Source organism: Aspergillus tubingensis, assembly GCF_013340325.1.
Source record: "Aspergillus tubingensis WU-2223L DNA, scaffold_7, whole genome shotgun sequence".
NCBI classification, from domain to species: domain Eukaryota; kingdom Fungi; phylum Ascomycota; class Eurotiomycetes; order Eurotiales; family Aspergillaceae; genus Aspergillus; species Aspergillus tubingensis.
In genome coordinates, this window is record NW_023336281.1 from 1 (window position 1) to 445,982 (window position 445,982).

General features: G+C 48.7%; 155 protein-coding genes and 13 non-coding genes across 168 annotated transcripts; 86 read left to right on the forward strand and 82 right to left on the reverse strand.

The window, feature by feature from the left end:
* Positions 1-4,403: 4,403 nt before the first annotated feature.
* On the forward strand, positions 4,404-6,343 carry AtWU_04963 (XPG domain containing-domain-containing protein; the record flags this gene model as incomplete). Its single annotated transcript, XM_035500073.1, has 2 exons — positions 4,404-4,654; positions 4,717-6,343. 2 exons carry the CDS (start codon positions 4,404-4,406, stop codon positions 6,341-6,343), a joined length of 1,878 nt encoding a protein of 625 aa, XP_035355966.1.
* Positions 6,344-6,456: 113 nt separating this feature from the next.
* AtWU_04964 (rRNA-processing protein UTP21) lies at positions 6,457-9,873 on the reverse strand (the record flags this gene model as incomplete). Its single annotated transcript, XM_035500074.1, has 5 exons — positions 6,457-7,041; positions 7,140-7,778; positions 7,840-8,097; positions 8,152-9,654; positions 9,751-9,873. 5 exons carry the CDS (start codon positions 9,871-9,873, stop codon positions 6,457-6,459), a joined length of 3,108 nt encoding a protein of 1,035 aa, XP_035355967.1.
* Positions 9,874-11,861: 1,988 nt separating this feature from the next.
* Positions 11,862-15,814, forward strand: AtWU_04965 (inositol polyphosphate kinase VIP1; the record flags this gene model as incomplete). Its single annotated transcript, XM_035500075.1, has 3 exons — positions 11,862-14,298; positions 14,350-15,679; positions 15,751-15,814. The coding sequence occupies 3 exons, from the start codon at positions 11,862-11,864 to the stop codon at positions 15,812-15,814; spliced, it is 3,831 nt and encodes a 1,276-aa protein (XP_035355968.1).
* A 486-nt stretch (positions 15,815-16,300) lies between these two features.
* AtWU_04966 (diacylglycerol/lipid kinase family protein) lies at positions 16,301-17,728 on the forward strand (the record flags this gene model as incomplete). The annotated part of the gene is made up of 1 exon (XM_035500076.1): positions 16,301-17,728. The coding sequence occupies one exon, from the start codon at positions 16,301-16,303 to the stop codon at positions 17,726-17,728; it is 1,428 nt and encodes a 475-aa protein (XP_035355969.1).
* Positions 17,729-18,970: 1,242 nt separating this feature from the next.
* On the forward strand, positions 18,971-22,177 carry AtWU_04967 (lipase ROG1 family protein; the record flags this gene model as incomplete). Its single annotated transcript, XM_035500077.1, has 3 exons — positions 18,971-19,161; positions 19,250-20,086; positions 20,320-22,177. The coding sequence occupies 3 exons, from the start codon at positions 18,971-18,973 to the stop codon at positions 22,175-22,177; spliced, it is 2,886 nt and encodes a 961-aa protein (XP_035355970.1).
* A 483-nt stretch (positions 22,178-22,660) lies between these two features.
* On the reverse strand, positions 22,661-23,833 carry AtWU_04968 (inositol monophosphatase family protein; the record flags this gene model as incomplete). The annotated part of the gene is made up of 3 exons (XM_035500078.1): positions 22,661-23,339; positions 23,505-23,586; positions 23,689-23,833. The coding sequence occupies 3 exons, from the start codon at positions 23,831-23,833 to the stop codon at positions 22,661-22,663; spliced, it is 906 nt and encodes a 301-aa protein (XP_035355971.1).
* A 2,544-nt stretch (positions 23,834-26,377) lies between these two features.
* AtWU_04969 (protein HGH1) lies at positions 26,378-27,780 on the forward strand (the record flags this gene model as incomplete). The annotated part of the gene is made up of 5 exons (XM_035500079.1): positions 26,378-26,398; positions 26,476-26,521; positions 26,638-26,741; positions 26,818-26,931; positions 26,989-27,780. The coding sequence occupies 5 exons, from the start codon at positions 26,378-26,380 to the stop codon at positions 27,778-27,780; spliced, it is 1,077 nt and encodes a 358-aa protein (XP_035355972.1).
* Positions 27,781-28,617: 837 nt separating this feature from the next.
* On the forward strand, positions 28,618-30,946 carry AtWU_04970 (transcription factor IIF subunit TFG1; the record flags this gene model as incomplete). The annotated part of the gene is made up of 4 exons (XM_035500080.1): positions 28,618-29,967; positions 30,047-30,340; positions 30,394-30,637; positions 30,705-30,946. The coding sequence occupies 4 exons, from the start codon at positions 28,618-28,620 to the stop codon at positions 30,944-30,946; spliced, it is 2,130 nt and encodes a 709-aa protein (XP_035355973.1).
* A 633-nt stretch (positions 30,947-31,579) lies between these two features.
* On the reverse strand, positions 31,580-37,905 carry AtWU_04971 (tetrafunctional fatty acid synthase subunit FAS1; the record flags this gene model as incomplete). Its single annotated transcript, XM_035500081.1, has 2 exons — positions 31,580-32,053; positions 32,113-37,905. 2 exons carry the CDS (start codon positions 37,903-37,905, stop codon positions 31,580-31,582), a joined length of 6,267 nt encoding a protein of 2,088 aa, XP_035355974.1.
* A 2,666-nt stretch (positions 37,906-40,571) lies between these two features.
* AtWU_04972 (trifunctional fatty acid synthase subunit FAS2) lies at positions 40,572-46,292 on the forward strand (the record flags this gene model as incomplete). The annotated part of the gene is made up of 3 exons (XM_035500082.1): positions 40,572-41,100; positions 41,174-46,122; positions 46,182-46,292. 3 exons carry the CDS (start codon positions 40,572-40,574, stop codon positions 46,290-46,292), a joined length of 5,589 nt encoding a protein of 1,862 aa, XP_035355975.1.
* A 426-nt stretch (positions 46,293-46,718) lies between these two features.
* On the reverse strand, positions 46,719-48,941 carry AtWU_04973 (tRNA (guanine26-N2)-dimethyltransferase; the record flags this gene model as incomplete). The annotated part of the gene is made up of 1 exon (XM_035500083.1): positions 46,719-48,941. One exon carries the CDS (start codon positions 48,939-48,941, stop codon positions 46,719-46,721), a length of 2,223 nt encoding a protein of 740 aa, XP_035355976.1.
* Positions 48,942-49,346: 405 nt separating this feature from the next.
* AtWU_04974 (MCP1 family protein) lies at positions 49,347-50,455 on the reverse strand (the record flags this gene model as incomplete). The annotated part of the gene is made up of 2 exons (XM_035500084.1): positions 49,347-50,134; positions 50,221-50,455. The coding sequence occupies 2 exons, from the start codon at positions 50,453-50,455 to the stop codon at positions 49,347-49,349; spliced, it is 1,023 nt and encodes a 340-aa protein (XP_035355977.1).
* A 634-nt stretch (positions 50,456-51,089) lies between these two features.
* Positions 51,090-51,844, forward strand: AtWU_04975 (putative C2H2 finger domain protein; the record flags this gene model as incomplete). The annotated part of the gene is made up of 2 exons (XM_035500085.1): positions 51,090-51,134; positions 51,224-51,844. 2 exons carry the CDS (start codon positions 51,090-51,092, stop codon positions 51,842-51,844), a joined length of 666 nt encoding a protein of 221 aa, XP_035355978.1.
* A 527-nt stretch (positions 51,845-52,371) lies between these two features.
* On the reverse strand, positions 52,372-53,730 carry AtWU_04976 (pyruvate dehydrogenase (acetyl-transferring) subunit E1 beta; the record flags this gene model as incomplete). The annotated part of the gene is made up of 4 exons (XM_035500086.1): positions 52,372-52,843; positions 52,911-53,197; positions 53,290-53,413; positions 53,489-53,730. The coding sequence occupies 4 exons, from the start codon at positions 53,728-53,730 to the stop codon at positions 52,372-52,374; spliced, it is 1,125 nt and encodes a 374-aa protein (XP_035355979.1).
* Positions 53,731-54,432: 702 nt separating this feature from the next.
* Positions 54,433-56,397, forward strand: AtWU_04977 (metallophosphoesterase family protein; the record flags this gene model as incomplete). The annotated part of the gene is made up of 2 exons (XM_035500087.1): positions 54,433-54,638; positions 54,702-56,397. 2 exons carry the CDS (start codon positions 54,433-54,435, stop codon positions 56,395-56,397), a joined length of 1,902 nt encoding a protein of 633 aa, XP_035355980.1.
* A 307-nt stretch (positions 56,398-56,704) lies between these two features.
* AtWU_04978 (enoyl-[acyl-carrier-protein] reductase) lies at positions 56,705-58,059 on the reverse strand (the record flags this gene model as incomplete). The annotated part of the gene is made up of 2 exons (XM_035500088.1): positions 56,705-57,746; positions 57,830-58,059. The coding sequence occupies 2 exons, from the start codon at positions 58,057-58,059 to the stop codon at positions 56,705-56,707; spliced, it is 1,272 nt and encodes a 423-aa protein (XP_035355981.1).
* A 532-nt stretch (positions 58,060-58,591) lies between these two features.
* Positions 58,592-60,325, forward strand: AtWU_04979 (glutamyl-tRNA(Gln) amidotransferase subunit HER2; the record flags this gene model as incomplete). Its single annotated transcript, XM_035500089.1, has 4 exons — positions 58,592-58,730; positions 58,802-59,126; positions 59,203-59,378; positions 59,451-60,325. 4 exons carry the CDS (start codon positions 58,592-58,594, stop codon positions 60,323-60,325), a joined length of 1,515 nt encoding a protein of 504 aa, XP_035355982.1.
* Positions 60,326-60,711: 386 nt separating this feature from the next.
* On the reverse strand, positions 60,712-62,565 carry AtWU_04980 (SPRY domain-containing protein; the record flags this gene model as incomplete). Its single annotated transcript, XM_035500090.1, has 1 exon — positions 60,712-62,565. One exon carries the CDS (start codon positions 62,563-62,565, stop codon positions 60,712-60,714), a length of 1,854 nt encoding a protein of 617 aa, XP_035355983.1.
* A 1,065-nt stretch (positions 62,566-63,630) lies between these two features.
* On the forward strand, positions 63,631-65,231 carry AtWU_04981 (snoRNA-binding rRNA-processing protein ENP1; the record flags this gene model as incomplete). The annotated part of the gene is made up of 3 exons (XM_035500091.1): positions 63,631-63,999; positions 64,064-64,311; positions 64,367-65,231. The coding sequence occupies 3 exons, from the start codon at positions 63,631-63,633 to the stop codon at positions 65,229-65,231; spliced, it is 1,482 nt and encodes a 493-aa protein (XP_035355984.1).
* A 2,079-nt stretch (positions 65,232-67,310) lies between these two features.
* hacA (transcription factor HAC1) lies at positions 67,311-68,681 on the forward strand (the record flags this gene model as incomplete). Its single annotated transcript, XM_035500092.1, has 2 exons — positions 67,311-67,516; positions 67,580-68,681. 2 exons carry the CDS (start codon positions 67,311-67,313, stop codon positions 68,679-68,681), a joined length of 1,308 nt encoding a protein of 435 aa, XP_035355985.1.
* Positions 68,682-69,173: 492 nt separating this feature from the next.
* AtWU_04983 (putative SNF7 family protein Fti1/Did2) lies at positions 69,174-69,929 on the forward strand (the record flags this gene model as incomplete). Its single annotated transcript, XM_035500093.1, has 2 exons — positions 69,174-69,218; positions 69,339-69,929. 2 exons carry the CDS (start codon positions 69,174-69,176, stop codon positions 69,927-69,929), a joined length of 636 nt encoding a protein of 211 aa, XP_035355986.1.
* Positions 69,930-70,638: 709 nt separating this feature from the next.
* On the forward strand, positions 70,639-70,711 carry AtWU_t121. The gene has a single exon. It is a non-coding gene; the product is annotated as a tRNA-Lys (tRNA).
* Positions 70,712-71,114: 403 nt separating this feature from the next.
* Positions 71,115-74,036, forward strand: AtWU_04984 (uncharacterized protein; the record flags this gene model as incomplete). The annotated part of the gene is made up of 7 exons (XM_035500094.1): positions 71,115-71,305; positions 71,369-71,863; positions 71,921-72,445; positions 72,868-73,006; positions 73,064-73,140; positions 73,195-73,268; positions 73,336-74,036. 7 exons carry the CDS (start codon positions 71,115-71,117, stop codon positions 74,034-74,036), a joined length of 2,202 nt encoding a protein of 733 aa, XP_035355987.1.
* A 243-nt stretch (positions 74,037-74,279) lies between these two features.
* AtWU_04985 (3-oxoacid CoA-transferase) lies at positions 74,280-76,186 on the forward strand (the record flags this gene model as incomplete). Its single annotated transcript, XM_035500095.1, has 5 exons — positions 74,280-74,562; positions 74,628-74,912; positions 74,970-75,156; positions 75,215-75,968; positions 76,052-76,186. The coding sequence occupies 5 exons, from the start codon at positions 74,280-74,282 to the stop codon at positions 76,184-76,186; spliced, it is 1,644 nt and encodes a 547-aa protein (XP_035355988.1).
* A 481-nt stretch (positions 76,187-76,667) lies between these two features.
* Positions 76,668-78,647, reverse strand: AtWU_04986 (dynamin central region family protein; the record flags this gene model as incomplete). Its single annotated transcript, XM_035500096.1, has 6 exons — positions 76,668-76,758; positions 76,823-77,052; positions 77,120-77,440; positions 77,514-77,912; positions 77,982-78,243; positions 78,304-78,647. 6 exons carry the CDS (start codon positions 78,645-78,647, stop codon positions 76,668-76,670), a joined length of 1,647 nt encoding a protein of 548 aa, XP_035355989.1.
* A 531-nt stretch (positions 78,648-79,178) lies between these two features.
* AtWU_04987 (putative MFS transporter) lies at positions 79,179-80,836 on the reverse strand (the record flags this gene model as incomplete). Its single annotated transcript, XM_035500097.1, has 4 exons — positions 79,179-79,568; positions 79,633-79,774; positions 79,842-80,330; positions 80,421-80,836. 4 exons carry the CDS (start codon positions 80,834-80,836, stop codon positions 79,179-79,181), a joined length of 1,437 nt encoding a protein of 478 aa, XP_035355990.1.
* Positions 80,837-81,927: 1,091 nt separating this feature from the next.
* AtWU_t122 lies at positions 81,928-82,017 on the forward strand. Its single transcript is given in 2 exon segments — positions 81,928-81,964; positions 81,983-82,017. It is a non-coding gene; the product is annotated as a tRNA-Asp (tRNA).
* Positions 82,018-82,250: 233 nt separating this feature from the next.
* On the reverse strand, positions 82,251-84,044 carry AtWU_04988 (cytochrome P450; the record flags this gene model as incomplete). Its single annotated transcript, XM_035500098.1, has 3 exons — positions 82,251-82,960; positions 83,013-83,849; positions 83,912-84,044. 3 exons carry the CDS (start codon positions 84,042-84,044, stop codon positions 82,251-82,253), a joined length of 1,680 nt encoding a protein of 559 aa, XP_035355991.1.
* Positions 84,045-84,799: 755 nt separating this feature from the next.
* AtWU_04989 (putative cytochrome b5 reductase) lies at positions 84,800-86,251 on the forward strand (the record flags this gene model as incomplete). The annotated part of the gene is made up of 2 exons (XM_035500099.1): positions 84,800-84,893; positions 84,945-86,251. The coding sequence occupies 2 exons, from the start codon at positions 84,800-84,802 to the stop codon at positions 86,249-86,251; spliced, it is 1,401 nt and encodes a 466-aa protein (XP_035355992.1).
* Positions 86,252-88,348: 2,097 nt separating this feature from the next.
* On the forward strand, positions 88,349-90,616 carry AtWU_04990 (Zn(II)2Cys6 transcription factor; the record flags this gene model as incomplete). Its single annotated transcript, XM_035500100.1, has 2 exons — positions 88,349-88,816; positions 88,886-90,616. The coding sequence occupies 2 exons, from the start codon at positions 88,349-88,351 to the stop codon at positions 90,614-90,616; spliced, it is 2,199 nt and encodes a 732-aa protein (XP_035355993.1).
* Positions 90,617-91,158: 542 nt separating this feature from the next.
* Positions 91,159-92,890, forward strand: AtWU_04991 (MFS transporter; the record flags this gene model as incomplete). The annotated part of the gene is made up of 5 exons (XM_035500101.1): positions 91,159-91,521; positions 91,600-92,004; positions 92,073-92,190; positions 92,245-92,499; positions 92,553-92,890. 5 exons carry the CDS (start codon positions 91,159-91,161, stop codon positions 92,888-92,890), a joined length of 1,479 nt encoding a protein of 492 aa, XP_035355994.1.
* A 1,162-nt stretch (positions 92,891-94,052) lies between these two features.
* Positions 94,053-95,206, forward strand: AtWU_04992 (putative 2,3-diketo-5-methylthio-1-phosphopentane phosphatase; the record flags this gene model as incomplete). Its single annotated transcript, XM_035500102.1, has 4 exons — positions 94,053-94,098; positions 94,216-94,541; positions 94,609-95,037; positions 95,099-95,206. The coding sequence occupies 4 exons, from the start codon at positions 94,053-94,055 to the stop codon at positions 95,204-95,206; spliced, it is 909 nt and encodes a 302-aa protein (XP_035355995.1).
* An 864-nt stretch (positions 95,207-96,070) lies between these two features.
* Positions 96,071-97,757, forward strand: AtWU_04993 (similar to An01g00290; the record flags this gene model as incomplete). Its single annotated transcript, XM_035500103.1, has 4 exons — positions 96,071-96,699; positions 96,760-97,123; positions 97,180-97,629; positions 97,680-97,757. 4 exons carry the CDS (start codon positions 96,071-96,073, stop codon positions 97,755-97,757), a joined length of 1,521 nt encoding a protein of 506 aa, XP_035355996.1.
* Positions 97,758-98,441: 684 nt separating this feature from the next.
* AtWU_t123 lies at positions 98,442-98,531 on the reverse strand. Its single transcript is given in 2 exon segments — positions 98,442-98,476; positions 98,495-98,531. It is a non-coding gene; the product is annotated as a tRNA-Asp (tRNA).
* A 1,070-nt stretch (positions 98,532-99,601) lies between these two features.
* On the forward strand, positions 99,602-100,604 carry AtWU_04994 (XPG domain containing family protein; the record flags this gene model as incomplete). The annotated part of the gene is made up of 2 exons (XM_035500104.1): positions 99,602-100,035; positions 100,097-100,604. The coding sequence occupies 2 exons, from the start codon at positions 99,602-99,604 to the stop codon at positions 100,602-100,604; spliced, it is 942 nt and encodes a 313-aa protein (XP_035355997.1).
* Positions 100,605-101,500: 896 nt separating this feature from the next.
* Positions 101,501-102,082, reverse strand: AtWU_04995 (Utp21 specific WD40 associated putative domain family protein; the record flags this gene model as incomplete). Its single annotated transcript, XM_035500105.1, has 1 exon — positions 101,501-102,082. One exon carries the CDS (start codon positions 102,080-102,082, stop codon positions 101,501-101,503), a length of 582 nt encoding a protein of 193 aa, XP_035355998.1.
* A 3,307-nt stretch (positions 102,083-105,389) lies between these two features.
* AtWU_04996 (XPG domain containing family protein) lies at positions 105,390-106,431 on the forward strand (the record flags this gene model as incomplete). The annotated part of the gene is made up of 2 exons (XM_035500106.1): positions 105,390-105,838; positions 105,915-106,431. The coding sequence occupies 2 exons, from the start codon at positions 105,390-105,392 to the stop codon at positions 106,429-106,431; spliced, it is 966 nt and encodes a 321-aa protein (XP_035355999.1).
* A 1,760-nt stretch (positions 106,432-108,191) lies between these two features.
* AtWU_04997 (arabinosidase A) lies at positions 108,192-110,429 on the forward strand (the record flags this gene model as incomplete). The annotated part of the gene is made up of 8 exons (XM_035500107.1): positions 108,192-108,335; positions 108,389-108,903; positions 108,951-109,034; positions 109,083-109,159; positions 109,208-109,240; positions 109,290-109,441; positions 109,492-109,980; positions 110,037-110,429. The coding sequence occupies 8 exons, from the start codon at positions 108,192-108,194 to the stop codon at positions 110,427-110,429; spliced, it is 1,887 nt and encodes a 628-aa protein (XP_035356000.1).
* A 1,110-nt stretch (positions 110,430-111,539) lies between these two features.
* Positions 111,540-112,802, forward strand: AtWU_04998 (DUF914 domain membrane protein; the record flags this gene model as incomplete). Its single annotated transcript, XM_035500108.1, has 2 exons — positions 111,540-111,766; positions 111,827-112,802. The coding sequence occupies 2 exons, from the start codon at positions 111,540-111,542 to the stop codon at positions 112,800-112,802; spliced, it is 1,203 nt and encodes a 400-aa protein (XP_035356001.1).
* A 362-nt stretch (positions 112,803-113,164) lies between these two features.
* AtWU_t124 lies at positions 113,165-113,236 on the forward strand. Its single transcript has one exon. It is a non-coding gene; the product is annotated as a tRNA-Ala (tRNA).
* A 5,114-nt stretch (positions 113,237-118,350) lies between these two features.
* AtWU_04999 (pepsin-like aspartic protease) lies at positions 118,351-119,739 on the forward strand (the record flags this gene model as incomplete). The annotated part of the gene is made up of 3 exons (XM_035500109.1): positions 118,351-118,695; positions 118,750-119,610; positions 119,665-119,739. The coding sequence occupies 3 exons, from the start codon at positions 118,351-118,353 to the stop codon at positions 119,737-119,739; spliced, it is 1,281 nt and encodes a 426-aa protein (XP_035356002.1).
* A 672-nt stretch (positions 119,740-120,411) lies between these two features.
* On the forward strand, positions 120,412-121,784 carry AtWU_05000 (similar to An01g01670; the record flags this gene model as incomplete). The annotated part of the gene is made up of 2 exons (XM_035500110.1): positions 120,412-121,198; positions 121,273-121,784. 2 exons carry the CDS (start codon positions 120,412-120,414, stop codon positions 121,782-121,784), a joined length of 1,299 nt encoding a protein of 432 aa, XP_035356003.1.
* A 271-nt stretch (positions 121,785-122,055) lies between these two features.
* On the reverse strand, positions 122,056-123,501 carry AtWU_05001 (MFS general substrate transporter; the record flags this gene model as incomplete). Its single annotated transcript, XM_035500111.1, has 3 exons — positions 122,056-122,816; positions 122,875-123,248; positions 123,305-123,501. The coding sequence occupies 3 exons, from the start codon at positions 123,499-123,501 to the stop codon at positions 122,056-122,058; spliced, it is 1,332 nt and encodes a 443-aa protein (XP_035356004.1).
* A 4,655-nt stretch (positions 123,502-128,156) lies between these two features.
* Positions 128,157-128,642, forward strand: AtWU_05002 (N2, N2-dimethylguanosine tRNA methyltransferase family protein; the record flags this gene model as incomplete). The annotated part of the gene is made up of 1 exon (XM_035500112.1): positions 128,157-128,642. One exon carries the CDS (start codon positions 128,157-128,159, stop codon positions 128,640-128,642), a length of 486 nt encoding a protein of 161 aa, XP_035356005.1.
* A 1,411-nt stretch (positions 128,643-130,053) lies between these two features.
* Positions 130,054-130,380, reverse strand: AtWU_05003 (uncharacterized protein; the record flags this gene model as incomplete). The annotated part of the gene is made up of 1 exon (XM_035500113.1): positions 130,054-130,380. The coding sequence occupies one exon, from the start codon at positions 130,378-130,380 to the stop codon at positions 130,054-130,056; it is 327 nt and encodes a 108-aa protein (XP_035356006.1).
* An 803-nt stretch (positions 130,381-131,183) lies between these two features.
* Positions 131,184-132,261, forward strand: AtWU_05004 (hemolysin III family protein; the record flags this gene model as incomplete). The annotated part of the gene is made up of 3 exons (XM_035500114.1): positions 131,184-131,765; positions 131,819-132,049; positions 132,100-132,261. The coding sequence occupies 3 exons, from the start codon at positions 131,184-131,186 to the stop codon at positions 132,259-132,261; spliced, it is 975 nt and encodes a 324-aa protein (XP_035356007.1).
* Positions 132,262-132,677: 416 nt separating this feature from the next.
* Positions 132,678-132,767, reverse strand: AtWU_t125. Its single transcript is given in 2 exon segments — positions 132,678-132,712; positions 132,731-132,767. It is a non-coding gene; the product is annotated as a tRNA-Asp (tRNA).
* Positions 132,768-133,482: 715 nt separating this feature from the next.
* AtWU_05005 (SRR1 family protein) lies at positions 133,483-134,674 on the forward strand (the record flags this gene model as incomplete). Its single annotated transcript, XM_035500115.1, has 3 exons — positions 133,483-133,778; positions 133,849-134,478; positions 134,557-134,674. 3 exons carry the CDS (start codon positions 133,483-133,485, stop codon positions 134,672-134,674), a joined length of 1,044 nt encoding a protein of 347 aa, XP_035356008.1.
* Positions 134,675-134,742: 68 nt separating this feature from the next.
* Positions 134,743-137,274, reverse strand: AtWU_05006 (heterokaryon incompatibility protein-domain-containing protein; the record flags this gene model as incomplete). The annotated part of the gene is made up of 1 exon (XM_035500116.1): positions 134,743-137,274. One exon carries the CDS (start codon positions 137,272-137,274, stop codon positions 134,743-134,745), a length of 2,532 nt encoding a protein of 843 aa, XP_035356009.1.
* A 1,125-nt stretch (positions 137,275-138,399) lies between these two features.
* AtWU_05007 (glycoside hydrolase) lies at positions 138,400-143,070 on the reverse strand (the record flags this gene model as incomplete). The annotated part of the gene is made up of 3 exons (XM_035500117.1): positions 138,400-139,634; positions 139,696-139,994; positions 140,078-143,070. The coding sequence occupies 3 exons, from the start codon at positions 143,068-143,070 to the stop codon at positions 138,400-138,402; spliced, it is 4,527 nt and encodes a 1,508-aa protein (XP_035356010.1).
* Positions 143,071-143,991: 921 nt separating this feature from the next.
* AtWU_05008 (uncharacterized protein) lies at positions 143,992-145,306 on the forward strand (the record flags this gene model as incomplete). Its single annotated transcript, XM_035500118.1, has 3 exons — positions 143,992-144,331; positions 144,392-145,018; positions 145,092-145,306. 3 exons carry the CDS (start codon positions 143,992-143,994, stop codon positions 145,304-145,306), a joined length of 1,182 nt encoding a protein of 393 aa, XP_035356011.1.
* Positions 145,307-146,106: 800 nt separating this feature from the next.
* Positions 146,107-147,777, forward strand: AtWU_05009 (uncharacterized protein; the record flags this gene model as incomplete). The annotated part of the gene is made up of 1 exon (XM_035500119.1): positions 146,107-147,777. One exon carries the CDS (start codon positions 146,107-146,109, stop codon positions 147,775-147,777), a length of 1,671 nt encoding a protein of 556 aa, XP_035356012.1.
* A 944-nt stretch (positions 147,778-148,721) lies between these two features.
* Positions 148,722-150,434, reverse strand: AtWU_05010 (tannase and feruloyl esterase; the record flags this gene model as incomplete). The annotated part of the gene is made up of 1 exon (XM_035500120.1): positions 148,722-150,434. The coding sequence occupies one exon, from the start codon at positions 150,432-150,434 to the stop codon at positions 148,722-148,724; it is 1,713 nt and encodes a 570-aa protein (XP_035356013.1).
* Positions 150,435-151,886: 1,452 nt separating this feature from the next.
* AtWU_05011 (putative tannase) lies at positions 151,887-153,635 on the forward strand (the record flags this gene model as incomplete). The annotated part of the gene is made up of 1 exon (XM_035500121.1): positions 151,887-153,635. One exon carries the CDS (start codon positions 151,887-151,889, stop codon positions 153,633-153,635), a length of 1,749 nt encoding a protein of 582 aa, XP_035356014.1.
* Positions 153,636-154,012: 377 nt separating this feature from the next.
* On the forward strand, positions 154,013-154,128 carry AtWU_r31. Its single transcript, XR_004775212.1, has one exon. It is a non-coding gene; the product is annotated as a 5S ribosomal RNA (ribosomal RNA).
* Positions 154,129-154,512: 384 nt separating this feature from the next.
* On the reverse strand, positions 154,513-155,496 carry AtWU_05012 (NAD(P)-dependent oxidoreductase; the record flags this gene model as incomplete). The annotated part of the gene is made up of 2 exons (XM_035500122.1): positions 154,513-155,391; positions 155,452-155,496. The coding sequence occupies 2 exons, from the start codon at positions 155,494-155,496 to the stop codon at positions 154,513-154,515; spliced, it is 924 nt and encodes a 307-aa protein (XP_035356015.1).
* A 1,608-nt stretch (positions 155,497-157,104) lies between these two features.
* Positions 157,105-157,554, forward strand: AtWU_05013 (zinc-binding dehydrogenase family protein; the record flags this gene model as incomplete). Its single annotated transcript, XM_035500123.1, has 1 exon — positions 157,105-157,554. The coding sequence occupies one exon, from the start codon at positions 157,105-157,107 to the stop codon at positions 157,552-157,554; it is 450 nt and encodes a 149-aa protein (XP_035356016.1).
* A 1,078-nt stretch (positions 157,555-158,632) lies between these two features.
* AtWU_05014 (amidase family protein) lies at positions 158,633-159,145 on the forward strand (the record flags this gene model as incomplete). Its single annotated transcript, XM_035500124.1, has 1 exon — positions 158,633-159,145. The coding sequence occupies one exon, from the start codon at positions 158,633-158,635 to the stop codon at positions 159,143-159,145; it is 513 nt and encodes a 170-aa protein (XP_035356017.1).
* Positions 159,146-159,524: 379 nt separating this feature from the next.
* AtWU_05015 (RNA-directed DNA polymerase (Reverse transcriptase)) lies at positions 159,525-162,188 on the forward strand (the record flags this gene model as incomplete). Its single annotated transcript, XM_035500125.1, has 1 exon — positions 159,525-162,188. The coding sequence occupies one exon, from the start codon at positions 159,525-159,527 to the stop codon at positions 162,186-162,188; it is 2,664 nt and encodes an 887-aa protein (XP_035356018.1).
* A 1,263-nt stretch (positions 162,189-163,451) lies between these two features.
* Positions 163,452-165,585, forward strand: AtWU_05016 (FAD-dependent oxidoreductase; the record flags this gene model as incomplete). Its single annotated transcript, XM_035500126.1, has 4 exons — positions 163,452-163,876; positions 163,936-164,435; positions 164,497-165,101; positions 165,151-165,585. The coding sequence occupies 4 exons, from the start codon at positions 163,452-163,454 to the stop codon at positions 165,583-165,585; spliced, it is 1,965 nt and encodes a 654-aa protein (XP_035356019.1).
* A 5,326-nt stretch (positions 165,586-170,911) lies between these two features.
* AtWU_05017 (cytochrome P450) lies at positions 170,912-172,539 on the reverse strand (the record flags this gene model as incomplete). Its single annotated transcript, XM_035500127.1, has 3 exons — positions 170,912-171,008; positions 171,065-171,353; positions 171,411-172,539. 3 exons carry the CDS (start codon positions 172,537-172,539, stop codon positions 170,912-170,914), a joined length of 1,515 nt encoding a protein of 504 aa, XP_035356020.1.
* Positions 172,540-173,687: 1,148 nt separating this feature from the next.
* On the reverse strand, positions 173,688-174,125 carry AtWU_05018 (uncharacterized protein; the record flags this gene model as incomplete). Its single annotated transcript, XM_035500128.1, has 1 exon — positions 173,688-174,125. One exon carries the CDS (start codon positions 174,123-174,125, stop codon positions 173,688-173,690), a length of 438 nt encoding a protein of 145 aa, XP_035356021.1.
* Positions 174,126-175,077: 952 nt separating this feature from the next.
* On the reverse strand, positions 175,078-175,459 carry AtWU_05019 (transcription factor domain family protein; the record flags this gene model as incomplete). The annotated part of the gene is made up of 3 exons (XM_035500129.1): positions 175,078-175,192; positions 175,269-175,339; positions 175,406-175,459. The coding sequence occupies 3 exons, from the start codon at positions 175,457-175,459 to the stop codon at positions 175,078-175,080; spliced, it is 240 nt and encodes a 79-aa protein (XP_035356022.1).
* A 1,932-nt stretch (positions 175,460-177,391) lies between these two features.
* On the reverse strand, positions 177,392-178,258 carry AtWU_05020 (A4/G1 family peptidase; the record flags this gene model as incomplete). The annotated part of the gene is made up of 1 exon (XM_035500130.1): positions 177,392-178,258. The coding sequence occupies one exon, from the start codon at positions 178,256-178,258 to the stop codon at positions 177,392-177,394; it is 867 nt and encodes a 288-aa protein (XP_035356023.1).
* A 93-nt stretch (positions 178,259-178,351) lies between these two features.
* Positions 178,352-178,810, forward strand: AtWU_05021 (uncharacterized protein; the record flags this gene model as incomplete). The annotated part of the gene is made up of 1 exon (XM_035500131.1): positions 178,352-178,810. One exon carries the CDS (start codon positions 178,352-178,354, stop codon positions 178,808-178,810), a length of 459 nt encoding a protein of 152 aa, XP_035356024.1.
* A 3,560-nt stretch (positions 178,811-182,370) lies between these two features.
* Positions 182,371-183,210, reverse strand: AtWU_05022 (putative allergen; the record flags this gene model as incomplete). Its single annotated transcript, XM_035500132.1, has 1 exon — positions 182,371-183,210. The coding sequence occupies one exon, from the start codon at positions 183,208-183,210 to the stop codon at positions 182,371-182,373; it is 840 nt and encodes a 279-aa protein (XP_035356025.1).
* Positions 183,211-185,925: 2,715 nt separating this feature from the next.
* On the reverse strand, positions 185,926-186,647 carry sec11 (signal peptidase complex catalytic subunit SEC11; the record flags this gene model as incomplete). Its single annotated transcript, XM_035500133.1, has 3 exons — positions 185,926-186,148; positions 186,249-186,457; positions 186,567-186,647. 3 exons carry the CDS (start codon positions 186,645-186,647, stop codon positions 185,926-185,928), a joined length of 513 nt encoding a protein of 170 aa, XP_035356026.1.
* A 293-nt stretch (positions 186,648-186,940) lies between these two features.
* AtWU_05024 (glycosyltransferase) lies at positions 186,941-188,143 on the reverse strand (the record flags this gene model as incomplete). The annotated part of the gene is made up of 1 exon (XM_035500134.1): positions 186,941-188,143. The coding sequence occupies one exon, from the start codon at positions 188,141-188,143 to the stop codon at positions 186,941-186,943; it is 1,203 nt and encodes a 400-aa protein (XP_035356027.1).
* A 1,353-nt stretch (positions 188,144-189,496) lies between these two features.
* Positions 189,497-189,569, forward strand: AtWU_t126. The gene has a single exon. It is a non-coding gene; the product is annotated as a tRNA-Lys (tRNA).
* Positions 189,570-189,591: 22 nt separating this feature from the next.
* On the forward strand, positions 189,592-189,664 carry AtWU_t127. Its single transcript has one exon. It is a non-coding gene; the product is annotated as a tRNA-Lys (tRNA).
* A 533-nt stretch (positions 189,665-190,197) lies between these two features.
* AtWU_05025 (flavin-dependent quinone reductase) lies at positions 190,198-190,803 on the forward strand (the record flags this gene model as incomplete). The annotated part of the gene is made up of 1 exon (XM_035500135.1): positions 190,198-190,803. One exon carries the CDS (start codon positions 190,198-190,200, stop codon positions 190,801-190,803), a length of 606 nt encoding a protein of 201 aa, XP_035356028.1.
* A 616-nt stretch (positions 190,804-191,419) lies between these two features.
* Positions 191,420-192,784, forward strand: AtWU_05026 (NADPH-dependent FMN reductase Lot6; the record flags this gene model as incomplete). The annotated part of the gene is made up of 1 exon (XM_035500136.1): positions 191,420-192,784. The coding sequence occupies one exon, from the start codon at positions 191,420-191,422 to the stop codon at positions 192,782-192,784; it is 1,365 nt and encodes a 454-aa protein (XP_035356029.1).
* A 983-nt stretch (positions 192,785-193,767) lies between these two features.
* On the forward strand, positions 193,768-194,463 carry AtWU_05027 (YukJ family protein; the record flags this gene model as incomplete). The annotated part of the gene is made up of 1 exon (XM_035500137.1): positions 193,768-194,463. One exon carries the CDS (start codon positions 193,768-193,770, stop codon positions 194,461-194,463), a length of 696 nt encoding a protein of 231 aa, XP_035356030.1.
* Positions 194,464-194,644: 181 nt separating this feature from the next.
* Positions 194,645-196,199, reverse strand: AtWU_05028 (aldehyde dehydrogenase family protein; the record flags this gene model as incomplete). Its single annotated transcript, XM_035500138.1, has 3 exons — positions 194,645-195,268; positions 195,324-196,103; positions 196,170-196,199. 3 exons carry the CDS (start codon positions 196,197-196,199, stop codon positions 194,645-194,647), a joined length of 1,434 nt encoding a protein of 477 aa, XP_035356031.1.
* Positions 196,200-197,333: 1,134 nt separating this feature from the next.
* AtWU_05029 (NAD(P)-dependent alcohol dehydrogenase) lies at positions 197,334-198,546 on the forward strand (the record flags this gene model as incomplete). The annotated part of the gene is made up of 3 exons (XM_035500139.1): positions 197,334-197,526; positions 197,575-198,347; positions 198,400-198,546. The coding sequence occupies 3 exons, from the start codon at positions 197,334-197,336 to the stop codon at positions 198,544-198,546; spliced, it is 1,113 nt and encodes a 370-aa protein (XP_035356032.1).
* A 320-nt stretch (positions 198,547-198,866) lies between these two features.
* Positions 198,867-200,782, reverse strand: AtWU_05030 (ankyrin repeat-containing protein; the record flags this gene model as incomplete). The annotated part of the gene is made up of 3 exons (XM_035500140.1): positions 198,867-199,684; positions 199,752-199,899; positions 199,958-200,782. The coding sequence occupies 3 exons, from the start codon at positions 200,780-200,782 to the stop codon at positions 198,867-198,869; spliced, it is 1,791 nt and encodes a 596-aa protein (XP_035356033.1).
* Positions 200,783-201,503: 721 nt separating this feature from the next.
* Positions 201,504-201,902, reverse strand: AtWU_05031 (ankyrin repeat-containing protein; the record flags this gene model as incomplete). The annotated part of the gene is made up of 3 exons (XM_035500141.1): positions 201,504-201,548; positions 201,622-201,637; positions 201,712-201,902. The coding sequence occupies 3 exons, from the start codon at positions 201,900-201,902 to the stop codon at positions 201,504-201,506; spliced, it is 252 nt and encodes an 83-aa protein (XP_035356034.1).
* A 1,501-nt stretch (positions 201,903-203,403) lies between these two features.
* On the forward strand, positions 203,404-204,607 carry AtWU_05032 (vWA domain-containing protein; the record flags this gene model as incomplete). The annotated part of the gene is made up of 4 exons (XM_035500142.1): positions 203,404-203,800; positions 203,857-204,176; positions 204,239-204,496; positions 204,563-204,607. The coding sequence occupies 4 exons, from the start codon at positions 203,404-203,406 to the stop codon at positions 204,605-204,607; spliced, it is 1,020 nt and encodes a 339-aa protein (XP_035356035.1).
* Positions 204,608-205,759: 1,152 nt separating this feature from the next.
* AtWU_05033 (uncharacterized protein) lies at positions 205,760-206,865 on the forward strand (the record flags this gene model as incomplete). Its single annotated transcript, XM_035500143.1, has 4 exons — positions 205,760-205,835; positions 205,896-206,256; positions 206,326-206,449; positions 206,506-206,865. The coding sequence occupies 4 exons, from the start codon at positions 205,760-205,762 to the stop codon at positions 206,863-206,865; spliced, it is 921 nt and encodes a 306-aa protein (XP_035356036.1).
* A 1,051-nt stretch (positions 206,866-207,916) lies between these two features.
* On the forward strand, positions 207,917-209,531 carry AtWU_05034 (cytochrome P450; the record flags this gene model as incomplete). Its single annotated transcript, XM_035500144.1, has 3 exons — positions 207,917-207,964; positions 208,024-209,136; positions 209,199-209,531. The coding sequence occupies 3 exons, from the start codon at positions 207,917-207,919 to the stop codon at positions 209,529-209,531; spliced, it is 1,494 nt and encodes a 497-aa protein (XP_035356037.1).
* Positions 209,532-210,726: 1,195 nt separating this feature from the next.
* AtWU_05035 (Zn(II)2Cys6 transcription factor domain-containing protein) lies at positions 210,727-211,857 on the reverse strand (the record flags this gene model as incomplete). Its single annotated transcript, XM_035500145.1, has 1 exon — positions 210,727-211,857. The coding sequence occupies one exon, from the start codon at positions 211,855-211,857 to the stop codon at positions 210,727-210,729; it is 1,131 nt and encodes a 376-aa protein (XP_035356038.1).
* Positions 211,858-212,464: 607 nt separating this feature from the next.
* On the forward strand, positions 212,465-213,454 carry AtWU_05036 (RTA1 domain-containing protein; the record flags this gene model as incomplete). Its single annotated transcript, XM_035500146.1, has 3 exons — positions 212,465-212,630; positions 212,689-212,937; positions 213,009-213,454. 3 exons carry the CDS (start codon positions 212,465-212,467, stop codon positions 213,452-213,454), a joined length of 861 nt encoding a protein of 286 aa, XP_035356039.1.
* A 311-nt stretch (positions 213,455-213,765) lies between these two features.
* AtWU_05037 (pyridoxal phosphate-dependent decarboxylase family protein) lies at positions 213,766-215,169 on the reverse strand (the record flags this gene model as incomplete). The annotated part of the gene is made up of 1 exon (XM_035500147.1): positions 213,766-215,169. One exon carries the CDS (start codon positions 215,167-215,169, stop codon positions 213,766-213,768), a length of 1,404 nt encoding a protein of 467 aa, XP_035356040.1.
* A 1,028-nt stretch (positions 215,170-216,197) lies between these two features.
* On the forward strand, positions 216,198-216,268 carry AtWU_t128. The gene has a single exon. It is a non-coding gene; the product is annotated as a tRNA-Gly (tRNA).
* A 1,167-nt stretch (positions 216,269-217,435) lies between these two features.
* On the forward strand, positions 217,436-219,733 carry sit1 (putative siderochrome-iron transporter Sit1; the record flags this gene model as incomplete). Its single annotated transcript, XM_035500148.1, has 12 exons — positions 217,436-217,657; positions 217,710-217,793; positions 217,846-217,921; positions 217,971-218,035; positions 218,103-218,207; positions 218,263-218,356; positions 218,403-218,728; positions 218,780-218,837; positions 218,883-218,976; positions 219,024-219,211; positions 219,266-219,325; positions 219,372-219,733. 12 exons carry the CDS (start codon positions 217,436-217,438, stop codon positions 219,731-219,733), a joined length of 1,734 nt encoding a protein of 577 aa, XP_035356041.1.
* A 589-nt stretch (positions 219,734-220,322) lies between these two features.
* AtWU_05039 (eukaryotic aspartyl protease family protein) lies at positions 220,323-226,129 on the forward strand (the record flags this gene model as incomplete). The annotated part of the gene is made up of 11 exons (XM_035500149.1): positions 220,323-220,634; positions 220,700-221,411; positions 221,489-221,716; positions 221,780-222,078; positions 222,141-223,288; positions 223,340-223,553; positions 223,680-223,880; positions 223,948-224,145; positions 224,201-224,747; positions 224,824-225,274; positions 225,334-226,129. The coding sequence occupies 11 exons, from the start codon at positions 220,323-220,325 to the stop codon at positions 226,127-226,129; spliced, it is 5,106 nt and encodes a 1,701-aa protein (XP_035356042.1).
* A 2,658-nt stretch (positions 226,130-228,787) lies between these two features.
* Positions 228,788-229,086, forward strand: AtWU_05040 (major facilitator superfamily protein; the record flags this gene model as incomplete). The annotated part of the gene is made up of 2 exons (XM_035500150.1): positions 228,788-229,008; positions 229,068-229,086. The coding sequence occupies 2 exons, from the start codon at positions 228,788-228,790 to the stop codon at positions 229,084-229,086; spliced, it is 240 nt and encodes a 79-aa protein (XP_035356043.1).
* Positions 229,087-232,240: 3,154 nt separating this feature from the next.
* AtWU_05041 (DEAD/DEAH box helicase) lies at positions 232,241-233,884 on the reverse strand (the record flags this gene model as incomplete). The annotated part of the gene is made up of 1 exon (XM_035500151.1): positions 232,241-233,884. The coding sequence occupies one exon, from the start codon at positions 233,882-233,884 to the stop codon at positions 232,241-232,243; it is 1,644 nt and encodes a 547-aa protein (XP_035356044.1).
* Positions 233,885-234,849: 965 nt separating this feature from the next.
* Positions 234,850-235,594, reverse strand: AtWU_05042 (glycoside hydrolase family 11 protein; the record flags this gene model as incomplete). Its single annotated transcript, XM_035500152.1, has 2 exons — positions 234,850-235,249; positions 235,317-235,594. The coding sequence occupies 2 exons, from the start codon at positions 235,592-235,594 to the stop codon at positions 234,850-234,852; spliced, it is 678 nt and encodes a 225-aa protein (XP_035356045.1).
* A 1,232-nt stretch (positions 235,595-236,826) lies between these two features.
* AtWU_05043 (uncharacterized protein) lies at positions 236,827-237,815 on the reverse strand (the record flags this gene model as incomplete). Its single annotated transcript, XM_035500153.1, has 3 exons — positions 236,827-236,909; positions 236,975-237,392; positions 237,603-237,815. The coding sequence occupies 3 exons, from the start codon at positions 237,813-237,815 to the stop codon at positions 236,827-236,829; spliced, it is 714 nt and encodes a 237-aa protein (XP_035356046.1).
* Positions 237,816-239,204: 1,389 nt separating this feature from the next.
* AtWU_05044 (uncharacterized protein) lies at positions 239,205-239,674 on the reverse strand (the record flags this gene model as incomplete). Its single annotated transcript, XM_035500154.1, has 2 exons — positions 239,205-239,244; positions 239,295-239,674. 2 exons carry the CDS (start codon positions 239,672-239,674, stop codon positions 239,205-239,207), a joined length of 420 nt encoding a protein of 139 aa, XP_035356047.1.
* Positions 239,675-241,165: 1,491 nt separating this feature from the next.
* AtWU_05045 (sugar porter family MFS transporter) lies at positions 241,166-242,930 on the forward strand (the record flags this gene model as incomplete). The annotated part of the gene is made up of 4 exons (XM_035500155.1): positions 241,166-241,242; positions 241,303-241,741; positions 241,793-242,440; positions 242,496-242,930. The coding sequence occupies 4 exons, from the start codon at positions 241,166-241,168 to the stop codon at positions 242,928-242,930; spliced, it is 1,599 nt and encodes a 532-aa protein (XP_035356048.1).
* A 2,366-nt stretch (positions 242,931-245,296) lies between these two features.
* AtWU_05046 (sugar porter family MFS transporter) lies at positions 245,297-247,257 on the forward strand (the record flags this gene model as incomplete). Its single annotated transcript, XM_035500156.1, has 5 exons — positions 245,297-245,719; positions 245,765-245,879; positions 245,935-246,366; positions 246,428-246,781; positions 246,854-247,257. The coding sequence occupies 5 exons, from the start codon at positions 245,297-245,299 to the stop codon at positions 247,255-247,257; spliced, it is 1,728 nt and encodes a 575-aa protein (XP_035356049.1).
* Positions 247,258-248,721: 1,464 nt separating this feature from the next.
* AtWU_05047 (NACHT and WD40 domain protein) lies at positions 248,722-252,329 on the forward strand (the record flags this gene model as incomplete). Its single annotated transcript, XM_035500157.1, has 2 exons — positions 248,722-250,635; positions 250,698-252,329. The coding sequence occupies 2 exons, from the start codon at positions 248,722-248,724 to the stop codon at positions 252,327-252,329; spliced, it is 3,546 nt and encodes a 1,181-aa protein (XP_035356050.1).
* Positions 252,330-253,012: 683 nt separating this feature from the next.
* AtWU_05048 (uncharacterized protein) lies at positions 253,013-257,570 on the reverse strand (the record flags this gene model as incomplete). Its single annotated transcript, XM_035500158.1, has 7 exons — positions 253,013-253,509; positions 253,564-253,737; positions 253,862-254,610; positions 254,660-256,429; positions 256,556-256,673; positions 256,735-257,188; positions 257,268-257,570. 7 exons carry the CDS (start codon positions 257,568-257,570, stop codon positions 253,013-253,015), a joined length of 4,065 nt encoding a protein of 1,354 aa, XP_035356051.1.
* Positions 257,571-258,139: 569 nt separating this feature from the next.
* AtWU_05049 (multicopper oxidase) lies at positions 258,140-260,093 on the reverse strand (the record flags this gene model as incomplete). The annotated part of the gene is made up of 3 exons (XM_035500159.1): positions 258,140-258,256; positions 258,336-259,942; positions 260,015-260,093. 3 exons carry the CDS (start codon positions 260,091-260,093, stop codon positions 258,140-258,142), a joined length of 1,803 nt encoding a protein of 600 aa, XP_035356052.1.
* An 820-nt stretch (positions 260,094-260,913) lies between these two features.
* AtWU_05050 (4-hydroxybenzoate octaprenyltransferase) lies at positions 260,914-261,924 on the reverse strand (the record flags this gene model as incomplete). The annotated part of the gene is made up of 1 exon (XM_035500160.1): positions 260,914-261,924. The coding sequence occupies one exon, from the start codon at positions 261,922-261,924 to the stop codon at positions 260,914-260,916; it is 1,011 nt and encodes a 336-aa protein (XP_035356053.1).
* A 1,191-nt stretch (positions 261,925-263,115) lies between these two features.
* Positions 263,116-264,497, reverse strand: AtWU_05051 (S-adenosyl-L-methionine-dependent methyltransferase; the record flags this gene model as incomplete). Its single annotated transcript, XM_035500161.1, has 5 exons — positions 263,116-263,429; positions 263,492-263,931; positions 263,996-264,119; positions 264,168-264,294; positions 264,357-264,497. 5 exons carry the CDS (start codon positions 264,495-264,497, stop codon positions 263,116-263,118), a joined length of 1,146 nt encoding a protein of 381 aa, XP_035356054.1.
* A 1,085-nt stretch (positions 264,498-265,582) lies between these two features.
* AtWU_05052 (uncharacterized protein) lies at positions 265,583-266,910 on the forward strand (the record flags this gene model as incomplete). Its single annotated transcript, XM_035500162.1, has 5 exons — positions 265,583-265,747; positions 265,822-266,197; positions 266,269-266,386; positions 266,442-266,509; positions 266,573-266,910. 5 exons carry the CDS (start codon positions 265,583-265,585, stop codon positions 266,908-266,910), a joined length of 1,065 nt encoding a protein of 354 aa, XP_035356055.1.
* A 243-nt stretch (positions 266,911-267,153) lies between these two features.
* AtWU_05053 (transcription factor) lies at positions 267,154-267,783 on the reverse strand (the record flags this gene model as incomplete). Its single annotated transcript, XM_035500163.1, has 1 exon — positions 267,154-267,783. One exon carries the CDS (start codon positions 267,781-267,783, stop codon positions 267,154-267,156), a length of 630 nt encoding a protein of 209 aa, XP_035356056.1.
* A 564-nt stretch (positions 267,784-268,347) lies between these two features.
* Positions 268,348-269,859, forward strand: AtWU_05054 (MDR family MFS transporter; the record flags this gene model as incomplete). Its single annotated transcript, XM_035500164.1, has 1 exon — positions 268,348-269,859. One exon carries the CDS (start codon positions 268,348-268,350, stop codon positions 269,857-269,859), a length of 1,512 nt encoding a protein of 503 aa, XP_035356057.1.
* A 166-nt stretch (positions 269,860-270,025) lies between these two features.
* AtWU_05055 (glycosyltransferase family 25 protein) lies at positions 270,026-272,979 on the reverse strand (the record flags this gene model as incomplete). The annotated part of the gene is made up of 8 exons (XM_035500165.1): positions 270,026-270,671; positions 270,719-270,769; positions 270,817-270,884; positions 270,932-271,477; positions 271,728-272,424; positions 272,480-272,547; positions 272,598-272,729; positions 272,785-272,979. The coding sequence occupies 8 exons, from the start codon at positions 272,977-272,979 to the stop codon at positions 270,026-270,028; spliced, it is 2,403 nt and encodes an 800-aa protein (XP_035356058.1).
* A 601-nt stretch (positions 272,980-273,580) lies between these two features.
* Positions 273,581-274,834, reverse strand: AtWU_05056 (uncharacterized protein; the record flags this gene model as incomplete). The annotated part of the gene is made up of 1 exon (XM_035500166.1): positions 273,581-274,834. The coding sequence occupies one exon, from the start codon at positions 274,832-274,834 to the stop codon at positions 273,581-273,583; it is 1,254 nt and encodes a 417-aa protein (XP_035356059.1).
* Positions 274,835-276,661: 1,827 nt separating this feature from the next.
* AtWU_05057 (putative ubiquitin conjugating enzyme) lies at positions 276,662-280,001 on the forward strand (the record flags this gene model as incomplete). The annotated part of the gene is made up of 2 exons (XM_035500167.1): positions 276,662-276,821; positions 276,877-280,001. The coding sequence occupies 2 exons, from the start codon at positions 276,662-276,664 to the stop codon at positions 279,999-280,001; spliced, it is 3,285 nt and encodes a 1,094-aa protein (XP_035356060.1).
* A 410-nt stretch (positions 280,002-280,411) lies between these two features.
* Positions 280,412-280,894, reverse strand: AtWU_05058 (similar to An01g01030; the record flags this gene model as incomplete). The annotated part of the gene is made up of 1 exon (XM_035500168.1): positions 280,412-280,894. The coding sequence occupies one exon, from the start codon at positions 280,892-280,894 to the stop codon at positions 280,412-280,414; it is 483 nt and encodes a 160-aa protein (XP_035356061.1).
* A 572-nt stretch (positions 280,895-281,466) lies between these two features.
* On the forward strand, positions 281,467-283,212 carry AtWU_05059 (ankyrin; the record flags this gene model as incomplete). The annotated part of the gene is made up of 1 exon (XM_035500169.1): positions 281,467-283,212. One exon carries the CDS (start codon positions 281,467-281,469, stop codon positions 283,210-283,212), a length of 1,746 nt encoding a protein of 581 aa, XP_035356062.1.
* A 1,231-nt stretch (positions 283,213-284,443) lies between these two features.
* AtWU_05060 (non-structural maintenance of chromosomes element 1 family protein) lies at positions 284,444-285,653 on the reverse strand (the record flags this gene model as incomplete). The annotated part of the gene is made up of 3 exons (XM_035500170.1): positions 284,444-284,737; positions 284,818-285,434; positions 285,521-285,653. The coding sequence occupies 3 exons, from the start codon at positions 285,651-285,653 to the stop codon at positions 284,444-284,446; spliced, it is 1,044 nt and encodes a 347-aa protein (XP_035356063.1).
* A 511-nt stretch (positions 285,654-286,164) lies between these two features.
* AtWU_05061 (zinc finger CCCH domain-containing protein) lies at positions 286,165-286,876 on the reverse strand (the record flags this gene model as incomplete). The annotated part of the gene is made up of 3 exons (XM_035500171.1): positions 286,165-286,339; positions 286,415-286,493; positions 286,576-286,876. 3 exons carry the CDS (start codon positions 286,874-286,876, stop codon positions 286,165-286,167), a joined length of 555 nt encoding a protein of 184 aa, XP_035356064.1.
* A 399-nt stretch (positions 286,877-287,275) lies between these two features.
* AtWU_05062 (NAD(P)/FAD-dependent oxidoreductase) lies at positions 287,276-288,639 on the reverse strand (the record flags this gene model as incomplete). The annotated part of the gene is made up of 2 exons (XM_035500172.1): positions 287,276-288,131; positions 288,185-288,639. 2 exons carry the CDS (start codon positions 288,637-288,639, stop codon positions 287,276-287,278), a joined length of 1,311 nt encoding a protein of 436 aa, XP_035356065.1.
* A 2,096-nt stretch (positions 288,640-290,735) lies between these two features.
* On the forward strand, positions 290,736-291,726 carry AtWU_05063 (SDR family oxidoreductase; the record flags this gene model as incomplete). Its single annotated transcript, XM_035500173.1, has 4 exons — positions 290,736-290,775; positions 290,864-291,177; positions 291,265-291,635; positions 291,690-291,726. The coding sequence occupies 4 exons, from the start codon at positions 290,736-290,738 to the stop codon at positions 291,724-291,726; spliced, it is 762 nt and encodes a 253-aa protein (XP_035356066.1).
* An 811-nt stretch (positions 291,727-292,537) lies between these two features.
* On the forward strand, positions 292,538-293,249 carry nctB (negative cofactor 2 transcription regulator complex subunit NCB2; the record flags this gene model as incomplete). The annotated part of the gene is made up of 4 exons (XM_035500174.1): positions 292,538-292,559; positions 292,631-292,657; positions 292,806-293,065; positions 293,130-293,249. The coding sequence occupies 4 exons, from the start codon at positions 292,538-292,540 to the stop codon at positions 293,247-293,249; spliced, it is 429 nt and encodes a 142-aa protein (XP_035356067.1).
* Positions 293,250-294,001: 752 nt separating this feature from the next.
* Positions 294,002-294,117, reverse strand: AtWU_r32. Its single transcript, XR_004775213.1, has one exon. It is a non-coding gene; the product is annotated as a 5S ribosomal RNA (ribosomal RNA).
* Positions 294,118-295,022: 905 nt separating this feature from the next.
* On the reverse strand, positions 295,023-299,088 carry AtWU_05065 (hydantoinase/oxoprolinase; the record flags this gene model as incomplete). Its single annotated transcript, XM_035500175.1, has 2 exons — positions 295,023-297,034; positions 297,108-299,088. 2 exons carry the CDS (start codon positions 299,086-299,088, stop codon positions 295,023-295,025), a joined length of 3,993 nt encoding a protein of 1,330 aa, XP_035356068.1.
* A 1,039-nt stretch (positions 299,089-300,127) lies between these two features.
* AtWU_r33 lies at positions 300,128-300,243 on the forward strand. The gene has a single exon (XR_004775214.1). It is a non-coding gene; the product is annotated as a 5S ribosomal RNA (ribosomal RNA).
* A 465-nt stretch (positions 300,244-300,708) lies between these two features.
* AtWU_05066 (HET domain-containing protein) lies at positions 300,709-302,838 on the reverse strand (the record flags this gene model as incomplete). The annotated part of the gene is made up of 2 exons (XM_035500176.1): positions 300,709-302,621; positions 302,724-302,838. 2 exons carry the CDS (start codon positions 302,836-302,838, stop codon positions 300,709-300,711), a joined length of 2,028 nt encoding a protein of 675 aa, XP_035356069.1.
* Positions 302,839-304,755: 1,917 nt separating this feature from the next.
* AtWU_05067 (pectinesterase precursor) lies at positions 304,756-306,144 on the reverse strand (the record flags this gene model as incomplete). Its single annotated transcript, XM_035500177.1, has 5 exons — positions 304,756-305,171; positions 305,221-305,285; positions 305,337-305,728; positions 305,783-305,923; positions 305,983-306,144. 5 exons carry the CDS (start codon positions 306,142-306,144, stop codon positions 304,756-304,758), a joined length of 1,176 nt encoding a protein of 391 aa, XP_035356070.1.
* Positions 306,145-307,875: 1,731 nt separating this feature from the next.
* AtWU_05068 (HHE domain protein) lies at positions 307,876-308,508 on the forward strand (the record flags this gene model as incomplete). Its single annotated transcript, XM_035500178.1, has 2 exons — positions 307,876-308,109; positions 308,164-308,508. The coding sequence occupies 2 exons, from the start codon at positions 307,876-307,878 to the stop codon at positions 308,506-308,508; spliced, it is 579 nt and encodes a 192-aa protein (XP_035356071.1).
* Positions 308,509-308,771: 263 nt separating this feature from the next.
* Positions 308,772-310,652, reverse strand: AtWU_05069 (MDR family MFS transporter; the record flags this gene model as incomplete). The annotated part of the gene is made up of 4 exons (XM_035500179.1): positions 308,772-309,838; positions 309,894-310,326; positions 310,377-310,406; positions 310,467-310,652. The coding sequence occupies 4 exons, from the start codon at positions 310,650-310,652 to the stop codon at positions 308,772-308,774; spliced, it is 1,716 nt and encodes a 571-aa protein (XP_035356072.1).
* A 699-nt stretch (positions 310,653-311,351) lies between these two features.
* Positions 311,352-313,136, reverse strand: AtWU_05070 (beta-glucuronidase; the record flags this gene model as incomplete). Its single annotated transcript, XM_035500180.1, has 1 exon — positions 311,352-313,136. The coding sequence occupies one exon, from the start codon at positions 313,134-313,136 to the stop codon at positions 311,352-311,354; it is 1,785 nt and encodes a 594-aa protein (XP_035356073.1).
* Positions 313,137-315,860: 2,724 nt separating this feature from the next.
* On the forward strand, positions 315,861-316,301 carry AtWU_05071 (uncharacterized protein; the record flags this gene model as incomplete). Its single annotated transcript, XM_035500181.1, has 1 exon — positions 315,861-316,301. The coding sequence occupies one exon, from the start codon at positions 315,861-315,863 to the stop codon at positions 316,299-316,301; it is 441 nt and encodes a 146-aa protein (XP_035356074.1).
* A 413-nt stretch (positions 316,302-316,714) lies between these two features.
* On the reverse strand, positions 316,715-319,964 carry AtWU_05072 (putative kinesin light chain; the record flags this gene model as incomplete). The annotated part of the gene is made up of 4 exons (XM_035500182.1): positions 316,715-318,991; positions 319,163-319,408; positions 319,475-319,763; positions 319,825-319,964. The coding sequence occupies 4 exons, from the start codon at positions 319,962-319,964 to the stop codon at positions 316,715-316,717; spliced, it is 2,952 nt and encodes a 983-aa protein (XP_035356075.1).
* A 1,106-nt stretch (positions 319,965-321,070) lies between these two features.
* AtWU_05073 (uncharacterized protein) lies at positions 321,071-321,589 on the reverse strand (the record flags this gene model as incomplete). Its single annotated transcript, XM_035500183.1, has 1 exon — positions 321,071-321,589. One exon carries the CDS (start codon positions 321,587-321,589, stop codon positions 321,071-321,073), a length of 519 nt encoding a protein of 172 aa, XP_035356076.1.
* Positions 321,590-322,278: 689 nt separating this feature from the next.
* On the reverse strand, positions 322,279-322,896 carry AtWU_05074 (uncharacterized protein; the record flags this gene model as incomplete). Its single annotated transcript, XM_035500184.1, has 1 exon — positions 322,279-322,896. The coding sequence occupies one exon, from the start codon at positions 322,894-322,896 to the stop codon at positions 322,279-322,281; it is 618 nt and encodes a 205-aa protein (XP_035356077.1).
* A 1,459-nt stretch (positions 322,897-324,355) lies between these two features.
* Positions 324,356-330,887, forward strand: AtWU_05075 (acetyl-CoA synthetase-like protein; the record flags this gene model as incomplete). The annotated part of the gene is made up of 6 exons (XM_035500185.1): positions 324,356-324,816; positions 326,047-326,874; positions 326,934-327,930; positions 327,979-328,860; positions 328,920-330,317; positions 330,447-330,887. The coding sequence occupies 6 exons, from the start codon at positions 324,356-324,358 to the stop codon at positions 330,885-330,887; spliced, it is 5,007 nt and encodes a 1,668-aa protein (XP_035356078.1).
* Positions 330,888-331,289: 402 nt separating this feature from the next.
* AtWU_05076 (uncharacterized protein) lies at positions 331,290-331,529 on the reverse strand (the record flags this gene model as incomplete). Its single annotated transcript, XM_035500186.1, has 1 exon — positions 331,290-331,529. One exon carries the CDS (start codon positions 331,527-331,529, stop codon positions 331,290-331,292), a length of 240 nt encoding a protein of 79 aa, XP_035356079.1.
* Positions 331,530-332,081: 552 nt separating this feature from the next.
* On the reverse strand, positions 332,082-332,835 carry AtWU_05077 (uncharacterized protein; the record flags this gene model as incomplete). Its single annotated transcript, XM_035500187.1, has 4 exons — positions 332,082-332,207; positions 332,272-332,370; positions 332,426-332,525; positions 332,579-332,835. 4 exons carry the CDS (start codon positions 332,833-332,835, stop codon positions 332,082-332,084), a joined length of 582 nt encoding a protein of 193 aa, XP_035356080.1.
* A 460-nt stretch (positions 332,836-333,295) lies between these two features.
* On the forward strand, positions 333,296-334,586 carry AtWU_05078 (glycoside hydrolase family 27 protein; the record flags this gene model as incomplete). The annotated part of the gene is made up of 2 exons (XM_035500188.1): positions 333,296-333,899; positions 333,964-334,586. The coding sequence occupies 2 exons, from the start codon at positions 333,296-333,298 to the stop codon at positions 334,584-334,586; spliced, it is 1,227 nt and encodes a 408-aa protein (XP_035356081.1).
* A 1,671-nt stretch (positions 334,587-336,257) lies between these two features.
* On the forward strand, positions 336,258-338,767 carry AtWU_05079 (putative C6 transcription factor; the record flags this gene model as incomplete). Its single annotated transcript, XM_035500189.1, has 3 exons — positions 336,258-337,124; positions 337,184-337,743; positions 337,792-338,767. 3 exons carry the CDS (start codon positions 336,258-336,260, stop codon positions 338,765-338,767), a joined length of 2,403 nt encoding a protein of 800 aa, XP_035356082.1.
* A 105-nt stretch (positions 338,768-338,872) lies between these two features.
* Positions 338,873-340,385, reverse strand: AtWU_05080 (glycoside hydrolase family 88 protein; the record flags this gene model as incomplete). Its single annotated transcript, XM_035500190.1, has 2 exons — positions 338,873-340,162; positions 340,236-340,385. The coding sequence occupies 2 exons, from the start codon at positions 340,383-340,385 to the stop codon at positions 338,873-338,875; spliced, it is 1,440 nt and encodes a 479-aa protein (XP_035356083.1).
* A 383-nt stretch (positions 340,386-340,768) lies between these two features.
* Positions 340,769-342,538, forward strand: AtWU_05081 (putative MFS transporter; the record flags this gene model as incomplete). Its single annotated transcript, XM_035500191.1, has 6 exons — positions 340,769-341,023; positions 341,087-341,313; positions 341,371-341,449; positions 341,512-341,985; positions 342,039-342,469; positions 342,520-342,538. 6 exons carry the CDS (start codon positions 340,769-340,771, stop codon positions 342,536-342,538), a joined length of 1,485 nt encoding a protein of 494 aa, XP_035356084.1.
* A 252-nt stretch (positions 342,539-342,790) lies between these two features.
* AtWU_05082 (uncharacterized protein) lies at positions 342,791-344,112 on the reverse strand (the record flags this gene model as incomplete). The annotated part of the gene is made up of 3 exons (XM_035500192.1): positions 342,791-343,635; positions 343,693-343,977; positions 344,031-344,112. 3 exons carry the CDS (start codon positions 344,110-344,112, stop codon positions 342,791-342,793), a joined length of 1,212 nt encoding a protein of 403 aa, XP_035356085.1.
* A 437-nt stretch (positions 344,113-344,549) lies between these two features.
* Positions 344,550-347,047, forward strand: AtWU_05083 (polysaccharide lyase-domain-containing protein; the record flags this gene model as incomplete). Its single annotated transcript, XM_035500193.1, has 4 exons — positions 344,550-345,201; positions 345,265-345,349; positions 345,952-346,087; positions 346,142-347,047. The coding sequence occupies 4 exons, from the start codon at positions 344,550-344,552 to the stop codon at positions 347,045-347,047; spliced, it is 1,779 nt and encodes a 592-aa protein (XP_035356086.1).
* Positions 347,048-347,368: 321 nt separating this feature from the next.
* AtWU_05084 (vegetative incompatibility protein HET-E-1) lies at positions 347,369-351,461 on the reverse strand (the record flags this gene model as incomplete). Its single annotated transcript, XM_035500194.1, has 4 exons — positions 347,369-349,304; positions 349,365-349,995; positions 350,054-350,639; positions 350,784-351,461. 4 exons carry the CDS (start codon positions 351,459-351,461, stop codon positions 347,369-347,371), a joined length of 3,831 nt encoding a protein of 1,276 aa, XP_035356087.1.
* A 1,170-nt stretch (positions 351,462-352,631) lies between these two features.
* AtWU_05085 (putative chromatin remodeling complex subunit (Arp9)) lies at positions 352,632-354,772 on the forward strand (the record flags this gene model as incomplete). The annotated part of the gene is made up of 3 exons (XM_035500195.1): positions 352,632-352,661; positions 352,742-354,170; positions 354,225-354,772. The coding sequence occupies 3 exons, from the start codon at positions 352,632-352,634 to the stop codon at positions 354,770-354,772; spliced, it is 2,007 nt and encodes a 668-aa protein (XP_035356088.1).
* Positions 354,773-355,555: 783 nt separating this feature from the next.
* AtWU_05086 (RidA family protein) lies at positions 355,556-356,070 on the reverse strand (the record flags this gene model as incomplete). The annotated part of the gene is made up of 2 exons (XM_035500196.1): positions 355,556-355,890; positions 355,959-356,070. 2 exons carry the CDS (start codon positions 356,068-356,070, stop codon positions 355,556-355,558), a joined length of 447 nt encoding a protein of 148 aa, XP_035356089.1.
* Positions 356,071-356,366: 296 nt separating this feature from the next.
* On the reverse strand, positions 356,367-357,584 carry AtWU_05087 (hydantoinase/oxoprolinase family protein; the record flags this gene model as incomplete). Its single annotated transcript, XM_035500197.1, has 5 exons — positions 356,367-356,599; positions 356,649-356,852; positions 356,904-356,990; positions 357,064-357,106; positions 357,162-357,584. The coding sequence occupies 5 exons, from the start codon at positions 357,582-357,584 to the stop codon at positions 356,367-356,369; spliced, it is 990 nt and encodes a 329-aa protein (XP_035356090.1).
* Positions 357,585-357,921: 337 nt separating this feature from the next.
* On the forward strand, positions 357,922-359,737 carry AtWU_05088 (FAD binding domain protein; the record flags this gene model as incomplete). The annotated part of the gene is made up of 4 exons (XM_035500198.1): positions 357,922-358,104; positions 358,219-358,639; positions 358,694-358,755; positions 358,814-359,737. The coding sequence occupies 4 exons, from the start codon at positions 357,922-357,924 to the stop codon at positions 359,735-359,737; spliced, it is 1,590 nt and encodes a 529-aa protein (XP_035356091.1).
* Positions 359,738-360,535: 798 nt separating this feature from the next.
* On the forward strand, positions 360,536-362,018 carry AtWU_05089 (Pfs, NACHT and ankyrin domain protein; the record flags this gene model as incomplete). Its single annotated transcript, XM_035500199.1, has 3 exons — positions 360,536-361,520; positions 361,579-361,647; positions 361,705-362,018. 3 exons carry the CDS (start codon positions 360,536-360,538, stop codon positions 362,016-362,018), a joined length of 1,368 nt encoding a protein of 455 aa, XP_035356092.1.
* Positions 362,019-362,490: 472 nt separating this feature from the next.
* Positions 362,491-365,000, forward strand: AtWU_05090 (alpha/beta hydrolase fold family protein; the record flags this gene model as incomplete). The annotated part of the gene is made up of 3 exons (XM_035500200.1): positions 362,491-362,548; positions 362,596-362,671; positions 362,729-365,000. 3 exons carry the CDS (start codon positions 362,491-362,493, stop codon positions 364,998-365,000), a joined length of 2,406 nt encoding a protein of 801 aa, XP_035356093.1.
* Positions 365,001-366,245: 1,245 nt separating this feature from the next.
* On the forward strand, positions 366,246-366,619 carry AtWU_05091 (uncharacterized protein; the record flags this gene model as incomplete). Its single annotated transcript, XM_035500201.1, has 2 exons — positions 366,246-366,360; positions 366,432-366,619. 2 exons carry the CDS (start codon positions 366,246-366,248, stop codon positions 366,617-366,619), a joined length of 303 nt encoding a protein of 100 aa, XP_035356094.1.
* A 524-nt stretch (positions 366,620-367,143) lies between these two features.
* AtWU_05092 (BTB/POZ domain-containing protein) lies at positions 367,144-368,051 on the reverse strand (the record flags this gene model as incomplete). Its single annotated transcript, XM_035500202.1, has 4 exons — positions 367,144-367,180; positions 367,286-367,758; positions 367,802-367,925; positions 367,984-368,051. 4 exons carry the CDS (start codon positions 368,049-368,051, stop codon positions 367,144-367,146), a joined length of 702 nt encoding a protein of 233 aa, XP_035356095.1.
* Positions 368,052-368,430: 379 nt separating this feature from the next.
* AtWU_05093 (ankyrin repeat-containing protein) lies at positions 368,431-371,210 on the reverse strand (the record flags this gene model as incomplete). The annotated part of the gene is made up of 2 exons (XM_035500203.1): positions 368,431-370,654; positions 370,804-371,210. 2 exons carry the CDS (start codon positions 371,208-371,210, stop codon positions 368,431-368,433), a joined length of 2,631 nt encoding a protein of 876 aa, XP_035356096.1.
* A 2,360-nt stretch (positions 371,211-373,570) lies between these two features.
* Positions 373,571-374,071, forward strand: AtWU_05094 (uncharacterized protein; the record flags this gene model as incomplete). The annotated part of the gene is made up of 1 exon (XM_035500204.1): positions 373,571-374,071. One exon carries the CDS (start codon positions 373,571-373,573, stop codon positions 374,069-374,071), a length of 501 nt encoding a protein of 166 aa, XP_035356097.1.
* Positions 374,072-375,789: 1,718 nt separating this feature from the next.
* Positions 375,790-376,968, forward strand: AtWU_05095 (putative C2H2 finger domain protein (Kin17); the record flags this gene model as incomplete). The annotated part of the gene is made up of 4 exons (XM_035500205.1): positions 375,790-375,843; positions 375,894-375,967; positions 376,022-376,202; positions 376,255-376,968. The coding sequence occupies 4 exons, from the start codon at positions 375,790-375,792 to the stop codon at positions 376,966-376,968; spliced, it is 1,023 nt and encodes a 340-aa protein (XP_035356098.1).
* A 927-nt stretch (positions 376,969-377,895) lies between these two features.
* Positions 377,896-377,986, forward strand: AtWU_t129. The gene is given in 2 exon segments: positions 377,896-377,931; positions 377,951-377,986. It is a non-coding gene; the product is annotated as a tRNA-Pro (tRNA).
* Positions 377,987-378,609: 623 nt separating this feature from the next.
* On the forward strand, positions 378,610-379,571 carry AtWU_05096 (pyrroline-5-carboxylate reductase; the record flags this gene model as incomplete). Its single annotated transcript, XM_035500206.1, has 2 exons — positions 378,610-378,670; positions 378,757-379,571. 2 exons carry the CDS (start codon positions 378,610-378,612, stop codon positions 379,569-379,571), a joined length of 876 nt encoding a protein of 291 aa, XP_035356099.1.
* Positions 379,572-380,060: 489 nt separating this feature from the next.
* On the forward strand, positions 380,061-381,541 carry AtWU_05097 (putative proline oxidase Put1; the record flags this gene model as incomplete). Its single annotated transcript, XM_035500207.1, has 2 exons — positions 380,061-380,665; positions 380,728-381,541. The coding sequence occupies 2 exons, from the start codon at positions 380,061-380,063 to the stop codon at positions 381,539-381,541; spliced, it is 1,419 nt and encodes a 472-aa protein (XP_035356100.1).
* A 260-nt stretch (positions 381,542-381,801) lies between these two features.
* On the reverse strand, positions 381,802-382,200 carry AtWU_05098 (putative integral membrane protein; the record flags this gene model as incomplete). The annotated part of the gene is made up of 1 exon (XM_035500208.1): positions 381,802-382,200. One exon carries the CDS (start codon positions 382,198-382,200, stop codon positions 381,802-381,804), a length of 399 nt encoding a protein of 132 aa, XP_035356101.1.
* Positions 382,201-383,071: 871 nt separating this feature from the next.
* Positions 383,072-386,432, forward strand: treA (alpha,alpha-trehalase treA; the record flags this gene model as incomplete). The annotated part of the gene is made up of 4 exons (XM_035500209.1): positions 383,072-383,083; positions 383,135-384,877; positions 384,924-385,214; positions 385,260-386,432. The coding sequence occupies 4 exons, from the start codon at positions 383,072-383,074 to the stop codon at positions 386,430-386,432; spliced, it is 3,219 nt and encodes a 1,072-aa protein (XP_035356102.1).
* A 345-nt stretch (positions 386,433-386,777) lies between these two features.
* cat1 (catalase catB) lies at positions 386,778-389,263 on the reverse strand (the record flags this gene model as incomplete). Its single annotated transcript, XM_035500210.1, has 6 exons — positions 386,778-387,703; positions 387,771-387,945; positions 388,032-388,196; positions 388,246-388,661; positions 388,713-388,938; positions 388,988-389,263. 6 exons carry the CDS (start codon positions 389,261-389,263, stop codon positions 386,778-386,780), a joined length of 2,184 nt encoding a protein of 727 aa, XP_035356103.1.
* Positions 389,264-390,394: 1,131 nt separating this feature from the next.
* AtWU_05101 (quercetin 2,3-dioxygenase) lies at positions 390,395-391,560 on the reverse strand (the record flags this gene model as incomplete). Its single annotated transcript, XM_035500211.1, has 2 exons — positions 390,395-391,052; positions 391,115-391,560. The coding sequence occupies 2 exons, from the start codon at positions 391,558-391,560 to the stop codon at positions 390,395-390,397; spliced, it is 1,104 nt and encodes a 367-aa protein (XP_035356104.1).
* Positions 391,561-392,847: 1,287 nt separating this feature from the next.
* AtWU_t130 lies at positions 392,848-392,937 on the reverse strand. The gene is given in 2 exon segments: positions 392,848-392,883; positions 392,901-392,937. It is a non-coding gene; the product is annotated as a tRNA-Ile (tRNA).
* A 1,058-nt stretch (positions 392,938-393,995) lies between these two features.
* Positions 393,996-395,570, reverse strand: AtWU_05102 (MFS transporter; the record flags this gene model as incomplete). The annotated part of the gene is made up of 3 exons (XM_035500212.1): positions 393,996-394,130; positions 394,189-395,202; positions 395,271-395,570. 3 exons carry the CDS (start codon positions 395,568-395,570, stop codon positions 393,996-393,998), a joined length of 1,449 nt encoding a protein of 482 aa, XP_035356105.1.
* A 752-nt stretch (positions 395,571-396,322) lies between these two features.
* AtWU_05103 (amidohydrolase family protein) lies at positions 396,323-397,392 on the reverse strand (the record flags this gene model as incomplete). Its single annotated transcript, XM_035500213.1, has 3 exons — positions 396,323-396,456; positions 396,514-397,284; positions 397,341-397,392. The coding sequence occupies 3 exons, from the start codon at positions 397,390-397,392 to the stop codon at positions 396,323-396,325; spliced, it is 957 nt and encodes a 318-aa protein (XP_035356106.1).
* A 1,675-nt stretch (positions 397,393-399,067) lies between these two features.
* On the reverse strand, positions 399,068-400,571 carry AtWU_05104 (SRR1 family protein; the record flags this gene model as incomplete). Its single annotated transcript, XM_035500214.1, has 3 exons — positions 399,068-399,359; positions 399,436-400,101; positions 400,171-400,571. The coding sequence occupies 3 exons, from the start codon at positions 400,569-400,571 to the stop codon at positions 399,068-399,070; spliced, it is 1,359 nt and encodes a 452-aa protein (XP_035356107.1).
* A 900-nt stretch (positions 400,572-401,471) lies between these two features.
* AtWU_05105 (pyruvate decarboxylase) lies at positions 401,472-404,874 on the reverse strand (the record flags this gene model as incomplete). Its single annotated transcript, XM_035500215.1, has 10 exons — positions 401,472-401,828; positions 401,947-403,220; positions 403,267-403,726; positions 403,781-404,034; positions 404,089-404,158; positions 404,212-404,388; positions 404,439-404,521; positions 404,579-404,611; positions 404,662-404,766; positions 404,826-404,874. 10 exons carry the CDS (start codon positions 404,872-404,874, stop codon positions 401,472-401,474), a joined length of 2,862 nt encoding a protein of 953 aa, XP_035356108.1.
* A 2,192-nt stretch (positions 404,875-407,066) lies between these two features.
* Positions 407,067-408,497, forward strand: AtWU_05106 (oxalate/formate antiporter; the record flags this gene model as incomplete). Its single annotated transcript, XM_035500216.1, has 3 exons — positions 407,067-407,388; positions 407,449-407,541; positions 407,590-408,497. The coding sequence occupies 3 exons, from the start codon at positions 407,067-407,069 to the stop codon at positions 408,495-408,497; spliced, it is 1,323 nt and encodes a 440-aa protein (XP_035356109.1).
* A 4,607-nt stretch (positions 408,498-413,104) lies between these two features.
* On the forward strand, positions 413,105-414,157 carry AtWU_05107 (ZIP zinc/iron transport family; the record flags this gene model as incomplete). Its single annotated transcript, XM_035500217.1, has 1 exon — positions 413,105-414,157. The coding sequence occupies one exon, from the start codon at positions 413,105-413,107 to the stop codon at positions 414,155-414,157; it is 1,053 nt and encodes a 350-aa protein (XP_035356110.1).
* Positions 414,158-415,018: 861 nt separating this feature from the next.
* AtWU_05108 (transcription factor domain family protein) lies at positions 415,019-415,692 on the reverse strand (the record flags this gene model as incomplete). Its single annotated transcript, XM_035500218.1, has 3 exons — positions 415,019-415,356; positions 415,412-415,474; positions 415,530-415,692. 3 exons carry the CDS (start codon positions 415,690-415,692, stop codon positions 415,019-415,021), a joined length of 564 nt encoding a protein of 187 aa, XP_035356111.1.
* Positions 415,693-416,507: 815 nt separating this feature from the next.
* AtWU_05109 (NAD(P)-binding protein) lies at positions 416,508-417,551 on the reverse strand (the record flags this gene model as incomplete). Its single annotated transcript, XM_035500219.1, has 1 exon — positions 416,508-417,551. One exon carries the CDS (start codon positions 417,549-417,551, stop codon positions 416,508-416,510), a length of 1,044 nt encoding a protein of 347 aa, XP_035356112.1.
* Positions 417,552-418,499: 948 nt separating this feature from the next.
* On the reverse strand, positions 418,500-419,438 carry AtWU_05110 (2EXR domain-containing protein; the record flags this gene model as incomplete). Its single annotated transcript, XM_035500220.1, has 1 exon — positions 418,500-419,438. The coding sequence occupies one exon, from the start codon at positions 419,436-419,438 to the stop codon at positions 418,500-418,502; it is 939 nt and encodes a 312-aa protein (XP_035356113.1).
* Positions 419,439-420,221: 783 nt separating this feature from the next.
* Positions 420,222-420,913, reverse strand: AtWU_05111 (polysaccharide lyase family protein; the record flags this gene model as incomplete). Its single annotated transcript, XM_035500221.1, has 3 exons — positions 420,222-420,343; positions 420,403-420,545; positions 420,648-420,913. 3 exons carry the CDS (start codon positions 420,911-420,913, stop codon positions 420,222-420,224), a joined length of 531 nt encoding a protein of 176 aa, XP_035356114.1.
* A 1,100-nt stretch (positions 420,914-422,013) lies between these two features.
* Positions 422,014-423,740, reverse strand: AtWU_05112 (uncharacterized protein; the record flags this gene model as incomplete). The annotated part of the gene is made up of 2 exons (XM_035500222.1): positions 422,014-422,519; positions 422,603-423,740. The coding sequence occupies 2 exons, from the start codon at positions 423,738-423,740 to the stop codon at positions 422,014-422,016; spliced, it is 1,644 nt and encodes a 547-aa protein (XP_035356115.1).
* Positions 423,741-425,194: 1,454 nt separating this feature from the next.
* On the forward strand, positions 425,195-426,021 carry AtWU_05113 (polysaccharide lyase family protein; the record flags this gene model as incomplete). The annotated part of the gene is made up of 3 exons (XM_035500223.1): positions 425,195-425,571; positions 425,717-425,862; positions 425,936-426,021. The coding sequence occupies 3 exons, from the start codon at positions 425,195-425,197 to the stop codon at positions 426,019-426,021; spliced, it is 609 nt and encodes a 202-aa protein (XP_035356116.1).
* Positions 426,022-435,339: 9,318 nt separating this feature from the next.
* AtWU_05114 (C1 family peptidase) lies at positions 435,340-437,024 on the reverse strand (the record flags this gene model as incomplete). Its single annotated transcript, XM_035500224.1, has 4 exons — positions 435,340-435,774; positions 435,831-436,688; positions 436,757-436,845; positions 436,898-437,024. The coding sequence occupies 4 exons, from the start codon at positions 437,022-437,024 to the stop codon at positions 435,340-435,342; spliced, it is 1,509 nt and encodes a 502-aa protein (XP_035356117.1).
* A 2,230-nt stretch (positions 437,025-439,254) lies between these two features.
* AtWU_05115 (short chain dehydrogenase family protein) lies at positions 439,255-440,289 on the reverse strand (the record flags this gene model as incomplete). The annotated part of the gene is made up of 1 exon (XM_035500225.1): positions 439,255-440,289. One exon carries the CDS (start codon positions 440,287-440,289, stop codon positions 439,255-439,257), a length of 1,035 nt encoding a protein of 344 aa, XP_035356118.1.
* A 311-nt stretch (positions 440,290-440,600) lies between these two features.
* On the reverse strand, positions 440,601-441,097 carry AtWU_05116 (putative calcium-binding protein CML27; the record flags this gene model as incomplete). The annotated part of the gene is made up of 5 exons (XM_035500226.1): positions 440,601-440,635; positions 440,702-440,833; positions 440,900-440,915; positions 440,968-441,024; positions 441,086-441,097. The coding sequence occupies 5 exons, from the start codon at positions 441,095-441,097 to the stop codon at positions 440,601-440,603; spliced, it is 252 nt and encodes an 83-aa protein (XP_035356119.1).
* Positions 441,098-442,135: 1,038 nt separating this feature from the next.
* Positions 442,136-444,514, reverse strand: AtWU_05117 (S53 family peptidase; the record flags this gene model as incomplete). Its single annotated transcript, XM_035500227.1, has 9 exons — positions 442,136-442,208; positions 442,290-442,464; positions 442,535-442,710; positions 442,757-442,933; positions 442,981-443,118; positions 443,171-443,367; positions 443,412-443,943; positions 443,996-444,259; positions 444,306-444,514. 9 exons carry the CDS (start codon positions 444,512-444,514, stop codon positions 442,136-442,138), a joined length of 1,941 nt encoding a protein of 646 aa, XP_035356120.1.
* Positions 444,515-445,982: the final 1,468 nt, after the last annotated feature.

Here is a 445,982-nt window from a genome sequence, read left to right on the forward strand (position 1 = left end):
TCAAGATTTATTTTAATATTAAAAATGTATAAATGATCAAAGACTAAATAAATAATTTAATTATTTCTAAAATTATATTTATATCAATAATTATCAAGAAATTACTGGATATTCTGATATTCTTATTAAAAATTCTGTTATAATTAATTTCTGATTTTTTATTATATAACTAAAGATATATACTAATCACTTTACTATTATTAAAAAATATTAGAATATTTTTAATAATTTTTTTTTAGATTTTATTATATTCACAGCTGAGGATTAAGAAGATAATAAATTTATAATAATCTTTTATATTAATAAAAATAAGAATATAGATAATCTTAATAATAATTCTAAAAATAAAATATTATTAAAAAAAATTAAATTTTTTTTAATTTAATAATATTATATATATCCAGGTACAGATAAGTACTTAAATTATATAATTTTTTTATTATTATAACCACCAACCAGGATAATATAAAGAATAACTTAAATAATATTTTATATACTTCTTTTTAGTAATCTAATCTAATTATATTCAGATTCTTAATATTATCTATATAAGTTTAACGCAGGAGCTACTGGGCTACTGGACTGCTAGCTACTAATTACTATTATTAACTAGAAAATAAAATTATTAATTAATAACTAATCTAATTAATATCTATTTTAATAATATAGTAATTAAAAATATATTACCACTGGTATATTATTCCTGTAAAATCTCTGTATAAATTACTAATTAATCTACAGTTATTAATCTTTTAAGTATACCTGACCTTTCTAACCTGCAGTTAAGATCGGTTAAAGCAACCTCTTAACCTTAACCTACCCTTAACCGTACGGTTAAGAGGATTCTTATACCTTGACCTAACCGTCAGGTTACGGTTAAGGTTAGGTTAAGGTATAACGGTCAGGTATAACCACTCTATTCTCCGGAAAACAGATTTTATATATATAATTTATTTTATTAATAATCAGAACATGCTTATATTCATTATTTTAAAACTTTTATAAAGTCTATTTATTTATTTATTTATTTTATTTCTTACTCTGTTTCCATGCCTTGCAGGCCATGCTAAAGATCCTAGCTAGATTATATAATCTCACCTGATTTTTTCAGATATAGTAATAGCTATCTTAACTCCTTCTATATAAATAATTTATATAAATAATAGTAGTATATAGCTGCTTCAGCATCTCCTCTTTATCTAATATATATATTTATAAGGCTTTAAATATCTCACTAATCTTATTATTTCTTTTATATATTTCCTATAGCCGCTTATCTAGTATTCCATTTAAAATTATCTTGCTGATTCAGTGCCATGCTACTAATTGATTAATTAATAATTATTATCTTATATCATGTTCCGCGCGCCCTCGTGTTTAAATCCTGTATTAAATCCTATGTTAAATATCTTTATTAAATCTTAAATTTATTTATTAGTCTCTTACTACCTACCACACTATTCTTATAGTATTTATTATATTCAGTATTATTTATATGCCTGAATATTCTTTTGAATAATTATTCATTTATCTTACCTGCTGTTTTATTTATTATTTTATTTATCATTCTACTGCCGCTACACCTGTTATTATTTATATAACTTAATTATTTAGATTCTTTATTTCTAATTTCTTTTCTTTAATAATCCTTACTAGAATAGTAGAAGCTTGTACTATCTAGATATAGGAAACAGACTTTAAAGAATAACTTCTAATATTTCTATTAAATATTTAAATTTTATATAAGTGAATATAAAATAAATATATTTATATCTACTAAAGTTATCAAGAACCAGATATTACTAAATGTCTAATTTAAAAATAGATATTTTATTTATAAGTTCTAAATTAGTAAATATCTCTATAAAAAAGATAAAGCGGTTAAAAAATATCAGTTTATTTATATAAAATATAAAACAGATTATTTATTATATATATCTTAGTAATAAGTTATCTGTAAGATTAAGAAATATAATTAAAATTTATATAATAATTTTTATATTTATATTATATTTCTAAGTCTTCTTTTAAAATATGTCATATTCCTTATATATAATTAATTTTTATATAAAAATATCTTTTATTTTATTATTTTATTTTTTATAATTCTCTTAATCTATATATTTAGTAGGGTATGAGCATGAGTAAAAGATTTTATTAAAATAATAAAATTAACCAGGACATCTGCTGAGAAATCTGATAAAAAATCAATTAAAATCTTTTTTAGTCCTATCTCTCACCAGCCAGTGGCTTTTTTAATCTTGATATTAATAAGTTTATTTTTTATGATTTCTAAATAAGCAGCAATCCAAAAATAATAAATATTAAAAATATATATTAATTTATTATATAATTTAAATATTTTTAGTAGCAGGTATTAGCCAGATTTTTAGGTACATTTTTAAAATATTTTTAATATCTTTTAATTATCAGAATAAATCTTGATCCGGGACCGGTCAGTAAAAGTATATATTAAATATTAATTTTTTCTAGAAAGAGTAAAATCTTATTTAATTAAATAAAAATTAATAATAAGCTGGTTATCTTTGTAATTAATATATTATATTTTATTTAAATATTAAAATAAATTTCCCAGATCTGCAGGAGATCTAGATATATAATAATTATATTTATATAATTATTAATACCAGAGTTATTTATATAAATCTAGTAAACTTCTAGAGCAAATAACTATTCTTATATAATATATTTCAAAAAAATTAGTTTTTAATTTTTATAATAATTATTTACAGGAATTATTACCACGGAGGACTAGTTATAAAATATATATTTTAAAATCTTATATATTAATATTTATAATTAAAAAGATTTTCCTTTCTGCTAGTTTAAATAAATTACATAATAAGAAATTAAAGTAGAAATAGCAGTATTTAGAAATATTTATATATACTAGAATATTTATAATCTTATTAAATATTTAGATTCTCTGGGCCTGTAATTACTCTAATATTAATAATAAATATAATTTTATATTATATATATCTTTGCTGATTATATAAAAGTTCCTAAAAGTTAATTTATTTATATATTTTTATATGAAAGTCAACATCTGGATTTATCTGTTATAATATCATTTAAAATATCTTAGATTAAAGATATATACTAAATAAAGACTATTATATATTATATAATTAAAATTATATAGACTGTATATATATATTATAAACGCTATAAACAAAATAAAATCTACTTATTAAAATAGAAAATCTATTAACTAAATAAGAAATTAATTATAAAATATTAAATATTTATTTAATAATAATAAAAATAGTTTATATCTATAAGATAGATTAATCTTTAAGAATTTAATAGTTTATTACAGAAGAATTAGTATTTTATAAGTATTAGAACAGTGTATAACCACTACTAATAATCTTATTATTCTTATAACTGCTATAATACATCATCCTGATGGCATTGTCCTCAATAGCTGGATTATTCTATCACAGAGCAGCCAGTTTTAATAAAAAAATAATATAATAATAAATAATATAATTAAGATATATAATATAATATATAATATAATTTTTACTTACTTTACTAATTACATGTAATCTTATTTATTTATTTTATTTCTTTTATCTTGCTTACTTATCTGTATTATTTATATATATCTTTTTATATTTCCTTCCTTTTCCCTCTCATGTTTGATATTCTAGTTTAAATATACTGAATATGATTATCTGATTAGCTCTTATATTATTATATAACCTATCTCACTAAAAATTATTTATAATAATCTTTTAAAGATAATTAAGAAACAGGACTCACTAAAATAAAAATAAAATTAAGTGAGAAACTAGAGTAAAACGCTAGATAGTTTAAATAAAGTAAATAAATAATTATTTAAATAAAAATAGAACTTACTAAGTAAAAATCAAGTCTCGAAAGATAAAATTATATAAAATAACTTAGTTTTGAGAAAAAACTTAAATTTTCTTTCATTTCTATGTTTATTAGTTCATATAAATATACGGGCTTCTTTAGCATATATTTAATAATTATAGTCTTTACTTGTTACAGTACCTAGGCCACTAGCAATCTTTTTGTAATTTCACGAAATAATCTAAATTTTTCAAGTCTTTCAGCTGTTTCTTACAGTCTTGTTCGTAACATCCTTCTACATTTATATCTAGTTATTATTATTTTTAGTCCTTAAAATCCGATAAATAATAAGACTATCATGTATGTATCAAATAAATAAGACATGGGATAATGGTGGGCCATGTGCTAATACAAGTTGCATAATTGTGGATCAATCAGCATTCCAATTCTGTTAATGTTTCTTTTGTGTTTCTCGCACACCCAATCTAACATCCGAGCCTTCGGTGAAGTGCAACATTACACACTGTTCGTGCTTGTGTAGTAGCCATTTTGTCACCATGGGGATACCATTTCTCACACGTCATTTGTATCCGTTTGCCGAGGCCGTCATATTGGGAAAGTTCCAGGAAGTCCAGCACCAACAAACAGAACATGTTGAGGCTGTTGTAATAGATGGACCAAGTCTTGTTTACCATGTCTCCACGCGCCTGTTATCGCTGTCGAATACTTTCTCACAGCCAACCTGCGATGAAGTAAGCTGTGCGGTGATGGTCTACCTCTTGCAACTGAACATGCTCGGTGTGAAAATGTACAGTATATAGTCCATTGTGTTTCCTATAATAGGCCGTGTTGAAACTAAATTCTTGATAGACATATGATATACTTTGACGGGGCTTTACCTGATGAGAAACGGGAAACGCGCCTTGCTCGACTGGAGAGGTCAAGAAAAAAACTTGTGACGCTCCGGACCAATTCACCACAATGCTTTCAAAAGTCTAGTAGTTCACCCAGGTCTCGCACAATAAGCCCGAAGAACATTTTGCAGAGAAGGAGCCTACCGGCAAAATATGCTAATATTCCCGAAAATCCCTTCATCGTTCCTGCGGTCTTCGAAGATCTCAAAAATCGATGGTGCAAGAAGAACATAAACAGCGTGGTAAAAGACGTTGCAGACCTGGATACTGCTTCCTTAAGCGATTTTCCCTGGAAAGATGCTGTCATGATGGTCCCAGGTGAAGCAGATACATATTGCGCCCATGTTGCTAGGCTCACCGGTTGTGCTATACTCACTAATGACTCGGATCTACTGCTTCATGACCTTGGGAAACATGGTTCCGTCGTCCTAATGGATTCAATTGAGCCGTGGACGTGTGAAATTTCTCGACATAAGCACACCTTGATACGAGCTCTGAGACTGTGTCCAAACCTAGTCGCAAACCGGCTAGGTCTGACAAGCTTGCTTCCTTTGGCTTACGAGTTGAAAAGTCATCCAGACACTGGTTTGAAACAGTTAATACAGCAATCAAAGGAAAAAGACGAATCCTCCGAACATATACCGGGATATTGTCACTTTGTGGAAGAATACAAAAGCAGACCAAGCCTTTCCCAGGAAATGCTATGTGAAAGCTATCCCCAACACCTTGATCCAAGAATATCAGAGCTATTCTCATTGCGTCGGAGAATCCAGGACTCCTCAGGACAGTTATGCATGTATCTCGTCCTTCTGAATGAGGACCCTGCGCGACAATGTGCATGGGCTCAGGGCAAGCTGTATAGAAGCATGGCGTATACCGCTCTCAATATATCTTTCTCTGCTGACGAAAGTATAGCTTTCGTCGACGAGTATGTCCGACGAGGAAGTAGAATTACAACAGACCGCATACCACTGGGAAATAGGGAGTGGCTTCTGCTGGAAATGAGGTCACTATGTTCACTTTTGGACACAGTACATCTTCAGTCGCGGCTTGAAACTGCTTCGCCAGCATATTGGAGAATCCTCGCATTCTATATAATTCACTATGAGCAAACCGGTTCTGCTATCAATCATACGGAGCATTTAAGGCGACTGTTAATGTTGGGAAACGGTGACAATCTTGATTGGGCTGATGTCCATCTAATGGCGCAGATGCAATCCGTGCTATATTCATTGAGGATTCTCAGACAGATCCTTGGGTTTACAGGGTTTACCGACGATCTGACACTTCGAACTAGGACTATATTGGATAACTTGCCCCCCCTCTCTATTCTGATGAGACCTGTACACGAGATGACTCAGGAATTTCGCACTGATTGCTCCGTCAGTGACCTTGTAGATCGGCTGGTTAAGCTCATGGGAAATAGCTCAAATGAAGACTCCCCAGACTACATGGCCGAGTCGCACACAGGTCGAGATGAGTCTGCATCGTCACCCACAGAAGTTAATGGATCTGGGGATGTCCGAGCTAGTCGATCTACCAGGACGCTAGCTAACATGTACGAATTACTTTCAGAGCAATGAATTTGCATCCCTATGTACCGAAACATCACTATACATCGAATTGTGCTATAATGAAGACCATTCATGTTAGCTCGTGTGGCCCAACTTTCCAGAAAGTAGATACGAAAATATCATCAGCGTGTAGACCGCAAGAACCCAACTACTCCTCTGCAGTAACCGACCAATCCAGCCAAGCGCTCTGCCTCCCGCTGCAGTGCCTGACTCCATCCCGTAAGGGCAGATTTCAAAGCGTTTTCGTCGTCCACATTGGTACCAGAGCATTCTGCCACAATATCGGCATGTATTCTCAGAAATACTGCCATCCATGTGTTGACGAGCTCAAAGTCTCTTCTCGATCCCAGGCGAGTAGATAACGCGGAGACAAAGGCGGATAGCTCAGAGTAACCGTCTCGTACCTGTGGATCCAGTGACCTAATCTCAAGGTCTGCCTTTGCTGGAGGCATACCTTTCAAGTGCTCAACAAACGAATCGAAGTTTCCCGAGACATAACCTGAATGTAGAAGATCACTGAAACGCGTGCTCATAATTCCGGACGTATCCTTGGAATTGTGGAGTTTCGCGATTCGCGAGCGCTCAGCAACCGTGCCCTCACTTGATGTATTCGGGTCACTATCGGGGAGCTTTTGTTCACCAGCAGCTGGAAGAAAGAATGGAGCCTTCTGGGGGGCTTTCGGTGGATCTTTAGGTTTGTTGCGTTCCTGGCAGAGGTCAGAAGCTAATCATTAGGCCAAGGCGAGGCACATTATCTATTTGATAAACATGCAGCTGTAACAGCAAAAAGCGGGAAAGGGCTCACCTTGATTAAGTTCAACTGAAGCAACGTTTGCCACTTGCTCTTAGGAACAACACTAAGAGTGACCATATCCCCGTTGAGCTGTTCGATGGATGGTAACGGGCCGTCCACTTCCGCTTCATCAGAGCCATCTGAAAATGCTGCTTCGATAACTCCAGGATAGCCGTCGTTGGAAGAAGTGGGGATGTGAACATCTGTCATGGCATGCTCATCCACATTCCGCGTTGAGATAGGTACAAACAAACTTTTGTTGGACCAAAGGCTGATCCCTACCCCGTCAGCATGTGCAGTAGCCAAGAACTCGTCCGTTGAGGACATCGCCAAAGAGGTGCATGTGCTTGAGGCGCGGAATACATCAATGAGATGGCCCGTTGGTAAATCCCAAACGCGGATTGTAGAGTCCATGGAAGCTGCAATGATCCAGCGTCCATCGGTTGAGAAAGTGAGATCATTGATTTGGCCCACGCATCCCCAAAATTCACGAATGACTTTCTTGGTTTCAACATCAACAACGCGAATTGAGAGGTCGTCACAGCTAAATGCAACAAGCTCGTTTGTGTGGTTGCTTCGAAGTCCAATGATAGAAGTCATAGGATACCAATCAAGCTGATCAACCAGGTGACCCGACACTAGGTCCCAAAACTGATTTGGAATAAAAACCTCAGTACAATTTAAATCAGGCACAGAGGGGAGTTGGTCTTACCTTGACTTTACCGTCGAGTCCACAACTAATAACAGTTCGATTCAGTCCATCAATCATCAAGCCAGTGACTGCTTTGGTGTGTTTGATATCATGGCTCTCAGAGATGAGCGACGGAGTAGGCCGTTGTTTAAGATCACCCTTGGGAGACTTGGCTGGGAAGCTCTGTCTGTATAGACCAGATTGCATGTTGAACATGTCAATGGTACCTCCCGCAGACCCAATTATTGCGAAGGTTCCGCAACGTGAAAGAGCCACACTCTATCACAAAGACATCAGAAAGAAAGTTCTCGATATACCGAGGTATTTGCTTACCTTGACTTCAGTTCCATCGCTGGTTTCGAACGCCCAACGCCCGGCTTTCTTTTTGCCCCAGAACCATGTTCGAGCATATTTATCTCCACGATGGCCAGTAACTATACTTTCCCAGCCCGTCTTGCTCGAATCTTCTGCTCTTGTTGTTTTAGGGTTCGCCCAGATGGGGCCGGACGTCGTGGTACCCATCCCGCCATCGCGGTTCAGGGAGCAGGCGATACAGGTGATTTCCGGTGCCCGGAAGTCGGTTTCCAAAGTAGCATGCGTGACACCAGTATAGGTGCTGGGTGCACCCCTTCTTTTGGATTTGTGTTCAACGGCTCCCTGAGAAATCTCGGTGTTCTGGCTATCCTTCCGTACACTGAAACCCCAGAGGCTGCAATCCTTACTAGCGCTCAGCAACCACTTTCCACTGAATTCAGAGCCATCAGACCCTGAAGGCAAGAACTCTAGGGCAGTAATTGCAGCCGAATGCCCACTCCTTATGTGAAGAGGCCTGGGAATATGCGAGAATGGAATTTCATCGAAAATCCATGTCTTGAGAGAATTATCTTTCCCAGATGAGACCAGGACAGGCTGGCCGTCCAGGAACTGTAAATGGCTTATTCCCGAACCCGACTCACCAGCGAGTGCATGTGCCCGGCGGAGGACGCCCATCGCCCTTCCACCGTTGTTCAGGTCCCATATAGTGACATCACCACTTTCAACAGAACCAGTCACCATCATGCCAGCAGTTCGTCCATGTTCGCCCGCACCTAGGCCATCTTGCCGAAAGGCGAGCGATGTGACGCAGTCCATTTGTGGAGAGCCTGCACGCAAGGTCATAGCCAGTTGGCATGTCTCAACATTACAGATAGATAGTGCCCCACTCTTGTATGCAATGGCAATCAGGGATAACGCGGGTGTTGGTTGAAGAGCAGTCACTGCACCTGCATGTGCTGACATTGGGGGCATTGAATATACTAGCCTCCCGGTCTTTACATTCCAGATGTCAACCTTTCCGTCACATCTGCCAACGAATACTTTGTTGAGGTATGTCGGCATGTTGCAGATTTGACCGGCATATACCGGTCCATCTGAAAGGTTACTGACACGTTGAGGTCTGAGAGTCGTGTAGTGTTGATACGAGGCATTTTTCCACACTTGAATGCATCTGCTGCTGCAGCCAACAATCCATGTGCCGAATACAAGCAGCCGTTCAATGGGATCCGAAAACCCAGCAGGCACTTCTAAAGACGCAATCTTTTTACCTCTCTTGAACACCCATATACCCCCTTCCGAGCCGGGGCGAAGATTTCCCCATGCTGCAAAGATCCTGTCTTGCCAAGCACAAGTGGCAGTGATGATATCTGGCGTCTGAGGACGACTAATAAATACCAAGTTGAGGCCTCGCTTCAGATCGTAGGTCTGCAAGCAGCGCCCTACAGATGTGGTAATTTGGAATGTCGCTTTGCCTAGGCGGACAGAGGTGAAGGGAACTTCGGTTGATACCAGTCCTAAAGTCTGCATTAGAATTAGTATATTTCATTATAAAACATCTGTGCAGCTAGCAAGCCTCCAGGTAAAATCGTTCGTCAAAGTAAGGTTTTTTTTGCTTACCCGGAAGGGCGAAAAGATTTTAGATCCAGGCGTTCGCGGGGATTTCTCAGTTCCCTCTGCGACTGTTCTCTTTTGCCGTTTTGCCAGAGGCAAATCAAAGCCATCATCTTTCAAAGACGGCATTATTCGTTTATTTCAACTGTAATTGAGTGAACGAGGCGCCAGAAAGCTAATGGTATCTAAAGTAAATATTTCTGGAGGCATATCTGCGACGGAATTATTGTATCTCCGGCTTACAGGAACCCTTCCTATTGGTCCAAATTACAGTGTGCGAAGTACGACAGTACCTACTACTTAGTACTTACTATACTAGTAGTACTCGATAGGTACTGCGTCCAATGTAACTACTACTGGATGACAATATTATGGACTACTCTTGCGGAAACATTTTTTAGAATTTTAAGGCGATTCAATCATATTATCCTACATTGAGTGCTACTCTGGTTCAGGTGTCTTTTGAAAGTAAACTACACTAACCGGTCACAGTCACATGATCTATACCACTTGGTTCTTCCGTAATGATAATTACCACAGAAATGTAATAAAGTAAAGCTCTTTATTTGAGGGTATACACTATTTTCATACATGAACGTCTTTAGGTACGTAGGCTTTTCCAAGTCATATGACCAACTTGGGTTTGACTGTCGCATATGACTTGTTGTATTTCTTACGATTCCATAGCATGCACATATACCCTGCTGCTTGGTATGGTACTGCGGAGGCAATGGCTCAGCAATTGAAACATTCATTTTGATTACTATGGTAGCATTAAGCATAGCTTTGCTTAACCGCCTGGTTTTGAATCATCTACTAATATCATCTCTTGCAAAGCTAAAAAGGAAGGCCTAAATATTCTCGATATTCGAAACACGCAATTAGTTTTAGAGCGTTTCGATGAACCAATGATGTATGTGGAACGCCACTGTAAAACAAGACGACTTTGTAAGTCATGCTAGTCCTCTGTAGGTTGGCCACGCTGGTCGGTAGACTAGAGAATATTCTACAACGTACTGCAATCTCTAGGGCATCTACACTTAAAAGTAGCAAAGTAGTCATTGTCTGCCTCTTTCAGAGACAAGTAGAATATGCTCCATCTACCCCTCTTGACCCACAAACCCACAAATCGACCAAAATGTGGTCAAGCTGCAGAACGCGATTTGGCAGTTCAATCAAGATAGGTACTTAGTTGATGCTACTACTACTATAAGTAGTAACTATTGCTTCGTGAGGGAATCAATGGTATGGTAGTAGTACTTATTCGATATGGTTGTATTGTGAGCACCTCCAAACAGATTCATTATATTCTTGCGCTTACTTTGGTAGAAAGGCAAGGCAACAGACAAACCGAATTCGCCATTGCCTATAGGCCTGTGTACTGTGTGTATGCTGGGAACGAGTTCAACCAGGGGTGACAATAATAAATTGTTGGTGATCCGAGTTGTGGAACTAAATTGTTAGACTCCGCACTGCATGCATTAGCTTAATACCCAAGTCGCACTGTATGTAAGTATAGTTATACACTGTATGGAGTACCAAGCAGAACAATATATCTGCGAAATGTGCTCTGTAGACCTTCAAGAACTAGATTATCTTTCAGTTAACAATTCTGATTACAATTCTATGGTACTGAACGCAGCCCGCAATCCTCAATGACCTTAGCAGTATTGAACAGAAAGCCAACCTGCGATTTGCCTTAAGCTGGACCGGCACAACGGGAAGGTCAATACGTACGTACCCACAATGCACAATCGCTCCTGCTGGATAACCACAGGGTTTAATTGCGCCACTTTCACAGCGGTCGCCAACGGGCCAGATTCAATTGAAAGAAAGCGAGGATAGAAACAATTTCAATCTATTTCTCTTCTCTTTTCTTTTCTCTTTTCTCACTTATTATATTTTATATCATTTTCCCTTTTCGAGGCAAAGGACCAACAAACAAACTGTACACCAAGACATATTTTCTGAGACGAAAATACGTCATTCACTGGCTTTTCGTTATCTGTTGACTCCATGTTCGGCAAGCTCCTACCCAGAACCTGATCAGTGCCAACCTGTGACCAAGCTCATTTTGTCCGACATCTTCGTGCCAAATTTCTAAGCCTCCATGTTCAATGGATATCAGCGAGCCCATTGTCCCTCTTTCTAGTGACGTTGGCACCACAGTCCCCAGTATGGAAGCGAAGCCAGACTCCCGAGCATCGTCGCCGAGTGTAGGCTCCGATCGCATAGACAAAGGCTCCTTCAGCCTCCTCTCTGAACCAACCGCCCCGAATTCTTCGAAGGGAAACATCAATGGCGTGCAGGTCCAAGGATCCCAGCCGTACCAATTCGAAAGTTCTTCAAGTAACTGGAACGTTGGACAAGGCCCTAACCCTTCAGTCCGCTCATCTAGTCGAGCGCCCAGAAGGCTCAGTGGGAGCACGGCTGCAAGCTCCATCAGTGAAGCTGAAGTCTCCGGAACACCGCATCTTGGAAGAATTGGTGTCTGTGCATTGGACGTGAAAGCTCGCAGCAAGCCTAGCCAAAACATATTGACGCGTCTTCAGTCCAAAGGTGGATTCGAAGTAATTGTCTTTGGTGACAAGGTGATCCTCGACGAAGCTGTAGAGAATTGGCCTATCTGCGAATACCTGATAGCATTCTTTTCTGATGGGTTTCCGCTGGACAAAGCTATCGCATATGCAAGACTTCGAAAGCCATTTTGTGTCAATGATCTTCCCATGCAGAAGGTATTATGGGACCGGCGTCTCTGCTTGAAGATACTAGATCAGATGAGCGTCCCGACACCCAAGAGACTGGAGGTTAACCGAGACGGAGGGCCTACCCTGGAATCCCCAGAACTCGCCGAGCATGTATATAATCTGACAGGAGTGAAACTCGAGGGTCCCAGTGACGGCACTGGTGGAGGAGCCTCGAGAACAATGAACGTGAGGATATCTGACGATGGCGATTCTCTTATTGTTGACGGCAAGGTTTTCAGAAAACCTTTCGTTGAGAAGCCAGTAAACGGGGAAGACCACAATATTCATATATACTTCCCTAATGACCAGCAATATAGTGGCGGTGGTAGAAGGCTATTTCGAAAGGTCGGGAACAAAAGCTCCGAATACGACCCCGACCTTACCGTCCCCAGATCAGTCACAGAAACGGATACAAGCTACATCTATGAACAGTTCCTGAGGGTCGATAATTCAGAGGACGTCAAAGCCTATACAGTCGGTCCAGATTTCTGCCATGCAGAGACGCGGAAGTCTCCTGTGGTTGACGGACTCGTTCGCCGCAATACCCATGGAAAGGAGCTCAGGTATATAACAAAATTGAGCAAGGATGAAGCAGCTATTGCTTCTAAAATATCAAATGGATTTGGCCAGAGAATATGCGGGTTCGACATGCTTCGCGTGGGGGAGAAAAGTTATGTGATTGATGTTAACGGCTGGAGCTTTGTCAAAGACAACAATGACTATTACGACAGATGCGCTGCTATTCTGAGAGACACTTTCCTGAATGAAAGGCGCAAACTCGAAGGAATCATTGAGCCCGTCGATGCTATTCCTGCTGATTCTGGACATTCTTGGAGACATTCCATGTCTCACAGACACACCCTGAAGACCCTTTTGAAATCCCCAAGTGCATCGAAGCTTCATGGGAGCCAAGCGGGCTTAAGAAGTTCTGACACAGGCTCGTCTGATTCCATTGTTTCGCGACCAATAACTTCATCATCCGCGGAGAAGGTCGACAATGGAAACGGCCATGTAGACCCTAGTGGGCTCGACAAACTCGCGCACCCCAAGATCTATACTTCGCAGAACTCTAAGTCGTCAATATTACCAGTGGATCTACCTACCGAGGGCCTGCCGCCGCCGCCGCCGCCAGCTTCGAAACACTCATGGAAGCTCAAGGGAATGGTAGCAGTCATTAGACACGCAGATCGCACACCCAAGCAGAAGTTTAAATTTACGTTTCACAGCCAGCCTTTCATTGACTTGCTCAAAGGCCATCAAGAAGAGGTAGTGATAAAGGGTGAGGCTGCATTGGCAAGCGTTTCGGATGCGGTCAAGGTTGCCATGGACCGGAATCTTGAAGATATGGACAAGTTAAAGCTGCTCCGAACGTCACTTGAGAAGAAAGGTGGCTGGCCAGGGACTAAGGTCCAAATCAAACCAATGTTTCGCAAGCGGAAGCCAGAAGAGCTACGCGGACAGACTTCGTCGGTCCTCCCGACATCCCCTTCTGAGCCACCGCAGCATGAATTACTTGTATCTACGCAAGACCAGCATTCCGCAGAAAATGATCAACTCAGTCGACCTCAAACGCGGAGTGACTCGATATCCGGTGCAACCTTTTCGAGATTCTCTGCCGCAGAAAACGACCTGATCCTAGACAAACTCCAACTCGTGATCAAGTGGGGTGGGGAACCAACACATGCAGCACGCTATCAATCGCAGGATTTAGGGCTTAACATGCGTGATGATCTGAAGCTCATGAACAAGGAAGCATTGAATAATGTCCGCATATATACAAGCTCTGAACGAAGAGTGAGCACGAGTGGTAAGTCCAAGACAATGTTCTTTCTGGTCTCATTCTAATGAGTTAATATAGCCCAAATATGGGCTTGCTCCTTTCTCGATCAGAAGGAGCTTCCCGAAAATTTCATACAAGTCCGAAAAGATCTTCTGGACGACTCGAATGCTGCGAAGGATCTCATGGATAAGGTGAAAAAGAAGCTAAAGCTCCTTTTAAGGGAAGGATCCGCGCCCTCGCAGTTTACGTGGCCAAAGGACAATATCCCGGAACCATCAGTCGTGCTAGCTACTGTCGTTGAACTGATGAAGTTTCATCGGGATGTTATGAGACACAATTTCCGCAGATTTGACGAGTCATCGTCTCAGCCTTCTGGGACAGATGAAATAGATGACGGCTGCCCATCCTTCCAGCCTAACACAGGATGCGAAAAGCCTTCTTTGTCTTCCATTCAAGGAAGATGGTGTACAGGTGAAGATCCCATGCTTTTCAAAGAACGATGGGAGAAGCTTTTTGCCGAATTTTGCGATACGGAGAAGGTTGATCCCAGTAAACTTTCTGAGCTCTACGACAGCATGAAGTTCGATGCCCTTCATAACCGACAATTCTTAGAATGGGTCTTTATGCCACCCGATAGCGACGATAGTGAAGACGAAAAGCATCATTATGGCTTGAAGAATACCAGACGAGATGATTCTGTCAGTCCTAACAATGAGAGTGACAATGATAAAAATGAAGAACAAACAGAAGGCTCCATTTTTGCCCATCGGTTCGGATGGAAGAAGCGCATGCATGCATTCGAACTAATGCCACACTTCAGAGCACTTGATGACAGTTACGACCACTATTTCAAGTTATATCCAGGCTCCAGCTCAACGAAGGCTAAGATTGATGGGAGACTTTCGAAACTGAGGGAGCTATATAAACTGGCCAAGGTACTCTTTGATTATGTGACACCGCAGGAATATGGGATAACGGACACGGAGAAATTGGAGATTGGCCTTTTGACATCCTTGCCACTCCTTCAAGGAATAGTGAGGGATTTGGAAGAGGTCCAGGCTTCGCCTGACGCAAAGTCTTTCTTCTACTTCACGAAGGAGTCACACATTTATACTCTCCTAAACTGCATCTTAGAAGGGGGGATACAGACCAAGATAGCCAGGACTGCCATTCCCGAGCTGGACTACTTATCTCAGATCTGCTTCGAGCTCTATGAGGCCAAGGACTGTGAATCTTCAACAAATTCCTACTCGATTCGGATATCAATAAGCCCTGGTTGTCATGCTTTTGATCCACTGGACGTGCAACTCGATTCCCGGCATGCCATTGGATGTGCACCAAGGAGGAGCTTGACTGCCCATCAGGACTGGAAAGAGGTTATCGAGACCTTGAAGGCGAGATTCGACACGTAAGTTACGCCCTCAAGCGCTATACATGAAATTGATACTTTCATACTGATCAGTCACTATCATCTTCCAGAGTAAAGCTTCCCAAGACATTCATCGCAGTGAACCTTAGTGATAAGCACGGATCACACTCTTGACGAGAATACCATATATAATGGTCTCATACACGGGTTTGAGTTCCTGCCATACAAAATTTGTGGCTGTATGGTCTCTCCTTTCCCGTGTGCATTCTCTTGAGCAGGTCTTCTGGTATTAGACTCATCTATACAGGATGTTGCGGTGCGACACATATTTCCAAGCAATCCCTTCCATGTAGAACAATCTAAAGCTTACCAGCGAAAATGGCGAAACAATCATGGGGTCTTAGTTGGTCGAGTTACTTGGTGCCCGGATTGATGACATGATAGTGTTAGTGTGCCCCGCTCTTAGAGCTACTTGGGTCTAGATAGATAGTCCCGCTTAGGAAGCTGACATCCATGGACATTCCTATATATTCCGGCGTGGTCCTGACCTTCTTAGGCCGTTAGTCTACTGCTTATTGCTTCTTTTCTGCTTCTTTTTACGCGTTCTTAAGCCCATTCCAATTTTTTCCGGATAGGTGACCTTTAAAACGTTCGCCCCACATGGCATCTTCTGTTGTATATACTGTCGACGTTGAGTGCTCTAATGACTGTGGTGCACACAAAGATAACATCCGGTGCATATCCCAACACGATCAAAATGAATTAATAATCGCCTGTGATAGCATTATCTCCATAGTGCCCCCAAAAAAGGATGGGGATATATTGTATCGCCTGCTATTCTTCCGGGATGACGACGACACATGCGACCATGAGAGCAAACACACGTTACTCGAAAGCATTCAGCTAGCTACTTTACCTCCACAATTGCAAAAGCACCTGTTTACGGAGTTGCCGCCTTATCTACGTTCCTCTGGTCCTGAAGGGGCCAAGATAGATATCATTGTTTCTACCACATCTGGAACAGAAACAGGTGCGAGCTTCTGTAGCAACATCCTACAGCCGTTGCTGTCATACATCGGAGTAGCAGATTATGAGCTCCATGAGACGAAGTCGGCTCAAACTATCACAGAATTATGCTACGAAAGGTTCATTCCGCGTGCCAAGCAAAGACTTCCGCAGACAATTATTCTCCTCTCAGGTGATGGAGGCCTAACCGACATAATTGATGCGTTCCACAGTACCTTGGAGAGTCTTCTCGTGCCTCCAACCATTGCTCTCATCCCCACTGGAACAGGAAATGCTATGGCGAATTCAATAGGATTGTTGACGTACCCAACAGCTGGTTTGGTAGCATTATTACAAGGGATACCAACCAGTATACCTACATTTGTCGCCGAACTTTCACCGGGAGCGAGATATATTATTGACGAAGGCCGTGAAAGAGTCCCCATTACACGCAATTCGGCGAGCTTTCAAGGGAACCCCAAGGTTTACGGTGGCGTTGTTGCGAGTTGGGGTCTTCATGCGGCATTGGTTGCCGATAGCGATACTGTTCAGTATCGCAAGTTTGGAGCCGATAGATTCAAGCTAGCCGCAAAAGAATTGCTCTACCCTTCTGACAGTGCCGAACCCCACAAGTTTAGCGGCAAGGTTACACTTTTCAAGTTGGACGACCAAAGTAGGAGCACGCGCGAAGAACTGCTGGCGTGCACCGAGCATATGTATGTGTTGGCTAGTCTTGTCTCGAGTCTCGAGAAAAATTTCATGATTTCTCCTTGCTCAAGGCCTTTGGACGGTCGGCTGTGGATGGTTCATTTTGAGCCAATGTCGTCATCAAAGGTTATGCAAGTTATGGCTTCTGCATACCAGGCAGGGCAGCACGTGGAGGATGAAAGTGTCTCTTATGGTGAGATTGAAGGATTCCGGATTGAATTTCGTGAAGCAGACGAGAAATGGAGGCGGATCTGCATCGATGGAAAGATTATAGCGGTTGAAGATGGTGGCTGGGTGGAAATCCATAAAACTTCCAGGGCCTTACTTATGATATTGCAGCACCAGAAGGCCTCGCCTGGATGTAATGACGATTGAGATAGTTACCATGAAAGGATAAATCAGTTGCAGAGGTCATGCCTGGGGTGGCCACTGTCATAGCCCCTGGCTCAGTTACATTGTACGTTTGAAGTAGTTAAGCTTTGAAGGTCTGGCCACCCGACCCCGTTAGTTAACGCTAACTAGTTAGTTATCACTGCACTGAGTGACTAATGGTTATTGCTTGTAACTTATGTATTCCACAATCGCGCGGCCCATCTTGTAAAGCTATATAAATTTTATCTTTTATAATAATTATAATATCTTAATAACTACACTTCATATAAGTGTACAATGTTAAACAAAGATTAATAATAATAAAATCAACATAATTAAAGCATTCAGAAAAAGTTGAAATTAATTTTCTATATTTAGTTTAAGTGTTATCTTAAATTATAAGTAAATTACAGGTATTTTATATTACAAGCTGTTATATATAATTATTAAAATCTAAAAAAAAAATTTATTAAGAATAAATATTTGATTATCATAATCTAATTCTCTAAGATAAAACCATTCAAAAATGGTTGAGATATTAAAGTTAAAAAAATAACTTTGATATAGCAATGTTTGATGGGCCGCGCGATTGTACGGGCCGCACGATTGTGGTTTACGTTTAATCAGTAGTAACTGCAATTCAGTTTCGGAGGGTTCTAGCGTGATATGAATGCACTGACTGGACCAGGGTCCAGTGGAGACTACTTATCCATACCTCTTCGTAGCTTTCTACAGCCAATCTAATTATTATACCTCCCAGAAGCGCTACTTGTCCGAGCTATTTGATGGGGGACGTCTCTCTTATTTCTGTAGGTTAACCATAGAAGTGATTTGAACAAGGGAATAAAAGTAGAAAGACCAGGCAGAATATCTGCTACCACTAGTACGTATTTAGCGAGCAGAATAGGAGAAGAAAGGCGGTCATGCTAGTGCGGACGGAAACGAAGAACTTATTAGTTAGTGTAAGTATAGTGTAAGTAGTAATCCTAGCACTTTATTTGACAGTCCTCCCGTCCAGTCAGGGGATACTACACTTTTAGCCATGGCATAATGGACGTATCGGGTGACCGGGCAGCATCTTCTTTTACACCGATCTGCAGGCCTTTCATTGATAGCTTTAATGAAACACATACTTTATCTATCTATCTACCTGGACATAGTCGGCCACCTGCCATATACCCTTACCTGACGTTCAGAGAACCGGTCAGTCATCGTCTACGATGGTAATATATGTACTTGTCTCCCATGTTCATATCTCCACGAACATATTCCGCATCGCAAACACCAGATCAAGGGCTTCGCTTGGCTGCCAGTGAAAACCAACTGAAGTATCATACGCTTCAAGGGTGGCGTGCAGACGCGACAGTTGCTAGCCGAGCTCCTGAAATGTTACTGATTCATCAGGCCGGCAGTGTTCGTGTCGGCGAGATAATCAGGTTTGTGACCTTCATCCCTTAGCTCCTCCCTCATCATAGAAGCTACGCTACATGCAAGACCTGTTACTTATTGAACCTGCCGAAACAGATACACGTTGACGTACACACCTGCGGCGGACAACATCCGCCCTCCTCCGGCTAAGCTACACGTCAAGGTTAAGAATACATCTGCGCTGCCCCTACGAGCTGCATATCTACATGGCCCGTACACTCTCTATGCGTCATGTTATCCGTCCACGTACAACCCGAATGTTGGCGTCGACCAACACGGATCAGAGTGTATTCCACAATACGAACCGTATCTCAAAGCAGGGGGCAGTTGGAATGCGGCCTTGGTTGTACCCCAGAATACTTGCCACGATCGAGGAGAAATCCACTATGAATCTGAGAAAAGTACGACCTGGGTCATTGAAATCATATCTCAGGTTGTATTTTCGAGCACCGCAACCGTCAATTTCGAGCTGCTAGTTGGTCGTGATGAGAATTCGGTAGAATCACTAGCTACGGGTGCATCCTTCGGTGCCGGGCTACCGAAGGCTGCTCAGTTGCATGAGCACTGGTCAGTTGAGACAAGGGGCAAGCAGGTGCTTGCTACCAAGGGCGTCTACTCTCGTTCTATAACTTTACTATTGGACGACACTGCTAGTCTCTGGAACACACCGCATCTTCCACCAGTGGGCTCTGGTGATGAGCAGGCTTCAGCAACAAACGGTGATAACCAAAGCCAGCCGACTAAAGACAACCATATGAAAAGAATTCACCTTGTTGTGTTGACCCATGGACTACACAGCAATCTGGGGGCAGACATGCTTTACCTGAAAGAGAGCATTGATGCCGCCGTGAGGATGGCTAAAAGTAAGGCGAAAGCTAAAGGTCAGGGACACGGAGATCAGCAAAATGCCGAGGCATACCCAGCAATGGAAAGGTAAGCGGAGCGTTGGTGCGCCACATGCGGATGCTGCAGCGACCTATTGATTACAGTTATCGGTTGCCTTGCGCGAAATTTTCCACACATGACTTACAACAAATGTTCTTTTCCTTGTTCTTACGAACTCTTTACTTCCGAATTTTCCTCCCCTTCCGCACTTTGATATTATCTTTTCAAGAAAAAAAATTCAATGACTCACAGGATGAATTGCTAACTTAAGCCTATAGTAGGCCAGATTGTGAAGACAGCGAGAACGACGATGAGCAGGTAATAGTAAGGGGCTTTCCCGGAAATGCAACCCGCACAGAGCGTGGTATACAGTACCTTGGCAAACGTCTCGCAAAATATGTTCTGCGAATCGCATGTCCGGAGCAGCCTTTCGGTTCCCAGAAAGGTGTAGGAAAGAATCCAGCGCCGTTCACACCGTGGAAGCGAGCCACTGGAGAGCCTTCTCAACATGACCAATCTCGCGATATGTACGGAGAACCGTCGCTCTCTCGGAATGGTGGTTATCAGGTCACCAGTATCAGCTTTGTCGGTCATTCACTTGGCGGTCTCGTTCAAACGTACGCGATCGCCTATATTCAAAAACACTTCCCTGACTTCTTCGACAAAATTAGACCGGTGAATTTCATAGCCCTGGCAACCCCATTTCTTGGTCTAAGTAATGAGAACCCGGTGTATGTTCGTTTTGCCTTAGATTTAGGACTCGTTGGTCGGACAGGCCAGGATTTAGGGCTTAGCTGGACAGCACCAAGGGTGAGGGGTGGCTGGGAGACTTTGATAGGAGGAAGGGGGCATTCTGTAAACTCCCAAGGAGTTTCAGACGCTCGTTCCAAGCCTTTGCTGAGGGTGCTTCCTTGTGGTCCCGCCCATGAGGTTCTTACAAAATTTCGACGCCGCACAATTTATTCCAATGTTGTAAATGATGGAATAGTACCTCTGCGGACCTCTTGTTTGCTCTTTCTTGACTGGAAAGGGCTTGACCGGGTTGAAAAGGCTAGGAGGGAAAATGGCATTGTGGGCACCATGGCCGAATGGGGCTGGGCAGAATTGACAGGAGCTAATTCAAATTCTTCACGGACCCATCTGACCAGCGAGGTAGAACTGACAATCACCAATGAGCAGAGCAGCTATGGCAACGGGGCTCGGTCAACAACAGACGATGCCTCTGCGGAACAAGATGTTTCAATCGCGGCTGGTGTTACAAGCTGTACAACTAAATCCCCGTCATTCGAACAGCATCGGTATCCTGCTTCATCTGGAAACAGTGTAAATACTACTCCCAGACAAGTCTTGTCTCGATCTACGTCAATGGGCCCATTGTCCAAAATGTTTTCAATTTTGCGACCGAAGGAGACAGCCAGAACACAGTCGGGAAACAAACAAACGAGGATATACAAGCGCAGCCAAACCGTTGACACACTTGGTGGTATAGAGAGCCCAACCGTTGCCAGTTCTTACGCTCAGGGACCCTCTGCTGCTGGCGACTTCCATGATTACGGGCCTCATACCCCTCCCCAAACTACGTTCTTCGAATCAGCTAGTGATCTTCTTATGCCGCCTCTTCCTTCCATAGACTTTATCCTCGATCCCGCTAAGAGGCCGAGAACAATATTCCATGATCGCATCTACAACCCCGAAGATATACCGCCCCCGATGGCGCCTAAGCGGCGAGCATTGACATTGGGATCTCTACAACAAAAACCATCGACTGCACAACCTGCTCCGAGAGTTGATTCCCGGGAGAAGTCACTTCCCGTCAACGAAACTGAGAGTGGCCTTAGGCTTGAAGAAAAAATCGCTAGAGCTTATCACCGTGATTTGTCATGGCGCAAAGTCCTTGTCCGCCTTGAGCCTGATGCTCACAACAACATTATTGTACGGCGAATGTTCACCAATGCCTATGGCTGGCCTGTTGTGCAACACCTCGTCAATACCCATTTCGGACCTCCATCAATAGCTCGCTACAATGATGCAAATGGACAGTGCGCTGACCCGTTGAATGCATCGGCAACCGAAACTGAAAGCTCGAAGAATGGTGATGAACCTCGAAGTACTTTACAAGAACCACAATTGGATACTTGAAGATTGTTGCCAATGTCATACATACTGGAAGGAATTCAGCGCACCGCGCTGAACACTCATTTCAGGTCTAGACCCTAACCCACATGCAATCCGGGGTCAAAGTAAAGGAATCTATTAGCCGATACAGGTTACTAATGAATTTCTCGCGTTCCATGGGTTCATGCTTCTGTTGGGATCTTGAGGCTTGCCAAGGATTGCTCAACATGTACGCCAATATGTGTTGATTGCTTTTCGATTCGTATGATAGGTCTCCTATCAGAACTGGGGCTAATGAGGAAAGTGCTGGCTGCGTCCATATATATATTCAGCTGAAGACTCAAATATTTGCGCATGTAGAGATGCATATGTACGTCATATAGTATATAGTATTGTAATTTTATTCATTCACAGCACAGTATATTTGCACACCGTAAACGATGATACTGATCTGAGACATAGCTGACTCACGGTAGACCGAAGCATTTGATCCGCTAAGTGCAGGTATCAGTATTCAAAACTTCCCTGAATCTGCCCCCAAAACTCTTTAATGAGCTCCAGCCTGCTGTTCTCATCGGAGCATGCTCTAACAGCAAGGTATTTTCTTCCATCGAGAGTTGCTTCCCACGTTCCTGGGTTTCCATCTATCATGACACCACCTGCTTCGGTCAGTATTACCCAGCCTGCACAAACATCCCAGGCCCAGCAACCCCCTTCCCAGTATATGTCTAAAGTCCCAGCTGCGACAGCACAGAGGTTCAGCGCCGCAGAACCCATGCTGCGCATCGAACGGACCATTGCACCGCCATCTTCCTTTGCTCGGCCGAGTTTCTCGAAAGTTCGCACCTTTGTTTCCCAATTGGCACCTGTCCTCTCCGAACCCCACTCAATACCGACGAGTGAATTTTCCAGGCCTTTCAATGGCCCTATATCATCGCCCTTTAAGGGAAGCTTGGTGGTGCGGTTCAAGTATGACCCACGGCCTTGTATTGCAGAATAAAGAGTGCGTGTTAAAGGGTTGAAGACGACACCTACAATGGGTACACGGCGAACAGCGAATCCAAGAGAAATACAGGAGCAGGGAAATCCATGCACAAAATTGACCGTACCATCGATAGGATCAACTACAAACGTGGGTGCATCGGTTAGGGGATGGGCTGGGTCATAGGTCTCTTCTCCATGAAACCTGTCGGTCATGTAAGTCAGGAACAACATCGAGTTAAAAGTGAGATGGTGTCAGTAAGAGTGAGTGCAGTGGGCTGCACTTGAAAGCACAGGTAGGTGAGGAATGGACCATGAAGCATGGTTGTTGGGGGAAGGGGGGATGATAAAGAAGTCCGCATAGACCTACTGATATGATGGATATTTTTCCATTAAGGCAGAGGATATCATAGTTTCAACGGCTTTATCATATCGAGTGACGATATCAGCAGCTAAAAGGATAGGGTTAGCGGAGCTTCGTTCATCTGCACGACCAAACCGCATAGCTACATTGCGTGTACATCAAGCTGGTGGGGCATATATGGTAGTCTTACAATTCATCTTCGATCCAGTACTATCATCGGTAGGTAGAGCGCTGTTGATGATATCCCCAGCACGGAAGGCCAGGCTGATCAGGTAATCATGGATCTCGTCAAGATCAATGGGTTTGCCATCATGTTGGTAAGATTTAGGAGCCATGGTTTTCATGCATAGGAATGGAGTTCGAAGAAAATGGAAAAGCGTCTTTGACTCTAGTGGATGCTCCGTTTGTACAGTGGGATGGGCACCAATTTATGGATTGAATACCAGATACAAGATGGTGAGGAGGTCTTCAAATTGAACGAGAAGCCGCTCACGCGTGAGAACGGAGAGGGGCCCCCGAACCTTGTCTGTCTGATGCTTTTGGTTTTAGCCATGCCCGGCTCGGGCCGCCAAATGTACTGAGCCTATTTCATCTAGTCTACGTATGTGAGGGGTAGGACCTTCCTCTGTTGGCAGGTCGTAGTGGTAGTGATATTGAACTCGGTCGTGAGTACCACATCTATGAGACTTGTGGATTGCTGGGAAATTTAAGTTTGAATGTCCTGTAGTCTAATTTCGAATATAGGTATACCCCAACTATGCCCGTTGAAGAGTGGACTAGCCGGTTCGGCATCCGTGGCTCTGTGCCCGCAGATGTCATTCTGCATCCATGAATCAGGAGAGTGTTGCGTAATGCCAGTGAGGAAGAAGATCATTTTTGCGCCAAGGTCCAACTCTACTTATGATATCTATTCGTATCCGAGTGACTACCCGACGATTCAATAATTGTCATCACTGGCTAGAGGCCCTAACGCTCTGGCTCAGTTCTTTGTTTAAGAACGCCCTTAGCACCAATCGACAACATCCAAACAGTGCAGCCTGGATGGTGGTCTGACCAAGGATACTGAATACCAAACAATTCTTGGAGACGTGCATGTATGCTGCTTCACAAGCCTTATTGCCACCTCAGTCTTGACTGGAGATCAATGACCCGGGCCCAGTTCTTTGTTCAAAAGTGTTTCCTGGGTTGTGGTCTCATCCGGGGCATTGGATGATAAATACTTCGTAAAGCCCATCAATCCGTTTCACCACGAGTTTATCAGACCAGTGGCCATCGCATCTTCACGAAATGCCATGCCACCATCATAGCAATATACAACACCATTCCGAGGCTTTACTCGCTTCATTACCAGGAGGCGGTGATGAGAAAGTCTCTGTTAATGCTGCCGGTCTAAACCGGGAGGAGCTTCGTCAAGAAGCTACCCGGAAAAGCATCAGTGAACTGCGTTCGGTCCCCAGCAGCAGAGTCTGGATTACTACTAACAGATACTGCATCATCGGAAATAGCATGGACAGGCTGGAAAGATACTTGCACAACATTTGGCATTTATATTACCAGGCAGGTAGGTATCTGTCGCTTGAGAGTCCTGAGCATGATGCTATTGTCCTAGATACCCCCGCATTCAGGGCAAAGGCCCACTATCCAGGCCAGTAAAAGGGTTACCTGGTGTTGATGTGGCAAGGGACCGAGATGACAAATTTGGGATGACTTCCCTTTCATTGTACCAGACATGGCAGACTACTGAATGGGTTCGTGACAATGCCTGGGGCCTAGCGGCTTAACTTGACCTCCTTTCTCTTGCTGAAGTGGCCTCAACTCGCGTCTGCAAGGATCGACTCTGTCGGATTGCCGCCTTCCTGCTCCGCGTTACTTTGGAGGAAAGAAATAGATCACCGCCCCATTAATAGGACAATCGAAGAAGACCCATTACGCACGATGAAGTAGGTTTCAAAGGCAGACTTGCTGCCCTCTGCCTACGCGTGGTTTAACGGGCTGGCGAGAAACTTGTCTAATTGGCGAATATCGCGTGAAACGATAGCCCGAATTTGATTAGGCGCAGTAGCTGGCAATTCAATGAATGGCAAATAGCACAGCAGCCGCAGCCCGGCTTCACTCCTTGGAGGTGATTGTTCTGGCCTGAAGAAGTCGTTGAGGCCACACGAGGATGAAGGCGAGGAAGACGAGAAGGAGAAGGAAGGCGAAGAGGCCGGCATCAATGAGAAAATGGACAAAGCGAGTGCGGTGGGTAAGGACTCTGTTTAGGATTGTTCCCTTCCATGTTGTATTGACTCACCCTTGCAACTCCTCCCTGCCTTGATGCTGTCGCAGCTCCCTGGAGCGTCAATAGTACATTGTGAGTCTTCTTGTAAGTCAGCATGCGCACAATCATGCTAAATTCGATAACACATATTTATGGCCCTAGGGCTCTCAGTCCTTAGTTGATCAGGTGATGACAATAGGGTTAAGTTCTGTCTCTGAGACAACCATATAACTTTGTATACATCGCGGGGCACGCAACTCGGAAGAGAGGGGTCACCGCCCAGCCCAGTATTAGAAGGTCCTCCTCTCAATCACGAGCAGTGTCTAACACCGCGCGTTTGTTGTACCGAAATCCAGTAGTCTGTCTCGATACTTATACATAGAAACTTCACATGAATGTAGTATTTCAAGCCAGATTGAACAGGAGGAACCTACTATGGCTGGATGGCTACCCAATCGAGTGGGCGGTACCGAAGTCTGAAATAGTTGACCCCCACCAGCCGGCGGGGAAAAGAAGACGAAGAAAAGGAAGAGAAAGCACATATTACATTGATATCAGCGTGTGCAAATTGTCGCCTCTTTTACCTCTTCCCTCAATTTGAAGTTAAGAACCCTTTAACATGCCGACAGAGCTAGAAGAGGTAGGTAGAACCATGCCTTTGACTGAAAGGAAGCCCAGGGTCCTCAGTTTGGAGACTGATGTATTCGCATCGACCAGCTTGTCGAATTCCTCCACCATGGAAACACCCCGATCAGACAGATTGGTAAGCTACAGATTGCGTAGACTTCTGCTTCTTAAACCGCAGGTTTCTGCTATCTTCATATCTCGCCATCTTCCGAGGCATACATCAGCGTCATTCTAACGTCTGGTCTTTTCCAGCATGCGAAAATCTAGTGGGCTTTTCGGTCTCACAACCAGAACTTTTCAAACGCCACCAGCTTCTCCCAGTCCGTGACTTGAAGCTTTTGGTCCGCGACTACACAGTCAGTACTCGGGTCCTTCATTTGTGCCGACAAACATTGACCAAGGCATTCACTGATCTTCTTCCGATCCTGAAAGCCTATCGCCAAAAATGCGATAACAATACTTATCAACCTTTCGGCCGATGATGAAGTCTTAGCGGCTCTTGCGGAAGACGATGCTTTCGTCGAAACCCTCTTAGTTAAATTGACGGTGAGTTGTCTAATTGATATCAATATCTGCATAGCGGCCTAACACCCAGTTCTACAGAATGTCAAGGAGCCGAATGCGGATGATGTCGCCATGTTGTTCGCCAACCTCGCGAAATCAGAAAAAATGAAAAAATTGCTCGCGCTGAAACGGAAGGTTCCTGAGGGGGTATCCAGTTCTGCTAATGCGATCGATCAGCTGATGGACTGTTTCGTCAAAGGGGCCGAGGGCACCCTTAACAAAAACGCCAACTTCGACTATCTGTCCTATTTGTTTGCTGATCTCTCAAAATATGAGGAAGGGCGGGCCTATTTCACTACAAAGCAAGAGTACGATGATGTTGTGCCAGTGACGAAACTAACCGTGTTCACGGAACACGCGAGCGGGATCCGGAGAAAGGGAGTCGCGTCAACTATCAAAAACGTCGCATTTGACCTGCCTTTCCATCCCAAACTCATGTCTGAAGACGAGGCTGATATTCTTCCCTATATCTTGTTGCCTATCATGGGCCCTGAGGAATATGATGACGAAGAATCTATGGATATGCTGCCAGATCTCCAGCTGCTGCCGCCCGACAAACAGAGAGACAGCGACACTAGTATCATTGTGACACACCTTGAGACTCTGCTGCTGCTCACCACGACGCGTGAGGGACGGGATAAGATGAGGGCCATCAAAGTATATCCTATAATCCGAGAATGTCACCTCCATGTTGATGACGACGCTGTTCGGGAAGCCTGCGATAGGCTAGTTCAGGTTTTGATGCGGGATGAAGAGGGCGAAGAAAAGCCGCATCCCCCTATCGACAGGAATGTATATGATGATGACCAAAAGGTTGAGGAGCTATTCTAAGGATCTGCATTTGAAAGGTGCGCATGTGTTGTGAGGCATTTGGGAGCCCGTACCAATAGACGAGCCTAGTGGCCTTTATACATACAAAACATCCAAAAAGTCTTCAAAAAGATTCATCTTTTCAAATTCTCTCGATAGTGAATTGACCTGTAAGCTTTGGCCGTCATGTATTGTAGTCTAGACCTGTGACGCTGTTGTCAGACTGAAGTCTAGTCAAACTAGTTACTTAAGGTAGTTAGACGGGTGCATTTGTTCGCATCGTTGCCAATACTATACAATATGTATATATTTACCTATATGACCAGTCTGCTTGCCCCAGGCATTTCGCACCATATGTCAGACTGAAAATAGACCGAACCCACAGTCCGCTTTGTATCCAATACTTCAAAGTATTTCTTTGATCTGTACAGGCCGAGGTAAATGGTAATTCACATAGTAGTGATAATGTCCAATAGACACCATAAGGTCTGACAACTTGAGTGAGTTTCTGTAAAAATACAATGTAGCCCACAGTGACATTATCTGAGCAGTGGTAACACCAGACGGAGTATGCCGTTGTACCTTTGTGACGCCACTACCTTTGTCAACAAGTGAAGGTCCACTTACATAATCACTTTCACTTCAGTCATCTCGCGTCCGCCCGGCTTCACTTCAAGTACTCAACGCCTGAGTAGTTATCTACTCTCGCTCGAGATCTTCATCTTCCACCCGGCACACCGCATGAATCTGACAATCTAACTCTGGCCTTAAGCACAACACTTGCAGTATTCAAGCCAGTTTTCCTCGAAGACTTGCCAAGGGCTTCCCTGACCCCGACAAGTACCACAGAACGTTATTATGACCACACCTACTAATGATCAGACTCTCAAGACCCCGACGGGGTCGAACGGTCCTCCACCACTGCGCATTCGCCGGCCAAAAGTGGCTGATCCTCTAGTGCGACCGAAGAGGAGACCGGCAATGAGACCCCCAGCTCCAACGTCGGCAGCAAATGGCGCATCAAGAATGTCCAACTCCAGACCAGTCACTTCGGGCCAGCTACCAGGGGCTCGCGCTGAGAAAAGCTTGACCCCAAAGAATGATTTCTCGGCAAACGGTTTCAGCGGCCCGTTGTTGTCTGAGAATTACGTTGATTACCCCATCGTGACTACAAGACGAGCATTGCGCGAAGGCTTGAAGCACCATATCGCCAGGTTCACCTCGAAAAAGTCCGTCGATCCTCGCGACGAAAGTCAGTTTACTCGCCCCGTTAGACTCCAGCGCCGAGATCCACGAGCACGGCCGAACGACGCGAACGTCGAGAGAGGCCAACTCAATTCGAAACCCGGCTCCGAACAAAGTACCCAGATGGATGAACTTGAACGCGAGGAATTGGAGGCTAGAAAAGCAGCTCGCGAAAAAGAGCGCGCAGATAATATGGCCCAAATAGCCCCTTCCGTCGGCTCAGCGCCGAAAAGGCATAATGCCCCCAAACAGAAAACCCAGCAAGTGACTAAAACAGACATGACCCCCGAGGAGATTGCCAGGACTCGGATCAAGTATGAGGAGGCCCTTCCGTGGCACTTGGAGGATTTCGACAACAAAAACATCTGGGTAGGAAATTATGAAGCCGCGTTGTCAGAGACCCACGCAGTCTTTGTGCTTGAGAATACAGGGAAGATGAGAATGATACCGGTTGAGAAGTGGTATCGCTTCAGCGCGAAGAATACATTCAAGGCTTTGACCATAGAAGAAGCCGAGAGACTGATGGCTAAGAAGATCAAAGATCCGCGGTGGTTCATGGAGAAACAACAAGAACAAGCTCAACGGAAGGAACTGGAACAATTTGCCAGACAACAAAAGGTGTACGCTGGTAAACAGGGAACCCCAGGCGGTGTCGAAGGATTAGAAGCGGATGAGATGGACTTCGAAGAGGATAGATTTGCCGATGATGAGGAGCATGATGATCTTTTCAACGAGGATGAGGAAGCCAAGGCTGCTGAAAAGCGAATCAAGCAAGACCAATTGAAAGCCAATGTGTTTGATCTGAAGAACGAAAAGGACTATGAAGAGGAGGAACTTAGAGAGAAAAGAGAAAAGGAAGCCCGTCGAGTGCTTGGAAAGAAAGTACGCAAGGCCCTCCAGAAAAGGGAAAAGAACTATGATTATAGTAGCGGTTCAGATGTGAACCCTTATTCAGATGAGGAGGTACATTTTTCGTCCTTACCCTTTTCATATGTACATTTGTACAGGACTTTTTTTTTGGTGACGATCTGACATTGGACAGAGCTCGGACGACAGTGAAGCCGAACGACAGAAGGAGGAGGAAGAGGGCAAAGCCGAGGAGGACAAGAACAAGAAAGAGCCCTCAAAAGGCAACCTTACTCCATCAGGTCGCTCACGACATGCCGATCCGACCAAGAAAGGCTCTGCCGCAGCACCTAGAAAGCGACTAGGGTCTCCTTCTGATGCAAGTGGTACAGATACGTCCCGCAAGAAGGGGAAGAGCAAACATCCGTCTTCCCAGCCGACACCTCAGCCACCATCTCGTCCTATGTCTCCAAGCGCGTCATCATTACCGGTACGTTTTAAGTTCGTTAAACTGCATTTGTTTCGATTATTGACTCGGCCTAGGTCAGCAAAAAGCGTGTTCGGAATGTGTTAGCAGGCGGCGCGGGATCTGCTAGCGATGTTGACGGCGGGGCTGGATCGGGAGGCGAAATGAGTGAGAGTGGAAAGGTTAAAAAACTAAAGCTCAATCCTCCGTCAGTGGCATCACAGAGTGTGACACCGCAGGGCTCAAGGGCCGGCAGTCCGGCTCCCTTGGGCAGCAAGAGCTTCTCTGGCAGTCGTGCTAGCAGTCCGGAATCTTTGAGGGGTAAGTTATATGATTCTATCATTCTGTGCACTACGAATCGATTTACTGAGTGGCTGTACACCTTCAGGTCCAACACGCATTTCAACCCCGGGTCCATCTGGTAGTGCCCAGGGCTTCCCAACACCCGCAGAAATCCATGCTGCTATTCCGCAGTCTGGTATTGGAAGTAGTGATCTGCTTAGAATCTTCCGTCCTCGTATTGGGGAATCCAAAGAGAACCACCGGCGTTTCATAGCAATTGTCAAAGATGTTGGAGTGTACGGGAAAGAAGATAGGCTCCTACGACCTGGTTCACTGAAAGAGACATAAACCGACACATCACTATCATGCAGATCTTATGACAGTGTTGTCTCGCACCAATGAACAAAGTGCTTGCGCAGCGTGAGCGATCAATGGAAAGACCAGAAAAAGCCTTGCCGTTGCACTGACTTGAAGGAAAATCCCCATGGTTTTGTAGGGGTTGCTGGACAGTGTACAGCTAGCTATAGGGCACAAGAGACAAAGGCGCCACCGGTGTATCTAATCTTAATTCGATAATCTACATAAGTTGGAATATTCTTCGTAGCTGTCAAGGCAAAGTGATTTTTTAGGCCCGATCGTTGTCAAAGTCTTCGTAATTGTAGCGAAAGAGGCAGCATCAATCCAGCATCGAGCGGATCGACTTGTGCATAGAAAAATGTTGCGAGTAGTAACAAATGCATACGAGCAGTTTGAAATCACCTCAATCCGTAATAGAGTATGTGAAGAAATTTCATCTCTTATTCTCATTCACACCATAATAGTTGATTGATACGACTATATTCCTACATCAATCACCAAGGGTCTGACATATTGAACAGTGATATTAGGGGCAATTTCGAAACACCAGCGCTAGAACAAGACTGAGATTTAGAAACAAACGAACAACAGAACTCCTATATATATTGAAAAATGAATCTACCCCTAGGCATCTGCCACTCCAGTGTTGCGTTCACCATCCTCATATTTCTCCCAGTTGGCTAGGATATGCGCGATTCTGGGAGAGTTGGTGAGTCTGTAAACATCCTCGAAGTACTCCTTGGTGATCTCGAACGGTCTTGCTGTGACGTTCGGGATATATTTGCCGATCAGTTTACTAGGGTCAATAGTAGTCTTGTTGATCTTCTTGAGCAAGAAAGAGCGGAAGGGCTTGACACCAGAACGAAGGAAGGTGCTGTGGAAGGGCACATCAATGCCTCGGAGAGGAATGGTGGCGAAGCCGCGCTCGAGAGCAATAGGCTTAGGCTTCGACTCTGTCTGCTTGACACACTCTTGGATAATATTGACAAGGTGCGTCTTGACGTCGTCCAAAGACATGCTCTGCATAAGTGCAGGGATGTCAATGTTCTGAGCCTTGAGATAGTTGAGCAGGTTCGTGAGACAGTCGAGTGCCCGAAGCTGCAAAGAAGTTAGAACAGAACGGACAATAAGTTGTAGATATAGGGGTTAAGACTCACATCACCGGCAGCAACATATTGCATGTTGGCGACATTGTAGTTGACAATCTCCAGGAGCCAGCCAGTCTCCTCAGAAATGTTCTCCACCACATATTGCAAGGCTTGTTCGTTGAACGTCTTGGAGATTCGGCTCGGGTTGACAGCACACATAGAGTAGTTAGAGCGACCTTGCTCGTCTCGCTCAACAGCAACCTGCATTGTCAAGCCACGATAGAACACAACAGAGACCAAGCTTTCGATGGGCATGACATCGGCAAGTGCGGCGAGAGCCGAATACTCACCCAGCGAGTGACCTGCAAAGCTGCTATCTCTTTGGACGAGACCCTTGGAACGCATGTCCTCGAAACTTGCCTTCTCCATCAAAGTCAGAGCCGGCTGAGTGAACTGAGTTGCGGAAAGCAGGCCAGAGGGCGAACGGTAAGTGTAAGACGCCGTATCCTCGTCGATCTCCTTGAAGATCTTCTCAGACTTGATGGATCCATCTGCGTTGACGGTTTCAAAGGTCATCGACATGTAGTTCTGCCGGATAGCTTTACCACGAGGACCACCAAAGTAGACAGTCAGCTCCTTGGGGTTGTTCTTCACAATGTCGATGATTGAGAGACCGTAATTCTCGATGAAATGGCGGTCGGCACGATCCCAAACCTCTTTGGCAACTGGGCTGTTGGCGTACAATTCCATACCCATTCCCTGCTCCTGGGATCCCTGGCCGGTAAAGACGTACGACGTGACAGGTTGCTCTACTTCAGCCTCACCAAGAAGAACCTTATCTTCAGTGTCTTTGTTGATGACCTCGACCTTGATGATCTTACGACCAGCGATCATACCAACATGCTGCAATTTGACGGCGATGACATCATTGGGCAAGACCATGCCAACCAGGGACACATGGAAGCCTCGAACGCGGCCAATGTTGTTTTCGGCCGCCCACGTCTCAACATAGCTGCGGACTGCAGCACTCGAGTACATACCGTGAGTGATGGTACCGGGCAAGTTGGCGTAGCTGGAGAAGACTCGAGATACGTGGATGGGGTTGTAGTCGCCAGAGACACGAGCGTATGTTTCGTTGGACGCAGGAGCGCGCAATTCCAAGGCAGTCTTGCCGCTGAGAGGGATGGGGTTCTCAAAGTAGACCGGTTGTTCAATAGACGTTCCGTTGCGCTGAAGGTAGTCGATCACGGGGTTTCCGTGAGAAGTACCGGCTTCATAGTCCACAGACGCCACTTGGATAATCTCCTTAGTGGGGAGCTCGAGGAGCACTTGACCAATTGTCTGGACGTGGCTGAATACAGACTTGTTCTTGAAACGGATCAGGCTTTGAAGACGGAAAGTCAAGGTCTGACCCAACAGCTCAACATCGGGGCCATCCATGCGGAACCATTCCTTCGAGCGAAGGATCGCAACATCCCGACTGGAAGCGAGATGAACCTGCATAGGCACTTCGTCCTTGCGCTGGAAGGTGTTTTCGAAGTCCAGATAGGCTCCACGGTACAAGAATTGACTGGTGACGTGCATGATAGGCTGACCATCTCTTTCAATTGTACCGCAGACTTCAACCATCTTACCAGATTCCTGGTTAATGACAGCGTTGATCTGAGCAGTAGTATCCAGAACATCTCCGACCTTGAGAGGCTGAGCTCCAGGGACCATCTTGAATCCATTGGAAAGGTGAACCAGCTTCAAGAGATCACCATCGATGGTGCGTGGGAAGATAGGCTTAGTGATTGCCTGCCAACCAGCAACAATGGCAAAGTCCATGGGAGCATAGACCTCTTTACCGGGGCGGTCGACAAAGGCTTCGCCAGTGTTACCGACAGCATGAACGAAATCAGCAACGGCTTGGGACGTGATAGTGGTACGCCCGCCGCTGAAAGTGGCAGTGGTGGGCGTATCAAATGGAACATCCTTGTTGCCAAACCACACACGGTAGTAGAACTCCTTGATGCGGTCGTTGCGGCCGTCCATGACCTCACGGATGGGAGCGTAGCCTGCCTCAGGATGATATGTGAACAAGAAAGTCAAAGGCACAACGCCGGCCTCGGCTGTGCGTCCTTCATACATAGTAAAGCTGATTTGACTCTGCTCGTTCATCTTCACCTCGACTGTCTTGACAAGCTTGCCAGACTGATAAGGTTCTCTCACGATGATAGTCGTCTTCGAGGGATCATCCGGGAAAGAAACTTCAACATACATACCCGGAACTGGCGCAACAATCCGTTTCATCGGGTTAGTCTGGAAACGATGGCCTTGGACAAATACATCGGCCAGGAACATGGCATGCCGCCAGGAATATGACGGTCCAGCAAGGAGACGCAACCAACGGTCCAAATCCGGCAGGTCAGCGGTTGGGGAGGAGGACAAGCGGTAGGCGACCTTGTTAGCGTCTTCCGAGATGGTGAGGCCGTCGATGTCCGAATCATCAACATCCTGCTGGAAACGACCTCCGAAGTATTCAATAACAGGCACTCCGCTGTTATCGCCGCCGTAGACATCCTTGGTCAAGCTTTCAATATGACCTTGATGAATACCGTTCAGGATGTCCGCAACTGGCTCGTCAATAATGTTCGAGAACTTGGCAGCCATCGGACCCTGCAGGATACATGTTCTACCAACGTCCTGACCAACAACCGCCTCAAGGTCTTCGCTTTGCCACAGGGAGTCCTTCTTGAACCAGTACTCGAAGTTCTCATCCAGAGAGGGAACGAACGGCACTGGCTTCTGACCGCGTCGCTGGCAGAGCAATAGGAAGTGCTGTACATCTTGGGCGTTGATCAACTGAGATGCCGCTTCCGGATAGGAAGCCAGGATGTTATCAATGGCCGGGTATGGTGTGTTGAGCTCCGAGTAGTTTTGAAGCAGAGACGGTTGACCCTCAGTAGTGGTGAATCGTTCTTCAACTCGACGGATGAAATCGCCGGTCAGCTTCTTCAAAGATTCATCAATCCATCTACTCTCATGCTTGACATACATGAGGTCCACCATGCGGTGAACCACTTCGGTGTAAGTCATGTCTTCCAGGTCGACTGTCTCTCCGGCAGCGTTGCGACCGAACCAAACCTTCTGGAAATCGTCGTTGAGCTTTTGGATGATGTAGTTCCGGAGCTTCTTGAGCTCGGGGACACGCTTTGCCTTGTCAAGCTTGAAGATCTTCTGGTCCATTTCGTGCCAGAAGAGAACACCTCGAGTGGCCAACTTGTGAATAGGCTCACCCATCTCCGAAAGTACGGTGACAACACCACCTGCCGAGCCCTTGTAAGTCTTCTCCCAGTCCTTGTCGTCGAGACCCGGAGCCTCGGCGATGGCCTTCTTGGCGTTCTTGGATGTATGCGCTTCTTTGGAGATCATCATGCGACTGCCGAACAGGCATCCATCAAAAGGCATAGGCGGGTAACCGAAGCCAGAAGACCAGGTACCAGACAGGTAGGGATAGGTATCTTCCGAGCCGCCGAAACCACTGCCGGCAACAAGAACGATATTCTCGCAGCGCCTAATGCGGCTATACATCTGCAAAATTGGCTGGTGGAAATCTTCAAAGGAGTGATGTCCACCACCACGTCCACCAGTCCATTGCAGGATGATAGGGAACTTCGGATTAGCCTTTGCGATATTGATGACTTGCTGAATTGCATCGACAGAGCCCGGCTTGAAAGCGATGTGCTTGATACCCAGCGTTTCAATGTACTCGTTGGCCACCTCGATAGATGGCACACCGGCACCGATGGTCAATCCTTCAATTGGCACACCCTCAGCCCTCAGCCTGCCAATCAGGGGAATCTGCCAAGCCATAGCCCGGGGGTTAACATAGATCAGGTTGATTGTAATACCACGACCAGGGGGGATCGCCTTTTCAATCTTGTTGACGGCCTCGGTCATTGATTTGGCATTGTAATAACCACCACCAGCAAGTTCAATGTGATAGCCAGCGTTCATGGTCGCAGCAACAAAATCCCATGGAACAGTGGTTGGCGTCATTCCAGCAACCATGATGGGAGGGATGCCTAGCAGTCGACTCATCTTGGTATCAACGAAGGTTTGCCCCACTGCGTTCTTCACGAGACGCGGTCCATATTCCTTGACCCAGTCAATGGCATACTGGACGGAGTGTTCATCGCGATCGAAGAGCTCAGGCTTGTAGCCAACTTCGGCGTTGGTGCCATCCATAGCACCAGCAAGAACCACGCGGACACCGGTACCATCCTTGTTGCGGTTTGTAAGAACTCCAAGACCGGAGATGCCACCAGGTCCAAAGTCAACGATATGTGTGGCCCCTGAGAAGACAGTTGCCTGCTCCCAATTAACGGCATCGTGAGTGATCATTCGAACCAGGGCGGGAACAACATTAGCTTCACCGGACTTGCTCAGATCACTGCCAGACTTCGTATCGAAAACCGGGATTGCGAGGGACCCGGCAGGGATCTCGATGTCTTCAAGATCTTCCAGAATCCTGTCATATGCCGGGTACAAGTACTGGCTGTGGAACGGAGCGGTGATAGGAAGGAAGCGGTTAACGAAGCGAACTTTACGTTGTGTGTAGGGCACCCGGTTTTGGTCCAAACCTGTCGGAGCCTTGACCTTGCGCAGGCGCAAGTTGAGACCGTAAAGAGAGAGAGGCGGTCCAGTGACAACGAAATTCCGAGCACTGTTGACAAGCGAAATGGAGATATGGCGATCCTCGGGAAGATGCTGGTTCGTAGTGTCAATATGTTCCTGAACGGCAGATCTTGGAAGGTCTCGGATAGACAACATAGGCGTAGGCGTGCCTTCTCCGTTTTCGATCGAATCCTGGAGGACGGACGGGGCAATGGAAGTGCGGGGGTAGGCCTGCTGACTACGGAGACCAATCCAGAAAAGCATCGTCAAGGCATTCTTGGCGGCCTTGTCGAAACTCTCCCAAGTAGAGGCAGAGGCAATTGCAGCAGCTGTTACGACGCCCTGGGAATGGCCAGTGGTTCCACTGAACCTTTCCAGAAGCTCACCGGGCGTTTTGCCCAAGACCTTGCAGGTCACAACAAAGTGCGCCAGCTGAACCAGTCCGATCAACGGCAAGCTCACCGGGGCCGACACAAGGTAGTCGGTGTCGGGCTGAGAGTCACGATCCTGAAGCCATTGCATGATATCCAATCCCTTGGAATAGAGCTTGCTGGCTTCGGGCTCATGAGAGAGACTCTGCAGCAATTCCGCGGACGAAGTGATAAGATCGTCGACGAAGGAAGGGTAAGTGGTGTAGATTTCTCTCAGCTCATCAAAGTACTCTTCGATATTCCCTTGTCCTCCGAAAACCGAGTAGATGCTCGCCTTCTCGTCCGAGGCAGCTCGGAACAATGCGGAGTCGTAGGGCTTAAGAGGGCGACCAACTGCTGTTCTCCCAGCATAGTAAGCCTGAACGACGGTAACCTTCTTGGAGGTAATGCCGGGTAGGCTGGCAGCAACAGCATGGACGTCATTGCCCCTCATAAAGGCGCGTTCAAACTCGTTCAGAGCCAGCTTCAGAACCTCCACATAAGTTCCACTCGCATCATCCTCGCCTTCTTCAACTTCATGTGCAACATGTCCGATGTATCTAGCCACCAGTTCCGGAACTGAGGAAGGCTCATCATCCTGAGCAAGCTCGTCCGTCGGCTGTGGTAAAGAAGCTGTAAAGGTATCCTTCAATTGCGACGCATGGAAATGAAGGGAGGTCGGCACAAGGAAGGAGAATTCGAGTGACCCATGTGTGAGAATAAGGGGCCTCAACGACTGTGACGAGCGAGGGGTATTAATGCCCGTCTGGGGGCCAGTGGACGTTCCGTACATCTCGTGGTCTCGTGTATGTCTCTATTGGTTTGGTCTGGGATAACGCGATTGAAAGCCAAGCAATGGCGCGAAGGTATTATCAACAAGGATATATCGAGAGACTCTGTTATGTATAAGCGTTATGCAAGATCCTAGAAAAATTTCGAGGAAGGAATGATATTGCAATGGCAAGGAAGGCTCTGGATGATGGGGTAGGAAAGGCACTTGCGGGGAAGAAATCCGGAACGAAAACACTTTTTTTTTTCCTTCCCAAGGAGGGGAGAGTGCAATAGTTGAGTGAAGGTTATGAACAATTGAATCAACTGTTCCCGGGGTATCCTACCTAATTCTATCACGGATGGGTCTTTTCTTTCGAACAATACTTGATCAAGTCTGGCCGAGTTTCATCGACTGGTCCACCGTCCACCGAGGAGAAGATAGCGGTGTAATGAGGTTATGGGCAAGTTTTAGAGGGGGAAAAATATTACAATATGGAAAAAACGGTAAAATAGATATGAAGAACAAAATGAAGAAGGATGACAATAGAAGGGGAAAAAAGGGAGAGAAGGTGGACTGGTACAGACTGGAGTGGACGGGGTGAACCAGACCTTAATTGGTACAAAAAAAAAAGCTGTTCACCACATCCAGGCGATATTTTATTATTACACGTGCAGAGATAGGTGTGGCACTCACACAACGCTGCCCACACAACCAAGCACCACAACCACAACACACTCTGTTGAACCGGCCGAGCGGAGGCAGAATTCCGCCGGCTTGGGCTGGTTGAATGGGAACTGACCGGATTAGGTATGGTGGGCAAGAGGATCTCCCCAAAGGTCCAAAATGGTTGGGCTGGCCCGTAGGGTTGGATATGACAATACCTGACCAGTGACCACCAATGTACCCTCCCACTCTACCCGAGTTAGTCTAGTACTCATAACTACTCCGTATATCTATCTATATATCCATGCAACGTATGTTCAACGCCTGCCTGGCAGCAACCAAGTGTGCAATGTAGGTATTAAATTGCAATTGTAGTGGTTGTAGTACCATTAAGGTAGCGTACCTACCCGCATTATACATGTATACCTTGCATTTTAAAGAAAATCTATAGGAGCTCTGAAAGACCTAGCTACTGCCTCCATCAATAGCCATATATGCGCACCATAGTCTACATAGAGACAGATAATATGCTAAGGCAAAAAGTATTAGTCCCTTCATAACACGTATTTGAGATGTATCTAGCCCCATTTCTAGCCTGAACGTAGTCGCTTATACTGCTCTCATCTTTATTACTTATGCAAGGACATCTACTGGGAAATGGGGACCCAAGATCGGTTCAACTATAATGGGCCAATCAATGCTACTCGAATGTTATCATAGTACTCACAGACATTGACGAGTGGCATATAGTCGATCAAAGAAGTACTTCCGTGGTACACTGTTGTCAATGATCGCCTAGCTGTCACTGGTTGAGGCATTCCGTTTCATACTTCTTGAAGCCAAGATGTAGAGTCGTACTTGCTATACATTTCCCAACCATTACCATCTAATTCACTCCGAGATCTCCAAATTCTAAACTCCTGATAGTATGTATGTAAAGCCAGAAAATGCTGCTGAGTGACTATACAAAGGCACCTATGATGAACAGGCACTACTTAGTAGAGATAAGTAACTACTAGTATGTAGAGAGTACTCCGTATGCTTTGTATACATGGAGTGTACTAGGTATCAGCTAAGTCATTTATTACGCGTGGGTAATGAGAAAAAAAAATTACGGAGCCAGGTTAGCTCAACTTATGATTTGGTTTGACTCCAACTTCCATATTTCCGTTTATCATGATTATTATTATTATTATTATTGTTATCACCATCATGGACTCTCATTGGAGGGGAGAAGATGTTCTACCCTGTTCCATTCCAATTTAATGGCTGTTTCCATGAGTTGTTCCCCAAAACGTCCCTCCTGGAGTACTTCCATACTCCGTACTCCGTACCGCACGAAAGTAATCTCCCGCCCCAACACTCACCAAAAGCTTCTAGTCCAAAATCCCATCCACCCATAACTCTGTAAGCCCTCTTCTGTCGGTGCATAGATAGTATCTTCCAATCTCCCTATTTCGTCTAATAGAAATTCATAATTCTACTATTTTAATTTTTTTTATTGTGATTTTTTTTGTCCCCTATCCCATCCACTTTTCTTTGGGACATCTCGGTCCCAGGTCATCGGCGAATTCTCCCCACCGCCAGTGGCTCCAGGCTGGGGTGAGTACTCTTAATTCCCACCTCTAACAACTTTTTTTCCCTTCCGTTCCAGCATCTTTTTTCCGCTCGCTGGTTGTATGTGCGGTTCAACCAGGAGCCAGAAAACAACTTCTTCTTTCCAAGTAATTATTTCTCTATTTTGCTGACTGATTCTTGTTCAATTAGAACTGAAACTGTTCAACCATCATCACCTTATATTATCAGTTTAATTATATTCTTCTTCTCTTACCTTAAGCCTCATCACTCGATTTCCCTACCGTTGGCCGCTGTTCTTCCTGGATTATCTCTCGAGCCGGTTTTTCAAGTCGTATCTTCCCCCCACCAAGTCTGTCGCAATTTCTTGATACTGCGACCGTTATTCTTGAACCGCACCGGGGCTCTTTTTTATACTCTTACCATTCTATTACCTAGTCTCCTTCAACATGCGGCCCGAAATCGAGCAGGAGCTGGCTCACACTTTGCTGGTTGAACTTCTGGCCTACCAGTTCGCTTCACCGGTGAGATGGATTGAGACCCAGGATGTTATTCTCGCAGAGAAGAGGACAGAGCGAATTGTGGAAATCGGTCCCGCAGACACACTGGGTGGTATGGCGAGACGGACCCTCGCATCAAAATATGAGGCATACGATGCTGCTACTTCCGTGCAGCGTCAAATACTTTGCTACAACAAAGATGCGAAGGAGATCTATTACGATGTTGATCCCGTGGAGGAAGAAGAAGCGCAACCATCGGCAGAGCCTGCGGCCGGTGCCCCTGCTGCTGCTGCTCCTGCTGCTGCTCCTGCCGCTGCTGCTCCCGCGGCTGCCGCTCCACCTAGTGCCGGCCCTGCAGCAGCAATTGAGGACGCACCGGTTACGGCAGTGGATGTGCTGAGAACTCTGGTCGCGCAGAAGTTGAAGAAGAGCTTGTCGGATGTGCCCTTGAGTAAAGCCATCAAAGATCTGGTTGGAGGTATGTATTTGCCATCTCATCCGCCTCCACATCATTGCAAATGGATATTGATTTGGTTCCCTCTCACTACCAGGTAAATCCACTCTGCAGAATGAAATTTTGGGAGATCTCGGAAAGGAGTTCGGTTCGACGCCCGAGAAACCGGAAGACACACCTCTGGACGAGCTAGGCGCATCTATGCAGGCGACATTCAATGGACAACTCGGCAAGCAGTCTTCATCCCTTATTGCTCGCCTGGTCTCGTCGAAGATGCCCGGTGGCTTCAACATCACCGCAGTTCGCAAATACCTTGAGACAAGATGGGGTTTGGGATCTGGTCGTCAAGATGGCGTCCTTCTCCTTGCTCTCACTATGGAGCCACCCTCCCGTATTGGCTCCGAGGCTGAGGCCAAGTCGTACCTTGATGATGTTGCCAACAAATACGCTGCCAGCGCCGGCATCAGCCTTTCGGCACCGGCAGCTGGTGGTGATAGCGGGGCAGGTGGTGGCGGCATGCTCATGGATCCGGCTGCGATTGATGCCTTGACCAAAGACCAGCGGGCATTGTTCAAGCAGCAGCTGGAGATAATTGCGCGTTATTTGAAGATGGATCTACGCGCCGGTCAAAAGGCTTACATCACTTCTCAGGAGTCTCAGAAAACATTGCAGGCCCAGCTGGACCTTTGGCAGGCCGAGCATGGCGATTTCTATGCTTCTGGTATCGAGCCGGCTTTCGATGCCCTGAAAGCACGCGTGTATGATTCTTCTTGGAACTGGGCACGCCAAGATGCTCTGAGCATGTACTACGACATCATTTTCGGCAGGCTCAAGGTCGTGGATCGTGAGATCGTGAGCCAGTGCATTCGCATTATGAACCGTTCAAACCCACTGCTTCTTGAGTTCATGCAGTACCACATTGACAACTGCCCCACTGATCGCGGTGAGACTTATCAGTTGGCCAAGGAACTTGGTGAACAACTTATCGAAAACTGCAAGGAAGTCTTGGGTGTCGCCCCTGTGTACAAGGATGTCGCTGTGCCTACCGGGCCCCAGACTACTGTCGATGCCAAAGGAAACATTGGGTACAAGGAGGTTCCCCGGGCTAGCGCTCGCAAGTTGGAACACTACGTGAAGCAAATGGCGGAGGGAGGCCCTATCTCCGAGTACAGCAACCGCACGAAGGTCCAGAATGATCTCCGCAGTGTCTACAAGTTGATCCGCAGACAGCATCGCTTGTCCAAGTCATCGCAACTTCAATTCAATGCGCTCTACAAGGAAGTTATCCGTGCTCTCAGCATGAATGAGAACCAGATCATGCCCCAAGAGAACGGTTCTGGCAAGAAGACCGGCAGGAATGGTGTCAAGCGCAACGGCAGCCCCCGCGCAGGTAAAGTGGAGACCATTCCCTTCTTGCATCTCAAGAAGAAGTCCGAACACGGCTGGGATTACAGCAAGAAACTCACCGGTGTTTACCTGGACGTACTGGAATCTGCTGCACGGTCAGGTCTCACCTTCCAAGGCAAGAACGTCTTGATGACAGGCGCAGGCGCAGGTTCCATTGGAGCGGAAGTGCTGCAAGGCCTGATTAGCGGTGGCGCCAAGGTGGTTGTCACAACAAGCCGATACTCTCGTGAGGTCACTGAGTACTACCAAGCCATGTATGCCCGCTATGGTAGCCGTGGCTCACAGCTTGTTGTGGTGCCTTTCAACCAAGGTAGCAAGCAAGATGTGGAAGCACTTGTCGACTATATCTACGACGCAAAGAAGGGTCTCGGCTGGGATTTGGACTTCGTTGTTCCATTTGCCGCCATTCCCGAGAATGGTCGTGAAATTGACTCCATTGACTCGAAGTCTGAACTGGCTCACCGCATCATGTTGACAAACCTCTTGCGACTTTTGGGTTGCATCAAGACACAGAAGCAGAGCAACGGTTTTGAAACCCGTCCCGCTCAAGTCATCCTCCCCTTGTCTCCTAACCATGGTACTTTCGGAAACGATGGTCTTTACTCCGAGTCTAAGCTGGGATTGGAAACACTCTTCAACCGCTGGTATTCTGAGAACTGGAACAACTATCTGACCATTTGTGGTGCTGTGATTGGATGGACTCGGGGTACAGGTCTCATGAGCGGCAACAACATGGTTGCTGAAGGTGTTGAGAAGCTCGGTGTCCGTACCTTTTCCCAGCAAGAGATGGCCTTCAACTTGCTTGGTCTCATGGCGCCTGCGATCGTCAACCTGTGTCAGCTTGACCCTGTCTGGGCCGACCTTAATGGTGGTCTCCAATTCATCCCTGACCTGAAAGACCTCATGACCAAGCTTCGCACGGAAATCATGGAGACAAGTGATATTCGCCAGGCAGTCATCAAAGAGACTGCAATTGAAAACAAGATCGTCAATGGAGAGGATAGTGAGGTCCTCTATAAACGGGTGACCGCTGAGCCTCGTGCCAACATCAAGTTCCAGTTCCCTAATCTGCCTAACTGGGAGGAGGATGTGAAACCGCTTAACGAGAACCTGAAAGGCATGGTCAACCTGGACAAGGTCGTCGTGGTCACCGGATTTTCGGAGGTCGGACCCTGGGGTAACTCTCGCACACGCTGGGAGATGGAAGCTTACGGCAAATTCTCCCTTGAAGGATGTGTGGAGATGGCATGGATCATGGGCCTTATCAAGCACCACAACGGTCCACTGAAGGGTAAGGCCTATTCAGGATGGGTCGACGCGAAGTCTGGGGAGCCCGTCGATGATAAGGATGTGAAGCCGAAGTACGAGAAGTTCATCCTTGAACATTCTGGTATCCGGCTTATTGAGCCCGAATTGTTCAAGGGCTATGATCCCAAGAAGAAGCAGCTGCTTCAGGAAATTGTCATCCAGGAGGACTTGGATCCGTTTGAAGCTTCGAAAGAGACCGCAGAGGAATTCAAGCGTGAGCATGGCGAAAAGGTGGAGATCTTTGAGTTGCCAGAGTCCGGCGAGTACACTGTGCGCCTGAAGAAGGGAGCCACTCTCTTGATCCCGAAGGCTCTTCAGTTCGACCGCCTTGTTGCTGGCCAGATCCCTACTGGCTGGGATGCTAAGAGATACGGTATCCCTGATGATATCATCGAACAAGTTGATCCCGTCACGTTGTTCGTCCTTGTCTGCACTGCTGAGTCTATGCTTTCAGCTGGTATTACCGATCCGTATGAATTCTACAAGTACGTCCACCTGTCTGAGGTCGGAAACTGCATCGGCTCGGGTATCGGTGGTACCCACGCGTTGCGGGGAATGTACAAGGACCGCTACCTGGACAAGCCTCTTCAAAAGGACATTCTGCAGGAATCTTTCATCAACACGATGAGTGCCTGGGTTAACATGCTTCTCTTGTCCTCAACTGGCCCGATCAAGACTCCAGTCGGAGCTTGCGCCACTGCGGTCGAATCCGTTGACATTGGTTACGAGACGATCGTGGAAGGAAAGGCTCGTGTCTGCTTTGTTGGAGGATTCGACGATTTCCAAGAAGAAGGATCTTATGAATTCGCCAACATGAAGGCGACCAGCAATGCCGAAGATGAGTTTGCCCATGGTCGCACCCCGCAAGAAATGTCGCGGCCCACCACTACCACCCGTGCTGGATTCATGGAGTCTCAGGGTTGCGGTATGCAACTCATTATGAGTGCCCAGCTTGCTCTGGATATGGGTGTACCGATCTATGGTATCATTGCGCTGACCACCACGGCTACCGACAAGATTGGTCGCTCTGTTCCCGCACCCGGACAAGGAGTTCTCACCACCGCGCGCGAGAACCCTGGCAAGTTCCCATCTCCTTTGCTGGACATCAAGTACCGTCGCCGTCAGCTTGACCTGCGTAAGAAGCAGATTAAGGAATGGCAAGAATCCGAGTTGTTGTACCTCCAGGAAGAAGCCGAGGCTATGAAAGCCCAGGCCGCTGATGAATCTTTCGACGTCTCTGGCTACCTGCACGAGCGCGCTCAGCACATTGAACGCGAAGCTGTCCGCCAGGAGAAGGATGCCCAGTTCAGCCTTGGAAACAACTTCTGGAAGCAGGATCCACGTATCGCTCCTCTCCGTGGTGCTCTCGCCACCTGGGGTCTGACTGTTGATGATATCGGTGTCGCCTCATTCCACGGTACTTCTACTGTCGCTAATGACAAGAATGAATCGGATGTGATTTGCCAGCAGATGAAGCACCTGGGTCGGAAGAAGGGCAACGCCCTTTTGGGTATTTTCCAGAAATATCTCACTGGACATCCCAAGGGTGCTGCTGGTGCCTGGATGTTCAACGGCTGTCTTCAGGTCCTTGAAAGTGGTCTGGTTCCTGGCAACCGCAACGCTGATAACGTAGACAAGGTGATGGAGAAATTCGACTACATCGTTTACCCAAGCCGCAGCATCCAGACTGACGGTATTAATGCCTTCTCTGTCACTTCATTTGGTTTCGGCCAGAAGGGTGCACAGGTTATTGGTATTCACCCCAAGTACCTCTACGCAACCCTGGATCGGGCACAGTACCAGACCTACAAGGCCAAGGTCGAGGCGAGACAGAAGAAGGCATACCGCTTCTTCCACAACGGGCTGATCAACAACAGCATCTTCGTCGCTAAGGACAAGGCTCCTTACGAAGATGCCCAGCAGAGCAAGGTCTTCCTCAACCCTGATTACCGTGTGGCTGCCGACAAGAAGACCTCGCAACTCAAGTTTCCTGCCCAGCCCCCCAAGGCTGATGACAAAGGACTTGAGAGCACAAAGACTATGATTGAGTCGCTGGCTAAGGCTAATGCTTCTGAAGACTCGAAGGTCGGTGTGGATGTGGAGAACATCGAAAGTTTCAACATTGAAAATGAAACCTTCATTGAACGGAATTTCACCGCAAGCGAGCAAGAGTACTGCCAAAAGGCAGCGTCTCCTCGATCATCCTTTGCCGGACGGTGGAGTGCCAAGGAAGCTGTTTTCAAGGCCTTGGGTGTCAGCAGCAAGGGCGCAGGTGCCCCTCTCAAGGACATTGAGATCTCAAGTGACTCAACCGGGGCTCCCGTCGTGAATGTAAGTACTACTTTGTAACTGCCCCGCCGATAGGAAATCCCGACTAACTTGCTATTCAGCTTCACGGTGCTGCAGCTGAAGCTGCCAAGCAGGCTGGCGTCAAACAGGTCAGCGTCAGCATCAGCCACAGTGATACCCAGGCAGTCGCGGTCGCGGTCTCCAAATTTTAATGCGCTGATGAGGAATAATGGCCTGAATTTATGTCATGTACCTTGAGTGTAATCTATCATGTCTCTTTCCTAGCCTTGTTAGACAGTATTAGATTGTCAATACATAACGTGTTTGGTTCCAATGCTTGTTCAAGTGTTCGCTCATCATCCTCTTTTCTTCGTATTTGTTGCACTGCTTCGTTCCGCTAAGAAGTTCAATGTGTGGGTTGCTGACCCCACAGCGAACGCCTCAGCTTTTACTCGGTTGTTTCTCACGGCGGCTTAGAGGAGTATATTGAATCCATGATGGTCAATTTCTCGAAGCTTACACTGGTAAACTTCAAAACTTTCTAAGGTACTATTAAGTAATGCAATGACAATTGAAGTACAGTTATGGTGGATGATAGCTATCTACAACTACACTAGATAAAGGCGCAATTCAGTGTTCTATTTGCCTCCGGATGCTCGGCTCAGAGGACCCCAGTTCTCACGAGGATTTATCTGATACCGCACCAGCCGCTTCTTGGCCGTCTCCCTGCCCAATGCCTCATCGAATACAACCTCCAGCGTGCTAGGGTGCGGTCTGCCTGTACCATTGGGACTACGGGGAGGCTTTGTGTCCTGGGGACCCTTCTGCGTTGTTCCCGGCTGTTCACGCTGGGGATCAGAGTCCCTTCTCTTCCTTCCAAACGCTTGACGGGCACCGGAGCGATACAAGGCAGCTTCAATCTTGGTAACCATATCTTTGACATCCTTTGCCTCTTCTGTGACTGCCTGAAGCTCGGTCTTGAGAAGTGCCAGAGACGGGTCTTCCCCCTCACAGCCTTGAACGTTCTCCCGGCTCTTGGACATAATGACAGCGCCGGGACTACCGGGCTTGAGGGCGCCTTCTCTGATGGGAGACTTCTGCCTCACCCATTCCCTCATTATCTCCCAGATCACCTCCCAAGGAGCATCGGTACGAATTGTGTTCGGTCTGGCGTGGCTACGGGTTGACCGGTAGCCTAGGTGTCGAATAGCCCCCCGCATGGCATCAATGGAAATCGTGGATGTATGCAAAACTTTGGATAAGGCGCTGAGACTGAAGTAGAAGGGGTATTCTTCCCGGGCGGCGGGGTCGAGCCGTGGGATGATTGCAGAATACTCGTTCACGGGGATATCCCCACCGACTGTGCCAGTAGGTGTCTGATTGGCTTCGTCACTAGGAATTTCTAGATTCAGATCTTCTTCCATTGCTGTGGTCAACATTCCCTCGATCCGGTCAATGGTGTGATACACGTCCCTATCTGCCTGGGGAAGCATATCAAGGATCCTGCGGATGAAGTGAGCATTATGAAGAGGACCAGCCCACATAGGACCGCTGAGGTGAGTCCTAGAGCCACAATGGCCACAACGACTATCTGCTACCGGACCCTGAGCGAAGCCGAAGTGGTAGAATGGATTTCCCTTCTTGTCCAGCTTCTGTTTCGTCTGGGTTATAGGCTGAGTCGACCAAGCGCCACAGCCAGCATCGCAGTTGTAGACCATCATCATATTTCCAGAGATATACTTGACTTCAGCTGGGGAGCGATGGACACGGACGAACACTCGGGCATAAAAGTCGATCGATAGGGACAGAAGCGGCTCAATAGCGAGACCATATTTCGCAGCGGAGGCTGCAAGCCCGTGCAGAATGAGACGCAGGCCACCTTCGTGGCAATGCGGTCCTTTAACTGGAATTCCGCCATATAGGGCGAACGACTTTTCGGGATACCCGTAAGAGGCCCAGACACCTGCATCGGTACAGGTCACACAAAGAAGGCCGCCATCCTTGACTGCCTGGACCGCAGCGTCCATGAAAGGTGCAGCAGAGCCGTAAGGGTCCAGATCAATCACGTCAAATTTTCCTAGATGGCTCTCGACAGTTGGGGTGTTGGCTTGTTGGTTTAAGAGACTGTACATGTAAGCGCGCGCATCTCCGGTGTTAGGACGGATCTTTTCGCCGAGACTATTGTATTTGATGTTCGTCTTCATGGAATCAATTGCCGAGGGTGACAGGTCGTTTGCGACGACGCAAGAGGTGAAAGGTATCTCCGAAGCATATCGCAGGGCACGCAGACCCGTAGCAGAGAGGGCGTCTAAAATCGTAAAAGACGGCGCAGTCTCCTGCTCTGCCTGCTGTGCTGCAGTCGGATTCCCTTGGCCTTGATTCTGATCCTGCGTTTGTTCCTTGACATCGACCTCTTCTCTCTTGCGCTTCTTGCCCTTCGCTAAGTCGCTCGCCGCAGCCTTTTGCTTCCTCTTCTCGGCCTTCTGTTTCTTCAGGGCCAGCAAATGCTCCCCGTATGCGCGAATGGCAAGGACACTAAGGTCCCGGTTGAACTGTTGGATAGGGTTGTAGAAGACTGATTGCGATTGCTCGTCAGCTTTGCGATCCCTTTTCGTACCGGGAGCCTGAGCCGGGGGGTTCAGAATGTACGCCAATCCTTCCTTCACTGCTCTGTACTCAGTGCCGTCATACTGTATCAATTGTTCAGCCATCTCCGCAGCCGATGAGCGGGTAGAGTAGACTCGGCGGAGTGGCGGGCGTTGGTGGAATCCTAGGGCGGTGCAGCGGGCAATTGCGCGATCGCTGCGGAGTCTGAAGTGGGTTGAGAGGGCACGATAAAGAATACCAAGGTGTGGGCGCATGGACCCGGACTTTGAAAATCGACCTGGTGGTGACTTGGCTATGGGCTAGGCAATAGATGAACAGCAAGTCCTTCGTCTCTTTTTCTGCTTGTCGGAAACTTTTTTTGACTTCCGCCCGCCAACCTTTCCGATCAGCTAAGCACGGACCAACTCCCTACTATCTAACCACACCAATGTCATAACTATAAACTCAATTCATTCCCCTCTTCACATTCTATCAGAGCTGTCATTAACATTAAGTCTTGCTTCTTGCTTAGTATACAATCATATCGGCCGTTACTCCCGTCCTTGAAATATTATGTGTCGAAGCACTAACCGCTAGACCAAAAATGATTTATCGCGTCTAGTCAGCCAGGCGACAGAGAGATATGTGTCCCCAAACTATGTTTGTCCGAATCAATTGGGTCAGAGCCAGGACCCAATAACGGGGACCTGGCTATAGATTTCATTCCATCCCTTGGCCTCCCAGCCATAACCTTGCCCCGTACGCCCGATGATGCCCAGGGCGCCTGCAAGCCATATGGATGCTCCCACCGCGGCAATGCCGTTGACCGTCCACCACATCTTCCTCTGTCGGCGGAGTCGTTGCTCACTTTCCGAGGCTCCCAGGTAACCCTCTAGGGAGCCCTTTTTCCGGTCACGTTCTTTCCGGACCGTTGTCACTCTCCAGCCCATCCATGCAGCCCAGCCGCCGACGAAGTGCCACACCCCAACGGCGACGAATAACAGATAGTATAGATTCCAGAGTGCGGGGGCCCGTGCAAAGCCGTGGGCCACATAACCCAGCCCGACTCCTGAGCTTCCCCCATCGACCATTAACGGAGTAATGCGGTTGACGAGCACATGGGCGCCAAGTAACGGAACCAACGAATATCCTAACCGAGCTTGGAGACTCATCCGAGGCCAAAACGTCAACGAGTGTCTCTGTGACCTTGTCTCGGCACCATAGAGTCGCGCCCGCCGTGCGGAGCGAATGTTGCGCAAAGCAATTCCGGACGCAATATGAATCAGAACAGGCGCGGTCAAGACGAGATGTTCGAGGCCTGGAGATTGATAGACGGGTCTGGTGAGAAGTAGGAAGCTCTCGCTATCAGGTACGGATCGAGTAGCCAGAGGGATGAGAGAGGTATTGGCCCAGTGCAATGCAAGGAATAGGGTTGGTGGATATGTCGAGTATCGTTGGAAGGCAGACACTGGAAATATTGAGGTCATTGTTAGCTCCTAGGAACAACGTATATTCTTGCCATTTTCACAATAGCTTGCATATACTTAGCCATACACCAGGAATCCCAACTGTGTCCGCGAAGACCTAACTTGAGCGATGAGAACCGACCACCTCCGGCGATGGGCTCGTGTGCCGATGGCGGACTTGGTTCTCTAGGGAAGTATTCGCCAGATTCGAGGTCTGGAAACTCATCTTGGACTGGCGATGGGTCTAGTTCTTGCATTGAAAATATGGAGCGCGTTTCGATATCCTCTGGTTTGGATGGCATGCTTTCTTTCGAGGCAGCCATGGCTCAAAAAAAGCACCGGGCCACCAGGTGCTATGTTATATATGTCCGCGCCAGGAGCCAGAATTAGGGCTGGTCAACTATTACAATCAATCCGGTTGCGATGGGGTTGTCTGAATTCAGAGCATGGTCGTTTGAACAATAATTCCTCGCTGTGATTTGGGGCAGCAGATTTCCTTGGAACTTGATCTCATCGACACTTTCTTGGTAAAGAACTGCTAGGCGATGATCCTCCGTATTAGAGGCCTCATGATTGGCCCGTTATGGTCGACCTCCGTAGTCACGGTATTGCACCGGTATTGACGGTATCTAATCGAACACCAGTTCAAGCTCCTCTTCCGCGGGCGGTGGTTTTCTTTCGGCAGAAAGTATCAACCTCAACGTGCAGTCGCAGATAGATGTATGCTACCTAAGAAATTACAGCAACCAGAGGCTCAAACCATCACCGCTCAGCGAGCAAGCAGCAAAGTCTCAAACCCGTACACACGCTCTTTCGCTGTCCGCGACAACCCCTTTCCAAGCGTATCTGCGTACTCCTCATAGAACTATGGCGCCTGCAAGTGCCCAAATTCCGAACATTTCCCCTATTGAAGTTATATATCTTCATAGCAACAAGTTCCCAAATCTTAGCTGACCAATGCGTCTACATACACAGCGAGGCTTTACCAATCCCACTCCCAAGGTGCGATTCAGGGCTTAGTTTCAAGGAGCTTGAGGGATGTAAAGACCCGTGCTTTCATGCTAACTCAGGACCACCGCATCTCAAACTAGACCGAATCTGCGCGTTCCGCTCTGAGCTCCTTCACCTGCACGCTCTGCAACAAGTCTTACTCTCGCCATCCAGAATACGAGGCCCATATTTCTTCTTATGACCATCAACACCGCAAGCGTCTCCAAGACCTCAAGCAGTTATCCCGGGACCCCAATGCCGCCGAGAAGGCCAGAAGAGCCGAACGGAAGGCCGACGCCGAGGCCGGGTTAAGAGTCATCGACACACCCAAAGCTGCATCAGTATCTACTACGGGAACGGGCTCTGGAGCAGGTGGAAGTACAGGGGGCGGGGGAGGGTTTAAAAAGGGAGGGTTCAAAAGTTCCTTCACCACTGTGAAAGGACCTGTGGCTCCTGCAGCTCCCACAAAGAAAAACGTCCTAGGCGGTGACGATGATGACAACGAAATTCCAGAAGCAGATGATGCGAGTCTGCGGCGCGCTCGGAGCCAATCGACGAAACGCGAAAATATGCAGGTTGATCAGGCGGAGAGCGATACTGATGAAGAGTACGACCGGGATGGGGGTGTGAATGGGGTGTATTACAATCCTCGAAATCCTACCGGTTGTTCCCCTGCGTGTGCTGGTGCTAGGAACGTTCCTCTAGAGACTTCTTTTGTCTGAAACGAGCATCATGCGGAGCACAGTACGGATGTGGCGATCACACCGACTATGTACTGTGACGTCAAATGGCCGATCACTATCCAAGTTTTCTTCCCTAATGACTTGATGAGTCCAATACGTATGTGGATGATGCTATCCAGAAACGAGACATTGCAGGCATGGAGGTGGTTTCTCAACCGTCTCTCTCCTTAGCCCGAGGGTCGATGATCTGGTAATAGCAACGGCACCGGAGGAGCAGGCCCGAATTCACCGCGGGCTCGTTTGTGGTGGCACACGCCAATAGGAACAAAACCAGATGCGATGAGAACACGCTACGGAAATATACAACCATGCCCGAGCACATTAGCTTCTAAAAATGCAGAATAACGTTGATTGTGTTGTATAGTCGTACAAAATCCAAGGAAGTAGGAGAGCGAGGTAATATGAGGGAAAAGGAGAAATGGCTGTAACAATGATAGGGTACTAGACACATGATTTTATTAATTCAGTTTTTCTTCACCGTCGGTTCATATACAACGGCTCATCCTTTACAGGCGCAACAGCTTGGCAGCCTGGCTGACGATGGTGTCCTCCTGGGGGAAGCTCATGTTCTCGAGACCAGCGGCGTAGGGGGTGGGGACCTCGGCACCAGTAACACGGACGGCGGGAGCAGTCAGGTAGTCGAAACCGTATTCCATGGAGAGAGCGAGGATCTCGGAGGAGACACCGAACATGGGGTAACCGGACTCGACGCACATGATGCGACCAGTCTTCTTGAGCGACTGGACGATAGTCTCAACGTCGAGGGGCTTGACGGAACGAAGGTTGATGACCTCAGCATCAACACCGTACTTCTGCTTCAGCTCAGCGGCAGCGTTGAGCGACTGTCCAACACAGCGGGAGAGAGTGACAATGGTCAAGTCCTTTCCGGGGCGCTCAATCTTGGCCTTGCCAATAGGAAGAACAAAGTCATCCTTCTGAGCGGCCTCGCTCATGGGGAAGGCCTGACCGTACAGCAGCCTATGCAAGAATTGTCAGACTCAAAAACATTCCACAGATACTCCGATACTTCCACGGGGCTACGTACTCGTTCTCAAGGACAACGACGGGGTTAGGGTCGCGGATGGCAGCCTTCAACAGACCCTTGGCATCCTCCGAGCTCCAGGGAGCGACAACCTTCAGACCGGGGATACTGCCGTACCAAGCAGAGTAGTCCTGGGAGTGCTGGGCGGCAACACCAGCGGCGAAACCGTTAGGTCCACGGAAAGTGATGTTGCAGGGCTGGATACCACCAGACATGTAGTGGGTCTTGGCGGCAGAGTTGATGATCTGATCGATAGCCTGCATGGCGAAGTTGAAGGTCATGAACTCGCACTAGAGATCGGACAGCAGGTCTTAGTATACTGTGCATTTTCCCTCTGATGAACGTTGTATTTCCAGAGGTAACAGCAGTTCGAGGAACTTACAATGGGGTGCAGTCCAGCAAGAGCAGCACCGACGGCGAGACCACAGAAACCGGCTTCCGTGATGGGGGTGTCAATGACCCGCTTGGGACCGAAGCGGTCCAACAGACCCCTCGTTACCTTGTAACTATAATAGTAGAGCGAGTTCAGATATGCGATCCATGGACTGCAGGCAAGTCAGACGAGGGACAGGGTGCCATACGCTCCGTTGTACTGCGCAACCTCCTCTCCAAGAATGAAAGTCTTCTTGTTGCTCTCCAGCTCCTCGGCGAGCGCCTCGTTCAGAGCATCACGGACAGTGACCTCCTTGGTGCCAGATTCCGTAGCATATCCCCGGAAGCGCAGGATTGAGGGCGCGCATGCGGTGTGAGGGCGAAGGGGGGCCGAAGTAAGGCGCGAAGAAAGCAGACGAGCTGCTGGGCGGAAAAGTCGGGGAGCAGCCATGGCCGGACTGTGAGATATATAATATAAGAAGAAGGAAGAGGGAAAAAAAAAGCAAGAGTAGAGGAAAGGAGAATTACTTCACGGAAATACCGGTCTGTTGGACAATTGGTATCAAAGGAAGAAAGAACAGCCGATGGGGAGGCTCGTCACTCTTTTTCGGGGGTTCGGGGAATCTTTTTCGTCGACGAGGTTTCGGCGGAAGGTTGGTTTTTGGTGAGAAGCTTCGAAGGGACTTGTTGGGCTTAGCGCTGACTAAGCCGTGTTGCGGTTTTGCTCTTTCCTGACGGTCTCACCGGTCGCCTCCTTCCGTAGCGTCCGTTTTGTCTCTCTCTCTCTCGGTCTTTCCCTCTCTCCCTGGCGTCTTGTCGGGATCTTTCCCTCCGATAAGCACTTCTGGGTCCCCCCTTCCTATCTATCTGAACTATTCCGTTTATTTAGTTAGCGCCTATCCGTGATAAGCTTGGTGTCGGTGCGTAAACCATCAAGGTACTTACTCACTTATCCATCTACCACCACGGGGGTTGCATGGCTAACTGATCCGACTCTCTTTCCATCCTTCTCATAATTAGAGAGAGAGAGTTTACTTGCGTGTGTCATTCATTACATTAACTGCTCGTTGTCGGTCAACACCCCTGCTTCGTATTTAGATATTCAATCCACGATTTCTGCTATTGTTCTTCTCAATATCATCCCTAAAAAAGCATGAGCATGAGCATGTTCAGCAGCTACTATATGCTCTTCTCTACATTAGTGACCTTTCTTCTATTCTTTATATCCCCCTCCGTTTATGCTGTACAACCGACTGCGCCCAAGCCCATCGAGGCTCCATTGCGTGACCTGAAATGGGGCCAGCTCAATTTCCTTCACACCACAGATACTCATGGCTGGTTAGCTGGTCATTTACAAGAGTATGGCGCTGAAGTCTTCTTCGGAGCCATTCCCAGGCCTTACTGATTTCCAATCCCTTATAGACCCTCGTACTCCGCTGACTGGGGTGACTATATCTCCTTCGCTACCCGCATGCGCGAGAAGGCAGAGTCTATGGGTGTCGATCTACTAGTCATTGATACCGGCGATAGAGTGGAAGGAAATGGACTTTACGACTCTTCAGACCCCAAAGGCATCTACATCTCTAAAATTCTGCGAGAGCAGCATATCGACCTGATGTCATCGGGCAATCATGAGCTGTATAAGGAATCCACAGCATCAGCTGAGTTCTTTACCACTGCACTCAATTTCGCCGGACACTATCTTGCATCAAACATCGACTTCTATGACCCACGGACAAACGCTTTCAGGCCATTGGCACCTCGCTTTACGAAGATCGTCACCAAGCAATTGGGCATCCGCATCGTGGCCTTTGGATTTCTCTTCGACTTCAAAGGAAATGCTAATAACACTGTCGTGCGGCCTGTGAGGGAGACAATAAAGGAGGCATGGTTTCAGGAAGCTATCAGGGACCATGAGGTGGACCTCTTCTTGGTAATCGGTCATGCCCCTGTACATTCGGAGGAGTATTGGGACATATGGCGAGAAATCAGATCTCTTCGCTGGAGTACACCCATCCAATTCTTTGGCGGCCATTACCACATCCGTGACTACGCAAAGTATGATCGGATGTCCTACGGCTTGGCCAGCGGTCGCTTCATGGAAACGATCGGTTTTATGTCCATTAGTGGCCTCCAGACCCACCGTCAGCCCGGACTGTCCGCCTTAGCGTCCTCCCTGTGGCCATGGGACCGTTTCAATTTCAATCGGAAATATATCGATAATAACTTATTGTCATTCTATCATCACACTGGCCTGGATGAGACCACGTTCCCCACGGAACATGGGCAGAACGTTTCCCAACTCATTGAGGAATCCCGAAGCGCTCTTCAGCTGGATGAAGTGTACGGGTGTGCTCCTCGCGATCTGTTCATGTTTCAAGTGAAATATCCAGGTGAGGGTAACATTTATACCTGGCTGGAGACTGAAGTGCTACCCGTATCCGTGAGAGATGAATCTCGTGCTGGGAAGCCAGCCGTTGTTATAGTCAACACCGGTGCCATCCGCTTTGACATCTTTAAGGGTTCTTTTACGAAGGATAATACATATATTGTCTCCCCATTCACAAGCGGCTTTCGTTACGTGAAAGATATCCCTTACTCCCGAGCCTACCGTCTCGCCGATGTGCTAAACCGGGGACCGGGAATCTTGACTGAGGGCGACCAATTAGACAATTTGACTTGGCAGCTTGCTCCCCCTGAGCAATCAGCGTATACCCGTGGTGTATTTGGCAGCAGTGGTAGCCGATCAAGCGCTGGCTTCCTTACCAACCAAGTCCCATTCCTGAGTAGTGGAGATGCTGAGCCTGACCTAATTCCCGGGTACACTACCCATGATGATGGAGGCAAAGATGGCGATGACACCATTCACTCGCCGATGGACTTCTTCCGGGTGCCGAATGTTATTAGGGGAACACCTCGTTGGGGTGCATCTGAACCCCCGGAAATAGTAGACCTGGTCTATATTGATTTCATCGAGTCTAACGTGGCTGCAGTGGCCCCATTCGCCGGTATTGGTGCAGATTTTTCTCGCGACAGCGACGTCTATATGCCAAATACAACATTGACCGGCTTGATAGAGGACTGGATAAAAGGAAACTGGCCCTGCGAGCAGGTATGAGCGTTCACCGTGAATCGCCTTTCAGTTGATGGCTGGCGTATACATGCAAATTGTGCAATGACGGCCAATGGGCCACTATTTCCTTAGATGTGTTCTTACTCCCAGCGCACAAGCAATGAAACTAGCTAAGTTTTAGATAAAGACTACTAGTGGGTAAATGGGGTCTTCCCACTTGACTGGTAGAAATAGCTATGGATAAATTGTACTAGCTATCCATCAACCGAAGTCGGTCGACAGCCAAGAAAGCGTACTGTACAGATTCATATTTATCGGAACACTCGAGTTAGAAGATTAGCTTTTAGCTAATTCATTCCTGTTCCTCGTACCTGAGCAAGCCCTTGCCGCTGCGGTAACCGCTGAGGGTTTCCTGCACGCCTGCTACAAGCTCGGAGCCCTCGGTGTCCCATTTCCATTTGAACTCCTCAACGGGAATATCCTTAAACCTACCAGCCCGTGTCAGCTGCAGTACATCATTGATGGTGTTTTCCTTCAGCTGCGGATTCTGGTCGCCCCATTTGCTAACCCAGAAGCCATCGAAAACGAGGTTCTTGAAGATCAACAATCCCGACGGCAGAGAAACTGGCTGCTTCGACATGGCCCCGTAGGTGACCAGATGCGAACCTGGTGCGAGTGTTTTTGCGAGTGCGGTGGCACTCTTTCCACCCACACAGTTCAAAGCGAGGCGGATGGGCTCCTTCCCCTTGCGCGTGAGCTCATGTACAACGTTCCTAAATTCGCCTGAAAGCAACTCGGCCTCTGTGACCACCGCAGTCGCACCGAGATCTGTAAGTTCTTTCTTCAGAGCTTCTGTCTCCTCTGGGGTCTTCCGTTCCCGGACGACATTGAGGGTCTTGATACCCCACTCTCGTGCAAGCTGAATAGCAGCGCGTCCAACACCACTGTTTGCCCCGTTCTGGATCAACCAGTGCTCTCCGGCACGCATCCAGTCCCAGTCGCAAAAATCTTTGATCATGCGGTAAGCTGTTACTGGGTTGACACTAACCGTACTGATCTGAAGTGGGGTCAAGCCGTCCTTGTTTTCAATCTTAATCAGCTGCGATTCATCCAGCTGAGCATGAGTGCGCCAGGTGCCCTGTCCAGTCTGTTTCATGACAACCCAGTCACCTTTGCTGAGGTTTTTCACTCCAGAGCCGGTGGACAAAACCTCGAATGCGCCCTCATTTCCAGCGACAGCGGCCGGCTCCTGCGTACCGAGTGTCGTTTGGAACGGTGGCTTGCTCGGGTATACACCCTGGATCTGATTCACGTCGGCAGGATTCAGCGGCGCAGCGAGCAGGCGGAGATTCACTTGAGTACCATGGGGCGCGGAGATGGAGTGCTTGTGAAGCCTGGATGACTGTCAGATACCTTGTCCCATTGTGCAATAGCCGGGCCGCTGAAATGTAGGATCCGACGCGGTGCGAAGACTTACTGCAGGACGTCCTTGGGCTCTCCGTAGCGCGAGTAGATGAGAGCCTTCGATTGCGTATACCCGTAGACCGAAATCCATCTTTTATCCCCAATCTGAGTATGAGGATATGCTCCTTGCAATTGGCGCTTGCTCACTGAGGCTAATTGCGATGCAGCTCCAATTCTGATGGAGCACGCAGCGTGGCTTCCGGAAGCCCTCACCGCGGACCGAATCATACCCCCAGACATCATTGTAACCACAGTATACTGGTATAGTCAGATTAGTCTGGTGAGATGAGAGAGAGGATGAAGTCTCCACGACGATGCGGTCGCGAGGAAATTCCTGATGACGTCGTCCCTGCAGCCCTCGGGCCGACGGAGATGAAGACGCCGATTCGGGTATTCATTTTGGCCCTCTGGATTGACAGAGGAGGAGGATGAGTTCTATCCTTGGATATTTACAGACAATCATAAACACAGATGCAAGAGACACTGCTACCAAGACTAACCCATGTCATTCCTGAGTGTGCGGCAGTGAGTTTGGTCCTTGTTTACTACGTCAAGTCCCTACTTCAGCAGGAGCTGGAGCTTCGAGAAGCTCTCGATTACCGGTATGGTACCGTACAGTATGATACTATGGAGAGAAAGCACTCACCGCCCTGTCTCGTTCACCGCCCGCGGGGAAGTCCGCCGCATACAATCAATCGATCAATGAATCGATCGGTTTTCTAGAGAGCTTCCATTGTCTGGGTGGTACCCTTTTTGTATAAAGCTACACACCTCAATGTCGCTCTTGCGCGAAGCCGAGAAGTGCTTGGCTAATCAGGGCTCTCATGCGGCTCTAAATGCGCTAATCACCACTCTACATCAGTCAGGGCAATGGTTGGAACGTGTGAGAGATGCGGATGCGCGGCGCACCCGGGGTGAGTATGAAGGCTGCATTGCAACCAATCCTCGCTTTCTTCAGAGCTAACAAACTCGCTTCGCCAACTAGGGACGCCCAAGTCCGAGGTAGACGGCCTGTTGGTCGCCATCAAGGACAACATATGCACACGCGATCTTCCAACAACATGCGCTTCAAACGCTCTAGATAAATTCGTCAGTCCGTTTAACGCGACAGTTGTTCAACAATTGGAAGACGCAGGTGCCGTCGTGGCCGGCAAAGCCAATCTCGACGAATTTGGAATGGGATCCCACTCTATACATTCGAACTTTGGTCCTGTCAAAAGCTCGCGCCGTGACCTGCATGCCGAGTATCTCTCGGCCGGTGGTAGTTCGGGTGGAAGTGCGGTTGCTGTTGCGACAGCCCAATGTTATGCGTATGTAACTCTCCGGATCCGCCTTGAATAATAGGGCTAGGAACGGCTTGGCTTAACATTGCTGCAATATTTATAGAGCGTTGGGTACTGATACAGGCGGCTCCGTGCGATTGCCCGCCGCATATACGGGAACAGTCGGCTTCAAGCCTTCTTATGGGCTAGTCTCTCGCTGGGGAGTGGTTGCGTACGCCAACTCACTAGATACGGTCGGAATACTGGGAAGAGACGTGGCCAGCGTTCGCCGTGTCTTCGGTATGTCTTGACTTTGTCGGATTCCTCCTGTCTCGCTGCGTCTCGATTTGCTAACCCGTGCTCGCAACATAGGCGTGGTAAACAAGCATGATTCACGCGACCCCACTAACCTTTCTCCCTCCAGTCGGTCGCGGCTAGATTCACATCTTAGGATGCCTGCCTTGGCGTCTCGGACAAACTCTCCCCTCAGGATAGGAGTTCCAGTCGAGTACAACATATCAGAGTTGTCTCCATCTGCGCGACATGCGTGGTCTCGCTCGCTGGCCCATTTGCAGCGACAGGGCCACAGCATCCAAACGGTCTCCCTTCCAACGACTAAACTCGCGTTGTCGGCATACTATGTACTCGCGCCTGCTGAGGCATCCTCAAACCTGGCCAAGTATGATGGCGTCAGGTACGGGAGCCGCCCTGAAGCACCAGATGGGAATGCATCGTCAGAAAGTTATCTATATGCGAAAACACGAGGTGAAGGTTTCGGCTCCGAAGTCAAAAGACGGATCCTGCTCGGGGCATTTAGCCTAAGCGCTGATGCTATGGATAACTACTTTATTCAAGCACAGCGGGTTCGCCGCCTTGTTCAACATGATTTCAACACCGCATTTAGGGCATGCCAACCCCTGATTTCTTCACAACTGGGATCAAAGTTGGATTCTGCAGACACCGGTGTAGACGTTCTCATTTGCCCAACAGCGCCGTCATCACCACCACGCATTTCAAGCCTTATCGGACCCGATGCGACAGCTTCGCCTTTGGAGGCATATACGAATGATGTTTTTACTGTGCCTGCTAGTCTGGCAGGCCTTCCGGCCATATCTGTACCGGTCACTACAGAAAGCGCTGGTGATGCCGAGGATGGAGATTTGGCTGGAATCCAAATTATTGGCCAATACGGTGATGATGAGCTTGTGTTGAAGGTTGCCGAGATGCTCGAGGGCAGGCACCTATGAAAAACTTTTGTCTCCATAAATGCGAATACCCCAGACTCCATTCATAGATGTCTATATGTATACAAACTAAAATGTATAAACTAGAGAAATTCTGCGCCAGTAACTCCCAAGAGGTGTCGCTGTTAGTTTGTATAAAACCTTGCAAACTGAGATGTGCTCGGGATTCGGAGCGCAAAGAAAAGGAAACTATTGCAGACTAGTATATTATGTATACTTGTACAGAGTTCGAAATCGTGATATAAGTCCACCAGCCCCGTAACGTGCCCTGGTCACGTGTCGGTCATTCCAACACCGACTTCCCTAAGGCAAGGCCGGTGTAGTAGACTGGGTTAGGGATGCTAGACGTAATCCCGTAACCAGTGGCCGAAGCGTTGACGGTATGGCGTTCAAGACATCTCAACATCTCCATCTCCAGTTGACACCTCGGGTATTGTAGTCTGAGGTGCTTCTGGGACCGGGGCATCGGCGCTCGTGGTGTCTTCAAGCGTGGTCTGGCCTGGATCTAGGTCCATGACACTCCCGGCTTCGTTGCCATTGCCAGCGGGATTAGCAGCAGTTTCACTTTGACCGTCGGCAACTGGAGGAATAGCGGACTCATAAGCCGCACTGACACCACCTTTCAACACCTCGGAGCCACCAACTGCCCCAGTTCCAGAGCCGTCGAGCTCTGCGTTATTGACAACGTTGCCGTCTACTCCGCCCCAGACGCACATCGCCTCAACCTCGTCCACGATATCTGCAACTATGTCCTCAACTATTTGCTCATTGAATCGTTCGCCAATTCCCCGAATTGGCTCGCCGTTGTCTGTATGAGATGGCGGGCCCACCCACCATGGCCCGTCGAAGCGGCATTCAACCGCGCCTCCGCCGTAGCAGCTGACAGCGGGGTAATAACCGATCATTCCATCATCTGCGTTCTCGCGCTCACCGATGCCCAAGTTATTCGTGCCATTGGCAAGTCGGCTGGCCGGTGGTAAGAAAGCATACAGTTCTTCGAAAGGAGTGCCCATCTTTACACCGTTCTTGTATATTGTAATGCTTGAACCGGGTAGAGTTCGCAAGGATGCATCCTCAGCATTGAACGGAGATGGAGGCCCAAACGTAGGTGTTTCTTTGAGGTTAAATGCGTAATCGCGTAGCTGTTTTGTTGGAAACACGTTCGATTGTTGCCAACAAAAGTCTGATTTGTAGTGGAAAGGAATGCGGTCACGGACTATATTCGTGACTGACGGGGCTTCTGAGCTCGGTGTTGAAACCTCGCCATCCGCACCTGACTCATAAGTTCCCTCTACAACTTTCTTGTGAAGAGAGAGTGGCGGGAGGGTGATTAGTAGGCCGATAACATCTCCCTCACGAATGGATTCGCCTTTTGGAAAGAAGTACTCGCACCGCATCCGATTGACAACCTCGCCATTCACATCACGAATACCATATCCATAACAGTCGACGCCTACGTTGGCATCGAGGTCTGCCTCCCGTCGTGCGAAACCGAGACGTACATGTCCCCTGGACGGTAAATTTCCATTGCTATTTGAAGATGGAGCCGATGAATTATTCATAACACCACTGACGATGCGCGCTTCGTAGTAATAAGATCCCTCGCGCGCGCAGACATTGGCGCGTGCAGTATGCCAAGGCTCGTTAGAAGTAACTGCGAGAGCGTCTTTACTGAAAAGTATGGCAGCTGGAGAGTCTTCGAAGCTGAAGCGGGCGTGGTAAGGCTGAACATCAGTCTGGCGGTATTTGATATGCGGAAAGCTGGGGTCGGCTATGGCGTAGCTATAACGAAAACCATTCTTGTTGGTGAGCTTATCGACGATCTCAAAGAAGTCCCAGCTTTGACCGATAACGTCTGATGTTTTTCGGTTGACAAAATTCAGCTGCCGGGGTTGTGGGGGTAACAGATCGGATGAGCGAGGCTCTGCCAGCAAAAGAGGCCTTAGTATGCTGAGATCTGAGCTGGGAAGTGCAGTGTTTTGGACAGCAACTGCTCGCTTCTTCGGTGGCATGCTTTCCTGATCCAGACCCTTGGCTTCACGCTTTTTGCGGCTGTCACGTTTGGTACGCTTTGACTTCAATCCATCGGCTTGTGCAGGGGCATTGCTAGCAGGTATAGGAGAAGATCTCGCATTAGAATCAGGTAAGGAACCGGCGAAAAATGGTGTTCCTCCAGGAGGCAAGATCGGAGAGTTCAAGTTAGACGAAGGTGCAGAAGACCCAGCCGGTTGTGTGGAAGCCATTGTTGATCGACTCAAAAAATGCAATGTTGAGTGGGAGAGTTCATAGGCCCGGGGCAATATCAGATAGGATAGACGTCAGTGTGGAATACTTGTTGATGGGAACCCAACAGTCCGGTGTAGGTTGCGCATATGACTCGGTATCGGCAACGACAGGGAAAAGCCAGTCAGATATACTGTTACCACAGCTTTGTCGAATTAAATGTACAGGTCTCGGAGGGGAGCGACTCTATCAAGAGTGACCAGAAGCCTCGATATGCGATGAGCGGAGGTGATGTTACAGTTTCCAGGATAACCCGGGGTCGCAATAACGCCTGTGGAAAAAGTAGCAGAAGGTCAGAATTACATATGAATCAGTGTGAATCCAGAGCTGTCTTTGTATTCTCATTGTGGGTGTCGGAGCTGAGCCTCCAAGGGATATTGAAGGTACCATATGTACCATGCCCTGAACACCATATAGAAAGTTGGAGATGAGGAACGCGGAAGTGGGTTCGGAGTGCCCTGGGACTTACCACAAGGGCTGCTGGTCGACACGACTTAGATTAGCCAGTTGTAGTTAGGAAAAAGACCGCAGTCAGTTTATTAGGTAGTCGTATAAGGTCAAATAGGGGTTGATTGAACTCTTCTTGCAAGCCTCAAGGCCCGTCCTGCATCACATGCCTGTTGTTTATGCGCAAGTTGCATGCGACGAGCGGAAAGCAATCTTGTCGCCGATTAAAGGCGGTGAGCTACAGTACTGCCGGCAGGTGTCGAGGGCCAAGTGGTGCCTCGAGATAAGAGGGGTAAAGGCGGTATAAGATATCATCCAATAAGAAATAGCATGCATAAAGCGGTGAGGACTGACTCCGCTTTGGCGACGCCAAAAAAAAGAGCTCGACAAAAAATTTGAATCACATGACCTGGAAATTTACACACATTTTCTTGGAGGTTGATACCCGAGAGAGAGAGACGATCCACGTTCGCAGTGCCTATTATCCGGTGATTAGGTGGATTCGGTGCTAGCTGGAGCCTTTTGGTATCATATAAACCTCGGTTTCTAATACACACATCCAAAGGGGCACCGTCACCATGCCCAAGGCAACATCCTCTCGCTCCGCCGCCGGCCGCCGGCACAATCCTCTAGCTGAGGATTATATGACTGCTGGTCATCTGAGAACTCAATCGGCCAAAAAGTCCAGTCGCAAGTCTCGTGAGGGAGACGAACAAGAAGATGGGGAGCGCTTCGTTGATGCGAAGATGTCCCGGAAGATCCTGCAAATCGGACAGGAACTGGCTGATGAGGATGCTGAAGAACAAAGAGCCACAGCAGGCGCTGCTGCTGATATGACGAACGCAGCCTTTGATTTTGAGTCTCGCCTGGAAGGTGATGAGGCCTTTTCCGATGACGAAAAATTCCAAGACGACCAATGGGACGACGAAGAGGAAATTGAGGAAGTTGTATGTCACTGGAATCTCTCTCTTCAAAAATCTCTGGGAACCCTTTTGCTGATATATCGATTAGGAGGTCGACCCCGATGATCTTGATATGTTCAACAAGTTCATTCCTGCAGGCGACGAAGACCCGATATTCAACCCCAGTGGACCCGAAGCCGAAGGTCAGACTAGGAACCTAGCCGATCTTATTCTGGAGAAGATCGCGGAACATGAAGCGAAGCAGGGCGGAGAGAGCGGCGGGCCCTTCATTCAGGGTGGTGGATTACCGGAGGATGCTGTTCAAATACCCGCGAAAGCGGTGGAGGTATATGAGAAGTGAGTACGGATTGCGCCGTGTTGCCGTTCACGCAAGGCTAATCGAAAATCAAAGGGTCGGCATGATACTTTCTCGCTACAAATCTGGACCTCTTCCGAAGCCCTTCAAGATCCTTCCTTCTGTGCCCAACTGGCCCACCCTTCTCGATATTACACGGCCTGAGTCTTGGACGGCCAATGCTGTCTATGCCGGTACCAGAATCTTCATTTCGTCGAAGCCAGCAGTCGCACAGGAGTTCATCGCCACAGTGCTCCTTGACCGTGTCCGGGAGGAAATCCATGAGACCAAGAAGCTCAATGTCCACACCTACAATGCGTTGAAGAAAGCGCTATACAAGCCCGCCTGTTTCTTCAAGGGCCTACTCTTCCCCTTGGTGTCGAGCGGAACCTGCACACTACGAGAAGCCCATATTGTCTCTTCTGTCATTGCACGTGTCTCTATCCCGGTCTTGCACTCAGCTGCAGCATTACTCCGCATGTGTGATCTCGCTGCTGAACAGTCGTTGCGCTCTTTGGAAAGTACCGGTGCAGTGAACATGTTCATTCGCGTTTTCCTGGAGAAGAAGTATGCGCTTCCCTACAAGGTGATTGACGCCCTCGTTTTCCATTTCCTGCGCTTCCGTGCTACCGACAATGATGCCATGATGACCGATGGATCCCGTGAAGCCAACAAGGTTTACAAGCTTCCTGTCCTTTGGCACCAGTCTCTGCTGGTGTTTGCGCAACGCTACCGCAATGATATCACCGAGGATCAGCGTGAGGCGCTTTTGGATTTGCTTTTGGTCCGTGGACACAAGGATATCGGACCCGAGGTCAGGCGGGAACTGCTGGCAGGTAGAGGACGAGGTGTGGTTGCACCAGACCCGGAAAACCAAGGTGCTATTGATGCCGGTGATGATACGATGGATGTCACGTTATAGACGAACTGCTGCGGGACCGCGTTAGGAGTGTAAACTGGGAGGCGAGACGAGGTGCCCCCCGGTGACTTCGAAAAATTTGCATCTTGCTATGATTCAATCACGAGTCGTGACCGGCATGGGCGTTATTTTTGGGCTATTGAATTGTTACATCCATTTCTTTTGTTTCTTAGGCACATATTATTCCCACGGTTACACATGAGTTTGGCAGCTAGGTGCTCTCACTTGAGCACAGTAAAAGGTAGATAAGAACCAACCCATTGGCTAGAAAACGAGGGGGTGAACACATTTTGTTGTCACGTACAGCTTTGTTTTCATAAGCGCATGCCACCATTCATACATCATTCCTACGTTCTGACGGAGTGCAACAAAGCGCGAAGGAGGCGGCCCCAAACCTGACAGGGCTGTAGGATTTCTAGAAGCGTTATTAATTAAGTACGGGATGCTTTTTGCTCCCTCTCCCCCACTCCCCCCTGTCTCTCGATAAGTGTCTATATTGCGTCGGAGCTAAGATCAATCTAACGGCGAAGGGAGACCGTCGGACTTAATTATTTAGATATCAGGCCATGTCCCGAATAGTACTGTGTATGCGCATTGCGCAATAGTTAGCCCGTCGAGGGTGACCCCCGTGTTTCTGGTACATTCCACCCGCTAACCAAGTCGGTCAAGGAATGCGGGAAATTGAATAACAAGTTCCAGACCCCAAAGATACTGGCGCTCCAATGATTTCCCCTGCCACGCCCACAACATTGGAAGCCCCCTTCTGGCCCCATCTTTCACACCCTCCGTCTCTAAGAATGGCGCCACGGTGGATCAAGTTCCACGGATTCACTTTGTCTTATCACCAATGAACTGCGCCAACCACGTTCTTTACCCCCTGGAGACTCTTCACCCTAGCCCTGGATGCCACACTCAAAAGGGGTGCACAATAAGAGTCCAGACGCGTTCACACTTCACACATTCTAGGTAATTAATGATCTCATCAATGGAAAATAAAGCCTCCCCAATCGAAAAACAGTCACAACTAAGTATATACTGCACATAAAGGAGCGAAAGCAAAGGCTGTATGTAATACAGAATAGAACTACTATCTACTAAAGCTTGCGGATTTAATTGCCGGACGAAGTAAGACATCGGCGGGGGTCGTGTTCAAAGAGAGGCAGTGCGAGAGATAAAAATGGCACAGGCATCATCGGAAGAATAATCACCGTGGGGAATTGGGCTAGAACAAAGTGGAATGGAGTAAAGTCCGTCAATCATCTATCTAGTATCTACGTACCTTTCTCCAAGGTATCTACGGAGTATGATCCGCAAGATTGCGAGTTGAGACCACAAGAGGGGCGCAGGGAGCCACTGGGGGAGGGTTCCACCTTGAGAGCGAGACTTGTCGCAGGTAAAGAGGGCTTTGAGACGGAAGGTGTGAAAGATGGGGCCAGAAGGGGGCTTCCAATGTTGTGGCAGGGGGAAACACACTGGGGGGTCTCTCTCTCTCCCTTCGCAGTCCCTCCTCTCCCAAGCATTTGGCTTACAGAACGTACTTGTGTAAAGTTACGGGGAACCATGGTGCCTGGAGTATTTACCGTACGGTCATTTGGGGCGCAAAGGGGCACATTCACCCAACCGGACATTGCACAGGGGCGTAATGGGTCTGTAACGGTTACCGGAACTTGGCTGACGACGATGACTCCGCCCCCTTACTTGCAGGGAGGCGGCCTGATCTGACCACGTTGGCCTTTTAAAGAGTCGCTCACTCCCCCAGCTCTCACAGTCGATCAGGAAATCGTCCTCACTCTCAACCTTTTATTCTTTCTTGTTTATTGAGGACACCTGTCCTTCTTGGCCCTATCCCTCTTGTTGTCTGGTACACTTGACCCCAGGCACCACTTGGCCAGGCCTGGCCCCCCCAGCTTCCCCCGTTATGACACCGTGGCCTGTGTTCCTGTGACACGGGCAAGCAGACCTCCACAACCAAGCTGTGTCGACCTACATCACCGTCCTCCCTTGCAGTGCGGTTTAAGATAAGGCTCATAGTAATCTGATTGATCCACAATCAAAGATCAATCACCTGTCACGCTTGCAATAATGGAAGAAGCATTCTCTCCAGTCGACTCCCTCGCCGGCTCCCCGACGCCTGAGTTGCCATTGCTGACAGTGTCCCCGGCGGACACGTCGCTTGATGACTCGTCGATGCAGTCTGGGGAGACCAAAGCCGAAGAGAAGAAGCCTGTGAAGAAGAGAAAGTCATGGGGCCAGGAATTGCCTGTCCCGAAGACTAACTTGCCTCCGAGGTAAGACATTTAGATCAAAATACAACTATATATCTATTCACATGATGCTAATTCGACATCCAGGAAACGGGCCAAGACTGAAGATGAGAAAGAGCAACGTCGTATCGAGCGCGTCCTTCGTAATCGTGCGGCAGCACAAACATCACGCGAGCGCAAGAGGCTCGAAATGGAGAAGTTGGAAAATGAGAAGATCCAGATGGAACAGCAGAACCAGTTCCTTCTGCAACGACTATCCCAGATGGAAGCCGAGAACAATCGCTTGAACCAACAAGTCGCTCAACTATCGGCTGAGGTCCGGGGCTCCCGCGGCAACACTCCCAAGCCCGGCTCCCCTGTCTCCGCTTCTCCTACTCTCACCCCCACCCTGTTCAAACAAGAGCGCGACGAAATCCCTCTTGAACGGATTCCTTTCCCCACACCCTCTATCACCGACTACTCCCCTACCTTGAGGCCTTCCACTCTGGCTGAGTCCTCCGACGTGACACAACATCCTGCAGCGGTGTTGTGCGACCTGCAGTGTCCGTCGCTGGACTCGAAGGAGAAGGAAGTGCCCTCTCTCTCTTTGACGTCGGCTCAAACCCTGAACCTCACGCTGCCGATGATCTTGCAGCTCCTCTTTCTGACGATGACTTCCACCGCCTATTCAACGTTGATTCACCCGTTGGGTCAGATTCTTCAGTCCTTGAAGACGGGTTCGCCTTTGACGTTCTCGACGGAGGAGATCTATCAGCATTTCCATTTGATTCTATGGTTGATTTCGACCCCGAATCTGTTGGCTTCGAAGGCATCGAGCCGCCCCACGGTCTTCCGGATGAGACTTCTCGCCAGACTTCTAGCGTGCAACCCAGCCTTGGCGCGTCCACTTCGCGATGCGACGGGCAGGGCATTGCAGCTGGCTGTTAGCGAGCAGTTTCGCCAGGGAGATGCATCGGCTATCGATGGTAACGGAGTCCAATGGAGCTGGGAGTCCTTGTTGACCTTGGCGTGGACGATAGACCTACTCGAAAAGCCGGGACGACGCAAACGAATCTTGAGCGGTTTGAAATCAGCGAAAACTGGACGGCGAAGTAATATTGGCAAGTCTCAAAGGAGTACACGGAGTTCATGGAGTTCACGAAGCACCCAAGAGGCGTTGACGTCTCTCCTGATGGGCAAGCATAGTTGAGGTTCCGGCTGTAAATTATCATAAATTCTTATAATTCTATTTTAGATTTTCAATCCAGCAGTTAATGGTCTGCTCGTCATTTCTCTTTCGCTTTTTTCAACCGACAGGTGACCAGGAAATACAGTTTCTGAGCCCGTTAGATTTGCAAGTAGCTGGGCACCATACATAGTCTTGTAGCTACCACATCAATTCTTTAGGCATCAGCGGTACTACTTCACTACCATTATTGTCAATTGTAGTCGGCATGCAGGTTGTAGTGGCACCTCCGCGCGCAGCGGATACGGCGATCGGGATGACGTTGCCACGCAGTCCCCCGCCCTCCCATCTAGACTGACTGTCTGTCCATCGGGGCTGAATGTTGCCTCCCGCTCCCTATCTTTTGACCCCAAACTTCCTATCTCTTCCATGCGCCCAAGCCTCACTTTTTGCCTAGATACCCTTCTTGTGCCCACTCTATTTTTCGTCACCTGTTCCTTTCAGTCCTAGAACAAAATGGTTCGGAAGGATCCTATCTTTGAAGCCCGCACCAATGTCAAGGTAGGCGGTGCCCCATTATTCCCCCTCTCTGCGGCAACATTTCAGCGTTTGCCCGCTTATCAACGCTCCCTTGTCTGAATAATTGTCAGTTGGCTAATTTTATAATTGTCCATCTTTTAGCTACACTCTAATCGACTGAAAAAGGAGGCCGCCCGTGCGGAAGCGACCTTTAAATCCGAGAAAGCTAAGGCTGACAAGGCCATGAAAAACCGCGAATTTCAGATCGCCCGCATCCATGCCGCTTCTGCCGTACGAGAAAAACGCAGACAGGTGACCCTCAAGGCGGAGGCTGCCAGAGCAGATGTCATTATCAACGAGCTCAAGGCTGCGCAGAGCACTCGGGACACGTCTCGGACGCTTGCATTGGCATCACGGGGCCTGGATGCTGCCTCCAAGAGTGTAAATCTTGAGAGCTTGGTTTCCCATGCGAACAATTTCCTGGCGCGCTCCGAAGATTTCAAGATTGCTAGCAGTGCGATCGAGGATGTTGCGCAAGGGATCTCTATGCAGGAGAATGGCGCAGAGGGTGAAGCCGATGTGGATCGCCTGATGGAGCAACTTGCTGATGACGCTGGGGTGGATCTCCGGATGGCTTTGGAGCAGGATGCTGCTGCTGCTCCTAAGGAGGAGGTTAAGGCTCCGAAACAAGTTGACACTGAAGTTGAGGATGGCTTGGATGCTAGGCTACGAGCTCTCAGGGCGACCAACTGAATTTCAACTACTTCGTTTCTATCGTCCTCTACTGTCACGTTAACTTTGGCCTTGTACTTGTTGATATGCTTTCGGATTCGGCGAACTATTGGGGTAACTAACAGCGCGTTGGGTATTTTTAGGGTTGAGGTTCAGTTACTCTTGAGAGTGTATTGTTCTGTGGGCGCTCATGACTATATGGTCCATCATCATGCTATGCTTTACATGCTTTGTGGGTTCTTGCAATCTCTTTCGTTACATACCCGTGAAAATCGCACTTGCTGCATACGTTCATTGTCTTGCCATGCATTTGAAGGAATTCTAAATGGTCGGTCTTATAAGAGAGACGCACATTTCCTCTGCACAGATACTGTTCGAGTGGTATAGATACCTTTCCTCATATTGTCATTTTCGGTCCCTTCTTGAATTGGTACGTTTCTTCCATACACGTGCTCTATTTTCTGTCCATGGACAATTATGGAGCATAGTTACAAGGAGAATAGGTCTTTCATCCATATACTCATCGTGGGGTACCATCGTTTATTCAAGACAAGTGTTTCAAGGAGCAGTGACATGGTCAGTTTGTAGGAATATGGCCGCTATTTAACAATACATATAAAAAGGGTGTATAGAGAAGAATTCTCAGTAGGCGCAGCATTATACTTCATTACCCCTTCACGGCTGTCGTAGACTCATAGATCCTAAATAACTACCGTTATTCAACGAGCAAGCCCGGCTAGCTCAATCGGTAGAGCGTGAGACTCTTAATCTCAAGGCTGCGGGTTCGAGCCCCGCGTTGGGCTTTCCTTTTTTTTCCCATCATAAAGTATGTTCACCACCCGGCTAACATGACTTGTCCTTCATTTTTCTTCTTCCACCCACCCGTCTTTTGCTATGCTTTTACCTTGTGCTTCCAATTCAATCGACCTCTCGTAGGCATTCTTACGGTTCTAGCATAGCTGAAACACTATTCTAAAGCCACAGCCGTTTCCTTCCGGATGTTGTTCCGCCGCTGTCTATGAATGCCGCATAAAATATGTTTCCGTGATCGTCATTTATCAGCCACTGAGCCACCTTTGATCCGGGCCGTGTCATCTCCATGAGCCGGTAGTAAGTTTCCAAGACCCAGCCACGAACGTTGGGATAGCGAAAAGGCTATATACCCCATAACCATAAAGCTGCTTGAGTTAACTCTTGTAACAGGCGATGGATAGCTCCGCTGCGTTGGATCCCAACAAAGCATCTCATGGTCGACAAGCCGCCTGCTTGAACTGTAGGAAAAGCAAGGTCCGGTGCAATCGAAGCCAGGATGATGCGTCGTGTAGCAGATGCAAACAGACCAATGTTGAATGCATCATCCCCAGTCACCATGTCGGTAGACAAAAAGGGGTCAAAAAGTACGCGCTAAACTAAACGCCTTGATCTTTCAAGGACCCCCAAGCTGACATGGTGAAAATTAGCAAACGCAAAGGCCTTGAAAAAGCATTACATCAGATTGAACAGGCCATAAAAAGACCGAGGAGTGATGCGTCAGGGTCTGAGGCGGCCCAAAAGCTCATATCAGACCTTCAAGAGATGCTCAGCAATACACGCGAACAGCAGTTACATAGCGAGGCAGACGACCAGTCCGAAGATTTTGACCGGTCCTATACATACCATTCGCCCCGGGATAATATTGGCGATAATCTGTCTCTAGATGATGCAGAGAATCCTTTGCAACTACTCGCACGTGCCTCTGATCTACAGCTATCGCCGACCGAGGTGCGTGGTGCACACAAATGGCCACCTTCAACAATTCAACCATCAGGCATGCTACAGAACAGCACCGAAGGAAGCGACCCTGCCGCGCAATCATATTTTGTTCCCATCAGGGCAAGTCTAGATGTTGGTCCAGATATAGACCCCATCGACATCGGTCTTGTAACTCCGAGTGAAGCCGAATCGCTCTTCTCTTTGTATGCCCAGGCTGCGTTGACTAGATTTGTGATTTCATAGCTTACCATTGATGCCAGCTTTTATCAGAACCTCGCACATACTCGATGGGGCCTTGACCCCCTGGTCCATACCGTCTCGTTTGTGCGGACCCAATCCGCATTTCTATTCACCTCTATCATGGCCGCGGCTGCATTGTTCTTGCCATCTGCTACAGCACTGTCGAAGCGGCTATCTAGACACTGCAAGACACTGGCCCAGAATGTCATTGTCCGACGCCACAGATCTGTTGAGATCGTCCTAGCCTTCATGGTAAATGTTCCATGGATGGAGCCCGGTAGTTGCTTAGGAGATGACGATACATGTTCCTACATTGCCATGGCTCTAGCTGTTGCTTTGGATCTTTCGTTGAACAAGATTGTGCTTCCATCATCTAGCTTTGAGCCGAGCCTACTTAGGAGACTCGCCAAGGCCGAGACTATCGATGCAAAAAGAGCTCTATACATGGACCGATTTGATGGCGTAGAACCGACATCTGCATGGGGCCGAAGACTTCTTCGAAGGCGCGAGAGAACTTGGATAGCGCTGTTTGTCCTCGAAAGAGGGTAAGCATTTCACCAAAAGCTCCGCTATTATACCTGGGAGGCATTACTACCACACCAGCCAGGTTCCTCCATTACACACTTCTCTCATGCCACACCCTGCTGCCTACCTCGAAGGTTAAGGCTTTCTCCCTATAAGGTAATTCTTTTAGTACGGGCAGAGTACCTTCCATTCTCTTGATGGAGATATTTACCTATCTGAAGTATAAAATACTACCTCGGGCTTGAAATTAACCAAAACTACAGATAATAGAGCCTCTGCCCGTACTAAGAGAAATACTTTATAAGGAGAAAGCCTTACCCTTCTTCAAGATAGGCGGCAGGCTGTGACATGCGTGAAGTGTGATGTAGAGGAGTCTGGCTGGAATGGCGGTAGCGTCTTCCTTATACATAGGTGTAGCACCCGTCTAACCTTTGGCTTGCAGTGTATGTTTAGCTCGCGGACGAAGCTATACAGTTCCTTCGACTGCCCTTATAAACCATTGCGATAAGTGGCATGTGTCCGATTTTGCAGACTCGCGCGATGGCCCGATGAATTCGATGGCTGTCCTCAGACGAAACCTGGTAAGTGCACTGGCGGTCTCAAGCGTACGAAAGGACCTTTTTAACCGGAGCGAATAGGATGGTCTCTTCCTGAGAGTAAAAGCCAATTGCGATAGTCATCAGGTCACAGATGCCGGGTCTGAGGTAGCGCAATCGTACGTGTGCATCCCACAAGTTGTTGACACGCGAATAACTCACGGTGTTCCCAGGATCAAGAATATGATTGAAAGCTTCTACGACCAGTGGTATGAGATATGGGCGCCCGAGATAGGAGAAGGTCACTGTAAGTCCCTTGTAGGGGTGTGACAGGCTCGCATTAACCATTGGACAAACGGCTAATCTACACCAAGCACGCTCCCTTCCACCTTATGTGGAGATTCTTGTAACGCATACGAGGTTATCGACATATGGTGGTGTTATTAATCACCCTACAGCACCCTTGGAAGTCAAAAGATTCTTTCGTGCCGCCGGCCTTTCTTCTGCACTAAACGTCTTGAGAGCAGCTATACAAGGAGAGGCGCGATTGAAGTCTATGCCTAACAACACAGTCATCATGATATCCTTTGCTGCATGCTCGGCACTTAGTCTTAGCGTCATGCCAGAAGACAGCAGGTCTAGTTTGGCGCCAAGTGTTCATAATCTGATCGAGGAAACTGCAGGGGTCCTCGAGCGTATCGGAGCTACTACCCGCCATAGAAACGGTGCCTCTGTTCTCTATGGGCGCTTTTTGAGGGCGCTTGTCAGACGCGCTCCTGTAAGCGCAGGCTCCCAGAACGGACCGCGGGGCTTGGTCGAAACGGGGGCCCTACAACCTCCGCCAGACTTGGATGGGTATTGCCCAGTGGCTTCTGGGACACAACCATCCTCTATACCATCGTCTTTTATATGGCCTGAACCACTCAGATTTTCTGCCATGTCCGATGACCAGATCATAGACGCAGTGAACCGGGCTGGCACTGCATTTGGGACGACTGTGCCTGACGTCCCACTGGATGACCTAATGACTTGGGACTGGTTCGACGTCGGAAATGCGGCAGATTTTGGCTTCTGAATGGGTGAAAGCTTGCGCGCAGATCGGTGGCTACGCGGATCAATGAATGATCTCATTTCTGGTTCCGTTCCGGAGGGTCCTGGGAGCTCCGCCGCTCGGCGACTAGAAGTAGTGCCGAGTGCCGAGGGGTGCCGTTCTCAGCTTCCCATATTAACCAGCCCGATTTCCTGCTTTTCCTGACTGGATAGCCTCTGCAACAGTTTTTCGACTTCTATTCAACTGATTCTGTTGCTACGAGGGAAAATGGCAACCATTCGATTATCTGCGTTGGTCTTGTCGCGAAGGTTGATTGTTCGTCCGCAATGCTATCGGCGGTCGCAATTACTCACGAACCTGTATGCGCCTCCCGCTACTAAAGCCGGTAGCCGGGCCAGATACTCAACTTCTACACACGACCAAGCCCCGCGGGCTCCGAAGATTGACCGTGCCGCTTCAAAGTTATTCAAAGACGCGGATGCGGCCGTAGCAGATCTGAAGAGCGGGTCAACCATTCTTAGTTCAGGCTTCGGCCTATGTGGTGTCGCGGGTAAGGTCTCTCCTCGCGCTTTGCCAGATATAATACAGTTTGACTGACAAAGAAATCTACTGTAGAAACGTTGATCTCTGCGATACACCGCAGAGGGGCCGACAACTTGCATTCCTTGACGGCGGTATCGAACAATGCTGGTCTCGCTGGGAAGGGCGGGCTGTCTACCCTAACGCAAGCGGGACAGGTCAACAGACTCATACTTTCCTACCTGGGAAATAATAAAGCTCTGGAGAAGAAATACTTGACGGGAAATATTGCCATCGAACTGTGTCCACAAGGCAGTCTGGCCGAGCGACTACGTGCTGGAGGAGCTGGGATCCCCGCTTTTTATACCCCCACGGGAGTTCGTGAGTTTTTGATCACTAAGGGATACATGATATAACTTACTGAGTCAATTTCGGCAGATACTCTGCTTCAGAAGGGAGAGATTCCGGTGCGTGTAGACGAATCCGGAAAGGTGCTCGAGCCTGGCAAGCCCCGCGAGACAAGGGAGTTCAATGGCAAAACTTATATGATGGAGACTGCACTCAATGGGGATGTGGCGATTCTCAGAGCATGGAAGGCAGATGCTGCAGGAAATTGTGTTTTCCGGTAGGCATTTTTTCCAACGCTCTCTTATATACGATGAAATGCTAATGATGTGTCTTAGTTACACTACGAAGGCATTCGGCCCCATCATGGCGAAGGCAGCAGCCCTTACCATCGTGGAAGCCGAGAACATTGTCCCCGTTGGCTCAATCGACCCTAACGATGTTGATCTACCGGGAATCTTTGTTGATAGAATCGTCCCCGCAACCGATGAAAAGCATATCGAAATCAAGAAACTGCGATCTGACAAGGGTGATGAGGCAAACAAGAAGGCAGAGGACGCTGCGACTATCCTGCGGAACCGGATCGCCAAGCGGGCTGCTCGGGAACTCAAGCAGGGTTACTATGTCAACCTCGGTGTTGGTATTCCAACACTGGCCCCCTCATTTCTGCCCGAAGACGTAAAGGTTTGGATCCAATCCGAGAACGGTATCCTGGGAATGGGACCTTATCCGACCGAAGAGGAAGTTGATGCGGATATCATCAATGCCGGCAAAGAGACCGTCACTCTGGTACCGGGCGCTTCCACATTTGATAGCAGTGAGTCGTTTGGAATGATTCGCGGCGGGCATGTAGACGTGTCGATCTTGGGAGCTTTGCAGGTCGGCGCGAACGGCGACCTGGCGAACTACATGATTCCCGGCAAGGTGTTCAAGGGAATGGGAGGAGCCATGGACTTGATCTCCAACCCCGAGAAGACCAAGATTGTGGTTGCCACCAGCCACACGGCGAAGGACGGATCTCCGAAGATTGTGGACCAGTGCAGCCTTCCTTTGACTGGCGCCAACTGTGTCAGTACTATTATCACCGAACTAGTAAGTGGGAAAAGAGCCCTGGCCGATGACGGCAATCAGCAATCTTTCAGGGAAGGAAAGACGGAGCTAACAGCGGACTATAGTGCGTCTTCCAGGTCGACCGGACCAAGGGTGAGCTTTTGTTGACGGAATTGGCCCCGGGCGTGGAGGTCGAAGAGATTCAGAACAAGACTGGGGCGAAGTTTACGGTTGCGGAAAACCTGGACATCATGGAGTAAAACGAGTCGAGGCTAGATGTACATGTTATGAACCGCCCCTTACCTGTAAATCTACTTCTTTGTTTATATATATTGTCAAGGCAAAGGATCAGCTGACCCTGGCTGGAGAGAATGTCTCAACATCATATGGAGTATCATTACTCTTGCCCGGCCTTCTTCATCTCATTGATCCATACCTACCGTACCCAGGAAATCAACCACACATATGATATAATAGAACAATGATATATTACTGCATGCAAGCTTAGGTGAGCTCATCCAGCTTTCAAAGACTGTATTGTATGCATTTTGAAAATCCTCCAGAGAACTAGTAGTGCTTACTTGCTTACTACCAGCTAACAGACATACATATACATAGCCGACCACCCAAAAAGGGCATGGAACCGATGTATAAACGGGCATCTATTCTGTTAATACCATCTCCAATGTCCTTTTCGCCATCGAAAGAGCAGATAGATAGAGATGCGACGTATATATCATATCATGTTTGCAATTGCACCTCCAGGAGGACATTCGGAATGGCGGTTCTGTTCGCCGGCATGGAATAAGTGAAGTTCCAAAACCTAAAGTCACTATGAATGAAATGTGTTAGCTTATTGGTCACCAAACAAATTAGGCGCTAGAGGCTATATTTACTTGATGACTTGGTCGCTCAAGCTGTACGAGATGTTCAGGCTGTTCGGGTCCATATTGCCCGACACGGTAACATCCAGGCCGACAATGTCCTCCCAGCTGGCCACATTCTTCTGGGTCTCAAAAGGAGATACCAGGAACTGGAACTGAGAGGCCGACGTTCCACGCGGATAGGTCAGGTTCAGATACCCGGGTCCAACCTCGGCAGTCAGAGCCGGCTCTGTCGCATATAACTATGGAATGTTTGTTAGTCATGGCTTTTGAGATTCAGTATTGTTGTTTCAGTCCAGGAAAACCCACTGTTATCCACCCTATTCCAGCCCCAGTATCCCACTGAATGACAGCCGGGTTAAACTGTGAGGGATTAATGGCCGGGCCACCGACAACAGACTCATTGAAGGTCTCCGCTCCAATGGTGATGCCTTCACTCAGCCATGCAGCCACCTGTCGCGGGAAGGAGTCATATGGAATAGAGTAAGCAGAAGTGTTGACCGTATGCTCACCAGGGAAGACCTTCAGGGCTTGAACGGCCGATGAGGGGACAAGCGAGTTATGAAAGTTCGACAGGATGGCTATCAGGGGTGAGATGGAAAAGTCGGAGTTATGAGACATCATATACACCTTGTGTTTTATCGGTTGTTAGCGCCCAGACCCAATCAACGCAGTAATGATCCCCCCAGCCGGTCCTGCTCACCTTATCAATAACCGGAGAAGTCTCTTTCCCGACCAGTGACCAAATATGTCCCGACATGATACCAAAGTACTTTTGCATATCAAAGCCATAAGCTCGATCCCATGGACCGGCGAGGTTCTTCAACCCAGCATGATACAACTCCCCAATGGTGTCCCATGTATCCTGCAACATCTCCTTCCCTTTCCCCTTCATGACCGAGTCCTCTGCAGCGTACTTGGCCCACATGGTCAACGCAATCAGGGAAACTCCCGTGTACGTGGCACTGTTGAATTCCGAAAGCGTGTCTGCGCGATCGAACAGCTGGATGATCTCCTTTGCGTACGTCTCGCCGGAGTTTGTCATATTCCGGTCACCAAGTTTGCGTCCCGTCCAGCCTGTGATGATGGCACGCATTAAGGACTGCGCAGTCAAATAGTCAGCAATTTACTCTCACTTGGTAGTATGAAGAATTGATGATTCCTCACGCACCGGGTTCGTATACGAGGGATACAAATTATCATCATCCACTCCACCAACCCGGTAACTATCCCCGGTAGTGTCATTGTAAAGCGAGGCATGCATCAGTTGCGTCATATCTGCATCGATCAGATGCGGGAACTCCTCGAGCGCAATGATAAAGGCTGTGCCGATGAACTCTCTCCAGTTGGGGTCCCAGGTATCGTAGATAATGGGCGGATATGCTGCGGTTCCTACTGTAGGTTCTTCGGGGTACTGCTGGTAGTCTCCATACCTGTGTCGGTTAGTCAGTGCTTAATAGGGGAAAATGTCCCCCAAAGTGCCAATCACCCACCATTGATCACTTGTATCCTTGAACTGCGCATCTATCACATTTCGAATGATAGTCATGGCCTGAGCTACATCATCTCCCTGATCCCGAGCCAACAATCCCACGGCATACCACACGGACGTCCTGGTATCGTGTCGCAGCGCCGTCGCAGCACTCGGATCATAGACATATCCCGCCGAAGCATCGTATATCCGATCGAGGTAATCCATTGACTCTGTGAAAAGCTGGCATGTATTTGTTGACCAGGATGACTGGCACCAGCCATTACTATTGCTAGCACTGGCTGATACCGCCAGGGTAGTAGATCCGACGAGTGCGAGCACAGATGCTCTCAGATACCGCGACATTTTGCCTAGAAACAAAATTAAAAATTCCGATTTATTTCTCACACAGGACGCACAAACAGCAAGACAGGGAAAACCATTGTTTTATCTACATCATCTCTTTCCATTTGCGGGGGAAAGACAACACAACCCCATCGACGCCCATTATTGGTGCAAGTTCTTTTCCCCCTCTCCCCCTCAGTGGGGTTCGGGTTTATCGCAAGTTTTGTTTGTTGACTTCGGTCTTTTAGCCGGACTGCATGGACTGATAGACTCTTCTATACTAAATTCTAATCAATCGGGGTGGGATCGGCCGAAATGCGGGGTTGCAGGCGAGCTAGCATTTCATTTATCCCAGTCCCTATCTTTCTGTCTATCTAATATTCCCTTAGTGTACAATCAATGATAGATAGATAAGATAGGGTGATTAGGATATATAGCTAGATTTTATAGAGAGTATATAATCATACCAGGAGGACTTGTTCTAGGGCCCTAGATCTGATCCTGTGAGACTTCTTCCTCAAAGGCTAAACCCTTAAAGTCTGGTTAGAGAGTTTAGGCGGCTTCTTCATCTTCATTTCTTGGTGCCGGTCGCCGCTGCTGCTTTTCCTTTCCGGCAAAACTGAGCAGCATGCCAATGTCATAGACAGCCTTCAAAATACCCGCAATGGTGAATGAAAGCCCGAAGACACCTCGATCAGCCAAGATACCGGTCAACAGAGGTCCAAGGCTCTGGGCACAGGTTTTGACGACATTAATCGATCCCATGATAGCCGTGCGACGGTCCGGCGGCAGCGCTGCAGCAAGGAAGGCCGAGCGAGGAGCCACATCCATAGTTTGAGAGCAGGCGCGGAGCACCAAAAAGGTAAGCGCCAGCGGGAGAACCGAAGGAACTGGGATGAGTGCCAGGCAAATAGCGGAGGGAAGATGCGTGAAGACCATGGTCTGCAGTAGTCAGCAAAAAGTGGCCAGATGCCGGAAAAGGATATTTATCTTGGAGAGAGCAAACCTTGACATTGCCAATGCGCTTGGCGATGGATGAGGCCACCAGAACAGAGGCCGCAGAGATAAGGCTGGTTGTGAAGAAGATGGATCCGAGTGACCCTTCAGGGAGGGAGAACTTGCGCTTAAAGAAGTATGTCATCCACGACCTATACGACATGTCAGTCTCATCGAACTATACAATTTCTGGGGACAGCCTTGAAAGAGTTGCCATACAGAGATGCCAGTCCAGAGGCGAACGAGTCCAATGCGAACAGGATCGCAAGTCGCAGAAACAAGGAGACGACCTCGGAATCGCCGAGGAAAGAAAGGATCGATTTCTTCTTCTGAGGCGGCTGCTCTTGAGGGGCGGCGTTGCTCGTCTGATCGCCCAGTAGAGGTTGTCTTTCACCCTCATTACTAGACCGTTGCGCAGGCTTCTTCTTCTCGGCCTCGACAGCGGAGCTCAGTGCAATAGACAGGAGAAACTTGAGCGCGCCGATAGCGGCGTAGGCAAAAAAGATGACTCGACAGGCGGGGATGTAGGGCCATCCCCAGATAACCTGAAGCAGGTTGATGGCCCATCCACCGGTCATCATGCCCAGGGCGGTGCCCGCATTGCCAATCAGCGAGTACCAAGCGAAGATATCGCTCAAGATCTCTTTGGGGGTCAGATGGGCCAAAGTTGATTCTTCGACAGCCCGGAAGGGGCCAATTTCGTTTCCACTGTTATTGAGTTTGTAAGCCCGTATGCCCAGACATTGTCGGGGATACTATAAATAGTCGGATGTTTCGCTCGGAATTCGGAGAACTCACCTCGGACTTATGACACCGAAGACGGCCGCCGCCAGAAGGACCCAGTAATTGCCGACCGAAGCAAAGAGGATGCCGCTGCCGACCATCAAAGCTGAGCCCAGGGCCAGGACGGCCCTGCGACCCATGGCATCGGCGAACAGAGTGAGGAGGAAGCTGATAGCGACATCGCCTACCAGGGTCAAGGTCATGAAAAGACCGATGCGTTCATCGGAGATATCCAATGCCGAAAGATAGGCAGCCAGGATTAGAGTTGAACCACCGTAAGCGAAGAGACGCACAAAGCGCTGAGCGCAGAGCAGTTTGACATCTCGAGGGGATTGCCAGACTGAAGTCAGGCCAAGTTCAGCGAGGATGCGGTGATGCACACGCGTTCCTCGCGAAGAAGCGGAGGAAGGTGGATCGGACGGAGCCGACATGATAATAATGCGCCCTTGTGTAAAACAGGCAATCAACCCCTCAATTGAGAAAGTATGGTAGTAAATATACAATTGTAAATATGGACAAGAAGAAAAGGATGGAGAGAAGGGTGGGAAAAGAGAGCGAAGAGGGGGTAAGGAAGAGAGTAGAAATAGAAGAAAGATGGAGGGGACGGGAAGGCGGGATTGAAGTTCTGCAGATCGTCTCCTCCAGGCAGCCAGGCACCCCATCCAGGGTCCAATCCAGATACATCAATTAATCGCCTGTCATCAACGCCTCCAATTGGACCTGCATCCAAGTTAAGCCTTCAGTTAAGTTAGACGAAGTTCATCTTGCTCTGAAGTAATTACTCCACGAAATGCCCAGCATTTTGGTCAAATCATGTTGGGAGTTAGTATGTCTCGGCCAGGATAACACGCCCTAACCCTTCCTCTGTCCACGTCTTTCTACTTCTATTTTGCTCTCATACTCCTTAGTAATCATAGGTGATGATATCCCAGTCTCTCGTGTCTTACATTGACCCCTTCCGCTTCTCCATTCCACGCAGAAAGAGCTATTCCCTCACTTAAGACCTTCACCGGTTGTAGCTACACCAGAACAGTCAGTCTCTTTCATGCCGAACTACGACCAAAAAGGCCCAATGTTGAATTCAGCTCCTCATTACGAATTTGTGAATATCTTTTTGTGTTCCACATCCAATCTACTACGGGGTATTCAGCTGGTAGGTAGCTATAGGTACTATAATAACCAGATGAGTAATGACTACCGAGGGTGGCCCACTAATAGGGCTGATAGACACTCAGCCTTACAGTAGATGTCAATCTTTTCACACTTCATTCGTCTAAACACCATGAACCACTCACGTAATAAGTTATAGTAGCTAAATGTTATCAATATGAAGCTAAAATAGCTCTATGGTGTTGTAAACTTGTGATTCCTTGATCAATTATTCAGTTGACGACACAGATAATCCAGGGTCGCGAGAGGGAAAGTTAAGCGGACCGATGGACAGAAAACAAACATAAGGACATTCCTACGCTCATTGAAGCAGCTCTCTATAACTATAAATTACAAGCCACAATATATAACATCCTCGATGGTCTAACGGTCATGATTTCCGCTTGTCAATCCCTCTTAGGAACAAGCGCGGGAGACCTGGGTTCGACTCCCAGTCGGGGAGATGTCTTTTTGATCTTTGTCTTTTTGAATTGTTGGACCCTATCGGGCACCAAGATGTCTTGGTTGACTTTATCCTTATTTTGTAAGGGCAAGACGGGAAGAAATATGAGAATCAGAAAGGAGAAATCTATCGTGATATAGGGACAATATAAACGCTATTCTATTTACAAGTACAATGCACATCAAAACAACCTCAACGAAGGCTCCAACTCTCATCCCTCGCTCAGTAACTGCTCAAAGCGATGCGGTCGCCATAGGAGTCTCCGTCTTCGGCGGCCACTTAACGCGCCGTTCAGCCCGTACATACAGGTTATTCGGCCTGATCAGCTGGAACATAGGATCGTACTCAATTGGGCCATCAGTCTCCTTGGTGAACTTGTACCGGTACACCAGCTTCGGCAAGAACACCTTAACTTCTTGCAGAGCAAAGTTGAAGCCGATGCACATCCGAGGACCGGCCGCAAAGGGAATGTAGGACGATTTGTGTCGGTTCTTGACCTCTTCAGTATCCCATCGGTCTGGGTTAAAACGCGTCGGGTTGTCCCAGACGTCAGGATTGTTATGAAGGTGATGAAGTGCACCGATGACCACCGAGTCTTCAGGCAGTTTGTAGCCACCAGGCAGAATCATGTCCACCTTAGCTGTACGCGCGGGTTGGTAGGACGGGTTGTGTCGGCGCTGGGTTTCCTTGATGAACTTGTCCATGAACGTCAGACGGTCGGTCAGGTCAGCGGTGATTTGCGTATCGGCATCGATGCCGTTATCCACGAGCTCTTGCAAAAGCCTATCCTGCACCCCAGGGTAGTTGACGAGACTGTAAATCAACCATGACAGCAGCGAGCTGGTGGTGGTGAAGCCAGCTCCAGTTGCGACAACCAGGGCTTGGATTAAGCTCGTTTTGGGCAACTTTTCGCCTTTGTTATCCGTCGCCCGGATAGCGTAGTCTGTTCGGCAGTTAGCGGCTGTTTGGAAGGTAATAGATCTTGGTTGACATACCAATCATGTTATGGGCTTTTAGGGCGGCATCCTGAAGTGGGAGATCCTCAACACCACCACGACTAGCGTTCTGGATGGACTCGTCGACAATGTTCCAGACCCGACCACGGATTTGTTGAAGGCGCTTAGGGTCTCCGAAGGGCAGTTTGGCGTACCAATCACCTCTCGCAGTGATCTTCTTATTCAGTTCAAGGGACTCGGCGATCAGAAGGATCAATTCATGCGGGGGTGCATTCATGTTGGAGAAGTGTTGGAAGTCAATTCCCAAGACTAGCTTTCCAACCGCCTGAGAGCCAAGCTTCAACATGTATTGATAGACATTCCACGCTTCGCCTTGCTCATCAAAGGCATCAAACACTTTGAAGGCATCCTCTACCGTCTGTTGCATGACTGGCGCATAATGACGGACAGCCTTTGGTCCGAATGCGGGAGGGAGAAATTTATGGGCAGTTCTCCATTCAGGTGTGTCGGTGTCGCCGAGGAACACACCCGCCTCCTTGTTTTTGATTGCATGAAGCGGATGGGATTCGTTGATTTTCTTAGTAAAGAAATCACTTTCCGAGAAAACAATCGCACTGAGTTCTGGGTCGTTCGTGTGGTATACCGTGCGGCCGTAATTAGTAGTCTTGAAAAGAGGCCCGTATTGCTCAAACAAGCGCTGGTGGTTGCCCAAGTGATCGGGATATATTTCAAAGAAATTTCCAATTATCGGAAGCCCCTTTGGCCCCGGGACCTCCCTCACTGGTTTCCCATCAATGGCGATACTAATTGGGGTTTCAGAAGCGATGATCTCAGCCACACTGGTGAAGACGGCGTCTTCAGACTGAAAGCCAATGCCTAAAGTAGTCAGCTTGGAGGTGATTCTGGAAAAGGACAATGAGAGATAGGAGGTTTGGTACCATTGGGGTCAACTATCGCAAAATGCGCAGCGATTAGGTTTCTAAGTCCATCATAATCTAGCGATGAGTCCACTTCGATCTCTCGAGCGGTTGCCACGGGCTCACCCAGGAGATGAAAAAGCTTTGCAGACATGATTAGAGTGGTTGTTAGAAATCTCTCGACGGGCGGTTGGGGAGAATCTGCCTGCCAAGGGTCACCGTAGAGCTTTATAGAGAGTACGTACTATCTCTAATAAAACTACCCTGATGCGACAGACAAATCAGGGCGAATGACCCAGACTGACAATGAACCCACATAGACCGGTCATGGTTTTCGCTATCCACATAGCACGAAATGGAAAGGTTTCTAGTTTCAGCGATAGTGCACGAATCGCGTTCATTTCAAAGACAATTATGCGCATAGACATTGAAGGCCTCGGTGCCTGCCTCGGTTGTTTCGTGAGTCGCTATCACCGAAAACTCGAACTAACTGCAAAGAAGACAACGATCGCCACCCCAGACCCACTGGCTAAGGAGTTTCTGCCATGAAAAGGAGAAGGCTATGGCAGGCTCAAACCAAGAGGTGGGTGGCTTCATCGGCTACGCCGTGCCGACCCTCCAGTCGGGCCGTTAAGCGTCAGACGTGGCCAATCTCCGAAGGAATGATGCCGGCCGAGCCAAGCGTTGCGAGACTTTTAGCAACGCAATGTGGGTATCAAGTTGACGATTATGTCGCGCTTCATTAGACGCATACCGCTGCTATACCTCGGAATAAAAAATTGGCGGTTATAATGCCAGAGCCCTGGTTCATTTCGTTCCCTCCTAGCAGAACGGTTATCCTTTACCATTTCACCAATTCTCTCTCAACCAAAAATGGCCCAACCTGTACCCTTAGACTCGACAGCCACAATGGGAGCTGATTCCCAGCTTGCCGAGTATACATTGGCCGATGTTGCCAAGCATAACCGCAAGGATGACATCTGGATTGCCATCCACGGGCAAGGTAAGGGCTTTCGAGGAGTTCACATAATGGGTTACTGAAACTGTTACATAGTATTTGACATCACCGAGTACCTGCAGGATCATCCAGGAGGCGTGGACATTCTCCTTGAGACCGCAGGCACTGACGCCACCGCAGATTTCGAGGATGTCGGCCATTCGGAAGACTCCAGGGAGATCTTGCAGGAGTACTTGATCGGTACCCTGAAGGACGCTAAAAAGTTTGTTCCTCCAAAGGCAGTCCGTGTAATTGCCCAGAAGCCAGAGAAGACCGAAGTCCCAGCAACCAATCGTTCGTCGCTCCTAGCAGTCACTGGGGCCTTAGGAGCGGTAACGACCCTGCTCTACGTTCTGAATCGGAAGAGTCCTGGAGTTTTCGATATGAGAAGAGTTCTTGGTAGTGCGATGCCACAAGAGTTCAGTGGAATCAGACTACCAGGCGGTGGATTCGCCAATGGATTCCTCGCAGCCACGCTTTTCTCCTGCGCAATTGGTAGCGTAGTGGCGCGCCAAGCTGCCAAAATGATGAAGATCGAACACGGGTTCATGCGCTATCCTCCGCATATCAAAGCCCGGAAAGTGGCCCGGGCAGACCCTCACATGGCGAAGGGCTTTCTCGACTCCAAAGAATACCAGCGTCTACCCCTGGTCCAGAAAGAACTGTTGTCACCCAATGTGTACCGATTTGTATTCGCTTTGCCTGATACGAAAGGGGTGATTGGCCTTCCCATTGGACAGCATGTTGCCATCCGCGCCATTATTGATGGTAACACAGTGAGCCGATCCTATACCCCTGTCTCCAACAATTTGGACTTGGGCCGACTCGAACTGGTCGTCAAGTGTTACCCTGACGGTCTACTGAGCGGGAAATACCTTGCCAACCTGAATGTTGGGGACGAGGTGGAGTTCAGGGGACCCAAAGGAGCCATGCGCTACAGCCGAGGGCTATGTGCCAAGATTGGTATGGTAGCTGGCGGAACAGGCATCACCCCCATGTTTCAACTGATTCGGGCTATTTGCGAGGACGAGCGTGACACGACCGAGATCAGTCTGATCTATGCTAACCGGAGCGAGGGGGACATCCTGCTGCGCGAGGAGCTGGAGGAATTTGCTCGCAAGTATCCCAAGAACTTCAAACTCTGGTACATGCTGGACGCGGCCCCCGAGGGGTGGATGTATGGGTCGGGCTACGTGAATGAGACTGTCCTCCGTGAAAGGTTGCCTGTCCCGTCAGCAGAGACTAAGGTTATGCTCTGTGGGCCCCCGGGCATGGTAAACGCGTGCAAAAAGACCTTGGGCGCCATTGGATTCCAGACGTCAGGAACGATCTCGAAGATGAGTGACCAAATCTTTTGTTTCTAGATAGAATATATAATATTAGACCCAATTAATGCTCCAGACCTCTTTTTTCTACACTTTTTCTCGATGAAATTGTCCGCAATGCTGGGGGATGACGCCCGAGAAATCTGTACCGCACGGGTGTGTGTCGCTCAACACGGGCAAGGCCCGACTGGCTGGCAAATCAGAGGGGCTAATACGTACGGTTTAGTGGATGAGGTTATGACAAGGGTCAAGAGGGTCTGCCATCTCGATTCTTGAGATAACGGACCAAGCCCGAGTACACAGTAAGTGTGGTGTTACTTTGTGAGCCGTTATGTGTCAATTGTGCGTGGTTGGGAGAAAATGGAGCATCGTATGGACTAGTCTTGCCAGAAAAGGCAGGCCGCAGTGGAGGCAACTAGGCCATACTTGCCTAACCGAGACTGGTGGCTCCATCCTGACAATTAGGCGCTCCACCTTCCAACTTGGCTTCGACTTTCTAGAATTGCTTCTCTCGCGTTGTACCTCGGCTCACCTTTGCTCTTTCCTATTGTGTGGCTTAGTTTGTTCAGTGATCCTGGTCTTTGCTTCATAAATTTTCACCCCCAATCACCGCTGTTTCAATTGTTGTTGCATAATTGTCTTCTTGTTCATAACGGCCTCTGCTCCCGACCAATGTACAGACGCGCTCCCTACAGTAGATTGCGTCCTCGTCATTAAACGAGTGCCAAACAACCGAGGTTCAAAGACTTTATCTATATGCCTCACCCCATTGAGAGGGTCCCGTTTTCCAGGCTGACGACTCCCTGCCGTGTTTTCGTTGAATCGCATCCACTCTACATTATCTGGTCTTCCCTGGAATAGAAATCCTTTCCGGCCTTAGGAAGAGTGGTAGGTATCTGTTTCAGTGTCTGCTTGGAATTGTGGCCTCCATTCTGGCCTTTCCTGCTTGCCTCATTCAGCTTGCTGCTGACGATGCGTATGCTGATAAATGATTGGGTTCGCTTAATATAGAACCCAAGCGTCAAATGACACAACAACAATACATGTTCTGCTCTGATTGTGCTAAAGCCAGCTAAGGATAAGGCAAAAAGCAACCGGAAGACCATGTAGAGCATGTAGGTGGAGTAGGGGACGCCCAATCGGGCAGGTGGCACGGCGAACGACCTCGACACCAATCATATCATCTTGGTAGAGGTCCATTGTCATCGCTGATGTCTCATGAACATTCCTCATCATTCTACTTACTCCGTATGCCTGGCCACATTCCCCGCGAGATCATTATATTCCCTAGCTGCCCCGTGAACTCGCACAGCAATATCTAATACTTACCTTTGCAGTCAAGTTACACGCTCGATGGTCGTCACAATTGGCTGGGCCCAGGTGGGAACGTTCGCTTGACCGGTATTCATGTGGCAAGAGTCCCCGTAACAAGAGCTGCTTGTTTTGGGTTTGTTTGAGCCGCGTTTGCCAGACCCTGATCCTTGATCAGAATACGCATCGTCAGCAGCCAGCTGAACGAGGCAATGCTGGGCATATTCAACCATTTGGAATACCCCTGTCCTACTTAAGATACTTGTCTGCCGTCCAATGTCTCGGAAGAGGGTGAATAGCAGCCTCTACTGATCGGATCCACCCACCATGAGATGTCTGGCCAATGAAGTGGAAGATATACATGTATCTGCCTTTGAGAAGCACGCCAAATCCTAACCTGTTATAGATGACTGCCCACCTAAAGAGCTACATCCTAATAGCCCGTTTGTGCTATTATGAGTGTCATTGGCCACAGCTTTTGTGTGCGGAATATCAATCACCAGACAAAAGCAAAGGTAGTTGTATGAAGAAGCAATCTTTGGTCCGAATTTATGGACAAGTGATGTATGTCAGCATCGACCGGCTGGTCGGGGTCGCATAAGCTTATGCGGCTTGGCGGCGCCACGTGCAGTAAGTAGTACTTCACTTCAGTCGGAACATTGAACTGCAGTCCATCAATTCATATTTTTCCTTGTCATTATAATTAAGAAGTGCAAATAGAATTCGGTTAAGTTGGATCCCGGAGTATAGTTGCGTCCTTTCTTCTGCACGACATTTCGAGCGCAGAGCCCAGAAAGTCTAACCACGATGAGCGCCATATCCCCAATGCCACAAAGTCCGACTGGTGCTTCCTCTCCACTTCAGACTTACGCCCGCACTTGCTCTTCCTGTCGACAGCGAAAAGTTAAATGTGACCGACAACGGCCTTGTATCAACTGCAGTCGCTCGGGCGTAGAATGCACCTACCCCCCTGGACGCGGCAGAGCTCCTAAGCGGCCCCGCAATGCTGTGAACGCGCAGTTGTCACACCGATTAACCAGACTCGAGTCTATTATAAGGAGTTTTGAGTACCATCAGAATCAGGAAAGCTCAACTCCTGATTCTGCAGCTCCAGTCACGATATCGTCCCAAGCAGACAGCAGAGTGTCAGAAACTTCCCGTATCCCATTTGTCCCCCGCACGAGCAATTCAGACTCAGGGAGTTCAATCGAGCAGCATCTAGGCCGCCTATTGATAGATGAAACACGGAGCTATTATGTCAGTAATGTGCTCTGGGCGAATCTGGGTGATGAGGTATGCCCCGGTCCCGACCAAGACCCTCACTACATCCGTTCGCTTTCGAGCTGACGAGTAATGGTACAGATTGCAGAACTGCGAGATCTACTACATGAGCCCTTCGAAGAAGAGGATACTGCATTTTCGGAGGAGTCCGTTCCAGACCGACCCTTGCCCACGGGATCCAATGCTGCAATATTGGGGTTTCGGGCTCTGGCTCATTCGCTTCATCCCTATCATCCACCCTTGACTGAGTCGGTAACCCTTTTCGGGGTGTTTCAGGAGAACGTTTCTCCGATGGTGCGTGTTTTCCACATGCCCACGTTAGTTCGCAACTATTGGGATGCGGTTGCGTCTCTTGAATCGCTCGATAAGGATACCGAAGCACTTTTATTCGCCATATATTACTCTGCAGTAATAAGCATGGAGCCCGAGCAGTGCCTAAGAACTATTGGCGTCCCCAAGGCACATGCTTCAGAAACCTATCTGTTCGCCATAGAACAGGCCTTGGCCCGTGCTGACCTGCTAAATACGCAAAGCGTCACGCTATTGCAAGCCGCTGTGCTGTTCCTTTTCGCGCTACGCAACGAAGATGATTCCCGGACCGTCTGGTCACTCACAGCACTCATCTTTCACATCGCACAAGCTATGGGTCTCCACCGCGATGGCATCGTGTTTGGGCTCAAGCCTATGGAGACAGAGCTACGCCGGCGACTGTGGTGGCACATTTGTCTTCTAGATGCTCGCTCATCAGAGTACCATGGCTGCGAGCCAATTGTGCGGGACTCGGCCTTTGACACGAAGCTACCGCTTAATGTTGAAGATGCTGACCTGACTGCCGACATGAGCGAGCTACCCATTGAGAGGGCCGGTGTAACCGGCATGTATTTCTGTCTTATCAGGTGTGAGGTTATGCAGACAATGTGGAAGCTTAGCTGTGTGGTTCCAGCTTTGGGAGGCCCGAGAAATGGGACCGGCAGACCGTCTTTGAAAGAACGTGAAGCATTAGTGCAGAACCTACACGATCGCCTTGAAGAGCGATATTTACAGCATTGTGATATCTCACAGCCTTTTGGCTTGGCTTCAACATTCGTAGCCCGTCTAATGGTTGCACGTGCGTGGCTAGTTGCACGATACCCTTTAAATGAGAAGGAACATGGTGACAACCTATCGGACCCTGTGCGCGATCAACTCTTCTTGTCATCTATTGAGGTATTGAAGCTATCCAGCTTGGTTCTCACAAACAAAAAAATTGCCCACTGGAGTTGGCACTCAAAGACGCACATTCAGTGGCATGCCGTTGCTTTGGTGCTCTCTGAGATCTGCACTCGGCCCCCTTCGGCAGACTGTGACCGCGCATGGGAGTACGTCAACACCGTTTATAACAATTGGAAGATGAAGGAAAGCGGGAGAAAGGGTACCTTATGGCGGCCTATCAGACGACTGATGGCCAAGGCACAGTACATACGAGAGATGCAGGAGCTTGACCCTGCTGGCAGAGGGAGACAGCGAGCACCGACCAATCGAGATGATATGCAAGGGGTCCTAGGCTCCGAGTTGTGCTGGGATACGAACACGACATATGTGTCTACACTTGTCGACCCAACCTGCAATGTAGTAGGGAACCTTCCTAGTGATTTCTTGACGGGGAATTTAGATCCCTTTGAAGAGCTGTCCCCGGGCGTTCCGCACGTCGAAGGCTCCGCTCATGAACCGTGCGACAATTTCGGACCAATGCTTCCTCTTCTTGATGACTCCCATATTCCTGAGTGGCTGGTTCCGGAGTGGGCGAGAAAATCACCAGGCAATCAGACATAAGGTGAAGCAGGGGACACAATTTCCCTTTCTTCGGCATACTGCAGGTCTCACATCATAAGACCATCACGTACACGATCCCTAGAGGCTATCCCAGCGACAATTGTACGACGATTTTAGCCTTGTTAATCCCTTACCATTTTCGTAGGTACGAGCGTGCAAAAGGTTTGGCAGGAAGAAGTAAGGATAAAAGCAATTCGATATTAGTTTGGAGGAGGGTGCACAGAGCGGGCTTTCAACATCTTCATTCTGGCCGTCATGAGTGCGACCGAGTGGAGGAGATCAATTAGCCATGGCATCTAAGCCCGATGTCATTGGGATCATACGGACGATGACTGAGGCAGACGGTGTTCGGATAAGCCTATGCGACCCCGGACCAAACTGCATGAGCCTTCCGTTCCGGCCATCGGTTGCGCATAAGACCAGTCTGTCCGGGGACCCCCTCTGCATGGACGCTTGTTAAATGGAGGGATTCCCCCAGCTGAGGCGTGGTAGCGCTATTTGCTTGCTATCGTTTCATCTCAAACTGGGGGCTAACATCAACCATGGCTCTCGACCACCAAGAGCGTACCAAAAGCGAAGCGGTTTTGGCTCATCCTCTACTCTACGAGGCAACAACCCCCGATGTTCTGGTCGACTTCAATGGCCAAGATGATCCCTACCGTTCCATCAATTGGCCTTTTCGGAAGAAGGCCATCACGACGATCCTATATGGAATGACTACATGCTGGATCACCTTTGCGTCGGCGATCTATTCGGCGGGGATGCTGCCGATCGCGCACGAGTTTGGCGTTTCGAAAGAAGTATCCACATTAGGAATCAGCTTGCTGGTCTTTGGCCTCGGGCTAGGACCGTTACTGTGGGCACCTCTGAGCGAGGTTTATGGTCGTAAAATGGTCACAATCTTGGTACGTGCCCTGTTATGCGACCGTCAGTTTAGACGTCAAGTCACCAAGTTCAGTCATTCGAGCTGACTTGTGATACAGCCTTATTTCATAGCAGGGATTTTCTCTTTCGGAACGGCAACGGCAAAGGATATCCAGACATTAATGATCACCCGATTTTTCTCTGGATTCTTCGGCAGCTCTAGCGTGGCGATAACTGGCGGTGCAATGGCGGATATCTGGAGGCCAGAACATCGCGGTGTAGCCATCGTCGTTTACTCGGTCACTCTCGTTGGCGGACCTTGCCTTGGCCCCATCATTGGCGGGGCCTTCGTGTCTAATAGTAGCCTAGGTTGGCGCTGGACGGAATACCTGACGGGGATATTGATGGTAGTGCAATCTGTGCTGGACTTCTTGATTCTTGATGAGAGCTATGCACCCGCATTGTTGGTCCGAAAAGCACGCCGGCTGCGGCTGGAAGGCAAGAACTGGGCTCTGCACGCGAAGGTGAGCAAGCGCAGATGCTGAGAGAGTTGTTGCTTCTTCAAATTGGTTCCATTCTAACTAAACAATAGCACGAAGAATGGGACGTATCTATTTCCGAAATGTCGCAGAAATATTTGATCCGTCCTTTCCAGATACTGAACACCCCAATTGGGCTGTTCATGTCGATCTATGGGTCTTTCGTTTACGGTTGGTAGTAATTTTTGGCAAGGTTTTGGATGCGGTGACTTACGATCTCAACAGCAATTTTATATGTAAACCTCGAAAGCTTTCCCATTGAATTCCAGGAGAAGCGCGGCTGGAACCATGTTACCGGAGGCCTTCCCTTTGTCGCCCTCCTCGTGGGAATCTTCGCCGCGGCTCTAGCCAACGTCTATAACAACCGATACTACTTTAGGAAGCTTCGCGAGAATAATGGCAAACCCGTGCCCGAAGCACGATTGCCTCCGATGATGGTTGGAGGAGTTGCCTTCACGGGGGGCTTATTTCTTTTCGCCTGTCAGTCCCTAACTCCCCGATATGATTTGTTGTGCCACACTGATTAGATGTAGGGACCTCATCGCCTCACAACAACTATTGGCCATCACTCATTGGCATCGCATTAACGGGCTTCGGGTTTACCACCATCTTTCAAAGTTCAATCAATTATTTGGTTGACACATTCTTGCGCGTCAGCGCGAGCGCAGTTGCGGCCACCACTCTTCTTCGATCCATCCTAGCTGGTGTATTCCCTCTATTTGTGCAGCCGATGTTCCAGGGCATCGGAGTGAGTTGGGGCATCACGGTATTTGGGTGCGTTGCGGCGGTTTTGATCCCCGTTCCATTTCTCTTCTTTGCATTTGGCAAGAGAATTCGTGCAAAGAGTCGATGGAGCAATCATGGTGTATGATCCTAGGTTCGCACTCATCGACCCATGTTTTTTCTGGGGTCTCGGGTGGCTTTTTAAGACCTTCCGTTTAACTAGGTTTGCTTCTTTCCGGTACCTGCTAGACTCTACCTATCGAGATGCTGTTGATAGTCATTTGGATACATAGATTGCGATGATGGCCGTCTCATATCCTAAGAGGGGGACTTGACCAACCTATAATGTATGCATGCAAATATGATGAGATAGTCAAGCTACAGATACCATAATGATACCTTTCTGGATTTTATTGTAAGGATCGTGGAGAGTCCTATGTAGGCACTGATGATATCTAGGAATGGCACGGCCTCTGGTTGGGCGTAAAGTTGACCTGGTGGAGAAGGAATGTTGTCATAACCCAGCGCTAGCCGAGCGGCTTCATCCGGATTTGCGGAACCACTCCTCGGCAAGATAGTTGTGGCGGGTGGCTCTTCGGAACCGAGCATGCCATGTGTACACATGAGTATCTTGAAGAAAATTGAGTGCAGGCTTGATGCGAAGACCTTAATAGTTAAAGCGGTTTATAAAGTATTCAATATTCAACCAGTCCAGTATGTGTGGCTGGTGGATATGGGAGCAAGTTGGCCCGCGATACCTTCCGTAACCGGATGAAAGGGTAGTAGATCAAATCAATTGGTTATGTCACCAAAGAGGCGATGACGTTTATGGAAGAATCAGAGCAAAACCCCAAAGCCAATCTAATCCTGAACTTTACTTACTTTGTTTAGTGTACCCTCGGCTTGCCGATCGGATCCAATATTAGCCACAGTTCCTCTTCATACTGCACCATTATTCGGTCCCCTGTTGGTCCCACCAGATGGAACAACAACAACTTACCCCCCGGGGAATTCTGGATCCACTGGGGCTAGACTACCGTTAGTCAGTCAATTCGGTCGGCAGTGGTCGCATCATTGCCGGTTTCTTCACAGCCCAGGTACGTCATTGGAAAGGTCCGGTTTCTCGTCGCCACAAGTTCTCCTCTTTTCTTTTTTCTTTTTTATCCTCCCCGAAGCTATTTCACCAGGGGCATATCCTCATATTCTTAGTCTGGGCTGTCGCCATCTATACATCATCGTTATCAGCATTATTATTACTTCTGTTTCACCGGTTTCTCAACCCGTCCAGTAAAGAAATACCTGTCTTAGATATGTCGTCCAACGGTACCACAACGAGGAAGATTGTCTGCTTCTCAGGTATGTAAAAGAACAGTAACCCCTGTACCTTTGCTTGTAATGCTTGCTTTCTTGTGCCGTGGATCAGTATATCTCCACTTAGACCGTGCCGCCGCTAATCCGCGACCTATCGGACAGACTTCGATGGGACGATATTCATGCAAGACACAGGCCATGTCCTCTTCGATAACCTAGGATGTGGCGCCAAGCGCCGCCAAATGCTCGACGAGCAAATCAAATCCGGCGAGCGCTCATTCCGCGAAGTCTCCGAGGAAATGTGGGGTTCGCTACGGATCCCCTTCGAGGACGGCTTCGATGTGATGCAGGAGGAGTTGGATATTGATCCTGGGTTCCAGGAATTTCACAAGTTCTGTATCGAAAAGGGGATTGATTTCAATGTTATCAGTGCTGGTTTGAAGCCTGTTTTGCAGAAAGTGCTGGACACTTTCCTGGGAGAGCAAGAGGTATGGTGATTTGATTTGGGAGTGAGAGTTAGGGTCTGGTTGGGTAGTTGCTGACTGTTTGTCTCAGGCTTCGCGCATTCAGATTGTCGCCAATGATGCAGAAATCAAGTCCGACGGGTCGGAGTGGAAGCCGATCTGGAGGCATGAAACAGAGCTTGGCCACGACAAGGCGCTGTCTATCAAAGAGGGTCGTGCGCAAGCAGCAGAAGATGCTTTGGAAGGAGAGATCCCTCTTATCATCTTCATTGGTGACGGCGTGTCCGACCTCCCGGCTGCTCGCGAAGCAGACGTTCTCTTTGCGCGCAAGGGCCTGCGGTTGGAGGAATACTGCATTGAGAACAAGATCCCCTACATTGGTTTCGACTCATTTTCCGACGTCAAGCGGGAAGTAGAAGCGATCATGAAGGAGGATCAGGAGAAGACCAAGGGTGTGGGCAAGCCTGCCCGATTCAACCCCCGGGCTAATATGTGGCGGCGGATTTCTAGCAGGCAGGCTGTGAGTTCATGTTGGAGTGTTGCAGATGCATAATTCATCGAAGCTGACAATATCACAACAGGTCCCGAAGTTCGTCGCTGCGACGCCATCCAACGAAGAGAAGATGTTCCTCTGGCCAGAGAGCTTCTCCGAATACCGACCCAAGAATGCGGATGATATCCGAGTGTGAGAGCCGATCTCAGTTAATGTGTGGATGATTCATTTTCAGGCGTTTGGTGGAGTGAACTGGGTACATAGATCCTATATGTGTCCAAATGAATGTTACTTATAATCTTTTCTACTGTGTTCGTGTTATATTGGATATGGTTGAGAACTGGGACGGCGTTAGGTTGGATAACACACTATGTGAGCTTGCATTTGAGTGCTTGGTGTTACTAAGTGGAATGGGATAGTGACCATTACATGTCAAACAAAGGAATGGATATTGAGATCCCGAAAAGGAAACTGATGCGAAACTCTCATCGACAAGCCATGTGGCATCCAGGGCTAAGCTATTGCCAAGAGCCGACAAGCTCTGGAGTATATACTCTGAGAGAAAATTTTACTGGCTTCCAACCTTGGCACTTATATTGCTGCCTTATTGACAGAGTCGAAATGGAGCTGCTTGCCGATACAAATCATCCTTGTGCACAGCCCTCACGTGGATGCCATTTTTGCGCCAATTATCAGGTTTATATTCTCCTAGCACAGTCGCACACCCCGATTGATACATTTTACCCAATAGACATGATCCCTTCAGCATAGAGCCCTCACCTTGCAACAAATGTAATGGCTGATGCCTAGTGTGGCTGCAGCACAGCCTCGTAATCTGGCCCTCCCGTCGCGCTGACTGCCTAATCGGGACAAGTGTTGTCGGGCCTGGCCGAAACATCCAGCTTAGGTGTATAGTAAGAGAGGGAGAATACTATAAGAGTTCCTTTGTCCTGATGGGCGCTTTCTCACCCCATATTTCACTTATTTTCCACGTCTCACGCCCTACAACCTCGTGGCATTGTTCCTAGACACCGTCAGCGATAACGCTGCTCCAAAAGCTATGGATCTCAGAGCCAACCTCGTCAAGGGTATCGCATCCGGCATCGGTCTAGCCTCAGAGAGCATATCAGCCTATAAGGCAAGTAGAGAAGAGAAAAAGGCGAATGCATCAGACACAGATAATACTGTCAGAGAAGCGATTACGGAGGATGCCGACGAAGTCGAGCAACTCATCAACGAACAACATGAAGAGGACTGGGTTCTTGACGAGGCGCAAGATGAATTAGCTGGGAATGAGCATCGTGCCGACTCAGAACCTGCCGGTGGTGATATCGAGGGGTTAGCAGTCTCGTTTCTTCAAAATTATCCCGCTCCACCTCCGTACGCTCCCATGTCGGAATTGCCCAGACTGTCTTGTCCTGTGGTGCTGCCTCAGCGACGACCAAAATCTCGCAAGCGAGGCTTCATTCGAGCCTATGCTCCTATTCTGGAGGACTTTGGTATCGACAAGACTATGTTTCTTGACTTTTTGGAGACGTCGAACCGAGCGTGTCAGGCGACTCCGTGGTTGCAAGCTATCAATTTGGCTTCTATTGGGACTATGTTCATTCCTGAGCCTATTTCGATAGCTGTTTCGATTTTGATACAGTTGGCGACTGATGTGGCTATGGCTGTTGATGGTAGGAGAAGGTACGACTCGCGTGGTAGGGTGTGGTGTTGTTTTGTGTGATGCTGATGCATAGTATATAGGACGAACAAATTCTTTGACAAGATCAATGATGAGTTCTTCCGCCCTCGTGGTCTATTCTGTTTGGTTATGACATGGAAGCCTGGGTCTGACTCACCCTACGCTACCTTCGACATGAACTCCACGATCTCCGCGGCCATTGAGCATGGTGGAGCAGGATTGATGAACAGGGTTCGGCATAAACTCAAGTCATCGGACGCTAAGACGCACGGCACTTTGCCCTTCTCGGAGTGTGCCCCTCTTATCTTTCCCGACCTGGATGAGTTAGCAGAACATCGAGGAGACAATCAGTCTAAACTGAAGGGTACGAAGCGAAGAAAGGAGTTCGTCTCGGATTACTGGGACCGGAGGTCACAGGCCAAATTTGTATGTTATTGGGTCCATATTGATCGTATGTACTGGAACTGACCTGGGGATTTTAGATGATGAAGAATCCCGATAGTGCTTTGAGCCAGGGTCATAAGCCAACGTTCAAATCCCGTTATGCCGACCCTAGCCACCCTGCCAGCAGCGGCTCCTTGGTCGGTCTACTTACGGGTGGACATATGACTGGTGAGAGATTAGTGCAACTTCGAAGTGGCGGAAATGGAACCGATAGAAGAAGAGGTCTCGGCAGGCAGTCAATTGAATCGCCACCTTTGTCCCTTGGCGGGCTGGCGGCTGGTATTCGTGCAGCTAGGCTTGGACGATTACCGATGGAAGATCCGCAAGGGCAGGATGAGATGCACCGCGAAGAGAGTTATCAGCATTCACCTGCTCATACTTCGTATGGTGGCCAAAGCGTTCCTGGTCGTGGATGGGGAGTCAGAGACATTCGCCAGGCAGGACCTCTAGGAAGTCCCATTGGAGGAATCAAGAAGCTGCTGAAAGAGGTACTTATGATACCTTTTCCGATGGCTTACAGATGCTAACATGATGGCAGAACATTATCTACCTCATGATTGTCAACATGCCTTCGGAGGAAGATATGGAGGCAGCGAGGCGGATTCTCCAGTCGTGATCACTGTTTTGATCCTGCGTCGGTCAGTCGCCTTATCTTTAGCAGGCCTTAGTAATTTGGTCGCATTATTGATCATTTTTGTAGATTTAGCGATGCCAATATAATAGCAAAGACGTTCAGAGTAGTGATTCAGACTGTTTGGTGACGAGTACCTGCATCGTTTCTGTTGTTATTAGGTGTTATGGGATGCGATTTAAATAGCTCCTGAAATACTCAGCTTTTAGTCGACACACATAATGGCTGAGTATTAGCAGCAATTGATGAGCAGAGTATGGCAGGTGAGTTGTGCGCTTGTGATCAGTGAAGCATTGCGTCTCACACTTCGTCACTCACACCTTCAGAATAGCTCATCCAGTGGCACATTTGATCTTGCTATTGCGTCAGAGAGTAATTACCAAAATGCAGGTCTATGTCAGTCATTTAATAAAAAGCCGTCTGCGTAAGTAGAATGCATGGGACGCGGCCCATGATAAAAGAACACAAATTGAGCTGGCCGAGACTTTTTTATAGTATTGATACTGGATGAGCTAGAGGAAGTGCACCGTGTATTTTCGTTCACAATGGAACGGAAAAACTGAATTGACAAATGAATTGCCTGTGTTGCGTTCATATCACGCCAACAAAAAGTGTAGTGTATGTAATGTAGTAAGTAGTGAGTAGGTATGGAAAAATGCAAAAAGAAATCTCCCCGACTGGGAGTCGAACCCAGGTCTCCCGCGCTTGTTCCCGAAAGGGATTGACAAGCGGAAATCATGACCGTTAGACCATCGAGGACTTCTTATTTGCTCGAGCTTTATTCTGCTTTATGTTCTTGCCAAAGATCTAAATGACTCGGACTACCACGCTCAACGAGGCAGCATACCACCACCCATCTGACTATATTCTACAGTGTATCTATATCCTGTATTTATCATCTAGTTGTCCTTTAAGTCACCTGGGTATTTCGTGCGTGGATAGTATCAGAACCCGGTAGTAGTATGGTTGCCGGAGATATATATATTGTCGCAACCCCAGCTGCGCATCCATTGTCAATATGTAAGGAGTTCGAGGTAATATTATCATTATCATACTGGAAAGACACCAATCCACAGCATGAGCTATTTGTTAAGCTTGAAAATGTTGGTACAGAGAACTTGCATCGACATGCGAAGCCAGTCTTTGATAAATCGGTGTACCTAAATTCTTGGTTCAGTCACCCGCCGTGCGTTGACATGTTGTCATTGAATCAAGTAATCCCCGAGGGCCATGTCTCAGAGCTTATGAGACGTCAATCATCTTGAATGAACCGTCCTCACGCAATCAAGTCAAGCTCTCAAAGAAAAAGAAACGAGGGCCCATTGTAGTGACACCAAGGTGAGTGTCTTCAAAGATAATGATACCTTGACAGGCTGCCTTAATGACATCCGTTGCTGTCACATACCCCGCCCCTCCCTTGACTATCCTCATTAAGAGCCCTTGACACAGCATAAGCTCTAGGTCAGTACGGCATCACTGCGCTTCATTCATCGATCCGGAAAGAGCCGTATGCCCATAGCAGTCAATATTTAAGTTTAGGAGAGTTTGTTGGCCGCCACGTGCATGGGTTGGGTTGTCGAATAGAAAGATTTGAAAAGTCGATATAGAATCATTATTCACTCAAGTTGAGGTCAGAATTAGTGAGATTTGTCAGTGAATACCCTGTCACATGATTGTGGCCTTGCTTCTGTTCCTTTTTCTCAAACCGCTGCCCTCCCCCCACCCTCCTCCCAAACACTCTACTATCATCCGCGGGCATCAGGGTCAACTAATCACCTACCTACTTTCCTTAATCTGGATCAGACCTCTTTTCCTGACTATCATCTACGATGAAGGAGAGTAAAGCTCGGAAGATATTGAGGTCGCTGTACCTTGAAGTGGTCAGAGGAGAGCATAGCACACCCTTCGTCTCTAATTCGCCTGGCTCACAAGGGGACGTCATGCCGCTGTTTCTGCAAGAACATAACATAACTCTATCTTCTTGGGATCTTGAGTCAAGCTCTGAATACCCGTCATCTGTACCGTTCGTTCGGCGTTCTCGGTCGTTTCTACAAGCCCACCCCACTACCTCTGATCTTCCCTTCCCCAAGTACATCCCACTGGCCGACAGAGACGAGGCTCGGGAAAAAGGGTGGTTGGTGACCGACGAAGAGAACTGTTCCTATGAGGCTGCTCTTTTTTTTACCCAATATGCCACTGCCAATCGAGTCTTCCACCGTCCGTACTCATCACTGATGGATTTCTGCGAAGTACGCAAAATGACGTGAGTACCGTATATTCTAGCTGGATTACTGGTTCAGTCATTAAAGCTTGCTAATCTTTAGGCCACCGAATCCTTTCATGAGTTACGCTACACAAATTGGACAGTGTCCATCTACAGGACGCTGCTGGGGCATCCGTCTTTTCCTTGAGCCTCAGATTCGCGATACTCCACCACTTCCCCATATTGCCGCAGTGGCTTACCAGCCAATGAATGCCAGAGATGGTTCGATTTTGGGTGGTGAGCTCGCTACCATCCTCAATATCATGCGTAGTCGCGTCAAGGAGTTTAAAGTGGAAAGTGAAGAGATGATAGAAGGTCTTTCTGATATGAATGAGCAAGAGCTTGAAGATCTTTCCCAGAAGAGTCCAGCCTTCCCAGATGAACAGAAGTTTCCAGTTCTACTTGTTTCATTTGTGGGGCCACAGCATGCACGACTGCTTTGTGCCTCCATGTATACACATGCTCTGATCATTCACGTGTCGAAGCTTTATAGCTTCGAGAGAGAGCAGGATGCTCCGCTCGATCTATTTATGTCTTGGCTGTTTGCGCGTCCTGTGGCGGGAGCCTAACGGAAACCCTTCTCAGGGCATTACGAATCTCTATCTACTAATTACCGACTAATTTAATGCCTTGTGCTACGTTGCTCTGATCATTGCGTAGTAGTAGCTGGTCATGTATAATCGAAAGATTGGGGCGGGGTCGTCCGGCTGATTTTAGGTCAGTACTCATCCAGGAGCACTTGTGCGGATTGGCGAGCATACTATATGCGGTGGCAGTATTGAACCTTCTATCGGAATCTTCTTCGACTTTGAAACAAATCCACACCGTACAACATAAGCTCGTAGGGGGGGATCACGAACAGACAACAGCGTAGACTTGAAAAAAGGATAATTCGATACCCTATCACATCGAGAAGACCCAACCTACCTATGGTGTACCGAATGAAATGTTTTTAGGTCTTTTGCTCTTCGATGGTCCCATACTATCTTCACTAGAGGTTGGGTTGAAAGGCACTGAGTAGGATACAGCGAAAGAGGAATGATACTTTTACATTCCATCTACAATTACGCTGTCTTCCTCCCTTTATTTAGAATGGCTGGTTATTTATGGGACAGAAGAAAAAAAATAAAGTAATAAAGAAGTGAGATCTTATCTGCAGTAACTTTCCCTTTGTTGCATTGGAAGGTCTCTGAAAAATTACTATGTTGGATTAATAAAAGTGCAATAATGATCAGGGCATAGTTCCTCATGTCGTTTGGCCGGCATATGTCCCAGGGGCCAAAAGGGCGCATGTTCGCGAACCCAGCTCTGAGAGATAGCCCGGCCCCCCTCCCCCCCTGCATGTACCTCAATCACCCATCGTCGTAATTAGAGACACTTATATAGAGCTCGGTACCATCCTTGGACAAGAATACTCGTGAATCAGCAGCCCCCTCTGCCGCGGGAAAGCTCTTTATCCAGGCAATCACTTCCGCGACTTTTTGCATATCCATTTTCGGCGAATGATTGTCCCTCCAAGATCTTTACATTCGACGAGTGCCAGAATGCGACAGGTGACGACATCTTTCAGCTGTCCATCTATGTAGGCCACAAGTCCTCTTTCGCGCTGCGGTGTGCTGAAGTCCGCTACAAGCTTCTTGGGTGCGAGGGTCCATAGGCGTTGAGCAGGCTGCGGGCCCAAGTCTGAGATGGCATTCAAGAAAGATAAAAAGGCAGTATTGACTGTCGACTCAGTTGTACCGCGATTGATACCGTTAATAGTGAGGTTACGATTCACTTCTTGCTGTTGCATGGCCGTAACCCTAAACAGGCGGTCTGTGCCACCCCAGACCCACCCAGTCGTCTGCGTCTGCCTGCTGGAGAAACCTGCGATGTATTGATTGAAAGAAAGGGAATGTAGCCACTGGTTGGCCTGCGTAATATGATGCGAAACCCCAAGGTTCTGGATATTCAGCTGGTTTGGCGGTACAATGGGAGGAAGGAGGGTCCGGAGCAGGAAATATTGCCGGTAGCTAACTTGCGATGCCGAATATAACTTCACGTTCATTCGAAGTTGTCTGCTTTGCGACTTTTTCTCTTCTAGATCGGCGTTCCCAGTCAATTTGCTGTTCAGGAAGGACGAGGGCCGTCATTATGACAATATGAGAGGGTATACCCAAGAATGAGTCTCATGATCATGATGACGAGACGTGGGATGTAGATGACTGGGGATGCGAGGCTCAGTGAATACTCGCAGTGGTACAGCCCTTCTTGTGTTGTGGGAAAAATTCAATTCTGTTTGTTTGATTCACTTGCAAGCTCTTCGCTTCTCGTGTTTCTTTTACTTTTCTGCCTCTTCTTTCGCCTTTCCTCCTCTTCTTCTTCTCACCACAACCTGCTTCCATCTCAAACGGCTCTGCCAACAGGATTAGTTCAGGTTTTATCTTTTCACACGTCGACAATCTCGTTTTAACATCCTCTCCTCCTGTTTCCTCTCCCTCTCTCCACCCCCCCCATCTGTCAACCTCCCCAGCACTTCGGTTCCTTCGCTTCGTCGGAACCGTCGTGATGGTGGTGCCCGAGTCTGGCGACGTCTGGGGTCCGCCGGCCCTCTGACCGTGGCAGCCGAGACGAACAATATTCCTTGGCTAGCAACCGGAACGGAGAGGCCGAAAAGCTGACCACCATAAAGACGTTCTCGCCCTCGCCGGCACAGGCCTGGCGAGCCCGCCAGGAGGAGGAACGACGGCAGCAAGCGAGAAGTCGAAAGGCTCCTCGAGGATGTTGAAAGTTGCCCGTGGAAACTCGGCCCTTGTCGAATCGACAAGGGCTTAGTGGATGCGATGCCTGGTCGACTCGATCAGGCTCCGGCGATGGATGTCACCTTGCTGAAACATTGATTTTGCCCTTGGCCTGTGTCGAACCCGATCAGGCCGAGAAGTGGTGCCTGGTCGATCTCGATCAGGTTACCAATGGGTGCTGGTGCCTAGGTCGACCTCGATCAGGCTCAGCTTTCGGATATACTGCTAAAAAGTCCCTAGCAGCAAATGAGACCTGTGTCGAATTCGATTCGGTCTGAAGTGAGCGGGTTTCTGGATCGATTCCGATCAGATATCCTGCTGAGATATTTCCCTATTGGGGTTCGCGAATTCAATCCTTGGCCTGAGTCGGGCCCGACCAGGATTCAAGAAGTGGTGCCCGGTCGTTCACGATCAGGTTACCATTGGGTGCTGGTGCCTAGGTCGAATGCGATCAGGTCAAATTTGACCGTCTCAGCTTGCAGCTATACTGCTAAAAATTTCCCAGCAGGTTTCAAGAAGTGGTACTTGGTCGTTCTCGATCAGGCCACCATTGGGTGCTGGTGTCAGGTCAAATGCGATCAGGTCAAATTCGATCAGGTTCAGCTTAGATATACTGCTAAAAAGTCCCTAGCAGCAAATGAGACCGGCTTCTGGTCGATTCCGACCAGCTGCCCTGCTCAGATAACTCCCCTGCACAAAATCCCGAGCAGAGATTGAGGCCTGTATTGACTCGACAGGTCTCGAGTGGACAACCAGTGCTTGTATCGACTCGAGCAGGTTACTGGTGGGTGCGGGTGCCTGGTCGATTCCGGTCAGGTGCCCAGCGATTCTCCCTGCCAAAAGTCCCTGGCAGAGGCTGAGGCCTGTGTCGTTTTCGATCAGGTGGTCAGTGGGTGCTGGTACATGGGCATCCAGCTATCTTGTGTCCCTGCTAAAAATCCCTAGCAGAACATAAGTCCTGTATCGCATAGATCAGGGCTCATGTTGGGCACGGCGCCTGCCCCGTAGAGTATATGCGAGACTCGGGCGCAGTAAGGGAGCCTGGCCAATTGGGGTCAGGTGTCCTCGCATTCAAGGGCCTCCTTGATGACCTACAAAATCCCGAGCGGAGCATGAGGCCTGTATCGAGGCTATCAGGTCTCATGTAGATGCCGGGTGCCTGGTCGATTTCGGCCAGGCCTCCAGCGATGAGCTCGCACCTCACCGTGGTGCTGGAGTCTAGTAGCCAGGGCGAACTACCTATGGTGAAGCTAAGATGAGCTCTTTTTATGTTCATTACTGTGGAATGAATATGTGTGGGTAGATTGTACTTTGGGCTATTTGCGATGTACATGCGAAAGATACCTAGTGTGTGTATGGCCATTTACATTAATAAAATGCAATTAGTCGGGACAGATACTATAGTAGAACTCGACGTTCGAGGGTGGGATCCACCGATTATGCATAGAAAAGAAGAAAATATATTGGTTCTGATATATTCTTCTAGCCATGAACACTGGGAAAATAAGAGTTCCGGTAGTATAGCCAGCATTTGTAATGGCTGGCGTGGTGCTGTGCACTCGGGAAATAAACGGAAGTAAGAAAGGGATAAACAAACAAGAAGGCTTCCAATACTCACACTCAGACCCATGATACATCATTATGTGCTGATCTCTTGCATGGGGTGACTGCGCAAGATGAAGAAATGTTTAGACATGGCACTTTCAATGACCGTTCGACCCAGGTTATTCCCGGGGGTTTCTTCCCTTCACCTAACGCGCACTGTTGAAAAAAGGATTACCGACTTCCATGCAGGATAGTAGTTGAGTAGTCAAATTTATGAATTTATTTCCTTTGGGTGGGAAAGATCCTAAGGTATGGTTCAATTGTCCGATTTGAACTCTCTCCATCTTACCGACGTCAGTGAGAATAAATGGAGGTGTAGAAACCTATGAAGGTATATGTTGTAAATATCAGCTGAATGTAACCTCTATACCATGTGAGGGAGAACATGGCCTATTGGCGATACCCCGGGTCTTGCCTCCACAAGATCGGGATACTCCCCCGGAAGACCAACCTTAGCTATGAATGGGGCCTCGACTTTTCCGGCTGGATGAGGTAACATGCATCGTCATCATTATACAGTATTGATACTAGTCTTCATGACTAGCAGTCCCTGTCACCCTTTTCGAATTGGTTGATAGCCGCCTGTGAGCCACGGTCATTACTATCCAAAGCGATATGGATAGCCCCTGATGGCATTGGAATTGGCGGACAGGTCGTGTTGCAGAATTCTGCAGGGGGGTGAATATTCATCTACATCGTTGTTTGACTCCCTCGGTAATGGACCCTAGGATTGTCCTAAGAAGCTGATATTTACCTATCGATGGAACTGAAGAAAGTTAGGTCATTTTTTGTCATTGAATACTCTGTCACATGATTGTAGCCTTGCTTTGTGTTCCTCTTCTCTTTGCCTTCCTCAGTCCACCACACTTCGCGCATCTACCACCCGCAACTTACTACTACAGCAAGTCGTCAAGTTGCTTACTCCTTTGGTTCAGTATCATCTCTCTTCCTTCAGATTCCTTTTCTAAGATGACTGAAAACGTTGTTCGTGAGCGAGTCCTCTCGCTATACCACATTGTTACTGGAGAAGTCGAGGGCCCTAAGAGTGTGTCTTTTGTCTCAAATGAGCCTGGTTCAGAGGGAGATGTTTTGCCATCGTTCCTTCATGAACATAAAATCTCTATCTCTTCTTGGGATATCGAAGCGAACCTTACGGGCTCTCCAGTAACACCGGTGCCGTTCATCCAACAGCCTTATTTATTGCCGCACGACTCCCTTCCTCTAATCGAGCTTCTCTTCCCTGACTATAACCAATCGATTCGGAGAAGCTGGGCAGAAAGATACGGGTTGGTGGTGGCTGATAAGGCTGATTGGTCCGATGAATTGTGCCACTTCTTCGGTGAGTTGGCTCTTGCCACTCGACTCGGCCCTCGCCTGCACTCGAGCTTACCGGACATTTACAAAGTGCGGCACATAAGGTGAGTACAATACATGTCAGCTAAATCTTAAGAGACCACCATTCTTGTCCAATCACTAATACATTCAAATCTCCAGTCACCCTCATCCTTTCATGTTGTCCCACGGATCATATGGGTCTTTTCCCAATTTCGAAGATGTTTGGAAGATCGATCTTTGCCTTGAGCCGGATAGGCGAATCAAATCAGCACTCCCCCATATTATGTTGACTGCTTCCCAGCCAGCACAAGCTAGAGAGGGCTCCATTTTGTATGGGGAGCTTGCAGTGATTGTTTCTGTTATGCATGATCGTGCCATACAGCCTGAGGTAGGAAGCGAAGAGGAGATGAAGAAGCTGTCTCGAATGGATCTAGAAGAGCTTGATGAAGTAGTTGGTGAGAAGGCACCAGCCTTTCCAAATGAGCAGAAATTTCCACTCCTCCTTCTTTCCCTTGTGAACCCACGGCATGCAAGGATACTCTGTGCTTACATGTCTGACGATCTGCTGGTGGTTGAGATGTCGAAGATTTACAGCTTTGAGGAAAAGGAGTCAGCTCCCATCGGTCTGTTCCTATCCTGGCTGTTTGCTTCCCCCTCCCCCGTGGTGGAAACATGATTCTGTTTAAGCGCCCGTTCCTGATTAATAACCCAGAAGGAACCTGTGCCTGGTCGAACCCGATCAGGTCTCCAGCGATGATCCCGCACCACACCGTGGTGCTGGAGTCTAGTAGCCAGGGCGAACTGCCTATGATGAAGCTAAGACGAGCTCCCTCTTACCAATATGACCTGGGTCACCCTCAGCATCTGTGTAAGAGACACAATGCTGCGCAAATAAATAAATGAGACAGAGGACTAAACGATGATCTTGTAAGATGTTTCATATGGAGCATGTAGTAGAATGCCAAATGCCAATATGTGATCGAAATCGGCACGCATAAAGGGAACTCAGCGCCAACCTTCTAGTAAGACGGGTAAACTAAGTACGCCCGCAAAGTGAGAGATCAGCGTGACCGTCGACTCTTTCCATTTTCGGGGTACCGTAATACTAAAGCATACGGCTATATTCTTAAGTGAAGTATGAAGAACGGAGCTTACTGAGACCAGTGGGGTGTGTCGGAAGTAAACTAAGCCGCTGTGCCTGCAGTGAGGCGTCATGGAAAACTGCACCCGATCGCCATAACCGGCATGAACCATCATAATTGAGGTCTAAGTTTATAATGTCTCGCATAGCGCGGTAGGCGCATCAGTCAAAGGATGAAAAGAGCAGAACTAGGATGGTTCGGAAGCAACAATAGAGTAAAAGAGAAACAGGGGCAAACTCTAACAGTCTAACTATGACGAAGGTGGCAGCGACATCCCGGAGAGAGATAAGCCGGGAAGAACCAAGGGACGGCTGTGGCTGGATCAGGAACTCGAGGTCTACTCCAGTATCGGAGGATTTTCTCAGGGGTCCCGCCGGGGTTTTCCCTTGCTCGGAGAACATCCACCACATTAAAATGCGGAGTAACGATGAGGGGGAAAGTGCACGGCCGACGTCAGAGTTTCGCTTGGGTGGATCTGCAAAGGCTAGGCGGCTGACTAGCCCGATAGTAGTCCAGCACATGCCCTGAGGGTTCAAGACAACGGATTGGCCATCTGTTGAGAAGACTGAATTTTATCTCAATATCTTCCATAGATATGAGTTCTGTATCACTATCGACTCCGCATTGGTAAAGCGCAGGCACAAAACTTGTCAGCTGTTTGGACATTGCGACGCGAAGTTGAGGCAACATGTCTTGAGACACCAACCTTCTCCTCTGACGAGGGACTATGAGCCGAGCTTTGATGCGCCAAACTTTCTGTAGGACTGAAGAATGGGTGGATCGGCATGTCGTACGATCGGTTAAGGGACCTAAAATTGGAGGGCCGGGGAATTCTGGGGTTAGCCGTCGGGATTATTTCGGTACGACACAGACTCACTGTCCACTTGGATCTCAGCGTGGGTGCGGCTAAAAAAGATGGCACAGATGGTGGAGTGAGCAACTGGAGGGACTCGGGGAACGCGGAGGAGAGAGGTTTCCAAGACATCGTGGCAGGCAAGTGCATGCCCCGTGCAGTCACGCTTTTCCTCCCCCTTCTGTCTTCTCCTCCACATTCCACCTTCCACCTCCACTCTCCTCCACTGTTCCACTCTCCCACTGGCATCGTCCCTCTTCCTCGATTTCTTGGCTTCTCGGTTGATTGTCTTCGACTTCGTTGTAATGACCCCACCACATCCGCTGCTGCCTTGGTTGTTTACTGCCCCGGTTAATTTCATGAAGTCCGATCATAAAAGGCCTCGTATCCTCCGTTTGCAACAATGATACCAGGCGCAGCTTCCTTCAGACAGCCGGCAACATGGTGGCCTTCTCAGCTCTTTCGGGCGTCAGCGCTCTTTCTTTACTGCTCTCCCTCGTTCAGCATGCACATGGAGTTTCCTTGACGGTCTCCACCCAGGGTGGCAACTCATCCAGTCCCATTCTATATGGGTTTATGTTTGAGGTAGGCTGCAGAAACGGCGCCCATTGACAATGCATTCTTTAACGATGGTTTAGGATATCAATCACTCAGGAGACGGAGGAATTTACGGGCAATTGCTGCAGAACCCTGGCCTTCAGGGAACGACACCCAACCTGACTGCTTGGGCGGCTGTCGGTGATGCTACCATCGCGATTGACGGTGACAGTCCATTGACTTCTGCCATTCCCAGCACTATAAAGCTGGATGTTGCGGATGATGCTACCGGTGCGGTGGGTCTCACTAATGAGGGATATTGGGGCATCCCAGTCGACGGCAGCGAATTCAAGAGTTCCTTCTGGATAAAGGGAGATTACTCGGGCGACATCACCGTCCGACTGGTTGGAAACTACACCGGCACGGAGTACGGCTCTGCCACTATCACCCATACGTCCACAGCAGACAACTTCACCCAAGCCTCCGTCAAGTTCCCCACCACCAAGGCTCCAGATGGCAACGTCTTGTACGAGCTCACTGTTGATGGAAGCGTGGCTGCTGGTTCGTCTTTGAACTTCGGATACCTGACGCTTTTTGGCGAGACTTATAAATCAAGGTTCGCATTCCGATATCTGAAGAGTGAAATAGGGGCTGATTTTGTAGGGAAAATGGCCTGAAGCCCCAGCTTGCCAATGTGCTGGCTGATATGAAAGGATCTTTCCTGAGATTTCCCGGTGGCAACAACCTGTAAGTCCCAACTCATCTAGCAAGGATAGCGACGCTCACCAGAGACAGTGAGGGAAACAGCGCAGAAAACCGCTGGAAGTGGAACGAGACAATCGGCGATCTCTGGGATCGTCCCGGCCGTGAAGGTATGTCTCAACATCAGGAGCGAAACATTCATTCCTGACGGTAAATAGGCACTTGGACTTACTATAACACCGATGGTCTTGGTAAGTACAAATATATGCAAATATCTAACTACGGTACTAACGCTTGTAGGCCTCCACGAATACTTTTACTGGTGTGAGGATTTGGGACTCGTGCCGGTGCTCGGTGTCTGGGATGGGTTCGCTCTGGAGTCGGGTGGCAACACCCCAATTACGGGCGACGCACTGACCCCTTATATCGACGATGTTCTAAAAGAACTTGAAGTATGTTGAGCAACAAATCCCATTGATAGCTGAGGTTAACCCTACGGTAGTACATCTTGGGTGATACGAGCACGACCTACGGAGCATGGCGCGCTGCCAATGGACAAGAGGAGCCGTGGAACCTTACCATGGTCGAGATTGGCAATGAAGATATGCTGGGAGGCGGATGCGAGTCCTACGCCGAACGTTTCACTGCCTTCTATGATGCGATCCATGCGGCTTATCCGGACCTCATCCTTATTGCTAGCACCAGCGAGGCGGATTGCTTGCCCGAGTCGATGCCCGAGGGTAGCTGGGTCGACTACCACGACTACAGCACACCCGATGGACTGGTGGGCCAGTTCAACTATTTCGACAACCTGGACCGCTCTGTGCCATACTTCATCGGCGAGTATTCGCGCTGGGAGATCGACTGGCCCAACATGAAGGGGTCGGTTTCCGAGGCCGTATTCATGATCGGGTTCGAGAGGAACAGCGATGTGGTCAAGATGGCGGCGTATGCGCCATTGCTCCAGCTGGTGAACTCGACTCAGTGGACGGTAAGTCACTGTTGCGCAGCGGTGTCGGATGGTATAGATGAGCTAACGAGTGGTAGCCGGACCTGATCGGATACACGCAGTCACCTGGTGACATTTTCCTTTCGACCAGCTACTACGTGCAGGAAATGTTCTCGCGCAACCGGGGTGATACAATCAAGGAGGTGACCTCTGACAGCGACTTTGGACCGTTGTACTGGGTTGCGTCGAGCGCCGGCGACTCGTACTACGTGAAGCTGGCCAACTACGGCTCGGAGACGCAGGACCTGAGCGTGAGCATCCCAGGAACGAGCACGGGCAAGTTGACGGTGCTGGCGGACAATGACCCCGACGCGTACAACTCCGACACCCAGACGCTGGTCACGCCGAGCGAATCGACGGTGCAGGCGAGCAATGGTACATTTACCTTTAGTTTGCCGGCATGGGCGGTGGCTGTCCTGGCTGCGAACTAGCGTTGACTGGTGCTTGCATGGGCGGCAAGTCGAAAATTATCTGCAGATGTGATGTCGTGTATTGCAGTATTCTGATTAACGATAGGGGGGTCTTGAAGATGAAGCGATGATAGATCCATGTTATATACCTGCCTGTATATAGGGCATCGTCCAATGAGAGGCAACGCCACCACACGTGGCGATACACATATTACCTTAGTACTACTTACTATAAGTGCTAGCCAGGAAGGAGTAGCAGAGGACGACTGTGTGTCTCTAAGTGTGACTGACTGCTATGTAGCGGTCGGTCGGGGAGGACATTTGAGTACCGCCAACGAAGAGTATCACCCAATCCCCGAATGTGTACCTCCGGATCACTTTATACTTTCTTCCTGTCATGGCTTCCAACGACACAACAAAAGAATCAATGGATACGATGAAAACAAGGCACAGGTGAGCGAAGGAGAAAACAAGCGGATTGGTTGGTTGTGACTGGATGCAAACGGGCGGCCTTCTCCACTTGAACTGGGCAGAAGCGAAGACCGTGCGCCGAGACGGGTTCGGGCGCCTTCCGTCTGCAGCTCCCCTCACTTTTCCAAGTTCTCTTTTACAACTGCTGTTTCCCTCCACTTCTCCTTCTGCAATACTGTAATCATGGTTTGACAAGTGCTGACTACTACTATCTCATACAGGGATTACTAGTAGTACTGTCTGCTGGATCTCAAGTCCACCAAACATTGTCTGGTGGTTCCCATCCCGAGTGTCATCATGGAAAGACACTACTGCATTCTACTTACATTATAGAAATCTCCCCACCTGGCCTGCCATTCGCTGCGGCGGCCCACTCCGCGATAAGGAAATCTGAAGTTTTTTTGCTTTAGTTGCTTTTTAGTTTCGCCCTCGCGGTCTGGCCTCGTCGGCCTGCTTTAAATCTCCTCTCATCCCAGCGTCCCGTTTCTGCTTTCTTTTCTCTTTTTTTCTTCTTTGCGCCCCTTGGTCCTGGCAGTGAACGACTTCGGAGCTTTGCGTTCACATTTGCTGGCGAAAAGCTCCATTGGATACCCTCTTTCGCATTTCCTGTTTCTGTTTGAGTTCCCCGTGCGCCTCGTCGCATTCTGCAGCTTCCCCGCCATGTCTGCCGATAATGAAAAGTCCGCGGCTGTCGCCGACGTGCAGCCTCAACCCCAATATTCCACGGAAAAGACTGAGCAGGTGCATACTGTGACCGAGTCGTCGGAGCAGACCAGTCAATCGCAAGATCAGGAAGCCCAGCAGGAGCAGCAGCCAACCCAAAGTCGCGCGGCCAGGCTGTTTGCCTACATGAAGACCCGCGATTTCTGGTTGGTTTTGCTTCTAGGGTGAGTGCATATCTTGTCAAAAACCACTTCAAAGAGCGGCCAAATACTAATCCAGAACAGTCAAATCATCGCGCTGGCCGATATCAGCTCCTCGACCTTTTCGTCCCTCCTCTCCAACGCTGGCAACAGTATCCCCGCCTTCCAGACCCTCTGGAACTACATCCTGCTCAACCTCGTCTACACCAGCATTACCATCTACAAGTACGGCTTCAAGAAATGGTTTCGCATGCTTTACCGTGACTGCTGGCGGTACTTTATTCTTTCATTCCTGGACGTCGAAGGCAACTACTTCATGGTGCTCGCCTACCGCTATACCTCGCTGCTTAGTGCCGAGCTTTTCAGCTTCTGGACCATCATCTGTGTCGCCATCATCTCCTTCGTCTTCCTGCGCGTCCGCTACCACATCACCCAATACCTTGGTATCTTCCTCGCCTGCGGTGGTCTGGGCATGCTCATCGCATCCGATTACCTGCGCGGTGCCAACTACCCCGCCGAAGATCAAGTGAAGGGTGACCTGTTTGCCCTTCTGGCCTGCACCATCTACGCCTTTAGCAACCTTTTTGAAGAGTTTATGGTTTCCAAGCGGCCCATGTACGAGGTCATTGGTCAGATGGGCTTCTGGGGTATGTTCATCAACGGCGTTCAGTGCGCCATTTTCGACCGGGGCTCCTTCCACGGCGCCACCTGGAACAACAAGGTGGGCGGGTACATTGCGGGTTACACTATAGTGCTGTTCATCTTCTACACGCTGGCGCCCATCATGCTGCGTGTGTCATCAGCCATGTTCTTCAACATCTCTTTGTTGACGATGAACTTCTGGGGCTTGATCATCGGTATCCAGGTGTTCCATTACTCCGTGCAATTCCTGTATCCCATTGCCTTCGTGCTGATCGTCATTGGCCTGTTTGTGTACTTCATCATGGAGGGTGAGATGGGTGAGGCGAAGAAGCCGTGGCTAGGAAAGGACCAGGAGGGCGGAGTGGATGGAATTGGAACGGGCCGTCGCGCGCAGCAGACGGGACATGCGATTGTCTAGATGTGGGTGGTATGAGAATACTGTGCATGGGAACAAAAGTTTATCTGGTTTTTATTTATTTCAACTTAATATATAGTACTAGTGCTAGAGTCTGCTGTGCAGGACGGACTGTAATGGAATATGAGTGATCTTATTGATGTTTCTCCTACTTTCCAACTCAATAATTTATGTTAAATGGTACTTCACTGTATTATCCACTTGATATGATTGTAGGTTGTTTGACATTCTTCATGGGTCAAACTCAAGTGCGGAGTACCTCCGACAATACCCTCAAGTAGCGTCTGAGCTGCGAAGTCCACGCTACGTGGGGGAGCCTTATGCCTCCTTTATAAACCATAAGATGTAGTCATCTTTCATCAAATGGGGCTGTGGTTTAGTGGTATAATATTCCCTTAGCATGGGAGAGGTCCGGGGTTCGATTCCCCGCAGCTCCATTTTTTTTGTTTTTTTTTTTCTTTGCCTTACTTCATGGCCGTCATCTTATCTACCTACCGCAGTTTGTCCTGCTCATTTCATTTTGTTCGATTCTACAAGGCACTATAGTTAAATCGGGATCCGGACATAGGCATCTACTACACCCCTATAAATGATTCTTCACCCTTACACCTTCACTATAGCCTTTTCACCTCACTGATCTCCTCACTTTCACCCTCAAGTAGCAGTCACGGAGACTAAAGGTAGTTTATCCAGGTAGGAAACGTGGCTCAGATAGGTTGAATCATGCCTTCATGGGAATATGCGGGATTGAAAGTACTAAGGGGCTGTTTCACTTGTCTGGCTCTTTGGATCGTCTATATAAAGCTGCTTCTTTCTCTTCTTCTTCCTTTCTCCCTTTCTTCCCAGGAAAATCATGAATATATATATCTAAAGGGGAACGGTTACTTACAATACTTCCTACTAGTAATTATACATCTTCTCAAAACATAAAGACGTTATTCACACCATATGGCCACGGATAATCTATTCAGGAAGATTCTTTACATCTTGATAAAAGACCGAATGGTATTTAAACCTCTGTAATAAGATCAAGCAAACCCCAGCCAAGCCCTCGTGAACCCGAACACCAAGCCTTCTTCTATCGCATGCTCGGTCTTCCTTCTATCCACGCTGCCAGTCCAAACAGCGCTTTGACTATGTCTCACCAGCAACGAAATAGTAATTTCCCTCGTCAAATGATAGCAATCAGAACTGTTAGGGGCGATGTAGGAGACGTGATAAGTTCGATTGTATGCGCGAATACTAGCTACTGTTCTGCTTTGAACTGATCGCTGGCCTCCCGCAGTATTGGAGGGGCCAGCGAGATGCAATACAGAAGCAAATCACATGACCTCACCTAATCCACGTGATCTGCGACCGTATGTTACTCACCTGACCTGCCAGGTTACAGCAAGCCGGCGGACCCGCTCCTGGAGGCTGCGTCCCCGCAGCTATAAAGAGGTCTGTATAGCTTTGCGCACTTCCTAATTAGGAAATCGGAAAGTTGCAAGGGTCCGACCAATCAGAATATTCCAGTCATAACCTTTCCCACTGCTAACACATAACATGCTTCCTTACTCTGGGGCCCCACACGTAAAAGCAACACCGCGCGCGCGTCTGCAGCAGGCTGGTATAGCACAGTGAATGTAGCCTCGCAGCCCTGTACCCTAATAAGCAAGAACTCACTTGCGAATAGCTTCATTGTTTGCTGTGTTTGGTTTGTAATAGCAAACTATATAAGATCAGGGGTCCCCCCTTGCTTTCTTCCCTCTGCAAATCTCTTCTCTTCCTCCTCCCTGGTATGTTGCCATACTGGCTTACTTACTCAGTAGCAGCGATTTCTGATATCTCTTTGTGTTGCTCACATCCTCTCACATAAAAATAGCTTGCTTACACATTTTCTTTTGTTGCCTCACAAAAGCAGTCATCTAATACGTTTTCCTTGCTGTTCTGCGTGGGTGGTGATTTATATGGCGATTTGTATGGCGAGGACGCGTGTTTTGCACTTTATATGGGAAAATAGCTGTATTATACAGATCGCGAGTTTGTATGCAGCTTGGTTGTATGTTGCGCGTGCCTTTGTATTGGGCTGCCGATTTCCTTCTCCCCCTTTTGGAAATGCGTGGCTAGGAGTGTGACCATTTGCTAAAAAATTAGCAGAAAAAGTAAACAAAGATAGCTCGCCCTTCTCGCGCTTCGCGCGCTACTCGCGCTGCTGCTGCTACAGCCAACTCCTCCACCGCCGCCGACCCCGCCGTGCCTGCCTCCGCCGTCGCCGTCGTCGTCCCCCCTCCTCCCGCGCGCCTCTGGTGCCGCCGGTGCCTCGCTTTCGCGGGGTCCTGCCCCGATAGCAACGATAGCGCCGGCCATGACTTTAATAAGCCCAAGCCTCGAGGCTCGAACCTCCATCCCCTGCGTGTGGCGCTGATTGCAAGAATACTATATGTACCTCAGCAGGCGACCAAAAAGGGAATGGGAAAGCCAAATCACCGGAAGATGCGATCGACCTTTCAGTCAAAGATAGAAGAAGATGGCTAGTGCTTCCAATGAAGGGTTGATCTTTCCGTTCATCTTCCTGCTGCCGGAGCTAGTTGTAACAGCAGGTCGATGTCGCATCATCAGCGACGGCCCAATGGTGGTGGTGGTGCCAGGTATGATACAATACGCCCGTACATGGAGGCTCGAACCTTCATCCTGCGCATGTGGTCGCTAGAGAAATAATGCATCGGTATATAATGGAATGAGAATGATGGGGGTAGTTCAGATAGCGGAAGATGCGATGGATGCGTCGGTTTGAAAATCTTCTGAAAAGATCATGATAGAGGAGCTCGAGCCCATCTATCTCGAGAAGGCGCTGCAATTTCTCTACAAGTGGGATTACACCAGACTGAGCGATACAAGGAGGCAGCTTCGTAGAATGCAAGCGCTCTCTCGAAAACCTTCGCACGGCGGTAGATGTCCATATCCTATAATGGAATGAGTATCGGCGCAGACATGTTTAATATCAAGCTATCAAACACAGCCGCCGACATTAGAATCCTGGGCTATTGTCGCCTATTCATCGGCAATGCATGATACACTAGGTCGAGGCAGCCAGGTTGACCCAACGCAGATTGCTCAATCCATCCGATTGCAAGTCCTTGTCCCCTATCATGCCGAACTGCACCTCTGCCTCGTTGTCCAGGTTCAGGTCGTCGTACAAGGTTTCATCCTCACCAGAGTAGACATACAGAGAAAGACAGGCCTTGGAATTGGAGAAGTCCGCCGCCACGGAAACTCGATGCTGTGTGTGCTATGAGAGTTTCTTCGCTCATAAGGTGAATCGTTTGGACTGCAACCATAATTACTGTGACGAATGCAAGGCGTCGTGAATCCCCTCGCCCTTCAGACCCCGCAACAGTGGCCCAGAGCAAGCCTTTCTCGCTAACAGACTGTTTTTCTGTTTAACTATAAACAAGGTCTACTGTTCAACGATTAAGACTGATCGCGGGCTTTGAGATATCGTCATTAAAACCGTCCTAAATGATTTGCCAATGCGAATCAATAGGACCTCAATATATCTCAACAAGAAAGATGGTTAACCTGTGCCAGGCCAGCCTGGTTCAAAATGTATATCTTATAAGTATCATCTTGGAATATACATAATAATTGAAGTAGTAAGTTAATCATTTTATCTTTTCTGCACGGGTCATGAAAAATAGGAATAGATAGAGACAATGAACTGATTCTGGTATCAAAGCAAGACATGCAGATCAACGAGCTACCCGAATATTGCCTATAGATTACATTATCCGAGCCCTGACAGATGACAGAAACCGCCGGCTGCAACCACATCTATCGTGGTGCTGGAGTCTAGTAGCCTTGTGGGGAAGCTAAGATGAGATTTATTTCTTTTCTTTTCCTGTGAGCGTGGAGATGGGAGTGGATTCTGAATGCGTGGGTTGAGGGGCTGAAGCGGTTAGGATATCCTCAAGAGATATCTAGTATGCGTAGTTGAATACTGTGATATCGATGCATTTGTTAGAGATGAATACAGAAGTACGGCTCTCTCGCGTATCGATAGATCAAGTAACACAAAACCCGTGGTACTGCACCATGTGTGATCTCATGCATGGTCTAGCTTTAGAAGAGGAAGACCTCAAGGGACATGTCATGTCCGTTTCAATGAGCGGTCAGCCGGTCTGATCACTGTTAAGGTTCGTACATGATTAAAGTTCTTACCCCTCTGCGCCCTCATTGAGAAGGTGTACTATGTAAGAAAAAGTAAATGACAATGGTATAGATTGAGTCATCGTAAATGCATTGACTGCTTTCATGTGAGCAGAAATTAGGGTATAACAGTAACCCATTTGGCCGCACAGTGATTATATCCATGATGATCCGTTCTGGACGTGGCAGAATTACTAGGCTGCCTACCGCACCGGAGCGATAAAGAGTAAACTCCATGAGGTGATTCCGGCCATGGTTTGCGTGCAATTATGACTAGTTACATAGGCATCTTTGCATCGTAACCATATCACAGCTATATCTCCTCATTGTCTGACTTGATGACATCATTCATATAGACCGGTCTCATAAAGAATCCATTGATGCTTTGAATTGTTGTGAGCCATGAGGCATTTCTGAGGCCTGCTACTCCGCATCCTGCAACTTCTGGTGTCTGCATATGGGAGGTCGAAACAGCTGTAGGACTCATTATCTTTGTTTATGTACCGACAGACCAGAAAATAGCTCAATCGTACAGTGTCGCCATCTCTTTGTTCCTCAGGGGTTGTGTAAGAATATGCTATTAAAAAACAGAAGATGGAGACAGAGCCACCCGGTTAGGGCCGGGCCGCCCGGGAGGAGAAACAAAATAAGGGCACAGAATCTCAGTGCCATCCATCATGGGGAAGGGAGAAGAGAGAGAAAAAGTGGCGACGACACACGACACCAATAATAAAACGAAACTAACAAAATAAATCACATCACATCATGAAGAAGACCTGCGTAATGATGATAAGCAATCCCACCAATAACACGGGGGTCACTGATAGTGGCTGACCTGAAGCAATTCGGGGAGGAGACGCCAAGCTTGACGATCACCGGAGCTTGAAAGACCAACGGGACAAGATGACAGGCCCGTCGCACCACGCCACTAACTGGCCCTAACACAACTCGGCCTGAATAGTGCGACGAATGTCCCGGTTCTGGGCCTCCACGATAAGATAAGTCATGGGCTTATCGCGTCATCGGCGCCGATCTCGCGATCAGCTGAAACCAATCATTCAATCAATCTGCATCACCCGACTGGGGGCGAGATTCCAGGGCCAGCTGAAATGGTCGGCTGCCGAGACTGGACTGTCAGTGGATGCATGTCGCTACGCTGGAAGAGAGGGGAGAGAATGACGTCTCAATCTTGGGTCACTTACTAGTTAACTAGCCAGCTAGTAGTTAGTTAGTTAGCTGCTGGCTGGGTAGGTGGTTTAAAAGGCTGGTGATTTCTCTCTTTCTCTCTCGTCATTTTCTCTTCATCTCATACTCAACTTCTTCCATACCAATTCCCCTCCACTCTGATCAATCATCATCCATCATGGCTACCAAAATCAAGCTCATCCCTAACCTCAATTACAAGCGTTCAGGCACCAAGTCCTATGTGCACTTGATCCGCAAGTATCGCTTCCACCCCACCAAGCCTGGTCCCTACACCCTCAGCAGCTCCATCCAACAGACCGGCCGTCCGTACACTGACAAGCCCATCGGAGGTCGGGCTCATATTCGCCAGCTGGTGCGGAAGAAGAGCACCACCAGCGATGAGGTTGGCGAGGTCCCGGCCGAAGATGTGCAGAACGACTCCATGTACCTGGCGACCGTGGGTATCGGAACCCCAGCGCAGAACCTGAAGTTGGACTTTGACACTGGTTCCGCTGACCTCTGGGTACATTTCCATAATGAAAGACCTAAATGAGAATCATTGTACTGACAGATGTAGGTCTGGTCGAACAAACTCCCCTCAACCCTTCTATCCGAGAACAAGACCCATGCCATCTTCGACTCGTCCAAATCGAGCACCTTCAAGACTCTGGAAGGCGAATCTTGGCAAATCTCCTATGGAGATGGATCCTCCGCATCGGGGAGTGTTGGCACCGACGACGTCAACATTGGCGGCGTAGTAGTCAAGAACCAAGCCGTCGAGCTGGCGGAGAAGATGTCCACCACATTCGCCCAAGGCGAAGGGGACGGATTGCTCGGTCTAGCATTCAGCAACATCAACACTGTGCAGCCAAAGTCTGTGAAAACGCCTGTCGAGAACATGATCCTGCAGGATGATATTCCAAAGTCCGCTGAGCTGTTTACCGCTAAGCTGGATACCTGGCGGGACACTGATGACGAGTCATTCTACACCTTTGGCTTCATTGATCAGGATCTGGTGAAGACGGCAGGCGAAGAGGTCTACTACACCCCCGTCGATAACAGCCAAGGCTTCTGGCTCTTCAACTCGACCTCTGCCACCGTCAATGGAAAGACTATTAACCGGTCGGGTAACACCGCCATTGCTGATACTGGCACCACGCTGGCGTTGGTGGATGATGACACGTGTGAGGCGATCTATAGCGCAATTGACGGCGCTTATTACGATCAGGAAGTCCAGGGTTGGATCTACCCGACCGATACGGCGCAGGATAAGCTACCCACTGTGTCCTTCGCCGTGGGCGAGAAGCAATTTGTGGTGCAAAAGGAGGACCTGGCCTTTTCAGAGGCGAAGACGGGCTATGTATATGGAGGTATCCAGAGTCGTGGTGATATGACCATGGATATTTTGGGAGATACCTTTTTGAAGAGCATTTACGCTGTAAGTATACCCGTTTGCTGCCGACGATGTTGAAGCTTACTAACTGGATTGCAGATCTTCGATGTCGGTAACCTGCGCTTTGGAGCCGTCCAGCGCGAGGAGTTGCGCCAGAGCCTGAAGTCGGAGTAGACGAGTGGCTGGATTTATTACGGTTTAATGATGTTATGTAATTGCAGACTCAATGAGCTTCCCCGATACTGCATCCTCCCTAAACTCATCCGTAATGTGTTCGGCTCAAGTTACGAGTCACGAAGGGCTACCGGATACCCTCAATAATTGAGGTTTTGGTACCACTGAATGCTCGAGACCCAGTATTAAGGCTTTCTTTTTGGTACACGCGTTTAGGAGCATAACGCGGGGTAGCAGTTAGTGTGTATCTGTAGATATCTGTAGCATGCATTCCCCTGCGACGGCGCATAGCAGTCACTCCAGACATACGAACATTAATGATTGGACTACAGTCCATAACACTTGGTGCCGCCTATAACCTCAACAGATAGAGTTTTAGGCAAGTTACCCACTAGATCTTCTATTTTAGTCATCAGCAAATTCAGCCCCCCATTGTGGAGTGGTGAAAGAGTGTTTGCAGCTGTTCCTGGCGCTTAGTGAAACACCAGGCAAAAGAAGATCAGGCTGCTTGTCAGGGACTCGAGGATGCCCTCGCCTTCGAACAACTTCTCGGAAACTATACTAGATACAAGAAATTCCTTCCATTTTTCAAAGACCCCTTTACAATCTGCTTGCATCATCAGTCCTCTCATGACTTCAATATTGGCCGATCGATTTCTTGAAAGTTCCACGATGAACAACTTGGTCCGTTCGTACTCACATATGCATCTTGAAACTCTGCCAGCAGAAATTAGAATTCAAATCCTCCTTCTACTCAATGTAGAAGGACTTAAATCACTAGTTCAAGCATCACCCGTTTATCATAACCAGTATCTCCTGGATCGCAAGCGCCTTCTCCTCAACTGCCTAGCAACCACACTGGGCCGCATTTTCTTCGAAGCTTGCATTGTCCAGGAGACTAGCTCAGTGGGCTTCTCGCAGACACGCAACCACGATAGAATCCTTGAGTATTTTGGGTCTCTCACGGAAAGGCGCTGTCACTCAGATCTAACGGCAGGACTCACATTGAAAGATGCCATAGATATGGTATTCTTTTATCTCTCGGTCTTGAAACCTTTCGCACAGCACTATTCTGTTTGGGCGTTAGGAAATCTAGCTCAAGAGCCGGAAGCAACACATACGAAGATTGACGAAGACCTGAGTGAATCAGAAGAACACAGAATAATCCGCGCTCTGTATCGCTTCCAACTGTGCTGCAACGTATTCGGCGTGGGACCTAACAAGGACGAGCTTGATCTTTTCAAGATAAAATTTCAACTTAGTGATGGCGATATTCTAAAGCTCCTGGAAGATTTATGGGAGCCCTGGGAACTGGAGGAGATCAATTGCATCAATATCTTTGCGGAAACAAAATGTCGTGCGATTCATGATGCTGTGACCTGGGATTTCAGTGAAAGAAATCCTCGGTTTGATGATCAGGAAAGACCGCCTACTCCGGATGGGGCGGTGAATATACCACGTTAGTGAGCTTCTAAGTATATGCAAGCTTTATACTACGATCCTAGCTAACTGGCAGACCAACCGCGAATAAAGAGCACAGCCATGCTTATTTAATCGGGACTATTACACAAGGCCTCGAGCGGTTGTATACTATATTCTTCAAGGTTAAAGAGCACGCGGATTTAGTCAACATAATGGAGCAGACTTTGGTTCTTTGGCTCGAGGAGTTCCTCCAAGGAGATGTTCACGGCGCGTTCACCCACGCGGCGCAAAGTGGACGTCGAGCTATTGCACCTTCTGAGCGGGATAAGAAGGAGGAGCGAAGAGAGCCTTTGCCTTTTCGGGGTGATAGGGTGGACGACTACTACTACTACTACTACTACTCAAACGGAGCGCACCCGCCATTAGCATGGACGCTTTTGTGGAAAGGAACATACAGCAATATGTTAGGGAGCTACATTCCTGATGAATTCCACAGGTGGGGGTATGTTATGTGGGATGCGGCCCGGTTGGAGCGCACCGGTGCAAAGGAAGTATTGGCAAGGGGTTGGGACTTGATGTGGGGTGAGGATGAAGATGCGAGAGACCAGAGAGACTTTTTCTGAGCTGATCTGGGGCTGAGTTTCTAAACAGAAAGTACTTTTGGGTCAACCAGCCACATGACTGGTAAGCTCATCGTATCACCTCTATGTGGGTTGGTTAGTTTCAGTTTTCTGATGTTATGTAATTGCAGGGTCTGTCTTTCTAATTGATGCTAATGGCTTTGAGCTCGGATGTATGTAAGTAGTATATAACAGAGCAAACTAGCACTCCGTACCTTGTTGTATTATCGATCGCTTTCGTCGAAGCACAAATGAAACAATCATTGGGTTCCGGTCAGAGCTTCCACCCTTTTCCGTCCTTCCACTGCCACAACCTCAACGCCACAAACAATACCATCCCAGCTCCTACCGTAACAGCCGCAAACAGCTGCCCCTTCCAGAAAACAGCATGCTCCAGATCCAACAACGCTCCCGCAATAGGATTGCCAATGAGAATGCCAAGCCCCGAAAACACAGAAGCCATGCCTAACCACGTCCCCACGATCGCCATGTCCGGACATAATCCCGCCAGGACCGGAGACATCAGGGCGACAATCGTTCCGGATGGGAAGCCATAGAAAACAGCAAAGAAGATGGCGCCAGCGTTACTGTGTATGCCCATCCATGCGAATGCGAGGATAGTGACCATAAGACTCACGATAATCATGACATTCAGCGGTCCCAGACGATCAGCGAGCATGTTGGGTGCAATCCGACCGAAGAAAGAAGAGGCGCTGAGAATGGATAGGATGTAGAAGGATATGTTATCGCCTGCGTGGAGATAAATGGTGAAATAGGTCGGGAGATAGAAGTAGGGGAAGTAGAGGCCCACAAGGTCGAAGAAAAGCGCGAGGCAGTAGATAACGAAAGGAACGTCACGGAAGGCCGTGAGATCAAGGAGCCGCCGAGTTTTTTCAAGAGGAGGAAGGCGAGATTTCATCACCGCTATGGAGAAGAGGAGGCCGGCTAAAGCAATAAAGGCAATTATGCGGGTTGTCCAGCCGAATCCGACGCGGTCGATAAGTTTGTGAAACACGATGGGATAAATTACAGCGCCTAGCATGTAAATTTCAAGTGAGTATAATTTGATGAAATCGTTTGAATCAGGACTTACCGACACTGCCCCCTGATGCAACAGTTCCAACGGCAAAGGCTCGTCGGGAGGTAAAGTATGTGACGGGTATGGCAAGGCTAGGGATGAAGAGAAGGCCAGAACCGATGCCCACGGCGACGCCATGAGCCAGAAAGAATTGGTAGTACTCCCTGGATAATGAGGTCATCATCAGTCCAAACACGACCAGAAACGTCCCTCCTATAAGCAAGGTCTTTATGTATCCTCTATCAAAAATCGGACCAACGACAAGTCCCAGTGAAAGTAAGAGGAAACTTTGAACTGTTCCGATCCAGGCTATAGAGGATGGAGAGTAACCTTTCAGCAGTCTGGTTTCATAGTAGCTCTGATAAACGCCAAATGTATTGATTATGCCCCTATAGTCCTCGGGGTCAGTTAACGGGACTGCACAGGAATGATCCAGCAGACCGACCAGGAGTTGAAGAAAAGGAAGAAAGCGCCAGCTACTTGTACCCAGGCAACGATGCCTCCATCGGGTGCAGGAGAAGATGGAAACACAGAATCCTGAGCAGCCGAGTATTTCTCTGTTTCTACAATATTCGGTTCAGCTATGTGATTTGCGGACAGGGGACGTATTGACGAAGCATCGTTATCCGAGGGGACAGCCATGGTCAACACCTTGAGCGAATATTGTTGAGGAGCCAAATGTGGGACCCCGAGGACCACAGCACCATTTTGTAATACTGATCATACTGTCAATAGAGCTTGTTGTTATGAACATCAGAAATCGCCCATTGGTCTGACGACCGACCAAGGTGTTGTCAGTGACCAGAAGAAGAGGATCGCACAATGCTTCGTTGTCGGCCTCCTAAGAAGGGCGGCAGAAAATGCAAAGAAGATCATTGTAGCTTAACTCCCAACATAAGCCTCTTATTGGCTGATACTTGGCAGCTGATGATGAAGCAGCGTGACGAAGCAGCTAAGCTATTGCTATGGTCATCTCGGACTGGGGTGTTCGTCTAGTTGACGCAAGAGCAAGAGAAGCAGCAAGCTCGTCTGTGGTTTAATTTAGGTGATTGTTGGTTGATTCTTGTTGAGAAGATCTTTATCCAGAGCAAACCGGAGAACAAGGAAGACGTAGATGGTACTAGGTGGAAGGGAATGCTCGGTCGGGAAGGTGTGGGCATTGCCCGCAGCGATGCGAACGCTGCATGATCTGGCCAGGTGTTGTTGCCGGACTGGGCCAGTACAAAGTCTATTTGTAGGTTTATTGTCCGACAATAAACACTAAAGGCTCGACGTCATTCTATCAGACCAGACAAAGGTCAGCAGAAGTACAGTCTAAAAAGTCTTATTCAGTCACCGCGCCCCCCAACCAAAAAGAACAACACGGCAAAGCCGGCGAAGCAACCGATCATTTACCTCCAGTTCAATTTCTTGAAGCCCGTCACTTTTCTAAAAAGTAGTCATCTTTGCTTCGAACCCAGGAGAAGCTGGATCTTTCAAGCTGGAGCCTTTAGTGGTCTTTCCAGTGGAACTTTGTGAACCTTCTGCGCTCACATGACTCTGTATGTGGCCGACCCTTGCGTCCAAGTGAACCGTAGGACTACTCTGCTGTGTAACTTTATCAACTGAGCTTTGCATTGCGGCTATCGATAACTAGAGCGTAGCCTATTAGCACAGATAGATGTTTGATCGATACCAACTGGTTGGCTGCCCAGTTATTGATTGCAGAGAGCAAAGCCTGTCATCTTTATTCGCTTTGCAGGGGGAGGCCAAGAGATGACCTCACTTCTTTGTAGACCAGAGTGAGCGGTAAAACATGGTGAGTCTACCGATGGACGATCTGTAGCTGAGAATTTAAGCACCATTGTATCATCATAGTATTCCTTTGATCAGGCCCCACATAGCTTAGCGACCGTGGTATGAATCCAGCCAGAAGAATGCAGAATGGGAAAGATGAGAGGTGGGGACGGAGAGAGAGACGGCTAGTTTGTCGGACGGCTGCTGCCGAGCCGTTTAGTTATAGGCCGATCGGGACCAAGGACAGCACCTAGTTAGAAAACCATTAGACGAAACGCACAATCGCAGTCGCGCCGTCCCTAATTTTGCCCTACACGGTACTCTGCTCTTCTTATGGAAAAGGGAATAAAAACAATTCAATTAAGCTGTCATATTGCGTAAAATATCTGTGGCTGGGACAAATCATCAGCTGTACTTTGTTTTCGTGCACATGTCGTTTACCATCCTTTTTCCTGCTACACCATGGATATCACCTCAGATCGATACACGAATATGGTGGCCTCTGGGTCTCAATAGATTGAAATTACGCCCAATCCATTCCCACTGCCGAGTGCTTAGATGACAAGCGACCGTATATTACCAGGTCAGAATGTGAGGACATGTGTTATCAGTAAATGCCATGAAATGGGAGCCATCCGCACTCATGACTACATACAAAGAGCCGAGCTTGCCAGATGGCAGAAGGTCTATACTCACCAACACGCCGCGCAAGCGACAGATTGCATCATCGGATTGAAGCAAATTTTAATTGCCGAGGACAGCGACCGGAAAAGATCCGCAAGTCTGTGTGATGCCCAGGCAGGTTGAAAACAGGGATGGCAGCATGAACATGCATATTAGGGAGGATCATCTCCAAGACCCGCCAGTCTATTGAAGTTGCTACCCTCCTTGATGACGAGACACTACCAAAGTCTCCACTGCTGCTGGAGGGGGTCAATAGATGGTCACATGGATCAGTCCCGCCACAGTCAATTGAACTTTGGCATCCATGCAGGGATACCACTGTGGTTAGTTTCCTGGAGGAAATCAGCAGCGTCGCAACAATTAGGCGACATATGTCGGTAAGCTGACACACAAGTGCAATGATGACCGAGATCCAATGCGCTCGTTGACTATCGGCCCCTTTAGGAGGCTTGCGATGATCAAAATCTTCCTGTATCAAAGACTAGCCGGCAATCCTTCAGGGAATCCACTTGGAAGCCTGGGAGATATTGCGCCATATGACTGAGTCGTAGCCTACACCGTTAATTTCGGCGGTCAATCCCCGATCGTGTCATCCTCCCATTTGTGCGACATGGTCAAATCCCGAAGCCATGCCCATTTCATTGACGGTATGCTTGGTGATTGACCTCTTCCGCGGCGGTTGGTCTAGGCACGTGGGGCCAGCAAGCCTATCAGCGTTGCAAGAACTTCTTTAGACACTGCTGCAGACTGAAGCTTATCAGCAATCATAGGGAAATTCTAGACCAGTCAATGGACCGTAAGAGCTTGAATGTTGATGAATGTGAAGTGCCTGTGCAGTGGGTGGTTATGGCAAACATACACCTCATCCAGTATGTACGTCCGATAAAGTTTTCGTACCCGAGGGGTCCGACTGGTAAGCATCCACGGCAGCAGTGGCGCATTTCCAGGACACCGGATAGGAGATAGTGTACGAGCCAATGGTAAGACAGTGAGACTAGTACCTCGCTGAGAAAATTTTTGTGGGATCAAAAACCTAAGAGTTTAATCTCCTGGCTAGACCGGGGAGGGGCGCGGAAGAATAGGAGAGAGTGAGAGTGTGTGCGAGAGAGGGACAGAGAGGGGCAAGAGAGCTAAAGACTAGAACAGAAAATGCCAAACAAACATTTCTTGGAATTTCGCGCACTATTGCCTTTGACACTCCTCTTCCCCTCCCAGCCACCACCTTTTTTTTTTTCGGTTGGTTGGCCCTGGCTTTGTTGCGCTGACTGACTTTTCGCCCCTTTTGCGACCATGGTCCGGGCGCGTTGGCGCGCAAAATCACCGCGATGGGAACTTTGTGCCGCTGTAGGAACTAGAAATTGAAGACAAGGTGGTGGTGGTGCACGGAGATGAATTGATGAGGGTTGTATTAGCCTGAAACTTGCATGAAAATATTAGCTATAGTTTGAAGAAAGTCATGAATGCCCAAAATTGGAGCTATGACCTCTGCCCGCGACAGCATCTATTGCAGATGGTGGGTAGCTAGTAATTGGATGACATTTCCCCTTAATCAGGATATCTGTCCAGCGATAACCCTCAACGGAAATCCCTCATTGGTGACATTCATGTGATGTAAAAGAGTGGAGTGCATATGCAGAGCACAGAAGCATTGACATTGCTAGTAATCAGAATCAACCCAAAGGGTAAGCGACAGGTCTGCGACCGTTCTATGAAATCGATCGTGATAGACAGGAGACAAGGATTATCAGGGCCCTATGACGGGAGTTCCTGGTCAACAGGATCGCCCACGTTAGCGTCTTATCACGCAAGATAAGCCGGCGGTCGCATTTGCCACAGACGTGATGGGATCTGCGGATAGCACCGGCTCTGGTGGGAGGGATCGCCACCAGGGTACGTACGATGTTTCTATGTACAGAGCATGTCGTGGAGGCTGTGGTGGTACGAATTGGATGTGTCACCAGAGTGATCTTCGACAATCCAGACTGGGGGGAGAAAAGTGGAGGGAACCATGAAAATCAATCAATGAATGGATGAATGTGACTCTGAGTGTGACTGTGACAAGCGAGTCGAGAAACTGAGACGGTGACAGAAATCTCCACTAAGTATCCGAGAATAGAAAAAAACCACGAACAAAAACAAAAACGGACACGGAAATCTAAAATAGAAAAAAAAGCTAACAAAAAGAAAAAGCCGACGAGCTTATCAGTCCCACGTGCCCGTGCACGGACTGTCTGGATGGGCTTCTGGAACATTGGCGCTCCTTCGTGATGATTCAATGGCTGATGCGGTCCCTTTTACAATTTTGATTATTTGTTTCAAGATTGTATAATATTTGACGTGAGTATGATTGTTTCGAGTCCAGATGCATTGTTCACACGCAGCCCATTGGCTCCAAGTTGACTGCATCATCAGACGCGTCTCAGGAACAGCAGAAAAGAGCAGGTTCGCCAGGAGGGACCCGCGATTGGGCTGTGTTTGTCGGCCTGAATTGCGGGCTGGAACAGTCGGTCTCCACCGGGAGATCCACCGCAACGCCGATTTGGCTTTGGCAGACCGAGTTCTAGAGCGTTCGCCCACCAGGTTTTCCTGTCCCATGACCTGGCGGTTATCAAGCTTGCTCATCCTCCACCTTGTCAAAATGTATATAGACCTTCCCCGACCAGCTCGGAGAGAATTCTTTTGACATCCAGACAAGCCAAAGCCAAAGCTCCTTCTTCTCTCCGGACCTTTCGATTCTTTCGCCCTTCCCTCTCCCATTTCGGGTGCGGGACTCTGCATCTGCCCCTCCATTAGCACACGCAGCAGAGAGGCACAACAGAACTACGCTAGACCATACAATGTCCTACACTTCCTCCTCCCGCTTTTCCAGATCACCTTCCCCCGCCCCTCGCACTAGACGACCTTCTCCGTTGGAAAGAACCTCATTGCACCTCCGTCTCAGCCTGCTCTCCGGCGAGAAATATGACCAGGAAAGCAGTGCCAAGGAACCCGATCTTCGTCGCTGCCTCAGCCATGCCCACATCCACGCCAAGTCCATGGCTATGGTCAAGCGAGACATTCGCGTCCACATCCGCTCCATGGGCATGGCCATGGACGATGACAGCGACGAGGAGCTCCTTGATCACGAAGTCCTCCCGCCGCCACCGTCGCGCCGATCGTCCCGCAGCAGCTCCAAGTCAGCTGCGGCCCCACGGGTGACGGTATCACCCAAACCCAGCGAGAAATCGAGTCTGCTCGATAAGGGTCGCAAGTGCTTGGAGAAGCTTTTCCCTCGCAAGAACAACGTGCATCTGGCTCAGTCTAGAGTTACCGTTGTCACTTGAAGCCCGTTTATCTCTTCGCCTGCTCGTCTCTCGGTTTAAACCCCCACTGCTAGTGCTTATCGGTTTCGCCACCAACCTCTACTACCCATAGTATGATGATATCCATCTCTACTTGTGGTAATCACGCCATTTCGGGTGCCCACACCCATACCCATGGTGCTTCACTGTCACCCAGACTGCCCGTCAGAGTCTCTTCCCAGTCATATCCATCCCGCCAGTCCGTTCGAGACTAGCGCGCTCTCATCCAGTCGAGAGCCTTGACCTGACGCCGGCTTCTGGTCGTGAAGTCCATACTACTATCTCCTTCACTCTTTCCTACCTCAATGTATCTTCCCCAATCATGTTCTTGAAGCGGGCTTCAACGACCACGATGTTCGGAAGTAATGTGTGCCTGTCACTATTTCCTTTGTTTACTTGTCTGAGCTTGGAGTTATAGCGTGCTTTGCTTTTGCTTAGCGATGGATACCAATTAGAGTATAGAAGACCATAGATTAGATTTAAGAATCTATTTTGTCAGTGACATCTATCTTCCTCCTGCTCAAGTGTAGTGTTTCTTTGTGTTCCCCCATCCCATCCCCAGATAACCCGAATGACTCACCCAGATCACCACCAGCACCACGTTCCACACACGGTCGCACAACGTAACCTTTCACAACCCCTAAAACAGCCAATCATACTAATACGCACCTCATGACTCGCAAATGCTAATACTCGGCTCCCAAGCCACCTGGCACAACCCCGCCGTGGTTGGAATAGGTCTACTCGGGCCGACGATAACAAAGCCGCTCTTGCAGCGGCTAATTTGATATTCAGCCTGAACCCGCGATAGGCCGACAGTTCCTGGGCCATCCCTGCATGCATGCAGGTCACCCCCTCCTTGGCCGCACCTGCATAACCGAGACGAATCTCGGTCAACCATGTCGTGCTCTGTTTCTCTGATGCCGTGCAATGCCGCGCGGGCCTGAATTGCGGTCGGACGGACCGACTTTACACCTCATACTTTCCCAAGATGCCTGTTCGGGATTTGTTGACGCCACTGAAGTCATTAATGTTGTCTTTCTGTGTGTTTGAGTCTTATCGATTGCTACTGATGATTATGAAAGCTTATTGGAACTTTGTAGGACGATATTATACTGATTTGTAAGGATGGAAGGTAAGTCTGGGCCTCTGCGCTATCCGCCTGCGGTCGCGCGGTTCGAAGCTTCATTCGCCTGGATGTCATTACACTCTCGACTAAAATATGATAAACTGACATGAGTGGTCATTGTGATAGGCCACTCTGAAGAGAAGACAAAAAACATCATAACGAAATATAAGTCGATGAAAGAAAGGAAATGGGAACACCCCGTTGACTAGCCGAAAACGGTGAGTCAAATGGTACGCATCCATAGCTAGAGCATACTCCATGTCTTCAGAGGTGAGGCAGAAACGTCGTCCAATCCACAGTGCGATAAGCGCTGACTTCCAAAGCTCTCAGCCCAACGAAAGCTTCCACGATCAAATATAACCTTGCAGCAGCATACGTGCAAGCAAGGGGGAATATACTCCAGAACTCGGCCTTCAGTGGCAGTACTTTGGGGACCTTGGCAGATTCCCTTGTCAGTCGCGCTTGCTCCACCTCTTCCAGCTTAGATTTCCAGAAGATCCTGCAGAAGAAGCGCTGCCAGCGTCCTATCCGATACCAGGCAGCTGACGTCTCGAAGACCCAGAACGCAACTGTGTTTCCGAACAGAAACATACTGCGTACTCGCCAGAGGATGAGCTCCGCCTTTGTTGGGAACCCCAAATTCCAGCCGATGAGATGGATCGAGGCATATAACAAGGTCGCAACACAAAGGATTACGTCTTTCTTGCGGCTGAGGAGTAGGCAAGTGAGGCATGCATCAAGTCTCCTCCATGGAGCGTCAATGGATGGTGCAACTGGGTGTTTAAGCTTAGGCTTTCAAAGCGAATGGGCTACCTGGGGATCAGTGGTTTGGTACCAGCCGGGAGGAGAAGGATAAATCCAGTTGAACAGCAATATATGGGCAGGTCTGTCGACTAAAGATATCTCGAACAGTGCCGTTCGGGCCGGGGGGGTGGGGGGTGGGGGGAGGGTTGAATCTTGTCGCTAACGGTCTATACCTCGATCGAATGGACGAGCTCTGCTCGGCTAAAATGGAGGGCGAGGCTAGACATCAGTATGTGCCGGGGTACCACACTACGTCTAGTATATGAAACAGCAACCCCAGGCACGCCCATGCACCACTACTACGTCCGGGGGCCCCTGTCGGTTCCTGTGCATACCCGCCTGTGATAGGCTCGTGGGCCTCATCTTGCATGCGCCCCTCCTGGGAGGCACCCCCTCACCCAACTCTTCCTCCCAGCGCCTGGTGTGACAGAGGCTCGATTCCTCCTCAGTCGGCCGGGGTCTTCCCAGCTCGATTTCTCTCCAAAGAAAACTATCCCCCCAGTACAATATTCATCCAGTCCGCTCGACTATTCTCATTTCTTTGTACACTCTGCTTCAAGATAAAAAAAAGTAAAAGTTTAATTTGCGATATGCAAGTGACATTCACGGACAGTCCATCGACAACGGAAACACTCCCGCGCCAGCGGAAGCCTTCTCCTCTTCCCCGGGGAGCCATTGCGGAAGAACCAGCAACACCAGAGAAAGTCCTCTTCGATGACGGTACCCCCATTCTTTACGACGAAATCCCCGAGTGGTATCAAGACAATGAATTTATTCGATATGGCTATCGACCCGTCTCCAATTCCACCCATGCGTGCTTCGCGAGTTGGTTGTATCTGCACAATGAAAGCGTGAACATTTATTCGCATCTGGTTCCAGCCGTCTTCTTCCTCGCATCAGAAGGCATGTTCTACCGGTATCTTCAAGTCAAATACCCAGAAGCCACGTTATCCGACCACGCCATCTTTGCCTTCTTTCTCCTGACTGCTGTTATATGTTTGGGTCTGTCGACTACCTATCACACGTTAATGAATCACTCCCTCCAAGTCTCGGAATTGTGGTTACGACTCGACTTTGTTGGCATTATTGTTTTGACCCTGGGAGACTTCGTCTCGGGAATCTACATGGTCTTCTATTGCGAGCCTCTATTGCGACGGATATACTGGGGCATGGTATGTTCCCTACCACACGTTTCGGTACATAAAAATCTAATAGATATGAAAAGATCATCTCACTGAGCTGCATCACAATGATGATCCTCGTGAACCCCAAGTTTCAAGGACCCCGTTGGCGCACCTTCCGTGTCTGCACCTTTGTCGGCACTGGACTATCTGGCTTCGCACCTCTGATCCACGGTATCAGCATCTATGGTTTTGCCCAAATGATGGTACAGTCCGGCATGCCATATTACCTTGGCGAAGGAGGGCTCCTCATTTTAGGTGCACTTTTCTATACTGTTAGTACACCGACCTAAGAACTAAGTCCCATACTGACAAGTGAATATAGATGCGCATGCCAGAATCAATCAAGCCTGGGAGATTTGACATTTTCGGTTGCTTTCACCAAATATTTCATGTCCTGGTTGTCCTTGCCATGGTTGTTCAGCTGGTTGGCATTCTCTTCGCGTTTGATTATAACTACAATCATGGCGAATGCAGGCTGCCATGACGTGACGATTTCTCAGCAATGACCCCTCAGTTACAACGATATATATCCTTTATTCGCGCTCAGTCCTTCAGTGTTTACTAGAGATCGTGGTATAGAGACGAAGTTCGGCATCTACTATTATACGCTACAGGGATACCTCACGTCAGCATATAAAGAATCATTTCAGCGAAACCAGCTATAATTACCTATAGTACACACCTTTTGTACTACAAAGAACGCCCGCTCTACCATAATGCAAATCATAGGAGACTTATAGAGTAGACATACTTGGTTAGGTCTCATTATCAACGAACAAATTGGAAGAAAACCCCCAAAAAAACCACTTTTACAACAAAAGGTGCAACAAAATTACAACCTCACTCAACATGAGATGGATAAAAAAGACTGGCAAAGATACGCAAAAACAAAAAAGAAATCTCCCCGACTGGGAGTCGAACCCAGGTCTCCCGCGCTTGTTCCCGTAAGGGATTGACAAGCGGAAATCATGACCGTTAGACCATCGAGGACTTCTTATTAATGTGCTGCACATATTTGCTATATGAAATAAAGAAAAGATGACTGTAGCCCTATCATAGCGGGTATGGACGGTAAAAGTAGTCAATATATTACGGTTTACTTAGCGAAAATAGCTAAACACCAAATGATACCAAATGATCCCATACATTATATACTAGTATGTAAACAGGGAAAGTCTAGTAGACTCACAAGTGGCCTGAGACGAGCTCACCACATAACATGCAAGGCTTTCTGACCTGCTCCCAATGTTGTTCAGCATATCCCAGTTCCTGATTACCTTGTATGATATTGCTCAACTTCCCGTTTTATCTGGCTGTAACATTCATACAGATCTATATATCAAACCATGGTTCGTAAGTCTGCACCGACGACACGGCGATTTCCGCCAAGCTTGTTCCGAACGGGACGTTCCCGTGCCATCCACAAGGACAGAAGTGGAAGTACCTAAGTTTTCTCTACTGTGTACTATACATAATCCACCTATCTTTTGAGAGGCTTGCTTGAAGGCTGAAAATATAAAAATCGTCACTAGTGGCAGGTGGCACTTCTTTCCACAGTACAACAACTACTATCTTTTCCCTCAGCTGACTGGTGCATTGACCCCCACAATTTGCAGCTTAGCCCATCTTGTGCCTGTTTACGCGCCTGCATCTTCCACTTTATTCAGCTTACCACATAGTAATCAATTTTACTTGAAGATACGCAATGGAAAGAGCAGCAAGCCCAGTTTCCACTTTCATCGGGCTAGCAACCCGAGCCGATCCTTCACCTCTACCGCCCCCTCAGGAAATATTCGTCCATATCCAGGAGATGTATGACTCTGGGAAGCCATTCTACACCAAGGAGCTACTTCAGGATCTCAAAGAGCAGATACAGGATGCTTGCAATGGAGTTATCCAGACTATACGTGTGCCGGGGTTGGATGGAGTATTGGTTGAGTTTCCAGTACTTACAGGGCAGGTTTATCCAGCACATGATGAGCCTGGTATGGAGTACATTATGTATGTGTGTTTATTGATACGTTTCTCGTGCTAAGGTGGTGCAGTAACTCACTGACTTTAATTTGCAAAGCCAAAACCCCTGTATATCATATTTATCTCTGCAAGAAGTACTCGATGATGATAACCTAGGGGATTATCTGCCCTACAACCATATCGAGATTGGTCATTACAAGTATCTACGGGATATGCGCACCAAGGAGCTGTACCTGAACAGTTCAGTTGAATCAGTACCTGACGCAAGCAAGCTTTTACAAGAAAGTCGCCAGATCTGGGAGAATACCAAAGAGTGCCAAGAGCTTCAGGTAAAGCTCATGTCACGAAAGACTGTCCCTATATCCAAAATAGTTGGGATTGCGCTCGGGTCTTTCGCAACAGTCTACCCTGATTTCCAAGATCGATCGGCTTTTCAGCACGCTCTACTTTTGACTCTCCGTGACATATTCTGCAAAATGCACAAGGTGTCACAGGATGCTATTCCATGTTTTGCACAGGACCCAGTGTGCATGAAGAATGATTTAGTTGCTGCAGGGGAGCATGGAATTAAGATTGTAGAAGATCCCGACGCCTTCCTCGAAGTTGATGAGTCCACAGTTGTGGTTACGGTTGCTCCGGATATTGCTGTGCGGCAAATTGTCTTTGATATAGCTCGGCCGGCTGTTTTGATATGGAACAAAGTGAGGGATCAGAATGAAGATCACATGTGAGTTGCTCATTTTCTCATTATTATTATGATTCTTCTTCTTCTAATTTACGGAATTTGCAAACTTATCTTGTCTAGGACCGACCCTGTCTCTCCACGCGTGTTAACTTGCATACGGAAATACTATGACGAATTTGATTTCCCTGATTATAATTCATATTTTTGGGACCTTGCAGTATACATTCGTCGAAATTAGGGTGGAGCCGACGAGGACGCAGGATATCACACCGAAGAGACATGTCAGAACAAGGGCCAACGGATTTGTCACATGATGTCAACTATCTGCTCGTCATATAACTCCAGTCTTAAAGATCTGAAGCCCGCATGCACTGCTATATTACTAGCACTTCTCGATTCTAGTTCGGGAGGTAGGTTGAGATTCCATAGACGACATCTAGCTCGGGCATTATATTCGAAATCTCGTATGTCCCAGTGACAGGATGAATCCAGTGATGTCCTCAGGTCTGCTTTGAAGTTATTTATATCCATATCCAGAATCTTGTAGAAATTTTCGTACAGATCAATCCACTTCTGAGGTAGTCCATTACCAGGAAATGATTCCCAGCTGGCGCCAATTATAGTTTGACTATATTCAAACAAAGTCAATAGCTGTTCCGTCGTTTCTGCCCATCCTATAATCTTAGGAAGAGCCGTCATCATCCTTCCCAGCATTGGAGTCCATTGTGGTCCTTGAGCCGCTTGTTCTGGACTCAAAGGTCGTAAAAACGACCAGATGAATCGACTGAGATCCCATGAATATGTCCAAGGCAACTTCACACCGCAATACAATGTAGTCTGGATGTCATCGAACTTGTCCACTAGTATCTCAAATTCTCCCTGTCTCCCGGGAATTTCCAAGAAATTGACTTGTCGAAGAAACTGCCATGTTGCATGTTGATCACGGAACATCCAGCCAAACTCTCTGTTTGAATCTTCCCATTTATCCCACAATCGTTTCTCAAGCTTCGGCAACGGGCTTTGCAGCCGTAGAGAAAAGTTAAAGACTCTGTCTCTGATGCTGGCGAAGGGAATGGGAATTTCGTCATCGCCGCCTAAGGGAACAGATTGTTGGGTAGTTTGTTCCATGAGCAGATGGAATTCTCGAATCAAACTATTCTCTTCTGGAGACAGTTCTGAGACGATATACCGCTCATTCGGCCTTTCACTGGCCCAAGGCAGCAGCCATCTATTGGTAGGAGGTTGTCTGAGCGAAAGGGCGCAGGTCGATACGAAATGATAGGAGCCTGTGACAGAATCTTCTCTGAGAATGACAGGGTTGTTGTATCCACCGAGAAGGAACAAGCTATCTTGCCCTTGCTTATATCCTCGATCGGGGAAGGAAACCGATAGAGTTGCTCTTTCATCAAGCGCCATTCTGATCTTTACACGAGTTGGACCACGCTTGATACTGCCCCTTAACTCGCATATTTTGATAGCAGAAGTGCGCAGGATAGGCGTAGCTGCGCTCAGGTGGCTCTCACAGTCGAAGGCAAGGTAGGATCGGAAAATTACGCGACCTGAGCCCGAGACTTTATTGTGCTTTCGGTTGAGTCTTTGGTTGTTTGTTGGAATGGATGTAGCGGTCGTGGATAATGCTTGCGACCAGTCTGGGACCCAGGAGGGGACGTCGAATGTCTTTACTGTTAGGCCAGCTAATTCGAGAACATCCATGGTGTTGCAAATCTTGATAAGGTATGCAGATAGACCAGTGTATACACTTTCAACGGAAACGGTGTAGTCGGGTCTAAGTTCACTCTGGGATATCAAGCTAAGCACGGCAAATACCTTGTCCCGCGGATCGGAATATTCGTAAGAGGATGCTCGGGCTAATATGGGTAAAAGATCACGATCACTAAGCCCGTACCAGTGTTCCTTCCGGAAAAGCCAGTCGGGTATAGGAACGTCTTCATGAGCCAACGCAAAAGGCGCTCTAGGCCATGGAGCTGAATGTGCACCGCACAGTAAATCAAGATTCCGAGCTAGTAACGCTTCGACAAGGAACCATAATCTGGTGAACAATGGTCTTTCTAGAAGAATTTTCAAAGCTCTCCGAGTATCTTTGTTTATATGCTCATGGCCAGTGCTCACTTCGGAGCCTGTTATAGCGATGTTGTTGAGAAATTCCAAAGCTTCTCGACTGTCGGATGTTTCTTCACCCAAGTAGGCAAGGACTTTAGACGCCTTTTGGCAGATCTTTCGTTTCAAGGAGGTTTGTTGACTTTTTTCTTTGAGGTTAGCATGATCGATGCATAATGAGTCCACCCATAAGAGTCGATCAAATTCCTGGTTTTGAATAAAGCGAAGCGCCTGTTGGCAATTGTATGATACATGAACAATGTCCCAGTACTTGCCTACGAAGACAACGTGGGGATTGTCGGAGTCTTCGTTTTCGTTGGCTGGGGCATATGATAAGACTTCAAATGATTCAGCTGGACAATTGTGGATGTTTACCACTTCCAGGTCAACATGAAGCATACTATCGAAAGGGCCAGCATTCAACCTTACAAGTCGTATGTGATCTTTGGAGGGCAGTGTCGGGAATGCAATCTCTTGATAGTCTGTCCGAGGTTCGCTGTCGCCATGTTCTGTGCTTTCCTCTGATATATTTAGGCTATTTGAATCGGGACATGATGGCCACAGAGAAATATGAGATAGGTCGTTCAGTGGCAGTGGTGAATCTGTGAGTCTTGTTTCCTGCTCGATGATAGCAATGGCGAAGCACTGATTGCAACACGGAATACCACTTGCCACACTGACATCTGGCCGTTTGCAGCTTGAACTGTGCCAGCGGCTCATTGTGTGTTGATTTGATGGAGGAGACTGGCAAAGTGAAAGACTGAGGGTGATGGTCTGGAAGAAGAACGTTTTGGTCGGGAGGAGAAAGGACAAATGACAAATGGGCGACTTAGAAAATATGGGTGAATCGCTGCTTTCTATATTTGGTGACCGTGAATCACGGAAACTTGGGATTCTAGGTACCTGGGTCGGACTGAAAAGCAATAAGACCAAGCTTGATGCTTGAAGCTGAAGACGATAGTTATCTGATCCAGTCGAAAACTTTGGGCCTCATTTATAGGTGAAGGCGCGTGCTACTTCACCTGGCATTCAAGGGATTTCGCCGATCTCTCGAAGGTAAGACCCGGATTATCACCATATTCCAGGCATTTATCTCATATAATACTCGCGGAATTATTCATTCAGGGAGTCCCACACTATTACTTGCCGTCCCCTGATGTTAGGTGAAAAACATCGATTCAAATACGTCAAACTATCTCACACAACCTCAAAACTAATCAAGGAACCTTGTCCCCACTAAGTCATTAGAGTTATAAACATTTTTTAGGTAGTCTACTTCCAAGCAACATTTGGAGAGAGATAAACAGAGATCATAACGATTCATGCAACATACAAATATTATATCCCCGCTGGCGTGAGGGCCTCACAACACATTCATGTGCTCAGCACCAAAAGTGAGAATCTACTGATTAACCATAGAGACAATATAGCTTTATATGATATGCCATCCGGTCTGCAATGCTGTGGAAACTTTCTGATTCTATATTTGTTCGAGATATTGAACAGCTCTTAACATTTAAAGCAGTCGACGTTCATAAGGACTTATGGAAAGTTGAACAACTCGCTGGACTGCACATCCAGCCCGCCCATATCGCTCAAAGACCAGATTGATGCATTTTGTTAGTATGCTAGCAATATTCTATCACTACTTGAAGAGGTGATCTTCTATGGCTGCTTCTAGGAGGCTCAAACTTCCTTGCAAAAGTGTCTTTTATACCATGAGGACGTGAAAATCTCTACTTATCACCAGAAGGGCAATAAACTACGTAATTCTTGGAATGGAGTAATTTCAGCCCACCTCTTTTGATTAGAGAGTATAATGTTACATTATCATCACTCATCACCCTAAAAATCCACCGCACAACTCCACTCCGCAGTACAATTAGCCAACAAGTACGAATACACATCCTCACCATTACCCGTCCTAGTCTCCTCGCACGTAACCAACGGCGATGAACTATCCGTGGACTTGACACAACGGGCAGTATTTCCTCCATCGGCATCAGCACACTCCCACACCCCCGAGGTGCTCGATGTCTCAGTGCAGGAGTAGCCTCCGGAGACACCACAAACGGACCAGTCCGAAAAGGTGAAATCAGCGACCAACTTCGTAGTCAGGGCCTTCCCTGTATTGGAATTGGTCGCTTCATACGCAAGGTCCTCGCAGAAGTCCCCGTCGGTGGTATCTGCTGATGAAGCGATAACTTTATTGCCGTCGGTGACCGTAATACAATTGGAGTTGACACAGGACTTCTCCACTGTCTTGGTGCGCCAGATGGCAAAGGCCTGAGAGGTTTCCGTGGCGGTTGCCGAGGCTGTAGAGACGGTTGTGCGGGAGCCAGAACAGTAGCTCACATGGTCGATGATGCCCGTGGTAGCACAAGCGACGATATCGCCGTCCGCTTGAGTGAAGGTGTAAGGGTATGGGTCTATGGTGCGATCGACGCCCACCGTGGTGCGAGAGCCAGTGCAGTAGCTCACATCGTCAATGATGCCCGTGGAGGCGCAGCCGACGATCCAGCCATCGGCCTGGGTGAAGGTGTAAGGATATGCATCGGTGGTCGTCTTGGTCGGCAACGCTGTGTATCCGCATGGGTTGGTCCCGACAGTGAGGGTTGGGTAACTTCCGCTACCTCCGCTGCAGGAGCAGACGGTGTCATCCGATCCACTGTCAGGATCCTGGGCCTCTACACAAAGAGGGCTGCTGGAAGTGATACTTGCTTCGGCAGCGGTGCCGGTTTCCGTGGCGGTGATGGCCGCCACCTCACTACCGTAGAGGGATCGGAAGACGGATCCCAGGTATTGATCGATCGATGACTGCAATGCAGAATTGGTGGACGCGGCGGTGGGAACGAACTCGTAGTAGATGGTAGTGCCTGCTCCGCCCATGGTTACGTCCGCCGTTTCAGTGCTAGTGCTGGTGCTGCTCGTGCTGCTGGACTCGTCGCTGTCGTCTCCACTGTCATTGCTGCTCCCGCTGCTGCCACTGCTCCCGCCACCACCGCTATCATCTTCTCCCCCAAAGCTCCCATCCAGATCGAGATCAGGAGGGCAAGCTGCACAGGCGCAGAATATGACACCTTTAATCGTCCGATTAGGGTTGGTGCTCAAAATGTACGGGACATCGATGGGAATGCTTACAGTGATGACCGGTGTGCTCTCCAGAAGAGGTAGGGGTCGGTCCAGCAGGGGATCCTGTGCTCATTCGAGTAGTACGAGTGTTCAGGACCGGATCAGTAGTGCTGGTGTCGGTGGGGTAAGGGTGTGGCGTAACAATAGTCGTTGAAGGAGACAATGTTGTGCCCCCTGTCACGCTGGTTGTGCCCCCAAATACTCCAGTCCATGCGGGACTGGTGTAGGTGGCATTCCCAAAGGACCAACTGACACCTGCAATAGTACTTGTCGTACCCCCATAGACGTTTGTCACGCCGCCCACCGTTCTATTAGGTACGAAGTCAGCTTTCATTATATATATGGTGTAATGGGAAAAGATGTTTTCCCGAATGGAACGTTGGCTACTCACGGGGTATACACCACAGGAAAAGGAGTGGGAAGGATAGAGCTGGTCTGATAGACCCTGGTTTGGCCTGGCGTGATGGCCTGGTTCCAGACATTGACATAATTGGTGGTAACGGGAGCGATAGAAAGTCGCGTGGGAATGGCCGAATTCTGCATGGATTTGTAGGTCACGACATTTCCGTTGGCCAGAGTTGTGGTCTTGGTGGCCGTGGAGGCCCATGTGATGTGCGTGTCCCACTCGCTGAAGGTAATGGTGGTTGTAGTTTCCAGCGGCTTAGGCGGCATGATCATGAGGCAAGGCGGCACGCAGGTTACGACTGGAGAGGGCTCCATCCAGACAGTTGGGTCGATGGTGACAGTCGTAGTGCTCGTGGTGGTGGTTAAAGGACTGGTGCCATCATCATCATCGTCTGAGTCTTCTAGAGGATTGGTCTCCAGGTCAATGGCCCACTCGGCCGTGCCACCGAAGTTGAACTGCTCGTAGTATGCCATCCGGCTCGCGCGCGTAGTGGAATTCATGTAGCCTACCCATTGGGTCTCGTTATAAACCAGAATATCAGTGTCGTACGTGGAGTAAGTCTGGGTCGTCGTATCCGAGGCTAGAATCTCCTCCATCTCGGCCTCAGCGATGTATCCGGCTGTGTCAGTGCAGGGTCCTGCGGCGCCCGCAGTATCATATGTACACCACGACTCATAGCAACCCGCGGTGGTCATATGAAAGGAACGGCCGTAGCTGGAGACACCGACGCGAATGTCTTTCGTCGCTACCCCAGCTTTGGTGATCATCGCCAATGCCCACATTGTTTCCGTCATATTCACATGCGAGAACAAACAGTCTCCGTCGCTGCAACCCCATTGCGAATACTCGTTGCCCAGATCCCAGATACCATGAAGATCGTAAGTCATGTAATTGATATAGTCAACGACTTCGGCCATCTCAGCGATTGGGAAGGCTTTCAGATACCAGTACGATGACGGAGCAGTTACCGAAATGATTGTATCATTCGCCACGAGTGCACGCAGGGCTTTCAGAAATTCCAGATAGTTCTCGCCTTCATCTGAACCACCTGCCGGAATCCCGGAGATATCAGGCTCCCCAGGGTACTCCCAATCGAAGTCGACTCCATCAAGTCCTTTCTCAGTAATGAAATTGGCCACATTCGTCGCGAATGTCTCACGATTTGCCGCAGCGGTTCCCTCACGGAATATCATATACGTGCTGCTGCTCGTCGAAAAGTCCCATCCACCAAAGGACAAGATTCGCTTAGTTCCAACCAGTTTCAGAAAAAGATTAAAATCGGATTCCATCCCATCTACATTGATAGAGAAGTCGGATGCAATGTTTCCAAAGCCGAAATTGACATGCGTATACTTTGTAGTATTCACGTCAGAGGCCTCCCATCTGAGACACGTACGGTTGACACTGCTGGCTTCCAGATAACCAATCACATCATACCCCGACGGCTCCTCGGCGTAGTTGGTAATGTTCGTTCCACAGTTGTAGATGCAACCATTTGAGCCAGCGGCTGCGGTACCTGGGGCCCCTGTGGAAGCTCGCGTGTCATTGCAGTACAATGGGGTAGTACCACACTGACCCCAGACATCACAACATGCATTTAGAGGACACGGGTTTAACTGAGCCCAGTAAAAGGAAGTGGGTGCATCAGTGAAGTTGGTTCCCGGCACCTGGGGCCCACAAACAGCGTTGGTTATAGCTGCCGGGTAGGGGGCATTGCCTGTGGAAAGACAAATGTTGGTCCCCGCCTGCAAGTCATCACAGCCGTACCAGCCCCATGTATCGTTATTGTAGGAGTCGATCTCCGCGACCGTGAGGCTGTAAGTTTGCGCCAGCGCCGAACAAGTGTCACCGGACTGGACTGTGTAGGTATAACAGGTGCCGTTGCTATAAGCGGATGGGGAGAAATCTGGCAAACCCCCGGAGGAGCAGCACACATATTGTCCAACTTCTAGTGTCGAGCACAGATCTGAGGCAGTATTATATTGGTAGAACTCAGCAGCAGTGATACCACATTCTGAGACGAGTGTAGCACATGAATCACCTGACACCACCTGGATATATGAACAGCTGCTGTCACGGTGAGCCAGATGAGTGTGGGTGTGTGAATGAGTGTGGCCGTGGAAGTGGCCGTGCTGAGAACGACGGCGAGTCAACGAGTGGGATGAGGTACTTGTATTTGACGTAATAGTAGTGAATGCACCAGTACTGTTGCGAAGCCCTGTTTGGCTAGTCCACAGGGTTGTTGTTCCAGAACTGTGGCTGTCATAGTCCGATATACAGTCGGCCTTGCTCCAGGATTGGATGTATTGTTGTACAGTAGTGATGTCTCCGTTCGTTGAAACTGCCACACCCAAAGTATTATTGGCGTTTGAACCGCAGTATTGCAAGATTGCCCGGTCGTAAGTGAAATTTTGTGACAGAGAGATCATCTCATTGAGTATGTAATCAACGTTGGGAGTCAGCTGCAAACTACCACCGAGGTAAACCCCGACGCTTACTCGATTAGAGTAGCCGAATAATTCTCCCTTGTGAGGGTTGGCAATCAGGTAGCTGTGCATATCTCGCAGTAGAGCGAGAAGCTGCGAGCTTCCCGGTGGGGAGCTGGCTTTCCAAATGCCAACCTCATACGTAACAGGAGAGCTGGAGCCGCTGTCGGATAAATTGGTGCTGGATGGGGCCCAGGAAGCAAGGTCTCCGGGGGTTGTGCAAGTGTAGATGGTTGAATGATGTTGAGGATCAGTCACTGTGTTGTAGATGTTGAAATCGAGAAGCATGCTTTCATTGCACTGCGCAAGTCTTTCCAAATTAGGGTAAACGAACCAATCGGCTGGGTCTGTGCTGGAGCATGGAGCAGGGCATGGCTTCGGCTTCTGCACTCGAGCTCGTGCCTGGATTTCACGCTCCGTGCTTGCCAGCGCTAGGTGAACCAGAAGGCTGCTCGCCAACAGTCCACCCGCGAGCTGCGAAATCAGGCGCATATCAGGAATTGCCGCTGCTTATAACTCAACAGTCGTTAAGAATGCCAGTAGTATCCAAAAAAAACATAAGGAATGACTAAAAATGCGAGGCTGCAAAGAAGATATCTAAGGAGAGACACAGAGTAAAAGAAGGAATGAACGGTGATGCTAAGGAGACTCCGGCAGAGAAACTGATCTTTGGTGCTTCACAAGTGTTGAGAAATATAGCCATCTTAAATCATTCGAGGTATACCACTCATTCTCAGCCATCACTGTCACACAATGATTTATAATAGGCTGCAATATTTTGTATAGTATCATTCTCTCCCCTTCGTTTGGATGTAATTACACCCGAAATGAAATTATTGCCGGGACCCCACTGGTCAATGCAGGCAGTCGTGACCGTCCACAGGATCCGGCCCGAAACTAGTGAGATCCGTCTCAACCCTAACACAGATCTGGGGAAGCTCAGATACAACCAGACCACAATTTACCCCTACCAGTAAGATTTGGTGGGACCGGGCAATTTCCGACTTGCCATTGCTATTTCTCAAGCCCCAACCACCGGATAGCTGCGGCCTAACCGAAGCAGAATGTTGTATGAGGGATTTACTTGTCTCTGGCACGCGATACTGGCTAGTTTTTGTTAGTTTGACCACGCCCACTGAGAGTCATTTCCCAATAACAACTCAGACCATGAGGGGAGCTCAACTTGCATCGCTATTGAATCCACTGTCTAGTCCGATGTGAAGTTGTTATTGCTAACTCTGGTGGATGGGCTAATTATTTACGCGGTGTGCTCAGAAAGGGGCTGTGGACGAGAGAAGCGTTTCACCGAAATCGTCATACTATAATGGCGTCGGGAATATAAATCTAGTTCTGATTTTCCTGTAGAAAGAGAACATTGTGAGTGACTATACTTTCAATGATTTGAGCACCGCAATGTTGCGATCTCTTGTTGCCTTGGGGTTCACTATCGGCCTGCTGGCCATGCCAGGAGCTGCCGTTACGGTAGACAATGCCTTCAATATCTATACTGGTACTGGTACTGGTAGCTGCGCCAGTCGATTGTCAAAGCTCGAGGACTTTTGGATGGATACCAATACCTTAGCTTCCGGCCTTGCAACTGCGTTCAACACCGCCGATGATAAGGACGCGACCATAGATCGTGTGGTCGCCCAAAAGCTTTTCACGGCATGGCTGGGAATCAAATTCGATAATTCCGGCGACACCCCAGCAATTAAAGATGAGTCTAGTCAAACCTCCATGTCGGCTTTTGAGCGTAAGTAGCCTCTTTGCCGCTTTCAAGAGATATACCTTTAATACGTACGAAATCAAACAGAAAATTCCGATGTGCTAAACAAATTCGTGGCCAGTGGAGAGTATTCGTCGTACAAGTCTCCGCCTAGGCTATTCTGTGACAACTTTGGAGACTGGTTTGACTGGACAGATCAAGCCTTTGACGCTTCAGGAAATCCCGTGGAATTGAACGGAGTCGCTCTGACTATCGAAGAGATGTATGAGCAAGTAAGGCAACAGGCGGGATATGATTCTCACCGCCCATACTGGATTTCCGACATGGGGGTCTATGTCTTCCCAAAGCCAACATCGAACGGCGACTTGTGCGGGGCGAGTGCAAACGGCAACCCCCTTCAGGGGGTGAGCATTCCTGGCTACCCGGAGGGATACTACCAGGCTACCGTCAACGGAGAGACTGAAATCATCGAATACAAAGCCATGGAGGACATTGTGCTGCTATGTCCCGACTCGTTTGATAGTCAAATCCCGTGGGAGTATGACATTCTCGCCAGCCTGCCAGAAGTCGAGGCAGAAGAAGGGGAGTATCTGTATGATGCGATGCCCCGGAGCAGCACCTTATTCCACGAACTTTGGCACCTGGTGACTTTCTGGCTGGGGTTGGACAAGAAGATCGATCAACCAATAACCGGTCGGCTTACCGATCACTCTTGTAAGCTCCTCCCAGTGGCTGCTTATTGACCAAGTCCTTGCGCTGACCCGACACTGTAATTCTCAATTGCCAGATTATACGGAACAATGTCTTGCACTTGCGGCCGGTTGGTACACAAATATATATGCTGACCAAAACGTCGAAAATTATGTTTTTTTGGCAATGAGCTGGTGGTACTGGGTTGAAGAAAATGTGGCATTTTACGACGGCGAACCTCATGCCTGGGATTGGGTGCCCGAAGAGGGGGAAGATGACGATGATGGTGATGATGATGATGAGGAAGATTAGGGGACCACTGATAGATGCTATATAGCCGTCGTCAGCGACCGGTGGGCCCCGGTAGCCAGCTTCGGAGAGTGCATACGGACAAATGGCGGCTTCTTAGCTATAGTGATCAGAGACATTCTTCCGATTCCCGACTTGCTTGATCGAAGCATGTATCTCGCCCTCTCGTAGCCAGATATAACTTCTTCTCTGCGACCTTGTAAACCTCCGCAACCGGTCCGGATCACCTGTTCGCATCGATATTTGATGGAACCTGTGTAATAGTGCCTTGTCTATGCGGTCAACGGAGTGGGGTTTTCACCGTCTCCTACACGTGTTCCGGTCATAGTACCCCTGTAACCTTGGCGCAGGATCTGTATCTTGCGTGTAGTGTGGCATGATGCATGCACGCTACAGTGAGTCATTTTCAAGATAGTCGATGATTCCTGCGGTGTCACACTCAGAAATCAGTTTTTGGCCAAGAATCGCTGTCATGGATAAATCTAAAACCGGGCTTTTGAACCTACGAACGGATGCAGTATCCAAAGTCAGGCTCGCCCCACTCACCAATACCCCAAGGGTTCTAGTAAGCCTCAAGGACTCAATAGTGGATGGGTCCATCCGCCCGTACCCGTAGAGCGTTCGGAGATAAAGCTTTCCAGGCAGACCCACGGGAATTTCTTTCGGCCGCAACTTCCCGAAAACACTCTACGAAGTACTAGGAGTATTTTTTATTTACGCACTAGATTGTCCAACCAATCTTGTTTCATTTCACCTTCTGAGTCCCTTTGGAACCCCCCCATCACCATCAACAACAAGCCACTATGAACAAACTTCCACCGGAACTTATTGATGCCATCGGAAGTCATTTCGATTACTCGGACTGGTGCGCCCTCCGACTCACATGCAAGATTTTCTATCAACTCTCTTCTTCCCACTTTGCGAGTCGTTACTTCCGGCGTGTCAGTGTCATTTTAACTCAGGAGGCTCTTACGGCGCTTGAAGCCTTCACCCTGCAAGAACCATTTAGAAATGTGGTGGAAGAACTGAGTCTCATACCTCAAGTATTTGGGGACTACGAGGTAGACCTTAGTGCTTTTGAAATAATCCTACGCTTCTGTGCGCCCGGGAGTGAGAACTGGTCAACCGAGGAAGTTCAAAGGCAGTATATGATTTACCAGGCTGCTCAGACTGATCACCTAGCATTTGCAGAGTCGGAGTGTTTAGTAGAGAGTCTTACTCGATGCCTGAATCGATTGAGAAATGTTTCTACTATAGGGTTGCGACCCTACCCTCCCTCATGGCCAGGCAAAGAGAAGAGTCGATTTATCTGCCTGGGCATGCGCGCTTTGCGAAAACGGCTGCCTTTTGACCCTTGTGCACGGCTCCTGATGCCCAGTGCGTGCCGCTTTGCCGATCGGCCTTTGAGCACGTGGGGTCTAGTGTGGAATATGTGGAACGACATAAGGCATCCGGTTTGGACGAAGGGGCTCACCAGTCTCCTCAAAGCCATGTGCGCCGCTTCTCCCCCTTTGGAAGTCCAAAGGCTATATACCTGCTTGGTTGAAGATGAATTATCGGTTCCCCCTGACTGCTTCACTCTATCTGAGCCTCTCTATCAAAGCCTTGGATGTGTTCTTCGTAAGCTACAGAACCTGGATATTTGCCTCAGACGCTCAAATCCGAATGATACTACTGAATTTCTTTCTTCTCTCGTTATCCGGGCTGCTCCAAATCTCCACGTTCTCCGACTCACCTTATGGGATCAGTTCCATGATTTAAGCCCGGATCATTTCGACAACTTGGCCCAACAAGTTAATTTCACCCGCCTTACAGAACTTCATCTCCATTGGATCGAACTCACTCAGCCTAGCTTCCAGCTATTCCTAAGCACAGCCGCTCCAACCCTGCAGGTCCTGACCCTGGTTGCAGTCAGCTTGAATGACCCCATTCCAGTAGCTATGGGACCTTCACGAAGGTTCCGTGCGGCCATATCCACTGTTTGGCGTCGCTTCATGAATACCTTGCGTGACACCATTCCATCTATCCGCTACTTCAAGATGCGGGCACTTGCATATCGCCAGAATAGGTTTGAAATGATAGATCCATCAGAAAGGGAGCTCATGACTATGGGTCACTGTCTCAGAGGCCAGCACTCCAAAACCCACTTCTACGAGATCAACACGAAAATGAGCTTTGTCGAGTGGATCGATCGTATGGAACTGTGCGGGCGTCCCTTACGCCGCCCTCTACCAAAACATCGCGGTAAGTTGATAACAAGTGTAACCTCGCGACTCATGTCCATCACTAACTTCCACAACTTACACGATAGAGCTTCCCAACGGCAAAATTACATCTCCGGCCCCAGAGGGGAGATTTCAGTGGGCACGTTGACTTGTATGGATAACCTCTACAGCTTGCGTGGGCGAGATGACTGGGAAGCATCTCTCAAGATACAATGGGGGAAATTTTCTACCCACAACCGCATGGGCTGATTCTAAACCATCGTTCTTATAGCGGAATACATTCGCTTGGACAATCCTCGGAATCAACACTAGTAGGATAGTATAGATATTATGCCGTGTCAGCCGAAAATAGAATCCCCTCATATCATATTCCTACAGTATAAGTAAAGACATGGTCAATGTTCACATCGCCCGCCAGCTATTCTGCTTCTTCTTTCACCCCCTCCTGAACAGGCCCATCTGCTATCAAAGTATAGTCTCTAATGAGCCAGCTCAAGAGTGCACTGCATCCTGCCAAAGCACAACAAACGGCCCGCACAATGCGTAGACTATCCGAATACGCCATCTTCAAATCTTCTTTAGCCTCAGATTCCGGCCATCTTTCGCAGGGTCTCGACCAAAGAAGCAACACCCTTACTGTATTCATCTGCATGAGACACATGAGTTGGATACTTTATGAGATTAGAGTACATGCAGTTCTGGAAGATGACACCCCGATTGCGATACCGATGGCCTGCCCCAGAGTTCGGAAAAAGCTGCACATAGCCACTACCATGGCCAAATGGCGCGGCTCAGCAGATGCCTGGATCACATATATCAGGGTAGGAAAAAGGAACCTTAGTCCGAGGCTAGGAACAAGCATCAGACAAAACCATCCAGCCACGCTTGCATGGGTGTCGATGATGCAAAGAAGGCCAGAGCCCAAACAGGCAAGAAAGGATCATAGAATCACGGCTCATCAGTAGCGGCCCCAGGGGGTGATTAGTAGCCCTATTATGGCTGGCTGGCTAATGAAAATTAGGTACAGAGTCTGCAGGTCTATTCAATCCTAGGAAGGGAGCTTTTTCTTCAAACTTTAATGGAGAGAGCTATAACATTTGAGGAGTTGTGCAACAGCACCAGAATTCCTATAATCACAATCACCAAAACAAAAGTCAAAAGAGAATTCCCATCTCCATCATCAATCACATCACTCAATACAGAGGCTCCTTGTACGAGTCAAACCGGTAGTGCCAGGTATCAATAGATGCCTGATCGTAGACACAATCAAACTTGGTGGCGTTATCAGACCATAACGGCCGCAAGGGCCACGCGCAGAGCTGTGCCCCACTACCAGCATCACTACCCGAGGTGTACGTCGCATTAAGCCGCTCAGGTACAACTCCCTGTTCCACCCATTCAATTAGAGATCCAAGCGTGGTCTGCGGCCAAGGGCCATCCTGGTAAAAATTAACAGCACAGTGCGCACCCCCGGGAACCAAGAATAGCCGGTACCATTCATTTAATCTGGCTGTGCTTTCGTTGAAGGAAAGGTCTGGGTATAGAATTGACCTGACGGATTCATGGTAATGAACCGATGAAGCGGGTGGAATACTGGGGTCCGATTCTCCGTGGTAATGTATAATCTTGACCCCGGCATCACGGGTAGCAGTCAGGTCTGGCCATGTGGTCTGCAGCGTGTCTTCATACATTTGCCATCCGGCGTACATGTAATCGCGCAGTGTGTCATAGGTGAAGTTAGACCAATCAAGGTTGGATGTTTCCTGGAGTTCGATGAAGCGGGCAATCCACTCGGTGCCGCCGTTGACACTGGTTGAGGCAGTCCAACTGTTGGTCGTTTCGTCGTAAACGGTAGTAGCATCATCCAGAGATGTTCCGTACTGGAAGGATAGATATGCACGAAGACCATTCGAATCATGAAGGCCTTTGAAGATGGCCTCTACGGCAGAAACTCCTTCTGCAGTAATCGTACCATTTTGAGCCGGCTCATACCCGGTAAGGGCACTAGTAGCATTGCAAGAATAAGGTATGCCGATCAAACTTGAGAGGTTGAAGTTCAACTTGCACAGATCAGTGCGAGATACCACGCCATCAGCCCGACCGTCGAGGGCGTCACAGGCATCAATGGTATCATACATAATCTGCTCCAGCTCGCAGGGAGGAGGATAATACCCCATAGTTTTTTCAACAACCGGTGGAAACATGTGTTTGATTTGTTGTTGCGAGAAGCGAATAGCAGGGGCTCCGGTGACAGCACCATCCCATTCATCAGCAAAGCGCTGGAGCTGACTCCAGCCCTCACGGCCTCCTTCCGAGCAACCTTGATAATAGGAGTATAACTTCTCCGCTGCAGTCATGTTGAAGAATGACCGGGTGAAGGCCTTGCCGATGACAGACATCTCATGATGCGCCTGATAGCCAAACATGTAGACAGCAGGCCAATTGGCTGTCCCGTTGCCGAGGGGGAACACATCATCAAGCTCGTTATCGAAACCGCCAAAGCCACCATCTGTAATACCGGCTGCGGCGTTGTAAATGATACCCCCGGGAAGGGAATTAGTGCCTGAATTGATTGCAAAGGCACCACCGCCTGTAGAAAGCCACCGGTTGGCGAACTTGTCAGGCGCAGGAAGCCAAAATTCAAGCTGTACTGTGTCTCCCGCGCCTTGGTGAGAGTAGCTGAAGGCCACGGAACAATAATCAATGACTCCGGAGGGGAAGTCTGTACCGGCCACAGACGCGTTCTTGGTGACTGACACAGAGATTGAGGAGGTGTTAAAAATGACGCCTGAAAGTATACCATTCTTTGGAATGGCAGCTTTGGCGTAGGCGGCAGTGCAAACATCATCCAAGGTGGCGGCCAATGCTGTTGTAGCCGCACCCAGAAGCAAAGCGACTCTCCGCATTCTGGTGACCAGATCGACGGCGGTATTCAGATATACTAGAAGAACCAACTGTAGGAAGTAAATGTGATATGGTATTAGCTCTCTGAAAGCAGGATGCTATGTCCAATCATACTTGCATCGCGGGAGGCCTCATTGGGAACTGTTACATATTCATCGGCAGTCGGATGGAAAACAGATAACCGCTCCTTGTGCTCCAGGCGCTACTAATCAATTATACGGCATCACACCGATGAACGCGTCACCATGTGCTAGCCAAGAGATGACAAGGTACTCAAAGATTCTCAGAGGGGTGGAGTATACGAAACCAAATAGCTCATGTTGCCTAGTAGGGCACTGGACCGTACTCTATATCACGGGAAAGGGCGTAGTGCCTCATCAATGGTACCTATCAGTCTGCGCCAGGGTCTGAATGGAAATGAAGCTTGGATTTGTCTATCAGCAGGGCTTACGTGCGTAGCGGAGAAATGCGGGCCTGTAATTACGGATGTCCTCCATGATTTTGAGCACCGATGCCCGACAGAGACTATCTATATTCACTATACGTTAATATATCGGCGGAGGGAAAATATCATGGCACGGGGTTGGATGCCTCTCTCCGACCTAGGAGTACCTCAGTTGTTTCAAAACAATTCTGCCAGGTTATTCATGATTCGAAGTGTGCCACACTGAAGACTAGGTATTCAGCAGAGTATGGTGAAACAGAAACAAATCGTCGGGGAGGGGGTGTTGAAGATATAATCGGATTATGAGAATTCTTCCTATGTGTGTGGTCATAATCAAATACCTGATCTCCCAGCTGAGAAAGCGGCCTCTAATTCGTGTGGCCAGATGTCAATCTTCACATCAACCCAGGGTCCAGCTAGATGATTCGGGATATTGTCGGCCAAAGCCGAGGCAAAAGTGGAGCAAGCCCGCAACATCGGAAGTTGATATCATCACCGACCTCCGGCCAGATCTTCCCCGATTGCGCGTGCACGCGGAATTTTTCATGATTCCAACCCTGTCGATCGATACAGAGCAAGGCTGCCTCGGATGATTCGGCCAGTCACCAGCGAGAATCCTTGCCCGTTTGAGACACCTTCTGAGAGGGAGGGACGCGTCTCCTGGCTCTTGCACCAGTTCAATGTAGTCTTCCCGCCGAGACATTTTAGGCTATGTCATGTATTCGTTGGCCATACAAACAATGTATCATTGGCTTCCATGACTGACGAGAGTCTCTAGCCAAGACACACTATAGTAAGGCGAGCATTACATGTCCATGGTCCTGCAATTACCTTTCAGAAGTATTCTGTCAAATAATGAAGCCCGCTGTACAAGAGACACGGGATTCAATGTGGCGCTCAGTGAGAAGCAGGGTGATGTATAAGAAGCGGATCCTGTTCTCTTCGATCCTCGAGATAATACCTCCTTCATCACTCATCGTTTTCTATTCATATGATTTGTCTGTTCTCAATGAGATCTCCCCTGGGCATCCTATCCGCAGCTTCTGTGGCAGCCCTCGTGGCGGCCACTAGCTTAGACTCCGTCTGCACCGTGGACTATGTGCAGGCACGTTTGCCCGCAGATGATCTTATTCCGGGCGTATCAATGAATCCTGAGTCTGTTGTCGTCAACTCAGTTTACAACGCTTCCGTCAGCGGATCCTACGACTACCCGGATGCCTCTTTTGACTATTGCAATGTCACTTTCTCCTACACCCATGCCGGGCTCAATGACACTGTCAATGTCTGGTACTGGCTACCCGCTCCGGACAGCTTCCAGTATCGCTACCTATCGACGGGCGGAAGCGGTTATGCGATTAATACATTGAGCACGGAACTCCCCTCAGGCATCATCTATGGTGCAGTCTCGGGAGCAACGGACGGTGGTTTTGGAGGATTCACCAGTGCGCTAGATGATATCTTCCCTTTGGAGAATGGAACAAGTAACTATGAGGCATTGTACATGTTCGGTTACGAAGCGATTCACGAATTGAGTATCCTGGGCAAGGATTTTGCTGGCCTTTTCTTCAATGCGAGCAATACCAAAATTTACAGCTACTATCAGTCTTGCTCTGAGGGTGGTCGCGACGGATGGAGTCAGGTCCAACGATTTGGTGACCAGTTTGATGGAGTGATTACTGGTGCCCCTGCCATCCGGTTTGCCTTCCAGCAGTTGGTGCATCTGTTCTCCGCCTTGGTCGAGAAGACCCTTGATTACTACCCCCCTCCATGTGAGCTCGAAGTGATTGTGAATGAAACTATATCCTACTGCGACCCTCTCGATGGCCGGACTGACGGAGTCGTCGCCCGATCGGACCTTTGTCGTCTGAACTTCAACATGTCCTCCATCGTGGGCAAGCCATACTACTGCGCCGCAAGCTCCGGGGGCGGCTCTGGCCCTGCTAAGCGTGGAATGTCCACAACTCCTGCGCAGAATGGAACCATCACGAAAGCTGGGGTGGAGGTAGCCCAGGCAATCATTGACGGGCTGAAGGATTCCCAGGGTCGGCAAGTCTACCTGTCTTATCAAATGGGAGCCTCAGTCGAAGATGCCACTACTGTCTATGACTCAGAAACTGCCTCGTGGGATTTGAGTATCAGCCAGATCGGCGCCGAGTTCGTCACACGCTTCCTGTGGTTGCAGGATACATCCGATCTAGCCAGCTTGGACAACGTTACCTATGATACTTTGAAGGGGTGGATGTACGAAGGTTGGCAACGCTACAAGGACTCCTTGCACACGACCTGGCCTGACCTGACCTTATTCCGCGAGAATGGGGGCAAGATCATCCACTACCACGGTGAGGCTGATAACAGCGTTCCTCCAGCATCATCCGTTCACTACTACGAGTCGGTTCGTAGTGTGATGTATCCATATCTGTCATACAATGAGAGCATCGACAGCATGCATGACTGGTATCGCTTGTATCTCGTTCCTGGTGCGGCACACTGTTCTCCCAATGACTTGCAACCTAATGGTCCCTTCCCAACTACTAATCTCGCGACATTGATTGACTGGGTGGAAAACGGGGTGGAGCCAGTGACTCTAAATGCTACTGTTCTTTCTGGGGATTACGAGGGTGAGGAGCAAGAACTCTGCAGTTGGCCTCTGCGACCCCTCTGGGTGAACAGCGCCACAGAGATGGAGTGTGTCTATGATCAGGCTTCGATCGATGCGTGGAAGTGGACTTTTGATGCATTCCCCATTACTGTGTGGTAGGCGGCTGCCCCACTGGAAGTTGGGCAAATGCGGGTACTACTAGTAGATAACGTGGATGAAGTGTGTGGGAAGTACTCCGTCCGTATACTACAGACCGAGGGTGTTATTATATAACGCAGAGAACCCGTGTGATAGCACCAATTATGTTGATCTTTCTTAGTTAAACCCACACCGGTTACTACTTTGTCTGATTTTATTTTCATTTTACGTAGTGTACAATAGGGTCCCCGTCCATACTATGTCATAGAGAGTCGTTATGCAGATACTTGTGAATTTTCTTGCAGGGATTCTTCCATGGACAACTCCCGTTGCTATTCTACAGCTTGATCAAGTAAATCTTTTCTATATGAATTGTCGCACAGAGAGAATAAGTACATACGACCACAGGGTGTGGAAAACAGGGCTTCCCGTCCGCTCAGCCGTACTTAAGCCACACGCCGGGAGGTTAGTAGTTGGGTGGGTGACCACCAGCGAATCCCTTCTGTTGTATGTTTTTCTTTTTTTTTTTTTTTTTCTGTTCAATTCTATATTCAGATTACTTAAATAGGTAAACGAAATTGGGCTAACTAAGTAAGTGTTAAGAAGCAACCAACCCATAAGTCCTCAAGAAAACATCAACAAATTTGCAAATTCGCTCTTGTGTCACTTCCCTCTATCGCCATGGAAAAGGTCATTCTCCCTATCTCTACAAAAACTTCCGCTACTTCTAGATTGAAATCGTGACTTGCTCATCTCAACTAGCTTGTCGGACCACATTGATCCTTAAATTAGAGGACAGGAAGGATCAAACGTATATATATTATTTATCTATATCTCAAGATGATGGCTGATAGGTAGATAGGAAGTGTGCCTGACTACAGCGTGTCTCAGCATCAACCTACTGCTCATTTTCAAACTTCATCCCCGCCTCCTGGCGCACAGCGCCATACATACCCGCCACATCACCCCTCTCACCCATATGCTCCTTCACCTTCGCCATGTAGTCATCCGCCAACTCCACCCCCTTCATCCTGGCTCCCACCTTACCCGCCAAATCCATCGCATGACGAGCATCCTTCCTAGCCAAATCAACGGCAAACAACGGCTCCTTGCGCTCATGGTAATCACCCGACCTCATTCTAGCAGAGTAAGCAACGTAGGGACCGGGGAACACGGCCTCAAAGAACTGATGCAAGGCATCCGTGCCGAGACCACACTTATCCGCAACCACCAATCCCTCCGCAATACTCTCAACCATACCCAACACAAACGTGTTACCAAGAATCTTCAACTGCGACGCCTTAGCAGGAGGCTGATCACTGAAGTCCACAACCGCCTTGGCAATAACCCCCGTCGTGTAGGGCTTGACCTTCTCGACGGCGGCGCGGGGACCCGCCAGCACGGGGATGACCTGGCCGGCGGCTGCCATGGGCGGGGCACCGAAGACGGGACTGGCGACGAAGTGGGCACCCTTCGCTTGGAGCTTTTCGGAGATGGAGGTGGTGGTGTCAGGGTGGACGGTGGAGCAGTCGACGAAGAGCTTGTCGGTGAGGGGGGAGCCGCTGGCGATGCTGGCATCGATGATGGATTGGATGGCGGCGTCGTCACCGACACAGGTGAAGATGATGTCGGACTTGGTGACGGCTTCGGAGATAGTGTTGGCGATGGTGGTGTTGGGGGTTGCGGCTTGGAATTCTTGGGCGCGGGTGATGTTGCGGTTGTAGATGATTAGAGGGGTGGTGAGGGAGCCTTTGGCGGCGAGGTTTTTGGCCATGCCCTATTATGAAAGTTAGAAGCTGTGAGTGTTGGTGAGTTATTGGGGATGGGGGATGCGTACGCGGCCCATGTTACCGAGGCCCAGCCAGGCGAGTTGAGGTGCCATTGTGTGTGATGTGAGAAGGTAATGGGAATAGAAGGGAAGTGGTCAAGGTAGAGACGTTGATGTTGGTGGTCTCAAGTGGAGGATGGAAGAAGTGTTGGCTTGAAAGATGGATGCGAGAATGTCATGTCTGCCTGTGTTTATATACCTTTTGTCCTGGGTGTTCTGGTCATGGAATTGAGCAGAGCCAAGCTGATGAACAAACGGGGCAGTTCTACAAAATCATCCTAAACGGGTTTAGATTCCGCCCACGCTTGTTCCGAGCGGAGGCTAAGCTGGATTTGGACGGTGTTTTTTGCACGCAGCATCTTCCAGAAGGTGGCCTTGATGATTAATTCAGCTTAATAATGTAGCTGTCGTCCTTGATGATTGTCTTTGGATGTTTATTTGTGTTGTGTTGAATGAATTCGCAGATGATGTGGGGTATATGTGATCTACTACCGTAATGCGCAGTTGGTGTTTGGGTCTGTCGGTCATTGTTCGTTGTCAAATGTATTATTTCCATATTGTTGTGTTATACTCAGGCTGTACATTGGTATTATCCCACTACAGTTGATACTCATTGTCTGACGGCATGAAGTATGTGTGATGGATGCCACCGACGCAGGGACAACCGTGCTACGTACAGCAGACCCTGATCTGCCGGCTAACTTTGATTGGACTAGTCTGATCGAACAGGGCTTAGTGTCCGCTAAGAGAAATTTAAGGTTAGTGCGACGGATGGAGACTAAGCCATAAGCGGAAGGATGGTCCGCACCCCGTCTTGCCCCATCGCCTGCTCTGAGAATTAGCACGTACCGACCAGGATAGCTACCGGGCGAAGTGCATATGGGGAAGCTTGGAGCATTTTGATCGACTGCCTAGAATTACTGCCACTTGTACTGGGTGGTCCAGTTATAAACAAGGGACATTGCTAAGCGGTGGATCCGGTACTTAACTTCAGTTGGAGAAAAGAGTGGCATCAACTGTGTGGCTACTCTAGTATCAGCTCCGGTTTACAACCACTTGTTAGATCTTATCGCTCGAGGATTACATGGGGTGTAGCCTTGGCTTTGGTAGGGCTTTGTCGGTATCTCTAGGCAGTGTGTTTGGTGCCAGATTGGCTTCAGTCTGTAGGCTTATGGATCAGAGATCTCAGAGACTAAAACAGTAGGGGACGTAGTCCCCCATGTTCGGACAGCAATGAGCCTTGACTCGAAAGCTTATCCTCCGCGCTAATGCAATTCTGACCTGATCTGAGAATCCAAAGTTACATCTCTGTCTTCTAGGCAGGGACTTGCGGCATTTTTGGTCAAGTTGGAAGAACAAAAGAGGGGAAATGAGACATTTAGCAGGGGTTGGAGCTTGACTAAAATGGCTGCCTCTGAATGAGCGCTTGGTTATGGACATGTGATCCCCGCTTCCTCCTAGTTTGACAGGGGTTTTATATTAGACTTAAGTCTATGTCATGCTGGATACCTGCCAGTCATCAATAGTATCGAAAAGTCTTAGAGAAGGCCATCCTTCTTTCTCCCTTCTGAAGAACATATCTCAGAAACCATTCTCCTTTTTTGTCTTTCACTGTAACCCAAACAAAGCTCAACCCCAGTTCAATCTTCCCAGAGCAGAAACATGAAATACATCTCAAACTGGCATCCTATCCACGGGGTCCCCATCGTGGATGGAAAGTTCCAAAATCCCACTACTGGTGTCATTGAAGAGACAACCGACAAGAACTTTGTGATTTGCGGGCCTCCATTCATCAAAACTACGTGGATAAATCTTAAACCTGGCAACGGATTTCGCATTATATGCACCGACTTTCCACACCCGATCGAAGATGTTTTCGTTGCTATTGCGGGCCATGTGAAAGACAAGGCGTACGAAATCGAAAATATCAGCGCGACCAAGTATGAAATGACGGTGGTCTGTTCAAGCGATCTGACTCAGGAGATGATGCACGAGGTGGTGATGCGGATGAAAGGGGAATTGTGGAAGGATGTGTACGTTCCGCCGGAGGACATTGCGGCTTTCGAGGCATTTGTGGAGGAGGAGCGAAAGAAGGAGAATCCTCGGTTCTGATTCATTGTCTGGTGAGACAAGACTCAAGCTAGTAGCAGTAGGTTGTGCAGTAGCTCGTTCCACTATGCTTGACTTGGCCTATGAGATGGTCCTTTTGGGACATGGGTTGACAGCTGACGTTAAACATAACCGGTTGAAAGACACTACAATAGCAGCGATTTACCATTAAGCTTCATCCAACAGCCACTGGATATAAAACTTAACCCCTTGTAGAAAAAGAGCAATTCGACGGTCTACGCATAACTGGTCGGGGTACAGAATCCTAGCGAACTCAACATCCGCACTAAAATCTCACTCCGCTTGTCTCCAGCCTTACAGGCTCTAAGCATGCTCCCAAGCATTTCTTTCTCTTATTCCCTGAGACATGGCCTCCGATTAAACTCACCGGCACCGATAATATGCGAGAATATCACTATCACCATCTGATTCACCGAGAACACCTATGAATGTGTGCACTGAGTGTGGCACCCCATACTCTGGACACAACGAGAAGCACGCACATGTCGACTGTCGTGATGGCAACGATGTTGCCTCCACTTCTTCGTCCGTTTCTGATGTTTAGCATGGTGCCTTCTATTTTAGGTTCTTGGAATGAATGACCAGCTCCGATGACCTTTGGCGAGGAAACAAATGTGAAAGACCCATCGCTAGTAATTGTCACCTGGTCGAGGAAGATGCCGACACAGAGAGTAAGCCGGAGGTAGTGTTCATCACTTTGATTTGCAGCTTGAGTGATTTCAGTCGCGAGCAGAGGCCAATAGGTCGTTGAGATCTAGAATCACGAAATGTTATGGATCTATAAGGTTGTTGTGTCAAGCTCGGATAGCTTTCCGGATCCACCCATCAGCACCGTGGGGCATATGATGTAATATCCCCTCTCAAACATGATATAAGAACCGTCATCCATTTCATGATTCCATTCCTCCCATTATTTTCTTCTTTCAATCTATATAATCAAGACATCCCCACTGAAATCACATCGCACATCGTGAACACTCATCTTCACCCTACCGTCAACAACCTCATCTTCCTACCTCCACCACAAACACTCACCCAACCACCACCTCAATCAACTAAAATGTCCACAATCCACTTCCCCCACCGCTTCCTTCCCGGCACGACCGAAAACTTCGTATCCAACGAGATCTACGTCCCCAAGTTAACCGCCTCCCGGGTATGGCCGAACCTGATTACTCCCTCTCGTTGGACATCCTACTACAGCAACGTGGACCAAGTAACACCGCCCCCGACCAGCGACGGAACGTTCCAAAACCCCGGCGACAAGTTCAGTTTCGCGACGTTCGGATTCCCGCCGCTCCAAGCAGAGATCTGCGAATGCGTGGCGCCCACGGCAACCTCGCCGGGTCGGTTAGCCTGGCGGGCATGGCAGGAAGGAGACGAGGAGACGGCGCTGGAGGTGTATCATGCGTGGATTGTGGAGGATATGGAGTGGGGAGTGGTGAGGATCCTAACGCAGGAGGTGCAGGCGGGAAAGCCGGCTGCTGGGTTGGCGGAGAAGAAGCCGAATCCGATGCTTTTGGGACATCAGGAGTGGGTGGATGGGCTGGGGAGGTTTAGTTTGGAGAATTAATTCAAGGAAAGGGGTTTCGGGTGTTGTTATCCCTGTACATAGTGTAGAGGTTCAATGGGGATGGCTTCGTGGTTCTTTTGCATTCTTTGGTTGTTGTCGCAGCCATGGTTGGATCATGAATGAAGGGTCGAGGGAGGGTTCAAAGAGACCCTGGCATGTCCATATCTATCCGTTGCAGATGGTTTGTATATGGGTGTAGAGCCTCATTGGTGGAATGTGGTTGCATGCCGATCGCCAGGCAGCTGCGCAGGCAGAAGTGCTGCCAAGCTGCCAGCCGGGGAAGTATAAAACCATTGACTATATGGTCTGGGCTTGAGACAACACACACCAGTCTCTCGTTAATCGATGAAATTTTAGTCGAGAATCGTGCAGCTCTATAATGGCCCCTGCAGTATCCGCCCTCTCGCAAACCCTGCGGTCCCTGACTCAGAGCAAAATTCGTGAGCTCGAGAAGCGACGCAAAATCTATGAGGCTGATAAGGCTGCTATTCTAGAGGCGACCCATGCCACTCAGGACCCTCGTCAGCGACTCGAGCACCTGCTCGAGGGAGTAAGAGAGCTCTGCCCGTCGGCGTCTAGCGATCCCACTATGGTTAACATTGAGCGGTGGCTACATCAATCAATCTACGACTCGTCAATCCCGCCAGGAAAATTGCAGGAATTTGAGGCTCAGCTTCTCAGGAAACTCAACATCCAAAGTCGAAAGCTAGGCCTGGCTGACCTGTACTCGCGGCTGCTGACGGAATGGGTGGACCCGCCTGTTGCGGCGCCCCAGGATGAGAGCGAGATGGCGGTCGACGACGACTACATGGTTGTGGATGAGCGACAGAAGCAGCGTCTGCAGCAACTGTGTGATCAATTTGATGCGTCCGTTTTCGAGCCGTTGGAGACAAACGAATGGCAGATACGGGCCTTCCTTGATGATCTTTTTCCGGATGAGGAGAGTGTGAATGCCTTGGTCTATCTTCGCAAACAGGTCAGGAACGATACCACATCATTTTGGGAAGAACAAGAGCCTTTTACCGCGCAATCTGTAGAATATTGTGTGCGTGGACTCTTGAATGAAGAACTTCTCAGTGAGGAGAAGAGGGAGATTATGAATTCGTTTCTGAAGACACCGGTCGCTCTGACTGAGATCGCCGATGTCTTGAATATGCGATACAGTGATATCGAAAACTGGGCCTGGCATGCTGGGAAAAACGGTATTCCTGTTGTCCCCCGGCAGCAGGCAAATGGGAAGTATCGCATTTGGATGGACGAGGATCTCCTGCAGTTGATTTTCCTGCAGTATATCGGCACGCGACATTGTAACATTCTAAAGCGTCTATTGTCAAGGTTTGTCCAAAAGGACTCGGTGTGGAACTGGAAACCCGAGCGACAGATAACGACACGCGATCGCCTTCGACGGAAATACTACATGGGTAATGACGAAGTATATTCAACTGCTGAGGAGTTGCGGTTCACAGAGTACCTGGAAACTTACTTCTTGTCGCAGCTGCCAAAATCAGAGAGAACATTGAGTGAGAAGGGCAATTCATATGATGATGACAATGAAGATGCTGGGAAAAGCCCAACAAGGCACGAGGGAAAGAATTTCCGACAGCAACTGCTACGAAAGATTGCCACGGAGGCGCTTGTCCGTCGACACTTGCACGGTGCAGCAGTGGTGGTCCAATCCGACATGAAATGGTACGCCACTTGTCTGCCGCACAGTACAATTGTCATTATCATGAAGTATGTTGGGTTCCCAAAGAGGTGGATTGACTTCTATCACCGTTATCTGGAAGCGCCCCTGAACATGGACAGCTCCTATGAGGGGCGTGAGCCAGTTGGACCACGCATCAGGAAGCGGGGAATTCCATTCTCACATGCCGCTGAGAAAATGCTTGGAGAAATGATCCTCTTTTTCATGGATTTAGCAGTAAATCGCGAAACGGGCTTGCTCTTATACCGCCTGCATGATGACCTGTGGTTGTGCGGCGAGCCAGCCAAGTGTGTACGAGCATGGGAAGTGATGGGTAACTTCGCCAAGGTCACAGGGCTGGAGTTTAATTACAGCAAAACTGGGTCGGCTTATCTGGCTGAGTACAGAGATCCCAAAATCGCTGCCCAGCTCCCGAAAGGTTCAGTCACATTTGGATTTCTGAAACTGGATGCAGACACCGAGACGTGGGTGATTGACGAGACCCTTGTCGATGCGCACGTCCAGCAACTCAAACAGCAACTAGATCGCTGCGATAGTGTAATATCCTGGGTCCGCACATGGAACAGCTGCATCGGAAGGTTCTTCAAGAATACCTTCGGTCAGCCTGCCTACTGCTTTGGGGAGCCTCATGTACGTGCCATTTTGACCACGTACAAGAAGATCCAAGATAGGATTTTGAATGACTCGGCATCAACAAGTATTCCGGAACATCTGCGGGCAATTATCACAGGACGGCTTGGTGAATTTGAAATTCCGGATGCTTTCTTTTTCTTCCCCGAAGAACTGGGTGGACTCGGCCTACGCAATCCCTTCACCTCCGTGCTCCTGGTTGAGGGTATTATGGGTGAGCCACCGCTAGCGAGGATAAAGCAATATCTAGAGGAAGAGAAAACCTTGTATTCTCAACGAAAAAAGACGTTCGAAGACTTGAGCGATCAACGAAGGCGAAAGATGCTAGAGACATGTGTTTCCAATGCAGATCTTGACGGCGACTTGGTGACCGAGCGAGAGATCCATACGTTCATGTCATTCGAGGAATTCTCTGGATTCCGCGAAACTGCAAGTGGCAATCTCAGACGGATGTATATCGATTTGATGTGCGTTCCGACAATGCAACCACTTAATGAATCACCGGAGCTTGAGAAAGCTTTACGGAAGACACTAACCCAAGGGCAAGTTGGCAACTTGGACAGTGAAGAGCTATGGCACTTGCAATTATATGCCGGAGAGGTGCTAGAGAAACTGGGAGGTCTCAGACTTGTGGATCAGAAGTTCCTGCCCGTTGGAGTTCTGGGGATGGTGAAGGAAACTCGGGTCAAGTGGCAAATGGTGCTCTGACATATCGTCTTCTTATGAGCTCTAATTTTCTGAATCATAGTTAGTTATACAGTCTAAGTAGCGAATAATTTGGTCTGTTACACTCACACTCAAGGGTCTTGGTTACTAACACATGCCTGAAATAATGCCATCCGTAGACTTACAACAGAAAACAAAGGCAACAGAGTAATGTACTCAGAGAGAGGAACATCGTCGATGCCTTTTTCATATTTCTGCAAGGATCAGCTTCGTGCAAAGTCAATGAGAGTAACCTATCCAATTGCATCTGCCCGTTCTCGTGTATGGCGTTTAGTGTCCCAATAGTATATGCATCAATGTCTGCACTAAACTGCTACTCAGTCACATTAACCTATCAGTGTTTATACCCCGGGGGCCAGAATTGTGTCGAAAATGAAAATCGGTGGTGACCAGTCGCGCTAATTCAGCCGCGGCTGACTAGCGGCGATGGGAATCGATAGCTGCATGCCGACAGATTATTGCGATTTGCGACGCGGGTGCCGTCCCCACATTTATGAACAATAGTTTGGAGCTGGCTTTGACTATATTGCTTTTTCTTGCAGAGTGTCCTGGAGGTTGGGTGAGTCGCTTGCAGTTAGCGATTGCATATCGCCAATGTTTTGTCGATCTGTCGCGTCTGCTAAATACCACAATACTTGGAGCCGGACACCCATCCTGTATAGTAGAATTGCGTGTTCTTGTTTTCATGAGAGTAAGCTAGTTTAAAAGTGACCGGATATTTCAATACCAGTTAGTCAGACCATGAGTGTTTCGGTGGAATAAGCGGTGTACACCGATATGTTCAGCTGAGTATGATAGCCTGCAAGTTGGGGAATCATCGTCCGTGAAACCCAAACAAGGGTAGCTTATTGTCGCAAGATAAGATAATACTTGGTGATTACGATCCCTCTGTTATAGAGTAGGGAACGACATAGGAAGCTGTCGATGACCTCACGACTTCCAGAGTATTCAATTTCAACCTCCGCGGGCCCCGTACGTCATAAGGCCACTGAAAAGACACTGTTAAGCACATTGTGACAGATCCAAGATCAATAATGTTTATTGTAAAAGAACGTGAGGGTGGCGATCGACGATCTGAACCTATTAGCGTCTCATTCAGCCGCTAGCCGCGGAATACTTATAGTACTAGAGAAGCCACTGCCCGTCCTTAATTTTGCGTTCGCAGCTGGCCTGTGGCTTCTCTTTTCCCATAGTGAGTCGGTAGTAACCATGAAGGGGTATTTTTTGCGGGGATTGGTCATCTCAATGGTGGCTCCCGCAGCATATGCACAGGCTACAAGGGCTATAGCTTCGCTGAGTGCAGCAGCGGCAACTGTGACAACGAGCCCTTCTGCTGCACCGCCCTTGTTTCCTTATGAAGCAGTACAGCTGACTGAGAGTGCATTGGCTAGAGCTGATACCGCCCTTAATAATGCGAGTCTATCGAGGATATTTGCTTTCGGGGCAAGTAACTCGACTAACAGCAGCGGAACCCCCCAGCATCGTTGCAAGGTCATGCCAGGGGATGCGACATGGCCAACCGAATCGACCTGGAGTGTTTTTGACCAGTTGCTTGGTGGGAGTTTGCTTAAGCCTGCACCTTTGGCAGCGTCCTGCTACCCGAATTGGCCCGAATATAACACCGAGCAATGTTCTGAGGTAACATCGAACTGGCTCGACAATTCTCTGCAGTGAGTATATCAGTGCCATACTTCCGCGTCAAGGTAACTTCATGCTGAGAAGTATTCAGCTACGATGATCCTAGCTCCATCATGGCACCCTTGGATGAGGGTCGCTCGTGCATGCCCATAGGGTACAACTATACCAGCACCTGTACGCAAGGCGCTTACCCTACGTACGTCGTCAACGTATCCACTGTTGCTCAGATTCAGTTGGCCGTGAACTTTGCCCGAAACCAGAACCTTCGCTTGATAGTCAAGAACACCGGTCACGACTTTAACGGCAAGCCATCAGGAAAAGGAGGTTTGTCGATTTGGACGCACCGACTCAAAAACAAGGCTTTCTACCCCTCTTTCACGTCTGACGGTGGTTATGTTGGACCTGCTATGAAGCTCGGAGCTGGGGTTCAAGTTTCGGAGGCGTATGACTTCGGGAAAGCGTTGAATGTGACCGTCATCGGAGGCGGATGTCTCTCTGTTGGAGTTGCTGGTGGCTTCACACTTGGTGGAGGCCACTCGCCATTGAGCAGCATGTATGGCATGGCGGCAGATCAGGTTTTGGCTCTGGAAGGTTGGTTACCCCTGTGACTCAACATATCATCATTGGTGACAGTTCACTGATCAATCTTCAGTTGTCTTGGCGGACGGTCGCTTTATTACTGCAACTTCCAAGCAGAACTCAGACGTCTTCTGGATGCTTCTCGGTGGTGGAGGCAGCACAATTGGCGTGGTAACATCCATGACCATCAAGGCTTATCCGAAATTGCCCACGACAATCGTAACTTTCAACTGGACGATGAACGACACTCCAAATGCTGAAGCGTTCTGGGCCGCTTTCCAGTCTTACCTAGACCACTTCGAGAACTTTGTCAACGCTGGAACATATGGATACTATTTGCTGGGATCCTCGGCAGCTGAGAACGGGCAAGCTTCTTCCAATGACACTGACTACAACTTCCGCATGGTCTCCTTTGTTGCGCCCAACATGACCATTCCACAGACGCAGAACCTTCTCAGACCTTGGTTCAATACCCTCAATAGCCTTAACGTCAGCTTCACTCCCGTTTACAGCCATTCGGATAGCTTCTATGAAGTCTGGGAGGAGGATAACTTCCCTCTGGAAACAGGTGGACTAGACATATACAAGTTGGCTTCACGTCTTCTGCCTCGAAATGTCTTCGAGAACGAGGACCTCCGGAACAAAAACTTCCTTGCTCAAAAGGACGCCATTGACAAGGTATGCTGACTGTTCAAATAGTATTCGCATTAGTTACTGACCTTAGAAGGGCTTATTCATCATGGGCTTCCACATCAGTGGTAAAGGAAGCGCCGTCGAGCCGCCGACGAACATTGCAGTTTTGCCGGCATGGCGTGACGCTCTTTCTCACGTCATCGTCGCAACCGAATGGGAGTTCACCTCGAGCTGGGAAACAGTCAAGAATTCTTCACTCTTTGTGACGAACTGGATGGAAGCTCTGCGGGAGATCTCTCCCGACTCTGGCGCGTATATAAATGAGGGTGATTTGTTGGAGCCTAACTTCCAGCAGGCATTCTATGGTGCCAACTACCCGCGGCTGTATGAGTTGAAGCAGAAGTACGACCCGACCGGGTTGTTCTTCGCTCTTACAGCGGTGGGATCGGAGGACTGGGAAGTTCAAGTCACGGATCCTTTGCCGTATTCGTGGAACAATAATGGGCGGTTGTGTCCGAGATCTTCTTGAAGAGGGGTGAGGTCAGTGCACGAATGATACGTGAAGAGTAGCGCTTAGAGCCATCAAAATATTCACTGCTATCGTACTTGTTCTCGGTGGAAGGACAGGGGTATAGAGCGGTTGTCAGTCAATGCAGGCAAACAATTAGAGACAATAATCAGATGATTGATTCCCCATGGTCGAATTGATTCCAAGGCAAGGATAGAACGTCAGGATAAGGTGAAGAATGTCGGGAGGACAAAGGTGACACCAACACCGCCGGGGGACAACTCGAGGCTGCAGACCGAGAACGTGACTTTCTCGATTCAGCTAGCCCCAACGACGACAACGAACATAGACAAGTATCAGATTCAGCTCTGACAGGATTGGAAGCACATCCCTTGGTTCTTCGAGCGCATAAACAGCTGTACATTGTCCCTCTTCCTCGACCTGAACCACGAGAACAATAGCCTTCTCTGACCCAATAGTCAAGCATGTGCTATTACCACATGATGAACGAAAACCCGAAGAGCTATCCTCGACAACGATCTATGATAGACGAGCAACTTTTTCGATTATTACGTGTGCATCTCATGAATGACTCACTCGAGGCAACTAAAGAATAGATCTACAACCGCGACAGTCGCCAAAATCTACCTCTCCCCGAAACCCCAGCTAGCAGCCCAAACCAGGATAGCCCACGCGCCGAACGCGACGCAGCTGAGCCCGCAGGCCAAACTGTCCAGTCATTTGCCAACAATCTGGTCTGCATCTGCCCTATGTGTCAGCAACTGCCTCGGCGAAAAGATTGTCCAACAATCAAAGAAATTCCTCAATTGATACTGGTGAAACGACGGCGGCTAAATGAGTCGGGCTGCAGTCACCAGATAGACCCTCGCGCACATACAAATTACATCATCAGTCATATGAGCGAAGAAAAAAAACGAAAAAGGCAAAAGGACATGATGCATGAAATAGATGGGGCCAAGCAGCCAACCTCCCAAATCAGTTACTGGTCGCGGTACTTTATGGCAAGAAGGCATGGTACTTTTGCTCGAGGGCCTACATACAGGGGGGAAAAGGGATCGGCGTGGACCCATCTTTTGTACGGAGGGTTCGGAAGTCTCCGCGGCGAACGGCAAGTGCAATAGTACTTTTGGCCGCATCAGATCGGAGACACCCGGTGGAGCCACCAGTGCTTCAATTTCTACTAGTAGTATTGGGATGTGGCAGGACTCGTAATTGAGGTCTGTCTAGAAACTGAGTCTGGCCCCCAACGGAACTGGGCTCTTTTGCTTGGTGGGACGGTTTATTGATTTTGTTTCTGTTTATATACTGGGGAATAAATTATCTCGGCGGTCGGGATGGTTCCAATACGATGTATCTAGTAAGTGTGGCGTGCTGACGTTGGTAGGTCCCGTCAGCGATAGGAACTAGTTCCATTTCGAACTTCGTGGCGGTGCTGTTGTTCCTCTCTTCCTCCTCTTCCTTCCTCCCCGGGTACTAGGTGGGTGGGAGAGGTAAGAACGTCATCCTACATATCACTCTGGTTCTTCTATGGTCGAACACCAGCTGAGCTCTTCGTATGATTAGGCAACAAAGGGTACACCGGCAGCTGTGACGTCAGGGATTAATCTAATTTAGGGCGCATGGACAGTGTCACCCCACGCTATGAATTTAGCTCATCACAGGGCGTTCATTCGTAACAGGGGCAGCTGAAGGATAGATACATTGTCATAATTCAAGTAGAAAGAGACGTTGGTTAGCTTATATGACCTTTATCTGTGTCAAATAAAGAAAGGTTTATCAACTTTTGAAATTTCCGGACTGGTAGATGGTATATAATGAAACAACGCTGATCCGCTCACGACAAGAGAAATGCAATCAAAAAAATGAGGCCAATAAACGTAAAAATGCGGAAATTTGGGAAAGTCAAGTAAAAAGGGAGATCAACACGAAGTGAAGAAAAAGCAAGCAGATGCCGAACAAGAAGAAAGAGTCCAGAAATAACAGAGTTCCGATAAACACCCGGCATCGCCATTTCTCCGGAAGTTCATCAGTTATCGCTAGCTTGAAGGAGATTGCTTTGGTCGGTTGATTATGCGTTTCTTCTCTTGTTCTAGAAGTTCTAGGGCGTTAGATGATGCACAAAAGAAAGCAATAATGGGCAGTACATACCTAAAGCTTCGTTGATCTGGCGCACAGTATCATCATGAATTTTGGCCCATTGGGCTTGGTATGTAGCCAGGTCCGGTAAATCAGAATGTGTGCCATTAGTGGCACGGCCAGAGCCATTGTTTCCGCTGGTGGCACTTCGGTCCATTGTGTGTTACTAGTATGTATGTTGTATGGTCGCCGCCTGAACACAAGTGAAAGAAGAAGACGTCCGTAAGGCCAGATTAAGCTTCGAAGAGGAGAGGGGTGGGTTGAACGCAAGATAAGCTCTCACTGGGAAGTGATCATTTTAAGTCGACCTGCTAGCAGGCTGTCGAGCATATTTATAGACAACTAAGTGGCCCCGACGTCAAGTCCATTCATCATTCCGGGTCTATCGACCTGATAATTCACTCTCCCGTGCCATGTGGCCGCCCGTCGACGAGGAGTCCACACCCTTGTGTATCGGCCTTGTTCGACAATTCCCTTGCATTCCGTGGAATGGACAAGATTTGTTATTTCAAAGAACTGAAGAGATGACCCGCTGCTGATGGGGGGGAAAAAGCTTCCCCGTTGTGGCAGAGTGGACAGGCGGTGGATATGCAGGTTAGCTTCTGTGGAATACCACCGTCCGACAATAATGCGCCAGGCCCTTCTTCCCAAAGGGAGCCCGTCGTGACCGACGAGTCCTTGGGACATCAGACTGGTCGGCTCCCGATTGGCCGGGGAAGTAGAGAGAAACCAACATCGGAATGAAGTCGAAGGGCGGGACGGAACACGTAGTTCGCAGGGTGAGGGTTTGTGTGACAGACTGTCGGGATCAACGGTTCTGGTCTGATTGGCTTCTTACTCTCCGATCCGTTCACGCGGATGGTCTTCCGGGCATACTAGTAGTTTTGATCCCGGGTATTGGGCACCGACGAGCCGGTTAGGCTATAGTAGCAATGAATCTATTGTGCGACAAGTGACGACGATGTTGGAGGAGTGGGCCAACTGAGACGGTCGCCGGGCGGAATCTAGAACTCAAACAGAAAGAAAGGGAGGACAGGCGACAAAGAAGAGAGAAAAAATGATGAGAAAAAGCAATGAGATGCAGATCGACACATCGATCCATGGAAGTTTCGCCCTTTCTTCTTTCGAGGTGTGTGGATGCGTTATTCGAGAAAGTCAGACATGTTTAATTCGGTGGGTATCGCGATTGATCATGTTTCCGATCGGCTGGACCGCGGCGGATGGAGTCCGTCAGCCCGTCTATTGAACCACATCTGCGCAAAAAATGGCTGGCAATTACTTCAGGCGATCAATAGTCCAATCGGGGAAGCAATTCCGTTGTCCATCTTGCAGGACCCTGAGATCCACCACTGACCACAGCTTCATGAATACTTTAGAATGCCGGAAAAAGCACCATTGGCAGATAAAATTGTGGGACGGGAATCTTCTAGGCCTCCTTTTCACCGCCACTTCCGTCGCCCTGTTAATCAGTATTTCCAGCCTCAAGGAAAAGGAACCCAAGGCTCAAAGAACGGCCTGTGGAAGGAAGCCTGTGAGGGTTGAGTTCACCGCCATAAGCGTCAGAACCAACGAACGATGATAAATACTAACCTCCCATCTCTGTGGCTGGCCATTGGATCTGAATGTTGTGGAACCCGGCTGGGTTCCTGATACTAAATGACTAGTAGGATTTAGAGCTGGTGCGAAAGCATGGCAAACCAACAGGCATCTTTCCAGGTACCAGCCGTCATCGCATGCAAACCCATCATATGACAGGATACATCTCAGCCTCGTTTCACCCGACGACAGGTACAGAGCGCGGGTTTGATACGCTAGACGTGGCCTGTCATGTCGGTTTGCCTAGTGACGAGTTCCCTATTTCGTTATAAGCTCGACTACCTAGCCAGACGGGCAGATATATGTGATGCTGCTGTGTCACGCCCAGTTGTTATAAGGCAGCGGGCCCCGGTTGCATGTTTTCCTTGGCTTGGGCTTCCCTTTGTTTCCGTTCTTCGTCACCTACTAATAATAGGTAATCATGTCGACGCCCACGAATTTTGTGTTCCGTCTCCTTTCTTTCCGATACTTTTCTTGCCGCCCCCTTTGCTCCGGTTTTCTTGTGCGACATCAGGCTTTTCGTATGGTTTCGCTATACAGCCCATGGCCTTGTTGAGTCTGCAGTAGTTCCCCACATAACAGCATCCAGCAAACCCGCTATCGAGTGAGACATCCATTGTCCCTCTACCCGAGATCCCTGAGGGTTGAGACGGACTCAGCCCATTGAACAGCCCAACCAGTCAGTGATGCGTATCATGGTTCTCATGGTCTGGAATGTGTCAGTGACTGTAGCCTTCGTACTGTGGAGCGAAGGACAAAGGATGTCATCAACCTATTAAACACTTGTTAGAATAATCTGACGTACAGCAACTAAATGTTCTTGGGCTACTAGGGGATAGCAAGGGGGGTTGTACGTACCTACCTCATCTCGCCTGACTGAAGCTGTGGCAACTATAGCACCTGTAAGGAGTCGGTCATGCAAAGTTACCTCGCTGACATAGAGTTCGTTTCCTCCATGTTTCTGCAGCAAAACAACTCAAGACAAAGGGCAGATACTAAGTCTGTTGTGCGTATAACCACTGACATATTCCATGATATGATGCATCACTGACTTGTTTGGCTGTTTGACATGCCGGATCTGTCTGAACCCTCGGGGATCTCGCGAAGGGAAACAACGAAATGCCTCACTTGATAGCGATTCTGCTGGATGTTTTTACTCCGTCTAATCATCTTTCTTATTGTTCCCCAAGATATCTTAGAATGATGTTAGTTGTCATGGTAGTAGTGGTGGTGGTCAGAGACTACATGGACACAGGTGGTAAAGGATCTGGTCATACCTGGCTCCAGTGCATAAAATATCTCCACATAATACATAGCGAAGTATTAGGCTCTTCTGAGCTGCCGCACATGTCAGACACATCCATGCTACCGAGTCCTCCCTGGCATAGAACTGCCTTCCCTCCAAGTCAGGTACCCGGACAAGATCTCGTGACCAACTGGCACCTGACTATTCTTTGCTTGTGACACTGGCAGCGCCTACCCCGAGTTGATACAGTTCTATTAGAATTGCACAAAAACATGAATACTCAAATTCACCAACTATATACTGGAGGAGATACTATGTACGCAATACGCTTCTAATTCATCGCCGTCTCTACGAATTCAGACAGAAACAAGCAGGAATCATCTCAAAGCCACTTTCGTCCCATTCCTTGAACAAACGGTCAGTGTAAACTCCTCCACCCACGGCCCTGGATCCCTGCTTTCTAGCACAGAAAATCTCTGGGCTAGCCGAACCGTGACATACCCTGCCTCCGTTAGTGCATACTGTTGGCCAACGCAAATTCGTGGTCCCCCGTTGAATGGCAAGTACTCCCATCCCGGACGGATCTCAGCCCAACGTTCAGGCCGGAACTCATTTGCATCCGGGCCGAAAAAGTCTTCACGACGGTGAAGAGCATAGACATGATAGGCAACGATAGAGCCTTTTGGCACGAAAACAGGCGACTTGCCATCTGGCCCACCACCGCGCGGAAGTACTGTATCTGTGTTGGCAAAGCGCAAATTTGCTGGCACAACAGGGTGGAGGCGAAGAGCTACAGTGCCAAGTAAGCCATGTTTCATGAGACTTTTTGCGGGTCGGTACTACTTACATTCATTCAGGCAGAATTTCACATATGTCAGATTACGCAGTTGCTCGTACGACGGCGGGCGACCTTCTAGGAAAGAAACTTCCTCGCGCAATTTGTTCCAGATGCGAGGGTTCTTTGCCAGCATAAAGAACAGGTTGCTCAACAAGGATGCCGTGGTATCTCGCCCGGCCAGGAGAATATTCATTAGTTCGTCGCGAATCCGCCTTCGGTCTCCCGTCTGCTGGGCTAGACTATGCAGGAAAAGGTAATTTTTCTTTCCCTTTGCATCGTGACTATCCTCTTCGATAAATGGCTTCTGGTTGCTGGACTGCTCTCGCACTTTCAGTGCACTGTCGACGAATTGCTCCACCAATTTATGGCAGATATGATTGGACTCTTCTGCTTTGCGGTCGCGCCTGAGATATTTGAGCTTACCAAGGCGTAGGTTCATTGCGATGGCCTTTTGTGCATAATTGAAAGCTCCGGCAAAGTCCTGTTCTGTACTGTCACGGGTCCCAGCCAGTCGCTTCTTGAGGCTGTGCACGCTGTGCCCGAAGAGGAATTCCGTTGCAGAGTCGATGGTGAGCTCGAAGAATAACTCCTGTAGATCGACCGTTCTGCCATCGGTTGGGATCAGTGAGACCATTTCGTTGACGAGTTCCTCAAAAATATCCAAGTGCGCGACTTGCTCTTTCGCGAAATTGGGACGGACCATGGCACGCGACTGCGCCCAGTGCTCGCCGTCGGTGGTGAAGATGCCATGGCCCAAAAGCGGACCCATTGCATCGATACGGCCTGCCAAGCCATAATCCTTAAATCGGAGGGACAATATTGTCTTTATGTTCTCCGGCTCGCAAGTTATAACAAAATGGGTCAATCGTCGTTGTGTATATGTGTTGCCATATAGCTTAAATCGCTCGCTCAACCGCTCGAGAAGCTTATGTTTTCTTGCATTTCTAATCTGCTCAAGAAGAATATCGAGGCCGAAGATAGGATCCTTCTGAGGATAAGATGGTGGTGGTTGACAATTGTTCGCTTTCATTATACGACGATGCGTCCATTTCCGTTGCAGGTAGGTTATGGTATACCAAAGAAAGAGAGTGACAGTCGCAATCGTGAAAATAGGATGATCAACTTTGTTGAAATCCATGGTGAGCTACAATTCTGTCTGGAGATGAACAAGCGATGAAAATTCTGGGTTGACGGGCGACCAGAAGTCCTTTTAAGCAGCAATTGAGTGATGTATCAGATGATGGCAAGCTGCAGCTCCGGTGGCTACCACGGAGGGTATCTGCCGATCCTGGACCATACCTTGTAACTCGAGAATGCCTGAATCATTGGCGAACAGGGCCTCGTGTGGAGTAAGTACAGCCTCGGCAGCAGGATAAGACTGGCATGCTGACACAACCATCAAGTGAGATAGGAATGAGATGATAGCCTTTCAGCCATTCATGCCCTGTTTTGCGGGGTTCTTACTAGCGTTCAGCTAGGAAAGATGCTTGCAGGAAGGATCAATTCGACCTGAGTCACTCTAGTTGTGCAGCTCATCTCTCACGTGTCAACTTTCAATTTTCATATAATCACCGCAGCGTAAGCAGTTGAACGATAACAGCATGAAGGTTCCACGGCGAAGCCCCGAATGACATCACTCAAAGCGATGAAGATTTTTGCTTCTTCCATTGTTTGCTTTCTAATTCATTTTCGTTTCCTGTTATGCCCCTCAAGGCCCATGATGACCTGTTCCCGAGACGCAGAATCTCGGATCTTCCCTAACATTACAGCCGTACGCTCACCGAGATGTACGTACATAATCCAGCATAAGGCCAGCCTGCTTCAACCAAGTGGACAGGCCCTCAAGCGGTTCAATCGGGTGTAACCACTCCAAACTTAATCAGTAACAGTTGAAAGAGGTAGGCCTCACTCATTGGGGATCACGCTTGCCTGGCGACTGATGTGATAAGCACTAGAGACCCCACGCGACAATGCCACCACGAATGGGTGTTGCGTATTTTGTGGCCTATACGCATTCACGCAAGTACCGATAAACTATGGAGCTTGCTGCTTGGAGGCAAAAAATAGTTCAAGTGACGCCTTTTTAGCCCGGTGCTACCCCACACCGCAGCAACGCAGTCTCAACAACCGATCTCACTCCCAGCCACCAAGGCGTGAGATTACTTTCCACCTCGAGGATGACCATTGATGGAAACCTAGGAGAATTAATCGACATCTCACCAAGACTGAGCGAGCAAGAATATACGCATACATACTTTCCTTGTTTGAGAAAAGCAACAAACCCGATCACTGAGCATCGAGCAGCTGGTCATCACGGGCCTCCAAGCAAGCATCGGTCATCTTATCGATTGCATCCGCCCGCTCCGTGTCTGCGACCCAACCTCTGTCCACCAATCTGGCCAAGGCATCCCCCACCCAGTGCTGGCAGTTCCACTCCAAATCCAAATACCCATTGCGCACCGGCGTTCGTGCCACCGTCTCCCGAATGTCATCTTCCTCAACGGAGACCGACAAATCCGTCACCGGCACCGCACGCACCAAATCCCCAAGTTCCATCGGATCAGCCCCAGGATATTCCACATATCTGTAGAGACCCTGGGTACCTAGGATATGTAGGATACTGCGTTTTTGTGATGCGAATTGCACGTACAGAGCCGTGTGTCGGTATTCGCTGTAATCGAGGGGATCGCCTCTGTAGACGAGGATAAAGAGTCTGTGAGACATGCTCCCAGTAATTATCTGTTGGTATTCTGAAGAGTTCTCAACTAGACAAAAAAAAATCCCCCAAGAAACGGGGATAGCAATGGTAAATGATGATCAAGTATGGAGGGGCAATTAATGCGGTGGTCGCGTTAAAGAGATACGCCGACCGGGAAGAAGACACGCTAATCGTTATTGGGAAGTTGTGGATGGTGGGTTGGTACTGGTTCTGCCTGCCGAGATTTGTGTGTGCCTGAGCGCATCCAAGTCACACAACCAATCAGTATGCAAGATTTTCGAAAGTATCCAACATAGACTCGTAATTTCAGAGAAAAATAGCATTGTTTATATTTGGACAAGTATGATATGTGGCTTGCCTTTGCATTTACAGTGGCAACGGAAGGTTGCCCTGGAAGCTTCTGAAGGTTCCGGGAAAGTAAGCACACTATGCCTCACATGATACTAACTATCAGCCTTATACTTTGATCAATAAACTACTAATCATCAAACAGTTAAGTTTCCAATTAGACAATCAATTTTTAATGACAATTGCCGTTAGCCAAATCTTGAATAAGAAACCTTTGTATATTCTAGTAGGTATGCAACTACGCACAACCTGTTTACCGTGTCTATCAACGCAAAACGCTACGAACTTAAACATGCGACCTATAATAAGATCTTCAAGCTAAGCAGTACCCCACAAAATAGCAGAGATCTTACTTAGATCTTCAAGGATCAGCACTTAATCTGGGCACATGCATTTGAAGTGAAGAACAAGCAAACGTCAGGTCAAATTCCTGCGGTGTAAAGATACTCCGTCGCTATACCATCGTTATCATCCTCGTCATTAATGGGGAAGAAATAGAAGCTCACTCCCAACAATAACTGGTACAGCTACAGGAGATATCACCCTAAGCTACTCCCACTCAGCCTCAACGTGATCCTCCTCAGCGTTCCAAGGCTCTAAGCTTCGCACTTATTTCTTTCCGGTCGAGCCACCGTTTCCGCTGGGAGGAGTGTAGGTCGAACCACCACTTCCGTTGTTGTAGTAGGTGCTTCCATTGGGGTTGGAGTAGTAGTAAGATCCGTTGCTGAGAGAAAGGTATTAGAAGGGGTTTGGCTCGCTTTAGTAGAAGTATAGGTTGGGTATTGAGAGGAATAACTGACCTGTTCGAATAGTGGTAAGAGTTCGAGTTTGAGCTACCGGATCCGTAGTCGCGGGAGCACCAGTGGTTTCCCTTTTTTTTATTAGGTTGGGTTATTAGTCGTTGTTGTTGAGGGGGGATTTATGGCATGGAACTTACCTGGCTGTTGGTGCCGGAGCCCTTGTAGCTGAAGTCCTTTCCGGAGCTGGACATGGTTGTTGTTTGCGATTGTTTAATGGAGAAAAGATGTCAGATGGTCAGTAAAATGGGGTTTGGATGAAGAGTTGGAAGTTGGATAGAGGGGAGTGAGAAGGTTGGAAGTAAATTAAATAGAGGAATCTTAAATGGAAGGAGGGGCACGGCAGCAGTCGGCAACGAATCTTAGTTCCATGTCGTGAATATGGAACTTTCCCTTTTTTCCATTCACTATATCTATATTGGTGATTTGACTGGTATTATTTGACAGATATTGGGAGATTTATTACACGCATGTAGGTTAGTAGACCTGTCACGTGTCAAGGAGTTGAGTGATTGATGTATCGAATTTGCTGTGACTGAGTGGATAAGATCTTTAGTCATCATTGACTTCTAGATCTCCTTCTGTTTCAAATGAGTCTAGGCCATCGGCTGCGATATGATGGAGATACTATAATCGATACTATTTAGGACTAAGTACCAAGAGTTGGTCCGGCTGGAAAGCAGTCTACCCAAGTAGGAAGGCACTGCATTGGCTTATGCAATCTGCACAAGCTATTACGTCAGCATGTCACCTTCCATGCACATTCCCAATACGGAATAGTCACAATCAAGGGAAGTATGGCGACAGGTGGGATCTCTGCCTTATCCCAGCCTAGATCCTGTACCTGACAGCTTCAGGGTAACGGTATCGGACCCCGAGGTCCCTGCATTGGCTGCATTGCTAATAGAGCTTAATGACACGGACTCGCTTCAATCGATAAGGCTGCAGTTATCACGCTGCATTTGCAGAAACCTCTTGCCATGTCTGGCGAGAAGTTATCTATACGAGAAGCCCGTCCTTTCAAGAAACAGAAGACACTCTTCTCTGTCTAGCTAATGCTTTGTCCATCGTGCAAGAACAAGGTGCTCAGAGGTGGTATGTCACATCATCCATAGCTGACATCTTCAGAACATCGTTGTCCCGGACGAAGAGACACTCACACTTACAAAGGTAGTGAAGTACTTCACCAACGTGTTTCGTACACAGCGCCTAAGTCTTCTTCAATGATTTACTACTACAAAATAAGGTGTGGCTCTACTCTGCTGCATATACGGATCACGTGTCTCTTCTCAACGTCATGTCTTCCAAAAAGCATCAAAGTTCTGACGGCCTACACTCATCACTGCAATCAGGCTATCTTAATTATGTTGCCCCTAGGCATCTGAATTGTGTTTTGTAGGCCCCTATCTTATTTTCGAATTATGAATTTGCCTGGAATTGCACTTACCAAGCATTGGCTGTGCTTGAGTTTTGTTTGGCTATGTCTCTATCGCGATGGCTCGAGCACTATTTCCGGAAAAGGCAACCCAGGTCATCCTTCATCTCCCTTAACAAAGCTGTAACTAACTTCAATGCCCCTATAAGATCTATTAAAGTGTTTTCGGTTCTCTCTTCGTCATTAACCCCATACTGCCGATCCTTGGGTTCATGCTAAGAGCCTTCCAACATGCCATCCACGACCCTACGCTTCCACCCGACTCTCCCAACCTCTGTCTAAATTAGGCTGTTCATAAAAATAATCAGTTTGAGGCATTCAAATAAACTATATAGATCCGCCATGTATACAAGCTTTTACAAATCTATGATCGACAGAGCAAAAGCACTTACACAGCCGAGCTGCGAGATCGCTCTAGCGGTCTTCGGATCTTCAGATCGACAGCACAACTTCAAAATACCTTCTACAATCTACTAGATGAGGAACATTTATTTTCAGCATCGCGCGCGCATTTATTTTTTTCCACTCAAAGTAGGTACAATCACTCAAAATCATCAACAGAAGCAGAATTAACAACTCAACAAGATCAGATCAATCCGGATAGCTCATCACTCATTTTTCATTCATCCCCAGGGCTTGTCGTCGAGACAAAGACATTGAAGCGACCGATATCTCATACATAGAGATGCATTTAAACGTAGGTGACAGTGACACTGTCGCCAGAGACAGAGGTCTCGGTGAGGACAGTACCATCCTGCTCGATGTCCATGACAGTGGCGTCAGAGGGACCGACAGTAGAGCCGCCGCTAGTGGCCTCAGCGTTGGTGAAGGTAACGGAGCCGAAGTCAGCGAAAGCAACAAGGGAGTCACCAGACTCAAAGTCTTCAACGATCCATTCGGCGTTGGTCTCGCAAAGGTCACCCTCAACGTTGCCGCTGAAGGTGTGGGTGACGGACTGGCCAGTGGTCAGGTTCTCAATGGTGGCGCTACCGCTGCTCTTGCTGGTGGCCTCGACAGTGACCTTGATGCTGTCACCCTCGGAGATGGTGATGTCGTCGAAGTCGTAGGCGTAGTCAGGGTACCACTCGTACCAGGCATCGTAGGAAGTCTGGCCATCCTCGTAGCAGAAGTCGACACCGGTCTGGAGGATAGCGGTTTCGCAGGTGTCACCGTCGATACCAACCCAGGCAGAGGCGCAGTACTCCTCGGACTGTCTCTTGTTCTTGTAGTAGCCGTAGCCGTAGCCACCACCGTAGCCACCACCGTAGCCACTGGAGCCGCTAGAGCCAGCAGAGACACTGGGGACAGTGAACTCGCCAGTGACCTTGGTGTAGTCATCGCCGATCAGAACGGCACCAGCCCAGTTGGAGCTGTACTCCTCGTTAGAGGTGCCGTTCAGCTTGAGGATCTCCTTGTCGGAACCGGGGATGTAGGGAGGGTTGCTGTGGCGCTTGGCAGCGGCGCGGGCCTCCTTGCGAGCACGGCGCTTCTCAGTGAGAGGAGCAGCCAGAGCGGCAGTGGCGAAGAGGGAGCCGGTAAGGATAGCAGAGAACTTCATTTTGACGTTTGGAGGATTGGTTTCTTCGAAAAGATGAAGAGCTAACTTATTGACAAGGTCGGTGGTGGAAGAGTGAGATGATCGAACCAGGCGATGCTTGAGAGACTTGCGATGCTGGATGAAGAAGAAAAGCAACCAGAACAGCGGAACTCAGGCCTCTATTTATGCTCGAGCTTTCTGCAGATGAAGCTGATATTTTCCTTTTCTCGTTTCCCTCTTCCATGCTCTTCCGATAGCATGCAATCCGCCGACGATGACACCACTGCTCCTCCTCGTCCGACGGAGTTTAATCTCCAGGTCCGCCAACTAAAGTTGACTAAAACCGGGGATGCAGAGTCGTTCACCGTCGGGGCAGCAGCAGCCATAGCTGCAGAAAAGACGGGCCCCGCCCAACGATACGGGGAAAACGATTGCGGACATGCAAAAGGTCGAGGGAGAGTGGAGCATCATACTATCCGTCCAGCATGGCCCGCACGAGTTGGCATCTCTCTACGCAAAGAGACATTCTGGTTGGAGCGCAACTCCATGCAAGCCAAGATTGTGTTGCATTAGTGATCATCTCCTCTTCCTTCGTCCAGGCCGCAAAGGACCCCCCGGCAAGCCATACCCGCCTTTCTTTTTCCCCCTCATTGTTGGATCCCGTTTCTACCTAGTAAGGTCCTCCCTCAGAACCTTACCTAACGGGCACGGCTAGCCAGCCAGCCGGCAAGCCAACCCGCGGACTAAACACGGATACTCCGGGTAGAACGAAACTCTCCCTAGCAGTTGCGGACGAACATGCAATAGTACGGCAGCCACCCGATCCCAGGGGCGAATTGAAGTCAACCAGACATCGTTCCACCAGTGGAGAGGGGAGGGATTGGGGGGGAAGGGAAGAGAGAGGGGGGACGGAAGTCCGACGGCTTGGCCCAGCGCCGGGAACAGCGGCAACTAACTAGGTTACTCGGCCTTATCTTACGGCAGGGCTTAAGGGAGCTGGCTGGCGCTTTGGGCAGGTTTGGTATATTGGAGTGGAGGGTTAGTGGGCGGATGGCGTTGCCCGAAGAGGCATGGGGGAGTGAAAAAGGAAGAGGCACCGGCGCAGGCACAACAAGCTTCGCCCAAGCCTTGTTGGCGAATGATAAGCAATTAGGGAAGGGCGCGGGTTGGGATGGATACTGGAAAGAGGATAGTACAGATGTTAGTAGTACCATGCTAGATAGATTAAGGTAAGAGAGGGGGAAAGGTGTGCGGGGAAAGTCATCAATTGGCTAGCAGGGATTTGATAAGGGAGGATTGAAGAGGAATAATTCTAGGTAACTACTATCTCGTAGAATGCTGCTGGCTGGCTGGCTAGCTAACAACAAGACTGAGTAAGAACAAAAATAGACTAGATAAATCGAGGGCTTGAGCCGGCGTGTCTTGGCCGAAATCGGATGTAACCTTTTTCAATCAGTATACTAGCAGTTTTGTTGAGAGACTGCACTGCACGGGCAGTGGAGATCGAAAATGAAATGAATCATGACGGACGAGGCGCGAGGGGAATCCGATTCGGGGCACAGCACCAACAGCGATGGAGGGTTTAGTGTATAGAGAAATAAATTAAAAGCGGGAGTCTAATTCTGCAGAGATAAAGCCGGTGACAAGGCACAGCAACCAATCAGATACGATAGAGCTAAACAGTCAGACAATGCCGCCACAAAAGGATTGTTTGGTGTGGGGGGGTTTCTTTAATAACCCATCCAATTATAACTAACGGGCGGGATCCGCCCGGCTGATCCCTTCTTGATTGAGCTTAATCTCCTTGACGAATACTGTTGCCAATTCGCTTGTAAGTTATTATTTTTAATCAATTGTTATTTATACTTATCCGCTTCGGCGAATTTATCTCCGGGTTTTTTGCTTCTACCATTTGCAGCTGATTTCTGCAGGCACCCAACTTTACCTTACCCAGTCTTACAAATTGATTGGTTTGATATGTATTTTAAAAGAATAGTAGTATCTTGTATCTTCTATCTGTTTCTTGCTGATCCTAATTCTTCCTTCATTTTATAACAATCCAATCATGTTGTTCATTCCAGTCTCTCTAAACTTAGCTCCGAGCGAGCTCCAGCTTCAGCTTCCAGCTTCCGGCTCGGGAATTGACTTTCCCTTTCTAGGAGCTTCTCCGGATTTAGCAGAGTACTACTAGACTTGTAATAGGCAGCATAAGACAGGAACCTATCCATATGGAGCAGTACCCACTACAATAGCAAACAAGTCCAGTTAAAATCCCCCTTATCAAACCTCCGATATGACCGATAGAAAACATTATGCAAAGATAAGTTGTGTGGCAACTACGCAGGATTCCACTGCACAGTCAGAAGATAGTACTAGATATGTATTAGTTACTCCGTAGGGTACCGGCGAAATCCTTCCTGCGAACTAGCTAGCTAGCTAGCTAGCCAGCCAACTAAGCGGAAGGTCGGAAAACCCGCTTAAGCCCCCTGACTTAATCCCTCAACCCATGCCCTTTTCCAACATCATAATTATACTAACGGTCCAGTCATAATCCTGGAACCTACCTACCTCATCGGAGATGCAAGGTACATACCACAGATACAGATATACAGGTTATGGTAGGGGTTGGGTTGGTTATACGCGGTATACGCCGGATATGCATGATTTTAGTATCTCCTACCGGGAATAATAGAATATAGTGATTAATCCTATATTTGCATACCATGGATATTGACGATAGTTATAATGACAAGGGTCATAATTATGATCCTGATCCAACCCGATCATTCGAACCAGGCACGACTGGGCTGATTTCTGCAGCTTGGCCAGGGAAACGCCCCCCTTGGGGTGAGCGCTATGACATAGGTGTTTAGTATGTACTATACTATACTAGTTATAGTCAACTCAATTCATTTAAACAATTTCCCTTTCTTGCCGAGATTGTTCTCTATCCGGATATCCCACCCGGACTTACCATCTTTGCCAGAACATAATACTATACTATCGCTAAAACATCTTCATAGTAGACTACTCAGTAATAGAATACTCCACCGGTCCTCCGACAATCCAAAACTAATCTTCATTCATACTTCGCAGTTTCCCCCCGACACCATGCGAGCGATATCATGCGAGATGCACGTGTTTATCTCAAAACTTTCCATTCTAATCCCTGATAATGTCTGCACCGGATTCCGTGGGGACTCCGTGACAATTCCACAATGCTTGTCTGAAGAAAGAGATAGCGGAGAGTACTCGGGGAAATTTTTTCAAAGGTGCTGTTTTGCAGCATGTGATGGACTGGGGTTTTGTTTGTTCTAGATCCTGGTTTTGTACTATGTTTGTATGTAGTGGTGGAATGGTCTAGAGTGTTGTTGGTGGCGTTTGGGATGTGTTTCTTGGTTGGTTAGGGGGGAGGGAGGGAGTGGGTGGCTGACCGGGGCTTGGGGGTATGGATGGTGGATGGGTGGATGGTGAGGTAGATACTTGTTTCGGGGTGTGTGTTTGAGGGATTTATTTTGGCTTAGAGTGGTGGTGGAAGTGTAGGTGTTTCGTGGTAGTCGTGGGGGTGAATGTGTTGTTTGGTTGCGATAGTGGGTAAGTAAGTAGTGATGATTGTTATAGTGCGGGTCGGTCTACTAAGGAAAGGTGAGTATTTGAGGTGTTGGATTCCCGGCAGGTGCGTTTGCATTCTTTGCTATTTATTAGCATCTATCATTGTGACTATCTAATTTAGTCTCTCATGGCTATATCACATGATATTAAAGTTATAAGTGAGTTGAGACTGGAGTTATCACTATGGTGTGCCTTTTACGAAAGATAAGTCCAATCCGTTCACTATTAAGTACCACTACATTGTTGAAATTTAACCAGAACAATCAAAGAATACTCTGTATCGATATAGATGAGGTCGTGAAAAGATCATCAAGATCGACATGATCGACAACTAAATCGTGGCGTTATTAGCTGTCGCCATGGCGGAAGAAGTCGCGATCAGCCATCCGCCATCCGCCATCAGGCATAATCAGCCACCCGATAAGCCTGTATACACATCTACATTATTCGTACATACTACACTTAACGGCAATCCAATCAAAGTATAAAAAACATCACTCCATTTCTAGTCTATAAACCTTTTAACCACTGTAGTCAATGACAACAGCCAACCGAACAGGTCCAGCAGAGAGGTTTCCACCAATACCACCCACATCAGTCTCAGCAGAAGTATAAGCATTGTCAACCTCGGCGGCATCAGCCGTCATGCTGGAGCAAGTGGAGCCCAGAGCATCACAGATCTGCATACCCTGGACGCTCATATCATTGTCCTGAGCCTGGATAGCGCTGACATCAAATCCAGACCAATCGTCGTTGGCAGTGGATCCGAAGTCGAATTCACCCCAGGTGCAAGCATATCCGCCGCTGCTACCAGTGGGGAGGGAAGAGCCCTGGGCAGCACCGAATGCACCCTGGGTGTCCTCATCAAAGGCAACGTACTTGGTGTCACCGGGCGACAGGGTGAAGGACAAGGCAGAGTATCCGTACCAGCCGTCCATCTTTCCATCGGGGCCGTACTTGTTCCAGAAGACAACGGTCCAGTCCTCGGTGTTCTGGCCCGTCACTTGCATGACGTACTTGTAGTTGGAGGCTTCGGAGGCAGACACCTCGACCATGTTGCTGCCCCACGGGTTGCCGACGTTGCCGATGTAGGTGTCGCCGCTGCCGTAGGCGGAGGTCTCGGAGCCGAAGCCAGAGGTGGAGTAGTCGCCGTCACTGGGGGTGGAGGTCCAGTCGCTGGAGCTGGCGCTGCTGGTGGAGCTGGAGCTGGAGCTGGAGGAGGGGGCGGAAATGGAGACCGAGGCAGAGGCCGAGATGTCGATCTGGCGACGGGAGTGGCCTTGGACCTTGGAGGGGGTCGGCTGGCTGAGGGCGCTGGGGAGAGCAGCTGCCAGCAGCAGGAGAGGGGTAGTGAAGTACATCTTTCTTGTTGGTTTAAGAGAGTGTATGTAGAGAGAGTGTGTGTCGCGTCGAGCGAGTGTGTATAACGATAGTGTGAATGTAAGGAATGGATGTCGTACACCTATCGAAAGAGTACGACGGAGTCTTGGTATGTAAAGACTGTGTGGTAGTTGGGAATCACAATTTCCTGAGTGTTCTGAGAGGAGGGATATGGAAGAAGAAGACGAGGTCTATATACCTGTGCTGATGGGCGTGCCATGGCTGTCTCTCTTCTGGAACTGGAATAATGGATGTGTCCAGAACAGGGAGGGGATGGGGTGCGTCAGCCTGGATGCCATGGATTGAAGTAGTGGAGGGTGGTTGACGCGGTGGAGGGTCTACAAGCCATTGTGGAAGTCATGGCAAGCAAAGTAATCCCATTGGCTGGATATTGGCTTGGGATGAAGTTTGGAGGCATCCACTGCCATGAATCTGGACTGTGGTCGGTGGAGGAGTGGATTAGGGTTTCTTGGTGGTGGGGGGAATAGGTTTGTGACATGAGAAGAGTTGTTAGAAATCTCAGCCAAAGGTATCGGCTGTTTCATGTGTGTGTGACTGCCGCGATTCATGCCTCAAAAAGTGGCTTGGGGCTGTTACTTCCATTGTATGTGTGTAAGGATTGGGCTGTTTCAATCTCAATGGCCACAAGGCTGATGCATGAGACTGTGTCTGTTCAGTTAGAAGCAAAGCGGGCGAAAGGATCAAAGAGAACGCCAATCTAGAGTGGAGTGGACGACAAACTGCTCAGAAAACTGGGTTTCCTATAGCCTGGTGGAGCTGTTAGTACGCACTATTTTCGTTGACAGTGGTTTGGCCAAGCGTATCTGTTTTCTGTCTGTCCAACTGGTCTTTGCTTCCCCCTTCCATCACTCACCTTCAACCATCGGTAACCTGCCTCTACACCTATTTAGCCCCTATTCACCCTCAACTTACCAGCAGCGCACAAAGCCCTCACAGCCAAGACAGGAATAAAGCCCACAAAAGAAGAATTCACAAAAATAATCGATCCACGAATTGTCACCATCAACCATGGTTTTACCTTTCTGGGCCAGGGGCTCGAACCCAATGCACGCAAGCAGTGGTTCCGCCCTCAGGCAAATCAACAACGCTCATTGGGCGAAAATGTAACCGGTCCAGGGGAACATCCGTTCCGACCAATGGCAAAACATCGCCTACAGAATCCATGCACAGTCAGCGGTTATTGGGCGAGACAGAACCGTGGGTCAACAGCTTGGATTTCTCAAAGAGGGAAAGCAGCTGCTCCTTGGCGGGGCAGGCACACGTTTTGAGGGCGTCGCCCTGTGCGCGGTGTTCCTGACGACCCAGCGTCTTGTTGCCGAGAATTCCATGGACGGTATCCTTCCAACGGGGTCAAAGAATTTTCTTTCACGAGGGTCTGTTGTTCTGCTTGTGGATGGGGAGGAAGTAGATCTGGACACTTTTAGTGTCGTTTGTTTATCCCAGAAAGAGCAGGTGGAACCAGCACACAACTTGTGCCAATGCATGGCATTTGTGCGGCAATTCTAATAGCTGCTGCTAACCTGCTTCAGCATTTCTCTCTCCACAGTCTGTGTTTGTTTGGTTGACATCCACGAATATTCAAACTGGATTGGATTTCGAGGCGAACCGATCCTGCTTGCGAGGCTCACACTTTGCAATTGAGTTTAGCCATGGAGTTTGTGGCCAAGATTGATGACCTGGCAGAAAACCTTGGGATGTGGCAAAGAATAAGCGGTGCGCGTTGGATGACACTAGGCTAGTGTCTTGCTTGTTGCGATCAATGTGAACTAGCGTAAACTGGGCTGGGTGTCTAGACTCAGCGATTACGCAGTATAGTGCACACTACTAGAGAGATGTCAGTATACTCATCAAATACCCCAGGTGCAGTCGTCATGAGAGGGTGGAAACCTGATTCTCTGCCTCCCACACTATGGATATACAAGCTTAAACTTCCGCTGTGGCAAGATGAGCTTCAGCATGTTGCCTCACGTAGCAATCTGGAGTGAGCTGTGCAGCTTGAATTGACTTCGGGTGTATGAGCAGAGCCGGTTGAGGGAACCTGGTTCCGAGTGTGTCCGGTCGGGGCGTGTTTCAGTGGCCACTGCGAGGATTGAGAAAGGCTGTTATTCAGCGGGTGAGATATTTATGGTGAGACTAGGCAGAAGTTGAAGGTCCTGATATCATAAATCGGATGGTCACTGACGTCTTAGTCTAGTGTAAGGCACTTTCCCTTTCCTGAGGTGCCGGGGTTTTATACAGTGTCATATGCAGGTGAAAGTTGCTCATGTCTTCTAGACTAGCAGCCACATGATATCATGTGAACAGCCATACTTGGTGTCACTGATCTACCGTCGGTAGCAGTCAAGCATGTCATAGATGTCCTGTTGTCGACCGAGGTTTATGCAGATGAAAATCAACTTGATCGAATCATCCCGGGGGTCCCAACAAAGCATACTCGGTAGCTTTGCTCCGTGTTCAATCACTGCTCCACAACCACAGCTATCCAACTACTAACTTCAGCCTCCAACCGAAGACACTCCAGCACCAAACCTACAACCACCCTACAACACAACCGCACCTAAATGAACCGCAACCCAATATGCATTTATTAACCCAGCTAACCCCAAAACCCAAAATACCCTGACAAACAAACAAGGCAGAAAGAATCCAGATCCAGAAAACTAACTCCTACCGCATTACTCCCTTTGCAAAAGCACCAACAACCCCATAACCCCCAACATCACCGTCTTCAACCACGGATGCTCCGACAGAAGAATCGTCACATACCCCACAAACGGAATATACCCAAACACGCTTCCCACGACATCGTCCCGATCGAGGTAATCCTGTCCGCGCGCATAGAGTTCCGTATCATCCGCAATGTTGTTGTCGCCTTTCGTGAGGAGCTTGGCTTCGGATCTGCATGATTCAAACCATAACCTGATTAGCATGCTGCGCTCACACTCCAAGTTCCATCATATCTGGAACGAATATATTCCGACTGGGGGAATACACTCACCCCTCCCCAAACTGCCTCACCACTCTATGCACAATCGGAATATCCTTATCCTTGACCTGATACACCACGATTTCTCCAACGTTCAGCGTCGGTTGCGTATTCCGGAGGAAGAGGAGATCTCCGCGCTGGAAAGCGGGCTCCATGGAGCCACTGAGGACGACTACTATCGGACTGGGGGAGTTGGTGAGGACCGAGAGGCCTTTCCACATCTGTAGATTTCCACCAGAGTGTTAGTGTCTGTAAGCAATTGATCTTGCGATCGTGTATTTGTTTTCCCCGATGGTAGTTTGTCATGGGGAAGGATTGGAGGTATCGTACCATAAATGCAGTGCTCAGGACCAGCCCGAAGTTGAGCAGCTGGATGGCTGTTTGGCGTACATTTTGGATTCCGGATAGCATGGTTGCGTTGGGGGGTTGTGAGGGTTGGTGGTGACGTGCTTGTGCTTTGTATGTATTGATGGTCTAGGTGGCCTTGTTTGTTTGATAGGTCGTGATGCTTATGTAAGGTGTGGCTGGTGCTGATGGTTTTGGCAGGTGAGTGTGGCGTGTGGTGAGTGTGGGCTAGCCGGTTTGGGACGTAAGGCTATTGCGGTGGTTCTTTGTTTCAGTCATTTGGGAGGTAGGAATGGGTTATCAGGTCTATGCATTGTGAGTCTAGTAGGTGCTATTTATACTGGTATCATGGTGTCTAACTACTCTTCCCGCAATAGCGGTCCCCTCTTGATCGGCTCAAGCACAGTATACTGCTGTGTCGGCGGAAGTGCATCCTGACTCCAATGCACGATTGCATGCCGGAGCCAATGCGCATACGTCCCGGGCACATTATCTGATCCCTCATTCTCCCTCCACAACGACCCCAGTGTCACATTCATCACCTCCAGGATGTATCCATGAGCGAGCTTAAACCCAAAACTCTTCGTCAGACAAGCCTCGACGATCTCCCTAGCCTGCTTCTGCTCCGCGGTTTCCTCCTCGCCTTCCTTCGGCAGCGGCAAAGACATGAGCTCGAATGCTTTCCGACCATCCCATCCAGTCATGTCATTGATCAGCTGCGACCCCTGCATGAATTCAATTCCGTAGACATGCTCCGCGACATACTTCGGTCCATCCCAGTTATCTTCTTCATCGACTAAGCCCATGACCAGAGTCATGACCTGTCCCTGGATAATATAATCCGTCAACTCTCTGCACTGCTGCTCTGTCAAATTACCGGTTCCAGTGAGGAACGGCAATTCCTTCAACAGCGGACTTCGATGCATCCCATCTGTACACGTCTTTCCTTCCCACAACTTCAACAGTAGACGATGACACCGCTCGAATAGCGGGTTGTTGCGTCTCGACATGAGGAAGTAATTGGTAAGGCTGCGCTCGTTGGCATCGCCAGCATTGTAGGAGAGCACCTCGAACCGCGAGTCCGGGTTTCCGACTGTCTCGCGCCACAATCGATCCACGTCGCCGATCTGGATCAGTCCGACGTCGGCGTAGATACCGCCGTATTTCAGGAGTAGAGGTAGGCGAACAAGGTCGGATGTGTGCTGCTTCGCGTAGGTACCGCTGATGGTGCCTTCGGCGAATGCGCGAGGGAAGTTGTCCGTGTCATTGATGTCGATGAAGTTGGCTATGTTGAGAGGGGAAAACGGTTCGCGGTCGACCACACGTACGACCCAGCCGGCTTTGGAGAAGCGCCGGTGCCATGCGCGCACGTTTCGCTTTGTATATGGATGCATGGTGGAGTAGCCACTGTGCCAGAAGAGCCAGATATTTTTCTCGTCTGTCACGGGTTGGGGGTGGAGGAGGTCATGGTCGACTTCGGTGTCGGAACGGAGGTCCAGGAGATGTTCTGGGATGATGTGAACCCCTGCTGGTATGGAGTATTGTTGACTAGGAGCTTCCATGTTATTGTGGTGAGCCGAGGATGTGGTTTGTACAAGTGGCATTGATCACTTGGTGATCGATTCTTGGATGATGTGTGGAATCTGCCTGGGCCTGTCACTCTGTGGGGAGTCCTTGAGGTGATACTGTTGTTGATTGTCGGCGACATGCAGGATTCCATCCCCATTTATACAAATGCGATATCTATACATTTGCCGAGTCTGGAATATCCGCGACCCACCCGGTGGAGAGGCGGTGCAGCATCTAACATGAGTGCAACATGACTCATGGTGAGTGAGGCCTGCCGAGACCAATCAAGTCTCCTAAATTAAGCTAGTGCTCTCGTGGCGCACATAAGAGTTCTCAAACTGACATTGCAATTTTATGCACGAATATATGGCTTCGCTTGACTAAATTCGAACATGGTCTGATCTGAGTATATTGTTTGATTTAATCCAGACCTCAGTGGTGGCTGAGTGACTTTGGTGCTCTGTTCGGACAACAAGAGTGGCAACGTATGTGTTTTAGTACACCCACGCAGCGCTAGTCCGGAATGGTCGGATTGTCTTTGGGATCGGACATGCGATTGATGCAACTGACATCTTTTCTTCGGTGTATGAGCAACACCGCGTAGACGATGGGTTACAGGGTCGACGCTACTGCAGGTCTGCCGGATTCATTATGCAGTGCGTTGGTTATCGTCGGCGGGTCATTGTACAACATCTGCCCGGTACATCCGAGGGGTCAGGCAATTAGCCCACTACCACCACCACCCAATATCTCCTCGCAATAACTGACCAGTGAATACACTCTCATATACGTGTCACGACGGCGCGTCTTCATTGGACGAGTAGTAGAAGTGGATTTTCGCGATTCTTTCGACATCTCAGTTGGCGGATGGTTCTTATTGGTCTGTCTGTATCATATCAGATCGATATCTACGGTGTGAATGTGAACTGGGGCAATTCAGGGTAGCACGTAGTTTTTCTAGCGGTGGGCTGTCTTACCATACTCTGTGGTATTTTGGTGCACGTCGGTGTATTGTATCTAGTAGCTTAATGGTTATTGTTATTAGTTGGTTATGTGGAAAATGGCCGAGATACCTTTTATCCGCATAATATATATCTCGACACCCTAGAGAGGAACAACCCCACCATCACCAATCCACAAGAACAGCCTTGCCAGGTATCTCAAGCAAAACAAATAACTTAGAAGTCCCCGAATTATCGAAAACCAGTGTGCAGGACAGTAACTAACAACATATACAAAGCATCCAAACCCATGTCACATGACATCAAAAACAGACTATACCCAGAGCGGCCAATCGTAAGCCCCGGCTTCTGTAGCACTAAAAGAAAGCGGTTTTCACCAAGCCAGCCCGGCTAGCTCAATCGGTAGAGCGTGAGACTCTTAATCTCAAGGCTGCGGGTTCGAGCCCCGCGTTGGGCTGTTCAACTTCCTCTTTCCCTTTGCCCGGCTAGCTCAATCGGTAGAGCGTGAGACTCTTAATCTCAAGGCTGCGGGTTCGAGCCCCGCGTTGGGCTTGAGGAGTTGTTTCTTTTTTCGCGATCTCTGTCAATTTTTTTTGGTGGTGGATGGGTTGTTTGCCGGTACCCGCTGTGTAGGGTAGGTAATTAGTAGTTATTAGGACGCCCAGTCGGGTAAGTCACGTGCCACATGCATATCTCCTGCAGTGTACAGAGAAAACACGATGATTCGCCACGCTCGGCATCACGCCGAAGAAATCTGCAACTCTGCCTCATGGCCCAAACTGCATCAATTCAGTAACATATCCTTTATCACGCGTAGTAAATAAAGTTCACCAGCAAAGAGCATTATCAATCAGCATTTACAACATTGACTCACCTCACATCAGCAAACGGCGTTCGGCCTCGGCCTTCGGACAAGGCTTATCCGACCACCAGAACCATACATCGCAAACAGCCTCTCAATCACATAAATACCCATACACCCCGTAGAACCGTACCACGAACGTAGCACAGAGATAAAAACCAATCCACCTACCACCCCTATCACCTCCACCAAAAAGAGAAAGAAGGAACTGGGAATAATCATCATGCCCCCCTCCATCGGCCTCATAATCTGCAGCCAGCGCACTCCTCGCGCAGGCCCCCAAATCGGCACATTCATCCACAACACCATCCGTGAATCCTACCCCGCTGAAAAAGCTACCATTACGACAATCGACCTGGCAGAATGGAATCTCCCACTATACAACGAGTCAGGGATGCCTTCCCGCATCAGCTCAGCAGACGAGTACGAGCACGAGCACACCAAGGCCTGGTCACGGGAGATATCGCGCCACGAGGCGTTTATTTTCGTCACACCGCAGTATAACTGGGGGTATCCGGCGAGTGTGAAGAATGCGATTGATTATTTGTTTCATGAGTGGAAGGGGAAGCCGGCGTTGGTGGTGAGTTATGGAGGGCATGGGGGTGGGAAGGCGGCGGAGCAGCTGAGGCAGGTGTTGCAGGGGGTGAGGATGAGGCCGTTGGAGAGGATGATTGGGTTGAAGTTTCCGGAGATGAAGGAGGTTGAGAGGGCGGCTAGAGGGGAGGATTTGGGATTGGATGGGGAGGGGGGTTATTGGGTTGGGGAGAGGGAGGGGATTCAGGCTGCTTTTGGGGAGTTGGTTGCTGCGCTGGAGGGGGAGAAGGAATAGATGGGGTTGTCTTGTGCTTGCTTGCTATAGAATGTGGCTTATGAGGTTTAGTTAGTAATAGATCATTACCCTGAGGCTGGGATAGAAGACTGGCGCAAGAAGATACTGTCACAAGTTTATGAAGCTGAGTATTGCCATGTGATGCCAACCCGGCCATATACCTGAAGTAGATGATCAGATGCACGTCAGTGTTGTACAGACAACCCCATCTCTACCCCATAGTTATGGTAAAAACCCGCAACCACATATGATTCATGATCATCCAGAGAAATTAGATATTTGTGTCGAAGTTGAAGTCAGGTGAAGTTGTCTTGTCAAATAGTGTCCACAAACAGATAGATGCAGGAACCGCACACCCCTGCGTACTCTACACCCATGGACATCTCATGAGTGAAGCATATGATTCCCTGTTTGTCATGAGGACGCCGGGATGTATCATCACATAATATCCAATGGACCGTTTTCCAAACCGGTGTATAAGTAAGCGTATCAAGAGCCTGAGAGAGGTGCGGCGTACTTCTACAGCCACTATACCGTTTGAGATGACCGACCAAGCATAAGCCATTGATCGACACATTCACTTGAAAAAAGCTTATTGTATGATCAACCGTGTCTGATGGTCCACCTCTTTATTTTACTCTGCTCCCTCGTAGCCTTACTACCAGCGGCTGCCCCCCTCGAAACCATAACCTGCGACATCTGCATCCTCGGAGGCGGAAGCTCAGGAACATACAGTGCCATCCAGCTCAAAGATGCAGGGAAGCACGTGGTAGTAATAGAGCCCAACAACCGCCTCGGAGGACACGCAGAGACGCTATACCTGCCAGATGGAAACTACGTCGACTACGGCGTCGAAGGCGTCTTCAACAACGAGCTCTCCCGTAACTATTTCCGCCGACTCGGAGTAGACTGGAAGCCATTACTACCATTGAACAAACGAACCGAATTCGTCGACTTCTCAACTGGGGAGCGCGTCGACCCGCCAGCAGGTATCTTACACGCCCTCGTATCAACATTCATTTACCGCTCATCCATAAAGCACTGGACGTTCCTCACAAAAGGGGTATACGACCTCCCCGACCCTGTACCAGAAGAACTCCTCCGTCCATTTCGCGAATTCGTCGAGGAACATTCCCTCGAAGCTGCTCTGCACTTGGTGTTCCTTTTCTCCCAGAATGTAGGAAACCTTCTCGACATGCCCACTCTCTATGCGATCCAAAACTTCGGAGTCCCGCACGTTGACGCTCTCATCCATGGATACATCACACCGAAAAACGGGATGTATGAGCTCTACAAACAAGCAACGGAAATACTCAGATCGGACGTGCTGTTCCAGACAAATGTGGTTGCAACAAACCGGTCTAATTCCGGGGTGGAGGTAACAGTTCAGCATGCGAATGGCACCCACAAGCTCATTAAAGCCAGAAACCTGCTTACAACCTTCCCACCGCTCATGCAAAAACTTCAAGGCTTCGATTTGGATGAAACAGAAACGGATCTGTTCCAGAAATGGTTCTGGAGAACATACTACGTCGCGGTGGTCAATAATACCGGTATCCCGGACAAGTTGTGGGTCACTAATACCGATCCCTCCAACGGACTGGGAGCTTTACCTCGCATGCCATTCGACTTTCTACTGCAGTATATGGGAGCGCCGGGACATTCAACGAGCAAGTTAGTAGGCGATATGAACTTCACCGCCGAAGACGCGAGAGACCTTATAGCGGCGGATTTTGCGCGGATGAAAGCCAAGGGGACGTTTCCGATCGAGGATCCTCAGATCGTGGTGTTTGGGGATAGTTCGCCGGAGACGTTGATGGTGTCGCCGGAGGAGATCCGTAATGGATTTTATCGCAAGTTGTATGCGTTGCAGGGGCGGAGGAGTACGTATTATACGGGGTTGACGTTTTGCTCGGACTTTTCATCGTTGATATGGGCGTATACTGAAACGGTTTTGGAGAGTATGAATTGGGATGTGTAGGATTATGCTCGTATATATTATGCTGAATTATATTTGCCGTCCCCAGCTGATATAAACTACACTACTCTATTAATAGATATCAGCAACGGAAAGTATAGTATTTAAACTATATCATAATAGTCTTCACTATAACCCCATGACGTCGCCAACCCACCACAACACCCAGCAAGTAATTCCAGCGCGGGGAAGCCAAACCCACTCAATCGCAAGCTGCACACTGTATCAAGAAATCACCCATCAGACACTAATTCTAGCACAGCACACTTTGTATCACCCACCGCAACGCCACCAATATGACCAGTGGCCTGACACATAGACCTGACACATTGATCGTCAGATACACTCCGTATATACACAGTGGACAGTCCAGACCGCAATCCGAAATACCGCACTACGTCACCCCACCCATAACCTGTCAAGTGAGTGGTAGTAGTAGTAGTACTACTCAGCTCGCCAGCCCTCGCCGATCCCCAAACCAAGATTAAGCGACAACCCACACCCAATGAATGCAGCAGATCGAAAGGGGTGACGATAGCGGGCGGGCCAAGCATTGAATTCGTCTTGCTGGTTGGCTGGTGGGGGGACGGGATGTCCGTCCCGTCGGCAGTAGTAAGCTAAGCTACTACTTAGTACTAGTATCCTGCACGTGGGGAAAGCCCGTCTCCCGCTTGGCTTATCGCTTGGATTTGGATGGTTGCGATCGGCAAGAGATAAGTTAGTAAAGTAGTTGGTTGATGTGTCGATTTTGTACTTGTCTTATCTATTGGTGGGTGTGTGTGAATTGTGGCTGGCGTGATGATGATGATGATGATGATGATGAATTAGGGTGGGGTGGTACATACCCTTAGGTACTAGGTAGTAGTATAAAGAGGGGTTATTGTGTTCCCTTTTCCTTCGCTGTAAACAGCAATTGAATCTCACTACATATACCAGAACATTCTCCAAAACAGAGTCTACGGAATTCCTAGTAAATTCTCATCAAAATGACCATCCCCCACTACGGCGTCTGGATCGCCCAACCAACACGCTACACCGCCCAAACCGAAGAAGAAGATCCCAAGTCGCCTCACATCTACCTCTACTTCAAAGACTCCTCTTCTTCCTCCTCTTCCTCAAGCAAAGACTACGAAGCCGCCATCAACGTCAAATCCACGGGCAAAGACTCCCGTCTCGTCTACTGGTTCAACCGGAATTTCACACACCCAATCACCGAACAGCTATCCACTCTCGACGAGGGCTTCCACCTCCTAAAATCCTATTCCCATCGCAGTCGTCGACACCAGGAATCTTCCTCCAAGCTGCGGGGTCTGGACTTCCTGCGCACAAAGGGTCTGGTGAATATCGAGGCGGGTGCTGTTTTGTCAGAGGCTGATACGGGACCGCATAATGCTGTGCTTGAGGCCTTGGAACCTATTTTGAATGATGCGATTGGGAAGAAGGCGACGGTGTATATCTTTGGGTCGTCGTATGGGTCCGGGATTCATGATGTGCATATGAATCAGGGGAGTGCGCCGTCGTATGAGAATGGGATTTATGAGGATGGGGCGCTGTTGTTTAGCTTTGAGGATGGGCATTGGGAGGCGGTGTTTTTGGCGTTTGCGTCGCAGGAGATTCCGACGGATGATAAGGGAGAGGCGGAGGAGGGGAGTAAGTCGTTGGCTAGTATTTTGGGGCAGTAGATGTGATGTTGATGTTGTTGTGTATGGGTTTTGAGGGTAGGACTATATGGCAGGATGGTAGTGTGGGTACTAGGCTCATGGTTTCAGATATGATAGTTATGAATACGTATTACTATGGTAGCATCTTGAAGTATCACGTATTGAAACGTTTCTAGGGTCTATGTACAACTATTTCTTCAAGTTAAGCCTTCTTCACCCACAACATCTGAGACTGGGTATAACTCTTCAGCCCCTCCAGACCCCATTCGCGACCGTTTCCACTCGCCTTCATACCACCAAATGGGATATTCGGAGCAACCTGGAAGTGGGAATTGATCCACACCGATCCAGACTCCAACTGGGTACCGATACGTTGCGCGCGATCCACATCCTTGCTCCATACCGAGGCACCCAGACCCGTTTCGGTGTCATTGGCGCGAGCAATAACCTCGTCTTCGTCGGACCATTTCATCAACGGAAGAATAGGACCGAAAGGCTCCTCTTGCACCACCCGGGAATTGTCGGGAGGGTTGTCGATAATCGTAGGGGTAACAAAGTAGCCTTCGGATTCAGTGATGGATCCACCAAGGGCTGGTTTAAGGTTCTCTGTTTGGATAGAAGAGAAGAGATCCTTGAGCTTCCCGTACTGCATTTCATTCTGCACAGGCCCGAAGAAAACGTCGGGCTCGGTGCCATTGCCGACTTTCAGGTTCTTAGTGAAGTTGACAAAGGCCTCAAGGAATTTGTCGTAGATCTTTTCATGGACGTAGAGACGCTTGATCATCATGCAGACCTGTGCCGAAACGAGGAAACTCAATGTAGCAATCTAACCCACTCGGTTAGCCTTCACTGGATTCTATCTGATAAGAAGATGAACATACCTGCGGTACGACCTGCTCAATGTCCACATCCTCACAAACAATAGCGGGGTCATTTCCTCCCAACTCCAAGGTAACGGATTTCAGGGTATCCGCACAATGGCGCATAATCCTCTTTCCAGTCTCCGTTGATCCCGTGAAGCTGATCTTGTTGATTCCCGGATGCGCCGTCATCAACGGCCCAATGTTCCCATCATCACTCAATACCTGTACCACACCGGGCGGGAAGATTTTCGCCGCCAATTCCCCAATCTTCAACGCGCAGTACGGTGTAAAAGGAGATGGTTTAATGATGATACAGTTGCCCGTATAAACGGCCGGGGCAATTTTCCCTACTGCTAGCAGCAGGGGAAAGTTCCACGGCACGATGCCTGCGACCACACCCATGGGTGTAAAGCGTTGGATAACACGCTGGTCATCAGTATCTTGGAGCACCTCATCGTTGAGTTCGAGTTGCGGAATTTGTTTGCACCATGTTCCGGACATGCTCACTTCGATGGCGGCTTGGCCGTGCGCCTTGCCCTGTTCTTGAACCAGGAGAGCCGTGAGCTCCTCAGCGTGTAGATCAATGGCTTCACCTAGGGCGACAACCTTGCTACGGCGCTCGGAGGGGCTCAATTTTGACCATGTTTTGAAAGCGTTTCGGGCGCTATCTACAGCACGGTTCAAGTCTGACGCAGTGGAGACGGGGACGGGTGGATTGGGCTTGCGCGTGGCCGGATTGGGGCTGTGGCGGGTTGCTGATGTGGTTGCGAGTTCATTGTTGATAGTGTTGTAGAAGGTCTGTAAAGAAATTAGTCATTCTGTGTCGAGGTATCATAGGGGCGATGAAAATGAATAGATACATACAGTGAAATCAATCTTATCCAAGGAACCCATTTTGATGTGTAAGGTCACGATATGACTTTAGGCAAAAGAAATTGACGTGCTATTTTCTTGAAGAGAAGAGATTTCTCTGTCTTATAAGTTCGAGATATGAGCTAGCTGAGCTAGCATTTGTAGCTTCGTATTTGTATCTTGGCTGGCTGGGTTACCCCTCAAGCAACTCCACCTTCAGCTCCCAGGTGGGGATAAAGTGGGAATTATGGGCCGCATGCCGTCCCGACGAATACGAGAGGCGTATGCCGCGTGACGACGCGTGACGGCTGGAGCACATCACGAAGTGATGCTAGCCCGGGTATCCGTAGTGTAGACTGAATTATGGGCACTTTCTGATCGTCGGGATCAATGGCGTCTCGGGAACGACCCGAAAATAGGGAATACGGGTTTCGCGGGGCCCCGCGCCTCACCAGATCACTAAGCTTCCTTCCAACATAAGTATCCGGATCGAGATTCGGCTTAATAGGTAGTGGTCGGCAGATCGAAGCGGGAGTTGTAATGCCTTACGCCCGAAAGCTAGATGAGAATCGTAAACCCCGCAGGATGGAGATCTGCGAACGGATCAGCATCTGAAGGCTTGGCTGCCTACAGATCCACGCCGCTCATATCAAGCCCGCCAATGAGAGTGTAATGTTTGAGCAAAGATGTGAGGAGTCACATCGGGTTGTGCTGAGAACGGCCCGTTGAATCGGTAGGACGACAAGAAGCATAGGTATACCAGCCCGTTGTACGGAGTATGAACACTCCACAAAAGATGTTCGCTTAGTTGTGAGGCTGGCATACTACTTGGCGGCCCATCAATAGCTTGTAATGAAGAGAGTACACACTTGGTCGCTAGTGGCGTGCTTAGTAAACCTTAATAAACTCTCCCCGCAGTTCAGAATCCGGGGCCTGCTGCCTATCCTTGGTTTTCGGATATAACCAAGGGCCGGATTGAGAACACGGCAGATCCAGGAGAGCTTATTGTACCTCTCAGTCGTCATCGGACTCAGTTTTGGGGTATGTAAAAAGATATGAAGCAGGAATGACACTTAAATAGAAAGAATGTCCCTGTTCTTTGGCCGAACATGGGCGAAGACACCTTTCGCATTGAGAAACCTCTTTCCCTTAGCTCTTACCTAAGCGACCGAAATCATGGCTGCGACCGCCACAGCACTGGTGATGAGAGAGGTAAATAGTCCTCTCAGCTTAGAGGACATACACCTGAATGACCTGAGATCCGACGAAGTGCTTGTCGAGATACATGCGACAGGCATCTGCCATACCGATCTCTCTTGTATGAACGGAAATCTACCTGCATCTGCTCCATGTGTATTTGGACATGAAGGTACGAAGTTCCCGTTTAAATGCCCGTAACCCGCTAAGAGTCACCTAGGGGCTGGTGTTGTCGTGAAAACCGGCAGCAGCATCACACATCTCCATGCTGATGACAAGGTGTTATTGAGCTATGCTTTCTGCGGAGATTGTGAGCAATGCACCAGCGAACATCCAGCATATTGCAAACAATGGGTACCGAGCAATTTCGGTCAACAAAGGTCAGACGGGAGCTTTACCCTATCTTTCCCGAACGGAGACCCCTTGCGTGGGAATTTCTTCGGTCAGAGTTCCTTTGCCAGTTTGGCTATTGTGCATGCATCATGTGTTGTGAAAGTGGATCCCGAGTGTCCACTGGATAGGTTCGCGCCGCTAGGCTGTGGCTTCCAGACTGGGGCAGGTGCAGTTATGAACACACTTGATGTGCAACCCGGAACCAGTTTAGCGGTCTTCGGTGCTGGTTCCGTAGGTATGAGTGCTATCATGGCGGGGAAGATACGTGGTGCAAGGACTATCATCGCCGTGGATTTAAATCAGGATCGACTGAACCTAGCGAAAAAGCTTGGGGCAACACATACAATCAGCGGAACTGATGAGGACATTGTCAAGCAAATCCAGGCGATCTGTCCACCGCTTGGAGTGCATTATGCCGTTGACTGTACCGGTGTTCCGGCAGTTGTTGAGAATGCTATCCAGGCGCTCGGAACTCGGGGGAAATTGGCGACTGTCGGTGCTTCAACACCCGGGAAAACAGTCAAGGTCGATCTCTTCTCACAACTGGTTTTCGGTCGCCAGTACGTAGGATGCTGTGAGGGAGACGGACAGCCTGAGAAGGTAAAATGCCCCTGCGCGATAAGAAACATCAGCATTGCTAATAAACCCCTAGTTCCTGCCATACCTCATTGAGCAAAACACAAACGGAAATTATCCCATCGAAGAACTAATCAAGTACTACCCGGTTGAGAAATACGATGAAGCAATCAGCGACATGACGACTGGGAAGACCTTGAAGGCAGTGCTACTGTGGAAGTAGAATTTTAGCCTCAGAGAAGTTCCATAGCTGCCAGAAACCCAATGAATTAAGGTACTGGATGATCTTAATGATAGAGTTGATGAATTTGGTGGTTTTCTTGCAATGCGGAGTAAAGAAGCGATGACTGGAACCGTCGAAGAGATCATGGAGCCTGATCATGTGATTACACATCTACATAGATAAGACAATTGATGATCATACGACCAGTCAGTTTGTGAAAACTTCATAAAACGAAATACTTTGTAATCTCATTCTGGTTCCGCATCGCAAAAAACTAGATCGCAAGATTCTCTCAAAATAAAAAATCAACCAAAGAAAGCCTATATCCGCTGCAGATACTTGACTATCTCCAAACGATCCTCCTTCTTCGCCAAATCCAGAGGTGTATGTCCATCCGCGTCAATGCTGTCGGGATCGGCCTTGCTCTGTACCAGAAGCTCGACACACGCAAAGTGCCCTTTCTCGGCAGCTGCATGCAATGCAGTCTTACCCCGCTGACAATGGACCGTGAAGTCAGCTCCGTGGAGTAACAAGTATTGCACGACCTTTATATGACCGCTGGCAGCCGCTTCAAATAAAGGGGTGTCGTTTCTGAATCTAGCTTTGGCATTGGGATTGGCCCCTGCTTTGAGAAGCAGTCGCGTTAACCCGTTGTGACCCATCCTGGCAGCGTAATGCAGCGCGGTCAGTTCCCAATCATCGGTTGTGGTGTTTGGATCACCTCCTCTTTCAATGAATCTCTTCACCGAGGGCATATTGCCAGCTTTAGCTGCTTCCACCAGTCTTCTTCCGTAGTCTTTCCGGAGGCGAGGGTCAATTGGCTGCTGGGGTGGTCGTGAAACAGGCGGTTTTGGAGAACTGTTTCGATCTGCTCGTTTCTTTTCAATGTCAACCTTCTTTGGTTGTTGACAAGGCAGCTCAACCGATGCAGGTGCAGGTTGAAAGGAACGTGCTGCCTGTGTATAACTTGGCGGAGGTTCGCAAGTTATTGGTGGTTGTTGTTGTTGGTGAAACTGCGATTTATGGACGGAAACGTTCTGGGGATAATTTCTGACCCCCGGGTTGCCCCCATGTGCTGGAACACCCAGACTAATATTCTCCGGAACATCAACCTCAGGAGGGCTGGGTGAAGCCATAGCTATGTGATCGTTGTTAGGACATTCCACAAAGGAAGAGACAAACATAAGTGTAGATGGGGTACTCACCATCTGGGGTGACCGAGCCCTCAATTAGAAGCAATAGGTCCTTTGTGTATGCAGCTGCTGTAAGCGCTGCATATCCCTGCCACAGATCATTCTTATGGGAGTCTGAGTAGTCGCAAATGCCTCGAATGACAAGACACTCGAATGCTTCCTGATTCAAAATTAGAAACAAACATCGTGACACTAACCGTGGTACCTCCATCACTTACCAATGCACCCGCTGCTTCCATCTCAAAGCACAGAATGTTATGCTTTTCTCTCAGCCGCTCCCTAAACTTCCCGTTCTTGATGACCTGGTTTCCCGATCCGATAAGCCCGTAGTGAATGCGTGGTTCGTTCGTTTTCCGTGCCCTTCGGCTCATCACCATGCCGTTACTGCAACTGGAGCAATCATCTCCAGACACATGGTCGTAATCCGCACGGTACAGGACATCATTCACCATACCAGGGTGGGAAAAATCATCACACATTCTGGGATATTTCTCCAGTGCTTCGTTGATGGCACCTGACAAATCGTTATCGATCATCATATACCTTGCCCTCATGACGTTAATGGCTGCCAATGCTTTTCGTGCTGGTTTTCGAAGAACTCCGGTCGTAGTAATATCTTCGTCCAGTCCTCGCTTGCCGAGATCGTACTGCAACACGCCAGGATACCCGGCAACTGGAGTGCTGACCACGACATCTCCTAAGCGAATATCATTGGTTCTGCTTGGCACACCACCTCCGATACCCACCAGCAAAGCGAACTGTATGGCGGGAAAGGCACGTTTCATCATGTTTGCGGCAAGGGCTGCCTGAGCGACCCCATAGCCACCGGAGGGCAAGACGGCCAACACAACGTTATGACCACCGATCTGGCCAAACTCATATTGGTTATCGTCGAACCCTGACAGGATTTCAAGGTCAGATGGTCTGCCATGTGTCGTGTCTAACATGGCTTTTGCTGCCGTGAGCTCGAGCGCTAAGGCGCAGACCCAGCCCACTCGATAGTCGGCGCACCGTAGTGACTGTTGAGGGCCGTATGCACGCATAGCCCTTTCATGAGGAATTCAAACGAGACAGAAAGAATATAAGAAGCAACTTGTATGAAATGAAATTGAGAGTTTGTCTCTTGCTTGCGAGGGGAATTGCAGACTTTTGTAGTATGTTCCATAGTCTGCTCAGTGTTGGGCCGCGAAGCAATGCCATCCCCTTATCAGCAGTCCTTGCCAGCTGGTTGTGAGTATAGCTCAGCTTTACAAGTGTTCGGGCAGCTATACGTTCACAGATATGTGTTCAAGGCTGCTTTTAGCTCTCGGAATCTCGCGGAAAAAAATCTATGGCTTCTCTGGCGTTCAGAATGTATACATGAAACAGTTGAGCAATGGCGCCTGAAGCAACGGGGTTGAAATCTTCTTGAAGGCTTTGTTGGCGGTCTTGAAGCTATCCCAGGAGCTTGAGCATGCACTCTAGTGACTTCAGGAATGCCGTTGTTTTTTTCTTCTTTCACTTATTATTATGCATTCATATATGTGGAATCATTATTATGATTTATTTTGGGTTCCCCGCTTCCTATTGAGTAGACTTGAACGAGTACAATACTACATTGCTGATCTACAGGCCTTCTACGTATCTTGATGAGCCAAATCATAACTGCATTGGATCTCTATGAGCGAAAACGAATCGAAAACAGAAGGTTTGTCACAAAAACCGTTGCGAAGCATGTATAAAGCGAGTATATCTGAAAAAAAACCACCAACTTAACCACTTCAATCACTTGACCACATTTCCGAGGAACCATGTATGTGTTGGGACTGTCTAGTTAAGCCCGCGTCGTTAGATTAAAGAAAGACGCCTCAAGAAAATATTGCCAAAACTGTGAAAAGCTTACCCGGGACCCCCAGGGACTAACACAAGTCCGAAAAATGTCTAGGTTGATTTCTTCAACTCTGCGGCCAATTCCGGGCCGAGATTGTCAAACATTTGTATCGTCATACGCAGGGCCACATGTGACACCAGAAGCTTTCTGTGCTTTTCGTTCAACTTGTTGAAAGCTTGTAACTTGTCGGGAGTACAGTGCTGGAGTAGATGACTTTTCAAAAGACTGCGGAGAGGGACATTACTGGTTGCGGATTGAAGCTCTTCGAGGGTACTGTTGATGACTTCATCCATGGTGTCTGTAGTAAAAGTAGGGAAGTGGTAATTGAAAGATGCTCTTTGGAATGGTTTCTGAGTGATTATTAACGTGTAAGTGCTGGACCTAGACTTCAGTCGAGTTGAACTTGATCAGAACTATATAGCATCCGACAACATATATGAAAACCTGGGATCAAGGATTTTCGAGAAGCAGATACTTTTGGAATGCCGTCTCCGTTGAACGATGTAGCCCAGAGAAGCAAGAGCGCCTAAAACAGAGACAGCGTGTACGGGTACATTGCGGTCGTTGTCCGTACAACTATCAGATCAATGCCAGAGATCTTCAGCCTCGAGGGCTGAAGAAATTTTTGCTTGCTTTGGTCGGGAATTGGGAGGTGGTTTAGGGCACGAAGTACATAGTAATCCCCTAGGTAGTCAGCAGTTCATTGTCTGATTAGGGTATTTGGGCGTGATTGCATTGGCATGGAGAAGACATGAAACAAACAAAAACTGGCAGGGAGTTCGCACAGGCAGCTGATCAGAAGCGGTGTGGATTGGTGTGCCTCATACAGATGCATCTCGTAGGAAGGCCCCTTACTGGACATCAGCCGGAACATTTGCAGGCAATAATATGCACATTTGCGGACACACTGCATATCAACTGGGGGTATGCCAGCAGAATGGCCGACGTGTCTCCACGCTATCGGCCCACGGAGAGCTTGCCCTTTATCTTCTTTATGTAGCGCAAGGCTGAGCGTTGTGTCTGAGTGCGTTGATTGGCCACTAGTCCAGCACTGCATTTTGCTTGCATGTAATGTTTCGGGCAGACGATAAGTAGTGATGTCATCGAGTTTCATCAAATTTCCAGATGTCTTCTTCACATTAGCAGATATTGAGTCAGGCGCATATCGACAGTAACAGGGGGTGAGCACATCTGGCGAACTCAACCTTCGAATCGGCCACATAAAGCCGGACATGGAGGTAGATTTGAAGAGCAGCGACCGAAACTCCCGACATCAGGCATCAAGACAGCCTGTTAGGCTGTCCCAGAATATGTTGTCAGGAATAACTGTACTCATTAGTAGGCCATATATCGCCATACATTGGGAATGGAAGGTTGCTTCTCCGCGGTTGCCGCGCAACGTCGGGGGGAGAATGTTATACATGCGTGATATCATAGGTGCCCCGCCGCGTGCCCCGCCCTGACCCCACCTGTCAGTTGTCGTTTGCTTCGACACTTTGTTCCATATTCATTCTTCGGCACCCAAAATCTCCTCAGCCGCTTCTTGAGGAACGCCCTACAACCTCCATCTTAGCATGAAAGCTGGCTACACGATATTTGGGCTCCCCGAAACTCAGTCACGCGCACACGATATATGGCTACCTTATCGGGGTATTGTGTGCTGGCAACCTTGCGGCGATGACATTAAAAATGTCGGGCCGAAGGCAGAAAAGATGGTCGAATACATGGAGTCCACAACTATAACCAACACTCAAGAGACCAGTAACAATCACTTCGATTGTCAGGCCGTCAGTCATGGGTTCGGAGTACAGCGATGAGTTTGATGGGTACGAATCCTCAAGTGTTGGCGACGAGCACGAAGATACTATCAATGAGATTGTTGCCGAGGTTGTCGACCAATTTCTCACCGAATTCAGTAGACATCTCGGAATCCAACAGCCCGAAAACTCACCACTATCGCGCATGTTGGCGCCCAAGATACCCGAGACTGAGGAGGAGTATCGAGAGTATGTCTGGGGTTACATCGAGCATTATCTCCAGTCGTATTACCAACCTGGGGATCCATACGTGGAGGAACTAGTAAAGAGTGCGGCTGTTCGCGCCAAGGATCTCACACAAAAATACGACTTGGAACCCGGGACAACGCCGAAGTTGGCCGTTATGGCCTTATACGACTTCGTGATCCTCTGCGGTACGCTTTCTACCCCTTAACAGATCCCTTGTTCCCACGCTAAGCTTTTGAGTTAGATGACAGCAGTTCAATGAAAAGCAAAAAGGGTGCTCGTATACGGGCTCTCGAAGATACTTGTCAACGTGTTGCCGAAATTGCCAGCGCGATACAAGACCAGGACGTGTATCTTCGGTTTCTGAACAGCACAGAAGATCGGCAGCTGAATAAGCTGTCACCAACTGAGATCAGAAACCACATGAAGAAGGTCAAATATTATGGGTGGACCAGACTGGGAAACGCGCTCAGAACCAAGATTGTCCAGCCTCTTATCTTCGACCCATTGGAGAATGGCCTTTCTGCGAAGCCGGTCATTACTATCGTCGTAACAGATGGACACGTAAGTGGTGCAAAGTTCCTGCAAGGTTGTCATCGGGCTAACCAATATGTGATTTACGTTAGCCAGATGGTGAGGATGAGAATTGCTTTGGTGAGACCATCTTGGAGTGCAAGAAGAAATTGACCCGGCTTTCCAAGCAGCCAGCGGGTGCAATATTTCTCATCTCACGGGTTGGAAATGACGCAAATGCAGAGAACTTTCTAAGTAACCTCAGGATGAACAAGGAATTACAAGAGGTGCTCTATTGTTGTCAAGACCAGCTGGATGAGCGGCGGGAGGTGTTCCGCAGAGCTGGCGGAGATAATCAATATTCTTCGTATGTAAGTATACTCTATCTTGCTTCTGCTGAATATAAAAATGTCACGATTTCTAACATCTTGGTACAGCTGATTAACTTATTCGCCGCTGCACTGGATAGCCAGACTAAGTGAAGTAGGTCATGGTGACCTCTACCTGTTCGCATGAGAGTACATTCTTTGTAAATAATTCAAATTCAGACTGCCTTTTCGTATATTACCGTATTTTCATTGTAATGTATATTTAGAGGAACAGTCAAGTCACTACTAATCACCTGACGATGTATGGAAACCACGTCGGCTTCTTCTGCAGCATATGTGGAAGCATGAACAGCGATTCTGCAGATGCAATGCAGCCGTAACTATGTCGCGAGGCCTGTGCTGCAGGAAGCTATCGCGCGAAACCACCCAATACTAACGTAAATGTGATGAGTCCTCTTTTAGTGTGTATGCTTAGCTGAAGGAGTAATCAGTCCAAACGGATAATAGAAACTACTTTAGATCTATCTATCTATCTACATCCACACTCTAGACATCAAACTATGTGTATGATGCCAGGACTTACGTCCTGAAATATTCTTCTCTGATTACATCATAGTTTCCTATATGTATTTTTAGTCTTTCCCCTACAAATTCACAGAAGCGCTCTCCGTGTACCATTCGTCACTTTCATCCCCTTTGCGATGAAACTCCATATTAAAGGTAATTTCTCACTAATTTCTATATATTTATGGAATAGAGTTTTCAAGTTCTCATATTTACAACACCATTTAGGCTGAAAGACGAAATTATTACAACTATGTTATAAACTACACGAAAATTCATAACAAACACATAGTGAACAATCATCGTTAAGGCTGTCATTATGCACTTCACTCTGACACTGCTGCTTCGGATTTCAAATAGTCAGATAGAATATGTTTAGCTTGCTGGGCGCTGGCACTTCTGACATCTAGCAAAAATCGTGTCGAGTCAACATGCGATAATACAGTCTAATGAATTACAATGACATAACGGACCATTCCGAACCTTCACCTTAGCACGATAAGCAGATATCATAATTATTTCAGTGAATTATATAATACAAACACCCCAGTCTAAAAGAATTAGTGGTCTGTACGACCGGGAAATACCGCGACCTAGAAACAGAGCTTGTCTCACCTGCGATTTCTCTCAAGGCCGGCTCAGTAGGTGCCATCGCACGCCTCTTATCTCGCTGCAAACCCACACAAAAGTCATCAACATACTGACTGACAACTTACTGATCTGCTTCCTACACCTTTAAAGATGCCGATAACTATCCACTCAAAAGTGGTCGAGCTTGACTGCTTAATACCTAGAGTCATTGACCGCGAACGCGAAGGTATCTACTGCAGACCTTTTCCTTCAAATCCAACTACGCTCTGCTAACGTATGATATCAGATGAAGATGTCCGAAATTTCATCCCCTGTGTCTTCCAACAATCAAACCTCATGGACTGGGACTGCACACTGAACTGGCCGGAAGAAGAGCATCTCTTCCAAGATTTGTTTTTTCATCTCGTCGACTACATAAGAGATCAAGGACGTGGGAATACGATTTCAGAGATCCTGTGCAAGGAAGCCAGGATATCTAGTATTTTGAAGCCTAGCGAGACCATCACGTTACCTAAGAAAAGCTGGAGGGTTGGTGACAGGTCGATGCATGGGTTTTCTATGCATATACAGAGCCATATTATTGCCGAGTTGATGCGAAACATCTATTGTAGACTTGAGGGTTTGGATGATGAAGCGCCGAGGCTTCGGTAAGTGATATGTCATACATTTTATGTTGGATGATGGGTGTGGTTAGCATGATGGTAACATATCTCTAGTGCCTTGCCATTCCAGCGTGACGTGAAATATGTCGTGGGAAGGATGCAATATGCTGCTCGACTAGAGGGTAATATTCATGTTGGGACGCAAGCTGAATTTATACCGGTAGTCTCTTTTACTGGGGTAAGTTTTATCGATTACTTCTTGGGGCAAAAGGTGGTTGTTCTAATGGAATATAGTGGTACAAGGGACAAATTTGGAATGAACTTTTGACAGATACAATTTGCACCATGCTGGGACATCTGACTATGAATCTAACACATGGTTCACATGGCGGAGTTCAGACCCAGGAAGTCTTTGTTGTTGGTCTCCATGGGCCATATCTTCATATATGCCGTGGATTCTTTCCGCAAGATCGGATTACTAGGGTATATCAACATGGATACTCGGATGCGGAGGAGTTTGATTTGGAATTTACGCGGGTGTATAACCTATATCTGAAAGAAGATTGGCTTGAAGCTACACGTGCATTGAGTAGATTGCTTCGATATCTTCTTAGTGGAAAGGCAATGGTTGCGGCTGTGCACAGAGAGGAGTAGGATGGATGGGGGTGATGTTTGTCTTCATTAGATAGATTGGCCGTTTGAATAGAATCAAGCTGCAACTAGTTGAGCTAAGTCTGCGATAGATAACGTTCCACGTCAGTGACTTGCATTGCCTTGCAGGTTCTCTAGCATCATTTTAAATGCTATCAGGGGCTACTCTAGAAAACGGATGTATTTATCAATATTTGACTCTCTCGTGCATTTTCCAGTTGGTTAGTTTCGCGAAATAGTAGCAGAGACATGGCTAACTGCCATATCGACCCGAATAGCTCGACTAGTCAAGGACAATGGAGAGCATGGCGCGAAGTCATTTACTTTAGATGTGTTGTCACCAGATGGTTGCCAGTCAACAACTCCTCATACTTTGGTGCAGCTCTTTATTCCCGTATTTGACATCATGCATTTTCTGACCAAGTCTCTTCGTTCTTCGTGGCGATGCGATGTCGGATGTCAAGTGCGGGGAGGAACAATCACACTTGTTACAGCACATGCCGCCGACCGGAAGCACTCAAAGCTAGCAGCAACGCAATGATGGTGTGATGATAGCGAAACTTTTTGCGCAAACGACATGACTACTCAGTTTTGTCTTCAATCCGCCTCTACTTGCTTATGGACTAGTAAGTGATCAAAGTCTGGGGCGAAGCGAGCACGCCTGTGAGATCTCATAATGCTTGTGGGACTGCTGGCCCGCTCAGGCGTGAGATGTGACATGCGGACCACCAAGACGTAAGCATAAGCACTAGTAAGCCAGTCCTCTCGGCACCCAATCAGTGACCACATATCTGAAATGCCAAAGTCAACTAGTCCTACATCAGTATTCGAGGTGCAGGTGATGCCTCTCACTGCACCAGGCTGTTCATGCATGCTGGAACACACCGCCCAGTCGCATTGCCTTGTCTCCCCCATTCTTGACAATTAAAAAGGGCCCCCAATCTGCCCCCCGCCAACAGAGGGGACGCTGGCAGATGGTTAGCAGCAATCAGCCGCATTTAAATGATCCCACCCACCCATCAATCATGATTCATCCAGCTCTGCATCCGTCGCAATGGCGCTCAACGTCTCGGTCTACGCGACCGTCGTAACGGTCCTGCTGGTACAATATTCTCTCGGCCTTTAACTACCTATTAGTGGCTATGGACTAATCCGTTCCAGCTGCCCGTTCTCCTAGCAATAAAACGGCTCTACTTCCATCCTCTCTCCCGCTACAATGGCCCACGGCTCTGGGCGCTGACGCGACTCCCTTATATGCTCGCCTTTCGGTCGGGTCGGCTGGCTCACGACATCAAAAGGTTCCACAATATATATGGCGATACTGTCCGCGTGGCTCCAGATGAGGTGTCATTCTTGGATCCCGATTGCATCAAAGACATCTACAGCCGTCGTCCCACCAACCCCAATTACAAGGCGCTACCCAAGGATCCGATCCGCCAGAAGCCTCCACAGCCTGGGCAGCCCGGCGACATTCTAGACGTGGAAGATGAAGACCACTCGCGTATTCGGAAAGCATATGCTCCCGCATTTAGTACACAGGCCTTGAACGCCCAAAAGCCACTGGTAACTTCATACGTCTCGAAAATGATCGCTCAATTAAAGTCGCGGGCAAATAGCTCCGACCCATCGAGGAGAATAGTTGACCTTCAGCGATGGATCACTTACTGCACATTCGACATCATCTGCTCACTGAGCTTCGGGGAGGATTTTGGCTGCCTTGATAATGATAGTTACCACGAATGGGTCGGGATGGTGGTTAATTCCGTGAAAGGCAAAGTGCAAATTGCGGCTTTTCGCTTCTATCCATGGCTCTTTAACTACCTAGTCAAGAGCTTACCAAAATCTGCCCAATTGATGGTGGAACGGCATCAGGCCATGACCAACGAGAAGGTCCAAAAGCGCTTACATACAGCAGTAGACCGACCGGATTTCTTCTCATACCTTCTCAAGTCGAAGAACGAGCTTACAGAACCCGAGATGGAAATTAACGCGGGCACCTTTATCTTCGCAGGAAGCCATACCCTCCAGTCCTCACTCACGGGGATCCTGTTCCATTTACTGAAGAACCCCGAAGCCCTGGCCCGAGTGACAGAAGAGGTTCGAAGTAGTTTCCCCGACGAGAGAGATTTGGACGCGAACAAGCTATCGAAACTACCAATCTTGGATGCAGCCATCAAGGAGGGTATCCGACTAACCGCCCCTGTGCCACTGGGAATTACAAGACTTATTCCCAGTGGGGGACATACCGTGTGTGGAGAATTCTTCCCGGGGGGTGTAAGTGTCCATGACGCTTCTGAGAACCCCTCAAACACAAGGCTAATGCATCAACCATACAGACCAAAGTATCATACAACTCATGGGCTGCAGGCCTATCCCCCCGAAACTTTTCCGATCCCACCAATTTCCATTTGGAACGGTGGTTGAACCCCGACGAGGGTCGCTTCGCTAACGATCGGCGCTCCGCGATACAACCTTTCTTGCAGGGTCCGCGGGACTGTATTGGACAGAATCTGGCACGGTTGGAGATGTCGCTTGTGATTGGATATCTGATTTATCACTTCGATTTCGTATTGCCGAATGGACGAGAGGCTTTGGGTGAGTGGGAGGATCAGGAGACTTATGCTGTTTGGATGAAGTCGCCTCTTATGGTGGAGTTGGTTGCGCGTTGATTTATCTCAAGACAAGGTGCTAGCAAGAGCGGATTTGAACATACAGAGGTGCTCGGTTCGCAAAGCAAAGGATGGGCTTGACTTGGTTGTGCAACATGATCATGCGAAGAGTATGTAGATCTGTTTGCAGCTCATCGTGGTCTGAAAAAAGGTGAGCGTGGTCTTAAAGGTTCACAGCTCATCGTGGTCTAAGGACCCATAATATTATTTTAGTTTCAGGATGATTCTTGACCACGATGAGCTCAAAACATACAAATTCGATGAAGATTCCCTAATAAAAAAAAGTTTAATTGGATATTTGATCGCTATGATGTCTTGCAAGTACACTCTGAAAAATTTTCATTAAACCGAAAACAGTGGAAAGGTAGAGTGTAGTATTTAGTGATTTAGTTGAGTTTTGACCAAGTATTTTAGAAAAAGGTGAGCGTGGTCTAGGGGGTTCAAAGCTCGGCGTGGTCTAAAGGTAGGTACCTACCAATAACTCCCCTAGGTTGAAAAGAATTCCTTCACCATGATGAGGTCAAAATAATTGTAACTATCGAAGAATCTTTTAGCCAGAATACTAGAAGCTTAATACATCGTGAAATTCTCTGGAATATGGTCAATGGTTGATAGTTATATGAGTTAGATGAGTTTAGTCACCCTTAGACCACGCCGAGTTAATTCCAGACCATGCCGAGCTGCAACCTGATTTGCAACTCAACTATAATCTTGACCACGATGAGCTTAAGACATTAAGAAATGATAAACAGTCCCCTAGAATAAACCCTAATAAATACAAAAATTGCCCTATTCACCAAAACACACCTCAAACTCCCCAGTGAATCTCAGAATGGTGGGAAAATCCAGTGCCAGCAGTATCAAATGAGCAGGATTGGGTTATTGGGTCTAAGCCATGCTGAGGTATTCTCAAGTACCACTGAGCCATTACTATGATAAGACCGAGCTACTGGATCCATGTATCCTATTGGCAGGAAACTCAGGCCACCTGGAACATCCTCTTCTCGGGGTTGACGCTTGATCTATTTCGCATTCATAGATGCGGCGTAACTCTTCGAAAGCATGCCCCATGTCATTTCCCTGGCGCTTGGGGAAATGTGAATGGTGTCCCTCATAGAATTGCGGAGCTGGGGAAAGGTACTATGCGGCCTCTCACGATAGTCTTCGGTTGATGACTGAAAAAAAGGTGCTTCCGTTATGACTTCCGCCTTGAAGCTTCCCGGGCCCAAACAAGCTCTGGCCCAGGATGTGGTCCCGAACGATACAAAGCGGTATTCACCAGAAACGCACCCCATCCATCCAACCACCAATTCTCAGCCATCAGCTCAAGTGCAACACCATAATGAGCAAGTACCACCAGTGCGGTGGGATGATTTGCCTGTAACAAATCCAAATACTTCGCATTTATCACGGCAGGCCATCTCATCATAATGGAAGGAGCCGGGTTTGCTACACCGATTGCCTGTTGCAGCAGATCAAGGAATTTCTGAACGGATTCTTCAATCACTAGGCTCTCGCCATCGTAGCATCCCGGACGAGAAGGTCGTTTCAGATTGTCATATATGTCCGATACGCGAGCATATAGTTCCCGCGCATGCGCGGTGTTCGATTCTTCACGCGGCTGCTCGCCGAGATTTAGTAAATCTCTCATACCACCTGCTTCAATCCATGGGCGAGCCTGTCCCACTATTGAAGCCACTCCCCGAATTAACATGAAGACCTCGAGAACAGCTGACAGATGCTGAGCTCCCGGGTCGACCTTTGGTCCGTGCGCAGCAAACGAAAACATGACGACGAAACATGCAAACGCGAACAAAGCATGACAGTTTCCCGAAGTCACATTGTTTAGAAGAGGCTTACACAAAGATAGCGAATGGTTGTTGTGTGTCATGGCGGCCTCAGTGTACTTGTGTCTTCTGTCGACAGGACCATGGTGACTTAGGTGAAGTGCAGATAGAGCCAATAGACTGTGCATTAAGAACGGATGCGATAGAGCCTCCTGTGGGACGAATTCTCGCAGCACCTTCTCTGTGGATTTGTCGTGTACCAGTGTCCGCACGGTCGCCACGTGCCAGTGATTCAGGAGCTCCAAGTCCAGCAGTGGGAGCTGGAAGCTGTCGTTTCTCGGGATGAGATCGACACGGGTACTAGAGGCAGCAAAGCCGTGATGCAATGTTTGGGGGGTGAATTCGCCCTCGAATGAGCATCTGATGTGCTTCTTATGGCACGAGCTGCAAATCGGTCGAAACTCGTCGCATTTTATCCGACGATGTTTGCACTGGGCACAGCCGTGATGGGATTTGGTGTGAGACCGTCGAGATGGCATGCCATTTACCTAATCTCCCTAGACCATGCAGATAGCAACCGTCGCTCTGTGCCGATGTGGTGCGCTGCTGGAAGCGAAGTCTGGGGAAATCCCAGCGTCTCGGCGTTTAGGCCTAAGGCATCAACTTTACCCGTAAACTATTCGTTTTCCGGAATAGTTTTCGAAGCGGCATCGGAACCAATTCTTCGCAGCTAATCAGCAATTGCTTTTGGTTCCACCCATCTATTCTTGTTCCCCTGGCTGTGAGATGAACGGTCTGCATAACCACGGAAGCGCAGCAACAATCATCGATATGCCCAACTCGCTGGCTAATAATAATTCGATCTCAACCGAAATTCAATGACTAAGCGTATCGCCTACAGAAATTATGCTCAGATCGGGAACGCGTCCAGTGGGACCTGAGGGCCTTCGCTATCTCTTGGATAACGTTTCTCTTTCTGAAAAGGGCATAGTTTTCGAATGGGTGATTATGCCCACATCATACCGGAATGATGTCTTTTAAAGCTGGCCTGCCCGTGCCCCAGACTTCTCCGCGCTGAACTGCATATTTCTTTCAAAAGGAAACGTTCGAAGTAGTCCAGGGAGAGGAGACTCAAGTTTGAACCAAATGGGGCTTGCAATTCGTTCAGGCTTTGAATACTACTATTATTACCCGTCTCTAGCAGCGGCGGTGATATTCATCATCTGTTTCGTGCTAACCACGCTCTTGCATACGTTCCAGCTCATCCGGACGAAAACATGGTTCTTTATACCGTTTCTCATCGGGGGATACTGTAAGCAAGATGAACTGTATACAAGGATACTGATCTTTTCTAACGTGAATCACTGCAGTTGAGTTTGTAGGCTACTGCGCCCGTGCCGTCTCTTGCAATCAATCCCCCAATTGGACCCTGGGCCCTTTCCTGATCAATTCGCTGCTACCTCTGGTTGCGCCTGCTCTCTTCGCGGCTAGTATATATATGGAATTGGGGAGGTTGATCGTTGTTCTCCATGCTCAGAATCTCAGTCTCATTCGAGTGAAATGGTTGACCAAGATCTTTGTCACCGGTGACGTTTTATCATTTCTTCTTCAAGCTGGAGGTAGGGACAACTCTGCAGTTGCCGAGCAAATGCTACGAACACCTGCTAAATTCTCAATCTTCTACCCACAGGAGCTGGTCTCATGGGTACTCACTCTCAAAGCGGTGCCCAAAACGGGTCGCATATCATCGTTGTCGGTCTCGTCGTCCAGATTGTTTTCTTCGGTTTTTTCATCATCACCACCGCACTTTTCCACCGTCGCATGCTACAAAGTCCGACGCCGTACTCCCTTGAAATAAACTGGAAGAAGCTTATCTGGGTGTTATACTCAGCTAGCGTGCTCATCCTTGTGCGGTCGATTTACCGTCTCATCGAGTATATCGAAGGGTTCGGAGGATATTTGCTTTCTCACGAGGCGTACCTTTATGTATTTGACGCTTTGCTTATGTTTGCGGTCATGCTGATATTCCATGTCGTCCACCCGAGCGAGCTTAATGCTTGGTTGAAGTCGGGCGGGCTAGTTAGCAAAGGGTTTCGCTTCGAAAGGCTGAACGGAAACACGATACCCATCAGCTGATACTGTTTTACCATACAAGATTTCTTCTTATCTTTCGCTATTTGCAGTTTTTGTGTCCAGGGTGATTATGGTATCTTTTTATTCAGACCTCGTGTAGTAAGACAGGCTTGTGTTGGTCCACGATGGCGCAGCAAGACATGTATTGCGCTCAACTAGAAATCGACTGATCAGATCAACCTTACAGCACTAATGTCAAACGCGACAACTGTTACGCAACCTACACCCACTTTCCCCCTCATTTCAACCTAGATGAGACTATGAAACAACCCTGGTTAGAGCAGTAAGTATAGTACTTAATCTCCTAGCGTTCTTTATTTCGATATGATTCCTTTGCTAATCAGTCGTGCATTCTGATCCAGAGCGCCGACAATATCGCGAATGTCGTCATCTGTGGTCTGTGGGTTGATTGTACACATACGAAGGCAGACAACCCCGCGAATGCGAGTGGTGAGCACGATTGCGATGTTCTGAGCCGCCATTCTCTTGGATACAAGGCTGTTAATCTCATCGATGGCCTCTGCACTCTTTCCAGGCGGACTGAAACGGAAGTTGATAACAGCCATGTTACTAGGTGTGACGATTTCCCACTCGATGAGCTTGCTCAGCTCAGTCTGAACGAGATCCGAGAGTTCAAATCCGCGCAGAATCATCCGGTCGATCATGTCTGTCCCGAGAATTTGCAGTGAGAACCAGAGCCTCATGTGACGAGCTGGCCGTGTCAATTCGATCCCAAAGTTGAAGGGATTTTCAACATAGCCGTCTTCGACATCACGTAAGAAGTCTGCGGTTGTGGCGAAACTTTCCCTTGGATGGGTCTTGTCCTTGAAAAGAATAACACTACAACCGTAGGTTTGGAAGAGCCACTTGTGAGGATCCCATGCGATGCTGTCAGCGCGGCCGATACCTTGCAGAAGATCCTTGCGCGATTCACAGAAAGCAACTGATCCTCCATAAGCAGCGTCGACGTGTATCCACATTCTGTGCTCTGCGGCTATGTCTGCAATCGCATCAAGGGGATCAATACTTCCAGTACTGGTCGAGCCGCAGGTTGTGATTACCACATACGGCTTTAACCCGTTATCGATGTCCTGGGTGATAGCCCGGCGAAGACTCTCCGGATCCATTTGGAATTCGGCATTGCAGGGAACCGTTCTTATCTGGTGCTTTAATAGGCCCGTTATACGGAGCGCTTTTGCTATACAGAAGTGCGTCTCCTCTGTCACATATGCTGTTGCTTTTGTGCGCATGTCATCTTCCACAAGCTGGTCCCGTGCAACAGTCAATGCAGTAAGGCAAGCAAGGGAGGCACCAGACACAAACTGTCCCCCTGCTGATGGAGGCAGTCCAAACCTTTCGGCTACCCAGCGAATGATGGATTCTTCTACCGCGCAAATCCCGGAACCCGACTCCGAACTTCCTGCGTAATTGTTGAAGGCAGTCGAAATGACATCTCCCAGCCACGATAGAGGAGAGGCTGTCGAGGGTACAAAGGCGTAAAATCTTGGGTGATTGACGTTGAATCGATAGGAGAGAATATCTTCGAACTCTTTCACAACATCTTCCAGTGACCTCCCTTGGTCAGGCGGAGAAGACTTCAACAATTTGACCAGCTGCTCTTTTGTTGGACGTTTGGCTAAGGTTGCTTGATCAGATAGGAGTTTGTCTCCGACAATACCTGAAAGCCCTTGGAGTGCTTCTCTCACGATTCCGTCCATAGCGAAAATGGCGAAGGGCCACTAAAACTGTGTGGGGCAAGATCTAGGGATCAATGTCGCCCGGTTTCAATATAATAACTGCGCAATGCAACTTCGGATTGTTTCCATTGTCAATACTCGCGGGGATCTGACAATTTTTTCTTGCTTTTATAGTGCACCATGATACCAGGGCCCCATCACCCTCTAGATACGCAGGAGAAGTTAATGCGAGCAGCCGCATCAGGAAAACCATAGGTATCCACTAGCACATTCCACCCTTCGGCTAGGAATTGCCTATCACTTGCAGGGCATTGTGCATTTTCTGTGCTGGCAAAAAATAGTGTTAACCTCTTGCTGTCGCCTCTGGAAAACAAGGATAGTTGGTTAAGGTTCGGCGAGATGTCCGACTATCAAGGTTCTTCTTGGTATTACTTGGTCATTGGAGCCAGGCTTCATCAGGCTATCGGAAGGCTTTTCTGGGCATTATGTGAACTATCAGGAATAAATAGGCTTATTACAATCGCGAGCCGGCCACTGGTGGTAAACGCGCTTGTCGATCGGTGCTCGAACATGCTCTGCAAGTTGGAGAGTACTATAACCTCTTCTTGTCCTTCACCTCACTGTGTCTAGAGCGCCGCAGTACCTGTTCCCTATAAAGATCCCTGTATTTAGCAACACGCATGATATTTTCCCAACTGGGCTTTGACTTGCATAGCCTGGATTGTCGAAATTGATGATTGTGTAACACTTGTGCCACCACCCCTGGCGATAAAATATGTCACCAACCTCTCCGCTGGAAACGATGATCAGAAAAGGTTTACTGTTAGTAGTAGGTATCTACATCCCTGGCACAAAGTAAGCTTAGAAGGGTGACCTGATGTTCTAGGTACCGTAGAACCTAATAAAATCTAAAATGTACACGTCAGGTCAGATGGTCAAGGGTATGCCGTGATCTTGTGTGCGGTGGATGACGATCGTTGTTGGGAGTTGCGTACCTCACAATTTGCTAGGTTATGTTTCAAAATATTGCAGCTCTTTTCAATCAAGTAGCATCATTGGTCTAGTGGTAGAATTCATCGTTGCCATCGATGAGGCCCGTGTTCGATTCACGGATGATGCAATGTGATTTCTTTTTTTGTTTTCCTTTTTTCAACCTTACTCCACCCGGCTTACTAGACGAATGGACCCATTCTTCTTTCCCCACCCTTCTATCTTGTCCATGATTGTTTCTTATCATAGGGCAGTTTAGTATTACCTTCTGTTAAAGGAAGTCTTCATTCTTGAGTTACTTTTCTATTGGTAACTGTACTATCTCGTCCTCAAATGCGAGATACACCATCACACTTCAACATTTCAACAGACTCCTGTTGGATGTTATTGATGCCTAGAATACTAAGACACTGGCCTGTGTAACATTCCACACCCTCAACACAAGGGCCAGGGTACACAAGGGACTCGTTGACACTTGTCATGCCATGCATAACAATGGTGATCCGAAAACGCGATCGGCAAGCCATCATACGTACCACAAGACTGGACTTCTTAGAGAGAACCGGTTGTCATTTCCGAGGAGTGATTGAAACGATGTCACTCGGTCGGGTGGCCTGGGTGACTTGATGACTTTCAATGGTTTGGTATCTTCATGGGCAAATAATACTTGCCCAGGGTCGCTGAATATACATGAAGTGGGTATGTCATATTGATTGCTCCATAACATTCAACTGCTCAGCATGACGCTAGCTAGGCGCATATATCTGTAAAATGGCCTCATCCAGAAGCGACGCGCCATGTGGTGATATAACCTGAGCATATGCACATGACGAAAGTAGCACTCGGATTTGCGTCAAATCGAGAGAGCTGCTCATCATGATATTATTGATATTACAGCTGCAACACTAACGAGAGGATGGACACAGCATATCTTGCTCTCGCCGATCGGCGATTCGAAACGAAGTATGAGGAAATTCCGGTTCATGTGACTACTTTCAGTGCAGAGTAACTACAGTAATGTAGCATATTTATCAGATTGAAGTGGGGTCTTTCCAGACTCCAACCTCTTTCATCAGATAAGATAGAGAGTAAGTTGTTTACCAAATGGATGAAAGAGGGATTTTATTCCCGTCACATAGGTGTTAGCTGATGCTGGGATGATGGCCGCTGACGTTCCTACCACCGTCCGACACTCTTTTATCCCCTCAAATCCCCCACTCGCTTTCATACCACTTCTCTGCTGTCATCTGCAAAGCTCCCTCCGGATACCTGACAGAAGAATCAGGCCAGAGCTACAATGTCCAATAATAAGGAGAGCTCTCATGCCGCCGAGACTCCCGTTTCGGCTCATGACGCGCAAGGTCCTGGCGTAACACCAGGACTTGGAAGTCCAGGTGTCCAGCGGATCGAGGCTCTTTCATCTCACCTACATATCCTCGACCGTGTGTTTCTCTTCTGTGGTATATTTCTCATTGCCTATGTCTACGGCCTCGATAGCCTATTGCGGGGCACTTATCAGGTTGGCCTCCGCCAGCATGCTCACCGAACTATCAATGCTCATGGTCCTCTAGCCATACGCTACGGCATCATATAAATCACATAGTGTGTTATCGAGTGTCGATATCCTCAGAGCGGTCATTGCAGCAGCAGCGCAGGTTCGTGGCCCATGTGTCTCCAATTCAGCAACTAATTTGATTTATTGTACAGCCGACTGCAGCTAAGATCGCCGATGTTTTTGGGAGAGTGGAGTTGATTTTGGTCTCGATATTTTTCTATACCCTTGGTACTGAGTGCAATTAATTATGAGTCGGTGTGCTCTAACACTCAATTAGGCACTATTGTTGAGGCGTCTTCAAGTACGGTCGAGCAGTTTGCTGCGGGCGCTGTGCTTTACCAGGTGAGTTGAGTCCGACTTAGCTACACAGATGCTGCTACCTGTCGACTAACATTGTGATGTGCAATAGATTGGATACACGGCTATTATCCTGCTGGTCGAGGTTTTGGTTGCGGATGTCACGTCGCTTCGCTCCCGTCTGTTGTTCTCATATATTCCAACACTCCCATTTTTGGTAAGTTGAACAAATTGGAAGACATGAAGTATTTGAACCCAGCTGATGCCGGTAGATCAACACTTGGATTAGTGGAAACATAACTGGGGCTGTGCTGAAAGTGACTACCTGGCGCTGGGGAATCGGCATGTTTGCGATAATCTATCCTAGTGAGTACATTCTCACATGAGTCAGTCAATTTCTGACAGGTTTCAGTCTGTACGCTCCCTCTTCTCATGGTCCTTTACATAGTGTACCACAGAGCGAAGAAGGATGGTACAGTGGATCATATCGCAGGCGCCTTTCGCACGTTGGGTGTTCGGCGACTGGCGATTGAGTTGTTTTGGCAACTGGACGTGATTGGTATTATCCTGATGATCACTTTTCTTGCCATGATCTTGGTTCCTCTCACGATAGCGGGCGGCCTAGATTCCCAGTGGAAGAAAGCAAGGATTATCGTTCCTCTCGTTTTGGGGCTGTGTTGTATTCCCGCATGGGTTATTTGGGAGAGAACCTGCAAGCATCCTATGGTCCCATTCAAGGTAGGCAGCCAGTGTATGGTCTGGATTTTCCTGATACTAACAGGTCTATAGCTTCTAAAGGATAGAGCGGTCTGGGGTGCCTTGGGAATTGCTGTTATGCTGAACACTGGTAAGTGGGGGCATATACTTCCAGTACCTGTCTAACGAGGTGCAGCATGGGCTCTTCAAAGTGAATATCTCTACACCGTTCTCATTGTTAGCTTTGGTGAGAGTATTACAAGCGCAACCAGGATCAGGTCTCTTTATAGGTAAGCTGCTGGGATTTGATCGCTTATACTGAGCTGATCTTTCACAGCTTTGCCAGTGTTCTCACTGGATCCATTTTAGGCCTTGTAGTCTACAAGGTCAGGCGACTCAAGCCATTTATCGTTGGAGGTACATTGTTGTTCATGGTGGCTTATGGAATCCTGATCTATTACCGTGGAGGGCCCACATCGTCGAGTCATTCGGGGATAATTGGCGCCCAGATCCTTTTGGGGATTGGTAAGCTTAGATACACCAATTGGAAGTCTGATTAATCTGACGAGGTATGTTTAGCTGGAGGATTGTTTCCCTATCCTGCGCAAGCCAGCATCCAAGCTGCCACCAAACATGAGCGTGAGTTCCCTATGTCTTCTCTTAGACTAATACTGACATCATGAAGACTTGGCCGTTGTCACTGGATTATTCCTGGCCTGCTACAATATCGGCACTGCAATCGGAGGAAGCATTTCTGGAGCCGTCTGGACCCAAGTTCTCCCCGGAGAGTTGAATAGTAGACTCGGCAACGCCACAATGGCAGCTCAAGCATATAAGGACCCGTTCACATTCAGTACTACTTACCCAATTGGGACCCCGGACCGTGATGCCGTGGTAGCTGCTTACAAGCATACGCAGCGGCTGCTGTGCATTACCGGCATTTGCTTGACCGTGCCGCTGGTTGCATTTTCTCTCTGCACCCGCAACTTGGTTTTGACGAAAGAGCAAAGTTTTGCACATGCGGAAGAGGATACTGATGAAGCTTGATCAGCCATGACAATATACTAATGCGAGGTCATAGATGGCTATTTTGGTGTTGTAGCAGGGAGCTTGATTGCTTAGAAGCATAGTGCTTATTGATGATATCCTGTTGCCTCAATTGCTTATTGAACCATGAAATCAGAAACACACCATATTTTAATAACATGTGAATACAGAGTAATTGGATAAATCAGACATGCATCGTACGATTGATGCGACTAGAACTGGCTTGGATCGTTGAATTACAGGTTCGCGACTCCGTTAGTCAGCCACCTTCCATGGAAACTTCGTCAACTGCTTGCTGTGAACTGTGAAAACCAACCACCACATACGCGCACATATGGTCTTGTTCCAGGAAGTCCTGAGAGGTTGTGTTTCATGTGGGTGATGTCAATCTTGAGTATTTGAAGATAATGCTACTTCAAGTAGCATTAAGACCAGAGAGAGATGTTCTCATCGAATTACCTCTCATGGCGCGTTGAGCCAACTTGATGACTTCGTAATCTATCTTTCAGTTCTATTCTACTTCTACTTCAATCCTACTCACACATACTTTAGTCCTGCTTCGGACCCAATTATAGGATACTCAGTGATCATGATCGTCGACTTCGATGCTATCTGGGAGGACCTTCTGGCGGATTTGAAGACACTCCCTGCTATCTCATTTGATGGATTTGCCCGCCGAATTCATTTCAGAGCTCGCTGGAATAGTGACTTCAACAGTCTGAGGAGGTACATTGACACTGACCAACCATACCCTGCTGGCGACGAAAGTCACAACCAGGAGCTTGATGGCATGGACACAGGACGTGAATTTGGCAGGCTGGGGAGTTATTTCCTTGCTTCTGAATTTTTCAATATTGACGATGGTGCCTGGCAATACATCCAGGAACAACTGCTCACTCCGGTCCGTTCGTCCACACAATCCCGACGCTTGTCCCTGAGAGGCAAACTGATTTCGAGTACTCTCAGTACGCGTTGTTTTTCACTCCAATGGTCCTCAGACAGCTCATGCCAATGTGCCTAGCAGAGCACCTAAACAACAAGTTCAAACAGAGTGGTCATCGTAGCCTTTGGGAATTAGTGGATACACCTGGATTTGCTGATTACTTCATCAACAGAATACAGACAAAGTCCTTCATTATCAACCTTGCCTTGACTGATCCAACCGAAGGTAATCATATGTTCAGCATTTCCATCCTCCTAATTGCAGATTATCTGAAGTATAAAACCGCTCGGCTTGATTTATGGAAGATATTCTCGAAGGACAGGCCTAGTTTCAAAGCACTACATGCTTGGTCCCTTGTGGCATGGAAAGAGAAGGGCCAGCGCAGTGAAGCTGGAACGGACAATATCGTGAAGAACTGTGGCAAAGCTGCCACGATGGCGTATTGTTCTGTGCTAGGTTCCATGACGACTTTCAACGCACTGAAGCTGTTCTACGAAGCAGTGAAGGTATCAATTGATACAGACTCATTTCCGGAGCTTTGCCCATACCTGGAGAGCATCCAAGCGAGTCTTAACAGACTGATCGATGAGGCTGCCATTATAAACGAATTCATGAGCTACTCTGAGAAGCTTCATACAACCTTCAATAAAATCATGCCGGAAAAGTGGTGTGGCGCTGTGCGCACTGCGTGGGCAAGAAACGATATAGGTGCTCTGATGGATTGGATTAACAAGGGTAAGTGGTTTAGTTTTAACAATGCTCTGAGCGACAGTTATCTGGACCGTGATGTTAAAGCTAACGTCAATACCTAGTCACTGGACAGACCAGGAGCCTAGATCAATTTTCTCTTTCACCGGAACGATCAGGTTCCTTTCTCTTACCTGGAACATGGGTAGACCTCTCTCAAGGAGGACCAAAGTGTATAGAGAATGTTTCGAGTAATGACCGATTACTTGTATCGACACAGCGACCGCAATATAGCTGCGAAGGCTACAGTGCCGTAATGTCGAAGACTTCGAAGGTGTGCTCGGTTGGATTTAGTAAGCTTCACTCACATACATTGAGATGCCTTACAACTTCTAATCTTATGGATATATGAATAGATGGTGAAACTCCCTTCACGACACCAGCGCAGGTATTTTACACTACTACTGGGCTCCGAGCGGTAGATCCAGAAGCCGCTAAAGCAAACAACCCGCTTGCTCGGCTTGGAAAGTTAAGAAAGGGACATTTTGTCTTTCGCCTTCACGGTGAACCTGGAAACTACGCCTATGAGACTGTGGAGATACAGTCAATTCAGGTGAGCCATTTATCGGAACAGACCATCTACAGCGTGCTGCTTTGGGCAGGCGAACAATCACACCACGCAAATGGCTACCTAGTGGCTATAGATGATCCGACGGTAAGCTCAAAACAGATTTTCTGTCGTTATCTTCCGATGACCAGTGCTGAAAAAACGACTAGAAATCCATCGAATCCACGGCCCGTGCCCTCCGTACCCTCCCAACAGCAAAGCGGCTCTCTCTCATTGCTTCATTCCATGAGCTTGGCTCTACGTTCAGGGAACATGACATCCAATCAATTCATGAGCGACTGAGTTTTGAGCTTTTCGGAAGTTATGAGAAGATAGAAAGAGGTCAAATCACACGATCGGAGATCTTTCCAACCCTTGTCTCTCCCAGCGACCAACTGAAGGCAATGAAATATAACCCTCGACAGCTCCCCAATGGCGTCCCTTTGGACAGGGTAGAAAGAAAGTTCTCGTTACGCGCAAAGGGTGACCGTAGTTTGCCCTCAACATACAAGCTCCCCGAGGTTAGCGTCATTGACGGATGCATTCTTGTAGAAGGCAAGCCTCAGATGAGATGCAAGCTTAATCGGCATAGGAGGTGTTTCCAATGGACCCGCAGAGTCCGGGAGAATATGTTCGAGCATGGAGTTCTATCCCTTTACTCCCACGGGCTGTCGGGTAAGGGTGTGGTACTGTTATCTACGACGGATAAACCACAGAACTGCCCAAAGCAGGACGTCCAGGCATTTGAGGCATTACCGACAAGCGTAGCAGAAGATATCGAGCTATTCCACACAAAGCGGCAAGCATGCGGAAAGAGAAACGGCGATGAAGGGGAATATATACCTGTAATCAACGTCTCAATGCAATACGATAAGGGCACTTGGGCACCTGATGAACCTATAGACAAGCCGAAAGATCCCATATCCGGTATGGATGTGCAATGGGGTTTTCTGTACCCACCTGATGGATCCCAGACTACAGAGACGAGGGTACCTATTCTTGACGAGCTCAGAAATCGACTCAACGAAAAATACAATCGAGAGTTCGAGAGGCTGTATGATAGCTGGGAGGTAATACTGGATGACGGCAGGACCAGAGCAACCGTGGAATTTAACCTTGCAAGCGTCGTGCCTTTTATCTCCGATGCTGGAATGGACGTCAACACTCTGAATGTGAATTTCAAGTCCCAGTTGGGGATTGATATTACTCTTCCGATTCTTTTCCAGTCATTTTATATCGACTATGATGTGGACCTACGCACTGTCAAGGGCGCCATCTTCGACTACAATCCTCTGATGCGTGACACAAAAGGAGATAGGTGGGTAGCTACCTGTGCCATATGTCTAGCTTCAGGTGCTTACATATTCAGGCATTTCATCTGTGGGACTTCAGACATTGATGATTCTGAGATCTATGATATGCGATTGAAGACCTCTAGAGCGTTTGCAGATTGTGCGAACTTGACTGCACCGACCTCGGTCACGTCGGCCTTACAGCCAGCAGATGTGACCGAACAGCTGCATCTGCTGCAAGAGCCTAATGTTGATGAGCTTCTCAATCCGTATGGCTATGATGAGGTTGCAGTAAGTTAAACATGACAAACAGGACGAACGGGTTTCCGTAGCTGACCAAGTATCGCGGCACGGATCCATAACATGACTCAAGTGCTCATCAAATCGATGATGTTCTACCACATGGATGACGATCAGCGTGAAGATTTGACGGGCCAGGCCAAGCCCAAAGATTTACCTTCGAGGTTGGCAAACGACCTTCCGTCAGACCTGCAGAAATTCTTTCGAGAAAAGTACGCACCGGCGTTTTTATGTCAGTCAGTCATGCGATATGAAAAGTATGAAGATAAATTTACGGAGCAGGAGAAGAAGAATATGCGATACTGGTGGGACGGTAATGTGAGTATTGTGTCACAGGCAAACTTCTAACGACGAAGACAATGCTAAGGTCATTGCTGCCATGTAGGGTGACAAATGTCTCTCAAAGTCCAAGGAATATGCAGAAATTAATCGCCGAGCTTCTTTTGAAGCTGTGCGAGAATTCAATAAAGACGTGCTTGATAAATACCTCGACGATAACCCGACGAAGTGGGCCTGCACTCTTTATGCCGCTCTGAAGGATGAGGGCCGAATGTTGACATATCTAGCACATCCTATTCAAGGCGTAAGTAGAAACATTGCACCTACACTATGAGCTTTATTGATGCGATGTTCCACAGAGCGTCAATGTGATCAACCGCGAGTGCTGTATCCTTGACGCATTGGCACCATCGGAAGGATTAGCCGATAAGTGGTTCGAAGATTTTGTTAACTTTGCCAGTAAGCGACATATCCGCTATCCATACATTGACCCAGATGAAGATCTGGCCGGTCAGTGGCTACATGATTCGATGAAGGATCTTATTCGACGTGTCCTTGAGGGAGATCCTTCCGTTGATGACGATGTGCGCAAGGGGCTGGAAAAGGACATAGAAGAGTTTGAAAAGGCGAATGGACTTGATCAGACTGCGACCGCCGAGGCCAGGGCCAGCAACATCGTGGAGAAGGGGGCGGTATTCTTTGCAGAAGCTAAGAAGTGGCTGACCGCAGTAGGTAAAGGCCTTGCCGTTGCGTTGCAGGGCATGAGGCTGTTTCAATTGGCGGAAATCGGCTTCGAACAAGTGACGAAAGGTATCGGGGATAGCTTGCCAGGGCTTAAGAAGCTGAAACCGCTCGCTACGATAGGCATGGCATGTCATTGTGACTCTTCGCGATCGGACCGGACCGGTAGAGCTAATCGAGGTTCACTAGGTCGCGTATTACGTATTTCAACTTGCGTCGAGTCTCTATGGGCTTATCACAGATTGGGACACCATGGAAGACGCTAAGAAAGCAGTGGTGCTATTGGAGATGATAAAGACTGTTGTAAATGGCATCAGTCAGGCTCGTGATGCTTGGAACAACTACAAAAACAGGGATACTGCCACCACTCCAGAGGACGCCTTAGATACCGCGACTTTGAACCAGGGAGTTGGAAAGTCTGTTGCGGAAAGTGGGGGCAGCCTTGCTGAGATGTCGGACAAAGTCAATGGCGAAGGTACATTCAACGAGATTGTGGGCGATCACTTGCTCCCAGAGGGCCCAGCTACGGAGACCGACAACGCAGGACGGTGGAACGAAGGCGCCGATAAACCGCCAGAGAATACTCCAGCTGGTGGGGAGGATGTAGTGTCTAAGTGGAATGTATCGGGGAATGCCGTCAAGATCCTTAATGCTTTCTTGGGTATTGGGCTAGTTATCGCAATGACCTTCAGGTCGGTTCATTCATTCCACTCCGCAGGTTTCTTACCTGGTGTCCACTAACAAGAAACAGTTTGGTCCAGGACTGGGACAAGTTGACAACGGGAGGAAAGATCATCAACACGATCGCACTGCTTTCGCAAACACTCACCGTGGTTTTGGATATTGTCGAAGTGGGCTCGTCCATTGGACTCTATACAGTCACAGGGGTATTTGCCACAGCTTTGCCCATACTCGGGGCTGTGCTCGCGGTTCTTGGCGTTGTGATGATGCTAATCAACCTGTTTGTGAACTTGTTCGGTGGCTCTCCACCTCCCGACCCGGTGCAGGAGTTCATCGACCATGTAGCCAAAGGCCTAGTTGGGGGATTTGAGAAAGCGCCGCCGCCAAAACTTGACTATACCATCCCCAGCGTCACCTATGAATCCGGCAAAGTGACGGGCATCACCATCAAAGGCGAGAATACCACAGCCGATGAGATCAGCATCCCCAACGCACGAATCATTGTGACCAGCGGCAGCGACGACGTCTGTCTGTTCTCTACGAATGAATTCGAACTGGTGGAGGATACCGACACCGATAAGGACTCGGACGGACATCTCTATGTGACTCCGAACCGCAAAGCTGAGGGCACCTTGTCCAGTAGCGTCCTCGGTGACGAGACGGAATACCATGAATATGATCTAGTGGTCGGAGGAAACAAGAAGGATACGGAGAACAGTTTGCACAAGCTCATCCTGCAAGCGAAGGAGAGCTTCACTGCAGTCTGGACGGGAAAGATTAACAAAAGCGGCCGGAGCACGGTCGAGATCATTGAGAAATCGGATCTTGACAAATGCCATGTTCAGTACACGGTGTTGAGAATCTGAAAGTCCGAACCTGCTGCTATGATTTTCTTCGTTCCAGCCCACAGAATGGACTTTGGGTATTCATTGATTATGGCGTGCTTTTTAGCCAACAGAATGAATCAACACGGATATTCCGAATGGCTTTGATACACTACCGACCGGCACGGGTTTATCCAAGCGACCGTATTCGTCGGCGTCTTTGAAACTGATAATCAAAAATCCCTCAGTTATAATTGGATGCGATGCCGCTTTCGAAGATATTGCCTCCCGGGAGTAACACACAGTCCTCTAGTGTGTGGAAGTGATGCGACCGTGAGGGAGTAGATGAAATCGAACCATCTAGAGCTGTTTAGTTAGTTCGGTTGGGCAGTCAGTAGATAACTGGACTAGTAGTCAGTCAGTCAGGTGTCGCCGGTCGGTCGGTCGGTCGGGCGGGCCAGCCAGCTAGACTACTAGTCTAGATAGCCAGGGTCGGAAACTTGGTAGTAATACTGTTAGTGAGTATCTAACTAGCGTCCGGTGGGACGAGGCGAGAGCGATCGAAGGAAGAGGAAGAAGAAAAATCAGGGCGAGAGCGTGATCAACAGGGGTGAGGCAGCTCAGCTCATCTGCTAAGCATTCATCACATCAACACCACCACCCATCACCCACCACCAATCCACGTCGCCTGATCGGGGCGGCGCGTAGATAGTTAGAGCAACATCATTCATACGACAACCCCCAATATTTTTTCTTTTAATTATGTTGGAAGATCAGTAGTCGTCATCAATTGATCTTGATTCCATCCCACATGAGATGATCACCCCTTAAAACAATTTCAAGTGAAAGAAAACGGTCGCATGCCATTGACGACTGGTTACACAGGAATGCCCAGAACATGAGGAATTGAGGGGTGTAGCAGCATGTAGCAACCTGTTGCAAGTTTGCAACTGGCAAGAAATCAAACTAAACTAAGTAAGAGGAGGTCCGGGCGCGGCGGAAATATCCCCGTGACAGGGAAACATTTTTTTAGCTTGGCGTGGTTGGTGCCGTGCCGGTGCCGATTTGCCGCGGACTTTTTGAGTTTCATGTAGGAAGTATAGAAGGTGTCGATTGTATGGTTCCATCTAATCAACGGGTGATTCATGGATTAGGTATTCTTATTATGATTATTATCATTATTGATTGATGATGAATTTACGTTCCGTTCCGTTATCCGGATTATCAGGTCGACCAAGCCTATACCCTACCACTCTTCTTCATGCTTGGGTTCTTGGGTCGGTCTTGGTCCGTCCTGGACCATACTTTCTTAATTTGATCGGCAAAAAGCAAAGAGAAGGAAGGGAAGGGACTAAGCATTGCTCGGTACCAGTTAATCAATAGTTACTTCTGATAGACTAATACTCATATAGGGCTAGTATACATATTTTAATTTTTTTTATCGTAGTCTATAAGGGATGTATGTATGTACCTTGGCGGATATCATCATCATCATAGGCCTCGTCATCATGAAGAAAGGAATATGGAATATGGAATATGGAATGAGGAGCCTCTGACCGATTTTGTGAATATACGTACGTGTACTTTGGTGGTGTGGAATGACGATCGCATTTGCAATATTGTTAAGGCGGTGTAATGTGTATGATGGTATAGTCATATGGTAGAAGTAGTCTGTTTGGTAGTTACGGTGTGTGTGTCACATCTAGACCTCAAGCCAGAAAAAGAATCGGAGAATTAAACATTAGAGTTTGAGCACGGAAAGTTCTGTCCCCTTCAGCTGCCATGGTACACTACAGCTAGACGGGAAGCGAGAATAATGGGGGTAAGTAGTTGGGTGAACCCGATTGCCGCCACACCTTTTTTTTTTTTTCTTCCCTCCCGGTCGGGATCCCGTGTTGTAAGTTGCAAGTTGCAACAGTACAACTCGCATTCGCATTCCTCAAGGGGGACTAATTGAATTGGGGGTTGAGTTACGTACAACTTTGGTAGTAGATTGTCTGGTGATCGAGACTATTCTATGAAGAAAATAAAATAATAATGATAAATTGCAATGGCGAAAATCTATCAACCCAACGCGCCGATTTAACCGAGTAGATACTACTACTATCATGAAGATATTGGTGGTGGTGGTGGTGGTGGTGGTGGTTGTGGTGGTGGTTGGGTGTAGGTCAAAGTGTTGGGTAAAGGAAAAGAAAAGTTTTTCCTTCTAGACTTGAAGCAGACCTTGTTCTTCTATGCGTGATTTGATAAGGGTGGCGTTGCTTGTTAGCTATAGTAGTAGCTTTCCCGTTTTTCGCCATGACTAAACCCAAAGCAGAGCAAGCTAGCCACGTTCTAGTCCTTGTAATCGCCCGTTCGGATCCAAAGTGCCGTTCGGACGGTCGAAATTATTTTTGGAATGGGGGTCGGGTTTACTGTTCGCATGATCAGCAGAAAAAAAAGGAAAAGAAAAAAAAAATTGGGAAAATAACGCAAGTCAGGAACAAGGAGTCATAGAGTACGTACTCTCAAAGAAAAAAGTTATATAAACTCCCTTCTGGTACCGTCAATTGCGACTTGGAATTACTATCCATCCATCCAACAAAGCAAAGCAAAGCAAAGCAAAGCAAGCTTCTCTTCTACTCTCTACATCATCGCATTCCAAAACCTCCACACAAATCTATCTATCCCACATTCCTCAAAACAACCACCACCATCAAAATGACTATCCCTTATCCCTTGATCGGCCCTGAATCCTACGGCCTTGGCTCCAAGCAGGCTCGTCGCAGTGCCTGCAGCACCCCTCGCAGCGTTGACAGCAACGTCATTGATGCTGCTTTCGCCAAGGAAGTCCAGTCTACCAACGCCTCTCAGGAGCATTTGGATTCTTGTGCCAGCAGCAACAAGTCTGAGAAGAAGTGGAAGGCTAGATTCTCGAGGAAGTATGTTCATACCACTGTCTATTCCACTTTGGGATTTGATGCTAACGATGAAATAATAGGTTCTTCCACTTCGCTTGAACTACACCACACTATACACAACATTACACTACGAACGAAAACATCATAATCAACAACAACAATAATGAATCGCTGGACGGAATATAGCAAAGCAAAGCAAAGCAAGCAAAGCATGGGTGTTTAGAAGGATTGGATTGCATAGTCGGGAGCATTGGTTTTTTTTGCATCATGTCATGATTGTTATGGATAAATTAGATATAATACTTAATTAATACCCGCGGGATATGCACGCTTTACATTATCTCTTCTCTATTCTATTTGTATATAGAAAATGAAATATATAACATCGATCGGAACATTGATCCTTCCTACATACTATACTATGTACTACTACTGTATGTATGTACTCTGCAGAAAACCCTGTTCTGAAGAAATCAATTATCAATTAAATTAATTGATTAATTAATCCCTGCCATCACACGCACATCATATACCCATCCATCCACTAACTACTTTGTATAATCCTGCTAGTAGATAACAATTTAGTTAGATGAGTGACTCAAACCGGTTTCAATTTTCTAGAACAGCCCAGACACAACTCACAGATAACGCTAGCGACAAACTAGTCTAGCAACCACTCACAATCCCTGAAATTCTCCCTCTCTCCCTCCCGACGCTAACGATTTTAGTCTCCCGCTCGGATAGAACGGCCCTTGCCCTGCCTTGCCCTGCCACGCCACGCCACTAAAGTAAGTCTACGCCACGGCGATCGGGTCAATCAGTCAATCAGTCAGTTAATCAAATCAGTGGAGAATAATATCAGCCAATCACGGAACTAATTTTTTCGATAGTTGGGATGATAGTTCTGTAGGGATTTTGTTCTGGGTATGGGGGTTTGATCGTTTTCTGCAGGTGATTGATTCTGGTGGGGACATTGGTGTATACTAGTTTGTGGTATGGGGATCATATTTGGGATTTAAGGTAATTAAATTGATGGGTTTGCTAGTATCAGGGGTAGTAGTAATTAAGATGTTCATTTATCGCTGGCTTGGAGCTAGAGCCTTAGAATCAGGGGCAGTCTTTTACCACTGCTCGCATTCGCAAGGCGGTGCTTACTGTAGTACGGAGCTGACTAGTAGTATGTATATGTAAGTGAGCGATTTATTGCACAGCACTGTTTCATCCATCCCCTGAGGTAGGTACTTAGTAATTCTGTCATGGTGACTGGTGGTTTCATGTTACACTACTCGGCGATTAACTAATGTCATGTCATGTCGTGTCATGTCTGCTTTCGGGTAGTTCATATTACTACTGCTGGAGAATTCATTTCCATTCATAATTTCATTCATTCATCGTAACTGCTTGCTTCGCATCTATGTATAAGGTCGGATGATGCCACCCCCTTCAATATAGTATAGTCACAATGACATACTCAAAAGTAAAGTTAAGTACCCATGAACCCACCCACAGGATTTACTTACTATATATAGCAAGGCAAGGCAAGGCAAGCAAGAACATCAAAGTCCATGATGCCACGACCTGTGGAGACTGCGATGGGACCCTCCTGAATATCACTGCAACCTACTTTGTAAGGACCAGACCCACGGATAAAGGAGCGATCATACAGAAAGAAAGAAAAGACAGGGTGAGACTCTCGTATGTGGGTCCAGACCAAAAAGAAAAGCTCCGATCAACCCGACCGGATTCGGTCGGTCGGTCGGTCGGTCGGTAAAGTCTTGGCCATCCGGTATGACAGGATAGCAGCAGACAAGCTTTACCTGGAAGGAGAATCAGATGGTCCCTTGTTATCAGATCCTTTGTTACCTCCCTGACGTCTGTCTCGGGCGGATTGGCCCCAGGTACTCAGTTGGTTGATGTTCCTTGGGCTGGTGATGATGCTGGCTTTCGCTTCAGTGATCTGAACTCCGCCGCTGGTACTACCTCCGGACTTATTGTTGTTGGTGTTGGTGTTGGTGGAGCCGGTTCTGTCAGACATTTTGAATATATATATTATACCGGTTGCAGATTGCGGTGGGGTATACTATATGTTAGTGGTATCTTGGGTTGGACTGAGTGGGATTCTCTCGAGATCAACTGTTTAGATACTGTCTGAAGGAGAGCTGGGGCTGGAGCTGGAGCTGGAGATGTCAGGATGTGAAGACCGTTGTGAGCGATGATGATTTCGAGATTGGTGTGGTTTATTCATGGTTTATATAGATATTGTTCTCTTCAGTTTGATCTTGGGGATTGATATTGAAAGATTCTGAAGCTGCTTTCTCCGGTGTTGTGAGAATTGCGTCGCTGGATTTCATCTTGCAGCGGATTTTGTGGAGGAGTGTACCGTCAATCTGGAGAGTTACTATGAAGGATATAAAACAGTGAAATGTAATGTTTGAGAGTTTCCGAAACTGTTTAGAGAATCGTAGCAAGATAGAGAGTGGTTAATAAGATATGCTTAACGGACGAGAAATGTATCTGAAATCACGCTTATATGACATCAAAGCACTGCATTTCTGCTCATTGCCGCAATATAAATGTATATTCCTCAATCGATACCGGCGAGAATCTCTGAAGATGGCTGAGCAAAAGCTTAAGATAGAATATGCAATAAAGCTTGTATGACCTGAAAGACTGCCTCTGGTTTGTACCACAATTTAAGGTACAATCATTATATTAACAACGAAGACATCCTTAAAACTCACTGAGCGTAAGATTTCACATCTATTCACTATGTTGATGCCGCAATTTCTCACGCGAAACGGGCACGGCCGTGGGAGCAAGCCGTAACATCGACAGCTTGCGAATAGCGGAATAGAGACAAGAACTGTGCGCTTTGCTGTAGAGAACGGAGCTTGTAGTGGCTTCTGGAACCACAGGATAAAGAAAAGGAAGGGAACGAGGCTTTGTTGGTGAAAAAATGGGAGGAACAATGAGAAGAAAGAGGAGAAAGAAACGATGTGTTATGAATGTGACGTGACAATGGTCTCGTGAGTTGCCAAAGGAAAGCCACGACTAGTGAGCTTCTTTGTCGGAATTTACATGGTGAAATGCACCTTATTCCAGGATTACTTGTAGCTTTAGGCATGTTCCCGACAGTCTGGATGATATCCTGCTTGTGAGATTGCTCAAAGTAAAGTCATAGTCATTTGTAAGGGCGATGGTATGTCTATTGTCTATTGTCTAGAATGCTAACACTATAACCAGTGAATGTCAATCAAACTGATCTCTGGCCCCCTCCACGCCGTCCACGGCCCCTGCCGCGCGCGCTCTTCTGTCTCTTCTCAAACCCACTGCCATCGCCTGGCCCGCCAATACTGGCATCGCGTTTGCCACCAGGACGACCACGCGGCGTAAAAGACGAGCCTCGAACCGAGTCACCTCCGTGTCCATAGTTGAATCCGGGAATACCCTTCAACCCCATCTTGCCAACGATCTTCTTGTCGATGACAGGGGGTTCAGGGCATGCCATGCCCTGGATAGCCATCTCATTGGCCATCTGAACAAGACCCGGTTTGTCGAGACGAAGCTGCTTCAGGAGACCCGAACCAGCAAAGAAACCGATGAAAGACGAGTAGGCGCGTTGCTTCTTCTCTTCGTCAATCGTGTACATAGCCTCCGCGACGGTCTCTGCATACGAGGCAGCTCCCTCGATGATGGCGTCGGTCTGGGGATGGGGCTGGATGGGCAAGTGGCGATTGGTTCTCAGGAAGAAGGTCTCCGCTTCGGTGAGGAGGATGATGGCGCGACCATCATTGCCGGCACGGGCTGTACGGCCGACACGGTGAACGTATTGCTCGCCGTTGGTCGGCAAGCCAACCTGGATGACCAAGTCGACGTTGGGGAAATCCATGCCACGGCCAATGACGTCTGACGCGAAGAGGATTCCGGCAGCCGCTTCCTTGAATTGAGCGGTAGTCTTGGTGCGAGCGCTCTGACTGAGTCGGGAGTGAATCTCAAACACACTCAACTTCGTCAAGCCCCGAGAAAAGGCAGCTGCGAAGAGACTGACCATGTTTGCCGTGACGCCAAAAACGATGATTTTCGAACTGGTCTTCGTTTCCAACTGAAGAAGGGAGGCAAGAGTGGTAAAAGAATCTGCCACAGACGGCATCAGCACATGATACTGGGGAACTCTCTCATGCGTTGGGGTTTCGTTTTCATCAATAGTAGAAATGCTACTGTAGCCTGGCTTGAGCACAACACTGACCACATCCCTGACTTTGGGAGGAAGAGTGGCAGAGAAGCACATTCCCTGCCATCCAGCGCTTTTGGGGGGAATGTGTCGGATAATGTGCTTCACATCAGCTAGGAAGCCACTCTCGAGCATCGTATCAGCCTCGTCCAGAATCAAGGTCCGGATGTTAGACAGCTTGATAGCCGCCTCGGGCTCGGACAGGTAATCTTTCAACCGTCCTGGAGTTGCTACAAGAACAGAGGGAGCCTCTTTCATGAAGCGCGAAAACGCAGAAGCCCGAGCGGTTCCACCAACAGCAATGTCGCATTTCAGAGGTACTGCCATTTGCGATGTCAGTTGATCACATGACTTGGCAATCTGCTGGGCCAGTTCACGCGTAGGGGTAACGATCAAGGTGGCGACCTGCCCTCTAGGCGGTGCCATAGAGGGATCAAGAAGACAGTGCAATGTAGGTAGCAGGAAAGCCAGCGTCTTGCCGGTACCAGTCTTAGCCTGGACGAGGCAGTCACTGCGCCAATCTGGCAGTTCAGTTAGCACCCGTTGCTGAACGGGCGTCATATGGGTGAAACCCAGGACCTTGAGAGCTTGTAGAAGCTTAGGGTTCAGCTTTCCAGCCATGGTCTCATATAGCACCGTGCCAACGGTGGTTCCAGGACTCTGCATGATGGATGGTTGAGTTTCTATTTATATAGAAAAACCTGCAACTAATTGCTAGAGGAAAATTTCGACAGTGAAATTATAGTATGACGATTCGGCAAATGGCCGTTTTTACCTGCAAATAGCAAGGTAGTGGAACAGTGAGTAAGTCTGCTCCCTTCTCATCTCCTTTTCACTTTATATATATGATATATGATGGAGATGGATCTGATGGAGGTGTGAAGCCAACTGCCTCGTGGGTCTCTTTGAATCTCGTCGAGATTTGCCTGCCAAGACAATTCCTTAGTAAGCTGTTGATGATTGGCTGCTTTAGACCCACCGCCCTGAAATGGAGAGCGGGCCGCCCATCTTTATCGGAAAGCGAATAGGAGCTTTCCCTTGCGAAGCTTGTCCATGGCGCTGACGGGCTTGTCGAATTTTACTTACATAGTAAGAATTGGCTTTCCATTGGTAGACGTGTTGAAGGATCATAAGAGATAAGTGGGACATCCCGAACGTGAGCAATTGCTGGTTGTCTGAGATTGAGACACTTTCTAACGCGTAAAAGAAGATGCTACTGGAATTACTGAGGTCGGAACCGTCTGGACTCCTGCTGTTCAAATTATAGCTCACATAGTTATGGCTTGATCAACCAGTGTCGTTTACCCCGAAATGACCGCTACAATATGACGGGAGCTGGCACGCATAAAACTTGATGTTAATGTCACAGACTGCTACAACTAGACCAAAAAAGGTATCTTTCGGATAGTGGCGCGCCTCGATCTGCCGACATACTTGGTAATGTACTATTCTCGGAGTACGAAGGATACTACGCTAGATGGCTTGATTGACTCCATATGACAAGTGCATTGATAGCGAGCAACTAATTGTTTCACACATCATACGACTGCTCAATATTTGCAAGGACAATCGCACTCATTTCCCACAACACATCTACCCAATCCCTGCAAGCACAGTTGGACATCCACAGCTCACTGAACAGTGATGGAGGAAGATCCGCTGCTCTGGTAGCCCTCGGTAGCCACAATCTGGTAGTTGTGAGTACCCAGGTTCATGCCCAGCTTAGCCCAAGCGTTGAAGTGGTTGGAAGTGGTAACAGTTCCTCCAACTCTCTTGTTCTGGCGAACGGACCAGTACTGGGTGAAGGTAGCGGTTCCTTGGATAGAAGCGGCGTTGGTGCGGGTAGCTGTGTAGATATCGTAGACGGATCCATCGGAGGTGACGGTGCCCTTGTACGTGCCTCCACTGCCGGGGTTGTAGTCGCCGTAGGACTCGACGATGTAGTATTCGATCAGGGGGTCAGTGGTCCAGCCATAGACGGAGAGGTAGCCGTTGCCGCTAGGGGTGAAGGTGCCGCTGTAGGTGATGTCCCTGAAGTTATGTGAGCATTTATTTCACTGAACACCCTAGAGGGACAGCTTGAGAGAGGTTAACTTACTGCGCACTTCCAGGGTTCCAGCCCTTTCCACCAACAAAGTTGCCAACGTTGGACCACTCGACGGTGTACGAGCCAGCGTCACCGTTGGTGTAGGTCACATCACCACCGCCATCGGTCCAGAAGGAGTAGTAGAAGCCGTTGTTCTCGCCGGTCGAGCTCGGGGTCGAACGCTCAGAGAGCTTGTGCAAAGCATCCGAACGCTCGACGACGGAGTCGTGGGGAACGGCCAGAACAGCCTTAGCTGCGGCGAAGCAGAGGAGAAGGTTCTTGGTAAGCATGTTGAAAGAGATTTGGCTTGAGGAGGTAATTCAATAGGGCTGGGAGTCAGAAGAGAAGGTCTGCAGCGACGGAGGAGACGTTCCTGATATACCCACGATTCTGCAGAAGCTATTTAGCCTTTATTAAGAAGGGTACCTGCCGAGACCCTGCCGAGGCCCTAAATGTGAGACCCTGCCGTACCTGAAACGTCCGCTGTGATGGGGTTTAGCCTAGTCGGTGGAGCATCCGTGGGCGATTTGGAAAGCCGAATTGATCTCCCGAAACAGCCTAAATCGCCTTCTAGGGTCCTGCAGACATCCTGAAATCATAATGCCTGTTCGAATAGGCAGTGGAGCTTCAAGGGTCTAGATTTCCGGATGTGAACATTGATATCCGCCTGTGTAGCCTGACTCTATTGCTGTGTTAAAAGCATCCTGGCTCGAATGCTTCATTGTTCATTACGTAAGACCCATTGGTTGGCTCTCATCCAATCATGGATGGCATGTAAAACCATTTATGACACTGTATACTACTTTAACAATGATTATACTTCTACTGGAATCTAGACGGAGACGTACTGCTTGTACCTAGTTAAGAAGGAAAATGCTAGCGTGTGCTAATTTGAGGGAGTGTCTCCTGCCGTTAGTGACTTAGCAGAGTGCCACCGCCGCGTTAAATTTGAGGATAATACTACTATCACTACTTATTAAGGAAGGTGCCAATTGAGATCCTTCGCATGAAACCTAATTGGAAAGTAGAACGCGAGGGAAAAGATTGTGCAGAACCGGCTTCCCGACGGTCAAATAAAAACAAGGCTAGACGCCACAAGATGGTTTGATATTAGCCTGTGGCTTAAGAAGATCCGATTGCTCAGATAGCCGCCCGATACCTTGTAGTATAAGTCTCCACTGGGTGGGGCGCCAATAGTGCCATGACAGTGCTCTTTCCATTCTGAGAACTGGTGAGATGCTCTGCCGTGAAATTACCATACTCTTCCCTTCTGTGGCATTATCTGAGGGCCTACGCGTTTCAATATGATTTAGAATATTTGTCATTGAGCACTGCTAAGTCTGTAGGCAGCTGAGCAAAAGTAACATGAAGTGTATCATTGTGGTGCAGCAAAGTAGTATTGAGGGTCAAAACCAGCAAAACCTATCATAAGCAAAATGGCGAAGAACTGGCTAATAAAACATCAACTTGGAGAATGTAATATAGCAATCAAATACACTCCTCCCAGAGAAAAGATCATCATTTAGCAATAGTCTTTAGTATCGTAATCCGGATAAATGTGATCGAGGCTGCAAATTGAGTTGCCGCCCAGATAGAACGAGGTAACTATGATTCAACCATCAGTATATGAGCACGACTCAATGACAACATCAACATGTAAAAGAACTCACGATCAACAGGCAGAGTACTGCTTGGGTTTTTGATCACGACCTGGCTCTCTTCAGCCGAAGTCAGACTATTCTCGCACTTCAGCTGCTCCGTGCCGTAGGTGGTTGAGTTGCCTCCTAACCACACGTCGACATGCCAGATATGACTCTTCCAGTCTTTAGTGCACTGTTCGCAATAGTCTTCGTTGATCAGGTATTTCTGTAGGTACGGCGAGTAGACAATCTCGCATCTGTCGAATTCGCCAGGTGCCGTGGCGAAAGTCAGCGGATTCTCGTGGGTGCCGATGCCGCCAGCCGCCATGCCACGGCCACAGTCTTCCGAGATGTCTGAACCCGGAGGGTCGTTGTCGGGATATCCATAGAAGGTGTATGATACTTTGCTGACAACATGGCATTCTCCATCCTGGGACTGGCTTCCTCCCTGTACGGGCTGTGTGTCAGTTACATTGACAACTGCAGTTGGCCGCTGAGAGTCCTCCCCATTAGAAGTAGCACTTGGCTGGTGCGGAACATCACCGGTCGGAGTGACACTCGTGGTATGAGTGCCAGTTCCATTGTGAGGACCGCCTTCGTTGTAAGTGCCTCCATCGGGATCCATAGGAAGGGTGTCATTTCCCTGAGTAGTACTTACTCCGGTGTTATGGCTGCCTCCATCATCGTTGTTGTCGTGCTTAAACTTTTTAGGGAGTAAGACTGAGAGACAGACAACGACAACCACTATGGCGACGAGGAAAAAGGTTCCGAGAAGGATCCACAACAGGCGTTTGCGTTTGTATTTTGGGCCTTTGGTTGGCTGCACATTGTTTGGAGATGGGAGAGAGCTGGACTTTGGATCGGAAGACATGATTGTACGTGAAGACGAAAGGTGGAAGTTGTTTGTAGTAAATGAAGAGGGCGTGGGCTGATTGTAAGGTAGACAGTCTGTGTTGTGGTGGCTTGGAAGAGAACAAAGAGAAAAGGGGCTCAAGAACTTAGGAGCGCCATGTTTTCGAAGACTCATCGCTACGTCTGCATGTTGAGTCACAGACCGGGGTCAGCCACGGTTCGGATCTCAACTATGAGCAAACATCAGAGTGACCAACCCACGATGAGCTACATAGACAGTAAGTATGAGCGGGGCTAGACAGCACAGCCTCCAATGACTGCGAAGCCGACAAGATGAAGTTGAGAGCGCATCATTGTATCGCCCTTCGAAGATGTCGACATGTTGTTAGCTAAATCTATTTCATGAGGGCCTAGCCCAGAAAAAGTCGGATACTGGCCGTTATCGACTGGTCAAATTAAGTCGACATAGATGACGCCAGCACGTAGCTTCAACAGTACGTCGCGGTGATGTAGGATATCGGCCAGGAGGAGCCTAGCACCCTTACGCTGGATCAATCCCTTCTTGAGTACTTCGGCCCCGGATTTATAAACAGGCTGCACCTAGAATTCCTAAGCGACGCAGGTGTCAGTGCCACATGGGGTATGAATTGTCTCCGTATACTCAGTTAACTGGGTGATATTGGCGGCGTAAGGCGCAGCGTTGGCGTGGTGAGCGACATACACCATTCGATCTAATATCGACGAAATAGCGTCTTAGATAACCTATATTCTCTCGCAATGCTATTGCTGCGATTAATGTTGCTGGTAAACATGCCTTTTTATTGTAAGGAGGTCCAAATTAATGATTTTAAGAGGAGTGAGATATATTCCTCAAGAGTCCACGCTAAGAGACCTGCGTTTTATAACCAAAGCGGCAGGGAAAGGCGAGATCAGGGTTCGTAGCTCGATAGGCAACCGTATACCGTATAAGCCTTTGCAAGATCTGAGTATCAAATGATCGTAACGAGATAGAGTCAGATTCACGATTCATTGTATAAATGATGCTCAGCTCAAGACCCGTTATCAGACTAAAGAATTATTCCGGGACCCGTTTAAGTAGCTTCATAGAGAGGAATAAAACTAAGAATCCTTGCCAATTGTATGTAGCTAAAAACAGCAGCAGACGACGGTAATAACTTCTTTTAATGAATAATAAATAGATACTACTGCATGAGGACTTTGTTAGAGCGTTGAAGACAATGCAGACTAAGAGGAAGTGAGGTTCACCCACCTTGTTCGTCGAGATCATTCTTAGCCCATAACCCAGTATTATCAGGCTAACGTAATAACTTAGAGACCCAGACCTATCCACGCGATCAAGTATCTTTTAGAGAGGGATAAGGCTTAAGGCTGAGGACATCCAGATAAACTAAGTCCACTGGAACTCTGTGCTCATACTCGCGTCTTCGCTGTAAACAAAATCAGCCAAGGGTGGAATTTACTCAAGCGCTGTATAAACCTAATGTCCATGTAGTCGTTCTCGTTGAGCGAGAGATATATGGTCGATTCGTTAAGCGGGAGACATATGGTCGACTGGCTGGGCCCCATTAACTCGGGTTGTCCAGCGGCGGCAATTTGATAGTTGACCAGATCGCCGCGTGCAATGGCCAGGATAGAAGTTGTATCATAATTCAGCGGGTGATAAACCGCAAGCAAAACACCACGCATAGTAAGAGGGATGGCGGGATTGTAGTTGTAGATCGCGTAGGTCAAGGTATCAATGTCATCAATAGCTCTCTGAAACTGGTCGGGTCTGTTCCAGTATTCTTCTGTACACGGAAGATATAGCCACGTTGTACTGAACTGCCACTGAGAGACATCAAAAAGATCAACGGCCATCTTTATCTTCTGAAGCACGATATTAGGCAGTAGTAAGAGGTAACACGCGCCTGAGCAAATAAAGAAGCCAGAAGAAGCGAGGAGTTGGAAGAGGTAAGGTTAGAAGAGGATGTTGAATTCATACTTCCATCTTTGAGCAGTCACTCCTTCCGGAATTCGAATTCAATATGATAATTTCTCGGGCCGGTAACACGGCTTGCCGAGAATATGATAGCCATTCCCATAATCGCAAGCTTTATGAATGCAGATGTCTGCGTATCTTGAGATTCACAAAGCAAGGTTGCCTCGGTGAAGATCTGTGGCAGCTCTCATAGATCCGGGCCCAAGGCCCGTGTTGGTCTATAAGAGGTCTGTTAGGTTACGACACGAATACGAGGGAAAAGTGACTGCAATACCTTGAGTCTGACTGCAATTGAAAGCGTGCAATGAGCGTCAAGAAAAGTAAGCCACAGCAACTAGGGGTTCAGGCAACCTCAAGTCCCAAGTCATATACTATCTGTTAAAGCCCTAAGGTAAGAACTCACAGTTCGGTTCAGATAAGGTGCACTAACGCTCGGAGATACTGGTCCTCCGAGGTAGGGCCCGAGGGGCATGTACGTGAAAGCACGCACTGACGAGGTGGCAGCGAGGTGGCAGTGAGCTCAGGCGGCAAAAAGTAGTACCCTTATAATATAAATGATGGAAAATAGGTAACATCCTCGTTTGAACTAGCCTGATTGTAATTCAGTGTAACCCCTACTTTAGTGGTCGCTGTCTGGGGTTAAGTCAAGGATAGCTCATATTGAGGTTTCTTAGGAAGCCCCACTAACTCTAAATATTGCAAGCTGGATAAGCATTTAAGGTTCAAACTGGTATTATTGAGGTGGATATAATGGTCTATCCCATCTCTGTGATCAACTACTAAACTCTCTGCCTTATGACTCTTGTTCTAATCGGTGGGGTAATTGGCCGCACCACAACACTTGCAATGATTTCTTGTCGCGACGCGCGTCAACTTCATCGAATCAGACGGCTCAACGGGCAACAGATAGCCACTAGTACTCCATAGCCATCACCTCATCCATCAGCACGAAGGCGTCACCACCAAGCTTCAACAAAGTCCACTGAGCTGTGGTGATGTATCGCTAGAGCACTGTCCGTGCGTCGGCTCTCGCCTACGATAACAATTTGGGACTGTCGAACCAGCGAGCTTCTCCCCGTCTAGTTGGTTGTTGGCAATCATATGAATAGCATGGGCTGATATAAAAAATGTTTCTGCCAGTATATATCCAGCGAAATTGCGCACTCACAGGGCACTCAGCACGCAATTGACGCTAATAGCATGTCACCACCAGCACATCCTGGCCGCTCAGCGAAGCGCCATGGGAGGTCATGGAGTCCCGATCGAAAAGATCATTTATATCTTGTGTTGAGCCTGTCTCTAGTCGCTCTCAGCTGTTCTGGAGATTTATCTTTCCATCCATCCACAAATAAGCCAACAGCACCGTTATTATGGCGCTTTTGGAATTTCCCAAGCTCAACTCCACACTAGGGACGCTGAGGGCCTATCACTTGGCCGCAATCATATTGTGAGAGATGCCAGTGTCCTTTTCTTTTTCTAAGTGATCGCTAACTCGAACCCCTTTCAGCGTCTCCTCGTTCTTGGCAGGTTATGACTCCGGCATTGCGGGCGGAATTTTGAGCTACAAGACCTTCGAGAATGACTTTCGTTATACTAGCGGACAGGAGTCTAAGGTCTCCTCCTTAACGGTCGGTTTGGAGCAGCTCGGTTCCTTCGTCGCATCTCTCTTTGCCTATTATCTCACCGATAAGTTCGGGCGCAAATGGGTCATCATCGGCTCAACTGCCGTCTTCTGCATCGGGGTCATTATCCAGGTCATTAACACCCACTCGCTTGGCGCATGGTACGCAGCCCGCATCATCGCTGGTATTGGTATGGGAGGCCAAAGTGTTGTCGTCCCTATGTACTCCGCCGAGATGACGCCGAAGGAAATCAGAGGGCGATGTGGTTCCTTCTACCAATGGCTATACACATGGGGTATTCTAGCGGCTTACTGGATAGACTACGTACGTGTACTAACAGACATTGTGCCTAGTCATTGGCTGACAAGCGCATAGGGTGTCGCAGCGAGTGCAAGCATTTCGAAAACATCGCGCGAATGGCAAATCCCCGTGGGTCTTCAGCTGGTCTCGGGAGGAATCATGGTGATCGGAGCGTGTACACTGCCCGAGTCCGTACGTTGGCTGCTAAGCCAAAACAGAACCGACGAAGCTTGGAAATCCTTGACCTGGATTCGTGGCGACGAAGGAGAGAAAACCATCGAAGAATTCAAGGAAACACAACTGGGTCTGAAGGCAGAAAAGGCAGCAAAAGAGAACTTTTCTCTTCGTGAGCTGTGGGAACCGGCTAATCGCCTGCGTTTCTGCGTCGGGCCTATGCTTTTCGTGTTCCAAAACGCGACGGGAAGCAGTGCCCTCGCTGTCTTCGCGCCACAATACTTCAAGCTTCTTGTTGGAAGCGGAGGTAATCGCGATCTTCTGCTCACTGGTCTCTTCGGTGCCGTGAAATTTATCGCATGCACGTTCTTCATCCTCTTCCTCGCAGAGCGATTCGGTCGTCGGATGTTGCTTACGGGCGGATCAGCCTTCATGGCAGTGTGTATGTTGATTACCGCTTTGATCGTCAAGTGTATCCCGACCGAGTCGAGTACATCGGTCACCTCTGCCGGTCGAGCCACGGTGGCCATGCTCTACTTGGATATCATGGTAGGCAATCTTCTTATATCACATGACTTAGTGCCTGACTAACGTTTTCTACTAGGTGTACAACTGTTCATGGGGTCCAGTCCCTTGGGCATATGTGCCGGAAATCTTCCCCACCCGTATTCGAGCCCTGGGACTAGCATGCAGTATGTTGGCTCACTGGGCAACATCCTTCTGTTTCTCTTTTGCGAGTCCCTACATGATTGACAACATCGGTGCCAATACCTTCCTGTTGTTCATGGCTTTCGACATTACCGCTGCACTCTTCTGCTTCGTCTTTGTGCGAGAGACCCGTGGTCAGAACCTGGAGGTCGCCGCAGGAACAGAGTGGGACGTGGTCGAAAAGTCCGCCGATGGTCTGGAGGCAAGCGAGAAAGGTGAAATCGACCCTGATAGACCTTCAGAGATTGCTGTGGCACCTGGGGCTGGCAAGCAACTAGAGGTCGTTGCTGTGCATGATACTTATGGCCTGAACTTTAAGCGGCGGTCGTAAAACTAACTACATATAATTTTCGGACTATAGCGTATAATGATTGGTGGAGAATTTGTCGGAAGCAGTGATGGAACGTGTTACAGGCATATAGTCTATTGATAGTGGGAACATACAAGACGTTGTTAGACTTATACATCTCGAGCCACTTTCATCATCGGTAGGATATAATGGGTCTTATCATTTTGTTACAGCTTTCTCAGGATACTACAATACATGGAGTTGTTACACAAGGTTAAGAGATCTTCAATCATACTTAGGAGGGTCAAGAACCGTCCAGAACCACTCTATACTTACATCATGTACTGTGGCCATTAACCGTCCGAAAATAAAACAAAAGTAGAGACAGGAGGCTCAGTGTGATTCTCACGTGGTGGATTCCACCTCTCTAGCGACTAACCATCCAACTCAGTCTTTGCCGACCACTTCCCCTCCTACTCCGGCCAAACATTGACTTACTCTCACCTAAGATCACCTCATAAGTCTATGTATATCCCTGGTCAGAATCAAGTTTTGCCCCATGTCGTCGGCGCAAATGTGAATGGACAATGGGGACGTTCCAATTTCTCTTAGCACTTGTTGGAGCTGTCGGTTCAAGTCCATCTGTCTCCGAGTCGCTTTGTGCTACAACAGCTGGTTTTAATAACTTCCTACCCTCTATAGAATCACTATTGAGCTAAACTTTCTGACAATTGTGTCTCAGTAGGCCATCTAGGGCAATCGAAAGATACAGCAGCGTCGAGAATTTGTTTGACAAGCATTGAGAGTTAACTTTTCGATCGAACTGAGTTCATGCTAGAACGATATACACCCACACGAGCTAACCTCAAATCATCAAGAGCTGGAAGGGTAGCCCGATAGCGCATGTCAAAAGACCTGCGCAAGCGAGATGATCCATGATCTGACAAGACGCCACGCAATTATTGCAGCCCCACGGGTTGCTACAAACAAAAAGTTAAGGTTTGATATTTCCTAGACTGATCGGAAGATCATTCACCTCGTGGATGCAAATCGATTTTGTCGATAACGGTTCGTCAAGATGCAGGAGAAGCCGTGGCACAAAAACCATTGGAGGTCGCAGCAGAGGCGGTTCTACTTGGCAGCCGGCGATCGGAAGGCTATACCATTCCATAAGGATAAATGTACCGATTTACGGCTAAGTCCTTTCCCTGTAAGCAACACTTTGAGTATTGTTTACGTTTCAAGTTTTTCATCTTAACTTTTCATCAGCAGACTCATATTTCCCCCCCACTTTGCCATCTTGAAAGGCTTTTGATCACCTCATCTTACGATCATGTGCCTGCAGTGGCGTCTGGGGGGCCTAATCGGCGTCAAACCAGGACATTACCCCGGTCAAGGGTCATTTGCACAGTCAACTTTTTCTGAAAGACCATCCCGAAGTGGTGCCGCATCAAGAGCCGGGCAATTTGTTAGAGTTCGGCCGCTGCCGACGGCCGACAGCCGATGAGGGCCCAGACTCGCCCACACGGCCCGTGCCCGGCTATGCGATATGTTGATTGGACACATTGCTCGCTTCTTTTCACCTCGATTGCGAGATCTGGAGCAGGAATCGTGTTCATAACTCCGAAATCACGGAGAGACACGTTGACAACCACGCTAAGCTCATGCACGTGAGAGGTGACGCCGCCACGTGGATCTGGCTGGTTCCTCTTCTTTTCTCCATGCCGTTGTTTGTTCCCGGATTTCCCCAGATCCCCAACCTATCCCCCATAAGGCAACGTAACGTGACATTTGGGGTTGCAGTAGGACCCTTTTCTGACATGCGTATGCCTCATGTTGTACTCTCGTTCTTTGGAAGCGAGGTCCTTGTTCTCCTCCAGTAAGCCACGTGCTGCTTACAACTTTCGAATGCGTCTCCTTGGTCAAATGGGCCCCTAGCAGCGAAGCTAACGGCCCCTGTCTACTATTTCTGGGGTAATACCCCGGGTCGAGGTCACCCATGGGGTGAGGGTGTGTCACAGGCGGCTAAAGACTAGCCGGGATTTTTTTTGGTGGCGTTTTCCAGCGGCCTCGACTGGCTCTTCTGCTGGGAAATTGAGAGCCAGGACCATCACACCGACCCTCGCCAGTGGATGAACGCTGCGAGCGAGCCAGAATCCTATCCCGACAATTGCCCGGTATGGCTCCTTGGCTGTTGGGCCTCAATTCGTAACCGAGCCCTAACCAGGCGCCACAAAAATGCTTTGCGCCGGTGCTGAGGTTCGTGGCGAGACGGCGTGCTTATAATACTCGGCGTCCCTCGTGTTGCTGCGTCGCTTGGCGAGGCTTGACTTGACTTTTCTCCCGCTTCTTTGCACGATTTTGCCTTTGAAGCATATTCTTGGCACTTGAGGTGAAAGCTTGTCACGATGGTGGTCAGTCAGTCTGTCGTTGGTCGTACCAACGCCGAGAAGCCTCATGGCTTGATGGGCATGCTCAAAAATCCCTATGTCTTTGCGACATGTGCGTTCGCCTCCCTTGGTTGTATCATGTACGGATATGATCAGGGTGTCATGAGTCCCGTCTTGGTCATGGAAAACTTTGAGAACCATTTCCCGTACTTCATGGGCTCAACCGTCCAGGGATGGCTGGTTGCTTCTTTGGAGTTGGGTGCTTGGGCTGGTGCGCTGTTCAATGGTTATCTTGCGGATCGCATTTCTCGCAAGTACTCTATGATGGTTGCTGTTGTGATTTTCACTCTGGGCTCTAGTCTTCAAGCCGGCGCCCAGAAGCCGTCGTACTTCTTTGCTGGTCGTATCGTCGGTGGTATCGGTATTGGAATGTTCAGTCAGGTAAGCGATTCTCTTATTCTTCTTTTCTTGTGCTAATCGGTGTAGGTTATTCCACTTTACCAAGCCGAAATTGCGCCTCCAGAGCTGAGAGGTTCCTTGGTCTCCCTGCAACAATTGTCCATCACCATCGGTACATCGATCGCTTTCTGGCTGGATTATGGTACACATTCCCTTCGCTGTCTATGCATAATACTCTCTTTCTAACCCTGCATCAGGAATGCAATACGTCGGCGGCACTACTTGCAACCCCGAAGGCATCTCCAACCCCTACCTCGCCGATGGCACCTACAACGCTGCGCAGAACCACGGACACACATGCTTGGGACAGAAGACCATCGCGTGGCGCTTGCCCCTCGCCCTGCAGATTTTGTTTGCCTGGATTCTGTTCTTCGGAATGTTCTTCTTCCCCTTCTCCCCTCGCTGGCTGATGTCCAAGCACCGCGAGGAAGAAGCGACCGCCGCCCTCTCCAAGCTCAGAAGACTGCCACCAAACGACCCCCTTCTGCGCGCTGAAATCCTCGAAATCAAAGCTGCTGTTCTCTTTGATGAGGAATCTGAAGCCGAAGCGATCCGTCAGGGTGGCAAGCTTGCCCCCTGGAAGATGCTTTTCGCTCCGAACATGTTCAAGCGTCTTGTTCTGGGATGCGGTATGTTATTCCACCCGTCTTCATCCTAAATGACATATCTAACAATAGTATTCGTAAACAGGAGCCATGATCTTCCAACAATTCACCGGTATCAACGCTGTCCTCTACTACGCCCCTCAGATCTTCTCATCGTTCGGTTTCTCCTCCACCAAACAGACCCTCCTGGCCACCGGTGTCACCGGTATTCTCCAGATTATCTTCACCCTGCCTGCAGTGCTCCTGCTCGACAAGTTCGGTCGTAAGACCTTCCTGATCGCCGGAGCCGTCGGCATGTTCTGCTGTCACATTGTGGTCGCCATCGTGGAGGGCCTGTACGAAGATAACTGGAACAAGAACGAGGGTCTGGATAAGGCCCAGGGATGGGTAGCCATTGCGTTCATCTGGCTGTTTGCCGTCAACTTTGCCTACTCTTGGGGTACGCACATACCAACCACTCCCCTCCACTGCGTCCCTCATAACCAATACTAACCACTCATGAAAAATACAGGTCCCGTCACATGGGTTCTTGCCCAGGAAATCTTCCCCAACAGCACTCGCTCCCGCGGTGTGTCCATCGTCGCCTCGACCAACTGGATGTTCAACTTCGTCATCGGTCTGACCACCAAGGACATGCTGAAGTCCATGAAGTATGGTACTTATATCTTCTTCGCCATTTTCAGTGCGTTGGGTGGTCTTTTCATCTGGAAGTTTGCCCCTGAGACGAAGGATAAGACCCTCGAGGAACTGGATATCTTCTTCGGTGGTGGTATGGATAGTATTGCCGAGGCGGATCGTCTGCGCATGGAGAGAATCTATGATAGTTTGGGATTGTCGGGTGTTAAGGAGGTTGGCGATTTGGTGGTGGAGAAGGAGAAGGGTGAGATTACGGGTGAGGTTGTGGAGATGTCGTAGATGGTTGAGTTGGCTTGGGGGACAGTGTGGTGATAGGGTGGGTGGGGTGTGCAGAGGTGGTGGGTTTGAAGTTGATTTGTGGTAATGTGTTTAATGTGTTGGGTGATTAGTGACTTATAACACTGAAATGCAGTGTAGCTAGTTTGGTAATAATGATTGCTTATATGCAAATACTGCCTTCATCTTCAGAATTTAGTAGGTGGATGGATGCCAATGAGTCAGCTGTCGCCTTAAAATCGCGCCACTACTGGGGTTGTGTTAGTGTGAGTGCACTTTAAGAAGGAACCATTATCTCGGTCGCGCGAGTCATATAATCTTTCCATTTGGAAACTATAATTCCCACTTGATTTCTCTGCAGCAAATAAACTCCGATTTGATAGGAGATAGTATGCTATTTCTCACAAGCCAGAAAAGTGGCTCAAGATCAACTACCTTGTATATCCAAAGGGAGTTTAGGTCTAGATGACACGTCATCCCACTATTCTCTTAGCACAGCAGCAGAGAACAGAAGCAAAAGAAAAAAATAGCCCCGAAGTCTCACAAACCAGGCACCGATCGCACTTTCTCAATACAACATTAACCCGTTAGTAAGTGGTGATTGCTGAAGCTTTCGTTTCTATGCGTTCGGACGAACCCCGGCTCTGCCCATGATATGTACAAGCTAGTGTCGCTTCTCGGTGAAGCAGATGACTGGGGTGGGCGAGTGTACAATGTGGATACGACCGGGATTTAGCTTAGATCCCTGCTGTTCAGCTGTGACAACTCATACTCACCTCCAGTAGGAGCGGGCGAACGCCGATAGAAAAAAGCAAATCCACCCCCTCCCCTCTTTCAAAGGAAGAAAAATAATAAAACTATCGTCTAGAGTTTGACCCCTTCGCTGCCCCGCTGCGAAGCTCTCCAACACACTCATCTCATTCAAATCCGAACCCACATTACAAACTAATTCCAGGCCTTACTTTAATGGTGACTATGTCCATTTGGGCCAGTTTTGCACATTCTTGAAATCCAAAGATATGGAAGCTCTGAGAGGTGATTCCACAGGTTTTTCATTGCCGCCACTGTCCCGAGTAAGCGGCGACTTATGGCAAATGGCATATGATCAACTCGACAATGAGGACCAGAGAGTATTATCACGACATCGACCATCTCCCAAGACAACAGACAGACCGCAAGAATCGCAGACGTCCGTTTCTATTACCGAGCTAATTGACATCATCAAAGCACAATACAAAGACTTAGACGCAGAGGCAGATGGAAAGGCGCGATCATCCTTGATAAATATACTAGCCGCAGCGCTATCATTTCAGAATGCTAGCGTTGCAATTGTGGCTTATGACCCTCACTCGCATGCGGCTATTGCTTGGGAAGTGGTATCTGTTGGACTGAAGGTATGGGGGTATTTCAAATGTGTGTACAGACAGTACATTGCTCCCCGCTGACCTGTTCGGCACCAAGGTCGCCATGAATGATCGGAACCTACAAGATGCTTTATTCGGCAAAATCAATTTTTTTGTGGATACTCTAGCTCAGTGTGCCTGCACCGAAGTCATCTTGAACTCGGCCAACCAAGTAGACAAAGGCCACTTGCGAGTAGCCCTGGTCAGACTTTATAAAGATATCTTAAAATACACAGCGCATATAAAAAGGACACGAGACTCCAGCACGGCATATAATGGATGGGGCCTGGTCACAACGTTCACAGAGCAGCCGTTCACCGAGCTGAATGCTCCTGTCACGACTGAAGAGGACGCTATATCCTCACTAGCTGAATCGATCCAGCATTTACATTGTGAGGCCGAGGCAAGGGAAATCCTTCGTCAAATCGATCAACTGACCGAGTCTCTGCAATGCGGAAGCCTCCGATACATTGTGGATAAACTACCTATGGCGGAAGAAGCGCATCACAAATCCCTTTCTAATACCCATGAGGCGATCTGCCTTCCAGGTACTAGAACTGAGCTTCTTACTCTAATCTCCAAGTGGGCAGAATCTGCAGACAGCGAAACTATCTTCTGGCTGAGTGGGATGCCAGGCACAGGAAAGTCCACAATCGCCCTAACAGTTGCAAACTTGTTCGAAGAAAAGGATCAGCTTGGCGCCACGTTTTTCTTTAAGCTAGGAACGGTGGGACGCGAATCTGCACGATATTTGTTTCCCACTATTGTGAGACAATTGATTCTTCGCCATCAGCAACTGATCCCCGCTGTCAGGGCTGCAATGGAGGACGATCCTGATCTTCCGCACAGATCACTGAGTGTGCAGTTCGAAAAGCTTATCCTGCAACCGCTGCTCAGCTTACGACTTAACCAATCTACCAGAACCGTGATCGTCATTGATGAATTGGACCAATGTGATGAAGATGACATACGAGTAATTCTTCAACTCTTACCAAGGTTGCGGAGTTCGCAATCTGTAAGTCTCCGGATATTCTTAACAAGCCGGCCCGAACTTCCCATACGGCTTGAGCTCATGCTTTCTAATGACCACCGTGGTGAGAGTCTTGATGATCTATCTGCATCAGTGATTGAGAACGACATCAGACTGTTCTTGGAACACGAATTATGGCAGATAGGCTATGAAAAGGGTCTGTCCACACGTTGGCCCGGAAGTGAAATCATAGAAAGGCTGACCAATATGAGTACTCCTTCGTTTTTTTACGCGGCATTAGTTTGTCGCTATATTGGAGACAGACATTGGGACCCGATACAGCAACTAGACCATATTCTCTCTGTACCGCACAAACCTCTGGAAACAATATACCTGTCTGTCCTGAATCAGTTACTCGACCATGCTGATGAGAATAAAACCAAGGATTTCATTCAAGAGTTTCAAGATACGGTGGGCGTCATCGTTCATCTTGCTACACCTCTTTCAGCGCCGACTCTGGCACAGTTAGTCAATATGCCTGTAGACAACATCAAGAAATCGCTGAAGAGCCTTCAAACTATTCTCAATATACCTGAAGATGTGGATGCACCAGTCAAACTTCTCCATTTTTCTTTTCGAGGGTTTCTCAACAGCACAGATACCCAATTCCGTGTGAGCGAGGCAGAGACACATGCAAAGATAACTTCGCATTGCTTTAGGGTCATGGGCCAACATCTGAAACGAGATATATGCAGGGTTTCTAGAGCAGAAGCACGGGGTGTTGATGTTCCAATTGATGTTATCGACAAATGTTTCCCCTCATCTCTACAGTATGCTTGTAGCTACTGGGCTCATCACCTCATGCGAGCCGATTCAAGTCTTATAAGTGAAGTGGAAATTCGAAAGTTCCTCCAGCAGCATTTGCTTCATTGGCTCGAAGCTCTAAGCTTGATCGGAAAAGGCTCTGAGTCCATCATTATGATGTATCAGCTACGTGAACTCTGCCTGGTCAGTCCATTACTATAGTCATGTAGCAAATGATGGAAGCATATGCTGACCCATTTGATAAGGCTGCAGAAGATACTCGACTGGCCGCTTTTATTAATGATGCGTGGCGATTTGCGTGGCAAAATCGTTGGATTCTCGACAATGCTCCGTTGCAGTTATACTCTTCAGCAATTATATTTGCACCTAAAGAGTCCGTCGTTCGCAGCGCATACGAGCACATCATCCCTGCCTATGTGCACCGGTTGCCACAATTTCAACCAACATGGGGTGCGGGATTGGCCATGCTTATGGGCCATGACAAGGCCGTGAGTGTCATAGCGTTCTCACCGGACAATAGGCTAATCGCGACGGCATCGTGGGACCACACCGTAATTATATGGAATGCCGCTACTGGAAGAGAGCTGCAGATCTTGCACGGTCATACAAATGTAGTCTGTGCGGTTGCCTTCTCTGCTGACTCCAAAATGCTTGCTTCTGCATCCTGGGATGAGACCGTCCACCTGTGGGACTCGCGGACCGGCCTACTGATGCATACGCTACACTCTGTCTCCACCGTTACAGCGGTAGTGTTCTCTCCAGATGGCCAGCATATCTCGTCCGCATACGCGGATCGAGTGACCATTTGGAATTCTGCGACCGGGGATTTACAGGGCATGCTCCAACTCCATTCTAGCGTGAACGTAATCACTTTCTCGCCGGACGGCAAGCTTATTGCCGCTGGCTCAGACGATGGCCTGGTGATACTGTGGGGCGTAGATGCAGAAAGACTTTGTAGGAGCTGTGATGGCCACTCTTTCAGTGTGGAGGTCGTTCAATTCTCACCCGATGGTAGACTTTTGGCGTCTGCATCGTCATCAGATGATGGAATCATCATGCTCTGGGACCCCGCAACTGGGGAGTTCAAAGGCTCTCTCATTGACCATCTTGACTACGTTAGTGATGTGAAATTCTCATTGGATGGGAGGATGCTGGCGTCTGCCTCGGGCGATGGTACCATAAAGCTCTGGGATATAGGGACAGGTCAGGTTTCCATGACCTTAGCGCATGGGCAGTGTGCCGTGACAATGATCGATTTCTCGCCTGATTGCACGCTGATAGCATCGGCAGCTGCAGACCGGTGTTTGAGATTGTGGGACGCGGGAACCGGAACGCTTATTAGCACGCTGAAAGGTCACACGGCCCCGGTGAATGCCATCGCATTCTCCCGCGATGGATCGCTTCTTGCTTCTGCATCCAGTGACAGCACAATCTGGCTCTGGGATGTGTATCAAGCCCGTTCGGTGGCCTATGAAAACAATGCCAAGGGGGTCCAGAAGCTCGCAATCTCTCCCAATGGCTTGCTCGTCGCATCTGCGAACACAACAGAGCCCAGGGTCAGGCTCTGGAGCACTACCACAGGACTCCCCTGCGGGTCATTTGATACCAGATCACCAGTACGGCAACTTTCGTTCTCAGACGACGGCTCATATCTGGAAGCGAACGAAGAGCATTTTGATGTAGAGTCTAGCACTGAGGCGGCTCCCTCTACAGTCAAATGCGATAAGCCCGTTTCTATCGACCAGGGCTGGATTTGTATGAAGTCGGACAAGCTTTTCAAGATCCCTCAGGGATATAGTGCTGCTACTATCGGCGGACTGATTGTCTTGAGCGATCCGGCTGGCGAAGTCTCATTCTTAGAAGTGTCTCTGGACTAGGTCTCTTTGAAGTATGATTTCCTAACAAGGTGCATAACAGAATGTTATATGGAGAAAGGTATAGTACGTACATTTCTTGTTAGCAATGTGGCAATTTTACTGCACGTGTTTACTTTGTGATGCGTAGACTACAACAAATCTGAGGGAAAAGGTTATAGGGTACTATGTACTCTAGATGTTGGTGTTCACGGCTCTATACGCTTCATGTACGAAAATTGAGATCATGACACCTCGTTCCGCCAATGGTCTACGGCGGGAAATAGCGGCCATCGGGCAATAACAAAGTTAAGTGTTGGAGTATGCTCACTGCTGCTTTTACCGCATATTGAATATTCTAAAACATAGCTTTCAGCCCTAGAAATAATTATTTAAACATCCACTTAAATAACTACTTAAAAACCATTCCTGAATAGCTAGTTAGACAGACACTCAAACAGCCACTAAGATAGCTTTCATATTGGCTTTTTATAACTTCTTGGAACAGTCCTTCTAATAGTCTTATATCTATTCAATTTAGCGCATGGAACTCTGGGAATAGATTTGATAGCTTCAAATTCTGTGATAGATTCTTTGATTGTTATATTTTATCTTCTATTGATCTATCATTATCTTGCTGGCAGTAAGTCCTAAAAATCGTTATTGTTCGATGTCTGCTACTGTCCCCCGTAAATGGTCCGCTTTTTTCACTCTAAAATGTGGCTTCCTTTTTCAGATTCGACCCACCTTGAATTATCTCCTTGCCGGAACATTTGTTGATCAAATTCCACCAGCATCGGATACTCCTCACGGGGCGACCTCGAAAGACTGACCCACGTTCGCTTGACTGAGTTGAGTACCAATCGGTGCGAATCGACAACAGTGCGGGGTCTAATCATCTCCGGCCGCAGCTCTTCAATGCCGGGCATTCTTGGCAGCATTGTGATAGGAAAGGCCTGACTACCGGCGTTGTCGTAGCCTGCACCTTGAGCCGAATGACTGGCGACAATAGAAGTACCTTTATTCCTGATCTGCGAGACGATGGGTGTACCATCCGGGGCTGTATACAAGCTCGGGGTGGCAAACACAGCTGCACTCGTGGGATCCGTCGCCAGCACCGTCGCACATGTGGCTTCTAACGCATGTTTAGGGTGCAGGGAAGCTGCGGAGAAGCCAGTCGGCTTCGAAGAGCCTTGCGGCGATACTGCTTCTGTTAGTGGACTACCTTCGCTGCACGGGCCGCTTAATAGAGACTCACCTATGGGCTGTTGACACATATTCGAATCCAGCTGGTGCCCAAGAAATTGACGAGGGATATCAATGATATCGGAGCTGCCGGCACAGGTCGCGACAATCCTTTGCCCACAGCTTGAGAAACTCAAGTTTTCGATCGCGCCCCGGATACGAGCGACTTCGATGAGTTTGTTTGGGCCTATTGCCGATTTTAGAATTCTTCTTTAGGGTAGGGACGAACAATTCGGGGAACGAATGAATAAACAAAACAAAGGCAGAGAAAGGTGGTGGTGGGGGGGGGAAGACCCTATTTGATGGCATACCAGTGCTAAAGCTCCAGAGACATATCGCGCGAGACACAGCGAGGGCAAGTAGAGGTAAGCTGGGATGGAATACCACCATGAATTGTCGAACTTCACGTTCATTATCGAATAATCGCTGCGTTGCCCTCTTTGGAGCGACCAGTCTCTTCGAGGTGTGTGCGACTAGTGTCAGAGACAGCTCAAGAGCATGCGTTTCTTGCGCCATTGCGAACACTGCAAGGTTATTCTGCTCGCCTAGTGGCTGATCGATGAAACAGATATACTGTGCATGGACATCGAAGAAGATCCAATAAAAGTAGACGTTACAGGAATCCTGGTCTGTCGACCGCGTGCCTATGTCCACAGTCCACCACGGGGGATTGTCTCCCTGTAGTTCCTGCTGTGGTATCTGCCAATAATTGAATACTTTGGGTACTTCCTGGAGAGGAAGAGACATAGCGGCGGCGGTCGGTTCACCGGCTGTCAATATCGCAACATAGACGGTCCGCAGAACGCTGAAGTGGCGTCCGTCCGGAGCGATCGAGATGGGAAACTGGAGATACCATTCATTGCTGCGAGTGGAATACCACAGTGTGTGAAGCATCTGCAGCATAACCTCGTTTTTATCGATAGGGACCGTCAAGGTGCTGACGAGCTTTTGCGTATCAGCGGAATATGCATTCCATTGAGCGACCCATCCTTGTATATATCGGTACACTTGCTGAATGGATGATGAGGCCTCCGAATTCGAGCGCAGTGCCATGAACTCCCTACTACGTCTGAGCAACTTTGCAACTTTTTGTCCGGGATGTTACTTACGTGGGTGCCCAAATGCTTAGCACGACAACGTATCGCCCGTCCCGAGTTACCTGCGAAACCTTCGAAAATGCTTCTTTGTGTCTATCGTTGTTAAGATGACTCGAAGAATCTAGGGAATGGACTGTCACTTCTTTTGTCCTCGCAAGGAATGAGCTGGGTGTGAATGCGGTCAGTTCTTCCCATATGCCACTCGGCCGTTCACGGAGTGTCTGGCCCCATTTCTCCTCAATGTCTTCCAGATCTCGGCAAAATTCCAGCAGGTCGTGTGGGAGACGAGATAGATTACGTTCTGAAATTGGATTGGTCAGGAAGAAATCTGTCATCTGCGTTGCGCAGCGTCGTAGCTCATTGGTTGAAGGGGGGTTTTTATTGGTGTAGCATGTCTCTATCCATGCCATCAGGGTAAACTTCTGTTTCATCAATTGAGATACTGCGGCGAGCAGAGAAACGCATGCTTCGGATTGAGCAGATCCAACACCGCATTTGGATAGATGGTACGGCCAATTGACAGCAGCATAACTGCACAACGGCAACCTCATATCCAATGCCTCCTTCGAGACCACCGTGGTGAGAGTCTCCGTCAATGTCTGATTACGCAATTCCTTTTGTAAATATGCCAGCAACGTCTTTGATATGTTCAAGTGCGCGATCGCAGAGGGTTGAATTAGTGTAAGAACGCTGTTTGTGATCCGATGATCATGAATCTGCTCCGACACGCAGGACTGTAGGTAGTCCCTAACGGAGGTGTGGATGAATCGCAGGTAACGATGCTGTGGAGTTTGAGCGCGGATGGTTGCATATTCAGTCTCAATCAACCCGCCACAGGTGATGATGACCACGTTCTCAAAATCTCTGAACCGGTCCTTGTGAGCGGTTCCGGATACTTGCCGGGAAGTTACATAGGCCTCATGAAGTTCCGCAACGGTCAATTTCCGTTTCATATGGAGAAGCCACGTAAAGATGTGCCCTGCAAGCCTGCGTTCAGGGGCTCCACTTCTGCAGATCATCTCGAATATTCTTTCGTAAATATTCTCAAGTCCCTCGAGTAGGTTCTCTTCAGCAATTATAGCTTCACGGTCTTCACACAACAACGCGGGAGAGCTCAGATAGGCGATGAGAAGACGCGCCCACAGAAACATACCGTCTGCTCTCTGGGTCAACTCACGGATCCTGCTTTCGTAGCTGAAGTTGTCTGGAAAGTAACCATCCTCTACAAGCTCCCACAGTTTGTTGGAAAGGTAGAGAGCAATGTCTGTATCATTTTTCCCTCTTACGGCGATGCGCATGTCGTCTCTTGTTCTGGCAGAAAGCTCTTGGACATTCGGGCGGCTGAAAGCGATGATTCGTGCCGATGTGGTCTGCGATAACCTCTGGATGAACAAGACTAACTTGGCTTTGTCTTTGCACTCATCGACCCCATCAATAACAAACATCAGCCTGGGCAAATGTTCGGTGATGAGAAGAATCAGGTCTGTGAGCTCCTCTCCGGATGCTTTCATTTGTCCATGATCAGATGTTGTCATGCAGAAGGAGAATAGATACTGGACATCCATGTCATCACGGAAATAATGAAGCAATTGAGCTGAGATCGCACGGTACGCTGCCGTGCTACCGTCTCTGTTTTGATAGCCAGCCTCAAAGAAATAGAAGCATATTGGGCTCTCGGCGTGACTACCTGTGAACATCGAGTTCTTGGTCATTGGGTTGGACTTCATATGGTCTATGAGGGAGGCGGCAAGGACACTCTTCCCACAGCCCGGATTACCTGCTCTATGTTAGACAAGTCAGAACATTGCCCAGGGTTGTATTCACTTTCCATTAATCCAAAGTACATTGGAGCCTAGCAATCTCTCTTTGTGGCCGGTCGGTTCGAGTTGTTGACTCCATTGTTCGTACGTCTTATCCTTGAAGATCCACTCGGCCGTGCTATCTTCTCTCGCCGCAAGGGAATCTTCGAACCTCTCGGCGAATTCAGGGGGATCAATCCATTTCTGGAGGCGATCGAATGTCATATCTATAGTGCCAAAGGGTCAATTCTCGGGACCAGCTAAATGAAACCTTGCGGACGCGGTCACCTTTCCATTGTTGCTCGAGCATATCTCGAATCTTTTCCCTCGCGACCGCGGCCTGCTTGCGTTCTTCTTCGGCCTTCCGAATCTCGGATTCGAGATTACGGCCCGTAGTCCTCAACTGGCCCATCTGGAGATATGAGATTTCCTGGTTCAGCAAGCCACGGTGAAACTCCATGTCTTCAGTAATCTCCCCAAAGACCTCATCGAAGGGTTTCCAAGCCGTTGCCGCAATTACACGCGCCGTGCTCTTGATTCCGCCTGTCGCTTTGCAAAAGACGCGCAGCACCTCGGACAGAAACCGGAACAAATCCGTATACAGATGCTCCAGCGACGACTGCAGGCCAGGCGGCTGGCTTTCGAACAGTCTTTCTATCCTTTCATATATCGGAAATATCTCGGCTATTCGATCCAAGCACTTCATAATCTTCTCGAAAAACGTCGCAAAGTTGCTCGCGAGCTGGGAACAATATGATCAGCAACCACCACAAGTCAGCTAATGGTGCAACTAGGATACTGCGGCAAGATCATGAGCTTACCTGAAGCACCACCCGGAGGCCACCCCATATTGTAGCCGCATGGATTGGATCACATGAGACTAGAGTGTCAATCGCCTCGAAGTATGGCGCGAGTCGCTCGATGATTCTCCGAATGGATCCGACCCACTGCGTCTCACGTCGCCGGGCTTTCTTCAGAGACTCGATCTCCGAGAGTTGTTTTACCAGATCATCGGGAGTTTTGCAAGAGGCAAGCAGATCTTTGTGCTGGGGAGAAAGACATTCCACGGTGGAGACGAAGGTATTGGACAATTCTTCGAATATGCTGCCTCTATTTCTCCCCATGATGCTTTGTTGTTCCACAGGAGACCATACGAGCTGACGAGGTGCAAGGAACCTTTCTGTGATAATAATTAATCACATCCACAGAGTTGCGAGGAAGATTGAAGGTGTGTCTGGAGTCAGAGTAGCTACGCGCCAAAAAGGGCGGGGTTCAGGCGCTTATCCGACCACGTCATTCATTTAGTTTTCTATTCTTAGCGAACGAGAAAAAAGAAATAAAAAATAGAACGACATAAACAGAAAAAAAGAAAAGAAAAAGAAAAAGAAAAAAACCAAGATTATATAATGATGCCCAACGAACTCGAAAGTCTCATGAGGTATCATGATAATGTCAGTATACAACCTTAAAGTAACTCGGGATCTATTTTAACAGTTATGTATAGAACCGAGTATTAGATTCTGCGCACTAACCATCTGTGACAGACAACTAAGTGGAGTACTAGTCGCTGACCTACGTTAACATTCAAGGTACTACACAAATGAATTGCAATATGAATTCTGTTCGGAATAAGCAAATCTACAAAATGAGTTGTACAAGGCCTAGTTTTGATACTAAATATTGAATATCTGAGTTACACCCCCGAATCAATCTCATCCACGAAACTCCGGTTACTGAAATCCGTCCAATCCCGACACGTCTGCGCCATAGACTCCGGAATAGCAAGCCTTTCAATATCATCCGGTCGTTCCTATACCACATGCCCATTAGCATCCACTCCAGCATACAAAAAACAAGTATAAAAAGAAAGGGGAGAAAAAGTAACTTACAACCACATTCAAAAGCAACCCGACACTAACATGCCACGACATATGACAATGAAGCGGCCAAACACCGGGATTATTCGCCTGCCATTCAAGCACCACATACGCGGGACTATCCTCCGTGCCCGGCTGGACGATCTGTGTATCGCGACGTTGAGGATTCATAGGATTAGTGACGACTCCATCCCAGGTCCCTCTTCCCTGGGCTAGCACCCAGTAATTATGGCCGTGGAGGTGCAGCGGGTGCTGCATGGAGAAGAGATTATAGATAATGAGACGGACAGTGGAGTTAGAGCCGAAATTGTAGACGTTCAGGTCTGGGTCCGGGTCTGAGAAGTTGCCGGATTTGCCTAGGAGGAGGAGCGGGGTGTTGTAGTCTGAGCGGAAGGTGGAGTTGTTTACATAGAAGAGGGTGTGGCCGGTGGTGTTTTGGGCGAGGGTGATTTCGATGGTTTGAGTGGTGGCGGGTGTGGATGGGGGTGTTTGGGGGTAGTAAGGGACTGTGAGGTTGAGGGGGTCGTTGGCGCAGTTGTTGCTTTCCCATTTTGTGGTTGTGGTGGTGGTTGGCCAGGTTGCTGTGTCGGCGTGTTCGTAGTAGATGGCGGCTTTGACGGTGGGGATGCTGGCTGTGGCGTTGAGGCAGGTCATATCGATGGAGGCGCGCATCCAGTATGAGTCTGTTGGGTTGCCGGTGGCTGTTACTATTACGTCGGTGCGCTGGCCGACGCCGAGGGTGACGACGTCGGTGGTGTAGGGCTGTACGGGGACGAAGTCGTTGGCGATCACAGTCATGGTATGGTTGTCGATGGTGAACTTCTGGTTCGCGTTGGAGCCCGTGTTCATTAGTCGAAGACGATGGGTTTTGCCGGAGGAGAAGTTGAAGCGGGATAGGCTGGAGCTGGGGCTGCAGGTGGTAGTGGAGCTGCTGTTGCAGTTGTAGGCGCCGCGTCCGTTGATCAGGTTGTTGTCGACGTTGGGGAAGACCGGGGGGATGGAGAAGATGCTTTCTAGGACTTCGAAGTAGCTCAGGTGGCTGTAATCGGAGATGATGACGGGTCCTAGGTCATAGTCGTAGCTGGCTTCGGGCTGGACAGGGCCGTGGATGATCATGGGCCCGTATGCGCCATCGGTGTATTGGGCGCTGTAGTGGGAATGGTACCAGCTAGTGCCGTACTGATCGGCTTGGAAGGTGTAAGTGAAGCTTCCTCCGGGGGCGATTGGACACTGGGTGATGCCGGGGACTCCGTCTTCCCAGGGAGTCTTGGCTTGTGTGAGTCCATGCCAGTGCAGGGTCAAGCCTTCTGCGGTGTCGGTTGTGATCATGTTGTTGACGGTGACGGAGATCATGTCGCCCCAGTTGGCTTCGATTAATGGGCCTGGGAATTGCCCGTTAATGAGGATGCCGCTCTTCTGGTAGCCATCTGGGGCGGTGATGTCCCGTGTGATGGTAAAGTTGTAGTGACGTGTAACACCTGTGTCAGGGGGGCCTCCTGAGGGCGAGATGTCCTTCCATGGGGGGTGTTCGGGGTTGGAATGCTGATTTTGGTTGTTGCCACCGGACTTCAAGAAAGGGCCAAGAGGAGATGCCGGCAAGAGGCCGTAAGGAGATAAACCTATCAAGTTATTAGTTAGCCGAGAGAACACTACAGGGTTGAAGGAAAGAAAAGGGGCATTATGAAGAATACCGTCAGGGCGATGTGACTCAAAGGGGTTGAAGGAGACAACCGTCCCCAAAAGGAGGAACCAAGACTGCCAATAGACCATGATATTACGCTATTCTGTTGTTTGCTGGGGAGACAGCATGATTTCAGATGGGTCGCAGCTTAGATATAAGTATGTTTTACTCCTAAATAAACACGGATCCTGCGAGTTAGATATAAATTTAGACTTATGAAGGATCAACCTTTACGCCCGATTTGAGGTGAACAATTGATCTGAGTGGGAACAGGGGGCTTGTACATGGCTAGCCACGTTTTCCTATGTTTATAGCATGCTTGTTGGGATCATCTATAGTACTACTTCAAATACTTAGTTCACGAACCCAGACCATGCCAACAAATAGGGATGTTTCCAGAACTCTGCGGATCTGCATCAGCAACGTGGTGCAGCTCTGGAGAGCAACGATAATCCATGACTATGAGGGCCAGCTCGACCCCCAGATTCGTGTTGAACAGGATCATGCTTGATGCACACTTAGCGACGGCCCCCAATAAGTGACCCACTTACGGGTAAAGATTTAGAAGATCTGGAGTTATGTGACTGTAGATATTGATTCTTTGTTTGGCCCCCACAATACTACTGCTTACTACTGCTTAGTATCTAGAGACTTACCCTACCTAATTGCTTGCTGAGAATGTTGATGCGGCATGTTGCAAAGATCAACAACTGGACACTCTATCATCCGCCACGCACTTTTCGATGATTTGCATTCATAAGTGATCATTCAGCCTGAGTAATTCATAAGCTATATGTGAAGAAGTAAATCTTCGAACATAACCATCTCTCTTCCAGTTTATCTACTCTGTATCACGACTCTCCCCAACACACCACTCTCATCCACCCCCCATTAAACAACTTCTCCAACCTACGCCAAAAGATCCACCAAATACTGAGCCAAGAATCCAGCCGACTTACTCCCTCCGACAATAAAGAAACCCATACGGAACCAATACAAACAACTAGCCGGCTTGGTCAAATCGACCGAATAAATCATAACCGTCAACGAAAGCGCGGTGCCACCACAGCCCACAAGGAAGTAAACCCCGGACAAGCCCGCAGTAACACCCACCGCAACCAGGAACCCAACCATAACGACACCAAGCACAGAGGCAATAATCTTAGTAGAATTTCTATACCTCACCGCCATGGACTTAACACCCGCCTGGACGTCATGCTGCACATCCTGATGCGCGTAGATCGTCTCATAGATAATCGTCCAGAGGAACTCAACCACGAACAGGCAAGCCGCCGGAGCGGAGAACGGGTCCACGCCCATCCCGACAGCGGGGAGGATCATAGTCACGGAGAAAGGCAGGCCCAGGAAAACGGGGGTGAAGTCCATGAACCGTTTACAGAGGGGGTAGATGGCGTGCAGCACGCCCATGGCGAGACTGTATGCGTGACATTGGGCGGGGAGGTGGCTCAGGATCCAGGCGGTGATGGCGACTTGAGCTAGGGTGAAGATGTGGCCTTGCGTGGTGGAGACGGCTCCGCGGGCAATGGGTCGACAGCGGGTTCGGGGTACTTTGCGGTCGAAGTCTTGGTCGACATTGTCGTTCCAGGTGCAGGCGGCCCCGCGGATGAAGTTGGTGACGACCCAGAAGAAGATGAAGGATTGGAGGAATTCAGGGGCTGTGATGGGCGGGGAGGCTAGTGTGGCGCCCGCGGAGAGGCCCATTAGGGTGGGCATGAAGAAGCCGAGGAAGCCCGGTCGGTCGAGCCGCATTAGTTGGACGTAGGGGACCCAGGATGATGGGACCAGTTTGGCTACGCCTTGGATTGGCATCTTGTTTGTGGTCGGGGCTTTGACCTCCTCGTGACGGGCGGTTATGGCCACCTTGTGCACGGTTTGGCGCTGGGTAAGGGTCTCTTCCATTGTGTTGGAATCAGGGGGAAGGATGATTTGAAGGATGATTTGGGGAGGCTATGATAGGGTAGACACTGTGAGTGCAGTGATGAAATGTGTATGTCTGATCTCGGAGGAACCGAGAGTGGATTGGAAAGGATGAAGGATGATTGATAATGGATTGTTCTGGTTCATTGATATGGGAGGAATGTGTCTTATATATCTTTGATTTCAACATACATTGCACACACACACACACATTGTTCTAGATACAGATATTGATCCGAGAACAAATAGATACACATGAGTGAGACATTATTTTGCCAAGTCGTTCCTAAGCTATACTCACCATCTGGAGACAGGCAGACTCGAGCCATGGCAAATGCAGAAAACTGGACGAGTGAACATTGCGGGCTGTGCTCACGGTGCCCCTCCCTCTTCGATTAGGTTGGGGTCCAAGAAATGGGGCAGTTAAGCAAGCGAGCCTGCATTGGTTTAGCGGTTCACCGTGAGGGAGCCGTGCTGCAGTCCGAATGCAGTAAGTGATGTGCTTGATAAGGCGTTCTGCCAGTTATTCGGACCGTCGATCTTTGACTATTTGCGGAATTTTTTTGCTGCATACAAAGGAGTGACTTGATAGCTGGTACAGATGAGGCTGTAAATTCAATTGTTAGTAGATTTCATAGCATTTGATTTCGAGATCAAGGATCAAATGCATCAGCGGATAAGTATTTAAGCATGTTTTGGCAGGTCTCCACTTATCACTTGTCTAGACACACTACTCCACTGCACCAAGTGTTTGCAGCTGCAGCCAAGCATTATGCCGGAGCAGTCACAACCTGACGTGAGAAGAAATACATGAAATAGAAAAAGAAAAAATAGTGAAAACGGGAGAGCAGAAAATGATGCACTACGGAGTATTTGCAGCACAAATGGGATCGAGAATCGATCTAGTGGTACTGCCACATAATACAGCAGCGTAACAAGACGTAATCCGTTAGATTAACTGCCCAGTCTCGGAAATGAACTCTGCTTCCAGCGAAATGGGGGCGAATCTATCTCCAGGTCTCCGCATATCAGAGAGCGGCTTTAGCCCCCACCGAACTAATAGAAAGGAGCCCTATCTCCGATTTGACATGGGCCAATACACTAGCAACATGGAGAAAATTAAATCTTCAATTGAGCTAACTAGAAGTACGTGCACCGGCACTAAGTTCTGCATTATGCAGCAACGGCTTCGATAATGCTATCCTGCAAGCTCTCTGTATACGTGTGCACCTGGTTAATCTTCAGCCCTGCGCTTTGTAACAGCTGATTCCACTGTTCCTGAGTTCGCTCCCGAGCGCCCAAGGCCGCCATCATGAGCATGTCTAATTGTGCCTGCTGCCAGTGAACGCCAACATTAGGCAGGACCATGTCATCAATCAGAATATAGGAGTCTGGGGCCATAGCATCCTTAATATTCTGCAAAATCTCCACGCACTTGTGATCTGGCCAATCGTGGAGGATATTCCGCAAGTAGTAGAATTTCGCTCCTGTTCTCATGTTAACGATCGTATACTACAGGGTAAGCGATGGGAGTTGGGAGAGGTCGTACCTTTCACTGGCTGGGGAGTGAAAAAGTTATAAGCCATGAACTCTACGCCAGGATGCTGTGTCGCGTTGGCCGTGGTCGGGGCCAGATCCTGAACAATCACTCGGCCTTCGAGTTGGCTGTACTTTTCCCGGAAGGAAATAGCTTGCTGACCGAACCCTCCTCCAATATCCACGAAAAGGGCTCGGTCGGCGCTTGTTTCACTGGCCTTATCGGGGGCTGGGAAGACATCCAAGAAGGTGGGCATGCCGAATCGATTGGCTTGCATGTGTTCATTGAAGAATGCCAAATTCTCAGGGTGTTCTTGCAGCCATAGAAACGCCGGTAATTCCGTGTTCATGACTCTCTGGAAAGGTGTCTTTACATTATCCTGAATATCGGGGTATCCGTTCTCTTTCAGGAAGGCCGGAAGATCTTGGATGGACGGGCCGGCATTGTTGAAGCTGTATTACGAGACAGTCATTAAATCAAGTCCCTTGTGAGAGTCCGGGGGAGAGTACTACATACAGATGGCCAACAGCAGCTTGGAATCCACGCTGGGAAAAGGTTCTGGAGATGTTGGACGCAGTGAACGTATCTTTGGCGACCTCCTGGACTGCATGATAGGAAGCCAAATAACGCAGTAACCGGCCTTGTTCGGTTAGAACCGAGCTCTTCCACTTGTGAGGGAATTACATACCCATGAACACTGGATTGGCTCCTGTGCTCTCACTCAGCTGGTCCACAGTGAGGGGGCCATCGGCCTGTGTTAATAGCTCGAATAGCTTTAGATCGATGGCGGTACGGATGCAGGCCAGTTGCATATTCTGGTGAGGGAATATCCAATTAACTATACTTGGCTTAGCCAACTGCAGGAGCGGGTGCATACGTAGAAGGTAAAGCGCTGAACAGTATCATCTGGAGATTCGATAGAAGCATACAGCTTGCTCAGTGAATCCAAGATATCCTTTCGCGTTTTCTCATCACCGGCCTTGGCCTGTCTCCGGACTTCTTCCACCAGGGCCTCCATGGTTTTCTTTGCTCGTTCGTATGTTGCTGGATTTCAAGTCACTGACGGATGCTGAATTTTGAGAACCAATGGGGTAATATGAGGCATGAGTAGGGCAGGATTGTTACTACTATTTAACTACAGGGAAGATCACACTGGACACAAGGTGCAAACATCACATTGGGCATCCTTGATGCTGGGTTTGTGCTAGAAGACAAAGAAAGAACCTCTGGGCGGTTAATGTCAATGCCGCCTCCAGCAATCTATGTTTGGATTTCCAGGGGACCCCTGCGACTTCTCTGGTAGACTAAATTCCAGTAAACTAAGCTTTGATTTGTATGGTGGAGCCGATTTGGGGGCTGCTGCAGCACTGAAGGCCTGGTCCACATAGGGTAAGTCGCTCCCCGCCATGGAGGGCCGCTTTCCACCGCAAACGATAATACAGACGGGATAATCTGATCGACGGCTGGTGGAGACCCTAACCCACAGAGAGCAATCACGCCGAGCCTTCGCAGCCTTTGAGTTGGCCGCTCGGCTACACAAATCCCCAAATTCATACTAATTTCTGACGGGCGGAGCCTTAGACCAAGTCTGCTCACGGCTCGCGTTCCAGTTGCATGTCTCCGGCCAGCGCAGCCACTGGGAATGACGAACAACGAATTACACTAATTAACTGGTCAGTACCTGTCGGCAGAGGACAAACATCTTGCTAATGAACTAGTGAGAAATCGTACAGAAGTGTCAGCAATACGCATTGACTGCCGATAATCTCAGTGGATGGTGGCTACTCCAGATGTGGTAATATTCTTTCGGCTATCCCGTAGACTAAACATGTGCCCAGCAGGTACTTCTCCTCACTTTGGCCCCCAGACAGGTACAAGATTGTACATGAGTCCGATACAGCCACAGGTCGATCGGGCTCACTACCACAAACTGGCGAGGTTGACTGCATATTCCAGCTGCACTTCTACGCCTGTGGGGGCGTCTTATTCATGGATGCATGCTTATATGCGTGAAAACCCCTCCTTTCGCTATGATGACAAGCCGAGCCCATATCAGTCGACCCTACCAGCCACGGTCGCGAAACAGAAAGAAAAGCATTCAGCATGAGTGCACCACCAGCTGGCGGTGATCAGAATCGCGGCCCTGCTCTGGTGGCCATTTACTGGGCCGAGACATCTTTCGCCATTCTGGCGGTCGCATTGCGACTCTATGGCCGGAAACTAATCAACGGCTTTGGCGCTGATGACTATATGATGGTCTTCACCCTGGTACGCACTCCATTCCTTTTCCTATGCCTCACATCCAACCATACTAATATGTATCGCCTCTTCCCCTTCTTCAGCTCCTATTCATCACTCTAGCTGCATTTGTGACCTACCTCGCCGACAAAGGAGGCTGTCGACATCTGTACTACTTAACAACCGACCAACAACTCTTGGTCGTGAAGTTCAACTGGATCACTCAAGTATGGGGTATTTTCGGCTTCGCGACCGGCAAGAGCTCAGTGGCTCTACAAATCAAGCGAATCTTGGGCCCGAATGATAACTGGATGAAATGGCTCTTATGGTTCCTAATGATCTCTACTACCATCTTCTGCGGGTTGGACTGCCTCTTTGGCTTCGTGCAGTGTGATCCTCCTCGCGCTCTATGGGAGCCTTGGATTCCCCATACCTGCTGGAACACAAATGTACAAGCGAACTTTGCGATTTTCATTTCAGGTATGTTGCCATTAATTTCCCACGAGACCATCTTTGCCTTTGGACTATCTGACTGATATCGCTGCCTATAGCATGGAACGTGCTGGTAGACCTTGTGCTTGCTGCTCTCCCCATCCCGATTATCTGGCGGACGAGTCTCACCCTCAAGCAGCGGATTGCTACCTGTACCCTTCTTGGGCTGGGTCCATTGTTAGTATTATATATTTTTATCCCTGATGATCCCATAATTAACTTCTTATTCTAGAGCTGCAGCCTTCGGCCTCGTCAAAATCCAATACCTCGCTGGACTGAAAGAGCGTTCTGACCTGACCTGTACGGCCCCCTCCTCAACCCCCCTCTTTCATCGCAGTGGTTACTGACTCCATCTCCTCACAGGGCAAACATACAACCTATACGTCTGGTCCGGGTCCGAACTCTTCGTGATCATCATCTGCGGCTGCGTGCCCCCGATGCGTCCTATATTCACGACGCTGTTCGGACAGAACAAGAGCCAGTTTACAGGCTACTATGACTCCTCCTCTGGATATAAGCGTCGACAGAATTACAAACTCAGTACCCTGGGATCGTCGCAGCCGGTCCAAAGTCAGGATGAGGATACCGAAGCGCTGCATTCTCGGGTGGAGGGGCCCGGATCACATCTGCCCCAGTCGCGTTTTAGTGAGGGCGGGATTTATCGGGAGGTTAATATATCGATAGTGGAGGGGCCTAAGTGATAATATGTATATATTATAATTGATTAATGATATTAGTGTATTGTTATTATGGATTTCCTTCAATCTAGAAGCTTTTGCTTGTAAGGTGCTCACTTTCCTCCTTTCGGTAAGACATGATATCGTATAGTATAGTATATATTACACATCTATTCCCGCTCCCCAATATCAAATATAGATAGATATATGTCGAATAATAGTAAACGCTGAACATTGAAATAGACCAGGATACCCCAATACTCGACCTCAAAGCGTATCACGAAGCTCCTCGACCCGCGAGACATCCTCCACAAAAGTAGCGCCATACTCTCTCATAACCACGATCCTCTCCTCCATATTCATCGCGAAACTAATTCTCATAAAATCCCTTGGCATTTCATTGGCATTCGCAAACCTCAACACCCACACGCCTACACCATCCGCCGGCCACCCAAACACCAGCACTTTCTTTTCTTCCTCCGTCATCTCTCTCAGCCCTAGAACCGCCTCAAGCTCATCCTCCCTACTCGGCCAACACGTCGCCCCAGTCCGGCGCAAGAGCTTACAGAACCTGTCCTCCTCATCGACACTGGATGCGCGCTGCACGGCCTGAAAGCGCGGGAGCGAGAGGAAAAGCAGATCAACCAGGTCAGCGTTTTTAATGAGGACGCCACCGGTCGAGGGGTACCCATAGACACGGCATCCTTCGGGGCTGAAGACGGTCCGTTCCGTTGTCGGGAGAGGGGGGTTCACGGGGCACGAGACGGCGGAGTCGTCCTGCTCCTCTACGCCGTCGAGTGCTGGGAGTCGTCGGCCCATGATCGGGAGGCGGTCCACGTTGATGGGGAGGACGCGGCCGATGGTTTGGGCGCAGAGGAAGGAGAGGATGCTGGACATGTTATGTTGCTCGACTGAATCTGGGTTTGATAAGATCAGCGGGTGAATCCTCTTCTAGATATATCTCATATAGACCAAAATACAATATTTACACCGCTTTCTGATAGTCAGTATATAGCCGTTGTGTCCTGTCTATCTACCTAAAATAGAAAGGCCTCGGGGAGAGAAACAGATCTGCCTGAGTCAGGCGCCCCACCGCCGAGAGAGTCAGTCGGTCCACAATCTCCGAGTCAGAGTGGTGCCTGAGGCATTAACTCCATACTATATAGAATTTCAGGTACGATTGGGGATTCTGAGGTTCAGAGATATATATTTTTTTGAGCGTGTCTACTACAAATCAGATCCTTTGCAAAGCTTATATGCATCTTTTATCATGGAGTCTCGAGTATCATCTGATTTACACCGAGGCGAGAAGGGAGGGAAAGGCTGGCGTTTCTGGGTATCTACTCCCTAACATATTGACATAGTATATACTAACACATATGGGAACTATAGACCATCTTCATCGCACTATCCATAACTTCCATCCTCTCCGCCCTCGACACCTCGGTCATTTCCACCACCATGCCTACCATCGTGCACGACCTCGACTCCAGCTCCGCTTATGTATGGATCGCAAACGCGTACTTCCTCACTAGCACTGCTTTTCAGCCGCTCTATGGCCAGTCGGCGAATATATTCGGCCGGCGCAGTCTGATTATTCTCTCTGTTGTTCTCTTCGCCATCGGATCTGCTGTCTCTGGCTCTGCCAGGTCTACGAATGTCCTGATCGTCGGACGTACGATCCAGGGCGTAGGAGGCGGAGGTATCAACGTGCTCGTTGATATCATAGTGTCGGATCTGGTGCCTCTGCGTGAGCGGCCGAAGTATATGGGGGTCATATTCAGCGTGTTTGCGGTGGCGTTGAGTCTTGGTCCTGTGATCGGTGGGATCATGACGCAGCGGGTGACCTGGCGGTGGATATTTTATATAAATTTGCCGATCTCGGGAGCTGCGCTGGTGCTTCTGATGATGTTTCTGAGGACGGAGTATAAGAAGGATTCGATACGGGATATGTTGAAGCGGGTGGATTTTGCTGGGAATACGCTTCTCGTTGCCTCGGTGCTCGCGGTTCTGTTGGCTTTGACGTGGGGTGGGACGGAGCATCCCTGGTCGTCCTGGAGGACTATCCTGCCGCTTGTGCTGGGGAGTCTGGGCCTGGTTGGGTTTATGGTGTTTCAGGCGTCAGGGAAGGGAGTGGAAGAACCGACGATGCCGATTCGGTTGTTTGCGAATCGGAGGTCGCTGGCAACATTTGGGCTGACGTTTTTGCATGCCATCCTCACGTACTGGATGACATACTTTCTTCCGGTGTATTTTCAGGCGGTTTTGGAGGCGTCGCCTACGGCCTCTGGGGTGGATTTCCTTCCTAGTGCTGTTGCGGCGATCCCGTTTGCGATTCTTGCCGGGGCGGGGCTGTCTATATTGGGCCGGTATCGCCCGTTTCAATTTATTGGGGTCATCTTGCTGACTATTTCTTTTGGGTTGTTGACAAGGCTGAACGCGATGACTTCGACGGGGTATTGGGTTGGGGTACAGATTCTCGCGGCAGCTGGGAGCGGAGTGCTTCTTACAACCACGTTGCCGGCCATTCAGGCCCCGTTGCCTGAGGCGGATGTAGCTGTTGCAACAGCTACCTGGGCGTTTTTGCGCAGTTTTGGGGGAGTTTGGGGTGTGGCGATACCGTCGGCTGTATTCAATTCCAGAGTGAATGCTTTGGTGGATCGCGTAAAGAGTTCTGTACTGCGGGAAGAGTTGAGAAATGGTGGGGCATATGCACTGGCGTCGAAGACATTCATGCAGTCTTTGGATTCAACGCCTGGTGTTAAGGCGCAGGTCTTGGGGGTTTATGTTGACAGTTTGAGGTTGGTGTGGCAGGTAGGAATCGCGTTCGGGTTATTGGCGTTTGTGGTAGCTTTCATTGTCAAGGAGGTGCCGATGCGGGAACAGCTTGAGACAAAGTTTGGCCTGACTGGTAGGGAAGATGATGGCTGCAGCAGTGGGGCACCTACTGAGAGCGCCGAGAAACATGTATGAGTGAGGGATGGAAGGAATGTCTGGTGTTCGGCGAGAAGTAGATCTTGTGGTTACAGTTCATGCCGCGAATTGAGAGTTTGATCCACTTCCAGGCATTCTAAACCTGGTCTATATAGTAATTTTGGCCAGAAAGCCTGTCCAAGCGTAAGTTAATCTCACTACCTAGCTAGCTAGGCTGGCCCTCGCTGAGTTGATCGTGAGTTTCAGCTGGGACGGTCGACCTCAGAAGCCAAGTTGCATCGATGTCATCATAGCCCATTACCTCAGCGGAGTCATGCCAATAGCTACTCGGCTCGTAACCGAAGTCGCCTTCGGTCGGGTCCATCAGGTTCAATGGCTGAGAATGATGGCACAAGTTCGCATCTTCCGACCCACAGAGATCTTGAGACGATGACTTTTCTTGCGATGAAAGGAGTTTGGGAATTTCAGGATCTTTCTCTAGGAGTAAGCACGGCTGGTTAAATGGCGATAGACTTGCCAATTCGGAAATCCTCTCAGTACAATGTTGTGGTCTACTAATTGTTTCCTTGACAAACTCAGGAACGAAACCTCGGAGATCAGGATGTGCCATGAGAAAGTCAGATCCGACAGCGAAAGGACACGAGAGAGAAGCTGGAGAAAAATGTTGTCTAAATTGCGGACTAACAGCTAGTCTGCGGTCAAGGCCGATTTCGTACGCGTCTTCGAATTTCAGCGCCGGGGAAAAGTACATGTCGCGAAGCGCATCCATCGCAAATGTCTCGCATGCTTCGTTATGGGTAATTACGGCATTTTCTGGTTGGGTAGAGAGCAAGTGGGAGCGTAGCTGTGGCCTGGGTTTGTGTCAGGTAAGTTGTCTCGAGGGAAGAACTTTGTTTACCATGGTAGCATGTCTATGGAGATATTATGAGGGAAGTTCTTCTGGAATGATCTTTGAAGATTCAGTAAAGGTCAAAGACGGGTCTTGATCTAGCTTACGTTGGTCGTAGCCAGCCTGGAATCTGAGACACACAAGATTGGCGCTCTCCGTGTTGTGTGAGTAAAGACTAATCCGAGTCAACAAAGCGTATCTTGACGGGTGATAACCACCTACCAAGAACGCCATCTGAACAAGGTACAGCAAGGCCAGCTGGTCTATCGGCCTTGCCAATGGTCGCAAAAGCATGAACCGGCGATGCAAGTGAGCCAAGAGGCGCTGTATCGGTTCCTCATTCTCGCTGACAGGATCCTCCCAGCCATTCAGTACTCCATTTACTATGATGTGCGTGTCACAGAGCGGTGAAAATGGCGTGGAGTCGACCGTCTTCAGGTCTTCGTAGTCGAGGAAGATTCGACTAATTAGACCAAGATCCGGTTCAGTGTGTTCTCCTTCTGTCCGAGCCTGGGCGGCTTTGTCGTCGCTAGAATTCAATGTTGATTTCATTGCTTCAGCGATAGTAACTAAATGATCGGCCAGTGTGCGCAACTCGTCGTGCTCTTTGCGCATCTGCCTGAGCTCATCCGAAAGTGCCTTGTCTGCGCCGCCTTGCAGCTGCGAGACTTGGAGCTCCAGCAGGGCCAGTCGGTCTTTGGTGCGTTGGCGAGCAGCGCGTTGTGCAATTCGGTCTTGGACTCTTTTCTTTTCGCGTTTCGAGATAGCCTGCGACATTGTGTTGATGCAATTTGATGGAAAGAATGAGAAGCAGCCACGACTGTTTTGCTGTCGCTTGTTTTGGCGGGACACGTGCTGACTGCTTAGTGAGCCGCTAGGAAGTGAATCCTTCCACTTAGTGTAGTCGTTTGAACAGGGTGTGATATTCATTTGTTAAAGACTTTCTATGCATACATGGTTATAACGCTCTCTCATGTCCCCCTCTCTTATCTGTCCACTGAAGAAATGAATGGGGTACCTCAAAGAGATCTGGGATAAGTTCTGGAACTATAGCATCATCGACAGTGGCTCGCACGGTACACTCTCCGCCCAAGATGTGCTCAATATTCCCCAGGATACTGTACATGACCCCAGAAGACTGAGACATCGGGCTATTGACGACTTGTTGGTCATTATCCGAGGGATATTCCTTTCTGCCACCTTTCCATCTCCCAACTAGCGACGGGTAAGACGAGTAGCACTCCAATGAGCCATTGTGACAGAGTTCACTAAGGAGGTCTGGAAAATCCATATTGTCATCGTCTGTGAGCCGTGTCAAAGCAGCGAGGATCTTTTGGGACGCCCTGTATGTAATAGCGTACGCCGCACTACATGCCGCCTTTTCTATCATGCATGCCATCCGGACATTCTTCCCGGTTCCAGCTGGGGGATCATACGAATAAGGCGGGAGGTAGCGAGATGGCATCGCCGTTATGTCGTGAGGCATCACCTGAATAGGGGAAGAGCCGTTGCATTTCATACCACAGTGACCGATCCAGAGAACGTCCCAGCTGTCTCCGTACGGAGAATCTGTGGTCGCATTCCTTTCTGGGGCGTTGATCTTTGGTATTTGCTGAGAGCCTAGGGCAAGTCCTTTTAATTGCATTTTGATATTAATATCCCAGTCAACATCGTCCTCAAGTATCAGTGCACTTGCGATCCCATCTGCGACGATTCTATATAGATTTCATTAGATGATGTGAACGAACAAAATGTAAGACAGGTCGCTACCTCTGTACAGCATTCGCATGTGGGCGGAAAGCAGTAAAGGCTTCAATGCTCTTCGATTCGTTCAATCCCTACCACTAACAGTAAGCAGACATCCATCGTGAGTTCCGGCTCCACTAACCTCGGCGCTGTCTTCCTCGAGGACAAACCCGTCGATGAAGTCGACGTGAAATCCTGTAGCTGAGGATGCAAGTACAATCGCATCGCGTCTGTCTAAGAGTTGTACCGGGCTAATCGCAAATATTCTCTCAAACTATAATATGTCAATATTTCGGGTGAAAGGTCAGCGAGGTGATGGAGTAGCATACACCTAGTGTGTTGTTTGCGATCGCGTCGAAGGGGTCCCGGATCGCGTCGGGCTTAACATTTCGGTCGTGTCCAATGTTCCCATGAAAGAACAAAGACCAGAGTAAAGCTAGGATGACGAGAAATAAGATGGCCAGATTTGAAGATCGACGGCGTGTTCCAGGAACCAACCTGACCGGAGACCCGGGAGTGATCATAGCAGCCATGTTCATTAATGGGATGATCAGGAATGCGAGCGCAGACCCCGCCTTTTTTAAGACCCCAATGATTACCTTTCAGATCTCCACTCTTTCTTTGATTGCTGCGATGCATTGTGACCAAACAGCGTGACAGGCAGGTCAGCGTCCAGTCAAATGCTTTGTTTAGACGCCGTAGTTGCGGGACTTAACCTGAACTAGTAGCAAGCAGCTTAGGGACCGGCCACTTTACCCGCATTAGAGCATGGTCAGAACACCAATCAGCACTTTCACTAAGCCGTAATCATACACAGGTACGAGATCATGTCCATTCCATGTGTGGTGTCTGAAGAATATGGCTTCAAGTTTAGGAGTCCTGACAATCTATCATGGATACATTCAGTCGCAATTCATGTGCTGATCGGTCTCTCAATAAGGAGGCACGAGAGGTTGTAGCTTGATTGAGCTTTGAGCAGTCGCAACAATCGGGCTTGTCCTCACTGTCTTGGTCTATCTTTCACAAGCCATTAGTTATGCCTTGGATCTTCTAACTGACGGGTCCAGAGCAGCTACCGAGAATAGCGCGCTGGGCATATAGCCAATAAGAGAAGCGTAGCATTACTCAGACTTTCTCAGGCGTTATGATTGATGATGTTGACAGGGTTGAAGCAGATGCATACGGCGGCGGGCTTTCTGCCTCCGAAACGCACCCTTCGAAGCTTTGAGTAGCTTTTTCTGGATCTCGAGAGTTTGCCAATAGCTCCACAGGAAGATCAGGAATATCAAAGGTACTTGTTTTCCCCGCACATTCAAATGAAAATGACGCGCACAACCGATACGTCCTGCTAATGTTGAATGTGCGGAAAGATACATCCGTATGCCTGATTCTAAGAGGTCCAAAGGCCTGTGCTAAGTCCACTTTACCCATAACTGGCATACTGAGCGACGTCCGTGATAGTATCTCAATCCGCTCGTCAACTTGGCCCGATAATGCTCCCATTAGGGACGGAGCGGCCCGAGCGGCAGTTTGACTGACCATGGAGATGGACAGAGATTGCATCACAATATCGGGAGGTGATGTAACAGAGGAGTCCTCCATAAACGGCGTAATATCTAAAAAGCATGGAATTGGTGTGGATTGTACCAGGCGTGTGGGATAGGAAAAAGACGCTTTGAAGCTGAACCGAGGCAGCTGACCAGGTGAAAGCCATGACTGGATCTTCTCCTGCACCTTTAAGCTTCTTCCCCTGTTTTCTGGGAGTAGAAGCATGCTTCGAATATTGAACAGCTGCTCCTTCTGTTGCTGATATGTTGTAGGGTAGTCATCTGTGCCCTTCATTTCCAATCTAGCCTCGAGCGGTAAAAAGTTCAATCGTATGACCTCAGAGAACAACGGTGACTTCCTGCCTAAGATCCCTCGCTGCGGTCTGAATACTTCGGCGTGGATTCGGTACTCGATGGTGCACTCCAGCTTCCGTAAAGAATCATGAGTTTGCGTTGCAAAGGTTGGTGGCAAGGGATGATTTGCGTCGCTGCGGAAAGGCAAAGTTTCTGGCCATCTTGAAGACGCGGATTGGACATGTGATGGAAAGACAAACTCAAACGGCCATTCATACGTATCAGGGGCAACTGTATCGCCATTTGGGTGCCATAGAATCCTCTCCTTTTCGAAAAGCATACACTTGCTTCGATAGCTGGCGGCAGGGGCTGCGGATCCCTTGGTCTTCTGCACCTTTGCCTTTGCGCGCCCGGAGAATGTCACCCGAATGTCCTGAATCTCCGTTGGGGTGGAACATTGAAAGACGATGCGACCTCTGATTCGGTCATTTCCAGCGTAGCATTGCTGCTGGTTAATCAACGACACGGTGATAGGCATTGTGAGGAATGGCACACAACGCAGACTTGGGTGGCTTTAGTAACAAAGGAGCTACTGGGAAGCGATCGCAGAAAAGAGAAGTGCAGGAGGAGCGGGATGGTACACCTTTGTACCATTGTGCAGTGGCTTGTCCCACATTTTTCAAATCTTAAAAGCAGTGCTCAGGATATAAATAGGATTTTATTGTCAAAGCTTTATCCAGACCCATTGATAGTCGATGATGTCTGTGACAGTGGGGGATGCCCGTGGCCATTGGCGAATGAGGCGCATCATGAAAACGAATACGCGGAGACTTCCTGATGCGGAAGGGGTGGCGTCCCACTTGCTCTCCACTCAACCATCCCAAATCAGTACAATATCCTTGGTTCCACTTAAGTACTACCCATGCCTGATAACGATGTTTGGAACTTTACCTGTTATGTACCATATGAAAAGATATTAACCTTCCTCATTTATATAGATGATGGCTTCCCAGAGTCATCTATTCAAGTAACCTGCTCACTGCTAGCAAGCTGGACAACACATGTGGTCAACCAACCCCCTAAACAACACAATTCCTACCTTGCCTCTACCTGCGCAAACGCACGAAAATTACCTTCAGATACCAGTATCATGCAGATAATACTTGCTTTCACACCTTTCAAAGGCCTCAATCTTTACAAAGGGGTAGGTAAGCAGACAGGTGTGGCAGGTAGAGGTCTAACTCAGAAACATGTCAGCTATGCTTGATCGTACAAAACAGGTGGAGTAGTAGATTACCGCTATCTTAGTAGAGAGGTACTTGAATCGAGGATGTTGCCGTGGGGGTTGGTAAGCGCTTTATCCACTTGGTTTTCAAAGATGAATGGATGTCTTGTACTAATTCTACTACCAGGTCAACCCAACATGATACTCAATTGGTTAGTTCCATTTCTACCCAGGGACCCGTATATATGTATGGTATGTATAGCATATCTGTGGACCAAAGGAAAGCGATCGTTGGTTGCTTGGATGCGAGGATCATTCCGCGGCGCGTGATTTGCTATCTAACCCACAATGATCCTTTCAGGTTCCTGGCAAAAGAAAAGGCACAAAGTAAAATCTGCGCACAGGCCAGGGTTCTTGCTCCTTGTGTATGGAGTGCTCCACAGGAAGATCCGGCAGTACGCATGCAAGATATACCTCCTAGTACCAACACACCACAACCAGAATTCTTCACATCGAAAAATCTACAGAATCCTGAGGTTTTCTTTTCAAGAGATATAAATCATATAACAAAGTGATGTGAGATCATTGTGTATGTGAATTCCCGGTATCTTGCGAGACTAAGACCTCTTTATTCATCACATAATTAAATAGTCTGTGTTGTACTTCCGCCTACATAAATGGTTCAGGCATCCTTCCCATCTCCCCTTACCGCTGGATGCCTAGATTCTCAGTCAAATCATCGAGAGGGAGTAACGTGATCTACTAGTCTGTCAGCCTATCCCCTTCGAGTGGCTTACAGCCACAGGAACATCAAACAGCCTTATCAACTACATACTGACCACAATTATATCTACAGATAACTTTTGACAAAATTCCTAAAAATCGCTGCATTACTGGAGCCATCAACTGTCTCGAAGTTCATCAAAGAACCTTGCTTTCACAACCGTGATCGCTGTTGCTTCTCCATACTTGATGTGTTCCTGACTGCCCCGCCTTATTTCCACCACCGAGCCTTGCACGGAAAACTGACCCGTTGCATTTCCTCACTTTGCGCCATTACGTCCCCCCTTCTGTCACACTTCTTTCTCGGCTTCCCAGTTATATTTGACGAATAGACTTGTTCTATCCTCAGCAATCAGCATGCCTTGGAAAGCCTTCCGCAAGGACCTTTCCGATGCGTGCCTCCGAGCGAGGTCTCCCCATCTGAGCCACCTCAGGCTCGGTGACGAAGACAGTACCATTGCCTTTACCTACAGCTTCCAGTCCTGCATGCACATTGAATTTATTGTCTCCATTCTCGGTATGTGAGCGCCTTAATGATCTGGTCTTAGTCTTTCTTACTAATGACGTGATAGATGCCACTGAATACCCCGATGATCACAGTTATTTTGCGTTCGCTGTCACGGACAATATCCCCCCAGCCGTGTCCTCCCTTCTGGAGACAGTACAAACCAAGTTCAATGGTTGCTCCTTGGAAATATTTCTAGAAGGCTTTTGTGATTATCTTGACCAGGCCGCCCTTGGGAAAGAACCGCTTGCGAGTTCCCCAGTAGATGACGACTTCGACGCCATCTCAGATGATGAAGATATTGCCTGGGATGAGTACTCTGATGCCCCACGGATGGACCATTCCGTGGATATGAAGCAACTGCGGACTGATCTTCGAGCAGCTAAAAGCGCAGGCTTCAAAGTCGGCTATCTTGGTGACCTGGAGGGCTCTTTCATTGTGTCTGTTTCCTGCCGCATTGCTAGCCTAGGCATTTCACAAGACGCTATGCAAATGTGGAATGTCTGCCCCAAGCATTTTATAGTGCTGCTTCTCTATTATCCATGGGGTTACCGGAGCCTAGACCACATTGTATCCCAGTCACAGACAGCTCCTTCGCCAGTCAAGATGTATGTCGGTCTTTGCGATAGGTACAAGCCCACGACAATGTCTATCCCAGAGACCCACCAGGAGATCTCGAGCCCCGGTGTATCAAGCTCGATGCCCAAGTCGGCTTTGATATCTTCGTTCATTACTGACCCGTTAGAGACCCTTCTCAATGATCGGTTTGTTAGTATTGTACAAGATCGACTCAGACACGGGTTCTCATGGACAGGTGCAGAGATATTCTACAATGACGCTCAGGGTAAGAAGCTAGATCCCAAGGATGCCAAGCTTCCCAAATACTTTGTTCCGGAGAAATGGGCCAAGTTCACACCCGGCTTCGTCCAAGCAGATGATCTGCCACAGCACACGGCACATCAGCTATCCCTTCCTCTCATTGCCATGCAATATAGCCTGCGCCGTTTTGTCAAGTGCACCGAATTCTGTCTGAACTGCCATTGCAAAATAGACACCAGTTTTGAGGCCCTGAAGCCATACGTTTGTTCCAGTCCGTTATGTCTATATCAATATATGCAGCTCGGGATGGGTCCCAAGCTGGAATGGGAGATAGTCACACAGCCGTATGTCGTCGACATGCTCGTTAGCTTTGCTTATGCTCGGGCTGCGCAGGGGCAACTGACTGATCTTCCCTCTGGACTTGGCATGAAGGTTGTTTGTGGCGCCTCTACTGGATCGAGTCCGCCATCATGCACTGCGAGACTGGATCCTGCCAATATGACACTGATGGCCCGAGGGCCTCATAATCTAAAAGTTGGTGAATGGATTCTACTGAAGCCAGGCAATGTGTCTGATTCTTCATCGTACTTTCCATCGCTCTGCAGTACTGTGCTCCAAGTGCATGACCAGTCGCTTATCGAGATTTCGCAGCCTATCTCGGTAGGTTATCTGGCCGGCCAACAAGACTCGCCTCCAGTCGGGCAAGACGTGCAAATTGTGCCATTTCATCTTGAATTTGATAGCTTGAGTAATGAGCTGAAACAGAAAGCAGTCATGCTACTCCTCGACACACTACCTGATGTCTTCTCCATGAAAAAGTTCATCGAGAGCAGTACGCCTGAACACAGACCCCTCGCCTCATGGCATGATCAAATTTGCCCATCAGCTCTATATGTACTACGGTGGATTCTTGCTTCAAATAGATCATGCATCGTATACGATGATGACCCTGAACACCAAGTGACAGGGATGCACAACTACATGCAGTTCAGGCTAGCGCAAGGCTCTCCAGACAAAGAAGCTCGGTTTGTCCAGGAACTCAACAACAGCTCAAGCAAGGAGTTCCCCACGCTTTTGGCTTGGCACGGAAGTCCACTTTATAATTGGCACAGCATATTGAGAGAAGGTCTAAACTTTGATCGACTGTTGAATGGCCGTGCTTATGGAGATGGTGTTTATATGGCGAGCGATCTTCACACTTCTCTCGCATACTGCTGTCGTGGTGGTATTTCTGGAGGCAAGTGGTCAAGAAGCCAGTTAGACATCACTTCTGCTATCTCGCTAAATGAAGTTGTCAATTCACCGGGAAAGTTTCGGAATAAAAACCCATATGTGGTTCCTCAACTAGACTGGATTCAGTCGCGGTACCTGTTTATCTCAGGCGATGGTTTCAAAGCTCGGGGAGAAAACAAGAGCAGACCCTCCAGGGTTTACGAACAGGACCCGGCTTGGACGGCGCGCGGCCCAGATTTTCAGCCTGTTTCCATTCCTATATCGGCCCTTGGCACTCGACAGGGCCAGAGCCACAAGAACAAAAATGAAGCCGATGGACAAGCCACAGATAATAGACAAAAGAAAAGGAAATCATCTGCAAAAGGGCTGTCTGGTCTGTCTGGGAGCTCATCGACAACTGATTCCAACGATGATACGGAGATTGAGGATCTTCGCTTACTTGATTCGGATTCGGATGACGATGTCATCGGAAAATCAAGACGCATTGATGCATCAAAGTCCAATCATAATCTGAGACGCGGGTCCAAAACCGACTTCCAGCCCGGAACTTTGCAAGCTCATTCCTTCAAGCTCCTTGGACCACCGAGCTACGCGACCACAGCCGCAACCAAGTCACTACAGCGTCATCTCAAGACAACATTGCGCATTCAGGACCGAGAGCCCCTACATGAGATCGGCTGGTATGTCGACCCCACACTTATCAACAACGTCTATCAATGGATCGTCGAGTTCCACAGCTTCGATCCCTCTCTTCCTTTGGCACAGGATCTCAAGCAAAAAGGTCTCAAGAGCGTCATTATGGAAATACGCTTTCCGCCGCAGTTTCCAATGTCTCCGCCTTTTGTCCGTGTCGTTCGACCCCGATTTATCTCTTTCCAACAACGCGGTGGTGGCCATGTGACCGCTGGTGGCGCCATGTGCATGGAGCTGCTCACCAGCTCAGGCTGGCTTCCTACGAGCTCCATAGACAGTGTGTTTCTGCAGGTGCGTATGGCGCTTTGTTCGACAGAGCCGTGGCCTGCGCGCATTGAACGAGATGGCGAATATCCGTTTAGTGAAGCTGTGAGTGCCTACAGGCGAGCTTGTCAAGCACATGGATGGAAGATCCCAGATGACTTCAATCGCATCGAGGCGTCATGATTTTATTTGTTGACTATGGTTTTTAAAAAAATGGTATGTCAGTGTGTGACTATACCTAATGCTGCAACATTCTGCGCCAAGTTTCATTGTTTGAAAGCATTCATCACGGTGTCACAATAATTTGAAAGCATTCAGTTATCAAAAATAAGAAGACTGCAGAAATGGTAACCATCAAGGGGTTGTATCGTTTCCTCAGGTAATCGGTGTAGATGATTTGGGGAACATTCTATGAATTCTCCTACTAGTAGCTTCACTCAAGGGAGGACCAGTCGGTCTTCATGCACATCCCTCCCATCAGGCCCAGATCTCTTGTAAGCGCGCATATAAACAAAGCAATTAGATATGCTCTTATTTACAACATTTGCCAAAAGTTTATTACAGTCACAACCTTACGCAATTCCCTGACAGATTTATACCGAGATCGATGATTGCAAAAGACCAGCCTTCATCAGCGCCGGAATAGCCTTGTCAGCCACCCATTCAGTGCACTTCACCAACGGCCGTCTTTCCTCACCATCCTCATAAAACTCCAACGGCGATAGCCTCTTAAAAGGCTCAGTCTTCATCCGTTTGATATTAAACGCCTTTTGTTGCGGGGGAGCTGGAAGCTCTCGTAGAGCCTTGTCCCAGGAGTCGGGGTAGTTGGCTGCATCCGTCATACCAAGCAGTGTTCGAGAAAAGAAGTTTTCGTCGGACTCTGGTCGAGCAACGAGTTTAGTTTCGTAGTGCATCCCTTCTGGTGAGGTGATGTCCCCGGTCACTTCATGGATGGTTCCAGAGCCAGTCACTGGGTCTGTTTCAACGAGGATTGCGGTGTGATAACGTGGAGAAGGAAGGTCGGGGTCTGGGATTGCCAAATGGGTTCTGATTATGTAGACAGGGTGGTGGGCCATGTTGGATTTGCGCTTTCTGATATGGTAGTAGCGGAGGGGAATATTATAAGGCGGGGGTGTGAGGTAGGGAAGTCGGTAAGGAGGGAGGGAACTTGAGTAGAAGTCATGTGTCGTTGGCGGCTACGGCTTTTGGCTGCCTGGTGTGTCTGCCTTCATCCTTCATCGCTTATTCTCACTCACTATCACACTCTACACTCTATATTCCTACTTCAGTAAATTCTATGGCACGGGTATCTCGGAGACACAGGAACATGGAGAGAATTCCCTCACAGCAACAGCATAGCTCAGCACACACCACAATGACCACACCACAGATATGCACCGCGCAATTCACTACGCGCACAAAGGTAGCCCCAACCCTAGATGCAAAACTGCAGAAGCGATATAGCAAACAGACCTCACCGCCTTCATACTGGTGATTCTGCCTGAATATTGTTTATGTGTTGTTCGAAGAGAGTGAATAGAGATGGCTAGAAGAAGGATCTTCTCTCTACTGATCTCTTACTCTTCGTTCCTATCGTCATCCTCTTTTCCATCCGAACGGCATCTTGAACCATCGGTTCTCAAGCATCATGTCGAGCGAACTGGATACTCAAGTCTCTTACGACACGGATATCAGAGTCTCGTTGCCCTTTCTGCAAGCAGCGCGGCAGAGGAACTATGACTATCTGACTTCGTTGCTCGCTCAGGGTCATCATCCCAACAAACGCGACGATAATGGCTACATGGCTTTGCATCGGGCCATAATCGAAGCACCTGAAGACCTTACTACGGTGGCAATGCTGCTGACGTACGGGGCAAGTCCACATGCTTTCTTCAGGCCAGGGAACAGCTCGCTAGAGATCACGCCCCTACACTACGCTGCCATGAGGGGTGATGTTGGACTCGTTTCCCTCTTCCTTAATCATGGAAAGAATGACGTGACACCTCGTACCCTTAAGTACTGGACCACTCCGCTTGAGAATGCCATTAGCTATGGTCGTCTATCGGTTGTGGCGAGATTCATCGAGTTCTTCTCCAGCAGCCAGCTTCTGCACAAACCGACCCGTGGAATTGATGAATCGATCATCTTAGCCGCTAAGCTCTGGTACTCAAAGGCGTTGACCTTGCTTCTGGACTACAAAAAGCACCACATGTATCCTAATCCCAACGGGTTCGATGTACTCAAACATGCCTTCTGCGAAGCAATCCGGCCTGAAGCTTGCACGTCCAGCGTCCAAGGCATTACCGAACGAACTGGAAAACCCGGAGACAACACTCCTTCCAAGTGCGCCCATCTTCTAATTCAGGCAGGAATCCGCTTCAGGGATGATGAAATGGACAGATTGCTCAGTATAACCTGCAGCAACGCCCACTTGATCGGTGTCACCCGTCTGCTTCTGAACATGGGTCCCAAGGTGACCGGTGATCACATTACCCGCGCTATCGAAAGCCAGAGTTACCACATGGTGAAAATAGTGACCAAATATGTCATCACCAGTGGCGGAGAAGCCGCGATGAGGCGTGATAGCGAACCTGACTTCATCCAGTATGCTGCTGGTCATGGCAACTTGGACACCTTTGAATACCTTTCCACGGAGCTGAGTACAACCTCATCCCAGAGCGCATCAATGCCAACAACCGAGAGTCGCAAAACCCCCCTCATCCACTACGCCGTGTGGGGCCTCCGCCTCGACGTGGTCCAGCACCTTCTGTCAACTCGAGGTTCGAGCGCCAACGAAAAAGATGAATATGGCCACTCACCATTGATGTACGCTTTCGATATCGCCGACCCAAGCGACGAGAGCACACGCCTGGCCATCATTCAGCTCCTCATGCAGCACGGCGTCGATATCAAGGCCAGCTCCATCGAAGGACTGACCGCTCTTCATCTCGCCGTCAGATTAGGTGTTACACCCGCCGTCCAGCTCCTCCTCGAAAAGGGCAGTAACCCCAACGCGAAAACCGCCACCGGCAGCGATTTGTATCTCAGACGCAACCCCTCCTTCTGGAGCCCCGAGACCAACGCGCGCCTCCGAACCCCATTGCACTGGGCCGTCGATCGCCTGGCAAATGTTTCCGTCGACGTCGTGAGACTTTTGCTTCACTATGGTGCGGATATGAATGCTCAGGACGGAAATGGTGTCACGCCTTTGAATCTTCTCCTTGGCGACGGATGGTGTATTAATGGAGCTTGGAATGCTCGTATGGAAGTCGCGAATCTCTTGCTGTCCTGTGGTGCGGACGTTGATATCAGAGATATGAGCGGCATCTCGGCACGTCAGAGAGTCGATCAGCGTGATGCGGAGTTGCATGCCTCTGCTGCTCAGATGGCTTGAAGGCTAGGTACCTTGGTCTTTGGCTTAAGGTTTCTCTGGTGTATTAATTTTGACTCATGATTTACTGCTTGATCTTTGATCTTGCCTTACATGAGGGGTTCGTTTTACATATTGGCTTTGAATTTGCCATGATTAATTCCCTGATCTTTCAAATCTCACCAAACAGACAGGGTTGTTTCACATCTTCTTGCCTTTGGCTTTACTTTGCCTGGTTACTTCGATTTACATTTGTTGCTTGATCTTTTTTCGGAGACTCTTGCTTTGCCTTTGGCTTGAGTAAAATTGTCGCTTGGTGTTTGCGAAGATGATGACATATTGACATGTTGGTGAAGTGAATTTTACATCAGAAGAAAGTTTGTGGATGTGCTGTCATGTTTAAGCTTGCTTTCTTCTTATCTCTGGTATGAGACTCGGGATTTGTCTTACTTTGCTTTGCTGCGGGCATTTGTTGTTGAGTTGGGATAGGAATGAAGGCTGTTGGGGATGTAATGAAAAAAAAAAAAAAAAAAAAAAAAAAAAGAAAGAAAGAAAGAAAGAAAGAAAGAAAGAAAGAAAAAAAAGAAGGGAAAAGGAAACAGCAAAAAGAGGAAACGATGGGACGTGTAATATCACGATAATACTCTAATGTATTTAATGTTTTTTATGCTTTACGATAGTGATGATAGTATGATATTAATGCCACTGAAATAAATTTGAACGTATCCAAGTAATTATGAGATCAGCAAATTAGAGGTAGTAGAACAGTCAGGAGTACTTCGCAACCAACACAGGTTATTGTAGTCTGGCATGACGAAGTCTGTATAGAAGAGAACATTGAATAGCTTCAAGTTTATAGTTTGTGGTATCTAATGAGGCAAATTGCCCATATTCCCCTTCTTTCAGAGCTGTGGCCATCTATTATGACCGTCTTGGACGTATACCAGATATGGTGGTCCGTAGATAACAAACACACTGAGTGGTCGTTCAACCAGGATCGACTGGTGAACAGGCCAGTCGTTGACTGGGGTCAGTCGATCCCCTCAACGTACTACATCAAGGAAGTATCGTCCCCGTTGGGGGGCCTCGCAGGTGTATCTTGATATGACGCTGCGTCTTATGGCTCCGAGTACTCTCTGTCTCCGACCCTCGAAGTCCTGATCGCATCCGAAGAGCGTCGTGGCCGCCCTAAATGCTTCGCCGCGTAGGCAGCCTAAGGTATAATCATAATCCCAATAAACCATGACTTAGCCCCTCAATCACTCCCGGCCTCTTCCTCACCACCTTCCACTTCATCTTCAACATCCAACTCCGGCAATGTGAACTGCGTACTAGGCCCCGCCTCGGCCTGCTGAGCATTCGCAGCCGAGCGTCTAGCCCTCTGCGCAGCCGGATCAGACATAGTGATGGCGCGCTCACCAACAAACCTATCACCCGGCCAGGCACTCTTGCACACAGGACAACTCTCGGACTTTTGCATGCGAAAGAAATTCCGCATGCAGTGGTCGTGCAATCGTCCAGTACAATCGCGGTCGCCACATCGTTGGCCCTATACACAAACACAAAATCATTAGCCAAGGATGCCCCAAACCACAACTCACTCCCACGCGAATAGAGATTCGAACTCACCGCAGTAATAATATCCCGACACGCTGCACAGAACTTAATCTTCCTAATCCCCTCATCATTATACGCCGCCACCAACCACCCCCTCAACTCCATCAACCCTCGCGGACTCAACCGATAATACCCCTTCCTACTCTTCTCGAACCAACCCTGCTCGACAAGCTGCTTCAGCATCGTCTCCGCCTGCGTCATCGTCAGTGACTGCGCCGCGCCTCCCTGCGTCGCTTGCTGCTGTTGCGTCCCTGATTCCCGTCGATTCGCGTCCCCTGCACCTGCCTTGGCTAGCTGCAGCGCCTGCATACTACTTATGACCATTGCTTCCTGGCGGCGGGTGTTGTATGTGTCGAACATGGCGTCGAGGATGCGCTTCACGAAGGCGATTTCATCGGCGGAGTAGGTGGTCGCGAGCTGGGTCAGCGCGTCGCTGGTTGTGTTGACGAGGGCGTAGACTCGTTCCGGAGCTGGGGGAGGGGGTGCGTCGGGGTCATTGTTGTTGATTTCTATCTGGGGTAGTATGCTCCGGATTTCGAGGTCGAAGGGCGATATGGCGCTGTTGGCGGCTGCGATGTAGGTTTGGAGGTCGTCTTCTGTTATGTCTTCGGGTGAGACTTGTTCGTCGTCTAGATGTAGAGGGGGTTTGGATGTTAGTGATTGATGTGGGACATGGTTGGTTATCTTGGTGTAAGGTATATGATATGGGGAATACCTCTGACGGAGAATATCGCAGCCAGGATGGGCTTTGCTTCGGCAAAGGTCATGGTGGACCGCGCCATGAAGGCTTGGAGAAATGCGCGGTTGCTGTCATCGTAGCGCTCGTGGTCTTCTGCGTATCGGGGCATTTTTGTATGTAGTTGGTTGGGGTATTTGGGGGAGGAGATTGTGGGTTTGGTGGCTATATGGTGAGGTTGTGCATTGCGGATTTCTTGTCGATTGGAAGGGTTTTGGTAGCTCTTTTATGCGGGGAGTATATGAATGGATGGACAGGACAAAGAAATTGGATGCGACGGACGACGCGATGGACGCGCCGGCGGCCCCGCGTTTATTGGTTCTGGATGCCAAGACTGGAGGTTCTTTGTGGCATCCAATGTTTATGACTTTGAAGATAGTTTCTAGCAGCGTTAATTACTTATTATAGATACCATTAATATAGAGTATATTACCCTTTAGTAGAAACTCGGCTTCATTCCTAAACACAATCCAGAACCATATTGCGGATATCGCAAATGCAGTTGATATCATAGCGTAAAGAAACTAGAATAGAAATACAGCTGACAGATGATGGTCATTCTCCCCCAACGCCGCATGTAGAACAACACAAAGGACATTCCAAATCACAGATCCTCCCCCCCTCTAGTACCTCCTCCGGGTTGGCTCCGGACTAGGACTGCGGCTGACACTTCTCGCATCCCTGCCACGCTCCTTCAGCCACTTCTTCGTACTGAGACGAAGATCCCGGTCCAACTCATTGCTGGGGTCCTTCCGATGAATGAAATTGCAGAATCCACCACGTACACACCCTTCGCCGCTATTTAACCGACAACACGCTTCTCGGAAATCCGTAACCGGTGATAATTCACAATATATGGGTCGTGCCGCGTACCATCGTGAATTCAAAGCGTCGCAGGCTGCCTGGGCATCTTCTTCGTACTTGAAACGCGCGTAGACATTTCCGATGAGGTCTATCAAAGAGGAGATGTAATGTTAGCCTATATCTTACTACTATCCGGGAAAGGGATAATATAATGAATGGATGCGACTCACGGTCATTGTTATTGTCGCAGACAACCAATTCCTCCAACTCGCCGTACTTGCACATCTCGCACCACACATCCTCGTAGAAAGCATCGAAGTGGTTCTGTAGCTGACTGGGGTTCATCTTGCTCTTCGGGTCGTACGCGGGATTCTGGTACATGTTCGGCATCAGGATCGTCTGAGAGTATGATGGCTTGACGTGCTTCCGGGAGCAGCGGTCGCCATGTCTGCAAGCTCCGATTTTGTAGTAGAAGGAGCAGTTGACCTTGTCCTGCTCTGTACCGAAGATGGAGGCGAGATAGTTGGCCATGGTGGATCGTGTTGCGCCGAGCTCGGTTCGCGGAGATGATTTAATGGGCGATGATAGGAAAGAAGATAGGTGGAGAGGTTCAAGAGCTAGAGAAGATTAAGAGTACGCGAAGGCTGCAACAACGCAGAGACAAATATGTTAGCGCGACGTGGTTTCCCCAGCTCTTGATTGCAGATTCTGGAGAGCTTCGATCTCGTGGCGGCCGCGCTGACTAATCTCGGAGAAGCTTCTGGTGCCTGAGGCTTCCATAATCAACATGTACCTTACTCAGCTTTTTACTTGTGATTAACTTTGGGGTAAATTACTATTTGTTTATAGTTCACTAGCCAAGGAAAAGTCTTAGTTATTATTCTATTGAGGAAATTTAGCCACTCTGTACGTTTGTGGATGCAAAGCTGACTATATACGTTCCAAGCCTCTACGGCTCACACCCAGCCCGCTGATATCTACAGCAGGCTGGACCCCTTCCACTAAATCGGCAATGACCTTGCCAGTTCCAAGAGCAAGCGAGATTCCCCAAGGGCCATGACCCGAAGCAACAAACACACCACCCTTCCTGCTTCCTGTTGTGGTCTTGATGCCCTCTCCCAACAAACTGTCGTCAATTCTCCCCACAAAAGGTGTGCCACGATCTGAAGCAGGACGGAAACAAAGGCCTTCTCGGACTATCTTCAGGTCGTTGACGTTCGGAGTTTCGTCGGTCGATTCCGTTTGGCCTTCTGCAAGTTTTCCAAGCAGGCGAACGGACGCCGCCTTCAATCTATCCATCTCCTTTTGGTCCATCGACTTATGAGAGTCGTCCGCTCGTTCCGGAAGCGGGATTGTCTTGGTATTCAAACCCGCAATGTAGATTTCCCTTCCTTCCCGAGAGAACAATTCCGGGCTGAAGCCGCAGGATGGCGGCCATGTCGTGAACAACGCATGGGTCTCCCCATGATACTTTTCCTCGTGTTCCAGAGTATGTCTTGGAGAGTGGAGAACCAAAGAATATCCAGCGAGTGGATATATGGGAAGTGCAACCTTAGAGAATGGGAACAGGTCACGGAAGACCTGCGGTGTCCACGGTCCAGCGCAGACAACCAGATTCGTACAGGGGATAGTAGATTCGGATTTTGTGTTCAAGTTCACGATTCTGACGCCAGTGATCGTGCCGGCCTCGTTCCTAACAAGCGACGAAGCTTTTGTTGGGTAGTGGAGCTTGACACCTCGTGACGTGCAGCTGTCCATGAGGAATCTGCACAACCTCAAGGGATCACTAATAATCATCAGTATATTTGCTTCATTGCGAAAGGATTTAATCAGCCTTACACTTGACCGGTCGTATTCTTATCACTGATTTGCTCTACCTTCGCCCCCTGCTGCCGTGTCACCCATTCTGGGACCTCGGGTTCCCCGTACTGACTTGTGCCTGCGGCTGTCTCTGCGCGACTTGTACCTGCACGAAGCCAATCGTCGCCACGAGCACCTCCTTGGTTGTTCACGGAACCTAAGCTCAGCGCCACACCTTTCATGTAACCCCATTTCTGCCTTCCGCCGTGCTCGGCAGCAAGAGACTCATGTAGGTTGAATGACAGCTCTCCCAATGGCGCGAGAGAAGGCGCAAACCAATCCTTGGCTAGGAAGCCAGCAGCGTAACCAGACGCAGAGCAGAACAGCTCAGATGCTGATTCAATAACATGGATTTCTTCTTGCGGTTGGCTTTGAGAGAGATAGTAGGCAATTGAGGAGCCAATGATACCTCCTCCAAGAATGACGGTAGGCATGTTGGAATGGGGCTATGACTTTTATGAGGGTTTTCGGGTAACGATTGCGCCCAAGTTACGCAACCACAACACAATTTTTGATATGAACTTTTGTATTTCAACCCTCTCCAGTTGGGTCGCTGTCAAATTTATATAAAGTAGGAGTGGGAGTGGATATCTCCAGACTCCATGGCGGGGTAGATCCGGGACAGTCGATTCGATGAACAGAGTGGATCACGCCCTTCGAATGATGATTCCCGGATGAGGAACTGTGCACGCTGCCCGCTGCCATTTGCCCTTATCGAACCGGCACCCTTCCCGAGATGACCGGGCCGGTTCACCTTGTATTAACAAGCATCAGGATGCATCATCTTGATAATGTATCTATCTTGGACTTCAGATAGAGCAAGCAAGTTTGCTCCCTTGCGTGATGTTGTTGCTTAGAGATAGCGTTCCGAACTCGGACGGCCTGCCGATTCCGGAGGGCCAGACGTTTCCGGGTCTTCGTCACTCCCCTGAAAATTGATGGGAAATACATTCTCTAGAACGATCATAAGATTATGTGGTTATTTTAATACGCTATACTCAATTCTCTGTCATGAGAAGCAAGAGTTGAGACTACCCTCATGTTGAGTGGTAGACCCATACGCCCTACTCAAGGTACCGGGAAATAGTATAGCTTCCCCACGGGCTTCATGATACAGTGGATTCTCTCCAGATTGTTTAGGCCCTTGGCAGATATTCTAGAATTTTCTAAGACATGCTCTGTTCATAGAATGGCATTTGCATTTGGGAATTGATTTCTGGACCCTAAAGAATATAGGCGTGGTATATACAAGCCATTACAGTGTATGTCTGCGGCTGAATGGAGGTCATTGGAGGACTGACTAGCCACATATTATTCAGTATCAAAGTCGGTCAGTGGAATATAGATTCCACTTCTAACCAATAATAGAGACTGGCGTATAGTATGATGGCACTATACGATGTCCTACTATACCTTCCCACGGGCTCCACTCAACCATGGTTAATGTTTTCCGCGGAAAAGTCAACCTTTCAAGAGACAATTACTTCAAGGAACTTGTCAGAAGACTGGGAATAGTGTGACTGGGGAAATGTAGTCATCTTGGTACTATTTCAGTCTAGAAGGTCTATGGCAGTGGATTTGACTAGCGTCATACATAAAACAGCGGAAGAATTGCCGACAAAGACCCCACGTTCCCCCTCGTTTCATCAGCGCCTAAGCTCGCGGCATGTCACAATTCTCCTTGTCATAGTAAGTAATGCTCTATTTCTCAGTCACATGAACACTGAAGGGGATACTTTTTCCATCGAGATGTCATTCTCCTGGATGGTACCACTACTGCCCAGCCGCTGCTCCATACTACAGAACGAAAACAGGCTTGCACAAGGTTGTGTCCCGCGGGAACCAGTGTAACCCTTCGATTAACTTCTCATCCAGCTACAGCTATTCTTAGTATACTAGCAGGCACATTGTGATTTATGTCTATTATGGCCATCCACCAAGTCAATTATAATGGCTCCCTATGAGCTCCCAAGAGTTGTACCTGGTGACGCCGCCAACATATTGGTGGGCAACTCTCAGTACTGTAATGTGTCGGGGGAAGGCCCACCGACTCCTTCAAAATTGTCAGATTAAGGTTATCGGAAGTATGTATCTCAGGCAAACAACTGCTCAGTATAACACAGTTCACCTACTCTACGCAGCGAGCAGGTGGTAGGGCTTAGCGCCATGGGCTCTATCATCCACGTACTCTTTAGGTTTGTCAGACGCCTGAAGGATAGGAACAAATTCGAGCCAGACCGCGTGCACTACCTCACATCTCCAACAGAGGGGTTCGATGAAGTAATCGAATAAAATAAAGCATGCCTGTTCGTCGGTGGTAATGAACATGGAAGCGCAGCCACAGGGTCAATTGCACGGGGGATATGGCACATAGCTCTCGTAGTAAACCCTCCGTCGGCCCGTCCGTTCTTGGAAGGCAAGTGGCCGGTCCGATACGAGAGCATCCACCCCCACTCTCGTCATAGCATCCATTTATTCAGCCACTTGCTGTGCAACCAGACCAGTTCCATCGTCACACAAACCAAGCACAATGTCGAGCAAGACTATCATCGTTACCGGTGCCTCTCGAGGTAATATTGTTCAACCCATCCAATATTCCCAACCCCAATTCATCCGCAACCTCAACCCCGCAGTCACTGACCACACTCGCACACCCAGGAATCGGCCTCGCCATCGCGAAATACCTCCTCACCGCACCCCAATCCCACAATGTTGTCGTGATCGCTCGTAGTCGCGAACCCCTCGAGAAGCTCAAGGAGCAATACAGCAAGCAGGTCGAAGTGCTCAATGGAGACCTGGCCGATTTCTCCCTCGGTCAGAAGGCCGTGGACCTGGCTCTCAAGTCCTTCGGCCGTCTGGACGGCATGGTCCTCAACCACGGCATGCTTGGACAAGTAGGCAAGGTCAAGGATGCCGATTTCGCGCAATGGAAGCACGCGTTCGACGTGAACTTTATCAGTCTTACTGCTTTCGTAAGTGCGAGTTTTCGAATTCATGGCGGATAGTGATACATCAATGGACCTTGATAGCTAACGCATTGATATTCATTATCTGCTTAGATCAAAGCCGGTCTTCCCGCCCTCCGTGAATCCAAGGGAAAAATTATCTTCACTTCGTCGGGTGCTGCCGTCACGGCTTATAGAGGATGGGCTCTTTACGGTGCGACCAAGGCCGCCATGAACCACCTCGCTTTGAGCTTGGGCGAGGAAGAACCCGAGGTTACTACAATTTCTATCCGGCCTGGTATGGTTGACACCGAGATGCAGCGGGAGCTGCGTGAGGACCACGCTACGACTCTGGAGCCGCAGATGCATGCCAAGTTTACGACGGTCCACAAGGATGGCAAGCTCCTCAAGCCAGAGCAGCCCGGCCATGTTATGGCCAAGCTGGTGTTGGACGCTCCTAACGAGCTTACTGGGAAGTTCTTCACGTGAGTGATTTTGAAAACTCTTCAGATTCAGAATAAAGCTAATAGCTAAACTAGGTGGAACGACAAGGCTCTCGAGGCGTTCCAGGAGTAGATTACAACTAGATGATTCTTATGAAGACAGTCAGTATATACCGTCAACAAGACTCAATATAGAACATATTGCGAAATAGAATACAAATCAGCCGAAAGATGAAAAGCAGGTTACATTTCGGAAGCATTAGGCGTGAACCTTCATACTTAGCATGGAATGTAATGTGATCATCATGTAAAAAAGTGTGGACGCATAGAAAAAATTATTATCGCATACCTTACGGATATCGAAGCGAGGTTATTGTGTGGTCGTGATAAGCGATTTGCAGATTCTGCACCTAGATTCTTTGAACAAGTCAGCAATGTACAATGCAATGACTGATTGGCAAATTCCGAATGTGAGGAAATATTTCAGTGGTCCGTTTGGCTTGGACAGTGTACGTCACCATAGATGGTATGATAGGGGCGACAACGATGTTCATCATGATAATTGAAGGCAAATAAGGGAGAAAAGGGTGAAATACATACCATTGAAGTTAGTTCCTTGAGAGATTTCAAGAATTGAGCAAGCAAAACAAGAAAAGTGAAGCCATTTTTCACTTTCTGTTGTGCGAAGAGCACTGCATGAGTGAAGAAATCATGAACCGAAAAAAAGCTGTGAACCGAGATTAAAAACCCCAGAGGCGGTATGTTTCTGCCGGGCGGTTCTTCCGTTCCGTGACGAGTCCCTCCGCGCCGGGATTTAATCGCAGCTATTTATACCAACCAGTTGCTCCCCGCGCACCGTCACAATACATACTTTCCAATCTGGAGCCAACTTCCACCACTGTGCAGAACGCGCGTTTCGCCTAGTTCCTTCCTTGTCGCCCATCATGTCAGATCGCGAATTTAGTGGTAAGTTTTATTCCAGATTACTTCCTCGCGCAAATTCAAGGTATCGAGCTAACTCGCGCTTTTCCTACTAGCCAACGACGACTTGTCGCTACCTAAAGGTATGTCGCCTTCCTCCGTGTTGTCGCGTCGCATCAACTCCCCCACGTTCGAGCTCGTCGGGGCCAGTCGCCCTTTGCTTTGTTTTCCTCGGATTCAGTACATAACATAATCAAATATACATCATATACTAAATCGCAAACTATACAGCGACGGTTCAAAAGATTATCACCGAGATCCTACCACCCTCATCCGGCCAGACTTTCTCCAAAGATGCCCGCGATCTCCTCATGGAATGCTGCGTCGAGTTCATCACCTTGATCTCCTCCGAAGCCAACGACATCAGCGAAAAGGAGGCCAAGAAGACTATCGCCTGCGAACATGTCGAGCGCGCCCTCCGTGATCTCGGTTTCAGCGACTACATTCCCGACGTCCTTGCTGTCGCGGAGGAGCATAAAGAGCAGCTGAAGGTATGTGGCTGACACCCTCCCCTTGTTCATGGCGTTATCCGGCTGACCTTATCGATTACACTAGTCGCGAGAGAAGAAGCAGAGCAAGATGGAGCAGAGTGGGTTGTCCGAAGAGGAGCTTCTACGGCAACAACAGGAGTTGTTCCGCTCAGCCACCGAGAAGTACCATGCTGCTCCGGAGTAAAGATCACGAGTTCTGGATATCCGGAAAGGCGAAAAGTAATGCGGTTGGTCTCATGCTGGTCATAGAGGGTCTGGTTTCGGAGTTCTTGGGACGTTTTCCTACGACGGGGGCTTGGAGTTTGGGTGGTTATGGTATCTTACGCTTTATACGCTTTGTGGGAAGGGGGCTCATTTATCTATTTTCATACTATTTTCTATCTTCTCTCGGCTGCGGCAGTCTTTCGAATACCTTATACTATTTATTGATGTGCATGGCGGTACACGGATGCCTTTGACAGGAGGATATGTTTCATTGGTAGTGCTTGTACCCATGGTAATGACTATGGTCGATTTCCGGGCAATACCAATAGCAGGGACTAAGATAGTGTCCAAATACCTTGGCAGCATTGCAGCTCGCTAGGCGTTGGTCGGGGCTATCCTGACCCAGTACCAGTTACATTCTAATCTAATAGCTTCCTACCGTACTTTTGTTACTCTTTCAATGTCTGAAAACCAGACTGCAGTAAATGATATGGCATGATCTCTCCCTTAAGTCCCTCTCTATATTCTCGGGTACTTCATAGCAGTATATACTAACACCGACTCACCGCGAATCGAGACTCATCACGTTTGGCTAACCTGTTGACTTCACCACTATCACCGCACTGTATAATAGTATCATAGGTCTACCTACAGTTCTTATGATTAGAGTTATAAAAGAACAAGAAGCATACCAACTAGCTAGTAATAGCCAGGTAAAAAAATAATAATAAAAACATACAACAGAAGGGATTCGCTGGTGGTCACCCACCCAACTACTAACCTCCCGGCGTGTGGCTTAAGTACGGCTGAGCGGACGGGAAGCCCTGTTTTCCACACCCTGTGGTCGTATGTACTAGACATTTTGATGCAATAGGTTATATTGTACTCTAGCATATGTTAGCTTCCATTAAATTGCCGCCTTCTCGTCTGTGGGTTGGGAACGAGGATGAACTTCAGAAGAGGTGTTGGGGGTCCTATGGGGCGGGGTTGGTGTTAGAGAATGAGATGGGATGTATGTAAGAACTGTTTATATGATATCTAGAGAGCTATTATTTACTCAGGGCTTCTGCTAATGCTACTATTTGGATTACTGTGGCTTCTTCGGTATCATCCACTCGTTATATATAAACGGGTAGGGCTTTTGTTTGTCGGAAACTATTATGCTAGTAAACTGACACCGGGGAAAGAATGATACCCCCCAACTACATGTAAGGAAAAGCACAACCGCAATGAAAATAACAGTAATAACCCCAATCGTCTGCTCACAGTAGAGGAAGAAATCAAAGGTGGTAGTTGAGCTGTGGCGTTTTCGGGCTGTCCCAGGCACAGACAGGGACACCGCCTGCGGCAGTAGTCGCCCACCCAGTACAGCAGCCGAATCACACCAAGTACTTGAACCCATTGTACAAACAGAATGTGCGCTACGGAGAAAGCTCGGCGTTGGGCCGGGAATCATGAACCAGTCCACCGCTATCGTGCAGAGATCTCTAGAGACCGGAGTCTCAGCGGAGCAGAGCGATCCCTAAACTGAATGGTGACCAATGGCACGTGATAATCAAAGCCAATGGAGCCACCGCACGGTGCCTTTACGATCATGTTGACTATGCGGCCTTGTCGGGAACAACAAATCTTATTGAAGGATAGTCTGTGACGCGACAACATCTATACATTTGAAGGTCAAGTATACAAAGACCTGGGTGATAAAGAAGCTCAGGTGAATTATCATGCAGTGACACCTGCCACCCATGAAGCATTACTCCAATTCCCACCCCCTCTCCTCCTGCTTCGTGGCATACCACTGCTTCACATACTCCAGGCCCGTGTGTGGTCCATATGGCTCAGTTTCCCACAGTGGCACCGGGGCAGCAAGCCCCGTCTCTTGTAAACATGACTTTTGCAGCTCGTCCAGACTGCCTCCGCGGTCGTAGATGATGCCATCTGTCAAAAGGCTCCGCATATCTGCCCTCAATTCTTCTGTTTCCAGAGTACAGACCAGCCCATCATCATCGAGCAAAACACCATACCCGTTGCGTGCACCCTCCACCGTCACCAATTTCCGACGGACATCCATTGCAACTCGCTCAGCGGGTCTGGTAAGAGGATCGCCCAATCCACCACCTCCCCACGTCACCCATTCTAACAAATCCCCCGGATCTACACGTACATGGTCGCATTTTGACGGCAGGGTCTCTGTAACCGGACTATTGGCACTGCGAGAGTAGCGATATAAGATCTTCCGCGAACGTTGTCCCGGTTTCCCCCCTTTGAGACCCCATGGCTTCGTGAACCACCGATCATCATGCAGACTGATCTCCCCTCTCGCTAGAAATCGATACAGGGTTCGTTGTGCATTGCCTCCTCGGAAGTGTCCCGGGCCACCACTGTCCGCGACGCTCTCGTTTGCCTCAATCCGAAGGGGGTAATTCAGCTCGATGCTCTCCGTTGGGATTGACTTGATGGCGGGGAACAAGCAGTGACAATCCAGTCCATCCCCTGCTGCTCGAGCCGGAACCCCACCAAAGCCAATTTGATATAGTTGATACCATTCCCCAGTGGGGTAGTATCCGGAGTAGAAGAAATGAGGCGAGTCGCTGAACCCAGCTGCCGCTACATAGGCTTCGTTCTTCTGCCCGATCAGCGCTTGGATCACGTCCATGGTCCGGCCTAGGAAGTGAGTGCGACAAGATATTGGGGCGGGCCGGACTGGCTTTAGAACGGTGCCTTCGGGGATATGCACTTCAATGAGATCGTGGAACCCGTCGTTGATGACTGTTCCCGGTGCGGCAGCGGCTATGAGGTAGTATCCCACCAGCATCTTGAACATGGTCTCTGAGAGATAAAAGTTGATGCTGTGCTCGCTCTGCGGAGAAGTACCACTCCAGTCGAACTTCAACCCCCCAGCGCTGGTTTTCTGCATCGAACATGTTACGGCCCAGGGTCCGACGCCGTGGCCGTCGTCGTCGACGAAGTCGGTAAATGTGCTGAGTTTATCGTCGAATTGACGCTCAACAATCTTGGCCAGACCAGTTCGATTCCGGTGTAGAAGCTCCTGACAGGCAGCTAGATACACCTCGGTTCCGAAGCGGGTGGCCAGCTCGGAGATGCGCGTTGCTGCCATGCGACATGCCGTCACCAGAGCCGTTAAATCCGATCTATACCACGCCGGTTGGCGGGAATTTCGACATAGTAGATCAACCAGGTCGCTATTCATCACCCCTTGGGAGTAGAGCTTGATGCATGGAATCTGGACTCCGTCATCATAAATGGAGGTGGCGTTGATGGACATGCTGCCCGGAACCATGCCGCCAACATCGGTCAAGTGTCCAAATTGAGAAGCCCAGCCAATCAACCGATGTTCATGGAAGATGGGAAGGATGATGATCACATCGTTTAAGTGACTAACAGCACCCTTGACCATGTATGTGTCATTGGTAATGAAAACATCGCCTTCTTCGATACTTCCTGTCCACACCCCAAGGAACTCTTTGATGAAGCTGCCGAATTGACCCACAAGCATCTTGCCCTCTGCAATTGTGATGACATTGAATTCATCTTGCTGCTCGCGGATAGCAGGGGACATGCTGCAGCGGAGCATCAACTTGTCCATTTCGCCACGAATGCATGCCAGTGAAGAGGATATCAGAGTTGCGATGAGCGGATTACTGCGCATCAATTCTGTTGCTGATTCCGAGGTATGTTGCGTCGTTGAGGGTGGTTGCTCTGCAATTGGCAGGATGAGAATATTACCCAGGCGATCGATCTCACCTGAATAGCCGGGAAGATATCAGTGTGTTGCTGTCCATCTCCGTGATGATGCAGGGTCCTGTAACCCGGATACCTTTGAGCGTGATTTTCTCTCGCTCCCACACTGTCGCTAGCTGTTCTCGGCCCTCGATAATAATAACCTGCGTGCCAATGACGGCCGAGGATGGAGGCTCGCTAGATTCTGCTTTCGGGACTACTGTCAGCTCCACATCTGATGAGCCATCCTCGAGTATCACGCCAATACGCATCAGCTCGAGTTCAAAGTCAGGAAGACAGTAGCCAAACTGCTGCTGATGCTTCTTGTTGAAAGCGTCTTGTAGCACACGGCGCCAAGCCTGGTCGTTCAGTTGGATTTCGTCGTGCGAGAGATTGATTGTGATGGTCAGGGCCTGCCCTTTGTATCGGACATCAACCTCGTACGTGGCAACCAATGACATAGGCCAGTCCGAACCACAAGAGTCTCGCATTATCTGTTTGCAGTGCTTTTCCAGTTCTTCCACCTGATGTCGCAGTTCCTCCGACGAGGTATCTCTCACCATCCGAGTAAAGGTGACGGACTGCTCATGACTCAACTTGGTTGTCAGATCGCCCTGTGCACACAGGATGCCTGGAGACGGAGGTACGATGACTGGCCATGCACCTAGAAGCTTTCCTACTGCATTGGCATGCAGTGGCCCAGCACCGCCTAACGCAACGAGTGCAAAGTCTCTTGGATCATATCCCTGTTCGACAGAGACCAATCGAACAGCACCATACATTGTTTCATTGACAATGTTGATTATGTCTTCTGCCGTCTGTCTCAGAGGTAGTCCCATTGTGGTGGCAAGTTTCTGAACCGCGGTCTTTGCTGCTTCTGTATCCAAGCAAAATTCACCACCCAGTAGGCTATGGGGTAGGTATCCCAGGACGAGATTTGCATCGGTCACCGTCGCTTCTGTCCCTCCCTTTCCATAACAGGCTGGACCTGGCGCTGCCCCAGAACTCTCTGGTCCGACCCGCAAGGTCTCAGTGACCTCCATATATGTTGCGATTGAGCCACCTCCAGCCCCAACGGTATGAATGTCCACTGCCGGTGCACGAACCGTTAGGGTATCGACCACAGTATCCCGACGGATACGCGGCTTCCCCACCAAAATGAGCGCACAGTCCGTCGAAGTCCCTCCCATGTCGAGAGTGATAAGGTTTTTGTACGGGGTGCTTCGAGCGACCGCATCAGCCACGCCTTTGGCTCCTCCAGCTGGCCCAGACATCAAGATATTCACGGGGAACTCGCCGGCCAGGCCGACACTCGTCAAGCCACCATCACTCTTCAACACCCGAATCGCCTCTGTCTCCGACGCCAACTGCTCGGACAGCTCGCGCAAGTAATTCTGCATCACCGGCTTCACCAAAGCATTGGTGCAGGTCGTGACCGTTCGCTCATACTCGCCCACCTCCCGCAACACTTCACTCGAGCAATTGACCGCCACTCCCGGACCACATACCTCTCGAATTATCTTCGCAACAGCCTCCTCATGAGCAGGATTCCTATACGAACTCAGCAACGAAACCGCCACCGCCTCCGGCCTCTCTCTCTCCACCAACTCCAGCAAATCCCCCCTCAGCCTCTCTTCATCAACCTCCACCACCGTCTCCCCACCGACCGACATCCTCTCCACACACTGAACCACCCTTTCCAGCGGCACCGGCGGCTCAGGAGGGGTATAGTAAAGCCACGCCCCAAGGCCCCCAGGAATTTGCGACCGCCTCACAGCCAGAATATCTTTATGTCCGGCCGTGACCACCAAGGCAGTCCGCGCCCCTTTGCCTTCCAACACGGCATTCGTCGCTGTCGTGGTACCATGATGAATGAACCTGAATGCCCCATTCCAGTCATACCGTTTCTTGAGAATGCATCGCACCTTCGCGATCCCGTGTCTAATCCCGATCGTTTGGTTAGGCGTGGTGGGGACTTTGGCGCGGACTGTCTCCCCATTCGGAGTGAAGACGCACACGTCAGTAAACGTGCCGCCTACGTCGACTCCGAGGCGGAATTCGTTGGATGATACCATCATTGTAACCAATTCACTATATCGAAGAAGTCGGAGATTGTAGCTCAGAGAGTTGAATTAGGATTGAAAATGGGCATAAGCATAGGCAACTTATCTCAAACGACTGAGGGGTATAGTCGCGATCGGCGGACTGATAATATTTTAGCTGCAGATGCGTGCCGTGTATGATGTATTTAGGATGTTGATGGGTCCCCTCCGGACGGGCCGATTGACTGTACGATATACCTTTTTGGCGAATGGGGTTGATGCCGTCGGCATGTATGCATAAGTCTCGGAAACAAGCTACTGTGTATGGTAAGGTGCCGCGATTGTAGATCGTTTCCGCTGCTAGGGACTTTTGTTGTAAGACCATGCGGCTTAGTTGGAGGGGGAGTTCTCCCTCGTATTGGAGAAAGTTACTCTGTGGTTTTGCATGCAGTCTCTTATCTGTGGAGGGATAGCACTTCCTCTGTATTGGGCCTCCCTTTACCTGGGTGATAGGTCCTTGCTAATTCGAGGACATCATCATAACCTTAATGCAATTAGCTCCACATTTGTATAAAACCCCAGTATATAATTTTGAAAGAAGAGATTATAACATACGATCACAGAGCATGGAGGCCATCATCAGAATCCATCCAGTCTCTGGTGTCTGAACGTCCCTATACACCTACCTGTTTGAATGTTCAGTCAAATTTCACTCAATTCTACCAGCAGTCCGTAAATCATCAACTGTCGTTCCCCGTTCAATTTCGTTCATTTCCCCCGGTATTCAGATAGACTTCCTAGTTTGCCCTACGCCCAGAGTCAGTTGGTCGTCCGGAATGTGTTGCTCGAGATTTAGCATACGCAGTTTGATACCCGCCTATGTTTGTGTCATATCAGGGTTTGAGGTACTGCTGCTAGCATCCGTGCCAAATTTCCGCATCCCTTCCTTGACTGATGGGGTTTCACCCTCACGCAAATAGGAGAGTGGATGGTGATTGTAACTTCTCATTGTTGCTCTTCTTGTGTAAAACCATATTACATGTTATAATTCAGTTGTAACATGCATCAAGTACATACGACCACAGGGTGTGGAAAACAGGGCTTCCCGTCCGCTCAGCCGTACTTAAGCCACACGCCGGGAGGTTAGTAGTTGGGTGGGTGACCACCAGCGAATCCCTTCTGTTGTATGTTTTTGTTTTGCCTGGACGCCCTTTTTTCCGCTAAAAAGGGCGAGCAGGTGGTGATATATAGTCAGGAGGAAGAGGCATTTGGAGATTGAGCAGGAGATGGCTACCTACTCAAAGTAGTAAGCAGAGAAATATGTCCAGTGAAGTTGGTCTTTTTCTTTTCTGTTATGTATATTCCCTGTGTTGACTTATCATATCTAGAGAATTATAGAAACGATGTGTGATAGTAAAAACCCCATGATGTTGAAGATAGAAATACCCTGCTGTTTATAATTTTGAACTGGGTAATAGTGAATAGGTGTTTTACCCTGTGGTTTTCTTGCTCTTTTAACTTTGCTTGATCGAAACACAAAGTAGATTACTAATTTATAAGACATCGGTCCAGGCTCTGGTCTACTGATGAATAGGCGAGTCATGAAATACATGATAGAAGTCGAGATGCTATACCTGTTTATTGTTTGCGGAATCTCTATCCAAGAATAAAGGTGTGAAACTGAGGTTTTGCCTCTATCCAAATTTTCAGAGCAGCCTCTGCAAGTGCAATGCGCTTCCTGATGCCGTTTTCTGACTCAACAACCATCAAGTTCACAGTGACTAATTCGATATAGTAGTGATGGATGTAGTCGTCTATAAAGATGGTTTTTTGTTCCGAGTCACACCAGTTCGCGACGTCGCGATCATAGCCTTTTGCAGGATGTGTTGTGGGGTATAAAGCAAGATTTCTTGCTTCGTACTGCAAGGACAAAGCCAGGACATCGAAATCGGCTCCATTATTCCAATCAGGAATATGACGAAGGCGTCCCCAGTTAATAGAAGTAGGTTCTAACCACCCAACCATGTTGCCACCTTGATCGAGAAGCTTGACATAGCCCATGGAGTCTTCAGGGCCTTCCATCCGAAGCCGAAGTGACTGGGTATAAACCAGGATGCATCCATCTTGACAAGCATGCTGGACTTTAAGCGGAAACCTTGCCTCTTGGTCGCTCACAGAGAGGAGGCCTTCTTGTATGCAGTATGCTTCATCACCCATATGGGCAAGCGATGTCCATCTCCTGCGAATGATATCATCATATTCTTCCCAAGTAACCTTGGCATCAAGAGCTTTCGGAAGCTTACCCGGGAAGCAACCTCCCTTCCAGGCTATTAATACAGCAAGACGAGCCCGAATATGCTCTTCGCTATACTGAGAATCTAGCTTGTGGGGCTCTGTTGATGTATTTAGAAGAACTTTCCATGAAGTGTGCCCATCCTGGGAGGACGGGATAGCAATTTGTGCTAGCGATGCAGAAATTTTCTTCCATATGTTGCCTTTGTGGCAGAAGCGTATTTCATTATCAACGGACGACCATGACCATGATGGAAACATTCCTTGTATGTTTTGATATCGCATAGGATAAATTCCATCTTCAGTCTTCCAAAGAAGAGCCCGACTAAAGTCACTAAACGGCAGGCCATAATGATGGTTTTGTCCATAAAGGAAGTGCAAAACCCCTGAGAATGCAAAGAGGATATCAGACTTGCAAGTAAGATCCCTGCTTGTGAATTCGGCTACCAAATCCTGATATTCAGACCACGGAATTTGGACTTCTGAAGGTAGAAAGTAATGATTTGGACAGTCACCATCCTCGAGTGTGGTCTTCCCCTGGCAATGATAGAACACCCCATGGTCAGTGAAGATTAGTAGTCTTGGTGAAAGGATTGCCTCTTGGAATGTCCATCCTCGAGTTTTCCATTTTGAGGATAGATACATCCCATCGCAATCGTCAATGTCTTTAAGCAGGTATACCCCTTGTGTTTGACCTGTCCACTGTGGGGATCGCCTCTGTGCATTTATTCCGGGAAGACCGTAATGTGCATCACTTCCTGCCATAGCAACTAGGGTTAGATATGACTGATTGTATATCTTGCCCATGGCATTCAGCTGTATTGCCTTTTTGCATGGCTCATCGTCTTGTAATATGCAAAGTCGATCAACCCAGAGAAATGATATTTCTAGGCCTAAACATGCGTCTATTGCATTTTTGATTGTTGCTGGCAAGCAGTCATCATCTGCAAGAGACCCTTCCTTGCTTAGGTCGTCAATATTATCCAGCTTTGCTTGTAGGAGGTCACCTCCTCTACCCCAAACATAGCTTAGAGTGGCATATTTGCAGTCTTGAGGGGCCAATATGACACATCTTTTCTTGGTGTCAATGACGCGAAATTCCTCCACTGGTAAGTCATTTGTTCCATGATGATGGGGTACCTCATGACCGGCGCCATCTGCACAGTCTTGAAACCAAGTGGGAACATTGTTCCAGTTTACTTGCGGCTGCGGCCTTTGTAGAGATATCAGATTTTTTCCCGATAGTGCACCCGCAGCCCCAATGAAAGTTGCCGTTCCTGCAAGACAAGTCTCGTTAGTCTCTTTGATTCAATTACGGGTAGATTATCAGGAGCTCAGGGAGACCCATGAAATGAAGAGAGGGGAGGGGGCTGTCGTACGATAAATGGGAGCAACAATGGAAGCCTCAAGTGGTTCAAGTGACAACTCGATCACCAATTCATATTTGATACCTCTGATTACCCCGGGATCCAATTCCACATCTAGTCTGATCATTGTCTGCGATGAAAATCGATTCTGGTTTGCTATTGAGGTTGCATGGCTGGCAAATGTTCCGCAGGTCTGACAAGACGTAGATCGTTTTTGAACATCATTCAAAGTTCCCAAATTGAATTCAATATTTTGAGGAAATTTGTATTGGTTCTGTACCGTCTATATATTGGTGATTTTGCGTCGTATTTAGAGACGAGGATACATCGTGCAAGGTGTCCTAACCTCATATGTGCACAGAACTGACAAAGGGGATCTGTTTGAATGTTCGAGCATTCTGAGCACTCTGCATGAAATAAATCATTCGCTGTCATGCCGCAATACGTTTCTTCATTGTCGGTATCGTCCCAATCAGAGTCTGTTGGTGAGTAGTATACTAGCTCCAAGTTTCCCTCATTAGACTGACACAACGAGCATGGCTCTTTTGTAGGTTCTTGATGACTCGAAGAGAACCTAGGTTCATGTGTGTAAACGTGGTACCCCATATTTGTTTGGCCAGAGTTTTATGCAAAGAAATGCTTCAGAAATGTAAAAGGAAACAACCTCATCATCCAAACAACCGAAAGGAAAGGAAAAGTATACCTAGGCTGATGGTCCCTTTATAGGCCACAGACTTGTTAGCAGGTTATGGTTGTGGTAAACATGGAGGGGTAGTGAGCAATTTTATTTGTTTGGGAGGACTTCCCCCTCCTTTGGTCTAACGTGATCAGACTAACGAAGGCTGCGGTCGGACTGCTGCCATAACAAAACTGCGTGTATTGATAATTAATCAACCAAAATTGAAGCCTTCCAACATCCCATAAATAGAAATTTATACAGCTTCACTCGGTAATTAATCTAGTTGGACAGTATAAAAATTCATGGCCTTCTTTACTGCTGTGGCTGCAGCATGATGGCCAGCGCTATGAGTCACCTACTACTAAGATGCCTGAGGTTAACTCCTCTTCTCCTTAAGCTGAAATACAAGCTTCATTTTGGCCTTCTTAGCCTGTCCCGTTCCTTTCCATTCTAGGAGATATTTCCGAGCTGATGGGCAACCAAAAAACTAGTACATACAGTAAAAGGGTACCGGCTGACTTCTTATCAGCTGTCGATCCCTCAGCCCTTTAAAGATCGTATGGTTATCATTTTCCCTATTTGTAAGAAATAGAGTGCTGCGCGCAGCCTGTGGACTAAGAAATATGATCTATGATTGAAGAGCAGTGATAGCTAAATACAGTATTATGTTCTACGTATACTATCTTTCAATGGATGTACGTAGAAGATTCATTACTGGTCACTATCGAGCGCTACAGGGGAAGGCGGGGCAGACACAGGTAATTAGACCTAGGTAGATCGTAGGAGGCTAACATGTCGTTACTCTGTACGGAGTACTTTCTATGGACTTCCAGATTGTTGTCTCGGTATATCTACCAATCTCATTTCAGTACGTGGCCGTGCATGCTGCCAAGGAAGACAGTGCTGCAGGCAGCAGCATCAGATCCATCTCATTGATTCAAGTGGGCATGAGTGGGGTAAGCATGGTATCCCAACCCTTATGCACTTATCCTAAAGTCACCCTGGCCGCCCAACAATGAAGCAGCGCTCATTCTTGGCTCATGCAAACAGCATCCAATGCATCCATGATACTTTTAGACGCTGTGGCACTGTACGTTCCGATAACAAAACTTCCTCATCCGCTCCCATATCTATGGGATGTTTTATTTCCACAATCAAATTCCCTTTTCGAGGATTAATCGCCATGTCAACAGGTATATTTTGTGGACGTGCGTGCGAGAGACAGTGATGGCCTGTTCTGATGGCACACATCTCCACGAACAATGAAGATGAGATTTTCACCCTAAGCAAGTGCTATAATGCACTCCCCATTCAAGCACTCGCGTTGCTGATCCATTTCAATACCATTAGTTTATTTCTTGTACTCTACACCTCATCCTCCACGGTAAATGTGCAATGAACGCTAACCCGATGCTTATGCTGCACTCCACCGTGCCAACCGCCCGTCAAGTTCTCTTGACTGCCATTCAAGCATCTCTTCCCTAGTGGCGTCGACACAGACGTGATAACCCTGTGCGCGTGCGAGTTATCTACAGACATAAGATCCGGCCGCCAGTAGTTCACCTCATCCTTGGTGACCGATTTCTTCAGCGTGGAGCTTGACAATGCATAACCCCCCGCAATGCAGCTCCCTCGCCGCACGTAATGTGGCCTATCCAAGTGATTTGATGAGCTGCCGTCAAGGAACCAGCGGAAGAGCGGGCGGAGGGTAATGAGGCTGCCGGCGATGATGGCGAGGCCGGTTTCCATGACGGACCAGATGGCGATTTGGTAAGTCGAGTCTGCATTGTCAGATAATCTTGCTTGTGATGGGGTTGTGGAGAATCTTACAAAGGAAATCTGCGTCGGAATAGTGTTTTAGGTATGGAAGGCGGATGACCACAGCCACGCTTGCACTATAAAATTGATTAGCTTGTCCCCGTTCAGGCGCGTGGGACTTCACATACACTGCTCCAAGCCCGAGAATTGCACCTAACGCCACCTTTGTGCGTGGCGACATGTGCAGCCCCCAGATCAACGCTGCTGGGAAGATCCCAAGTGTAAAGTCACAGAAAATGGTGAGCGAACTGTAGGTGTATGCGATGATGAGGAGGATATCGGTTGATAAGCAGTTTCCCGACTCGAGAGGGTTGATCTGCCCCCAAAAGTACCCGATTGGCAGGCAATCGAGCAGCAAAATAAGCCAGAAGACGAGTCCGATGCATATCACGGTGCCTATGACAGTCCAGAGGAGAAAGCGGTGCAGCGGGCGAACAGCCAGTCGAAGGAGGGCAAGGGCAATGGCTACTTTGGCGACGGCCGACGCCCACAGGTAGAGCATTTGTCCAAGCCACCAGTACTGATAGGTGTTAGAGGCAGGTTATGATGAGCAGAGCGGCTTGGTGGAACGTACTATCATCGCATACTGCACTGCGTGCAGACTTTCCGAGGGATTCATGCTCTTTAGACTGATCGACTCGAAATCCGCGAGCGCATGGCCGACCCCGGCTTCCGTCCCTATCATACACAGCACGCTCAATGATATGAACAGCGCCTACAATTAGTCAGTCTTCGATATAAAGCATCTACTAAGGATAGGACGATGAAAATTACCAGCGCTGCTACCATAAGCGCGTCATCCCACCCAAACGCACGCAGGATGTATAATCGCACAAAACATCGCAATGCCACAGCAATTATCGCTAAGCCAACCGTGACAGCCGAGACGATGAAAATTGCTAGGCTGTGGCCAACCAACGGTAGGGTGTATTCCATTCTGACCAGCAGACAACGGGGAGCTCGTTTAGTCAATCGGCTCGAAACTCAAGAAGCAGGGAGCAGAAGGGCCTTATACGCATTTGTAAGAGCTAAAGCGCGTCTCAAGAGGGGATGGTAAAGGATCAAATCAGCAGCACATCGAAACTCTACCTACTGGGGGATTTACAAGCGGGAAACGGTTCATCTCATCAGCAGCAGCACGACTCGCGTGCTAATGACTGGGCGTCGGCGTTGAAACAGTAAGTCTAGTTCTGAAAATGAAGTGTAAAGGGTCCAATTGCCACTCCAAAACCCATATCAATTGGAAATTTCCTGTGATTTTAACGAAGGGGTTTGCTAGACAAGTCGGAATGATGGCCTACTTCCCATTCTGCCAGTACTGCCATCCACGCAAATCATCTCCCTTAGCTGTACTGGTAGAATTCAAGAGAAAGATTCCCGGTCGACATCACTTAATACTCTTCTAGGAGGGATGCGATGGCCCAAGCTCTGTTTCAGTAGTGCTCTTCACTTGTTTCATATCCTGACCCTTCCCGCCCCCCACAGTCCTACAGACTATTGTAGACTAGGGCAGTACACACCTCCTCTAATAAAATCACCCGCATTTCACAACATCAGATCAACAGTTCCTCATCTACTGATCATCTCGATCCAGACCCAAAGTGGACCCGAATGTAGCAGAGCTTATTCCATGATAGGAGGTGTGTGGGGCTTATTTAGAGACACGCCGAAACTCTCCTGACTCGCTCTTATGAAAGGAGCTTGAACCACACTTCTGCAAAGTATAATTCGGCGACTTTGCACAGATAAGAACTCGACACGAGGATAATTTACAACGCCAGGTCGTTAAGCGCTATTCTTGGTGCTTAGGTTTAAGTTGAGTGCTTATTGGTGGGTCTGACAATGCCTAGATGGCCAAGACGGTTTATATGCCGAGACTCTTATGAAAACCGTGAATGACGTTTCCAATTGCCTGCAGCAGTCTTGTTGTTTTTACATGGGGACTGATTATAGCTATCTACCTGTCATGGTCGCAGTGCTTTGAAGTGGTTGATAAGCTGCGGGCTACCGCATACATTCCCGAAGGATCATGTATCCACCCCCTCCCCATTTCCACAGCACTCGTGAACTAGAGCCTTCATTTAGTTAGGATGTTCTGGATTGTACTGTATGGATGGACATAGGATACTAGTACCATCTGGAGCAACCGGGTAACAACACACTTCTAATTTCCTCTTAAACCATTCTTGCTATGATGTCATCTCTTATTCCAATTATTTTATCTTATTCCATGCGACACTATTATCCAATAGTCTCGTCATTATCCAAATTTTTCACACTTATAAATGTCAAAGAGTTCATTGGTCAGGAACAAGAATTAGCAAGCTTGGCTACCCGCGTGGTTATTAGTAAAAGGCGCCGCCTGGTCATCACTCGGCAACCGCAGCTGTCGTGATGATGATGCGGCCCAAACCTTAAGTATGAACCACAATCGTATTTAGTATGCACAGCAAGGGACATGTTACACAGTAATTCATAATGACGTCTAGCTACACACAGTTTAAAGAGGGCTAGAAGAACCACCGATAAATTACATAGTGCAACCAGTACTCTTCTCCAGCCCTTATAATGACTATCCGCCATCTTGTCAACCCCTCTCGCCCTATACTTAGGCCCTTACTCTTTACTCAAAAACAACATCGCTTCATATCCCAATCTCCCATCATCATGGCATCCCGTATATCCGAGGCAATCAAGACCGATCACCGCGAGATCGAAGACTACTATAACAAGATTCTAAGCTCTGCTACCGAGACGGAGAAAACCAAATGGCAGAACCAATTTACTTGGGAATTAGCCCGTCATTCAATCGCTGAGGAACTGGTCGTCTATCCCCAGTTCGAGAAGTCTCTTCCTGACGGCCTGGCTATGGCGGATAAGGACCGTAAAGAGCATCAATCAGTGAGTCATCCACCAAGCTTTTCACCCAACAGCTGTTAACAGTAGTGTCTTTAGGTCAAAGAACAACTGAAGAAATTCCAAAACATGAAACCCACGGACCCGGCATTCGAGTCTACCGTCCGGGCTTTGATGAAGGATCTGTCCGAGCACATCAAGGAAGAAGAGACTCAGGATCTACCGAAGTTGGAGGACGCCGTGTCGGTAGAGGAAAGCGAGAAGCTTGCCAAGTCCTTTGGAAGGACGAAGATGTTTGTGCCGTCGCGGTCTCATCCTAGTGCGCCTGATAAGCCGCCTTTTGAGACGGCGATTGGTTTGTTGACGGCCCCGATTGATCACCTCGCGGATTTGTTTCGGAAGTGGCCGCATACGGAGGGGATGCCGAATCCTTCTACTAAGTGATGTATGTATTTTATCTGGTGTATGTTGGGGATGTGTAAATTATCTTTGGTGTTGATTGTGTTCGATTATCTTGGGTATATTGGGAGGGATGGCAAGAATGACACATGCAAAGTGTATAGTATTGTTAGGCGCACCTGGTCTATTTGATTTTGTTTTATGCTAGAAATCGCAATTATTGTTTAGCACACTCAGTGGAATAATGGCAATGTAATGCGCGCTAATTATAGCCATATGAATATTCAAGGTTAGAAGTGCAATGTACCCTATGTATATCCTCTCTCCATCTCTCGTTCTTCAATATCCTGACCAGTAGCCCTTTGATGCGCATCGCCCAACCGAATATCGCGCAAAGTCAGACTAAGAATAAACCCCACCCCCGCAACAGCAGTATAAAACACCCACACCCATCGCAACGCAGCCGTCAACGCATGAAACACTACCGTCCGATCCTCGCCAACAGGCAACGTCTCCACAATCGCAGCAGCAGCCGTCGACGCTTCCACGATCTCCTGGGCAACCGTCTCCCCCAGCACCGCGGCCATCTCTCCGCGTTGCCCGCTTACAGCGCGCGCATATAATACTGACCCCACAACGACAGATATCGCGGCAGCCAGCTGGCGCACGAACGAAAATGTTCCAGTGCCGCGACTCAGCTCGGCAGGCGTGGTGTTGGCCTGTAGGGCGATCAATGTAGCCTGGAAGTTAGGACCTATGCCGAGACCAGCGACAATCTGAAAGAGAATAATGCGCGGCCAGGACTTAGTGGCGGGAAGGTCGATGAATAGGCCATAGCCCAGGGTGGCGAGGAACATGCCTAGGATGATGGCTTCGCGGGAGCGGCCGGTGGTGCGCATGACGAAGCCGGCCAGGCCGGATGAGATGGCGAGGGCTCCTACTAGTGGGAGGAGGTAGACGCCGCTTAGTAGAGAGCTGGCGAGGAGGATGTTCTGGAAATAGACGGGAAGGTAGAAGCAGGAGCCCAGGAAGACGGTGGAGTGGCAGAAGTTGATCAGTAGGATGGTGAGGTTGTAGCGGTTGGAGAAGAGCGTTGTGGGGATAATAGGGATCTGCGCGACTCGGGCTTCGTATATGAGGAAGAGGCCCGCAGTGAGGACCCCGAAGATAAGGAGACAGATGATCGTTGGGGAAGACCATGGATAGAGTGAGCCGCCTAGTTCGAGGCCGAAGAGGAGCATGAGTGTCGCGCCGACGATAAGGCCGAGGCCGATCCAGTCGAGGGAGAGGAGGCCGGCTTTGAGAGGGGTGAGAGACGCAGTGTGTAGTTTGAGGAAGAAGAGAAGGCCAAAGAAGGCGAGGCCGCCGATAGGTACTGAAGATGGGGGTTTAGAAGACTGCCATCAGGAGGACTGGGGGATAGGACGAACGGTTGATATAAAAGCACCATCGCCAGGTCGAGTAGGTTGTGAAGGCGCCACCGATGATGGGTCCGATGGCACCAGCAATCGCCCAGGTTGCGCCGAAAATCCCTAGATACGCCGATCGGCGACGCACGTTGAACATATCCGACACACAGATATTAGCTAGCACGGTGATGCCGCCGCTGCCAACGCCTTGGATAGCGCGGCCCGCGATGACCATATTGACATTGATTGCGACGCCACAGATCAGACTGCCGCCCAGGAACAGTGCGACAACTGTCATAAGGATCGGTTTGCGGCCCCAGATATCGCTGATACGACCCCACAGCGGCACACAAGAGGCATTGGCTAGCAGATACGACGAGGCGATCCAGGTGTAGGCGCTGTCGGAAGCTTTGAAATGGGCGACCATCTCTGGAAGGGCCGTTGAGACAATGGTCTGTGGAAGCGTAAGGATTTTGCCAAATATGATCGGTTTTATTGACCTACAATGTCTAGCGCTGCTAGGAAAACACATAACTACGCACAAATATTAGGCAGTGTACGAGACAGTGACGGTTATTATATGGATATGCGTACACTCAGGGATGTCATCACAACTGCGACCCTTTGTTTGCTCTGATGATCAGTGGGAAAGACATCCTCCGCTGTTTCAGTAGAAGTGTCTTTTCCCACATCATTCTTGACATGATTGGAGAGGATGTGGTCCTCTTCTAGGTGTTGGTACTGTCGAGGAGAGTGATCTTGCTCTGCATTGACAGCCATGGAACAGAGACTAGCGTGAAGACCAAAAGAAAAAAGGAACGTGAGGGCCTCTAGGGGAGAGGAAAATGCAGTAGTAGCAAAATAAAAACAATGAACGAGCGGGTAAGACAAAATGATGTCAGAAAATCAAATAATGAAAGAAAAGGTGTGGTGGGATAGTCTTCTGCAGACAGATGGCCACAAGAGTCCAGAAGACTCAATATGTAGGCAGCACTCCTTGACAACTTCAACGGCAGCATGTGGGGAAATAGATCGATCATAGATTTACACAACGTCATGGCTATTCTGGGCTCTGATCGCGATGCTGACCACTGGTTGGATATGCCTGTGTTTTAGGGTGGAGACAAGGAGGAACATCAAGAAAGGGGCAGGAGAGACATAATGGGGACCCAATTGGATGGATGTCCGGCTCATTGTTTTAGACTAGACTACCTACTGGCCGATGAGCCGGTCGGCAAAACAACAAGAAAAAATTCAACGCAAATGGCCTGCAAATGTGGGTCCAGCTCCTTTTACCTGACTGGCATCGTGCCATGTGGCAATAACACCGGAATTGCCAGAAAGCTATTGGCATCGGCCCGTGCCGTGAGATGGAAGGAGAGTTGGCGAAGATGCTTGGCTTTCTAGTCGGGTATTCAAGTACCCCAAAAACAAGCCAAGACTGGCGTTCCTGCCCCTAAACCCCATGGTATAGGCTACCTACATAGGCCTCCATCGTTTTCTCAAAGCCTGAGCTGCAGCCTTTGGTGTCCTATCCCTCGTAAAGACACCCTTCTTGTTACCATCCACCCTGCTGACCCCTACAGCCGCCTGAAAGTCAGCAAAGTTCCAGACTTGCTCTCCCACCACTGACTCCACACGGTCAAACACCCGATGATACATGTCGAGCAGTTCGACCTGGAACTCCTCGCTCCACGGAAGCCCAAGCACAGAATGGAGGCCAGCTATAGTATCCGCCCCGTATTCTGTCATGACGATGGGCTTGTCGTATTTGCCCTCCCAGCCCAATAGCTCCTTTTCGAGAGCCGCCTCTGCCTCCTCAATCTCGCCAGTTTGGGTATACCACCCGAAATAGCGGTTGAGGCAGAGAACATCAAACATATCCGAGATTCGATCAAGCTCATAGGTAGCATCTCCGTAATTTGTAAAACAGACTGGACGGGTGGAGTCAAGCTCGTGGGCCAGGTCAACCAGTGGCGCGAAATACTCACGAGCTCCTGCCTCATGCGATGCAGGCTCATTAGCAATCGACCACATGACAACGCTAGCGTGGTTTTTATCCCGAGCAATGAGCTCCCGGATTGCTTGCTTGTGAGCTTCGCGCGTCTTATTGTTGATTCCTTCCGGGGTAAATGTCTGCTGACTGTCCCCGCTGGACTGACCAGCCCCAATGGAGTATGACAGGCCAACGGCGGGTGTCTCGTCAATGACAACAATTCCGTGCCGGTCCGCGAATTCCATCACCTCTTCGGCGTAGGGGTAGTGTGAGGTGCGGAATGAGTTGGCTCCCATCCAGTTCATCAGCTGAAAATCGTGGACCATGTACGCTGGGTCGTAACCTTTGCCGCGCACGTTACTGTCTTCGTGTTTCCCGAAGCCGGTGAAGTAGAATGGCTTGTCGTTGATGAGAAATTGGTTCCCGCTGACTTTGACTGTGCGTACACCCGTCGCAACACTATAAGTGTCAATTATACTGTCGTCCGAGCCCACTATGCTCACTCGAAACTGGTAAAGATATGCATCTCCCGGATGCCACAGTCTGGCAGAATCTATGGTAACAATACCACGAGTACCCGATGCCTTGGCAACAGTCCTTCCATCCTCATCGACCACGTTGATCTTGATGCGCTCTGTCGTTGAGTTTGATGATGTGACAAGGTAATCGATCAGCCCGGTTGTGCCGTCCACGTTAGTGACAACTCTGATGTCCTGGATGTGCTGTTTCGGAACAGAGTACAGCGAGACGGAGCGTGCAAGTCCAGCATAATTGAAGAAATCATGCTGGTAGACCTGTGTTATCTTACCTGTATACTCCTCCACCTCGATCCTGCCGGGAGGGATAGTCTCGTGAGTCAGCACGTTACTTACGGCGATAGTCAGACGGAAGCTATCACCCGCAGAGACGAGGCCCGTGATATCTGCTTCAAAAGGTGTGTAGCCACCCACATGCTCGGCGACTAGATGATCGTTGATATAGATACGACCATGGTGCGTGGCGGCCTCAACGCGCACGAGATATTGCTGGTGTGACCAGCCACTGGGAACAATAGCCTCGCGCTGGTAGTAAACCCATCCGACATGGTCGTGAATCTGACGATCAACAAAAATATCGTTGTAAGAGGCTGGAACGGGACACTCGAGATTGGTGGCTAATGTGGCTGTCCAGGGCGCGGCCGTCTCATTACCGCTGGATCCGAGAGCAAATTTCCAAAGTCCATCGAGGGAGACTATATCTCTGAAAGGTGTTTGTTGGGGCTTTAGCATTGCTGGTCTCTGCAGGACCGTTTGACGTGGGTGGAACAGTGAGGGTGTAGACGTTGCATGTTGGATTAGGGATAATATTGACAATACTAAGAGGAACCTCATCTTCACAAAGTCAAGGTAAGTTTATCAGAAGATTTGATCTTGCCAGGAGTAGACCAGTCACTATGTGCGATAGTAACGCATCTTTTAATATAAGGGCGGCAATTGACTTCTATGCATATACACACTATCGGCTACTGATGCACTTAGCACATTAGCTATTTGGTAAAGCCTATTTCTTTTATTCCAACAGTAATATCTAGCCAATGGTCCCTTGGCAGCATTGCCAAGATACTGCCAAGCACGACCCTCTTGTTCTTCTTTGCAGATGTGGTCCCGAAGCGGTCCCGAAAAGGGTCCAGGATGCAGCCAAGAACCAAACTGCGGAGAAATTAGAGTGTGCGATGCCCACGGACCCGATTAATACTATAATCATCAATTGCCGATTAAAGGTGAACTAAATGAGGATGTTGTAGAGCATGGTGCTTACAGTCATGCCATCAGTGGTTCATCTGTAACTGCATAGTATACCCTTCCGAGGGCGCGAGGGCACCATAACCCTAACAATAGTTAGGATTCGACTAATGTATTTCTTGTCCAGATGGCAATATTCGCTGCTCATCCTTCTGTAAAACTCTTGTTTAGTTCCATTACGAATATTCAGTCCCCCCATTTGCGTCGGCATAGCGAAAATAAGACTAACATACCTGGACCTCCAGTTGAATTCCCAACCCTTGGAATGACAGACGGAGCTTCACCGGATGTATGGATACTTAATGAATAAAAGATTAGTATATCGTACTTTTCTGAAATTACTGCCCATCCAAACTTCTTCTGAACTAGTACGTGAATTCGAAACCAACGTAATAGGAGAATTGAGATGTGGCATTCTACGATATAAAGAATCTTTTGAGACTCAGATTAACCAGCCGGCCTTCACAAATAGACGTGCAAGGCGGCAATGAGATAATAGAATGAGAAGATAACAGATACAGTGAAGACAGGTATATTTGGCGCTCACAGATAAGCAGCACTGTACAAATTGATGAGCAGGGGGGATGAATTGGCCAGACAAGTTAACTACGGCCGGTGAAGATAGAAATTCATCCATGACAAGCGGTCTCAACGTATTAACGCACGTTTCTTGTGCGCTGATTAACGCAACGCATTGGACGTCACTACGTAGAGAGATATTACATTCACCTTTGACCCAATATACATAAACAAAAATGGGCTATTTAAACCACCTTCTAATCCCACGAACTGGTTTTTTCCCCTTTCCCAAAACAAAAGTGTGGAAAATCCCTATCTCATGAGATGTGCCTGGGCCTTGTCTATATATAACCTGGAACTTCCCGTCAACGTCAAATATTCTGGCATATATAAACGTCTTTATCTTGTCGATCGGAACCTCTCTACAATCCCGCATCATCGCTCTCAATTGTGCACTTTTTGCATCCTTACAGGAATGGCGCAATGTCAACAACCTCTCCCCCAAATCCAACCTATTCTGACAATAAACCGGCTTCAAAGAGGAGCTCTCAATTGACGCAGCAATTATACTTCTGACGCGACTGAGTGAGATCTCGAATATCGAATCTCTTATTCCAGCCATCCTGCACCACACAGGATAGACCTTTCTGCCATGCTCACTCATCCTCGGTGCGAATATAAATGAGCTGGCAAGTTATATATACTGAGCAACTTCTTGACACAGTGATACTTCGTTGCTAGCCGCTTTATTGTGGGGTTTTCATCATATTGTACATATATGATTACCATCAGGATAAAAGCGCGACTGGAGAGCCGCAAAAATGGTTGACATTCGGAGATTGAAATGGGGATAATCCATGCTGACTAGGAGGGAGGGTTATGGGAGAGTTGATGAGGGAACAAAGTGACTTCCACCTGCTCTTTTGTGATGGATTAATTTATTCCGTGTCTGATGACATGTTATGTGGTGAGTCGATAATACCACAGGATAGCTGCTGCCATTTATGCTGACTGGGAATAGCTGCTTGATGGTGCCTTGCTGGGGGCTGACAACTTCCAGAATGAATAAACAAAGATTTCATGTTTCTTGTCCACTTGTTGTGAGGTCGATACCTCGTGAACACTTGCTTGCTGTGGCAGGGAGATCAAGGAACGATCAGACATGCAAATTTACAGCAGCAGTACAGCTTCAAGCTCAGCTAAGACACTGACTACCAGAGAATGTCTTTCGGGGAGGTTATTTGTGGATGCACTATTATCTTTACAGACATGTGATTATTATGATTACTTTGATCTGATGATTGGGCTGTGGCACGCATTGGAGCTTGTCTATGAGTCCAAAGGGTACGTCGATGTATTCACCTTGCAAGAAAGAGCGAAAACGAGCAAACGTTCACCTAATCGTCACATGCTTGCTAACTATAGAGCACCATAGGAGCACACAGCGCCTTATCATGCTCGCGGCCACACAATGTTCATTGCTCGCTGCCACAAACCATCTTTGTTCACAACCATGCACTGTGCCTCGTTCACTGCTGCACAGTCTACCTGCTCGCTGCCACACGTTATAACTTACTCGCTGCCACAAGCTCTCTTTGTTCACAACAAGAAATTCTGCCTTTCTCGCTGCCGCAGAAGGATTCTACTTCATAGCCTTCTGTATATAGCCCACTTCTGAGGGAATTGGTCCATATGTTCCTTCACGAATGGGTTTGCCTCCAAGGTATAAAGCCTGTCTCCTTCCCTGTCGTTTGGCTTCCTTTCCTTTTCTCCCCCAGTTCTCACTGCTCTTCTGAGACATTGGTTGTAACAATGGATTGGACGGAGTTGAATAAGGTTGCGATTGTCGCAGGTCTTATTTGCTTTGCTATCGCTCTCAAGAATGAGGGCCCCAAGCTTCGAGAATGGTATCGCAAGCTACAAAAAGCCAGAGCTGCTCAGCCGGGCGCCTCTGTCTTCCAGCAGTTGGCAGTGATTCGTTCGCCGCCTCCAGCTTTGCTGCCGATCCATTCACATTCAGCGATTGAACTCAACTTCTGGGAGAATCAAGGTGCCTTGGGGGAAGGTACTCGTCTTGAGGACTCAGGAGAACGGGGAGATCGTATGTGGTATGGATATGACGCACAGTGGTAGTTGCGTACATCTCGTTGGCTTGGGGATTAACCTCTTTTTTTGAGCGGTTGGCGGAGTTTGGGGACGCCCACCGGCGATGAGTCTACCCTTCTACGTAGGGCCGGTGATTAGTAGCCTTCGGGCGAAGCTAAGATGGACTCAGATGTATTTGGATTGTGTGCAAGTATTTTGCGCTGTGATTCTTCCTTTCCTGTATGTCAACTAGTGTTGCTCCTACATATTTAGGGTGCAACTCCCGATGCGGTGTAACTGCTACATCAGCGCTGCTTAAAAGACTTGTCTTATACTTCATACTGTGCCATATATTATTGGGAATCATCTTCCCTATACATCTTCTCACCGTAGCTGTCCCCAAAGCTGGAACCTAGCAACATTCTCATCTTGGAGAGTATTACTGTTCTCAAATTCTGACCCTATAAATTCTCCCTCGCAATTCTTAGGTCTTTCTCACTTCTCGCAGTCGAAGCATGTCGTTCGCCCAGTATTTTCTTTTTCAACTCCACTGTCTTCTCAAGTACTTCCACTGCACGCCTATAGTTTCCTTGCCTTTCAAACACAAGTGCGAGATTCTCATAGCTTGAGAGTAAGGAAGGATGACTATCCCCCAGCAACGAGGCTTTTCGTCTCAGTGCCTCCCAATGTAGATTTTGAGCCTGGATGTTGGCCTTTTGATGCAGCTCTTCAGCTTGGATGTTGCCCCCCTCGCGTTGGTACATCATTGCGAGATTGTAAATGCTGGTGATCGTGGACATATTGTTCTTACCCAGTCTCCTTTCCTTTCTCTCGAGAACCTTGCGATATAAGTCCGTTGCATCCTCAGATTTACCCTGAGACTTAAGGACAAATGCGAGGCTATCCATAGTAGATATGGTCGAGGGGTGCTCCTCGCCTAAGAGTTCCATCTCTGTCCATAATGCCCTCTGGTATTCTGCTCTTGCGTGTTCGTGTTTCCCCTGAATAAGAAAGGTACAGGCGAGATTCTTCTTGATGGATAAATCCAAGATCTGATTCTCTATTTCACTTCCTCCCTTTATTGCTTTTCGATAGTCGTTCTCTGCTTGCTCGTATTCGCCTCGGCACCGGGAACTCAAGGCAGAATTGTCCTTGCTGGCAATCTGCAAACCTTCCATCTTGCATGCCCTTTCATGATATTCTTTGGCCTTTTTATCATCCCCGAACAGAAAATTGGCCTGGCCTACCATGTAAAGAAGACGCCATGTGGAGTGATCATAAACAGACTCGTCTTTATACCCCAAAGCCTCCTCTGCATGTCGGATTCTTTCCCTCCATTTCTTCTCAGACTGTGGGGTGGGAAAAGGGAGTGAAGCCAACAAGTCATTTATGGCTGATGTTGCGCCTGTGTTCAGCTCTTGCTTTCGAGATAACCAATTCTTCATTGCTAGCTGGACCAGCTGATGGATGTCCACCGAACCTTGGTCGCTGAGCTTGGTGACGAAGGAATATTCCACCAACCGGTCGATCACGTCCTCTACATCCACCCCTTCTGCTGTCTGTTCCAGCATGTCATAAGGAATATTCTTGGAATGATAGAAAGCCATGCGTTCGAGACACTTTTTGCAATTGGGATATTTCTTTTCTATCCGATGGAAGGAAACAAGCCATGTTGCGGAAACTGCGTCCCTAGCTTCCCTGACTTCCTCGTCATCCTGGTATCGGCCACTGGATCCCTGACACAGCATTCTTATAAATCTCCGATCTTGCTTCTCGCAAAGTTGGAGATAGCGTGTCACGCTTGTTTCGGTTGCGGCCATGTAATTGGAGGCAAGCACGATAGCTAGGGGAAGTGAGGTTAAGAAGCGTACCAATTTGCGTTGAGCTTCGGGGTTGTCGAGCAACTTTGAGGGACGATCCTTGAATGACTGCTCCAAGAGCTGTATGGCTTCAACGTCACTCAATTTGTGAAGATTAATGATTTCTCCTTTCATATCATGTGCGATTTTGCGGTCGCATGTGGTCATCAAGATAAGGCCCCGCTGGCCTTCCGGGAGCATGTCTTTGGTAAGTCTCCAACCTTTCCCTTCTGGGCCCCCTTCGTCTGTGTCATCTACCTCATCAATCACGAGAAGCCAGTCTACAGGCCTCATAAGCAGCTCCTCATTCACGAGTTTGACGACATCTCCAGAACGCGGATTAACCTCAAGAAACTCAGCAATCCGGCAGTAGCCCTCTTTGAATTTGGCGTAGCTATTTCCAGATATCCACATTATAGCCCAATCTTCATGAGTTTCTGCTATTTTATATGCCGCTTCCAATGCAAGTCGGGTCTTCCCTACTCCTTCAAGCCCAGTAATCACGGTTAGGCGGCGGGCACTGGCTGTGTTGATCTGCTGGGCACGTTCAAGAATGTTGCTTAAATTGTTCTCGCGTCCGACAAACTCACGATCCGGTTTGCCTGGAAGGCCACAACGGAAAGGCTTTCTGGCTTTTAGTAAGTTAGGAAAAATGACTGTGGAGGCATGGCCAGTAGGGTACTCAAAAGACATGATCAACTTACATTTCTTGCGATTATCCAGGGTTTGCGACCTCTTGTCCACAAATTCCTTGATCTTAATACGCACTTCGACATAATTTGGATCTTCTGGGCCTGAGAACTTGTTCATGTTGGAGTGTGTTACACTGAGCGAGACTGCGTCATGATCAAGGAGACAAGCAGAAGATTTTTCAACGATCTGCACAGTGTCAGCTCACAGGCCTGAATGTGGTGCAAAAGGGACATATACTTTTCTGCGAGTGATGCGAAAGAAAATCGCAGACACTACGTTTGCTAACCATGCCGGCAGCAGCCTTCGTAACAATTCTGTATCGACCGTTTCACAAAAGTAGGCTATTGGCATATTTACATGGGGATCATGAACGGCTTTGCCAAAATAAATGCGTAGTTCTCTAAGTAACTCGTCATTGGCATCAAGTCTCGTTATCAGGCTTCCAGACGACCACTCCCCTAGAAAATTGCCAATGGAAACCTGCCACCGAGCGACGTTGGCTACAGTTGTCCCTTTGAATGGAGTTGCAAGGAACACAATGCCAATGGTGGACAGCAAAATATTTTGGTAGGAGCCCGTATGTGAATTTGCTTCTCCCAAGGCCTAAATAGTATATGTTTCTCAGCGTTCTCTTGAAGTGAAAGGAGTCTAGTTCGGTATTAGAGTTACCTTGGCCAAGACCAGCCCACCAAAGCAAGATGCGATGAACAGGATTGGCTTCGGTTCCGAACCTAACTTATCTTTTAAATGGGCCAGAAGCGAGGTTGCATGTTCTCTGAGTGTTTGATCAGTACTGTCCCTGTAGAAGTTTGCTTCCCAGTCATATGTGAATATCCGGGCATTCGGAACGACCTGTGGTAGCATCTGTGGATCTCTTAACCATTCGGTTTCGGTCCCACCCTTCTTGTAAACCCAGGTTCTCTCCGAATTAGTCTCCAAGCCATGAATGGCAACAATACTGTGATGGATGTGGTAATCAGAAATCATTTTTCAGTACATGGGACTGTCCAAAGACGAACTTCATGTCGTAGTTTTGATCAGAACGTAGTTCGTTCACCGGCCTCAGTGCTCCTAGACCTCGGGGCAGCCCTTTCTCTAACTCCTCGTCATTCGGTATTTCATTCTGCTGCTTTGACAAAGTCCAGAAAGACCACTTCATGGCGAACAAACAGGCTAGGGTGGCAAGAAAGCTGCGACTGCTAGTAGTATACCGGAGTTGAAAGAAAGAAAGGGTTGATGATACTGAATAGGAAGGAGGAAAAAGGGCTTTGTGGAAGGAGGTGGGAAAAGAAAAGGGAAAAAAGACACAATAACTCGAGGCGCAGGAGGCCAAAAATAGTAGCAAAGCAATGTAGACTACCCATTTAGCTGATACCAAACCCCGTACAACCCGGCGTCGGAGACGCCGACCATCGTACATAACATGTACCCCACTCGGTTGGCTAGGTGCGAAATGAGGTCTGATTACTATAGTATTACTCCAGCTATATAAAATCCGACAGATCAAAATTTCCATCGGATGTAATCCCGGAAAGAAGATGCAATTCGAAAATGATTTCTGTTTCACTCCCAGACCACATCCCTGCTCCCTACTGCCTCGTTTGGTATTGCAGCCCTGAATAGAGCATTCCTACATTTCTGCTTAAAAGAGGAACATAACCTAGAGGAACATAACCTGTCATGGATAGTAGGCAAGCCACCACCACTACGGCCTTCCCCATTTCTGTGTCGCAGCAGATTGTGTCAGGCAAGGGAGCAGACCTGAACCTGGTGTGGGAGAGATTACGACAAGTGAAGCCGAACGCACCCCTTGATCATTAGCTCTGCCAGTTGCTTATTTGTAGTGATGCCGCGCCAAGCGTCTGACTGCCGAAAGGGAGAAATACTAACGATAGCCCGGGAAACGCGCCTACATCCAAGTAAATACCCTGACACCTCGGTATTCCTCGCTCTCTGTTACTCTGGCACAGAACGAAAGTACTTTTGTCTCTCATACAATTGCTCTCGCCCAACAGGCGCTTGCGCGCGGGACCAGTAAGTAATCTCAATGTTTTTTAGTACTACGCAGAATCGCAATTTAGGCTTCGAGAACCTTCCCACTATTCCCTCATCCTTCTGGCTGTACCGGTATGTTCGGCAGCGACTAGTATACATTGTTTATCTAGGTATATCTCATTAATACAAATGAAACCTAAAAGCCACACATTTCAAAGGAAGAGATAGGCCGAGACATTCAGCAAAATCGGACTGTCCGTCGTTCCTAGCTCATGACCCCGTCATCATGGAGTTGATCTCATTGAGTTGGGCATTTGTGTTCGCAATACCCTCTTCGAGATACTTGATGTACGCTTCCAAGGTACGATTTCTTTCCATTAAGACTTCGTTTTGCGTCTTTAGCTCCATCTTCTCCTGCTTCAGCTTATTGACCGTCTTACTGAAGTTAGAGGTGTTTCCTTTGGTGGCCTGAAGCGTTTTCTTCAACTCTTCATAACCATTTAGCTTCAGTGTCATCGGTGGTATGTCGAACGACTCTTGTTTTACATTTGCCTTTGGAGGTGCGTCCTGTCGGGAACCAGGCTCAGTGGATGAATCTGGAATGGGATTTGGATCTCCCGGATGGTTGTCAATTTGTTGTCCAGTGCCTTGCCCGGAATTTCCATCCGTTGTTGATCCACCATCTCTAGTGTCCGGCTCAGTGGGTATTGCGTCTTTGTCTGTATCGACTTGCTGGCCATATTGGTCTTGTGCGTTCGGTGGTAATGTTTCCCCCTCCTCGTCCGACATTATTTGTTAGGGTTCCCGATGACTATCTATTCTGTTAGGCTAAATTGCTCTCCGTGAAAATTGGACTCTTGTGTGCACACGGACATCACCTCTCTTTGTATGTCTGTATACGGGTACGGTGGAGTGTTTTGCGACTAGCTCTTGGTGCGAGAAGCGATAGAATTAGGGAGCAAAGAGACCGAAGAACAAGCAGGAATTTATTCTTTGCACCTGGCACACTTGGAACTATTTCAAACACTTGATATTTCGATACTATCATGCACTATTTACTATGATTTGTGACAGAGCTGCCTCAGCTGAGCAGTTCAGTGTTCATGGATCGTGTCTCGCACAGATGCGCCAAGAACTAGCTGAATGGTGCGAAAATGAGCCACGTCAATGTTTGGGATCGGCACAAGTGCATACACTAGCAGTGCACCGAGCAGGGATATCTAGGGGCATGACTACACACATTAATCAAAAATGTGATTTGTAGACTGCAAATATCCATAAATGTGAGACTAAGATTAGAGAGGAATGCTGCTTTAGTCTATATATGTCACTGGAAATTAACATACGGTATACAGAAATTAAGACAAATGATAGATAGTTGCAGCCGAGCCTTCACCTTTGCATCGCTTCCCGAGCCCCCTCCAGCCCTGGTCATTTGGTTGCCTCATTTCCAGCTACTAGGCTTTTCACCTCGATGTCTAAAGGGAGCCTACATACTTGTACTTCCACACTTTGTTCGCATCTTCTTCTTCCAGGAGTCTCCTCTCAAGCGTCTCGACTTCCACCAGCCTTTCCCGCAGTTTAAATGATAGCTGCCGATTCTGTTGATGCATATCATGCAATTCAGCTTGAACTGCATTGTCATTGAGAGAGAGGATCCGCTTGGCTTTTTTGTGTTCACCTTCTAGAGAGCTTAGCTGTGCATTTCTCAGCCGCAATTGGGCACACTCCTTTTTGAGATTCTGGTATTCAGCCTTGCGGACGTTTTCTTCTTGCCGCACTTTCTTCAACTCGTCCTCAAGTTTCTCGTATTTTGCCTTCCATGACTTGGCCTCCAGTGATCGCTCATCCAGTATGGCCTTTGTCTGGTTCTTGATAGATGATACAAGGTGCTGAGTCCGGTTGACCTGCTGTCGGAGCTGTCGCATGCCTCCATAACGGATCACAGGCTGGGGAGCTGAAGCCCCGCAGAGGAAACAAGAATCGTTGATTAAGTGTCGCACATATTGGTCCTCTTGAGGAATAGGGCGTTCTTCTTGGTCCGCGTATCCATGGGTTGTGGTATACGCTGGCGGTGGTAAAGTTATGGTAGACATTTGCTGATAGATCGGTCGCCTGAACGAAGTCCCTCTTGGGTCTAGTTTTGATTGACCATGGGCTCGAGAATCTTTAAGCATAAGGCGAGGTAAAGGCAGTGAGAGATTTGTAGCGATTGCAACAAACAATCTGATCGTAAAGGGGTGGATGCTGGGGAAATCTGACTAGTACCCGGCCGACTATGCGGGGTCAAACTATCTAACAGATTGTTCAGCTCTTGTAGTTGGATTAAGCAGGGATCGTCATCCTCTGAAATATCATGTCTGAGTACGGAGCCGATACAGTGGGTATGTGTATTCAGCTGATCGACATACACAATATTCCGCGTTGCGCTGAACCGAACTATGAGTCGATTAGACACCGATACAATTGGTTCGTAAAACTCCTTGCTTTGATGAGAAGTGACATGTCACAGTATATATTGGTCATCGCCACAGTGGTACATGCATGGCATGCGTACTAGGGCCGGATAATCTATTTGTCTGCCGCGGGATCCTGTCATAAAGCTCAATCTTCATAGCGTGGAGACGCTCCACACATGAAGCCCGATGGAAAAATAACCCAACAGCCTTAGTCTACTAGTACCAGGCGTGAGAGCCTCGAGGTAAGGAAAAGGAACCCACGCTTTTGCTGAGATATACTTGTTTTTGCACTTCACTCTCTCCCTCTTTTTATTTTCTATTTTTGGTTTTCGTTTTTCTTCCCCTTCTTTTCTTTTCTTTTCTTTTCTTTCTCTTACGCATCATACAAATCATTTATAGCACCAGTAATGTAGCTCAGGCCTCATGCTCAGAATAACCACCACAGTTTTCTTAATGTCCCGTTGCATCCATGCAAGAGTCACGGCTCTGTTCTCTTGACTTGATGTCCAGCTTCCTGAAATGACAAGCAACTTAGAAAGCACCAACAGAGTACGGAGCCACGTATTTATCATATTGTTACAACTTTATGTTTGAAGCACTGGGCTGACAGTATCTTATACAGTCACTTCCATTCTACGTCCAGCCCCTGCCGGTTGATAACAATAGTGATGCTCTCCTATCACTACTACCCGCGTCCTACCGCACTGCATCAGATAACCTAGTTGCTTCCGGGCGAGATGTCATGACTTGCATTGAAAAAGAGCTGGATATAGAAAGGCTCGATAGAGTTTTCTCCTGGCTATGGGTCGCGGGCCGACCAATGCCACCGCGCCCACTCCACCACCAGCTCCTCCTCTCACGAGAGCTCTTTGTGACGGAGCGGATGGACATGCACCTTGTATGGACAACCGGCAGAATGTTTCTGAAGCCAATGCCACGTTTTCTATTGGTGCCCCAGTTCTGGACCGATTATTTGTCTTGCGTGCCAGACTGTCGCTGTTCTAAGGAGATCAACTCGCCTGGAGTTAATAAAGCATGCCATTGGAGACTTTGGAAGCGTGCACTTGGTTTCCTGTTTTCTTATGCCGCACTGATAATGCATGAGACTGACTTTTTGATTGCAAAAGAGAAGCATCTGCTTCCACCCGAGCTGCAATGGCGAGAGTGGAGGGTCATTGTCGACCAACTCGATACGGAGCATATTTACTCCCGAATTGACAGGCGTTTCCTCTACGGAGAACTTCGCCTCAGCCGTCTAAACAAGATATATTGCTTCTCACAACACTCTACCCGAGGGTATATGACGCGCTGGCATCAATATAAAGGCTTCCTCCAAGACAACTTCGCGTGGTTGGCTTCGGCGACTGTGTACATTGCTATTCTCTTGTCAGCCTTGCAGCTTGGCCTGGCAACCGATGCTCTGCAAGGCAATGCTGCCTTTCAGTCTGCATCGTACGGATTTACCATCCTCTCTATACTAGGTCCCCTCATTGGCATTTGCTTTGTTCTCATTGCCTTCGGCTATGTATTTGTCAGTAACTGGGTGGCGACGGTGGTGTATGGGCGAGAAAGGTTACAGAACCTAAAGGCTCCGCCGGGTGAGGCATAAACAATGTACTGTAGAAATAAAATAGTGCTGGTCTCCAGGTGCTTGTATTGGGTCAATCTGTCTAGCATATCGCCTGGGTACAAACCGCTACACCTCCGTAAACACGCAGCCAAAGGGGCAACAATTCTCTATAACTTTCTACTCATCAGGCTAAGATGTGTAGTTCTCAATTATGCTTGCTTTCCGGCTGCTGCGCCTACAAAATCGGAGAGAACACCTTGCTGACTTGCCTTTTGTGCTCGTGAGTCGCTTGGTTGACGAATCAAATTAATATTATTGTTCGATTGGAGAGAAGGTATGACGAGAGATGACGCAGAGTCAGGCCATCCAGATAGTAAACAATTGATCGACAGCATATACTCGTAGGTTCCACAGAGTTTAAATTAAATTCTGGGGTACGTCTTGAGTCTCTTTGGCCTTGCAGCCGATGTCTAAATTGCGGGCCACCTTCATTAGATAAGACTGCCAACTTGGGCTGAACTATAAGCCTATTCTTGGACTTCCGTGGAGCTAATCAATAAGCTGATCAAATCTTGGAAAATGCTTTGGAAAAATACGCAAAACAGAGTCATTTGACCATTATCTCCCAGAAACGGGGGATTGAGCAAGAGCAAGGCCATGCCAACGCAGAGCTCAGAGTGGAACAACGCATTGATCATAGAGAGGATACATTTAATCCGCGTCTGTCGCTCGTATCACCGAGTCAACAGATTCCCCCCGGTACTCATTTCCGGAAGATACCAAGAAACTCATTACCTCCGATGCATGCATGCACCAATCACCAAGGTCCACGAATCACAGTTTGCTGGCAGTCTATAACTTTATCGGTATGAAAGTCCCTGATCTGAAGCATCCCCAATAATCTGATTGCAGTCTGTCACCAATGGTGGATGAACATGGCGGCGGTGTGGCTTGCATATGACACCACACTCTAGGGAATCCTAGGGGGTCGGACAGGCCTCTCAGTTGCGCAGAGGGGCAGTCATTGTTCAGACATAAGCGAAGAACTGCCAAGGTTTTGCGCATACTCAAGGTATTCCCACTTCACTTATCACTCTCGATCACTGATACTATCACCCCACACTGCTTTTGTCCATGTACTTGTCCTCATGGCGAGCCTGTGCGTTGACTGGAGCTCCCACATAGGCTACACTTGTGCTGACAGCTAACATAAACAGAATACAGGATGAATCGCAAGAGCAGCATCAACCGTCGGCAAATTTTGCTTTCCTCCAGATTACCGACTCGTTATACCAGAAGAGTGGACCTTTGCCATTTCAAGATCTGTTGCGACGCTACCAAAAGCACTGGAAAGAACTACCAGAGGCAGCCAAGGATGGCAGCTCGCCAGACTGGGTGGTGACAGTTGATCATGTTCAGCAGAGAATAAAGTCGGTTATGCCCCATATGACCAACTTCATCTCATGTGAATCCCGGCAGCCAGCCCTCCTGGAACCCAGGTCAGGCCGCATCATATCACACACAAAGGTTCGGGAGTTCATAGAAAATTTTGATCTTAAGCTCCCAGACCCAAATTGTGGGAAGCCGCGGGTGGCAGCCGTTCTTCCCAACGGGCCTCTCCTGGCCCTGGCTTTGCTTGCAGTAGCGAACCGCTATACCGTTGTGCCAATGGCAACTACAGCAGCCCCTGAGGAACTAATGACTGACCTTGACGCGGTCGGGGCAGATGCAGTTCTTATGCTTGATTCGGAGATGAAACGGCTGCAGAAAAGGGCGGAGTTACTCGTATTCACAGTTCAACCAGAGGATGATTTGACTTTCAGTGTTACTCGCGCAAACTCCTCCATTGAACCGTGTCGAGCCCAGCACGCTCCCAATGGCCCGGATGATCTTGCCATTATTCTGGCCACGAGTGGGAGTAGTGGTACCAAGAAGCTGGTTCCTATCACCATGTTCAATCTTCTTACCAGTGCAACATTCGTGATGGACAGTCTGGAGTTGACTCCTGGATCTCGCTGTTTGAATATGATGCCACTCCATCATGTGTATGAGCCCCTTCGTTACTACACAGCGAATGCCAAAAGGTATGTACTGACAGAAAAAGTGGCGGTATGATGCGAAGCTTGTGGGCCCCCCTTGTGGCAGGGGGCATGACGATCTGTTGCTCTCAATTTGATCCGAACCACTTCTGGGATATGGTGGAAGAGCATCGCCCCACGTGGTACTACGCAGCACCAACAATGCATGAGATGATAGTAGCCGAAGCTGCGCAACGGGCTGAATCTGTTAGGAAAAGCACTATTACATTTATATGCAACGGGGCAGCAGCATTGCCCCCGAGTCTCGCACAGCAGCTCCAAGACATATTTCAATGCTCATTGTCGCTCAGCTATGGAATGACTGAATGTGTACCCATTACGGCACCACCTAAGGCCGGTCGCTTTAGTCGGCCAGGGAGCACCGGACTGGCCGCGGGGCCAGAGCTGGCAATTTTCCATACTCAGCACACGCAGCAGCGTGCCCCTACTGGCTCGGTAGGTAGGATCTGTGTCCGAGGCCTGCCCGTATTCCCGGGTTACCTCATCAAAGGTGGACTGGATCGGAGCTCGTTCACTCCAGCAGGGTGGTTTGACACGGGCGATCTCGGATATGTTGACGAGGATGGATGGCTCTATATCACCGGGCGGACGAAAGAAGTCATCAATCGCGGAGGGGAGACGATATCGCCGGTGGAGGTCGAGGATGCATTAGTATCAGCTTCCCGAGACCCATCCTCAAACGTCTTCGGTCGTATCAGGGAGGCTCTGGCATTCCCTACTCCCCATGATACCCTTCAAGAGGTCGTTGGCGTGGCGGTTGTAACCCCAGCAGGTCGCATGAGGCCTGATCTTCGCCAAATACACAAGGCTTTGAGGGAGCGTCTTCATCAGCCCAAATGGCCTGTTCTTTTGATTTACATGGATGACCTTCCTAAATCACGCAACAAGTTGCGACGCATCGGCCTGATCCAAAGACTAGGTCTGGAGACATTGACAGATCAGGTTCCTATGGTTGAGCGGCACTACGAGGCACTGTGTCCATCGGTGGATACACCTGTCACCGTACCCATCGCTCGAAAATGATGCGAGCTCAATTTTCGCTTGGTGGAGGGATATATTGCGCAAGTTTCGGGACTGTCGGAGGTATTTTTGCAAGTCCACGCGGACGGATACCCCCGAGCCATCATCTTCAGGGACGGGACTGGCGATGTCTCGCCGGAGGAGATCCTCGCCAGCCTCCCAGAGCTTCTGCACGGATACCTAATTCCCAGCAGGTTGGACGTGCTAGATGATCCTATGCCACGCAACACACATGGCTTGATTGACGAGGCTGCTGTACAAGCCAAGCTGACTGCACTGCATCCAACAGTCACGTCAAGCACGCAGCAGCAGGTATCTAATCTCTTCGCAACGGCACTCAGAGCTGCCCCGGAAGATATGACTCCCGCGACCGACTTTTTCGAGTCCGGCGGGGACAGTATGAGTGCGGGCCAGCTCATTTCCAAGATCCGGCAGGAGTTCCGGGTGCCTGTGGCAGGGGATGTTCTTTTCCAGCATAGCACTGTAGGCGCCATCACGGCCATCATCGAGGCAGCGATCGCTGATAGTGAGACACGTAAAGTTGAAAGCCACGAGCTTCCAGGTTGTCGGGAGACATATAGCTCCACTCAGCCGTGGGTGCTATTCTTGAATCTTGTTCCATCTGTCATTCTTTACCCAATGCTTCAGGCGCTGCGCTGGACATTCCTGGTTTATCTGCTCTCTGAAATATCGACACGGTTTCCGCTGCGTCCGAATCTCTTTGGACGGCTGCTTGGTCTCATTCTCATCCAACTGACTGTCCAACTGTTGATGGCATTTATTTCCCCCCTAATAGGGATCGCACTAAAATGGCTCCTTGTTGGCCGATACCGCGCAGGAATGTATCCGATGTGGGGACCGTACCATATGCGGTGGTGGCTAGCACAGAAAGCGCTCCAAGTTTGTGGGAAGGTATGTACTGAATCGTGATCCTTCCCCGTCCACAGGATAAGCTGACCACGAGATACCAGGGTGTATTCGACCGTTATGGCAGGAGCCGAATCTGGTACTATCGAGCTTTGGGTGCACGTATTGGACGCAATGTCTCTATCGACGACTTCACGGCCCTTGGGGAGTACGATCTCCTGCACATTGGCGACAATGTGGTGCTTGAGAACTGCATCTGCCGTCCATTTGCGAGTGAGCGCAATACCTCCATGCTGCTTCAGCCCATCACCATTGGAGCCAACTCCTATGTGGGCCTCCGATCGACCGTGGTACCTGGGACCACGCTGCCCCCTGGCACGTGTATCGGCGCCAACTCGTCCACCTGGGAAGTTGACGATGCGGACGAGTCCAATCGTGATCAATATTTTGCCCGGGCCATGCAGCCCCACTGGATCTGGCAGATTTTGGTCGTGGGGTGGCTGCAGCTTCTTGTACACTTCGTATCGGAATTGCCACGCATCGCAGGGTTGCTCCCCATAGTGAGTCGCTACCCTACTGTCGCAGCCGATCGTCTGCGACACACTGTGTCCTGGCTCACCAGCCGGACTCGGATCGGCTATTTCCTTCTCATGCGACTATACTCCGCTGTAGCGGGACCACTTGCGTGGTTCCTAGCAGTGCTTGTAGTTAAGCGCGGTTTGGATGTATGCTGTGGCCGGCCCTCGCGGGAAACTATGAAGACGCTGCGTCCGGCTCAGAAAGTGCGACATGCGGTACTCAACGCCATCGTTCCGCAGGGAGACATCTCCCGCCTGGCGCAGCTGGTAGGACCGCACTACGAATTGGTCTCTGTGGCGGTACGCCTGCTAGGCGGGCGCGTGGGAAAACGTGTATACTGGCCACGTACCGAGTTGAAACTCATCCCGGACTTTGACCTGGTGGACATTGGGCACGACGTAGTGTTTGGCTCACGGTCATGTCTGGTAACGGTGGACGGGGTGGGGAGGGAGCCTATTGTCCTCAAGGATGGGGCCATGCTAGGGGACCGATCTGTGGTGCTTCCGGGAGTGACCATTGGGACGCGCACGATGGTGGGCTCGGGCGCACTGCTACGCCGGAATGGCTCCTTTCCAGATGACAGTGTCTGGACTGGCAGCAAGCATGGTGATGCTGTCCGCTTCCCTCAGCTCAAGGGGAAGGGGGATGATGCGAGGGACTCTGTCGACGGAGAGCGTGACACGACAAGGCCATTCGGCCGCGCCCTCTACCTGGGGAAGGCAAACTACTGTGTGCTGGGCCAGGGGCCTATCATCGCGTACTCCAGCTTTATGGTTGCCTTTACGGCTGTGTATCCCATGGTGGCGCCGCTGGCGGCCTTGCTGGTGCTGAGCCGTACTCTCCCAATGGAGGTAATGGCATTTGAGATGCGATGGTGGCGTCCATTTGCCGTGTATGGCGTGTTGGCTGCAGTTATGGCTGCAGTAACTGTAGTTCAAGGAGTCGTGACTCTGGGAATTTCTATTACCACCAAGTGGATAATCCTCGGACGACGACGGGAGGGTTCCTATCCCAATGATCGTAGCAGCTATTGCCAGCGCTGACAGATCCAGCGCACCATCGACATTCTCATTGAGGAGTCCTTCGGTAGGATAGGCATCCGGTCTTTACTCAGCGGGACGGCGTACCTGTGCTGGTTCTACCGTGCGATGGGGGCGAAGATCGGGGCGGATTGCGCTTTGAGCGCCAACGGTGAACCGCATATAATCCTCACCGAACCGGACCTGGTGACGCTGGGGGATAGAGTCACGGTGGATGATGCTAGTCTGGTGTGTCATCTCAACACGCGGGGGGACTTCGAGTTACATACGCTGAAAGTGGGCGATCGAAGTGTGATGCGCACTGGGTCTCGATTGTTGTCGGGTGCGTCGATGGGGAAGGATGCGTGTCTGCTGGAGCATACGCTGGTGTTGTCGGGGGATCATGTTGAGGATGGCACAACGTTGCAGGGCTGGCCGGCGGAGGAGTTTAGGGGGGATCGACTACGACCGTAGGCTATATACAATCTGCGCGATGAGGAGAGTATATATTACTTGCAAGCTGGTGGGATCTGGGTGGGAGGTAGATTGAAAGCTCTAACTATTTCTAGCGACCATTTACATATCAGCTCCTTGGAACCGGCGGCTCGTAATAAGTCGTTAAGGTGTACATTTTCAAAACTCTAGTGGACTGGACAGTTCTGCATTTCGAGTTTCTTCCCTCAGGTGGCTGTCACCCGCCCAAACTCTCACAGATGCAGAGCTGCAGTTCAAATCATTCCTTCGTCCATAACACGACATCATGCCTCCAAATCATTCATGGAATCTGACCAACCCTTTGCCCTGAGATATGTTTATTTCAGCCTTCACACCCTAACAACAACCAGACCGAGATAATAGAGAGATGAAATGTCCATTTCAAAACATCCAACCCGGCAGAATACGCTGCAACACACCACCTGCAGCAGCACCGGGGTGCGGCAGATGGCCCAGCGGATGATCTGCGCACTTGCGCACATCAGCGGGGATGACGCCTTCGGGGAGATCGGCTGGGTCGATTTTCAGTACTCCGAGGGAGCCGCATTCTTCTTCGGCACTGATAGAGGTGGATAGGGCGGTGGTGGCGTAGATGGTGAGGAGGTAGGTGAGGAGTTTCATTTTGGGTGGGCTTCTTTCGAGGGCGGTGGAATGAAGAAAGATGTATTGGGTTTGCTGAGGGTGGAGGCAGGATAGAGGTTTGTAAGATGTATGAAAGAGGATTTGGTTCACGGAAACAGTATTTTTTTCAGTAGAAGATTCGATAATGATGTGGCGGCCTCAGGGTAAGGTGTTGCTGCTGCTTTATAAAATAGAGTTAACAAGTAAGCAGAAAACGTGGCCGGATTGGTCTTGTCTGCTGCCTGTTGTCTGTACTACCTGTTTCTTTGATATATGGGGTCATGGTAGATGCCTAGACTTGGTTGCCCGAGTGAGCGCAGAATGCCAGTGACTCATTAGAATTACCGTGGTTGATTTGGTAGGTTTTAGCTTGGAGCTCCTTATCTACAGGGGTATGATTCCTGTGAAGGAATGAAACCAACACTTGGTGAGATTTGATTAGTCTATGAATGCCTACTTAGTGACTCTTGGCAGCGTCTGTACCATAAGATGATATTCTGACAATGATGATAGTAGGATAAATCTGGCCAATTTGCAAGTGGCTGACTTAGATCAACAATATGAAAGCTGAGGATTCGAGCAACTCCCTGCGATGAAAGTCTGTGACATTCGCGGAAGATCGGTTTCGAATACCTGTGCTGATGGATCTAGAATACGGTCGATGATGTGCACCACGCCCTATGTCAATAACAATTAGAAGATTATCGTTCGATGGTCTTGCAAAAAGGTAATGAGTACGTACGCTGGTGACTGGGATATCTGATTCCACTACTCTAGCCACTTGGTTGAGAACAACCGTTCCATCCTGTACTTGCGAGCTCACGAAGAGGTAGGTGGCAGTCTAATCTTGAAATCAGCTATCTGCATTAACTCTGGATGGGTATGTGTATGTTCACCTGAAATCGTTGCAACGTCTCATTGAAACTAGCTGATGTGAGCTCGGAGTTAGGCACATAGTGGTGGATGATAGTGTTCCCCAGCCACCATTTCCCTTTTCTAGGCAAATTTAGCGACAGCAACCCAAGTACAATAAATATGATCTGACATACGGTGTCGGCTCAAAACTGTCGAAGTATGCCCCGGTATAAGTTTCAAAGGCATCGTTATTCGGCGCAAAGAATGTAAATTTCCAATCTGGATCTGTGTCAAACGCTTGTGCAAATCCGCCAAGTTCATCGATCTTCTCAGACAAAATGCTCAAGTCAGATCGAGACTTGATAAAATCTAGAGCGGTCGTCGCATTTGAGGAGCTGGAGGCTACGTAGCCGGGGATGTTTCGGTAGTTTAGAGGGTCTGCTGTGGCCATTACTAAACCAACCCAAATAAGGACGCCTATAAATGGAAAAATCGAGAATATCATATTGAGGTTTTCGAAGTGGTGCAAAAACAACAAGTTCGAGATACGCGATATAGTGGGTTGAAAGGATCTAGTTGAAGGGTTTATAACTAAGAATTTGGGCAAGTTGTTCAGGGTCACTAATAGTAGTTTGGCCGCTGCATCTCCCGGAGTATCTCCGCAACCCCATCCACCAAACCCGGCCAATGAGAATATGTCACTCGGCTGCAAAACGGCAGCTCTATTAGCTGGTAACCCAATTCTACCTATTCCCGTTACTACGGTGGGGAACCCGGACAATGACCGGAGGTTGTATAGTTAGTCACTGATGGAGAAACAAACCTGCTACAAATAAAACTTTTATAATTGCCCCATAAACGACTCCTCGGTTACCTCAGCACACAACTCGTCCAGTATAACCAGCAGCATAATGGGACGCAATCATCAACTCTTTTCATTCCGCTTGGCCATCGTGGCGATTTTAACCTTTGTCCACTCCGCACTGGGAGGCAATAGCCTGGCACAAAAACCTCAGATGGGCTGGAACTCATGGAACGCATTCAAAGCGACGGTAAACTACACGATAGTCCAGGGTGTTATGAAGCGCTTCGATACTCTCGGGCTAAAGGAAGCAGGCTACGAATACGTGCTGCTTGATGATGGATGGGCAAGCTACAATCGCACATCCGACGGGTATCTTCAAGCCAATGCAACGTCCTTCCCTGAGGGCATTGAAGCACTGGCCGAGGAGGTACATGCTAAGGGCCTAAAATTAGGCCTTTACGGAGACAGTGGACACTACACATGTGCGTGGAGACCAGGAAGCTGGGGATATGAAGAAAGAGATGCCCAAACGTTCGCGGGTTGGGGCGTGGACTATCTCAAGTACGACAACTGTGGCGGATTCCAGTCGATGACGGAGGCCCCTCAGATCCGCTTTGGGGCAATGAAGAATGCGCTTGCTCTTTCCGGTCGAGATATCTTCTATTCTGTGTGTGGTTGGGGTTATCAGTTCCCTTGGCACTGGGGAGGAGGTGAGATACATCCCACAAACAAATTGATCTTCTACTTTGAGATACTCATTTCATCTGCCCGCAGACATCGGTCACTCATACAGAATGTCTGGCGACATCACGACAAGCTTCACCAATGAAACCGAGTGTCAGTGCAAGACCGCCTACTGTCTTAACACTGGATATGCCGGTTGCTCAGTCCTGACGATTATCAATAAAATGAAAGAAATCAGCCAATATCAGACTCAGGGTCACTGGTTGGATATGGATATGCTCGAAGTCGGAAATGCCAATTTCACACTTTACCAGCAACAGACACACTTTGCGTTCTGGGCGGCGCTGAAATCACCCTTGATAATTGGGGCTGATCTGAGCAAGCTTTCCAATGATAGCTTAGGTGTGCTCACCAATACGGCAATCATCTCCATCAACCAAGACGCTCTTGGAGAGCCTGTGACGTATAAAGAGGCTCACAGTAAGGAAGGCCTCTTTCAGGTATGGGCTGGAAATGTCGAGGGGGGATATGTTGTGCTTCTACTGAACGAGAAGAGTTACCTGCAGACTGTGTCTCTGAGCTTTGCGAGTCTTGGGCTTGGCTCGCCTCAAAAGGTTGTTGAACTTTGGTCGGGAAAGACTGCGCAGGATGCCAACTCATTCAATGGAACTCTGGGGTCCTATCAAACTCTTGTTTTCAGAGTGCAGACATGACAAGTTAGGACAGGCTGTGGCTTCTATTCTAAACGCTTCAACTTTATCAACACTATACTTACCATCCTCGCCGTAGTATTTCATTACGTATTTATTTCTTACTTGTATAAACTAGACTTGTTTGTGCCTTAACGTTCGCTAGAAGGGCAATTCGTCCGGGGGTGAACGGGACGTCACCGGATAGAGCGCTCAAGTTGGAAATCTTGGTTTGATGGCATGATAGAAGAATAAGGGGGACTTATTATGCATTCACTACTGGTATACCTCCTGCCGAATGCGTCTCGGCAGGGTGATGTGGAGGATATACTTGTGCTACTGATCATGACTATGTGGGGGCATGCTCCACCTATGGTGCCGGAGTTGGGAGGTTCAGTAAGTCCAGATCCAGTCACTCTGCAAAAGGGGCGATTGAAATGTCTACAGGAATCAGCAACCCCGAAAGACGGCACATGCAAGGGACAAAGTCGATAGAACACGTACCCATGGTGTATGTCGACCACCGAGCTAGATGTGATTGGAAGCAAAATAAAAGATAGGCCGTTAAGGTACCCCTACCGGCATATACTAAGCTTCTTCCATATTAGTTAGCGCGTGATACGCCAGCAAACACGTCGATTATGGGTGACAGATATGAAAACGAGCCATCTCATGCTCCTGCAATCTCGGCTCGTAGTGGTAAGAGTCCATTCCACAAACCTCGTGTCGAGTGCGTTGCATGTTGGTAACTGAGTGGTCCAAGCTTCTATGGCTAGACCCTTAAAACATCCAGGTGATGCTAAATCTTGAAATCTGCTTTTGTCTCTGAGAGGTGGACTGATTGTGGGTTGACAGGTTGCGTGGCCTGGTGGATCCCGTGTACAAGGGTTCGCAAACTCACTCTCTTTTCGTTCGTCCCACTTGGCTGTTCTCTGCCTCTACAGAGTATTCTACTTAGGATAGTCTAGATTGCATTGCAGGATTTTCATGACGCACTCATACGCGCGGAAAGGGTCTTTAGTGTCCCCTGCACATACGTAAGTGACCCGCTGATCCTTCCCTGAAGACATGGACCCTGGATATTAACTGCAGGTGGGTCTGTCTTCCACTCCGCACGAGATACATTTTCCATGCTATACACTTTTGTAGAAGCAAACGCTGGAACTCGGGGAGAACGAACATGCTAGTTCAGTAAATATCCGGTGTTATTAGAGATCCTTTAAGTGAGTTAGTGAAGGTCGGAGACCAAACCGGCTTTTCTGTACAATTAGGGCCAGCGCGCCCCAACTCCTAAGGAGCAACGAACCACTACCTACAGTTGAAAGCGGGAGTTCCTGATCAATTATCTATCCGAACATGTCGATCCCTTTCCTAATTCCAACTTTTAATATAGCAAATCGAACATTTTGCTAAAGCATTTTAGGAAAATCTCCGGTGTCGGACACTCGCCGGTAATTACCCCGCCCGCCGACAGGAAGTTGATTGGTGCAGCGCAGGTCTCCATGTCAACTAAGCTCAACGGCAAAGAGGATGTTCCAGGGGTGGCATGACGAGTGCAAAATGCGGGGAAAAGAAGGAATTCCCTATGGGGGCGTTCGCGTTTGAGCATGCGTAGTTCTGTATGTCAGACGTCCCTGTCTTCCTGAAGAAAATATTCCTATCGTGAACCTCAACAACTTCAGCCCTGTCTACCCGATGACTGCAAAATCTCAACCCGCGACATCCAACGCCAGCGCAGGAGACTTGCCGGAAACAACCACCAAAGGAGAGGAGGAAATCCCAGCCTGTCAGTTTTGTCGCAAGAAGAAAGCCAAATGCAACCGAGCGCAGCCTTGTTCGCAATGTATGCGATCAGATGTCCTTTGCGTCTACGATGATCGACGTACTAAGCCCGGTCTCCGAGCTGGGGCGGTTGACCAGCTATATCGCCGCGTCGAGACGCTCGAGAATATGTTTCTGGGCCAGGAGATGCTCTGGCAGCAGATGTGGCAGTCTTTGTTTCCAAACACTGAGGCCCCGCGATCCCTGGCCAAGGGGACCACGGCAGCCACGACCCTGGCGGAGCGTCGAGAGCAGCTGAAGGCTTCAGTACTAGACCCTGCAAAGTTGGCGACAAAAAGAACGAGCACAGAAGCAAATACAGACGATTCTGCGCCACCAGAATGTGCTCCTCCCCAAGCCAAACGCGCCCGCGTGGAAAATGAGCTGGTCTACCATGCGGTTGCTCTAGAATCCGAGTCTCGCATGGCCAGCCCCTTACCTGATGCCGTCTTGATTGAACTCGTCGATTTTTACTTCACCAATATACATCCATGGATACCGATACTACACGTCAAGAAATTTCGCGAGCGGATGCGATCGCCGGAAGAACGAGTGCATATCAATTGCATCTTACATGCCATTGTCTCTGTCTGTGCCCGCTTCTCACAAAACAAACAATACGGCGATACGTTGGATATGAAAGAGATCGCCAAGAAAAGTCGACAAGAGGTAATCTTGCAAAGCACCGAAACCTTCTCGGTCGAGAATCTACAGGCGCTGGTGATTGTCGCTTTTGAAACAGTGAGCTAGAGGCCCACGATATGTCTCAGAGAGAAGTAGACTGATTTACTTTCGAACAGATAAATCGCGGTCGCGGGCCCTCTTCATGGTCTATCATTGGCAGCATGGCAGGAACCGTAGAGCAACTTCAACTTGGAGTAGAAGAAGATGACCTATATCGCATCAAGGCCATGGGGGAACGGCTAATCAGGCGCATGGTTTTTCTTACACCATCTCGGTCGTGGAGCGAAGCGGAGGAGCGGCGACGTGTGTTCTGGGCCGTCTTTCTTATGGACCGCTTCTGCAGCGTCTCTACAGGCTGGAAGATTAGTCTGAGAAATGCAGATGTGAAGCGCCGTCTTCCATGTGAAGGCGCTCTGTGGGAGAAGGAGCAGGAAGTCTGCACCCCGTATTTTGGAATCTCTGACATCAAGAACACTGCCCTTCCTAATAGCCATTCTGCTACGATAGATGGCTGTGAAGAGCAGGCCATCGGCGCTTTTGCGTACATTATTGAGGCTACTGAATCACTGGCCCTCGTGACCAACTTCTATCTTCACCACGCCTTTCTGATTAACGATGCTAGCAAGGCACGATTATGGCTGGTAAAATTCAAGGAACTAGATTTGCGACTAATTCAGTGCGTATAAGTCTTGTCCCGTTCTCTTCATGATGCTGATGCGCGCAGATGGAAAATCCACTTACCTCCTAAATGGCGCGAAGCCTGCGTCCTAAACGAACAGAGAGTCATGGATCCAAATCTGACTCTGGCACACATAACCCACAACACGGCGGTAATCCTGCTACACCAAGGCATTGCATATCCACCAGCGCACTGGCAGAAATGTCCCATTAGACTCCCATCGGCATCCTCCGCCGATACGTGCTTGGAAGCAGCTTCAGAGATAGCAACCATTGCTGATCAATTCTTGTCCTTTTCTCCCATTTTCACGAACCCCCAGTTTTCTTTTTGTCTATTCATCGCCGGTCGCACACTCCTCGCACACGCTAGGCACAATAGGGTGCCACCATCCCCAGCTCTCAACACCTTGATTGCAAACCTGATGGAGATCTCACAGCGATGGACAAGACAGCATGACGGCAGTCAAGCCCACCAGGAGGACAGCCTAGCATTCAAATTCGCAACTAGACTGACCGAAGCCCAACAGAACCGAGCCTGTGTATCTCGTCCAAGCCTGGATATTCGCACAACCGCCTATTCAGATGAGTCTAAGGAGGATATGTACAAGGATCTCGTGGGAACCAACTCGGATGATCCACCAGACTATGAGTCGCTTGGTGGACCATTGCAGCTGGCTCCGTTCCCTTCGCAGCAGTCTACTGGCTGCTCATTCGACCCATTCAGCCTAGCCTTCCCACCGCTGCCACCAGCCTTCCAGCAGGATTTCTCGCCGACTGGTCTAGATCCGTTCTCGTTTTATAATATGCAACTGCCATCGGATCCTAGTATATCTTCACCGCTTGAAACCCGCAGTCATGAGTCAGGTTCCAGGCATGATTCGGAGAGTTCAATGACTAGTCTTATGCCGACAGATATATCGCACCTTTTCGACGTGACATCTAGCCCAGGACAGCGGATTAGTTATTACGGCAATACGCGGGGCCTAACCAAAGACTCAACGACCGACGGAATTGAGAATTAGACCTGTAACAAAACTGCATGATTGATCCTTTTGCGCTTTCACGTCGAACCTTTATATTCTAAGTCTACATTCCAACCCAAATGGGGGGTTTATGCTTGTACCATGCTACCTTTTCTCAAAATCATCAACCAAGTCCATCTCAAGAAGCATGTTTCCAAACAGCAAGAAGTAATAATCAGCATATACAAGACCGTGATTCGACCACCTCCGAGGAGCAAATTCATAGTTATTGATCGTCGCGCCCGTCAAGATAGTTTCAGAGGCGTTCCCGTCCCCAACCACCTTCAGTGCTTCAAAGCCTTTCCAAGCCTCAGTCTGATGGGTCGAACACTGGTCAGCGTAGACGGGCACTTCCAACGAAGGGCCAGCCTCGAAACGCATAGGGGGATTTAGATACCCTCCAACTGTACAATCAACCAGCTTCATGGCGGCCCGAAGGTAGTGATTAGCTGCGTCAGTATCCTGCAGCTTCTTATATGCCTTATAAAGCAGCAGCATTCCACAAGCGGCGATCATGGCAGCAGAAGTATCCCGTGGTGAGTTGTCAGTAATAGGCGCATCGAAATCCCAATACGGGACGCCATCATCCGGCAATCTCGCAAGAAATACATCCGCCAGCGCTCTAGCAGTGCGAAGGAATTCCGTCTCCTGTGTCCACCCGAAGGTCTGCACAAACCCCAGAATCCCCCATGCCTGGCCCCGTGCCCAGCAGCTACTATCACTGTATCCCTGGTTCGTGAACTTCGACTTGACTGCTCCGGTTTTGGGATCCAAATTTACCACGTGGAAGGTCGTACAGTCATCTCGGATGTGATGCTGCTGCGTGGTGATCGCATGCGCCCTGGCTATGTCATATAGCCTTGGACAATCTCTTTCTCTCGCCACCCAGAACAACATATCCAGATTCAGCATGTTATCGATAATAAATAGGAAGTCCTGCGACGGGTCTTTGTATGCATAGCGCTTCGTGACACACTGATCCCAGCTGCGGATACACTGGGTTGATTCGCTGAAGCGGCTAGCAAGGGAGTGGGCAGCAAGTATGAGGGTATTGTATGCTGCTGGGTCCCGATGAAGTGTCCATGCCTTCATTGCCCAGGGGTTGATCATGAAGCCTAGGTCGTGGGTATCCTTAAGAAGGGCATTTTGGTGCAGGTTGGCTGTCCACCAGCGGCAGAGGTGCTCGTGTTGGAGGGGATGGGGGCGGAGAACGGACTCGCTGTTTGCTTGCGTGCAATGGGGAGCAGGATGCCGGTCGCAGAAGAGAGTGCTTCGCTCTAGAAGAAGGTATAGAGAGCCTGGGAAGAATCCGGATGTCCAGAAGTCGAGGGTTCGGTAGATGTATGTAGTTTTGTCTTCGCCAGTGTATTCGGGGTATAGGATTGGAGGGTTTGTCTGTTTTTGTTAATAATTACTTTCGGGCTTACTGGAAGGTGTTATAACGGCTCAAAGAAATTGTATCACTCACACTACCCATCGCTTTGGATGCGACGAACCAGACCTTTGCTAGGACGGATTCTGAATAGAGGGCTTCGAGTACTCGTGTCCATTGCTTGGATGGGAGTACTTCGGAGCCGGTGCCGTTGACGGTCGCTAGGGGTCCTGCTTCGATAGACATTGTTCTTAGTTTGTCAAAGGACCGATGCTGGGTTAGGACAAGTAAATCGGATACTGAATACGCAATAAGAGACTTGTTAAGACCTGCTTGTTCCTCTCTACAAGAATCCCTTCTTCATTTGTGGAAGTATGCATTCGCAGTCGGAAAAGGGTCCGAGAATTCCTCCGCGCAAGAAGTCCATGCCAAAATCCCGTGGATAGGCATTTCGGGCCATCTCCCGGAGTCCCTCCGACGAGCCTACGAGACACCCGTTACAGCTAAGCCTTCCCCACCATGCAAGCTCTTTCTCACACTGAGTCCGGGGGATACAAATCCATACATTGATAACCTTCTCTGAAGTTCAATTTGCCTAACTCCACAACCCCACAATCCCCAGATTCACAATGGCATCCAAAATCTCCGATATAGACACCACGACAGCCGATCACCTCGAGTCGACCGAGAAGAAAGACCCCTATGCAGCAGACCCAGGCATTGAGATCGACGAGGCGACAGATAAGCGACTGTTCTGGATGATCACTCGTCGAATTTTAGTCATTCAAATTGTTACCTATTTCTTTCAGTCACTTGACAAGGGCATTTTGAATTATGCCTCTATCATGGGTATCAAGGACGATGCACATCTGGTCGGACAAGAAGTACACATCAACCCAATATTAGCTCACAATGTACCTTTGATGCTGATTTGATAATATATATAGTATTCACTACTGGGCACGATTCTGTATATCGGCATTCTTGTGGGCGAATATCCCCAGAATCTACTGTTGCAGAAGTTTCCAGTTGCCAAGATGCTCTCTGTCAACGTATTTATTTGGGGTGCGATCGTGGCATGCTCGGCTGCATCTACACGTTTTGGATCGTTGATGGCGGTCCGGTTTCTGTTGGGGTTCTTCGAGAGTTGTATTCAGCCTGCGATGATGCTCATGTAAGTGTTTTCCGGGTCTCTGGATTCAGTGAGTCTTGCTGCTGACTTTAATGCTAGAACGGCAATGTGGTATAAGCGAGAAGAGCAGTCGGTGTTGAACTCAATCTGGTATTGCATGACTGGAGTGCAATTGATGGTATGTCATTATTCCTCTCGCTTCAACATTGAAGATGCAGCTCAGTTAATTATCCACAAAAGATCGGTGGTCTACTCGCCTTTGGCACGTCACAGTACGTAGGCGGGGTGATAAAGAATTGGCAGTTGCTCTTTCTCGCTCTTGGATGTGCTACATGCGTGTGGTCGTTCTTTATTGGGTTCTTCCTGCCAGACAGCCCCCTCTCAGCTAAATGCTACAGCGAAGAGGACAAGAAACTGATGGTAGAGCGGGTACGGCACAACGAGACCGGAATCGAGAACCGACAATTCAAAAGATATCAAGTCATCGAAACGATCCAGGACCCTATCGTCTGGTGCTGCGTGATGCTCATTCTGGTGGCCAACTTGGTCATCGGTGGCCTAGGCGTCTTCTCTAACCTGATCATCGAGCAGTTCGGCTTTTCTCTGCTTCAAACAGAGCTATTAAATATAGCTCAAGGCTCATGGACAATCATCGTGATGGTCGGATCAGCATGGTGCTCACAGCGCTTTCAACAGACGTGTTTAACCATGATCGTAAGCTTTAACCCTACCTACTCACTCACCACCAAAATCTAACCAGATACCAGTTCTGGACCATCCCAGCCATCGTCGGAACCATCGTCATCCTCGTCGTAACACCCACATCTTCCAATGCCGGCGGCATGCTCATCGCCTTCTACTGCACGCAGTTCTTCCTCGCCGAGGGCAACATGATCATTTCCCTGATCACCCGCAACACAGCCGGTCAGACTAAGAAGAGTCTCACCATGACATTCCTTTTTGTTGGTTGGGCGGTGGGAAATCTCATCGCTCCGCAGATCTTTCAGAATTCTGACGCTCCGCGATACTTGCATGGCTTTCTGGCGCATATAGTCATTTATGCTGTGTTTATTGCGCTGGTTGTCCTGACAAGGGTGATTTTGATGAGAAGGAATAAGGCGAAGGAGGGTGAAAGCAGTGATGTCTCGCATGAGCTGGCGTTCCAGGATTTGACGGATAGGGAGAATCCGAATTTTCGGTATGTTTATTAGGTCGTGTTCTAATTGTTCTGAATTTGGGAATGTATAGTCTGCCTGCTAGTAGCTAGTTAGTGATGAACGGAACTGGAATATGTCACAATAACTGTACGATCATAAAACTCATAAAAGTTCTCGCAGACATGAGTGCCGGATCTAACCGACCTCTTGAGTACTATCATTACTATAGTGAACAAAATGATCTCGGTCTTATTCAAAGTCTATATAGAGCTTCTTCAAAACAGGGATATGCCATTAAGTAACCACTTACTTTCAAACCCATTGTTTATATACATGCCAAGCAAATACACTCATCGAGATTTCTACTTCTCTGCAACCGCAAAAAGCAAATCCGCCCAACTGAACGGATCAACCGGCGATGCCTGGCTCTTCACAGAAGCATCATAAACATCCTTCACGCGCGAAGTCCAAGGCACATCAACCCCCCTCTCCAAAGCTTCATAATAGAGTAGACCCCAAGCAGCCGGATTCGTCTTCCCATCCTGATACCCAATATACCGGTTCACCGCAGAAATGTTCGCCCAAGGACCATCCACCAAAACCACCTCACATCGATAAAAGCTCGCATCATATGGCACCGTATGATTCATGAGATATTTCCCTGCATACTCCGCCGCTGTGAAAACAATATTATCCTCCAAGGCAAACAAGTCATAGTCCTGGTTAGCCACGACCCTCGCAGCAAGTGCCGTCCATTGCAGCGCATCCTGTACATGGGACTGATCGCGACCCGCTTCGGAGTTCTGGCCTGTGGAAGCTAGATAGTTATAAGGAACTCCGGCACAGCGATCATACTTGTATGCGTATAAGGCATAATTGTATAGAGCCACGTCGTCCAGGTAGACGGCGAAATTGAGCAAGCCCATGATACTTGCCATGCCGTAGTTGGCTTGTCCGATGATGATGCTCTGTCGGGCGAAGAGCCAGTAGAGCTGGACGCTCAAGCCCGAGCCACCTTTGTATGTTGCGCCTTGCTCGACCCAGCCGCCTTCCCAGCGCATGATCTCGGCTGCATTGGCGAAGATGGAGCCTTCGATGCCGATAAGGAGGGATCGGTCTGTGCCGATTATGTTCTCGAGATCGGAGCCCCAGGCGTCGAGGATCGTGGTGGAGCGGTTCCAGTGGCTTTCGTTGCGGGTGATGTACCCTGTATTGAATCCAAGTTATTAGCCCTGGAAAAGGCCCTTCGGGCTTGTGTACTTACACATAATAGCATTCTGATATGCAGCGCGAGAATCATCATGGAAACTAGTATAGTTGCTTATTTGCCCACGACTGATCACAGGATACGGGCCTTGCATCTCATAGGATGCATTGGAGTAGGGATCTTGAGCGAATCGGGTGTATGCAGATGCCCAAGGCTCGACACCGTTGAGGACATTTGTTCGCATGAGCTCGAGTTGATCATGGCTGTGCCAGAGTCCTGGATGTTGGAATTGATTCGTTCTGTTTTTGGAGCCGGGTGTGTCGGGGACCATCATTACGGGCCCTGGTGTGGATTAGCATTAGTGGGGTTGTTGAGGGTTAACGTCTAGCTCGTACCGTTTAGACTGGGGACATCTTGAATCAGCCCGTGGACGTGAGTAGCGGTAGCCACCGCAAGGCATAACTTGAGAATATGCATGGTCGGATTGCTTGATAGTAGTAAAGTTGGAGTCTTGGTGATGGCATGTTGTTCATATTACTAGCTTTCATCTCATGATCAAAGATTAGATTAGACCTCGGGCTAAGTGCCGGACAGGGACCGATTCCCTAACTGAGCTAAGGAATATAGTCAATATCTATGCGGGGAAAAGCCGGAAAATGCGCCGGTGTGCATAAATTAAGTGGCATACGCGTTCTTCCCGAGAAGACGGGAAGAAGGTGGATCTGGTGGGGAGGAGGAAGAACGGCTGCTTCATTTGCCGATGCCCCTGAAGAACAAGCACAAAACAACCCTACTTTAATATAGATATCAAACTCAATTGATTCAGGGTAGTAAATACAAAGAATATAAAGTAGCCTGTATCACCACCACATCCTCCCTTCTCAACATCATCCCAAGCTTCACAACACTTCAACATGATGTCTATTCTTTCTCTTCTCTCCCTCCCTCTCTTCCACCACCTCGCCCGCGCAGGTACCATCTACCACAGCAACTTCACCTCCGGACTATCCCCCTTCTCCGCCTGCAATGTAGAATCCCCGTCCTATTCCACCGCCACAGACGGCAACCTCACCGTCTACTTCGACGAGTCCTACTACGACGGCACCCGCGACCGCAAAGGCGCCGAGATCTGTGTCTTTGAAAACGACACCACCACCAACGTGGCCCAAATGACCAAGGAAGGCTGGCAGGGCTTCTCCATCTATGTGCCCTCGGACACCTACCCAACGGACAAAAGCGCCATCATCGCCCAGCAGTTCTGCCCCGGCGGGTGCTCCTCGTGGTGTGGCACTGTCGAGATCGTGAATAATACTCTGCAGACAACGCACCGTGCTGCTTGCTCTACTGGCACGACGGCGACGATTGTGGATGATATTGAGAGAGATGCCTGGCATAGTGTTGTTGTGCATATGCGTGTGTCAGAGGAAAGTGATGGCGCTTATGAGGTCTGGTGGGATGGGGAGCAGGTTTACAGTGTGTCGGATATTGATGTGGGTTTTGGGACTTGGGATGATGACGATGCGTTGACTACTGGGTGGTACTTCAAGAATGGGGAGTATTGTTTTGGTGAGTTGGTTGAACAGATGAGATAGGGCTGTGGTGGTGGCTCTTGCTAACTGGATTTTCTAGATACCGACGCCTATACTGATGCGACTAGAACGCTGTACTTCGATAACATCACTTGGTATGAGACTGATGATGGCAGCGATGATGGGTATGAGACGGTTTATCCTTGAATGTGATGCATCTGGAGGAACGTGTATAGTATTGCTGTGTGGTTCGCGCTGGCGATGAATGGGTATTTGAGATAAAGCTGTATTAGCGAGTTGCCATAATAATGAGGAAGTATTCTCTTGAAAATCAAACTGCATTGAAGTAGGATCTATTTACGTCTTGTGCTCTGTTACGGCATTGGCCAAGCAAGATGCTTCATTGGCTGGAAAAGTGGAGCCCAGCGCACTGACGTCGATCTTCATACTAACTTCATATACAACTGCGAAGCACCTACAGTGTCTTGTTTTCTTCCCTATTGGGAATTTGTGCCCTACACTCACTGACCTTACTAGGAACTTCTTTCAAACAAATTAGAGAGCACCATGAGTGAGACAAAATGCTCGCTAATCATAAACGCCCCGCACTACGGCCTTGGCGAAGAAGAATTAGGTGAGATCCCTGCACTTTTCATGGTTTGCATCTGAGACATTTCAGCCTGTACTTAGAGTGGCGATTTACATTAGATTCTTATGTCCCTCATCCACGCTTAGTTTTGCATTATGTTTCTAATTTCTTTTAATGAGCAAACATGTCATCTGTTAGTGCTACTCTGATACGCCGAGGCACCGAAGTGATATCCGCTCGGCTTCAACCCGGTCAAGACCCTCTGGTGAGAGAATGGATAGGCATCTTTCTCATCTTCTTCACTGTTTTTGCTTTTCTCCTTGTAACTTTCTGGGTGAGTCAATAGTCAAACGATAACAACAAGCACTATACTAATGAAAGAGAACAGGTCGCCTACACCTCCCAAGTCATCGCAGCCCTAGCTGCAATCGAAGACCCTAACTCCAACCCACCCCCATACATCCGCCTCGACAACCAAACCGACAACTCCAATAATCCCGAACTCACCACCACCGCAGTCCCAAAACCAATAACCAGCGACCTCCGCACAGCCATCAACTACCTCTTCACCCTCGGCGGTGGCGGTATTTTCTCCACCTTCCGCGGATTCCGCATGTATCTCGCCTTCATCTCGCTAGATATGGTCTTAGCCCTCTTAATGCCTGCGTTCATCCCCATTCCCATCCACATGACCCTCGCCTCGTTTCTAGCCAATTTCATGGGCAGAATGTTCCTCGCTACATGGCAAATGGCATGGGTTCATGTAGTCATCGCAGATAAATCGCCTTTCGTCGGCTATCGACGCATGCTAGGGTATCAGAATTGGAAACGGATTGCTCCTGTTGCAGTGCTGCATAGTGCTGTCATGTCTGTGATTTCCTCGCTGAATTTGGCTGTCTCCAGGGCTGTTGGGTGGGTTATTCTGGGTTTTCTTGGTGAGAAGGGATCGAGTGGTGGAAAGGGAGAGGGGGGAATTGGTGTTGTTCTCTTGTTTATGTTCTTTTTCTCACTCACTGTGCCTGTTAACGCGATATTCACTCGTGTGGCGGCGTCGATGTTGCCTGAGGGACTTGATCCCATTGTGCCGTTTGATCGGCAGTTTGGTGGTAAGGTGAAGATGGGGAGTGGGAATGCGAGATTGGGTATTGTGGATGCGTGGAGGACGTTTGAGCGGTCTGCGAGGGTTCGATACTTTAAGGTTATTTTTCAGGCGATTGCTATTGAGATTGTGTTGGGTGTGGTTGGGGGGTTGCTGGTTTTGGGCGAGTTGAAGTGGTTGCTTTACTCTCACTGAACGTCCCCGTTGACTATACTCTTGCGCTGATGGCATTCATTAATGAGCGAAAGCCTTCCGGACTTGATGCACGATAATCTACTGAGAGTCAATGAGATGTCGCCTTTCGATAGCCTCGACTGAAGTATCGAAGGACAAAAGTATGGTGATCGGAAAACGTACATCACAATCTTTCTGGATCTTCGCAACACTGATCGTCTAAAATCTTCATAAGAATGGCTACGCTTTACAATCTAGGGAAAGCATGCAAAACAATAGTAACAATTGTTCTACGTACAGTCATTTAAATATCAAAAAGCAAAGCTAACGAGCAGTTGTGACTCAGATTATAACGCCTTCCCCGAAATACCTCGATATTATGTTCAAATCTGTCTCAGAAAGTCTCGGGATATTGTCTTCACGGTACATCCGTTCCACATATCTGGCTGCTTCAATACCAAGGGTGCCACTATTATATTGCTGCCACATTGCCGTATGTAGCTCAACAAGCGTGGCCTTCCTGACTGCGTTCGTTATATCATCAGCACCGTCTTCGTCGAATATAACCCTCTCCTCACTAGCTTTAGCCCTCCACCAATACTCTTCATCAGTCGCAATTCCGGGCCTTACTCTCGGCCAGGTACCTCTATTAAAAACTTCAAATGCATCCACGATCACACCATCCCCAACATCTGACACAACAGAGGCACCTGCCCCAAGCAGAGCCCGGACGATATCTCTCCGCTCAAGCGTGAGACCATTAATCATCGGGAATTCCCTTCTCCACTTCCCCACTGCCACAGTCAACACATTACCATATACTCTCGAGAGCGGTATGTTGACGGCAGCATTTCCGACCTCGATCAAATATTGGACACATTCTGAATTCCCTTCCATGACGGCAGCCGCCAATGCACTCCCGTATTCACCAACCTGGAGGGCCAAGTTCACGTTTGCACGTTTAACTCCCACCAAATATTTTATTATATTCAGAGAGTCGAAATTTCTAGCAGCGGCATCCAGGGCGCTACCGTACGGTCCGTATTGCAGAACCATATCGACATCTGCTCCGCCCTGCTCCACCAAGAATTTCGTGCCCTCCAACCAATTGGAACGAGTTGCCATAGCCAATGGACTGCCACCGCATTTCAGGTGCATGTTCACTTCTGCGTGGCCTTCAAAGATCAATAGCTGCAGCATGTCCATATCTTCTCGACGTATGGCCGCTTCAAATGCGCATGGACTCCAATGCGCCCCGCCTACCTCCAAATTCACGTCCGCTTTAGCGTCCTTCAGCAGAAATCTGGCCACCTCAATATGTCCATAATAGGCAGCCATGATCAGTGGCGTGAATTTGCTTGTGTCGTCGGGTCCGCCTTGTATCCCAACAGTACCACCTTTTGCCAGAAGGATCCGCAGAATTTGGATATGGCCATATTCCGCAGCAAGCAGCACGTAGGTTCGACCATGAAGATTAGTACTGGCTAGATTTAGCTCGCCATTATTCCACCATGAGTCCGATAGTTGGTGGAATCCAAATCGGCACACGGCCAGTATAGAGTATTTAGGAGGACTTAAACCTTCACCATACCACTGAGCCCAGATTCGGTATTGCGCGCTGCTATCCTGCGGAGCACCGAGAAACCTCTCCAGAAGCTCAACTACAGGAGAAAATACCTCTGTCGACTCGCCGGTAGGGTTTAAGATCGCAATATGTGTTGGCCAGAAAAAGGAGATGTAGTAGATGAATGTTCGTGTAAAGCAGGACCATTCGGGCGTCTCTTCCCATTGGTAGCGAGGAAATTTGTGCGTGGTTTCATTCCAAGCTTCGCTCAACATAAACAGTAAGCACGCTTTGCCCACCATCAGGTTGGTGACTGCAGCAGTCCAGCTTTTACGGAGCTCAAAATACTCTGCGACCGATAAATGCGATACTCTCCATACGTCCCGCTCGGAATCGATGACTAAAAGATTGCGGCATAATGCCAACAATGCATCGGCGCTAATTGAGGCACACAACTTTGTATCCATACTGTCAGGATTGATTCGGATTGCTTCGAGTAGAGCTTCCCGTGGAAGCGGTTCTCGTGCGGCCAGAACCCACTTGAAAGCGCGTAGCGCGAGATCTCGGTCGTGGGGAGGCTTCCTCTCTATCTCCTTCAAGAGTCCTTCGTACGTATCTTCGAGAGTTTCGGGGAGTGTCTTCAGACACTCCAGTATAGCTTCAGGAGAGATGCATCTCTCGAGCTGTTTGAGTTGCAGGTAGGTCCATTGAAACCTAACAACATCATTAGCAAACCTCATGGACCTTTAAAGAGCAAGAGATGCATGTGCCTACATTCCTTGACTTTTCGCTGACAAAGTTGACTTGATTCTATCCTGGAGATCGCAGAATACACTGTCCCTTTTGATCAGCTTTAGCATCTCTTGGTTGATGTAGGCCTGAATGTCCTGCTGGTTATCGGTCGCCTGAATCTCGATGTTTGGATGCGAGCGAACCTGTTGCTGAACATCTCCATCAGGTCGGCTTGCAATGAACAGCTTGATTGGTCTTGTACTGTTACAAAGCAAGTCTGTAAACAGCTCAAGGAGGTCACCACGCGAAGCAGGATCGCATTCGTCGAAAGCGTCCAACACCATTGTAGTTCGGGGGTAAATGTTCAGGAATTCTGACATCAATTCCCTGCAGTATTCCAAGTCCAGATCGGCACAATCCATACGTAAGTCCTCGTAAGTGGATTTAAGTATAGACTGTATGTACTTCGAATAGGCCTTGTTTGAACTGGTCTCCTTTGCGGAAGAGAATAGCTGACGCACGTAGCTCTGCGCCACGGCAAGGGGCCGTGTTCGAATGTCCTCGAACCGGTTGCAGTAGAAGTAGGCAAACCCTTCGTCTTTGGACGTTCTTGCCAAATTATATTGGACATGATCGATAACCTTCGAAGTAAGGAAGGTTTTCCCCACACCCGCTTGACGGCATTAGCGCCAAGTCTAGACAGACGAGAGAAAAACTGAGGGTAAACTTACGAGACCCTCGCAACCATAATACTGCCGAAGAATTGCTTTCTTCCCAGTCTCGGAATGCATCTTTTTGTAAGAGCCATTCACCCGTGCCTAGTGTCCGATTGTTGCGCACATTATTATGATGAGCCCTATATTTGACCGTTGAGACCCATTCTAGTATCTCCCTAGCCTCCCGGTCCTTAAGCTCCTTCAGACATTCTACAACCTGGGCCTCTATGCGGGGTAGGTGCCCTTGAATGTCCTGTAGGTGCTGTATTGCCTTTCTACCCTGCGCTGCACTGCATGCCTGAGCAGTATCGGCGAGCTCTTTCTCCTTAGCTATCAGATCCGAAAAAGCATCCGAGCCTTTGTCGAACACTGCGTCCAAGATCATAGCCCAGTTCGAGCCCGACAGCATATTAATGCTGTTGCTAAATAACTCCAGGACAGCCCGATATACATTCACAAGGTCTCGGCGTAGAGGATCAGGAAAGTCACCGTTTTCAGTCGCATAAGCGGACTCATATAGTCTGCCACGATATGTGGCCTGCAGAATTCGCTCTACAGCCCCAAGTAAGGCGGTCATCTTAGCAGCAAGGCTTACCGGGATCTACGAGTTCTCAGTCAGCACGCTGCCTGAATATTGCACAAACTGCTCTATCGAGACCATGCTCGAAGGAATCATCTGTGGAACCTCAACCCCAAGCACTATTGGGACGTCCATTCTCGCTGTGTTATATGGGCATAAACCTACCTCCAAAGCCGCCTTGATCAACCCCCAGGGCCCTGCAGCTTGCGAGGGTGCGAACGGAACGACAAGGTCCCCGGTCCGCTTCACCCACGTCGCGCATGTGGCAGCGTAGTCTCGCACAAGATGATCATTCTTGAACTTCCAGGCCTCCTTCTCTCGAAATTCCGTCTTCTCCTGGAGGTCCTTAAGCAGACCATCCAGATCTCCTTGCTTTGTGTCCAAACTCGTTTCGTAGCCCAAATCTCGAAGGTGACCTTGTGTTTTCTGAGAGAGCTTGTCAAACGACTCCTTCCAGAGATTTCGAGGTACTTTCTTGTCGTCATTTAGCTCCTTCGAATAACCGGGCAAGCTGGAATCGGGGGTCTTATCGTCACCTATGACACTGCTGATCTCACGTCGGGTGTCGCTGGTTGATAGTGACCTTCTTTTTTCTGTAAAGTTTCGAGGCACAGCCTCTTCATGCTGATCCTTATTTGTGATTAACACCTCATCCGATGCAGACGTACTTCTCTTCTGTGAGGGCTCCTTTGCGGGTTCAATGGGGTCACTTCGCTTGCAGTCTGGTGACGCGGACTGATAATCGGCAGCAGGCTCTTTATGTCGAGAACGATGCAACCGGCTTGAAATTTTTTCTTTCAACCGATGCATCTTTGCTCCGCACGTTGACCATAACTTGGGCATTGCATAGCAGAGATTAGAATCCAGTAGCTCCGGGAGGGCAAATCCCGGTGTTTAGACCCAGCTGTCGGGCGTGATCGATTGTGTGCTGGCTCAGCCACACGCGGGGTTCACGCGCTAAGTAGGTCGATAGGTCTATCTTGTTTCTTTCGCCCACTGACAATTGGCACCAGCTGCAAACATTGCTTTTTCTTTTTCGTCCTCATACCAGAAGTGGCTGTCTGATGACGTGCCATTCCTGGGCATGCTATTCAAATAGCATCCCTGATCGAGGTGGTGCTTTCCACAACTCCTATCAACTGGTGAATAATACCAACATAACACGGAATGAAGTTGATGAGCTCAGGCTTGACTGCTTTGGAACAAACCAATGCCCGCCTCAATAGAAGGCAATCACGGCAGTGAAGATACAGAATGCATGGATGGGGTGGTTAGTGGACAAAGGAGGTGAACTGTACACACCTAATACCCCTGCACGGAGTATCCCCCTCCATCCACTTGCTGCCTTTTCTCTGCCAGTTGCATTGACGCTCTGATCTGCGTGGCCTTCCCCTGTCCTTCAAACGGGGAGTGGTTGGAGCTTCTACAATCATCTCTGTCTAGTTCCACGGACATAGGGATATCAAACTCAGTCTGAAGTTCAAGTTTGACCTACTGCTACTCGTCGCCCGCCGGCCAACCCATTCCACGAGGGTGGAATGGCAGTATGCTCATCTTTGAGCCCCGCAGCACGGTTTGATGGTACACGTCGATGATAATTAAAATAATTCAATCTATCTGTAAAATAACGAACGTCGACAAAGACGGACATTTTGTTGCAGCTGTGAGTTCTGCACGGGGTTAAGGTTACCTCAACACAAGGCGGAGGGTCTTCGGGCCCTACAGCTCCAAATCTTAGTATTAACATGTTTCAGTCTTCATGTTTGCGATACATCATATAGTAGTGTTCGTTGGAATCTATCAAACCGAAACGTAGGTTGATCATTGAGGAATGAGTGTTATAGCAGTAGATTTCAGACCGCGGTCAAAGCACGGGCCGCGACCGCGGCGCACTAAACCCGATTAGGCCATCCGCCCAACCTCGAGCGCGCAAAGATCGCTGGTGCAAACACCGCGGAGCAATAGGTTGCTACTGCGACAGTTCCAGCTCTCCTCACCCTCCGACTGTCCAGGATGCCGCCCTTCAAAGATGAGCATATCTTGGTACGTGCAGATTTCTCCTAGTGCACCAGTCATTGACTTACCCCCTGCTGGCGGACTCAAACTGACCCCCTCCTCCCCAGATAATTGCGCCAGGCTCGCAAGTGACCCTGGCGCAACTGGGTCTCCCAGAGTCATTCACCCCTGCCCGCTTTCGCTTCCCTACGCGCATGTTTCCCGCCGAAAAGAAGGGCGAATACGAACCGTACAAGATCCGCGAGCGACGACAGGAAGTCCCCGTCAGCAATGGCAATGGCACCGACGCGCCCAAGGAGGACGTGGAGATGAAGGATGCGGAGTCGGCGCAGCAAGACGGAGCCGTGAAGACCGAGAATGAACCCTCCGAACAGCCCGAAAATGCGCAAAAGACCGAGGGCCAGGATGCCAACGGAGAGGAGAAGCAAGGAACGACAACCGAGATCTTCTACGAGGAGGATGTAACCTCCGATGAGGGGGCTGTCTATCCAATTCAGAGTGGTCGCATTGTCGACTGGCCATGCTTCTTTGCCCTTTTGACTCACGTTTACAACACTCTGAGTCCGCCATTCCACACCCCGATCATGCTGATCTCTGAACCGGCATGGTCCGCCCGCGACCGGGAGACGATCACACAGTTTGTCTTTGAAAAGTTCAAGACGCCCGCCTTCTGCCTTATGGACTCTGCTCTCGCTGTATGCTACGGATACGGTACCTCGACGGCTACAGTGGTTGATGTTGGCAAGGACAAGGTTAATGTCACTGCCGTCACTGACTTCCTTGTCAACGAACATGGAAGAGGTATCGCTCTAGAAGGCTGCGGTGGTGACTACATGACGGACAGGATTGTGGAGCTTTTGGGCCCGAAGGGATTTACAAGGGAGATGTGCGAACAGTTGAAACGCAGCAATATCACTGAGCTTTTGCCCCCGGGCACACCTCTTCCTGGTGCCGCTGCAACCGCGCGACAGGGCGCTAACCCCGCCGCTTCGGCCTCAACTGGGACCAAGGATGGCAATGCACCGAATGAAAACATCCCTCGCGGTCCGGGTGAAGGCACCCAGACCGGTGGTGAAGGCAACGGCGGGGGCGACGAAGATGAGGGAGTTTTGGATGTCGCAGCCATTGTCAGTGGTAACACGAGTGAGTTCCTCGCCAATCGGGAGAAAGAGAAGGCCGAGAAGGCCTCGACCAAGAAGGGTGCGACAGACCAATCCGGCAAGCCCCTCCGTCTTCCCAACTCCAAGAAAGAAAAGGCTTCATTCCAATTTGAGGAGTACGTGAGGATAGAACCTGAGAAGGATACGCCCAATGGGCCCGGGCGGTATATGCGTCAGTCTCGCGAGATCGAGGTCGGTGTTGAGCGCTTCCTCGCCGCAACTCCCAAGCAGAATTCGGGAGACCGTCTCACCGGCGGCCTGCTCGAGGATATTGCGACTCAGATCCACCACACTATCCTTGCAGTGCCTGATGCGACGAAGCGGAGTGAACTCTGGGACTCGCTCATCGTAGTCGGCAATGGCAGCAAAATTAAGGGTATGTAGCCGGACCACATCAGCATGAGGCTATCGATTGACATTTTACTTATAGGGTTCACACAATCCCTGTTGGGCACCATCACCCAGAAGTATATTCTCTCTCCATCCGCCACCATGTTCACCTCTGAAATCCCCTCCAACTTCTCTACTCCCCTTCCCACCGGAGGAACCAACACTCCGGCACCTTCCGGCCAGGCTGGTCCGATGAATCACCCTGCGGGTCACGGTGTGAATCCTCTGCTTGTCGCAGCCACCCATGCCAACAACCCCATTCCCGGCACTCCCTCCATGGACCCCGCCATGTCGCATCACCGCTCGACGGGACATTCTCAAACCCCCACATCGGTCAAGACTTTGAGACCCCCGGAATACTTCCCCGAGTGGAAGGAGCAGAGCAACACCAATGCCCCTGGCGCTGCTACCACAGGAGGGCCTGGAGCCCCAAGCGGTGGCCACGGTATGGAAGAGGCTGTGTTCCTCGGAGCACAGGTTGCATCGAAGGTTGTTTTCGTGATCGACCAAGGCGTCAGCAAGGGCTTCATGAGCCGAGTGGAGTACAACGAGAATGGCCCTTCTGCGATCCATGAGTACACCATGTGATCACCTTTAATGATTGGCTTACGTGCCTGGGGATTGATACGCGGGTTTGTTGACATATGAAAGCGGTTTCTTTTACTTACGGACCTGGTTCTGGTTCCTATTGATGTTTCAAATTTACGGTTAATTATTTTGTTCAGCTCTCTTTCGTGGATATTGTATTCTACGTGATGGCGTCTTTCACTAGAAAAGCAAGTCTGACTCGGATGCTAGGATAGGTGGAGTCTGGTCGGATAGTACTTGAATAGTATTCGTGCAATGAACTGATGTAGTTCCTTTGGTAGCAGCCGGAGTCATAAGCTTAGAAAGTGCTCCTGGTGCTTATTTGTGGCCGACGACGTATGCTCCGTTAACTATGTGTGTAGAGATACCTTGCACTTATTCAACAGACAGACTATTCTACAAAAAACATACAACTCCACCTTGCCCTGGTTCCTTGAACCACCATCCTGCGCTGATTTGACGTATAAATGTTCTACCGAAGTTTAAAGAAATTCGTGGGTTCCCAAACTTGAGGCGTTCAAGTGCACAAAAGTGTCAACTGCGTTCGAAAACAATGATATGTTCCCAATCGGGAATTTACGGATACTTCGGAAAGAGGTTCCGAACGGATCAAGATGTTGATCGAGGATGCGTATGGTCAACTAATCGAGGAACATGTAAATATATTGGGAAAACCCCAGTCTACTGCATCTATATTTACTGAACCCATGAGTTCTCACACGGTATACCTCCACGGCCTATATACAATCAACCCCCACCCCCCCCCCCCCTCCAACTTTTTTTTCACCCCAAAAAAACATCCACCTCAATCTCCAAATTCTGCCCTTCAAACGGCAACGCCTCAATCCCCAACATAGTCCAAGTAGGCTGATGATCGGGACACCACTTCTTAACATTCTCCACCATGAGGTTGATAATCTTCTCTCGAGTCTGGGGCAACTGGACATGGTACGTGCGGATCTTCACGACGCGGTCCCAGCCGGATTTCACGCTAGCGCGTAGATCGGGCTTGGCTTTTTCTAGTGTGTAGAGGATGACTTCGTTGATGTTGGTGAATGCTTGGGCGACTTCTTCTTCCAGCGTGGGGGGCACTTCGGTGGATGTGGGGGACATGCCGGCTATATCCCGAGGGATTAGTTGCTGATGAGAGGAATGGAATGGGGCTGGAGGGCGGAGGGGGGCTCACTCTGGCCGGCTATTTCCATTCGGTCTCCGGCTATGCAGGCTTCGGCGAAGCCGTAGGCTTCTTGGAAGTGTTGGCCGCGGCCGGGGCGGGAGTAGCTGGGGATTGGGAACATGGTGGTGGTGAGGTTGGTTTGTGGATGTATGGGGGTGGAGGAAATGTGGAAGGTAGAGTGCTTTGTTTGAAGAGGGGTCATGCTATTTATGTTTTGTTGTGCCTGGAAGTGTCATTTATCGATCTTGTCGTTATCAACGCTAGTTGCAGTAGTGCTTACTAGCTGTCAGGCGTCCTTCGTAGAATTGATAATCAGTCGCCGCTCAGACATACAATGTAGCGTTGAAGCGGTGATCATTGGATGTTAAAGCATAACTTTTTCTCGTGACCACATAAACATCTATATTATTGGACACCTCACTCCTCGCCAGATAGTTCCATCGGTAATTCCGGCGTAGTGTTGAATGCTTTCAATCCTGTCTCTCCCGTGCCAGTATTCTCTCCACGTGTAGCAAGTTCCGACAAGGCGACATCTTCCTGTGGCACGTAAGCTGATGAGGACACGCCGACATAGCTGCTTCGATATCGATGAGTGTTCTTAGTGCGGCGGTAGATGATCGCGAAAGCTGGAAGACAGCCGACGATAACAGCTAGCAATAAAGGTTAGCAGAGCAGAAAGAAGAAGAGGGGGTTCCGCACCTATTCCTGCCTCGATCATGCCCCAGAATGCCAGCCAGGAACTGCTTGGAGTGCTGTCGTTGTTAGCGCGAGTACCAATTTGGATAACTCGTACGACGGCCATGATCACGCAGATGGTGCCCAAGGCAAACACGGCTGCAACACTGATCTTCTGGCCCAATGGAAGGCGCAGCGACACTACCAGTCGCAACGGCAGCACCATGACTTATTCACTTTAGCAATGCATCTTCATCATACCTCGAAACAGAAACTTACTCATTATATCACTGATTGCATCGACCGCAAAACTATAATACAGACTGGCAATCTCTGCCACGGCGTCTCGATGTGTACTGCACTCCCCTTCGCACTTGTCAGTATCCACACATGCAGGGGGACACGGAGCACTGACCAACGGTGAACCATGCATGCATACTTTGACATGAGGTAAAGTTGGAAACAACTGCCCCGATAAAGGTCTACACAGCTGTCAGCTAAACTATTCAGGCGCAATAGCTCGAATCAGGGACGCACCACAATGCAAAAACACAATACCGCATACCACCATTTCATCTCACCCGGCAGGTCTTGAAGAAGTCGACGATAGAGGAACAGAAAGTAAAGCTTGATGGACCACAGCGACCCCCATAATAGCATGGTATTTGCAAAGAAGACCTTGATCATGAAAAGTGCGTCGGACAGCATAGTCGCCCAAGGACCTATCTTTCCATCGGTATACGCATCGATTTTGTACACAACCGGGGTGACGATTATGTACGCAATACTCATAGCCAAAAAGCAAGCCCACGACAGCAGAATGCAGCCATCCTCGACCTGCAGCGACCGTAATTTCCAGAAGATCAAGCTAAACCGAGCAATGACCACCGCCGACGACAAGGCGATCATGGTATAGCCTGTGGCCTGCACCTGGCTAGCTGAGACATAATTTCTTTCCATCCGGACTGGTGGAGTGATCGCCAGCGATGTCTAAGTCGCTTAACGGCAGACATCCCTTTTCATATTCTGCCGACAGCCCGGGTGGTAAGCATCCTGCGGCGGGCAACAGGATGCATTAGCAAGTGTTGATTTCACGGATACGGCTAATCTGGATGTCATCCGTCATCAAGCGAGCCGGACGGCCGCTAAGGAAGAACCGGCCGTATAGCGCCTTGTTTTAGGGAAGCCACCAGGATGGCCTATAAAGGAATGAGCCCCCTGCAGTAAGTCAACGCCTCCTGAAACCTCTACGACTCCTGCTCCAACCCTTATCTTCATCCTGTTCCTGCCAAGCACCATGCGGCCCGGCGCGCTGTTCATCGCTACGCTTCTGGCGAGAGTGACAGCGCTGGACAACACTACCAGTCGCATTGTCGCTAAATTGGCATCCTACGGAGTTGATGCCTATGAGTATTTCAACTCCAGCGTGCTGCTGGACTCGTCATTGAGAACGCGGTCGTTGGGATTTTGCTCCGAGCTGGTGAGTTACTTCCCGTCCTCCTGCGTGCTAAAACCGGACGATGGCACCCGAACCCTGTCTAGTCGTCGGGCTAACGCATAAGCACCAAATTGACAATTTCACTAATCCGACCAGTGTTCCGCACTTCCCCGGCTCTATCCTGGCCACGTGTTGCAACGCTCGACTACGGCTTACTCGACTTGGGATGCAAGCTTCTGGTCGCAGCAGCAGGAGGATGTCGATCCAGCCTGCGTTTTCCAACCAGCCAGTGCAGTGGAAGTCGCTGTCGGCCTGCTGCTGTCAGAGCTGACGCTGTGTCCATTTGCTGTCAAGAGTGGCGGCCATGCCGCTTTTGCCGGCGCCTCCAACATCCAGGATGGCTTGACGATAGATCTGGTCGGGCTGAACTCTACGGCCTTGTCCAGGAATTCCACTATTGCGTCTGTCGGTGCGGGTAACCGCTGGTTGGATGTCTATGATTGGCTAGATCCCATGGGCTTATCGGTCATTGGTGGTCGTGTGTCCGACATTGGCGTGGGCGGCCTGACGCTGGGAGGTATGTGACAGATCAACCAGAGGCAAGGAGAATGTAAGCTAACAAGGTATCCAGGAGGTATCTCCTTCTTCTCCGGTTTTCACGGCTGGGCCTGTGATAATGTTGCCAATTACGAGGTATATCGATCTATATTGCTTGTTATTACTGCTTCTGTATCTGACGCGATTGGTCTAGGTCGTTTTGGCCGACGGTAGCATTGTCGATGTTAACCCTGACACTCATCCCGACCTTTACTGGGCCCTGCGTGGTGGTGGCAATAACTTTGGCATCGTTACCCGCTTCGACCTGACAACGCACACTCAGGGCCTCATGTGGGGAGGCTCACGCATTTGGCTGGAAGAGTATCAATTCGACATCCTCCATGCGCTGGTTGACTTTGGATTCAATTCGCCGTCGGACCCCAACGGGGCACTGATTGTGTCGGTGGCCTACGCTGAGGGTCTCTACCTACTGGTCGCAGATTTGGAGTACGCAAAGCCGGTGGTCAATCCTCCTATTTTCGAGAACTTCAGCAGCTCGGGAGTTCTCGAGGACACCATGGCTATCCGTAGTCTATCCAACATTACCCTTCTGTTCAAGGAATCCAATCCTAACGGACTCCGCGAGAGCTATTGGACAGGCACTGTCCAGCTTGACTATGAGCTGGCGACCAACATCACCAACATGTTCAAGCAAGAACTCGTTCCTATTCAGAACGTGACCGGCCTTGTCCCCGCTCTCGTTTGGCAAGTTATCAGCACTAACACCATGGAGCACATGGCCAAGAATGGGGGTAACGCGCTAGGACTCGATCCGGAAGACGGACCCTTGCTGCTGATCAACCTTGCTTTCATGTGGGATGATGAGGCTGATGACGCCGCAGTCATGGCTGTTCTGGGCAGAGTCACTCAAAAGGCGCTTTCAGCAGCGAAGGCTCGCGGTCTGGGAAGTCGCTATCTTTACATGAACTACGCGAGTCAGTACCAGTCCGTCGTGCCCTCTTACGGCACGGCAAACCAGGCTCGCTTGCAGGCGATCTCGAAGAAGTACGACCCTTTGCAGGTGTTCCAGAACCTGCAGCCGGGCTATTTCAAGCTGGACGGGGCGCCAGCTTTGTAGGATGCTCGATGCATAGATGTTTCGGGAATCACATTGCAGTGGATCATACAAAACTTGGCGGTTCAGGTCAGCGCCAGCGACCGAACCCCCATGAACCTCAAAGCTGGAGTTCCCACAAACAGATAGAATTATATAATATGTACTGAGTTAATAATGATACTACACAAAAATAAGTTTCAAGTTCGAGTCGATCTTCTGACCCGTCGTTCCCGACTCAATCACCTTCATAAGAGACTAGGCTGAGAAACGGAAATGACTTCCCCTTCAGCAATGATCAGTTTTGTCGCTAACCATGCAGTACGAGAGTGATACTCATTTATTCTGATCACCACCGAGAACGAGATCGCAAGTTGAATTCCCATTTCAGAATCCGGTTTTCGCGAACTATTAGTGCTAGTGCTATTCATAGGTGAATATCCAGACTACAACGTCCTTTGCGAAGCTTCTACAATATCCGCTGTCGACGTATCTCCTTAGCGCCAGCCAGTTTCAGACATCCACCTTGTGAAACACGACACACGACACATGAGAAATGATAGCCAAAAGATACGCGCCCAGCTATTACCGAATCCTACTAACAAGCTATCCCTACGCGACACTAGGGTGCAGTCATCTAACATGCGAACCCCTCTCAGCCTTGCGGCGCCTATGGAGGCATTAAAGACGTAGCCTGATGACAAGCTACCCAACAAATCCAGTACAGCACCCGTCCATATTCTTCCAATTTCTATCACTCAAAACTGATTTCACATTCCCAAGACCACCATCTGAAATAAGGCACTACTGAATTGTATCAAAATGGCCTCCCCGCACCCCAACACCTCCTACACCCTCGCCTGGATCTGCGCGCTCCCCGAAGAATACGAGGTCGCGGTCGCCATCCTTGACGAAATCCACGGTTTACCGCAACACCAACCCCTCGAAGACAAAAACGCTTATCTACTAGGCAGAATAGGCGCGCATAATGTCGTTATGGTCTGTCTCCCTGCAGGCCGGATGGGGACAACTGCCGCGGCAATCGTAGCGGAGAACTTGTGTCAGACTTTCCGGTCGGTGAAGTATGGGTTTGTTGTTGGTATTGGGGGTGGTGTTCCAGGGTCCGGGAGGGATATCAGGTTGGGAGATGTGGTAGTTAGTGTTCCGGGGGGTGGGTATGGGGGTGTTGTGCAATATGATTATGGTAAGGTTGGAGGTGATGGGAGGTACATTCATCGGGAGCATATCAATGCACCGCCGGGAAAGTTATTGGCGAATGTTACGCTTTTGGGGTGTCTTTCGAGGAAGAATGTGGGTAATCAAGGGAATATGACGGCTGATATCTTGGCGTCGCTGGGGGAGAAGTATGCGTATCCTGCCGGGCTGCGGGATAGGTTGTTCTGCTCTGATTATTCGCATCGCAATATCCCGGGATATACTGGCTGTGAAGCCTATAATCCTGTGGGCGAGGTGTTTAGAAGGCGGAGGACTAGTGATTTGCCAGGTGTGCATTTGGGTACGATTGCTTCGGGGGATGGTTTGGTTAATAATGCTGAACTTCGGGATAGGTTGAACGGAGAATATGGGAGGTCAATATTGTGTTTTGAGTGTGGATCAGCTGGGGTTATGAATATTTTGCCTTGTTTGGTTGTCAAGGGCATTGCGGGCTATGCGGATTCGCATAAGTATGATGCGTGGAGGCCGCGGGCTATTGCTGCTGCTTGCAGCTATGCAAAGGCTTTGATTTTGCAGATTCCACCGGAAGAGGTGCCGCAGCAGGAGAATTCTGTGCATGTGACAGATCTGAGTAAGTGGGACGCTTTTATTAAGGTTACATGGGACTTGCTAACGGTTTTGCGTCCTAGTCAAAGACCTGCGTGATGAACTGGGTCAGATAAAGGCGGCAATTGATGGTCTCTGGAGTCTTCAGAAAGGTGAGGTTTTAATTAGGAGTGTGCTTCCCCTTCGGCAGTGAGCTAACTACAGTACAGATAAAGCATATACAGAACGTCACACCGATCATCGCCTGACGACTGTGTGGAGCAGAAACGTGAGCATCACCGCAAGCCTCACTAGCAGGCTAGCCTTCCCATATTATAAGTTGATGCAAGTGAGTCAGTATCTGAGACATGGTGTGTCGCTATTCTTCGACAACGTCAAGCGATATATTTGGTCTATGCTACCTGACCACTTTGCAAGGCGCCAGAGAGCGGGCCCTAGTACTGGAGCACTCCCCTCCGTACTTTCGATCCAAGGATGGGGGTGGCATCTCATTGCAGAGCCGCATATGTGGATGTCCTCGTGATATATAGTGAGTTTCTCGATCTGACCTCGCTTGAATGAGGATCAACACATGTCCGCCTATTTACGAAGATAAAGTCGAGCAATGTTCGTGATGTGGCTCGTATGGAGGGGTCAAAGGGAATGCCGAGACTTGCAAATTGGCATTTCCGACACTTTATGCTCTCGCTTGATCGCGCGATCAACACTTTAGCCTGTCTGCCTTCAAATCGACAATCGTTTTCGATTTCTATTGGTGCGGAAGCATTCCCACACACGGCTCAGCGGTCTCGTATTCGTGCCGATCAGAGGAGATTTAGTATGGCTTCGTCTTGGCATGACAGATATATAGACCCTGAGCTGAAAATTTAGCCTTGTATCGAGGATAGGGGATTCTCCTCCCATCGTGGGAGTTTATAGTTTTCTTTTAGAACATCTATTAACACTGCAATTTTGGTAGGCACAGACGGGGAATACTACGAACAATCCCCTAGAATATGGCGGAACTCACAGTGGGATATGTTTCTGGTATCATTGCCGCTGGCGTGTTTCTGGGTAGGTGACTCGGTCCTGAAGATTAAACATAAGCTAACTGCTTCCAGTCCGTCTCTTTATTCCAACAGTCATATGTCTCCTAGTCATTGGCCATCTGCCCGCTGAAAATTCGATCGTCTCTTGGTATTGATTACTCTCACAGGCTTTTTCATAAATCGAATATCACTGATAAAGCTATAGGTCAGTCGTTAGCCGCCTGCTTCACTCATCATATTGGCCCACAATACTCGACTCAGATACCGCCGCTAGCACAGGCGTCAGCAAGAGAATTCTCACCTATTCCTGGCTTCAGTTGATCGCAGCTGTACTTGTATCAATTACCGGAATCGTCACCCCTCTTGGCCTCTACGACACAATCGGTCCCCAAGACAACCCCACAGACGTTCTCTTCCACTACGCGCCTGATACATCAGCCTTCGGAAAGGCAACCCCTAGTAGGGATGGATATAAATCACTTCGGATGTGTTATGCAGACGAGGATCCCGACACCCCAGAGGGCTGTCCCGGCGCACCACCAAATCGGGAGGACATGGACGACATCACTGAAGCCTATTCCGTTTGGCCTAGCAGTATCAGCCTGTTTACGAGCGGAAACGTGTCAGCGACAGTCTCCAGCGTGTTCGATGTCCAGTGGCGGTCGTTTCGTTCATCAACGCAAATAGTACCAGGCGCTAGCCCTACAGGGAGTGTATTCTCTCAGGGATATTATAGACAGATTTCCCAGCTGATCTTGGATGAGGATTTGTTGGCTGTTGAGGGTTTAATCGTGGATAGCAAGGCTGGACGGATCGGTTTCCGCAATCATACTATTCCTGCAAACCTGCCCATGGGCGCTGAGTGGACAGAGGATATCCTGTTCATCGAACCCGAAAGCCGCTGTGTCAACACTAATTTGACAGTGGATTACAACTACGATCCCCAGGCACAATTTAGCAGCTTCAGTACCGACAACATGTATAACACCGATCTTCGGAATCTAGCACTAGTTGACCGCGGTGGCTTCGTTAATCTATCACATGAAAGATACGATATCAATGCTTCCAATTTCCAGGAGAATGCTGCACTGCACGAACGTGCCTACAATGCCGCATGGAGACACAATATGCTCATAATGCAGTACTTCAACGTGACAACCAACGGATCAGATGGACGCGTACCATTCGAGTATATGCACTCAGAGCTGGGAAAGAGGTTCAGTCTGGCAAACATTTCGACTAATTTTGTCGAGCCGATGACTGTCCAAACAGACTCCGGATACGGTAGTTTTCTTGACCTTCAAGACGGCTTTAACTTGGGAACCAACTATTCGATCCCTCAGTCCAAGAATCCACTAAACCTCAGCACCTATGATGTCTACGCCATCGGCAGTGAAGCCTGTCATTACCCTTCCGATACGGCTCTATCAAACATGTCATTCGTCGGCGTAGCCTGCGGTACTATTTTCGCCGCTCCTCGGAGACTCGACGGTGACCCGCTCATCCCAGACACAAACAGCACCTGGAGCACCCCGCTCTATTCCTGCGCAGCGGCGACCAAGGCGGCTGTTCGTGAGGTCACTTTCCGATTCAACGGTACCGGGGGCCTAGACAAACTAGTCATCCAAAGCATCAACGAAAAGAAATACAAAGACCCCTCCGAGCTCCCCCTCTGGGGCGTCGAGCGACTGACGAACCACACCATGCTAAATGTGCGCCCTCTATGGGGCCTCGTCTCACCCGAAGTCGGTGCTCGCGACGACATCTCCACCGTGCAAAGAGACTACCTCTGGCTTCCCGGCTACACGGACCTCCTCACATCTGACACCTTAGCCGGCGAGCCAAGCATGCCCGGAAACCTATTCTATACACAGCGACTCCTCTCCCTATTCGACATCACGACTCTCGACGAAGCAACCTCTCGATACACAGGATCCGGTGACCTAGCTCTATACAACCGCTGGTATGAACTATCTTCCTCCGCCAGTGGCGTCGAGAAAATGCTCGGGCTTATATGGACCGATATGAGCGCTAATACCATTGTCGGGACGCGTGGATGGCATAACGCTCCAAGCCAAGCCCCTATGAATAAAAGGATGGCGAAGCGAGATGCGGGAGGGGTCAGCGTGCCGGTGACACTGTGGTCAAGGAACATCAAATATCACGTTCCGTATGCCATTCCGGCGTTTATTGTTCTTGCTCTTTCTCTTGCACTCGCGGGTTTCACCGTCTGTCTCCTCATTTCACGCCGGACAGGTCTGCGACAGATGCGGTCTTATCTTGCTCGTACCTCGCCGGGTAGAATCCTTGGAACTGGGCTTCATCCAGATCAAGCCGGTGTCCTTGCGTCCACCAAGGCTTGGATCAAGCAGGTGGGTGTACGGAAGGCTACGCTGCCGGGACAGAAGGAGGATGGAACGATTCCGTTGTTGGATATCCCTGCTGCTACTGAGGAGGGGAGTCGAGATCGGAAGTAAGGCTAGCTGTTCTTTACTTCAGTCTGGAAAGTTCGTTCCTATCGTTTTTGATTCACCATGTTCTATTCTTTCTCTGATGGTTTTGGATACCTGGGGACAAAATCAGCACGTGAAATGCTGAGTACGCAGGCGCTGGTCAGGAAGCTTGATATCACGCAAGATTCTGGGGATTAGTATGTTGCAAAGATTAACGTGCAGTAACTATCTCTAATATTTCTGATCTTAATACAATCGAGCATCAACACCTAATCTCAGGCCGCTGCTGCCGGACCCTTCCATATGCTGGAAAACAGCCAGTCCTAGCAAAAGGACTGCTGTGTTTGGAAGCGCTATATATTGGATGAATTTGACGAAGAGCATAGGCAAGTCACTGTGGAACATCTGACTATCTAGAGATCATAGTCTTCCTGAATGAACAAGCTTGCATCAACTAGCACAACTCACTTGGAAAAGAATAATCTGGTTGCAATGGTGAGTCAGATGTGCGCTCGAGCAAGGCAGATCATCGCCCATTGTGGACCTGCATGACTATAGGACGAAGAGGATTGAAAGGATCGATTGAGCGAAACTTGGAATTTCGGGGTAACTCGGTGCTGAATACCCTGGGATACTCAGCAGGGCACAATGTGGACCTATTAAGTTGGCGAATATGCATCGTGCCACAACATACTGTCGATCAAGGCTGAGAGGGGTCAATGACCCCGCAGGCTTCATGCTGGTTCCATATGTCAGTAACATCACTTCTGTGAACTAAAGACAGTCACGGAGTTTGTCCAAGCAGGTCGGAAGCATCGGAGGCACATATGAACGCAACTCCTCAGCCCTGGTGGACGGTGCTGTAGAGTTGCAGCGATTGGGTGCATTTACCGTCATGTGACACATTGCCACCAAAAGAAATACTGAACTATTGACTGCCTTATGCCTGACAACCTTGTCTTAACGCACCTATTAACCGGATTCAGATTGTTTCACAGGGGTCTACTAGAGGCGGAGTTGTGCTCGAAATGGATAGTCACCCTGCAGCTAGTACGGTCAACATTCTTGATTTCAAGAGGATCATCGATCAAGGGAACAGCAGTACGCTCTCAATGATCGAAGATATAAATACACCCTTCCTGCTTCACCAGAACTCCTACTTCTTTATCCACCAAAGTCCAGCCTCTGAACTAAGTAGCTTATCTACATTCTATTATTCAATCAATTCTATTTCATCTCCTTCGGCTTGCTTTCAACCCTACCATCAAGATGAAATTCACCACTGCACTCGGTGCCTTCGCACTCATCGCCACCGCAAATGCCGCCGTGACTGGGTACTGCACACCTGGCTTTAATTACTGCGATGGGGTTCTCGATGACGTCGGTGAGCTAAAATCAACTCACTTACATACATAAAGGCTGCTTTTGAGGTCCTTATACTGATATAACAAAAAGGTGACAACGATGCGGCCATAATGGACGCGTTGAGACGATTCGGTGATGTACCAGACGTCCGTAATCGAACCAGTTGGCGTTGGTTCTTGTTCCATTGCAACGATGATCATTCACTCACTGTTGTTGAACGTTGTTACGATGGTTGTCAGAACAATGGGAAGGGGAACACTGATACCTGTCGTCGTTAAATTCGGGACCTAAGGAATTCGTAGCATTCAGATCATATGAATCTGTATGTTGAAAGCTTGGTTTAGGTTCTTAGTTGGTTGGGGCTTACTATGCAATTTACCATTGGGCTTAGTATTATGTACTACGTTTTTGTGTATGTACAAAGACAGTGGGAATGTTGTTTGGAGAGAGAAGTTATGCTCTATCTATCATCTATCATCCAGTTCACAGGGTCAGAGTAGGTTAATCTTAATGATGAGAGCTGCAAACAAACTTCATAAACATAAAACTGCAAAAGAAAAAAAGAAAAGAAAGAAAGAAAAAAAAAAAATCAACAAACAAACAAAGAAAAAATCCAGGGCATGCTCAATACCCATTATGAGCCTGCGTCCGATGACTCTGCGCCTCGCCTCGCGACCCGAACGACCTCTTGCAATCCGTACACCGAAAATGCTTCATCGTATCATGCCGCCTCAGACTCGCCTTATCTATAAAAAAGCGACAGCAGTCTAGACAAATCCTCTCGCGATAAGTGTTACAGATTTCACGAATACTTGAGGCGAATCCAGATGGGAAAGTCTCTATATCCAACCTTGCCATGATCCTGTCTCCATAAGCGTAAGCCACAATGCAGTACACTCCCCCCCCCCTTTTTTTAAGTTGATTTAATTGATCTGATCACATACCGTAATTTCCCCTCCACATGAGCTATTTTATCTATCAATAATGTCGAGAAGTCGTATGAAAATAGTGGGCATTCCTTGCGTGTCTCGTGAAATTCTGAAACCCCATTCAGTGTATCAAGATGCTCCACGGCGAATCTTGCTACTGTGTCCCGCAGCTTCGAGTTCTGTGGACTATCCGGTCCGTAGACTTTCTCGATAATTCGAAAAAATTCCTCATTGTCCCGAACTAGTGTAAGTCTGTTTTCTAGCTTCTCTTTCGCAAGGGCCATTAGGGGCTCGACGGCGTATTTATCAGCGACGTTGTACATTGCGATACTAACATGCGCTTTGGTAGTCGGAGGCTCATGTTCGGGATTAGTGGCAGGGTGTTTTTTGTCCGGTGTATCGTCGTAGTCTCCACGATAGAAATAGTCGATCATCTTACTAATAATCGTGGGATCGTCGTGGATAGTAACGACTCTTGTTTTCGCCTCCTGTAACTTGTTAGACTCATACTGGCATATCCCATAGACTCACCTGAAACTTCCCACACAGGGCCTTTTCAAAAAATGGCGACTGCGGACAGATGATACATCGATGGACTTTGAAGGTCGATGGGTGGCATTTTATCTCGAAGTCGGAGTATATTCCATTTCGGATACTAGATTTGTTTATTGTTAGTTGGTGTGTGGTTTATAGGGTTCTCGAAGAAAAATCACTTCGATAGAATGGCAAGGAGGGTGCTGGGGTTGGTGGCCATGCTCCTCAACAGTGCGAACCAGTGCATTTTCGACGATTAAGTGAAGATGCTTAGGTGTTGAAGGAAAGTGGGTTAATGATGATATTTTAATTCTTGTATGAATACGTCACAGAAGTAGGGTAATGCTAGGGTCATGTTTGCGTTGTGGTCGGATGCGCGCTATAGGCTTCCGTACCAATGAAGACTATGGGTTGGAGTGGATAACCTCGCCAACGGATCGGATTGTATGGCTTCAGGGCTCTCTCTGAATCAGGTACAGGTCTATATAGGCGGGAATTATCAGACGTCTTTGTCGTGTTTTATGTTGTTAAGGATTCAGCTGTGCCGACGTTGTAGAAAGCAATCTCAAGCAATCTTGAATTTGACATATCCAAAATGAGAACGACGCGCGTCACATACAGAGAAATCAATAAGACCAACGCGAAAGTAACCAGTCGGCTAGCTCATGATGGCCTTCCCTTCTTGCAAAGCCCGCTGCCTGACGACGTATAGACTCCAGATCTGCATCTTCCCCATAGGCATTCAGAAACAACTGGACCATATCAAAATGGCCATACTCCGCAGCGAGGTCAATTGCTGTTTTACCACATATTTGCGCAGCTGGTGCAGTGACATCTGCTCCACGTTCAAGAAGCAGTACAGCTAGCTTCAACATTCCACTTATGGCAGCCGCCTGGAGCGCAGTAGCCCCTCCTTCCAGTGCTGGAAGAGCATTGACGTCCGCACTTCGGTTCAGTAATAAAATGGCTAAGTTGAAATGGTGCCTTCTGATAACCTCTTGAAGGGGTGTCCCGTATGATCTGGTTGCGTGGATGTTAACGGCGGCACCATGATCGATAAGAAGAATACAGGGCTTCTCGTGGCCATAGCGAGCTGCGCGCTGAAGCAAAGTGCTTCCATCTTCTGCGTGAGAGTTTATATTTGCGCCTGACTCTAGAAGAAACTCAATGACGTCCTTCAACTCCTTTTCCTTACCACAGAATTTGAAAACTTGATCCCATGCCCTTTGGACTGCTCTGTGGCAAAGCGTTGGCAGAATCATATTTAATCTTTCCAGTATTTGCCGACTGTAAGCTATGTCAACTTTCCAGGTGAACGTTAATTTCAGCGTGTCAGCGCTCCCAGGATGCTTGTGAAAGTCAGGAACTTTGGCTAGAAGCAAATCAATAATGTCAAAGCCAAATCTTTCGCGTAATGAAAGCCATAGCAGGCTTTGGTAGGAGTATGGGCATATCACAGGAGGTGCAACAGAATTGGCGCCATGTTGCAACAATAATCTTGTCATCTCCTCGTTCCCGTTCAGGATAGCCCAGTCAAGAAGGCAAAAATTTCTCGCTAAGTGATATTCCACAGTCCCATCTTGCGCGATCGGGACTTGTAAGCTGCAGTTAATCCTCGCACCACGGTCCAAAAAGAACCGCATCCCTTCGAGCCAGTCTTGGTCGGCTGCGATTGCAAGAGGTGAGTGCATATCATCATATGCTCCGATTTTGTTAACATCCGCGCCGTGCTGCATTAAGAGCTCCAGTAGTGGCAGTGATTTATGCTTGGCAGCGGCTTGAAGAGCGGTCTTGCCCTCCTTGGCTGGTGGAGCGTCAACCTCTGCTCCCAGAGCGATCAGATCTCTCACAAGTCTTATGTCACCGTAAGAGGCTGCTGCCTGGATAGGTGTCAAACCCCCAACAGGCGATGGATCTACGTTCAAATCCGCCCCTTTAGCGAGTAGAAACCCGGCCATCAAATAGTGGCCATTCAAGCACGCGGCCTGTAAGGCAGTCAATCCTTTTTCCGCTCCTGCTGGTGCATTTACCTGCGCGTCGGCTTCCAAAAGCATCCTTAGGATTTCCAGATTCCCGCTCTCTGCTGCCCCTTGCAGTGCAGTGCGGCCATTGTACACCGCAGGTGGTGCGTTTATATCAGCACCCCAGCTGCAGAGCAGTCGATATATCTCGACATTCCCTAATCTTGCGGCCATTTGTAAAGGTGTGTCACCTATATTGGGTGCAGCACGGGAGTCTGGAGAGGCTCTTGCGTTTAACAAAAGCAAGATGATCTCCATATTTTGGTTTGAAACTCCATATTGCAAGGCAGTACACACAAATATCTTGCTGGTATGTCGAGGGTGATAAACCTCTAAATCTGTTTGAGGGCTAACAGCGGATGCCGGGAAAGCCATCGCAGAAGCTCCGTGTTGGAGCAAGTATCGAAGGAAACTCACATTGTCCACCATTGCAGCAATCTGAACGGGAGTTAGAAGAGATATCAGTACCTCATAGTTGTAGTAACCCGGAAATTGGATTTGCTGAACACAAGGAACATTGATGTCCGCTCCATGCTGAACGAGATACTCAGCCACCTCTAAGTGGCCTCGAGAAGCTGCAGCTTGCAAAGCTGTTCCGCAATACCGCGCAAGGTAAAGATTAACCCGAGCACCCTTACTTTGAAGCAGTTTCACGGCCTTGAGGCTGCCGCTACGCGCTGCATCAATCAAAGGGAATCCAGTCTCTCGATCTTTAATGTATTTTTCTGGGTCGGCACCAAAGGCGAACAATGTTGGTAGGACCTGAACTTTCAAGTCCCAGTAATTAGGCCTTCTGAAAAAGAATTCGATTTCGGGGCGAACCCCGGCCCTGCAGAGTAACTCAACCATAGCTTCATTTCCACTGTATACCGCGTGGCATAGATACTCGGTCCAAGTTTGGTGCCGGGACGGACTAGTATCAGTTTGTAGCCAGAACCCGCATTGTATGAACTTCGGCTAAGATATATATTTCCATACAGAAGAGCATTGTGGAAAACCTTCCTAGCGAACACCGCCATCAACGGAGACCGAAGACGACAGATGAATAGGAGGATGATCGTGCCGCCTTTCTCGACAATGTATTCAACAACCTTGTGGATTTGCGATTCGCTGAGTAAATTGTTGGCGGACAGAAAAACAAAGTGCTGTAGGAAGAGCTTGAGGATGGTAAAAGACGAATTCCCCCGCAGTGCTTTTGGTTTCAAGGTCGAGGAATATCCGTCATACGGTTCTTCAGGTGGAAGAAACATATTATGGTCGATGCTGACCTTGTAATAGAAATACTTTTCAACTCTCAATCGTGGTACGCCACTATCGAACCGACTGGCAAGGTCCCTCATGGCAATATCCACGGAGGTACCAGAGATTGGTGGGGCGATAGGCATCTGAATATCTACGGGGACGAAAGCAACTGATTAGTTTTTTCCAACTTTGCCAATTCAAAAAAGGGGGGAGAAAGCTCGTGGTGAACCATACAAGAACAGAGTCGCACATTATTAGGATAGGAAGGTATAGGGTGTAAGAAACGACATCAAGAATAGCAATTAGACACCTACCGAGGTTCTGTATCTCATGGATAAAAATGTACCAAGGAAGATTGCGAAGGAGGAAAGCGCGATACATGCTCGATAGGTGAGTATGCTCTGACTGGGGTGTGCAGATCGTGGTATAGCTGGAGATCTCTTCCTCGAAGCCACACCACTCGTGACCTGGATGAACGGGTCGTGCAAACTCAATTTCGGTTTCTTCACGTGTATATTCACAAATATGAAGGTCGCTGTCTTTGTCATCTTGTCTTCGCTTTCGCTTCTTTGGCTGATCAAAGACCCGGTTTCTTCTGGGGTGATATTTCCTTTCTTCCCAGAGTTTCAATTTTCCAACATATTGGTTCTTACTAGAGGCAGCCACGCGACAGTATCAGCATGTAGACTCAGAAGAAGGCTCGGCCCGAAGAAGGTCAACTTTATACCTAGCTTCAAAGCCATATTCCTCCATCATATGTTTCATCATTTGATCTAACGTTCTTGATAAATAAGAAGCAATAATTGCTTCTTTGTGTCGATTCCATATCTCTTCCGGGATACGAGGAGCTTTCTTCGGCATCGTGAAGCAAGTAAAGATGCTCCAGAGGGTCGGATTTTCACGCAGGGGAAGACTTTGATGAAGGGGGGGAGAGAAATTCGTCACCGACAATCCTTATGAACGGCAGGTAGGTGGTACTATATCCTTCTCGGGGGCGCACCAATTTCAACTGAGACCAAAGATTCATCTTCTGGTTGGGCAACACCCGAATCAGGGTTTACCAGGAGCACAGCCTCCGTATACTTACGCCTTCATTGGCTGAAGCCCAACTTCGGACGCTGTGATACGGTGCCGCAGAGAGCCCTCGACTTCCAGAATTTGGTTTCCTCGACTGTGCTGGACGTTTACTAGCGCTGTTCAGGCTATGGCCACAATTTGGTTTTCACCGACCTCGCTATCCAAATCCAAAATTTGGTTTGTCGCCTGGAATATATAATAGTCGAAGGACACTATGGAGACGGACATTCTTCCAAAGGGCAGCAAAGATGCCTTGGTCGATAGACACGTCGCTATCATTCATCACCCTTCTCCTCACAGGAATCTCGTTCCTTCTTAAAATCTGGAACCATGTTGCAAATTGGTCTTACAGGAGGGTTCTACCCCGAGGTTTGCGGTCGCACCGATTATAACGACCGATACTAATGAACCTAGGAGTAGCCAGATCTACCCCCGAAACCTCGATTATCAGAAGACAACAACAACGTCAACAACATCAACTACACAATGTCGATCCAGAGATTCTGCTCGAATCTGGGCTACATCCTGGAGTCTACCAAACACTGATTGTTAATCAGGTCTGTGAAGCGACACCACCCAAAGCTTCGATCCCGGTTTGACTCGCAGAAGACTTTCGTTTTAAACATCGGTTCGGTTGCGCATACTTTATGACCGACATAGCTGTTCCAGCTTTACCTTCGATATCTATCCATCGGGATTTACAGAGATTCAATATGGCTTTGGGATTTTACGGCTATCTTAATTACCTTTGAAAAAGATAGGGTTCTTGGATTTGTGAATCGCAATACAGCTTTTGGGCCCTAATACAGTTTGGTTAGAGGGAAGTGGGGCTCATACCAGTGGACAGTCTCAAGCTATAAAGCATAGAAATAATGGATACAGCGTTTGTTCTTTGATGACTGACTACTTGAACTAATGACAGAGTTAGGCACCCTCGTATAAGTGAGGTGCATGATTAGACACCTACATCATCCTGCGTAGGCTCAGATTCGGGGCACCTTCAACGCATGGGCACATCCCTACGGGCTAGGGACTTTTAATCAGGCACCATCAAAACCTAATTACCCCACAGGCAACTCTTGGTCCTCTGGGAGCCTCCCCTCCCCGAATCGTCGTACAAAAACCCAAGGTGTCGGATGACTGATCCAAGGCAGCCTTTTTCAAGGCCGTAAGATTTTGGCGCGGGGTGTGTGGCTATGCCATGTAACCAAGCTACTACCAGCCTCACCCACTACGGGATGGATGGCCGCTGTGCCCGCTGTAACACACTAAACAGTAGCTCGTCTCACCCGGGAAACAGCCTCCCGACATCCGGCTGCATCTTACTCTTCTCTTCTTCTCTTCAATCACCCATACACCGTCTCACTCCTCTGCTTTCTACATACTCTCTACCCTCCATCTCTAAAATAATCCAAATCAAACAAAAATGGCCTCCGGACTCATCCTCAACCCCCAAAACCTCCTCCGCGCCGCTCCCCTCATCTCATCCACCTGCACCCTCTGGTTCGCATTCGACCAAGACCTCGTCCTAAACGTCTTCCTGCACCCGGACCACCGTCCCCGCAGTAATGAGATCTTACCATCCTATTTCCGCGTGTTCTTCCGCCGCGGTGTCATCCGCGTCCTAGGCCTTCTGGCCCTCTCCATGGCAGGAGGCGGATACAACATTCTAAAGGACCGTCGATCAGGGGTAGTCGCGGGCCTCCGATCATCCTTGTCGTGGTATGTAGCCGGCACAGCGCTGGCCGCTAGTCATTTGCTTTATGTGCCTGTTATTGCACCCAAGGTGCTGGCCATCATGGAGGATGAGTCGAAGGGTTCCTCGACGGAGGATCTGGAGGGTTGGTTGACGATTCATCGGGTGAGGACTTGGACGGTGGATTTTGCAGCGTGGGCTTGTTTTGCGGTGGGGTTGGGGTTGGCGTAGGCAATTTGGGGATTGGAGGGTATGTAAATAGGTTTTCACTGAGATATACTTTGATGTGCTCATGTAGAATATGCGATGGGATTCAATTGAGTTTTATGGAGTCATACTTCTGCAATCTCTACCACATGCTGTATCTTCGTATGCACCAGACAGCCGCAGGACCCAATTAACATTTCCACTTAGATATACAAAAACATCTATATCTTTGACCTGTCGCATTCTATGCGTACAATGGGATGGAGACAGCTAATTGCCGATGCGACTATAACAAGATCCACGACCAAGTGTATGCATGCACTTACTTACGTCACTTTGTGCCCAGTGAGCCTCGACAGGAATGGGATGGCAGGATCCGCATGTACTCGGTGTACTTTGATATTATCTACTTTGTCAATCATAGAAGCCAGGGGACTGCTGTTCATCAGATGTGAGTTGCCCTCCCAAACTCTCTGCATGTGAATAGCTGACTCTGGAGCTAGAGACTATGATGACTTGTATTATTTGGTCGATAAATACGTGCCATTCGAAGAAGGTACCGGGCCTCGAAAGATTGACGAATTTGAGCGAGTCTCACTCTCGGATGAAAGAGATCATACTAGAGCTTGAGCGATCATAGCCTTCGCTGTCTGGGAGCTGGAACTATGGGAATGAAGCTTTCGACAGCTCACTGCATAGACTACGAGTTGGAATCTTGAGACCATTGTTTTTTTAAATCAAGAAAGCTTCATACATGTTTGAACCAACTCTCTTTGCTTATTCCAGCAATATATGCACTAAAACAAATCTATGTGTTATTGTTGCCGCTCAAAGCTTGAATTCATGCCCGAGCTCAAAATGTGGTTATAGTTCGGCTAGACAGTACTTTTACACCGTTGACCCTATTGTGGCTTATCAGCCATATCGCCACGATCGCAGGTCGGATAGACGGTAAGTTTAGCTCCGTTGACCCCTTTCCAGGACGCAGCTCACCAGGCCCACGCTAATTCCTCGCCAGACCTGCGCTAACCCACTTTAGTGGTCACGTGAGGGCTGACCTGACCTGGTCAGGTCAGCTTTAGTTTAGTTCTAGTCCCAAAGACGTTAGCCTGGTCTGGCGAGAAATTAGCGTGGGCCTGGTGAGTTGTGGTTATTATTACTTTCTTTACAGAAGATCATCTCCCGGGTCAAGTCATCTTTTCAGTTCAGTTACAAAGTCATTTATGAGGAACACACTCTCTAAACGAGGGGGCGCTAGCAGTAATAAGTTATTTCTATATGCTCTATAATCCTTCTACAAACTTTTTAGGAGTATCTACTTCCTATAACTTAGGAAACAAGTGGTATAGTTTCTGGAAGTACAAGAGAAACTTGGTACTATGAATAGGTCGATTGACTATGAATTTGCTTAGTAATGTGTATTACAATCACGTGCTGGTTTTAGGGTCACTTGACCTCTCACAAAGGTCGTTTGACCCTCAAAGTTGAAAGGGTTCAAGAGCTCGAGGAGCTGGGTTCAACCCCTTGAAGCTCGGCACTTATCTTATCGGCTTATCTAGCCCAAATGGGAAGATCGTTCCTTCACGTGATAACTTAGTCATCTCAGCGACTCCGCCACCCGCTCCGCGTCTTGATTGCAAAGCGCTCCGCTCGACATCTAAAGTTCCTTGTCTCAGCGTTCTCTTCTATCCTTATTCTTCGGTTCTTTGGGAGATCATAGGACTTGATTGTCTCCGCCCATCATGCCGCGCGCAGAAGCTGGATCCACAAAGGCGATCAGCAACAAGATCAAAGCCGTACGTTGCCCTTTGGTCCACTTTCAAATCAACATACTAACGTCCAACAGAAAGGCCTAGGCAGACTTAGATGGTATTGTCAGGCTTGTTCGCGCCAGTGCCGCGATGAGAACGGTTTTCGCTGGTGAGTTTCCTATTAAGTGCAAGATCCAACGTTTATGATACTGACTTATCCAAGCCATGTCCAGAGTGAAAGCCATGTGCGCCAGGTGCTGCTGATCGGCGAAGACCCCAAGAAATACATCGAAGACTACAGCAAGCAATTCCTCGACAACTTTCTCAATCTACTCAAGACCGGTCATGGCGAGAAGAAGGTTCACATCAACCAGTTCTACCAGCAAGTTATTGCCGATAAGGAGGTTAGTGGACCGTAATACTTGCGGAGTGATTCTGTTGCTAACATGACAATAGCACATCCATATGAACGCTACGAAATGGAAGAGTCTTTCACAGTTCGCTGCATACCTGGGTCGTGAGGGAATTTGCCGTGTCGAGGAGACGGAGAAGGGTCTGTTCGTATCTTATATCGATCGGAGTCCGGAGGCCATGAGACGACAGGAGGCTCTGCTGAAGAAGGAACGTCAGGACAGGGGAGATGAGGAGCAGGAGCAGCGACAGATTCGGGAGCAGATTAAGCGCGCTCAGCAGTCTGCGAAGGAGAAGGAAGATATCGACCCTGAAGCTCGCAAGCTGCAACGCAAGGAGGGTGAGAAAGTCAAGCTGAATATTGGATTTGGTTCGAAGACAAACGGCGATTCGAAGAGCGAGTCACCGAAGCCCGCATCGTCTGAGGAGAAGGATAGCGGTGCGTCGGCCACTCCAGAAACTGCCGATGCTTCGCCTGCGCCTGCTGCCGCTGCCGCTCCCGCCTCTGCCCCGCCTGCGCCCCAGGCTGCGCCGAAAGTATCTTTGTCCTTCGGTGGTGGTGGAAACAAGCCGAAGAATGTCTTTGCTGCGGCTGTAAAGAAGAACCCTCTTGCAGGAAAGAAAGGGCCAGTTATGGAACAACCCAAGAAGATGACGGAGCAGGAGCGCATCATGAAGCAGGAGATGGAGGCTATGGAGCGGAAGCGTATGCGGGGTTCTGCTGGGTTCCCCGATGCGAAGCGCCCGAAGATCTCTTGAGCTGTCTTTTGAAAATAATATTTCTATGTGGGTTATGCCCATACCTCACACCCTCATCGACATCGATGCCGCTCCGCCCAGGCGACGTTGATCTGTTTTTTCGTCGGCCAGTGGGCTTTGCTAATACACCATGGGGTTGTTACTGTGACAAGTCCGACATGAATAACCCTCACGCCGTGCGCCCTCGGTATCAGTGGCGGCATTTCAAGCAACGCTTTCTTACGATCGCCGTTCAGTCGGATATCTGTTGGTTGGGACGCACTCTTTCTGTTGGTGCAATAACTATGCTATTGGCGTAGTTATCTTATTTTCCTCGGTCGCCTTCGATAGATTTATGACTAGATAGCGTTGGCAATAGGGTTGCCAAAGAATGATTTTCTATTCTGCATTCTCTATGCCACCGTATCTTTTAGTATTGCCTCGATAAGTAAAGTGCGTGCATACCTCCGAATAATGCTATTCCCCTGCCGTAACTCCGGGTGTTCTTCACCCCACACGATAAGGCGGGATGGCTATGTGTACTGTCGGGCAGGGTAGTGAGCTTCAATTATGTGTCCATGTCTGTCTTATGCGAGATATTGTCGCCGTCTTTTGTTTTGATTAGCACTACTTACACAAGTTAAGTGAATATGGTGACGATGATTACCGTTTCCCACCAAAACGCCCAACCCGTAAATATATATTAGTTACACCACTCTATCCACGGAAATGTATTGCACCAGTAAAAATCACCCTGGACACAACTAAAAGAAGTAATAAAGCCGGAATAGGAATTATGAAATAGTAACCTCATCTCGAACCGAAAACTAAACCAGGAGTCTATGATACTCGGCCAAGCATGGTGTTAAGTCGTTTGCGATCTACTTCGGATGTGATTATTTTACTGGCTGTTGATAAAGCCAAAGTTAGAGGCATTTATCATAACAAGCCCGGGTGGTCTAGTGGTATGATTCTCGCTTAGGGATACAAACCCAAGCATATCTGCGAGAGGTCCCGCGTTCGATCCGCGGCTCGGGCCTTGTACATTCCTTTTTTGTTTTTGTTCCGCTTCCGCCTACACACAATTAGTTGTCTCTCCCAAGCAAGGAGACAAGAAGCGCGCGAGAGAAACCAAACAGTCTTGATCATCAAGGAGGCAGGCGGCAGAACCATGTGCCGCTGTATTCTGTCACCTAGGTGAAGTCAAGATTTTGTCTTTTTCCAGCCCATTAACCCGATCCCTCAGCATGAGTCTATCATCATCTCACACACTCTTCAACTAAAATCAGTTGGCTTCGCACTCTCCTGCCTGCATCCTTCCCCACAGACCCCATCTACAATGTAACACAGCGTGACCTAATCAGCATATGAATCTGACACAAGACGTGAGGGTTTGAACTCAATCCAATGCGTTGTCAGTCACCGACCCACCATCCCCGCAGTGAACCATGATAGCTATCTATCATTCGGGTTCATCCCCCGAGCCCGGCATATCGCGCCGTGCTTTTTCTTCCACCGGCGGAGATACGCTCCGCTGATGGATTGACTCATCCACCAATCTCAATTTTCACATTCCAAAATCGAACATTCATCAATCACACCAAAAAAATTGAGAGTTACACTCAGCATTAATCTCTTCGGAGAACCATCCTGAAACTGAAGATGGCTGTACAATCGCCTTCCCCCGAGGGGAGAGAGAAAACCCTCGCATTTATCGGATGTGGTATGTTTTCACTACCAGCACCAATACTACAATCCAACAACCATCAACTTTCCCAGATATCTACAGTATACTAACGGAGGATAAAGGCAACATGGGCTCCGCCATCCTAAGCGGTCTACTTGACGCAACGCGCACCCAAGCGGGAAAACTCAACCACTTCATCATAAGCACCAAGACCGCCGCATCCGCGGAACGTCTCCGCACCCAATATGCAGAGGATGCGTCCCGCGTGACCATCGCACACGACTCCAACCTCCGCGCGATGCGCGAAGCAGACATCATCCTACTCGCCTGCAAGCCCTTTCTGGCGAAAGGTATTCTCTCCGCTCCGGGTGTCGGGGAAGCGTTGTCCGGAAAGCTAGTGATTAGTATCATGGCGGGGATGACGCCCACTGACATACTTGACTGTCTGAGCGACGGTGACCGCGAAAGCGTGAAGATTGTGCGGGCAATGCCGAATGTCGCAGCGCGGTTGCGCCAGTCTATGACTATTGTTGAGCTTCCGGAAAGGAAGCCGCTGGAGGAGTTGGTGGAGATTGTGACGTGGGTGTTTGAGGTGATTGGGAAGGTCAAGTTTCTAAGTGCGGATTTGTTTGATGTTGGGACGATGTTGGTAGGCGCTGGGATAGGAGTTCTGACGGTGCCTTTGGAGGGATTATTAGATGGATGTGTGGTGGAGGGGTTGAGGAGGGCGGAGGCGCTGGAAATGGCGGCCCAGACGTTGTCCGGGATGGCGGCGTTGTTGAAAGAGGGGTCACACCCTGCGGTTTTGAGGGAGAATATATCCTCCCCGAGGGGGTGTACTATCCAGGGAGTGATGACAGTGGAAAGAGCTGGGGCCAGAGCGACATTTGCAGATGCGGTGATTAACGGCACGAGGCATCTGAAGGGGGATCGATAGATGTACTATCTTCGGGGTACGTTTCCGAATAGATTAGATCGAAAGATAGACAACGATAGATAGATAGAACACTGATAGAACCCCGTCAATTCCATTGACATATTATCCTCGATAAGAACGCACAGCACCCATTGGTTCAAACCAAATGGATTCCTACCATATACCAGTTCCATCATCCTGCAGCGGTAACCTTAACCGAATACTACCGGAAACACCCACCGAATGCAATCCCTCCTCCATCACCACCACCAACTACAACGTCACTAAATCCATGCAGACAAAACCCCCTCGCGTAGACTCAAGCCAATCGGTCAAAAAACCGCCCTGCCGCGATCTACAACCACATACTCTGCGCTGGCATGGCATCCCTACCCCTCACTACTACTATCTGACAGACATATAACAAGGGATGATAAATAAGTAGACAGGGGATACCATAAACCCTGAACGTAGAATGAAAGAGTACACCTATCCAGTCTATCCTTTGAAATGAGATCAAAAGTACTACACTGGCCAAAACGGCCCACCACTTCCCCTCTCCTCTACTACCAACTCCTACACAACCACCACCCACCAACCTACCACCATGCCTACAACACCTCAACATCAACCACAACCACAACCACCTCACCAACACACCACACCATCCCCAAACCCCCCACCCCAACCCCCCTATCCGCCCTCCCAACCCGCACCTTCCTCCGCTCCCTCCTCTTCACCTCCGTGATGGCCTCCCCGCTGCTGAAGCCCTGTCTCTCCGTGCTAAAGTACATGGTCGACTCGAACTCCCTCCTCTTCAGCCCGGCCAAGAACCCCATCGTGAATTATCTGCTGCGCAGGACCATCTACGATCATTTCTGCGCGGGGGTTAATGAGCGGGAAGTTCGGAGTACAGTGCAGGAGATGAAAGGGCTCGGGTTCAAGGGGGTTATTCTGGGGTATGCGAGGGAGTCGATTGCGAAGGTTGAGGACGTGGATTCTATTCAGTCTGCTGAGGAGAAGATGGAGGTGTTGGATCGTGCGGTCGAGGAGTGGAGGGTTGGGACGCTACGGACGTTGAAGATGTGTGGGAGGGGGGATTATTTGGCTGTTAAGTATGATTCCCTTTCTTTCAGGTTTGGTGAGGGGTGATGGGTGTGGGCTAATGGTGTGTTAGGTTTACTGGTGCTGGTCCTGCCGCCGTGGAGGCACTCTCGCGCGGTGATCGTGTTCCGCCGAAGCGGATTCAGGAGGCCATGATGGAGATTTGTGATGCTGTTGCGGCGCAGGGATCGCGGGTGTGGATTGATGCTGAGCAGCAGATCTTTCAGTCGGCGATTGATGCGTGGGCGGTGGATCTGATGAGGAAGTATAACCGGGTGGAGAGGGCGGATGCGCCGGTGGTTTTGAATACCTATCAGGCGTATTTGAAGTCTTCTACGGCTAGGCTTAATGAGCATTTACGGCTTGCGCAGAAAGAGGGCTGGGCTATGGGTGTTAAGCTTGTTAGGGGAGCGTATATCGCTCATGATCATCGGGACCGGATTCATGATACCAAGGCCGATACGGACAGGAACTATGATCATATTGTGGAGAGTCTGATTACGAGACAGTATCCGCTGGGAGGGGAGCCCGGGCAGCCGTTCCCTAAGGTACGTCTGTTTGTGGCGTCGCATAACGGGGTGAGTGTGCGGAAGGCGTGTGCGCTGTATCGGCAGCGGGCGCTGAGTGGGTTGCCTTTGATTCCGGTGGAGGTTGGTCAGTTGCAGGGAATGGCGGATGAAGTGAGTCTGGGGATGGTAGGGGGATCGACGGATGGGGCAGCTCCGGGGGTGTTCAAGTGTTTGGCGTGGGGGTCGACGGAGGAGTGTCTGCATTTCTTGTTGCGGAGGGCCGTTGAAAATCAGTCGGCGATGGAACGGACGAGAGATACGGCGCGGGCGCTGAGGGGAGAGGCGTGGAGGAGAATGGGTGGGGGAGCTGTGATGTAAAGACATGCCTTTCGGCTTTCAGTTCAATGTGAATATGATTCGATGATTATCGATCTAGAGATAACCGGTTGTATGTATACCTTTCGGCTCGGAACCCGACCTCGGAGGACGTTCCGGAGTCTGGATTCTCTTTAGTATGAGTATTTCTCTTCTTCAAAGAACCATAAATGGTCCCTGTTATCGCAGCACTCGGACTTGGGCTCCCGTACCTTAGCGGTATGCATCTGTCCTTATCAACTAGGGATCGCCTAGACGCTAAGCTAAAGGATCGGCCCCCGTCTACTTCGTAGGATCTCCATGGCCTCTGCATAATCGGCATCCTCATCCTCTAGCACAGCTTCCTTCTCACATCCCTCCAGTATCTCTAACACGTAGTCCTGGCAGTCCCATTCGAGGGTCTCATTGTCCACGGGCGTGGCGTTGACGACGTCCTTCACGGTCGGGATATCGGGGCTGCCAATCTGACATACAAAGAGGGACTCGATGAAACCCGGGTTATCAGAAGGAAGCCCATTGGATACCATCTTTTGGAAGCTGGGATGCTCTCCATCGACTTCGAAGATGAGGTCTTCAGTGTCTGAGTGGAGATGGAGGGCCCAGTGCTGAAAGTTGCCGTAGCGGGGGTGGTAGATGGCCACGGCGAGGTATGGGGGTTTCATGACCGGTGAGGTTGATGACCGGGAGTGAATGTGTACTGTAACTTTGGAGGTATTTTGAGTATGTTTGGATCAAGGGATGAAGTGTCATTTCCTGTTGTTGCGGGGATCATCTCCTCCTGTCAGTAAGGAAGATGAAGAGGGGAGGCATAACATGCCTGAGGCAGTGAGGCATCAAGGCACCGCAGATGTGAGCCTCTTCTTTCCTCATCTCCTCTTTCCTCTTTCCTCCTTCTTTCCCCTCATCTCACTTCACTTCCCCATCATTTCCATCATCATCATCATCATCAACATCATCTTCCGTCATTCAATTGCCTCACCGCCATCCCGTGTTCGTTCCTTGGTTACCTCCCTTTTGCCTTCCTTTGTTCCCCCGGCCGACCATCTCGCTACCCAATCATGGCCCACCGCAGGGGCTTGTCCGTGGCACTGGGCCCAACGCGGGATCCCCGGACTTCCGGCCTCGCACCATTCCAGGGCCTTCCGTACCCCACAAATTGACCTGGTCGAGTAGGAATGTCTTGCCCTGAGGACCGTGCCAGCAAGTGACGAAGGTTCTTCGGTTCGGTTCCATCATCTCCCGCGGGGTAATTCCATCACCGCTGACCCAGAACTGAACTTCCTCAAGAATTTTCTCAAGGGGCAGTGCATTTAATCTCCTGGTGTTCGCCTGTCTCTCGTTCATTTCACCGATCGCCCTTGGCATTCCCTGTCTCGGACACGAGGTGGACCGACTACTGCAGGATAAAACTCCGATCGAATCTCGCGTCGCACTCAAATCTTATTTATATCTCCTATCCTTTTCTCCTTCCCTTCCACTTTCTGAGCGGATAAAGCAACCGCATAGCTTCACTGGGCTCCCGGCCTTTGCAAGATGCAAGTTAAGGTGTGTTTCAGAATCCTGACCCTTAAAACTGTGGCTAATATATCGTGATAGTTCCTGGCAACGTTGTTGCCGCTTTTGCTGCATCTTCCTGCGGCTGTGGATGGTCTGCAAGGAAAAAATGCGCGTATTTCGGCGTCTTTGAAGAGACACGCCGGTCGCGACGTGCCCCAAACAGCTCTTAACTCCACCAATGTCTATCCGACTAAATTCTCAGGCGTGACCTGGGATGAGGATCATTGGCTGCTCACCACCACCACTCCTGACCAGGGCCACTACCAGTCGCGTGGGTCAGTTGCCAACGGATACCTCGGAATCAATGTTGCCAACATTGGTCCCTTCTTCGAGCTTGACGATCCCGTCAATGGCGATGTGATCAATGGCTGGCCCCTGTACTCCCGGCGTCAGAGTTTCGCTACTATCTCCGGTTTCTGGGATAGACAAGCCCACACCAACGGCTCCAATTTCCCCTGGCTTTCGCAGTATGGTGATGACAGTGTAATCAGTGGTGTTCCGCACTGGAGTGGTCTGGTCCTTGACCTGGGTGATGACACGTACCTGGACGCTACCGTGGATAACCGCACGATTTCGAACTTTGAGTCTACCTATGACTTCAAGTCGGGCGTGCTGTCCTGGTCGTATACCTGGACCCCGCAAGGAAACAAAGGCTCTTATGCAATCACTTATCGGCTCTTCGCGCACAAATTGTACGTGAACCGGGCCGTGGTGGACATGGAGATTACCCCTCTGACAAACGGCAATGCCACAGTGGTCAACGTGCTGGATGGCTATGCAGCTGTCCGCACAGACTTCGTCGCATCAGGTCAAGAGGAGGGTGCGATTTTCTCTGCTGTGCGGCCTTGGGGAGTCAACAACGTCACGGCTTACGTCTATGCGACCTTGGATGGCTCCGACGGTGTCGACTTGTCTTCGCGTAGGATCGTTACCGACAAGCCTTATGTGAGCACAAACAGCTCGTCGGTTGCACAGGCGGTCGATGTCACGTTTACTGCGAACCAGACTGTCCGCATCACCAAATTTGTGGGTGCCGCCACCACGGACTACTTCCTTCTCACACAGGAGACAGCCAAGGCTGCATGCCTGGCTGGCTTGGCCGATGGCTACGTCAAGTCGCTGCAGTCGCATGTCGGAGAATGGGCCACGATTATGCATGACAACTCTGTCGATCGCTTCACGGATCCAGCGACCGGCAGGCTACCTGAGGACAGCCACATTGTCGACTCGGCCATCATTGCTGTCACGAACACCTACTATCTGTTGCAGAACACCGCTGGAACCAATGCAATTGTGGCTGCTGGTGGAATCCCCGTGAATGTTGACAGTTGTGCGCCCGGTGGGCTTACCTCGGATTCGTACGGTGGCCAGATCTTCTGGGATGCAGATCTATGGATGCAGCCTGGTCTTGTGGCTTCTCACCCTGAGTCGGCTCAGCGGTTCACCAACTACCGTATCGCATTGCACTACCAAGCTCAGGCCAATATCGAAACTGCATTCACTGGCTCAAAGAACCAGACCTCCTTCAGCTCTTCCGCCGCGATTTACCCCTGGACTAGCGGTAGATTTGGCAACTGCACCGCAACCGGACCGTGCTGGGACTACCAATATCATCTGAATGGCGACATTGGCCTGGCGATGATCAATCAATGGGTTGCAAGTGGCGACACTGCATGGTTCAGGAACTACCTGTTCCCGATCTATGACGCCGCAGCCACTCTTTACTCTGAACTGGTGGAGCGGAATGGCTCATCCTGGACATTGACGAACATGACTGATCCGGTAGGTAACATGCCCCTTTCCCATGATTTAGCTCTGACCTCCGCAGGATGAGTATGCCAACAGCATCAATGCGGGCGGATTTACTATGCCGTTGATTGCCGAAACACTGCAGAACGCCAACAAGTTCCGCAAGCAGTTCGGTCTGGAGCCGAACGAGACATGGGACGAAATCGCAGAGGACGTTCTCATTCTCCGCGAGAACGGTGTCACCCTGGAATACACGACGATGAACGGTACTGCTGTCGTTAAGCAGGCAGACATCGTCCTTAACACGTTTCCGTTGACTTATGAGTCGGACAACTACACGGCGACGAACTCGCTGACCGACTTGGACTACGTAAGTTGCAAGCACCCATGTGAGGTTCCAAGCTAACAAATACAGTATGCAAACAAGCAATCCGCAGATGGACCAGCGATGACATATGCCATCTTCGCGATCGTCGCCAGCGATGTCTCTCCGTCCGGCTGCTCTGCCTACACCTACCACCAGTACTCTTACGCCCCATATGCACGTGGTCCGTGGTACCAGCTGTCTGAGCAGATGATCGACGATGCTAGCATCAATGGCGGAACTCACCCCGCGTTCCCATTCATTACCGGCCACGGTGGTGCTAACCAGGTAGCCCTCTATGGGTACCTTGGTCTGCGTCTCCACCCTGATGACACCCTCTACATCGACCCGAATCTTCCGCCCCAGATCCCTCATATCACTTACCGGACCTTCTACTGGCATGGCTGGCCGATCTCCGCGTGGTCCAACTACACGCACACCACGATCCAGCGCGATTCATCTCTTGCACCACTGGCAAGCGCCGACCTTATTTTCTCCAACGTTAGCATCAAGGTCCAAGTCGGCCAGTCCACCGCCTCGGCCGATGAGGCAACTATCTACTACCTTCCACTCTCCGGAGAATTGACTGTCCCTAACCGCATGATCGGATCTGTTAACACAACTCCTGGTAACCAAGTCCAGTGTCATCCAGTCTACTCCCCGGATGCCTACGAGCCAGGCCAGTTCCCCATCTCTGCCGTGGACGGTGCTACCTCCACCAAGTGGCAGCCCTCGACGTCTAACTTGACTTCTTTGACGGTCACTTTGTCCACCACGACAGACGCGGCTGCGGAGGCAGTTTCTGGCTTCTACTTCGACTGGTCCCAGGCACCGCCCCAGAACCTGACTGTTATCTTCCATGATTCGCCCATCGGGAACCCCTCCACTGTGTTCGCTGCCGCTGGCTCGAACTCCACAGGATACCGGGTGGTTACGTCGATGTCGAACATCGTGCAGTCGAAGCCGTACAACGCCATCTCTGCGGAGGAGCTGAACGTTGTCTCTATCCCCACCGCCAACACCACCACAATTACACTGGATGCCCCCGTCCAAAAGGCCCGGTTCGCCACGCTTCTGATCGCAGGCAACCAGGCCAACGAGACTGCTGGTGCTACGGTGGCTGAGTGGGTCATTCTGGGACAGAACAGCACTTCCAGCTCCGCGGCACAGGCCAAGCGGCAGATGAGTGCACGGAGCAAGGCCACTCTGGCTCACCTTAGCTGAGCAGCTTGCTCACTTTAACTACGAGACGGTCGCTGCTGTAACATAAGTATCCTTCCATATCTGGATGAGAAGTACATAATCAATTAATGCTACATAATATGAATTACGATCGATCGATCCTCGCTAGCCACAACCGGCTCACCACTCCAGTCTTCCGACCGGCCAGTGTACCAGCCACGACTAGATAATGTATGTATGCGAGCACGCTAATAGATACAAGAAGACAACCCCACCATAATACCGCTGTCGCGTAACAGCACAGCAGACCGTAAAACAGATGCCTCTAACCTCAGAGACACCCATCCATCCTCCACCCATCACCACTCACCAGTAAAGAAAAATCGATTACTCCTCATCCAACGCAAACCGATCCAGGAACCTAAACGTCCTCAACCCCTCCCTAACACTATCCACAAACTCGGCCCCAACCGTCTGCCCCACCACCACACCCTCTCTCTCATCATCAATCCCCGCATTCCGCAACGCACCCTCCCCACTTCCAACCGCCCCCACCGTCTTCCCGAACCGAAACGCATCCACCAGCACCTGCAACGGTCTTCCAGCCGGATACAGGGTACTCACCGCACTAGCCGTAGAATTGCGCTGCGGCGCAGTGACCGATCCCTCGGGAAAGAGCCCCTCCGCACCAGGCGCGACAATCACCGCATCGAACTGGATCGCGTCAGAGGCTGAATACGTCTGATCGACTCCGTCAGTCAATCTCTCCGCGACGACTACCACATCCACTTCATCGTCTTTCAGCTCTGTCGCGAGGTCTTGCGCGGCAGTGATGGATGATGGTGTTTGCACGGAGGCGAGGAAGCCAACCTTCAGGTTGGAGAGTTTCTTGAGCGGCGTGCCGAAGGTGCCTACGTCGGTGGTTTTGTTGTCGTGGTAGTATGTTGGGTCTGGGGAGGGGGCGGGGATGTCGATGGCGCGGGCGACGCGTTGGGCGAGGTCGTTGGAGATGCGGTTGAGTTGGATGATGACGTTTTGACGCACCGTGGTCGATTTGACGTTGCTGGTTTCGAAGCGGATTGCGTCGATTAGGAATTGCTGTTCCGTGGGGACGAGAGAGTTGTAGAAGAGGCGGGGTTGGGACCACACATCTTGGAAGGTAGGGGACGTGCTGCGTAGGAGGTGGCCTGAGGTGGTGCGGCCTGGGGAGGTGAAGAAGCCGTTGCCGGTTGTTTGGTTGGCTTGTTTCGGGGAGGCGGAGTTGAGGGTGTTGGGGCTGTAGGCGTTCGGGTTGAGGGGGATGTACATTTGGCCTAGATGGGTGGGTGGGTGGTTAGTTGGTGGTGATGGGGGAGGTAAGGGAGGGGAGAGGGGACTTACCTGCGCCATCGCGGTTGTTGTTGTGGATTGGGACGCGGGGCTGGTTGATGGGCAGCTGTTCGAAGTTGGGGCCGCCGTGGCGGTTCAACTGGGTGTCGAGGTAGGAGAAGAGACGGCCCTGCAGCAGAGGGTCCTCGGTGAAATCGACTCCGCGGACGATGTGGCCGGGTTGGAACTGGTGCGGTTAGATTGGTTCGTAGCGTAGGTAAGGTCCATGAAGGTTATGCGGGCGGAGAGACAGGGAAGCAAGGAGCGACATACCATGACTTGCTCGGTCTCCGCAAAGTAATTGAGCGGGTTGCGGTTGAGGGTCATTTTTCCGAGTTTCGTGATGGGCACGTACTCTTCCGGCACGATCTTTGTAGGATCGAAGAGATCGAACCCGAAGCGCAGCTGGTCTTCTTCGTCCATGATTTGCACGCCGAGCTTTGCTTGTTAGTTTTGAGCTCGCTGCAAGGGAATGTGTCGCACATACCTCCCACTCCGGGAACCGTCCATACTCGATCGATGTCCAGAGATCCTGACGCATAAAGTCCGAGTTCTTGCCCGAGACCTGCTGCGCTTCTTCCCAGACCATGCTGGCCTTGCCCTGCAGCGACTTCCAATGGAATTTGACCAGCTTCGACGCGCCGCTGTCCGTCACGAGCCGGTATGTGTGCACGCCGAAGCCGTCCACATGCCGGAAGGAGCGCGGAATACCATGTCCAGCCATCGCCCAGAAAAGAGTATGCAGAGCGCTGGGCTGCTGGCTGAAGAAGTCCCAGGCCGAGTCGTGGGCGGTAGCAGCTTGGGGAATTTCGCTGTCACCTCTGGGCTTGACGGCGTGGATCAGATCGGGGAATTGAATGGCATCCTGAATGAAGAACACGGGGATGTTGTTTCCGACGAGATCTGACGGGTCAGTGTTTGGCTGAGAGTAGAGAAAAAAAAGGGATAGCTTACCGAAATTACCCTCATCGGTGTAGAAGCGAGTCGCAAAACCGTGCACATCGCGAGCAAGATCGGTACTGCCACGACTACCAGCGACAGTGGAAAAGCGCACGAACATGGGAGTTTCCTTGCCCTTTTCGGAGAGAAAAGAGGCCGCGGTGAGGTTGGAGAAGTCGCCGTAGGAGACGAAGACACCATGGGCACCGGCGCCACGGGCATGTACGGCGCGTTCGGGAACCTACATTCTTAGTGGTGCAATTGCGTAGTAGACCAACAATAGAACTTACCCGTTCATGATCGAAGCGCTGGATCTTCTGGCGGAAGATGAAGTCCTCTAGCAAAGTGGGACCGCGTTCACCGGCGCTCAAACTGTTCTGGTCCTCAATTGGGCCGCCCACGTCGGAAGTGAGGTAGGTGTTATTGTCATTGAGGTAGTACTGAGAGAGGAATTCCTCAGTGGATTCTGAGGCATCTGAGGAATCGCGAGCAGAGAGGTCACGACTCATGTAAGGGCAGGCGGCATTGGCGAGGCCAATGAGGCCGACGAGACCGATGGGACGCATGGTCGCGTGGAAGGGAAGGGGAGGAATGGACTAGGTCCAGGGAAGATGAGGCAATTGGAGAGGTAAGAGAAGAAGGAAGGGGAGGGGAAGGTGAGGGAAAGAGAGGGGGAGACCGAGGGAGTTATATAGAGTGAATGGGATTGGCATTGGCATTGCATTGGCATTGGCAGTAAGTAGCTACTAACTGAGTAGATACTAACTGACTAGTACGAATGTAGGAGCCGTCTGTTCCCAGCATGTTTTGTTAGATACCAGTCGGGTGTGTACCTTACTTGGGATGATATCTTTCGGTAAGGAATCCTGGGATGCGTATTGAGATGCAGACACACGGCCAATGGCGCGTTGCTCATTGGCCAGGGGGTCCATGCCCCGGCCGAGACCCAGGCTTGGCGATGAGGAGGAGGTCGAAGCTGACTGGCGGGAGGGCTTGGTAATCGGGAGGTCTGGATGGAAAGGGACTGGCTTGGCAGGCGATGACGTTGAATTCCACTCGTGTCGTGCCATAAAATACAGTATTATCACGATAATAATAATAAAATGACAAAATAGCAATGATGTTGCACAAAACCTGAAAATGGGAGGTGTCGGGATTGTCAATTAGTCTTCCCCACTCATGTAACAATAACAACGATAACAACAACAACACACAACTCATTGGTCTTCCCCTTGCAGGGTGAGAGCTTCAATTCAGCCGTAGCCCAAATACTTATTGTACTACCTCAGGCATAAACTTACTAACAACCAGGGGACAGGCTTTATGCACGAGGGAGATGATTCCACAAAGTACATTGGCCAGGACATGTTCATGTTCATGTTCCATCTGCAGGACCCAACTATTAATAACTTACCCGACGGTTCCTTACAGCACCTCCCCTCCCTCAACCCCAGTTACACTACTACTAGTACCACCACTAGTACTACAACTAACTATGATCAGACCATCCAGCCAAGCCCACCCCCGCAGCCGGGGATTCTTGGTCCTGCAACGTGCTGAATTTCCATCACACCGACGCGTCGCCGCCCAGAGTCACAACCTACTAGTAAGAAAGAACATCACAAAATTCTATTTCTGTACAATACCTAGTCTACACATCCCCCATCATCTATCATACTAGTATACTATTCTAGTATCTAAAAATACTTCGGCCAAACCGGATCCTCCCACGTCCTTCCCCCCTTTATCAACTGACTATCCACTCCATCCGCTCCCGAAGAAACATACAACACCTTGGCCTGTGCCCCCTCATTCCAATACTTATACGTCACTCCTTTAGGCACAAACACCACATCTCCCATCTCCACTCTGGCAGTCTCATACTCCCCAATCTGCACCTGCACGCTACCCTCCAACACCTCCAACGCCGCCGGGCCCGCCGTCCACGTCGGGGCCGTCGCGTTGCTCGGCTGCCGACTCATGATGATCGTGCTCAGGGTATAGTTTGTATCCTGGGCCTGCGTGGCCGTCACCAATGGCTGCACAATCTGGTACGCCCCGTACTGCGAGTTGAGGTACTTGGGGCCGTAGTTGTTGGCGATGAAGTACGGCTGGCCCGCAGCGCCGAGGGTATCGGATTCGGTGTGCCAGCCAGAGTCGGAGGGAGCGGAGCCGTTGACGAAGTCGCGGCGGGGCGTGAAGTCGAGTTGTGCGTAGACGTCGTATTGTTGCAGGCCGGAGATGGTGCTGCTGTCGGGGCCGGTGGCCGAGGAGGAAGAAGAGTTGCTGGAGCCAGGTACGTAGGGGGTTTCGGTGCCGGAGGTGTAGTTGGTGCCGAGGGCGTAGAAGAGGTCCCTATTATTTCGAGGGTTGATTAACTTGCTGATGTTTGGTGAATAGATGGGGAATTGGCTTACTCAAATCCACCAGGAACAATCACTCCCACCATTTCAGTATCCGGGTCGAGGATCTGGAACGTGTGTGTTGTGTTCCGAGGTACAGAGCCATAGTCTCCCTGGGTGAGGAGACGGCCCTCCTGTTCTCCATCGCCCTTTTGGGCCCAGAGCTGGAAGCGACCCTTGAAGTTGAAGAAGTTCTCATAGTGCGTGCGGTGGATGTGAGGGAGAACACCGAGAGAGCCGCTCGAGGGCGCATTGGTGCTCATCAGTGTGAAGGCATAGTCGGAGGAGGGGCCGGTGACGGTGAACCGGTACAGTTGGGAGTCGATCGTCACGGCATGTGAGTTCTCATAATGAGGGAGGATATAGGGGCGAGGGGACGACGGGGCCTCGGAGACGTAGAGGTCCTCGACGGATAGGGCTGAGGTGAGGGCCAAAAGAGAGGAGAGGACGACAGAACGCATGGCGATGGAGTCTTCAGATTTAGGTTCCGATCAGATCTTGCTAATTCTTCGATAGACATTCTCTGCAGCTACGATTCTACAAACTTATACCCTTCGGATGGACAATGAAGCCCGATATTCACACCGGAAATCCCGAGATTCTGCAACATGGCCCATGTGGTACGCGAAATGAGCTGCAGACCTCGTCGCAGGTCCCGATTTGTTGGAATTGCAGATACCTCAGCGACCAGACAAGACAATAGGGCAGACGAACCTCGGTGCCTGTACGTATCCGGTCATGAGTCTCCGGAATGACGAAACGCCGTGTGTGTCGGAAAATCCGAGAGTAGGATAGCGATCAACAGGTCCACTGCAGGAACTATCCAGGCCAAGGGACGCCATTCTTGGCGGGAACAGAGTGAGTCGTTGTCCTGCCTTGGATTCTTCACGCCCCGGGCTGCAGATTATCTGCAGCCACCTCTACCTACCTTAAATCCCCATATACTCTAAAAGTATCATTTACAAAAACATCAAATGTCTACTTACTCTGCACCTCTCACACAGAAACCACCCAGCAACACTGAAGAAACCAAATGCCCCCGATGTCGATCACCGTCGATCATTCAAGGTCCGAGAGCTCCGATAAACGGCGGGTCGTCAACTCGGCATTTGTCTTTGCGGAAAAACCACCCAGGCAGCGGGGAAATGCCGCATACAGAGTAGTCTCTCCAGTGTCAACCAGGCATAGTCTGTAGATAATAGCCACACACTAACCCACTCTAGTAAGTCTAGACATCGCTTGTGAGTCCGGCAGGAACACTGAGGGTCAATCAAGCACGTAAATAGCCTAGGGTTGTCCGTGAAGATTGACTAAGCGGAAACCATCGGAAAAATAACTAACAAGCCAGACTCCGGAGGGGGACTTGTGGCAGGTACACCTGGGTCAGTTATGAGGATCTGCTTGCACCCAAGACTTGGTGCGGACAGAGGCCGGGTAAATAGACTGTCAGTGTCTGCTTTGTGTGCTCCGTAGTGTTGGGGGAGTGGCAGAGTGCCAAGGATAGTTTGACGTGAAACGGCCGCCAGTTTCATCCACTTTTCCTTCCTTCCTTCCACCGACAGATATATTCTCTCGGTAGTGGATAACCCGAGAAACAATTTCAGTTGAGCTCATTACGGCATAGCTTCTATGACATATTGCAGATATGTAAAGTGTAAAGGAGAAATTAAAATGGAATGAAGGTGTGTGTTGTAGTGTGGTGCGGGTAAAAGTGAAAACCGAAAAACAAAAGCGGGAGAAAAAAGAATTGTCCCTGGGCGGGGTCGAACCGCCGATCTCAGTGATTCCTGTATGATGAAACCATAAGCACTATGCCTTAACCACTTGGCCACAGGGACAACTGTTTTATGTGGGGAATTTCTTAATATGGCTTATACCCTACTTCTCGCATATATCCGGGGTGAGGGTGGTTTTTTGTTCATGGTTCCTTGGGTTGATTGTGGGGGGAAGGAAGCTGCAAGTTTGGTACGACGTGACATTTTACTTTGTAGAGTGGCGTGTCTTATTTATTGGGTTGGTGTTGTGTAGCTAGCTATATTTGGGGGATCGGTGTTGTAGGGTGTATGTATAGCTTGTGGTTTTGACTGACATTGCGACCGAAATACATATTCGCAGACCAACTTAGCGAGGTACTAGGCTATCTATCTATTCTTCAGTTATTTACTTTTAGAATATAGGGACCTGTGAAAACAAAAACGACGCCGAAAATGGCTCCCCTCTGCATCCCAACCCAGACACCCCTCCTTCTCGCCCAGCCTGGTCGAGCGGCTATAAAGATGCTTCGTCAGCCCTCTCCCTCGGGGGTTTTACAACAACCTTCTCATCCCATCTCCTCTCCCTCGATCGACCTCGACACGCTTGACTCACAAGTCTCCTATCACAGAATCCAAGTCTTGGCCTTTTGTCTCCCGATTCTTCTGATGGCGCCTGTGTCCGTACCTCCAGGTCAAGGCGATGAGCACTGCTGCATATAGACACCGTCGTTGATGTCATTGTTGATAGACTTGATAGTGGACTAAGTCAGACTATCTTTCTCCATGGTATATTCTAGGTTCTTCGCGGGCTTGGTAAGTTATCCCCCCTTTTTGAAGGACTATTATTGACATATTACGTAGCGAGGGGCCCCCGATTTGGTTCCAGAATTTGTTTCTCGAGGCGGTGCCAAATTTTGAAAAAGTGGATTTCAAAGGGCGTCAGGAGATTGACCCGACGACAGGAGGACTTGAATAGAGACTAAAGGCTGGGCTGGTAGCCTCTTCTTGCATGTTTATTTGCTAATCAATGTTCCTTCAATATACTTGACGATGGGAAAAAAATGGCAAATATGATTAACAATATAAAAACGTTCTCTCGTCCAATTTGCACATAATTCAAGCCCCCTCTTGTCGTTGCGGAATTATTCCCGAGGACTGGTAACCTGGACAATCAATGTTGGGATAATTCCACTTACAACGACAATCCCACTCATGAGCCCAGCCGTACCAGTGAAACCTAGAGCACGAAACATGTATGGGAAATAGAAAGGGCCGACCTAGATGTTCCTGTTAGCGAGGGGAATACGCGCCGAGGTAGAGTAGAGGAGGACGAACAAAACCATAAAGTAGCCTGATAACGTTGAACAACACTCCAATTGAGGCAGAGCCACTAGGCGAAGTATCGATGGCATACGCAGTGAGAATGGTAGATTGAATCTGATTGCCAAAGCTGGCAATGGCAATTCCCACACAGGGGGTCACATTCCAAGATTTCGCGCGCTCAAGTTGAAACCCCCAAACGAGCTGACCAGCAATGATAGTGAGGAAGCCAATATAAGTCAACCAGAGGCGGTCGGCCGGATAGACTCGGCCTTTGCGCTTTCGATAAACCTTCATGAAGTAGTCGGACATTGGCCCACCGACCTGCTCTCCAATGACGCATCCAATGATGATGGGGATGAACTGGAGACCGGTTTGTTGAGCATCGAGATGAAATTTCTCCCCAAACGTGAGGGGCATTTCGACCACGAAGACGATATTCGCATAGCAGAAGGTGATAGCAGTAGCTAGAGCTGCTATCAAGATCCGAGGGTCCTTGGCTAGGCGGAATGGAGACACAAAATCCGATATTCTGATGGGACGCGCATCAAGTCGTTTGGGCAGCAACCCACGGAAGATCGAGACTTTTTCTTTGGAAGCATCATTCTCAGGTTCCGTAACACGAAGCGTCTCTCCGCCAAGGCAGATATAAGCGACCGCTTGCAAGAAATTGATGATGGCAAATATCCAGAATATGAATTCCACTCGAATGTGCTGCACCACGAATCCCATGATAAAGGGACCAGCCGGGGTACCGAGGATGGTCATCAAAACCCACCACCCCACCTTCCGGGCATATTCATCCGGAGTGGATAGTTCAGCCACCACTCCACTTCCAATTCCAATCGGTGGAGATATGAAAGCTGCAGTCAAGACACGAGTGATCATTTGGCTAGCGTAACTGTCGCACCGGGCGCCTCCGATATTGCACACCATACTCGCAAGGACCGAAAAGATCAGGATATAGTGGCGGCCATATCTTTCTGTGATGACAATCCAGAAGATTGGTGCTATTCCAAGTAGTACGATCTAAAGACGGATTCTTATCAACAAAGCCCGATCCCACTCTGGGAATTATTACGAAACAAGATACTTACTTGAATGGACACCAGATAGCTTGCGTCAGCAAGGGACACGCCATAAGATTCTGCCATTGAAGAAACTGCTGGCACGACTCCTGCCGCCATGAACACAGAGATCATCGAGTGGAATGAGACCATTAAAATCATATTATTCTTCTTCCATTGTGGCCAGTCGACAGCCTGGCGAGAAGTACTAGGTTCCATTGACGACGAATGGACTGCTCCTTCCAATTGGACAGGAGGACCCGATTCACTTGACTCCAGATGCTGGCATTCGTTCTTTGACTGAAGGTCGCCAGAGCCCGTGTCGCTCATGGTTGCAGGGAAGGATTGAAATTGGTCAAATAGAGATTTCTATTATATTCTAATATAAGATTGAATTGAAGATTAGAGAGCTTGCTCCTGATAGTTTTGCTGTTGGAAGAACTCAGCCAACCCACCTCCTTTTCTATCTTTCTATATCTCACATACTATACTTTCTATACTAGGGTTTCCTAACACATCCTAATCTAGTTCAATGCGGGGTAATAGTGTCATTCCCCACAGAAATCAGCCAGTTCATAGTTTCGGTTCTCATCCCGGGCTGTAATGATCCTTGGTTCCCCGTGTTTCGGGACTAATCCCGTGTATCTGGAATGGCAGGTGTCTGATTGGGGTAGAAGGATCGGTAGGTTGGGCCTAATTCAAGGTTTGCGCCCCGTTTCCGCGAGGTCAGCTCTTCGCCCAATAAAAGTTTATCATATCCCCAGAAGATCCGAGGAATAAGATGGGATCTGTCCCGAGTGCTTAGACCCCACAACGGCACGCATCCCCCCTTGTGTATTGTTCACCGCAATTGCATATTAATCAATATTGACTGTTACGAATGGAGTGCAGTTGTAGCGGAATTATGGCGCGTCAAGTTCGGATACGCCGTAAGAAGAGCTATGAGCGTGGAAGGGTGTCTCAAAAAAATTGGCACATTTGGTTATTTCTTGATTTAAATTTCGATATCATCTCCCATCACACGAGGAGCGAAGAGTTTTACAAAGCTAGGGTACTACTTTTTCCACCCAAGAGCCATATTGCTATGGCTTGTTGAAAAGGTTGTTCGCATTTCCAAAGTAGATCTTATCGCGTAGCTCTGGGTCAAGCGGGAAGTCATCTAGAATTTGCTTGAATCCAAGTGATTTGTCCGGGGACGCATAAGGAAAATCAGAGCCTGTGGAATATATTAGCTACTAGTGACAAAATAACGGGGAACATGGGAAAGCCTTACCATAAGTAATATGATCATGCGGAATAACTTCGAGAATTAGCTTGAGACCGGCCTCGGAACTGGAGAGGGCCAAGTCAAAGTAGAATGACCGGAAGTCTTCCATGATCTCCTCGGAGGATTTCCCGTAAATGCGGGCGGTTGTAGCGGCTTCCTTCGACACGGTGCAAATGCGCGTAATCAAGAAGGGCAGCGTTCCTCCGGCGTGGGAGAGAATCACTTTGCAGTCTGGATAACTTCTCTTTGTGTTGGTGATAATCATGTCGACAGCAGTTCTCGTGGTCTCATGGGGATAATTAATGGCTGGTTGCGGCAGGAGAGGGTTGACTCGAGTCGTATCAGCGGGATGAGTAGGGTGAATGAAGACCACGGCCTTTCTGGAATTCAGTTCTTCCCAGATAGGCTTAAATTCAGGGCTACCAAGGTATTGGTTCCCTGAGCCGTATCTTGTGAATAAAGTCACACCTTCAGCCTTCAACACATCTAGGGCGTATTTGATTTCCGCCAGAGCGCCTTCGGTATCGAGAAGGCAAGGCAACGATGCGAAAAAGCCCCATCGCTGTGGATCTTCATCACGCTTGGCTGCAGCGTACTCGTTCGCCTTGCGGGCCAGTGCTCTTCTCTTCTCGGTCGTTGGGGCGATGACTGCTCCAGGCGCAGTCAGCGACAAGATAGCCTTGGTCACACCAATCTTGTCCATGAACGCAATGTCGCCCTCGGCTGACCAAGAAGGTGTCGGCCAGCCAGAAGGGTCACCTCCGGCATCCTCGACAGCTGTGAAAATCTGTTCAGAATCGTATTCTCATTGGGAGGGGGTTGTTGTGATATACCTTGCGCATAAAATTCGGGGACGAAGTGGTGATGGGTATCGATGAGGCTCATTGTGAGTTGCAATTCTGTTCGCTGCTTGATAATGTCTTATCATAGAGAGAAACGCAGATAGGCAGAATATATACCATCGACAGTGCAATACCTGGTGTGAAGTGATCCCCACAATGAATATGCCGGTTTTCCGGTTGCCGACCTACCCGGAGTCAATCATGGAGAAGTGAACACGGCTGGCCGAATTGCCGCTGTCGTTGTTTACAGTTTCGATGACACGTTCCACGATCTGGCCTGTTAACAGATGCGCAACGCATTGACCATCAGGCATAACGGTAAGTAGGTCCGGGATATATCCCGGTGCTCGGGCCTCGGTCAGTCCTTGTTTCCGCCACTGCATTATGTGTGTGGAGATCTTGACAACACAATTTGACCCACGGCTCTAACCGGGCAGGTCCAAAAGAATACGAGATTTATAAACCTTGCTGAATCCAATTGGACATTTCTTTCCTAATACTGCAAGAACTACTTAATTTATAGAGAGTAAATACCCTACTACATAGCTCGAACTCCGCTAATTATTATATTATTACAGAGTATAGCCGAGCTTTAACAAGTAGCACTGCAATCATTCTATATTTGTTTAATGACAAGGTGTACTAAACCAGATGATCAGAGATAAAGGATTGATCAGCTAAAAAATCAGTAAGAAAGATGCCGCGGATATGTGGATATAAATAATAACAATAATAAGCTAATAACAATAATAATTTCAATAATAGTAACAGTATGCTGTTATCGAATAGCCAGCCAGAGCCATTGATACGATATTTACATTTCAAAATATAGTTCTCCGAGGTGTAATCATACATATATTTCAGGTAATCCAATCGCATAGCAGACTACTTGTAATTAATATAGACTGGGGCGAAGACAGAGATATAGAGATAAGTAACTGCTGGAAACGGATAAGACGGTGTAAGAATAAAGAAAAAAAGAAATAAGTATAAGCTGTAATGTACAATCAGTTTTACAGCCTGTTTGAGTATCAGTCTCTTCAGCTCTTAAATCAGAAAAGCATGGGTAGTAGATAACTATCTTTGAAAGCTGGTAGATAAAACAAGATTCTGTATAAATAAGCGATGTATTTTTTTAGCAGTACATGTTAAAGAACAGGAAAATAACCACTAGATAAAAAACGGCAAAACAGAAGAGAGAAAATTCCGATTTAGCTGAACAGCTGGTTAGAGCTGAAGGAGTGCTTTTCCAGGACTCTAGAAGTAGAGGTGACTGGAAACAAGGGCACAGCCGCAATTTCCGACAAGGAAAAAGAAGGGGGGAAGGGATAGCGAATAAGATAGTAAGAATTTTTTATTCTCGGAGCCGATGAGACGAGGGGGCCGCGATCAGGTAAGTGCAGAATATGGGAGGAGAAGGTTAAAAGAAAAGAAAAGAAGTAGATGAAGTGGAAGGACAGAGGGTAGGAAATTCTTAGTTATATACTCGGAAGAGATGACGGGCAATGATGCCAGTACATCATATCAAGCGACTAAGCCGAAAGCGGCAAAACTAACTGTAAGGGGAAATTCACAGGTCCCAGAATTACTTATCTAAATCGTTCAGTCATCAACCAACATATCTGACCATTCCCATCACTCTCCAACCTGTCGTTTTCACCACACCCCCCGACAGGCAGATTGCTCTATTGGGCTGACCGTCTCTCAGAGCGCCAGCACTAGAGCCTACTACTTGCATCACTCCCCTGCGACCCTCTCATCCGGCGATAAACAGCATACACATCCTGCACATTATCCTTCCCCCAACTAACCAGAAGTTTATTCCTCTGGACAAAGTCCATAGTATCCAGCATCTTCTCTTCCCTCCGCTCACATTCCGTATCCGAGAGCTCGCCATCAGCACACCGCAGATATACCCTCAACATGTCGAAATGTTTATCCTTAGGGAGATGGAACGTATTGTAGTTCTCGTTGATTTTTCTGTGGATCGTGATGTCCCATGGATCTCTCCTAAAATACCACCATTATCAGTATACTTCTCATGTCTAAGATGAAGAAAGGAAAGGAAAGAAAAGAATAAACTCACGTATCCAGCGACATACCCTCCGCGACCACCGCATCCCAAACCATCCCCACAGGCATCGCCAAATCCATAACAGCCTGCCGAACAGGAACATCAGGCGCATACGAAAAGACAAAACTCTCGTCATCGACCAACAGAAACGCCTTCGGACTCTCCAGCACAGTCATTCCGCAATCGCCCAGTATCTTCTTATCGAGCTTCGTGTATGCCGAATCCTGCAGCATGATTTCGATTTCTGTCGGTGTCCATGCCATTTCTTGCAGGATTCGTTGCAACATGAGCAGGAAGGCGTGCTGGTAGGCACTTCGCTCCCTGGTGAATTTGTCAAGCCGGAGGTTCGTTATGCTGTTGCATCCGAAGGCGATGATCTTGCTGACGGGGCGTTTGATGGTGGGTAGTTTGCGCAGAGTCGCGAGCATGTTCTTGTAGAGAGCACTGTCTGTCCAGGTGTGGAAGATGGTGTTGAAGCTTTCGTGCGCGGACGCTATTTCTTTCTTGGTGGGGTCGTAGTCGTCATAGTCGTCTTCGTCGTCTTCGTCTTCCCCGTCTAGACGGCGGAATTTGTGGCCTAAGGCGAGATTCGAGTATAGGAGGGAGGGGTGGCGCGTTTCAGGACTGGGGGTGATATAGTCTGTTGGGGCGGGGAAGAGTTCGAGGAAGTGTTTCACACTGAATCATTTGGTTGACGATTAGTATTTGCATACAGTAAATGATAATATGGAAGAGAATAATACGTACCCAACCATAGCTACACCCTGCTTATTGCGCTCAATTCTCTCCGTCATCACTTCAAACCCTACATCCGCGCCATCCAATGCAGGAATATACACGATATCCCCCGGCTTACACCTCTCCACTCTAGCCTGCGCCTCCTGGATGGCTTCCTTGGTCCACCGGGGTGTCCCCTCTGGATATAGTTCCTTGTACCGCTGCGCCCTAAGGTGTGGATTCAAATCAGTATCCGGCCCGCTGGGTCGGAGACAGGGCTGTAAGCCGATTTCTGAGGTGGAACGGCTTTGAGTGGTATTCGTTGGTGGTGCCACGTCCATGGGGTCGCTGGAGCTTGTGGACGACGCGCTATCCTCGGACTCATCGATGTCCATGGGATCGGGCGTGTACATAGTACTAGGAGTAGTCATTGTTGATTGTATGGACTGTTCACGAGGGTGGAGGATTCAAGCTAGGTTTGACGAAATTGGGTGAATGCGAAGGTTGTTGATTTAATTACTGGTATAGTCTTCTTGACTGGCGACGAGGATGATCCAAGAAGGGATTGCATGTTGAAGTAATTTATACCTGTTTTCGAGAGACGTGGAGAGACAAACAGTAAAGGAGAGTTTCCATGACAATTGATCATATTGCGGCTCTTCCCTGTACATTCACTGTCAGCCGGACTATAGTTTGGAGAGTCGTAAAGGTTATTGTTGAAACTAGGTTTCCAGGGAGATTCGGGATGAAAAAGAAAAGAAAGTATGCTGTATATAGATGGTAAGTGCCGCACGATGATAGTGCAGTAGCTTGGACCTTTGAATTGAATAGGGAGAAGTATCTTGTTTTGATGTTCAAAGGAATAGTCATGATTTGCGCTAGTTTCTGTTTCACATTATAGAATAGCATTTAGTGACATTGGTGGCTTGCATTGCAGTATTAACTGTAGGCTACCGTGAATATATCGCCTAGCTGATATGCCGAGGTCTGTATCATCCACTAGTTAATGGGACGAATGACGGAAAATTATTCCGCTGGCCGAAAGTACCCAGAGGAAATATTTTCCGGGATAGACCATGAATAATGTCACACAAATCCAACCATTCAAGATGGATCATAATCGAACAACACATACAAGGCTATTTCTATCCGTCACCCACAATCTGACCAAAGTTATATTGCGGCACTTGAAACAAAAGCAAATGATATTTTCATTCTTTTTAACCATAGCTATTAGATGGAAATGTAAAGAGCTTGTTATATACCTAGTAGATTATAGCAACTTAGTTAAAACCTCGCAAATCAGTTATCGTTATGCTTCTGGCCCATCTCTACTCATTCGCTTCCTCTGTATCAGAACCCTGAGAATTCTCTGACCCTTCTGCACTTTGATCTGCAATCATTTTGCCCAGCCGCCTAAGATCATCAGTTATATCGTCAGGCTGGATGCACAGCTCTAGAAAGGCCAGTTTATCCGACTCGGCATCCACCCTGTCCAGTGCTTGCTTCAAATTCCCTACTGTCTTGATTTTCATGGCGAACATGGGCGGACTTTCCTCTAGCTCCTCATCTTCCTTGCTGGCATAGGGGTTGTGCGACGGAGCGTGGGGCTCCGAGGAAAAGGAATTGGCCAATTGGACATAGTCCCAGTTTGCAAAGTAGTTATACGGTCCATCGTGCATAGCAGTCTACTTCATTGTCAGCGATGTCCACGACTTGTTCTCATTGACTTGCCTCGATCTTATACCCCAGATTGTTGAAAATGAATATGATCGCGTTTGCTCTATGACGAATCATGCTGCTGACTTCTTGTGCTGTCATCTGAAAACCCCCATCGCCAATAAGGATGATGGATCGACCCTGTGTCCGAGCAAGTTGGGAACCAAACCCAGCAGGTAAAGCCCAACCGATAGAGCAATATGGAAATTGTAGCTGGCAGTTGGCTTCAGGGGGGAGGAGGATATGATTGGAGATAAGCCATGACTCTCCTGCATCGCAGAGCAACGTGTCATGCTCCTTTATAAGTCCCTGGATACCGCTGATAGCGCTTTTCAAAGTTAAGGGTGTCTCTGGGGTCTCTGTTTCGTCGGGCGGCAAGCAACCAAGAAGTGGCTTAGGTCGCGGGATGGACTCGGTCTTAGTCTCCATTCCAGACATGATGAGTTGCGCTACCAGTGCGCCGATTTTCACGGGCTTGATGTGCTTTCCCTCGGGCAGCTCGACCCAATCTTTGTCCACGCTAATTATGCGATAATCTTCTTGCTTATTGCTACTCATCAAAACATGAAAGTCGGACCAATTTCCACCGATGACTAACCAAAGGTCTGAGCTCATAACGATCTGCTCACCTTCTGGGTTTACCATTCCAGCCCAGAACTGGCCGCAGTACTGCGGATGGGATTCTTTGAAGCAGCGACCATCGGGCTGACAAAGAACCGCGCAACCAAGCTTCTCTGCTAGACGTTCAATATGACCGCGAGGGAGAGATAGACCTGCTAAACTTCCAAGCAACAGCACAGGTCTTTGGGACGAGTTCCATATACTTGTAATTGCTTCTACAGCCTCTTTTAACACGCGTGGCTGACTCTTCAGGTTCACCTTCCGGCTCAGTGGCGAAGGTCGAGCGCATGCGGCGGAAGCAAGATCATTGGGAACCTCAATGTAGACGGGCATACTGGAGTCAAGACATTTACCTATCGTATCATCCAGTACATCAGAGACAGTCTCTGCAGATTCGAGGCGCACAGATGCAGCAGTGACTCCTTCGAATGCGCGGAGGGCCTGGTCTTTATTCTTAGCGCTGGGAGCGTGATGCAAAAATTTGTCGCTTTTCACCAGGCTCGTGGTGGGACAACCGGAGAGTACAATCAATCTGATATTTTGCGAGCAGGCGCCTGATACGGCATTGAGAACAGACAGACTGCCTACAATGTAGGGAACAACGATAATCGCAATGTGGGCTGGTGACACGCGGGCGTATCCATCTGCGGCATATCCAGCGTTTAGCTCGTTGCAGCACGTCACCATACGAAGATTGGGATTCTTCAGCAGATTATCGAGGAGGAAGAAATTAGTATCCCCTAATAAGTTAGCAAGCGATACGAAATTATAGATTGATATACAAACCTGGTACAGCGAAGTAATCGCGAATGCCCAGCTCCTCAAAGCGATAGGCCAGAAATGTGCCAATGTTATAAGTTGTCTGATTAAAAGTAGGCCGAGAGCTCGGCAAGTTCGCTACCACCTGGGGTTCTGGGATTGTTTCAGCATCAGGTATCTTGATGACTGCCTCGCCGAGCAGTTGACTGCCATAACGTAACGGCGCTCCTGGGTATGTTCCTTTAGGTATCTCATTCTGCATAGAATGGAGAATTTGAGGAAGCTGGTCCAGTGCAAAAACATGGCATGGTTGATAGAACCTTTCTTTGGTGAAAACAAGGATAGCCTTTTCTATCTGTTCTCGAGTTCCCCCATAAGGTACAACTTTCACCTGCGCCATCCTTGACACCAACTTAGATATGTCAATGCCAATCGGGGTCCCTGGAGGCAAGCCCACAACGACAACTGTTCCTCTAGGTTGCACATACTGGGATTGATAAGAAGGTAGTTATGTCAGGCGCCGCTTGGGAGAAAGACTAACCTGAAGTGCCCCTTTGAGAAGTGCCCCCGATCCCTCTATCAGTATTGCAGCGTCGGGCCCGTCGTCAATCATACCCTGAACTTCAGCCACCATATCGGCTGAGGAATTGTAATCTATGTAGTACTCGACACCAAGCTTCTGTTTATATAGATGATTACTATAATCTCCTGTAGATATGACCAGAACTCGACAGCCACGGGCCTTAGCGTATTGACATGTCAATGTTGTTAGTCCACCTGGCGGTCCCGCAACAGCTTCATCGTGTTAGCTGTGGCCTGTTAATCATAAAACTTCATGGACAGACGTACCTACAAGGCTACCGGGTTGTGCACCACTCTCATGTACGGCTCTGAAGCACGTGGTACCGACGCAGATAATCTAAGTAGGATATTAACGAGCTCAGGGGTAATAGATGATGAGCCTGAGCTTACCGGAGCCACAACATCAAGAGGGATCTGTTTAGGGAGTCGCACGACATGACATGCTTGACTGATGCAGTATTCCCGAAAGGTGCCATCCACTGAATATCCGGTCATCCGCGCGTGTGGGCATGAGACGAAATCTGATTGTTTATCCGCATCGCAGACACCACAGGTCCTATTGATCCACTAAACCAACGTTAGAAGGATACTTTTGCAGCAGCGACGGTGGGTATTACCTGTATACCGACATGATCACCAATATTGATGTCCTCCACTTCGTTGCCGGCCGCTACAACAACACCCGTACCTTCGTGACCATCTTGCACCTGAAGTCAGTATAATGTGGGAAAGCTTCGACAGCCGTGGGCCTGCACACCGACGCGATGTTTCTTTCCAGTGACATGATTCCCTAGAGTAATTAACACTTGGTGCATTATTCTGGGACCGGATAAGATTAACCTCTCCATTGATGAAGGGCGGAGTGACAGAGTCCGGAGAATTTCAAGTTGACCAGTACTTCGTCCGGACCTGGGGATAGAGGGGGTTTGTTTCTGCATTCCCGACCTGATACATCAGCAGACGCACAGAGCGACAAGTGTGGAATAGGGATTAGTGATCCTTACCAGTAGTAATGCGTGACCGCCCGAACAGCTGAGGCTGTGGAATTGGCATTGTCTGAACTGGGGCCATTGCTGTTCCGATGTTCTCTCTTTGTTGTCGATGTATTAGAAAGAGTAAAATCAGCAATTAGCACTACTGTGAAGAAGAATGACGACCTGTGGCGACAGTATAAGACTGTAAATTTACCAGATCAATTCCTCAGCCTGTTCTGCTGGCGAGTGCACCATCCGCCACCCCGGAACATGTGCATGCTTTTATAAAATTCATGAGTACGTGAAGGCCGCGCACAGACATAGTATCATCCATAGGTAGGATCTAAAAGCCCCTAATGACCTGAATAAGTTCCAGAAAGTGGAAATACCTTAGAAGGATATACTTTCTAGAAACCTGGCACCCGCAAACATGGGGGGAGAAATGAGGAAACAGCCCGCCGGAGGATTGAGAACACCTCAGGTGACTAAGCTTACATCACCTGGAACTCGACAGGGAAGTAGGAGTAGGAAGTCATGGGATCTCACACTTTTTTGAAAAGTAGCCAGAACTGTATGCAGACTGCACGTATAGCAAGTGGAGGGGATCATGCCCAGCTTCAATTCAAGGTAACAGAGAGAAGCGATTACATTCGAATTCTACCAGGCAGACTCATAACAGCATCTCTCTCGTTCCACATAGAAATTAATGGAAATTGTCAATGTGGTCATGGTATTCAGTTGCGCAATTCCTTGGCTAAGTCGTTGAGACTTTGATTGAGAGAGATTTTGCTGGGATAGCCAAGCTTGATGGCCAGGTATCAAGGTAGACTAGACGTCCGCGTTACTACGAGAAATGATGACGTGCAAGGTATCTGATACTCTCGGTCCCTGTCTGACCGCATGCTATAACAATCCTTGGAATAACAGAGGTGTGAAAGGTGCGGACCGACATTGTCGGGCCAGTTTGAGCAGAACAGTTGCCTACGAAGCTACTACAGGGATTAACACAGAGGCGTCTGCTCCTCGGTAGACATCTCATGGACGTATGCGCTGTTTGTAGTTAATATCCTGGTTTTAGAGAGAGAGAAAAGGAGACTCACGGAACCCTCGGAGGACTGATCAAACACTCCCCTGTAAGGCCTATTTTAGGAAGCTGTTGACCGCTTGTTCACTGCGCTGGTACCCGAGAAAGCGAGTGGGGGCTTTTAATCGGGAGGAAGAGCTGGGGCGTTTTTGAGAACTGCCCGTCGCTACATACATGCAGCTCGTGTCCGGAAGCTGGGACCTGGTAGCTGTCTGGGAGATGAGCCAGGTCTTTGTATGGGTCACCGGGTGTGGATATGAGACATTCAATGCAAATCTTGCAGGTGATGTTAAGTGCCATTTGAGCAGTCAATTTGAAACCAGAGCCAACTCAGCATGCAACGCTAGGATGTCTTCTTGGCGAATGAATCTCATATGAACAATAGCAGAGTTGAAAGGTTTTGCTTTTAGGTGTTGTGGTTACCATGACTAATTCGTCGACAACCATTGGCAGCTGTTCGGAGTATGACTGGTTCTTAGCCAACTTTCGGCGTCTGCGAGCCAGGAAATTGATTGATCACAACGTGCAATCCATGAATTGATGATAGACTGTGAGTCATCAACAAAGTATGTGCTCTAGCGGCAACTGTAGCTCAAGCATGGGGTGGCATATCTTGAATGAGGTCTCCAGTAGAGCAGCCGGCAATTACGTAATTGGAAGAAAGGGTTGACTTCAAGCCTTGTGAGGCGGCCCCAAACGAGCCAGTCTATCATGAATGGTTCAAGGCACCCGATAGACAAGAGCCTTGTAGTCGCAACAAGGTAAAATTAAGAGTAGCCAGGAGCCACGCGGAGTCGCGGGGCCCGATGTGGTACGACGGGTGATTTCTGGGGATTTCGGGAGCGCCCTACGGCGACGACTGCCGGTTACCGAAAAAGGGGAGGTTCCCGGAATGGGCCAACCAGAAACGAGGAATTATTATCAGAATACCCACTTCCGGAGATAAGGGCTGTCGCAATTTTTTTTCTGCAGCGTCCAGGCCCGCAAAAGCAGATGCCCAATATGCAGGGCTCAATAGGCTGTCTGGCTGAAGACCCTTTGTATAGACCCTTTCTTACTATTTATACCGACCTCCTGTAACCCGTACCGTATCTCTGCCACTTCTCATCACTCGTGTGGGTGTACATCGAGCGCTTGTGCGAACATTCTTATCCACCGAGGGGAATTCGCAAGCTACCAATCCGGGAATGGCTGATATTGAGACCCATGTCCGCCATAGCCTGGACCAGAGGGCCCACGCAACCATAGAGAAGTCGGCTTCACAGGTAATAGCAACGGAGGAACAAGATGACACTTTCGACGAGAAATATCCAGAGGGAGGTCTTCAAGCCTGGCTTGTGGTCCTAGGGTCATGGTGTGCAATGGTTCCCTCAATGGGATTGTTGAATACCATTTCAGTCCTCCATGCATGGACATCCACCCATCAGCTCTCTGAATATTCTGAATCCAGTGTTGGATGGATTTTTGGCGTCTTCAGCTTCTTCCTATATTTTGCAGGCGCCCAGGTCGGTATGTTTTATCCCAATATCCACACATCAAGCGCAGCGGTTGACTTGAGGATGCCGACAGGTCCGATATTTGACAGCCGCGGACCGCTGCCAGTTGTAGTTCCGGGCTCGATTGGTTTGGTGGTAGCAGTATTCTGCTTCAGTGAGAGCACAGGTTAGTCTTATTTAATGATTTTTCGAAGGTGCCACTAACGTATAATAGAGTACTACCAAATCATGCTCTCTTTCAGCGTCCTAGGCGGCCTGTCGTCTTGCTGCCTCTTCACTCCTGCTATCTCCGCCATCGGGCACTGGTTCAATGTTCGGCGTGGCATTGCCACCGGAATCGCCTGTACAGCAGGCGGACTCGGTGGCGTCTTCTTCCCCTTAATCATATTGTATGTCGCCCCGAAGCTGGGCTTCGCGTGGGCCATGCGCATCATCGGGATAATCTGTTTTGTGCTATGCGGTTGCGCATGCCTTCTTCTAAAGACACGGCTCAAGCCCGACACAAAGCGTGGCATGGCGATCGACCTTCGCGCCCTCCGAGAGCCCAACTATGCCCTCACCACGCTTGCAGTATGGATGGTCGAATTCGCTGTGTTCGTACCTTATACCTATCTCTGCTCGTACGGTTTATATGCCAACATCGGAGAGTCGCTCTCGTACAAACTGTGTATCTTCCTCAACGTCGGAGCCATCCCGGGACGTGCATTCCCAGGACTCCTCGCGGACAGATTCGGACGGTTCAACGTGATGGCATTCACTGCATTAGTTTGTGCCATTATGACGCTCGCATTGTGGTATAATGCTGGCACGAATGATGGTGCTATTATCGCGTACTCGGTCATGTTCGGGTTCTGGAGCGGTGCGGCTATCAGCTTGACCCCCGTTTGTATCGCACAGGTGTGTCGAACGGAGGATATAGGCAAGCGAAACGGAACGACGTTCACTCTCGTGAGCTTCGGGACCCTCACTGCGATCCCTATTGCGGGGGCGATACAGGAGAGGGATGGAGGTGCTTTCTGGGGACTGATTCTTTTTGGCGGAATTTTGTATCTTGCGGCGTGTGCTGCATTCGTGGTCGCGAGGGGAGTTGCTGGAGGCTGGAAGCTGAGAACAAAATTTTAGAAGTATATATCCGAGGTAAATCATATAGGGATATTATAATAATGCATAGGAATACTAGTAGGGGATTCACTGTTGCAAAATTGGCTGACTGAGTGTTTGTAAGTGGAGAACGCAGGAAGCTGGCAGACGGGGTTAGGAAGACCCTCGCACCGCCTCGCTTTCTTGTATAGACTGACCTGCCCGGGTGATGAGATCACAATATTCCCCAGACTAGCACCACCACTAATCAACTTTCACTATAAACTATAGGGAGGAGTGACGGAGGAGTGATGGGGATAGTATTAGGAGAGTAGCTAAGCAGATATTCCCGTTGCATTATTGGTTGCCTCAGGCATATAGACTTCCATATTTCCTCTCCGGGACTCCCGGACCAAGGCGCAATTATCTGCTAGTCTGGAAGCAGGATCTATTCCAGTTACTCTGAATATGGAGCAGAGAAAGTCTCTATTCTGTTAGCGTATAGTCCTGGCACCACCAGGCGTCCGGATTCGGAAAGTATACTGTCCGAGCGACTGAAATTGATCACATTACTGGGTGCTTCTGAGATGTGGTATGAACAGGGATGTCAGTAGAGGCAGTGCTGAGGGGAATTTTTCATGGAAGCGCCCTAGCCGGGCTCATAGTCACTTGTTGTAACTTTCTGCTTTTTGGAGGATTAGTTTGGTCTGAGAGACAAGGATCATCGGCGTGACTCTGTCCCGTGTCCAAGATGGAGGCAACCCCCATGCCTCTGGCAAGTGCTGTAAGAGAGACCAGGGGCTTGCATCACAATGCCTCCGTTGAAAATAACTTCTCTGGCGCCGGGTATGAATGAATGATCACTGCGTTGCACAGGATGCGACTTCGTGAACGCTAGCCTCAGTGGCGCGGAATGCACGTTCCCAGGACTCGACTAATGCAAATCAGGATGCAACCCATTTGCCTTGTTGAACAGCACCACTCGAGAAGAAGGCAGGACGAAGCCACAGTGGGTACACTGCATCCAGACGAGTTCCTCCCGAATACGTCCTCGAAGCAAGGAATGGATATTTGGCCTCACTCTGGCCTGGAAGTAGTGCACACTTTTCTAATTGGCATAGCTTGGACGCAACTTCTGAGACAGACATCAGGTGAAAGTGATCCCGTAGGCAATATTGATGACACACCGTGGGAGGTGTGTGGAGTGTCGCGAACCGTATGACTCGAATATCTTTACTACAATGAACATATTGCTGCTTGTAACCAGGGGTTTCGGTGCCACCGATTGGTGGATAGGAGAAGCCCGGGAGTAGTTGAAAATGAATTCTCTTCGTGACTAGAGAAGGAAAAAGTAACGAGAGCGCACCGTGCTCTCCGTCCTCGTAAGCTGGATAGGACTCGTTATGTCGGTGGGGGCAAGTTCACCAGGGCAGCCTAGCCTCCATTCTGATGACTGCAAAGTTGGCGTCGAGCTGGATCATGATACGTGCGCAAGGTATCTCATGGTGGGTAAGCAGTACGAATCGAAACCTGTAGCGTCGAGTGTGTGAGTACCCTGCTATCCGGATTGGGAGTTAGATCTCGCCAATCTCGAGGAGGACGAAAACTCTTACCTGCACTAGTCAAAGACGGCGAGAAAATGGTGGTCACTAATAGACCAGACACACACACGGGCGCTTCGGAGCGTTTCAGGCCGCCAGAGAGAGTAGGAAAAGGAGACAGAGCAGAATGAGGACCTTGAGTGACCGGGAAGACACGTGAGTGCCACCAAGGTGCTCATGCTCTCAAGGTGCTCATTCTCTCCATTTTATAAGTATTCTGACTTTCAACACCCGTACAACGATTTCTCTCGCTCTTTTCCTTCCTTTCGGTCATGAATGCTGGTCTTCTCTCACCTGGGAGGTGTATCCAAGATGAGACGGATGAAGGAGGTTGATCGTCATTCACCAACCCGTGATTAGAATCCACTTCAGGCGACGGCTGCTGACATTTAGCGTCTTTTCTGGTCAAGCCTATGGTGGGGAAGCAGGGTCAGGCAACGCTCCCTCACTAACCAAGGTTTAGCCATGCTACAAGAGTTATTGCAGGCTGTTATGTAACTCGCCATTCAGCTGCCTCACCCCACAGCCGACTCAAACCAAATGAGGGGCTGCACCGTCATGTTTGGTGCAGCGTGGAATGGTCATGACGCGCGGATAGCGCAGGAAAATGGCACGACGGATGAAATTGCTTGCTCTGGAAGGACATAAATAGGCCCCCATGCCTCTGGTTGCTCGATCTTTTCTAATTAACCACAACTCAAATCTCAAGTTCTCAAGCGAAAGCAAAGCCTTCAATCTCAAACTACTTTAGTACATCTTTACCGGTTTCAAACCAACTCTGCCAAAATGTCTCCCTGCTCCTGCAACTGCTGCTCTGGCAACTGCTCCAGCTGCTCCTGCGCCTCTTGCAGCGTGAGTAACCCGTATTTTTGAGCCACCTGGTCTTGTATACCGGCGGAACCAGAGGAAACTGACCTCATGATAACCAGCATTAAATGCTGTCGATGCTCGCTCTCCGGCTATGACTTCACAACCGCACCTCGGCCATCTATACCGATACCACCAATATCAGGCTGCATCTCGGGCTTGAAGACAACACTTTAGGGTATATTGAGATGGTGGATTTCAAACACCTGGGTGCGCAAGTGGGAGTGAAATGGAATATATTCATGATAAGGGTTTATGATTATAGTTGTCTTTTTTATCATGTCACCTACATATAAGCTTCAGGTGTGCCAAGTACAATAGAAAAGGCTTTTTGGGAGGATAAACTTGTCCCGCAATGAAAAGATAATTGTAGATAAAGTTGTCAAAAGGCAGCGGCATGAAGCATCTGCAGAATCCATGCAGATGCACGTGTTAAATGCATGTAGTGAAACGTTGGACAGTACTCCACAGGGTTGATCGCAGTTGCGTTCGTTATTTCGACCTCCACTACAGAAGGGTTTGATACAAGCACGGGGATAGCCGTAAGGGACAAGAGCTTCCACATGGCTTGCTTTTTACAACATGGAATGCATCATCCACATGTTGGCGGCGGATTCCGCATCGGAACTTTCCCCGAAAGGAAGCATCCAACGTGACTCAATTGGCAGGATCCACGAACAGCCAAAGAGATTTCAGGCTTTTATACTCTAGGGACTGGATTAGGGGTCTCATCTGTGTGGGCCTTTGCAGTTTGCGTCTGCCGACGGAGCTCTCGGTTAAGCTAGATTATGACTGCATCATCGCAGTGCGATATGGGGCCAAGACGCAAGGGGTATTTGACAGCGCCTCGTACTTCGTGCTGTACATGACATCTGCTATGATGATATGTCTCTGATATTGTTCAGATGTGTTGCTTCTGTATCGGCCCATGTCTTCTGTCTTCATTTCTGTGACCATGAGGTAGGAGGTAGTACCGATTCTCAATCACCGCGACCTATTGTATCGACAACGGTTAGGCCAAGCAAGAAGGCGAACCGCAGCATTCGTGTAAGACATGGGGCTAAAGATTAGCGAGGACTAGTTCACGAGGGCGAATAGAACTAGGAGGAATTATGTCGGAGACAGGCGTCCATCGACCACTGTTTCGCTTGGGTTAGACACCGGCAACTTCGGATTTGTTTCCTGATCAGTTCGATCAACTGTGGCGTTTTCTAGTCGGCATTAAGCGCCGCAGGGTGGTCCACCATGAAGAAGAAAATGACCAAATCTTCGTGAATGCGTCTATTATCCATCTAAGACAACCCTGGATAGGAGCCATGCGATTGGACTAAGATGGTGGACTGGTGTGAGTACCTGCTTGGTCACCGAGAAGTGAGCAAATAACTCTCAGCACCCGTCGGGGGACATCCGATATCACGCTGAATCTGGGTTTGGGCAGCAGGGGCACACCAACCAGGCTATGCACGTAGTAGAGAGGGGGCGGACAATGGATCGGGCCAACCGGTGGCATGCGCGACGAGGGAAGCGGTACCTTAGTGGAGGTCTAAACCATGCTAAAACCAGGCCAGACCCGGTTGGGGTGGGCTGGGCTTAATCTCTTCCGCCGACCATCTTCCTCGCTTCCTCCCCACCCGTATCCACGGCACCTGTCTGACAGCCCATCACCATCACCCTCATCATTATTACCAACGTCCTTCCTCCGTTGACTTTCCACCAAGGTCCTACCTGCTACAAATCCCTCTCCTGATTTTGGCTGCAGCGTGAATTGAATGGTGGTGTGATGGTGTGATGGTGACAATCTGATGATGGCCATACTCGATTCTCTCATGAAGAAGATACCTCTGCTCTTGGAGCGATATTCTTGCATGAAGATGATGCAGAACGTGGGATTCGACAAATGTAATTCACTCAATCATTGGCTAACACTCGCAAAAGCAAAAGCCAGATAAGTTAAATGAATAAACGAGTCAGAGGCAGGCTACCTTGTTAGTGTCGGGGACCGGGCCTGTCCACGCTCTCAAGGTCCTCACAAGGTCCTCACCTGGAAAATCTCTGCCACGCACTTCTGTTATATAAGACCGTGACGCAACGATGGCCAAACTGAGGAAATGATCAGAGCCGTCAATTCTATTCTCTCATCTTTCAATTATCTGAGTGACATTCAATCTCAATATTCTCAAAATGTCGTTCAATCCTAATGATGTTGACCTCGACACGGCCGACCCAACGGAGATCATTTGCTATCTCAACAAGTCAGAAAATGACTACAACGGTCAGCTGGGCGCCCGCATTTCGGCTATTTTCGTGATTTTTGCCGTTTCAACTGCAGTGACCTTCTTCCCCGTCGTCGCCAAACGCGTCCCCAGGCTGCATATCCCACTCTACGTCTACCTCTTCGCTCGTTACTTCGGTGCTGGTGTTATCATTGCAACTGCTTTTATCCATCTTCTGGATCCCGCATACTCCGAGATCGGCCCACAGTCATGTGTTGGAATGACCGGTAACTGGGCGGATTATTCCTGGTGCCCTGCGATCGTCTTGACCTCGCTCATGTGCATCTTCCTCCTTGACTTCGGTGCCGAGCGCTATGTCGAAGTCAAGTATGGCGTCTGCAGAGAGGACCCCGAGCCAATCATGACCAGTGCAGTGGATAACTCGACTGTGGACAAGGCATCGCCCGGAAACTCGAGGAAGAGCGAGGCTGATGTGGAGGAGTTGTCCACCACTGACACGTTGATCGAAAGGTCCTTCAAGCAACAGATTGCCGCCTTCCTCATTCTCGAGTTCGGTGTCATCTTCCACTCCGTCATTATTGGCCTGAACCTGGGAGTCACTGGCGACGAATTTGCGACGCTTTACCCGGTCCTGGTCTTCCACCAGTCCTTCGAAGGTCTGGGTATCGGAGCTCGTATGTCCGCCATCCCATTCCGCAAGGGCAGCTGGCTGCCGTGGATCCTTTGCAGCTTGTACGGATTGACCACACCCATCTCGATCGCTATTGGTCTTGGTGTCAGAACTACATACAACTCTGGCTCGTACACTGCCAACGTGGTCTCCGGTGTCCTGGACGCCATCTCTGCCGGTATCCTAATCTACACTGGACTGGTTGAGCTTTTGGCCAGAGACTTCCTCTTCGACCCTCACCGCTCCCAAGACAACAAGAGACTGGCATTTATGGTGGTCACCATGCTCTGGGGTGCTGGTATCATGGCCCTTCTCGGAAAGTGGGCTTAAGGTCTGATGGAGGTGCTGTCGTGAAATCGGGTGTGTCGCTTCTGTTAAGATGTTGCCGCTGGTTCTGATATCCGTTGCTCATGCAACCTTCTTCTTGCTCATATTGCACCCATTTGCTGTTCGAAATACCCTTTGCATTCTATTCCAAAATTCTTTGTCATGTGCACATATGTATGGACGATAATAATTAGCTAGGACGAAAGTGCTCAGACTGATAATGATTTATTTTCCTCTGTCAACATAGACCTGCACATCTACGTACTCTTCCATGAACTGAAGTGATATTCATCTCATCGATAATCTAATACTCATGAGACAGGCTTCTAAACATGAATAATGAAAATCTCGAGCTGGTCGAATATTATAGGTTCCTCGTGTCTAGCTCAATATCCGGCCTAGATCTATACGAAGGAAGATGTACTACGACGATGAGTGGCCTTTTTCGAGAAGCACGTGCCACCTTAGCTGTCTTCCAAGCAGGCTAGTACTGGCCGCCTACTACCAACCAATCTACAGAGATGCAGAGGTATTCATCGAGACGCATCGCGTCCTCCAAAAGGCATATGGTCGTGCATATAGCGAACAAAATGTGGTCCGACCGATGCGGAGTTCAACAAACACCTCGGGGAACTACTACAGACAACAACAGCAGCATCTCGTCTTCTACCATCAATTAATCAAACTAAGTTAGTTTCTTTCAATTGCAATAACGCCTCAATCGTTTCTACTTTCATCAGTTCATTCACGTCTACATTGACTAACCAGTATCTTCACACCAGTACTCTTCCCATCACCCACCCTCCCCCGAAATCCCTTCGTGAACATCCCCACCAACCCCCTTTTCGGCTCCTCAACAACAACCTAACTAGAAGGCGCCGTATCCTTAACAGTGGGATAATAATACCCACTCTCATCCAAGCTCGACGTATCCCAGTACACCTGATAAACATCGGTGACATTGGTCTCCTTGAGACGGAACACATCACTCAACTCGCCAGACGACTCCTCCCACATGAGATAAGAGCCATAGAAGAGGAAGCCATCAGTGGCGGCATCAGAAGGCGTATCGATGCCGTTGCCGGTGAAACCAACAGGCAGGATCTCGTCAGCCGTGGGACGGATATAGAACAGGGTGTCGGAGTCGAGGGTGACGCCGTCGGTGGTGGCAGTGGTGATTAGTTCGGTGTCAGTGATGACGACTACAGCATGGTTAGTGAGATTGCTCTGTGCATGTGGTTTGGAAGGAATGCTGACAGGTGACGTCGGTGGTGACGGATCCATAGGGCCAGAGAGATGAGTCACCGGCGTAGGCGAGACCTGATGTGAATGTCAGCGTGACATTAGGGACTGTGTTGAGATGACTACTATGTACCGTCGGAATAGAAGAACTTGAGACCGGAAGCGGCGACACCCCAGGCATACAGACTGAAGGAACCGCTGGGGTTGCGCTTCTCCAGGCTGGATTCGATCTCTGCAGACGGAGCGGCAAGAGCACCGGCGGCCAGAGCCAAGGCGGAGAGGACGGAGGACTTCATGGTGAGCAAGATTGATTTCTTGAGTAATGTTAACTAATGAGAAAGCTAGATACATTCATGACGAGACAACAGTCCCGCTTTATATCGTCAGTTCCTCAGCGAGGGAACTATCTTCAGCCAACTGCATAAGCCCCACACACAACATGTTTGCCTAAGCTTAAGTTCCTTAGGGATTTGGGGTCCAAAAACAAACCAATGACTGACTGAAAACTCTTACTCTGTTATTTCTAACCTCGTATAGACTATGGGCATACGTATGCAGACCAACTGTATGCGGGATAGTGGCGACTAGCGCTGGGACTCCCGGCTTGGCCTGAAGAGCCTTCGGAGGGACATGGACTGAGATTATACGCTCAGGTGCCATTTCACGACTTGAAGATGTCATGCGGCTGATTGTTTTACAGACGCTCACTCATTGGTTCCTCGCTCGTAAATCTGCTAACTACACTGGCTGGTGTGGGAGGAATGTACGATTTATGGATGAAGCTTTACGAAACAAGAACGATAGCTTCACCCCACTACAGCTCTCCTCGACCCTGCGATGAGGCGAAAAGTGGAGATTTTTACAAATATGCCCACTTATAAATTCTTATCTAATCCTTGCGAACCAAGTTTGACGGTGGGCCAGAGATCTAGATAGCAGCTCAACATCGGAAATCCCGAGATTCTGCAGACATTCCAAATATTGCTATGCTGCAAGCAAATCGACCTTTTTCTTATTCCATACATCAACACACACCGTTCAAATTCCATAATGACATCATTTAAGTACTATTCATCAAAGTCTATATATATCATCTATCTATAATGTCACCCTACTCAGGCACCCCCCTCAAACTCACCACCGTATCCCTCACACTCTCCCTCAACCCGCGATAAACCAACCCCAAATCTCCCACCGACGCCGAATTATCAAACCCATACTTCGGCCCACCCTCGGGATACTCCCCATCCCTCAACGCCTCCTCCCCTTCCGGCAACCCCCCCTTGATCTCGGGAAACTCCTCCCCCAGAACCTCCACAATCTCCCTATTACAAAACCCCCCGGCCGTCAAAAAATACCTCTTCCCATCCGTCACCTCCCCCTTCTCCAACGCCACGGCATGCGCCATCGCCGCATCCCTCACATCCACCCAAAACGCACTCCCCGTCGCCGGACACTTCTCCCTAAACTTTCCCGCAACGAAATCCCTAATCCTCGTATTCGACGTATTCACCTCCCCCAGATTCCTCAACGACCCAGGCACAACGGGCCCAAATATCAACGACGGATTCATCACCGTTAGTCCAAAACTCGGCTTCTCCCGCTCCATAAACCCCCACGCTTCCCGCTCCGCCAGCGCCTTACTCGTCCGATACCCAGCCTGTCCCTGCGCATTCGCAGGACTAACTGCCTCTTCCCAGGTAACGGTATTCCAATCCTTCTCGGAGTACTTGCTCCCCGCAGGTTTATGGGGATTCCACATCGCCGCGAACGACGACGTAATCACCACTTTTTTCACCGTAGGTGCGTACTTTTGCACGGAGCTTAATATCCCGATGGTGCCGTTAACGGCGGGATCTAACATGTCCTTTTTGATGTTGTCGATGCTGTAGTGGAATGGACTCGCCGTGTGGATTACCCCTGTGAGTGGAGGATCGTTGACCACGGCGGAGTCGAACGCCGAGAGGAGGGAAATGTCCGGGACGATTTTTATCACGAGTCGGTGAGGTGGGATATCAGGACGGATGGATTGTACCTGCGAGGCTTTTTCGGCGCTCCGCACGGTCGTGATTATGTTGTGGCCCCGGGAGAGGAGGATGTCGATTAGGGTGCTGGCGAGGAAGCCGGTGCCGCCGGTGATGAGGATTTGGGACATTTTCTTTTTTCTTTCTATCGTTGGTACTTAGTAGTTTGGTTGGTTGGTTGGGTGGGTGATTGGAAAACGAGAATTAATATTTTAGATTTCAGATGGAAGATGGAATGGGTTGAGGTGAGTATTTATACTATAACATTCAGTGGTCTGAAAGTAAGCAAAGTAGGTAGTAGTGATAACACCGACACTTATCACCGCATACCTCCGCTCCGATCGGGAGATTAGCGGGTGGGTCGGGGTTTATGCTAAGCTCCGTGAACTTACTGCCTACTCGTTGTACCTGTCCGTATCCGTGTCCGGTTACATTACTAAGACAAGGCTGTTGAGATCGGGCTAATTGTTAATCAGTCGGGCGGAAGTGGAATCCTTCGCGCATTGATAAATTGCTGTTGGCGGACGTCCAACGGATTTAGGAGTTTATCTGTGGTGTTGATTGGGCAGTTTGAGGGGTTCGGATTCGGTAGGTTAACTGCTGTGAGACTACTAGGGTCTGGGACATTTTAGCTGGCTAGCTAATTCGTTACTTTTGTACTTTGGAGGATGGATGACATCATGGGGGTTATGCTTATTGGCTTGGTGATTAGTTGAGGTACGGAGTACTACTTTGTGAGGGTGTTTTTGGTTTATGAGGGTGAGGAGGGATAGTATTTTCTGGTTGGTGTAGGTGGTCATGTGTCAGATGATTCTTATGTTTCTCCGGCCTACATGTTAGCTGTGCATGAGTGATGACTATCCCGTATGGATGATGCTTTGTGTCTAGTGAATGTACATCGTAGATACCTGAGTACTTCGTACAAGTACAAAAGTATTCATCGAATCGCATCCCTGGCTCGGATGACGGCCCGACCCGAGTTCATAGATCATGGAGCTTTTATAGCCATCAGGCAGGGTCTCAGGTACAATATATGAGATGTGAGTAGTAAGTAGTCATAACAGTAATAAAGGTATGAATCACCTCCTAATAGCCCTCACCACCCCCATCTCAAATCTCGTTCTATTAATCTTCGTCAACACCCTCCCCATCCACTCACACCATTGCGCAATCCTCTCATGCACCTCATCACTCCCAAACCTCTCTTCGACCGTTTCCACAAACCGACTCTCCATCCACTGCCAAACAAACGCCCTCCTCGACACTAACTCCACATCCCACCATCTCTGCACCCCGCCCTCCTTCCACTTCGGCTGCTCCCCCACTACAATATAAACCGGTCCCATGATCGAAAACAGCTCCATAATTTCCTCCACAAGCGCCTCATCCTCAAGCCAGATAACCTCCTCACTCACAACCACCAACGGCAACGAAAACACCACCCTCGCCGCCTTGCCGTTCATATCGGGCTGTTCCAGACGGTCTCCTGCCCCGAGGATCAAATCCACAATGTTGTCGGGAACGAGGTAGAGCCAGTCGCTGTCGATATCGAATGGGCGGGAGAAGGGGGGTATATATTCGCTACTATGACCATCCTGGCACATTTGAGCCTGAATTTGTTGTTGTTCGTTAAGGCGGTTCGTCCGTGGAGCTGATATACGCTGCGCCCATTTCTGCGCAATGGCTCGCGATTCGCTGTTCACGTGCAGTAAAGGAGTATAAATCTGTACGTGGTCCAGAAGGCTCATGTCGAATACTATCTCGTAGTTGCCATTGGGGTCGTTGACTTGGCCTGCCTCTCCTGTGTAGGGGATGGATTTGGTCACCCAGCAACCTTTTCTGTGGGGGAGTAAGGCTGAAATAGGGTGTGTGGGTTCGGGGAGGGCGAATTGCCAAATTTGGTGGCGGAGTTCGGCGGGGAGGAAGTTGAAGAGTGGGAATGATTTTGCTGTGTTGGCTGTTGTTTGATTTCTTCTTGAGGTGTGTGGGGTGGGGTCTGCTGAAGTGGGATTGTTCATGATGTTTTGTGGATTGGGTTCTTGTTGTATGTGTAGAAGTGGCGTCGATCAATTCTCAAATGGACTTATAGACTGTGGAGAGGTGACACGGAGATAATAAGCAGGGGAAAGCTGTCAAAGCTGACTGACGGGCTACCTATGTTAGTGAATGAAGACTGCGCCACACCCCCCGCATGTGACTACCCGGTCGCAAGATTGCCCTTCGATAAACTTCGAGATGCGAATTGACAGGTAGGAAAGCGAACTTGTAGTCGCTGTAATAACTTCGTTTGGCCTTTTTGGTGATTGATGTTAGATTGACGAGGTAATTGACATCCTTAATGGCTTCTTTGAGGGAGGAGGAACGTACGCGACCGTTGTAAGTGTGCACCGGTGAACCCAACTGACCGAAGTTCCAACTCAAGCACTCGCTACGTTTTCTTTATCGGAAAAATGTTTCGAAAATAGAAAGAGCCATGAAATGATCAACACAAAGATCTCGGATTTACTAAGCACCGAGCTCGTGAGCGACTTGATCAGAAGGGTATGTAAATTTGATGAAATGGCCCAGACCAGGGACAACAGCGCTAAAAGAATCAAGAACCAGCTCAGAGCAATGGAGATCATAACAGCGTGATTGAACGAAAACAAATAGCACAACGCGACTTGCACGTTTCACATCTCAGATGTGCGTGAGGAATCTATGCATGAACAAAGGAAATCAACAGCCGGCTAAAGAAAAATCAGGGTCGTGAAGAGACATAAAAAAGAAGCAAAAGAGTGAAAAAGCTAAAACAGCATTGGCTATACTGTGGGATCAACATGCACGCCCAAGCATAGGTCAATGAATGATGTTGAATAGTGAGGGTATAGATCAGGCTGGCATAGAACCGAAGGTAAAGGGAACTTGTAGTCGCTTTTTGCTACTGTACAACCAGGCCTATTAGCCATGTAATGTAGTTGGTATTCATGGTCAAGATCGTACCTTGGAAGTTCGTTCTTGCTTCGCGCAGTGCACTCATGGCACTGAACAGATGTCTTTCTGCCTCTTCTATGTGCGAGTGGATAACTGTGACGTCATAGGCATTTCGATAGTTTGCAAGAACATGAATTCTCGCCTTGGCCGAGCTACATTGTACCAGATGCATTAGCATTATTGCAAGTAAGATGGCCATGATCGCGACTTGTATCGCCATAGCCACACGTGGAGAATGAGATGATGAGGAATACCTCAGAGCAGCTTCCCCCCATTCGATCGCCAACTGTATCGACTTCACATGTTGATCAGGAGTGGCCTCCATTGTCAACAGCGGCTCGTTCATGTAGATGGCCTTTCTCTGAATAAAGATCTTGTCGAGGTATTTATAATGCTCATAAGCGTCGGTGAGCTCTCCCGACCACGGATTTTGTTTGCGATAGGTCTTAGGATCTATAGTGTCGAACCATTGACGGAGCAAGGCGATCGTGTTATGATTATCGCGAATTTCATATTTCATATGTCGTAGAGTCCACGGACAGGACCAAGGAACGTATGAATAGCGCCTGGTATGTTGGCCCAAAAGTGACCCCGCACACAATTTTGACCTCACAATCGGCCGTTTGGCGATGTGATGCATGTGATGTGGCGGTGAGGGGAGATTCGCTTGATAGAGGGGTAGTTATCTCTGGAATAGATACGGGCTATGAAAGGTGTGGATGGGCAGAGAGTGTAGTTATGGTTAATGGGTGCGGTCCCGCGCAGCTGGTAATAGTGGTGTGAATGAGGAGAAGAATGTGGACCGAGCAGGTACCTCGCTCGGTGTTATAAAGGGAGCTCTCAGCTTGTTGCTCCCTGGCGTTTACAGGGGGGTGTTACCCCGCATCTTCGGTGTTGCTTATGTCACCGCAGTATGTGCCGGGGAACGTCAGCCGACCAAAGTCAATCATTCCACTGTTCTGCACTGCCCAGATGAGTCAATTCCTAGCAGTCATCTAGGAGACTATAGTATAGTATTCCCTATGAGCAGTAAATTGGATGAAGAATTTAGCATCTATTATTCCACACTCAAAGTGAAAGAGTATTATAAGTAATGAGGGCTCTCGTGCTTCCGTTGGGTGTTACTCCTGCCCGCTGATCGACAATCAGGCACAACAAAGCGGTCGTTGCACTGATGCCAGTAGCACAGCCAGTCTGTCCACGGTGTGGCTGTGATTAGCGTAGTTAGCGAGCATCGGAGTATACATTTAGTGTTGCCTAGTGCTTCATAGACCCTATGTCCACCTGTTGCGTCACCTCATCAAAGATCGCCTTGCCCCATGGCCGCTGATTACTTGCATATCGTCGGTCGGCATCCAGATCCTCTTGACCCACCAAATTACATGGAAATTAGGCTGCATTGTGGTAATACAACGAACTAGGTAGTCAAGTATTGGTTGGCCCAGAAGTATAGAAGGAGTTCTTGCAACCCTTATGCATCACACGGAGCGGCATCATAACCGTGCACTTACCACTAGTGGAGTCTACTTTGTTTAAGAGGGGCCTCAGGCATATTGCCGTCTCCATTGTGTAGAGCTCAAAGATAATAGTGGCAGTGAACATGGGTGCATGTAGATACTCCTATCGCAGAGCTAGGTATCTATCGTTGTATTCCCTTGGGTCCTCACCCAATGATAACCGTAACCTTTCACGCCACCTCCTTGCCAACACTTCCTTCGCACCGGTGCGTTCCAGCCGCGCTGCATCCCACATAACGTAGCCCCATTCTGCAATATACGAGACACCCTCACCTCCCAGCATATTACTGTAAGTTCCTTCCCATAGTATTGTCCACGCCAGTGGCGGGTACTCTCCGTCCAAGTTGTTGACAATATCACCTCGAAAGGGCAATGGATCTCTCAGCTCCTCTCTCTTGTCCTTGGCCGACGGGTAATCGAGGCGGCGATCGTGTCTTGTAGTAATATCGAGAGCCCCGTGGCACCCACCCAGAAATTCGGCCCATAACATAACCAAGTTATTCTCCATAATGCGGACTACCTCCATGTGGTCTTGTATCTCGTACATGATCTTGTGGAGGAATCTGAGGCCTCGTGTAAGGATTCCCCTCATGTAGCAGTCATCGTAAGCTGTGATCAGATTAGTTTCCTCCCGAATATTCTGTGTGTCACAAATCAAGGCAACAAAGTCTTGGAACTAGGGGAGTACTGACTGCGAATATCGATTGCACCATCCGGGGTACATGGTCTCCCTTGGCGGTCAAACCTGGGATTGTCTTCATGAAAGTCCCACTCGATAGACTTGATGAATTCTGTGCATTTTTCTTCCGCAAAAACATTGATGCTCCATAACTCCTCCAATTCCCAGGGGTGATAGAGACTCTCAAGAAACTGGCATATTTTGCGAGTTTTTACAAACAGGTAATCCTGATAGTCGCCACTAACATGGTCTTGGTGAGGGCCAAGGCCAAACAAATTGCAGCAAATCTGGAAGCGATACAGAGCGCGGATGATCCTGAATTCCTCAGACTCACTTAGAGGCTCATCGACCTTGGTATGTGACGCTTCCGGCTCCTTTGCCAAATTGCTCAGTGCCCACTCAGCATAGTGTTTTGCAAAAGGCTTTATCACATCAAAATGGAAGGCCATCATGTCACTGGCATCCTCTCTAGTGATATCTTCTGTTAAATTAGAGAACCTGGACGACGAGCTCCGCTCCTTGAGAGATTGACAAAATTGAAGGATATTGTTGGAGGTGCGTGCTTCAGAAAAGGCTAGTGAGCCAGTCTCATGAACAACAGATGCTTCGAAGAGCAGGCTACCCAGTGTAGCTTCCAGACAGCCAAAGAGAAGAAGGTCGCGATCGACAAGATACTGTTCAAGGTAGATGGGTGATGCTTGAACCAAAGCTTTGAGTCCTTTATAGTCCATGAAGGAGAGAATCTGAAATCGAATCTCAGCGGGGAGGGTCTCAAGGTGTGTATGCGAGTGCGAATAACAAGTGTCATCTGTAGTTAGGCTCTCAGATAGTACCGAAAGACTTGAGTCATCTGCCAGTACGCTTCCAGACAAGTCCGACGGTCCTGAATCATCAGTCAGTATGCTTTCAGAAAAGTCTGAAAGTTTCGAGTCATCTGCCAGTGTGCTTTCAGACAAGTCTGAGGGTTTTGAGCTATCTGCCAGTAGGATTCCCCACAAGGTCGAGGGGTTCGACTGATCCACTGGTAGACTTTCAGACTCATCTGAAAGGTTCGAGCCATCCGTAGTTGAAGTTTCGACGATGGTGTTGTCGATAGCCGGGGTTTTATGGATGACTTTGTCGGTAATGATGGTACCCATGATCGAAGCCATAGTGACAGGGGGTTGCAAAGGGTAAGTCGACTCGAAGTTGACGGGGGTCTCTCAGTCTCTTGAGTCATCGCCAGGAATTCATTTGGCAGTGAAGTGATTCTGGAGTCCTTAGTCTTTTAAGCTCTTCGTTCGATGACATAAGCGCCACCGCTGAAGCCCCTGCCGTTTCGGTAAATACCAGGAGCAGCTGCAAAGGCCGGACCAATACTTCACAATGAAAGCCTAAAATTCTGAAAACTGCAAGGAAGGCTCCTAAGTATGAGTCATTGTATCTTTCCGGTTAATACTATTTCATTCACTCTAAATGCCATGCAGTAAATTACCAGTAGTAGAAACTGCGGCTGGAGGCAGTATGCGTGTGAGGTATCAGTTTTCTTTTGGGGGGAAACTCTATGGCCCAGAGAGCAATGAGATATAGTTCACTCGTCGCTGCTCATAAGTCTGGAATGACTGCCGTACGCTGCCACAGAAGAACACCGAGATGTCAAGATTTCTACGCACTACTGACTATTGAGATGTGGCATTGAGGATGTAAGAGTTGGAACCGGTGTATTGATTTTGTTCTCCGGTGTTTCCGATTCATCCAGAACATGGCCTGGGCTCACGAAGTTTCCCAGACATAGAAGATTGCTCAATTCAATTCAACCCATAGCCTTCAACCTGACCGAGCCTGCAGATGCTAGCTGTATATGGAAGTGCTTCACCGTTTGAAGCAAAAATACGGCCCGGAATGCCCCAATTCAGCAAACCTCGCAAAAGCCACATATAAATCACGAAGCAGCGCAAGCTACGCCGTAAAAGGTCGCCCTCGTAGCGGTAAACACAACTGAATTTACAACAAAAGCAACACAAGGTATAGTCGTAGAATACGAGTATAAACGAGCAGCGCAGTAAACAGCTGCCCGCAGGCACATCCTCTACATTGATATATTCCCTTGTTTCCAATATGTTCATTCCTCCTGTACGCATATACTTTCCTGCTGGTTCAAACAGAGCGTATTCTGTTCTTGTTATCTAGCGCCTTCAGAGTCTACCACCAAAGCTCTGAGCCCTACGTGTTCCTGGCTTTGATCGGGGTCAGGGTCAAGCCTAACTTGACTGAACTACCCGAGCAAGCCTGTTTGCAACATGAGTTCAACGATGTAGATTCAGAAAGTCGTAATATGTTCTCCCCCCATTCACTTGATGGAATGTGGATTCACGATGTTGTATTCACATACTGCTTCACACCGATCATCCAGACGATTTCGAAGTCGCTAGAGAATATCCGGTGTTATACCACTGGCGGCGTCGTTAGACTTCTTCCACACGTACTTGTACCTATTCCTCTATTAGTTGAATACTTCAATCAAGCTCGTAACGGAATCCCTTTTTTGCATATCTCGGCCTCTTTTGATACTTCCTTCTCTTGCGCCGAGTACGTGAACACCAGTCATAGAACCACCCCCGCAAATATGACCCACTCAAACCCTTCGATATCATCCAAAGAAAGCTCTGACTCGGAGTCTGAGGTCCTGGGGCCATGGAATGAGCTCCATATCAAGATAAGGGCGATGTTTCATGAAGTGCGATCTCTTGGAGAAAGCGCGGCCTCCTTGGACGAATGGGCCCAGACCATTGATTCGGATAAATACCGGAAGATGGATCCATGGCCCCAGGACCTCATTGACGCTCACGCACAGTATAAAGAGTATGTTGATTCGATAAAGCCGGCCCACTATGCGTACATAGCATACGCCCAACGCTTGACGGATGGGGAGGTGGAAGACACCTGCGAGACAAGAATGAAGATACTGGAGATATGTCTGCGGTGGGGTGAAGCAGCATTAGTGTATGTTTTATCATCCGGATTTTCTGCTGCGTTTTTCGTATTCCCCTCTCCTTTTCCACGTAACCTATGAATGTTTCCAAGTGACCCGTATTCTGGGTATAAAAGCTTGCTCTTGGCTAACGATTTTGTTCTTTATCTTATTCAGCGCAACTGAGGCCCGGCTCGGCTTCCTTGACAGGTACCGTAATGCGTTCAAAGATAAGAAAGCAATCGTTGGGCATATCCAACAAGCAAACGCAAATAGAATTAGTGCCAGGAACGCAGTTAAATGGGCAGGCAAGAACTACCGAAGTAAGTCCGAGGAGGATACGCATGACAGGCATTCGGGAAGACATTTCAGTGGCTAATTAGATCGTTGAAATAGGGTATTGGCAGAACATGATTCGGGAGCAAAAGTATGGAGATGTTTTCGGTGATGATGATAAGAGGGATACCTCCAATGCCCACTGATAGGCTGACTCTACGTACTCTATTGAGCCAGCCATTCTGCCGGCCTGACATTGTAGGGGGGTTTTGTGACAGTGACACGTTCGCTTTGGAGCATGAATAGGGGTTCTGCGATATTTTTATCATGAATTGACATCGTTACACATAGGGTCCTCATGTGGCCATACCTTAGTCAGTTTTAGCTCACTGCGGCTTTCAAATCTTTTGAATTCCAATCCTTGCACTATTCTGATTGCTGTATGACTACATAAGCAGCACAAATATGGGCAAGTGATCCAAGCTCTAGCACCAAGGGTAACCGTTGCAAAAGTACCGAACTACATCGCATCTCACAAAAAATCTGCGAAAGGGTTGGAATATGTCGCATGACCGAACCAAACGGGATCGAACAGACCGCGCATCGGCGTCACTGTCGAACGCAGTTCAGATCCTCTTAATCTTTACTTGGACTTGGGTCTTACCTTTAATCTTTGCTTTAATCTTATTTCCATCTCAATTCTCCAGGGGTACCAAACCAGCATTATAACTGAGTAAATACATGATAGACACTATGCCCTTTATGATAGAAGAACCTGCGCAATTTTCTGTTTTATTGAAGTACTATGTTTATTTCAATGACATAGATGATATAGGAACTGTATCAGCATGCGAATTTCCGAGAATATTAAGATAAGCCAGCGTCTCAAGCGAGACAAAAGAATACATGTCACATGATATCGAGTATAGCTCGCCGTCATATTGAATACAGCACCTAATATATCTAGCCAAAAATTGCCCCGTTCAATTGCCAAGTCTTGAGGCGCGCTACAGCAAGCAACGAACTGAGCAAACAAACACGAAGCAAAGAATGCAGCAAAAGAGTGGTTGTATTGGCTATCTAAGTGCCCGCAGCGAAACAACGCGAAGAGGTGCTTTGTGTGGCGGCCTGAGCGCGAAGCACGTGACTAAGCCTGCATGGGTGGCTGTAGACGTTTTGAACCATATCTCGATCGTGTTTCCAATATATTGTCAATTGACATAAGAAAGTTGTTTTCGCCGGCTAGTTAACAATATTGCTGGAATTCATGTATATTTCTTGAAGTTTCGACAATATATTTTCTTCGCTTCAATTTCCGCGACCAACCCTTTGTACTCCTCGTGGACATCAATAAGGGTCTCGGACCAAGGCACTAACTTCTGGTTTATGACCCGATCTTTAGTCAGAGCGCATGCGTCATGAAAGGCAAGAGTTTTATGGTGTGTTCTCTACCTCATGGTAAATTGTTCCAACAATGACCATCTTCGATATGTTGTCGAGTCAATGCTCTGGGCCCATTCGTCCAGTGAGGCAACGGTATCTCCATGAGACTGGACCTCATAGAATATGGCCCTTATCTTTGCATGGAGCTCATCCCAGAATGTAGTTGAAAGCGATGGCGTTTATCCGGCGCGCTCTGGGGTGAAAGAAGTTGTCAAAGACATCAAGCATGCTCAGTATTTACCCGAAGAACACGCACAAGTGTCCCGAGTGGTATATTGAGTTTCTCGTTCATTGTTACGGAGATGCATCAATCTTTTTAGTGTCTGGAGTTTTCAAGTATCTTCACCTAGTATATGAGCAGGCGATTGTGTTTTATCTGCGTGGAACAGACCCCGAATGTAAGGACAGCAGTGCGCAGACCCTGAAATTGGAGGGAATTGGTCGTTCGCGAGAAAGAGTTCTTGACATCTCATGTAGTCTGAAAGACACGATGGACAGATGATGTCTTGCGTTGAAGCCGTCCTATGAGAACTGAGAGATGTGAAAACGAAAGGTCGGATGCAATTCGTTACCGCTTCATCACCTCGAGTTGACTGACTGCTCCCGATCAACCGGCACACCCAGAGGATAAGTAGTCAGGGGGTTTCATTTCTTTCTTGCTTCTAATTGCTGCTTCTCCCTGCGATTGAGGACAAGACAAAGACAATATACACGTTGGGAATTTCTTTGCGCTTACACGCCAGCTTGAGTTTGAGTTTGGCTCTGTGCATCCAACACTTGAAGCCAACGCCCATATGTGGATGCAGAGGACGTCATGGGAGTCTGTTAATTATGGTTGAGATAAAGCTGTCCATGGGAAGGATGGTCAATTGCATCCCAGACTCGTATGAGCTACAGAGACTGTCGGGACCATATTAGCCACGGGTTATCATACTTATTATAGAGGCACCGAGGGACATCAGGCTCGATAATGAACCCGCAAATCGGCGAACTTTCTTCATTTGATCGGTACGTATTCTGGGATGTAGAGGAATATGTCTGTTATCTAGGCTTCTGTGTCGTAGGCAGCATAACTGACGAGTCCCGCTAAGGCTGATGCAGGAGAACTGGAATGACTCAATAGAGCAACAAGAACGATATCGGAATGGGTCATATTGAGCCCGGAGGGGAACCATTCGCATCCGATCATCTTGACAAGTCTAACACTACATGAGACTTGATGCTCATGAGAAAGTTTGCAAATCCAGCATATTGGTAAGCCGGCACAGAGTCTGAGACGTAGGTCGCATACCTCGGACTGCCCAGGCATCCCCTTGCACCAAATATTGACCTCATGGAAGACACCTAGCGACAGACCAGCTTGATGAACGACAACGCAACACCCACCACAAACCACTCTGCAAAGTTCCTCGTTTCGAACAACACCCACAAATCCGTCGTGAAAGAGAGCGCGGTCATGAAAACCAGCATAGAGAGTTTTCACATGTCGACAAACTCTCAGAACCCGTAGAGGGAGAAGTCGGCGGCCTTATGTTCATGCAGCACCATTGATATCTCCCAAGATCGAGTGACGCATCTGCTTCGTACCAGATACTGCCAACGGCACGCCTGTTAGATCTTTTCCCCGCATGGGTCCCAGTTGGCGCAACCGTCGTCGTAGTTGTTCTTCATCATCTGCCGGCTGTGCAGCTGGCCGTGACGACCAAGCCGGAAAATGGAGACAGTTTTCTTTCCGTTTCTGCACTGCATGATGGCCAGAAAGATCTCTTGAAACACGATAGTGGTGGCAACGATCAGTCAGGCAAGGAATATCATTGCCACACTACTGAACCTGCTCATGGTGCGTAACCGTGACTAATCTTATGTATGCTGATTTCAATTTCTGAATGCATCCCGTCGCGGGGCCATCCGGGAGGATGATGTCGTCTAGGAACTGGTCTCTATTATGTGTTCTGAAGAAACTGTATCCATTGCTAGCTTCATGATTACCCCAATGAGAGCAATGGAAAGTTCTATCTAAAACACATCAGTCGTGATGCGAGTTTGTTTAGGACTGGAGGGCTTACCATTCTTATATATAAGATCCGGCTAAGCGAAACTGAGATCGACCACCCACATTCGTGACCTAAAGCCTTCTCACGAAGTCGGTCTGGAGATAGGGGAACGCTCAGCTCAACGAAACAGCGACTATGGCAGTTCCCCCATGCTCAAATGCTGGGACGTTCGTCAACGAGACATGCTATGGGCGTGTGGGAACACCAAGTTTTGGGTTGTCCGCCCATTCTAGGACCCTTTCAAAGTGGACGGAGTTCTATCGCGAAAAGACTTTCCTAGAGCGAATGGAGTACTAGGTAAACGAACGAAATTATATATTCGAAAGTGGCAAAAATCAGGTGAAGCAGTCAGCATTGGTGAAATCAGTACAGTGACCGAGAAGAGTGGTGGGAAATGTTGATTGAATAGTATGATTTGTGTACATGGATTCCCAGAACCGTAGGGAATGAAGAGCTATGGAATATCTATTGCAGGGATTTGATATACTTCACACCCGCGATCCAGTGGTCTAACGACATTGAATATCATAGGTTAATAATCACGAACGCACACCCACCTGTTCGAACCGTCTTTGACAACCCCTACTGGTTGTACGTTGGTTTCTCCAGGAGAAGACAGCGATTGCGTTTCCTTTGGAGGTCCAGATAAACACACCTGATGGATGAGGGATCCCACCCACCAGCTTTATCATTGAAGTCTTGCGTTTTGTTCCTTTCTTTGTCGCAGTCACAGGTCGCCACACCCTTGCGAGCCGACGGCCACCGAGTGTTCAAACACCGTATGTCTGCCTTTTGTGATGATTTCCAGATACTCGTCCAAGTAACCTGTCGCAGCAACTCGGTCCGCGTTGAAGGGAAGTTAGGCGTCTTATCCGGTAATCTTCAGCCAGATACCAACAACTTCCCATACTTCTGCAGGCAGTAGATCCTCCGATCGTCATCATGTTTCATTAAATCCTTTCTTTAAATCTCGCTCAGCAGCATTTCCCAGTAGAGGTCGCTGAAATTGAGATGGGCAATTCGCTGGTGGTATGGACCGTGACACAGGCCGATATACCGGGAAGATTCATCTTTCCCGAATGATATCGAAGTCATCATCGGACTCCGGATGAAAAGCATGTTCGGCTGGTACTAGGCCATAGCATCGATCCAGAATCGGTAGAAGTAGCGTGCTGAACAAGAGCAGATGCGTGCATCTTATCGAATTGTATATAAGGTTGCTGTTCTGTAATGGCTCAACCGATGCTGGATAGGGTCGAGAAAGGGTCACACCAAGTGGCCTTCTGGTGAGATAAGTTTCTGGGCCCGAAGACACGCTATTGAATATCAAACATTGGATTTGGCCTGAGCAGTGAGGGGTTATATATGGAGATAGCCGAGCTTCAGAAAGATTCATCATGTACGTTGGCCAATGTGAAACGGTCTCGCAGGCAAATTGTCAATATTCAGTTTGACAAGCATCTGCTCTAATCGGATGAGGAGCAAATTGAGTCTGAAAATGTAGGTCGAAAACTTCATAGTAGACACGCACTTGAGAGACGGTAGGAACACCCACAAAGTAGAAATCGAAACCATCTTAATTGAAAAGATCACTCCTGTGATACCACAACTGAAACCAGGCGTATCTACTTGGTTCTGTAGGCCTGGAACGTGGTCCCCAGAGAAAGTCGTTTCTTCCTGGGCTGTTTTTCCGACACCCAGAGCCATTCCTGCTTGGTGATGGAGTAAGGACCTGGGTGTCGCAATGGTGCCTTTATATCAGATTTGGCAGGAAGAAGATGAGTAACACATGCTTGCGTTAGCTGACGCCAGCACGCGGCAACGATCCTGCTTGGTGATGGAAAGGCGTTGCATGGCGATGAGCGATTTATAATCGTCTCTTGGGACCAAAGCAGGTGATCATTTATAGACATGAAATACATGGACTCGAGATATGTCCACCGTTTCTCTAATAGACCATAAAGGGAGACAAAGGTCGACATAAGTCCGTCGAACCGAAGATTGACCTGGCTAGGCCTCTATACGGCGTTACGGCGTAAATAAAGCAGCAGAAGAAAACGAGTTCCTTCAAAGTTGGTTTCGGTATCCTGAAGCACCAATAACCAAAGCCAGGTCATATGAGGCGACGGAACGCTTCGATGGTTCTCGTCCGAGTCACTCGAGAACATTCATAAGCCATGATCCGTCCCGTTCACATCTGACCAGACCTCTGCATCCCTGGATGAGCATGATTGCCGTTCGAGACCTCCAAGGTGTATCTTCCCAGCTGGATGGAAGGGATGATTGAGTAGACGACCAATAAACTCAAAAAGCCATGGTGCCCGTACATCGATCACACCGATTTACGGCGGTCGGCAGTTCCCTTGCCGTCCTTCTGCTTTTTGTTACTCTGTAAATTCTGGGCGCAACCTTCATATTGCGCTTCTGTTTATGCAAGGAGCAGTCATACATTCTCCGACAATGTTATCTTCGTTGAGCTTGTAGTGAAATGGTTGATTGGGCACCAGTAGGCTAGTTCCCTTTTGCCTATCATCTCCGGTGAGCAGTTCTGTACAAATAGAGGGCCTAGGACCATGGCAGTGGATAGCCTTCAGTGTTTCGAAGTTGAATAACGATGTCTGGCGATGGGAGGCAAGTCGTACTTTGCTCAATCACGGGTAACAGCCTGCTCAACTCTTTCATTGTGTAGACCCCGCGCCTTCTTTTTCATGATGGGAACATTCTTTCTGCGTAGCACGGCTGGGCCCATACCATATTACTCCGATGCCGATTATTTCACATTGCAAGCGCAAGAGGAACTATAGCATGTCTGCGTAGCTGGCCTAGTGCATATCGCCAAAGAATGAGGAGCGGGTGAAATGAACATTTGTTCGAGCTCAAAGCCAAGGGAGGGCGCCAATGATGTTTGTGTTCCGTGCTGTGAAGAAGAATGTGAGATTCAATGTGAACGGTAAATGGACTTTGAGCCACGCCATGGTATCCCACTCTGTCTTTGACGGCTTACGAGAAGATATATATACGACAATGTCGAGAGGCAAGCCTTGATTCCTTGTTGGAAAGGAAAAACATCCAAAGAGAGCCAGTGCGCAACAGCCAGCGTCAATGAGCTCATCAGTATCCATGTTATTGGGATAGGCAAAGGTTTTCTAGACTGATCATGCGCAAAAGCCCAAACCCAAGCATCAGTGCGCTTGTAGATCTTGCACACAGCCAAAGAAAGCGGCCTCATCAAAACTGTTAGAGTATGTTCACCCAGGATAGCCGTTCGGGCGACGACGCCAATGAGACATCTATATGTCGGGAAGTGGCTCGGAGGACACCACAAGGCAAACAGCATCATAGGGGTGATTCGATTGCAATAATATCAAAAACACCACCAATGATCTTGTCTTCGTATCCAAGGAGTGGATGTGGCTACGCCACAATCCCGACTGTATGAGACCACCTCATGCAAGGCGATAGTTAGAGAAGGATACAACTTGTAGTCGTAGGAAGTGCGCAATGACGCAGATTGAGAGGTGAGTTCACAGTCATCATTGAGGTGCAGGACCCCGCAACAAAGAGGTCAGACGAGCGCAGGAACGAATGTGTTGATTCTCTCAAAGTCATAAACCAACCTTCCCAGCAGTAGAAACAGCAGAAACGGCTTTTGAGTAAGGAAGGTCGGAGATGAGATGTATGACTTATCCCATAGCTCGTATATCCTCCTGCTCATATTTGATATGCTAGTGTATTGAAACAGGCGCAAAATGAAGCCCTTTTCAGCTTCTAGAGGCAAGCCCTGCAGTAGAGCCCGCTCAGTCATTTCCATCACGAATCGGAAGATATCAGCGGGAGCGATATGAGTTGACATAATATATATTTCCATCATTCTGAAAGACTCGCAGAACTTCTGTGCCGTTCCTTCCTTGAACGACATGTCGACTGACCCGAATTGGATCTCCTTTGACACATCACTGAACTCAGAGTGGGACGAGGAATGTGTCACATGTAAGGCTCACACTGACTTGGAAGATATGTGAGATACCATTTCAAATATATCAAGTGTTGTCGTTCGAAAAATCTGGTTTGTGGGTATGCAACCTCAAGGAAATATGTTTGTGCTCGAAGTACACTGTCGTCAGCCGAGTCTTCAGTACTTCGCAAAGGCAGTATCTTGGAGGGTGCCGAAGAACATCTCCAGGTGCGAGGACATTCCCGAGGCAAAACCTTTTATAATGTTCCGAGAATTTGTGTGTTTTGGCGACCATGCATCATGACCTGGGTGGTCTCTCAGTGGAAGTGGAAGAACAAGTATAGATGCGAGGACTAGCCCGAGGCAATAGTCTTTTTACCTTTTCGAGAATCTTGTGTGTTTTAGCGACCAGACATCATAAGCTGTGTGGTCTCAGAGACCACACAAGCAATTTCTGTAGTTGTCAAGGACAAACCACAATGACACAGGGTCAAGATGTACCTCGAAACGCGGTCTGTATTTCAGGATGTACGGTTTAGGAAGGCCGAATTCAATGTCAATATAACCGTCACACTCATCTTCATCGCTGAGTGTGTGTGCAGAATGCACACAATATATACCGTTTCGACAGCCAGTAGGTCTTGGGAGGTATTCGGTGATGTCTCAGAGTAGGAACATACGCCGGCCGACGTAGTTTAGCGTTATATAGTTCACAGAACCTGCAAAGTCAAACCGCTCTCTGTAAGTCGCCTCATACTCAGGATGCTAGACAACAATCATTTGCCGTAGTGGTGGCCCCCAAAGAGACCCAGGAAGGTCACTTTGTGACTTCCCATTAGGATGGGTGTAGAAAGGCAACGCGTCAGTTGGAAATTGAGACGACATGCGAAAGCAGAACCACGTCGCATCTTCTTCTGCATGGCCGAGATCTTCAATAACTGACAATATAGTGAACAAGAATGATTGTAATTCCCAGATGTTGATCGGGGAGCAGAGAACGCATTCTCAGGGAAATCTACCAACAGGAAGCTCGAACGACATGGTGACTATATTGCATTCTTCTCATGAGACTGGACCATGCTCTTCTTGTGAGAAAGAAGGAAGATGCTTATCATTTATGACAATGATTCAGCTCGATCTCCACTGCCAGCTCAACGGAGCAAATGACTTAGGCAGTGTCTCTGGCAATTGAGGAAGTGAGATATGCGTCACTAGCTATGGACTTGCAAGGTTTGTTTCCCCGCCATTGTCGCCATGGAAATGGCCGACATTGGCATGGGGAGGTTGTTCTTGACTTGAGTATATAGTATTCCTCTGTATTGATTGGAGAGAAGGAATGAGGAGCAACAGAGGATAAGATGGTGGCGCCTCTTATAGTTCTTGGACCGGTCTGGAATATGGCGTTTGCCGTGAGTTTGAAGTCAAATATGGGAAAGTTCCGTTCATATATTCTGTAATGGAGACATGGTAATCTCTTAGAGGATGTGTAGAGAGTGGAATATCCCGAGAAGATTCTTCTAGGAACTTGCGAGTTTATATAGCTAAGAATTCAACCTTAATGGATTCACCTACGTACTGCGCCATCAACACAATTTGAATTCCAATTCGCATTGATAGATGCTACGTGAAGTAAAGACGGGAGACGTAAGTGATCCACTTGATATCATCTTCACGGAGTAGACTGGCGCTAAAGTGCTATAGATTGACTGTACTGCACCTAGATACCTCAAGTTTGTTTGGGAGGAGTACTGCTCACAAAACAATCATTCACTCGAACTGTACATCCAACGCTAATCGGCTCAGGCTGTTTGTCCTGTACCACGAGAATATTTTAATATTATTGGTTAGACGCTATGTTTAGCCTGAGCGGATATTCGATGATATCCCGTCACTTTCATCACTTAGCCGTCACTCTCATGACTTAGCCGTCAGTATCATCGCTTAGCCGTCACTCTCATCAGTTACCTGCACCTATTCACGGTTCGTGCAGGATATCAGTATCGCAGATGAGAAAATGAATTTGACATAAATGATTTGTCATTGCGCCGCACTTAAAACTAGAAATAGCGAGTTCAAGCCAACACGCCCATCGGGTCCCACCTGGGCAAGACCTTCGGACTCTGGTCTAAGATTGCGCGCACTTCACTCGAAACAAAGTCCGAGTCCACCACGGCCTGAAGTGTATATTCATCCATCCAGCGATCTGTCATCACAAACCAGCCCTTATCGCCAGCAGCCTCGCCCCACGAATTCTCGACACGCCAGCGCACCGGCTTTCCATCTTCGATATGCACACCTGTGATGACCATGGCATGGGTCATTGCTGATTCTCCGCTCACCAGCCTCTGGGCTTTGCTCATTCCCAAGGAGATATTGAATCCCAGGGTGAGGTCCATGATGTCAAGATCCATGATTCCCAGCGTACTATTGCTGAATTTACCTACATCACAACCGAAGAACACAGGATGACCGGCTTTGAGCATTGAGATGACCGCTTTCTTGAGGATCTATGATAGAAGCGTGTTAGTGAGAAGGAATCGAAAAAGATGATATGTTCACGTACCTTCATCTCCACATTGGCATACGTGAGTGGTCGTCCTTCCAGCACATTTCCTAGCCTCTCCACTGTCAACAGTCTGTTATACTCATTGCGCGGATCATTGACCAAGCTGAACAGGCGCGCAGGAGCGACGCTGCCCTTCCTCACAGCTCCCAGGCTCGTGGCTTGACGAGCAAACTCCCGTGGGGTGAGTCTAATCTCTTTAGACTTCCCCTCAGCATCATAATACTGCCACACAAACGTCTTATCAGGACTAGGAGGTGGTCCCAACAGGAGAGTAACCATCGAGTGGATCTCCTTCAAGAACCGCTCCTTAGCATCCGCTAAGCCGGCCGCATCACCACTCCGCACCAGCCGTCTCAACACAAGTGCCTGCTCACGCAACTTAGCCGTGAGCAACCAGTTCATCTTGGAGCTATTCTGCGCATGGTATGCATCCGGATACAGATCATGCGGGACGAGACCATACTTCTCAATCAAGTTGACGACCATGTCCCACTGGCCGCCATCACTGACGGGGTCTTCGAGGAGTTTCTGGACCAGACGACCAGAAAGGTCCTCGCCAGCAGTGGTAATAATCTGCTCGAAGAACCAGTTCGCCTTCTCCAGCTTGTCCCAGTAAAACAGGTATGCTTGGCTCAGCTCAAAGTCCTTCAGGTTATACGCCTTCATCAACGGCACTCGGTATACGTTAGTCGATGCGAAGAGCCAGCATCGGCCGGAGGATCGCTGGTTCGTGATCGGGGAGCCTTCGATAGGAACTTTGATGTTGAAGATGTGGAGGTCAGATTGGAGAGCGGGGCGGTTGGCTAGCACTTCTGTGTAGGGTTGGCTGGCGAGACTAGATATGGCAAGACGGTTCTGTTATTATCCGTGAACAGAGTTAGTTTGGTTACAAATGAGAGAGCTGGACGGGTTGCTACACTTGCCTTGGCATTGCCCAGTAAGGTCTCGTTCCAGTCTTGGACGTGCTGGAGGGAGAGAGTGGAAGTGCGTTCGCGCACATGGTATGGTGGTGCTATGATTATCAGCATATGTCCTATGGAAGGAAGAAGTGGAGCCTATCGTACGAGGCTGGGTTAACTCCTTTGTGTAGAGTGGCAGAGAGCAAGTATCGGCATCTTCAATCCACTCGCGGTGCGAGCGCTTTTCCTCGCTATGGCTATTGGGTTCTGGCTTGGAATAACTGGCACCCATGGTGACTGGATACGATTTATAGTAGAACCGAAACTGAAATGAAGATATATGGGTGCCTATGGGGGGAACGAGGGAAGATGACCGATAAGGAAGCAGACAGACAGGCGGAAGTGGTCATTCATAAGCGTGAAGGACCCGGGGAGCCAGCGAGCGGGGAATCAAACAGCGCAGGATAAGATATAAGCGTTCTATTGGCCTGTCGAGCAAGGGATTATCGGCTAATTGTTGATAATTGGCCGCTCTGGCGGCTAAGCAAGGCTTAACGCTCGGACGGGGCAACCAAGGATGATCACATTCTCGGCGTGAATTCCGACATGCGGCAAGGTTGCCTTTTAGCCCTACTGATATCTAAGGCATCAAAGTTAGGTACACTACTAAGCAAATGATCGATCGCACATGGTCTGGAGATCAGGAATATGATATCCGCATTAGTTTAGCATAAAGACGGTTGTTGATCGTCGTGACTAGCTACGCAATAAATGGTCCTGAAGCCAGCGACCACCAACATGTTACCTATGTATCGGCAATACTAGTACAGCTCTGTTGATGAAGTCTGCTCAACGAAGTAAATCCCCGAACCATAAGACGCAATTCTAATTTTCTCCCCTAGGAACATACATACATGCGAGCTTGTCCTGGCTTCATCCCATAAACTGGAGACTACTGGACCCCCGCACCACGTTAAGGTGCAAGCTCATGGCTGGATATAAGTAGGTAAGTAAATAACACTATATGGCGGGACATACGCACCTATACCTACCACATGCAACCAGCGGGTAAGGTCTCAGAGCAGGCCTTGAAAGGTATAGGCACGCTGACTGGCAGCAGCCTAGGAGTTTGACTTTCCTCGGCAGTTGTCCATCATCTTGCAAATGGAGTGCTGACACTGGCAAGATCGTGCGGAACCGCAGTCTATCCAAGTCGGGCACCTCGTTCTCGGGCGCGATGAGATATCCGGATCCCCAACTCTCCAAGGCAGACTCGTTTCTTGCCATATCCAGTGCCATGACCTTGGTGCTGGGGCCAGTCTTCCACGAGTCACACGATAGTTCGAGGATCTTGTCTCGAAGCCGACCCATCCTCAACAGCGGGCGATGACTCAGGATGGAAGCAGCCTCACGGAGAAAATTGAATATTCCCTCCCCCCTCCCCAGCATAGTGTCCAAGTTCGAAAAAGTCGTTGTCGTGAGATTTTCACCACCTTATGGAGGTCTCAAACTAGTTGAAGCACCAAACCGCGGGGTATGCGGACGCTGAGATTATATCCTAACACCCATACATCCGATGCTTGACAGCCACAGAGCTATTAGCATGGATGAAGCGTAATATCGGAGAATGGAATAACAAATGGGAAGAGAAATATGGACCTTTCTGGAGGGACAGTGATGATTCAATGACACAATAAACTGTGGACGAGTAATAGTGATTGGGCGAAGAATATGTAAGAGATGAAATGCACAAATGATAGCTGAACAGCCGAGGAAATAGCGGGCAAATTATGCAGCCCGCCTGGTGAGGTCAACGAGGACAAATTGAGCCGGGGATGGAGTGAGTCGAGGCATAGATGGTTAGTGAAGGAAATGAAGGCGAGGAAGTGCGGCGAAAAGGACATGCTTATTCTGCGTAGCATTGTGATGAGACAGAAGGGGCGATGAGGGTGTGGAAATTCCGATGTCAGGAACTGGCGCTGAGACGAAACTGGGAAAGATCACCTATGTGTCACAATAACCAGATTTGCAGAATACTGCTCACCACGTCCTTGTATGTACATGAGTGTAGACACTACTCACAGATATTACCAGGAAGATGTGAATTCGCAAAATCTGTACCTAATCATATTATAACTTATGAGCAACATGATATTGACTTTAGCATAGTTGTAGTCAAACAGGTCCTTGCTATCTAAATGTTTCTAATCGTGCGAACAGGAGTCCCAAAAAACAAAGCAAAGCATGGGCACCTATCCGATGACCTTCGCTCATTAGTAGTTGCCCACATTTGTGCGCCTGAAAAGGTCGAATATCTTGCTCAAAGTCATCCTTCTAGTAGGGCCAAATACACCGCATGCCTAACAGTCAGATAATCAAATTCATCGAGTTGTAGATGAATACACATGAGAAGCCAGAAGGGACTAAATTCTCCAGTACGAGACTGTCCAATAAATCGGTCGCCTCAAGACTGCGAATCAGGAATACAGTCCTCATATGGCGCAGTGATTCTTCTCTGAGCTTCATGCCCTATGCGTCATTGTGTAGATACGGTAAATCTGCTGCTCACGGCTCATGAGTGATAAAGTACGCTCGGGAACCTCAAGGAACCCATAATTCACCCAGAGAGTGAAAAGGTCGTCTCTGTGGCTCAGCAGGCCCGCTATGACTATATCCTCGTACCCGGGGTCTTGGCTGTAGACCGCGTTGTTAGAGGTGACAAAACCTTCTGACATGATAAACGCAGTTGCATAGTTGGCAAACGCCCAGTCAGCTGCTACAACCATTTCCTCTGTGCCTTGAATGATCTCAAACCTTCTAACGCGGGATAGACGACAAAACGGCAATAAAACCTCGTTAAAGTCGTATCCAAGTCCGTTCTTGCAAAAGGTCGAGTTAACTTGGCCGTTCCTGATCCAGTCAACGCCATTATGCTTGCGTAGGCAAATCGCCATAGATATAATAGCCTCTGGAGTAGATCCAAGTTGATGTAATCTCTCGTACACCGGCTCACTCCGATATTTAAAGTGTGGGTTTTCCCGATCACAGTACTTTCTCGAGTCGTCGATAGTGCACAGCATTTGAGTTAGTTTCGATATTTTCTCCCAGAGCAAGATAAATTGGCCGCAGTCGTCAGGGTCAGGCGCATATATGTGAACAACAAGTTCAACTTTATCGTACGGTACCCTTGCCAGATTACTGAATTTGTTATAATCTCGTCTTCCGATCACCCACTTCACACGTAGTAGTTTACAGCGAATCTCGATCCACGGATCTTCGAAAGTTGGGAAAAGATGGATGTCAAATGTATCGTAAAGACGGTCGGCTATATCATGGTAGATTGCCTGACTGGTTCGAAGGATCGCAAGGGAGCCCTCCTTAACAAGATTCTCCCAGATGAGTAAGCGTATTTCGGATGGAAAAAAGATGAAATGACCAAACGGTGAAGCGCTCATGGTGAATGTTGGCTGATATTCCTGATTGATGAAGATGTTAAGGGAGTTGTACTTGGCAATGTAGGCTATAGCGGAGACGAAAAGTAGAAACGGGAAAGTCATGTTCATAGTGACATCAATATGTCAAATCAGCGCCTAGATTCGAAGAGTCTTGAAGACATCATGACGGTTTCTATGACACAAGAGAAGGAATAATTCGTACACCGTTTGGCAGCTCAGACACCATATGCCATCATAACTATATCTACCATGACTTTTGATTAACCGCGGTACGGCCCAACACGATTTACGCAGGCTTTACTGTACAGTACTTGATGTTCCACATATCCTCGCTAGAATCCACCATAGGATTCCTCAGTGCGTAGAGACAATCTCTTAACTCACATACCATCGCCATTCACCAAACGTGGCCCTTATTTCATCATACTGTTCATCTTCTTCCAGACACCTACGTGACAACGCATTAGCCCGGGCATGATAAAGAAAAGTAAAGGAGAATGTGGACTTCGCATACTCTCAAAAGAGACAAATCCAGTCTTGTCTTCATCATAGAAGTTGAACATGGCCTCCAACTGCATATCGTTCAGTTGGCTGCCGCTGCTGCTACCTTTCACGGCGTTCTTGAACTCGGGAAGAGCGAGCTTTCCTATTCAAATACATGCAGCATTAGTATTGAGAAGCCACTAATAAGCACGTTAGATGTGGTATTTACCTTCGCCGGATTTATCCTGGATTCCTTGTTAGTATCTAATAACCCAGATAATTTTAGGTACGACTTACCGCCTGCTGGAAGAGAGCCTTCAGCTCTTCGTAAAAGCCCTGTGTTCCCTTGGATTCCTACATAATCAGGATGAGTCTATGGCAAGGAGTAATACACCTAAAAATACCAGGTACTAACCGAAGCAGACATTTTGTATATTCTGAGAGTTGTTAATTACTAGTAAGTATGAAAATGGATGTGTTAAGCACGGCCAGATCGATGTCGTGGAATTTTTCATCTCCACTTTTCCTCCTCGGATGCGCGACACTCACTCGCTGAAGGGGCGACCCACTTGCTTATTTGGGTCATAACCATGGATTAAGTTGACGACCGATATTCCCTTCATGAATATGCCCTACTATTGAGTGAGTGACGCCAACGTAAGAAGAGTATCTTTAGAGGGTCTGATATTCGAATTATTCATACTCCTGCATTCTTCTTTTGGGAGATTTTTGCTCTCCCACTATCCACTGTAGTGTGTACCCCACGGTTCATGGAGACTACTCAGCGCACCTGTGACACAATTGCGTATATTATGTAGTCAGAGGGAATTACTCGGCATGGTACTCGTGTGCTCAACTCCCAATGTTACGTATCTCTCTGTCCTTTTATGGATGTTAGTCGTTCTATGCAATCGAAATTCGACACTCTAGCTGGGACTAGTAGTAACATGCCTGTGTGAGGACTCTGCGACCGTGCATTGACCCTAAACTTTCTGCGTAGAAGTGGTCTCTTGAAAAGCCTTGATTAACTGACTATTCACATTTTGTATATTCGTATCTGTTCCTATGTGAGGAAGAGTCCTACTGGCAGGTTGTTTAACCTGGTTAGAACCCCTCAACAACACAAATCCAACCCCAGTCGATCACTTCCCAATATAGCATCAAATGAGCGATATACAAAGTACTCTCTGCCTTCCAGAAAAATCAATAACGCCAAAACATTGGTCCGTGCCAATGTAATGGCCGATAAGAAAAGTAAGCATCAGGATCAGGATCAGCAATCTTGGCACGAACATCCCCGGCGGACCTGCGTCGGAACCCCGGTGACACGATAAGTAGCCGTCTGCAGGATGCACGGGATGTGACCAACATCACTGCGGGGTTCCTTGAAGAAATGTCTCACATTGCTAATCAGTTATCAATCTTGCCTCACTTTCTTTTCCTCCGAACGCGGTGAAATCCTCCGTTACGGCAGGTTCAGGAACACGTCCAGCAACTTCGGGAAGTTGGGCGTTCCGAGACCGCTGACGGGGTCCCATCTTTTTTTCACCGATTATTAGCACATCTCCTCATATGAAGCATGGTTATAGAAAAGAAGACAAAAGAAAGGAAATACATACCCAGGGGCAGTATAGAATCCCTCCGTTCCACAACCCGGGTTCGACCCATTCGTGATATCGTTCAATGCCCACGCATTCCGGTACAGAACCGGGTTCAGGAAGCCCAGTGGGCCCTTTCCTGCCGCGATACGTTTCTCGATAATGCGGTTAATCACGGAGGAGAAGATCGGAGTGCCTTTGTGTAATTGCCATTAGTAATTGGATTAGGACGGAGATTTGTGGATGTGAATGGGGTAGTGACGCACTAGCACTTGTTCCACCCTCGAGAATGAATTCTCCCGCGTTGTATTCGGCAATGTTGTCGCCGTTCGCTGCGACGTCGGGGTACCCGCGTCCCAGGCGATTGTAAATTCCGCCGTTTTTGCCGAAGCTGGCGTTGCCTTCGTAGTAGGGGTAGGGTGGGTTGTGGTTTTTGAAGTACCTGATTTTTGTTAGACTGGAGCACATTTTAGATCGGAAGAACGTACTCTGCGACTGCTTCGGCTTGGTAGTCTGGAATAGTGTAGATGTTGCTGAAGCCACCGCCGGAGGAGTACGCGATCGAGTAAGGGTGGCCGGCCGGGTCGACGACGGCGCTTTCCCCATCCGCGATGGTCTTTCCGGGGTAAAGCTTCGTGGCGCCGACGTTGGTCACGTAGGGGCAACTAGCAAAATTAGACATGGCTTTCGAATAAAACAAAGGCGCTCATACGAGTTAGGGAATGCGGGACTGAAGATGGTCCCGTTTCCGAGACAGCCGTTGGTCGAGTCATCGCCTGGGGGACCTGCGACGCCGTCATCGCCAGAAGCGAAGAGGATGGAAGTTCCTTGGAGCCCAAGTTTCAAGAATCTATTGCTCTTGTTAATTTGGCACTGCGCCAGTAGGGGTGAGAGATTCATACTCATTGCATTGCCGCTGCTGATAGTAAGCAGGGAGGTCCGCCTCCTGGCCACCATAAGAGACGGAGATCACGTTCGTGGGCTTGTAAACACCACACATCAACTGTCCCTTGTATCCACCCGTGGAATTGTCCGGATAGGTTGGATCGAGGGTCGGGCTGTTTCCGCATTCTCCGTAGGCACAATATGTGCAGTATGACTGAATCGTTAGCTTAATACCAAAAGTCCAGTGAGCCAACTTACCCCATCGACGGCATCAAGGAAAGTGTTAAAGAAGCCATCCGTTTCAATCTCCCCACTAGCATAGTTAGAGTCATCTGTCTGATAGAGCGTAATGCTCTGAGGATAGACGATTGGATACGCGAGCTGAAAGTCCAAATCAGACTCCGCACCAGCATCAGCAACAGGAACGGGCGCTGACGCTCCATCGATAAATGCCGGCTTAGGGTGTGTCCCTTTCGGGATGTACGGAGTGAAGTTGCGGAAAAAGAGATCCAGATCTTCCTGGGCGTAGTAGTCTCCTTCTTCGAAGATTCCAAGCGAGTTGCTGGCGCTGACGTTGGCGCTTGCATGAGGAATCTTGTACAGAGCGGCAACACAAGCGGGAGTAATAACCTCGTCGCAAGTGCTGAGAGACGTCGCGTTAACTGATGTCTGCTTCAAGGGCTTGTACTTCTTGGTGTGCTTGGCAGATGGTCCCTTGGAGGTTAACGGCAGAAGGACTCCAGGTTTAACGAAATCAATGTGTTGTTGGATTTTCTGCGGGACGCGGTACCTAATTGTCTGTTATTATACATTAAGTCTCAGGCATTGGAATGGGAGCATACTCTTCCGCTGCTAGAGCTTTGAAACCGGAGACCTTGTCGGTGTAGTGGTAATACTTGGTGTGGAGGAGGCTTTCCGCTTCTTTGGTAGTTGCATCAAACACAATCCAACCTTGGTTTTGGGTGTGGATCAAACGAGACTTGTCCACACCGGATTCAATAAGCCAGTTTCGCACCGCATCAACAGTCTCATTTGACGGTGCAAAAGCGCTGTGTACCTCTTCTTGAGTCCAGAATTTGCCGTAATTAGGCGACACAGAATCGGACCTGACTAGTTAGTCGGAATATTTCATGAGGCAGGGGATCAACATACACGCTCATGAGATACTCATACGCGCGATCAAGATTGCTCTGTGTCAGACCAATGCGCACCAAGACATGCTCAGTGCCATTGACCCGCCCAATCTTCTCCCATTTCGAAGGTGTACCAGATCGCTTCTCATGAATGACATGATCGGAGGTTGGCAAGGCCAGTGCAGAGACCGCGAGAGTCACACTGCAAAGTGTTGAGAAGAACCTCATACTGACTCCTTATCCCGTCTGTACTCTTCTCCAGTGCAAGAGTAGTGGTGACCAACACATTCCGGCAACCTTCTCTTTATGTTGGATAGCCTCCGACGCAACCCCGTATACACTCCGACGGGGTTGCATCCTTTCGGCATCCAATTCATATTAGGGCACGGGAACTAGCAACGCCTCACTTCCGTGAGGAGAACAGACCCTTATCGGACCATCGTGAATATATAGTTATGTAACTAAATGTATCTTATCCACCATTGCGACCAATAATGTCCGGAGATGAGTGAAGGATGATTAAATGTCTTGCTTTTAGACGTCAATGGCGCCATGTGAGTGCGGACACCTGACGGGTGGTTGATTAATCGGAGAGGGGTACCCATGCATGCACGGGATAATAGCTATCATATACTGCCCTGTCATGCCTAGCAAACCCAGCTATTTGCAGGTCAATTTACGTTGGCTGTCAGATTGACGGGTTTGACCGCTATTCATCGTTATTGAAAGGAAGGCGTCGCCGAGAATAGATAGTCATCTGATGCGAAGGAGATAACGGTGGATCGAGGTCTGGAAATCGCTAGGAAGATTGGATGTCGTCTTGTGGATGAGAAGGAGCCATTATGAGGGGATAATTACCACCCTACACAGGACTGAGGGATTCCTATCTACTATCTATCCATCTGCGCTTGAAATTTTTGTTGGGCATTTGGTGTCTAAATTTTCGATTACAGTGTAATTTTACCAGACTTTTGAAGTCGCCTTCCTTTTCCGCTCTAGTACGCCGGGTATTAGCGCATCGGACAAAATTGATTTTTGAGACAGCCGTAGCCCAGCTTTTGCTCTGTGGCTACAGCTCGGGAGGTGAAGTGTGCATATACTAAAGTGCGTGGCATATGTAAATGTTCCCGGGGAAATTAAGAATCGGGTGACAGTAGTGCCCCAAGCGATCTTCTGTCAGAGCTCAAAATATTTTTTATCAACGTGCGTTCACATCTAAGAGGTATAAAATGAAGATACGGAGGTACAGTTCTTATCATAACATCTAGGAGTATGTATAATCCCCCAATTTCTCATAGTCAAGGGAGACATGATTTCAGTACGGAAAGTTTGCTAAGAGGCAATTCATTCAATTAGCTTCACGGCAAACAAGCGAAAATCTAAACTGGTAAGGATCTTGGCCACTATGGATAATTTACAGCAGCTAAGCGGTTAGAGGCTCTTCGTAGCTTAATTATACTCGTTAAACTTCGCCCTCCACGAGAGGTGGAGTAGAAGAGTGGCACAGACAGGGAGATGTTTTGCAAGGATTCCTCGGAAAATATACCCGATTGCTAGGCGTGTTCATAGGATGACCCGTAAATCTTTCTGGTATCCAGACAACGCATACTAATTCTTGACAATTGCGGCAGCCCCTGCCTCATTCATGATTATATTGGCAATTCGGTCACGGTATTTAGGAAGACTCACAGATTAA